The 551,873-nt window shown below is 42.6% G+C and overlaps 1 protein-coding gene and 1 pseudogene across 4 annotated transcripts; both read left to right on the top strand.

Annotated features, from left to right (window-relative positions):
* The first annotated feature begins 66,701 nt into the window (after positions 1-66,701).
* On the top strand, positions 66,702-508,946 carry ZNF385D (zinc finger protein 385D). Of its 4 annotated transcripts, XM_063922204.1 has the most exons (9): positions 66,702-67,039; positions 173,949-174,091; positions 279,792-279,902; positions 347,504-347,572; positions 355,895-356,057; positions 463,923-464,156; positions 476,168-476,346; positions 500,095-500,196; positions 505,489-508,946. In XM_063922204.1, exons 1-9 carry the CDS (start codon positions 67,018-67,020, stop codon positions 505,717-505,719), a joined length of 1,254 nt encoding a protein of 417 aa, XP_063778274.1. In that variant the 5' UTR covers positions 66,702-67,017; the 3' UTR covers positions 505,720-508,946. The 4 variants fall into 4 exon arrangements, with proteins under 4 accessions (XP_063778274.1, XP_063778275.1, XP_063778276.1 ...); XM_063922205.1 differs by lacking the exon at positions 347,504-347,572 and having other exon boundaries at positions 66,703-67,039; XM_063922206.1 differs by lacking the exon at positions 279,792-279,902 and having other exon boundaries at positions 66,705-67,039.
* LOC134929912 (5S ribosomal RNA) lies at positions 82,129-82,247 on the top strand (annotated as a pseudogene).
* Positions 508,947-551,873: the final 42,927 nt, after the last annotated feature.

The following is a 551,873-nucleotide window of genomic DNA, read 5'->3' as shown; positions in this document are numbered from 1 at the left end:
TAAAATTATCCATTATGTTTGACCTGTATTTAGAGTAAATTATTTAAGAATCATTTTTTTCTTTTTCCTAAATTCCTTTTGCTATAGAAAAATAAACTTATTTAAATAATGAAATAGGAAAAGCAAAGAAACTTCACCAGTAAAAAAAAATATGCAGCGTTTGTATGTGGATAGAGATCATACTTTATTTCATATCATAAATTATACCCTATATTACCACATGTCCACATTCCACATTCTCACGGTCCATCTTTGCAGATGCTGTGTGCAACATTTTACACATTTTTGGAATGAGACTAAAATCTCTGTCTACAAACATAAAACATGATCTCAAAATGCACCTAACATTACATTTGCACTTAACCTTTTAAAGTTTTATTGTTATTTAGTCATATTCATTTTATAGTGCCAGGTTATTATTTTACATTGTATGATTTGAACTTTTACCTTTTTTTTGTCCAAAAATACTTCTTTTTTAATATTTATGTATTCACAATAGTAATACTAGAACTCTTTTTGCTTCAACTTAGTGCCATAACTTTAAATTTTTACATTGAAAATGTGTGTTCCCTATAAACTTTTCATGTATTGAGAAAAACAGTGTTCCATTGACTGATGGCGCTATTACCAGACCTCTAAGTTGCTGCACACATCTTGGCATTTTGCTTGATTTAGTAAGTTATGTAAACGTATGCTATAGAGTATTATACAGTACAGCATCCAAACATGCATAGTACTGTATATATTCCAGCAAAAGAAAAACAAACTACAACAGTTTTTGAATTTAAACACATTACAATAAATATTCTTCATTGCGCTTCAAATTCATTCATTTGTCCACAATAAGGATCAAAAATATATGTGGATTAATTCACTTTTCTGTCATTACCGAATCACTACTGCACAGCTCGGAGGATCCTAAGTGGCAGTACAGCCTGTAGGGTGTGCAGCTGGAATGTCCAAAGTATACACTGAATGGCACCCTGGTAGACAACTGCAGGGTTAGTGAGGGTGTTATACCTGTGTGACGGCAGCAGCCGCACCATAGTCCTTACAGCCCTGTAAATTCTTAAAGTGAAAATACACTCACTGGTCAAAACTATGGGGGTCATTCTGACCCATTTGCACGCTGTTTTTTTCTGCAGCCGTGCAAATGGGTCCGAACTGTGCATTCGCACGGGCGCCAATGCGACGAGATCAACGAGGAAAGCATTCGCAGCGGTGAACGCAAGAAGACTGATATCAGGAAGGCGTTCCTAGGTGGCAACTAACCGTTTTCTAGGAGTGATGAGGAAAATGCAGGCATGTCCAGGCGTTTGCAGGGCAGGTGTCTGACATCAATTCCGAGACCTGACAGGCTGAAGTGATTGCAGTGGCTGAGTAAGTACAGAGCTACTCAGAAACTACACAAAACTTTTTTGCCCAGCTCCCCTGCACATACCTTGGCACACTTGCTAAGCTAAAATACACTCCCCCATAGGCGGCGACTATCTGATCGCACGGGCTGCAAAAAGTTGCAGTGTGCGATCAACTTGGAATGACCCCCAATAAATCAAAGACTCACCCATGCAGACACTCTTTCACCGTCAGGGCAGGAGTAAGGGGGGGGTGGTCAACAGGGGTGGTTGCCCCAGGATCGCCACAGGGGGCCGCGCACACAGGGTCACTCTGATCCTGTGATTTCCAAGAACAGGCATGCCCGAATGTGGGCTGCCACATTTCTACACTCTACATGCACTGTGCAGGCAAACAGCACAGAGCGGCTCGCTAGTAACCTCTTTAGTGTCCATGATGCTGATGAGGGAGTTGCTTTGCACTGCATGCAGAAGAACACAGGACCGGGAGACTGCCATGGGCGGTGAGTACTTGGGGGGCCGCACACGGGGAGTAGGCTGCACTGTGTATCATACAGTGCTCCCACTGTGACCATATTGGGGAGGTGTTGCCAGGGCCGAAACTAGGATTTTCGGCACCCGGGGCAAGGTGGTAATGTAGCGCCCCCCTCAAAAAAATAAATAAATATATATAAATATATATATATATACATAATTATAATAAAGAAATAAAAAAATTAAATTAAAAAAATTAAAATAAAATTGAAATAAATATATATAAAAAATTATTATGTATAGATATATACACACGTTGTGGAAGGATCGGCACTCCTCCTATATCAGTCAGCAATGCTCAGGTGCCATCTGGAAAATGTAGTTATAAACAAAAGTCCTCCAACAAGCAGCGGCACTCTGAGACGTGATTTGTCAATGAATCACAATAAAGTGCATTTAATAAATCATCCTGTGAGCCAACGTTTCGGGGCCAATAACGCCCCTTTGTCAAGGTGACGACACCTTGACAAAGGGACATTATTGGCCCCGAAACGTTGGCTCACAGGATGATTTATTAAATGCACTTTATTGTGATTCATAGTATGACAAATCAAGTCTCAAAGTGCTGCTGCTTGTTGGAGGACGTTTTATATATATATATATATATATATATATATATATATATATATATATACGCACACATACACACATATACACATATACTATACATACATATATTGTAAAGCCTACTGCCCATCCTGCCCACCCCCCCTCACAATGCCCACTTACCTCAGCACAAAGTGGGGGAAGCGATTCACTTGTTCCTGGCTCTTTCCTCTCCAGCTTCCCTCTGGAGGAGTCAGGCAGCCGGGCAGGAGAGTGTGCGGAGGTGCTGACGAGCGGGAGGGCAGAGGGAGGCTCCGGAGTCCGGCGGCGAACAGAGGGAGATAGAGCAGCGGTGGCAGAGGGAGATAGAGCAGCAGCGGCGCCGGCGGGAACGGTATCATACCCGGCTGCCGCTACAGGAGGTGATCGCGGCGCGGAGGTGGGGAGGAGCAACTGGGTGAGAGAGCTGAAGAGCTCTGCGCGCCCTTCAAGTAAAGCAATCGCAGGGGGTGGGAGTGAAGGAGCAGCGATCGTAGGAGCCAGGCAGCATTTGCCGCGCCCCCTGAACTCCTGCGCCCGGGGCACGTGACCCCTTAGCCCCCCCCCCCTAGTTACGGCCGTGGTGTTGCAATGTGTATCATAATGTGGGGGCTCTGTGACCATATTGGGGAAGGGCTGCACTGTGTATCATAATGTGGGGGCACTGTGACCATATTGGGGGGGTAGATAAGAGGCTATCTTATTGGAGGGGGACACTAAGTACCAATCAATCAACTCCTAAATTACAGTAAGAGCTGATTGGATAGTACATAGGGTGGGATGTACTATGGAAAATGTGACCAAAAATCCAAAAACTTTTTTTTTTTAATTTAGCCACATTTCCCATATGTACCAAACTCAAGAATGAAAAGCATTCTGGAGCTTAAACCCAGTTAGTAATCCCATCTTTGGGTGGCATTACCCAATAGAAGCTTGTGGGTTTGTCTTTGCATCAGATCTCTCACAGCTTCCCCGGCAGCCGCCGTGTCACTCTGTGCATGCGCAGAAGGGCTTCCGGGTTTGAAAACTAGTAGTCCTTATAGCGCAAAGAACAGCTGTTATCCAGAGAGCTGACCTTTGCAGTTTTCTTGGTACATACCATTGTTAATTCCACCAGTATGTACCTAAGTGGTGGGATGGACCACATCACAGATGTGATTAGTACATCCCGCCCTTTATCTATCTCCAAGGTTTAATACATTTGCCCATATGTTTATAAAATAGCACTTCCATTACTTTTTACTTCATAGCCTTCCAAGAATATACAGTATTGTTTGACCACCTGCCAAAATAATTCAGCCCATTGAAATAGGTCAAGAGTGGATAAATGAAAAAAGAAAATAAAGTGTCTTCAAAGTACTGTACAAGGAAGGCCATAAAACATAGTATTCCGTGCTCAGCGGCCATACACCAATAAAATGTGTCTCAGAATAGCAATGCTTGCTGTACATATACTGTACGATGTGCTTTCTTCTGCAATCACTTTAGGATTATGAGGAGGACTACTAAACAATTTATTTAGGAGGGGAATCCTCCACTGTGGGAAATTACTGAAGTAATACATATAAGTATTTTAGCATATTTTAGGCATGGTGACCAGTATTCCAATACCCTTTTCTCAAACAATCCAGATAACAAGGCCTATACCTAAAAATAATATATCCCATATACAGTCACACTGTTTATAGATAGATAGATAGATAGATAGATAGATAGATAGATAGATAGATAGATACTAGATGATTCATCGCAACCTACGGGTGCTCTTCACACCATCGTAAGGGGCTACGCCCCCTTAAACCCTGCACACCCGTGTGGCATGCAATATTTCTATTATATGGAGTATTACCTCCAATCATAATTGTGTGAGGGGTTAAATATTGCACGGACAAAGAGTGTGCGATGGTTAAGGGGTCGAAGCCCAAGTTGATCGCACACGACGTGAAGAGTGCACGCAGGGCCTGATAAATCATCTAGTAGGCGCTGTGGTTGGCGAAGTGGCGGGTCTCGGGGAGACACGGATGGGGTCCGGGGTGCCGCAGGTAGGGGTGGGGTGGTTGTGGTGGTGCTGTGGGTGGGGCTGGTGTGGAGGTACCGCGAGGGGGGGAGGGTGTGTGGGTGCCGTGGGTGGGGTTCTGGAGCCACCGCGGGTGGGTGAGGAGCGGTTGTAGGGGTGCCATGGGTGGGGAGGGGCGGGTGCTTGGTACGGCGGGTGGGGGAGGGGCAGGTGCAGAGGTGCTGTGGGTGGGGGTCCGGAGCCACTGCGGGTGCCAGAGGGGTTGCCGCAGATGGGGCCCGGAGGTACTGCGAGTGGGGGAGGGGTGTGTAATGCTTCTCCTGATTCTCCTCCTGGAAGCAGCTATGCTGCTGTCCTCCCTTTGGCAGTGGTTCTCCTGGAGACTCGCACAGCAGCCAAGCCGCCAGTCACTATTGTTAGCGCTGGTGTCCCAACGCGCTGCATTACAGGGAAGATGCACTCAATAAACTACAGCTCCCAGCAGCCCTTAGCGCTGGAATGCTTTGGTGCTAAGGCCTGCTGGGAGCTGTAGTTTATTTATTAAGTCTACTTCCCTGTAATGCGGTGCTTGGGACACCGGCGCTAACAATAGTGACTGGCTTGCAGAACTGACTGACTCGCTGAATCAATGTAAAAGGTGAGAATGCTGTTTGGTGTCTGGGACACTGCACATCCACTGTACTGCACAGCACTGTCACCTTTTACATTGATTCTGCGTTCAGATATTACCCTCCGTGATATCACCCACTCTATCCGTTACATTAGCCATCTCGGGGCTTCCAGTCCGGCAGCCCAGATGCTGTGTTGTGGAGTCTGGACCTCTTGGGATCTGGGTGCAGCGACTGTGGCGGGGAGGCACTTCAGTGACATCACGCGCAGGGGGATCAGAGAGTATAGGGGTACGGATTAGGCCTGGGGTGGTGTATTGTTAGGCACTAGGGGTGGTTAAGGTAAGGCACGGGTTGGTTAGCCCTAGCCACACACACGCCCCCCTTCCTGAGGGTTAGCCGCAGCCAACAGCCCCAGAGGTTAGCCCTAGCCATTCCCCCTCCCCCTGAGGGTTTGTGTTAGGTTAGGGGATGGGGTTAGAAATACCCCCTCCGATGGCGGGTTCTTCAAAGTCAGGATTCCGTGGTTGTCATGTGACCACCGGCATCCCAGCTGCCAGGATATAGTATGTATTCCTTATAGACCACCTCAATGAAACTCATACATACTCTTTTAACTACTCTCCAGGAGCAGCCCGAAGAGGAGTTGAGGCTGGCCACTTAGGGAACAGGCACTTTGTGTCATAATCCAGAAAATCACGAATCTAAGAAGAGGAGGTGGGGCCTAGTTCCCTCACTACAGGTACGCAATTCCCGAAAATATTCTCCCCATCCTACCAACTTCACTAAGAAAAGTTGTTAGTCTCCCTAACATTACAAGTGAGTAGGTAAGTATAATGAGAGTAGCTATAAGAGTAAGGATAGAGTTGCCTTGAGGAAATGTTGTCCAAGAATTAGACCAAGGGGCCATGGATGTTGTTGGACTGTCTATACACAACTGGTGTCTTAATATAAATAAACACCAGTTTCATCGGGGGTGGTTTATGATCACTGTTAGCTCCATACTGATCAAGCCACACCCACAGTTTTTTTTTCCTGACTGACTTATATGTTGCACCGCCACCCAATAAAGAATCTGGTATGTTACTGAATTTATTAGGAGCTGCAAAGCAGCAGCCATATGTTCTACATATTCTATATGAATCCAGTGCAGAAATACCCTCTTCCCAGAGGCAGAACTCCCAGAGGCAATGGAGATGCCTGCCTCCGGGCTCCAAGCCCTAAACTGGCACCTGCATGTACAGCAGCACCTGAGTGGTTCACAGCAGTATCCAAGTGTGACCTCTGCTCTTCCAATGGAGCTCTGTCTGCTCTACTCTGAGTTAATCTGCTCTGTCCCAGGAGCCCTGCTAACACCTGTATTAGTGAACAGGTCAGCTCCCACATGGTACCGCTCAGCCTATGTTGCAGCAAGTGAAGGGGCACCTGTTGCTGCTGGTGGACTGTGAGATGGAACGCACCAGTGAATGCTGATTCTGCATGCTTCAGATGGCTAAATCTCATGAATTTGACCCTGACTCACCAGCTGTTGTCACATAGTGTAGCTAGAGCCCTGCCAATTCACTGCGGGCTCCGGTCTCTCTAGACCAACTGAGAGCGCTATAATTATGTAAGTCGTGTGTGTTTATACATACACTAACAAACATACACATACCATATTTATTTCCCTTTTTTGTTTTTTAAAGGGAGGGGTCACCAAATTCCAACTTGACTCCGGGTGACTGTGATGGACTTGCGCTCCTACAGTACCTCTTTCTATAATCAGTCTGTCTGTTTGTGTTTTGTGTATGCCGAAACTAGCCACAGTGCCATTTAATTATTTCTGAGATGAGGTAGTATACTTTTGTCTTTTCAATCCATAGTACATTTTTTGCACATCAGCTTGAAGTAGTTGTGCTGAGGGCATTCCCTGCACAGTAAGAAATAGCTGCATTGAAGTGCCTACTTTCATGATGCAGTGCAAAACAATATAATTCAGCAGAATGTTAAAGAACATAAAGTGATGTAGAGGGCACTTTTTAGGAATGTTCTTACACAAGTCTCGTCCTTTACTTTTAATAGGCATTTTTTTTCATCTTTTCCAGTTGCATTACAGCAGGGAAACATTTCAAAGTGAATTGTTTTCAACTTACAAGATATTATCAAAAGTATTGTAACAAAAAACAGTTGCAATGTCCCTTTAGTCTCATGATTCATTTAAATAAGGATAAAATGAACAGTACTAGCGTTTTTGCACAGCGGGTGATCAGGTTCAAACTGCGTAAGCACCGCAATGTGCAGGCGCATCACACAGGTACAAAGCAGAACGCCGCTCAGCAATGGTTTTATGCGACGGATCCATTCGCACAGGCGATCGCAAGGAGATTGACAGGAAGAGGGCGTTTGTGGGTGTCAACTGGCCATTTTCAGGGAGTGTCTGGAAAAAACACAGGCATGTCCATACGTTTGCTGGGATTTTTGCTGACGTCAATTCCAGTCCCGGACAGGCTGATGTGATCGCAGCGGCTGAGTGTAAGTCCTGTGCTGAACAGAGACTGCACAAAATCAGTTTGTACAGCTCTGCTACACATGCGCAACTACAATAGCCTCCCCCTGCAGGCGCCGACTATCTGATCGCAGCAGTGCAAAAATCGCTTGCTAGCGATCAGGTCTGAATTAGGCCCTTAGGGTAGAACTAGGAGATCTATAGAACTGTTTCATTCAATAAAAAGAGTGGTTCTAATTGGTTAACCTTTAATCTGAGATGTACACATTTACACAGTGAGCCTTTCAGATATTTCTCTGATCTTCTTGTTTGCAGATGATCCACCCATGAGTGGAGAAAAGGTATGCATCTCAATATGTGCTTGACCATGTAGGAGCATTTCTGCAAAGCCGGTGAACTTTGCCTTGTGTAGCCAGTGCTCACTGTAAATGTGGTGTAAGTATGTGCCAATAATACAATTCATGCTACAGTGTACTATGTAATATATCTTTAATAGCCATCTTTTTGATACCTTAATTTGCATTTTCATGCCTACATCCCTGACATTTGCTATATAACAACATAAACAATGAGTTATACTCTGTATATACAAGCATTGCAGTGTGTGTCATCGGTAAGCTCTGGAGAATTCTCACTACACTAGAACCCTTTCTCTCAGATGGTTCTGGCAGGTTATCAAACACTATCATTTTGCTAGTACCAATTGTCTGGATTATCTGATAAACATTAAAATTCACACCCTGAAATGTTGATCGCTCACACTAAAACAATATTTGTTATTATACAGCCCTACCTGTTATTTGGGTACAAAATATATCCTAGCTGTATGGGAACCAATATAGTCTGAAACCATGAAATGAACTTTTAAGCAAAGAATAAATAGTAACTCACAAACGTTAAACATAACTCCCTTTATTCTTGGAGTTGTTCCCACATATTTCCCTTCACTGTTGTAATCTAGAAAACATTAAAATAACTTCCACAGGGAGTATGAGCACCGAGTTGGAGCTTGGACAGGGAGATACAATTTTCTATTAAGGCATTTTGGTTTTAGGTTCAAGAGTTCATTGACCTTTTGTTGTTATTTAGGAGAAATATTTTCTATTTGTTTTATCCCCAGGCTGAGTTTATTAGTGCTTATTTATGCCAAACATCCTGTTATCAAGCAGGAAAACATTGCAAAATGAAAAGATGGTAATATTTTATTAACTAAAATCAACTTTATTTCAGGAACAGAAGATCCAATACATGTAGAAGTACACTGAATTATAAGCACTTTTTTTGACAATTGTTTTTAAGCAGGCGGAGAGCTGAATAGGCTTGAAGCCACATAAGCACCCTGAATTTTTGGGACTATTTGGTTGAGGATAGGCAGGGCTAGCCTTAGTGATGGACAGGTTGGGGTCAGGTGACTCAGTGTGCCTATCAGGCATTGGCTAGGAGGAGTTCATATAGGGGTATATATTTACAGGATTGGCAGCCATCTTCTTCTTGACTTTTTTGGATGCAGTGAGTAGCAGTGATCAGATCTTACACTTATTTTCATTGCTGTTTTATATTTCTTTTTTTTTTCTTTTTTATTTGCTGTATTTGGGCCTCCCCTTACCATTACCTGGTGCTATTGTCCCGGCCTGCTGCATATTTGTGCATCTGTCCCCTGTCCAGCAATGTGTAGTTGTGTCCTCCTCCCTTCCCCCCCTCTCCCCTCTAGCCTTCCACCTGTTGCGTGCGGTGCCTTCTAGTGTCCCAGCACCGAGGCTGCCCCATCCGCGGCGGTCCGCCCCTCCTCCCCGCTGCCTAGCTGAGGCCGCGCGCCCGCTAAGGGCGGCCAGTTACCGCCGGCCTCCCATGCGGGTGGTCTTCTTCCCTTATGCGTCGCCCGCCGGAGAGCAGTGAGTGCTCTCCGCGGGCGGCAGGGCCTTCTCAGCAGCAGCGTCTGGCGGTCGGCGCGGCGTTAGAGCCGCACACGCCGGGGCAGGGCCCCGTCTTCCGGAGCTCCCTCCAATGCTGGCCATGTGTTGTACGAGACTCAGGCAGCGGGTCCCGCGGCAGCACATTAGGCAGCTTTGGGACGGGTATGTCACCGGCCAGCTCCCCTGCAGGTCTATGTGGTCCATAGTGCCTATGGCTCCCAGGTTCATCCCTCACGCACCGTTCTCAGGGTCTTACCCGCCGGGTCTGGGCCCCGCTGCGCCCCCACAGAATTACTATTGGTTTCCACCTTCTGCGTTGCATCAGGGTTCCGTTGCCCAGCCACACTGGCCTCCTGCTTCCGGGACGGTCGATGGTGACACGGGCGGAGCGCCTTTGCCCACGCCAGCTCCCCTTTCCCATCTTCCCTTCCCACAATCCTCCCCCCCGCCCCCTTTTTCTCTCTCCCCATCAGGTATCTGTGTTACTGAGCGGGTCTCCTTAGCCGGAGGTCGTCCTCAATCCCTGTGGATGCATGTTCCGGTGCCGTGCGGAGTCAGGCATCAGCGCAAGTGGCCAGGCCTTTGGAAGCGTGCGAAGCTGGGGATCCAGGGTCCCTGAAGAGATGTTGTTCGGTCCCGCCGCTGTGGCCGAAGAGACAGGAGGTCCCTCTGGAACAGGTGAGCTGGTTACTTCTTCTTTCAACAGTTCTTCTTGCAGTCTTCTTCACATACTACGTCTTACGTGTCCCCTAGGCGCCCGCGTAAATTGGCCAGGCTTATTGCGCATCGCATACATAAGAAGTATAGGAAAGCCAAGGGTTCGGGTGTCCCCGTTGCGTCGGAGCATCCCCTCTTTACAGCGATGGTCCACTGCACTAGCATGGCAGTCACTAGGCACCGCCCCCCCCCCCCACCGAAACGGATGAGGGGGATGTTCGGGAAGGGTAAATATGTCCACATGTTCACCCTTACGGATGTTGCAAAATGTACTTAACCTCCAATGGTACGCGGGGCGGGATTCTGTCGAAAGTTCCGTCGTAACAAGGACGGCAACCCTACCTTACCTTTGGGGTTTAAGGATATTGAGGTGTGGCTGGAGGTCACTCAACACGGTAGGCCCCTTGATGATTCCCAAGTCAGCAAACCAGTCTCGGACGTGCGTCCGAGTCCGACCTCTGGAAAGACAAGAAAGTGCCTTCATCGCCGGCAAGTGTCCCCGGGGGTCGAGTTGCAGTTTTCGCCACTCCTGCAAAGTGTGCGGCTGGGGTCACACGGCCAAAGATCGTACATCCGCTCCCGGGTCCCGGCCCGCTGATGCTGCCGAGGTATCCGGAGGTGGAAAATAAGGCAATTTCAGTCCACCCCGGGATTTTCCAGTGGTCTCCCGTAAGGTGCAGGCTGAAATCGGCTTGGGTCCCCGGTTATGCATCCCCCCCCCCATTGCCCCGGTTATGCATTTCTCCCTAAGCATGGTTCCCAAGAAGGCCCCGGGTCAATTCCGCCTCATTCAGCGTTTGTCTCACCCTCGAGGCGGTTCAGTCAGCAACACCATTCCGGCGGAGCCCTGTGGGGTGCGGTATCAATCCTTGACAAGGCTGATCGGGGGGTTAAGTCGGCGGGCTCCAGCGCCCTCATGGCCAAGTTGGATATTGAGTCCGCATTCCGCATGCTTCCTATCCACCAAGTTTCCCTGCGTTTTCTCAGTTTCCGATTGGGGGGGTAGTTCCTACATCGACAGGTGCTTGCCGATGGGCTGTTCTACAGCCACTTTGAGAAATCCAGCTCTTTTTTACCTTGGTGTATAGTGTCGGCTTCCGGTCGCGCGGGGTTTGCCCACTATTTAGTTGATTTTCTCTTCATGGATCCGAGGGGTAGTTTGGCTTGCAGGTATGTCCTGGGGTTTGCACAGCATTTGTTCGGTCTTCTTGGGGTGCCGGCGGCCCCTGATAAGACCAAGGACCCCACGGATTGCCTCAGTTATTTGGGCATTGCAATCGATTCGGGGGCCGGTTGTTGTCGGCTGCCCGCTGATAAGGTGCACAAATTGCTGGGTCTTATAGAGCAATGCCTCCTCAGTGGTAGGGTTTGAATACAACGGGTGCTATCATCGCTTGGATCTTTTAGTTTTGCATGCAGGATCATGCCCATGGGGCGTTTTTTCTGCCATAGATTTGAGAGGTCCGTGGCGGGTGTTCGCAAATTCGGGAGTTTTAACAAGTCTGGTCCACTTTTTTTTGCTTCATTCAGCCGGGAGGTGTTATGGCCAGCCGAGCATTGTTCCAACCCTGCATTGCAGCTTTTAAGGATGCTGCCGGCGGTTTGGGCTTTGGGGCGTTTTTTCAGGACGGAGTGGTGTGCTGCGCTTTGGCCTCTTTCATGGGTTACACACGGTTTCACGAAGAACTTGCTTCTTTTGGAACTGTTCCTGTTTATTGTGGCCGTGGAATGGTGGTCGCCCAGCTTGTCGGATCGGAGTATTGTGTTCCGCTGCAGCGATCTGGGTGTGATACATTCTGTTAATAACAACGCACGTCCTCTCCGCAGGTTTGTGCTTGTTGCGTTATTTAGTGCTTAGATGCCTTAGGCATAATATTCATTTCGCGGCTGCGCATGTCCCGGGTGTAGACAAGAGAATCGCTGATGCACTGTCTCGTTTTGAGTTCGCAAAGTTCCGGGAGCTCGTGCCTGATGCGGCCTTGTATGGTTTGCCGGTTCCACCCTTCCTGGGGAAGCTCATTGACTAGGTCTGGGACCCAGAGATACTTTATGGCTGGTTGCCTCTGTTCGCTGAAGGACAGCATGGCTGGCGGGTGTCAGTAGTGCGCCCTACTATGGTGAGTGGTCCTGCCCATGCGGGGAGGACTCCTGCTTGGGTCGCGGAAGCCCAGCTTCAGTTGGCTGGTCTTGCGACCTGGCGGCTGGGGTTCAATATGTTGTTCAGTTTTCATTTGTTGCGCCTGTTGCGCGAACCAAAAAACGTGTTTTACCCGTAAGTTCTTGAATGGCTAGCGTTCAGGAATGGAGGGTGTGAAGTGAATTTTTACATTTTCCTCCGAAGGGGCCGAATTACAATTGGCATCATTCACGGTTCACAGGAGGTTTTTTGAGTTTTCTCCTTCACTTGGGTACTTCTTTGTGCATGTTTTTCTTTATGTCAATGTGTTTTGAATAGTTGCTGATGTTAGGAATTTTCTTTGCAGCTGCATTGGATGTCTCGGAACAGATTTGGCTCATTGGCCACTCTTACATCTTTTGGGCGGAGAGGCATCCTATTGCAAGGCGAACATGTGATTTCTTTGGGTACAGAGTAGTCAGATGGTTGGGGGTTAGGGGCTTGCATTGGGTTGGCTTGCTTTGGCTGCTGTTTCGCCATGAACGAAGGTGGGGTCGGCCTTGCTGGATCATCATTCCCCTTGTGGGAAATGACATGGGTCGAGTGAGGTTTATGTTTTAGGAGGCGGTTGTGAGTCCCCTCCTAGTTTTATTGGTTTATTATAGTTGACTAGTGCTGGTGAGTTGGTAGCGCCTTTTCTTGCCATCCTCCAATATTTAGTTTAAAATCTAGGTCATCAAACAATAAATACCAGTTTTGACCTTTGAAATCTAGCTGTTGGTGTCCATGTGGTTATTTCATAGTGCTAAGCTAGCTAAGTTATAAATGTAAGTGTGTCACAATAAAGTCACGGGTGACTTATGCTTTATGTTCTTAACCTTATAGAGATAAGTCTGGAAACTGAATAGTTTTGTGTTACAACTTCAACTAAATTGGTATATAAACAGTACCTGTAATTTTATATAGGTTTCTTTTGTTTATGGAATGGGTCTATCATATAAATTATTCCACTTATAAATAAAAGATGCACAATATGAGGAAATTTTCTTCTTTTAACAGTTTTAATTGAACTTTTAATGAAGATTACCATGTAAAAATTGTAAAGTTTTGGATTTGTTTTTATCTAAAGCAAAAATATGTATGTAATAAGAGTCCCTTTAGAAACCCATGCTGTGTTATTTACAAGTACAAAAAATCTGACATGTCTACAGCATCTCTGGTGATGTAAGCATGCACTGCAGGCCCAATACTTAAGGGCCATAGACATTTCCCCTAAAGGCCACAAATCCAGTATGCTTTTTTATGTAGGAACCCTGAAGGTAATACACATATTCAGTGTAATTCACTAAACATAGCAGTTCTGTTAGGTGTCTGTTTATGTAAAAGTATTACAGCATGTGAGATAAAACAGTAAAGCTTTCAGTAACTCCTTCCTACCATTCCACCTGCTATAGGGTACCATGGAGAACACAATTATTTTTTTTTACTTATGTATAAACACTTCAGTTATTTCATATACTAGTAAATTGGACCCAGCAAATGCAACATCACCTCAGTCTACCTCTGTCCTGGCCGCCTGAAGAGTTCTCCTCTGCTACTCTGCCCCCTTTCTGTCACAGCAGTGAGAGCTGTTGGTGGGGAGATGGTGACTCACGACCTGTGTTTAAAATGGCATGCCAATCTCAAGATTATTATACAGACTAGCACCTCAGTCCTCCCGCTTTTGGCCCCGCCCCTGTGATGACCAGCCCCACTACCTCTTCACTGATCCACGCCCTCCATCCTCACCACAACCACCCTGCTTTATCCTGCCTCCCCCCAGCTCCCATACTGACCACTGGCAGCTCATGCGTCTCTTAGAAGTCTGTCTCATCTCCCTCGCAGTGGGATCCATGGAGGTACATGCCAGACTTACACTGTGCATGCATTAAGGAGATGGGACCAGTGTCAGACTGGGGCATGAAGGGCCCACTGAGGGAATTAAGTGGTAGTGGCCCATGTTTAGGGGTGTGGCCAGTCTCCAGAGGGGATGTGGCCAGCTGCCACAGTGGCTTGGCTAACCATTAGAGAGTGCACGGGCTGGGCCTTTCGATATATATATATATATATATATATGCAGCAACGGATTGGCACTTACCCTTCACGATAAACGCGGCCCCGGTGCCCTCAGGAATCTGTAGTACATACAGTGACTCCTAGCATGCAGCGGCACTCAGGGAAAAAAACTCATGGGTATTCCAAACAAGTGGTATTTATTCCATGGTGATAGAAAACAGATCCAACGTTTCGGGGTGCTAACACCCCTTTGTCAAGGTGAACAAAACAAAACTTCTGTTTTGTTCACCTTAACAAAGGGGTGTTAGCACCCCAAAACGTTGGATCTGTTTTCTATCACCATGGAATAAATACCACTTGTTTGGAATACCCATGAGTTTTTTTCCCTGAGTGCCGCTGCATGCTAGGAGTCGCTGTATATATATATATATATATATATATATATATATACATATATATATATATATATATATATATATAGTATTACCAGATGGTCGGTACTCCCTTCAAATAGCAGCTTGCCAAGGTGCCGGTCAGAAAAGGTTTAAATAGTAGACAGAGGGAGGCACTCAGTGGTCTCGAAGAAGATAATAAATAAATCAACAATTAATTCTCTCAACGTTTCGGGTTTATTTCAACCCTATCTTGAGGATACAGCGCTATAAGAGATTGTTACAACTTGAAAGTAAATGGATTTTCTATCTTGATACTGTGAATTCTAGAGGACTTAATGATCATCATTCCTTTAACGTTCATATATGATCTCAGTGAATGGGGGTAATTCAGAGTTGATTGCAAAAGAAAATTTGTTAGCAGTTGAGCAAAACTATGTGCACTGCAGAACTGCATGGGGGGCAGATATAACATTTGCAGAGAGAGTTAGATTTGGGTGTGGTGTGTTCAAACTGAAATCTAAATTGCAGTCTAAAAATAAAGGGTATCCGTTTGATAGATAGACAGTGTCTAGTTAGACAGTCAATAGATAGACACCATATGTTAGACAGACATTAGGTCGACAGGGTCAAAAGGTCGACAGGGTCAAAATGTAACATGTTTTTGGACTATTTCATACTTTCTCTATCCATGTCGGCATAGAGTTTGTTATAAACCTTGTGGCGAGCGCAGCGAGCCACCGTGCCTGAAGCGTGGCGAGCGAAGCGTTGCGAGCAAAGCGAGCCCCGCGAGGGTTTGCCTTTCTACAATTGGGGGTCCCAGATGACAAAACTATCCACACAAACCACAAAAATGCAAAAAAACATGGTGTCTACCTTTTTCAAGTCGACCATTTTCATGTCGACCTTTTGACCCTGTCGGCATTTTGACCTGTCGACCTTTTTCATGTCGACATTTTGACCATGTCAACCTTTTGTCCCTAATGCTTCTTATTCCTGATGGTGCTTGTTTTCCACAGGCTTCCGTCACTCACATATGAGTATCATAGAAATATAAATATAAAATGCATATAGTGAAATATCATTTTAATAGCAGACATATATGACGTTACGCTGCGTAGCGCCGGAGCCCGAACTGGAGAGACAAGCAAACGGGTCTCTATGACAACGAGCCCGCCCACTAGAAGATTTTTAGATTAGGATTGGAGTCTCCATGACGATAGGGACGCCTACAGCAGAGGACCATGGGACTGGTAGTTCTTGTTGTGTATAGGGTACAGCTGTGCGATTAGGATTCCTATTGGTGCTGTGTATATTTAAATAGCAGTCTGAATGGGGAGGTCAGCATTCAGACTTTTGAACCTTGACAAAGACCCCAGCCCGGGGTGGAAACGCGTAGGTTACCTCCTGACAAGCCTAAGGACGGACTTAAGGACCAGTATCCAGTAAGACCTAACGTGTGTGCGGTGGGACTATCCGGAAATCCCCATACCATCTTCCATGCGGTTTTAGAACTGTTTAACCACAGTTCTGAGTGATCTGGTAATTAGCCTGTCTTTCTTTTGCTGCTTGAAGGGATTTGTGCAATATCTGACCTTTTTGTATTTTAAAGATGTGTGTCATATATGTATGCTATTAAAATGGTATTTCACTATATGCACTTTATATTTATATTTCTATGATACTCATATGTGAGTGATGGAAGCCTGTGGAAAACAAGCACCATCAGGAATAAGAAGCGCTAGTTAAGTCTCAGTCTCCATATTCTTTCTGTTGTGCACTGTGTTGGTGAGGGGTGAAGGAAACTTCTAGGAGGCTTTGCGACATTACCAGCTGCTAAAGTCATTGCGCACGAATTATTCCTAATTTTCTCAGTAAGACCTTTTGTCCCTGTCGACCTAATGTCTGTCTAACATATGGTGTCTATCTATTGACTGTCTAACTAGACACTATCTATCTTTCATACCGGAACCAAAATAAAGCAGCCAGTATTTACCCTGTACAGAAACAAAATAACCCACCCTAATGTAACTCTCTTTGCAAATATTATATCTGCCACACCTGCAGTGCACATAGTTTTGCCCAACTGCTAACAAATTTGCTGCTGCGATCAACTCTGAATTACCCCCAATGTTCTTTTTACATACAATGTATATCCACTTGCAGTATACATATTTAACATTGCCTGTATAATTAGAGATCAGGATTATCTAGCATGGCAGCTGTGTTGCTATAACAGCAGGTGACGCTTGGCTTGCTATTATGTATCATTAATGGTAACTTTATTATTCTTAATTTTCAACTTAAGGTTGTTATTGTATACTTTATAGCTCACACAGTAACCATTGCTGCTATTTATATTGTATAAGAACTCATGTCTGTCTATGTCCGGTGTTTTTCAGTGTTTTTGTTGTCACACCGGGTTGCCGTGGCGATGAAGGTGGCTCCCAGCATGCACTGCACCGGAAGTTACCGGAAGTGGGGCTGGCGGTACTGGCTAGAGCTGCGGGGACCAAGGGATTGGTTTATAAGGTATATAAGGTATGTAAAATGTTTCGTGGTTATTGCTGTATCCTGAAGATGGGTTGAAATAAACCGAAACATTGACAGAACGGATTGTTGATTTATTTATTATCTTCTTCAAGTCCACTGAGTGCCGCCCTCTGTCTACTAGATAGATAGATAGATAGATAGATAGATAGATAGATAGATAGATAAAATAAATACTGCTAGTGTATGTATGGTAATGTCCAGATTAATAACAGAAGTGCACTGCAGGGAATACACGATAGTCCTGTGCATACCTTATAATTCATGTGCACAGTCTGGAACCTGATCACTAGAGGAGGAGGTGGGGCTCCCCAGTAAGTGGGGCCCACTGGCGTTTTCCACTGTCCCCTGTGTGCCAGTTCATCCCTGGATGGGACAGACAATTATTACATAAATATTGTTATACAATTCCCTTTTTCCTATAAAAAAATTATACCGGTGCTCTGCAGTACTGTACGTCTATTCACTTAAATTCACCTGCATCTAGCTGCAACTAAATGCCTCCATGGTGGCAGTTGTTAAGCATAGCTACAGAACCACCCAGCAGCATTGTAGGCGACTCATCATAGACATCATGATACTGTTACTGTCAGCTCAGGCTCCACTCTCTGGCACAGAAGCTAAAGCCTCCTGGGAGACAGCAATTAGGCAAGTACTGTAGCCCCAACTTCTCCTGCACCTTCTGCATGCAAATTGTCACATGCACCCCCCTTCCTCCGCTGGTGCTACATGAAAAAAGCATCAGCTGCTCTGATGCAGGGGCAGGCAGCCTGTTGTACTGCCCTAGCAGGTGGCACCCCTAGGCATGTGACTGACTTACTAAAAATGCAAATTGATTAGCGTCTTCATCTGGAGAAGGAAGCATCCACGTTTCTGCCATATTGTTTTGTATTGATGAAAGCATCATGATGAACTGCAGTATCAAATTGTTAGTAGTACTATCATGCAATACATCTTACTAGGGTTATGGAATGGTCCAGGCCCAACAATACTAAGCAATGGGTAGAGATAGAGGGGACCCTTTTTTCTTCCTCCATAGCAGCTCTATCCTGGCTTCTAGATATGTCCAGAATTTCTCACCTAACTGTGAGCATCACCTTGGCCAGGAAAGACTTAGGCAACTGACAGCTGTATCCACACTACCAACTCCACTTATGTCACTAAAATGTAACACTAACTTTCCATCGGGCCTATATCCCTTTTCTTAAACCCCTTGCACAACTCCTCCTAAGGAGTAAATTTACTTAAGCTTCTAAAACAGAGAATTGGTGATGTTGCCCATAGCAACCAATCAGATGCTGTCTATGTCTTCTCTATTGCCCTTTAGAAAATGAGAAACAGCATCTGATTGGTTGCTATGGGCAACATCACCAATTCTCTATTTTAGAAGCTTTAGTAAATTTAGCCCTAAGAGTCTGTCATCTGGTTAGTTGTGATGGCATCCCCTCCTTTCCTTCCCATCTGGATATCTTTGCCTTACCAGAAACTTAATTTCTGACATATTTACGGCTTTGTCATTACATGCAAAACCTTAATACAGACAAGTTATTGGAACTGGAGCTAACTGCATTAGAAAAGCTTTGTATTACTGCCTCACACCAAGAGATACAATCTCATTTATCTCTAAAATTCGAATAGAGTGTAAATTATGCGCCTTACCGGGATTTACTAAGACATGGATGAGAGATTTGCAGACAGATGTTGATGAGGCAGGGTGGAAAATAATTTTTGACTTGGCACATGCTTGTTCACACAATCTCTGTGTGGCTGAGACCCAATGTAAACTGGTGATAAGTGGAAGATTGTATACTGTATGTGCCCTAGTGTCTTGAGCAAACTGTTTAAAACCAAAACTCATATAAGCAAGGCACTCCAGACTGTTTTTCTAGTCTGTATACACCTGCTTTATGGATGTCCTGTTTTCTTTACTGTCTGGCACTCCGAGTACCGTGGCGCCTTACAAATCAATGTTAATAATGTAAAATACTATATAAAAGACAATCTACAACAGATAAGTATATTTGTTTCTCATTGTAAGTTTGTTATTGCCACCTATTTAGATAATTTAGGATTGGAGCTCTATATATTTACTAAACGAAAATATTCTCAAAGTCTTTCTGTTATACAATCTTTTTTTCACACATCTGTCTATTCATCTATCTATCTATCTATCTATCTATCTATCTATCTATCTATCTATCTATCTATCCATCTATCCGGTGTTAGAAAATATTTCATGCTGCGCTGTCAAGCTTGTGGCTTAAGAAATGTTTTTCAGTCACGCAACAGTACAGTTACAATTGTTGTTTTCATGGATTGCTGGTTGCCGGGATCCCAGCGGTCAACATACCAACACCGGGATCCAGGCAGCGAGAATGCCAGCGCGGTGGGGGGCGTGCAACAAAGCAGCTTGCTAGGCTCATCACAGGTTCTATTCACACTCTATGGGTGTCCGGGACACCCGCGAGTGGGAATAGAGCCTGTGGGTCGGCATTCCAAGTGTCAGTGTTTTTAGCATTGGGGATTCTGACGTTGGCTTGCTGACTGCCGGGATCCCGAGCACTGGCACATGAACTACATCCCGTTTTTATGATATTTTTATTAAATGTAATAACTTTGTTGCATTTGTAGCAGTCTCTTGATTGCAGGAACCTTATGATCTTAATTATAGATTGATGCAGTTTGTTGACTTGATATGTCTTTTTAGATGTAGTACCAGTAATACATTTGAAATAATCTGTGATTGTGATCTTAATTACAAATAGAGTAAAGTGCTAAAAAGAAACAATAAAAATATTTGGGTTATTATTTTACAAAATGAATAATGCAATGCCAATGACTTGAAAGAAGGTAAGGTGTTCAGTAAATAATACTAATACTACAATAATAATAATAATAATAATAATAATAATAATAATAATTATAATACTTAACTCCTCCCTGGTTAGGTTATTAAACACATAAACTGTTTGACTTATTTCTTAGAGATCTGATCTCCTGCCTACTGTATGTTTAGTCACAGAAACTAGTTTCATCAAATTTAACCTACACCAATCTGTTCTAATTCTGTAGGTACCAATGTGCAGTCTCTCTGATAGGACTTCTAATGTGTTCAGTGTACAGTATATTATAGTAGTACTTTCATCAGTTTACTGGGAGAATGATTGTATTTAAAAAAAAAAATAAGTGAATGATAACTCTGTAGTGGTGTTTGCCATTCTTTTAACTTTGTTTTAAGGGGAGACATACAATTCCCTAAGTGTCATTGCAGTGTTAGGATGCACAATCATGCACTCATCACAGCAGAATACAGTACTTGAACATTTACAATTTTCCTGCACCCCTCTATGTCGGCAGTTACATCACAGCCAGCACTCTTGGATCTGCCCTATGTTTTGGATGCCGCACTTTGGGCCTGAGTCAGGTCCCTACATAGTTGAGGCTCATGTTGCAAAGTACCGATGCTCAGTACTTTTCCGCTTGTGTTGGACGCAGATAATCAGCATACTGTCAGTGATTGACAGTCTGCTGCCGTTTGGGGGTGGGGAGGGGGCGGCAACAGCCTCTGTTTCCCAAATGGAGGCATGTCGCTGCTTTTATGGGAGATTGACGAGTCCAGGATCTCCGTTGCAAGATGGAGATTTTCTAGACTCCTTGTTGGATCTAAGTCAACAGTTTGCATTACCCATGGGTCATGAAACCGCAGCCGGTGGTGTTGCAGGTGATCTGATACTGTGTCCTAGGATGCAGCACAGATCACTAATGCTAGTAGGTGTGACACATCCTGTTGGGTGCCAATTACTTACAGCCATGCAAAAATTTATTTAGTCTACCACTAAGTCTGTGCTTGTAAGTCAGAAACATGCATACTCACTCCATTTACAGTATATGCAAACATCAACTTTTATCCTCAAATCAAAAGTAATCAGATTTAGGGAATAAGATACATTCATTTGTTTCACATGTCTTGCCTCGATCAAGCCAGAGAGCGCTGGTGAGGACGGAGAGCGCTGGTAATGTGCTGGAGATGAATACAGGAAGTAGAAGTGATGCGCACAAAGGTGCGCAAGGGTGCACGTGGGAGCGCACTGAGTGCCAGAGCAAGCCAGGCACCGGTGCAAGCCCGGTGAAGGGATAGTGAGTGAGCCAAAAAAAGGGGAGCCTACAGCGGGGGAGATGGGTGCAAAGCGGCGGGGAGCTGCGGGAGCAAAGTGGACAGTGTGAAGCAGCAGGGTGTGACTGAGGAGCTAAAATATAAAAAAAGAAAAACAAACCGCAAAGGAGATCAATACAAACCCCAAAAAGTTATTTAAGTATATAAACGGTAAAAGGTTATAAACTGAGAATATTGGACCACTAAAAGGCGAGTTGGATGTCTTGATTAATGATGATAGGGAAAAAGCAGATTTATTGATTAAACTATTTTCATCAGTATTCACAAGAGAGGACCGGTTGACGGAAGTAGTGCTCAACATAAGCTATAATAACGACCCGTTGCTAAGTACTTGGTTAAATGAGGAAGTAGCCCGGGAGACACTAAGTATAATTAAGATAAATAAATCCCCTTGGCCAGATAGACTTCACCCCAGGGTTCTTATGGAACTTAACTCAGAGCTATCGAGGCCCCTATATTTGATTTTCAGTGAGTCAATTACATACAATTAAATAAATACATAATTAAATAAATGATACCGAAGGACTGGTGTATAGAAGAGGTAGTCCCAATATTTAAAAAGGGAATTAAAACTCATCCCGGTAACTAAAGCCCGGTAAGTTTGACATCTATACTGGGAGAAATACTGGAAGGTATAATAAGGGATAGCAAACTAGAGTACTTGGATACCTCCAAGGTTATTAATAGGAATCAACATGGTTTTGTGAAAGACAGGTCATGTCAAACTAACTTAATAACCTTCTAAGAGAAAGTGAGCAATAATATTGATCAGGGTAAAGCAGTGGATGTGGTCTTTTTGGACATTGCTAAGGCCTTTGACAAAGTCCCACATAAGAGACTAATTTTCAAATTAAGAGAGCTTGAGGTAGGAAACATTATTTGTACTTGGGTGAGTAATTGGCTGTACAACAGGAAACAGTGAGTGGTGATTAATGGGATGTTCTCTGAATTGGCCTCCGTGCTTAGTGGAATACCACAGGGTCAGTACTCAGGCCATTGCTGTTTAACATATTCATTAATGACCTAGGAGTGGGCCTAGAAAGCACAGTGTCAATTTTCGCAGACAATACTAAACTGTGTAGAGTAATTAATTCAGACAAGGATGTTGAGTCCCTATGGAATGATTTACCCAGACTGAAGGTCTGGCAAGACAAATGGAGAATGAGGTTCAATATAGAAAAATGCAAAGTTATGCACTTTGCGGCTAAGAACAATCGGGCAGTCTATAAATTAGATGGGGAAAATGTAGGGATAATGGTAGTTGAAAAGGATTTGGGTGTGCTCATCAGCAATGTCAAAATGCAGCAACAAAAGAGAATAAGGTGCTAGCGTGCATAAAATGGGGAATGGAGACAAGGGATAAGAGTGTAATCCTGCCACTGTATAAATCATTGGTACGGCTGTACCTGGAATACTCTGTACAGTTCTGGGCACCACACTATAAAAAAGATATCTTGGAACTTTAAAGAGTTCAGAGGCGAGCCACTAAACTGGTTAAGGGGTTAGAGGCACTGAATTATGAGGAAAGACTTACAAAGTTAGATATGTTCACACTGGAAAAGAGGTGACTGAGAGGGGACATTATTAATATTTATAAATACATAAAGGGACAATACAAGAATTTATCAGATGATCTGTTTATAAAAGAAAAACGCTACACAGTACACAACGACACCCCCTGAGGTTAGAAGAAGAAAAAAATCATACACAACGGAGGAAAGGGTTCTTAACAGAAAGAGCAGTAAGGATTTTGAATTCTCTACCAGAGGAGGTAGTAATGGTGGACTCAGTAAATAAGTTTAAAAATGGATTACATAAATTCCTAACTGAAAGAAATATCCAAGGTTACAGGATTTAAATGATAAGAAATTTTATAATACAGGTTGAACTCGATGGACATTTTGTCTTTTTTCAACCTCATCAACTATATAACTATGTGGATAATCAAATATGAAGGTGCATACGCACAGTGAGATTTTGGCTATCTTCAATTTTGACTATGTGATACGGACTATATTGTCTATGTGTGCTTGCGATATTGGCTATGTTCGATTTTGACTAAGTGCCAATTTTGACTATACTTTGCACTATATAGTCAAAATTGACTTGCCTACACAGTCTATCTAGCCTTGCGATACTGACCCTGCGGGAGAGCGCATCGGGATCGCAAGGTGGCTAACACCTTGCGATTTACACTAACTTTCCCTGAGATTTTTACTATACAGTCAAAATCGAAAGGCAATATCGCACTGTGTGTACACACCTTTAAAACAATACTAAAATAATCGTGATCATGTGATCATGTCTACCAGTACCACTATTTATATTAAAAAAACATACATTACATTTTTGAATACAATTGATCAAAGCACTGTTGTAATAACACTATAAATAAAACACATCACAAGTAGAACACCGTGGTACTTACAGTACTTAATTAAAGTATATTGGTGTGGTTTAAAATGCATGGAGTATCCCTATTGATTCAGATAAGCAGAAGAACAGATCTTACTGTAGTTCATACAAGTTACATGTTTTCCAACCTAACCAGGGAAGAATTTCAAGTATTACTTACTGCAACCTTCTCCTTCATGTGAGTGTTTTGAATTTAATTTATTTGGTAAAATACTAATCAAGACGTTTTGGAGATTTTTTTAAGCATGGTACACAAACAACTGATTGTTCTAAATGCAATACAAGTACTACTGTACATTTAAAAAGACATAATGGGGGAGAGTCAAATGTTTGAAAAGTCAGTTGGGAGTCCTGTTTTTTCCTATTTAATAGACAGGAAAAAACAGACACCAACCGACTTTTCAAACATTTGAATTCCACCCAATAAGTCAACAAACTGCAACCATTTCTAATTAAGATTGTACAATTATTACCATCAGGAAAGTCAAAAGTTATTACATTTAGTAAAGATATAACAAATTAACTGCTGGAACAGTGCAGTCTGACCCAAACAGATGCTTAAATGAAAAAAGGATATAGCTAATCATAGTGTACCATATATTAAAACGACTTTATTATGCCAACACTTAATACATGTAAGCCTAGAGATAAAAAATATACTGGCGCCGGCTGTAACTCCTGAGGAAGCTGGCAGTCACTAAGACCAGCGAAATGCATTGAGCTTTACACTATTGACCACTAGCACTATATCTACTCGTGACCTTTCTGGTAAAAATTGGACTCTTTGCCTCCATTGGACCTTTAAAAGCCTTACACCATTGGGACCCGGAATATTCCTCTGCTGCTATTTGGATCTCCACTTGTAATTGAGATTATCTGGGGACTGTATCTACAAAGACCAGGTAATATCAACACCTATAAAGGAACTAATGGCTACACTGAGGAATGAGCCCTAACCAGATATTGTGCACAGTATACCCTACAAGTTAGATTTAAGTGGTCATCAGCATTATTTTATACTGTCACTATTCCAGTTTAAAGAGAGAATTGTGACAACTTTTTATTCATCTTTTAATGTATATATAATAAATAGTAGTTATTTTTATTCTAATTGTTTTATTGTCCCTTATTGGAGTAACAGCCGGTGCCAGTATATTCTTTATCTCTAAGCTCACTTATTACAGGGGTTGACCCCCCCTATACAGGCTGCCGTTGATAGTGCACTCACAATTCTTTTTCTTGTGCTAGTATTTTATGTACACTAACTGTAGATATTCTTTTCTGAGATGAGTTACATATGGAGACTTGATTCATCATAATTTGCTCTTGGAAATTAATAACAACTGGAAGATGTTCCAAGATTGATTCTGGAAAGCACGTTTTAATGGATCTAAATAGAGCATATGTGGATTTTTTTTTAGGTATATTGGTGTATACAGTTAAACATTGCACTAGGAAGTAACTTTTAGTTTTATTTTAGAAGTTCACCTTGATACAGCATATATACTGTATATTGTGACAAGATCATTGGAATAATAATGGCAGGCTGGCAGAGCCAGATTAACAGCAGGGCAGAAGGGGCAGTCGTCCCAGGGCCCCCACACACTGTCCTTACAACTGCAAAAAAAAAATCAGAGTAGGAGTACAGCATTTATCTGTCTCCTCTCCGTCCTCCTCGGCATCTGAGACGTTACATTACAGCTGCGGCCGCCGAAGTGCTTCACTCACTGCAAGATTTGACATCTCGCAAGACTTCACACTGCTGTGAGTGAAGCTCCTCGGTGGCCGCAGCAGTAAAGGAACAGCTCAGCTGCCGAGGGGGATGGAGAGGAGACAGGTAAATGTTGTACTCCTACTCTGATGTTTTTTTTGCAGTTGTGATGACAGTGTGTGGGGGCCCCACAAATTTGTTGCCCTGGGGCCCCCGCAGACCTTAATCCAGCCCTGCAGGCCAGTATAGATATTGCCATGCTCATTGTGGCTACATCTATGCTGAATAAGCACTCTTGGAGTGGCTAGGCATGCCCACGGCTAGACGTGCTGAGCTGCAGCATTTGCCACTCCAATTCATGCGAATGGAGTCCCAGGTGTGTAAGCAATCGCGCCTAACAAGGCGCAATCACGGCAGTATGTAGCCATGATGAGCTTGGTTACATCTCTATATTTGCCCCAGGTTTTTTATCTATGTGTTTTAAAACCCTAGGAATTGTATTGGCTCTGCTGAGAGCTTCTGGCTCTTGGTAAGAGCCAGATAAGGGTCCTGGGTTTGGATCCGAGAAGATAGGGCAGGTTCTCCATCCATTTAGGCCAAGTTCGGGTCTTTGGCCTTTGAGTGGGGAAATGTATTAAGCAGTGAAAGGAGTGAAGTGAGCCAGTAGAGAAGTTGCCCATGGCAACCAATCAGTATTGAAATAACATTTACAATTTGCATGTTATAAAATTATACTGAGCAGCTGATTGGTTGCCATGCGAGAACCACTGCCATGGGCAACTTCTTGACTGGCTCACTTTTCTACTCTTTTCAATGCTTAGTACATTCCTTCCACCCCGCCCCCCAATTAGCCTCACAGAAGATAATTAAGTCTTTCAGCTGTATGGGTGTGTAAAAAGGCTGTCAGCATGATCATTGGTCTCTCACACTACATGGGGAATGAGGAGAGACGATGGAGTCTCTGTGAGAGACAAACCTACTGTGAAAGCCAGAGAGCTGTGTCTAGTAAACTTCTCCTTGTATATGTTTTTAGTTAGTTTGGATTATCCTGTGCAAGGTATTTTATTTTGATGTTTATTTCTGTTTTGCTGCACAATAAAACTGGTTGAGGCCAGTTGCACCAAACCAACAAACTTGTGTGATATATCAGCTGCACTGCTCACTGTCTTCTAGCCCAGGAAATGGTCCCTTTTTTCCTTGACACTGCTACTATATTATATATACATACAAAGTTGCTGTGAGCTTTAGACCAGGTAGCATACCTACAATTTAACACTAATGTGACAGCTACTGTATGTTTATGAAAATTATGTTGAGCAATAGAGTAGGACCTGCAGTATAGTGTGGTCCCTTGCTGGGGGCTGCAGGCATAAATGCTTTGATCAATACATTAACTAAAACTCCACTGTTTATTATTGTTAGCTAATATAGTGAGTGCAGAGCCCCTATGATTTCTATTTAAATAATGTGGTCACATACCGTGTTGCACCCCAAATCTAGGAATAGATGAGTGCCGCGGAATAGTGCTTTTTGTTTATTAGATAATTTTCTTTAACTTTTTGTAATCACATTTTCTCATGGATCCTATTTTAACTTAATTATAGCTTGTGTCAGCTGTTTTGCTAGGTGCTTTACAACAGATGTGTTGGTAACTGCCTCACCTATATATGCCAAGCTGCTGTGAGCTTTAGACCAGATAGCATACCGAAAGTTTAATACTAATGTGATAGCTACAGATGGAGCCGAGCTCATCTACAGTGGCTCCATCGCAAACCTGCACTTCCGGCGTGGCTAGGCAATCCGACGCCTAGCCGCGCTACGGGAGTGGACTGAGATGATCCCATTAAAGCAAATGGGACACGTGCGCATCACAGACGCGTGCATGGCCCAGACACTGCGATAGGCATGCCTAGGCAGGCATGCCCTGGCACAGACGGACCCATGATTAGCGTTGCTCCATCTGTATTTTTATGATAATTATTTTGAGCAATAGAGTAGGACCTGCAGTATAAATCTAGGAACAGGTGAGTGTCGTGGAATAGTGCTTTTTCATCTATCTATCTATCTATCTATCTATCTATCTATCTATCTATCTATCTATCTATCTATCTACAGTATCTATCTATCTATAGAGTACTGTGCAAAAGGCAGGTGTGGAAAAAATGCTGCAAAGCAAAAATTCTTTCAAAAATACTGGATGCAGTTAATTTTCTGGTGGTCGGGATCCCAGCGGTCAGGATACTGATGCTGGAATCCCAACTGCTGACAATACCGACAGCTACAATCACAGGGGCTATACTCATTTGTAGGTGTCCACGACACCCATAGAGTGGGAATAGAACCTGTGGCAAGATCAGCGAGCCACCAAGCACACAAGGGGACTCTTTGCATTCAGCCCGCTGCTGGCATACTCACTTCCAGGATGCCGTTGTTGATATACTGACAGCCAGCATCACGATCATCGGTGAATCATACTTAACCCAAAAATAGAAGTGTTAATAGTTTATTTTGATCAATGAACAAAAAGCTAATTGAATTAACAGAAGAGAAATCTAAATCAAATCAATATATGGTGTGACCACCCTTTGCCTACAAAACAGTATAACAGTATAAATTCTTCTAGGTACTCTTGCGCACAGTTTTTGAAGGAACTCGGCAGTAAGGTTGTTCCAAACATCTTGGATATCTAAATACAGATATTCTGTGATGTAGACTTGTTCACATCCTTCTGTCTCTTCATGTAATCCCAGACAGAATTGATGACGTCGAAATCAGGGCTCTGTGGGGGCCACATCATTACTTCCAGGACTCTCTGTTCTTCATTACACTTAAGATAGTTCTTAATTACATTGTCTATGTGTTTGTGGTACTTGTTCTGCTGCAGAATACATTTTGAGCCAATTCCCTGATGGTATTGCATGATGGATATGTACTTGCCTGTATTTCTCACTATTGAGGACACCATTAATCCTGACAAAATCCCCAACTCTATTTGCTTGCAAGCAACTTTCACCATGCTTCACTGTTGCCTGCAGACACTCATTATTGTACTGCTCTCCAGCCATTCAGCCAAAAAATTGCCTTCTTTTACAGCCAAATACCAGATGGGTCCACGGTTATCTTGGCTAGTTTGCTGCGACTAGGCACAACATGGTTTATTAACATAAACCCTTCATCTATTGTTCTCAGCTGCAATAAAATACAGAGAACAATACAGCAGGGGATTAAGTCATTACAGCAGGGGATTAAGTCCAATTGCCCAGTCTCAGTTAATCCTATTAAAGGTCAAGATAAACATGGACCCATCTGTATTTCACATTTTGACTCATTAGTTCAGAGCACCTGCTGCCATTCTTCTGCACCCCAGTTCCTATGTTGTCGTGCATACAGTAGTTGAGTTGCTTGGCCTTGTTGGTGAAGATAAGCCCTTTGGTGTGCCAACACTTACAAGAAGTGCAAAGTTGAAAGAAGAAAAGTTATGATACTACTGCATTAACCTGGTCCTTTAGTTCTGGGATGATGTCTTGGTTCTAGTGCCACCCAATAGAGTAAGTTTTTTGCTCATTAACATAGACCATATGAGGTGGTAGAGGTGGTTGACCATGTAAACTATAAGGTCTGGCCAGCCAGGAGGCAGAAGGAGGAGCATATTTATCATGTAAATTAATTGATACTATGGCCTGATGAGGATTCAGTGTCAGGGTTGTTAAGTACTGTAGTAGAAAGTCCTTGATTACCATAAAACCTACCTTGTCCACAGAGCAAAAGTAGCAGGTGGAGATGTTACAATGGAACAAGGATGTGCTCTCTTCCCTACCAGGGCACATGGCTTTGATTGAACATGATATTGTCACACCTCCCAGGGTAGTAGTGAATCAAAAGCCCTACTGGATCCATGAGGATAGGTGAAGTGTGGTTAGACAGGAGGTGGACAACATGGTCTACAGTGCATCCGAAAAGTCTTCACAGCACTTCACTTTTTCCACATTTTGTGATGTTACAGCCTTATTCCAAACTGGAATAAATTATTTTTTTTCCCTCATAATTTTAAACACAATACCTCATAATGATGACTTGAAAAAATTTTTTTTTTAGATTTTTGCAAATTTATTAAAAATAAAAACCTAAGAAACCACATGTACATAAGTATTCACAGCCTTTGCCATGAAGCTCAAAATTGAGCTCAGTTGCATCCTATTTCCACTGATCATCCTTGAGATGTTCCTATAGCTTAATTGGAGTATACCTGTGGTAAATTCAGTTGACTGGACATGATATGGAAAGGCACACACCTGTCTATATAAGGCTCCACACTTGACAGTGCATTTCTGAGCACAAATCAAGCATTAGATCAAAGGAATTGTCTATAGACCTCCGAGACAGGATTGTCTCGAGGCACAAATCTGGGAAAGGGTACAGAAAAATATCTTCTGCTTTGAAGATCCCAATGAGCACAGTGGCCTCTATCTTCCATCAATGGAAGAAGTTTGGAACCACCAGGACTTTTCCTAGAGCTGGCCGGCCATCTAAACTAAGTGATCAGGGGAGAAGGGCCCTAATCAGGGAGGTGGCCAAAAACCTGATGGTCAGTCAGTCTGAGCTACAGCATTCTTCTGTGGAGAGAAGAGAACATTCCAGAAGGACAACTATCTCTGCAGAAATCCACCAATAAGACCTGTATGGTAGAGTGGGCAGACATGGCAGCCCGCTTGGAGTTTTGCCAATATGCACCTGAAGGACTCTCAGACCATGAGAAACAAAATTCTCTGGTCTGATGAGACAAAGATTGAACTCTTTGGTGTGAATGTCAGATGTCATGTTTGGAGTAAACCAGGCACAGCTCATCACCAGGCCATTACCATCCCTACAGTGAAGCATGGTGGAGGCAGCATCATACTGTGGGAATGTTTTTCAGTGGCAGGAACTGGGAGACTATTCAGGATAGAGGGAAAGATGAATGCAGCAATGTACAGAGTCATCCTGGATGAAATCCTGCTCCAGAGCGCTCTCGACCTCAGACTGGGGCAATGGTTCATCTTTCAGCAGGACAATGAGCCTAATCACACAGCCAAGATATCAAAGGAGTGGCTTCAGGACAACTTTGTGAATGTCCTTAAGTGGCCCAGCCAGAGCCCAGACTTAAAGCTGATTGAACATCTCTAAAAAGATCTGAAAATGGCTGTGCACCAATGCTTCCCATCCAACCTGATGGAGCTTGAGAGGTGCTGCAAAGAGGAATGGACAAAACTGCCCAAAGATAGGTGTGCCAAGCTTCTGCCATCCTATTCAAAAAGACTTGAGGCAGTAATTGCTGCAAAAGGTGCATCATCAAAGTACTGAGCAAAGGCTGTGAATACTTATGTACATGTGATTTCTTAGTGTTTTATTTTAAATAAATTTGCAAAAATCTCATAAAAACTTTTTTCTCGTTGTCATTATAGGTTATTGTGTGCAGAATTTTAAGGAAAAAATTAATTTATTCCATTTTGGAATAAGGCTGTAACATAACAAAATGTGGAAAAAGTGAAGTGCTGTGAATACTTTCTGGGTGCAATGTATCTGGGAGTAATTGAGGAGTCTACTGGTGAATGGCGTAGCCCAATTGTGGCAGTTACAAAACCCAATGGTGACTTTCAATTCTGCAATGACTTTAGAAAGTTAAGCAGTGTGTAACAGTTCGATGATTGTCCGATGCTGTGGGTGGATGAGCTTGTGGAAAGTTTGGCATGCAGAAAAAATGTTACCACATTTGACCTCACAAAGAGCTACTGGCAGGTTCCTCTTACACCCACAGCCAACGAATAGACAACTTTTTCTTCCCCTGAAGGCCTTTTCCAGTACAAGGTCCTATCTTTTCATTTGCATGGAACGCAATCCACTTTGCAACGGGTGATGAACAAGGTACTGAAACCCCATACTGTCTATGCAGCTGCCTATCTAGCTTACATAGTTATACACTCACAAGACTGGGCATCGCATCTTCCTAGGGTTGAGGCAGTACTGGCCTTATTGGGATCCACAGGTTTCACCGCTAACCCTGACAGATGTGCAGTAGCCCTAAGTATTTGTGTTATGTAGTTGTACAGGTTCAGGTGAACTCAGATAGGAAAGGATAAAGCAGTAAAAAACTGGTCGAAGTCCAGTTGCAGTTGAAATAGGTTACAATTACTATAGGTGGTTTAACAGTCACTTTGCAACTAGATTTGCTCCATTAACAGATTTGCTAACAAAAAAACTGCTGTCCCCCTGTGGTCGACTGGAGTGGAGTAGACCAGTGCTGAAACACCATGGGCATATCTCCATCTGGCTCTTTGTACCTCTCAGGTACTATAGGTACCTGATTTTGGGCACACTTTCTTCCTCCAGACAGGCACCTATGATGTTGGCTTAGGTGCAGTCTACCCCAAGCGATGGGGTAGAATGCCCCATATTATTTTTTTAGTACCAGTAATTTATATAGCGCACACATATTTTGCAGGGCTTTACAGAGAATATTTGACCATTCACTTCAGCCCCTGCCACAGTGGAGATTATAATATGTATTCCCTATCACAAGTACACGCAGACGCATTCATGCTAGGGTTAATTTTGTTGGGAGCTAATTAACCTACAAATATATTTTTGGATTGTGGGAGGAAACCCACGCAAGTACGGGGAGAATATACAAACTCTCCACTCTCCATGGTGGGAATTGAACCCATGATCTCAGTGCTGTAAAGCAGTAATGCTAACCATTACACCATCCGTACCACCCATATTGTACTTGAGCAGGAAGTTGTTGCTAACGGAACCAAAATACACTATGGTATGGTAGAAAAGCAGTGTCTGGCCATAAAGTTAGTATCGAGGAACTCCGGTACTATTTGCTGAGAAGAGAATTCTCCTTAATCATACTCCATTACAATGGATGCAGAGAAACTAAAAGTTGAATGCCAAGGTTACCAGATGTTTCCTGGCACTACAATCATTTCAGTTTACAAAGGAGCATAATAAGTACCCACACCAGTTATTTTCACCGCACATGTGAAAACATCCCACATTACACCGGATGGCTGATAATAAGTTATATGGTACACTTATACCGCTCCCAACAGATTAAGGAGTGGAATCACCATTCTGTGCCCAAAATATATTACCTGGAGTTAATTGTTTGAACAATATATGAGCTGGGATATCGTAAGAGGTGCTTTATGTGGAGAGCGACTTTTCCTCAATTACATATAATTATCTAACTTGCTGGTTGTGACTTTATATTCATTCTCTGTTAGGGTCTCCTGCCCTGTGCTGCCACGTCGTCATGGCAACCGGGAGACAAGTGCTAGCGGAGTAACCTGAGAGCAGCTGATACTCCGGTTCGGGTCTTTTGCTGTGCAGTGGTTACAGGCTCTGTGCACGGCAGGGGATCCGGTGCTGGTTTTTGTGCTCACAGTCTGTGAGGTCTGAGTGGGGCGTGGACAGCACCTGCTATATAAGGCCTCTTCTCAGGTTAAGCAGATGCTGCTGAATCTTTGTTGGTTAGTTAGTTCCTGAAAGTTAGCCAGTACTGTGTAGCTTTGTATTTGTTGTTGCTTACTGCATATAGGCCTTGGGATTTGGTACTACACTCTGCCAATCCAGACCTAGCAGTAAGACTGGAGTCAGTCGTTTAACTTGCTGGGGTTCTTTTGCTACTCTGTGAACTTAGCAAGTTTGCGGCTGTATTCTCAGACTTGCCTGCCTAAATCCTGTCTCACTGTGCAAGGTGTTCAGGTGTCAGTTTAGTGGCAGTAAGCTGAACCTGTGCACTGCAAGTGAGGATTAGGATTGTGGAGACTCTCCTTGTGTCTATCATTCCATCTCTGACCAAGGAGTTTACTGCCACACTCGTTGGTAACCCTTTAGGGTTTTGCTGTTGCCCTTAGCAACAGCATTTCGGGTTCTCTACGTATTAAAACACAACATCTTGCTTTTTCCATCTGAGCATTCTTAATACGAGGGAGACACCCAGTTTCTTAGCCTCTGGGCTTCTCTGTTCACTTTGTGTTTATTTTGTTACCCTATCACCTTCTGTGTACGTAATGTCATATTCCCCAGTCTGTGTGTGAGTTCATTTGTTTTGCATCCCTATCTGTTCAGACACCAGTACATTCCTGCAGGCACTGGTGTGCATAACAGTTCAGACACCAGTACATTCCTGCAGGCACTGGTGTGCATAACAGTTCAGACACCAGTACATTCCTGCAGGCACTGGTGTGCATAACATATCGCCCTGGGTCAAAAAACATCAAGGCTGATGCGCTCTCGCAGAGTTTTGCTCCAATCCAGGAGACCACCGAGGAGCCGTTGCCCATTGTGTCCCCATCATGTATTAAAGTGGGCATTACCCAGGACCTCTTATCATTAGTCCTTAGAGCACAGGAGCAGGCTCCTCCAGACCTTCCGGTAGGTCTTTTGTTTGTGCCTCCTAGGTTAAGACAGCGAGTGTTCCTGGAATTCCATGCCAAGAAGTCGGCAGGTCACCCGGGTATTGCCAGAACTCGGGAGTTGCTATCTAGGGCGGTGTGGTGGCCCTCGGTGGCTAAGGATGTGGATCAGTGGGTTCGGGCATGTGACATCTGTGCCTGAAATAAGACTCCTAGAGGGGTTCCTGTTGGCCCATTACATCCACTCTCTATCCCATCTAAGCCACGGACCCACATTTCAATGGATTTTGTGGTGGACTTGCCCAAATCCTCGGGGATGACAGCCATCTGGGTTGTCGTTGACAGGTTTTCGAAGATGGCGCACTTCGTTCCACTGGTTGGGCTGCCATCGGCCAGACGCCTGTCTGAATTATTTATGCTGCATGTTGTGCGTCTCCACGGGTTGCCACTTGATGTGGTCTCTGACCGCGGATCCCAGTTTGTGGCCAAATTCTGGAGGGCATTTTGTTCCGATCTCCAGATTTCTGTCAGCTTGTCGTCAGGCTACCATCCGCAGTCTAATGGGCAGACTGAAAGTGTGAACCAGTCCTTGGAGCAGTTCCTCAGGTGTTATGTCTCCAAGTGTCAGACTGACTGGGTTGCTCATCTGTCCATGGCGGAGTTTGCCTATAACAACGCGGCTCACTCTGCTACAGGGATCTCTCCCTTCCTTTGTGTGTATGGGCATCATCCTAAGGCCAATTCTTTTGACCCCCTGGACTCCACGCCTGGTGGTTCCTCTGTGGTTTCGGTCCTTAGAGGTATTTGGAGGAAAGTGAAGAAAGCCCTTGTGTCTGTGTCATTAGTGACCAAAAGAGTTTTTGATAAGCGGAAAAGACCCTGCAGCTTCAAATTAGGAGACTTTGTCTGGTTGTCTACCAAGAATTTGAAGTTGAGACAGCCATCTCATAAGTTAGGCCCCCGGTTCATCGGCCCTTATAAGATCACCAGGGTTATCAATCCGGTGGCATTTCAGTTAGATCTGCCCCGTTCTTTGGGTATCAATAAAACATTTCATTGTTCCCTTTTAAAACGGGCGATTAGTAATCCTTCTTCCAGTGGAAGACCTTCCCCTCTTCTGATACGTGGCCAGAGGGAGTTTGTTGTTGAAAGGATTCTTGACTCCAAGATGGTTCGGGGTCGGCTGTCATTTTTGGTGCACTGGAAGGGGTATGGCCCGGAGGAGCGGTCGTGGGTGCGCAGTTGTGATCTTCATGCCCCCAGACTGATACGCTCTTTCTTCTCGCAGTTCCCCGATAAACCCGGTGGTAGGGGTTCTTTGACCCCTCGTCAGAGGGGGGGTACTGTTAGGGTCTCCTGCCCTGTGCTGCCACGTCGTCATGGCAACCGGGAGACAAGTGCTAGCGGAGTAACCTGAGAGCAGCTGATACTCCGGTTCGGGTCTTTTGCTGTGCAGTGGTTACAGGCTCTGTGCACGGCAGGGGATCCGGTGCTGGTTTTTGTGCTCACAGTCTGTGAGGTCTGAGTGGGGCGTGGACAGCACCTGCTATATAAGGCCTCTTCTCAGGTTAAGCAGATGCTGCTGAATCTTTGTTGGTTAGTTAGTTCCTGAAAGTTAGCCAGTACTGTGTAGCTTTGTATTTGTTGTTGCTTACTGCATATAGGCCTTGGGATTTGGTACTACACTCTGCCAATCCAGACCTAGCAGTAAGACTGGAGTCAGTCGTTTAACTTGCTGGGGTTCTTTTGCTACTCTGTGAACTTAGCAAGTTTGCGGCTGTATTCTCAGACTTGCCTGCCTAAATCCTGTCTCACTGTGCAAGGTGTTCAGGTGTCAGTTTAGTGGCAGTAAGCTGAACCTGTGCACTGCAAGTGAGGATTAGGATTGTGGAGACTCTCCTTGTGTCTATCATTCCATCTCTGACCAAGGAGTTTACTGCCACACTCGTTGGTAACCCTTTAGGGTTTTGCTGTTGCCCTTAGCAACAGCATTTCGGGTTCTCTACGTATTAAAACACAACATCTTGCTTTTTCCATCTGAGCATTCTTAATACGAGGGAGACACCCAGTTTCTTAGCCTCTGGGCTTCTCTGTTCACTTTGTGTTTATTTTGTTACCCTATCACCTTCTGTGTACGTAATGTCATATTCCCCAGTCTGTGTGTGAGTTCATTTGTTTTGCATCCCTATCTGTTCAGACACCAGTACATTCCTGCAGGCACTGGTGTGCATAACAGTTCAGACACCAGTACATTCCTGCAGGCACTGGTATGCATAACATTCTCAAGAGACTTCTAAACTGTTACTAATTTTAACAACTGTTTCAAATGCTTACTTTGTATCAAGGATTGTTTCCTGAAAAAGAAACAATATTGATGCTCTTGGAATCCAACAGTAACCAGTTAAGAGGAATTAGTTCTGTTAAAGTTGTGGCTATATCAAACTTACTGTGGATTAATTTGCAGGTGTCATCATTATATGTCTATGTTTTAATGCATGTATGAAATGTCTGTTTTTATATTTTGTGTATTAAACTTTTTTTAAATTAACTCATCATTGCGGACAGCGCTCTTTCTGTCTGTTTTCAATTATAATATTTTTTGAGGTACAGCTCCTCAAAATTAAGTAGCTGCAGCCTGCAATGGTATTTCTGTCATTCACTTACCCGTCCAATACTATTCAACCAGCACACTAGCGCCCACACCCAACCCTTTTTGAACCTATATCAAATGTTTGGGTTGGTTGAGCTTAATACATAGACCCCTAAGGGGGATATTTACTAAGCAGTGATAAGAGCGGAAAAGTGAGCCTGTGGAGAAGTTGTCCATGGCAACCAGTCAGCACTGAAGTAACATCTATAATTTGCATACTATAAAATTATACAGAGCTGCTGATTGGTTGATGAGGCAATTTCTCCACTGGCTCACTTCTCCGCTCTTATCACTGCTTAGTAAATGTCCCCATTTGTCTTTTAACCACACCAGGTTCAATTAAGCTAGTCAACATTCCACCCATCAACATTGCGAGGAACTATGAAGTGTTGCTCTTTCCTTGTCTCTCCTTCAGCCTTTTGCGGTTGAGGTAGCTTCTTCAGCAAATTACTTTGGGGGAGATTTATCAATACTTGGAAAGAGATCAAATGGAGTTAGATAAAGTACTAACCAATCAGCTTCCAACTGTCATTTTACAGTCTGTGTCTAAAATGGCAGTTAGGAGCTGATTCATTTGTACTTTATCTCCATGCTGTTGCTCTCCATGCTTTGATAAATCTCCTCCTTTTTGGGAAAAATACCACATCATTTTCCTTAAATGCAAAAATGGGTTTCTCTTTGCCAGAGTTCCTCAGATTCTTCTGAAAAATCTTGTACTCAGTTCATTACCCTCAATTTTTAAACAGGCTCAACTTACCCACAGCCACCATTTTGAGGGAAAAAAACTTTCTACCTTAGTAATTCAGGCTAATCTTTCGCTAAATGATTCACATAGTTTTATACATTGACAAATCACCAGCATGTACAGTATGATATTTATTTTTAGACCTGGATACATTTGCTATGACATAATAGTCATTATGGCTTACACGTAAAAAATTTACTTTCTCTGGCAGGGTCCACAGGTTATCCACAGGATAACAATGGGATATGATGATGCTACAGCGAATTTGCACCAATCAGTCAAAGCTGTCTGGCCTCCCAGAATGCAACATATATATACTAGCAGGTCCAGCAGATGTTACCAGGCTGTGGCCGGAGCATGGGGAGAAGGTAAGGCATCGGTTCCGCTTAGAAGCGGAATACGGACACAGCTGCACTGTTTTGGGAGGAGACTAAGAAACAGTCGCTGATGCGGCTGCCACCTCGGGTGCACCAGCGCTAGGCCTTAGGGATCATAGGCTCCAGGAATAGTATGAGGCCGCGATCCCTAGGGTTGTCAGCAGTGGGGAGTCAGACGCTCTCCTGTTCGCCCCTCCCCTCGGATCATGACCAGTTTCCTCCGAGTCTCCCGCCATGAACTATTTTCCTGCTTCCGTCTCAGATGCTGTACACGAGAGGACCCAGTCGCAGCATAGGTGGCAGTGTGACTGGAGTGTCTGTGTTTACTGAACGTCTGTGTTCACTGTAGGTTCATGAAGCAACAGTGTACACTAGTAGCGTCTGGATCCACTCAGTGTTCGCTAACGCATTGATCGGTCCTGGAAGCGAGGTGAGTCTCCCTGTATCCCACTCTACTGAGTACAGGTAATACAGCACTAAGTCTCTATCTACCTTTTGAGTATGAATAGTTAGATAAGTGCCTATTGCATCTGAGTATGCATACATATACGGTTGTTTCTTTCGCAATACGTCTGAATACGGTAGATCTGTTTAAACATGATTCAGTAATATGTTCTCCTACATACTTGAAATGTAGTTGTAGTTGATGATGTGCTCATATTGCTTATTATACTAATGTCTAACATGTGACTGACTTCTAGTGTGATTGCTGACTTTACTATATTTTGTCAGTTTTGTTTTATTCTGACCCTCAATGCTGGTGCATGGGTAGGGTGGATTGTTTGTCACTTTAAAAAACTTAAAGTGATTACAGTCACCAACTGTGTAGTACACTGTGGAAGTGTTGATTATTTATCATGTCTCAGAGCAGCAAAGGTGAAGAAGATACACTCATAGCAACACCAACTCTCATATCATGTTTGTCTTGCAAAGCTGTGTTATCCTCTCAGGATCTGGTTCAGGATGGTTTGTGTGCAAATTGTTTCAGCTTTCACCAGGGGTTCTTGAAAATTCACCTTGGGATATGTTTGCACAGACTTTATCCAGTATAGCTGAACGGATAATTCCTCAAACTCCTGTACCAGGGATAGGTTACACGATTAACCCTAACATGCAGCTTCCCACTTGTGATGTATCACTTCCAGCAGCAGCCTCTCAGAAGAAACAGGATGATAAGCCAGTGGTAAGTAAATCTTCATCCTTACAGGCTACACATGGTTCAAATGAGGATTCATCGGAGGATGAAAGCTCAATTAATTCTACTTCGGCATACGAAGAGGAGGAAGGTCTCCGCTTAGTGGATATAGCTGAGTTAATTAAAGCAATGAAAGCCATTCTATCCTTAGAGGATTCAGCAGAGCCTGTGTTAAAAACCGAGGCACCTGTGTTTAAACATCCCAAAACAGTTAAGACTGAGTTTCCAGGGTCAGATCAGCTGATGGAAATCATGAAAGAGGCTTGGGCTATGGCTCATAAGAAGTTTAGAATTCATAAGAAATGGAATTCCAATTATCCTCTTCCAGCTGGGGATTGTTTAAAAAGGGAGATGGCTCCTAAAGTAGATACCCATGTGATTCGATTAGTGCGAAAATCTACATTACCTTTGCCTTCAACATCATTAAATGATGTCACGGATAGGAGAGTGGATGGTTTTCTAAAAACCATATTTTCCCTGTCTGGGGCAGTCATAAGGCCAGCCATGGCTTCAGCTTGTATGGCAAAAGCAGTGGCTGCCTGGGCTGATGCATTGGAGGGAGATTTTTCAATAGAATCCAGAGAGCAAAAATCCCAGATAGCACATATAAAACAGGCTGCAATGTTCTTGGAAGAAGCAGAATTGGATATGGGTACTATTGCCTCCAGGGCATCAGCTTCAACAATAGCTGCTCACAGAGCAGTTTGGCTATGTACGTGGAAAGCTGATTCAGAATTTAAGAAAGTTTGGGAATCTTTGCCCTTTTCTGGAGATATTCTTTTTGGCAGATATTTTGGAGTCAGAAGCAGACTCCAAGAAGGTCAAGTTTCCTTCCACATACAATTTCAAACATAAAGCAATTACTGTGCCCTCCCGCATAGGGTGTCACTGGAATCTGTGACGCCCCCGATTGAGCATTCACTAATTTCCATTGGACATATAAAGAATTATCATCCAAAGACCTTTCAGACCAAAGTGAACAAGGGCAAACCTATCTCCTTGACAGTTTACCAGTAACCATCAATTTGGGACCCAGTTCCCTAAAGTTGGAATGCTGCAGGAACTACAGTACTTTAACCCAGTGGCTCTATGGTATATATTGAACTTTATCATATTGCAAGTGAAGCTTGTCTCCTATTCACTAATCCATATTTATTAATCATCCAAACATAGTAGAGACAGGGGCCTAACTCTGGGAGGCAACGGAGTCAGCTGCCGCCGGGCTCCTCCTCTGTAGGGGGGCACCTCTCCTCCAGTTCCATGTTCAGCAACACCATTCAATTAAATAATTGACAGCCGCTGCTATCTCTTCCATGGTCAACTCCCCTCCCTCACTAGTCCCTGCACCTTACAAGTCACACCCTCTGTATTATAGATTCACATTATAAAAGTGTCATAGCCAGGATTAGAACCCACAACCTATTACACAAGAAGCAGCACCTTACTGATAGAGCTACCATATTTGCTCCTGTATAAGAAGCATGAGAATTCTAACTATATGAAGTTACTTCTCTGACAAACCAATTACATATATTTATATGGGGGGGGGGGGCACCAATATTTATCTTGCCTCCGGGCAACTGGGACGAACTTATGCCACTGAGTAAAGACTTTAATTAATGGTCAATGGATTGAACCAGCAGCAATCAAAGGTAATATACCTGTATTTACATCCTCTTGAGATGCGTTATTTATACACTACTCTATCAGAGTGTGGACTCTGGACTTTCAATTTGAGAGAATGGGCCTAATTCAGACCAGCAAAATTGTTCTCTGATGGGTAAAACAATGGCCCTCGTTCCGAGTTGATCGCTAGCTGCCGTTGCTGCGTTGCGTCACTGAAAAAAATGGCAAATCTGCGCATGTGTATGACCGAAATGCGCACGCTCGGTGTACGGGTACGAAGAGCATTGTGGTTTTTCACAGGTTCTAGCAACGCTTTCAGTCGCACTGGCGGACGCAAGGAGATTGACAAGAAGTGGGAGTTTCTGGGTGTCAACTGACCATTTTCTGAGAGTGTTTGGAAAAACGCAGGCATGGACGGGTGTTTGCTGGGCGGGTAGCTGATGTCATTACCGTGTCATTCATCGCAGCAATCATCGCACAGAATAAGTAACTACAGGGTTGGTCTTGTTTTGCACAAAATGTGTTTGCAGCCGCTCTGTTGCACAGGTGTTCGCACTCCTGCAAAGGGAAAATACACTCCCCCGTGGGCGGCGACTATGCGTTTGCATGGCTGCTAAAAGTAGCTAGTGAGCAATCAACTCGGAATGGGGGCCCATGTGCACTGCAGGGGGGGGGCAGATAAAACAAGTACAGAGAGAGTTAGATTTGGGTGGGTTATATTGTTTCTGTGCAGAGTAAATACCAGCTGCTTTATTTTTACACTGCAATTTAGATTTCAGTTTTAACACACCCCACCCAAATCTAACTCTCTCTGCACATGTTATAATTGCCCCACCTGCAGTGCACATGATTTTCCCATTAGAGAACAATTTAGCTGCTGCGATCAGGTCTGAATTAGGCCCAATATACATTATTTACAAATATGTTGTGCAGGACTGCCATCATAAATTGTGGGGCCCAGGACTGACAAAGTAGGCATCCCCCTTACCCCCCCAAAAAAAATCTTTAAAATATATATATAAAAAAAGAACATATATTTTAAAAAATAAATTAAATTCCTATGCACATACTGTACAAACAACACTCCTTGCACCATATTAAGCCCCCATAATAATGCCCCTGACACCATGTTATGCCCCCACAGTTATGCCCCATCACCATATTATGCCCCACACAGTAATGCCTCTGATACCATATTATGCACTCACACTAATGCCCTTTTACTATATTATGCCACACACAGTAATTATAACAGTACCTGCTCATTGTCAGGGGCTCGCACCTGCCTGTCTGCTTTAAATTAAAACTATTGAAAATGTTCATCCCAAAATGGCCACTGCCTCAGAGGAGACAGTTAACTGCCAGTATTACTATGCACATAAACAATATAACCCACCCAAATCTAACTCTCTATGCACAAATAACATCTGCCCCACCTGCAGTGCAACATGGTTTTGACCATTAGTGTGCATTTTTGGTTTGATAACAAACATAAGAAGAAAAGATTTACTCTGCGCCAAAAAACACTTTGTGATACCAGTGTGCAGTCTGTCATGTATAATGATTGACTCAGTACGACTTCAATTATAAATAACCACTTTTATATTTGGTCTGTTAAGATTAGCAACATAAAACACATACATACATAAACTTTGTAGCAATAAATTGCTCTCTAGATGGACAATATAAACAATATACTATATATTCTAAAAATATCTTATTGGCTCTGTTTGGTAAGAATTGAATTATTCAGCACTGGCGTTTGTTGATAACAAACATGAATAACCCTCTCAGTGCACTTTTTCAAAATTTAAATGTATTAATGTACATGTCAAATGTATGCTCCTCTATACACACAGCAATGCCCCCTTTTCACCGCGAGTGTGCCTCCGGCACGTGGGTAGATCTAAGGTAATAAAAAATAATGTATAAGTAGTAAACGATAAAAGCAAACCAACTAAAATCTACCCATATTTGACCAAGAACATGATACTTAAAAACATTGGAGGAGAAATATTATATCGGCATGGACCATTCCGCTATAGCACTTCCTGCTTTGCCTTAATACCAAGACGAAGCAGGAAGGAACATTGACAATATGTATTAACATCTTGCCTGCCGAAGCTGGGGAGTCAAAACTCCTCCCTCCGGCAATCCCCGAAGAGCACACAGCGCATCAGCTTAGTGTTGATGCTCTGTGTCTCCCTGCCTGGCCGGCTCCAGTGCACATGTGTGAGATCTCGCTACTATTGCAAGATCTCACACACAGCCCAGAGCTGACAGCCAACTCCGCCAAGGAAAGCACAGTCCCTGGCTGTGGTGTATGGGCAATGACACCTGCACCCATCTAAATCAATAGCTGCAAGTGTCAGAATGGTAAGTGCTACTTACTGTTCTTACATTCTTACATTGCCCTGCATATTGGCGTGCACCGATAAGATAGCAGCACCGATAATGACATGGGCCACCTTGCACACACAGCCACTGTTATGCATGAGGGGGGGCAGTATCAGCACACATAAAGTGTGCTACTATTATGTGCTACAGACTCTGCTGATTAAAATGATATGTGGCATATATTCAGTTGGAGACTTCGGATATATCTGCATAGGAAATGCTACATAACAGTGTTTTCCTGGAAATTACTGTAACGTAGCATTTTGTATGCAGATATAGCCGCATTCGCACGCAGAATATAGGCATGCCACATATCATTTTGGTATCCACACTATAGATCTACACTAAAAAGGTCTACAGTCAATAGGTCTACCACTAATGGTAGACATGCATTAGGTCAACAGGGTCAAAAGGTCAACATGTAAAAGGTAGACAGTTCCACAGGTCAACAGGGCCAAAAGGTCGACAGGGACAAAAGGTCGACATGACCATGGTCGACACACATATGGCAGGCACAAGTTTTTGTACTTTTTCATTTTTTTCAACTTTTTCATACTTTACCATCCACGTGGACTACGATTGGGAATATTAACCAGCCCAAAGCTAATGGGGCTTGTTTGTGCAGAAAAGTGACAGAGCAACCCCCCCCCCCCCCCAAAAAAAAAAAGATAAAAAATGTATGTCTACCTTTTTTTGTGTCGACCATTTCCATGTCGACTTTTTTACCCTGTCGACCTTTTGATCCTGTCGACCTTTCCTACTGTCTACCTATCCTATGTCAACCTTTTGACCCTGTTGACCTAATGCATGTCTACCATTACTGGTAGACCTATTCACTGTAGACTTTCTTAGTGCAGATCTAATAATCCACACACTATCATTTTAATCAACAGGAGCTGGTTGTGTGCGTCGAAGACGCACAATCAGTTCAGTGCAAGCAGATCTTTCTTTGTGTTGTCATTCTTGGTTACAGTGTGTTCTCACTTTATACAGCAATCCTGGGACCCAGCATTCATTTATAAGGCATTTTAGCATTGTGTGAGCACACTGCAGAAATTGATTGGTGTTTGCTGAACAATGTGTACTGCACAAGTTGCAGAGTTTAATAAAATGAGACTTGCAATATATAAAATACAATATATCTAGCATACAATTGATAACAGAAAAGTTTTCTAAATTGTTTTTCAAATCATCTTGTCCTTTGCGGGAATCAAACCCTAGCTCACTGGCATGGTAACCATCGGTGATACCACCAAGCCAAGACAGCCACGGAGACAGGTGACTGTCAACTGCAGTTACATACTGTAGTGATGTCACCTATTGTAATTTTTTTATAGTCCTGTGTGTCCAACTCTATTGCTGATTGTAAGAGCTGTGTAGAACTCTGAACTATGCTTTTCTTTATGTGAGTCAGAGACACCAAGCAAATCTTTTTCTGTGTTCACATTTCTACTTACTGTAGAGATCATTTTTTGTGGGGAACCAGGGGAGTGTTCAATTGTAAGGCATATTGTCACTGGGTGCCTGCTGTTCTGATGATTTCATACTCCACCCTGAAGTATTACTGTATTAAAAAAAGAACTACTGTATTTACTGTGCAGTGGCCCACTTGTCAGGGCTTTCTTCGTGCTACAGTATTCGGTGGTTTCATATCCATTTGCTGCTATTCTGCTCTGTACTGTAGTTTTTATTAGTGGAGCAAATGCCACCCAGTGGTGAAGTTGTGTATTGCATGCTGTGGATCTTCAAGCACCTTATCACGCCTTACTTCGCCAACCTGCGCTGTTTGTATGGCGCGACTAGGAGGCCTCTGTGGCACAACAGCAGCAATTATGAGCATGGCTACATCTGTGAGACAAAATTCACAAATGTATTCCTATAAAGATACATGTTTTATCTTGCCTATTGAGTCCATAATTTTCATTTTTAAATTATGCTGCCCCCTCTTCTGGAGATGTCAAAGGTTGGCTTCCTTTTGCTTAAGTCAGTGTTTCCCAAACTTTTTTCAATCATGGCATCCCAGAGTATTAGCATTTTTTTATGACACCAACCACTTCTTGAAGTAATCATAAAAAATTATGAAAATAAGTACATTGTTCTTACCCATGTTCAATTATGTGGTTGTAGACTTACAGTATGTTTGTTCACATTTTATGATTAGTACTCACCAGCACTGGTATTGCCTACCACATTGACCAGAAATATGTTAATTTGGTCCTAGGCCACCAACCCATGGCACCCCTGCAAGTGCCACATAGCACCCTAGGGTGCCACGCCAGCCAGTTTGGGAACCACTGGCCTAAATGCTGGAAGCTGTACCCTCTCATGTGCTTTCTTCGGTATGTATCATTACTCTTCTGGGCTAGGGCCCCACAACCTGGTACCCTTATTCCCTCTCATATCTATGAATGCTGTATAGTATGGGCCTTACCAGCATCAGATTTGACTACTAAGATTATAACATACGTTATGCATCAAGAAACGTGCACAGTCTATATATACTAATAAATATTTTGCATTTCTTTTATCTTTAATGACTCAGCTTGCAAATATTTGATCATACTGTGCTATTTGCAATTAATTAAAGAAAGTGTACCTGCAGTACTTTCCCATTTTAAAATGGGTGTCACTATAGGCATGATTTTATATATACTGGAAAACCAAAGAATAGCATTGATTGCCCATCCAGCAGTTACAGTATAGCCATAATCCTGTAGCCCATTTCATTACTTAAGAGAAGAAGACTGTTTTACACTTTTGACTTCTGCTCTGTTAACAATTACCATTTTTTCATTGACTTAATTGTATAATTATTGCGTTCTTGTTTGATTTTCCATTAAATGTGAGCAAATTTCTCCTAATTTGCAGAGATCACTTCCAACTTTCTCCATGTGCTGTGCATCTGTATGAAAGGCAGTTAGGCACCTTTATACAAACACATTATACTTATATCCACTTTGAAACAAAGGCTCTTTCAATTATGTGTTTCTACCTATTACTGCAGGTAAAATCCTAGATACAGACTTCAGAAACACTGCATTCACATTGAAATGACTCCCTGCTTCTTAAATGACTCTTTTGTTAAAGTAAAAAAAAAAGAGATGTAATATGAAATGTTTTAAAGAGACCAGAATGTATAGTCTTATTCTTCTTACATTGTAAGAGTGCATTATTCAAAATGTACATTACCTAAGCAAAAACAATACCGGGTGAAGACTGCACAGTTTCATAACAATATTGCCAGAAAGGATAATGCTTAAAACATGTTTATGTTTTCACATATTTTCGGTTGGATTTTCAATACAAATTTCACACAATAAGAATGACATAATGTGACATTACTGAATGTTAGAACAAGAGCATTGTATGTTTTGCACTTAGGATAAAATTATTCTAAAAGAAAAGGCTATGATTTATTAAAGACGTTTTGACTCTATAATCAGACTCTGGTGGTGATTTACTGGAGCATTTTCTCTTTAAAGGGATATTACACATTAGATATTACAGTGACATACGTAAATGTGTCATTTTTTCCCCATAAATTAAACCAAAATATTTGACACAATAATTAGAAGAGTTGCATGTAACTGAAAGAGAGCATATGTTGTTGTGATTACCTATTTTAAGTTCAGTGGGAAGACATTACCAAAGTCCAGTTTTGGAAAAATCACAGTTTATTCTGGAAATTATTTGATGGTTTTAAAACTGGTCAAATGTACTGAAGGCAAAACCACTGAAGAACTACTGTTTTTGAAATTGGGACATTAGACATCTCAATTATTTTACATGGCAAGAATACATATTGTACAATGTATCATATTATAATTTTCCAAAATGCCAAAAAGAAAACCCACAAGAAATTCTACCAGATTAAAAAGGTGGTTCTAATAGACAAGAACTACATACTATTTGAGTGGGGTTGGGTATGGGTTCCTGGTGCTTAGAATGCTGGCGGTCAGAAGAAACGTTTAGGGTACGAATTCTAACCTTTCCCCTTCCTCCCACTAACCCTCCCTTCCCACAGCCTGTGACCCTACCCCCCTACCTCAGCCTAACCTTAACCCTCCCTATCTGCAGCCTAACCCTAATCTCCCCCTCCCACGACCTAACACTTACCTTACCCATCCCCCCGCAGCCTAACCCTAACATCCCTGTGATACTTACATTTGGGATGTCGACTATCGGTAATCCTGCATCGGCATTCTGGCAGCTGTCTGGATTCCGGCACCAGTCTTCTGCCAACTACATCCCATTTCAGCTTCCTGGCCTTCAAAACCTAAGAAGCAGCCCAATACATTTTGAAGCAGGCCAATACAATACATTCATTATGAGATCCATTGTTGTTTGTTAAGGAGGCAAAAAAGAACTTAGAATTGTCTTATGGTGACACAATTATTTTATTAACAAATTAGGAAGGCAAAATTAATGTAATGGCTTGAAAATGTTTTCACCTTCCTTGGGCTTTTTCACAGTCTGCTGTGTTAAAACAAGGAACTATGGGCGGGATGTAATGAAGTCCGAGTTCTGCGGCCGTGCGGTATGTCGGACGAACTCAGACATTTTTTAAAGGGGCAATCATAAACAGGGCATAGATCAGCCTTGTACATGTTTACCCCTATAAAAAAAAATAATCCGAGTTCAGCCGGCATCCCGCATGGCCCCTGAACTTGGACTTCATAACATTCCAGCCCATAATGGATTTAATTAAATTGAAATCAACACGAAGTACTTGATAAAAGAAATTCCACTTGTAAAAATTAACATGTAGCATGGCTGAGAAAAGATGTTAAAAAGCGTTTGCAGGTGAGAGTGGATTCTCCCAGACTACAGTAACACGTAGCCATCTGATGGTCGTGTCATGGTGATACTGTGGATTTAACTAAAATTCCAGGAAACCTACATCTGTACAGGTACAATTTAAGGACCCCATACATCAGCAACCACAATTTATTTATATACAGTGATTTTTTTCCCAGATATATTGTTTCCCCAATCCTTCTGACTTATCCATCCTTTACATATTTGTTTCCGTGATTGGCAGATATTTGCCTGCCAAAGTCTGGACCTGCACATCTTGAAAGTGCTACTACAGCATCTCAGTTGATTGTCTTTTTAACTGTCACTTGTGGAAAATATTAATAAATCTTATTAATCTTGCAGCATGGTGATGCCCACACTACTTTATTACTTAATATCACACACAGGCTGCGGCGGTGTGTGTCTTATTACCATGGGTATTCACAATATGTTTTATGTGTTTTAATGTACTGGTTTTTATGATATTAGTTGGTACATACACTGTGGTTGAATATTCAACACAGTGAGTTTAGAGGTTGTTGTTAATTGATGATGCGTACCTTGTTCCCATGATAACGCTTTCAACCCCTGTGTTTACATCTGCAGCGGCTGTGATGCCCGTTCGCGGGATAACGTTTGTCCCTATCCGGTGGTACCCATCTTTTATGCTATCCCTTAGATCCACAAAGATGCCCAGAGACCCCTGGCCGGCCCATCATCTCAGCCAGGGGATCTCTGCGTGAATCTCTATATATCTTGATTTTTTTCCTTCAACCCTGTATTCAGGCCACATTCACCCTTCTAAAAGATTCCAGTACACTGTTAAGAAAACTTGTGAATATTGGGCCCATACAGACGGGCACGGTCCTAACAACGCTTGATGTAGCAAGTTGTAAACATGCATACCGCATCAAGCGGGGTTAGCGGTGGTAAAGCGGTTAATCACACACAATCCACTGTATGAGGGTCATGATGTACATCTATTCATCAGGTTACTGGAGTTCACACTAACCCACAATTATTTTCTTTTTAAGGCAGGTTTTATAAGCAAAACACTGGCTGTGCGATGGGGTCGGCTGTGGCCCCCTCGCTGGCTAATGCCTACATGTGGGAAGTAGAACGTCAGGTGTTTTTCGAATATACGGTGGTAGCAGGGAACATCTCATTATACTTTCAATATATAGACGACCTATTGCTGTTCTGGATAGGCGAGATGGGATCCTTGACTGGCTTGGTGGAGGCACATAATAGATCCTCTAGCCCAGTTAAATTCACAATGTCCATGCATACGACGGAGATCTGTTTTCTGGACATTAAAATCATGATATGAGATGGAGTAACTGCACCACGGTGTACTCGAAACCCACTGACCACAATACGTTGCTACGATTTGATAGCTTCCATCTGCCAGCTTTGGTGCAAGGTCTCTCATATTCCCAGTTCCTCAGAGTATGCAGAATTACCAGCGTTCCAGAGGAGCTGGAAATTCAACTTGACGTGATGACCAACAAGTTCTTGCAAAAGGAATGTCCCCCCAGTTTGCTCAAACAGGCACAATTGAAAGCCATGTCCAGGAACAGACAGGAGCTGCTAAAAGAGAGAGACACAGCAACACCCATGGCAAAGGTGACGTGGGTGAATGAATTCAACACGGCCGGGAAAAGGACATGCAAAAGGGTTAAACAGATGTGGCCTATGATCACCACAGACCCTAATTTGCAAGCCGTAAAAAATAGTAAAATCATGCCTTGTTATACCCGAAGTGCCAACATCAAAGACCTAGTTGTTAAAAATGACGTGACAGGGTTCAAAACGACTCAGCCAGTGCCACATTTTTAACACGCAAAGCTGGTTGCCACAAGTGTCTAGGCTGTACTACAGATGGGTCCACCGTTATCTTGGCTAGTTTTCTGCGCCTAGGCACAACATGGTTTATTAACATAAACACTTCATCTATTGTTCTCAGCTGCAATACAATACAGGGAACAATACAGCAGGGGATTAAGTCATTACAGCAAGGGATTAAGTCCGACTGCCCAGTCTCAGTTAATCCTATTAAAGGTCAAGATAAAGAAGGACCCATCTGTATATGCAGTTATATGCTGACGGGAGGTTCCATTTCCCACCCCCACGCAGGCAAAAAGGTGGCCATTAGATGGCCACAGACATGCAGCTCATCCTTCGTAATATATATACTAATATACCCTTGTAGCCTATATTACGTCGGTAACACACAATGTTTATTCAAAGAAAGGATGGCCCAGCATAGGTCTGCCATAAGGGCTGCACTGTCATCTGGCAGCAGCGAGCAACCAGTGGCTCGTCACTTTGCCCAATTGCGCCATAGTTTAACATCTCTACGGAATAAAATTGTGGACCACATACCGGTCACATTACCTGAAGGCAATAGGCCGAAAAAACTTTTGCAGATGGAGGCACGGTGGATTCATAAATTAGCCACCATCCACCCTCGAGGTTTAAATGAAAATCTAAGCGTAAGCTGCTTTTTATGAGTATGCCAATTTATGCTTGATCTTAGCTGCACAACCTGGGTAGAAAGCCGCTGTGCATAGCAGATACAATGCTGCCCTTTGAGCAATATGTGCCCGGGGGTGAGCACTCAACAGATGTTAATGCACTATAGGTTATTCTTTAGTCATATTTGTAGACATACATGCACTGTAGTATATGAGGACATTTGTTTGCATTTCTTATTAAAATTGCAGCACGGTGATGCCCACACTACTTTAGCACTTTACATCACACACAGGCTGCGGCGATGTGTGTCTTATTACCATGGGTATTCACAATATGTTTTATGTGTTTTAATGTACTGGTTTTTATGATATTAGTTGGTACATACACTGTGGTTGAATATTCAACACAGTGAGTTTAGAGATTGTTGTTAATTGATGATGCGTACCTTGTTCTCATGATAACGCTTTCAACCCCTGTGTTTACATCTGCAGCGGCTGTGATGCCCGTTTGCGGGATAACGTTTGTCCCTATCTGGTGGTACCCATCTTTTATGCTATCCCTTAGATCCACAAAGATGCCCAGAGACCCCCTGGCCGGCCCATCATCTCAGCCAGGGGATCTCTGCGTGAATCTCTATATATCTTGATTTTTTTCCTTCAACCCTGTATTCAGGCCACATTCACCCTTCTAAAAGATTCCAGTACACTGTTAAGAAAACTTGTGAATATTGGGCCCATACAGACGGGCACGGTCCTAACAACGCTTGATGTAGCAAGTTGTAAACATGCATACCGCATCAAGCGGGGTTAGCGGTGGTAAAGCGGTTAATCACACACAATCCACTGTATGAGGGTCATGATGTAAATCTATTCATCAGGTTACTGGAGTTCACACTAACCCACAATTATTTTCTTTTTAAGGCAGGTTTTATAAACAAAACACTGGCTGTGCGATGGGGTCGGCTGTGGCCCCCTCGCTGGCTAATGCCTACATGTGGGAAGTAGAACGTCAGGTGTTTTTCGAATATACGGTGGTAGCAGGGAACATCTCATTATACTTTCAATATATAGACGACCTATTGCTGTTCTGGATAGGCGAGATGGGAGCCTTGACTGGCTTGGTGGAGGCACATAATAGATCCTCTAGCCCAGTTAAATTCACAATGTCCATGCATACGACGGAGATCTGTTTTCTGGACATTAAAATCATGATATGAGATGGAGTAACTGCACCACGGTGTACTCGAAACCCACTGACCACAATACGTTGCTACGATTTGATAGCTTCCATCTGCCAGCTTTGGTGCAAGGTCTCTCATATTCCCAGTTCCTCAGAGTATGCAGAATTACCAGCGTTCCAGAGGAGCTGGAAATTCAACTTGACGTGATGACCAACAAGTTCTTGCAAAAGGAATGTCCCCCCAGTTTGCTCAAACAGGCACAATTGAAAGCCATGTCCAGGAACAGACAGGAGCTGCTAAAAGAGAGAGACACAGCAACACCCATGGCAAAGGTGACGTGGGTGAATGAATTCAACACGGCCGGGAAAAGGACATGCAAAAGGGTTAAACAGATGTGGCCTATGATCACCACAGACCCTAATTTGCAAGCCGTAAAAAATAGTAAAATCATGCCTTGTTATACCCGAAGTGCCAACATCAAAGACCTAGTTGTTAAAAATGACGTGACAGGGTTCAAAACGACTCAGCCAGTGCCACATTTTTAACACGCAAAGCTGGTTGCCACAAGTGTCTAGGCTGTACTACAGATGGGTCCACCGTTATCTTGGCTAGTTTTCTGCGCCTAGGCACAACATGGTTTATTAACATAAACACTTCATCTATTGTTCTCAGCTGCAATACAATACAGGGAACAATACAGCAGGGGATTAAGTCATTACAGCAAGGGATTAAGTCCGACTGCCCAGTCTCAGTTAATCCTATTAAAGGTCAAGATAAAGAAGGACCCATCTGTATATGCAGTTATATGCTGACGGGAGGTTCCATTTCCCACCCCCACGCAGGCAAAAAGGTGGCCATTAGATGGCCACAGACATGCAGCTCATCCTTCGTAATATATATACTAATATACCCTTGTAGCCTATATTACGTCGGTAACACACAATGTTTATTCAAAGAAAGGATGGCCCAGCATAGGTCTGCCATAAGGGCTGCACTGTCATCTGGCAGCAGCGAGCAACCAGTGGCTCGTCACTTTGCCCAATTGCGCCATAGTTTAACATCTCTACGGAATAAAATTGTGGACCACATACCGGTCACATTACCTGAAGGCAATAGGCCGAAAAAACTTTTGCAGATGGAGGCACGGTGGATTCATAAATTAGCCACCATCCACCCTCGAGGTTTAAATGAAAATCTAAGCGTAAGCTGCTTTTTATGAGTATGCCAATTTATGCTTGATCTTAGCTGCACAACCTGGGTAGAAAGCCGCTGTGCATAGCAGATACAATGCTGCCCTTTGAGCAATATGTGCCCGGGGGTGAGCACTCAACAGATGTTAATGCACTATAGGTTATTCTTTAGTCATATTTGTAGACATACATGCACTGTAGTATATGAGGACATTTGTTTGCATTTCTTATTAAAATTGCAGCACGGTGATGCCCACACTACTTTAGCACTTTACATCACACACAGGCTGCGGCGATGTGTGTCTTATTACCATGGGTATTCACAATATGTTTTATGTGTTTTAATGTACTGGTTTTTATGATATTAGTTGGTACATACACTGTGGTTGAATATTCAACACAGTGAGTTTAGAGATTGTTGTTAATTGATGATGCGTACCTTGTTCTCATGATAACGCTTTCAACCCCTGTGTTTACATCTGCAGCGGCTGTGATGCCCGTTTGCGGGATAACGTTTGTCCCTATCTGGTGGTACCCATCTTTTATGCTATCCCTTAGATCCACAAAGATGCCCAGAGACCCCCTGGCCGGCCCATCATCTCAGCCAGGGGATCTCTGCGTGAATCTCTATATATCTTGATTTTTTTCCTTCAACCCTGTATTCAGGCCACATTCACCCTTCTAAAAGATTCCAGTACACTGTTAAGAAAACTTGTGAATATTGGGCCCATACAGACGGGCACGGTCCTAACAACGCTTGATGTAGCAAGTTGTAAACATGCATACCGCATCAAGCGGGGTTAGCGGTGGTAAAGCGGTTAATCACACACAATCCACTGTATGAGGGTCATGATGTAAATCTATTCATCAGGTTACTGGAGTTCACACTAACCCACAATTATTTTCTTTTTAAGGCAGGTTTTATAAACAAAACACTGGCTGTGCGATGGGGTCGGCTGTGGCCCCCTCGCTGGCTAATGCCTACATGTGGGAAGTAGAACGTCAGGTGTTTTTCGAATATACGGTGGTAGCAGGGAACATCTCATTATACTTTCAATATATAGACGACCTATTGCTGTTCTGGATAGGCGAGATGGGAGCCTTGACTGGCTTGGTGGAGGCACATAATAGATCCTCTAGCCCAGTTAAATTCACAATGTCCATGCATACGACGGAGATCTGTTTTCTGGACATTAAAATCATGATATGAGATGGAGTAACTGCACCACGGTGTACTCGAAACCCACTGACCACAATACGTTGCTACGATTTGATAGCTTCCATCTGCCAGCTTTGGTGCAAGGTCTCCAATATTCCCAGTTCCTCAGAGTATGCAGAATTACCAGCGTTCCAGAGGAGCTGGAAATTCAACTTGACGTGATGACCAACAAGTTCTTGCAAAAGGAATATCCCCCCAGTGTGCTCAAACAGGCACAATTGAAAGCCATGTCCAGGAACAGACAGGAGCTGCTAAAAGAGAGAGACACAGCAACACCCATGGCAAAGGTGACGTGGGTGAATGAATTCAACACGGCCGGGAAAAGGACATGCAAAAGGGTTAAACAGATGTGGCCTATGATCACCACAGACCCTAATTTGCAAGCCGTAAAAAATAGTAAAATCATGCCTTGTTATACCCGAAGTGCCAACATCAAAGACCTAGTTGTTAAAAATGACATGACAGGGTTCAAAACGACTCAGCCAGTGCCACATTTTTAACACGCAAAGCTGGTTGCCACAAGTGTCTAGGCTGTACTACAGATGGGTCCACTGTTATCTTGGCTAGTTTTCTGCGCCTAGGCACAACATGGTTTATTAACATAAACACTTCATCTATTGTTCTCAGCTGCAATACAATACAGAGAACAATACAGCAGGGGATTAAGTCATTACAGCAGGGGATTAAGTCCGACTGCCCAGTCTCAGTTAATCCTATTAAAGGTCAAGATAAAGAAGGACCCATCTGTATATGCAGTTATATGCTGACGGGAGATTCCATCTCCCACCCCCACGCAGGCAAAAAGGTTGCCATTAGATGGCCACTGACGTGCAGCTCGTCCTTCGTAATATATATACTAATATACCCTTGTAGCCTATATTACGTCGGTAACACACAATATTTATTCAAAGAAAGGATGGCCCAGCATAGGTCTGCCATAAGGGCTGCACTGTCATCTGGCAGCAGCGAGCAACCAGTGGCTCGTCACTTTGCCCAATTGCGCCATAGTTTAACATCTCTACGGAATAAAATTGTGGACCACATACCGGTCACATTACCTGAAGGCAATAGGCCGAAAAAACGTTTGCAGATGGAGGCACGGTGGATTCATAAATTAGCCACCATCCACCCTCGAGGTTTAAATGAAAATCTAAGTTTAAGCTGCTTTTTATAAGTATGCCAATTTATGCTTGATCTTAGCTGCACAACCTGGGTAGAAAGCCGCTGTGCATAGCAGATACAATGCTGCCCTTTGAGCAATATGTGCCCGGGGGTGAGCACTCAACAGATGTTAATGCACTATAGGTTATTCTTTAGTCACATTTGTAGACATACATGCACTGTAGTATATGAGGACATTTGTTTGCATTTCTTATTAAAATTGCAGCACGGTGATGCCCACACTACTTTAACACTTTACATCACACACAGGCTGCGGCGATGTGTGTCTTATTACCATGGGTATTCACAATATGTTTTATGTGTTTTAATGTACTGGTTTTTATGATATTAGTTTGTACATACACTGTGGTTGAATATTCAACACAGTGAGTTTAGAGGTTGTTGTTAATTGATGATGCGTACCTTGTTCCCATGGTAACGCTTTCAACCCCTGTGTTTACTTCCGCAGCGGCTGTGATGCCTGTTCACGGGATGACGTCACTTCCGAGAGGCGGGGGTAGCCGTGACCGTAAGTGCGGGTTATGTGGAGCGGGACGCCAATGGCAGCAGCGGGGGTTGGAGGGTCCAAGGGAGTTAAGTTATTTAAATGTACTTGTTCGCTGTGCACGCTTGTTTGCTGTGTCCTGAATAAGGGAGTTCGGCTCCCGAAACGTTGACTCACATTAAACACGTTCTTGACATTTTGTAACAGAGTTGTGAAAGTCTCTGAGTGCCGCATTCCATTTAGTTTATAGTTGAAGCTGCATTCTCCTAAGGAGGGCACTGGAGCTGATACCCAGAGAGGAGTAGGAGTGCCGGCCTATTCGCTGTAGTATATATATATATATATATATATATATGCAAATTCCAATATCAAGCAAGTGTGTCCTCCAAGTACAGTTCAATATCCAATACAATAGCAATCAGGATCTTGGTTCTGGTCACAACTAGATTTAGCCACATTATTTGGGAGGCAGAGAGATATGCAATATTGCTATATAGGAGCACAGACAGGGCAAGCGCAGCCATTAGGCAGCTGCCTAAGGGTGCCAACCACTAGGGGTCACTGCTGAGAATGCCTACCACAAGAATGAAGGGAGACATACTTCATCTACAACTACATGATGCTGGTGGTGAATGTGGGACTTATCATCTGCAGCCCCCACTCTCTAGTGTCATCACTACACAGGCAGTACTGACATGTCATGTGCTGTCACTTTGCAGCCCACCAGCCTAGCTCCCATGCACTGATGCCTCCTCCCCTTCCCTACCTTTCATCCAGGCACAGAGGAGCTCAACTTCCCTGATAACGAGGAGCTATTCTGTGCGGGCACTAGAGGCTGCAAGATGAGAGGATCTTTATCTGGGTGTATTCAGGGGGTCAACAGCAGCCATGGCTCAGATTTGGGGCTGCACCTAACAAAGATCTAGTGCACTTTCTGGTGTGAGCAGCTCCTCCCATGCACCTACTCCTGATCTGACCTATGTAGCTGCAGTGTTGCTCCTGTAGCCAGGCTCAACAATAGGGGTGCACAAAGGGTACACCCATCCTGGGCCCCGAGGCTCAGAGAGGCCCCAGGGTTCAGAGGGGCACAAAACAGGTCAAAATTGCCTCATTTGATCTAGATGCTGGCTGCATTAGCCATAGGTCCGGCACCACACAACTAGCCCACAAAAAATGAACAATAAAGCCTCTCCCACACCCCGGTGACCCCGCTTTCTTGGTTACTCCTCCTACTCCAGCTCCATCACCTGGTGCATGTTGTCATAGTAATGAATGATGCCACAATGGCGACATCATTACGTGAAATGCTGTGCCTGTGTCGGCTCTTATGTACTGTAGTCCTCCCTGCTGCCACGGCCACCTATTAGCTGAAGAAGGAAAGCTTGCAGCGGAAGCTTGATGAAAGCCGAAGCAACATGCTGCAGCAGCAGACCAGCAGGACCACTGCCTGCCCGCTCCACTAACTGCACAAACCCCTGAAGCAGCCGCAGCAGCAGTTCAAACAGAACTCCATGAGAGTGTGGTAAGTGTTTATTTATTGCACTTCCATTCTAATGAAATCCCTATAAATGTGTGTGTATACAGTATATATATATATATATATATATATATATATATATATACAGTAGAGATGAGCGGGTTCAGTTCTCAGAGAACCGAACCCTACCGGAATTTGCCTTCCGAGTTCGGTTCTGAGCCAGGCTCAGGTTTTCCTGCCTGACTCGGAAACCGAACGCGGTAAAACATCATCATCCCGCTGTTGGATACTCGGGGGATTTGGATTCCATATAAGAAGCCGCGCGACGCGGCCATTTTCACTCCATTCTCAGAGAGTGTATTGAGAGGACGTGTCCTCAGTGTTCAGTGTCTGTGTGGGGGCGGGAAAGTGGGGTGGTGAATCTTGTGCTGTGTTGTGCTGCTCAGTCCAGTCCAGTGTAGTCAGTGTATTGTGCTGCATCAGTCCAGCCAGTCACAGTGTTGGTGTCCTCTGCTGCCATATATCCAGTGTAGCTTTATAAACTGGTGCTGTGTTGTGGTGTCCAGTACAGTGTAGTCAGTGTATTGTGCTGCATCAGTCCAGCCAGTCAGAGTGTTGGTGTCCTCTGCTGCCATATTTCCAGTGTAGCTGTATAAAGTGGTGCTGTGTTGTGCTGTCCAGTCCAGTGTAGTCAGTGTATTGTGCTGCATCAGTCCAGCCAGTCACAGTGTTGGTGTCCTCTGTTGCAATATATACAGTGCAGCTGTATAAAGTGGTGTTGTGTTGTGCTGCATCAGACTGGTACGCTGCTGCCATATGTCCACTGCTGCCGTATAATAATTATAACAACAACCACAAGTCCCTTACAGTGTTGTTGTGTTGTGCTGCATCAGACCAGTGGAAGTGTCCTGTCCATCAGTCATTCCAGTGATGATATACGCTGCTGCTATATGTCCCTTGCTACAGTATTATAATAATAACAACCACAAGTCCCTTACAGTAATGTTGTGTTGGGCTGTATCAGACAAGTGGTAGTGTCCTGTCCATCAGTCATTCCAGTGACGATATACGCTGCTGCTACATGTCCACTGCTGCCGTATAATAATTATAACAACAACCACAAGTCCCTTACAGTGTTGTTGTGTTGTGCTGCATCAGACCAGTGGTAATGTCCTGTCCATCAGTCATTCCAGTGACGAGGCAGTCACAGTGGTATACGCTGCTGCTATATGTACACTGCTGCCCGTATAATAATAATAACAACAACAACAAGTCCCTTACAGTGTTGCTGTGTTGTGCTGCATCAGACCAGTGGTAGTGTCCTGTCCATCAGTCATTCCAGTCATTCCTGTGCCGCATATTGTCTTATATAACTCCCAAAAAATAATGGAGAACAAAAATGTGGTGGATAAAATAGGTAAAGATCAAGAAGAACCACTTCCTCCTAGTGCTGAAGCTGCTGCCACTAGCCATGACATAGACGATAAAATGCCATCAACGTCGTCTGCCAAGGCCGATGCCCAACGTGATAGTAGAGGGCATGTAAAATCCAAAAAGCCAAAGTTCAGTAAAAAGAACCAAAAAAATAAATTTAAATCGTCTGAGAAGAAATGTAAACTTGCCAATATGCCATTTACAACACGGAGTGGCAAGGAACGGCTGAGGCCCTGGCCTGCGTTCATGGCTAGTGGTTCAGCTTCACATGACGATGGAAGACCTCATCCTCCCACTAGAAAAAATAAAAGAGTTAAGCTGTAAAGAGCACAGGAAAGAACTGTGCATTCTGAGATGATATCACAAATCCCCAAGGAGAATCCAAGTGTGTCGGCGGTTGTGATGCCTGACCTTCCCAACATTGGACAGGAAGAGGAGGCTCCTTCCACCATTTGCAAGCTCCCTGTAAGTGCTGGAAGGAACACCCACAGTACAGTTCCTGATACTGAAATTGAAGATATCACTGTTGAAGTACACCAGGATGAGGATATAGGTGTTGCTGGCGCTGAGGAGGAAGTTGACGATGAGGATTCTGATGGTGATGTGGTTTGTTTAAGTCAGGCACCGGGGGAGACACCTGTTGTCCTTGGGACGAAGAAGCCCATTGTGATGCCTGGGCAAACTACCAAAAAAGCCACCTCTTTGTGTGGAATTATTTCTCCAAAAATCCGGACAACAGGTGTCAAGACATCCGTTGCCTCTGTCAATCTGTAATAAGTAGGGGTAAGGATGTTAACCACCTAGGAACATCCTAACTTATACGTCACCTGCAGCGCTTTCATCAGAAGTCAGTGTCAAGTTGTGAAACTTTGGGTAAGAGCGTACGCAGTCCACTGACACCTAAATCCCTTCTTCCTCCTGTACCCAAGCTCCTGCAAGCCACACCACCAACTCCCTCAACGTCAACTTCCTCATCAGTCAGGAACGTCAGTAGTCCTGCAGGCCATGTCACTATCAAGACTGAGGAGTCCTCTCCTAACCGGGATTCCTCCGTAGGATCCTTGAGGGGTACGCCTGCTGTTGCTGCCATTGCTGCTGGGAGTCGATCGTCATCCCAGAGGGTAAGTCGGAAGACCACTTGTACTATTTTCAGTAAGCAATTGACTGTCCAACAGTCCTTTGTGAGGAAGATGAAATATGACAGCGGTCATCCTTTTGCAAAGCGGATAACTGAGGCCTTGACAGCTATGTTGGTGTTAGACGTGCGTCTGGTATTCGCCATTGGTTCAGTGGGACTTAGAGATTTGTTTGAGGTACTGTGTCCCCGATATCAAATCCCCTCTAGGTTCCACTTCTCTAGGCAGGCAATCCCGAGAATGTACACAGACGTCAGAAAAAGAGGCACCAGTGTTCTACAAATTGCGGTTGTATCCAGTGTCAACATAACCACGGACATGTGGACAAGTGGAACAGGGCAGACTAAGGACTATATGACTGTAACAGCCCACTGGGTAGATGTATGGCCTCCCGCAGCAATAAAAGCAGCGGCACCAGTAGAAGCATCTCGCAAATGCCAACTCATTCCTAGGCAGGCTACGCTATGTATCACCGCTTTCCGTATGAGACACACAACTGACAACCTCTAATGGAAACTGAGGAACATCTTTGCAGAATGGCTACCCCAAATGGACTCTCCAGGGGATTTGTGATATCGGACAACGCCACCAATATTGTGCATGCATTACATCTGGGCAAATTCCAGCACGTCCCATGTTTTACACATACAATTAATTTGGTGGTGCAGAATTTTTTTTAAAATGACAGCGGTGTGCAGGAGATGCTGTCAGTGGCCCAAAAAATTACGGGCCACTTTCAGCATTCAGCCACCGCGTGCCGAAAACTGGAGCACCAGCAAATACTCCTGAACCTGCCCTGCCATCAACTGAAGCAAGAGGTGGTATCGAAGTGGAATTCAACACTCTATATGCTTCAGAGGATGGAGGAGCAGCAAAAGGCCATTAAAGCCTATACATCCACCTACGATATAGGCAAAGGAGGGGGAGAGCACCTGACTCAAGCGCAGTGGAGAATGATTTCCGTCTTGTGCAAGGTTCTCCAACCCTTCGAACTTGCCACACGTGAAGTCAGTTTAGACACTGCCAGCTTGAGTCAGGTCATTCCCCTCATCAGGCTTTTGCAGAAGCAGCTGGAGAAATTGAAGGAGGAGCTAAGACGGAGCGATTCCGTAAAGTATGTGGGACTTGTGGATGGAGCCCTTCATTCGCTTTACCAGGATTCAAGGGTGGTCAATCTGTTGAAATCAGAGCACTACATTTTGGCCACCGTGCTCGATCCTAGGTTTAAAGCCTATGTTGTATCTCTCTTTCCGGCAGACACAAGTCTGCAGAGGTGCAAATACCTGCTGGTGAGTAAATTGTCAACTCAAGCGGAACGTGACCTGTCAACAGCTCGTCCTTCAATTTCTCCCGCCACTGGGGCTGCAAGGAAAAGGATAAGATTTCCTAGCCCACCCGCTGGTGGTGATGCAGGGCAGTCAGGAGCGAAAGCTGACATCTGGTCCGGACTGAAGGACCTGCCAATGATTGCTGACATGTCTACTGTCACTGCATATGATTCTGTCACCATTGAAAGAATGGTGGAGGATTATATGAGTGACAGCATCCAAGTAGGCACGTCAGACAGTCCGTATGTATACTGGCAGGAAAAAGAGGCAATTTGGAGGCCCTTGCACAAACTGGCTTTATTTTACCTAAGTTGCTCCCCCTCCAGTGTGTACTCCGAAAGAGTGTTTAGTGCAGCCGGTAACCTTGTCAGCGATCGGCATAGGAGGTTACTTCCACTAAATGTGGAGAAGATGATGTTCATCAAAATTCATTATAAATTCCTCTGGGAAGACCTTTACCAGCAATTGCCTCCAGAAAGTACACAGGAACCTATGATGGTGGATTCCAGTGGGGACGAATTAATACTCTGTGAGGAGGATGTACACAGTGAAAGGGGTGAGGAATCAGAGGATGAGGATGAGGTGGACATCTTGCCTCTGTAGAGCCAGTTTGTGCAAGGAGAGATTGATTGCTTCTTTTTTGGTGGGGGCCCAAACAAACTAGTCATTTCAGCCACAGTCGTGTGGCAGACCCTGTCGCTGAAATGATTGGTTTGTTAAAGTGTGCATGTCCTGTTTATACAACATAAGGTTGGGTGGGAGGGCCCAAGGACAATTCCATCTTGCACTTTTTTTTCTTCTTTGCATCATGTGCTGTTTGGGGACTAGTTTTTTTTTGTGCCATCCTGTCTGTTACTGCAGTGCCACTCCTAGATGGGCCAGGTGTTTGTGCCGCACACTTGTGTCGCTTAGCTTGTCCATCCAGCTACCTCATTGCACCTCTTTTTCTTCTTTGCATCATGTGCTTTTTGGGGCCTATTTTTTAAATCTGCCATCCTGTGTGCCACTGCAGTGCCACTCCTAGATGGGCCCGGTGTTTGTGCCGCACACTTGTGTTGTTTTAGCTTGGCCATCCAGCTACCTAATTGCACCTCTTTTTCTTCTTTGCATCATGTGCTGTTTGGGGACTAGTTTTTGAATAGTGCCATCTTGTCTGCAACTGCATTGCCACTCCTAGATGGGCCAGGTGTTTGTGCCGTACACTTGTGTCGCTTATCTTAGTCATACAGCCACCTTGGTGCAACTTTTAGGCCTAAAAACAATATTGTGAGGTGTGAGGTGTTCAGAATAGACTGAAAATGAGTGGAAATGAATGTTATTGAGGTTAATAATACCGTAGGAGCAAAATTACCCCCAAATTCTGTGATTTTGGCTGTTTTTATGGGGGGGGGTTTAAAAAATCATCCAGATCCAAAACCGAAACACGAAAGGGTGGTTTTGGCAAAACCAAGCCAAAACCAAAACACAAAAGTGGAATTAGAACCAAAACCAAAACACAAAACACGAAAAGTGCCCGCCGCACATCTCTAATATACAGTATATATATATTGTGACATCTTTCTTGGGTTCAAGTTCAGAACATCGGGCCCCAAGAGACGTCAGTGTATAGGGTCCCAAGATTTCTTTTGCTGGCCCTGCCTGTTGCTGGAGATCACCATGCAGAGGTGAGCAATCTACATATCTGGAGAATATTCCTGCATCTGTTCAACAGTAGTTGAATGCCCCTGCATTTCTTATCAGCTGGATGTGCTGGTACTTAGAAGCTCCACCAACTGGGCATGTAGCTGGAACACTGGGTCCTTAAGGAGTAAAGCACCGGCTGTCTGCACCAGTGTGTGCTGAGCTGTTACATTAATTGGAATGATGGATCCTCTGTTGGTGCAGTGCCAATGACTCTTATCTGTCAGTGCTGAGCTAGTGATGAGCACAGCAGATCATGAGCAGGTACAGTAGTTGGAACAACAGGTCCTTTAATGGTGTGGTGCCGGCAACCTTTGTTTGTAAGTATGGAACTGATGACTAGCACAACAGATCCCAGAAAAGTGTAGTACCTGCAGGCTCCGCAATATCAGCATAACAAGGCAGAGAGGTGTATCTCTATACATAGCTTTCCCCAGCTTTGGCAGCTGTCCTGAAAATGACTTAGTGTTTGGGATACTGTAATTCCCAGTTCTTATCAAGATTACCAGCAGCGTATTTCATCCTTACCCAAGGACTTTATCAAGATCTACACAGTAGTAGTGGCCCTTACACATTATGCCCACAGTAGTAGTGTTCCTTACACAATATGCCCACACAATAGTACTGTCCCTTACATATGACCACACAATAGTAGTGCACATTGCACATTATGCCCACAGCAGTAGTGCCCCTTATACAATATGCCTACACAGTAGTAGTGTCCCTTACTCATTATGCCCACAGTAGTAGTGCCCCTTACACATTATGCCCACACAGTAGTAGTGTCCCTTACTCATTATGCCCACAGTAGTAGTGCCCCTTACACATTATGCCCACACAGTAGTAGTGTCCCTTACTCATTATGCCCACAGTAGTAGTGCCCCTTACATGTTATGCCCAAACAGTAGTGGCCCTTACACATTATTTGGAAAATAGAGCCCCTTATACATTCTGCCCAAAGTAGTAGTGCCCCTTACACATTATGCCCACAGTAGTAGTGCCACTTGTGCATTATCCCCACACAGTAGTAGCATCCCTTACACAATATACCCATAAAGTAGTAGTACCCCTTACAAATTATGCCACACAGTAGTAGTGCCCCTTACACATTATGCCCACACAGAAGTAGTATCTGTCTGACCAACTAAATGGATCCTCAGCAGGAATATGGACTCTGGATAGATTTCATGGTGTCATGACGTCTCTCCCTGCAGACACTACGGGAGCTGGGGGTGCAGAGTACAGGGCAGTTACTGCCTGCTGTAATGAAAAGTAGTAGCAATGCATTGGCATAGAAAAAGCAGGGCATACCATTACTAATATGTATGCCGCAGGCACTAGTTATGGCTCTGGACAGAACTACTATGCGATTCTACCCCCTAGCTGTGTGTCGCACCGCTAGGCATTTCCCCAGAGGGAGTGCAATTCTAGCCAAGGGGAATATCATTAACTAATTAATACACCACATGTGTAACACTATATCTGCTGGAGGGTGCCAGAATCCCTTTTCACAATTGGTGGGGGCAAAACCAGTATCCAGGATTTTTTATGAATAGAATAATTATCTTACACCAGCTCTAAAAACACATACCCTCCCTTCCTGGAGCACTTTCAGGTAGTCCCACGATGTGTATATAAGGAAGAAGATATTGCATATCTTGTAACATAAAAAGAGGGGTTCTTGAATATACTGTAGGAGGGGTTTTCCCATTTTTTTCTATCTTCCTCAGGGAAGGGGGAAGCAACCAGAATCCTTTTAGGAATCTGGATTTTTTTCTCTGGGTTTTCCAAGGATTTTTCAAATAAAGCGTTTAATTCTTTAGACGCAGGGAAGGTTAGCGAGGCTTTTTTATTATCTGTGAAGTAAGCCTCCTCAACCTGCTCAGGTGTTGTGCCAGCAATACTTAACACATCTCTAATGGCCTCAATCATGAGCTGCACCCCCTTTGCAAGGGATGCTGCCCCCCTCAGCACATCCCCATCACCGTGTGCTGTGTCAGAGTCGGTATCCGTGTCATCTTGCATAATCTGGGCAAGTGCATGTTTCTGTGGGTATATGCTAGGTGATTTTGAAGGAATAGGAACAGAACTTGACCAAACTGCCATAGACTTCTTTAAAACCTGAGTTTCAGTCTCAGTATGAGCTACCCTAGTAGAGATCTGAGAGATCATTCCCTTAATAGAGGTTAACCACTCAGGCTCAGCAATAGGGATCTGAGACAATGCATTACATGCCTGTGTACATGGAATGGATTCCTCCTGAGAAGAAATGTCCTCTGCAGCATAAGACACAGAGTCCCTAGACATGGCTATGTGAGAAACAAACACCCACACATGCACAGGAAAATGTCAGACACAGTTTCCCCCCAAGTATGCCACAGAGAAACAGAGATTGGAGCCAACCCACACACAGCGCTTCCCAAGGTAGCTATAATACAAATACCTGGCGCTTACTGTGTACCTTAATAGACTACACAGTGTTTACACAGCCTTCTACAACCCCCTGGTACCGCACATTATAGCTGGAGTTGCTTGCTGTCAGTGTCAGGAAAATGGTGGTTGCCTGAGGCGGCTAACGATCATCACCCTCAGGAGCTCAGTGTCCTGTCAGCGGAGATAGTGGCTCAGACCCCGCAGGGTGGACACTACTCCCCCCCCCCCTAAGTACACTACTCCCCCCCTAAGTCCCACGAAGCAGGGAGGCTGTTGCCAGCAGCCTCCCTATGCCTATACTACTCTTAGAAAAAAGTAAAACTAAAGAAGCTCTAGGTGCTCCCCTAGCTGTGACCGGCTCCTCCGGGCACATTTTCTAAACTGAGTCTGGTAGGAAGGGAATAGAGGGAGGAGCCAGCCCACACTCTCAAACTCTTAAAGTGACAATGGCTCCTAGTGGATCCGTCTATACCCCATGGTACTAATGTGGACCCCAGCATCCTCTAGGACGTAAGAGAAATGGATCTAAAAAAGCAGCTAGTACTGTATGTTAGCAACTATTTAATCCAGTTTAAATAAAACAAATTAGTGATGACAATATGGATGTCTCCTTCACGTCTATAGGATTTCTCTTACTTAAAAAAATAAATTAACAGAAATAATTAAAATATTAAAACTACTGTATGAAAAAATAGTCACATTGTTATTCATTTTGAATCCGATAAACAATGGCCACCTCTTGCATTTAAGGCAATTGGTGGATTTTACACCTTGTATAAAGTGCACATATTTATTAACTAAAACTAATGGCTATGATCACTGCAATAATAGATAATACTGAGAGTTCAAAGTTGCACCCTAGGCTTTAGCTGTCTTCTCAACTATTATCTAAAAGCTCCACTATAACTATTCACTGTTCCTTGCTAGCATTTGAGGATCACCATGAAAACCAGTGAAAATTTACATTTAGGATTAAACAGATTTGAACATGGCCAACCCAATTTAAGAATGTTCAAATCTCTTTGATTTTTTTTTTTTTTTACATTATTTTAGTTGATCACTTATGTGAGAAATTCTGGTGAATTATTAAACTGATTCATGGAACTGTTTAAACTCTGATACCCAACCTGGTTCAAGCATCTCTACTTGGGACAGACACCTGCAGTGATAATTTGAATTAACAGTATATTTGGAGCAATCCACAAAAAAATTATGCTGGTAAACCTTACTACTACTACCCAGTGATTCATTTTACTTTCACTTGCAGAGGGATTATCACCACTACAATCAGTGTTGTTCACAATACAGGACATTTCCTACATAACTTGTAAATAGCAAATAAAAAAAAGAGCAAAAATAATTCTGATAATATAACCAATAAAAAAAACAAGAACAGTGACCTATGCATGTAGTTTTACAAACTGTACATTATCTGTTATCTCATTGTTTTGATTGTAAGTGGTGCTATCTACTAATTGCATTATTTATCTTATCAACTTTCCCCTTGCATGCATTTCCCATTTGAGCCTCAGCAATTACAATAACACTAACCTTTTGTTTGGAGTAGGAAAAGATTAATAATGATGGCACATGACAAACAGGTTGATAAGATACTGCTCCTGAAGACATACCTCTATCTAGCCAGGATATTACCACACCTCTAAGGAAGGAGCATGTGAAGCAAAGTGAGGAAAATCCCTCTGTAGTAGTCTTAGAACTGATGTCACATGCGAGGCAAGGACATGACAAGGAGGAGTCAGATCCCAGTAAGAATGGGCAGTGCAGCGTGCAGGCAGCAGCATAAGTGCTAGATCAGACAGGGGATTGGAACAGGGATAAGACGGTGCTGCACAGAACCACTGATCACTGTTACAAGGCTGGCTGTGTTTCCACCTACTGAAGAATGAGATATCCCTGCTTCACATGACAGGCTGGTGCTGGAGTTAATGCAGAATAGACATCAGCGATCTTGTGATTGGAATGAGAAACATAATGTATTTTGGTAAGTGTTGCGTTATGTTTCATTATGTTTCAACTTGTCCATTGAAAAGTAGCTGTTTTCACGTCTGCATAGTCATTCTATGCATTTAGCTGCTGGACTACTTTGCGGTTTATATATTGTCTCTGTGTCGTTTGCATGCATGCACCGATCTGCAATGGCTAAATGTAGCTATTTTCTCTGAGTAGGGTGCTAGGCAGTCCCGGTGCCTGTTTCAATGAAGTTATGATACATTACGTTTTGTTTTCTTCTAAAACTTTGAGTAAAAAATAAAAAAAAAAGTTGATGTTATAGTGAACAAGCTTTTTCTCCATGGCATGTAAATAAGCAATTGCTGCTTAATTCCACTGTCCCTCCCCCTAGTTTGTAATGCTGTGTTGGAAAGGAATTCAGAGCATTGAATATTATTTATTGCTCTGGATACAAGTACAGTCATAATAATACAATTATTTGTTATATTAAGAGCTCTGCCTTCTAAATAGTGTACTGTGGAGGAATGTGGTTTCATTCTAGTTTGAAAAACGACTCAAATACATAAAGCACATTTCTTGCTTGGACACAAATGCTGTAGTTTTCTGTTACCAGTTACTATAAGCTGCATTCTAGCACTGTAAGGCTGTAGCTGTAAGATGTTTTACAGCAATACAAGCACTTACACTTATAGTATAGTAAACCATTACTCAAACACTGTTATGCTACCAGTACTGTATGTTTAATTGTCACATAACCCTTTATTGGCTACTTAGAGTAATTAACACTATTCTCTGTTAGCAAGCCTGCACGATGCATGTTTGCTAAAAAAATATGTTTTCTAAAACAAAACTTAATTACATGAATAATGCTAATGTTTTCACTCAAATAGCAACCTATAGTTTTCCTGGGAAATAAGCACACGAACCAAAACAAAAGAATACAGAAATCCCTGTACTACAGTAGTTGGTGATGTATTATATTTGAAGTATGAGTACCATAAATAAAGTAAGGCTTATACTTGTACATTAGGAGACTAACCTTACACCATCTATTATAGAGTCCTAGCGCAATGTGTGGTATTTCAAAGAGCTTATTTTCATTGCAAGAAACAAAGTGAGTTCATAGAGTACTGTATTCATTTAAGACTTATATGAGTTAAAGACAATCTATAATTCCAAGTGCATAAGAGAATTAGGCATAGCTATTTGTCAGTGATGAGCAATTAAGGTGAGAAAATTCACCTGTGAGAAGCTCACCTGCTATAAGTCAATTATATAATGCAGTACTATATGTTTATTTAGAATACTGTTGTATATAATGCATTTCACATTTATAAATCCTGATTCAACAGCTGTAGCAATAGGCAAACACAACACTGACACATGCATTACTGTTAGTAAGGGCGTAACTACAGTATAACAAGAAAATTGTATGTTTTCTAGGAAAACTTAATGTTCAGAGAATTGCTTTGTACAGTATCTGCAAAAATACAATGTTTGCTAATTGAGTGTAAACTAATAATAACTAATTTCTAATAGTAACTTTACTCAATCTGGGATCATTCTTTGCTAAAGTAGTGTAAAACAATAGGAGGGAAGGAGAGAGGTTGAGCAAGCAGCATTTCCTGTTGAAAAATGATAGCAAGAAAAAATAATATAAAATACTGGAAACTATTTGTGATGGAATTGTACTAATAGCACTGTAGATTCTGAGTCACTGAAGGGCAAATGAAGGATGGCTTGAAACATTGAGATCTTGCATTTTGAGTCCATTGCACTGAAATCCATCATAAACTATATATACATTCTTATAATTGTCAGATTTCACACTCTTCACTATCATCCATGAGCAATTATTTTTGAATGCTGTCAAGGATTATTGTACACGTTCTATAAAACATGTTTAGGGCAGAATGAATGGTACATTTCATAATTAACTTATGGCGTAGGAGTCTAGCCAAAGTAATATACAAAAATTGCTGAATCGCAGATCATGAATCAAGTCTTAATATTACATATATTCAGGCTGTACATTGGACAAGTTACCTGTGATTTCTAGTACATTCTACTCTTTCCATCATATTTGCTGTTCAATGTTTTTACATGCAGCTGCTTTGAAGTTGCAAGCAATATTTTAATATAATTATATGGTATTTCTTAGCCAGTGAAGACAGAGGTCAGTGACTTAATCCTTAGAGTGCTGGAGTTGTTCCCAATGCATTTGGAAACCAAGAGGTGCTGAATCCTGCTACCTAGTGTAAATATAAGGGAACTGAAATGATATATCACATCATATATTTATACATGAAATGTACCAATGATAACTTTGTTATATAGTACATTGAATATGCTGTTGTAACAGTTCACATAAAAGAGAAAACAGTTATTGTAAACATTTTAATGGAACAGTGAAATCAGCATATGTTTTGATGTCACGAGTGTAAAAGCAAACATAACGAGTAATACTACTTTATTGTGAATTATACTGTACTCCTCAATGTGGTGATGTGCCAAATGTGACCATTGGGAAAATCCACATATTGTAATCACATGCTTTAGGGTTGAAGGGTTAACTCTGATTCAAACATTTATGATTTCACACTGAACTGGTATATGACATATATGTGTCAAAGCTTGAAAAGGTTGAGTTATAATGAAAATATTATTAGATGTGGTTGTGACAAGGGACTCACAATACAAAATGTGTAACTTAATATGTGTTTTGTCACTGTGCAAGTATGTCATTTTCATGGTTTGTTTTTAAGTGAGAGCGTTCTCCCTTTACCAGAGGTGTGGTATTCTGTAAAATAATATTACTCTTCTTTTTGGAATATATCATTCTTTTTCAATTCTAATACTTTCTGGTCACAGGATGACAGTTTTTACTTTTTAAGTTTGCAGTACTTTTTTTTTTAAAGAAGGTTTACACTGAAAAAAGTATTGAAGTTGTTATTTTTAAAATGTAATTGTAGGGTCTCAGATTATAATATTTTTGACAGCCCAGCATCACTCAAACTAGCCAAACTAAGTTTCCGTGCTGTAATGTACATCACAACCAATTTCCTGCCAAACAAGAACAGCAGTCACTGTCAAATTGATGATTTGTCAACACTTTGCTTTTTATCACACTCCTGAAACAAAGCTACAAATCAAAAGGCAACAAGATAAAACATAGAAACTCTGTATAGAGGCACATTTGACACCGCAATCTTCATGTCGTAGTCTGACAGAACATGATTATTTTGTCCTGTTGTGGAACTCCGTTTCTTTCACTATGTACTGTAAGAGGGGAATTTAGTTAGCCCTGTTAATTTACATGGGGTGAAAAGGATAGTAGACTCAGGCTTTGAAGCCCAGGGCTATTCAATTAGAGCCCCTTCTGCTCGCCCAGAAACTTAACTGTTAAAGGGCATTACCCATAGAATCCGAGATAAGTTCCCGGACCTATATGTTAACAACACAGCCAATACATCTGAAAACAAACCATTTATCAGGGATTCCTTTTCAAGCTTGCTCAGGCTCGAAAAAAAAATCCCAGTTAACTGCAGCCTTGTGGGCTGACTTCAGGGCTAATTGAATAGCCCCGGGTATTCAAATAGTCTGTGGTAAATTACAGCGGCTAATTGAGTTCTCTCTAAATCTCAGTGTATAGCTTCCGTCTTGCCTCTATTCCTCTCCTTGCATTATGAGATTGTGCCACTTCTGCCGTCACTTAATCACCAAAGCGGACAATTCAAAACTTCATTCAAAATCATCACTCTCTTATTCTGAACTACTCTGTGCTGCTGTGAACTTTGTTATAGTATTATTGGCTATACAGTAAGTTATTTTAGTAACAGTGCACTTAGCTATTGATCTGTCCTTTGACAAACTATCCATGAAATAGGCATTTCTGGGCGGTGACTGCATAGCAACCAATCGAAAACACGGCTCTGATTCGGAGTGTCACTTAAGTGTCATGGGCATGGAGGCTGACTTTCATGCTTTATAGTAGCATACAAATGGAGGTGGGATGCTTGTATCTTACTGACCCTTTGTCCAGACACTAAAGACGATGGCTGCAGTGTGGATGTAAAAATAGTGGGCAGGAGAGACTTCCACATGCAGTCACACAGAATTACTGCATTCACAAGCAGATTCTCGCATCAGCCTAAGCTAGTGATCAGGCTGCTGTGGCTGTCCATACAAACGGTTGCAGGTGTATTCAAACTGGAATCAGCCCCAGAATGTACACAGTGAGGCTGGTAAATGACCGAACATACATCAGTTTGCAGAGTGTAAACTTGCATGACTTTAAACTGCTCACACTCAGAGAATGGGTGCACACACACGTACAGATGATAGAAAGTCATAGGCTTTACCATCACATACTGTATACTTGACTGAAAGGTGTAACTGGGTTGAAATGCAAATGAGGATATGCAGTGTTGGATGTAAGCATGACTGGCTTTACCACTACGCAGTTTAGGCAGCTGCCTAGGATGCTGAGACCTGGGGGACACCCCGAGACAACATATAACAAAATTAATTATGTCTCTGATAGAGGCATCCTCTGAGAGAGGCATCCTTGTTGAACTTAATACAGGTGGCAGCTGTGACACGTCTAAGATGCCAGCTCCACACTTTCTACTAAGGGGTTGCGAAGTGGGTATTGGGGCTAAATGTAATAGCCTGCGAGAAGCAGGAAGTGCGGGATTTTGTAAAGTGTCAATCATTCACACAGTAAAACCAACCTGGTTATGTTGTGTTAATGATTGCCGCTTTAAAAATCCATCCAGACTCGCACAAAATTCAGCACTTCTGGTTCTCGCAGGCTATTACATTTAGCCCTTGGTGTATGGGGTGTTGGATAGGGTAGGAGGGCAGCAGGCTGAAGTTTTGCCTACGGTGCCAAGAAACTTTGCATCAGCCCTGCATGTAAGCAGAAACGCACCTCTGAGGAAATGTATCTATTGCACGTACTGTAGACGACAGAACTCTGGGAGGCAACGGAGGCAGCTGCCGCCGGGCTCCTGCTTTGAAGGGGCACCTTTCCTCCTGTTCTGTGTGTTCAGCAACATTAATCAATTAAATTAATTGACAACAGCCGTTAACTCTTCTGTAGCCGACTTCCCCACTAGCCACTACACCTTACAAATCACACCCTTTTTATTATGGATATACTGGAAGCAGACACCTTAATGATGAAGCTATTTGCTCCTATAAAGGAAGCATGAGAATTCTAACTATATGAAGTTATTTCTCTGACAATTACAAGTAACTTCATATAGTTAGAATTCTCATACTTCCTATGCAACAGCAGATATCTCCATCAGTAAGGTGCATACTTCAGTGTAATAGGTTGCGGGTTCTAATCATGGATATGACACTTGCAAATTAATTGTCAGATAAATAATCAGCATTGTGAGTGACTGAGCAGATCTATGTAGTGTGTGGCTGGACCCCTACATAGATCTGCCTAGTTGCAATGGTTTTGTAGTAGCTTCATATAGTTAGAATCTGCAGGCTTACTATGCAGGAGCAAATTATATACATGGGGGGGGGGGGGGGGGGGGAAAGCACCAATATTTTTCTTGCCTCCGGGCGACTAGGACAAACTTATGCCACTGACTGTAGAATAGGGTAGCTGTAAATGCACGCTGATGATTAGGTCTGCAGACACACAACTGAAATTGCATACAACACTGCATATGGTTGACTGGATTTTTTCAGTGACTGTAGTATATGTCCAAATTACTTCCACCTCTGCATCAGCCCCAATATGTGCTGAATGAACACAATATTAATTCTATAGCATCATGTTTTACAAATGTGATATGTCCTCTTTAAACCAAGCTCTCACAGCAACCAATGGGATATTATTATTATTATTATTATTATTAATATTATTATTATCCTTTATTTATATGGTGCCACAGGGAGTCCGCAGCGCCCAATTACAGAGTACATAAACAAGTAAGCAAAACTAGAAACAGTGACTTACAATTCAAGACAATATTGGACAAGTGCAAGGCATATAAACATAGCTGAAGAAGCAAACAACACTGAAATAAATGTCAGGGTGGCAGAAAATTAGGGATTTGGTACCATAGAAGGTAGTATGGAGTAGAAAATACTTCAAATAAGAGAAGGAAAAGCACTTGATGGAAAAGGGTCCTGCTCGTAAGAGTTTACATTCTAAAGGGGAGGGGCAGACAGGCAGGGGTGACACAGATGGGGTAGACAATGAGCGTGGTACAGAGGGTTTAGGATGAGAGATTGGTGATACACTATGTCATGTGAACAGTTCCCACTCATTTAACAGGTATGGTCTATGTTAGTAAAGTGAGTTTTGTGGCTCTGCACCAATGCAAAAGATTGTTTTATTGCAAGATAATAGCAAATGCATTTTAAAAGAAAGTTTTTTTTCCTGCTTTGTCTCTGGCCAAATTGAAATGGCTCTTCACTGCTTAGAAAACTTGGCAAGCACAAACGGATTGCAGCAGCTGTAATGAAGTTAAAGTATTTGGAATTTTTATTTTATCTTTTTACAAGCTTATCGTGGTCTTACGTGCAGACTTTGTAGCATAAACAAAATGTAGAAGTAAAAAAGTGAACATTTCTCTATTAATGTTTCAAAAAGATCAGAAGAACGGGAACAATATGCAAGTCTCCAAATTATAAAATAGTGGCCCTCATTCTGAGTTGATTGCTCGCTAGCTACTTTTTGCAGCCGTGCAAACGCATTGTCGCCATCCACGGGGGAGTGTATCTTCGCTTTGCAAGTGTGCAATTGCATGTGCAGCCAAGCGGAACAAAAACATTTTGTGCAAAAGAAGACCAGCCCTGAAGTTACTTATCCTGTGCGATGATCCTAGCGACGGAGGTCCCGTAATTGACGTCAGATACCCGCCCTGCAAATGCCTGGTCACGCCTGCGTTTTGCCAACCACTCCCAGAAAACGGTCAGTTGACACCCATAAACGCCCTCTTCCTGTCACTCTCCTTGCGATCGGCTGTGTGAATGGATTAGTCGCTAGAAGTATTGCACAGCAACGATGCTGTTTGTACCCGTACGATGCACGTGCGCATTGCTATGCATACGCTTGTGCAGTTTTGCCGTTTTTTTACCTGATCACCGCGCTGCGAAAATCGGCAGCGAGTGATCAACTCGGAAAGACCCCCATTATTGGGCATGTCAGTGAAATCAAGCAAAAGTGCTACTAAGCCTCCTCATGAGAAAATATCTCTCACAAGGCATTTCATCGTACATGTGTAAGGATATATAGATTCTTTATATGTTTATAAATCTTTGATTTCAACTTTTAATGTTTGGGTTCTGCCATTTTGCTATTTTGATTGCTCTCTTAGGGGCCAATTCAATAATGTTAAAGTACCACCAAGCATCACGTAATGTTCAACGGCAGGCATACTGTAATTGTCCTTTTCTGTAAACTTGGCAACTTTACTATTCCTATGAGTTGCAAGGATACAGTATAGGCTGTGATATCTCGTTTCAGAATCGCAAGCACAACTATCATTTTTAATTGAATCGCCCCTTAAAGTGTGAGTTACTGATGTAGTCACGCCTAGGCGCGCCTTCGTACATGGCCCATGTATTCCTATAGGTGCTCATACTTAATCGTGTACATGTCCTAGTCGCGGGCACACTTGTCGCGTCTGGCTTGCCCTGAATACGGCAATCTGCATCTGTGTTGTGATGTGTATCTTGAGAGACAGGGAAAAGGATATTTGAATATTTATTATAAAAAGTATGATATAAATGTGATTAACCTTGATAGAAATATGATTGTGTGTACTAGCCAACTTCTTTCTTTTTAACCAGCGATACTTATTCAAAGAAATGCAATATACAGTATACATTTTTTCTTTATTAAAATGTTTTATTAAGCTCTTTATATTCAACTTCTGTGTTCTCTGTTCAATTGTAACACTAACAGTAAAGTAATATAATTGCAGGCAGCCAAAGCTTTTACATAAGGCTGGCATTTGCTTCAGAAGTGATGTGGCATGTCATGGGGGCATTTTATATATGCATGTATTCAGCATGCGCACTTTGTCCAGAATTACCCTAGCCAAAATGCTGGGAGGTATGATATCATGACACAACCCGTCACACAGGGTTGAGAGGGAAATAGAAGAGAGGAACAGCAATAAAAATAACCCTTTGTTTTTCCTTCGGATAATTCAGATGTATTCTAAGTATTCTATTATACACTAACAAATCCTACACTTGCCCCAGAGACAAGCTAGCAAACTTTCCTGGAAATGTCCAGTAGACTCACAAATTTTTGTGTAGTGCCACTGACTTCTGGAAGAGTTGGGCACTTCTATTGAAATGTACCGGATGGGGAGGTGAGATGACGCTATTCCTGGCAGATGATGTAATTGTAGCCACGCTCCCTTGTAAAGTGATGACATGATTGGCATGGTCTTGCAGAGGTTGTAGCCAATTCATGGGATTTGCTGGCCCCACCACATATATTCTTCTTTGGGAAAGTGTGCTAAATTAAGTTTTAACATGTTGGCAAGTACAATATGCCCTCAGGGAGGTGTCATGTCCTACTATCAGGGGCATAGCCACAACTTTGTGGACCCCACAGCAACATTTTGAAGGGGCCCCTGTCCCCTAGCTTATTTTATAAACCACAGTAGTGCCCTAGTTCACATTACGTTACATTGTTACATTGTAAGGCTGTGAGTACACATTATGCAACAGGGTTGGCATCGCGTGATCCTACTGGTCACCATTCCAACCACAGGATTCCAGCAATCAGATGCCGGCATGGGGGGAGGGGCAAGTGCAGCAAAGCCCCTTGAGGGGTATAGGTATGGTGGGAACCCACCAGTCCCTGGTAGTCGGCATGGTGATCACCCCATGCAACATAGTACTCCCAGTTCATATTATGATATAACTGAGGTGTTTCAATTGTTTTTGCGCGCCTGATCTCCTGTCTGAAGTGACGGGAGATCATGAGTCGCAATTCAAATGTTTTTTTTTTATTGTGCTGGCAAAATCTAAAAGCCGGGATCCCGCCATCGGTATGGTGGTTGGGAAACCGCCGGTTACATGATCCCAACCTGTTATAATATACTATACATTTTATTTAAGCACTAGCTGTTCTACCCATTCTTCGCAGGGAGTTTCTATTTTTCACGGTTGTAAATATAAATGAGTATTAAAAATTTGGTAACTCTTTAGAGATGTAAATTTGAGACATCTTAATGTAAGTAAATATTTATCCATGGTTCTTGGCGTTACCAAGAGGAGCACCAGTAGCAGATACGGTAAAAAGTGACTGGACCATTTTTGTAGTTTATTAAATTCTACACACTGGAGGTTCAATCCAATGCGTGGCTTGCGTTGAATGAATGATAATGCCCTAATGGACAATCAGATCAAACTGTCAACCCCCTGTTCATCCCCTTAGCAGAGGTTTATTAGAATTCTAATTACATAGTTTTCCTATTTCTCACCTGAAGAATACCTGTTAAATTTCAGCTTCCTAACATATCGGGATGTAAGAGAATTAGTGATGAGTCAGTCAATCAGTGAGTGAGGGCTTTCGCATATGTATACATATATATAGTTTTTACTGCTTAACTTTGTTTTTTATTTTGTTCAGCAATATTTATTATCAGTTATTTATATAGCACACACATATTCCACAGTGCTTACAGAGAATATCTGGCCATTCACATCAGTCCCTGCCCCAGTGGAGCTTACAATCTATATTTTCTACCGCATGAATACACACACACATTCATGCAAGGGTTAATTTTGTTAGGATCCAATTAACCTACCTGTATATTTTTGGATTGTGGGAGGAAACCAGAGTACCTGGAGGAAACCCACGCAAGCACGGGGAGAATATACAAACTCCACACAGTTAGGGCCATGGTGGGAATCGAACCCATGACCTCAGTGCTGTGAGGCAGTAATGCTAACCATTACACCATCCATACTGGTGTATATATAACAGATTTTCAAAAAAGGATTTGTTGTCTGGAAAAACTAACACATACTGTATAATAGAGTGTGTTTTACTTTAAACATTTACTCTCCAGTGTTTGTGAAATGCTATGGCAGAGATTTTTCTTAATAGCCATTTCCAATAGAGGAGAGTCCAATAGATTAGATAACAGAATAACTAATGAAAAGAATCATGGAGAGAGGGTAAAAAGTGACAGGACCATTCTTATAGTTAATGAAATTCTACAAACTGGAGGTGCAACCCAAATTTTGATCAGGTTGTCCATTTGGCATCTATTCATTGGTGCTCTGCTAAGCAGGGCAGCAAGTGATAGGGGCCTCCCAACTGAACCCAACCCCCCCCCCCCCCCCGCACACACACACAAACACACACACACCGTGCAACACTGCAACCCACGGGTGGGACTGCGGGATGGTCCCCAAATAAACTGGACTGTCCCGTGAAAATTGGGACAGTTGGGAAGTATGTTTATGTGCTGAGAAACGACATGCTTAATGGTTTTATTTTCTTAACTGAACTTAGACTGACTCTTTAAGGCTTTATACTCCCTGATTCTTACTAGAGTTTTTAATGTTATTATAACAAAATATAAATAGATCTGGCAATGGAACCTATTTTTTCCATGTCTACATACATAGGCTTGCCATACTATCCCTTTATTTATTATCAGTTATTTATATAGCGCACGCATATTCCACAGCGCTTTACAGAGAATATTTGGCCATTCACATCAGTCCCTGCCCCAGTGGAGCTTACAATCTATATTTCCTACCACATGTACACACACACACATTCACGCTATGGTTAATTTTGTAGGGAGCCAATTAACCTACCAGTATATTTTTGGATTGTGGGAGGAAACCCATGCAAGTACAGGGAGAATATACAAACTCCACACAATTAGAGCCATGGTGGGAATCAAACCCATGACCTCAGTGCTGTGAGGCAGTAATGCTAACCATTACACCATCCGTACTGCCTTTAAACCAGGGACACTCATTAATTACACAGGTTCTGTGGCTGGCTGACTTCAAGCCTGCATTGTATCTGGTTTTAATCAGCCACAGAACCTGTGTAATTCATCAATGTCCTGGTTTAAAGAGGTAGTATGGTAAGCCTATAAATACAGTACCCGCTTGTGTTATTACTTTAATTTCAGTGTATTGGGGCATTCCTTGCATTTACTGCCAGTTAGACACATCAGAGATACATGCAAGTCAGCCACAATTCCATACCTCCCAATTGTTGTGGGACAGTCCCGTTTTTTGGGGACTGTCCCACCCACGGGCCGTGTGTCCCACGATGGGGGGGGGGGGGGGCAGTTGGGAGGCTCCTGTCACTCACTGCTCTGCTTAGTAGAGCAGCGGTGAAAAGATAGGAGATAGAGGAAGAGAGGGCATGCCAGCAGCTCACAGTGATGAAACGGGGGGTGTAGCTTGCATTCGTGGCACTGCTGTGAAACCACACCCACTTTCACACAGGCCATGCCCCTTTTCTGGCACAGTTGTCCTGCTCCCGAATTCTGAAATGTTGAGAGGTTTGCATGGGACTGAATGCAGATATTTGACAGTATGCTGAGTACAGTTGTGCAAACTCAGTTATGCCCATTCAGCCACAAACAGAGATGCAGCTAAGATGCACGGAATTCTGAATCAGCACACAGAGGCCAAGGGAATGACCTCCTATGACCACGCCCGGCAACAGGGGTTTTAAAGGGGATACCTGTACCAGGCATGGAGAGTCAGAGGGGCCCCGAGAGCCAGGAGCACAAAAAAAGTGGTTGCATGGGCTATTAATTATTTTTATACCATTCGCTCCGCCCGCCGGGTTGGAGCAGACAATCAACATGTCCCAATCAACAAGTTACCTACCGCTTGGTCTGGTACCGGTGGACGTTCTGATTTAATAACACATGATGCTGCACTGTGCTGGCCCTTCCCTGTCTCTTTTTGCCCCTACCGAGGAGCTCCAAGCAGCCCATAGCCCAGTAGGAAGCAGGAAAAACAGCATCCCATCAGGCACATCACTTTGACAGAAAGAAAGCAGCAGGTGCCTGTAGCCCCACCACTGTCCTTACAGACAAAGTCACCCTGGGTCCTGGCACCTTCACCACACCTATCTATCTATCTATCTATCTATCTATCTATCTATCTATCTATCTATCTATCTACACACACACACACACACACACACACACACACACACGTTTGTGTGTGCATTTGGTGATGCATGTATTGGCACAGAGAAGAGGGAGGGATGTCTGGAGGTGGGGTCAACTAGGGTATTTGGGGAGGGCAGATATCTGTGTACTGGGCCCCAAGACTTATGTTGCCGACCCTGCCTATGACCTCACATATGCAAATAAAAATATTGTAGAGCAACCACATGTCAAACACATTTGTATCTTGGCATGCATTCTCATATGCAACTGAAACGTCAGTGTGCATAAGACTTTAATGTTGATTATAAAAATATAATAAGACAAATGAGTTCCCCTGAGGTAATCTGCCAAAAACAAGTATAAAGTGTCAAGCAGGGAGAGCCTAGTTACTGAATGTATGTGGACAGGTAAACAGTACAGAGAAGGAAATTTTGGCTTTCTGTCAAAACACAGCAAAACATTTTTCTTTATAGCTGACTACAATTTAAGTATAATATTTTGATTTATATGAAGAAAATCTGGAATATGTTTATTCTACGCACTGTTTCATCCAGTATGATGCAAGTTTCTACTTAAGAAATTCATTTGATGAACCTGGAGGCTATAAATAAGTTTCACAATACACAAATATAATGTATATTCATTTATACTTTTTCAACCATTCTTTAATTATAATTGCTGCTGAGGCACTCTAATCTTAATGAAAGCACTATAAATTATATATAATTGATTTATTTAATAACTACATAAAATAATATATAGGAGCCCTCCTTTATTTTTAGCTATACAGATACACGTCTAATATGTTTTCTAATGGTGATTGATTATGGTACAATCGCATACCACATGAGCATAATATCTCCAGCTGTAATCTAAATATTAAACATCAAACTATTGATTGAGTTTTATTTGCAATGGCTTGGCCAACTGTATTGTTTGCTGTTGAATAACTACTTATATGAGCAGTGAGAATTTATTCACAATTCTTCAGAACTTTGGGTCTATACAATGTCCCTGAAATAGTAGCGTTCAAAAGAGGGCATGGTCAAGACACATTCACGCTACTTAAAGAAGATGAAGTCCAGGCTGCATTAACAACCACTTCTTTTACATCAGCACCTCAAGTCTTCACCTATTTCTTTCTCTGATATTTATAATAGCAGCATTCACATATACACACTGGTATATCATTTATATAAGTTTATAGCATCCCTCTTATCATTATTCTCATAACCTCCCCCTCCCTCCCCTCCCCCCCCCCCTCTTATTATACACAAATTATTTTATTCCTACTCTTTACAATTACGCACAGCCAAACCCACCAATTAATCACTTACACTCCATTTCTAATTCACATTACTATCTAATTAATTTTATCAACCCTCACGCACCATGAATAATTAAACTCAGTTTTATAATTATAATTACATTTATATTCACATTTTTTTCTATATTTTATATTTTTTATTATTATCATTATTTTTATTTTCTTTTTTTCATTACCAACATTCATGCACTACTACTATATACTATCAGGATTCAACAATTAAACCCCCTCGCTATCCTAATTCACCAATATCTTGCAGGACACTGAAGTTACCCATTCTATTCATTTAATTAAATTGAAGCTCGCACAAACCATGTCAGCATTAACATAATTATACAGGTATAATCCTGATTGGCTAATCACATAGATTTAAGCCTGATTCTGACACCACATGTTCACACTACCCGTGAACAAGCTAATTCTGTGAAACGTACGTTGGGAGGTGAACAGCAGGATCATGATGAGTACGCTCACATGACCAGAGACCACAAGGAGAGGAGATTAGAGAGGCAGCACGGACGCTGGAGCCCGGCGGTCAGCGGCGCGGCACGAGCAGACGGACACTTAAGTATTCTTTCTGTCCCCATATGCTTATCGCTCTCTCAGTAGCAGGAGATGTTATTTTTCAGACTTCACTGACGCCGGAGCTCAGCAGACAACGGCGCACTAAGAGCGGGCAAACTTAATTAATGCATTGTCCCATCTGCTACTTTTTCTCACGTCAAACTTACTTTGCAACTGCACATACACAATTAAGAAACAGTGTGCATTGGTCTCTCTGGCAAATGTTATGCCAGTAATCATTAGACAGTGCATCAGTACCTATTCATATGCAAGTTCTTTGTTTGGAATATAAAAACTATTGTGCATATCATAGCAAAATGTATTGAAAAAATCACCTAGCATATGATCTGTTTCGGGGGATTATTGTATATGTCCCCTTTCTGGGTTCATTCTGGCAAGTTCTGTCCGTCCATTACATGTTAGACGGACACCTTATAGATACACCGTGGATACATGCTTCATAAGTTATTGTGACAAAATCTTCCTATTTTCAAAGATAACACCTATACTCTGTTATGCACTATGGCATCAATCAGCTCTTAATTGGATAATTGAGACTGCTATACAACTTGTCTGTTCTTCAAGTTTGTTTCTCTTCCTCCTAACAATTTTTATATCATTCTTGGTCCTGCATATATTTTTTGATCATGATATAATAGGAGGTTTATATATAATCTTTGAATTTATAATTTCACAATAACCTTTGTTTTTCCTTTAATAGGGTGATCCAATTAACCAATAGAGACGATTTCTCTTTGGATCATATACTAATACCGTGGCATGTTATCAGTAAAACAGTGATCTATATCTGCCTTATTCGCAGTGCAAACCCAACTTTCATAGGTGCTGCACAGCACATAATGAAACATACAGGCATCTCTTGCGGGCAGAGAAACCATTAACCACATGATTTAAACCCACGTATACCTACAGATTTGGGTTACAATTTGGTGCAATGATGGTTAAACATATATTTTCTCCCTAGAGGTTACTCGGTCAATTTGGTAACAAGGTACTTACCAATAACCTTCTGCCATCTATATATTAGTGGTAGAAACTGCCAGATCAATGTTGATCTACTACCATACCACACCGCGTATGCCCAATCTCGTCTGATCTTGGAAGCAATACGGTGTTGGGCCTGGTCAGTACTTAGGTGGTGGACCACTAAGGAATACCAGGTGTTGTAGGTTTTTTTGACGGCACCATTTTGGTTATAGTACCAATTCCATATATCCAAGTACTCTGTGCCTGTCGATTAATGCTTTGTATTTTTCATCGATATCTTCACAATTTAGCCTTACCAGGTGGCTTACATTGATTAGCCCCTAATATAGTGAAACAATATAACTGGTGTACCAATATTTTAGTATAATAAAATTAAAGGTTACATTTTAATTACTTCATTTTTCATACTATTATTCATTATCCATAATACTATTTGTTTCCAAGTGGGAGTGCTCCCAACAAAGGTCATTTTTTTTTTCCTTCTCTTTCCCCTTTACTATATATGCATTAACAACCACCACTGAAGGCCCTTTATTTCCATTTGGACTACAGTGGGTCAAGCAGATAGAATCAAATATTTTATCTTATATCTAGCTTCTGCAGCTGATAACTGTGATTTAACACGCTTTCAGTTACATATGCCAAACCCAGTTATGGAAAATATATTTATGGATTCACAATCCAATTGTTTGCTAGACATTTGTATAATTGTGTGCCAAGATTCATTTGTACTTTAAATAGACTATAAGCTAATATCGCAGTGTACTGTAAATGGACTGTTCTATTGCACTGTAAGTTGTCTGCAGGCCAAATTTCTATTGTACCATAATAAATATACCGCTGAGCTATAAATGGGCAGAGAGTCAATACTATAAATGGGAGGAGAGCTGTGAACCACTGTAGTATAAATGGGCAGATATCCATGAAACACTGTACTATAAATGGACTGTGAACCTAGATATCATTGAACTATTAATGAACTATGAGTCAAGATATTTATACCCCCTGTGCCCTACCCTAACACTAACCCTCGGGGGATGGAGACTAGGGCTAACCCTTGGGGTGGCAGATAGGGCTAAACCCCCAAGTGCCTTACCTCAATCCCCCTAGTGCCTAACCCTAACCCCCCTCTGGGCCCTTTCCTAACCCCCACCCTGATACTCACCTTCAGGATGTCGGCTGTTGGTGATCCGGCGCCGGTCTCCTGAGTGGTGTCGGGATTCCGGCGTCAGTTACATGACCACCGGCATCCCAACAGGCAGGATACTAAATGCATCCCCAAGATACCACTATACTAACAATGGACTGAGAGCCAAGATACCACTGTACTTAATATTAGAGGACTGTGAGCCAAGAAATCACTTTATTCACAATGGACTGAGAGCCAAGATACCACTGTATCATAAATGAACTTAAAGTCAAGATACAAATATACAGTAAATGGGCTGTGAACAAAGATACCACTGTAATAGAAAAGTGCCCTAAACCAAAATACTATTGCACTATAAATGTGCTGTGAGCCAGAATACCACTGCACTATAAATGGACAGAGAGTCACGCTATCACTGTACTAACAATTGACTGGGAGGCAAAAGACTACTGTACTATAAATGGGCTGTGAGCCAAAATACCACTGTACTATAAAGAATGGGCTGTGAGCCAAAATACCACTGTACTATTAATGGGCTCTGAGACAAGATTCCATTGCATAATAAATGGGCTGTGAGCCAAGATTCCATTGCATTATAAATGGGCTTTGAGCCAAGATTCCATTGCATTATAAATGGAATGTGAGCCAAGATTCTATAGCATTATATTTCATGGCCTGTGAGTCAAGATACCTCTGTATTATAAATATAACACAGTATGAGTCGAGATTCCACTCCATTGTAAATGGTGTGTGCCAAGATTGTGTTGTACTATAATAGATAGGCTGTGAGCCAAGAACCCATTGTTCTAAAAATGGGCTACAAGCTGTCACTGACCTAGGTTGGGGGTGTTGTGAACTCAGGGGTTCTTCCGATGGTAGGGAGGAGGAACCACAGTTGGGTCGGTACAGGGATGGCCTGATATAGGTCTTCCTCATACAGGACTCTGACAGTAAGGCTTGGTGAAAATATTGAAGAACTTTATTGCAGGATGGGAGCAACACAATGTCACAAAGCAGAGAGGGAACTTATGGGGGAATGTCCAGGCCTATAGAAGAACTTGTAAGCAATGTTAAAGATGTTAATAAATGAAGTACTTGTGAGTGATGGTGAAAGACACTGTGAACGATGTTTTAAGGATGCTGATGATTGAAGAGCTTGTGAGCGGTGTTAAAAGATACTGGTGACTGAAGAACTTGTGAGCGATGTTTTTAAAGACACTGATGATTTGAAGAACTTGTGAACGGTTTTTAAAGACACTGATGATTTGTAGAATTTAAGAGTGGTGTTTAAAGACACTGATTACTTGTAGAACTTGAGAGCGGTGTTTGAAGACTCTGATGATTTGTAGAACTTGAGAGCGGTGTTTTAAAGACACTGATGATTTGTAGAACTTGAGAGTGGTGGTTAAAGACACTGATGATTTGTAGAACTTGAGAGCGGTGGTTAAAGACACTGATGATTTATAGAACTTGAGAGCGGTGGTTAAAGACACTGATGATTTATGCAACTTGAGAGTGGTGTTTAAAGACACTGATGACTTGTAGAACTTGAGAGCGGCGTTTAGCCCGCAGCCCACGCTGACTCCAAGAAGCACTGGTGACTGGACCGCAGAGGAACACACCAGCCGCTATAAACTGTGCAGCAACTGGCACCTGGAATTGCCGGAGACACTGGAGTACAACTGCAGAGAGACTCGCTGGGAACAAGAGCACTGGCATCCACTTCAGGGGAAAATACGATACTCAGGCGCCGAGGCTCTGCCCGGCGTCTGACTTTGAATCTCCCGCCACTGCTGGATTGGCGGAACAGTCTGATGACGTCACCTGCTCCCCGCCCACGTGATGCCGGGTGTCATGGCAGCGCCCCTGCCCCGGGGAACCGCCGGGAGCCGCGCCAGCCAGACGTCGGAGCCCGCGGACCACCGAAGACGGAGGCCGCAACACAGACCAGCAGGCACGCAGGGGTAAGCGCGGCGAATGCCGCCTCTGGCGTGTAACAGTACCCCCTCCTCCAGGAGTGGCCCCGGACACTTTCCAGGTTTTGGTTGGATGTCTGGGATGGAAGATCCGCACAAGTCGGGGAGCCACGACTTCAGTAGCCTTGACCCAGCTCCTCTCCTCGGGGCCAAAACCTTTCCACTCCACCAAATACTGTAGATTCTTGTGAAGATAATGAGAGTCAAGAATAGCTTTGATTTCAAAGTCCGTTCCAGCTTCAGTCTCTGCAGAGGTTGGCCTCGGGGACTTTGAATGGAACCGGTTTAAAATAAGGGGGCGAAGGAGAGAGACATGGAAGGAATTTGGTATCCGGAGGTGGGAAGGCAATCCCAATTTGCAGACAACCGGGTTCAGGACTTGTAACACGGGGTAAGGACCAATAAACCTCGGAGCGAACTTCATAGTGGGCACCCTTAACCGAAGATTGCGGGTAGAGAGCCATACCCTGTCACCAACCTTGTATTGGGGAGCTGCTCGTCGCTTCCTATACGCAAAGAACTTATAGCGTCCGGAGACTCTCTTGAGGTTAGCATGAACTCGACTCCAAATTTGACTGAAGTGCCGGAGAGTAGAGGCTGCAGCAGGAACATCCTTCTGAGACAAATGGGTAATTCTGGAACTTGAGGATGGAATCCATAATTAATGAAAAATGGGGACTCACCAGTCGAAGAGTGTTACAGATGATTATGGGCAAACTCGGTCCATGGCAACAGTTCCACCCAATCATCTTGCGAGGGAGAGAGATAAACACGGAGAAAAGTCTCTAAATCTTGATTGACGCGTTCAGTTTGCCCATTGGTTTGTGGATGGTAAGCGGATGAAAACTTGAGTTTTATTTGTAAGGCCGTACAGAGAGCTCTCCAGAATCTTGCAGTGAATTGTACCCCCCGATCAGAGACGATTTCCTGAGGTAACCCGTGCAGGCGGAAATGTTCCCGGATAAATAACAAAGCCAACTTGGGAGCTGATGGTAACCCGGTCAAAGGTACAAAATGTACCATCGAGGAGGAACGGTCAATAATTACCCAGACGGTATTGTGACCCTTGGAGAGGGGCAATTCGGTGACAAAGTCCATAGAGATATGGGTCCAAGGCCTCTTAGGAATGGACAGTGGATGCAACAACCCCGCAGGAGGCAGATGAAGAATTTTGTGCTGAGCACACTGAGGACATGAGTTGACATAACCTTGAATATCCTTCTTCATAGTGTCCCACCAGTAAGATCTTCGTAGAAACTCCAACATCTTTTGAACTCCATGATGACTGGAAAACTTGGAAATATGAGCCCACTGCAACAACCTTGGTCGGAATTTAGCTGGCACAGACATTCTCCCAGGAGGAGGACCCAGAGCGGTGGGAGCCGCTGACATAGAAACTGGACTGAGAATCAAAGCCTTCTCAACAGAATTCTCCTCATCCGAAGCCGTTAAGGAACGGGATAAAGCATCAGCCTTGGTGTTAAAAGTCCCAGCCCGGTACTTAATAACAAATGAGAATCGAGTAAAGAAGAGCGCCCATCTAGCTTGATGGGGATTCAAGCATTGGGCCGTCTTGAGGTACAGCAAATTCTTGTGATCAGTGAAAATTGTAATTAGGTGTTTAGCACCTTCCAAAAGATATCTTTATTCCTCCAAGGCAGATTTTATTGCCAAAAGCTCTTTGTCTCCAATGGTGTAATTCCGTTCAGCAGGAGAGAACTTGCGAGAATGAAACCACATGGATGTAACTTCCCGTCTGGAGCGTACTGCGAAAGCACGGCACCTATGCCTACCGTGGAAGCATCAACCTCCAAAAAGAATGGTTTTGAAAAATTTGGTTGTTGAAGTACCGAAGCGGACATAAAGGCTGCCTTCAACTAAGCGAACGCTGCTACAGCTTCAGAGGACCAATGACTTTGGTCAGAACCCTTCTTGGTTAGGGCAGTGATAGGTGCCACAATGGTAGAGAATCCCTTTATGAATTTCCGGTAGTAATTTGCAAAACCCAGAAATCGTTGTACCGCTTTCAAGGAAAGAGGCTGAGTCCAGTCCGGAATGGCAGGGAGTTTCTCTGGATCCATACGAAGCTCCGTGCCCGAAATTATGTAACCAAGAAATGGAATAGAAGGGACCTCAAAGGTACATTTGGAAATCTTGCCATAAAGATGATTCTCTCGCAATCGAAGAAGTACCTCTTTGACCTGTATTCTGTGAGATTCTTAGAAAATATCAGAATGTCATCCAAATATACCACTACACTTAGGTATAGCATATCCCGAAAGACTTCATTAATGAATCCCTGGAAGACGGCAGGGGCGTTGCTGAGGCCGAACGGCATTACCAGATACTCGTAATGCCCGTCCCTGGTATTGAAGGCTGTCTTCCATTCGTCCCCCTGTCGGATACGTATCAAATTATAAGCTCCCCTTAAATCGAGCTTGGTGAAGACTCGGGCTCCGCGAACTCTATCAAAAAATTCATGATGAGCGGCAAAGGATTCTTATTCTTAATAGTGACATCATTTAGACCACAATAGTCAATACATGGTCTCAGCCCTCCGTCCTTCTTCTTCACAAAAAATGAAACCCGCCCCCGCCGGGGAGGTAGAGGGGCGGATGAATCCTTTCTGCAGATTAGACTTGATATAGTACGACATAGCTTGGGTCTCGGGTAATGATAAGGGATAAGTGCGACCCCGAGGTGGCATTTTCCCCAGAATGAGCTCAATGGGGCAGTCCCAGGGTCTATGCGGTGGTAACTGATCGGCCGCCTGTTCCGAGAACACGTCTGAAAACTCCCGATAGGCCTCCGGAATGAGCCCTTCATCTGACTTGGAAGATACACAGAGCGGGTAGACAGGAGTGAGACAATTTGAATGACAAAATGGTCTCCAAGATATTATTTGTGTCGAACTCCAGTCGACGTGAGGGTTGTGAAGTTTAAGCCAAGGAAGGCCAAGAACCAGATCGTGGGGCATCTCCCAAATCACTAGGAACTCCAGGTGTTCTTGATGCAGAGCTCCCACTTGCAGCTTGATTGGCACTGTACAACTTGAAATCAGACCGTTAGAAATTTGGGTACCATTGATAGCAGTCAACGTAATAGGTCGTTCGACCGACCGTAACTGAAAACCCAGATTCTGGGCACAGGAAAGGAAAATAAAATTCCCTGCAGCCCCTGAGTCCAGCAGAGCCTTAACGGGTTTGGCTATTGACTCAGAAAACAGAGACACGGAGAGTAAAAAGTCCACTGTCTGAGAAGGTTTAGAAGAAACCCCTAGCTCAACTCCTCCGGAACAAGCTAGGACTGCCCGTTTCCCGGGCGAGACTTGCAAAACTTGAGAAAATGATCCGCGGCTCCACAGTAGAGGCAGAGTCTACCCTCACGACGACGCTGACGTTCTTCTGGGCACAGCCAAGATCGATTAATCTGCATGGGTTCGTCAGGACTCGGAATAACCGTTTGCTTAGACGGAAGAGATAGGACCCTTGATCGATCTGACCGACTATGCTCGCCACCTCGTTCCTGCATGCGAAGATCCACCTTTACACAGAGCGAGATCAACTGTTCTAAGGAATCTGGCAAATCTCTAGTGATCAACTCGTCCTTTAGACGATCGGAGAGCCCGTTCCAAAAGGCAGTCCGGAAGGCATCATTATTCCAGCACAGTTCTGAGGCTATGGTCTGAAAATGAATCACATACTGTCCCACTGAACGAGAGCCTTGTCGGACACGGAGCAAATCTGCAGAGGCAGCGGTCGTCCTGCCGGGCTCATCAAAGATCCTCCGGAATGATGTAATGAAATTGGTGTAACTAGAAACCAACGGATCAGATCGCTCCCATAACGGAGACACCCAATCCAATGCTGAACCCTCAAGCAAAGAAATAATGTATGCCACCTTGGACCGATCAGTAGGGAAGTTATGTGAAAGGAGTTCAAAATGTACCTCGCACTGATTGAGAAAACCACGGCAATTCTTTGGATTCCCATTATAGCGAGAAGGAGTAGGGAGCTGAAGGCGTGACCTGGTTCCAGACAAGGATGGGACATTACTAGAGACAACCACTGGAGCGGGTACTGGAACTGGGGCCGGAACTACTGAAGCCAGAGAAGCCTGAATTTGATCCAGCCGGCCAGATAATTCCTGGAGATAATGCATCACCTGGCTCTGTGCTGCTTCCTGACTTTGAACTCGGGAAACCAGGTCCTGGATGGTACTTGCCTCTGGGTTCCGATCCCCCGGGTCCATGAGGCCTGAGTATACTGTCACTGACCTAGGTTGGTTGTGTTGTGAACTCGGGGGTTCTTCCGATGGTAGGGAGGAGGAACCACAGTTGGGTTCGGAACAGGGATGGCCTGATATAGGTCTTCCTCATATAGGACTCTGACAGTAAGGCTTGGTGAAAATATTGAAGAACTTTATTGCAGGAAGGGAGCAACACAATGTCACAAAGCAGCGAGGGAACTTATGGGGGAATGTCCAGGCCTATCGAAGAACTTGTAAGCAATGTTAAAGATGCTAATAAATGAAGTACTTGTGAGTGATGGTGAAAGACACTGTGAACAATGCTTTAAAGATGCTGATGATTGAAGAGCTTGTGATCGGTGTTAAAAGATACTGCTGACCGAAGAACTTGTGAGCAATGTTTTTAAAGACACTGATAATTTGAAGAACTTGTGAACGGTGTTTAAAGACATTGATGATTTGTAGAACTTGAGAGCGGTGTTTAAAGACACTGATGACTTGTAGAACTTGAGAGCGGTGTTTGAAGACTCTGATGATTTGTAGAACTTGAGAGCAGTGTTTTAAAGACACTGATGATTTGTAGAACTTGAGAGCGGTGGTTAAAGACACTGATGATTTGTAGAACTTGAGAGCGGTGGTTAAAACACTGATGATTTATAGAACTTGAGAGCGGTGGTTAAAGACACTGATGATTTATGGAACTTGAGAGCGGTGTTTAAAGACACTGATGACTTGTAGAACTTGAGAGCGGCGTTTAGCCCGCAGCCCACGCTGACTCCAAGAAGCACTGGTGACTGGACCGCAGAGGAACACACCAGCCGCTGGGAACGCTGGAAACTGTGCAGCAACTGGCACCTGGAAATGCCGGAGACACTGGAGTACAACTGCAGAGAGACTCGCCGGGAACAAGAGCACTGGCATCCACTTCAGGGGAAAAGACGATACTTAGGCGCCGAGGCTCTGCCCGGCGTCTGACTTTGAATCTCCCGCCTCCGCTGGATTGGCGGAACAGTCTGATGACGTCACCTGCTCCCCGCCCACGTGATGCCGGGTGTCATGGCGGCGCCCCTGCCCCGGGGAACCGCCGGGAGCCGCGCCAGCCAGACGCCGGAGCCCGTGGACCACCGAAGGCGGAGGCCGCAACACAGACCAGCAGGCACGCAGGGGTAAGCGCGGCAAACGCCGCCTCTGGCGTGTGACACAAGCCAAGATTCTATTGTGATTTAGATAGGCTGTGACCAAAAAATTCATTGTACTGTAAATGGACAGCAGGCCAAGATTTTATTGTACTGTAAAAAGCTTGAGGGCATATACTCAATTATACTATAAAGGACAAGGCAACAGGCCAAGATTGTAATGTACTGTAAATGGGTTGGGACCAAGATTGTATTGGCACTTAAATGTGCTATGGGACAAGAATGTATTGTACTGTAAATGTGCTGTGGGCCCAGATTTCAATGTACTATAAATAAACCGTGGGCCAAGATTCTATTATGCTGTAAACAGCTGTGATCCAAAATTCCATTACTATGTAAATGTGCTGAAGGCCTTGATTCTATTGTAATGGAAGTGCTTTGTATTACAGAACTTAATTTTACAATGAACCTACAGTACAACAAAAATACAGCTGCCTGTTATGCAGACAGCAGAACAGACACCATTAAAATGAATATGTCCCATTTCATATTATTAAACTCTGGTGCAAACTGTGCTAAAAATAGCCCTTCAAATATGATGGGTTACTATGGAACACTTTTATTGCATACCTTAATGGTACTGATTGAATGAGCAAACAGGATTACCCTAGAATTGTCTATTGTATAAATGGATAACAGTTGTAGTTTTAAACCGGGTGGCCTACTCATGCAGTAAATGAAAGACTAAATGAAAAAAAAAAGATTGTTTATACAGTATGAGGCACTGAGGTCCACCCACATTAAGATTAATATTTAATACATGTATTACAATTTACATTTTAATGAGATGACTTAAAATCCCAGATTTAAATTAGGACTTTGAAGCTTCAAAATATATAAAAGTAGTGGTGGAAATAGGTCAAAATTATTTAAATCTGGTATCAAACCTGAGACATGGATACATTTTTCTTATTTCTTTATAATGTCTCCCACATAATAATTTACAGAGGAGGTGTACTTATTTTATGATTAGAATGGAGGGAATATTTGTTAAAAAAAATGTCTCCTCTATTTCTTGCAGTTTTTTGGTTTGCTGCATGTATTACTTCAACATTTGTTACAAAGTAATGTTTCTTAAATATTGTGTTGCACCTCACTTTGTAATGTAACTTGAATGGGGTAATACCCACCAGTGCACTTAAGCAATGTCATAGTATTTATTGCATTTGATATATTAAAAACTGACTTTCACTTGTTTCATGTACATCCGTTTTCATACATTTTTCTCTGTGTGCAGTCTCAGGAATATTCATGTTGTCCACAAAATAACTGTTACCACTGTGCAGACGACATATTTCCAAACATACTGTACACTGATTCATATGTATTAATGCACACCTTCCATAGTGACTGGCTGAATGTTATGCAAGTAATTCTGTTTTCCATGTAGATGTAGGAGTTATGTTGGATCACTGCTTTTAAATAGCTGTCATGACAGTGTGGTAGGATAACCAATCGGAAGCCACAAACCTCATGGTCATGAGGTTACAGATTTAACTGGTCAAATACGCCTCTGTAGCATCACATGACCTTGAATTTCAGCTGGTGGTCTTTAGAAGACTCATGGATCCATAAGAAAATCAGCAACAAATATGCAGCGGGATGTAGTTATGTGACCGGTGGTCAGGAGACCACAGTCACAATACCGGCACCTACATCCCGGACCCCCACTATCCTGATTGTCGGCATGCTGACCAACACATACCCAACCTGTAGCAGCACCTCAGGCTCTCTAGTGACATTTCTTACAAACCTGGCATTGTGGCTTTAAGTGATGTTTGCAACATAACAGGAAAACTGCATTTTTAATTACAGTATATAAAATTGTGGGTTATTTTTGCTATGGAAGTAGAATTTTCGTTATATATTTTTGTATATCTGTCCATAATTTGTGCCTTGTTGCTTCGACTGTATATTGCATGAAAAAACATTAGGAATAAATAATTTACATAACTGCCAAATCTGTAAGTGGTCTCTGGGTTATTTGAAGCCTCATTTTATTTCAAATATGCTAATTATCTGTCTTTTTAATGTCTTCTACATGTATTTTTGTAAAAAAAAAAAAATGCTGACAAAAATAATAATACAATATCCCAGTAGGATGTTGCATTTGTTAAAAGTTCTGATTTTGCTGTGTCTTTGTAACATCAAATATATTTATTCATGAGCATGCTTTACTATTTCTTTCCTTAAAAAAAAAAATAGATAAAGTTTATTTTGATTTTGATGTCCTCTGAATACATTTCGACTGCCTTAACCTAATTAGAGTAAACTGAATACCAACCAATAGCATTGCACCATGGGCAGTTGTGAAAGTCTATATCCATATAAGGAGAGCTACATGAGAGAAGTTTATGAAAAAATAGGTCTGGTCCATTGAGCAATTGGTTATTTTGCTAGCTGGAAGGATTTGATAAAGAAGAAGATCTTCGGAGCTGGTTTGAAGGTGGAGAACCTAATAGGGAGGTGGCGAGAGTTCCAGTGGTAGGGAGTAGCATGGGCAAGAACTTGGAAGTGATAGGATATAATCAGTTGGGAGTAGAGGCAGCGTTCATGGTGTGAAAAGGGTGGATGGGACTGTGAAGGGAGACAAGGTCAAAACTGTAAATTGGAGAGGATTGGGTGAGGAATTAGGTTCTGAATGGGAAGAAAGCCAGTGTATGGCTGTAGATGAGGGTAGGCAGATGTAGTATGTTTGGAGAGGAAGATGAGCTAAGCAGCAGCATTGAGGGCAGGTTGGGTTGGAGGTCAGAGTCAGGGAGGCCTGATAAAAGGAGGTTAAAGTAGTCCAATGTAGAGATAACTATTGAGTGGATGAGGGTCTTAGTTGCCTCCAGGGTGAGAAAGAATCTGATCCTGTGGGTATTTTTTAAGATTGAAATGGCAGGACTGTGAAAGGTATAGGATGTGTGGTTTATAGGAGAAGGTGGAGTCAAGAAAAACTCCAAAACAGTGCACTGCGGGCTAGCAGCGATGGTGGTGAAAGAGAAATTGTGGGAGGTAAGGTTATTCGGGAGGAAGGGGAGATTATCAGATCAGTCTTAAACATGTTAAGTTTAAGAAAGCACTGGGACATCTAGGAAAAAATAGCAGAGAGACAGCTGGAGATAGGAGTGAGGAGAGGGGGAATGGTCATGGGAGGAGATATAGATCTCAGCATATAGACAGTATACAGTAACTGAGGTTATATCAACATTGACTGTATCCAGTGTGAACTATGAAGATGGATTGTACAACTCTAGATTTTATGTGCAAAGCATTCAATCAAATTTACAGAATTGTATGAGATTAAGGAAGTTATCAATATTAAAAAAAATAATTTACAGTACTTGTAACCCACTCTTACATACAACAAAATAAATGCATGGCCTACTGATATGCAGTAGCTATACAAGTCTTATTAAAATCCTCGGGGCTTCACCCAAGCTAATTGTTTAGGCATCACCTAGGGTTAGCAATTTAAAATGAAAAAGTAATTTTAATTGCACAAATTTATGTGATGCTGTTAAAGAAGAAAGGAGAGACGCTTCTGACTAGATTGCTTAGAATTTAAGCATTATCGCTCTGTGTGTAGCCCCTATAGCGGTAGCGATGCGCAGCCCCACGCATCGCTATCGCTGCTGCTAGACTGGCCTGCACGCTGGCCAATCTAGCGGGTCGCTCACTTCACCCGCTGGGTAAAATGAGCGCCCCCCCATCTGCCCCTGCACGCTCAGCACAGATCGCGCTGTGCTGAGCGGCAGGAGAGATGTGTGCTGAGCGGTTTGCTCAGCACACATCTCTCCCACATCGGCCCGTCTATATGGGCCTTAAGGCACCAAGACAACCAGCCAGCGAATCTCACGTATAGGGTTCACCAGCCTACAGCTTTTCGGACAAGGGGCCTAATTCAGACCTGATCGCTCTCTAGGGGTTTTTTGCGCTGCTGCGAACAGATAGTCGCTGCCCATAGGGGAGTGTATTTTCACTTTGCGAACGCATGTTTAACAGAGATGTACAAACAGATCTTGTGCAGTCTCTGAGTAGCCCAAGACTTACTCAGCCGATGCGAACACTTCAGCTTGTCTGGGACCAGAAATTTACGTCAGACACCCTCCCTGCAAACACATGGACACGCCAGCGTTTTTCCAACCACTCCCTGAAAATGGTCAGTTACCACCCACAAACGCCTTCTTCCTGTCAATCTCCTTATGATCTTCCATGCGCACAAACCCATTGCTGAGCGGCGATCTGCTTTGTACCTGTGCGACGTGCCTGCGCATTGCGGTGCATACGCATGCGCAGTTCTGACCTGATCGCAGTGCTGCAAAAAACACTAGCGAGCGATCAGGTCTGAATTACCCCCAAAGTCCTTTATCTGAGAGAGTATGGTGCTTTGAGTTGCTTTTGATAGCTGAAGATTGATGCTTTATACTCCAGAAATCCTTGTATTGCAAAGGAATGCTTGTACCGGGAGAGCTGTGCTTTACAATTTTCTAGGTACTGTACATACCGACTTTAATAACGCCAGTAGGTACCCAATGGTGGTGGGATGTATCGCATTCATGATGAGATGCCTAGTACATCACGCCCTTGGTCTGTAAAATATGAACTGTTGGGGTCCATAAAGACTGAGTTTGATAACTATTGCTGTAGGCAAACATTTTTGTTACATTAGGTAAGTCTTTTAAAGTAAGATTATAATATTTGGAGCCAGGTAAAGAAATAAATGTATATTTGTTTTATTGGCCGTTTAAATTTTGGGAGTGAGTGTGTATAGCTTGATAGCTTGAATCACTAAAAGGTGAATTTTGACAATCCTCTGATCTATACAAAGTATGAAACAGAAGAGCACTGAGACTAAAGGGCCATACACATTGACCGATTGTTGGCCGAGGTGCCCGATGTCCGATACGGATGACAAACGACCGGGCGTCGGGAGGGGGTGGGGTGACGGGGGGAGTGAAGTTTTGTCATTGCCCCCCTAACCCAGCCCCATAGCCCTGCATGCTAATATGGACAAATATTGTCCATGTTGGCTTGCAGGTATAAACGAGCTGGCACCAATGATGAACGAGCGCGGGGCCACACATCGTTCATCATTGGTGCATACACATTGAAAGATATGAACGAGCTCTCGTTCATTAGTGAACAAGATCATTCATATCTTTTAGTATAATCGGCCAGTGTGTAGGTCCCATAAGGGGCGGATGTACTAAGTCTTGGTGAGTGATAAAGTGGAGACAGATAAAGTACCAGCCAACCAGCTCCTAACTGCCATGTTTCAGGCTGTTTTTGAAAAATTACAGCTAGGAACTGGTTAGTTGGTACTGTATCTCTCTCCACTTTATATCTCTCCAAGACTTAGTAAATAGACCCAACCACCAAATTCCCAACCAGCAAATTGACAAATGAAGAAAAGGTTGTATCATAAAATACAGACGGCATTTGCAGTTTGCTTGGACTATGGGCCTAATTCAGACCTGATCGTAGCAGCAAATTTGTTAGCAGATGGGCAAAACCATGTGCACTGCAGGGGGGGGGGGGCAGATATAACATGTGCAGAGAAAGTTAGAATTGGGTTGGGTGTGTTCAAATAAATCTAAATTGCAGTATAAAAATAAAGCAGCCAGTATTTCCCCCACACAGAAACAATATAACCCATCAAAATCGAAAGGACCGTACACATTAGACGATGTTGCTAATGTTTCCCCTCCCAGGCCGGCCGGTCGGCGACCGACTGTACACACTAAGCGATATGACCACTCATATCGCTCAGTGACGTCACGCCTCCGCCAGTCGTGCATGCAGGTTGTGGACGACAGTCCAGATCCTGCATGCATCCACTGGCGACAGCGACGATCGTTGCCGACCCACGGTGCCGCGCATCGGTCATCGCTGGCGGCATACACACTTGCCGATAAAATGAGCAACGTCGCTCAGGGAGGGGGAAAACGAGCGATGTCGCTCATTTTACCGGCAAGTGTGTATGGGCCTTAACTCTCTAAATTAGTCCCATGTTGGAAATTCAATATAGAATTTAAATAGCGTAATCCACTTCAACAAGTGATGTTTAGAAATGATTATTATTTCCACCATTGTGAAACCCTTTCATATTTGGCTAGGTAAATCATTGATTGTCTTTTTAGACTGCTTTTTTATGTTCAAAATATGCATATTTTATGAAAAACTAAATAGTACGCCTGTTTTCAGACAAAGTGAGTAAACTGCAGAACACAAGGAGAAATATATTGTATCTGTGATTTATTTGGCATTTGGCGCATCTTTCTTGCTTTTATATTTGTGCATATATTATTTGATTACAAAACACTCATGACAGAAGCATTTGAGATAGAATTGTCTGGGCAAGTTCTTTCATTCCAGGTTAATCTGTGATAGATAACCGTAACCCTAAGCAGGGCCGGTGCTAGGTTTCTAGACACCCTAGGCAAAGCTACAAAATACCGCCCCTGCTCCCCCAAATATCCCCCCCCGCCCAGTAACTCACATACATAATTGACTACTTTAAATACTTTAAATATTATTATATTCATTTTTAGATTTATGAACAATATAAATATATGCCCGACCACCATGTACTGTAAGCTAAGAGCATTTTAGTGACCACCAGACAACACAAAGAGCATACAAGTTAATGCCAGACAATAAGGTGTCAATTTAAGTGAACACGAGACATTACGGAGAGCATTACTTTGACCACCAGAGTACACTGACTGCCTTTTAGTGACTGCCCCACAATACTTTTTTGTGACCACTACACAATAAGGAGATAACTTTTGGGACCACCAGGCAATATGAAGAGAATTTCAGTGACCATCAGATAATAAGACTATTACTTTGACATCCATACAATATTAACAGCATTTAAGTGTCTGTACCACAATACTAAGAGCGTTATTTTGACCACAAGGCAATACGGAGAGCATTTTTATGACCGCCAGACAGTGCGGAGAGCATTTTTATGACCGCCAGACAGTACGGAGCAGTGGCAAACGCAGGATTTTGAAAGGGGGATTTCCAAATACTTATACCCCTTTTACACCACCAGCTAGTAACACGGGTTATTGCACATGAGCGCGCATAACCCGTGTTGCTGGCTGGTGTAAAAGGGTTGAGTTGGAATAGTCCGGGTCGAGTGACCCGGACATAACGTGCGCTAATACCACTACCTCCGCCATATCGTAGTTTCATACATTTACCCCATATTGTGGTAAATAAAAGATATCCGTGTTCCCCTTTCTCAGTGGAACATGTCATAAAAAAACAAACACACACACACCCAGTGGAACATGACACAAACACACACCACCCCACCCCCAAAGTAAGTGAAACATGAAGCAGACTCCCAGTGAAACATAGACACACCCTCCCCCCCCGTGAACCATGACAGACGCACCCCCCCCACAGTGAAACGATACACGCAGATTGCCAGTGAAACATGACACACTCTTCCCCCACCCAGTAAAACATGACAAACACAGACCCCCATGTGAAACATGACACCCCACTCCCCGCCAGTGAGACATGACACAGACCCCAGTGAAACATACACCCACCCTCTACCAATGAAACATGACAGACCCTCAGTAAACCCCCCCCCCCGTGAAACACACACACACACCCTTCCCACCAGTGAAACATGACAGACCCCCTCCCCACGATTGAAGCACACACACACTCCCCACTTGTGAAACATGACAGACCCCGAGTAAAACACACACACACACACACACACCCTCCACCCCCAGTGAAACATGACAGACAACTAGTGAAACCCCCCCACCAGTGAAACATGACAGACCCCCTCCCCACCAGTGAAACACACACATACACTCACACCCTCCCCACCAGTGAAACCTGACAGACCCCCTCCCCACGAGTGAAACACACACACTCCCTCCCCACTTGTGAAACAAGACAGACCCCCAGTAAAACACACACACTCCTTTTACCCAGTGAAACTGTTAGGGTCTCCTGCCCTGTGCTGCCACGTCGTCATGGCAACCGGGAGACAAGTGCTAGTGGAGTAACCTGAGCGCAGCTGATACTCCGGTTCGGGTCTTTTGCTGTGCAGTGGTTATAGGCTCTGTGCACGGCAGGGGATCCGGTGCTGGTTTTTGTGCTCAGAGTCTGTGAGGTCTGAGTGGGGCGTGGACAGCACCTGCTTTATAAGGCCTCTTTTCAGGGTAAGCAGATGCTGCTGAATCTTTGTTGGTTAGTCAGTTCATGAAAGTTAGCCAGTACTGTGTAGCTTTGTATTTGTTTGTTGCTTACTGCAAATAGGCCTGGGAATTTGGTATTACACTCTGCCAATCCAGACCTAGCAGTAAGACTGGAGTCAGTTGTTTAGCTTGCTGGGGTTCTGTTACTACTCTGTGAACTTAGCAAGTTTGCGGCTGTATTCTAAGACTTGCCTGTCTAATCCTGTCTCACTGTGCTAGGTGTCAGGGGTCAGTTTAGTGGCAGTAAGCTAAAACCTGTGCACTGCAAGTGAGAATTAGGATTGTGGAGATTCTCCTTGTGTCTATCATTCCATCTCTGACCAAGGAGTTTACTGCCACACCCGTTGGTAACCCTTTAGGGTTTTGCTGTTGCCCTTAGCAACAGCATTTCGGGTTCTCTACGTATTAAAACACAACATCTTGCTTTTTCCATCTTAGCAGTTCTAATACAAGGGAGATACCCAGTTCCTTAGCCTCTGGGCTTCTCTGTTCACTTTGTGTGTATTTTGTTACCCTATCACCTTCTGTGTACGTTATGTCATATCCCCCAGTTTGTCTGTGAGTCCATCTGTTTTGCATAACAGTTCAAACACCAGTACATTCCTGCAGACACTGGAGTGCATAACAGTTCTGACACCAGTACTTTCCTGCTGGCACTGGTGTGCATAACATATTCAGCAGCCTAATACTCCTGTTGAAATTTTGTGGGAATATGGAGCATACCCCTCAAAATACGTTGCAACAGGTGGTCGATCAGGTGCAGGTCCTGACTCGACAATTTAATGATTTGTCCATTAAAATGCACACCTCCCAGGCTGCTGGCGGAGCTCCCACAGCAGCAGCACCTGCAGGGGTTAAGGAGCCGAAAGTTAATCTCCCGGATCGTTTTTCTGGAGATCGCTCGCAGTTCTTTTGTTTCAAGGAGAGCTGCAAGCTATACTTCCGGCTTAGGCCTCAGTCTTCTGGGTCGGAGATTCAGCGGGTGGGCATAGTGATTTCCTTGCTACATGGAGACCCACAGGTCTGGGCATATGGGTTGCAGCCTGACTGTCCGTCGCTTAAAAGTGTTGATGCTTTTTTTTACGGCACTGGGCATGTTGTATGATGACCCTGACAAGACGGCCTCAGCCGAGGCTCAGATTTCGATCCTTAAGCAAGGGCGAAGGCCAGTTGAGGTTTACTGTACGGAGTTTCGGAGGTTGGCCCATGATACCCAGTGGAATGACCCAGCCCTGAGACACCAGTACCGAAGAGGTCTTTCTAACCAGATAAAGGACCAACTGGTACAATATCCCTTGCCTGATAGCTTGGATCAGCTCATGCAGTTATCCATCCGGGTGGATAGACGGCTGAGAGAGCGTAGGCTTGAAAGGGAGACTGAGATTTCCTTCCTTCCCAAGGGAACCTCAGACTCTGAGGAATTTTCTGAGGAGCCTATGCAGATTGGGGCTACCCGCCTCTCCTCGCGTGAGAAAACGCGGAGGAGACAGCAGGGGTTGTGTTTGTACTGTGGGAATAAAGGTCATGTGGTAGTATCATGCCCAGAAAAGCCGGAAAACTTCAGGGCCTGAGGGTGATGGGAAATATCCTGTCAGGCCAGAAGTCAGAATTTCCCTAGAAGACTTTTATCATTCCGGTGACCTTGAAGATCCTCGGTCAAACTGTCAAGACTGAGGCCTTTGTGGACAGTGGGGCCGACGGGGTTTTTATGGACCGCCAATTCGCCCTGAAACACTCTGTTCCCTTAGTACCCTTGGCATCGGAAATTGAGATTTGTGGGTTAAACGGGGAACCATTATCCCAAGGTAAAATTACCTCTTGCACTAGCCAGATTTCTTTGTTTATTGGAGCCACACACTCTGAAAATTGTCCTTTTATGTGACTGTCTGTACTTTTGCCCCATTGGTGTTGGGGTTACCCTGGTTAAGGGCCCACAATCCTCAATTTGACTGGGTCTCTGGGGAGATTCTTAGTTGGGGTACTGATTGTTTCAGGAGTTGCTTGAGCCTTCCAGTCAGGCTCTCGCAGCTAAGTTTGCCAGGATTGCCAGGGTGTTATGCAGATTTTGCGGACGTGTTCTCCAAAAAAGTTGCAGAGGTACTACCTCCCCATCGCCCCTATGACTGTGCCATTGATTTGTTGCCAAATGCTAAGCTTCCCAAGAGCAGGTTGTACTCCCTGTCACGTCCTGAGACTCAGGCTATGGCAGAGTACATTCAGGAGAACTTGGCTAAGGGATTTATCAGACCTTCACAGTCTCCAGTTGGGTCGGGGTTCTTCTTCGTGGGTAAAAAGGACGGTTCGTTGCGACCCTGCATCGACTTCAGGGAATTGAACCGTATCACGATTAAAAACTCATACCCACTGCCTCTCATTTCGGTCTTGTTTGACCAGCTTCGTACTGCCACCATTTTTTCTAAGATTGACCTACGCGGTGCGTACAATCTAATCCGAATAAGAGAGGGGGATGAATGGAAGACTGCCTTTAATACCCACTCAGGGCATTATGAATATTTGGTGATGCCTTTTGGGCTCTGTAATGCCCCGGCAGTCTTCCAGGATTTCATGAATGATGTGCTCAGGGAATATTTGGATAGATTCTTAGTTGTATACTTAGATGACATCCTAATCTTCTCCTATTCCCTGGAGGAACATCGGAAGCATGTACGCTTAGTCCTCCAGAAACTCAGAGACCACCGGCTTGGGGCGAAGCTGGAGAAGTGCGAATTTGAAGTTCAGCAAATCGCATTTCTAGGATATATTATCTCCCCAGAAGGTTTCCAAATGGAGGGTTCCAAGGTACAGGCAGTCCTGGATTGGGTGCAGCCCACTAGTTTGAAGGCGCTTCAGCGTTTCCTGGGCTTTGCAAATTTTTATAGACGATTTATCGCTGGATTTTCGTCTATAGTGGCGCCCTTGGTGGCACTCACTAAGAAAGGGGCGGATGTTGCTCACTGGTCTTGTGAGGCTAAAGCGGCTTTTGTCCGTCTCAAAAGGGCATTTGTTTCGGCCAAGGTGCTGCGACACCCAGATCCAGAGCGTCCTTTTGTGGTGGAGGTGGATGCCTCTGAGATGGGTATTGGGGCAGTGCTTTCTCAGATGGGAGTGTCTGATAATCGCCTTCATCCCTGTGCTTACTTTTCCCGTAAATTTTCGCCTGCCGAGATGAATTATGACGTGGGTAACCGGGAATTGTTGGCTATTAAGGATGCACTCGAGGAGTGGAGACACTGGCTTGAGGGGGCTAAGTTTGTGGTCTCAATTCTCACTGACCATAAGAATCTGGCATATTTAGAGTCAGCGAAGCGTCTCAATGCCAGGCAGGCACGATGGGCTTTGTTTTTTGCTCGCTTTAATTTTTTGATAACATATCGCCCTAGGTCAAAAAACATCAAGGCTGATGCGCTCTCGCTGAGTTTTGCTCCAATCCAGGAGACCACCGAGGAGCCGTTGCCCATTGTTTCCCCATCATGTATTAAAGTGGGCATTACCCAGGACCTCTTATCATTAGTCCTTAGAGCACAGGAGCAGGCTCCTCCAGACCTTCCGGTAGGTCTTTTGTTTGTGCCTCCTAGGTTAAGACAGCGAGTGTTCCTGGAATTCCATGCCAAGAAGTCGGCAGGTCACCCGGGTATTGCCAGAACTCGGGAGTTGCTATCTAGGGCGGTGTGGTGGCCCTCGGTGGCTAAGGATGTGGATCAGTGGGTTCGGGCATGTGACATCTGTGCCCGAAATAAGACTCCTAGAGGGGTTCCTGTTGGCCCATTACATCCACTCTCTATCCCATCTAAGCCATGGACCCACATTTCAATGGATTTTGTGGTGGACTTGCCCAAATCCTCGGGGATGACAGCCATCTGGGTTGTCGTTGACAGGTTTTCGAAGATGGCGCACTTCGTTCCACTGGTTGGGCTGCCATCAGCCAGACGCCTGTCTGAATTATTTATGCTGCATGTTGTGCGTCTCCACGGGTTGCCACTTGATGTGGTCTCTGACCGCGGATCCCAGTTTGTGGCCAAATTCTGGAGGGCATTTTGTTCCGATCTCCAGATTTCTGTCAGCTTGTCGTCAGGCTACCATCCGCAGTCTAATGGGCAGACTGAAAGGGTGAACCAGTCCTTGGAGCAGTTCCTCAGGTGTTATGTCTCCAAGTGTCAGACTGACTGGGTTGCTCATCTGTCCATGGCGGAGTTTGCCTATAACAACGCGGCTCACTCTGCTACAGGGATCTCTCCCTTCCTTTGTGTGTATGGGCATCATCCTAAGGCCAATTCTTTTGACCCCCTGGACTCCACGCCTGGTGGTTCCTCTGTGGTTTTGGTCCTTAGAGGTATTTGGCGGAAAGTGAAGAAAGCCCTTGTGTCTGTGTCATTAGTGACCAAAAGGGTTTTTGATAAGCGGAAAAGACCCTGCAGCTTCAAATTAGGAGACTTCGTCTGGTTGTCTACCAAGAATTTGAAGTTGAGACAGCCATCTCATAAGTTAGGGCCCCGGTTCATCGGCCCTTATAAGATCACCAGGGTTATCAATCCGGTGGCATTTCAGTTAGATCTGCCCCGTTCTTTGGGTATCAATAAAACATTTCATTGTTCCCTTTTAAAACGGGCGATTAGTAATCCTTCTTCCAGTGGAAGACCTTCCCCTCTTCTGATACGTGGCCAGAGGGAGTTTGTTGTTGAAAGGATTCTTGACTCCAAGGTGGTTCGGGGTTGGCTGTCATTTTTGGTGCACTGGAAGGGGTATGGCCCGGAGGAGCGGTCGTGGGTGCGCAGTTGTGATCTTCATGCCCCCAGACTGATACGCTCTTTCTTCTCGCAGTTCCCCGATAAACCCGGTGGTAGGGGTTCTTTGACCCCTCGTCAGAGGGGGGGTACTGTTAGGGTCTCCTGCCCTGTGCTGCCACGTCGTCATGGCAACCGGGAGACAAGTGCTAGTGGAGTAACCTGAGCGCAGCTGATACTCCGGTTCGGGTCTTTTGCTGTGCAGTGGTTATAGGCTCTGTGCACGGCAGGGGATCCGGTGCTGGTTTTTGTGCTCAGAGTCTGTGAGGTCTGAGTGGGGCGTGGACAGCACCTGCTTTATAAGGCCTCTTTTCAGGGTAAGCAGATGCTGCTGAATCTTTGTTGGTTAGTCAGTTCATGAAAGTTAGCCAGTACTGTGTAGCTTTGTATTTGTTTGTTGCTTACTGCAAATAGGCCTGGGAATTTGGTATTACACTCTGCCAATCCAGACCTAGCAGTAAGACTGGAGTCAGTTGTTTAGCTTGCTGGGGTTCTGTTACTACTCTGTGAACTTAGCAAGTTTGCGGCTGTATTCTAAGACTTGCCTGTCTAATCCTGTCTCACTGTGCTAGGTGTCAGGGGTCAGTTTAGTGGCAGTAAGCTAAAACCTGTGCACTGCAAGTGAGAATTAGGATTGTGGAGATTCTCCTTGTGTCTATCATTCCATCTCTGACCAAGGAGTTTACTGCCACACCCGTTGGTAACCCTTTAGGGTTTTGCTGTTGCCCTTAGCAACAGCATTTCGGGTTCTCTACGTATTAAAACACAACATCTTGCTTTTTCCATCTTAGCAGTTCTAATACAAGGGAGATACCCAGTTCCTTAGCCTCTGGGCTTCTCTGTTCACTTTGTGTGTATTTTGTTACCCTATCACCTTCTGTGTACGTTATGTCATATCCCCCAGTTTGTCTGTGAGTCCATCTGTTTTGCATAACAGTTCAAACACCAGTACATTCCTGCAGACACTGGAGTGCATAACAGTTCTGACACCAGTACTTTCCTGCTGGCACTGGTGTGCATAACAGAAACATGACACAGATGACCCCCAGTGAAACACAAACACACACCATCCTCCCCTGCGTTAGACATTTCCCACACACACACCACACACATCTCTCCCCACCACCAGTTAAACAAACAGCATTAGCACAGAGCCTCACCTGGCCAGCAGGAAAAGAAAGCCACCCGCACCTGACACACACCACGGACATTAGTTCACCGGCACATGGTCCGGCCAGCTCTCTTGCAAAGCACCACTGGGAGATCTGCCTGGGAGGAGCTGCATGCTGCTTCTGCAGCTAGCTCCCCCTACTGTACGTTCAGCCAGCCTCTCTGCAATAGGAGGCACTGCTGCTGGATGCTGCCAGCAGCCTCAGAGGCTTCGTGAAAACATTAAAAAAAAAAATCGGTGCGCTGCACCGATGGATCGGCGGCCAGGGGGGGTTTCTAGGTACTCGGAAGAGAGCATTTTTTTTATGACAGCCAGACAATACCGAGAGCATTTTTATGACAGCCAGACAGTGCGGAGAGCATTTTTATGACCGCCAGACAGTGCCTAGAGCATTTTTATGACTGCCAGACAGTACGGAGAGCATTTTTATGACAGCCAGATAATACGGAGAGCATATTTATGACCGCCAGACAGTGCAGAGAGCATTTTTATGACCACCAGACAGTGCAGTGAGCATTTTTATGACCGCCAGGCAGTGCATAGAGCATTTTTATGACCGCCAGACAGTATGGAGAACATTTTTATGACAGCCAGACAATACGGAGAGCATTTTTATGACCGCCAGACAGTGCGGCGAGCATTTTTATGACCACCAAACAGTGCAGAGAGCATTTTTATGACCGCCAGTAAGTGCATAGAGCATTTTTATGACTGCCAGACAGTACGGAGAGCATTTTTATGACAGCCCGACAATACGGAGAGCATTTTTATGACCGCCAGACAGTGCGGGGAGCATTTTTATGACAGCCAGACAGTAAGGAGAGCATTTTTATGACAGCCAGACAATACAGAGAGCATTTTTATGACCGCCAGACAGTGCGGCGAGCATTTTTATGACCGCCAGACAGTACGGAGAGCATTTGTATGACAGCCAGACAATACAGAGAGCATTTTTATGACAGCCAGACAATACGGAGAGCATTTTTATGACCGCCAGACAATACAGAGAACATTTTTGTGATCCTCGAACATCTTATCTCATCATTATATAACCTTCCAAAAAATGAATTCACTTCTTCAGCAACAACCTCATTCAACATAATTAGCCAATAATAATTAACTCCCTCATACCCACCATATCCCTACATTATTAATTACATTTATATTCCATAATATGCTCAATCTGCTCTATGTAATCTAAAGTACCAATTGCTAACCTTAATAAAAATATTAAGCTAACCATACAGGATTAACCCATTACACTATAATAAAACCCACATAGCTTACCCCTTATGCGTATTAATAGCCATATCATCTCTCCCCTGCGTCTCTCTACCACGTCATCTCCCCACTGCGTCTCTCTACCACGTCATCTCCCCACTGCGTCTCTCTACCACGTCATCTCTCTACCACATCATCTCCTCACTGCGTCTCTCAGCCACACCATCTGCCCGTGTCTCTCAGCCATACCATCATCTCATCTCCCCCAATGCATCTCTTAGCATCCCCATCTGCCCGTGTCTCTCAGCTACACCATCTCCCCCCTGTGTCTCTCAGCCACACCATCCCCCCACATCTCTATGCCACACCATCATCTCCCCCCTGCATTGTCAGCTAAACCCCCTCCCCCCTGCATCTCTCAGCCTACCGCAACTTGTGTCTCTCAGTATGCATGCTTGTAAGCCAAGAGACACAGTAACATAGTTCCCAAACAGAACATACATAGAACACACCAGCTGCACACATAGAACATGCATGTAACCAAGAGCAAACAGTTACATGGGTCCCACATAGACCATACATAGCATTCACCTGCTGCACACTGAGAAAACACATGTGCTATATTAACCCAACCACCCCCCCCCCACACACACACATACACACACATACAGAACATGTGTTACATTGTACATGGAATATACATGCATTGTTAAACAAACAAAATATGTATGGAAGCTGCATGTCCGGGGCTCACATCTAAAGGTAACCATGGCAACAAAACAGCTCCCCAGTCTGCCCGCTGAGCCTTTTACCATCAGATCTGCTGAGCTCTCCCCCTCCGCGTCCCAGACATCATGTGGTCCGGGGGTAGCAGAGTACAGGCGGCACTGCAGTCCTGGATCCTCTTGCGCAGGACAGGAAGCGTGACTTCACGACATCAGCGTCACGCTCCCAGCCGCCCTCCCTTGCTACTAGGAAGAGCTGTAATGCCGCCGAGCAAATCCCACAGTGCAGTTAAGTTTGTACTTACAAACTTCTACTTGCACTGCTGTTGTGTTAGGAGGACCCGGTGCATAAAGCTGCAATCGCGGGGTGGCTGAATAACATGCAGGAGCCCAATCGGGGGGGGGGGGGGGGGGAGTGGGTGACAAGATGTGAGAGGAGGGGGGGAGCAGGTAACATTCTGGAGTCGGGGGGAGCGGCTAACATGACGCGGGGGGGGCGGCTAACATGACGCGGGGGGGCGGCTAACATGATGCGGGGGGAGCGGGTAACATTCCATTTTGCTGTCATAGTGTGGGGCGGGTATATCTTTGCTGGGTGCTGTCACGGAGGCTGCAGGATTGTAGAGACAGAGGCAGGATGCATTCTCTCGCTCTCATTCAGTGTGCGGTGCCGCCCTACAGTGGTCGCCGCCCATAGGCGGCTTCCTAAAGCTGCCTAGTGGTGGCGCCGGCCCTGACCCTAAGTGTTCTGGTTTTGAATAGTTGATCTCTTGAACTTAAATAATTCTCCTGTTGGTCATTCAATATAAATGTTTCTGTTTTTACCTGAATGAATGACCTCCTCAGTTGGCTTTGGTAGGCTCATTTATTTTATAATGACTCCACTTTATTTAAGTAATGCTAGTTTTATTTCTTTACAGTGCCTGTAGCTGTTTGTAGTTAACTTTTTTATGGTAATTTGTATCTAAACCACAGAACCATAAATAATGTACAATAAGGCTTACCTTACTTGCTTACTTCAATCAATCAATCAATCAAAAATATATGAGGCTGATTTTCTATTGCAACAAAAATAATTTAGCTGTGCAGTTTGTTAATAAAATATCACCAAGAAAATTTAGCGATAGTCTACTGTCTCTTCGACAGGACTGCCATGACAAATTGTGGGGCCTGGGACTAATAAAATAGGCACCCTGAGGAGTCAGAGCCATTGTTACTGCATACAGTATTGCAGTCATAAGCTGTGACATGCCCCTAAAATGGTCATGACATGCCAGACACAGGCGTGCCCGGGGGCTACAATACATTCTCCCTCCCCCCTTCCCCCCTTTACACACAGGGGTGACTTATCTCCACATGGCAGGAGATACAGTCATGTCATCTATTCTCAATGCCAGCACCATAGGAGATGAACTTGACTAGGGGAGGCAGACAAAGTGACCCATCCGCCCACCGCATCTATTGATATGGACAACGCTTAGCGCGGCAGCCAGCCTCCTTCGTAATCAGGCAGCCGTAGCACTTACTGCCTGTACTGAGATGCCTCCGAGTGCTGTGGATGAGACAGGTGGGCCGTAGTGTCCTGCTATGGAAAGCCATTCACCCCCACTGACATCACTGGGCAGGGGGGAAGAGCGCTCAGTATGTATGCACTGAGAGATTTTCAGCCCAGCGATGTCAGCGATCAATCGCTGTGCTTACACGCTGGGCAAAAACGCCCAGTGTGTATGCACCTTTAGTGTATATTAATTACTTTTTGTTACATTAAAAAAAAGTCAGCAGAGGACTGAGTGTAGAATGCCATCTGTTTTCAATTAGTATATTATTTACATGTAGCAGTTCAGAGAATAAAGCATGTTCCTGTGATTTTCTACTGTTATCATCACCCTGCATTTACAATGATAGAGATTGTGTAGAATAGCAGATCAGGCAAGATAGAGGCTTTTTGATGATATATATAGTGGTATATGACGGCATATTGGCATTAGATTTGTTGCATACAGAATGAACATTTTCCACTATATTCTATATACTAGTTGTTCATCCTGTTCCTCCCACAGGAGTTTACGATTTTCACGGTTAAAAATATAAATGAGTGTTAAAAATTTGGTAAATCTATAGAGATGTAAATTTGAGACATCTTAATGTAAGTAAATATTAATCCATGGTTCTTGGCGTTAACCGAGGAGCACTTGTAGCAGAAACGGTGAAAAGTGACAGGACTATTTTTGTAGTTTATTAAATTCTACATATTGGAGGTGCAATCCAAATTTTGATCCGATTGTTCGTTTGGGTGTTATCGTTCACTCAACACAAGCCACACATCGGTAATGACATCATTATGGCAACCCCCTTTTCATCCCCTTATGGGAGGTTTATTAAAATTCTAATAATGTAGTTTTCCCACCTGAAGAATACCGATGTTAAATTTCAGCTTCCTAACATATCGGGAAGAGAATTAGTGATGAGTGAATGAGTCAGTGAGCGAATAAATGAGGGCTTTCACAGTTATATATGTAGATTAGAGATGAGCAGTTTGGATTTGAAAATGAGGCAAAAGGGACATCTTTTCCATGATATTGTGTGATATGCTGTGGACCATGATTAAATATATGTTGAATGATGTTTTTACAATAGGAATTACTTACAGTAGCCTTCTACAGGGGCTTCACAAGCTGGGTGCGGAGGGTGCGGCCCGCAGCCAGGTGTCGCCATCCAAAGGGGTGCCATCAAAGTGCCAGCTCTCCTGCAGTGACAGGAGCCGGGTGCTGCAGAGTGAGATTCTTCTGCAGCACTCGGCTCCTGTCACAGATGAAGAGCTGGCACACACACTGCCCAGTCTCCGGGGACAGCCGGCATTTCCAGGGATGCTACACATGCCCCTGGAGTGACGATCCCAGCGAGGCCATGCCCCTTTTCATTAGGCCAAATATACCAAGTTTAAGCAATAGCTATAGCCTGCTATCACTGAAAATAAGATAGCTTGGCATGCTAACAAGGATTGTGGTGGTGCTAATACTGCCTCATCTCAGGATGGCGATAACAAAAGAAAATATTTTGATTCAAGCATTATTTCAATGAAAAAATATATAATTAACTAGTTAAATTAACAGAGCAATTAATAATTAAAGTCATGATATGGGAGAAATCACTCTCAAATAAAAATAATGCAAAAATGTAGCCTATAGAAAACAATTTCTAATGCCATTAACTAACAGAACCAATCTAAGAAGATCTAAGCATTTTTTGAGAATGGGAAATTGCTTCAGACCACAGTCTCCTTTGCAAATAATGGCCAGTGGCACACACACGGAGGGGGGTTCTGAATACCTACAAATGCCCCACCCCCCTGCCCAATGGGACAACAATTTTTAACGAAATGTAGACAGCTATGTCCCGGCACAAACCACAACCATAGCTCTCTGTGTACATAATGTACTCAAAGAGTTGCAGCACCTCCCTCCATCCTCCCACACAGTGGCCTTCAGTCTCCTCTTAGCCAGGTTATGTGTGTGTATACTGTATGTGTGTTTGTGTGTGCGTGTGTGTGTGATATATATATATATATATATAACAAGCAAAATGTTCCTATTAGAGGTGGTGAAATATCAGTCCAATCCCCCAATCATAAGAACAGGCGGCACTCCTGGGTCTTGGTGAAAATAAATTCAAGTGTATTGACAAAATCAATAAGAAAGATGGCACATTACGCCAACGTTTCAGCGCCGCGCAGGGCGCTTTTTTCAAGGCTGTGTGCTGTGGCTGCAAACCACAGCACACAGCCTTGAAAAAAGCGCCCTGCGCGGCGCTGAAACGTTGGCGTAATGTGCCATCTTTCTTATTGATTTTGTCAATACACTTGAATTTATTTTCACCAAGACCCAGGAGTGCCGCCTGTTCTTATGATTGGGGGATTGGACTGATATTTCACCACCTCTAATAGGAACATTTTGCTTGTTATTCATCACCTCTGTGGAAGGCACCCGGGCAGATGTGGATTTAACAGAGTGCCTACCAAACCAAGTTCATATATATATATATATATATACATACATACATACACAGTTCGGCCTCACAATGTTCTTGTAGTAACTGGGGCTCTGGTGCCCTCCTGACATGTTATACAAAATGTAAAATAGATTTGGCAGGACCCTGAGGATGAATAAGTATATTATAATATATAGCCATAACTCACCAATGTTTCAGGACTAATGCACCTTACTATAAATACTGGCTGCAATCAGAGGATATCTACCAGTATTCCCCCAAATAACTACAAGAAAAAAGTACATTGCACCTGTAGTTATAGTAATTGCCACTAGAGGTAACTTTTAATTGAATGAATTTAAAAAATTGTTCTGCCAGCTCACCTTATAGAACTCAAATATGCCAGGTTGGGATACGATCATTAGGTCGACCACACTTAGGTCGATAGTCATTAGGTTGACCACTATTGGTCGACATGCATTAGGTCGACTTTTATTTATTTATTGCCAGTTATTTATATAGCGCACACATATTCCGCAGCGCTTTACAGAGACTATTTGCATATTAACATCAGCTTACAATATATATTCCCTACCACATGTACACGCACACACACATTAACACTTGGGTTAAATTTTGTTGGAAGCCAATTAACCTACCAGTATATTTTTGGATTGTGGGAATAAACTGGAGTACCCGGAGGAAACCCTAGCAAGTACGGGGAGAATATACAAACTCCACACAGTTAGAGTCATGGTGGGAATTGAACCTATGACCTCAGTGCTGTGAGTCAGTAATGCTAACCATTACACCATCCGTGCTGCCCATCTACTAGGTCGACATGGAAAAAGGTCGACATGAGGTTTTTTTTTTTTAAATATACATTTTCTGAACTTTTTCATACTTTACGATCCACCTGGACAACGATTGGGAATAGTACCCTGTGCCGAAATCAGAGGAAATAGAGAGAGGTACCTTGTCTGAAGCTCACGAGCCATGCGAGGAGACACGGTGCACTAATTGGGGTTCCCTGTCACTTTACGATGAAATCGACACAAAAAAAGTAAAGAAACTCATGTTGACCTTTTTCTATGTCGACCTTGTTCATGTCGACCTAATGACTGTGTCGACCTATTTCAGGTGTTGACCTAGTAACTGTCGACCAATAGTGGTCAACCTGACTGTCGACATAATGCATGTCTAACCTATGACCCATATCCACCAGGTTTGATTGTGCATAGTACATATTACATATGAAACATAAGGATGAACCTTCACATGCCATTATCACACACCATTATCTCAGGGCCTGATTCATTATGGATCGCTATTGAGGCTGAGATAGTGATTTTCACAATCTGCCATTGCTAAAATTCGTATGTGAAGAGCCGCCCAGAAAGGATAAAAGATGCCCACCGATACATTCGCAAATCTGCATAGGCATTAGCAGATTCACACTGCATATGCAAAAAAAGGACACCATCACCCTTTGGGGCTGACCCCAGCAGAGCCGGCCTTAGGCATAGGCAAACTAAGCAAATGCCTAGGGCATTTGGTATGCTTAGGGGCACCAGCAGCTTCTGATGATTAAAATGATATGCGGCATGCCTATATTCTGTGTGTGACTGCGGCTGTATCTGCATACGAAATGCTACGTTGCATTGTATTCCTGGAATACAGCAGCTGCTTGTGCATCCTAGCCACATAGTAATGCAAATAAGATGCATTTTCATAAACAAAAGGCGCCCGACGTTAGCAGAGCTGCCAGCTAACTCATGCCAGGCATCTCCTGCAGAACTAGCGGCGATGCTAGGGTGCACCAGCCAAAATCTTGCCTAGGGCATCATATTGGTTAGGGCCGGCTCTGGACCCTAGCATACTCAATCAATAAGAATGCAGTCAAACTGAATGCCATGTTTTTGAATGCAGCGTTTCCAGATGATGTCAGATACACACCCTGAAAGCGACCATGACACGCCTGTGTTTTCCCAACCACTCCTCACAAAACGCCATGTTACCACCCACAAACGGTCACTTCCTGTCAGTAAAAATGCGTTCACTTTACAATTAGGCTGCATACAGTACGTATGGCAATCACATTTTGCCCTTCGCACATGCACAATGCGTTTGTAGTGCATTCGCAGTTTGCCGATATTCACTCACTGCGTGCAATCTCACATTTGCAATTAATAATAAATCAGGCCCGAAGTACAATTTATAGAATTGGGTACTTTGTATGCTCTCTTTCCTTCCTCAAAAATAATATAGAAATTACAGCGCTAATACAACTGATGCCAATAATGTATGAATTTATTCACTAAAACAAACTGATTTGTCAAATATATATAAAATTCATGATAAAATATAAAAATGCTCATAGACCAATTCGTGGACAGATAATAAGCTCCTCAGAAATAACCTTATTAAGGCAAGGGTCCATATGTTAATATTCGGACAAAAAGTCTAATTTTAACCAAGACCAGTGTGGTTTATTACCCATCAAGTGTTCCAATGCACGGATCCGGATCCAGGTCTTTACTTGTGGAATGGATTCTGGTTCACAGTCTGTTAAGATGACACCTTAATGTCCTGCACACTGTGTTCCATTTTAGATGAATCCTGGAAAATTCATTCCTTGTTGGACCAAGCTGGAATCGGGATCCTGGTTCACATATAGCAGAAAGATGGGTCGTCCTGGATTTGGAGCCAAATGAATCTGTCTTAGATAACGTCCAATGGTCTGGAGCAGAGTTTCCTTACGCGTTTCGCCGCTCCAGGCAGCTTTGTCAAAGGGTAATGTGATATTCAGATTTTACCCCTTTTTATAGGGGAAATTATGTCATCAGTTAATTAACATAAGCAATCAATTAAGATCAGGCATCAAAATTTCAAATTATAAATTATGCAGAAACAGCAGAGACTAATAAATAAAAACACTCATAGACTAGTATTTATAAAACTAATCATAGATCCCTTAAAGAAACCTTTTGTTTATATTCCAATAGTCAGTCATGTGATCGTCTTACCGATCACATGACGCTACTCACAGCGACTTCCTATAAGGCTGTCCGTTCATAGGGACAGCCGTCCGTCACTCCACATGTCCCACCCCACTTACAAATCACGTGGGTCTACAGTACGGGAAGTGTACCACTCCCATGACTACGGAGCCGTCACTTCCTGAAAAACCTGTTATTCTTGTTGCTAAGCAACCCAGAGCTAACAGAAACGTCGGGGAAGACTCTTCGGCGACACGCACGTTTACCGGAAGTGACCTATTCCATAGGGAATTTTTGTTGGATTCTATCTCATTCATTCTTCAGCACAATTTTTTCCTTTTTTCGGACACATTTTATCTACAAGTCATGGGTACGGCCATGGGGACAAGGTTCGCACCGAGTTACGCTAACCTCTACATGGGCATGGTCGAAGACCAGCTCGTGTGGGGGGGGTGAGTTCTCGGGGAACTTTGTCCTCTATGGCCGTTACATTGACGATCTGTTTTTCATTTGGGATGGGGACTTCAACACAGCTCAGAGTTTTGTTTCTTATCTCAACACGAACACGTTTAATTTGCAGTTCACACATACTTATCATTTATCTGAAATCACCTTTCTGGATGTGACTCTCAAAGTGAATGGAGAATGCATTCAAACCTCCAATTATATCAAGGAGGTAGGAAGTGGGACCTATTTGCATTTTAATAGTTCCCACTATATGCCTTGGAAACTGAACATCCCGAAAGGACAGTTTATGCATATTAGACGTAACTGTTCGTCGGTCAGTTTATTTGAGTCACAAGCAAAGGTCATGTGGGAAACCTTCAGGGCTCGAGGTTATCCTGAATCATTACTAAAGAAATCATTTGACGAAGTTTTGTTAATGGATCGATGTGAGTTGTTGGGCCCAAAATCAAAACAAGAATCTAAAAACAATGAGAGGGACTTATTGTTTATTTCCACTTTTAATAATCAATCGGGGGAGATTAAACGTATAATAAAGAGAAATTATAAAGTTTTGAGATATGATACGGTTCTAAAAGATTGTATTCCCATTGATCCGAAATTTACGTTTAAGAAAAACAAATCTCTTAAAACCTTACTTGCCCCCAGCTATATGAAACCTATAAGAAAACAAGAGGTGGAAAATGGATGCCAACTATGGTTGCCAACTAAACAGAAAGGATTCTTTAAGTACTTGGAAAAGATTTACAGCGCTATACACTGGATAAAGACAATATAACTTCTTTATTTTACAAAATAAGATATTTGGTTGCAACCATAAATATAATTAGAAATTTAAATATATATATATATATATATATATATATAAAACAGGGCAAACACAGCACAGCACTTCATTCGGTATATTACCACTTGTAGAGGCCACACACAGTCTCCTGTATAGAATCCTTTGGAAAATATTGCCACAGCCCAAGGGGTGTAGATATCACTTGTGGAGATGTAAAGTCCATACGGAGTGGATGGAGAGCCTTTGAAGCTTGATTATGGACAGTTATAGTCCTATTGAAAGCATGGTCTCAAACTCCTCTTGCGGACACCAACAAGTTCCCCGTTTCAGGCGTGCAGGACTTCTAGGCGTATTCCAGGATAGGATGTTTTTAGTTGTAGTGGAGGATTCTTTAAGTGTGGCAAAACGAGATGTACCACATGTCAACATACAATAAATAAAACACTAATTTTGCCCCGAGAATGGGTACAAAAAGATTATACCATCACAAGTTTAATCAATTGTGACTCTAGTTGGGTCATCTATTTATTGATATGTGGCTGCAATTTGAAATATGTGGGGAGGACCACTCGGCCATTAAAAGTAAGGTTTATGGAGCATAGGAGGAATGTAATCAATAAAATTACCAACCACAGTGTACCTAGGCATTTCAATAAACATCATGAGGGTAATCCAGCATCCCTAAAAATTATTGGATTGGAATTTCAATAACTAAAAGAGGAGGGGACAGATTTGCTAGGCTCTGTAAGCAAGAGATTTATTGGACTTTCCAATTAAATACACTACATCCGCAAGGTCTGAACGAGGCTTTAGAACTAAACACAATACTTGATTGAGTTTATCAGTTTTTGATTCTGTTAATACATCTCTTATGATAACTGATGAAATTGATATCCATTAACAGTACGGTCTACCCACTTCCAATTCAGTGTTCTTCTAATTCTATATTTCAATATTTAGGAATAGACTTATGTATTTTGTATGCAGCAATCTCTACATATTTTGAATATAGTTTTGAATTAATATTTAATGATCTACATTTGAGTAATTCTAGATATGCTTCCCCCTTTTATTTCCACAATGGTTACTAACAACAATGTACACCGGGATGTGATGGCTGTGTTGCTATAGAAACCGGCCACTTCCGGTGATTATACGTATAACTGAAAAGTATCCCCTCACTTCTAGTCAGTTTTTTCAGTGCCCCGTGATATGGTGTGAAAGCCAGTAATAACTTAGATCACGAAGTGACGACTCCGTTGTTATAGAAACGGGTCACTTCCGACATCACAGATAAGTTGCTAACAACAATGCGCATTAGGACGTTCCGGGCCTGTTGCTATAGGAATAGGTCACTTCCGGTAAACGTGCGTGTCGCCGAAGAGTCTTCCCCGACGTTTCTGTTAGCTCTGGGTTGCTTAGCAACAAGAATAACAGGTTTTTCAGGAAGTGACGGCTCCGTAGTCATGGGAGCGGTACACTTCCCGTACTGTAGACCCACGTGATTTGTAAGTGGGGTGGGACATGTGGAGTGATGGACGGCTGTCCCTATGAACGTACAGCCTTATAGGAAGTCGCTGTGAGTAGCGTCATGTGATCGGTAAGACGATCACATGACTGACTATTGGAATATAAACAAAAGGTTTCTTTAAGGGATCTATGATTAGTTTTATAAATACTAGTCTATGAGTGTTTTTATTTATTAGTCTCTGCTGTTTCTGCATAATTTATAATTTGAAATTTTGATGCCTGATCTTAATTGATTGCTTATGTTAATTAACTGATGACATCATTTCCCCTATAAAAAGGGGTAAAATCTGAATATCACATTACCCTTTGACAAAGCTGCCTGGAGCGGCGAAACGCGTAAGGAAACTCTGCTCCAGACCATTGGACGTTATCTAAGACAGATTAATTTGGCTCCAAATCCAGGACGACCCATCTTTCTGCTATATGTGAACCAGGATCCCGATTCCAGCTTGGTCCAACAAGGAATTAATTTTCCAGGATTCATCTAAAATGGAACACAGTGTGCAGGACATTAAGGTGTCATCTTAACAGACTGTGAACCAGAATCCATTCCACAAGTAAAGACCTGGATCCGGATCCGTGCATTGGAACACTTGATGGGTAATAAACCACACTGGTCTTGGTTAAAATTAGACTTTTTGTCCGAATATTAACATATGGACCCTTGCCTTAATAAGGTTATTTCTGAGGAGCTTATTATCTGTCCACGAATTGGTCTATGAGCATTTTTATATTTTATCATGAATTTTATATATATTTGACAAATCAGTTTGTTTTAGTGAATAAATTCATACATTATTAGCATCAGTTGTATTAGTGCTGTAATTTCTATATTCTTTTTGTGTTCTTTGTTCAGGAGATTGACTTTCTCCATTTTACAGCAGCTAGGAAGAACCACTCATTTCAGTGCCTGTCTATTATATACTTGATATATAATTTTTTGCATCTCTTTCCTTCCTCACCCTTGATCTTTTTTAGGTTTATTGTGTAGTAAAACATTTAATGAGAAAAGTAAACTTTTACTAACAAGCAGAAAGCATTATGTGTACAGCACTGTCCTGTGAACTGAAAGTCTTTATTTATATTAGTAATTAAAGCAACTGTTTTAAGAGACCCCAAACCCACAGTTTAAAGGACATGCACAGAACCATATGAATGGGAGATTATAATGTCTGCATTATAAGTGAGTGGAAGCATTTGATGACTACTCTGATGCTTTCTACTTGGGCTCTTTTAGCTGTCATGTCTTACATGTTCTATACCTCATTATTTGTTTCACATACTGTATCACCACAGAATGTTCTTGTAGGCCTTGCCATTACAGTATATTAACATGATGATTGCTACGTTAATTTCAATTTGAAGATGTAAGGTTCAGGATGTTCTTTCTCTACTTTCTCATATTATTTCAATATCCATGTACTGTAGAGTATACTGTGTGCTTTCTATCAGTAGTTTCTTTTTATCGTTCTTAAATGTTCAGTAAAACATTTATCTATATATAAGTTTGTGCAGAGAACCATATTTTTCTCCTTGTGGGGCTTATTCACATGGATATTTCCTTTTTGTATTTGATTTGCCTCAAGTACTTATTACAGTGCCAGGAATGATAAGAGGGACACTACTATGCACATTAGTGCCCCTTATACACAAAATCCACAGTAGTAGCACCCCAAATACACATAATTCCCACAACAGTAGTGCCCCTTACACAATGCCCCCAGTAGTAGTGCCCCTTATGTTCCCAGGAGTGATGTCCCTTATAAAATGCTCCCTATGCAATGCCCTCATTCATGGTGCCCCCAGTAGTAATGCCCCCAGTGGTAATGCCCTGTGTAGTGTTGCCCCCAGTAGTAATGCCCCCATAGTTACGCCCCCAGTCAGTAGCTATGCCCCCCAGTAGTTATGACCCCAGTCAGTAGATATGGCCCTAGTAGTTATGCCCCCTGTTGTCATGCTCCCAGTAGATATGCCCCCAGTAGATATGCCCCCAGTCAGACATTATGCCCCCTGTAGTTGTGCCCTAGTAGTTGTGCCCCCAGTAGACGACCCAGTAGACATGCCCCCAGTAGATGTGCCCCCAGCAGTTGTGCCCCCAGTAGATGTGCCCCCAGTAGTTATGCCCCCAGTCAGAAGATATGCTCCCAGTAGGTGTGCCCCCAGTAGATGTGCCCCCCAGCAGTTGTGCCCCTGGTAGATGTGTCCCCAGTAGTTGTGCCCCCAGTCAGAATTTATGTCCCCAATAGTTGCACCCCCAGTAGATGTGCCAGCAACAGATGTGCCCCCAGTAGATGTGACACCAGTAGTTGTTCCCCCAGCAATTGTGCACCAGCAGATGTGCCCTCAGCAATTGTGCCCCCAGTAGATGTGCCCCCGAGAAGCGCCGCTTACACACATACACAAAAAGAAAAAAACAGAATACTCACCAGCCCCGCTACTGCTTCTGGACCACTCCTGCACTCCGCCTGGCCGCCCGCTCTCGGATCTATGGGAGAGACGTCATGACGTCTCTCCCATAGCGCTGCATGCACGCACTGCCTGAGCCAGAAGCTGTAGCTCACATTATATAACATAACACTACATAGTAGAGTCCCTTATTCTTGTTATGACACACATTAGTGCCCCTTATACACAAAGCCCACAGTAGTAGCACCCCAAATACACATAATTCCCACAACAGTAGTGCCCCTTACACAATGCCCCCAGTAGTAGTGCCCCTTATGTTCCCAGGAGTGATGTCCCTTATAAAATGCCCCCTATGCAATGCCCTCATTCATGGTGCCCCCAGTAGTATTGCCCCCAGTGGTAATGCCCTGTGTAGTGTTGCCCCCAGTAGTAATGCCCCCATAGTTACGCCCCCAGTCAGTAGCTATGCCCCCCAGTAGTTATGTCCCCAGTCAGTAGTTATGCCCCCTGTTGTTATGCTCCCAGTAGATATGCCCCCAGTAGATATGCGCCCAGTCAGACATTATGCCCCCTGTAGTTGTGCCCCAGTAGTTGTGCCCCCAGTAGACATGACCCAGTAGACGTGACCCAGTAGATGTGCCCCCAGCAGTTGTGCCCCCAGTAGATGTGCCCCCAGCAGTTATGCCCCCAGTCAGAAGTTATGCCCCCAATAGGTGTTCCCCCAGTAGATGTGCCTCCCAGCAGTTGTGCCCCTGGTAGATGTGTCCCCAGTAGTTGTGCCCCCAGTCAGAAGTTATGCCCCCAATAGTTACACCCCCAGTAGATGTGCCAGCAACAGATGTGCCCCCAGTAGATGTGACATCAGTAGTTGTTCCCCCAGCAATTGTGCACCAGCAGATGTGCCCTCAGCAATTGTGCCCCCAGCCATTGTGCCCCCAGTAGATGTGCCCCCGAAAAGCGCCGCTTACACAAAAAGAAAAAACACAATACTCACCAGCCCCGCTACTGCTTCCGGACCACTCCTGCACTCCACCTGGCCGCCTGCTCTCGGATCTATGGGAGAGACGTCATGCCGTCTCTCCCATAGCGCTGCACGCACACACTGCCTGAGCCAGAAGCCGTAGCTCACATCCAGCAGCCCCTGAGAGGAAGAAGGTGGTAACAAAATCCCACCGGGCGCCCGACTTCTCCCTGGGTTAGGTGAGCCGGAGGAGATGGAAGCAGTTCCGCCCCGTTCCGGCTCACTTTAACCTCTGGGTTTGGAGTAAAATGGGCCATCCTGCTCCATGGGAGTTTTCTGTTCCCTTATCTTGCCTTAAGACACCAGCTTCTGATATGAGAAACAGATAGGACTAATACATTTATTGCTTAATTTGATTTTCTGTTGTGGAAAGAGATATTTAAACAACATACAAGTGGTGGCAACTGCATGTTTGGAGGTTTGTTCAATGAATTAATTTTTACATGTCTTAAGAGATTATGCTATTTTCTGTATGATATGTTACACATATTTACCAATTTGAAAATCATCGTTGTTGCCTTTCTGTAATCAACTGAATACAATGTGCAGTAATGCATTTGTTCAGTAGCAAAATGTATAAAGCAGTGGTTCCAAGACTTTTTTTTAATCACAGCTCCCTAACGTATCAGAATTTTTTTAACGGCACCCCTAGGACAAAAGTTTTTTTATTGAGAAAATTAGAAAGAAATATTAAATTAAGTACTTGTCATCCTTAGGTTCAATTATGTGGTGAGGGACAAGATTTGCTACTGTTTGTCCACATACTCTATGGCTGGCAGCCACCAGCAGTGGTTGTGCCTATTACATTGAACATAAATAATTTTATTTGGTCCTGGACCATCAATCCAAGGCAACCCTGCAAGTGTCCTGAGGCACCCCAGGTTGCCACGGCACACAGTTTGAGAACCACTGGTCTATAGTAATTGAAGGCAAGTGACAACATGTATAGTATGTACATACTATGACACTAGTATTCATTATTACCACCAGATGGCAACATCTAAAGTAAATTACCAACTTGCAGCAAGACTTTTTTAAATAGATTTTTAAATGTTAGTAAATGTGTATGTTAGCCCCTGAAACACTACATTGATGTAGATTGTAAACGTTTTGAATGGAGAGTTGCAATTAATAATTTCATTGCTTATTGGAGTAGCCAGAGATTTATGATGTTTTAGGATTTTAACTAATTCACCATTCAGCAGTGTTTGAATGAGGTATGGGTAAGGGTTAGTAGGAATATCAGAAGGAATAAGGGCCTCCCAGCTATGCTATGGTGTGATCAACAATTTTCTTTTCCTTCTCAAGTCAAGTGCCTCCAGAAAGTCACTGCTGGCTGGTAGATTGCAGGTTATTTCTAACCTTGGGGTGCAAATGATTACTTATGGTTGGAGTTGGAGGCTTTTGTGTGGCTATGAGAGTTCTGGGACATGGTACTTAAGCTGGAACCCACTCTGAAGGTATTTCTTGTGTGATGGGAGTATGTTGATAACTATCAAGAATGAAGCTGAGTGGTAGGTAATGAGTAGGTGAGTACTTTTAGGCTGACCGGCCACGAGGGTGAGATATATAAGCCTATCTAATTGATGTGTACTCCATCTCCTCTTGACTTCGGTGTTGCACTCAATAGGAAACCAACAATGCCATGACCTTTACATCTACATGTGGATTGCCATAAATATTGTCATATTTTGGATAGTGCTGATATAAGATATGTCTACCATAAACAGCTGCAATTTTCCATTTTCCTAACAAACTAAAGTCCTGTAATGACACATTTATTGTTTTGCAGCAATACTAGATGAGAACAAAAAATCTGAAGATACAAATGTATCTTTTGTTTGGTGGTCATAAGAGGGTCAGTGTTATTTTTAAGTGTAGCAGGTGTGAAGCTTTTTATATTTAAATTGCTAATGCTTGCAAAATACCCATTGCTATGTGTTTGTTCAGATGTTGTACTCTCTGTTATTCTAAATGAATAATGTTATTGTGTTGTATTTTAGAGAAATTTACCAGTTTATGGCAATTCTTAAATAATTGTTTATTTAAAATTAGAATAACCTGTGCCCCATTTAGCAGAATAGGAATGTGTGCCTGCTGTAGCTTTTAAATATGTGTGCCAATTGATGGCACCTTTGATGGCACCTCCTACTCTCCAGTGCATCACAGTCTCTGGCTCTGTAGTGGCTGTGGCTGCTATTCTGCTGCACCGCATGTGCTATGCGGGCATCAGCATTTGATGTCATACATCACATGGAGAGGGTGGACCTAAGAGCACACTGAAATGTACAGACACAGAACTCTGGATTGTGGATGATGAGTGGTTAATTGGAAAAAATATTAGATAATCACAGGAAGAATAGGGCATAAAAAGTTGATAAAGAGATGACAGTTGACTACAGTTCACATCACATTGGATAATTATGGAAAAGACAATCAAATCACGGATAATTGCGTATTACAATCACAAACTATAATGTAGTGATGTGAAGAGTAATGAGAAACACAATTTCACAATAACAGTTGCTAAATTCCTAGCTTTCCCTAACCAAGTTGTTATAATCTTCACAGGCAAATAACGTTGGAGCTCTCTACAAATCCTGTAGTGCTACAGTTTTGCAATGGGGAAATGGCACGTGTGAAAAAAAGTAATCCTGAGTAGTAGGAATGCCACTGTAACTCAGTCTTATTCAAAAAGGAAGTAGTTAGCAAAGGTATTGTAGTGTATTTTGACAAATACAGCTTTCTTAGTAGTAAGGGTTCCGTGGGCAAATAAACTCAGTCTTTTCCAGATAAAGTAACTCACTTTCACTTGCATAAATTACTCAGTGTATTTCTTTTCTATGATCATTAATATATCTCCCAACAATACTTAAGCATGGAGTGTTTCTCTTAGCTATACTCAAGCAGGGGCTGATTGGTAAGATGTTGCTCTGTAAGGCTGTATTACACTGCTTGCTCCCTTTACACTGTGCAGTGTGGGACAGATTGGATACTTGGGCTTGGTACTTGGATTGCCTTGTTTGCCTGGTTCATGACAATAATAGTCTCAGGGCCTAATTCAGACCTGATGGCAGCAGCAAATTTGTTCTCTAATGGTCAAAGGGGATAATTCAGGTGGGATTGCAGTGTGCGATCCAACCAGAATTTTTGCTGAAAAGATGTGGGCACATGCACAGCGCCCGTCTTGCGCATGCATCTTGCATATGTGCTCCTCCTGCGCATGTGCCCATCCTGTGCATGCGCCCATCCTGCACATGTGCCCAGATTTTCTGTGGGGGGTCAGCAGAAAATGCGATCACCTCTGCCTGTAATTCTGGCAGAGGCGGTCACGTGGCGGGGGGGGGGGGGTTGGGGGGGGCGGGTAATGCTCCATTTCCAGGAAGGAGAAGGAGCATTGTGGCGGCAGGGCTACCCGAATGGTAAGCGGTGCAGCGTGTGTGTGGGCGTATTGGGGGAGTGGTCGCGGTGGCTGTGTGACATCACATGTAGCCACCGCAACAGGTAAAATAGCCCTGGGACTCCTGCGGCCGCAGCTAAGCTGCGCCGGCAGGAGTCATCTTTAGTTTCTGCTGACAAGCGATCGCAATATCTGCTTGTTGAAGGGGGGGGGAGGTGCCGGTCAGTATGCTGGGTGGCCATGCCAGCGGTGGGCAACCCTTAGCATGCAAGCAAAAGGATAGAAAATTCTGCTGATTAGCAGAATTTGCTACCCTTACTGAATTGGACCCAAAACCATGTGCACTGCTGCAGGGTCAGATATAACATGTGCATAGAGAGTTAGATTTGGGTTGAGTGTGTTCAAACTGAAATCTAAATTGCAGTGTAAAAATAAAGCAGTCAGTATTTACTCTGCACAGAAACAATATAACTCACCCCAATCTAACTCTCTCTGCACATGTTATATCGACCCCCTCCAGCAGTGCATATGGTTTTGCCCTTTACAGAACAAATTTGCTGCTGTGATCAGGTCTGAATTAAGCCCTCTGTGTACTCACTCAGAACTTTGTAGTGGAGATGTTCACTAGCTTGACATGTTTCAGCAGTTCCTCACTCACTCACCTGGCTCTCTGCTTCCTAGTAGAATCCCGCTGCTTCTGTTCTGCAGCGCTGCTCTCACAACCCAGCATGACCATGAGGTTTGCATTCATTACTCAGCTCCCGCTCCTCACTCAGCATGTCCAGCACATCTAAACACTACACTCCTCTGCTACCAGACTATCTTGTCCAATCCTCAATCAGTATCTGGACTAGGGTCTGTCCTTAACCCCTGCTGTACCAGCACTTCACCTTCACTGCTGCAGACACTGTAATACCCTTTTATACAGCCTGAGCGGGAGCCTAATACAGGTGCTTTCCGGCTGCGACCCACCTCAGGCACCGCGCCGCTGCTGTTTCCAACCCAGCATATTGCCGGGTTGGTGACATCAATGGTGAAACATGATCTCCAAGTGTTGCCCATTCACATAGAGCGAATGGGAAATGGGTAGCATCGACCCAGCTTCCCGTTGACACAGCACAGCAAGCCGGGTTAAACACGTGTTCAACCCTGCTTGCTACCCGATTTGGAATATCAGGTTGAGTGACCTGGATTATTCAAACTGGGCCCTTTTACACCGCACAGCCACACGGGTTATGCGCGCTCATGTGCAGTAACCCGTGTTCAAAGCTGGTGGTGTAAAAGGGGTATTAGTAAGCTTTTAAAGGGGCACACAAAGCAATTTCCAGGGTGCCAGACCCTTACCTATTAGGATCGCCTTCAATTCCAAATCCTCCCCACAACTTGTACAAATTGTTGCTTCTCCGAAAATGATGCATGGGGGGTCAAAAGTTGCTTTTCATGCTGCAGAATATATGATTTGTGCTATGTTAATAATCTCCTAGGATGCTGAGGTTAGAATATAATTTGTTGTTGAATCAAGCTTAATCCCCAAAAGGCATGGCCATTTCTGTATTATAATGTGTGCAGGGTGTGCAGTGCACATGGGTCCCCAGGTATGCCCTGCACTGATTTATGAATCTTTCCTCTCTGTCCGTGCCACAGAAATCACTGGGGAAATGAAGTGGATGCCATGTTTCTGGCTTTCTGGGTTTGTGCAATAGGCTCTGCTAGAATGTCAGGGGGAAAATTATAATGGTCGATTTTGTGTGATTAGCATCTTTTTTGTGAATAAGCTGCAATGTTACTTATCGCTAATTTGCTATGGATTAATTTTACAACAAAATTGTATGTCAAATGCGTCTTCCATTGCAAATTTGCGACAATGCACCATCAATAGAAATAGAATTATCAGTGGAAAGTGCCAATTTACTAAGAATGGATTTGCACAAATCACTCCACTTCATGGTAAAATTGTGACAAAGTCATACCTCAATGCACTAAATCAGTGCACTGGGGTGGTCATTCCGAGTTGTTCGCTCGCTGCCAATTTTCGCAAGTGAAAAAACGGCAAAAATGCGCATGCGCATGGTACGCAGCGCGCATGCGCTAAGTACTTTCACACAAAACTTTGTAAATTTACACAAGCTCGAGCAACGTTTTTTCTTCGCTCGAGTGATCGTAGTGTGATTGACAGGAAGTGGGTGTTTCTGGGCGGAAAGTGGCCGTTTTCAGGGAGTGTGCTAAAAAACGCAGGCGTGCCAGGTAAAAACGCAGGAGTGGCTGGAGAAACAGGGGAGTGGCTGGCCGAACACAGGGCGTGTTTGTGACGTCAAACCAGGAACTAAACGGACTGAGGTGATCGCAGTCTAGGAGTAGGTCAGGAGCTACTCAGAAACTGCAGCAAATTATTTAGTAGCAATTCTGCTAATCTTTCGTTCGCTATTCTGCTAACCTAAGATACACTCCCAGAGGGCGGTGGCCTAGCATTTGCAATGCTGCTAAAAGCAGCTAGCGAGCGAACAACTCGGAATGAGGGCCTGGGTTTTTCCCAGCGTGTTCACATAGAACAAGCATTTTTTGCTCAAGTCCCATCAAAAGTGCCACCAAAGTCGCAGAAAAATCATGAAAAAAATGCATATCAAAGCTCCAATGCCAAAAATAGAAATGTTGGGCCAAATGCAATAGAGTGAGAGTTTCAGAAAGTGAGAGATTTGGTAAGTTTTTTCAGTTTTTTTTAAAGTGGCAATCATATACACTGCAAAACCAGGCTGATCTTGCTGTGTAAATGATTGTCACTTTAAAAAAAACTGCAAAACCTTATCAAATCTCTCACTTTTTGAAACTCTCACTCTATTACATTTGGCCCGTGATATCCAATGTAAATAACACTAAACCAATCAGTATGCTAATAAAAGCCCACCAGCTCACCTGCTGAACTCTCTTTCTGCTACCAGCCATAGCACATGCAAGTTAAAGAGTAGCCTGGATGCAGGCAGTGGCTTCATGTGGCCTGCACCAGCTGACTGAAGGAGCCCAAGAACAAGAAACAGAAACAGAGGATCCAACAGGTAGAGGTGCCACAGAGCCTATGTAGGCCTAGGTACTTCCATGATAAAACAGTTTACCATGTGCGTTTTCTGACCAATCGGAATGAGCAGTGGAAATTAGTCGCATTTCAGCTAATTCAGGTGCGACTTGTGTATGGACTTTCAGCTTCAACTAAAGGTGCACATTGCGTCGAACACACGTGTGTTGGCGTGCGACTAGTGACGCATTCTGCAACAAATTTGCCAGCGACTTCACATACAAAATGAGGTAACTAGCCAATGCCTGGTCATCAACAGAAGCCTGACTGCTGATTTCTTAGCAGCCTGTCTCTTCTGATAAGTACAGTACAGTATATGTTTACACTTAACTATAAATTATACAGATTTTTAGGTTAATGTCCATTTGAATAAAGAAACGTACTGGCTGAGTGTAAAATATATTGGACCAGTAAGCGGTTAACATACCGCCCGTCGGGATCCCAGCTGTTGCAATACTGGCACCGGGATCCCAACTGGGGTACTATACCACCACCAGAATAACGGCGAGGTAGGTGATTCCCCATCTATGGATGTCCACGACACCCATAGAGGGAGAATAGAACCTGCCACCGAGCCCGCAAGGGGCTGCGCTGCACTCGCCCCCCTGCCAGCATACTGGCACACGGGATGGCGATATCGGTATCCTGACATTCGGCATCCCATGTGGTGGTATCACATACCAATCCCATCGAGTCCTATTTTGAATTAGCTCTTGTGATTTTCTGAAGACAGCATTTGTCAAAAACAGCAAAACAGTCTACTGATGCATTTTTAGAAACTATCCGCAGGGGCGAAGAGTTCTGTCATACCATAAGCCTTCTGGGAAATGTGCATTTCTGGGCTGCTAATGTGGGTACACATGGAACAGATGCCTTAGGTTTGTGGCCCAAAGCCTGTGCTTGTTTCTGGCATACAGACCCAGATGGGATTCCTGTGTCACAAGAATCTTTTGCACCCAGCGTAGGTGTCTGGGTGTATATGGTAATACTAAGGATGATGGCTGCGGCCTGGAAAATAACCGTCGGAGCAATGTACAGTATATGCATGAAGCCACAGATACAGGTATTGGCATGAGGTAGTAACGCTGGCTGCCATGGACTTCTGTCCTTGCACCAGCTTTGCATTCAACTCAAAACCAGTTCGTCTAGTAGCAACTCATCGAAATTTTGGCCTATCCCAGAATATAGGGACAACTATGACCAACTATTGAAAGTCAAACACCATCTAAAAACTGCTTACTCTTTCATTAATAAAACAACTAACATCCATTCAATAAATAAATATATATAACCAAATTGGGAAGCGAGTAAAATACAGCTAGTCGGGATCCTGGCAGCCACAATGCTGACGCCAGTATCCCGACTAGTAATGAAATATTACTGCCGGAATACCGGCACCGCAGGCTATTCTCCCTCTGTGGGTGTCCACGACACCCACATATAACCTGTGGCAAGCGCAGCAAGCCACCGTGCCCACAACGTGGCGAGCTCAGCGAGCTTGCAAGGGGCTTTCTAGCACTCGCACTGCTGCCAGCATACTGGTGGCCGGGATGCTGCTGTCGGTATACTGACGGCCGGCATCCCAGCCGCTGGTAATTCATACTGAACCCACCAAATGAACACAATGTATTTTACTCTATTTGTAAAGCAAGCGCTTGCATTTATCACTGCTTAGTTACAACTGACATCACCACAATGACCTTTTTCTTGTAAATGTCTCTGTACTAAATTGTTCTATGCTCATTATACTTTAGATGATGGAAGCAAATTTGCATGTACTGTTCTTTGATGTGCATTTAGTAAACGAGCATTGTTCTTAGGAACCACTAGTTATTTGTCAGAAAATGGACAAATTTGTTTCTGTCTGTTAATTTGCCACAGTTGTTACTATTCTGCAGAGAACACAACACAGTACATCTGTGTTTTCCCTTTATTACAGTTAAGTGGTTCTGCTGCATACAGCAAGTTCTCCAACAGTTGGGGATAAAAGACATAGCTTTCAAGAGCAGTACATGAAAAGAAAGTACAGTATTCTTGGCTCTGTATTTGTGTCTTTGTTCTAATACTTGACATATACTATTAAAACAGTGTGTTTATTTATTTATTTATTTATTTATTATTGCAGTTGAACACAAGCAGCAGACGTAAAGAATATATATGTGTGACTGTCTTATGTGTCTGACTTGTCAATGCTGAAACTCTTTGTATTCAAATATACATGTTTACCCAACTTTTTACAGATTATTTCCTCTCCAATTGAGCTTACTATCTAATGGTCTAGTTATTAAAATGAGATTTTATTGCAACAATAAAAATCACCTATCACTGCAATCTGTCATTAAAATCCCACTGACACAGTTGAGAACTATGCGGTAACCTCTGCAGTAAGGACTTGAGCCAATCGATGTGTGCATGTGAACCATATGCAAAATTATAATTGTAAAATATGGATAGATAGATAGATAGATAGATAACTTTAGATTTAAAAGAAAACATTTTTTTCACCATATCAGGATGACCTTAGAATTCTTATACCCAGATTTATGAAGCATTGTAGAGGGCTAAATTGCACTGTGATAAAGTACCAGCCAATCAGCTCCTAACTGCCATGTTACAGGCTGTGTTTAAAAAAATGAGTTAGGAGTAGAGATGAGCGCCTGAAATTTTTCGGGTTTTGTGTTTTGGTTTTGGGTTCGGTTCCGCGGCCGTGTTTTGGGTTCGAACGCGTTTTGGCAAAACCTCACCGAATTATTTTTGTCGGATTCGGGTGTGTTTTGGATTCGGGTGTTTTTTTCCAAAAACACTAAAAAACAGCTTAAATCATAGAATTTGGGGGTCATTTTGATCCCAAAGTATTATTAACCTCAAAAACCATAATTTACACTCATTTTCAGTCTATTCTGAATACCTCACACCTCACAATATTATTTTTAGTCCTAAAATTTGCACCGAGGTCGCTGTGTGAGTAAGATAAGCGACCCTAGTGGCCGACACAAACACCGGGCCCATCTAGGAGTGGCACTGCAGTGTCACGCAGGATGTCCCTTCCAAAAAACCCTCCCCAAACAGCACATGACGCAAAGAAAAAAAAGAGGCGCAATGAGGTAGCTGTGTGAGTAAGATTAGCGACCCTAGTGGCCGACACAAACACCGGGCCCATCTAGGTGTGGCACTGCAGTGTCACGCAGGATGGCCCTTCCAAAAAACCCTCCCCAAACAGCACATGATGCAAAGAAAAAAAGAGGCGCAATGAGGTAGCTGACTGTGTGAGTAAGATTAGCGACCCTAGTGGCCGACACAAACACCGGGCCCATCTAGGAGTGGCACTGCAGTGTCACGCAGGATGGCCCTTCCAAAAAACCCTCCCCAAACAGCACATGACGCAAAGAAAAAAAGAGGCGCAATGAGGTAGCTGACTGTGTGAGTAAGATTAGCGACCCTAGGGGCCGACACAAACACCGGGCCCATCTAGGAGTGGCACTGCAGTGTCACGCAGGATGTCCCTTCCAAAAAACCCTCCCCAAACAGCACATGACGCAAAGAAAAAAAGAGGCGCAATGAGGTAGCTGTGTGAGTAAGATTAGCGACCCTAGTGGCCGACACAAACACCGGGCCCATCTAGGAGTGGCACTGCAGTGTCACGCAGGATGTCCCTTCCAAAAAACCCTCCCCAAACAGCACATGACGCAAAGAAAAAAAGAGGCGCAATGAGGTAGCTGTGTGAGTAAGATTAGCGACCCTAGTGGCCGACACAAACACCGGGCCCATCTAGGAGTGGCACTGCAGTGTCACGCAGGATGTCCCTTCCAAAAAACCCTCCCCAAACAGCACATGACGCAAAGAAAAAAAGAGGCGCAATGAGGTAGCTGACTGTGTGAGTAAGATTAGCGACCCTAGTGGCCGACACAAACACCGGGCCCATTTAGGAGTGGCACTGCAGTGTCACGCAGGATGTCCCTTCCAAAAAAACCTCCCCAATCAGCACATGATGCAAAGAAAAAGAAAAGAAAAAAGAGGTGCAAGATGGAATTATCCTTGGGCCCTCCCACCCACCCTTATGTTGTATAAACAAAACAGGACATGCACACTTTAACCAACCCATCATTTCAGTGACAGGGTCTGCCACACGACTGTGACTGATATGACGGGTTGGTTTGGACCCCCCCCAAAAAAGAAGCAATTAATCTCTCCTTGCACAAACTGGCTCTACAGAGGCAAGATGTCCACCTCATCTTCACCCTCCGATATATCACCGTGTACATCCCCCTCCTCACAGATTATCAATTCGTCCCCACTGGAATCCACCATCTCAGCTCCCTGTGTACTTTGTGGAGGCAATTGCTGCTGGTCAATGTCTCCGCGGAGGAATTGATTATAATTCATTTTAATGAACATCATCTTCTCCACATTTTCTGGATGTAACCTCGTACGCCGATTGCTGACAAGGTGAGCGGCGGCACTAAACACTCTTTCGGAGTACACACTTGTGGGAGGGCAACTTAGGTAGAATAAAGCCAGTTTGTGCAAGGGCCTCCAAATTGCCTCTTTTTCCTGCCAGTATAAGTACGGACTGTGTGACGTGCCTACTTGGATGCGGTCACTCATATAATCCTCCACCATTCTATCAATGTTGAGAGAATCATATGCAGTGACAGTAGACGACATGTCCGTAATCGTTGTCAGGTCCTTCAGTCCGGACCAGATGTCAGCATCAGCAGTCGCTCCAGACTGCCCTGCATCACCGCCAGCGGGTGGGCTCGGAATTCTGAGCCTTTTCCTCGCACCCCCAGTTGCGGGAGAATGTGAAGGAGGAGATGTTGACAGGTCGCGTTCCGCTTGACTTGACAATTTTGTCACCAGCAGGTCTTTCAACCCCAGCAGACCTGTGTCTGCCGGAAAGAGAGATCCAAGGTAGGCTTTAAATCTAGGATCGAGCACGGTGGCCAAAATGTAGTGCTCTGATTTCAACAGATTGACCACCCGTGAATCCTTGTTAAGCGAATTAAGGGCTGCATCCACAAGTCCCACATGCCTAGCGGAATCGCTCCCTTTTAGCTCCTTCTTCAATGCCTCCAGCTTCTTCTGCAAAAGCCTGATGAGGGGAATGACCTGACTCAGCCTGGCAGTGTCTGAACTGACTTCACGTGTGGCAAGTTCAAAGGGCATCAGAACCTTGCACAACGTTGAAATCATTCTCCACTGCACTTGAGACAGGTGCATTCCATCTCCTATATCGTGCTCAATTGTATAGGCTTGAATGGCCTTTTGCTGCTCCTCCAACCTCTGAAGCATATAGAGGGTTGAATTCCACCTCGTTACCACTTCTTGCTTCAGATGATGGCAGGGCAGGTTCAGTAGTTTTTGGTGGTGCTCCAGTCTTCTGTACGTGGTGCCTGTACGCCGAAAGTGTCCCGCAATTTTTCTGGCCACCGACAGCATCTCTTGCACGCCCCTGTCGTTTTAAAAAAAATTCTGCACCACCAAATTCAAGGTATGTGCAAAACATGGGACGTGCTGGAATTTGCCCATATTTAATGCACACACAATATTGCTGGCGTTGTCCGATGCCACAAATCCACAGGAGAGTCCAATTGGGGTAAGCCATTCCGCGATGATCTTCCTCAGTTGCCGTAAGAGGTTTTCAGCTGTGTGCGTATTCTGGAAAGCGGTGATACAAAGCGTAGCCTGCCTAGGAAAGAGTTGGCGTTTGCGAGATGCTGCTACTGGTGCCGCCGCTGCTGTTCTTGCGGCGGGAGTCCATACATCTACCCAGTGGGCTGTCACAGTCATATAGTCCTGACCCTGCCCTGCTCCACTTGTCCACATGTCCGTGGTTAAGTGGACATTGGGTACAACTGCATTTTTTAGGAGACTGGTGAGTCTTTTTCTGACGTCCGTGTACATTCTCGGTATCGCCTGCCTAGAGAAGTGGAACCTAGATGGTATTTGGTAACGGGGGCACACTGCCTCAATAAATTGTCTAGTTCCCTGTGAACTAACGGCGGATACCGGACGCACGTCTAACACCAACATAGTTGTCAAGGACTCAGTTATCCGCTTTGCAGTAGGATGACTGCTGTGATATTTCATCTTCCTCGCAAAGGACTGTTGAACAGTCAATTGCTTACTGGAAGTAGTACAAGTGGGCTTACGACTTCCCCTCTGGGATGACCATCGACTCCCAGCGGCAACAACAGCAGCGCCAGCAGCAGTAGGCGTTACACGCAAGGATGCATCGGAGGAATCCCAGGCAGGAGAGGACTCGACAGACTTGCCAGTGACATGGCCTGCAGGACTATTGGCATTCCTGGGGAAGGAGGAAATTGACACTGAGGGAGTTGGTGGGGTGGTTTGCGTGAGCTTGGTTACAAGAGGAAGGGATTTACTGGTCAGTGGACTGCTTCCGCTGTCACCCAAAGTTTTTGAACTTGTCACTGACTTATTATGAATGCGCTGCAGGTGACGTATAAGGGAGGATGTTCCGAGGTGGTTAACGTCCTTACCCCTACTTATTACAGCTTGACAAAGGGAACACACGGCTTGACACCTGTTGTCCGCATTTCTGGTGAAATACCTCCACACCGAAGAGCTGATTTTTTTGGTATTTTCACCTGGCATGTCAACGGCCATATTCCTCCCACGGACAACAGGTGTCTCCCCGGGTGCCTGACTTAAACAAACCACCTCACCATCAGAATCCTCCTGGTCAATTTCCTCCCCAGCGCCAGCAACACCCATATCCTCCTCATCCTGGTGTACTTCAACACTGACATCTTCAATCTGACTATCAGGAACTGGACTGCGGGTGCTCCTTCCAGCACTTGCAGGGGGCGTGCAAATGGTGGAAGGCGCATGCTCTTCACGTCCAGTGTTGGGAAGGTCAGGCATCGCAACCGACACAATTGGACTCTCCTTGTGGATTTGGGATTTCAAAGAACGCACAGTTCTTTGCGGTGCTTTTGCCAGCTTGAGTCTTTTCAGTTTTCTAGCGAGAGGCTGAGTGCTTCCATCCTCATGTGAAGCTGAACCACTAGCCATGAACATAGGCCAGGGCCTCAGCCGTTCCTTGCCACTCCGTGTGGTAAATGGCATATTGGCAAGTTTACGCTTCTCCTCCGACAATTTTATTTTAGGTTTTGGAGTCCTTTTTTTACTGATATTTGGTGTTTTGGTTTTGACATGCTCTGTACTATGCCATTGGGCATCGGCCTTGGCAGACGACGTTGCTGGCATTTCATCGTCTCGGCCATGACTAGTGGCAGCAGCTTCAGCACGAGGTGGAAGTGGATCTTGATCTTTCCCTAATTTTGGAACCTCAACATTTTTGTTCTCCATATTTTAATAGGCACAACTAAAAGGCACCTCAGGTAAACAATGCAGATGGATGGATTGGATACTAGTATACAATTATGGACGGGCTGCCGAGTGCCGACACAGAGGTAGCCACAGCCGTGAACTACCGCACTGTACTGTGTCTGCTGCTAATATATAGACTGGTTGATAAAGAGATAGTATACTCGTAACTAGTATGTATGTATAAAGAAAGAAAAAAAAACCACGGTTAGGTCACTGGTATATACAATTATGGACGGGCTGCCGAGTGCCGACACAGAGGTAGCCACAGCCGTGAACTACCGCACTGTACTGTGTCTGCTGCTAATATATAGACTGGTTGATAAAGAGATAGTATACTCGTAACTAGTATGTATGTATAAAGAAAGAAAAAAAAACCACGGTTAGGTGGTATATACAATTATGGACGGGCTGCCGAGTGCCGACACAGAGGTAGCCACAGCCGTGAACTACCGCACTGTACTGTGTCTGCTGCTAATATATAGACTGGTTGATAAAGAGATAGTATACTCGTAACTAGTATGTATGTATAAAGAAAGAAAAAAAAACCACGGTTAGGTCACTGGTATATACAATTATGGACGGGCTGCCGAGTGCCGACACAGAGGTAGCCACAGCCGTGAACTACCGCACTGTACTGTGTCTGCTGCTAATATATAGACTGGTTGATAAAGAGATAGTATACTCGTAACTAGTATGTATGTATAAAGAAAGAAATAAAAACCACGGTTAGGTCACTGGTATATACAATTATGGACGGGCTGCCGAGTGCCGACACAGAGGTAGCCACAGCCGTGAACTACCGCACTGTACTGTGTCTGCTGCTAATATATAGACTGGTTGATAAAGAGATAGTATACTCGTAACTAGTATGTATGTATAAAGAAAGAAAAAAAAACCACGGTTAGGTCACTGGTATATACAATTATGGACGGGCTGCGGAGTGCCGACACAGAGGTAGCCACAGCCGTGAACTACCGCACTGTACTGTGTCTGCTGCTAATATATAGACTGGTTGATAAAGAGATAGTATACTCGTAACTAGTATGTATGTATAAAGAAAGAAAAAAAAACCACGGTTAGGTGGTATATACAATTATGGACGGGCTGCCGAGTGCCGACACAGAGGTAGCCACAGCCGTGAACTACCGCACTGTACTGTGTCTGCTGCTAATATATAGACTGGTTGATAAAGAGATAGTATACTCGTAACTAGTATGTATGTATAAAGAAAGAAAAAAAAACCACGGTTAGGTCACTGGTATATACAATTATGGACGGGCTGCCGAGTGCCGACACAGAGGTAGCCACAGCCGTGAACTACCGCACTGTACACTGGTTGATAAAGAGATAGTAGTATACTCGTAACAACTAGTGTGACGACGGTATAAAGAATGAAAAAAAAACCACGGTTAGGTGGTATATAATACAATTATGGTTGGACGGACTGCCTGCCGAGTGCCGACACAGAGGTAGCCACAGCCGTGAACTACCGCACTGTACACTGGTTGATAAAGAGATAGTAGTATACTCGTAACAACTAGTATGACGACGGTATAAAGAATGAAAAAAAAAACCACGGTTAGGTGGTATATAATACAATTATGGTTGGACGGACTGCCTGCCGAGTGCCGACACAGAGGTAGCCACAGCCATGAACTACCGCACTGTACACTGGTTGATAAAGAGATAGTAGTATACTCGTAACAACTAGTATGACGACGGTATAAAGAACGAAAAAAAAACCACGGTTAGGTGGTATATATTATAATACAATTATGGATGGACGGACTGCCTGCCGAGTTCCGACACAGAGGTAGCCACAGCCGTGAACTACCGCACTGTACACTGGTTGATAAAGAGATAGTAGTATACTCGTAACAACTAGTATGACGACGGTATAAAGAACGAAAAAAAAACCACGGTTAGGTGGTATATATTATAATACAATTATGGATGGACGGACTGCCTGCCGAGTGCCGACACAGAGGTAGCCACAGCCGTGAACTACCGCACTGTACTGTGTCTGCTGCTAATATAGACTGGTTGATAAAGAGATAGTATACAATACTACTAATATACTGGTGGTCAGGCACTGGTCACCACTAGTCACACTGGCAGTGGCACTCCTGCAGCAAAAGTGTGCACTGTTTAATTTTAATATAATATTATTTATCATGTACTCCTGGCTCCTGCTATAACAACCTGCAGTGCTCCCCAGTCTCCCCCACAATTATAAGCTTTATATACAATACATTGATGTGCAGCACACTGGGCTGAGCAGTGCACACAGACTGAGTCACTGTGTGACTGTGTATCGTTTTTTTCAGGCAGAGAACGGATATATTAAATAAAACAAACAACTGCACTGTCTCTGGTGGTCACTGGTCACTGTGGTCGTCAGTCACTAAACTCTGTCTGCACTCTGCACTCTCTTCTAATCTACAGTATCACAGCAATCTCTCTCTCTCTCTCTCTTCTAAATCTAATCTAAATGGAGAGGACGCCAGCCACGTCCTCTCCCTATCAATCTCAATGCACGTGTGAAAATGGCGGCGACGCGCGGCTCCTTATATAGAATCCGAGTCTCGCGATAGAATCCGAGTCTCGCGAGAATCCGACAGCGTCATGATGACGTTCGGGCGCGCTCGGGTTAACCGAGCAAGGCGGGAAGATCCGAGTCGCTCGGACCCGTGAAAAAAAAAGTGAAGTTCGTGCGGGTTCGGATTCAAAGAAACCGAACCCGCTCATCTCTAGTTAGGAGCTGAATGGTTGGTACTTTATCCTTGTGCAATTTATTACACTCCAAGGCTTGATCAATCTGGGTCTTGTGATAGGGCCCCCTTGAAGCTCGGGGCCCGTGATGTCCCCTTTGACCCCCCCTGTCGCCAGGCCTGCTTATTTTGCATGTTAGCACAAGTGTAGGCACAAAGATCTGCCTAGATGTACTTAGGGCCTAATTCAGCATGGAATGATGCTGCAGCAGTGTTCGCATGCTGATGCCCTGTGCAGTGTGCACACGCTCAGAAGCTGCACTGCACGTGCACACACAGTGAGATGCTATGGCATCTCACATGTGTGAATGCCTCTGCCCGATTGACTGGGTGGGAGGGGGCGTCACAGTGGCCTTTTAGGAGCATCGCAGCAGCGTTGGGGAGGGCACTGTCCAGACAACGCAGGTATGACCGGACTGCTTGCGGGGTGGGCTGCAGCTGTGTGACGCTGCGACCCAAAATATGGCGGGTTGCCGTCTGCCTTAGCAGCTAAGCTTTGTAGACAGAGTGCAACCCTATACAGGTGAGAGCATCAACGTTGTGTGATGCGCTCACATGTTTGCGGGCAGGCCAGGAACCGGTATGCAAGGCGTACATGCCCTATGTTGGGCATCACCCCGCATGTCAGTGTAATGGGTCGTAGCTGTGTGATTTTTCCCAAATCTACGATCCATGCTGAATTAGGACCTTAGAAAGGAATGATCTGCCAAACGCCTCAGCTGTAACACCCCTACAGAAACCACTGTTGTGCATCACATATCAATGCCCTTGCCTTACTTGCACTTACAGATGCATTTCAGATGAAGTAGGTGCTTTTACCATGCCCAGTTGCCCTTTAAAAAAAAAACTCTGAAAATGCAATAAGTTCTGTTAGCTGTCGCATGCTGTGCTATTATCAGGTCTTTGGGCCCAATTCAGACCTGATCATAGCAGCAAATTTGTTAGCAGATGGGCAAAACCATGTGCACTGCAGGGGAGGGCTGAGGCTCTAACATATGCATAGAGAGTTAGATTTGGATGGGTTATTTTGTTTCTGTGGAGGGTAAATACTGGCTGCTTTATTTTTACACTGCAATTTAGATTTCAGTTTTAACACACCCCACCAAAATCTAACTCTCTCTGCACATGTTATATCTCCCCCCCTGCACTACAAATGGTTGTGCCCATCTGCCAACAAATTTGCTTCTAAAATCAGGTCTGAATTAGGCCCTCTGTTTCTTTGACCCTCCAACCCCCCACCTCCAGCCTCTAATGCACACTTAATTTGAGGAGTTCACACAGTCCGGAAGACACCTGTTTGTGTAGTAATTTTACCAATGTCATCATCGTATAGCATAGGTTTAACCAGATAATACAAAGAAAACAGAAGCATCAGAAGTTTTGGTGCTGGGCAAAATGTGAACTTAAATAATCAAATAATTTATATTATTAAACTGTATTTGCAAATCGGGTACCATTTGTATCAATGTAGATTGGATGCCTTAATGAATACTACTGCCCCCGAGCTTTTTCCTTCTAATCCTCCGATTTGTGGTTAATCTCCAGTCACTTCCCCACCATTATCTTCAGCGGTATCCGCATAGTAGGTCGACAGTCAATAGGTCGACCACGGTTGGTCGACATGGACAAGGTCAACATGGAAAGAAATGTTGACACAATAAAAAATGGTCGACAAATGACAGGTTTTCACATGAAAAGTTTGGCATGGTTTTTTTTAGAATTATTTTTAATCTTTGACTTTTTCATACTTTACCATCCATGTGGACTAAGATTGGGAATGGAAACTTTGCCTGAAGCAAGGGTATGCGGTGCATTAATTGGGGTTCCTGGTCATGTTGGGGCTCATTCCGACCCGATCGCTCGCTGTAGTTTATCGCAGCGCAGCGATCGGGTCGTAACTGCGCATGCGCTGGCGCCGCAGTGCGCCTGCGCATGCCAGCTGTCGTTGCCTAGCGATTGCCTCTGAGGCAGAGGCAGTCACTGGGCGGGAGGGGGCTGGTCCGGCCAACGCAGGGAGGGGCTGGTCCGGCCAACCGTTGGGGGTACGGGCCGCGGCAGCTGCGTGACGTCATACGCAGCCGCTGCGACCCGGGCAGCGAGGAGGTTTTCCCAGCAAGCGGCAGTAGCTGCGCTGGCCGGGAGTTACTCCTGAAATGCAAAATCATCACCGCTGTGCGATGCTTTTGCATTTCTGCGGGGGGTGGTGGTGGTGGGGCAGCACTGACATGCGGGGCGGACTGGCCTTTTGCTGGGCATCCCCCCGCATGTCTGAGTGCCTGATTGTAGCTGTGCTAAATTTAACACAGCTACGATCAACTCGGAATGACCCCTGTTATGCAAAAAACAACACAAAAAACAGTCAAAAATGTCATGTGAACCTTTTTTATGTGTCCACATATCCTGTGTCAACCATTTCATTGTATTGACCTTTTTCCCATGTTGACCAGTAGTGGTCAACCTATTGACTGACAACCTTAACTAGGTCAACCGTTTGAATAATACCTCTCTTCAGTCTCATCCTCCTTGTGTTTTTTCAACATACATGTCTCCTGTGGCTCTGCATCTCTAGTCCTCCAGTGTCTCTGCAGCTCCAGTCCCCCAGTGTCTCTGCAGCTCCAGACCCTCAGTGTCTATCCAGCTCCATCCCCATACTGTCTCTTCAGCGACCCCAGTGTCTCTCCAGTCCAAGCCCCATTCTGTCTTTCAAGCTTCAGTCCCATGCTGTCTCTCCAGACCCTTAGTGTCTCTCCAGTACCCTAATGTCTCTCAGACCATCGGTGTCTCTACAGCTCTAGCCCCCAGTGTGTCTCCAGTTCCATCCAGCCAGCGTCTCATGACCTCCATCCAGCCAGCGTCTCATGACCTCCAGCCAGCCAGTGTCTCTGCAGCTCCAGCCCCCTTGTGTCTTTCCATACCCCAATTGTCTCTCCAGCTCCATATCCATTCTGTCTATTTAGCCACCCAGTGTCTCTCCAATCAGAGCCCCATTCTGTCTCTCTAGTTCCAGATCCATTCTGTCTCTCCAGACCCTCAGTGTCTCTCTAGTCCTCTAGTGTCTCTCCAGCTCCCATATGTCTCTCCAACTCCCTTCTGTCTTTCCATGCACTGAAACCCTCTGGATCCAGCTCCAGTCACTTACCATCTGCTGTGGCATCCAAATGTTCCTGTCTGTGTCATGGCTCCTCTTCCTTTCAGCAGTGCAGTGTGGATGTATGGGCTCCCTGGACCCCATACATGTCTGTGCCCTGATGATCACTGCAGTGGTACAGGCAGCATTTAAAATGGATTTGTCTGTGGATTTATCTGTGGGACCCTTCCCATGCCACTTGAAAATCTGGTACAGTGTTGCCCCTTGTACCTCCCTGTTGCTGAGCCTGCACACATTATATCTTCTAAGCTTGGACCCAGTACAGCTGTACACTCTTGATGGCGGACCTATGTGTATTACGGGTTTGTGTTTTATCAATTTCCTCACCAATTTTTAGTGATAAACCACAGATTTTAATGGTTATTTTCAGAACAATGGGGGTCATTCCGAGTTGTTCGCTCTGTATTTTTTTATCGCAATGGAGCGATTAGTCGCTAATGCGCATGCGCAATGTCCGCAGTGCGACTGCGCCAAGTAAATTTGCTATGCAGTTATGTATTTTACTCACGGCATTACGAGATTTTTTCTTCGTTCTGGTGATCGTAATGTGATTGACAGGAAGTGGGTGTTTCTGGGCGGAAACTGGCCGTTTTATGAGTGTGTGAAAAAATGCTACCGTTTCTGGGAAAAACGCGGGAGTGTCTGGGCGAACGCTGGGTGTGTTTGTGACGTCAAACCAGGAACGACAAACACTGAACTGATCGCAGATGCCGAGTAAGTGTGGAGCTACTCAGAAACTGCTAAGAAGTGTCTATTCACTATTTTGCGAATCTTTCGTTCGCAATTTTGATAAGCTAAGATTCACTCCCAGTAGGCGGCGGCTTAGCGTGTGCAAAGCTGCTAAAAGCAGCTTGCGAGCGAACAACTCGGAATGACCCCCATTGTACATTTTGGCAAAATTGCCTAGGGTATAATGTACAACGCCTACAATATTTCATTAAAGTAAGATTGCGGAATCGTAGCTTAAGTCACATAACTGCAAATACAAAGAAATTTAACCCATTACTCAAAGACCACACCTGAGAACAATATTATTTTTTGTTCCACAACCATAAAACAAGTGACACAGTGACTGTGTTGTTTTCAATGCGGTGAAATGTTCCTAGAATGTGTTACGCTTTCTTTTTTCTGTAAATCGTCTGCACATTCTGTGAGCAAGGTGTCCTGGCAGATAGTATGTGTCAATAAAAAAGATATACAATTATGAAAGCTGCAATAATAACTGTTATGTGTCTCCAAGGACTGCTATATTCAATCCCTATGCACTGTTTACCAGATGGTTAGGCAGCTTTTCAAAGCTCTTTAATGATTTGTGTGGGTTAGTTTTGTTAGTTGAAACGTTTTGCTTTCCATTAAGATATCACAATTGTTGTCTTTAATCAAGAAAATATTATTCTCCAGTAATATACTAATTCAACATTTAATCACTAATGATAGGATAATAGAGTCTTGGAATATTAATTGATTAACTTAATTTACTGAGGTGAAGATTGTTTTTTAACGTTTATTTTAGAAGCGTTTTAAGTAATATCAGTCTAATATAACAAATGTAAGAGTTCATTTAGAGTATATAACTTAATAAATACAAGTAGATAAATTCACTGATGGTATTACTAATTGCATACTCCCAACCAGGGCCATAACTAAAGGTGTATACCTCCCAACTGTCCTGATTCCAGCAGGACAGTCCAGCTATTCAGACACTGTCTGTCCCACCCGCAGTCAAAGCTGCTCTACTCTGCAAAGCAGTGAGTGATCCCCGAATTGATCAAATCCATGCATGCGGCATCTAAACAGTGCAGGGAGGTGAGCCAGGGGGCTGCCCAGCGGCTAGGGGAGCACTAAACTCTGCAAAGCAGTGAGTGATCCCTGAATTGATCAAATCCATGCATTCAGCGTCTAAACAGTGCAGGGAGGTGAGCCAGGGGACTGCCCAGCAGCTCAGGGCGCACTAAACATGCCCCCAGAATGGCAAAAAATGGGGGTTTGGGTTGCAAGGCCACACCCTCCAAGCTGAGGACACACCCTCCCACTTGATGTCATGCCCCCATTCAACAAGGCCATGCTCCTTTTTTTGGCTGCTCGCAACCTCCGGCGTGTGAAGGTACCCTTCACATCACTTCAATTGTTGGGAGGTATGGGGGTGAGCAAGCAGTGCTATTGCACAGGGTGCAGGGACCTGGGGGTGGCAGAATCATTGTCCCACGGCACCTGTATGCGGTTTGTGGGATACATGGAATAGCAGAGCACTACTGCACTGCTCTACATCCCAAAGCCAGCGCTCTCGTCCCTAGGCGTAAAGGTGTGATGTCATGGGTTAAGGGGGCGAGGCTGGCACAGGATGCACTACCATCTTGTTATAGTGCTGCTTCAAACTATAATTTATATGGATGTTTCTTAAACATTGTAACATTGTGTGGTTTGTGATCCCTATGTGATCACTGAATTCCATTATGGATTACCAAAATATCTATTTAAGCAGAGATTACATTTTCCTGTACATCTGGTTCTAGCTACAGTACTGTACATTGTAAGTATAACTAACCACAATCATAGCCCAGAATCATAAATTATACCACTCATAATTTAATCTCTTCCGGGTCATTAGTCCATGCAGTAAAATCCATGGTCATAAAAAAATCTGGCTTAACCCCAAGATTTTAAAATGCAATCATTACCTCACACATCACAGTTTTTGTGCAACTAATTGCTCAGATGTGTGGACTGAAGAAGAGGTGGGGATAACAATGTCATGTTAGACATGAAATAATAAGTCATACCTAAGAAGATGCATGTTGCTAATTGCCATTATACCATTATAAATTCAAATTATTGGGGTCACATGATCACAAATATGTTTAGCATACATTTTTTAAGTAGAATTTATTAAATTTACATTGTTGTATGGTTTATAAAGATGAACAAGAAGAGGAAAGGGGTGCCAGTCACAATAAAGATGACCAGCATTTCATATGCCACAACATTAATTACACCTAAATGGTACTGCTTTTGTATTTTAAGGCTATATGTATATATATATATATATATATATATACTTGTGCATTAACCCCGGCACTCACTGAATCCACAGCGGGATATAACTTGCTCCTGTGCCTTCCCCATCCGGGGGTCTCCCTCCGGTATATGCAATCAGAGAAACAAAGAGGCGGCACTCGGAGACTTGAAAATTCAAAGTGTATTCACAACAAGTGACATCACTTGATGTCACTTGTTGTGAATACACTTTGAATTTTCAAGTCTCCGAGTGCCGCCTCTTTGTTTCTCTGATTATATATATATATATATATATATACTAGGTGATTCATCGCGCCCTATGGGCGCTCTTCACACCGTCGTAAGGGGCTATGCCCCGTTAACCCTTGCATACCCTTGTGGTGTGCAATATTTGTATTATATGGAGTATTACGTCCAATCATAATTGTGTGAGTGGTTATGCGATGGTTATGCGATGGCTAAGGGGTTGTAGCGGCGTGAACAGCGCACACAGGGCCTGATGAAGCACCTAGTAGGCGCTGTGGTTGGGGGAGTGATGGGTGCCGGGGAGACGCGGATGGGGAGGGGTTCGGGGGTGCTGCAGGTGGCAGATGGGTGGTTGCCGGGGTGGCACAGGTGGGGTAGGGGCTGGTGTAGTGGTGGGGGAGGGGCGGGTGCCGCTGGTGGGTGTCCAGAGCCACCGCGGGCGGTGGAGAGGCAGGTGTGGGAGAGCGTGGGTGGGGGAGGGGTGGGTGCAGGGTTCTGAGGGTGGGGGAGGGGTCCGGAGCCACCATGGGTGGTGGAGGGGGGGCTTGCGGGGGACACAGATGGGGCCCGGAGGTACTGCGAGTGGGGGAGGGGCGATATTGCTTCTCCTGCTTCGGCAGCTAGGCTGCTGTCCTCCCTTTGGCAGTGGCTCTCCTGGAGACTCGCACAGCAGCCAATCACTATTGTTAGCGCCGGTCTCCCAAACCCAACCCAAAGAAGATGCACTCAATAAACGACAGCTCCCAGCAGGCCTTAGCGCCGGAATGCTTCAGTGCTAAGGGCAGCTGAGAGCTGTCGTTTATTTAGTGCGTCTACTTCCCTGTAATGCGGCGCGTTGGGTCACCGGCGCTAACAATAGTGACTGGCTGGCAGGACTGACTGAATCGCTGAATTAATGTAAAAGGTGTGAAACTGCACACCCACAGCACTGCGCTGCACTGTCACCTTTTACATTGATTTAGCGTCCAGACATTACCCTCCGCGATATGACCCACTCTGTTACATTACCCATCTTGGGGCTTCCAGGCCAGCAACCCAAGTGCTGTGTTGTGGATTTAGGGCGTACGGGGATCTGTGCGTGGCAGTGGTGGGGAGGAACTTCTTTGACATCACACGCAGAGGAGGCTCCGGGGCTCAGAGAGTATGCGGTGCAGGGAGGGTTATGAAAGCCTTCCGCTGCGCCGATTTCATACACATCTATGCCGGTGGCCGCAGCAGCTTTTGTTACACCTGCGCCGCGGCTAGGGAGTGGGGTTGGTTGATGCCGGAGGTGGCAGGCGGACTGGCAGCAGGACATAGAGGGTCATTCTGACCTGATCGTAGCTGTGTTAAATTTAGCACAGCTACGATCCCTTACACTGATATGTTGGGGGGCGCCCAACACAGGGCTAGTCCGCCCCGCATGTCAGGCCGCCCCCCCTGCACAAGTACAAAAGCATCGCACAGCAGCGATGCTTTTGTGCTTGAAGAGTAACTCTCAGCCAGCGCAGCTCCTGCGGCTGGCCGGGAGTCACTCGTCGCTGCCCTGGTCGCAGCTGCTGCATGTGAAGTCACGCAGCCGCTGCAGGCCGCCCCCTCACGGTCCAGCCACACCTGCATTGGCAGGACCGTGCCCACAAAACAGCGGCCAAATGCAGCCGTGCCACCCCCCCCTTGGCAGTGGTCGCCCACACATCAGTGGTCAGTAGACCACACATGATCAGTAGTGCACAACGTCCCAAAGAAGAAGGGTAGTGATAGTACTAGTGATCATTTCACTTCTAACGCATTCAGGGATGGGCTCCATCTGGAGCTCCACTTCCTGCATGTGTTTTTTTTATACATCTGGGTAATTCTTAATTTCCTATTGCTGAAATGTATGTACTAGAGCAATGGTAGGAAAAAATAAAAATCCCACGGTGCCTTTTTTATAAAAGTGTGTTGTAAATTTCATGAGAACCTGGATTTTTTCCCCCTTTAAATGCAAAATTGAAATCACCAATAACAGCTTGTCAGTAAGATCACTTTACTGCTACCTAAGAACACCTAGCTACTACTGCACATTCAATCTATCTAGCTGTAAATGTGCAATATGGCAAAAACTGCAATAGGCTTCAGGATCTCCATTTTTAAAATATTTCCTTTACAGTGGGGTCACAGGTGCCAGTGGGCCCTTACTGTCCGGGCATATTACAAGATGGCAGGGGTATACCCCATAATGTGTGTCTCTCTGCTATGGCAATGCTGCTTCCTGGGAAAACAGGGAGATCCCACACTAGTTACCCCCCAATTTTTCATTACCAGACCGAGTTCAGAGGTCATGGGCTGATTATGCTTTTTTGGGGGGTATGGGACCCCCACACCATTTTTTTTAAAAATGTAAAAGTATCATTGACTATTTACCATAAGTAGTGATCTGTGTAGTGCTTTAGCCAAACTCAACTACCAACAGTACGTGTATTGTTTGGGCTGGTTGTCCTTCAATTTTGAGGTCAGTGTTTGGTTGATTAAAAAAACAATCTTTAGTAAATCTGGGGATTCTATTGCTGTCTGTGTAAAAATATGTATTTTTTTCTTCCTGATGTTTGATTTTGTCTGGAAATTGTAGTTTTAGTTGATTTTTTAATTTTGCCTTTACTAAATCTTTGATTTAAAAATCGCCCAAAGACAAAAAAATTAACAAAATCAATCATCTCAGTGTGAATTATTTGTTTAGAAATACAATAGCTATTCTATATACAGTATGTATTCACACTCTGTCTCTATAAATGTAATTTTTAAATTTGTTTTTACATCTTGATTCTTCCAGGGTGTTTAAGTGACAGAGTAAACTTAAACAGTATTAAAACTTAATTCTCCTTTTAGAAGTTGTGAGCCGAGTTTGGAAATTATTGAGGGTGTTAAATTACAGTAAACATGCTGTCTAGTGTACAGTTCTAAGGGTTTGTAGCCGGCGTCTTAAATGGAGAAATGTAATCAGTGTCCTTCCTGGAGGAATTTCTTGAACTCTTGGTAAGGATTTATAATTAATTTTCAATTTGGGAAAAATAAATAAATTTGATTTTCCAACTATAGTGACTAGTGTAATGATTTCATGATTATTCCAGTTATTAAACATGACTTGCCAAGACTGCAAGTGGGCCTTGTTGGACTTTGGCACTAGATGGGGTAAAGCTACGTCACTTATGTACATAACATTGGCGTGTACCAGCGGGCATGATTACATCTCCCCCTGCACTCCTGAGGCATTTAGTGAGTTTGTAATCATTATGGGATTATTTTTGTTTATTTGATTAGTTGATCTAGTTTTAGTCTTGACCAAAACAGTCTTTAAATTACATTATTATTCTTGTTTGTTTTATATTGACCCAAAATATTTGTGAGCGCATAGATTACAAACTTTTTCCTTGACCTAAGAGGCATGCCAGCTGCTAATTTTTAATTAGGAACTGCTAAGGCTGCTTCAGTTTTGGGGAGAAACATTTGCTCTCTTCCTTGTCTTGATTTTTTATTGTCTAAATAAAAGCTAAACTAAATGTATAAGATGAGTTAATATATTTAGTAGGGCATACTGTAGGTAGGGAATGATTTGAAATACATATAGAACTTTAATTAAATAACATATTTTTATTGCTCTTATACGACCTTAGAAACTTTATGATTAACCCAATCTTCAATCTTTAGTAAGCTCTGTCAGTTTAATTAATATAGAGCTTATTGCTATTAATAGTATCTTCTGTGTTTGCTGGAATATGAATTAAGTAATAAAAGGATTTTATTTTCTAACTATATTTAAATTTATCTTTTATTTTTTTTTAATACTGCAGAGGATATATTGATACGTAGAACTATTATTTTAGTAGTGTTTTGTTTAGAAATGGAAACTGCAACAAAACCCTGCAATGTAGCGTGGAGGGCTGGTAATGAGGTCTCAAGGGCAGAATGTTGTCAAAAAACAGGCAAAGTTTTTGAAATGTGTCTCTAATTTGGGTACTTTTAATGTGTTTCTCATTTCTAATTTTATAAACAAGAGGTTCTATGGCTAAAACAGATATTAGAGGAGAATAGAGACATCCTTTATTTGAGCCATTCTTTATCTTTTATGTGGATGACAAAAAGCGATTGCTTAAAATGTTTCCCATGAATAATGTTAATATTGACTTTAAAAATCAGCCTGAGAGACATGCAGGGATTTAGGTTTCCTCTTTGATATATTTGTGATATTTTTAACTAATTGATGTAAGATATTTTGATGACTTGGGGATTTCACTGACTGGCTTTCCTTTGCTTCTCCCTCACATTTTTATTATACTCTTTGCTTTGGATGCACATGAAAGAGTTGACAATCTAGACCTATACAGTTGGACCTCATGCCACCTTTTTCACAGGTTGCCCAGGAGAGGCATTGTTAAAGAAAGATATAGACAGGATATTTAGTTATATTTTTCTGTATCAATCCAGTAATTGGTATCCAAGTAAAAAATTAGTCTTAGGTGGTTACTTATAAATCAAAATGCCCTGCACCAGTGACACCAAAATAGCAGAGCTGCTCTGCTATTTTGGTGTCAGCCCCTGGGATGGTGTCACTGAGCAGCAGTGATGAATTATGGATGCATGAGCATGTCATCCACATTGTGGTGGGTGATGTGGATAGCATGCAACTAACAGAGCACTGGGCAAGCCCCTAGCCTGACAAAAATGTTGGCATGACACTTGGTCATGCCCTCAAAATGTCAGTACATCCTGTATCTTTGATTCAGCCATCAAAAGATGGATAGACAACATCACAGAAATTACATCAATTATAGCCTGTTTCACTGATAAGTGCATATGTTAGATTATTTGCTACAAATGTAATTTATAGACTGTATAAAGTTATCACAACTCTTGTCCATCCAGAACAAGTGGGATTCAGTGGTAAGTAGGTCAGAAACAAATATAAGCTTTCATTCCTTTTGGTGGCTCAGGATGCAGAATAAACATTTCACAGGTATGGATGGTCCTAAATACGACTAACACTCTTGCTCTACTGCACATGCGCGGGTCTACAGGAACAGGCACCTGCTTATAATGTATCTTTTATCTCCATTTCTAAATAATCTATGTTAAGTGATACATTTGTTTTAGTGTCCACTTGAGTTAGCTTTAGTCCTTCCAGTACGGACTTAACAGCTAAAGTTTTATACCTGACAAATTATATGACCATTACTGCCAAGGTAGTTAACTAAGGTTAATGAAAGTAGTTTGCAAAGACAACATTTTCAGACTCAAATGGAGTATGGAGACCAATTAAGTATGGAGACCTGCTGTTGTGTAACATTTTTATCAAAAGAGAAAGAAAGAGGACTCTTTTGTGGGGCCCTGTTATATTATACACTGTTAATAAAGGTAAAATATAAAATCACTTTTAACTTCATTAAAAATAAATAAGAGAATAAGAAGAATTATATTGGCTGTGTAAGGGAAAAGAATATATGTACAATTTATTAAAAGGCACTCACAAGTCTGAGTATTCAATTGTATCTAACTCACCATTTTCCAAATTTCCATTTATAAATAGCTGTACTACATAGGTCCCAAGAAAATGAAAAACAGACAAAATATTTTTTCTCAATACAATATTATTCTTGATATATTTATATCATCTATATTGTGTCAGTACTGAGATTTATTGTGGTCACATGAGTGGAGAAGAGGTACAGTATACATACATATATTTATTTATTTATTAACAGTTACTTATATAGCGCAGCAAATTCCCTTGCTCTTTACAACTGGACAGAATGATAAGACAAAACTGGGTAATAACAAAAAGTCATAGATGTAGGAAGGCCCTGCTTGCAAGCTTTCAATCTATGGGGAAATAAGCATTGATACACAAGGATAGGTGCTATCTATTGCATAGGTGTCCACCAGAGTGCAAAGGGTCTTGGTGGGCTGCATGATATCACATCACACAAACAAAGAACAAGGGTCAGGAGGAAGGGAGAGGGAAGAAAGAAAATATGTGGCGGATATGTATGGACTGTACTGTGGGGATATAATAGGATAGGAAAGTTTATGAAGGTAATGTGAGCGGTTCTGGAATTTGATAATACCCCATGTTGCAAATAACAGGGTTCAAAAACATGATACTGTCTCTCTGAATCACCTGGCTCCCAGTCACTGAGGAGGAGCCAGCATTTTCATGTTACCTCCTCAGGGGGTTACACTTAGTAGTGATGCCTCTGCATAGGTTTTCTAAATAAGATGAGCAGTCAAACTAGAGTTAATAATCCATATAAAGGTAATTAGCCAATTCCATGTTGGTTTACAAATGTCACGTATAAAAAAGCAGATTTGTATTGAAGTTTTACTCAAACTCACATAAATGCAGCTGTGTCTGTCAGTTACACAGGTGCACCTTTTAGTAGACACAGAAAGATTGTTCAATAATTTTATATACATACATATGAAACAGTGTATGTAAATTGCGGGAGAGAAATAAACGGAAGCCAGACTTTTAGATTCCCCAGGTTCTACTTTCTTTCCACATGTCCTAACATTTTATGGCAGATTAGAGCACTATGGCTAGGTACTGGACAGAAAATAGGCAAGGGGCTGCACTTTCACTGTCAGCGTATAATTAGAGCTGAAGTCCTGATATCAAGGGACATTGCAGGAAGTCCTGTCTCATGTGTGCTGTTGAGAGGGCACCCAGAAAGAGATATCAGATACCTGTGGAGCAGTGTCTATACACGGTACTCCTTTGCCTGTATCAGGACTCCGTCAGTGCTGGCAGTTCCCATATAATGGCGCACATTTTCAGCTGAAAATGTGATCAAGCCCCCAAAGGGAACACATATCATTACACTGTAAATGATACATGCACAAGTGATTCCAAAGACTCTTAGTAGCACCACCAACATATATAATTCTTCTTTATTCATTAAATAAATTGGCTCTTTTTTATTTTGCCTGTACTGGAGCAATCCCTTGATCATGTACTAAATTCCCTGACTTTATAACACTTACATGACTATAGGGCTTTATTCAGATGTGATTGGAGTTGCTATATTTTCTGCTTCTTTGGAAGCAGCAATGATAGCGCTGTAGAGTGATGCTGGAGGCGTCTGTTGCTGCAGTAGTGATCTGACCTGTGTCCTAGGACACTGCATCGAATTAGTCACTCACCATACGGCGACTTGGGGCACCCATGGTAATGCATAAGCCACATGTCGCAGAGGCCAGGAAATCTCTGTCCAACCACGGAGATCCCTGACCTTTTTCCTCCCACTAAACGGCGGTGACACCCCACCGTTTGGAGAAACCAAGGCCTTTGCTACCCCCTTTCTGCCTCCAAACACTATCAGACTGTCAATCACTGACAGTCTGATGCTGGACTTGTTCGCACATTCGCAGAACGGTTAATGCGCATGTGCCAAATACTGATGATCAGTACTTACCCATATTGTAGCAAATGCTTTGGAATCTGAATAACCTCCGTTGGGCCTGATTCACATGTGGCTGTTCTTACATAATAGCATACATAGTAACATACATAGTAACATACAGGTGGAGCTTTGCTAGAGAAAGGAGAGTCTCCTCTTTCAAATGATCAAGAGACCTACAATATGAAAGTTATTCTCTGGTGGCCATGTGCATTCTCAAGAGAACATCTCACTGCAGCAAGCATTATGAAGTCCAAGAATGGCGGAATAAATACCTATCTTTACCTTGTGAGGAGAAATAAGCATACTAATACTATTATCAGTAAATTCAAAGTCTTTTAAAATGTGTATATACAGCTGAAACTCAGAAAATTAGAATATTGTGTAAAAGTTCATTTATTTCAGTAATTCAACTTAAAACGTGAAACTAATATATAGACTCATTACATGCAAAGTGAGATATTTCAAGCCTTTATTTGTTATAATTTTGATGATTGTGGTTTACAGCTTAAGAAAACCCCAAATCCAAAAACTCAGAGAATTAGAATATTACATAAAATCAATAAAAAAAGGATTTTAAATACAGAAATGTCTGCCCTCTGAAAAGTATAACTATGCATATGTACGCAGTACTTGGTTTGGGCCCCTTTTGCATGAATTACTGCCTCAATCAATGCAGAGTGGCATGGATTCTCAGCAGTGCCTGTGGCACTGCTGAGATGTTATGGAAGACCAGGATGCTTCAATAGCGGCCTTCAGTTCTTCTGCATTGTTCGGTCTCATGTCTCTCGTCTTTCTCTTTGCAATTCCCCTTAGATTCTCCATGGGGTTCAGGTCAGGCGAGTTTTACTGGCCAATCCAGCACAGTAATCCCACGGTCATTGAACCAGGTTTTGGTACTTTTGGCAGTGTGGGCAGGTGCTAAGTCCTGCTGGAAAAGGAAGTCAGCATCTCCATAAAGCCTGTATGCTGAAGAAAGCACAAAGTGCTCTAAATTGTCCTGGTAGATGGCTGCGCTGACTCTGGACTTAATAAAACAGTGTACCAACACCAGCAGATGACATGGCTCCCCAAATCAACACAGACTGTGGAAACTTCCCACTGGACTACAAGCATCTTGAATTGTGTGCCTCTCCATTCTTCCTCCATACTCTGTGACCTTGGTTTCCAAATGAGATGCAAAATTTGCTCTCATCAGAAAAGAAGACTTTGGACCACTGAGCAACAGACCAGTCGTTTTTTTCTTTAGCCCAGGTAAGACGCTTCTGACGTTGTTTGATGTTCAGGAACGGCTTGACAAGAGGAATTTGAAGCCCATGTCCAGGATCCGTCTGTGTGGTGGCTCTTGATGCACTAACTCCAGTCTTAGTCCACTCCTTGTGAAGTTACTCCACACTTTTGAATGTCCTTTTCCTGACAATCCTCTCCAGGCTGCGGTCATACCTGCTGCTTGTGCACCTTTTTCTTCCACACTTTTCCCTTCCACTTAATTTTCTATTAATGTGCTTTGATACAGCACTTTGAGAACATCCAACTTCCTTTGCAATTTCTTTTGGAGGCTTTCCCTCCTTGTGGAGGGTGTCAATGATGGTTTTCTGCACAACTGTCAGGTCAGCAGTCTTCCCCATGATTGTGAATTGTACTGAACCAGACTGAGAGACCATTAAAAGGCTCAGGAACTCTTTGCAGGTGGTTTGGATTAATTAGCTGATTAGGGTGTGACACTTTGAGCCTAAAGTTTTGAACCTTTTCACAATATTCTAATTTTCTGAGTTTTTGGATTTTGGGTTTTCTTAAGCTGTAAGCCACAATCATCAAAATTATAGCAAATAAAGGCTTGAAATATCTCACTGTGCATGTAATGAGTCTATATAATATATTAGGTTCACATTTTAAGTAGAATTACTAAAATAAATGAACTTTTGCATGATATTCTAATTTTCTGAGTTACACCTATATATATATATATATATATATATATATATATATATATATATAAAATTTGTATATGTACCTCATAATTACTGCTATTAATGTTGAAATGGGACATAAAATGTCAGCCCCAAAGGAATTAATAATGGAGCTGTCCTACACTTTCTTTGATTCTGTTTTATATTATTTCTTTAGCTTATTCAGATGATAGAATTTTTTTTTTTTTGCATGTATCCATAGACCAGGTGGGTGTTTAGTTGTTAAAAGATTCCATGTGCAATGTAATGGAGCATATCTGGAAGTTGTTAATTTCTGTATGTGGTTTTATTAGATGATGAAAAGCTATCCATTTTGGGTGGAATATTAAACCCTTCATTAATATAGTTGACCCTTTACGTATTTTAAGAAGTTCAATACAGAACTTCTGTAGAAACTTGTATTCAGTCCATTCGCTGAATGTAATAGCCTCCGAGTTCCGGAGGGGCGGGACATTTCTGTGTGTATTCCCGTTTTAAAGCAGCAATCATTTACTAGGCAAAACCAAACTGGATTTGCCTTGTAAAAGATTTCTGCTTTAAATAAAAAATGGGTATAATTGCACAAAGATCCTGCACATCCGGAATCAGAGGATATTACATTTAGGTGCATATATTAAAATTATGGTGATTTTCTAGCTCCCTTATTAAATCATTCACACTTATCCGTTATCTGTTGATGTACTGTGACTAAATATTTTGTATCTATTAATATAGCCAAACCAATATATTTAAAAGTATTGCCGGTTGAAAAACACTGATTACATTTAGGATTTGTGACTTGTGAAGGTAAAAGGGAAAATAATGGGCATTTTGCACTGTTAAAATGTAAGCCCTATGATGTCAAAAGGTTTTAATAGCATGTCATTTATTTGTGGAAATTATTAATAGACAAAAAATACCATTATCTTCTTGAAAATGATGTAGATTGACATGGGATGTAGTCAGGATCTTGTCAATCGGGATTCTAACCATCAGAATCCCAAAACCAGAATCCTGATGCACACAATGCCGACGGATGCTCAAGCTGTGTATTAGAGTTCGGGTTAGTTTTAGGGTTAGGTTAGGGTTAGGATGTGGGAGGGGACAGATAGGGCTAAGCTGTGGGAGGTGTGGGTTAGGGTAAGGGTTGGGTCTAAAGTTAAAATACCACGATCCGTTGGCATTCTGAGCATTGGGATTCTGCCAGTATTTCGATACCAACCTATTCAAATTGTTACATGTTAAGCTAATTAATGATTATTGTACCAATATTAGTAAAAATACCCAATAAAATTATGTCTGTTTATTATTGTGAATAGCTGAAATTGTTGTCATGTGAGAAGTGATGTTTCTGTCACAGAGTAGTTTGCAGTTTTATCGCTTATAGGGGTTTACACTGCATCACGTATTAGTATAATAATATTTCTGGATAAATAGAAACATTCCTACATGTAAAAATATAAAAACATCTAGAGATTTCAAAATGTAAAAGTACAAAGATAACTTTAACATGCAGTATTTATCAACATAACATTTGGGCCCGTAACCTTTTGGAACATAACAAAGTGTAAATCAATTTGTAAGCTAACTTTCAAAGTGGATTACTCGCAGTTCGGTGAGCTCTAATTAGCAAATTGTAGTATCAGTCAGGTTATTCAAAAACAGAGATAAAACATTAGCGTTCATAGTACATTCTTTACAGAAGTCAGTTTCATCATGTTTTACATTCTATGGAACATTTCTCTTTGTTTTCAGTTAGAGTTGTACTTACTTCTCACTTTTTAAGTCATCAGCCTTTCTCCAGATATGACGTTGTGAACATGATGAGCCGGTGCACGTTGGCCAGAGATCGGGAGATTCTGGCCGAACTCTTACTTTTTTTTTTTTTTTAAAGCGGCAATCATTTCCAAGGCAAAACAAACCTGTTTTTGCTGGGTAAATGATTACCACTTTAAAAAAAAAAAACATACCAGTTTGATCGGAATCTTGGAGCTCCCGCTGTCTCTCACTGCATTACATCTGGCCCGATGTTATAGTTTCACAGGGAAAATCCATCTCTATCGGATATATGCTTCTCTCAAAGCTAAGTTATAGGCTGTAACATTCTTCCTTTAGATAGTATGATATGTCAGGGTATAATTGGAGATCTCTTAGTGCCTCAGCAGAAGAGGGTGAAGGTTTAGCTACTTTGATGACCCTTTATTTTATATGGAAAAATGATATTCTTAATACAGTATACTGTATCTGGGGGCTCCTTCCAGGACTTGCCTGGAGTTTGGCAGGTCTGTGAATATGAGCAATCTGTAGATCTTGTTCTGATGCTAAAGGAAATCATGCATTGAATACTACAGCAAGATGGCATAATTATTTAATTTGGAGTTGATGTATCCAAAATTCCACAGATTTTAATAAAATTCCTCATTAACTTTCTGTGACACAGCTAATGTCTAGATCTCATTATCCATATGATCAGAACAAGTCTTACATATCAATGTTCATCTATTTATGGGATGATGAAAAAAAAAAGTTTAACTGAGTTTTTTTTTCTAGTTTTCAACAGAGGAAGTAAGGGGAACCGGAAAAACTTGTGAGCTTTGAATGTATATCTCTGAGGATATAACTGTTTATGTATATTTTGGTAGTAGGACTGTTATTGATACGTCACACAGTAGATTGTTGGTGCTGAGTATCAGCAAGCTGTTCATGATTCATTTAAACATTTAAGACATTTTCTCTTGGTTTCCTTATCTTTGTGGTATGATTATCCAGAGACAACCTGGTCATTCATGCCAAGTTTTTGAATTAATTTGTGCTACTCTTAGCACATGATTACTGTACCAGGATTGCACTGATTTGATTGGGTGCTTTATTCAGCTCTCAGATCTTAAAGCAGATTCTGGTGATAGCGTTCTGGTGATCGCGCTTGCTGTGTATTCATATAAGTTTGCACCTGTGCTGTTCATGCATATATCTGAATTTACATTGGCTTTTTCTCACCATTCTTGGACAGATAATATATATTAGCTTTGATCCCAGCTGCCTATCGTCACGATTAGATAATAATTTTGGCTTTGACACGGCTTTCTCTCGCCATGTTTGGACTGATACACTGATAAAGACCCGCCTTGTTCATCTTTATGAACTCAGTGGTCAAAGTGCATAGGTATGCAGCGGTATGACATACAGGCACGTAGAATGCACTGACCCGGAAATTCCCTGTCCAGCAAGTGACTGTACAGCAGTGGAGTGTCCTGCATGCTACTGCTGCTGTTGGGTGACTGAGTGTGAGCATGCCGGTGATGCCTGGTGATGTGTGCTCCCTCCTCATGCGGCTCACTGCCAGTGGAGTGCGCCGGCACCAGCCAATCAGTCGTCTTTTACATAGGACTTTTCATAGCAATATAGATCATGCCACCCACACAAACAAAAAGATGCAGAACTATACAGCGTTGCCCCATTTCTGTCTGGTGACTGTGGCGGGTGCACCATGTGCTGGTCTCTGTGTCTGCACTCTGTGCTGATGAGGTTAGAGGCGAGCGTTAGCTCTGGATTTGCAGAACATCAATGCGGTAGCATGTAACACACTACCCCATGTGTGCAGGCAGGGCCGCAGAAGCTGGTGAGTTGCCGTACAGTATGTGCTCTCAGTGCTGTGTGAGATGCGCTGCTGTCTGTCCTGTGTAGAAAGACACTAGGCTGTGACCAGTATTTTACCTGCTCATGCTTCTCTTCATGATTGTGCAGCCAGGGTGGATGAGCAGCTTCGTGTATCTCCTGCCATCTGCACATCAAACTTACTACAGTCTACTGATGACTCTTGTTCTTCCTTTACGTGATCTGCACAGTAGACTGCTGTACAGGTGGTTGTATAAGGGGTTTAGTATATCAGTGTGTACATCAGTGTATATCAGTACATCAGTGTATATCACACCACCCCTGTGTACCTCCCCTTCACTCTGTGCCCCACCACCCCTGCATGCCTCTGCCTTAAGGACATGCCCAATTTGGAGTTGCCATGCCCTCTTTTCCGGCACATGCGTGCGCAATAATAAACCCTGGAGGCAGCACTAGATCTCTTTAAATTTTCCTTACCACTACTTCAAAATTCCCAATTCGACAACTGGTTATACTCTATGGATCAAGTTCCGGACTGTGCAATTAAGTTATACATTATACATATGCTACATTATACTGCACAGGCCTGTGCTTTGCTGTTATTTATCTGGTACATTATCCTGCATGCACTAGCAGTATTTATTACATCTATTTGTCAAGGGACCCAGACCATGCACTCTTTCATGGTTTGCCAAGCTTCTCTGGGGACTGACCACACCCCCTCTGGAGGCTGGCCACACTCCTAGGCATGGGCCCTTACTGCTGCATTCCCTGATTGGGCCTTTCATGTCCCAGTCTGACACTATCCATGTTTGTAGTTTTAACAATTTAACTGGCATGGTCAGATTACATGAAAAAATGCCACCCCACTGTCCACCCCAGTTTTTGACGACTAGATTTGTTTTGCAGATGTGCATAATATAATATTTAAATATTTTAAAAAATATTTTTTAAACTATATTAAATGAAAATATAAAAAAAAAACTATTTATGAATGGTTTTGAAGGGAAAAATTGTCAGTTAATTGGTTAATACATCCAACCCTAATAGAAGTATTGTGGATAAGGTACTTCTCTCTCCAGGGGTTATTTTTGTGGATAAGGTCCTTCTCTTTCCAGGGGCTGCCTAAGTTTTAAGTGGGGAAGATAGAAATGCTTTGTTCTCTATTTAGTTGATACATTTTAAGACAATGGGCCTGATACAGTGTTGTCAATTTCTGAATGTATTAGAGTCATAGAAACATAGAATTAGAAACACAGATTTAGACAGCAGAATTACTTAATCCATCTTGTCTGCCCATACACATACTGTACACATACTTACACACGTTAGGGTTCATTGATACTGGGTGCTAATTAACCTACCAAAATATTTTTGAAGTGTGGGAGGAACCAGAGTACCCAGAGGAAAGCCATGCAAGCACTGGGAGAATATGCAAACTCCACATGGCTTGGACTATGGCGGGATACTAACCCATGGCCTCAGTGCTGTGAGGCAGTAATCCCAACCATTACACCATATATACTTCCCAAAGTCGGCAGCAACCTATACACCCATTCATTCACTGATGAAAGCAGTCATCATTATCATCTGAATCAGCATGCAATACTTAATCAAGAAAGACTTCATGAAAGCTGCTCATTACCTATTGAATACACTGCTATGTCCAATCAGACACTCCACCACCCTCCAATGTTATAAATGTTCCTAAGAAACCCACCTGTTCATCAAAGTCTACCAGTCATTCAGCTGACTCCACCATGGTGGGCCCAGTACTCCCTATGTGACTATTTTAATTGTCTCACCCCATACACCTTGTCTTTCCTTTTTAGATTGTAAGCTGCCATGAGCAGTGTCTTCTGTCTTCTTTATGCCTCTTTCTTAGTCTACCCATGCATCCTTCTGTTTTGTCTCTCTTCCATGATCTTTATGGCACATGACATGTTATATAGACTTTTACAGCTTCTGTGCCATTTTTACTTATTCAGTGTCCAATACTTACAGTAGCTGTTGTTCTACTGTGTCTTAGTAATATGCTCTCCCTCTTCACTGCACAATGCTGCAATTGTTTTGTGGTTCCTTATAAGTAAACAACAATAATAATAATAATAATAATAATAATAATAATAATTTGTCATAATTTGAGAATAGTGTATGTAATAGGTTTCCAGTTTACCTACGTAGTAGTAGTAAGCCAGAATGTTCTCATACTGCTAGAGATCCAGACATTTACTTTCTCTTATAACTGAGCTCTACTGTATGTCATACAGACCATCATTCTTTAAAAATAGAACAATTCCTTGGAGTGATATTTAAGCTATAAATTAAGTGTGCTTTCTCCTTATCATTGTTATTCCAACAAATCTTGGATGTTGCAGAGTTTGAATTGTGCAGTGCTAAGACATGGCTATTGAGGGAAACCAATAGAGGCTGATGCACTGATCACAAGAGAATGTATTGAACTTCAGAATATAGTTTGTTGACACTACAACATACCTCCCGAGTTCCAAAAAACAACAACCCTATTTTGCCTTGAAAGTCTCAATTTCAGGCATTTGTCCTGCTATCACGATTAGGACGGCATTGTCACTACCTGCCCAACAAGTATGGAATATGTCCCATTCACTGATGTACATCATAGCACAGTAGTGATAAATGGTTGTGCCACACACACCAGTGGAAGCCAATGAAAATGTGATATCAGAGAACATGAAGGGCATATAGTAAGAGGAGACTAGTGTTTTTCCCCACTAAGCATGCATCCTTTGTGATGTGGACAGGGCTACACAATGTTTGGAGACATTCTACAGTAGTTATGCTGATTGGCAAATATTTATATAGTGAATTTAATTAAGTTTAAATTATTGTTTTGAAATATGATAAAGATAGAAGGAGACAATCAGAGGATGATAATTCATTGTGTTGTTGGGATATGTCTAGATACTGCTTCATCTATGCTTTGCCAAAATTGAACCTACTGTACGATTGTAACTTTATTTTCAATGATCTTTGCACACCTTGCATCATAATGTCATTTGTCCAATTGCAAATTTTCACCTCTTAGCTCCTAACTAAGGGGTTAATTCAGACCTGATCGCTGGGCAGCGATTTTTGCAGCCCTGCTATTTGATAGTAGCTGCCAACAGGGGGAGTGTATTTTAGCTGTGCAAGTGTGCGATCGTATGTGTAGCAGAGCTGCACAAAATGATTTTGTGTAGTCTCTGCGCAGCCCAGGACTTACTCAGCTGCTGCGATCACTTCAGCCTGTCCGGGACCAGATTTGACGTCAGTCACCCTCCCTTCCAACGCTTGGACACGCCTGCATTTACCCAGATACTCCTTGAAAATGGTAAGTTGCCACCCACAAACGGCCTCTTCCTGTCAATCTCCTTGCAATTGCCGCTGCTTTCGGAATTTTCGCACCAACCAGTCGCTGACCAACGGACCCCGTTGCTGCGGTCCGTCGCGGCTGCGCATTGCTGTGCATACGCTTGCGCAGTTCAGATCTGATCGTCTGAATTGGCCCCTAAATGAGGGCCATTTTCTGTCATAGTTTTTCTGTAGAATGGATAGAATAGGGACAGCGGCAGATTTTTGAAACACTCTTTTGAATATAAAAACAGCAGGGCCAACACTTAGCTACCACTTTCCAAGGGAAGAATATAAAGCTAATCTTTCTCTAACTCACACTAGTCCTCTTATCGAAATTAGACCAGTTCTGTCATATATAATGTAACTTCATCTTCTAGATTTTGGATTACAACACTGAGCTGTGTTGCTGTATGCCAGTGACGTAGATGCAAGTGGAGGTTTTGATTGCATCTACATTATTGATGTCAACTACAGTAGCTGACTGAGGACCTTATTCAGCTTCAGTTGCAGTTTTGCTAAAATAGCAAAACTGCAACTGTTTATGATCGCATGCTGAGGGCTGCCCATCATCCTAATTGCTGCCCAGAGATGCGATCATAATTTAATTACCATCACATCACAGCCCCCACAAATAGAGGAAGCCCCTGCACCGCCACAATGTTTTCCTTCACAGTGGCCGTGTGTGACGTCACGCGGCTGCCCAAAAAACAGTCCAGGCACATCTGCATTGTCCAAACCACTCCCCTTTAATGCCACGTCCCCTCCACCACGATGCCCACCGCTGTCACTCAGAATGTAATCACATCCTTCCGGGATGCCATTGCACTAAAAAAAGTCAGCACACGCATGCGATCCAAGCTGAATTAGGTTTGCAGTCTTTTGCAAATTACTGAACTAAATTGGTGATGTACTTAAGTAATACATACTCCTATTAAAGTGTTAATATATCTACTCTATAGCAAAGGATATTTGGTTATTGAAAATGTTCATGCTTCCAAAGAATCCACAATAGGGTTGTGTACAAAGGGTATCTGGTCATGTGATTGGCTCTGGGGATCACAGCAGTCACCATGCCGACACCGGGATCCCGCCCGCTTACCAGCCCAAGAGTTGACATGCCACGACACCCAGAGAGTGGGAATAGAACCTGTGGTGAGCATAGCGAGCAACCGAGCCCGCAAGGGGCTTTGTTGCACTCACCCACTACACCAGCATTCTGCTGCCGGGATCCCGGGGTCGATATGTTGACTGCCGGGATTCCTAGCGCCGGTCTCCCAGCCCCAACCCCACACAGCCATCAGCTTGTTTTGATGTTGTGGATTTTAGTTGAATATAAAAATGTCACAATTATTTGTAGCCAATGTGAATTCTGATCTTTAGCACTAAAGGAACAGCTTGGGTCATTTTATATTGCATCTTTAAAAAGAAATCTTGATTACATTTTGATTAGTTGCTACCTGCAGTATGATCAAATCACCGTCTGCACATTTCCTACAAAACGGACTCTGAATTGCACCATTCTGTTATCTGGCAACATGTGAATGTGCCTCTGGAGTACTCTATAATTAAATCATGTGATAAAATATTAAGGTTAAAATTGTCAACACGTAGCATTTGTCGTCTCAGTCTAATAGCTGAGCTGTTAATTTCATTTTAAATCCCTAGCAAAATGGAAAATGTTATCAATGAAAAAAGGTCTCTGTGTAATAAATCTGATGTATTCATGCAGGCTATGCTTTTTTATCAGTGATGAAGAAGAAACTCATAATATTTCAGGCCAGACCTTTTAATTAACATGTGGAGACTTACAATAAAGATGAAACAAGAACTATTTTAATTATAAAGGGTAATCAGGCTTTTTGCACATACATACACAGACACAGACACACACACAGACACACACACACACACACACACACACACACACACACACACACACATCTGTATATATAGTAAAGCGCAACGGTATATGCTGACGCTATATAAGTAACTGTAAATAAATAATATATAGCCTGGGATGGTTTAAGAGAGGGGGTCCTGTGTACAGACGCCAAGTGGGTCCCTTCCTCTCTGCAGTACAGTAGAATCTAGCATTGTGTCAGAGTCTACTGCGCATATGCAGATCTCTGGGAACATGGGCCCTCATTCCGAGTTGTTCGCACACTAGCTGCTTTTAGCAGCCGTGCAAACGCTAAACCGCCACCCTCTGGGAGTGTATCTTAGCTTAGCAGAAGTGTGAACGAAAGGATCGCAGCGCTGCTACAAAAAAAATTGAGCAGTTTCTGAGCAGCTCGAGACCTACTCCTAGCTTGCGATCACTTCAGACTGTTTAGTTCCTGTTTTGATGTCACGAACATGCCCTGCATTCAGCCAGCCACGCCTGCGTTTTTCCTGGCACGCCTGCGTTTGTTTGTGACACGCCTGCGTCTTTACACACACTCCCCAAAAATGGTTAGTTACCTCCCAGAAACACCCACTTTCTGTCAATCACTCTGTGGCCAGCAGTGCGATTGAAAAGCGTCGCTAGACCTTGTGTGAAACTGCAACGGCTATTGTGAAAGTACATAGCGCGTGCGCATTGTGCTGCATAGGCCTGCACAGAATTGCAGATTTTTTGCCTGATCGCTGCACAGTGACCGAAAACATCTAGCGAACAACTCGGAATGACCACCATGGTGCCCACCCTATTTTTCCAGAGACCTTGCTTCTGCACATGCACAAATCTCCAGGAAAATGTCAGCTTTTACATTTTCCTGGTGAATTGTGCTGCTGCTGCAGTGCCAGTGCAGGACTTTGGAGAGGAAAATATTTAAACCCAGGTTTCATTATAGATACGTCAATGTATATATATATATATATATATATATAAAACTGTACCTTTTTAGCAGGTACAGTACCTTTTTTATGGTCTGTACCGATTTTTGGCTCTCCAAACTTCCATTGAAAGTATAGGAAAAGGGGTGTGGCCACGCTCCCTTTACCCGTGGCCATGCCCCCTTCTCTAATTTGTACCGAGAAAGAGAGAGACAGACAGAGAGTGTGTCAGGGAGGGAGAGTAAGTGGGAGAAAGAGACAGAGAGGCAGGGGGTGTCAGAGAACGAGAGCGATAGACAGGAGGAGAGAGGGGAGCAAGATAGACAGTGTGTCAGAGAAAGAGAGAGGGGAGAGAGAGATAGGGAGGGGAAAGGGCAAGAGATAGAAATAGAGGGTGTCAAGGAGAGACAGAGAGCATGTCAGGGAGAGAAAGAGAGACAAAGGGAAATAGACATAGAGAGGAGGTAGAGAGAGGGGTGTCAGGGAGAGGTCAGGGCAGTGAGAGAGAGGGGTTATCAGGGAGTGAGAGAGATACAGAGAGTGAGAGAGGGGAACAAGGGAGAGAGTATAAGGGAGAGAGACAGAGCAAGAGGGGGGAACAAGAGAGAGAGGGAGGGAGAAGGAGGGTGTCAGGGAGAGAGAGATATGGAGAGAAGGGAAGCAAGCGATAGAGGGAGAGAGTTAGGAAGAGAGCGAGAGGGAGGGGGAGCAAGTGGGAGAGAGAGTGTCAGGGATGGAGAGAGATAGAGAAGGGAGCAAGAGAGAGAGTGTCAGGGAGAGAACTGAGGGAGAGACAAAGAGAGAGAGATATGGAGAGAGAGGAGAAAGAGAGATAGGAAGAGAAAGAGGGTGTCAGGGAGGGAGAGGAAGAGACAGAGTGAGAGGGGAAATAACAGATAGAGGAAGATAGAAAGAGTGTCAAGAAGGGAGAGAGGCAGAGAGAGAGAGAGAGAGAGAGAGAGAGAGAGAGAGAGAGAGGTGGGGGGGGAAGAGCTCTGCCCTTTTCACACTGTTGTGGCAGGAATAAGAACATTATAATATTAATAATAATAGTAACAATAATAATAGTAACAATAATAAAACATTTGTGTGCACTGAATTTATTAAATGCCATGCTTGAAATTACAAATATAAAGAGCTGGAATAATTTAAATCTCCAGGTTTTGAGCATTTATCTTTGTGTGTTTTGAAGTCCTACAGTAGCAGCTCTTATTTTTTATATACAGATGGAGCCACGCTCATCTTGGCTTCTCTGCTGCGCCTTGGCACACCATGGTTTATTAGCATAAGCCCTTCATCTATTGTTCTCAGCTGCAATTCAATACAGAGAGATACATCAGGGGATCAAGTCATTACAGCTGGGGATTAAGTCTGACTGCCCTGGCTCAGTTAATCCTATTAAAGGCCAAGATAAAGATGGCCCCATCTGTATGGTCAATTACACATTGCTTCCTTTATTTGATTTACGTGTACTTTTTGGCATTTGATTGCATATTGTACGGTACTGTATGTTACTATTAGAGTAGTTATCTGTACAGTGTATTACCTCCATATCATACAGCACACTATAGAGCTCATGTACCCATCCACATTAGTCCCTGCAGCAGAGGATCTTACAACCACATGGATGGAAGAACATAGGTTGAACTCTGCACTAGATCCTTCTCCCAGAAGATTGAGAGGTAAATAGGAATAATTTTATAGATGTGTATTATAAACCAACTATCTAAAATGTAAGAGCCACTATTTGAAAACAATTTCTGATTTGGTGTTCCTTCCTGGACTCAGATATGAACTGTCTCAGGTATGAAAAAAAAGAGGACTCTTGGGGGGTAATTCAAAGTTGATCACAGCAGCAAATTTGTTAGCAGTTGGCCAAAACCATGGGGGTCATTCCGACCCGTTCGCATGCTGCTTTGTCGCAGCGGTGCGAATGGGTTGGTTCTGCGCCTGTGCGTTGGGCAACGACCAGAAGAGAGAAGAAAGCGATTGCTGGCGTGATTGCAAGAAGATTGACACCAGGAAGTCGTTCCGGGGCAGCAACTCACCGTTTTCTGGGAGTGGTGAGTCCATCGCAGGTGTGTACAGGCGTTTGGAGGGCGGATGTCTGACATCAATTCTGGGACCTGCATTGCTGGACCGATCGCACAGGGTAAGTAACTCACACCCTGGTCTAGTTCCACACAAAACATTTTTTGCATAGCAGGGCTGCACAAGCGTTCGCAGCCTTGCTATGCAAAAAAGACCTCCCCCATAGGCGGCGTCAAGTTGATCGCATGGGCAGCAAAAAGTTGCTACGTGCGATCAACTCGGAATGACCCCCCCATGTGCACTGCAGGGGGGTGCAGATATAACATGTGCAGAAAGAGTTAGATTTGGGTTGGGTGTGTTCAAACTGAATTCTAAATTGCAGTGTAAAAATAAAGCAGCCAGTATTTACCCTGCACAGAAACAATATAACCAACCCAAATCTAACTCCCTCTGCAAATGTTATATCAGTCACACCTGCAGTGCACATGGTTTTGCCCAACTGCTAACAAATTTGCTGCTGCGATCAACTCTGAATTACCCCCTTGGTTATCAGTATGTAAGAGTGCACCTAACCAATAGTCTTCTTTTCTTCATACCTGAGAAGCCACATGGAGAGACAGGGATGAAAACACACATACATACACGACTGTAACCAATGGCCGGGCCCCTAAGCTTTTGCTTTCAGGTGTCTCAGGCCCCCCTCCGGAAATTCAATATTTCACGCCTCTACAGCTGACGTTTGGGAAGCAGAGCTTATGCCATCATTTACATTTGCAGTATTCACACTGATGCCAATACCCAGTTGAAATGTGTGGGGATCACTAGATTTACAAGCAAAAGATCTACAGCCGATAGGGTCTTTAGGTCAAAATGAGGAAGGTAGATAGCAGAAAAGGTCGACGGGGTCAAAAGATTGACACATCAATATGTCGACATGGCAAAAGGTTTACTCAAAACAGGTAGAGACTGTATTTTAACTTTTTTTGTGTCGTTTTTGCCATCACAGCACATGGAACCCCAGTTACTGTACTTAGTGCTCACTTCGCTAACCATGCTGCACCCAAGGTGCCTCGCTCCACTACCAATGCGCTTGGCACAGGTTACTATTCCCAATTATAGTGCACTTGGATGGTAAAGTTTGAAAAGTTGAATAAAATGCTAAAAACTCCAAAAAAGCTGTGTTGGCCATATGTGTATCGATCGACAATATGTGTGTCGACCAGTTGAACCAGTCGGACTTTTGTACCTATCGACCATAAGCACTGTTGACCTTTTACAACAATGGCCATGTCGACCATTAGTAATCCACCTAATGACTGTTGACCATTTCATGGTCGACCTATAGTCTGGATACCATTTAAATGGTCTTCAGACCACTTTTCTCACAACACAATCATTCTTCCTTCTCTCTTTTGAGAGTGTGCTAGTGCGCTATTGGTCTGTTTCCTCTCTCCTCCCACCACTGTCTCAAAGCAAGCATCAGCTGACTAAGAGTTTGCCTTGCTACAGCACAGAGTGCAAAGCACACTTTACCAGATTTTAAAAATGCATGTTCATGGTGTGGTACTCATGGTCACTGGTGTATCTATAATGGGTACAAGGTATGTGGTGCAAACAGGCCCCTGGGTTCAGGGGGACCCACACACCGTACACCCTGCACCCATTTAATTATACTTACCACCAGGGCCGGACAGCCCATCTGGCACTCCTGGCATATCTCAGAAGGGCCAATGAGCTGTCCAGTCCCACAGAGAGCCGGGAAGGCTGCACGCAGCACAGTCTTCAGCTCTCTGCTTTAGCTGCCCCCACCAGTCTCCATGGAAATGTAGGCGTTCCGCGAGTCCACGCTTCCCGGACTCGTGGTGCGCCTCCACCCCCAGCAAGCGTCTACATGGAAATGGGGGCGTGCAATGAGTCCACGCCCCCTGACTTGCGACACACCCCATACATCATGTCAGCTCACCCTCCATGACATGCATATGTTCACAATTGCCCAGGCCAAAACGGAGCCCAAGCCCGTCCCTGCTTACCACTCTGTCGGCCTGGCACTGGCTGCAGAGCTGCAAATATCACTTGGAAAATGGCCATTCTCCAGTGATACATGCTTGCGCAATAGTGATGTCCCCTGGATCGTGGTGTGGGCACTATGTTTGTTTCCAGAGACCTGCGTATGCTCAGTACACTCTGGCACAATGAGGGGAGGAGGGGGCCTGATCGAATCCTGCAGACTGGCCCCTTGCTCTCCTTAAGTGCCTTTGCTCATGGCCATATGCACAAGCTATAAGATGGGTATTTTACTTGTAGCCACAGTACAGGTGAGCAACTGCCAGGGAATGACACAAAGGCCTTTGCCAGGAGAGAACATGGAGGCAGAGAAACAATGAAGGAGCATGAGTCTAGTCAATTGGAACTGTAAGTGAAAAAAACAATAAGAAAAAAATGAAAAAAGTAGAGAAAGATAAAACACCAACCAATCATCTCCTGTCATTTTTCAAACACAGCCTGTAATATGGCAATTTAGAGCTGCTTGGCTGATATTTTATCTCTTCCACTTTATCACTCTCCAAGGCTTAGTACATCTCCTCTCCTCATTGTGTTTGTAAAAGGGTATAGAGAAGCTTTAGGAGTTGAATAGCAGAGTTGCTGTTCACATAGTGAAGTGAAGAAGCAGAATAAAGTGTCAGCACTACTAAACAACTTGCCGTTTTGGATGATAGTGATGTGGAAAGTGACAATAGTCAATTTAATCAAAAAGTGGAATGAGTTATTGCTACTATAAGAGAACATAATTACAAGCTTGAGTCATGTACTAAGGGCGTGTGTGCTCACATGATTTTTCGGACCATAAGACGCGCCTGACCATAAGACGCACCTAGTTTTTAGAGTAGGAAAAATGGGAAAAAAATATTCTGACCTCTAAGAAATATTTCTGTGATTTCTCAGACTCAAGAATACAGTGCAGCCTTCTGTCAGAGCCAGCATACACAGACACACACACACATCAGAGCCAGCATACACACACACACACACACACACACACACACACACACACACACACACACACACCAGAGCCAGCATACACACACACACACACACACACACACACTCACACACACACACACACACACACTGACAGTACCAGTGGTTCCCTGCGTCTCCTGAGGAGGGAGGAGGTGGGGGGGAGCGGGGGAGTCACATGACACCTGCTCTGCTGCTGAGATGTGGCCGCTCTGCGCTCTGCTGATGACGGCGCAGCAGCAGCAGCATCCAGGACCCGCCGCTACCCGCCGGCCGCCGCTACCCGACAGTACAAGTGGTTCCCAGCATCTCCTGAGGAGGTGGGGGGGAGCGGGGGAGTTTACATGATGCCGGCTCTGCTGCTGAGATGTGGCCGCAGCAGCATCCAGGACCCGCCGCTACCCGCCGGCCGCCGCTACCCGCAAACGTCTTATTCGCTCCATAAGACGCACATACTTTTCCCCCCACATTTTTGGGGAGAAAAAGTGCGTCTTATGGTCCGAAAAATACGGTAACTGCGTGTAAAAGTAATTCCAATGTAGGTAAAATCGCAGCCTAGCATCTTTAGTACACCTTGGGTGGTATTCAAATAATATATCACGCCCAATCTCTTTTATAAAGTGATCCCCGTTATCGCGCATATTGCGCCCATAGTAATCAGAGCTGCGTAAAGGGTTGGGCGCCCTCACAACCCCAGGGGTAGTGAGCTGAAATTATTATACCACTCCCGACAGCAGAAACAGAACCGGTGTGGAAGGGGGTGAAAAGAATTGAATACCGCCCCTTGAGTGGTGTTTTGCTGCACCTGCAAATAAGAAAGAAAAAGACTGTATGCTACACCTGTCGGAGTGGCTCAGTTGTGCCAGGGGTCTTGCATACCTCTCAATACTCACAATGATCAGAATGGGACTCCTTTGCGCGATGAAACCATAAAGGGACGGGGCTTTGTGAAAAGAGGGCATGACTTTGTGAATGACACATTTGAAAGCCACCCCCCCCATTTTCATCACTGTGGTAGCATACCCAGTGCTCTGTGAGCTGCTGGCATGCCCCCTGTCCCTCCTATGCGCATGCGCACAGCATCTATTCATTCACAGCAGAGCAGTGAGTGACAGGGTCCTCCCATCTGCCCCTGGAAAACGGGAGTGTCCCGCGAAAACCAGGACAGTTGGGAGGTATGATCTTGTGCTGTACTGAGGCTATGTGAAGGAGCACACATCTGTATTCTCAGACTCATTTTCAGTGTCGAAAGATTTACGCATAGGTATATGTGAACTGAAGTATACCTATGAATAGGTATTCAGATGTTTGAACTTGATCAATCATGAGCTCATGTGATAAGTGTTCATTTAATAATTAAATTTTTAATGACTACATTTTATACAATTGCTCATTTGTTCATTTACAGTATATCTCTGTATCCCAGGCCTATGACTACTGAGGTGTTTGTCAGTAGTCTTATTTGGGTTATAAAATTAAAATTAAAGGAGTCATAGGGGCACATTTACTAAATTGCAGGTTTATAGATGTTGCCCATAGCAACCAGTCAGATTCAAGCTGTCATCTTCTAGAAGGCGCTAGATACTGTAAATGATAAGTAGAATCTGAATCCCTATTAACCCGCACTTTAGTAAATAAACCTCTAAGTCTGTGCAAAAATGAAGATGCGCTAACAATGGCAACTGAACCTGACGATTTTTTATAATGTATTACATATTAATTTAATATGCGGAATAGCATACTGTAAAATTGGGTGTAATGATTGCAAATGGCTATTTAAGTGAATGCTCTCTAAAAAGACTTATTTTTACAGAATAACCAGTTTTGGAAATGCTGTAGCATGAATTATTTTCATCTTCCTCAAGATGTTCATTTTGATGAATTAATATATTACAGGCCAACATATTGTGTTATGGGACTATCAACAAACTTGTTGCCAATATGAGCAGACACTTGAGAAGATTGTTTTCCCTGCAATGAAAACGTGGTTGTTAGCAGACAAGTGCTTCTTAAAAACCCACTGTGCAATGTTCTCTTCAGCTATTGACTGGAACGTTCTGTGTTGTAAAGTGTATTTACTTCAATGTGCAGCGAATGTTTGCTGTTCATAGCCACTTATTGCCGGCAATTTCCAATAACTCCTGTTCAAGTTTAACGTATCCTGTGCACAAAAGGTTAAATAAACAAGAAGAAACTAAGGCATTTGATTACATATTCTAAACATATATATTGTGTTGTATTGACTTAATTATGGTTTTCTATAAATGCAAGTATATGGCCTGATTTACAGTTGTGTGCAAGTCCGCTCGGCAGATTTATCTTGCAAATTTCCACAACAGCGCATGCATTAGTGCCGACATCTGCAACGATGAACAACTTAGTACACACCCTTGTCTGCCGCATCTCCACTTGTGGCTTAGTGAATCTAACTTTGGGGGTAATTCCAAGTTGATCGCAGCAGGATTTTTTTCAGCAATTGGGCAAAACCATGTGCACTGCAGGGGAGGCAGATATAACATGTGCAGAGAGAGATAGATTTGGGTGTGGTGAGTTCAATCTGCAATCTAAATTGCAGTGTAAAAATAAAGCAGCCAGTATTTACCCTGCACAGAAACAAAATAACCCACCCAAATCTAACTCTCTCTGCAAATGTTATATATGCCCCCCCTGCAGTGCACATGGTTTTGCCCAACTGCTAAAAAATATCCTGCTGCGATCAACTTGGAATTACCCCCTTTGTGTGTGTTTGTAGGAAAAGTGTGCTGTGAGCTAGTAGTGAGCCTCTAGCAGATTTGCAGTCTATTCAATGTTGTGCATATGCAGAGATCCCACTGAGTTCTGACAGAACTCTTGAACTATGGATAGGGCTGGTGCACATCCAAATTGATAGTGATCACTGCTACTTTCACAAGTGGTTGGCTGAGGGCCGTGCGGTTGCATAGATGTGACCAAATCGTGTGTAGCTCTGAATCAGGCTCTGCATAACTAACTTCACTTACTAAAAGTCTGCTTTTGTAAACAAATTTCAATTCAAGTTCAGTACCCATAGTTTTACCCAAAGATGACTACTGTATGTAATTCAAAGATCACAGGTGTTTCAGGTCACCTAGCAGGTGCAGAGGTGTATTCATTACTCACTGATACATTTAAAGATTCACAAGTGGAGCATATTTTTTCACCTGTGATTCTGTGAGGAGACCCAGAAAACAAGACCTGTTTTGGGTTGTGAGGACCAAGTTGAGAACCTGTGATCTAATGTAAAGGTTAACCTATTATTTAATTAAATTATTGTCTACAATGACTGTTTGTGTAAGCATTTTTTTCACATAGTATTGCCCATTCACACTATGATGACCTAATTAGGTAGTAATTGTCCAACTTTTCCAACAACATTCATAAGGTACTGGGAAAACCCCAAAAATAAACTATAAACAGGTGGTAACCTTCAACTGCTGTAAACAGAAAAGCTGCCTTTTACTGTATTACACTTTAAAAATGTATATTATTGTACTAAAGAGATGCCAAATTAACATTGTAGCACAAATCCCAACAGATACCTCTCATATATTCTCAGATTGATTAGATATGAAAACCAGCCCTACTACACCACCTTCTTTATAAAATAAGAGCAAGAGGTGCTTGCCACAGTGGAATAAATAGCAATTATTTTGTATATCTCTTAAAAGAAAAAGGAGCACCTAAAATGTTCCAAAACTATGCTCATATTGCTATTTTATTGTTTTATGATGAGATTAGTACGAATTATTATTCAATATTATCATTATTGTTACACTAAATTTTGTAACGCAGGGGGAGATGTATCAAGCAGTGTAAAGAGTGAAGTGGGTCAGTGGAGAAGTTGACCATAGCAACCAATCAGCACCTACCTATCATTTTATAGAATGTACCTGATGAATGCTACCTCAAAGCAGATTGGCTGCTATGAGCAACTTCGGCAGTGGCCAACTTGTCCACTCTTTTTACTGCTTGTTATGTCTCCCCCACTGTCTTTTTGTGCACCTTTACCCATCCTTCACCTGTTTCTTTATTTACAGAACTTTTTTTTTATATTCTGTATGCACATTTCCTTAATAGATACAGTTTATTGTTTTCTTGAAGATCCATTAACTGTTGAAATGAGTAAAAGAAAGACTGACCATGTCACATGTTCAGCTTATCAAGTTATCAATATCAAGTAATACATACTGTATACTGTATTAGCACATTTTTGTTACTTATGATTCGATCTACAAAAGTAATATTAACTGATATGTAACTTCATTTTATTCTCTTTCTCTCTATCTTTTCTCTCTCACTATCTCTCTCTCTAACTCTCTGTTTAGGGGGTACACACATAGCGACGTGTGCTTAAATTCTAAGTAGTCTCTCTAGATTGCTTAGAAAAAAGCACATGTCGCTTTGTGTGTATGCCCCATCGCGATACCAATGCGCAGGACCGCACGTTGGTATCGCTGACTCTAGAGTTGCCTGCATGCAGGCAGTGCTGTAACTAGACATTTTAGCACTGTGTGCAAAGAACAGCATTGGCGCCCCCCCCCCCACAAAAAAAATATAACAGGGCCAATGCACGCGCCAAAAATATAGGGGTGTGGCTTCATGGGGAAGGGGCATGGCCACATAGCTCCCTTTTACACAGTACAGCAGGCAGAGTTCCCTTTTACACAGTACGGCACGTAGAGTCCCCCTTTTACACAGTACGGCAGGTATAGTCCCATTTTACACATTATGGCAGGTAGAGCCCCATTTTAGACATTATGGCAGGCAGAGTCCCCCTTTTGCATAGTACGACAGGTAGAGCCCCCTTTTACACATTAGGCAGAGTCCCCGTTATACACATTATCTATCTATCTATCTATCTATCTATCTATCTATCTATATATATAGAGAGAGAGAGAGAGTGTGTGTGTATTACAGCAACAGAGCTCTACACATTAGGGAGGGAGAGTGAGAGAAAGAGAGAGAGAGAGAGTATTACAGCAACAGAGCTCTACACATTAAGCAGGGAGTGTGAGAGAGTGTGTGTGTTTTTTTTTTTTACAGTCACCTCTGTGGCCGATCCGGCATCCAGGCCGGCCAGGTGCAGTCACTCTTGTACAGGCACTCCCAGTCCCTCTCCATTGCCGGCAGTGGCTCTCACAGGCGGAGCAGCGGCAGCTCAGTTAACGGAGCTGCCACCTGCAGTAGCGCTCCCACTCACTCTTCAATGCCGGCGGCAGATCTCACAGGCGGAGCAGCGGCATCTCATTTAACGGAGCTGCCACTTGCAGTAGTGCTTCCACTCCCTCCTCTTTGCCGGCGGCGAGTCTCACAGGCAGAGCGACGGCAGCTCATTTAACGGAGCTGCCGCCTGCAGTAGCACTTCCACTCCCTCCCTATTGCCGGCGGCAAGTCTTGGCTGTGTAACAACAAATGGTGCCTTCAGTAGCGCTCCCCCTCCCTTACAGAGTTGGCGGTGGGGGGAGACAGGCGCCGACACCCAGCGGAGTTTACACCTCACTTACACCTAACTAAAACGGTCTTACATGGGGGTGTGCTGCCAGAGGATGCGCCTTCAGTGCAGTTGCACTGTGGGCAAGGCACCATCAGCACACACATAATTATGGCTCTGCATGCAGATGCAATCTAGTCAGATCACTCACGTCACTGCTGGGTGAAGTGAGCGTCCCCACCACGTCCCCTCTCCTCCGCTCAGCACACATGTGTGCTGAGCGGGGGGTGGGGGGAGATGTGTGCTGTGTGTTCTGTGATAGATCGCTCAGCACACATCTCCCCGTGTGTACCCCCCTTTTCTCTATCTCTCTTTCTCTCTCTCTCTCTTTCTCTCTATCTCTTCCATTTTTCAAAGTCTTTTAAACTTTAGACAGATTTTCAGCACATAGCAATAACTCATTTTTTCATGGCACATAATGATCTTAAAGAATTACTAATTCCCAGCAATGCTGTGAATTCGAAATTGCAGACTTTATTAATAGTACTTTAGCCAAAAGTCTAATCAATATATTTTCATGTTTTAGAAATTACTGTATGTTAGATAAATGAAACTATCTTTCACCATATAACAAAGTCCTAAGAGCTACAAAAATTAAAGTGTTGGCTGCCGATCAATAGAGCTCATAAAGTGAGCGAATAATACGAAAAGTGAGCAAAACTTGAAATTTCTTATAAACTTGCTTTTATGACTCTTTTAAATGACTAACATTGTAATATAAACTCCAGGTATAAAAGTTGTTTTCTGCAGAACTAAATATAATTTATTTATTCTATTCAAAGCTTCTTGCCAGACTCTGAATGATACATTTCATTTTCTAAAAAATGTGATATTCAGAAATGTTCACCTGGCTAACTGATAATGAGAAGCACAGTGGCATTAATCTTGTCTAACGAATCTGATTTTCTATGCGGACAACCCTAACCCTCCTTTCCCCACAGCCTAATCTTAATCCCCCCCCTTCCCCATCCTAAACCTAACCTTCCCTTTCTCGCAGCTTATTTGCCTGGCGTCCCAGTCCAAGCTCGTTCGGGATCCCGGCTATCGGTATCCCGGCTGTTGGTATCCCGGCGATCGTGTTTCCGGCGCCAATATTGTGATCCTTGTCGGAATTTGGCACCAGCATTTCAATAATTGTAAAATTTTGTATTTTCATTTCTGAATATAGTCCATGAATAATCATTCATAATTTCTAAGACGTTATCAAACAAACAGATATTTATAATTTTATCTTGTGTTTAGAATTGACATCTTACAGTACCTGTTTTCTGTCATTTCTAGGTGGTACATGCCAGAGCCCCGCGCTTTCTGCGCTGGTCCGTCCCCCATTCCCAACCTTGCAGCTACCACTGGATATAAAACAATTACTTCCATTTTCTTTGGACAGTGCAGCAGCAATTAATCTGTTCCCAAACCTTACTGCGGTAAGTATATCCCAATTGTGGATTTTCTAGCTTTCTTCTGGAAAAGTGTTTCAGCACTTGCTCATTCTTAGCTGGTATTGTGTATTATGCTGAATTATGTATTGTGTATTATGCTGAAATCCTGTGGTGCTACTGTATGCAGAAGCCTTTGAAATGTAATTGTAATGAAAGAGTAAGCAGCCATTGTAAAAAAAAAATAGAATAGAATTTAGGATTTTATATACTGTATAGTATGAGGCAAGCAGCACACATTGCAAGGCTCGTAAATGTTCAATATAGACAAAAATAGCCAGCAACATCTAATTCAATGAAAAAAAATCACATAATATTTATTATGGCATATTGTAATGAAAAAGTGCAGTGCATATCAAAAAAAGTGCATCAAAGAGTAGGAGACTGGGTTTCACATATCACAATCAAAAACATCATAAACGGAGTACATATCCAAAAGATGTCAGGGGGGTAAAGCAGTGCCAGTCATCCTAGTAGGTTTATAGCTCGACAGCTGTTTCGGTGCTTCAGCAGCACCTTAGTCATGAGCATACCAAACCATTGTACAGACATCTCCTATATACACAGAACATAATCTAATTAACAAACTCACCTGTGAACAACACATTACACCTGTATCCCCGCATCCACGAGACCGGAAGTGTGTCAAATGACAGTGGAACAGCAAGAAATGTCAGACTTTATTTGTAAACTCAATGCACTTGGCACTTTACCGGAATACTGCTTAATGGTAACCCTCGAAATTAGCAGCTTGTACACTAACATTAAGCATAGTGATGGTTTGTGTTAAGCATAGTGATGGTTTGGACTGTGTTCGGGCGTTCGTCCCCGCGTTCGTCTATGTTCACACTATAAAGGCCTGAATATTAATTTTTTTGCTGTTCTTATTAGAAGTGGTTTTGCAAAAGAAGATTTTCTTTTTGAAAACTCATATTACTTGCAGCTGAGGGGGATGGTGATGGGGTCCAATGTGGCCCCATTGTACGCCAACCTCTTCATGCACTTATACAAGAAGCAGCACATTATATCACATCTTTTTTTATCCACAATTTATATATTTTTATGTAAAATATATAGATTATTTTTTATGATGTGCACTGGTGGAGTTGACCACCTAACCGAGTTAATTGATGTCCTCAATTCACTTGATACCACCATCAGGTTCACAGTTTCCTTTAGTGAAACTGTGCTTAATTATGTAGATGTATGTGTCTTTTTGAGAGAAGGTGTCCTCTCTATCAAAATCTTTAGGAAAGAAATTGATAAAAACACATTACTTGTGGTGGACAGCTTTCACTCTGAACCCCTGAAACGTGGATTACCACTATCACAACTACTTAGGGTGGTGCGAATTACCTCATATGCTAATGAGCTTACACAAGCCCTGAAAGAAATTGGTGAAAGGTTCTTAGAGAGAGGATATGCTGGGCAAGAAATCCAAAATGCCATTTCCCACTGTATGAATTTATCACGTAATCCAACCTTGGAGTGTTGCAAATGTGACAATGATACAGATAGATTGGTGTTTTCAACCACATGTTCCATTTCCTCTAAGCACATTCATGAGAATATTCTGAAACACTGGCATATAGCCCAGTCGGATGATACCATTGACTTAAACTTTTTGTGACTCCACGTGGCGCTACTTAACACCTTCAGAGACAAAACAATGCTTACACAATAGGAATACTGAAGAATTCACATCCAACAAATGGTTTGGATTGTATGAATGGGTCACCACTTGTACTGTACTTGTAAGATAGAATAATATCAGCAGTTTTTAAAAGCTTTAAATAGCTCCTTGGAATTTTCAATGCAATGTCTGTCCAGAATGATTGCAGTCATATGCAGGAACATCAAGGTTAATTATACTGCAGAACTTGACAGGTGTAAGGTATGGTTAATGCATGGAGAGTGATGGTCATTTAGGTCCCTTGATTTTGACGCATGTGTACATATCTCTTCCACTCCTTAACTACTGTTCTATATGCCAGAAGAATGGAAGGTGCCAATGATCTTAGAGCTAAGCCCTCCAATCCGGCTGTATAACCACCACACCTTCTGCCATCATCCAGAGCAGACTCGACCACATCCACCTACTCTCCTGAATCCTCCTGTAGATTGGGCCTGTAGATCGGGAATGATCACAAACTCTGATTCATCAGCATGCCCATAGGTCAACCTATTATCATATTCTCAACTACACCTGTCCCTTTCATTCTTCGGGCTGCTACCAGTATTCAAGCGCACCAGGGGTCTCTTTCTTTCTGGATGATACCATTGGACCTTTTTGCCAAAATAATCCCCTTTTGTGCTATAAAAGGAGTCAGAACATCAAGGACACTGTGACCAAATCAGACATTGGGCCTAATAAAACTACCACTTGGTTGCAACCCAAGAATGGAGTATATTGATGTCATGGGTGTGTAAATTGTCATTTTTTTGTGCTTGGGGAATAAGTTTATGGATCCCGTTAAAGGAACTGTATATGATATAATACACCATTTGGACTGGGACAGTCGTTTTGTAATATACGTGATCATATGTCCCTGTAATAAAGTTTATTTGGGGAAAACAATTTGCTCACTTAAAGAACGGATTTCCATACATCGGTCATCCATCAAAAAGGCTATGTTGAAATTGGACTCCAACACTCCTCCAGTGGCGAGACATTTCCAGCTATATAAACATACACTCAGGGAATTCCTCTGTTTGCCAATCGACCAAATTCCACCTCTCAGAAGAGTAGGGGATCGAAATAAACTCCTTCTTCAGAAGGAATGTATGTGGATTTATTGCCTTAATGCTGTTAGTCCTAATGGTCTCAGTGAGGCACAGACCCTTAACTGTTTTTTATAGGAACTATTTTGTGGACCTGATGGTGGTATATACACATGTATTTGCTTACTATAATGCTGCTCTCTTTTTTTCCATATGTTGATGTCCTCTATTTGTATGTATTTATTTATGTTTGTATGTGTTTGTTATGTTTGTTACTTTGTATGACCATCTACGAATATGCACAGGACTATATCAAGTTTTAAAATATAGCTTATACTTGAACATGCTGCCTTTAAACCAGCTTAGCCGAGTGAAAGTTGCCTGTATTTCACATTAGCCCATTGGGTCACCATGGTAACCGCTCTTAACTGAGATATATTGGTATGGTTACCTTGGTAAAGCAGCCGTAACTTCCACGTCATTTCTGGTTGCACAGGACCCATAATATTGTGCTTATAGTTGCCCTGACAATGTGTGACAACTTCCTGTTTTGCTCCCCTGTTGCTTGGTGATGCGGCCACTACTTCTTGTTCAGCCGCGTCACTTCCGGTTGTGCAGGACCCACATTGTTGTGTTGTATTGTTGTCATGACAGTGTGGGATGGTTTCCTGTTGTTCCACTGTCATTTGACGCACTTCTAGTCTCATGGATGCAGGGATACAGGTGTAATGTGTTGTTCACAGTTGAGTTTGTTAATTAGATTATGTTCTGTGTATATAGGAGATGGCTGTACAATGGTTTGGTATGCTCATAATTAAGGTGCTGATGAAGTACCAAAACAGCTGTCGAGCTATAAACCTACTAGGATGACTGGCACTGCTTTACCCCCCTGACATCTTTTGGATAAGTACTCCATTTATAATGTTCTTGATTGTGACATGTGAAACCCAGTCTCCTACTCTTTGATGCACTTTTTTTGATATGCACTGCACTTTTTTATTGCAATATGCAGTAATAAATATTATGTGATTTTTTTTTCATTGAATTAGATGTTGGCTATTTTTGTCTATATATATATATATATATATGTATATATATACATACACATACATATATTTCTAATTATTAACACATATTGGTATATTGGTCAGTTTTGTTTTGACATGCAGGAGAAAGAAATTGCAGGTGCACACTTTAAGCGCTAATAATGCTGATAGTCAAAAGAATTAAGATAAACTCTGAGTTTAATATGTAATATAAATGAGGTTCTTAGCACGTTTGCACAAAAATGCAGGATCATCTACCACTCCAAGGTGAACCCCATCAGATGGGTCCATAACATCACTAATACTAACACATTATATCAGTTTATGTAGAAATAACATAATAATGTGCATTCTAATATCTACACAGCAATGTAAGGACCTGTGTTAATTAAAATTACCTACAGTAAGGGCAGATGGGTGGGATAGTACCAAACAGAACTAGTCTAAACCTTCAAGTAGGGGGCTGGACTGCACATGCTAAATTCAAACATAATAAGAGGCACTACTATGCAGAGACTTGTATTGCCATGTAGGAAAAGGAAAATGTAGGTGCACACTCTAAGCACTAAGATTACCAGTAGTTAAAACAAGTATATTTCCACTGTACTGTACCATATGCCATTTTGAATGGAAGGACATGCACATACGGGTTCTGTATGATATCCCAGTGCACAGGATCCCAGCGGGCATAATACTGATGCTGGAATTCTGACAACAGCAATCCCAACAGGGGTGAGTTAAGGGTGTTCTTCCCTATCACCTAACCCTAACCCTCCCTTCCCACAGCCTAACCCTAACTTCCCCTCTTAGTGCCTAACCCTAATTTCCCTGTGTTGGTGCCTAAACCTAAGTCCCCCTTTCCTGCTGCCTAAACCTAATCCACCCTTCCCCGCAGCCTAACCCTAACCGTCCATGGGGGTGCCTAACACCCTTCCCTACCCACAGCCTAATTCTAACCTAACCCCCCCCTCCCCCAACCTTAACACTTCCTGGTGGCTAGTAAACCTAACCCCCCCCCCCCCACCCCTACATCCCCTGGGCTTTAAACCTAACTATGTGGTATACTTACTATAGAAGATTTCAGGCTTCTTCTATAGCCAGATGAATAAATAAAGCATGTCTTCATATTTCCTGTTATTACTGCACGTGGCAGTAATAATTAGTCAGTCCAGCAAGCCATGCTACAGAATATGGAAGCCCAGGTAATAGAAGGGGGTGGGGGTGTATGCATCTCTCACTGTACTGTTATCAAGCACTCTCATATTTATTTGCAGCTGTTATACCTTGCAGTGCTCCCCAAATTAATATGCAGATGTTTCCAGATACACCCAGCCTCAGTACTCCATGCGCTGTGAGTGAGCTGCATCTTAAGGTGGGTACACACTGATAGCTATCTCTGCCGATCAATTGATTGGCAGATATATCTATGGATGGATCGGGCAGTGTGCTGTGCATACACACTGCCCGATCCGTCGGGGACTGACGTCATTAACTGGACAGGCGTGTACACACGCCCGCCCAGTTCAGCTGTCAATCACCGCCGGCCACCGCAGCATGTGTACGGGTGGCCGGCTGGTCGTCTGTACACACACAGCGATGTGCCAATATATCGGTAGATATATTGGCTGTCAGCTGTGCTGCGGGGCCGACGCGATATGTCTGTGAACAACGGAGTTTACAGACATATCGCCCATATACACTGACCGACGGACCCGCGATGTATCGCCCGTTCAATAGAATGGCCGATATATCGGCCAGTGTGTACCCACCTTTAGTCTTCTTCACAAGACTGCACTGATTAATTTGATATTTGACACTTGTATATCTGTGTACAACTAAGTCGGAATCTGTATATGAAGCACAACGGAAATTTGGCGTGAACATTTTTTTTGCAGACAGTGCATAGAAGCAGTTTGTATACAGATTCAGACTTAGTCATTCACAGATATACAAGTGTTCCATATCAATTTAATCAGCACAGCCTTGTGAAGCAGTAAAAATATTGTGACAAAAACACACATGGAGCAAGGGATGTTTGGCACGGCTGCAGCAATAGTGTATGAGGACACATATGTAATGGAAAAATAAACTGGAGTTTACTACCAATAGATACTGGTACTCAGTGTCAACCAGGCGTCTTAAAGGGGATCCGGTCTCTAGGTCGACAGTAACTGGGTCGACACTATTTAGGTCGACTGTTATTGATCGACAGTAACTAGGTTGACAGGGTTTCTAGGTCGACAGGGTCTCTAGGTCGACATGTTCTAGGTCGACTGGTCAAAAGGTCAACATGAGTTTTTCACAATTTTTTCTTTTTTTGAATCTTTTCATACTTAACGATCCACGTGGACTACGATTGGGAATGGTAACCTGTGCCGAGCGCAGCGGCATCAGAGCGAGGCACCTTGCCCGAAGCATGGTGAGCGAAGCGAGCCATGCGAGTGGACACGGTGCTCTAATTGGGGTTCCCGGTCACTCTACGAAGAAAATTACACAAAACCCCCCATAAAAAACGCATGTCGACCTTTTGACCTGTCGACCTAAAGACCCTTTCAACCTAGAGACCCTGTCGACCTGGTTACTGTCGACCAATAGTGGTCGACCTAAACACTGTCGACCTAGTTACTATCTACCTTCCATCCCACACCCGTCTTAAAGAAAGAGGTGTTTTTTTTTTTATATAACAAGCACTATAACCTCTATACTGATTCTAACTGCTGGTTAGATATACAATACTATCCAGCCCAGTGTATCTAGATAAAAGCAGATTATTGATCTGTAGTGTGTGAGTGTATGCAGTGCTCTGTATAAACATAAATCCTACTGCCAGGTCATATAAGCAAGATGATTGGGTTTAAATGTAATATTGTGAATAGCTTTCCCACTACTCTGACATTAGATGTGTTACAGAGCGCTGATAATGGCTGTACATGGAGGATTGCCTCCTTCAGTTAAATAACCTACAGTAAAGGGTATTGTTCAGATAAACTACTAGGGACTATAATTAAAAAATAATCAGTTTTAAGATATTGTTTACTAAATGAACTATTAACTCAAAGTAGTCCACATCTTTTAAAGGCCATCTAATCTCAAAAATGAAAATCCCTTATTTAATGTACAATTCAGAAGGGTCAGCAGATATTTTTTTATTTACTTTTTTCTAGAGATGAGCGGATTCGGTTTTACTCGGTTTTACTCGGTTCTCAAAACCGAATCTTATTGGCTATCCAAAACACGTGACATCCGTGAGCCAATAAGATTCGGTTTTGAGAACCGAGTAAAACCGAGTAAAACCGAATCCGCTCATCTCTACTTTTTTCGACTTCTCATTGTCTTTGAAGAGGGTAGTCAGATAATGACAATTGTCACTGCATCATTGTACATATATTGGTGGCGGCATTGACTTGTCAACTTGTGAAAATGTTTTATGATGGGATGCATGTGATATGGACAGTGTTGCGATGTGAGGAGCTGAAGGGTGTGGTCTGACAATTCAAAGAAAGAGCAGAGCCCCCCAACAGAGTTGATGACTTGCTGTTTTCTTAGTATTACCAAAGAAATGAATTGCAGAAAGAACCCCTTCCAGTGTCAGATTGGAGCAGAAAGGGCCCACTGGGGGAATGAAATAGTAGTTGTGTGACCAGCTACCAGAGGGTATGTGGCCAGTTTGCCTATGTGGCTAACTATTAGGATTATATATAATATAATACTGCTAGTGCATGCATGATCATGTACCAGATTAATTGCAATGTACTGCAGAAAATACACCATAGTCCTGGGCAGTATAATGTAATATTTGTATAATGTGTATTTCAAGTACTGTGTCTGGAACCTGCTGCCTAGAGGAACAGGTGGGCCATCAGGCAGTAGGGCACATCAGGGGTTTCCCATGTACCTTTGAAACTCTCTTGTGGACAGTCTCTCACTCATGCTCCACTAAAGATATGAGTTAGGGTAGACTGTCATGCTCCTGCACTCTCAACTCACTTACAGGTCAAGCAGATAGCACCTGGCTTGGGTCTGTCTCTTATCTCACACCGCTCTTCACAGGAGTTTGTCATTCTCTGCCACTTGTCCTGGAGTGTCTATGCATGTAGCAGAACTTATGGTGACTCATGGCTGTCACTGTGCACCTGTCTCTATCTCTAGCCCTGGTATCTGTTGGCTGATCAGTATTAATACAGACCAAACAGAGTTAGGTAGAGGCAGAAACACTTCACTTTAAAGTTGATTGCAAGTAAAAATAGAAGTTGGAGGCTTTATCTGACAATTCTGCAGTAATGTAGGGGATATTTAAATGCTTTGGCCCTACAAGTACACAATAGCTCACCCCAAAGATGCTACCACAATATCATTTGAGTTTTCACAGACATACTATGAAATAGATGTTATACCATATGTTATATGTATTTCCTATGCCCCTGTTTTTTTAAAAATTATTATTCCATATCTAAACTTCCTCTCCAAAATATATATATTTTTTTTAAGCGAAATACTTATATGTTTGACAACCCTGGAAAGTTCATTTTAAAATCTGTTCAGCAAGCCTTAAAAATCATCATTATAATAGTTACAATTTGTGTTATGTTCTGCTATACCGTGGCTTGGCGCTAAATATTATTATTATTAATATAGTGCCTTCTTATTGCAAACCATGTTCAAGAGATACACATTGAGATTGGATATGTAAGAGGATAATGTAGGGGAGTAAATTGAATTTCATTTCTATAAAAGTCTTGGCAGCCAGTAAGGGAAATAGGTAACTAAATTGCTGCTTGGATTTACCAGAATATCAGTAATATGGAGACACATACAGTAACTGCAGCATTATCTTACCTAGAAGTGACTAATTATTATATATATAGTACTGTGTGTCACAGGCATATCCGCCAAGGTTCAAGGCGAAGCAAGTGCAAGTTTTATTTTACCATACTCATTTCCTCTCTTTTCTGCTTCTAGAATCTTACAGTGTTTTCATTATTACAGTAGTTCAATCAATACTATTAATTGACAAGTGTTAGCATTCTAGTCACAAACTGTTTTCTAGAAGCAATAACTGTGAGCCAAATGTACAACCAAAAATGATTAATGTTCTTTTACAGCTGAAATGTTGCTGTAATAAATTATAGATTTTTTACTTTCTATCTAATATCATGTGTCTGAGGATGGCATCTCAGATCTGATCTGTTCATGGCTTAAAAGTGACTTGGTTTAGATGTAAGAACTGTGATTAACTGTTTATATTATGTGTATTAAATGGGATATTGAGCATATGAATAGAGTTCTATGTTTGGCTGGTGTGAAAATACAACCGAGTCGCTCTGAACAGTCGACTCTTAATTTCATCATTAATTATAGATTTCAGATTCCTTAGTTTAGACAGAACATTGGTAGCGTTGTGGGCACTTTCTAAAACATTCAATGAATTACATATCTTTAAAAAATATATTATAATATAAATCATCATTATTAATAGATTTAATTTTTTTTTAAAAAGCTTGGACTTTTACAATAACATGACATAGGTCAATTGCTTAATAAGTCAGTCTACAATTGTTTATGGGTACTAGATTAACAAACACCTAAAAAAACCTTAAGTTTCAGTATAGGATCTGTTGCACATGATCAGCAAGAAACTATTTTAAGACTTGGTAAAAATATGACCCATTAAACTTCTCCAGTACAATGGGCAGTACGAATGGTGTAATGGTTAGCATTACTGCCTCACAGCACTGAGGTCATGTGTTCAATTCCCATCATGGCCCTAACGGCGCAGAAGGTGTATATGCTCCCTGTACTTGTATAAGTTTCCTGTGGTTACTCTGGTTTCCTCCCACAATCCAAAAATATTCTGGTAGGTTAATTGGCTCCCAACAACTTGATGGGCCAAATGGTTCTTATCTACCATAAAATTCAATGTTTCTGTGTAATGAAGAAAAGGCATGTGGAATATAAATGTCCAAAATTAATTTTTAGAAATATTTTCTATGGTTTGCACAAAAAACTACTCTAATGTCTAGCCACTAACCTTATTCCATTGTTATTTTTCCTTGTTGGTAGGGTTTTCTTTCAGTTTGATACTACGTAATGCAATATACTTTTATTAAATGATACTTTGCTAATAAATGTTAAAACTGGTTAAAACATATTTCTTAGGACTTACAGTATGAAATAATGGCACAGATGGGTTCGTGCTTCTTGGTCCAAGAAAAAGGATTGCCCTCTAATTCGGTCACATGAGCTGGCCCTATTGGACAAAATCTGTCTGCTTGGTACTTGGTATGTGACTAGAGCTGTAAATATAGGAAGAGGATAAACTTGGGTCAATAGCAACCATTTTCCAGTTACATCTGCCTACATACCCTATTAATAGCTCATCTATTTCATCTTAATTCTCATCTGGCCCATTTCGGTGCAATAGATGCAGCAAAGTGTGTGTTCAGTGTGAATAACTCCAATGATAACTCTACCCAAAACTTTAACGTTTTTTTAGGGTTAACTAAGTTAAGTTAAAGTATAATATTATTATTCATGTCTTCTAGAACTTTCCTATATTGCCCATACACATGTCAAAGCCAGTCCTCCATGAATTACTCATTCATGATTGTGATCAGTGATAAAATATGGCCTGCTTTGAATAAAGGATTGACTCATCAGGAGCAAGGATAGCATTGCTGGACTATTGCAGACTTTGAGGAACCCAGAAGGACAAACAGACCCCTAGTCATTCTCAGTATTAATGAAGTTATTGAGCTCAGTCTTGGCCAGAGTTATCCTTGATCACAGTATTATTTAGCACCAGGATGCAGCACTTAGTAACTAAATATGGAAAAGTTCAAAAACTGACTCATGTCGACCTATTCCTGTTTCAACCTTTGTCATGCAGACATTTTGTCAATGTCAACTTTGTCAATGTCAGCCTTGGAACCATGTTGACCAAATGCATGTCAAACAATAGTGATCGACTATTGGCTGTCAGCCTAAGTGTGGTAGACCTAACAACTGCATAACATTATTAACACAATTGCTGTATGTACTGCATGTACTGTACATGATGGACTGATATGAATCCTTTATTCAAACCTGTAAAATTAGAGAGGGAAGTGACATACAGTATACTGTAAATGACATATACAATTAGTTAGCATCAAAAATATATATTTGTAAATGACCATAAAAAAGGTATACTATGCCGCCTGAGCCCAGCAATAAAGTGATACTCTTAGATCACATTACTTTTTATCTTGTCCACTGTCCCAAAATTTGCTAAACAGCCCATAAAAATTATTTCTTATCATCGCATCATGATAAATAGGCCATTCAGTGTGTAGTTCAGCTATTTAATATGAAGACCTCTGATTACTCTGATTGATGACTGGCCAGTGGCATTCACGAATCAGTGAGCTAATGGATATGACACTGCCAGGTTCTCAGCCATCAGACACAACTGTGAAATGTACTGACGTAGGCAGCCAGTCTTCCCAAATAAATATAAAAATCAAGCAGCCCTTCCTTGGGGGCAGATACTACCCTGCTCCCCACTTAAGTCTGTTTCTCCTCATCCCCATCTGGATTCATACCTGTGTTTGACAGTAAGGAGGTTAAAGAGCTGTCAATCATGGTACAGTAGGCTGATATTAGCTATGCAAGCAGTGAGTATATGGTGTGTACAGTGCAAATGGGACACAATTGAATTGGACACAGCATGCTAAAGGAAATGTAACCTTATTCACTCAAGAACATTTATCTTACTGCTATTAACATGAACAGACAAATTGCTTATTATGTTTAATTTTAGAGGTCCAATGGTAGACCCCAAATGAAGGATAAACATAATTGAATGTAGGTGGGGGGGGGGGGTGTTAAAAATGGACAATACACCTACATTTAAAAATAAGTACACAGTAGAAAAATGATCATTAATGATATTAACAAGTTACAAGGAATCAATGATGTGATGGTGATTTTTATTATGACTTTGATACAATAATCTAATCCATACAGATGTAGCCATATTCATCCCACCATTGGCATGGCAGCACGGGCACACTTGGCATGCTGTGCTGTGGGTGAGACTTACTACACCGGGCTGTGACTAGCCACACGCCCAATGTATTTCCTATGGCAGCATGTGCATGCGCACATCATAGTACATGGGCATACTAGCAGTGCCAGCTTTGCCGCGACTGGGACCCTTGGTGGCAAAGCTGAGTGCGGCTACATCTGTATGTGTCAATGAGTCAGTTACAAAATTCCAAAATATTAAATATCCATATTATAAAAGTAACTTATGTACTGTATATGCCTTGTTTTCAGTTTACAATTACTTTTGACAATGCCCATTTTCGAACATTTTTGTAGAGTATTATAAATAATTGCTTAATTCCATTGAATCAAGTATATTAGTTACTAATGGAATGGCTTAGTATAAAAGAACCACCTCAAGTGAAGCTATTTTTATAGCTCTCTGTGGCTAAATCCAAATTCAATACATTCCTAAATAGTTATGCAATTAAGATAATTCTATCACAGTGACAAAGTTTTAAATAAATTAATTAAAAATAATCTTAAGAAATGAGCAATATTGTATTTAAAAGATCTAGATCAAGACATCCATAGTATTTTACTGAACACTTACTGTAGATCAAGCAGCTTTTTTAAATAGCACTTGTTTTTATTTTCATATACAAATGGGTTCTCTTACATCTTTGCTCCGTGCGCTACAAGCCGCATTACACATAACGCGTGAGTGCCATGTGACTCAATAACGAAAAGCGTCTTTTTTGCATTATTGTTCACCATGCGATGCTTTTGCACCTGTGTGTTAGGGCCTGACATGCTGGGCGGGCTAGCCCTGTGGTGGGCGTCCCCCCGCATGTCAGAGAATCTGATCGTAGATGTGCTAATTTTACGATCAGCTCTGAATTAGTCCATTAATTTGGTATGATAATCACATGATAAATGTCATCCAACTGCAAGAATCAGAACACATGTCCGAGAGAAGACTCACATTTTCTCTTAACGTAAGAAAAAAATTGAAATTCCCTGGTAAAATAAAAAATACTTATTTGGAGCCCCTATAACTATACCTCCACTAGGGTAAACTACACAAATTAGGCATTATTTTTCTTATACATATATATAAATGCAATTCAGGAACACATCTTGGGACATTTTTACAGTGATTGCCAGGAGATAATCAACTAGAATCATTAAAAAGCACCGAGCAAAAATCAGTAAAAAAAAATAAATCAATATAATATTCACATGGATACCCTCACAAGAAAAATAAATTATGATTTAACAAACTGATAGTACAAATACTAAAACGTTTCTGCTCACGAAAGTACAGTACAGTAGTTTCAGTCATTAAGGGATTACAGTAATTAGGCCACACTGTAGATTGAGAGTTGGGATGTAAATGGCTATCCAGCTAAGACCTAGTTACAATTTCAAGTATCAGTGTTCACCTTGGGACGTACTATAGTACATAATGAATGCTGAATTAAGACACTGTGTTGTCTTAGGTATGTAATACTTTTAAAACATGATAGACTCCACCAGGGTTGGACTGGCCCGCAGGGGCACAGGGGAAACCCCAAGTGGGCCCTACAGCCTGGGGGCCCACCCCCTCCTCTAGGGATCAGGTTCCAGACTGTGCTGTTATTAATCTAGTACATTATCATGCATGCACTACATTATTTACTGTATATATTTATTATGGGGCCCAACCCATGCAAAATGGTTAGGCAAACCAATGTGGCTATCCACACCCCTAAACGTGGGCCCCTACCACTGCATTCCCCCGGTGGGCCCTACATGTCCCAGTCCTATACTGGACTCCACCCAAAAAGGCACATTAAATAGTACCATATGTACTGACTGCAAGCTGCTCTCTGGATGTCTCAATGGAACATTTTTGATTGAACTGGCTGTTTGTATCACTGGTCACCCCATGCACATGTGCAAGCAAAATGATGTTCTCCCGCAACAGACATATGTTCGTGAAGGTGAAAACTGGTAGATGATTAGATGATTTGCTAAACAAATAGCTTGCTGGAAGAAGCTGAGTTTGAAATCAGATCATCATAGGCTGCGTGATGACATATTTCCAGGGTAATGCTGGACTGGTATATAGAAATTTTTGTAACCCAGATGGAGTCACCAGTTCAGAGTCCAAATCTTAACCCCACTGAGTACCTCTGGGAATTGAAGTGACAGGTGCATTCTAGACCAACTAGACCTTCTTCAGTGTTGCAATTAGTCACTGTACTTAGGTGGAATGGCAAAACATACAGCCTGCTGTTGTCCAGTAACATGTGAACAGTTTGCCAATAAGGGTGTCTGCAGTAATTACTGCATGTGGTAGACCGTCAACAAAAATCTCATGGATCTATTTGCTGTAAGTGTCCAATCACTTTTGTTTAGATAGTGTATTTGTACTGTAGATCTCACAGTCATGAGTATGCACTTCTGACTCCTATGCCTTTTGCTGCCAATGTTTTCTATTAAAGATCCATTCTAATATAACCTGTGACGCCTTTGCATATACAACATTACCAAGTTTATCTGACTTGGTCACTAAAGATCCTGCTACAGTACATGCACCTCAACAATTACCGCTCTTTCAGAGACACTGAGGTCATCTCTAGCAATCATGCTTATCATACATACATGACCCTGATACATGACCCTAATATTTCTAGATTAGTATTTGCTTAATTCACATGAGCCAATCATGATGCTTATTTACCTGTAAATTCATGGTGAACAATGTATCTAAGTCTAAAGTCTTGACTACTTTTGCATATGGTACATATACAGTATGTGCTTTCCCTTTACATGGAGATCTAGCTGTTTATAAATTGGGGTACTAGTAGTGCATAATTCCCAAAAGAAGCTTTGGGAAGAATTGTGGAAAACTGTGTGTTACCTTATTTATTTTTTTGTCCATTTTGTTTTATGAAAAGATCAAACAAATATATTTGTTACACTGTGCAATTAAATATAAAAAATATACTCCCCAAAAATATAAAATGTGTTGAAATGACTAAAAAAGTAGAAACATATAAATCAATGTACCTGGATTAACAGGGTTATTTCAATATGTAAACATGACAAGTTTACAGTATCCATAATATACTAAAATGTATAAAAAGCTGTATTGTTCTAAATATACCAAGGGAGAACAAGGGGTTAATTAAAAAATTCAGGCTCGGTTAATCCTCCTGTCTATCCTGGTTATAGGCTGTTTAGAATGCCTTGAGAACCTGTGACAATCATTTCTGATATGTTTTTACCGTATTAACTTCCACTTTATTCATGGATGAGATTTCAATGCATCCATTATTCCTGATGTGAGAAAATAATTCCACTCATTACATTTCTATTGTGCCTGTTGCCCTCCGTTTTTGTGAATTGAACTGAAAATTATGTATCATCTTTATTTTTTCTGGCATTGACTTGAATATTCCAACTGCTTGTCAGTCATTTGTAACGCTCATCCCTGGACTGGTGCCTTCTTTCCATTTCATATCTTCAGTGAGTCAAGCATCTTATTTTAGTGTGTGTTATCTAAAAAACACACAGGAATAGGGGAATAATTGGAAAAGTTTTAATTTTAGCTTTAATATCAGGGAAGTATTGTTTAGTTTTTTTGTTATTTTCTAAACATGAACAGGGAATACATTTTGCTTTGCATTGCATTAGGGAGACCGGCGCTGGAACACCAACTGCCGACATCCCGAAGCTAAGTATTGGGGTAACTGTTAGGGTTAGGGCACGAGGGGGTTAGAGTTAGGCACTAGGGAGGGTTAAGGTTAGGCACGAGGGGGTGGGGGTTTAGCCCTTGCAACCACTCCCCAAAGAATAGCCCTAGACACCACCCCTGGAGGGTTAGGATAGGAAAGGGGGGGATAAAAATACTTACCCCCTCCAACGTCAGGATGTTCATTGTTGGAATGCCAGTGTCAGTGTGACTGCTGGCACCCCCATGAGTGGTATTTCATACCGAACCCTTGCATTAAGCTATGATTTTTCTTACATTTTTCGTTATGGGACCTACTTTAGTAACTGTTCATTTGAATGACTTATACCCCCGTTATTGACTCAGTATATTGCCGGGTTGCCGCAGGTTGCTGTGCTGTGTGGTCACTGCCGAATTCCCGTGTTGCCTGACCCGGTAATTCAACCTGGGAATAAAGAAGGGTTATTCCTGGGTTATACTGGGTCAGGTGCAGTGTGTACAGGTTGCCGGGTCGATGAGACCCATGAACCGTTCAAAGTATAGGCAGAGGCGGCATGGAGATGATCTCATCTCCCAGCACCACCTCTGCGCCTTCCCCCCGGTACCACTCCACAATGGCAACCAAGCCAGTGTGCAAGGGTCCAATGCCGGATCGCACTAGGGAAAGACCCGTTGCCAATTCCCGGGTGCGACACAGCATTGCGTTGTGAAAGCGGCATTATACTCTACCTGGCTCAAAGAATTAAAATGTTTGACCTACTAATATATTGTAAATCAGCCATAAGAGTTCTTGTGATTTAAATAAATGGTGGTAGGTACAGTAGTTACTTACCTAATAATCTGTTTCATGCAACTACTTGATAACAGCTCATGAGTAAAGGCTATTTCCACTTTTATGGACATTTTTATATTTGAAGAAAAATATACATAATAGGACTCATTTTTGCCCTTACACCGTCTTACACTTAGAGGGCAGAATGGAGGCCATAGGGATGTGCAAATGTTGGCAAAGTACAGTATACTGGTACAGTGAGAACATGTTTATACAACTACTTTCCACACAGATCTTAAAACAATAGCATTTGTAACAGCCAAGAGGTGGATTGCTTGCAGGTCCTCTGCCCCCAGTGCACAATAAAAACTAGTAAGTGTGTCTTGATCCCTCCTACTGATAATATTACCACTATTATAAGTGTCAGAGGTGGAACTACCGGCAGGGCAAGCAGTGCGTTGCACTGGGGCCCGCCTCTGTCCAGGGGCCCAAGCATGTAATGAGTCAAACTGACTCATGAGTACATGAGCCCGCAGCGCACAGCCGCCCACAGAGGAGAAGAGCAGCGGCACGGACGGGGGAAGGAGGAGGACGGAGGTGAAGGAGGGAGCCGCAGCAGCGCTTTGTTACTGGTGGAGGCGCTGCTGCTGCTGCCCTTCTGCTTCACTATAGGCTGTCTTCCGAGAACAGCCTATAGTGAAGCAGGGGGGCAGCAGCAGCAGCGCCTCCACCAATAACACAGCGCTGCTGCGGCTCCCTCCTCCACCTCGTCTACTGCCCGGGAATCGTCAAGCTGCACGAGGAGCCTGAGCCAGCGGAGAGGATAAGTATGATTCTACTTTCTTTCTTTCTCTTTCTTTCTTTCTTTCTTTCTTTCTTTCTTTCTTTCTTTCTTTCTTTCTTTCTTTCTCTTTCTTTCTTTATTTATTTCTGTCTCTTTCTTTCTTTATTTGTTGGGACTGCCTGCCGCTATGTGTAAAAATAGGGGACTTTCTACGCAATGTGTAAAAAGGGTGGACTGCCTGCCGCTATGTGTAAAAATGGGGGACTGCCTGCCGCAATGTGTAAAAATGGGGAATCTGCCTGCCGCAATGTGTAAACATGGGGAATCTGCCTGCCGCTATGTGTAAAAAGGGAAAATCTGCCTGCCGTAATGTGTAAAAATGGGGAATCTGCCTGCCGCAATGTGTAAAAACGGGGGACTGCCTGCCGCAACGTGTAAAAAGGGGGAATCTGCCTGCCGTAATGTGTAACAAGGGCACGCTGTCTGCCGTAATGTGTAACAAGGGCACGCTGTCTGCCGCTATGTGTAAAAAGTGTACGTTGTCTGCCGTTATGTGTAAAAAGTGTACGCTGTCTGCCGTAATGTGTAAAAAGGGGACGCTGTCTGCCGTAATGTGTAAAAAGGGGGACGCTGTCTGCCGTTATGTGTAAAAAGTGTACGCTGTCTGCCGCTATGTTTAACAAGGGCACGCTGTCTGCCGTTATGTGTAAAAAGTGTACGCTGTCTGCCGTAATGTGTAAAAAGTGCACGCTGTCTGCCGCTATGTGTAACAAGGGCACGCTGTCTGCCGTTATGTGTAAAAAGGGGACGCTGTCTGCCGTAATGTATAAAAAGGGGGACGCTGTCTGCCGTAATGTGTAAAAAGGGGACGCTGTCTGCCGTAATGTGTAAAAAGAGGAATCTGTTCGCTGTAAGGTGTAAAAGGGTCTCTACCTGGTGTAGTGGTGCTACTGTGCGGCATAATTTGAAGAATGGAGACTACTGTGCACCGTTTTAGGAATTGGTATTATTTTGTGGCCACACCCCTTCCCCGCGAAGCCACGCCACTATGTATTTTTGCGCGCGCCTACGGCGCGCACTGCCCCTGTTTTGCATGCAGGGGTGGGGCTCCGATGCCGTTTCTTGCACACAGTGCTAAAATGTCTAGTTACGGCACTGTTGCTAGGTATCCATTTCTATGGCCCTGAGCAGGTCCCCCTCACCAGATCCTCTCAAGTGGTGAGGGGGTGGACTTGGATGGGATGGAGGGGGGGGGGGGGGCCCAAAGCATTTTGTCGCACCTGGGCCCACCGCTTGCTAGTTCCGCCACTGATAAGTGTGACTTCTATAGTGTATTGTAAAAACTTAACCAATCAGATCTTGTACTTATCTTTTTCTGCTAGTGTGATTATGTTAGTGAGAGAAGCGGTTTGTGTGCATATAAATAAAAAGTTATTATTTTTCTGAAATGAATACCAAGAGCACCATGATTTAGTTATTTTACAGCAATTTTATCATTAAGCTTTGTGGCCTAATTCAGTTAATTTGTAGCTTCAGGTTACAGTTCATAGATGAAAATAAGTGCATGGAATGTTTATTATGTTCACCTGCCTTGACCACTACTCCTTTGCTCTTAAGAAAATGCACTTGTATTTTTTGGCATTAACAGAATGTACTAATATATTTATACCAATTTTTTTGGTTCAATGTAGTACAAACTTGTATTAAGTAAAGTTACAATGATTTAAAGAAGTTAAGCAAGTTTTGTGCTGAAATATACATTTTAGAAATCTTTGACTGATTTTTATGTTTTACATTATACTCTATTGTACGTTATAAATATACCTTTTATTTATGTAGCATAGGGCCTCTAGGTCGACATGTTCTAGGTCGACAGGTCAAAAGGTCGACATGAGTTTTTCACAATTTTTTTCCTTTTTTGAACCTTTTTATACTTAAAGATCCACGTGGACTATGATTGGAATGGTAATCTGTGCTGAGCAAAGTGGTAACGGAGCGAGGCACCTTTCCCGAAGCATGGCAAGTGAAATGAGCCATACGAGGGGACACGGTGCACTAATTGGGGTTCTTGGTCACTCTACGAAGAAAACAAAAAAAAAACCATAAAAAACTCATGTTGACCTTTTGACCTGTCGACCTAAAGACCATGTCGACCTAAAGACCCTTCAACCTAGAGACCCCATCGACCTAGTTACTGTTGACCAATAGTGGTCAACCTAGACACTGCTGACCTAGTTACTATCTACCTTCCATACCACACTCCAGTGATATTTCTACATAAATCTGTTTCATCTGAGCCTGTTCCTCAATATACTTTTGTGTACACACACACACACACACACACACACACACACACACACACACACACACACACACACACAGACATACAGTAGATAGATAGATATAGATAGATAGATAGATAGATAGATAGATAGATAGAGAGAAACAATAAATGCCAAGAGGGCACTATCAGTTTATTTAAATTTACTCTCACTTATTTGATCTATTAACCACATATAGTCGGAATAAATACTGGCAGACGGGATGCCGGCTGTCACTATACCAACAGCGTCATTCCATCTGCCGGAATCCTGGCCACAGGTTCTATTCCCACTCGGTTAGTGATATAGACCCACCAACCGGGTGGGAATACTGAGCGTTTGTCGGGATTCTGGGTGCAGTGTGAGACTGGGTCATGAAGGGCCCACTGGGGGAATTCAGTTGTAGGGCCCATGCTTAAGGGTGTGGCCATTCTCATGAGGGGGCATGGCCAGTCAGCACAGAGGTTTGGCTAACCATTACATGTTCTGTCTCCCTTGGTAAATATATAATAAACCATATTCTTGTGAAGTATAATGTAACATATGTATAATACATAATTCAAGTGTACTAGGATAGAGTCTGGAACCTGATCCCTAGAGGAGGAGAGCCCACAGGCAGTGGGGCCCTCCAGGGGATTTCCCCGGTGTGCCTGTCCGACTCAGTCTGGACATCGGTATTTCACCAGCTGTCGGGATTCCGGCTGTTTCTCCCAATAACACATAGGTTTCACTGTGTGTTTTAAGAAGAAGAGTATTTTTTGTGGCAGCCAAATTGGATTGCCCCACCAAAATACAGTACAAACATCACAAAAATAGTCTGTCTTTTGCTCCCGATGTTTCCTCTGCTTTAATTGAATTTCCCCCTAAAAGTGCATTTGTTACACATAAAATAAATAGTTTATAGCATACAGTCAAGTGTATGGGGTCAATTCAAATAACTGCGAGTTCACTTGCGGCACAAGTAATTGTGGTTTTATGGCACAGAAATGGTACCACAAGACTCATGGATTTTTGTTTGCAGTTCCATAGGGCTGCTTACAAAAATCTAGGAATCCAGGGTGACATTAGGCAGTGAGAGGGGTGATTTGTGGAATGTTGCTAGCATTACTACGCCATTGCAAAGGCATCTCACCCCCTTCACAGTTAATTGGATTGACCCCTATGTGTTGTGTGTCTGGCATAAACTAGACACTTCTTCTATGGACACTCACCACATTCAGGGGCTGGTTGGCAACTTTTAGTCTGGGGGGCAAGTCCAGAGCACTGGCCCATAAGTAATGGCCCCATCTTAAATGGAGTTTTTTTTTGTTTAAAAAATATTTATTAATTAAAAAAAAATTAGACTTGGTGTAAATTATCCCAAAGATACTTTATTATAAGTTTGTCAGTGCTGCTGCAGCTTCAGCAGAGCTGTGTAGGGCAGGGGTGGCCAACCAGTCAGTGGCAAAGAGCCAGAAAAGATCTGTAGTCAAGGGTAAGAGCCATATCATGCACACACCAAAGGCGTGCAAGCAAAAATGGGGGTGTGGCTTAGTTGTCACAAAGCCACACCCCATTTTTATGTGCACACCTTTCAGTTTGACGTTTGTAGGAGTATAACCTTGTGTCATAACCCCATTTTTAGTCATGTTGTACAGTGCCACATACAAATAAAGCCCCTGTACAGTGCCACATACATATAAAAACACCAAAAAATGTGTGCCTTCACAGTGCCAAATACATATATGCCCCCACAGTGCCAGATACATATATGTCATCACAGTGCCAGATACATATATGTCCCCACAGTGCCAGATACATATATTCCTCCACAGGGCCAGATACATATATTCATCCACAGTACCAGATACATATTTTCCCCCACAGTGCCAGATACATATATGTCCCCATAGTGCCAGATATGCCCCCACTGCCAGATACACATCTCCCCAGTGCCAGATATGCCCCCACTGCCATATACACATCTCCCAGTGCCAGATATGCCCTCAGTGTATGATACACATGTCCCCCTCAGTGCCAGATATGCCCCCAGTGCCAGATATGCCCACAGTGCCAGACATATGTCCCCCGTGCCAGATATGCCCACAGTGCCAGATATGCCCACAGTTCCAGATACACATGCCCCCCAGTGCCAGATATGCCCCCAGTGCCAAATATGCCCCCAGTGCCAGATATGCCCACAGTGCCAGACATATGTCCCCCGTGCCAGATATGCCCACAGTGCCAGATATGCCCACAGTGCCAGATACGCATGCCCCCCAGTGCCAGATATGCCCCCAGTGCCAAATATGTCCCCAGTGCCAGATACACGTCCCCCCAGTGCCAGATACACATGTCCCCCCAGTGCCAGATATGCCCCCAGTGCCAGATACACATCTCCCCAGTGCCAGATATGCTCCCAGTGCCAGAAACACATGTCCCCCAGTGCCAGATATGCCCCCAGTGCCAGATACATGTCCCCTCAGTGCCAGATATGCCCCCAGTGTAAGATACACATGTCCCCACACTGCGCCCCCCCAAGTGCTGCTCACTGCCGCGCTGCTGCTCTGCTCAGTCTGCTGCTTGTGAGGGGAGGCACATAGAAAGCCGCATGCGGTTCGAGAGCCACGGGTTGGCTACCGCTGGTGTAGTGGAAAGTGGCGGCCGGCCCGTGACCCTTGGCAGTAGCGTGGCCCTGGGGGCACATGGCACCCTGCCCCCCGGGTAAGCCCGCCTCTGACCACATTGCATCTCAAGCTGTACACATGAGTGAAAATATACACAGTGTAACAATATACATTAGAATTCATAGAGCATAGAAAAAGAAAGAAAGAGAGGAAAACAATACTATTTAGCATTAAAATAAAGTCATTTAATAAGGTTAGAACTCCTGAAATCTTTCCTCAGAGGCCACTTCCAACCTCACAATTTAACAATCCACTTACAAACACTGAGGCAAATTATGTATGAATGGAATATGATTTATTAGCACAAAAGCTAGGTCTGGCATGAGGCCCTAAGGACATTTATTAGAACTGTAGAAAACCAGATTAAATTATAGATCGTGAGGCTTTAAACACCTGACCTGTCTTTTTTAAGTTAGCCAAGTCAGCAATTTTAGATCCAATTAAATTGCAAAAAATGAACTAAGTATATTTTATGATATATATTAATGAAATGAGCAATACTACAAATATAATTAATCAACAGCTTCCAGATACATATATCAGGGTACTTAATTATGTTCTCAGTAAGTAAGCAACTTTTGAGTTTATAGGAGATATTAAAAGTCTTAGCCTAGACATTTTAAAAAACATAAATCACATTCTTATTAACACATAAACATAACAAATTAAATGTTATATTATTATTATTATTATTATTATTATTATTATCATCATCATAGTAACATACATAGTAACATAGTAATTGAGGTTGAAAAGAGGCAAAATGCCCATCGTGTTCAACCTGTATTCTGTATTAAGTTGAGTTTATTTTACTGTACCTGCTGAAGAATGTTTTTATGACTAGTTAACAACTATAAGTCATGTTACACCTGGATTAACAATGTCAATATTTTAAATGTTTTAACCTTGGATATCCTTTTCAATCAGAAATTCATCCAATCCTTTTTTAAATGCATTTACAGAGTCCACCATTACCACTTTCTCTGGCAAGGAATTCCAAATCCTGATTGCCCTAACAGTAAAGAACCCTTTCCTCCGTTGTGTACGGATTTTTTTTTTCCTCCAGCCTCAACCAGTGCCCACGTGTCCTAAACAGAGTTATTTTAATAAATAATTCCTCTGATAACTCTTTGTAGTGTCTCTTTGCATATTTGAAGACATTAATAATGTCTCCTCTTAGGCGCCTCTTTTCCAGTGTGTACATATTCACCCTAGTAAGCCTTTACTCGTAATCCAGTCCCTCTAGCCCTTTAATCAATTTAGTAGCTCGCCTTTGAACCCTTTCGAGTTCCCCGATATCTTTTTTATACAGTGGTGCCCAAAACTGAACACAATATTCCAGGTGTGGACGTACCAATGATTTGTACAATGGCAGAATTACATAGTAACATAGTAACATAGTATCTAAGGTTGAAAAAAGACAATTGCCCATCGAGTTCAACCTATTTGTGGTCTCCTATGTCCCTTGTCTCAATTCTCTGTTTTATGCACGCTAGCACCTTACTTGCCTACTTTACTGCATTTTCACATTGTGTACAGTTATTAAGCCTGTAATCAATGAGTACCCCCAAATCTTTTTCCAAAACTGTTACCACTAGACTTTCCCCATTTAATATGTAGGATGCAAGTTTGTTTTTAGTCCCGAAATGCATAACCTTGCATTTTTCTATATTGAACCTCATTCCCCATTTAAACGCCCAGATTTCAAGTTTACATAAGTCATTCTGCAGAGACTCCACAACTATTTATGAATCCTACACAGTTTAGTATCATCTGCAAAGATTGATACTGTGCTTTCCAGGCCTATTTCTAGGTCATTGATAAATATGTTGAACAGTAGTGGCCCGAGTATGGACCCCTGTGGTATTCCACTGACTACCGGTGTCCAGCTTGAAGACTTTCCGTTGACCACTACTCGCTGTACCCTGTTGTCCAGCCAGTTACTTATCCATGTACAAACAGTTTTTCCTAATCATCATCATTATTCATTAAGTATTCCTGTTTAAAAAGCCAATATACTGTATTATGTCATGCCGTATGATAGGCAGAGACAAATCAGACATACAGATGTGTCCTTCTTCAGGTTGCAGGTTTTTGCTTGCCACATGCGTACAAATGCAGAGCCTGCAGCGACTAATAGTGGCATGTGTATGCATCATACATTCCTATGTAAGCGGGCACATATGAGTCACATTTGTCATGAATAGGATTATAGATGAGTGTGGACACATCTGATAGTTATAACAATACAGAAAAACATGCAATAAATCTAAACTTGAGAGGGACAGTATCCAACATTGGATTCCTACCAAGCAAGAACTACCTACAGGGAAGAATTAGAAGTCAAACCCCATAGGTTTTATAGTCCTGTAAAGGATAAGCGTTTCACAATTGTTAGCTCATTCTCTAAAAGAATGGCAATGATCTCAGAGTGATTTGGACATGGGTGCACTACAGAAAGCTGGGCTAAATAATCTATTAGAAATAGAATAGGGGTTGGAGCCACACTTATGCAATTCACTGAGAATCGTGTAACCACTTCCAACATCCCACCCATTTCTCGAGTAAGGTAGTGATGCGGAGGTGATCTGCAGTCAAGGGAGTCCAGGAGACTTCCAGGAGTTCAGTAGTCTCCAGTCATTCCTGTAGAGTATAATAGATTAGATGATCTCTATGTTCAGGAACTCAACTCAGGTGGGGGTGCTGGTGGTGCGTGCATCTAAGACTAAAGGTGTTCAGCCTCAAGGCAATAATATTTTAAGGTAATATTACCAGTGTTAATATAGCTTTTAAATTCTATTTATCTGTTTCCGTGAATGTGCAGGTTCTTGTGTGTGTGTGTGTGTGTGTGTGTATGTGTGTGTGTGTGTGTGTGTGTGTGTGTGTGTGTGTGTGATGTGGTGTTGGAAGGATAATACTAGGAAATGTTTCATATCTAAAAATGGCAAAGTTGTTTTATCAGTCAAAAGTAGTAAGTCAGTAATGGTTGCTAGCAATAGCTAACACAGATCATAATTGTCTGTGATAAAGATTAAATGGATCTTGCATGTACACCGATTGTAGTATTGGTGATTCTGCTTTATCTATCCATTATTGTAGGTAAGTAACTCACTGTGCAGAGTTCTGCAGTTAGTGATAGCCCATGCCGGTAGGCAGACTGAGAACACACTCCTTCACTTACGGTAGGGGTTATATCTCCTATTTTGTGTCATTGAGAGTAAATTGTTCCTCCATATCAGGGGAGTGATATATAGGGAGTTGTATACAGTTGTTGGATTCTGAGGAGGCAGGATATGGTTGCTTATATGGGTTGGATGTGATGTTCTGACTTGTGGTACAAAGATGGTCTGTGCACAGAGTCTTGATATAATTCTGGCTGGTTTAGAAGCGTGAGTAAAATGCGCCTTTTTATATATTCACATATTCACAGTTATCTCCTGCATTACATAAGTATTGGTAGAACACCTCTGTACCCATGAGTTCTGTTGGAACAGTGCTGTTATGAAGTTTATCACGTTCCTAGGGTGTGGAGTGAGGGTGCGGCCATGCCATCTTGGGACTACTAGTGATGTACATGACTGGATACTTAGTAACCACTCCACTTTACTCTCTGCACACCTGGACAGGAGAACTGAAACTCCACAAGATTACTTTCACTATACTGGTCATCTATACATAACCTTATGCTTTTCTTATTAACTGGATTATGCATCCTAATTACAGTCATATTTCTGCCCATACAGTACTTCCTTCAACATGTATTCCATGTTGTGTGTGTAATTGACTCAAATGTTGTGTATTGAATCTAATAATTCAGACCATTAACCTCCAATATACATAACTGATGACCCCTGCAGCTACAGCAGATTCTGAATGACCCCATCATTTGCTTTGTTAGTTGACAAAAATGTAATTGACAGTGTCAGTTTTAGATCAATAGATCATTCCTAAAGTGGTTAATACTTGTTGTCCTTGATGTTTTAGAAAGTAACACTAATGAATAAGTTGCAAAATGATGCCACGACAAATGACTGATTGTATATGTGTCTGTAATAGCTATTTTCTCCCATTTTAGGCAAATATATTAATTGCTGCCAAAAAGTATTTGGGAGAGATGAGAAACATTTGTCCTTAAATGTGCCCAGACCTCTTCTGACCACTCCATACAGCAGTATGAATTTACCATTCTCAATTAAGACTATACTTGGACAAGACAAAAAGCATACATATACAATGACTAGTCATTTTCAGGATTCCAAAACAAAATGGAAACTTTGCACATCTGCAAAATGGCTTGTCAATCTTTTATGCTCATTTGTAAAATGTTTCCATGGTTTGGGAGCAAACTGAATTTTATTCACAAAGTGTATACAGTCCTCAAATTCAGGTTTAATTGATCACTTTCACAGACTTGGAGAGTAGAAAGCTCTTAAATCATTAGGTTGCTTAATGGATAATTAGAACTAAGGGGCTACTTCAGACCTGATCGAAGATGTGCAAAATTTAGCACATCTACGATCAGTTTCACAGACATGCGCGGGGATGAACAGCACAGGGCTAGTGCACCCCACATGTCAGTCCCTGCCGCATCGCACAAGTACAAAAGTATCACATGGCGGTGATGCTTTTGTACTTGAGGAGTAGCTCTCTGCCAGCGCAGCTCCTCCACGCTGGCAGGGAGCTACTCATCGCTGCCCAGGGCGCAGCGGCTGTGTGTGATGTCACGCAGCTGCCGTGGCCCGCCCCCCCCCAACGGTCCGGGTACACTTGCATTGCCCGGACCGCGCTCCCCTAAATGGTGGCCAAATGCCGCCCGCCCACCCCCTCCTGCCCAGCGACTACCTCTGCCTGTCAATCAGGCAGAGGCGATCGCAGGGCTACGTCAGCTGTTGGCTGTCTGACATGCGCCAGCGCACTGCGGCACTGGCGCATGCACACTTCTGGCCTGATTGCTGCTTTTTGCACAGCACCGATCAGATCTGAATTAGCCCCTAAATACTCTAGTTTGTGATATATTTAAACTCATTTGATCATGATCAGTATTTTGTTTTCTGTTTGTTTCATTATAAGTTTGTTAAAATATTGAATAGAATATATTCCTTTATCATGAATAAACTAGAATATTGATTAGAAATGTATAAATATGAAGCAGTTAGATTTTTGTCATTAATTATTGTTATTATTTATTTAAAGGCCGCCACAAATCTCTACAATTCCGTACAAAGCATTGATACAAATATTGTAAACAGAGTAATAAAAGTACATGGTGATCAGTATACATATACATACTTACATGTGTAAGCATAGTTACAGTACAGAAAATTATTATAATGTGCATTTGCAAACACTACACTTTTGGAAACCAGCCCTTCACATTCCCATACCTCTTATACCCTGATATAAGAACTATGTCCTCTTGTAATTAGACATGTATAAGAACAGTGTATCCACAGTCAGGGCCAGTTCCATTTCCAACAAAACTTAACATCTCAGTATTAGCATAATCATATACTGTATGTGTCACCCCAGCTCCCCCCTGTGCAGTGGCGGAACAAGCAAGCGGTGGGCCCAGGTGCAACAAAATGCTTTGGGCCCCCCCCCATCCCATCCAAGTCCACCCCATGGGCAGTGCGCGCCGTAGGCGCGCGCAAAAATACATAGTGGCGTGGCTTTGTGGGGAAGGGGTGTGTCCACAAAATAATACCAATTCATAAAACGGTGCACAGTAGTCTCCATTCTTCAAATTACGCCGCACAGTAGCACCACTACACCAGGTAGAGACCCTTTTACTCCTTACAGCGAACAGATTCCCCTTTTTACACATAACGGCAGACAGTGTGCACTTTTTACACATAACGGCAGACAGCGTGCCCTCGTTACACATAGCGGCAGACAGCATACACTTTTTACACAATGGCAGACAGCGTGCCCTCGTTACACATAGCGGCAGACAGCGTGCCCTCGTTACACATAGCGGCAGACAGCGTGCACTTTTTACACATTACGGCAGACAGCGTCCCCATTTTACACATTACGGCAGACAGCGTCCCCATTTTACACATTACGGCAGACACCATACACTTTTACACATAACGGCAGATAGCGTGCCCTTTTTACACATTACGGCAGGCAGATTCTACCTTTTTACACATAGCGGCAGGCAGATTCCCCATTTTTATACATAGCGGCAGGCAGATTCCCCATTTTTATACATAGCGGCAGGCAGATTCCCCATTTTTACACATTGCGGCAGGCAGATTCCCCATTTTTACATTGCGGCAGGCAGATTCCCCATTTTTACACATTGCGGCAGGCAGATTCCCCATTTTTACATTGCGGCAGGCAGATTCCCCATTTTTATACATAGCGGCAGGCAGTCCCCCCTTTTTACACATTGCGGCAGGCAGTCCCAACAAATAAAAAAAGAAAGAGAAAGAAAAAAAGAAAGAAAGAAAGAAAGAAAGAAAGAAAGAAAGAAAGAAGAATTATACTTACCCTCTCTGTTGGCTCAGGCTCCTCGGTGCAGCTTCCCGGGCAGTAGAGAAGAAGGAGGAGGGAGGTGAAGGAGGGAGCCGCAGCAGCGCTGTGTTACTGGTGGAGGCGCTGCTGCTGCTGCCCCTCTGCTTCCCTATAGGCTGTTCTCAGAGACAGCCTATAGTGAAGCAGAGGAGCAGCAGCAGCAGCGCCTCCATCAGTAACAAAGCGCTGCTGCGGCTTTCTCCTTCACTGAGAGACTGTGACCTGTTTGTATATGAGGGGAGGGAGGGACGGACCCTCCTCCCTCCTTCGTGTGCGGGTGGCCAGAATCGTTCCTTATGACGGGCGGGTCACGGGAGCGCTGGTGTGCGGCTGCGGCATGACATACAATGAGTCATTGTGACTCATTCATGTAATGCCGGCCGGCGGCTGTGGGCCCTTGAGTGTGGCGGGGCCCCAGTGCAATGCACTGCCTGCCCCGCCAGTAGTTCCGCCCCTGCCCCTGTGTTATTCCAGCTCTCCTCTGTGTTATTCCAGCCTTCCATTTGCCACTCCAGATATCCCTTGTGTTACTCCAGCCTCCCATGTATCGCTCCAGCATCCCCTTGTGTCACCCCAGCTCCCCCTGTGTTATTCCAGCTCTCCTCTGGGTTATTCCAGCCTTCCATTTGCCACTCCAGATATCCCTTGTGTTACTCCAGCCTCCCATGTATCGCTCCAGCATCCCCTTGTGTCACCCCAGCTCCCCCTGTGTTATTCCAGCTCTCCTCTGGGTTATTCCAGCCTTCCATTTGCCACTCCAGATATCCCTTGTGTTACTCCAGCCTCCCATGTATCGCTCCAGCATCCCCTTGTGTCACCCCAGCTCCCCCTGTGTTATTCCAGCTCTCCTCTGGGTTATTCCAGCCTTCCATTTGCCACTCCAGATATCCCTTGTGTTACTCCAGCCTCCCATGTATCGCTCCAGCATCCCCTTGTGTCACTCCAGCTTTCCCCTGTGTCACTCCGACTCTCCCCTGTGTCACTCCAGCTCTCTCTTGAGCTCTCCCTTGTGTTACCCCAGCTCCCTTTTGTGTCACTCCAGCTCTTCCATTCTGTCACTCCAGTTACCTCCTTGTATCACTCCAGTACCTGTCACTCCAACCTCCCCTCCTTTTTCACTCCAACTCCACCTTGTGTCACTCCAGCTTTCCCCTGTATCACGCCAGCTCTCCCTTGAGCTCTCCCTTGCAGGGACGTGCGGTGAGCTAAATGGCTCAAGAGGCACTGGCTAGCACCAGAGGCATATTTACACACAATATATTAGCCAAAAGGTACATCTGGGCATTATACACAGGTACAGCCGTATAAACTCTGAAATTTGGTGAGTTTTGATCAGAGATGTGCGGAAAAAATACTTTTTACTCCAGAGTTTTGACTATAAAAATGATTAGAATAATACAAAGAAGATATTTCTAACATATTCTTTGTATGTTTTTTATATACTTTATACAGTCAAAACTGTCGCAAACATTAGTATAACAGAAAAGGCTCTGCCTCACCTGCCTCCTCTCACCGCACGTCACTGTCCATTGTGTTACCCCATCTCCCTTTTGTGTCACTCCAGCTCTTCCATTCTGTCACTCCAGTTACCTCCTTGTATCACTCCAGTACCTGTCACTCCAACCTCCCCTCCTTTGTCACTCCAACTCCACCTTGTGTCACTCCAGCTCTTCCCTTGTGTCTCAACAGCTCCCCACTTCTGTCACTTCAGTCCCCCTGAGTGTCACTTCAACCCCAGTCCAAATTTACATTCTCGGGCTTCTGCCTGAAACACTGCTCCTCTTCTATTTGTAGCTCATCTGCTTCCCTCCAGCGTCTTGACATCATATACGCTATGCTGATTAGGGGGTGAAGAAAAATGTTATTATGCCGCCAACAGGTGTTGACAGTAAGGCTCCTTCTTTGCTTCCTGAATGCTTCCCGCTGATTTCTACAGTGGTATAGGCATTGGATGACTCTTTATGCTGGGTCTGATAATCAGAATGATGTGGACACTAAGGGGCTGGGCTGACTGCAACTGCTCCCTTCTAATAATGACAATAATAATACAATTTCTTGTTATCACCAAAAACACAAAGAATTTGACAATGAAATGTCTTAGTACAAGGCACACTAGTACAGTAATCAGAGTGGTACAAAGCATATATTTTTTTAAATCATCATTTAAAAACACAAACTAAGTTAGTACATTCTCACCATTTAGTGCACGCACAGCAGATGAAAATAATCCATCATACAATTGGCCGATATGTGACGTCATTGCCCTAAACCACCTTTGTGATGATAATTTATTAAAAAACCTTTGCAAATGATGACTCGAGTTGGATAAAATGTTCCTCATTCTTATTAAAACTCTTATTTCATAGAGCTCATGAATGGTTGGCAGCTGCACACCAATGATACTACTGGCAGTCCGGACCATGGGGGACATTCTGAGTTGATCGCTCGCTAGCTACTTTTTGCAGCCATGCAAACGCATAGTCACCGCCCACTGGGGAGTGTATTTTAGCTTTGCAAGTGTGCGAATGCCTGTGCAGCCGAGCACTTCAAAAATAGTTTGTGCAGTTTCTGAGTAGGTCTGAACTTAACTTCAGCCTGTCCGGTCCCGGCCGGCATTGACGTCAGACACCCGCCCTGCAAATGGTTAGACACGCCTGCGTTTTTCCAACCACTCCCTAAAAACGGTCAGTTGACACCCATAAATGCCTTCTTCCTGTCAATCTTCTTGCGATCGGCTGTGCGAATGGATTCTTTATTAAATCCATCACCCAGCAACGATTCTCTTTGTACCCGTACGATTCACCTGCGCATTGCGATGCATACGCATGCGCAGTAGTGACCTGATCGCTGTGCTGCAAAAAACGGTAGCGTGCGATCAAGTCGGAATGACCCCCCGGGTGCTCTAACACACCCCTCTCACTAGAAGTGCAGTTTCCATACCAGACAATAATGCCATAGGATAAAACACTCTCGAATGCAGCAAAAAACTTTTTTGGTTATTGCAATCTCAACATCAAGGCCATTTATAGGCACTGATAGTTTTGGTCACTTACATCCCCTTCTAAAATCAACCACCAGTTCTTTAGCTTTTCCTACATTCAGTAATAAGTGATTTGCTTCATTCCAAGCCATCAATTTCAGTTCTGACTCCAGTGCTCCAGGAGATAGCCCTATCAACTCACCTCTTGAGCTGACTCTGGACCTAATTCAGACCTGATCACTCCTCTTCAAATTTGAAGAGGTCTGCAATCAGAAAGTCGTCACCAATAGAGAGTAAAAATTACTAAAAACCCGCCACATGGGGGGCGTGGCTTGGTGCTTAACCCAGGCAGATGTGTGCCATCAGAGCTCCTGCCTGAAATACCCATTTAATCCTGCTAAGAGGAGAGCCCGAGGTCCCTTTTCTCTCTTTTTATACCCCCTGCCCCTCTTTTCCCCCGGGCACAGTGGTCTGCAGAGCCGGCGGGTGCCTCCTGAACCCATGCAGGTTGCGGCCTACTTGCCCACCCAAAGCCGGGCCCTCAATTTTCTGCCAGCCCGGACCGGAAGTGACCTGCTGGCGCCTCGCCGGAGTGAAACGGCGGTTCCCCCATCCCTGCCTCACCTCTGCGGCACTCCCCCTGCCTGACGAACCCGGCTGGAGAGCTCCTGCTCCGCTGTGCGGCCCGGAACGAAGACCTGGTGACCGGCGCCAGGTGACGGCGGTACGCCGGAGCTGGTGCGACCGCGTGTGGAGGTGCGCCGGACCCCGCCGCCCGCTCGGCCTCCGGACCACCTTACTGGCTGGAAGATATTCCTACACTGCCACCAATGCTACGGGCCGCTCCAGGGACACAGTAGATAACTCGATCCCGGAGGCCCTGTATGTGAAGCCGGCGCCACCATATTGGTTGTGGGCTGCATGCCCACTCAGCTCCCTATACGTACTGGGCGCCTCTGGACCATCCTGCTACACACCATTAAATTAAAATAGACTGGAGATTAGTTATATGTGGTGCATCTGCTGTCCCCAATCTCCTGGCCCCCGTGTATCTGCATACTGACATTGCCCAGCACTCTTACTTACTGAGAGACACGCAGCCAGTTTCACCTCTCCATACTATTGCTGGGACTGGATCTCCCTCTTGTGGCGAACCCCTGAATTGCACCCCTTTCCTCAGATTTTCTTATACTGCATTGCACTTCTGGAAGGGAGGTTAGGAGCGCACCAGGATGGATGAACGGTACGCCGACACTCTCCAACTACGATACTCAACCCTTCACACTATGGTACCTGGGCTTTAAACTACAATGACCTGATCAAGCCACGCTGGGGGGAACACGTGATATTACACCCATACCTATACGTGGATACCCAGTTCGACGATAACCCCCTCCGATCACGCCTAGCATTGTGCCTCATGCCAGGCAGACGGTCAACCAAGAAAGGGTCATCTGCCTCAGCCAACTCATCCCGAACCAAGGCATTTCAGACGCTATTCCGACTGCCGATAACTGTTCCAACCTCAACCACCCCTTCTTCGTCCTCCTTGCCATCCAGAGTCATGGCGGACAGGACGGTTGGGGAGCAACCTGCTCTCCCTCCGCCATCTTCTCCTGTGGTGGAATCCTCGGACTTATCTACCATTCTCTCCACATTGCGATCCCTGCCTACCCGTCAGGACCTGCAGCAAGACCTTCAATCCATGGAACAACGAATACAGGATTCTATCCAGACCCGTCTCTCTTCCTTGCAGTCGGACATCACGCAAGTTGCAGATAGAATAGTAACACTAGAAGATTGTTCTGAGAAGACGGATACAAAAATGTCTGATCTCCATGATCTCATCTCTCGGCAGTCGTGTTCTCTGGTAGCCATGGGTCGACAACGTGGACAACAGAGGTCGCCGGAATAACCTACGAATACGAGGTTTATCTGAAGACGTCGCGCCCCAAAATCTTGAATCCGCCCTAACCAAAATATTTAATGAACTTTTGGAGATGGACTCTGAATACCAGATGGTGTTTGACAGAGCACATCGGGCTTTACGCTCTAGAGGAGCGCCGACGGAACGACCCCGAGACGTTATCTGCAGATTCCACTACTTTCAAGAGAAGGAGGAGATTCTCAGAGCAGCCAGACGGGCACCGGACATTACTTTTGAGGGCCAGAGGATACAAATCTTCCCGGACATTTCGTGGTCTACCTTACAACAGAGGCGTATACTCCGCCCCATCACAGATGAACTCAAAAGCCGTTGAGTTTTCCAATATCTATCCAAGTGACCTATAAAGGATCCCTTTATGTTCTGCAGGAATATGATGGCGTCAAGGACTTCTGCTTAGCTCTGGATATCCCGGCCCCGAGCCTCCCTAACTGGCTGGACCCGATTGAACTTTCACTGGCTCCACCACCCCAAAGGGAACGGTGGCAAAGAGTCCGTAATCCTCGGAGGCGGCGGCGGAATGATACGTCCGGAGAACCCTCATCTGTGCCTGATGTTGCGGGTACCACGGATGGCACGGGATGACGGGGACGGACAGGAATTCCGGCTACGATTCACAAAGACACGTGACTATTGGATATGTTTATTGAGTAACGATATGTTGTTTTCTCTTTTACGATGTTCTTTCAATGCAGGTTGAATAGTCTACTCCGGTGACTACTTCAGTACTCGATTGCCACTCATAGATGCCTACGTACTGATACCCCCTGCCACATTATATACTTTGGTTTCTGTGTTTGTTTCCTGGTTTCTAGGTTGTCACTCTTATACTGGAATAACAATCCCTGTTACGTTGTTTTGCCTCCATGTACCTACTGCCCTACTGGGTTTTTGCAGTTTACTGATTTAGTTTCTCCCTTACTAGAACTGTTATATCCACTGAATAACTTTGAACAGTATTGTTTATACCTCAATGCTACCTGTGGTGATGTATCCCGGTTCCCCCCAGACCCCCCCTTGCTCTGCTATACATTTGTAGATCATGGGCCGTTTCTGGTCTCCCATGACTAACGATGCAGAGTATTGCTGTTGCATTGACAGCTGTTTTCTTTATCTCTTTTTGTCTCTGTCACTTCCCTCCCTCCCTCCCTCTTGTGTTTTCCTACCCCTCTCCCCTTACTCAGACAAGATGTTCTGGGCGGCTGCTCTTTTAGTAAGGCTGTATGGGTGCCACAGCGAATTAGCAATGCTGGTATTCACGACTATTAGATCACTATGGCTACTTTAAAGTTAATATCGTTTAACGTAAAAGGCCTCAACATCCCCGAGAAGAGGTCCCGGCTCCTACACTCTTTACACACCGACAAAGCAGACGTGGTGTTCCTTCAGGAGACGCACTTTAAAAAGCGTGCCTCCCCGAAGCTGCACTCCCGTCATTTCCCGCAGGGGTATTATAATGATTTCTCTGGGGCTAAGGCTAAGGGAGTTGCAATCCTGTTTGCCAAACATATTAGACTACATGACGTATTAGAAATCCCTATTGGAGATGGGAGGGGCCTGATGGTGAAGGCTACCATTGCTGACAAAATTTTTACATTTGTTAACCTTTATCTTCCTAATCAGGGTCAGATCCGCTTTATGAGGGAGGCTTTAGAGTTGATAGAACAATCTCTAGCAGGGGTATTAGTGATAGGAGGCGACCTTAATTGGGCATTGGAGCCTCTTCTAGATACTTCAACTGGAGTGCCTAGATCCTCTATGAATGATGTTAGACGCTTTAAGTCAATCTTACATGATTTTCAGTTAATAGACACCTGGCGCCTGCTCCATCCCAAAGATAGGGACTACACGTTTTATTCCCACCCACACAATTCTTACACCCGTATTGACTATCTCTTTGTAGACCATAACTCCCTCGATTTTCTAGTAGATGCCACAATAGGTCAAATAGTCGGATCTGACCATGCCCCAACTACTGTTACCCTGTCCTTGCGCTGCCCCCCCCCCCCCCCCCGCGTCAGTGGCGTTGGTGCTTTAACGAGCATTTCCTCAGAGACCCAGACTGCCGGGCCCAACTGGACAGTGCTATTGAGGACTATATAGCTCTTAACATGACTAATGAAGTCTCCCCAGTGACAGTGTGGGAAGCCCATAAATGTGTGATTTGGGGCAAATGCATCCAACTGGGCTCCCTCCTTAAAAAACAAAAAAATGAATGTCGGGAAGCTCTACTTGCTAAAATTAAACGGCTGGAACTCATTCATAAATCCACACTAACTTCAGACGTGTTAGCAGAACTGCAAGACGCTCGATCTTCTCTTAATGGCTTGCTGGATGAAGGCACTCGTAGGGCACTCCGCTGCTGTCGACACAAGTTCCATAGATGGGGTAATAAACCCGGGAAACTTCTTGCCCGCGCCCTTCGAGCCCAAAGTTCCCAGAGTTATATTAGAGAGATTAAGGACTCCTCTGGTGTCCCCCATGCTTCTGACGGTAAAATGGCTGAGATCTTTCATACGTATTATACGAAACTCTATAATCTGACGTCTCAGCGCTCCCATTGTGAGCAGTCATTACATGGGAAGGCAGTAGAGGATTATCTAGAAGAGATTAAATTCCCGTCCCTCTCCCCTGCTATAATTGAGGCCCTTGACGTCCCTTTTACAACCGACGAATTGCTGTCCGCTCTGAAGTCCTCCCCGTCTGGAAAAAGCCCGGGCCCCGACGGCTTTCCCATATCCTATTACAAAACATTTCAGGATAACCTTCTCCCCCTCCTGCTCCGTGCATGCAACACTGTCTCTCCACAGGCCCCCTTCTCAAACCAGTCCCTGGAGGCCCATGTCACAGTCATCCCTAAAGACGGAAAAGACCCTTCATTGCCATCTAGTTACAGGCCAATCTCCCTCCTTAACATTGACCTTAAATTATATGCTAAACTCTTGGCGAACCGCCTGTGTCAGTTGCTTCCAACAGTAATACACCCAGATCAGGTTGGTTTTGTATGTAGCAGAGAAGCGAGAGACAACACCATACGAGTGATTGACTTGATTGCCCATGCGAACACCGCTAAGGTCCCCATGATGCTTCTCTCCATAGATGCTGAGAAAGCCTTTGACCGGATCGACTGGGTCTTTATGGAGGTTGCGCTGCGTCGGCTGGGCTTGGGAGAGGGGTTCCTGCAAAAAATCTTGGCACTATATCGAGCACCCTCAGCACAAGTGCGGGTAAACGGAATACTATCTGACCCGATAGCCATCTCTAATGGGACTAGACAGGGATGCCCGCTGTCGCCATTGATATATGTTATCTGCATGGAAGCTCTGGCTAGAGCCATTAGGCAGAACCCGGCTGTCACTGGCCTGAGGGTGGGCGGAAAGGAACATAAACTTGCATTATTCGCGGACGACCTTTTGGCGGTCGTTACAAATCCTGCTGTTTCCCTGTCTGGGCTTATGAAAGAATTTGCACGCTTTGGAGCATTATCCAATTTCAAGATTAACTATGCTAAATCAACGGCCCTTAGTATCTCTCTCACCACGGACTTAGTTTCATCCCTAAAGACTGCATTCCCATTTGCCTGGCACCCCTCACATATTAAATACTTAGGCATTCTGATCCCCTCCTCCCTCTCGACCACTGTCACTCTGAACCACATTCCTTTATTGCGAAAACTGCGTAAGGAAATGTCGCAGTGGCTCCAACAGAAGTTCTCCTGGCTAGGCCGTATGAACATTGTAAAAATGAATATCCTGCCACGGCTGCTTTACCTTTTCCAAACCATCCCCTTAAAGCTCCCCCATCAGTTTTTGGCAAATGCGCACAAAGCGATCAGCCACTTTGTTTGGAGCGGCAGAAAACCCAGGTTTAAACACTGCTACCTATTCTTAAGGAAAGCTCAGGGGGGCCAACAACTGCCCATGGTTTCGGCATACTATCAGGCTACAATTTTGAATAGGGTCCTGGATTGGTCACGATCTGACGCCAGCTCTAAACAGTGGGTTGACTTGGAGAAACGATCTTCGGGTCTACATTTACAGGCAGTACCCTAGCTTGGAACCATTGGCCGCTCCTCACATCTGACGGTTGGGCCCACCTTGGCTCTATGGAGAACACTGAGATTTAAAATGGGTCTTTCCTCATCAACTTCCCTGCTTCTCCCGCTCCTTGACAACCCACTGTTTGGACCAGGTATGGGTGGTGGTGTGGCCGCTAGGTGGAGCAGGGCAGGCTTGACTAGAATAACACATTTGCTCTCTGGAGGGAAGATCAAAGCTTTCAATGACCTTAGGAAGGGAACTGATATTCCTGCGACTGACTTCTGGTTCTATCTCCAAACTCGCCATTTTATTTTATCTCACAGGACAGCTGCTGCATTGACTGGTAGTCCTACCCCTTTTGAAACAATGTGCTCCCAAACCTCTGAACCCTCACATGTTGTATCAGGTATCTATAAGATATTGCTACATGGTCGTTACCCTGGTGACCCCGCTTTCTGCGCGAAATGGGACGCAGATCTCATACCTAGAGGGATACACATCAACTGGCAGAAACACTGAAGTTATGTCCCGTTGCTCTACAAGCTTAGAAGTTATTGAAACATAGTATAAACTGCTTACTAGATGGTATCGCTGTCCCACCCTTCTACATAAGTTTTATCCCTCAGTATCCCCCTTGTGTTGGAGATGTGGAAAAGAATGTGGCACCCTTCCTCATATATGGTGGGACTGTCCCCTGATCACTACCTTTTGGAACCAAATAATTCAAATATCCTCCAAGATCCTGGGGTTTCAGGCGCCTACTGGAATTGACTTCTGGTTGCTCTCCCACACTACACTTCCACTGGCAAAGTATAAACACTCCCTTCTCAAACACCTCAATAACGCATCGAGAGCTGTAGTACCAGTCCATTGGAAGTCCCGGGCCCCCCCTCAAATATGGGAATGGTTTCAGCAGATAGAATTTTATAGATCAATGGAGGATATTTTTCATTCGGTCCTTGACTCACGTGCCGATTATGTCGCCACGTGGTTCTCTTGGATAGAGTTTAAATCTACCTCTACCTACAAAGACCAGATCCCACTAGACTCAACATGATGCCGCTTATCTGTGTAACACGCTTCGCTGTATGGAACCCAAATATCTAATTAAGATTGATTAGCTCGCTCATTCCCCTCCCCTGATTCTATTCCCACTTCCCCCCTCTAACCTCTGTCTTGTTTTTTGTGTAGATTTTGTATGTTTTATATGTTACAAGTATCTTAACCCATGTATTTCTACACTATACGACTTGTTGTACTCGTGATAACGTCCTTACTTTTTCTGTAAAACCAAAATAAAGAATATATAAAAAAAAAACGCCACATGCCAGTGTCGAATGATTTTTCTAGTTTGTGCGTAGCCCAGGACTTACTCCTACAGTGAGATACAAACAGACTGATCAGGGCCGGTGCTGACGTCACACACCCTCCCTGAAAACACTTGGGAATGCCTGCGTTTCTCCTGACACTCCCAGAAAACGGCCAGTTATCGCCCCCAAGAGTCTGCTTCCTGGTGGTCATTCCGAGTTGTTCGCTAGCTGCTCTCGGTCGCTGTGCAGCGATTAGGCAAAAAAATGTCAATTCTGCGCATGCGTATGCGGCGCAATGTGCACGCGCGACGTACTTTCACATCGGTCATTGCAGTTTCACACAAGGTCTAGCGACACTTTTCAATCGCACTGCTGGCCGCAGAGTGATTGACAGGAAGTGGGTGTTTCTGGGAGGTAACTAGCCGTTTTCGGGGAGTGTGTGTAAAAACGAAGGCGTGTCACATACAAACGCAGGCGTGCCTGGGAAAACGCAGGAGTGGCTGGCCGAACACAGGGCGTGTTCGTGACGTCAAAACAGGAACTAAATAGTCTGCAGTGATCACAAGCTAGGAGTAGGTCTGGAGCTACTCTGAAGCTGCAAAAATTATTTTGTAGCTGCTGTGCGATCCTTTCATTCGCACTTCTGCTAAGCTAAGATACACTCCCAGAGGGCGGCGGCATAGCGTTTGTACGGCTGCTTAAAGTAGCTAGCGAGCAAACAACTCAGAATGAGGGCCCCTGTCAATCAACTTGCGTATGCCTAGCAATCTAAATTTCCGCCCCATTCTGTTGCTGTTTGGGCTTGCACCTGTGCATTGCAGTGCATATGCATGCGCAGTCATTCGAAAATAAGCCGCTGTGCGATTTCAGACAACAGAGATCAGGTCTGAATTAGGACCTCTGCCCACAGTAAATCCTGTGTATAAAACAAAAGCGGAAAAAATCTTTGACGTAAATGTCATGCCTTACCAGTGTATTACTGTATGTGTGGACTGTGGACCACAGATGGAGTGCAAAATGTGCAATTTCAAACACATTTATTTTCCACATGAACAACTTATAATGTATGACATGCAACAACAAAGAATATTTAATACAAAATCAGAAAAGGACATAGTGATTCAAAAGTCCTAATAGATAGCTGAAATAATTAACCTCAAAGTTATGTTAAGTGTATGTACAAATATTTTACTACTGTTTAAATAATAAATCACATATTATACAGTAGTAGGATTTTTAATCAAAAAGAACAAAATATGTCTCCAATCAATAATAATGTCTACAGAGGACCATTCAATGTGGCTATTCTCAAAAGTTCACTTGTTAGGTTTGCAGACATCAAATACAGTAACTTGTATTTTAATGTTATTTTTATCCATTTAGCTAAGAGAGGGCATTGTAAGAATGTCTTACATCAAGTATAGTCAAATGCAATTTCTGACTTGCTTACTGCCTTATTATTACTGAAAAGACCATAGCACAGCTTACATAATGCATACAGCTTACATAATGCATACCTGATACAAGAATGTACAATCATTTGTCAGCCAATACACATACATACAAGATTGTTCACTTGGTGCTCTAACATTCTCAGAAAAATGGAGATTACGTATTCTCATTCAAATTGTAGCCATTGTATTGATTATCCAACAGAAACGCGGAAGACCATGTGCTTAAGCCTTCATTCCAAATATAAATGCTATGCGTGAATAGTTCTATTCCGTTTTTCAGACTTTTTTTTTCTATGTGGCTTCCAGTGCTTTATTATTCTAGTTCTGCTTTTAAAAGTTTAAAGTAACAGTGTTAGGAATGAGGAATACTTTGACTTTATACTTGGACTAAGTAAAGGAAACAAATAAAACCTTAATAAAATACTAGTAAAGATAATAAAATAAATGAATATATATCTATGTATATCTATATCTATCTATCTATCTATCTATCTATCTATCTATCTATCTATCTATCTATCTATATATATATATATATATATATATATATATAGTCAGAAGATGGGTGTACAGGTGCGCTGGTATACCACTTGATTTCCTCTGTGATAGTTGGAAAACTCCCAGTCCACAAATAGTAATTCTGGGCTACAGCACAGGTATTCTTTTTTACCGCAGCACCTCTCCAGGCAATAGCTCCGGACTTCTGGAGCAAGTTAGATTCTGAATACTAGGATAAAAGAGAGGGCGCTCATAGTGCAGATTATTTTAATAAAATTTTAAATCAATGTCTCAATACAAGTAACACATGTTGGAGAGACTTGTACCAAATAACAAACAGTGTGGGCTGATTACCACATGACATGTTACAATTCCACTCGCACAAACTGCATACCGCTGACCACTGCCCAGGACCACACACCACGCCGCTGGCTTTTAGGCTGAAGCCGTGACTTGTCGGGACACCGCGCCAGGGGAACCAGCTGGAACAGAAACTTGGGGGAGATGCAAAGCGTCTGGCAGGCCACGCTCCTATGCGTTTCGTATCACACTTCGTCAGGAGTGGAGTGATGGAATAAACACATTTTTTGCACTTTATTCACTTACCGGCTGACATCAGTTTCTGAGTGCCGCCGCTTGCTGGGTATTACATTTGTATGGAACTTACCGGAGGGCACTGGAGCAGTTTATATTTCATGAAGTGAGTGCCAATTCACCTGCTATATATATATATATATATATATATATATATATATATATATCTCCAGCAGAATTCCGGCACTCACCCTGCATGTATTACAAGTGCAATAAACTCCGGTGCCTTCAGTATCACACTGCTGTAGAAGCAGTGTTACCAACACAAACTCACACTGCTGCGGCACTCAGAAGTAAAAAAGACAATAGGCAGGTCTCCTGGTCTTGACCAGGAGCTCTGCCTATTGTCTATTTTACTTCTGAGTGCCGCAGCTGTGTGACTTTTTATATACAGTGTATGTATATATATATATATATATATCTCACAGATGCTTTGCACTAACCATATATATTACAGATACTCCAAACTGCATTCTCTATACCTTATAACATTATTATAAAATTATTGCTATCACATTAGTGGTTTGTGCCATCTGTTGATCACTATTCTGTGGCCCATGTGCAGTGCCCACCTTCAGGTGAATTACAGTTGATGTAAAACTGCTTGTATGTGCCCTCCACTCTATGCCATGCTGTGATGACAATGTTTTAAAAATGCTGTGTTGCATATGAAAAAAGTTGCATACTGTATATGAATGTCATTTCATATACAGTTGCATTTGATAAGAATGCTTATCATGGGTCATTTTGACTTCAGCCTTGTAATTAGATTGGGACTAATTGTGAGTTCTGGTGAGTTCCTGCCTAGGGTGGAAAGTGAGCTTGAAGTGCTATTACGACCACCAATGTGCAAAAATATAATATTGAATAATTTATTTCCTAAGTAATATGTTCAGCTTAATACAATGCTTTAAAAAAAAGCTTAAACATTTCAGTCATGCGTTGTATGAAGTAAAAGACTTGAAGAGGAAAGTGGAGCAACTTCTGATTTGGAGGGCATCTTGTTTCTTATGATTTAATGAAAATCTTCCAAAAATAACAATTCTAGCAGAACAACATAAGGAGTACTTAACAACACATAATGTATAAATATTGATTTCTGTGTGGTCCCCACAGTAGTACAATAAACATGCACCAGATGTACTGAGTATCAATCCTTGGATTTAATATCACTTTGTGATTCATATCATTCATATAATTTTATCACCTGTGTTCATTTTTGAAGACAAAGTATACACTTGTGAGCTGAATGGTACTTTGAAGTGTTGCTTTGGAGACTTACCAACTTGAATTCATTATTTTTTTATGCTTCACTTTTTCCCTAGATGTTTGCAGCTTTTAGATCTGTAGTTTAACTCTAAAACACTTGATACAGTGGTTAACAGTGAATGATTCAGGGTTATTTAAATTGCCATATTTGTAAACATTGTTTCTTGAGCTAGTACCTGTACTGTTTTATCAGGAGTGGACCCAAGAGAATTTTCAACCAAAGAGGGAAATATTTTATCTATAGAAAAATCAAAACACATAATACCATAGTGTACTGCTTGCAACTGCATATATGTGCAATTTGTTTACACTGCATTATATTCTATACTAGCAATTCTACCCATTCTGGTACGGAAGCTTCTGATTTTCAAGGTTATAAATATAAATGAGTGTTAAAAATTTGGTAAATCTGTAGAGCTGTAAATTTGAGACATCTTAATTTAAGTAAATATTAATTCACGGTTCTTGACGTTACCCGAGGAGCACCCATAGCAGATACGGTGAAAAGTGACAGGACCATTTTTGTCGTTTATTATACTCTACCCACTGGAGGTGCAATCCAAATTCTGATCCGATTGTCCATTTGAGCGCTATCGTTCATGCAACGCAAGCCACATATTGGTTATGACGTCATTATATCATAACTTTTTAAAGGGTTGGGTTTGGGTTACCGGCATTTGGGAAATCGCCATACCATACCGGCGCTGGGATCCCGGGTTTTACTTGGCCGGCAGGAGGGGGCAAGCGCAACAAAGCCCCTTACAGGCTTGCTGTGCTCACCACGCAGTGGGCTCGGTGGCTCGATGAGCTCGCCACACATAGGCAAACGCAGGGGAGTTTCCGGATGCCCGGAAACCCCCCTTCTCTTGGCAAGTGCCTCAGAGCAATGGTATATAATATGTTTACAAGAGCTGCAGCCACATTTTGCAGTTTAAGGGACAGAGCGGAGCTGCTGCACTTGATAGCAGCTTTTTCTACCAAGTTTTCTGTGTCTGTGGATCTGAGTCCTCAATCAGTGCACTGGACCAGAGAGCAGCTACTAGGAAGAAGAGACAGGAGCCTTACCATGAGGCAGAAGAATGTGTGCTTAGAAAGTGCAGTACTGGTTCTATTATGTTTATATTCATTTACTATGGTATATTTAACCTTTTCCTGACCACTTATTTATATTATTTAAATGTTTGATACAGCCTATACTAGAGACCATCTATAGTGTAAAATATTAATACTGTATTCCATACAGTATCCAGTGTATAAAAAGAGCAATGTGTACATTAATGTCCAAGGTCGTTACTAGGTTATTCTACCGCTCCCCCAGCCTCCTGCACTGGCTCCAATGTTCCACAGAGCGGGAGATTGTAGACTTCATTTGGAAGCCCCCCTCTAGAAATCCTGCTTTTGCCACTGCCACAGGTTCTCTTCCCACTATATGCTGACCGACGGGCTACTCAGCTTTTTGGATCCCGGCATCGGTAACGTGACTGCCGCATCCCCTTTTTAAAGACAGCATTGGTTTAGTGTTGCATTTCTTTTTTTTGTAACTGGATGCTGTGGCACTATTTAACAGAAACACCTACAGTGTATTATAAGAGTTTCATTTAAATGGCTGCAAAAATAATAAATATTTTGACATTGCATTTTCCATTTGGCCAATATACAATACAGTTCATGCATGACCGATACACAGTTATGCAACCATGCAAAGAAGTATGTTGGTGACTAATATAAAATGCAGACCTCATTTTCTAGTGGCGAGTACCCAATTGATAGACCATTTCTGTTAGGCACAACATAAAGGTGACTATAATCTGGAACACAGTACTTACTTCTTTTGCTGCTGCTACAATCTCTGCTACTTCAGTTCTTTGTTCTCTTGATTGGACACAGGAACTGTTGCAGCCTGCATGTGTTATTAGTGATACTGCATTTATTTGCTCCTGATTGGCATCTGCAGATTATTATTCAGAGCCGGCCCTAGGCATAGGCAAACTAGGAAATTGCCTAGGGCATCTGGTATGCCTAGGAGCACAAGCAGCTTATGCTGATTAAAATTATATGCGGCATGCCTATATTCTGTGTAGCATTTTGTATGCAGATACAGCCACAGTCGCACACAGTATATAGGCATGCCACATATCATTTTAATAAGCAGAAGCTGCTTGTGCATCCTAGCCACCTGGCAATGCAAATAAGATGCATTTTCATATAAAGTAGGCACCCGACGTTAGCAGAGCTGCCAGTTGACTCACGCCAGGAACTATATGTGTCATTATTTGTATAAGGGCATTAATAATGTGTTACATATGTGTAAGGGGCACTATGTGTGTCATTATGTGTATAAGGGCACTAATAATGTGCGGCATATGTGTAAGGGACATTATGTGTGTCATTATGTGTATAAGGGCATTAACAATGTGTGGCATATGTGTAAGGGACATTATGTGTATAAAGGCATTAATAAGGGTCGGCATATTGTGTAAGGCGCATTATGTTTATAAGGACATTAATAATGTGTGTCATATGTGTAAGGGGCATTACTGTGTGGTATTATGTGTATAAATGCATTACCAATGTGTGGCATTATGTGTATAAAGTGCACTACTGTGTGGTGTAACGTATAGAAAGGGCACTACTGTGTGGTCTAATGTGAATAAAGAGCAATATTATGTGGTGTAATGTGAATAAGGATCAATTCAGTGTGATGTAATGTGAAAAAGGGGCACTACTGTGAGGAGTAACGTATATTAGGTAAAGTTGTACTACTGTGTGATGTAATGTGAATAAGGGACACTATCGCATTATAAATTGTGAATAAAGTTGCACTACTGTGAGGCATAAGTTGAATTGGGGGTACTATTGTGTGGCCATGCCCCTTGCCAGCAAAAACACACACCTTTTTGGGCTGTGCGCCGAATGTGCACACTGTTCTTATTTAAATTACAGGGGGTAGGGAAAAAAAGGACTGCTATGGGTGGGGGGTGATGGTGCTGGGAAAGGAGTGCAGGGTCAGAGGCGAAACCAGCGGTGGTGCTAGGGGGCACCAGCCAAAATCTTGCCTAGGGCATCATATTGGTTAGGCTGGCTCTGTTATTATTGTACATGTAACAAACAATTGCTACTACCAATTACACTACAAGTTGTTGCTGTAACCACCAGCTACCTCTGCCCTACAGCAGCAACATGTAGTTCTGCAGTGTTTGCTTTCTCATTTCCTGCCAAACTTAAAGCCATTCCCAGAGGACACAGTGAACATTCCAGGAGTAGTGGCATGCCTGAGATTATACAATTAATATGAAAAAACACAGCATCAATGTTTCCTTATTTGACACATGAATTGCTTAATATAGAGATGAATAATCTGTATTTAAGAGAAAAGGGGAAATAGATAAACACACATATAGGCAATGTGTGCTAAAATTGCTGCATCTTAAAAAAATGTTCACGGCATCCAAATCTATTCTTGATCCATAAATGATCCCGCCTGAGCAATACACACTATAAAAATATCAATGGCTTTCCATCGAAGGGGATTGTTGAAAACAGAGTGAGGCTGTAATTTATTGTGTCATTTTCCATAAAAAAATGCATAGGTAATTGATTAATATTATGCAAATGTCAATAAACCATGTTATCATGAGAGATTAAATATGGATTGTAAAATCTTCCTAAGCATAATTGTCATACCCAGTGTCATTATAACTTTTTAGGCATGTCATTGCGCTATCATAAATCTCTTCTAAATTAAGTAAATTCAATATATGAATACATTAACATAAGCCAGGGTGAGGCTACTGTACATCTAGAGTAAATAGGAAGCTAAACTGTCAAAGACGTTGGACTTAGATTAAAACTCATAGACCATATGGTGTCCTGAAAATTTGGTTAACAATATAATTTAATATGATATGAAAAACATAGAAAAGTTACATGTTATTATAGCTTGTTAACATTTGCCATATATATTGGAACTTTCTTCTGTACCTACGCTTGCACCTTGTGTTAATTATGACTTAAGGGCAAAAATTAGATTTTAAACTATTTGAACTGTACTGTACTCAGCAAAAGTGTAACTAAAATAGTAATTATAGCCACACAGTCAGTATATTTATAAATAAAAGCAAAATGAAACGATAAAAGTAATCCAGAGATGTCAAATGATAATAAACCGACAATTTGTGTAAGCCTCCATATTTTTTTAAATAGAATATGAAGTTTATTCAGATGTAAAATGAATTTCATACATTCTTTGAGGACCTAAGTAAGGAAAAATATTTATATTATTAACTTTAATTTTTACAGCGCCAATCATTTTATGCATTCTTGTCCAGAGAATATGTAGTTATTTTATTCACATAACTCAAAATCCTTACAACAGGTTATGGATCAATGGGTCGACATTGATTAGATCGACAGTCAATAAATCAACCACTATTGGTCGACATTAACATGATCGACACATGACAGTTCAACACATGAAAAGGTCGACATGGCATTTTTAAACTTTTGGGGTGTCTTTTTTTGCATAACATGACCAGAAAACCCCAATTAGTTGCACTGCGTTCCTTTGCATGGCTCACCTCGCTCACCATGCTACGGGCAAGGTGCCTTGCTCTGCTACCGCTGCACTCGGCACAGGTTACCATTCCCAATTGTAGTCCACATTGATGGTATGGTATGAAAAAAAATATATATATTTTTTTTTAAAGTCATATCAATCTTGTGTTGACCTGTCCCTTGTCGAGCATTTTAATATGTTGACCTTTTTCCTGTGTTGACCAATATGAGTTTACCTATTGACTGTCAACTTAATCCATGTCGTCCTACCATCTGGATACCATTGCAACATTGGCGCACACAGTCTTAATTTCCTACATAAGTAGCTATCAATTTGATAAATAATGATTTGGGCACATGTGCATCAATGTGATGTGTGTTAATTAGAAATATAGCACACCCTCATATGTTTGTTTTGGTTTTCCCAAAATCATCCTCAATTAAAAAAAAATTTGGTTTAAAAAAACTGCCTTCAAGTGTGTTGGTTTGGATTTAGCTTTGGATTTCTTGAAAATTTTAAAAATTGTTAAAATTATGTACAGTAGTTTTGATCTATTTTTGTTCCTACAGTGTTATTAACATGAACAACATTCATTTCCAGGAATTTCCAGTGTAAAATGGCACCTTAAAGCATGAGGGATGGACTTACATGCCATCAAAAATATGCAAGATTTGTTTTTTAGATTTGGGATGACTTAAGCTAGGACTTAGTTAAACTCCCAAAAGTAATATGAGCTGGAACTTGGTTTGACACGGATCCCCTAACTTGTGGTTTATTCAGTTTTTAGAAATATTGAACTGCTCATCTCTAGTGTTAATGCAGTAGACAAAGTAAATTTGTAAATTTATAAACAGAATATATTTGTTTATAGAACAAATGGGTAAAATCTCCAAAAGGCTAATGTTTATAGCTCATATGTGAGAGCTGTGTGGGTAGGAAACAGCATGATAATTTTTTCAAAAACTGGGATATTGTGGAACAGTCCGGGGCTTTTTGGTTCCTTTGTCTTATCATAACATGTCTCTAGATGTGCTCCTCTGGAATAATTTGGTCAGTGGATGTTGTTTCATCAGCAGTGTTCTCACGGTGTGTTCTAAGATGTATCTGGAAGTGCCAGTAAAATCAGAAGTAAGCTAGGAGATCTTGTCTGAATACTGGTACAGCTTCCAATGCATTTCATGTACAATGCACTTTGTCAAGGATGCTGTGAGGTGTGCTTGAGGGCTTTTTCTACCCCTAAATATTCAAATGTTATTATTGCTTAAACCTGGATGTGATGAGTCTGGAAATGAAAAAATCTAAACAATTTGAAAAAAAAAAAAAATATATGGAATGTAAGTGTGATAAGTCAATTACAATAGATATATAGTGGGGTTTAGAAAAAACAGATATAGAAACACTAAGCAGAAAGCTTACATATTTCCCTTTTGAGTTGACTATCCATGTGATATAGCTGGCTATATATGTTATTGATGCAGAGTTTATTGTCTGTGGCATACATTTTGTTAATCTCTTTTCTCTATATACTGTAGGAACTACGAATGAATGATTCCTACATCTTTTATCTCCTCTTTACTCAGATGTAGGCCCAGATGTAATTAACTTCTGAGTTGCATCTAGGGCCGACAACAGAAATCTTGGGACCCAATACAATCATGTTTTTGGGGCCCCCATCCCTCCTTGGTAGGTACAGGACTGTCGGCTATTGGTTCATCCCCCATCTCTCTACAGCCTCACTCCTAAGCTGTATTTTTCCAGCCTCATCCTCGCCTGTGTCTCTCCAGCATCATCTCCAGTAATCCACTCATGTTACCTGTGTCTCCCAACCTAACCATCCCCCTGTGTCTATTAGCTCTCTATCTCTCCCTCCCCATTTCTCTCATCTTCCACCTGTGTCTCTCAGCCTCCTCACACCCTGTGTCTCTCATTCTCCTCTCCATTTCTCTCAACCTCCCTCTCAGTCTTGCTTTATGTCTCTCAGCCTCTCACTGCCCATCATCTTCTGTTTCTCCAACACATCCTCCTTGTGTTTCCCCATGCCACTTCATCTCCAGCCTTCCAAGCCACCACCAGACCCGTGTAACTCTAGGCCACACTTGCCACCTGCTGCATGCTTGCAGATTCTGCTGCTCCGTCTTCAGTTCACAGGTGGTGACTCGGTTACTCTGCTGTCCAGTGGCGCAACATCATGATCTCATGCGCGCACAAAACAAACTTTATTGTGTTACTGCTACTATCCGGGCTTTGTTGTCCCTTGTAAATACAACATGGCAGTGGCACAGGCAAGGGAGACTCAGGAACTGGTCTCTCAAGATTCTTGAGGGTCCAGGGCACCTTTTTATCCTAGGGCCTAGTACAAGTGTCCCCTTTATCTCTATCTGTCTCCAAACCTGGTTACAGGTATCAAAGAGATTTTAGCTATTTCCCAATAGATTTAAAGCAGCAATACTTTAAAAGACAAATCTGGTTTTGGCTTTTAAATTATTGCTGCTCTAAATTTACAGGATACAGTGACAAAATCACATAAGTTCTGCAACTTGCAAGCTATTGTGTTTGGGCCCTAGTGTCAGTTACATGGTAGATAACTTTATGCTCCAGTTTCATGTATGTCCTTTTCTTCCCAACTGTCCAACACTGCAGAGCACCATGCCGCATTACAAATCTTGGATAATGATACATTCATAATATTATTACTCATCAAACAGATAAATATATATAAATATTATAGCTGTTTCAGAGGTGTGGCAAACATAGTATTCAAACAAATACAAACAAAAGCCAATGTTTGCTGCAGCCTACATGGTATCTCGAACAATTGTGTCTTTTTTGGGTTAATTTTATTTGTTTTAGAAGAATTATCTCAGACTAATGGGACTCCTATGCCCAATTAAGCATAAAAAGAATACACCAGCATTACTTGTGTGAGTTCTAAATCATCACTCCAATTTAGGCATTAGTAAGCACCCTCTACTTACTTATTGATTATTCAGAGACATTAGCACTGCTTTGCTGCTTTCTGTCTGATAAATATAAAGGCTTGTAGACTGTTGAGCTTTCCATGTTCTGCTTTTATATTATAATAGCAGCTGCCATTATAGAGGTCTTTTTATTTATAATTTATTGGTATGTAATCACATAAAATGACCTCCACCCAATTAATTTTCACAGATCAATTTGGAAAACACATTACAAATACCTTACTCATTAACAATTCAAAGTTGTAAATGCCATCATGTCTGAGTGTAGGCAAAGTATTGCCACATATATGCAATGTCTTCTTTACACTGTTATAAGAACACCTCCTCATGACATAACAATGCCGACAGTGAGTGAGCATGCCTCTCTCTGTATATCATAGACTGGAATATTAGGTGAAATAGTTAACATGTGCAAGTCATGACCAGTTGAACAGAGAAACTACTGACTGGTGGCAATTTACTTGTTTCCCCCAGCAACTGACACTAGTGGGCGCCTGATGGAGTAATTCGATTGTTGCACCATTTGGGCCCTCATATGTTGTTTGAGTGCCCTAGCCAGGAGTTTAGGCTGGTTTACTGCTATATACAAGTCAGATAATTAATGGGTGCCCAAAACAATTGAACTGCTCCATCGAACACCTATTAATTATCTTGACTGTTAAAACATTTGAATCACCCCCACTGATTCTTACTGAAGTGAAATAAAACTGATTACAGTACATATGATTCACCACATATTACAACAATTTGTTATAAAAAGCCCACTGTTTTAAAAATATTAATTTAAAAGAAATGTATTTTCATTAATTGGACTTCTAGCTCTAACCCCTCTCTAGAGGAGCTGAAACATAAATTGCTTCAGATAATCTATTTTGATAGATCTACTCTCTCTGACATTAACAAAGGTGTTGAAAAATTTTATATAAAATGGGCATTGTATTTAGACACCCTAGATGACTAACATTTTTAAATTGTTTGAATCCATTGACTGTTTTTTATATAGGCAAATACTATGAGAATCTTCTTCCTAAGATTTAAGCCTTATGGTATATCAGTTACTGATCGTCACTTCAGGTAACTGATCGTCATTTCAGGTAAAGTATAGACATTTGGAATGATTCACAGCCCTTGATACCTTTGCCATTTCCCCATCCCTCTCGCTCTTCTTTATGTTAAACCTTTTGTCGTACCCCTCATCTTTCTTTAGAGCATTTTATTTTTTACTATCACACAGATTCAGGGGCAAACGCAGAATCTAGTCAGCGGGGTTTCCATGTGTACTGTATATGTGTACATGTGTGAGTATATATATATATATATATATATATATATAATACATATACACACACATATATACTGTGTGTATATACAGTATATATCTATATATATATATTACATATATATATCACACACCTTTACTCATGCAGACACACATACATACACACACACACACACACACACACAAACATACATACACAAGCACACACACACACACACACACACACACACACACAAACACACATATACATACATACACACACACAAACTGTATAAGCATAGTACTGTCCATTAGGGACTGTGAGGTGGGAGCAGACAGGCGGCACTGTGTGGATGGAAGGAGCTTCTATGGCTGAGCATGCACAGGCAGCTGCTTTCCCGGCATATTCTCCATGCAGAGAGCTACATAACGGTCACAGTCGCGTACCCAATCGTGGATTTTACTGAGATGGAGACACTGTTGTCTCCATCTCAAATATAAAAATGTAGGCTCTTCAGGGGGTGTTTCCAGGTACTCAGAACCCCCCACCCAGCGTGCACCACAGAAATTGAAATATTTTGTTTTTGCTTCATGTTTAGATGACTGAACACCTCTCTGTATCGGTACTTACACTTTTAACCGAGCTTACCATATTTGTTTATATGTATGATATATGACTTTCTTTATACTTTTACTTTTCCTGGTCTGACCTTTTGGTTCATGCTGACTGTAGGCATATTCATACTATTGTTTTTTCCTTATTGTAAGTCTAAAATTCCATTGATTATATTGTTTTTTACTCTGTGTTTACTATATTGTTGTTGTACTATACCACTTGCTTTTGCTTGATATTTAAAATCAAAATATATATATTTAAAATATTTAAAAGCACTGTATAGATATTAAATAATTTTATTTTTGGGCTTATGTTTCTTTTTAAAAGTTTTTATAGCCAAATAATTTGTGGTTCCTGGTTGCTGTTTTTTAATATGATACTGTGTAGCCAATCAACTACTCCTTACATAGTAATGACTGTTACAACTAGAAAGACATTTGCAATAAATGTATGTACAGTATCATTGTAGCAAGCAGTGTCATTTAAAACACTCAGACCCATCGTGCATAACATACAGTTATATCAGCACAGTTTTATGGCTTGTTCTTCCCAACTCAACATTTCAGTTAAAGTGGGTATTTAATTTAAATGGCATGCTTGTTACTATTAATTTGCTGCAGCGTGAAACAAATGGCTTGACATTAAAGGTTTTAGTGATTATAGAATAAGAGAGTTCACTGGTTGTAGTGCCAGCTGCCAGTTGCCTATTTACGGTTGTAATGACCCCAATGCAGAGACTCCTGCCTGCATGACTTGCCTGTAATGACAATATCTTTTGCAAGTCTTGGAACTTTAATTTGATTGCCTTTTATTCTACCTGACTCTTCTATAAAGAAATATGTTAATTAGTAACCAATATATATAAAGATTGCCAGAGACGGTCCATTAATCCATTTACCATTAAAGTGGCAAACTGAGTTTCCAACACAAATACATCCAGGATAGATTATAAATGTCATTTTTTTCCCATTTGTTAATTTACCTGATTAATCTGAGACAGAAAAATCCAAATTAGGTAAATTTGTGATTGGTCATTTCCAAAAGCTTTTTTATTATTACGCAGTACTATCATTTATTATACTATAGTGCAGCAGCTGTGTTGGTAAGAAAATAAATATGTTTATTTCCTTGTTTTTCTGAACAGTGTGATATTTGTCATATTATATATTTTCGTAAAAATATGAGCTAAGCCCTGCATCCTTCCTTTTTATGTACTTTATGCTTTGATTTTGATTAGTGCAATTATAGAGTATTTGCATAGTAATTGGGCGTCATTAGCGCTGTTCTCATGCAGCTTATGGTGCATTAAAGTAAGTACTTTGTGTGATTTTGCCCTTCATCGAGCAGCATGCTTTTAAAGACTTGGCTCTTTTTGCCAGGCTGTGTAATTTGGATTTTAGAAATCCTGGTTAAATGGGTTGCTGTATTCAGTGTGTATCAGGAAAAGACAGTTTCTAGAACATGTTAGAAAATTGCTTTTTTTTTAATACAGCAATTATTTCTTAAAACCAAAGTTAATTTATCTCTAAATAATCATAAATGCATTTAGCTGTTTGCTTCTTTACTAGCCAAAGTAAATATATTATTTGGATTTTCAACTTTATACACATAACATTACATTTTGTGTTTTGAAAACTAACTCAGCTATAATTCAAAGATAAAATAAATAGCTACCAAAAGCAATAAAGTAAACAATATTAGTTTGTAAAAGTAATCCTACCAGTAAAAATGTTATACCATGGGGTATATTTAAAATGGCGACCATGAGGTATATTTACAGAGCCACTCCTTCCTGACTATTTAAATCACAAAATTTAAAGTGTCACTAATATTGAATCTGGAGCCCATCATGTGCACTAAATATTAGCTCTGACTTAAATTTTGAGGTCAAACTAGCAAAAGTCACCACTTCCTAAATGTACATCATGTACATGCTGTAGATTATAAAGAAACTAAATGTCACTAAGGAAATCTTCAAATGTTTATTTAAATATATAGAACTTGACTTAGGGTGTGTACACACGGTGAGATCCTTGCTATGCCCGATTTTCACTTGCGATTTCCCTTGAACTCCCCGGAGCCCAGATAGCACAGATTTTGACTAACTTTTCTTGAGATATGGACTATGTGTGCTTACGATTTTGGCTTATGTGAGATTTTGGCTTATGTGAGATGTCATTGACATGTGAGATGAACTAGATAGTACACCGATCTAGCAAGGATTGACTTGCCTGCACAGTCTATCTTTTCTTGCAATGCCGACCTGGCGGGACCGCGCATCCGGATCGAATCGGGATCGCAAGGTGACTTTCACCTTGCGATCTGCACTAACTTTTCTTGCGATTTTTACTATATAGTCAAAATCAAAAGAAAATATCTCACCGTGTGTACACACTCTTATTGTGTTCCTATACAGTATTTTTAACTATTCAATTTGCTTTTTACCTTACTGTACTGAAATCGCACGTTTAAATAGAAAGTTTCTATATAAGATATACCTAATAAATTAAAGGAAGTTAATTAGGAAGAATAAGGAAAGTGTGTGGAGATTTTAGTTAATGTAGAATATAGTTTTAGCTATATTAACAAAGATATACCTTAATCTGTTTTTATATCTTCCTACAACTGTTATTTAAAAACGTAGTGCACTATGGGAAGACTATGGCATTAAGGGCTATTTGGTGTTTGTAAAATATTCTGTTTACACAAATTGGGCATACTTGCCCATTCTACTGCAAGTTTCAGGCGACACCATATTTTTTGGGTAGTCCCCCACACCCATGGAAGAATGTCTAGATCTCCCACATCTCACCTGCCTTATATTGAAATGGGCAGGATGAGGAGATAATACCAAGGATTTACAGCTCCATAAGGAGGGGGCAGGGCTAAGTGACATGAAAATGCATCATTTAGCCCCTACCCACTGACTCACAAATCGCATCATGTAACCTTATTGGGGCCAAGGCCTAGTAATGTGACAGTCTAGCCCTGCCCCTCAAAGTAGCAAGCAGATTCTCCTGTCAGGGCTGCTCCCAGAGAGGTGGCCTTAAGAGTTGGTTAGTAGGATATTGGGATTTATTCTGAACTTGGAAGTTGGACAGATCTTTCCATGCAGTGTGTGTTTATGGGGGGTGACAATGCAATCACATGGAAGGGGGGGGGGGGCATGGGAGTGTTAGAAGCATGTAGCTTGAGTTCCTTCCAATTATGAATCACAAAAATGGAGAATAAAAGTTTCATTCTGAGGGATCTCTTGTGCCTAGCATGGGGCTGCTGCAAGTGCTGCTACTAATAATGATGGTTGAAACATTTGGTGTAAAATCAGTGGGCAGCCCTGATTCCTGCTTGTAGATGAATGGATTTTCTCATTAGCTGTGAGGAAACTCGCATTAGTTTAAGGAGTTAATCAGGCTTCTGTGACTACCCGCAAATACGCCATTTTGTGCCTGACTCAGAATCCACCCCATTCTTAGTATTTGTCTGCTTCTAGATATTTTATCATATACGGTGGCAGAGTTCAGTGCAGTAATTCAGATTAAATTGTTTACGCTATATGCCGAAATAGTACTTACAGAATGGAAGTTAAACTGTCTATTTGACCACTGTGCCTTGTATATTTAATCTTTAGCAATTTAGGGTGCACAGAGTGTACTTTTCTCTCCACAAACTAGTTTATATAGAACACATGTGCATGTTATTAAATAGAAACACTACAAATAAATCAATGATAATACATTGCAAAAGAAACAAGATGTGGAAATTAGTTCCATCAAAAACTAAAGGTGCAACCTACTGTATAGCATTCAAAATATTGTTATATAAGTGATTCTATAGTTTTGCAGTCTCTATCAGTGGTGACAAAAGTATAAGATGTATAAAATATAGGAATTAATAAACATGATGAGGATGATGATGATGATGATTATTATTTATTTGTGGTGCCACCAGAAAAGACAATGCGATTAATGGCTGTAAGCTGTGCTATTACTGTTGTTTAGTAAGAGGGACAGTAGGTTCCTCCACTCAGAGCTGGACGGGCTAAATTTTTATTTTATGTTTTTTTTTATCTTCTGCAAATAAAACTAGCTGTGGCTACTTGTAGCAAGATCCTGGACTGGTTTGCTACTAATTGACTGCTGTGTGAAAGTGCACCCATCCACCCAAGAAAATTGCATACTTAACCAGATCTTGCCACACTATATTTTGGTATAATATTATTCAATCTTTGTATTTCAAGCTAAGTGCTAAAAATAAGGTCATCCCATTGTCAGGTTAAGGCAGTTGGTATGAACTTTGCTCCACCTGCCAGCATCAATGATGTTACTTCCAGAGAGTTCTGGCATACTATACACCTACAGTTTCCAAACTCTTCTGTCATTTCCCATACTTACTCTTCACATACTACCTCATGATGATAACTATGACATGCCACAACCAAAAATGTATAACAGTATAGAAGAAAAATCCCAAAAAGTATAACAGTGAAGATGAAAATATAAAAAGCAAACACTATGGATAATCTCTATAAATAAAAAAAAAATCAAGCAGATGACTGAAATATATTATGAAGAATGGAGAGATGTAGTAAGAGAAGGAGAAAGAGAAGGCATAAAAGAGTTTGGTGGACCACTGAGGAGAGAGAGGAGGAAAGAGAGAATAGGACATTTATGAAACCTTTAAAAGAGACGTTACCCATAGCAACCAATCAATGTTAAGACCTAAACAGTAGAGATGAGCGCCGGAAATTTTTCGGGTTTTGTGTTTTGGTTTTGGGTTCGGTTCCGCGGCCGTGTTTTGGGTTCGACCGCGTTTTGGCAAAACCTCACCGAATTTTTTTTGTCGGATTCGGGTGTGTTTTGGATTCGGGTGTTTTTTTCAAAAAACACTAAAAAACAGCTTAAATCATAGAATTTGGGGGTCATTTTGATCCCAAAGTATTATTAACCTCAAAAACCATAATTTACACTCATTTTCAGTCTATTCTGAATACCTCACACCTCACAATATTATTTTTAGTCCTAAAATTTGCACCTAGGTCGCTGGATGACTAAGCTAAGCGACCCTAGTGGCCGACACAAACACCGGGCCCATCTAGGAGTGTCACTGCAGTGTCACGCAGGATGTCCCTTCCAAAAAACCCTCCCCAAACAGCACATGACGCAAAGAAAAAAAGAGGCGCAATGAGGTAGCTGTGTGAGTAAGATAAGCGACCCTAGTGGCCGACACAAACACCGGGCCCATCTAGGAGTGTCACTGCAGTGTCACGCAGGATGTCCCTTCCAAAAAACCCTCCCCAAACAGCACATGACGCAAAGAAAAAAAGAGGCGCAATGAGGTAGCTGTGTGAGTAAGATAAGCGACCCTAGTGGCCGACACAAACACCGGGCCCATCTAGGAGTGTCACTGCAGTGTCACGCAGGATGTCCCTTCCAAAAAACCCTCCCCAAACAGCACATGACGCAAAGAAAAAAAGAGGCGCAATGAGGTAGCTGTGTGAGTAAGATAAGCGACCCTAGTGGCCGACACAAACACCGGGCCCATCTAGGAGTGGCACTGCAGTGTCACGCAGGATGTCCCTTCCAAAAAACCCTCCCCAAACAGCACATGACGCAAAGAAAAAAAGAGGCGCAATGAGGTAGCTGTGTGAGTAAGATAAGCGACCCTAGTGGCCGACACAAACACCGGGCCCATCTAGGAGTGTCACTGCAGTGTCACGCAGGATGTCCCTTCCAAAAAACCCTCCCCAAACAGCACATGACGCAAAGAAAAAAAGAGGCGCAATGAGGTAGCTGTGTGAGTAAGATAAGCGACCCTAGTGGCCGACACAAACACCGGGCCCATCTAGGAGTGTCACTGCAGTGTCACGCAGGATGTCCCTTCCAAAAAACCCTCCCCAAACAGCACATGACGCAAAGAAAAAAAGAGGCGCAATGAGGTAGCTGTGTGAGTAAGATAAGCGACCCTAGTGGCCGACACAAACACCGGGCCCATCTAGGAGTGGCACTGCAGTGTCACGCAGGATGTCCCTTCCAAAAAACCCTCCCCAAACAGCACATGACGCAAAGAAAAAAAGAGGCGCAATGAGGTAGCTGTGTGAGTAAGATAAGCGACCCTAGTGGCCGACACAAACACCGGGCTAATCTAGGAGTGTCACTGCAGTGTCACGCAGGATGTCCCTTCCAAAAAACCCTCCCCAAACAGCACATGACGCAAAGAAAAAAAGAGGCGCAATGAGGTAGCTGTGTGAGTAAGATAAGCGACCCTAGTGGCCGACACAAACACCGGGCCCATCTAGGAGTGTCACTGCAGTGTCACGCAGGATGTCCCTTCCAAAAAACCCTCCCCAAACAGCACATGACGCAAAGAAAAAAAGAGGCGCAATGAGGTAGCTGTGTGAGTAAGATAAGCGACCCTAGTGGCCGACACAAACACCGGGCCCATCTAGGAGTGGCACTGCAGTGTCACGCAGGATGTCCCTTCCAAAAAACCCTCCCCAAACAGCACATGACGCAAAGAAAAAAAGAGGCGCAATGAGGTAGCTGTGTGAGTAAGATAAGCGACCCTAGTGGCCGACACAAACACCGGGCCCATCTAGGAGTGTCACTGCAGTGTCACGCAGGATGTCCCTTCCAAAAAACCCTCCCCAAACAGCACATGACGCAAAGAAAAATTAAAGAAAAAAGAGGTGCAAGATGGAATTGTCCTTGGGCCCTCCCCCCCACCCTTATGTTGTATAAACAGGACATGCACACTTTAACCAACCCATCATTTCAGTGACAGGGTCTGCCACACGACTGTGACTGAAATGACGGGTTGGTTTGGACCCCCACCAAAAAAGAAGCAATTAATCTCTCCTTGCACAAACTGGCTCTACAGAGGCAAGATGTCCACCTCATCATCATCCTCCGATATATCACCGTGTACATCCCCCTCCTCACAGATTATCAATTCGTCCCCACTGGAATCCACCATCTCAGCTCCCTGTGTACTTTGTGGAGGCAATTGCTGCTGGTCAATGTCTCCACGGAGGAATTGATTATAATTTATTTTAATGAACATCATCTTCTCCACATTTTCTGGATGTAACCTCGTACGCCGATTGCTGACAAGGTGAGCGGCGGCACTAAACACTCTTTCGGAGTACACACTTGTGGGAGGGCAACTTAGGTAGAATAAAGCCAGTTTGTGCAAGGGCCTCCAAATTGCCTCTTTTTCCTGCCAGTATAAGTACGGACTGTGTGACGTGCCTACTTGGATGCGGTCACTCATATAATCCTCCACCATTCTTTCAATGGTGAGAGAATCATATGCAGTGACAGTAGACGACATGTCCGTAATCGTTGTCAGGTCCTTCAGTCCGGACCAGATGTCAGCATCAGCAGTCGCTCCAGACTGCCCTGCATCACCGCCAGCGGGTGGGCTCGGAATTCTGAGCCTTTTCCTCGCACCCCCAGTTGCGGGAGAATGTGAAGGAGGAGATGTTGACAGGTCGCGTTCCGCTTGACTTGACAATTTTCTCACCAGCAGGTCTTTCAACCCCAGCAGACCTGTGTCTGCCGGAAAGAGAGATCCAAGGTAGGCTTTAAATCTAGGATCGAGCACGGTGGCCAAAATGTAGTGCTCTGATTTCAACAGATTGACCACCCGTGAATCCTTGTTAAGCGAATTAAGGGCTCCATCCACAAGTCCCACATGCCTAGCGGAATCGCTCCGTGTTAGCTCCTCCTTCAATGTCTCCAGCTTCTTCTGCAAAAGCCTGATATGGGGAATGACCTGACTCAGGCTGGCAGTGTCTGAACTGACTTCACGTGTGGCAAGTTCAAAGGGCATCAGAACCTTGCACAATGTTGAAATCATTCTCCACTGCGCTTGAGACAGGTGCATTCCACCTCCTATATCGTGCTCAATTGTATAGGCTTGAATGGCCTTTTGCTGCTCCTCCAACCTCTGAAGCATATAGAGGGTTGAATTCCACCTCGTTACCACTTCTTGCTTCAGATGATGGCAGGGCAGGTTCAGTAGTTTTTGGTGGTGCTCCAGTCTTCTGTACGTGGTGCCTGTACGCCGAAAGTGTCCCGCAATTCTTCTGGCCACCGACAGCATCTCTTGCACGCCCCTGTCGTTTTTTAAAAAATTCTGCACCACCAAATTCAAGGTATGTGCAAAACATGGGACGTGCTGGAATTTGCCCATATTTAATGCACACACAATATTGCTGGCGTTGTCCGATGCCACAAATCCACAGGAGAGTCCAATTGGGGTAAGCCATTCCGCGATGATCTTCCTCAGTTGCCGTAAGAGGTTTTCAGCTGTGTGCGTATTCTGGAAAGCGGTGATACAAAGCGTAGCCTGCCTAGGAAAGAGTTGGCGTTTGCGAGATGCTGCTACTGGTGCCGCCGCTGCTGTTCTTGCGGCGGGAGTCCATACATCTACCCAGTGGGCTGTCACAGTCATATAGTCCTGACCCTGCCCTGCTCCACTTGTCCACATGTCCGTGGTTAAGTGGACATTGGGTACAGCTGCATTTTTTAGGACACTGGTGAGTCTTTTTCTGAGGTCTGTGTACATTTTCGGTATCGCCTGCCTAGAGAAGTGGAACCTAGATGGTATTTGGTAACGGGGGCACACTACCTCAAGAAATTGTGTAGTTCCCTGTGAACTAACGGCGGATACCGGACGCACGTCTAACACCAACATAGTTGTCAAGGCCTCAGTTATCCACTTTGCAGCAGGATGACTGCTGTGATATTTCATCTTCCTCGCAAAGGACTGTTGGACAGTCAATTGCTTACTGGAAGTAGTACAAGTGGTCTTCCGACTTCCCCTCTGGGATGACCATCGACTCCCAGCAGCAACAACAGCAGCGCCAGCAGCAGTAGGCGTTACACGCAAGGATGCATCGGAGGAATCCCAGGCAGGAGAGGAATCATCAGAATTGCCAGTGACATGGCCTGCAGGACTATTGGCATTCCTGGGGAAGGAGGAAATTGACACTGAGGGAGTTGGTGGGGTGGTTTGCGTGAGCTTGGTTACAAGAGGAAGGGATTTACTGGTCAGTGGACTGCTTCCGCTGTCACCCAAAGTTTTTGAACTTGTCACTGACTTATTATGAATGCGCTGCAGGTGACGTATAAGGGAGGATGTTCCGAGGTGGTTAACGTCCTTACCCCTACTTATTACAGCTTGACAAAGGCAACACACGGCTTGACACCTGTTGTCCGCTTTTCTGTTGAAATACCTCCACACTGAAGAGCTGATTTTTTTGGTATTTTCACCAGGCATGTCAACGGCCATATTCCTCCCACGGACAACAGGTGTCTCCCCGGGTGCCTGACTTAAACAAACCACCTCACCATCAGAATCCTCCTGGTCAATTTCCTCCCCAGCGCCAACAACACCGATATCCTCCTCATCCTGGTGTACTTCAACACTGACATCTTCAATCTGACTATCAGGAACTGGACTGCGGGTGCTCCTTCCAGCACTTGCAGGGGGCGTGCAAATGGTGGAAGGCGCATGCTCTTCACGTCCAGTGTTGGGAAGGTCAGGCATCGCAACCGACACAATTGGACTCTCCTTGTGGATTTGGGATTTCGAAGAACGCACAGTTCTTTGCGGTGCTTTTGCCAGCTTAAGTCTTTTCAGTTTTCTAGCGAGAGGCTGAGTGCTTCCATCCTCATGTGAAGCTGAACCACTAGCCATGAACATAGGCCAGGGCCTCAGCCGTTCCTTGCCACTCCGTGTGGTAAATGGCATATTGGCAAGTTTACGCTTCTCCTCCGACAATTTTATTTTAGGTTTTGGAGTCCTTTTTTTACTGATATTTGGTGTTTTGGATTTGACATGCTCTGTACTATGACATTGGGCATCGGCCTTGGCAGACGACGTTGCTGGCATTTCATCGTCTCGGCCATGACTAGTGGCAGCAGCTTCAGCACGAGGTGGAAGTGGATCTTGATCTTTCCCTAATTTTGGAACCTCAACATTTTTGTTCTCCATATTTTAATAGGCACAACTAAAAGGCACCTCAGGTAAACAATGGAGATGGATGGATACTAGTATACTTATGGATGGACTGCCGAGTGCCGACACAGAGGTATCTACAGCCGTGGACTACCGTACTGTGTCTGCTGCTAATATAGACTGGATGATAATGAGATGAAATCAATATATATATATGTATGTATATATAATATCACTAGTACTGCAGCCGGACAGGTAGATAATATATTTATTAGGTAATGATGACTGATGACGGACCTGCTGGACACTGTCAGCTCAGCAGCACCGCAGACTGCTACAGTAAGCTACTATACTATAGTAGTATGTACAAAGAAGAAAGAAAAGAAAAAACCACGGGTAGGTGGTATACAATTATGGATGGACTGCCGAGTGCCGACACAGAGGTAGCTACAGCCGTGGACTAACGTACTGTGTCTGCTGCTAATATAGACTGGATGATTGATAATGAGATGAAATCAATATATATATATGTATGTATATATAATATCACTAGTACTGCAGCCGGACAGGTAGATAATATATTTATTAGGTAATGATGACTGATGACGGACCTGCTGGACACTGTCAGCTCAGCAGCACCGCAGACTGCTACAGTAAGCTACTATACTCTATAGTAGTATGTACAAAGAAGAAAGAAAAAAAAAAACCACGGGTAGGTGGTATACAATTATGGATGGACTGCCGAGTGCCGACACAGAGGTAGCTACAGCCGTGGACTAACGTACTGTGTCTGCTGCTAATATAGACTGGATGATTGATAATGAGATGAAATCAATATATATATGTATGTATATATAATATCACTAGTACTGCAGCCAGACAGGTAGATAATATATTTATTAGGTAATGATGACTGATGACGGACCTGCTGGACACTGTCAGCTCAGCAGCACCGCAGACTGCTACAGTAAGCTACTATACTCTATAGTAGTATGTACAAAGAAGAAAGAAAAAAAAAAAACACTGGTAGGTGGTATACAATTATGGATGGACTGCCGAGTGCCGACACAGAGGTAGCTACAGCCGTGGACTAACGTACTGTGTCTGCTGCTAATATAGACTGGATGATTGATAATGAGATGAAATCAATATATATATGTATGTATATATAATATCACTAGTACTGCAGCCGGACAGGTAGATAATATATTTATTAGGTAATGATGACTGATGACGGACCTGCTGGACACTGTCAGCTCAGCAGCACCGCAGACTGCTACAGTAAGCTACTATACTCTATAGTAGTATGTACAAAGAAGAAAGAAAAAAAAACACGGGTAGGTGGTATACAATTATGGATGGACTGCCGAGTGCCGACACAGAGGTAGCTACAGCCGTGGACTAACGTACTGTGTCTGCTGCTAATATAGACTGGATGATTGATAATGAGATGAAATCAATATATATATGTATGTATATATAATATCACTAGTACTGCAGCCGTACTGTGTCTGCTGCTAATATAGAGTCTAGACTGGATGATAAATTATTGATAATGAGATGAAATCAATATAATATCACGAGTACTGCAGCCGGACAGGTACTATATATATTTATTATGTAATGACTGATGACGGACCTGCTGGACACTGTCAGGTCAGCACAGCACCGCAGACTGCTACAGTAAGCTACTATAGTAGTATGTATAAAGAAGAATGAAAAAAAAAAAACCACGGGTAGGTGGTATACAATATTATATATATATATATATATTATATACAATTATATATATATATATATATATGTATATGGGGTGAACTGACAGCGCCAAAAAAGTAGTAGAAAAAGTTTTTTCACAGTATGTCTATTAAATTCCCCTGTGAAATATTTGATCTCTACGATACCACTCCCCTTTCTTTATGGGGCGTCTGCTCAATCTTAAGTAAAACCTACACTTGTACGTGTGTAGGATAAAAGGAATTTAGAAAAAGCAGATAAGATCAGAGCGACCACCGGTGGTAAAAGCAATATAAAACTAGAGATAAAAATTTGAAAGCAAAAACGGGATTTATTTAAAACGAACGTAATCAGTTAAAAAATATATATACACTTTTAGACACACATGGCAACATATATAAAAAAATGCGTATTTTTCTAAAAAAGAATTTTTTCGTTTAAAAATAAACCATAAAAATACTCAGAAAAATGACACATAAAAGAACACAAATGTGTACTAAAAACAGGTCCTCATAGTCATAGTATGTGCACCATGCGAGGCATTAATGTATCTAGAATTAGTTAAAAAAGAGAGGTGGTGAATAGAGTAAACAGCTTATCTTGAGGGTTTTCAGTAATGGCAGGAATCACCCAACGCGTTTCGTCTGGTTTGACTTCATCAAGACCCCTTGATGAAGTCAAACCAGACGAAACGGTGGTGATTGATTATTGAACTGGTGGTCACTTCAGGTCACGTTGCAACTTGCAACTAGTACTCCGAGGCCTAAGCAGACAATCACAAAATATATTATTATACTGGTGGTCAGTGTGGTCACAACAATGGCAGTGTGGCACTGACTCTGGCAGCAAAAGTGTGCACTGTACGTTATATGTACTCCTGAGTCCTGCTCTCAGACTCTAACTGCTCCCCACTGTCAGTGTCTCCCCCACAAGTCAGATAATACACTTACAGTCACACTATCTAATCTATAAATATCACTTCAGCAAGTAGTATACAGTATAGTAGTACTCCTCCTAATAATGCTCCCCAAAATACTGTGTCTCTCTCTTCTCTAAACGGAGAGGATGCCAGCCACGTCCTCTCCCTATGACTCTCAATGCACGTGTGAAAATGGCGGCGACGCGCGGCTCCTTATATAGAATCCGAGTCTCGCGATAGAATCCGAGCCTCGCGAGAATCCGACAGCGTGATGATGACGTTCGGGCGCGCTCAGGTTAGCCGAGCAAGGCGGGAAGATCCGAGCCTGCTCGGACCCGTGTAAAAAACCTGAAGTTCGGGCGGGTTCGGATTCAGAGGAACCGAACCCGCTCATCTCTACTAAACAGTACTGTAGATATTAAATATTACTGAACTGATATGAGGTACTGTACTAGTGACATATGGGTTGGTGTATCAAACAGTGAAAAGAGTGAAGAAGTTGTCCATAGCAATCAATCAGCTTTGAGGTAGCAATTATCAAGTATTTTCAATAAAATGATAGATAGAAGGTGATTGTTTGCTAAGGGGAACATTTCCACTGTTTCACAACTCCACTCTTTTCATTGCTTAAAACATCAACACTTAAGATAATCAGTTGTAATTAGCAAACTCACAAATACAACCACAAGAAGCACTAGTATATTATTAGGAATAAAATACCCCCAATGATATATTATAGGAAATATCCAGTCACCTGATTACTGAATCAATAATATGTGACCACATTATTAAATAACTATTGCATGACTACTAATATTATTTTATTTTTTATTTTCTATCAATCATTTTTATTGACGCATCACATCACAACAAGAACAATTAGCATCAAATGAGGTCACATGTACAGAGATACAAACATTTACAATTATAAGTGGTAATAGTATACCCAAATATTTGGTTCCATAGGAGAGTACAGATAAACATTCCATAACAGGCCCAGGTCCAGTCCACAATAGATTCACTATAAAAGTATGGCGGAATCACTACTCTATTTTGCCCATGGTCAAGAATATCTCCAACTATCCAGTAGTTGGGGGGTCCCCCAATAAAAGTCGTGTTTCGTACCATTCCGTGTTTTGAACAGATTGTCTAATCCATTCCTGGAAATCGGTTGGTAAGGTAGTTATGTAGCTTTCCCAAGATTAAAAACATTTGGAATTTTATTTATCTTTTTCTAAGGTCTTTTCCAGCCAATCCACTTGGAAAATGTGATCTAGTTTTTCTTTAAACAGGGTCATAGGAGGTGGGGAGGGATGGATCCACGTTTGGAGAATTTATTTGTGCGCTGCTGCACTAACCGCTAGTAGCAATTTTTTACACCCCCTAGAGACCCTCTGGTTATCAGCTACATTACCAAAGATTGCCCATTCCACTGTAAATGGTAAGAAGTTAACAAGGTGATACTTTAAGTATTTCCTGACTCTCAACCAAAAGTATCTTACCACGGAACATCACCAAAAATTACACTACAGCATTGATGGCACTCATGGGAGTCAGACATGCCTGCAAGATACTGCCTATGAGGGGAATAGTATGCTCTGTTAAATATATTAAAAAATAATTCTTGATACTTCGCGGATGGAAGTAAATGGCATGAGGTTATCAAGTTTTTAAGCAATACCTGGCAATTTAGATTTGGGAATTCATTTGTCTATTGTCTTACCTCTGACTGAGTGGTAGAGTGATCCATGGATGTTCTCAATAGGAGATAGTGTGTGGATATTGCCTTCTTGGTAGCAGGCAAGGACCCCAACATAGCGTTTAGAGGATTAGTCCAGTCCTCCTCAGAAAAGTGAGAAATTACTGAGTGACTGCAGTGCTGCATTTCTAAGTATGCCAATGGATACCTTTGAAGCAATGGGCAGAGATGGACAGCCTGAGCGAACGTCCAGAGTTTTTTAGTTGAGGTATACACCATATACCTCCAATACATACACACATATTTCTCTAATGTTTTAATCCACTTCTGCCATATCGCTGTAAATGGAAAGGCAGTCTTCCCATGCTGGAATGCCTCATTTCTCAGAAATATCAAGAATGATGTATGATGTGCATTCAAATTAGCAGTGTTCCGTAACCTATGCCAAAGTTTATAAACCAACCAGAGCAATGGGTTATCCTTTAGCACCTGATCTATTTCTGCTTCAAATTTTTGGAGAAAAGTGACCAAGTTACCTTCCAGAAAGAAATTGTTGCTCAAGTAATGTGTTAGGGTATACTTCGCTAGAAGAAATCCAATCCCTAAGATACCTCAGTAAAGCCGCATAGTTATAGAATTTAATTTGTGGGAAATGTATACCTCCATGTCTTTTAGATTGCTGTAGCTTCAGCAATGCTATTTGAGGTATTTACCATTCCAAATAAACTGCCGAAATATGGCATTACATTTGATCACATCAGATTACCTAATTAGTAAAGGTAAGGATTGTGAGATATAGGAGACGAGGGAAAGTTGAAATTTTAATTAAACTTTCTCTACCGAGATAGGATAATAATAATAAATGGTTCCAACCTTCCAGTTCAGCTGAGATGACTGAAATAGCCTCCCCAATATTAATTTAGTATTATTTAAAGGGACATTTTGGGAGTTTAATACCAAGGTAAGTGATATATGATTTTAATAGCAATAATCAGGCGCAAGATATAACGGATTGACAATGCATAATATAATAATCACAATTGCTGGATACTATATCATAACATCAGCAGCACCCATATGATGATCTGGACTATCACCTTAAGCTAAAAGAATGTTTAAAAAAATAATTTTATATAGAGAGCGCGGATGCAAGATAAATTAAAAATTTTAATCAACACAATAAAAATTTAACAATAAGAACATTATGGACAATATATAAACACCTCCCGTGGAAAAATAGGACACAATTACTGGTAGTTGAAAGTCCAAATAAGGCTAATTTAGCCAGGTGACAATGAACCGGTTAGTATTCCTATTTAAATGTCAATTGCACCAGCAGGTATCTTGAGCTGTTAAAATTGATACAATGCAGCAGCACGATAATAGCCACCTTTCAAACAATGCTCACCGCTGTTTGGAGGCATTTTAAAACCTCCATCAGTTGCTGTTCAGTGGTGTTTCCGTCTCCCTCACAGGCTTACTTAGGCACTGGTAAGCTGTAGCCACACAGCCGGACGTCTCCTGGGGCGATACGATACCTGATGTGCAGATGGGGGGAAGGAAGAATGCAGGCTGCTCAGAGCGGGATGGTGAGCGGACATCTCCGGCGGCAATACGGTACCTGATGTGCAAACAGTGTAAGAGTAGAATGGAGGCTTCTCGGAGCGGGTTGCTGAATGGAATCCGGTTAAAAGTAAATTCCACAGAAGGTTGGCACTTCCTTTACGCATTTTTCTGCTATGCTCTCAAAGCGGTTTCATCAGAGGGATACAGAGGTGTCAATCACACCTGGTATTTAAGGCGGGTCTGGGACTCCAGGTAGACAACAAAAAGGTTGACACACCGTAGGTTGAAAACAATTGGTCAACACACCTTTGGTCGACATGGACAAAAGGTCGACATGGAAAAAGGTCGACCTGAGTTTTTTATGTTTTTTGTGTCATTTTCTTCGTAGAGTGATCGGGAACCCCAATTAGTGCACCGTGTCCCCTCACATGGCTTGCTTCACTCGCCATGCTTCGGGCAAGGATCCTCGCTCCGCTACCACTTTGCTCGGCACAGATTACCGTTCCAATCGTAGTCCACGTGGATTGTTAAGTATGAAAAGGTTCCAAAAACGGAAAAAAATTGTGAAAAACTCATGTCGACCTTTCCATGTCAACCTTTTGTCCATATCGACATTTTGTCCATGTTGACCTAAGGTGTGTCGACCAATTGACGGTGACCTAAGGTGTGTCGACCTTTTGTTGTCGACCTGGAGTCCGGATACCATTTAAGGCTCAGGTAGCCAATCCATTGGGTCCAATAATTATTGAATCCAGGTGTGTAATTAGTGAAAAAGCAAACAAAGTGTTCAGCAGACTTAGAATAAAATCATGGGAGTACTGTATCGTCCTCAAGTAATTATGTACCATTTAAAAACACACATACAATAAAAAAATTTACTTTATATAAACAAACAAAAATATATATAAAAATATATGTATCAAAAATGGCATCACTGCAGCATAGATATGAAGGGGGAGATTCAAATGTTTGAAAAGTCGGTTGGGTGTCTGTTTTTTCCTGTCTATTAGATAGGAAGAAACAGACTCCCAACTGACTTTTCAAACATTTGAATCACCCCTAAAACTTGTTTGTTTACCAATGAAATATTATCTAAACAGATTCTTATAATAGAAAAGCACACATTACTAAGTGCAGAAGCTATGGCTCAGTGGGCTAATATGAAAGTCCACTAAGCATACCAAGCACAAGGTTCTAGGTTCAAGTCCAATACTGGACCGGAGATAGATAGATATATATATATATATATATATTTATTTTTATTTTCACTTTACTAGTCCTTTTAATTCATTATTTCACCATTTGTGATCTACTGTAGATTTTGGAACATGAACATCTACTATAATGTAATCAACCGAGTACACACATTTCATTCATTAGCAGCTCATAAGAGATATAGCAGAAATATAGATACTATTTAATATTTAGTTTCCAATTTCCTTAACTTGTGGCCTCTCATTTCGACCAAAGGGAATCCATAAAATTATCATAAAGTTACCGAATATAGAAATAGTACTAAACTATATGGAGGCAGTATTGGAACGTATATGCATATCGTTTTCATAATTTTACACTCCTAAAAGACATATACAGTGGTGTGTACAATAAAAAAATGTGTTTTATATTCATTAGACATATGTATGTACGTATGAATACACATACACCTATATATATATATATATATATATATGATCATACATACATACATACATACACATACAGATGCACATCCCACTAATTAAGTGGAATGCTACTATACCTTTTGGATCTCTTTTACAGCAACATAAGGCACTCCAAGGAAGAGAAACACATCCTACAGTATATAAAGTCAATAGGGTACAGTCCAATAAATAAAGATGTAGAACTATATAGTTATATAGTCAGGGTCAACCACATCTTAAGCATAATTTAATTCATGTTCTAAGTATAGGAATACTGGCAGAGGTCTAGCAAATGACAGATATCTGCAAAGATAACAAAAAAAACGTTTCACTAACTGGTTCATTGTCACCTGGCTAAATTAGTCTTGTTTGGACTTTCAACTACCAGTAATTGTGTCCTATTTTTCCACGGGAGATATATGATTTTGCCCATGACAAGGGAAATTGCCTGCTACATGTCGGCTTTATTATCACTTGCACTAAATACATGCCTATTAATTTATCTAAGTTTTCCTCAAACCCTGACAGTGCCCCAAATAATTCTAAAATTCTAAAAAGAGAATATTGAGGGTTGGTGATGTACTATAAGACATCATCTGCAACTGCTAATAATCTAATCTCTCTGTCGCCAATAGGTATGACTTCAAATAGGGAGGAATTTAGAAAATCTCTAAATGGGGTCTACTGTATGTACAAATTAAAAAGTAATGGGGAAAGCGGACAGCCTTGCCTTGTTCCACGATGCATTATTGCGGGGTCCCCTCTCATCTAATTAACTAGGAGAGAAGTAGTCGGTTTGTGCAAAAGTACCGTATTAGATTGATGAAGTGTTTGTCAAATTCTCTATTATCTTGTACTTTAAATAAATGTGGCCAAGCCACCGTGTCGAAGGCCCGTGAGTATCAAGGCTAAGGAGAATCCGTTTCAGTTTATTCTGATTAAACAACACTATTGTTGCGACAATTGCAGTACTGATAGCTTGAACTGAGTGACGTCCATGTACAAAGCCTAATTGATGAGACGTCAATAACTCCGGAAGATTTTTTTGTAACCTATTGGCAGAAATTTTAGATAACATTTTAAAAGCTACATTTAGTAGGGTGATTGGCCTGTACAAATCGACCAACATAGGGTCCTTGCTCAGTTTTAGTATGAGATATAAAGGAGTAAGTAAAAGAAGGGTAATGAGGAGTAGATCTGTAAATCGTGTTAAAGAGTTCCAAGAGGGTTTGTACTAGTTCATGTTTAAGCATTTTATAATAGATTCCTGTGAATCTGCCCGGGGCTTTATGCGGTAGTAAATCAGCCACCATGGTACATATTTCCTCTTCAGTGATCTCTCCCTCTAGAACATTTCGATGTTCCTAATTTAATTTAGGTAACGCATGCCGTTTTCCGATAACAAGTGAGCATGTACTGTATCCTGGGATGGAATAGATGTATAAAGATCAGAGTAGAATCTATCAAAGTAATCAAAATGTCCTTTGTTCTGCCTACAGAAGGGTCTTTCAAGGCAGTTAATGCCCGAATGTTTCCTCCATGGTTTCGACATTGCTGCAAGGAGCTTACCCGTTTTATTGCCCCATCTGTAAAATGCCTGTTTAGTATAATCTAGGCATTGTTGCACCTGAGCTACAAGAAAGGAGTCGAGTATAGTGTCTAAAACTATTAGATACAGCTTCCTTAAGAGACTTATATTTTAGTGTGTTGTTCTGACTTAGCTTTGAAATATAACTGATAATGCTGCCCCACATGACTGCTTTTGATGCCTCCCAGAACAGTACTGGACTGTCCCAATGGTCTATATTTTCATCCACATAACAAGACCATGCATGAAAATGCATTAAAAATCTTCTGATTTAGAGTGAGAGTCTGGGAAGCTATCCGGTTTGCCTGTGGCCTCACAGAATTATTCCAGTGTAACCAGTGCATGTTCCGAGATAATAATGTCCTCCAGGCCTACAGTCTTCAATTGTGTTTGTAAAGAGTTGGATAATAATAAATATTCTATTCTAAACATGGAACCGTGTGCTCTAAAAAAAATGGATGTAAGAGCGATAAGTTTGATTTAGAAGACGCCATGGATCACTTAATTGTAGGATGTCCTCAAATTCCTGTATGACCTTCCAGCACAGGGAGGAGACCCTGGAGGCAGGTGGTGATTTGTCAAGGAGTGGGTCAACCACTGTGTTGAAGTCCCCGCCCACCACCAATGAAAGCAGGGATTCTGCTTGACAGCAGTTATATCATGGATCACAAGAAGTCACCTGTAGCTACATTAGAGGCCCATAGATTCACTAAGATGTATTTGGTACCTTCAATATCATCAGCTACTATACTGTAATGTGTCTACCTTCCAGGTCAAGTATGGAATCTATAATGTTATACCTTAGGTTTCTATAGAATTGCAACCCCTCTAGACTTAGATGTACAGTATATGAATCTGACATTCTATCCAAGGAGCATGTAAAGTGGCCTCATCCTAAGATCTCCAGTGAGTTTCTTGTAGAAACGTGATTGCAGGATGTTTTCTATGAATATATGTTACTACGTTTTTCTTTTAATTGGAGAATTTAGTCCCACAACTATATTTATTAATTAATATTATTTTACTATATAGTATGGGACACAGTGTCCCGTATTTTCTAGAAACAAATTCTAAATAGTTAAAATATTTAATAGAGTGTAGAGTAGGGAAACTTTAACACAGGTTACAATAAAGTTAATACAGAAAGATTACTAAAGCCTCATGTTTTTAAAAATTGAATGCAAATCATATTCATATCAGCTGGAGTACATGCTGTTTTTAATCCTCCTCCTTTTCCTTACACTAACAGGCTTAATTTTAATTGCTCCTTTTGCATTTAATTTACATGTTATTATTTTAGGAATTTAGACAACTAATAATAATAATAATCATCATCATTAATAGTAATAGAAATATGATGATGATTATTATTAATAATAATAATTATTATTATTGTTATTAGCAGTAGTAGTAGTATTACTATTATTATTATCATAATAGCAATACAAATATTATTTTATTATTGATAATAATAATAATAATATAATTAATTATTTATTATTATTATTATTATTATTATTATTATTATTATAGTAATAATAATAATAAGAAGAAGAAACATCATCATCATCATAATAATTAATAATAATACAAATATTATGTTGTTAATATTATTGATAAGAATAATAATATTAATAAGAATAATAAGAATAATAATAAGAATAATAATACAATTAATTATTATTAATAATAATAATAATAAGAATAATAATAAGAATTATAATAATAAAAATATACAGGAAAAGTGTTGCATAAACATGCTTATGCATGTTGGTAAAAGTCTTTGCATTACTATGCCTGGTTGCGCAAGGCGTAAGCCAACCTTCTGCTTTCCGCAGTTGTCACCGCCACCTAGAAGTATGTCAGTATGTGTATATTGGACAAATCCTTCCCACTTCTCAACTTCCTCCCACTTTAGTATCTTTCTTTTTCATAATGTAATCTTACCTATAGTTTACCTAAATATTGCTTGCTTTAGCCTCTTTGATGGCTTATATTAATTATGATAGTTAATTGGTTGTTTTTAGTACATATGGCAATTGTGCATTTGTGCAATATTTTACAATACAGAGGGGCAAATTCATTAGCATTAAAATGTAGGATGGGAAGTAAAGAGTGCAAGCTCTGAGTAAATGGAAACACATTTGAATAAAAGAAATGTCTTTTTTCTTCGCACTGAAAGTGAAAACACTAAGAATGTACAAACACTAAGAATGTGCCCTCTAGACCCTTTTACCTCTTGTTCTACAAAATTTGGCCTTGTTTCTATGCCTTAGTGAGCCTACTTTGCAATTCAGTAAGAACTCCTTCTGTTACCCAACTTCTCCCTTCTGCTCCTCCATAAAATGCAACAGCCTTAATCGATAAAAGTATCCATTTAAGTGAAAATATAGATGTACATTAATATACATGCACAGTTCGCAGCTGCTCTTGCACTGTGGAAAAGAAGTTTTGCTCTTTGTTATGTGACACAGAAGAAGCTTTTTATAGAGAGTACTATATGTGCATATACTGTAGCATAATCTGCTCTCTCTCCCAGGTAGAGGAAACATAAATGGAACTTAATTTTTTTTCAAGATATACATAGTGAAGAAATTATTATGCAAAACATACTCGGGACTGTTGGGACAGTCGCTGGAATCTGAACAGTCTCATCTATTTAGTACTTGGACATACATGACAATCTTTAATATACAAATTAGAAATGTGATTTTTGGATCTTCATACTGTTCAGAATTTGGATTTCAAATCTAAATTGGATTGCTAAAATTACATGAGTTTAGCAGTTTTTATCAATGATTATCATTTTTTTTATTGATTTTTTTTTTAACCAAAGCAAAAACCAAATCTAAACCAAAACACTTGAGGGTGGTATTGCCAAAACAAATATTCAATGATGAGCTACAGTAGAACCAAAACTAAAACACGGGGTCCACACACATCTCTAATACAAAGTGCTATTAAACAAAGTTAACTGTAGATAAAATCCGCAATCCACTACACTAACTAATGTACTGGGAGGATTATACTCTAAAATAAGGACCCAAAACAATGGCAGAGTTTATCCATAGAAATCTACAGTATATATTATATCCAAATGAGGTACAGTATGATTTGGAATGACCCGTGATTTGGATCCAGTAAAGTTCCTACAAATTAGAGAGAAAAAAATATTTTTCTCATATGTCTACGATTAATTGTTTTTGTTTTTAAATCTTACCCAGTACAACTGTGATATAAGTGTGTTAAAACTTCCAATTTGACTCTATTCACTTAGTAGATATACAGATTTTCTATTTGAACATCCACTGGAAGCAATTACTTAAATGGGGTGAAATGTGTACATAGAACTGTCTATAGTATTTCTGTAGAATGTGCAAATTGCACTTGAAAGAACTACTTATGCTTTCACGTAATATAGATTTAACCGTACTGCATTCAATTTAACTGTACTGAATTCAATACAAATTTGATTACTTAGCTCACAGTACATTATTGTGGTGAGGCTTGTGAGTTTCATTCTTTATTGGAAGAAGATAAATAATCTAATGAAATGATACTTCTTCACAGATGGGTATTTAATGTAATAGAAGAAGACCCTTGGCTTTAATAGCAAAGAATCACAAAGCCAGTGTCATTTTAATGAAATAAAATTGATTACCTACTAAAGATAGCTAAACTACCTTTAATGATAGTGAAGAGAAAAATAAGTCATTTGATAACACTTACATTTTATATGATATATGAGATGTGGAAAGAAAGTATAATATAATTACACTATGCAATTTACAGATTTTTAAAAATATTAGTAGTATTATTTTTTAGAGAAGGTAGCTGTTTGCAATTTTAGTTTCACAGTTATGTCACCATGAAGAGGGGGCTTGGAGCAGGAAGCTGAGTGTACAAGGAAAGGGTGGGCGGCTCTTGGATGACCTACTAGGATAAGGGCACTCTACAAGCCAAATACATATGCCACTGGGGCAGCAAACAGGGATTTAGCTAGGGGTGTCAAGCTGTGCCATTGGACAGAGTCCAGGGCTCTGTGGGCAGCAGTGTGGCTGCCCTAAGGTCCCTGATTCTGGCTAGCATGGTGCCTGGAACTGCACCATGTAGCCAGTATTGCTGCTGCAGACCTGACTGGCAGTGATGTGCAATCAGGTGAGGTAAAGCTTTTCCTGTCATACTCCAGTATACTTCAGAGTTTTGACTATAAAAAGGTTATGAAAAATACAAAGAAGATATTATACATTTATTCTTTGTATTATTATAATAATCTTTATAGTTAAACCTATGGAGTATAGTGGACTATGGGGGTAATTCAGAGTTGATCGCAGCTGCAAATTTTTTAGCAGTTGGGCAAAACCATGTGCACTGCAGGGGGGGCAGATATAACATGTGCAGAGAGGGTTAGATTGTATATCAATATTCTAAACGCAAAAAGTTTGTAAGAGTATTTCATATTTATTCACACAAAATATCCACCCTTCGGTGGAGTATGAATTCTAAGATGACTTGAATAATCCAAGGTGAGAATATTTAAAAGTAGCCCTTCGAGTGGGTCCAGACTGTGCACCACCCAGTACCCTTTTCAGATGGCTCTTTCACCTATTGGGGGGCTTGTTCACTGTGAACTCACTCTAAGGGTATACTGGTATAATATGCACACATTTGTGTTTTCTTTATGTTATTGCTGTATAATCTGTACCATTTGTTCTATATATGGTTTATGTGTTCTTTACACTAAAATTGGTCATAACATTAATTGTCACTGATCAGAATTTTGATAACCCCTGCACCACACAGTGCTTCTGAGAAGGTGGGATACACTATATGAAACTAGTACACATATCACATGGCTGTTAAAAGTGTTTACCTTATGTGACAGACCTAAGCAAATGTTGCAATCACCTCTTTGTACACAGATCTCTCATTTTTAGTTGGAGTCCCCACACTAAATGTTTTCTCATCAATTATCCTCTATCTTTCATATGATATTGTGAAAGCAGAAGTAACAGTGCGGATCTCCAATTCTTTTTCTCTCCCTGCTGACCTACTTATGTGTGCTCTCTCAACTTAAATGTTCCGGTTTAAAATACCTGCAATGCTTAAGTAACATGGAGATGTGAGCAAACCAATTTTTGGACAGCAGAAGTACACTCTTTCTATGATAGTGGAACGTATATTCTCTCATTCAGCAGATTACGGCCATACTCCACTGGATATGCCCAGTGGAAGCTAATCAGTAGTAAACCTGGTCAGTATCTGGATGGGAGACCTCCTGGAAATACCAGGTGCAGTAACCCCTACAGTATGTGGTGGAAAGCAGAAGTAAAAGTTCCACACCTACTATGAGAGACTTCTTACTTTTTGTTTGCCTATTTTTACATAAGTATACAATCCATTTCTTAATTTAGTAAACTTTTCTAGTGACATGCTATAGAAACATCTGAGAAAGACAATCCACTGTTTATCAATATTATTTTTTATATTTTGCCTAGGGTCTTTGATACCACTACATTGTGGTTAAATATGGACTGAAAAATCACATTTAAGGATCTTTGATGCCATAACAATCTATGTAGGTTGGTTTTTCTTCTGACACTAACCTCCATTTATTTGTTCTGTTTTGAAATTCTGTCAAGCCCTTGATCTTGCTACACTGCTGGTGCTGTTGTGACTTTGCTGTCAATCGTGGGATACCCACCTGTGTGATATCTACCTGTGTACATGGTCTTAAAGCTTTCAAAGAATAACAAATTGTTTTGGACATCCATTTGTGTGACCTTGCTGCCGTCTATATGATACCTATCTGTGTGAAATGTATTTGTATATATGGTTTGAAATCAGCACAGAATAGCGAGTCGCTTATGCTTGAACCCTTATTGTGATAGAATGTCAAACTAGGATATGTTTCCTTTTTTGTTTATTTTCTTCTTAATTTGAACACAGGGAGACAAATAAATTTTAAAGTGAAAAAGTATTAGACTCATATATTAGAGACATGATTATTGCCTGGGGGCTTTATTTTTTATATACTGACTGCCGGTATTATGGAGGTAATACTCACCTATAGAGTCTATCGAGAACCATTACACTTTTTCCTTTATATGGTACAGTACACCGATCACATACCATTACCAGCACCCCAGTGATAACAAACAGTCTGACTATCATGGATTAATGAGATATTACAGTAAGACTGATTATACTGTACACTTCATGTTAATTTTTAAATTTACTCACCTTGGCTTATTCAAGTCATCTTAGAATTCATACTCCAACGAAGGGTGGATATTTTGTGTGAATAAAATATTAAATACTCTTACAAACTTTTTGTGTTTAAATATTGATATACAATTTTAATAATTAAAATTAAAAGTTATGTTTTAGTTACACCACAAGAGTGTCCCAACAAAGAGTCTTTATTTTTTCTTCTGTATATAGTATACTGGACTGTGACAGGTGAAACACTGCCTTATCTGCCTACCTTGTCTGCACATCTCTGATCAAAACTCACCAAATTTCCAGCAGTATATACTGCTGCACCTTTGTTAAATACCCACATGAACCCTTGGGTACATATATGCAGAGGCATCACCGGGTCTGGTGTCACCCGGTGAGCACTCAGTACCGTGGCCGAAAAGGGGGGATGGCCTAAATTGGAGTGGGTGTAGATTTGTGGAAATTCCGATTAGTTCACTCTGGGGGCAGCCCAGCTTCCCCCGAGATGATGGGCCGCCCCCCGGAGACTGCGCTTCATGCAGTGTTGGCTCCTCTTCAATGACAGGAGTGAGTGCGGCAGGAGAATGTCACACTGCTGTACCTGCTCCTGTCCCTGCAATGGAGATGTAATTTTGGTGTCACCCCATCTGAAGGTGGCACCCGGGTGCAGGAAGAACCTCCTGCACCACCCTCCTGACACGACTGCATATATGTGTGTGTAAATCTGGCTCTGATACTAGCCAGTGGGGTCAACACAGGGTGCAGTGTCTCCCTGTTATCACTGATCCACACTGCCATTTTTTAGGGTATTGGTAGTGGAGGGTTTCAAGAGCATTAACTCTGGTGCATGCCTCAGATAGGGGGAGATTGCTAAAACACTGCCACCAAGATTGTGCAAAGCCAATCATCTTTTGGACACTCCAGACATGCACACTGCAGCCTATAGAGACTCCTGGAGCGTCCTGAGAACTATTTGGGCAAGAGCTGCACTTTCCTGCACTGGCAGCTCAGCCTCCTTGGCATTACTTCAGCACGTCTTTTGGTCAGGGGGTGTGATCAGTACAGGGAGCAGTACCTCCCTGTTATGGCTCTGACCAATACTGCCATTTTTTACTAGGGTATTGACAGTGGAGAGTTTACAGACCATTGGCTCTGGTGCATGCACCTGAAGATCCGCATCTGACTCGCACCCGAAGATCCACATCTGACTCGGAAAGGGTGAGGTTGCTAAGACATTGCCCACTGAGATTGTGCCAAGCCAGTTGCCCTTTGTTTGCTGAAGATGTGTACATTGCAGTCTGTACAGTTGGATGGTCCAGGCAGTGCTGTACTTCCTTGACATTATAATGTAACGATAACGTAATAAAAACCACAACTCGATTAGTATACTTAAAATTCATCTACTTCATTCATCTGCTTATGCTTTAGAATTTCTCATTTTAAATTGGCACAGTTTTACAGTCCCATAGAGGGCTTCTGCATTTGACTGCGCTCTTCTTCTTTAATCTCTACTAAGCAATTGTCTAAAAAACAGTGATCTAGATCTCCTTTCTGAAACAGGCTACAATTGTTTCATAAAAGAAACCACAACATATATAACAAACACAATGGGAACCATGGCATTATATTGTAATCTCAACTCCTTGATGAGCTGAACAGTCAGTAGCAGCACAGTGTAGCAGTATAGTATATATGAGGGCAATATATAATACAATTTATTACATAGACAGTATTTTTTGATCATGTCTAGTTTTATATTTATTTAGCTTCTCTTCACTTCCTTCTTACAATTTATGTAATCAATTTTAAAAACATTTTATAGTATCATAATAGGAAGGTCTCGTAAGATTAAGATATTTACAGGGCATTTCAGTTCCTTATTAATAAATCTTTGGTAACCTTGAGATAGGCAATCAGCAGCTATGCTATTCAGCATCAGTTGGGAAATACATGCCTAGTAGTCAGGTTGTAGCTGAAAACCAGGTTCTATTATCTAATATTTACAATGTGCTATAGTCCTACTTAAAATTTGACATTATTTGTCATGGACTGTAACAGTTTTCTGTAATCTGACCTAAAGACAATATCAATGTATCCCGCAAGTACTGCCAGGTTTTATCTGGCCCAACACCTTCCACCACTCCATGTTCTAAGACTGGGGCCAGCCACACTGTTATACTGCACGCTGGCAGCGTGTTCCGTTGTACACTCGTGGATGGTTGGACCAGTCCTGTAATGTGGGTACATCATGTCACCTCCTCTGCTGCACAACACATGAGTGAGGTCACATATCATTATTACACTCAGTCAGTGTCCATGGCAGCATGCTGGAATCCAGTGACAGTAACTCTGTGTATAGGCTCTAGCCATAGGTAATGGGGGTGGGGTGGAAACATCTAAGCAGCACATGAAAGGTTTTCATGGAATTTAAAGGGCATATGGTGGGATCTGACAATATTTAAGGGGTATAATGTGGAGGTGTCTGGTGGCATGTAATGGGAATGTGGAGGGGGTCTTTGAACTGTTCTCTCAAGGGTTCAGCCTGCTGCTCTTTAATCCTATAAAGGTGTTTGTGCCTGCATCCTCAGGTGTTTATTTTTTTTGCCTTGTTTGTTTGCTATTTGTTGGGTGTTTCTCTGTTCAACCCCATATGACCTTATGCAGTTTCCCTTTGATTTACAAAATACATCTTTATTTTTTGTGTGTTTTACCATACCTCTTTCCTTAGGCGGTATGTACTAACTATTTGCGGTACATCCCGCCACACAAAACATTGATACTAATCGCATATGTACTAACTAACCTATGGGATTAGTATTGCAAAGGACAGCTCTCGTGGTAAGAACAGTCCTTTGTGATGAGCCGCCATGTCCATGTAAGCAGGAAGTGGACATGTTTGTGTAGCTGCACAACTAGGAGGAGCCAGAGATTCACCAGCACCACTGTCATCTGTCTGAGCTGCAGCTTCTGCAGGAGGAAGGAGGCAGCTCAGACATTTCTTATGTGCCCCGGGGGCAGAAAGGAAAGGGCTGCCTGCTAGACATGATCATGCGGTACCGGCACTGAGGCGGGATGTATCCAAGGAATCCAGACATCTTGCTGCACCCCAGCTGCCTTAACCAGGACTCATTCAGTTTAGCCTGGGGGCTTGGAGCAGAGGGACGAGCCTGTGTGTGTCTGTCTGGCGGTCTATGGGGAGGAAGTTACTGGAACCTGTTACGCTGCTGCATAGCCCGGCGCTGTGGTGGGAGTGAGGGTGCAGTGATTTTCACATCACAGGGAAGGATCCCCGCAGCGGACCACACAGCCAGATCCCTGCACTGAGCTACATAGGAGGGCACCCCAATTGGATCCCTTCAAGCACCCCCCATGTCCCTCTGCAGGGGCACCCTCCTCCATAGCTCAGGGATCACTGCCCGGGATGTGGGGCTTAGCAAATATGAAGGGTTTTACTGCATGTTTCCTTTAGTGCATCTCGCCCCTAGTGTGAATTATACCTGGTTAACTCCCTCTCTTGCTATGCAAATATATTGATAGGTATTGTAAATACAAATATAGTGTGTGCGGCAATCAGCAGTTTGCTAAAACTCATTAAGCAGCCTCCCACCTGAAATTACTGCCCACCCATGGTCTAGTGCATGCCATGTATCTCACTCATATAGCCTGTGATAACTTTGCTACCTCATTGCTAACCTTGTTGAGGTTTGTTGTTAGTGAGTTTACTGTTTTGCAACACTGTGGAAATACAATAAATACCTGATTACAAATGTATGTTATGCTCTTAAAATAACTACATTATCTTTCATATCCTGTAATAACTGGAGATAATGCCATAACAAATCTCTAATAAATCTAATTAAACGTGTTATAATTTAAAAAACAAAACAAACTACATACAGTCCTGCCATTATGTTCATTTTTTTAATAAAAGATATTCTTTTACAGAGTCTGAGGCAACATCATATGTATTCAGTTATAAACATTACTGTACATCTGCAGGGATGCTTTTGGCATCCAGATGGTCGGGATGCAGGTGGTCATGTGACTGACACTGGAATCCCAACACCCCTCAGAAGACCAGCGCTGGGACACCGACAGTCTACATCCTGAAGGTGAGTATCGGAGTGTGGGTTAGGCACTGAAGGGTGGGGTTTAAGCACTAGGGGGGTTAGCCATAGCCAACACCCCAGAGGGTTAGCCCTAGCCGACACCCCAGGAGGATTAGCCCTAGCCAACACCCCCCCTCTCCCCAGGAGGGTTAAGGGAGGGGAGGGAAGATGGGTAAAATACTTTCCCAATCTGTTGTCGGGATTCTCATTGTCAGGATGACGAAGTCGGTTATGTGACAACCAGGTATCCCGACAGCTGGCATTTCATACCCAACCCCATCTGCAATGTGTTCAAAAACAGCTTCCAATAGCAAGGAACATACAGTAACTCATTTACATTAGTGCATTTGTCCTGGTAGAGCACTATGTAGTATGTACCAATGGTGAATTATGTTATTAGTGGAAAAGAAAACATTAATTCCTAAAATAATTTCATAATTTCTTAGAACAATCTTTTTTTTCATGTAACAGTAATACACTTAACCAGAATTTTCTGCTATGTTCTTAGAAACCTTTTTTTATTTTAGTATCCTCTGATGTTCATGGTACATATTTCACTTTAGTCTTTGCTTCTCTTTTCATCTTTTTGTCATATTATTTCTTAATCTTGAGTACTGAAGAAAAAACTATTCATGCTGAGCCGAGATGTGTGGAAGCAATTAGTAGGTATAAATATGTGGTTTTCAAGCGTGGCCAACATTTTGGAGTTCATTTATGACCAAGTGTTCCTGCTTTACATATGTGATTTTATTCATATTTAACTTTTTGGTGTGTGCTTGTGAATTTCCACTATCAGCACTTTTCTTCTGCATATTGGGGGTCATTCCGAGTTGATCGCTCGCTGGCTAGTTTTAGCAGCCATGCAAACGCTATGCCGCCACCAACTGGGGAGTGTATTTTAGCTTAGCAGAAGTGCGAATGCATGTGCAGCCGAGCTGTGCAGTTTCTGAGTAGCTCTGAACCTACTCAGCGCTTGCGATCACTTCAGCCTATTCGTGTCCGTATTTGACGTCATACACCCACCCAGCGAACGCCCAGCCATGCCTGCGTTTTTTCAGACACGCCTGCGTTTTTGCAAACCCTCCCTGAAAACGGTCAGTTGACACCCAGAAATGCCCCCTTCCTGTCAATCTTCTTGCGGCCATCAGTGCGACTGAAAACTTTGCTAGAACCTGTGCACAACCACAACGTGCTTTGTACCCATACGTCACGCGTGTGCATTGCGGGACATACGCATGTGCAGAAATGCTGTTTTTTAGCCTGATCGCTGCGCTGCGAACAATGGCAACTAGTGATCAACTCGGAATGACCCCCATTGTTCATGTTCAGTCCAATCATTGCTTTTCATTGTCAGCTCTCCTTCTCAGACTCATAGCTGTTCAATATGATAGGGGACTTTAAAAGTGTATACTGTATGAATTGGTTTGTTTCTGGGATGACTAGCTTTACTGTCTGTTCTTTCATACAGTATGCGTAATCTGAACTACTAACTTTGTCCATTACATTGTTGTAAAATAAAGCTACAGTATTGGATGTTAAATTGTAAAGACATTAGTCAGTAGATATTTTTAGTAGATTTTATGTTTTCATGTAAACAATGTAAATTAAACTAAACCTATAACTATATATTACACTATATTCAGGTATAAACAGTTTACTGGCCAGCAAAGAATAGATTGCACCTGGTGCTAATTGGTAGCTAATTAACTGCAGCTTTCAATGGGGCTTACCAAACCCTGAATATATAAACAAGAACAGTTATGAGAGAAGAAAAAGAAACCACTGGTATTTAGCATTTCTTCATATTAAAAGGTTAGCTTCTTTAAAATGAACATATATACATATATATATATATATATATATATATATCATAGGATGTTTTTTTACATATGTTCACGGGGGCATGCATAAAAGATAACTCCTTGGACCGATGCACTGCAGGCCATGTAAACAGCATATCTGCCGGGCAATAAACTTTCCAGTGTGGCTTAGCAATGCACAATGATGCGTTTTCCCGCCTCTTTCTCGTATCAGTGGCTTCATCAGATTGGGCGGCTTCAGCTGGTGTAATCACAGGGCTCACTGAAGATCCTGTACTTTTGCACAGCTTTCTCTGCCCTATGCAGATTATACTCACCTGCCCAGGGACTTGTGATCGGTGCTCCCTATGACCTCCATGGCAGTAAATTGATGCTGCATAACAGCAGCTCACTTTACAGCACCGCAGCTCATGGCACCAGGGAACCCCCAATGACTGTCAGCCCTCCAGGAGCTTCGATCACCGATCCCCGCCTGCTGTAAGTATGATCTGCGGTAGAGGGGGCACGACACAGGAGAGGAGTCCTTGCTACGGGGAGGGGCTATCAGTGGTGATGGTAGTGGTGGCCATGTTGGCGGCATATGCACAGGACATACTTGTGGTATTTTTCACAAAAAATACCCCAATATGTCTGTGAGTGGTATCGCAGGGACAGAGCTTTCTTGCAATTATTGATATATTCATGTGATGTAATCAATAATTGCATTGCGGATTTGGTCAATTTGATCACCTTGCAGCTGCATCCTCAGTGATAAATCATCCTCTTAAAGTTTTACTGTGAAACCAGAACCATAACTAGGAGGCCTGGTTCAGATGCGGTCACAATGCTGATGCAGCAGCAGGTTTTTGTGCTTATGAAACTAAGAGGCATTGCAAGTGTAGCTGCTGCCCACAAGTGAACAGAGATGCCCACCAAAGCCATTGCCACATGCTCAGCAACTGCAGACTCCATTGCAACCAGATCGACTCCCTGATGCTTAACTTGCATTGCCTTGCAGTTCCATTGCTTAAAAAGATTGCTGCTGTGTCAGCATTGTGACCACATCTGAATCAGGCCCAGTGGCTGTGGAAGCTGAGATGCTAGCGCCATGCTTTGTGCATACAAGATCGCAGTTGCACACCAAGACACTCCCTGAAAAGGGTCATGAAATGCCTGCATTTTTACAAGTACTCACCGATACCTCACCAAATGGCCTCTTCCTGTCAATCATTCTGCGACTAATTCCTTACTGGGTGCAGCATTGCAAAGGTATGTAGGTGCTTGTACTGTGGCCACATTGCATGTCCAGTCTTCCGATAAGCACTCATTTGTGACACCATTGAAGTTACAACTGCATCTGAATCAGGTTCAGGGTACAAGGCCCTGGAGGTGGAAACACCACAGCATCAAGGCCCCTGTATATGGCTTGCAGGGTGCTTGCAGCCAGTAGCGCTACTGCAGAGTCTTGAATGCTCTGAGTAAGCACTCTGCAGCCCGTGGTGCAGCCTGGACATACCTTTAGACACTCCAGCAGAGATCTACTTCCCAGAGCCAGTGGGACCCCCTACCCCCTAGTCATGATGTCATAGGTTTAGTGGACTGGGCTGGCACAGGGTACACTTCTGCACTGTTACGGCGCTGTATAAAACCTCCAATGAATCCTAAAGTTTTGTAATGTCAGTACAAATTTTCTATCTTCCAGGTTCCTGCTTTATAAGGAAAAATAATACATACATACTGTTCTTAACTTGACAAACTTTCTGCATTAAGTAAACAAATAGCGGATAGTATATATCTGGCAAAATAAAAATGACAGATGATTGCCAAAATTGCAACTATAGCCATAGCAGAATAGGGATCCTAGGGATATGTTTGTTTTCATCAATTCACGATGAGGCTGACACTGACCATACAATCTAATTTCAAAACCACAATCACAAACAACACATACTGTTATGCACACCAGTGCCTGCAGGAATGTACTGGTGTTTGAACTGTTATACACACCAGTGCCTGCAGGAATGTACTGGTGTCTGAACAGAGAGGGATGCAAAACAAATTAACTCACAGACAGACTGGGAAATATGACATAACGTACACAGAAGGTGATAGGGTAACAAAACCAACACAGAGTGAACAGAGAAGCCCAGAGGCTAAGAAACTGGGTGTCTCCCTAGTATTAGAAATGCTCAGATGGAAAAAGCAAGATGTTGTGTTTTAATACGTAGAGAACCCGAAATGCTGTTGCTAAGGGCAACAGCAAAACCCTAAAGGGTTACCAACGGGTGTGGCAGTAAACTCCTTGGTCAGAGATGGAATAATAGACACAAGGAGAGTCTCCACAATCCTAATTCTCACTTGCAGGGCCCAGGTTCAGCTTACTGCCACTAAACTGACACATGGACGCCCTGCACAGTGAGAGAGGATTATGCAGGCAGGTCTGAAAGTACAGCCACAAACCTGCTGGGTTCACAGAATAGCAAAAGAACCTCAGCAGGCTAAACGACTGACTCCAGTCTTACTGCTAGGTCTGGATTGGCAGAGTGTAGTACCAAATGCCCAGGCCTATTTGCAGTAAGCAACAACAAAATACAAAGCTACACAGTACTGGCTAACTTTCAGGAACTGACTAACCAACAAAGATTCAGCAGCATCTGCTTAACCTGAGAAGAGGCCTTATAAAGCAGGTGCTGTCCACGCCCCCCTCAGACCTCACAGACTGTGAGCACAAAAACCAGCACCGGATCCCATGCCTGTAACCACTGCACAGCAAAAGACCCGAACCGGAGTATCAGCTGCGCTCAGGTTACTCCGCTAGCACTTGTCTCCCGGTTGCCATGACGACGTGGCAGCACAGGGCAGGAGACCCTAACAGTACCCCCCCTCTGACGAGGGGTCAAAGAACCCCTACCACCGGGTTTATTGGGGAACTGCGAGAAGAAAGAGCGTATCAGTCTGGGGGCATGAAGATCACAACTGCGCACCCACGACCGCTCCTCCGGGCCATACCCCTTCCAGTGCACCAAAAATGACAGCCGACCCCGAACCATCTTGGAGTCAAGAATCCTTTCAACAACAAACTCCCTCTGGCCACGTATCAGAAGAGGGGAAGGTCTTCCTCTGGAAGAAGGATTACTAATTGCCCGTTTTAAAAGGGAACAATGAAATGTTTTATTGATACCCAAAGAACGGGGCAGATCTAACTGAAATGCCACCGGATTGATAACCCTGGTGATCTTATAAGGGCCGATGAACCGGGGGCCTAACTTATGAGATGGCTGTTTCAACTTCAAATTCTTGGTAGACAACCAGACGAAGTCTCCTAATTTGAAGCTGCAGGGTCTTTTCCGCTTATCAAAAACCCTTTTGGTCACTAATGACACAGACACAAGGGCTTTCTTCACTTTCCTCCAAATACCTCTAAGGACCGAAACGACAGAGGAACCACCAGGCGTGGAGTCCAGGGGGTCAAAAGAATTGGCCTTAGGATGATGCCCATACACACAAAGGAAGGGAGAGATCCCTGTAGCAGAGTGAGCCGCGTTGTTATAGGCAAACTCCGCCATTGACAGATGAGCAACCCAGTCAGTCTGACACTTGGAGACATAACACCTGAGGAACTGCTCCAAGGTCTGGTTCACCCTTTCAGTCTGCCCATTAGACTGCGGATGGTAGCCTGACGACAAGCTGACAGAAATCTGGAGATCGGAACAAAATGCCCTCCAGAATTTGGCCACAAACTGGGATCCGCGGTCAGAGACCACATCAAGTGGCAACCTGTGGAGGCGCACAATATGCAGCATAAATAATTCAGACAGGCGTCTGGCCGATGGCAGCCCAACCAGTGGAACGAAGTGCGCCATCTTCGAAAACCTGTCAACGACAACCCAGATGGCTGTCATCCCAGAGGGTTTGGGCAAGTCCACAACAAAATCCATTGAAATGTGGGTCCATGGCTTAGATGGAATAGAGAGTGGATGTAATGGGCCAACAGGAACCCCTCTAGGAGTCTTATTTCGGGCACAGATGTCACATGCCCGAACCCACTGATCCACATCCTTAGCCACCGAGGGCCACCACACCGCCCTAGATAGCAACTCCCGAGTTCTGGCAATACCCGGGTGACCTGCCGACTTCTTGGCATGGAATTCCAGGAACACTCGCTGTCTTAACCTAGGAGGCACAAACAAAAGACCTACCGGAAGGTCTGGAGGAGCCTGCTCCTGTGCTCTAAGGACTAATGACAAGAGGTCCTGGGTAATGCCCACTTTAATACATGATGGGGACACAATGGGCAACGGCTCCTCGGTGGTCTCCTGGATTGGAGCAAAACTCAGCGAGAGCGCATCAGCCTTGATGTTTTTTGACCCAGGGCGATATGTTATCAAAAAATTAAAGCGAGCAAAAAAACAAAGCCCATCGTGCCTGCCTGGCATTGAGACGCTTCGCTGACTCTAAATATGCCAAATTCTTATAGTCGGTGAGAATTGAGACCACAAACTTAGCCCCCTCAAGCCAGTGTATCCACTCCTCGAGTGCATCCTTAATAGCCAACAATTCCCGGTTACCCACGTCATAATTCATCTCGGCAGGCGAAAATTTACGGGAAAAGTAAGCACAGGGATGAAGGCGATTATCAGACACTCCCATCTGAGAGAGCACTGCCCCAATACCCATCTCAGAGGCATCCACCTCCACCACAAAAGGACGCTCTGGATCTGGGTGTCGCAGCACCTTGGCCGAGACAAATGCCCTTTTGAGACGGGAAAAAGCCGCTTTGGCCTCACGAGACCAGTGAGCAACATCCGCCCCTTTCTTAGTGAGTGCCACCAAGGGCGCCACTATAGACGAAAATCCAGCGATAAATCGTCTATAAAAATTTGCAAAGCCCAGGAAACGCTGAAGCGCCTTCAAACTAGTGGGCTGCACCCAATCCAGGACTGCCTGTACCTTGGAACCCTCCATTTGGAAACCTTCTGGGGAGATAATATATCCTAGAAATGCGATTTGCTGAACTTCAAATTCGCACTTCTCAAGCTTCGCCCCAAGCCGGTGGTCTCTGAGTTTCTGGAGGACTAAGCGTACATGCTTCCGATGTTCCTCCAGGGAATGGGAGAAGATTAGGATGTCATCTAAGTATACAACTAAGAATCTATCCAAATATTCCCTGAGCACATCGTTCATGAAATCCTGGAAGACTGCCGGGGCATTACAGAGCCCAAAAGGCATCACCAAATATTCATAATGCCCTGAGTGGGTATTAAAGGCAGTCTTCCATTCATCCCCTTCTCTTATTCGGATTAGATTGTACGCACCGCGTAGGTCAATCTTAGAAAAAATGGTGGCAGTACGAAGCTGGTCAAACAAGACCGAAATGAGAGGCAGTGGGTATGAGTTTTTAATCGTGATACGGTTCAATTCCCTGAAGTCGATGCAGGGTCGCAATGAACCGTCCTTTTTACCCACGAAGAAGAACCCCGACCCAACTGGAGACTGTGAAGGTCTGATAAATCCTTTAGCCAAGTTCTCCTGAATGTACTCTGCCATAGCCTGAGTCTCAGGACATGACAGGGAGTACAACCTGCTCTTGGGAAGCTTAGCATTCGGCAACAAATCAATGGCACAGTCATAGGGGCGATGGGGAGGTAGTACCTCTGCAACTTTTTTGGAGAACACGTCCGCAAAATCTGCATAACACCCTGGCAATCCTGGCAAACTTAGCTGCGAGAGCCTGACTGGAAGGCTCAAGCAACTCCTGAAACAATCAGTACCCCAACTAAGAATCTCCCCAGAGACCCAGTCAAATTGAGGATTGTGGGCCCTTAACCAGGGTAACCCCAACACCAATGGGGCAAAAGTACAGACAGTCACATAAAAGGACAATTTTTCAGAGTGTGTGGCTCCAATAAACAAAGAAATCTGGCTAGTGCAAGAGGTAATTTTACCCTGGGATAATGGTTCCCCGTTTAACCCACAAATCTCAATTTCCGACGCCAAGGGTACTAAGGAAACAGAGTGTTTCAGGGCGAATTGGCGGTCCATAAAAACCCCGTCGGCCCCACTGTCCACAAAGGCCTCAGTCTTGACAGTTTGACCGAGGATCTTCAAGGTCACCGGAATGATAAAAGTCTTCTTGGGAAATTCTGACTTCTGGCCTGACAGGATATTTCCCATCACCCTCAGGCCCTGAAGTTTTCCGGCTTTTCTGGGCATGATACTACCACATGACCCTTATTCCCACAGTACAAACACAACCCCTGCTGTCTCCTCCGCGTCTTCTCACGCGAGGAGAGGCGGGTAGCCCCAATCTGCATAGGCTCCTCGGAAAATTCCTCAGAGTCTGAGGTTCCCTTGGGAAAGAAGGAAACCTCGGTCTCCCTTTCAAGCCTACGCTCTCTCAGCCGTCTATACACCCGGATGGATAACTGCATGAGCTGATCCAAGCTATCAGGCAAGGGATATTGTACCAGTTGGTCTTTTATATGGTTAGAAAGACCTCTTCGGTACTGGTGTCTCAGGGCTGGGTCATTCCACTGGGTATCATGGGCCAACCTCCGAAACTCCGTACAGTAAACCTCAACTGGCCTTCGCCCTTGCTTAAGGATCGAAATCTGAGCCTCGGCTGAGGCCGTCTTGTCAGGGTCATCATACAACATGCCCAGTTCCGTAAAAAAAGCATCAACACTTTTATGCGACGGACAGTCAGGCTGCAACCCATATGCCCAGACCTGTGGGTCTCCTTGTAGCAAGGAAATCACTATGCCCACCCGCTGAATCTCTGACCCAGAAGACTGAGGCCTAAGCTGGAAATATAACTTGCAGCTCTCCTTGAAACAAAAGAACTGCGAGCGCTCTCCAGAAAAACGATCCGGAAGATTTACTTTCGGCTCCTTAACCCCTGAAGGTGCTGCTGCTGCGGGAGCTCCGCCAGCGGCCTGGGAGGTGTGCATTTTAATGGACAAATCATTAAATTGACGAGTCAGGACCTGCACCTGATCGACCACCTGTTGCAACGTATTTTGAGGGGTATGCTCCATATTCCCACAAAATTTCAACAGGAGTATTGGGCTGCTGAATATGTTATGCACACCAGTGCCTGCAGGAATGTACTGGTGTTTGAACTGTTATACACACCAGTGCCTGCAGGAATGTACTGGTGTCTGAACAGAGAGGGATGCAAAACAAATTAACTCACAGACAGACTGGGAAATATGACATAACGTACACAGAAGGTGATAGGGTAACAAAACCAACACAGAGTGAACAGAGAAGCCCAGAGGCTAAGAAACTGGGTGTCTCCCTAGTATTAGAAATGCTCAGATGGAAAAAGCAAGATGTTGTGTTTTAATACGTAGAGAACCCGAAATGCTGTTGCTAAGGGCAACAGCAAAACCCTAAAGGGTTACCAACGGGTGTGGCAGTAAACTCCTTGGTCAGAGATGGAATAATAGACACAAGGAGAGTCTCCACAATCCTAATTCTCACTTGCAGGGCCCAGGTTCAGCTTACTGCCACTAAACTGACACATGGACGCCCTGCACAGTGAGAGAGGATTATGCAGGCAGGTCTGAAAGTACAGCCACAAACCTGCTGGGTTCACAGAATAGCAAAAGAACCTCAGCAGGCTAAACGACTGACTCCAGTCTTACTGCTAGGTCTGGATTGGCAGAGTGTAGTACCAAATGCCCAGGCCTATTTGCAGTAAGCAACAACAAAATACAAAGCTACACAGTACTGGCTAACTTTCAGGAACTGACTAACCAACAAAGATTCAGCAGCATCTGCTTAACCTGAGAAGAGGCCTTATAAAGCAGGTGCTGTCCACGCCCCCCTCAGACCTCACAGACTGTGAGCACAAAAACCAGCACCGGATCCCATGCCTGTAACCACTGCACAGCAAAAGACCCGAACCGGAGTATCAGCTGCGCTCAGGTTACTCCGCTAGCACTTGTCTCCCGGTTGCCATGACGACGTGGCAGCACAGGGCAGGAGACCCTAACACATACACACAGAACCTGCACACACAATGTACACACCTGCACCCAATGTTAACAACCAGGGCAGTAGAGAGCCTGGCGGGGCCCAGTTACTTTTCAGGTGGCGTAGAATAGTCACAGGAGGCGTGGCCATGTACCCTTATAGAAAAAGTGTGCGCAAAGCTGAGGAGAAAAACTACAGCTACTGCTGCCAGGTAAGGAAGTGGGGACCTGGGCCCCCATTGGGCACCTCCATCAGACCTGGGCCTGCGTAATTAGTCCCCCCTTCTCAGCACCCCTGTGCACAACACACAATGCACATACACACAATGCAAATGGAGCACAATATGTTCTAGGTATACCCCAGGTACTTACAACCATCTATTAATAACATTTTCTTGTTTTTATGCCTTGACTGGGAGCCAGTTACAATTCAGAATTTGGGTCTTTAGGTTCTTTATAGATTTTTCCTTGAGGAATGAGAGACACTAGATTTAATGTGTTAAAGTGGCCCATTGGTCAGACTGTTTAGGGTGTAAATTGAGCTTGGATATCACATGGTGAGAAACCAAAACAGGTGACATGGACCAACCCCTACCCATAAAATGTTGTATGATTAATGGCATGCTGATTTACAGTGCCAACTTTAAAATTAGTAGGAGTACATACTGTAGACTTGGTTTGTTTATAGATTTCTAGGTTGCAACAGAGCATATTTCATTAGCAATATGGTGAAACAAATGTAAATGCTTACCCAGCCAGGTAGACCCTTAGTACAGCCTTAACATTTACAGTACAATAGGGATGACATTCCTGTTAATACTAAAATTATAATATACTGTATATTATGGAATTGTGCCTCTTCGGTTTTGTTATTTTATAAATTCATAGAGAAAAGGATTTGCATTAACAAATTTCCATGAAAAAAAGGAGCTTTAAAGTCAATTTATACAGGTTTCTAAACAAATGTCCAAAGGATATATTTAGAACCAGATGGTCAGCTGAAATACAAAGTATTTGCATCAGTAATTCTGGATAAACTGCTTACTGATAAACAATTTATCTCTATTTTCTCCAGCAATGTACCTAGGCGGGATGCGCAGTAATGTTTTTCTGCTAATCTCCTTTTTATCTTTTTGTGCAGCAGAGCAATGAAGATTGTGTTTCTGACACGATTATCTACTTAGAGTATACTTGGCAAAAATAAAGATAACATTAATCACAGTAGAAGCAGTACTTAGTTTAGTTTTTAGTAGTTTACTATTCTATTTGCAATGTGATGCATTGTTAGCCAATTAGTATATTCAACAATGATATATTGGATTAATATTTTTCTGCTTTGATAATAATTATTTTATTTTGAAGTGTATAGTTTATTTAGATGTCTAGCAAATATTTAGTTAATTTTTGGGGGGATTATACCATTAACCCATAATATCCGACAGACAATCAGTTGTAAATCACTACACTGTTAAGATGGCCAGACATAAAAGTGGGCAGACGAGAAACGGTATTGGCTTGTGTGTGTGGTCATCTTTGTGTGTGTGGCCATAAAAGATGAATGCACACACAGAAGTGGTTATGTCATGAACAACAGGATCTTATCGAGTTTGGTCACATACATGTGTTAAGAATGGCCAGTGTGTGACCAGCTTAATTGTTAGTTATGTATTAGAGCAATATGGGACAGATTTATCAAAACTTGGAGAAGAATAAGGTATCAACCAATCACCTCCTAATAGTCGTTTTACAGGCTGTGTTTGAAAAATGACAGGAGCTCATTGGTTGGCAGTGCATCTCTCCAAACTTTGATAAATCTGCCTCTATATTCAAAATCTTTGGAAACATCTATTAATGGACTGAGTTATAAAAACAGGAAACTTCTTTGAAGAATGAAAGAGGAATAGGTAGGACTAAATGGATTGACAGTGAGTCGCATTTGTCATAGAAGTTTTCAAGTATTACAACTTTAAATCTATAACTGAGTATAATATATTGTATAGTTAAATCATATAGTTAATAATGTTAGAATTCAACATATGATTGTTTGGGATGCAGTCAATATACCTGCTGTCGGTATCCTGGCATTCAGAAGACCGATGCCGGAATCCCGACATCCTGTAAAATGCCAACACCCAGAATCCTGTCCACCGCCATACCATGAAACGAGTGGGAATAGAACCTGTGGCAAGTGAAGAGAGTCACGGGGCCAATGCGTCGCAAGTGCTGCGAGCCTGCGAGGGGACTCGCTGCCTCACCACAGGGATTCTGGCAGACAGGATGCTGCTGTTGGTATAATGACAGCTGACGTCCCATCTGCTGGGATATCATATGTATCCTGATTGAATGATACTTAAAAAATTATCAGATTTGTTTACTAGAAAAATAGGTAATAAAAAATTGTGAGTATGATGCTATATAGAAATAGCAGACAAACAGCTAATCCAGGATGGCTGATAACCACAAGAATGCCTATGCAGCGCAAAAGCTAAATCCTTCTCCAGAACAGGTACTGTAGGAGCTTAAGTTAATGTAACTCATGAAGAACAGTCATGGTTGCCAACATCTAACTGCCTGAGATTTCTAAAATGATTATGTAACAGCTGCTCACCTTTATGTGGCATTGGCACTCCTTGCTCTTCTTTATAAGTCTCTATCCAAGTGTCTCTTTTCTTACTGATAAAGGGGAGACTACCAGGGTTGGCTCAGTAAACCCCTATGACTTATGGTAGTGTGTATAGGTGTGATGAATAATATTAACTTTGTTTCCAATAGGCCAATTTAGACCATTAAAGAAAGAACCAAGTAAAAGGAAAATGTAGGAAAAAATGTTTAAATTTATCATCACAAATAAACTCATTCATAAATGATATTATTATGAAACAAAACAAAATGTAGTGTACTTAAAAGTATTTGCAATATATTTTCCTTTTACATGAACACTATGTTTCTACTGATCTTTTTTTAAACAGTAGCTCAATTTAAATGTTAACACTACCTGTCAAAAGTGAATAAACAAATGATTGCATTTCCTAGTTTCTTTCTTACATGTATAGGTTGCAATTAATGCTGTGTAGGAATTATATATATATATATATATATATATATATATATTAATTCCACCTCATGACCTTCTCTTCCTTAATTCACAAAAAACTCTAACCCTCCCTTCTCAATGCCAGTCACACCTAAAATGTACTATATAATTATATCAATTAAAGTTGTTGGTGCACTTGTAGAGTTGAGAGTTAAAAAACATATTGAATCTGGGTCACTCAGAAGTGTAATGACAATCTGAAGAAAATCAGTCTGAAGGATGAGAAATGATCTTCACTTACTTTTTGTTTCCTTGAGTGATGAATTCGGAGTATTATTTCGTGAGGACAGTGATAGGAACTTGTGTCCCTTCTCCCTTTCCTCAATAAGTAAAGTTATGTGGTTACACGAGGTTATCTTTGAGGCATTTCAAGACTTTTTCCTTTACTCTCTCTTCCTCCCTTTTTCCTTGTTAATCAGCATGCAGGCTGAAATATCTCAATAGATAGTGTAAATTTCTATTTTCTTTTTTGTACTGGTATACCACAAGCTGGCTTGATACGCTGCAGTTTCAGCTCCAGCTTTCTTTCTCCCCTAACACACTCATGCATACGGATGTGTCCTCTTACATCCTTGCTGCAGTCATGCATAACAGCCGTGAAGTTACGCCATGCTGTGGCGGGACTTGGTAGCGGTATCCTGGATGCAAAGTAATGTAATAAGATGGACAAGCAGCTTCTGCTGATTAAAAAATGCCACATTACAGTATTTTCCATGAAATCACTGTAGCATAGCATTTTGTATGCAAATACAGTCACAGTCACACACAGAATATAGGCATGCTGCATATCATGTTATTACTTTGCGTCTACAATGTATTTTTTCAGAAAAAAGATGCTTGGTGCTACATAGTCACACGGCACTCATGCGTTATGTGTAAAGTGACTTGTAGTGTGTGGAGCAAAGATGTAAGAGGACACATCTGTATCTACAGATTATGGCACTGCCTTTCTTAATTTCTCTCAAAGCCCTTTTTCATCATTCATCTTTTTCCTTTAGTCTTTTCTCCTTCATGCATGACAGAGATCCTTTGCCATGTAACGTACCTCAGAACCTTCTCTTCTCTGAATGCAGCCTACTCCTTTCCGAGTCAGATGCCGTTCTTTGGCTGAATATAGTTACTGATGCCAGTGCTCTTTAAAACCTCTACTACCATAACTCCAGTAATAAAAATTTCAATATCTTATGATTAGTATAGTTTTCATGTCTACACCTTCCACTGTCTCACCTCATTTCAAGCATACCACACTGTCTGTAGCTACACTACAATGCCATTCGCCAGTGCAGCCCTAATATTGGTGGCTAACAATGATTCTGCTTTACAGTCTCCTAACCAACATCTCATACCTACTGTACTTGTCACTTGTTCTCACCTCTTAGATTGTATGATCATTTGGGCAAGGTCATGTTTACCTTCTGTTTCATGTTATTCTGTGCCTAAACTTTTCTGTAACGTTTTGAAGATCACTGGATATTTCATTACACATAAAAATAAAAAAAAACATTTCCAATTGCAACGTTCTGCCATCTCATCTCATAATGTAAACCAATCTAAATTGGCTGGTGCTGCTTTGGGAGTCATGTGATGCATTTGGTTCAAAGGTTACAGAAATGTAATCAACAGCTGACCGAATCTGATTTTAAAGTTGTTGACAGAAAATAATTATACTCTTTTTTCATAACCCGAAATGTCATGTGTGATGTGGATCTTTGCAACATAAAATTAAATGCTTTCAAGTACTGTGGAAATACTTCTACAGCCTTTACACAATAATGCTGAAGCAGCCAGTTTACTTGGTGGCTTCCCTATTGCATTACTATGCAGTAAAGTTAGTCTTCACACTAAATGTAATTTTAGTACCTTCTGGATATGATGCTTCAAAATGCAACAAACATAAATTAGCAAAACATGCATGCTGAATTGCTGATGGACCACATCAGTTATTTTTACATTTTGTAAACAGTTATTGAGTTTGACTCTCAATTTTCATTTGACACTTTGCTTGATAATGACTTTTGGGCCTAATTCAGTCGCAGATCGCTGTGGCAAAATCTTCCTCTAATGAACAAAACCATGTGCAGTGCCGGTGGGGCAGAGACAGTTATATTTGGGTAGATTATTTTGTTTCTGTGCAGAGTAAATAGTGGCTGCTTTATTTTTACACTGTAAATTATATTTCAGTTTGAACACTCCCCACCCAAATCTCTCTGCACATGTTATATCTGCCCCCCCTGCAGTGCAAATGGTTTTGCCCATTTGAGAAAACTGTTGCTGCTGTGATTAGGTCTGTATTAGGCCCTTTATGCAACAAGAATTATATCATGATTAAATTCACTATGAAACATTACCCATCCACATGGCAATATTATTATTAGTCTTTATTAATATGGCGTCACAAGGGGTCCACAGTGCCTTGAAAAGTATGTAAACAGAAACAGTATAACCAATAAAAGAAAAAAAACTCACAGTACAGAGCATTGCAGAATATGGACAAGGTTTACAAGCATTGCTGCATCAGCAGTCATAATGCAATAAGCAGCAGGGTGGCAGAACCCAATGGCTAGGAGCCATTGCAGGCAGTGGGGAGGAGATGATAGTATAAGTGAGTGAGAAAACGCACATGAGGAAAGAGAGCCCTGCTTATGACAGCTTACAGTTTAAAGATATTTGGTGTGGGATCTGGCAATGCAGTACATCCTCCTACAGCCTTCCCCTCTCTTCTGCTTTAGCTCCACTGCACTTGCGCAGTTATAATAGTAGGGGCAGGCAGTGAATTATCTCCATATCTCTGAGTTTGGCAGCTATGAAATCTCATTCCTGGACATATAATAGATGCTGCATCCTTGTAATGGCCATAGTTCCTTATCTGACTCCAATTTACAGTTATGTGGAACTGAGCAATAAGACTGCTAAATTGTTGGCCCTATTCTGTTATAAACACACAATTTAGAGGCTGTTGGAATTACTGAACCCTTCTCCTTGTCAATACATTTTACAATATAGGGCTATCATATTCAAAATCATATGTATTAATTCAACCAATGCATAAGGTATAGGGTTGATAGATAAACTATGTTTATACCAATTTAGAGGGTAAAACTTACTGGCTCTTCGGCAGGGGCAGATGGTCAAGATTTACCTCTTTCTTTTTGAACTTTCCAAAAATATATTCTTTTTTGTCATGTCATGCATACAACTATTTTCTTTTTTTCAGTACATAGAGGATCATACCATGGGATAGAATTACTTGAATGTGGACTTCCACTTTATATACAGTACATGAGGATAAATCAAACAGAACTGGTCAATAGGGCTAAACTGAAACAGCTACTGTAGCGCCAACATTGCAGATGTAACTTACAAGATGTCACACCATGTATGTAGTCACTTCATTATGAGTAAGTTTTGTGGTTGCCATTTTAAGATATGTCCAAATATAAATGATATGAAATTTTTACTAGTCATGTACAACCAATATTGTGTTGTGTTTCTTATGATTATACACAGAGCCAGCCCTAACCAATATGATGCCCTAGGCAAGATTTTGGCTGGTGCCCCCTTTCACCACCGTTGGTTCCGCCTCTGACCTTGCACCTCTTTCCCAGCACCATCACCCCTCATCCATAGCAGTCCTTATTTTGGTGTTTGTACACCCTATATTTGAAATAGGAACAGATCGCACATTTGGCACACAGCGCAAAAATGGGGGGTGTTTTTGCTGGCAAGGGGCATGGCTACACAATTGTAACCCCAATTCCAATTACGCCACACAGCAATGCAACTTTATTCACATTTGATCATGAGATAGTATCCATAATTCATAGTACATCCCACGGTAGTATCACTTTACCTTATAAACATTACTCATCACAGTAGAGCCCCTTATTCACATTACATCACACTGAATTGCTCCTTATTCACATTACACCACACCCTATTGCTCTTTATTCATATTAGACGACACAGTAGTGCCCTTTCTATAAGCAATGACATAGTAGAGTACCTTATACACATAATGCCACACATTAGTAATGCATTTATACACTTAATTCCACACAATGATGCCCCTTACACAGTATTAATGTCCTTATAAACATAATGCGCCTTACACATTATGACAACCTTTATTAATGCCCTTTTACACATAATGTCCCTTACATATATGCCGCACATTATTAATGCCCTTATACACATAATGACACACATAGTGCCCCCTACACATTTGCTGCACATTATTAATGCATTTTTACATGACACACATAATGCTACTTACACATATTCCAAACAATACTGCACAACCAACCCACTCACATGCACACAGCACTCACACTGCCACTAACACTGTGACCTCTGCCTCTGCTTGTATACAGATGTGTCCTCATACATCTTGCCTCATTGCTAACGTCGGGCACCTTTTTTATGTAAATGCATATTATTTGCATTGCTATGTGGCTAGGATGCACAAGCAGATTCTGCTGATTAAAATGATATGCAGCATGCCTATATATTGTGTGAGACTGTGGCTGTATCTGCATAAGAAATGCTACAAACAGAATATAGGCATGCCGCATATCATTTTAATCAGCAGAAGCTGCTGATGCCCCTAGGCATATCAAATGCCCTAGGCAATTGCCTAGTTTGCCTATGCCTATGGCCGGCTCTGATTATACACCAGGCAATTATTTGGTTGCTTTTTATAGAGCTACTGTACTGTATGTGCAGTGTTTTAAAGTATATGACTTTTGAAAAATAGAAATAATAACCAATACAGTTGATATCACTTGGTCCCTCCCTGACTTTGTTATGGGGTTTTGCCGTTATGATCTGTTCTGGACTGGATCCTCATAGTGATTTTATTCATGATCTATTCCCTGATTAGTGATTCTGCTAAATTGAAATCTTATAATTATTAAACTCAAATTTAGAACAAAGTGAAATATCTTCTGATAATAAGGAAATACTGGTCAGTAAATTAATCTTGGGTTGCAGGCTAATGTCAAATGCCCAGTATAACATGAAATGCCTATTTGCCGCACCTAAAGGTATCCTTAGAAGTTAATTAGTAACATTTACAATTTGAATATAATAGTCATTACAAATACAAAACATTAATTTCATTGTAAACTTCCAGCTACTGAAACATTAATTATCATCCTTGAACTTTATATCACTTCTTATTTTTTTTACTTATAAAATATACCTATAATTAAAACTACATTACAGTGATAAATAATTAGTGAAAACACAAGAAAGAACATACTGTAGTAACTATTACCCTTCAAGACCTTGGGAAGCATGCAAGTACAATTAACAAGGGCATAATTGTTACACATATTGGTTGCTAAAATTATGAAGGTATCACAGAATGAACGGCGATCATATTTTAACAAGCTAATGTTAGATTTTATTAATGTTAAAGATAAATGATAGACATAGTCTGTAAATCCTACTTTGCATTCTATTAATATTTATCAGGAATGAAGAAATTAAGAAGAGTCATAGATTTTAATGAGTTTCACTGTGTTTGCTTCATTCTCAGTTGTCAGAATCTCTTGGGTAATATTCTAATGAAGTAATTAACCTCAATTTTAAAAATAGCCTACTTTTCTCTCTCTCAGATACTGTACGTCTTTCATGCCCAGTTACTTATTGTCCTTTTGTCCCACCACAAAAAAGGAATTGTAATTAATTTTCCTTTTGCAAGCCTGGAGAGTATTCTTATACAGTTTGTCATTAGGCTTTTTTAGTAGTTGAAAAGAGATTAAGTATTAAGAAGACCCAAAATATTCAGATTTTCTAACTCCATCATATCATTTAATGTTTTGTAATGCCAATTGTGTTTGTGACATGGTGAACATCTAATATTAAACTTTTTGTAGTAAGGTGATAATTATATCCTTGGTGAGATTGGAGAAAGTCACATTTCCATCAAGTTAAACTTTTCTAAAATCAAATTGATCTAAAATAATTCTAAGAATTTACTGTAACCTTTTTTTGATTTTACTTTAAAGAGATTAAGGTTGTTTATCAATTTTTTTAATCCGTAGTATTTTTCTATATCTAATGCAGGAAGCATAGATTAAAAGAGGTGCTAGGAAGGATTCATATACCTGCTGAGTTTTGATGATAACTTGGCTGTAACAATGTTTCCATTTTTACTTGTTGAATGACAATCTGAAAATCTATACTTTTATTTTGCTTCGATTAACTAGTAAAAGATAACTACTAAAAAGTAAGTATTCAGAATTGAGTATAGTTCCATAAATGAAACATAAACCCTGTTTACTACTTACCAAGGGTCTGGCATCCACCTGATCTGGCAGAATAACCTACTGTATGTATGTCCCATTTTGGCTTGTTATTCCTGACAACATATTGTAGATCAATTATTCCCAAAGTGGGATGTTGCATTTCCTGAGAGGCAATGGGCAGCTGTGGGTGCTAGAGGGCTAAGCATACTGAGATATTCCCATCCTCCCTGCAGGCAACTGATCTATTGCTGAAACATAAACCTGGAACACACTAGCCCGATTATCCAATCTGTGTGTACATTCTTCAATGGATCAGAAGTTCGGGCATCTTAATTTTAAGATGCTCATAAGATGCGACCTCCTGATCTGACTGTTTGCAGGAGCATTTAAAGCTGTTTATCATCTAATACTCCTGCATGCACTATCAGGCAAATCAGCAAATATCAAGTGATCAGCATGATAATTGTATACTGTAGGTGTTTACTTAGCTTAATATACAGCCCTTGTACTGGTATCATTGCCAGCTAGGATGGAGGTGAGCTACAGCTACTGCAGTATACATGAATTCTAAAGAGTAGTGAGTTTGATAAGAGATCTGTGACACTGAGAACAGCAGACAGAGCTGGATTAAGGGGGGTGCCCAGGGGGTCAGTACCCTGGGCCCCCTGTCTTAAGGGGCCTCCTGGCCAGAGCTCTGCGCCACTCTTCAGGTTGCTGGCACAGGAGGGATCCACGCTGCCGGGGAAGGAGTGTGGCTGTGCATGCAGCTTCCTCTCCCCTCCTCTCGGGCAGCATGGTCAGGGACTGAGTCAAGCAATATTCAGCCTTCGCTGCTTCCAGTAGAGATGCTACTGGCAGCGGAGGCTGGAGATTGCTTGACTTAGTCCCTGACCATGCTACCCAAGAGGAGGGGGGAGGAATCTGCATGTACAGCCGCACTCCTCCCCAGGCAGCAAGGATCCATCCTGCCCTGGCAGCCTGATGTCTTCTCGTCTCCCCCTGCTGCAGTGCGGCTCCCATTGCCTGTGACTGAGGGAGGTGAGCATCATGTGCAGCTGGGGGAAGGGTGATGGTGGTCGGCAGGGGGGCCATCCTGCCTTCGGTGCCCTGGGCCCCCGAGGGCTTAATCCGGCCCTGACAGCAGATGAGTGCTATTGCTATAGAGTAAGACAAATGAATGTCAAGTAAGTACACTCTACTTACGCTGAATATGGAAAGGCTTTTAAATTGCCAGCAGTGTTGCAAATATGTGTGAATAATACCATAAATATGACAATTTAATTGATAGGTATGGTAAATACAAAATGTACAGTAAATGCAAAACACTTTGTGTGCAGTTCTCTACAGTTTAATGAAACCTAGTTTAATAAGTTTCCCTTTAATCAAAATGTTAAGTACAGATAGAAACATAGAAACATAAAACATAAAATTTGATGGCAGATAAGAACCACTTGGCCCATCTAGTCTGTCCCTTTTTTTTTTTTTACATTATTTTTATCTCTAATCTTGTTTGATCCTTATTTCTTTGTAAGGATATCCTTATGTCTATCCCATGCATGTTTAAAAAGCTATACTGTCTTAGCCTCTACCACCTCTGATGGGAGGCTATTCCACTTGTCCACTACCCTTTCTGTGAAGTAATTTTTCCTCAAATTTCCCCTAACCCCCCCCCCCCCCTCCCTCCAGTCTCATTGCATGTCCTCGTGTCCTCGTGTCCTATTGCTTCTCTTCATTTGGAGAATGTTTCCCTCCTGGACTTTGTTAAATCGCTTGATATATTTGAAAGTTTCTATCATGTCCCCTCTTTCCCTTCTCTGCTCCAAACTATACATATTGAGATTTCTTAGTCTTTCTGGGTTTGTTTTGTGATGTAGGCCATGCACCATTTTAGTTGCCCTTCTTTGTACAGTTTCTAATGTATTAATATCCTTTTGAAGATATAGCCTCCAGAATTGAACACAGTATTCTAGATGAGGCCGTACCAATGACCTATACAGATGTGTCCACATACATCTTTGCTATATCCCGCCATGTATGGCACAGTTTTGCATGCCATAGACTCAGAGATTTAGACATGCCTTATAATTTTTCTTAATTTGATTCTTTAATATGTAACTTTATACATATTCTATTATGGCAAACAAAAATTTTAAATTACATCCACTTGCTACTTGTGAAAAACAGCTTAGCCGTGTTTTGCATGTTGTGCCAAATAATGCAAAAAGCAAAGATGTAAGTGGACACATCTGGTAATTGGCTTTGAGTAATGCCCAGAATGGGTGGGGGTTGCTGGAATAATATTGAATGGAATTGAATTAAATGGAGTGGTTACCTGAAAAAGTTTGGAAATCACTGGTACAGATCAACAACATAATTATTGTTTATTTGTAAGGTGCCACAAATCTCTGCAGTGCAGGGTAGAGCATGAAAAATCCTGATTTTTTGAAGGGTGGTTTGGGGTGGTGGAAAAATTAGGGTTACAGCACTAAAGTGTGAAGAAAAATCTGCAAAGTTGGTAGTTGTGAGGTGCTGTCAAAATGGTTGCACAAAATTTAATTGACCCCTGTTATCTTTGTTTTAAGATCAGGGTGTAGATTTTATAAAGCTTCTAAACAGACAAGTCAAACATTCATTCAGAATCAAATTTCTACAGTATCATTTTCCAGAATGCACCATCAAATTTAAAGATAGAATCTGGTTGTTTGCTATGGGCAATACCTCCACTTTTCATTAATAGAAACTTTAGTAAATCAAATTTATGACCATAGCTAATAAAATGGAATCTAGATAAATAATGTTTTACTCAGTACTGTAAACTAGTTTATATTGCTACCTATGATTACATTATAAACTAGTGTATTGTGCAGATGCCCTTAAACCAACTGTATGATTAATGCCACATAGAGAAAGCACAAATAATATGTTCTCATTGATCTTAGCATCAGTAAAACTTTAAGCTTGTAGTGCCATTGCTGATGGGAGGTTTTGACTGGGAGACTACAAATCCACATCACTTTTCCAGTTTGGTTGCTCATTCTGTGCTAACGCTATTATGGTTTGTTAGTCATGCCCTGTGCTATTCACTTATAAATAAATAACTAGAGTTCAAGAGTCTTGTGAAGTCAAAGTGATGGCTAGAATGTGAAATGGTTTTCTATTAAATATTAAACAGATTGGGTATATTGTATAATAAACTGTATATTTATTTTCCTATGTTGCAAGACTTAATCAGTCTAAAGCATTGAAAGAACACAAGAACATAGTTATATTATAACACCATGTATCCTTAATTAAATACCATTGTGAAGTGCTTGGTGCCTCTCATACATTGCTATAGCCAATACCTGGCCAAATAGTATACCTACTATAATAATTGCAGCATTGCATATTAAAAACCACAATACATCTTCTACCTATAAGATAGGATTGCAGCAGTATATACAGTATACAGTACTGCCACACAGCTCTTGTTGATATTGCTGTGTCAGAGTGGCCAGAGTAGTGATAATGAGCAGAAAAATGGTTTGTTTATTTATTTTAAAAATAATTACAGCCAGTCAACACATGGCAATAGGCTGACATGCAGAGAGTAAGTTCAGCCTTATTGCTGCCAGTCGGTATTGCTGGGGATCTGTCTATTACTCAGCTTCCTTAGTGAACCCTTCATAGTAAATTGCATCAATAACATATTTCAATTTCTTCTTTAAGCAGCAAGGAGAACATCATAGTTACTGCCACTTATTACTAAATAGTCTTGTTATTGAAGCAAATGAATTGCTGTCAGTCAGTGACCGTGGGAGAAGCAATGACCCATTTAAGTAAAATACTGCTGTGCAGTACTAGAATAGACAGGAGAAAATTGTGTCATATTAAAGTGATATGATAAAATTATAACATTAATGTAATACAATAGAACTAATCCAGAAAACAACAACACCAAGGGGAAGATAATCAAACATGTGAATAACAGATGCTCTCTTTTCTTCCCATAGTCTAGAGAAACATTGGCAGGTTAATTGGATTATGACTAAATTGGCTTTGGTGTGTACCCACGGTGGGAAACTATATTGTTGCTCCATTGGAAAGGGCACTATGGGTGGTATTCAAATAATATATCATGCCCAATCTCCTTTCTAAAGTGATCCCCGTTATCACGTATATTTCACCCATAGTAATCAGGTTTAGCGGCATAAAGAGTTAGGGCACCTGGCTACCCCAGGGGTAGCAACCTGAAATGATGACACTGTGCCCGTCAATGGCCTTGTGCATGCAAATTGTGCTGGGGGAGAAGATAGGCTATATCTGTCAGGCAGCCAGTGAGAGCTGTGAGGGGGCAGGGTCATACTCTAGCTATTACTCTGCAGTTGCTAGACTGATACCGTAGCTGGTTATATAATATAAAAGAAAATATTTCTGTAAGCAAATTATTATTTAATGACTTTAAAGGAAACTGAGGTTAGTACAATTTGCCCTTATCTGCTGTTTAACTTTTATTTTGTGTTCAGTTTCACTTTAATAACATAAAGTTATTTCATGATAGACTGAACAATACCTAGTGAGAATCCATCCACCGCATGGTCCCTGAAACTTGCAGAATCATATCTTATATTATATAATCTATTAAGTTATAACATAATAAAAGATTTGATTTGCATATGCAAGTTAATTATAAACCAAAGATCTAATAAGAATTTTTACAATTAGAATTCAATTAGTGTTCCCTGCTTTCTATTTTATACAGAGAATAGTACTATGGAGTAGAAGATGTACAGTATCTAGAGATTACCCCTGATGAAAGCATACTGTTTTTTTTTTAGAGTTAAGCATCCAATGTGCAACTAACTCTAAAACTAACAAAATTACATATAATAAAAATCTCAGAAATGTATTTTTTTATTGTTCACAAAGGCATGCATTCACATTGCCTGCTAAACATGCATTCAAATATAAGGCTCACCACTGCTATCATCTTCATCATATGAAGATAAATCTGGGTTAAACAAGACTTATTTTTGTCTTTCTGTTGCAGATGGACCCAGTTCAAAAAGCAGTTATAAATCACACATTTGGGGTTCCCTTACCACAGAGAAGGAAGCAAATCGCCTCCTGCAATTTTTGTCAGCTGAAATTTAATTCTGAAGTAAGTTTTATTTTCCAATCCTGTTAGTCAATACAATGGCACAAATAATAACTTACAGAGTTCAGAGTCATTGTTTTCAGAATAGATTGTTTTTCCGTTATCACTTTTCTACAAAATAATAGTGGATTTTTCTGCTTTCACAGACAAATGTCAAACATACAAAGAAACTTTTTTTTACAATTATATAATGGTATTTTTTAATCAAGCAGCACAAATGAAAGCCAGTTATAATGATCTTAGTCATGGTCTTGGCATTTTCTAATTAATGGAAACCATTACCAACCCATTTTAGTAATAAAAAGCCAGATATATTTTAATAATTTACTATTTTTTGTGCAGAAGTAGGTAAGGAAAAAATCATCTTGTTTCAGAAACATATGTTTTACACTAATATTTTGTTTGCCTTATGATGATGATCCAAATTAATATTGAAATATGCTCACAAATAAGGCAGATCCAACTGACTGGGCTAAGTGTTATCAGGATTGATTGTAACAGTTCTCCTGGAGAGAGATGTATCAAAGTTTTGAGAGAGATGAAGTTAGCACATAATATTCCTTGCAGACATAAGTCAAAACCCCATTTTTTTTGCTGGGAATGGGCATCAACCTGAGTCAGGCTTATATCTGAGAGGGTCTGCCTGAGTTGACAGTATTGCATCCTGTGCCACTTCAATTGACCAGGGCTTTTCCCAGGACTAGCAACCCAGGCCAGTGCCCGGCTCCTGTCTGAAAGGTATGATCTGGGTCTGGGAGCAGCAGCTTAAGGGAGCTTCTCTTCCTGCAGCTGCATAGTGAGCTTTCTGTGGTTGCATCTGAAGTGACCATGCCAGGCAAATGGTTAAGCGATTGGAATAAGTTAGGTGCAACATGCTTAAAGGCAAATACATATTGCACAGACAAAAGCATGCAACATTCTAAAAGAAAATACAAGTGAAAGTTACTTTGCATTTTTTAGAGTATCGGTAATCATAAATATCAATAGAATAATGAAATTACTGGCTGTAACACTATGACATGTATAGTGCACGAAATTGATGATCTAAGATCAGAAATATACTCAAGGTCATGTGTGGAGTTCATGGAAATTTCTGTAATCATGATCATTTCTAGCTTCATTCATAGCTATTCAGTTTTATGAACAATGGTTTCCAGAGGCATCCATAGTCTTAATTTTATGCATGATGATCTTGAGGTTTCTAGATGGTATTAATCTGTTTTTTGAATGATGATCTCCAAGTGCATCCATATTCTTAGTATTATCTATATGATCACCAGATGCATGCATAGTCTTAAGGTGCACATACAACCGTAAGCTCTACATGCACAACACTGTAACAACTAAGTCTGCACTCAGGTAGGTTACGGGTATCAAGAACTATGGGTAAGTATATTGTTCGTGTTAGTATGAATTAGACCTGAGTTATTCTTATTCTTACTGTACAGATTCCTCTATCTTCAGTCTTCACTGAGAGGTGAGAGTGACGGCTCCCATACACACTTAAACCAAGCTATCACAATAGAACTCAACAAATTGACATTGTAACCCAAATAAAAGATTTATTGTACTGGAACGACTTCATCTGCGTTTTCTTACCAGCATTTAATAAAGAAACCTAAACAAGGAAGGTTAATTTGATAACACTTGACAACAGTTGAACATGCAACAATATTATTAAAAGGCGTTCACTAGATTCCTACCTGTACTGCTGAAAAAGAAGCTTTCCCTACAGTAGCCACATTACAGTCTGAGTACTCTTACGATCTTGTTGGTGCGCATAGAAGAAAGACACTGTTGTACCAATAAAGCGGAAGTAAATCCCAACTATGGAGTTGTTGTATTCTCAGATAGGAGTATGAAACAGTAACACTAGGATATAATCCCAAATCCCTGTCTCTCTGCAGTAATTCTGGAATATTAACAGTATCCTGCGATGGAAACAAAGCAGAGGTGTAACTAGGGTTTTTGGAGCCCAGGGCAAGATCAATAATGGCGACCCCCCCAAAAAAAAAAAAAAACTACAAAAGGAAAGTATGTGCACAAGCCACCAGTGTCACTGTATATAAAGATGTCAGGGTGTGTATGTATAGATGAAGGTGCAGTGGTCAAAATGGGATTTTTGAAGGGGGAATAAAAAAGTGTAGATAGCAATTATGTGCACGCCAAAGGCGCGCGCGCTCTGGAAAAGGGGGCGTGGTCACTCAAAAGGGTCGTGCCCTTCAGTGTAGTAGGACCCCTTATACTATCTAGTACTGGTGCCCCTTTCACATTATAGCACACGGTATGAGCCGAAATTCACATTATAGCACACGGTATGTGCCGAAATTCACATTACCCCACATGATATGAGCCGAAATTCACATTATAGCACACGGTATGAGTCGAAATTCACATTACCCCGCATGGTATGAGCCGAAATTCACATTATAGCACACGGTATGAGCCGAAATTCACATTACCCCACATGGTATGAGCCGAAATTCACATTATAGCACACGGTATGAGCCGAAATTCACATTATAGCACACGGTATGTGCCAAAATTCACATTTTAGCACACAGTATGAGCCAAAATTCACATTATAGCACACAGTATGAGCCGAAATTCACATTATAGCACATGGTATGAGCCGAAATTCATGTTATAGCACATGGTATGAGCCAAAATTCACATTATAGAGTGAGGGGATCCTACCCCCTTAATTAGAAAAGCCTGTGGGGCATTGTGGTGAGGGGAGCCTACCCCCTTAATTAACTAATCCTGCGGGGCACTGTGGTGAGGGGGGCGTACCCCCGTAATTGACTAATTGCAGAGTTTAGCAGGGGAAGGGGAAGGGTTGCAGCATTTTCTCACCCCAAGCTGCAGCGCTTCTGCCACCTCCGACACTCCATGTCTTCGGCGCCACCCGGGATGCAGAGCACCGCACCGGGGATGCACCCTTTTCAGTGTGGTCTGCTGCGCTCCGAAGGGGTATCTTCTCTCCTGCTGCAGGATCCCGATGTGCGCCGTTCTCCTCACTGTTACTGCCATGGTAAGTATTAGCAAAGTTTACAGCAGAGGCCATTTACTGAGGCATATGTATTAAACCTCGGGAACTGAGATGCTCTTCTCACCGTACAGCTGTGTGGCCAAGCCGGGCAGGGGGACAGCCAACAGCAGCATGCCAGATATCAGCAGCCGAGGTTGCGGGCTGTACATACTTGAGGCAGCTGGATATTCAACAGTGCTGAGAGCCTCCAGAGCCCGCACCCCCCAGAGCTGCAGTACACCGGCAGAGGACACCCATCCCCCAAACCCTGCGTAGCCCAAAGCCGGAGATTGGCAGCATGTTGAACACAGAAGCAGAAGCCGCTTGTTGCCGGTCAACATGCTGCCGATCTCCGGCTTTGGGCTCCGCACCGCTCCGCACGTGCATTACAGCCTGCACCCTCAGCTGCTATCTGGCATGCTGCCCCTGCTGCTGGCTTTCCACCCACCTGGCTCGGCCACCCAGCTGGATGGTGAGTGAGAAGGGCATCTCAGTGCTCATGGTTTAATGCATATCCCTCTTCGGTAAATGGCCTCTGTGGTAAATGGTACTAATGCTTTCCGTGGCGGTAAGCATTAATACATCCTGCCCTATAGGTGTAAAGCCAATATCAAACACACACTCAGACTGCCCCACCCCCTTACACACACACACACACACACACACACACACACACACGCACAGTCAGACTGTAGATTACACACAGACTGGCCACCCCCAAACCCCACACACACCCACTAAGACTACACACACATTCTAATACTTTCCCCTCCCCCACACACACTGGACTGCAAAAATGTACACACTCACACTGTCCTCCCCACACACATACACACACACACTCACACACTGGACTGCAAAAATTAACACACACGTACTCACTGTCCCGCACCCCCTCCTCTCTCGATAGTAATATGAGCTGCGGCCTGCTCACCTGCACCTCCGAGGCTGCGCACGCGCGTATGCGATACAGACACTGCAGGGGGAGTAGGGGGAGGCTTCTAGCTGCCGCTGCCTGTACAGTGTGACAGGCACAGTAGCAGGGGGAGACAGGGCAAGCGGGCCGTGCAGGTGCCGGTGCAGGTGCCTATGCTGGGGCTGCCATGGTGCTGCTCGCCCCGTGCTAGTTATGCCTCTGCAACAAAGTAACCAATTTGTAATCCTGCTCTATTTCTATTGGCCTTCCGATAGAGCAAAAGGGGGAACATGCAATTAGTAACTTCCTAGCTGGCAGCGATGCAGTTAGTAGGGTCCTACCCGACAGTGGTGCAATTAGTAGAGTTTTAGCTGACAGTGAGAGCGGTGTGGATAGTTACTCCCCATGGAGATACATAAAGTGTATAGCAACATTAACTGAGGCTGGAATGCTGTGGGTTTTCCTGGTAGTAGTCCTGTCTACGGCTAGATATAATTAACTATGTAGGCACTGGGTTGCATAAGTTCAATAGTTACTATAGTACTCCTTTGCACCTTAACTGTCTCGCACGCAGACTAATCAGGTTGGAAGAATGTGGTTCTCTAGTAAGACAGGAGTTCACAGCTAGGGGCATATAAAGTCACTCAGCTGCAGCCAGCAATGTCAGTAATGAGTCTACAGTAATCTTGTAGTACTAGCACTAGTGATGTTAGGATATAGGGAAATTAAGTCACTTTCTCTTTCTTCATTAGACTGTCACAGTGGGTTCATGTGAAATATCATACACGGGGCTCCGGTCCTGCCTCCTGTTACTAATATAGGCCGGTGACACCTCCTCTAGGCTAGCTTAGCTGAGTAAGAGCCGCCCCCTAGTAGTAAGGAGGAAGCCAGCTAGCCCGCCTCCCGCTGTTACTCACTGCTCCGGGCCACCTCCCACTGTCACTCACCACTCCAGGCCGGGCCGTCCTCACCGGAGGTGTCAGAGGTGTCTTGCGAGGTAGCACCGCCTCCGATCCGCCCAGTGAGGGATGATGCTGCTGAGGCCTCGCTGGTATCGCCGCCCACAGCTGCGCTGAACACCACCCAGAGCCTCCTTTTCTACTCCGCCCAGTGGGAGTCCCTGATGCCGAAACCTTCTGCCACTCACCTCTGCTGTCCTTTCTCAAGCCTCACTTCATGAGGTCACCGGGGCACTCCACCAGTCTCTCTCCATGGGGCAGACTTCAACAGGATCAGGTGTGTGATACCTTTTAGCAGGGTTAGAGATGCACAGTTCCTTTCTTCTCCTTGCAGCCTCTGGCAACCAACTTAACGGTCTTTTCAATCCCCAATTTATACAACCCTTCAGGGTGCCCGGATCAGTCCCGCCAGACGCATTTTGCACTAGCTGGCCTACACCACCATAATGTCATGCCATCACCCCTTTTATTGAGAGGCAGTGTAGCAGTCCTTTAAACTAGCATACAGGTGGACAGTTCCAACTCCCCTCTGTGAGGGAGATATTGCTTACCAAAACTTCTCTCAATGATAGCTACAAAACTATTCCACTATTCCTCTGTGAGGACATTTGTTTTCATATACAGTATATACTCGAGTATAAGTCGACCCGAATATAAGCCGAGGCACCTAATTTTACCACAAAAACCTGGGAAAACTTATTGACTCGAGTATAAGCCTAGGGTGGGAAATGCAGCTCTAGCCGTACACAGCCCTCAGTGCCAGATATGCCCTCATACTGCCAGATCTGCCCCCACAGTGCCAGATATGTCCTCATACTGCCAGATATGCCCCCACAGTGCCAGATATGCCCTCATACTGCCAGATATGCCCCCACAGTGCCAGATATGCCCTCATACTGCCAGATATGCCCCCACAGTGCCAGATATGCCCCCACAGTGCCAGATATGCCCCCACAGTGCCTGATGTGCCAGATATGCCCTCATGCTGCCAAATATGCCCCACAATGCCAGATGTGCAAGATATGTCCTCATGCTGCCAGATATACCCTCATGCTGCTGCCAGATGTGCCCCTCATGCTGCTGCCAGATATGCCCCTCATGCTGCTGCCATATGTGCCCCTCATGCTGCTGCCAGATATGCCCTCATGCTGCTGCCAGATGTGCCCCTCATGCTGCTGCCAGATGTGCCCCTCATGCTGCTGCCAGATATGCCCCTCATGCTGCTGCCATATGTGCCCCTCATGCTGCTGCCAGATATGCCCTCATGCTGCTGCCAGATGTGCCCCTCATGCTGCTGCCATATGTGCCCCTCATGCTGCTGCCAGATGTGCCCCTCATGCTGCTGCCATATGTGCCCCTCATGCTGCTGCAAGATATGTCCTCATGCTGCCAGATATACCCTCATGCTGCTGCCAGATGTGCCCCTCATGCTGCTGCCAGATATGCCCCTCATGCTGCTGCCATATGTGCCCCTCATGCTGCTGCCAGATATGCCCTCATGCTGCTGCCAGATGTGCCCCTCATGCTGCTGCCATATGTGCCCCTCATGCTGCTGCCAGATATGCCCCTCATGCTGCTGCCAGATATGCCCCTCATGCTGCTGACTGATATGCCCCCTCCCAAAGTGCCAAATATGCTCCCTCAGTGCTGTTACTTATCCCTCCGTCGATCCCGCGCTGTCTTCTGAAGCAGGGACACGGAGCGCACAGCGCGCGGCTCTCTTGCGTCCCTCCTGCATCTCCGGCGGCCACGGCGGGTCTATTAAAGTAAATGCCGGTTCGTGATCAGAGGTCACGAACGGGTACTTCCTTTAATAGACCCGCCGCTGCTGCCGGAGATGCAGGAGGGACACAGGAGAGCCGCGCACTGTGCGCTCCGTGTCCCTCCTTCACACTGCACTCCCTGTCACTATGCACTGACTTGAGTATAAGCCGAGGTGGCTTTTTCAGCACAAAAAAAAAGTGCTGAAAAAGTCGGCTTATACTCGAGTATATACGGTATATGAAATTTATGAATATATATGAATTTTAACTTTTCCTATTCGTACCTACATACCACTTATTCAATAATGCCATAACTATGCCTTATACAGGGTATTACAACACTAATACTATGGCTGTACCAGCTGATAAAAATGCATAAGAATTAAGGTGCCAATACACCTAAAGATTTATCTTCCAATCTGGCCAGATATCCATATTGCCTTCTGTGATCCAATTTCTATGTCTAGTATTCTGTATACCTTGCAGATAAACACCTGACTCTTGCAAAGTACTGTGGGCAACTAACTATCATGCAACATCCCCAAATCACAGTACAGAATAATAGTACAAAATCAAGGTCAAGCCATGCATATAACAATAGAGAGTAGAAGTCAGACAGGGTTTATACACCAGAAGAAACATAAATAATATATAGAACCTCACATAGACACTGCACAGCAGGGGCTCTGCATTAAACTAGGTGTATAATGCCTACTTATTACCCATGACCACTCCTACATGTACAGCAGGACTTGCAGCCATGAGTGTGCTTTATGATCATTCACTCTCATCCATGTAGGATTACTATCTGAACAGTCCAAAACCTATAGTGTGATCGTGCCTGCAGTGGCATGGACTGACACATAATCAAGTCAGTCGTATGAATGATGATCTACTGATACATCCACAGTCTTAGTTGTTCACATACATCCCTAGTGTTAGTCATTCTTAGCCATCTAAACTCATATGCATTGGTTACTGTTCCATATTCAGGTCTCCATGACAACCAGCCTGCGGCGTGAGTGACATTTGAGAACTTTGCTTAAAGGGAGAATCAACTACATACACACATTACTTATGCTTCATAGTTTGTATGTTCTTTTATTTAAGCCTTAATATTAGGTGAAACTAGAAAAATGTGTTTGAAATTTCAAATTCCAGTATACATGATATAAAAATGTAAATTACCATATCTCTTCTTTGTAGCTACTGATTGCCCTTTGAGAACCATTCTTCTCTTCTTTTATAAAGGAGTAGGATGGGTGGAGAATATAGGGAACAATAAGTTGCTATTATATATATATATATATATATATATATATATATATATACTGTGTATATACACATTTTTTTAAATTCCTTGTATAGTAAAAAAAAAAAAAGGACAGGATACAACATAATTCATGTGCTGTCTGATACACTAGCTTCAAATTTTCGCACATTTCACATATTTGGATATTTGAATCATCAATGAACAATCCAACAAAAATGAATGCTATGATGTGTCAGTGCACTAACAGCATAGATGAGCAAAAATAATAAGCAGAAATGTTCATAACCTGGAAAGTCTTAATTATTTTAAATGTCATGAAACAATATTTCAGGAATATTTCATATTTCATTCATGTTTGGCAGCCAGTCTATTGTAGCCAGTTAAACTGCTGGTGGAAAGGATGCAAAAAGAAATAAAAGGCAAGACCCCAACTAGGGGCGGGATGTAATGACGCCCGAGATCGCTGGAGGTGCGAGATGCCAGCCAATCTCGGGCATTTTTTTAAAAAGGGGAATCACTTTCAAGTAGTGATGAGCGGGTTCGGTTCCTCGGAAACCGAACCCCCCCGAACTTCACCCATTTTACACGGGTCCGAGGCATACTCAGATTCTCCTGTATGGCTCGGTTAACCCGAGCGCGCCCGAACATCATCATCCCGCTGTCGGATTCTCGCGAGATTCGGATTCTATATAAGCAGCCGCGCGTCGCTGCCATTTTCACTCGTGCATTGGAAATGTTAGGGAGAGGACGTGGCTGGCGTCCTCTCCGTTTTTATTCATTGTTGATGCAAATATTTGTGCTTGCTTTGTATTATTAATATAGGAGGAGTACAGTGCAGAGTTTTGCTGATCAGTGACCACCAGTTTTATCCGTTCTCTGCCTGAAAAAAACGCTACTTATCCGTTATCTGTGCTCAGTGTGCTGCATATATCTGTGCTCACACTGCTTAATTGTGGGGACTGGGGAGCAGCAGTATTATATAGGAGGAGTACAGTGCAGAGTTTTGCTGACAGTGACCACCAGTATACGTTGTCTGCCTGAAAAACACTCCATATCTGTGCTCAGTGTGCTGCATATATCTGTGCTCACACTGCTTAATTGTGGGTATTGGGGAGCAGCAGTATTATATAGACGGAGTACAGTGCAGAGTTTTGCTGACAGTGACCACCAGTATACGTTGTCTGCCTGAAAAACACTCCATATCTGTGCTGCATTGTAGTATATAGTAGGAGTACAGTGCATAATTTTGCTGACCACCAGTATATAATATATAGGAGTACGGTACAGAAGGCCACTGCTGCACCTACCTCTGTGTCGTCAAGTATACTATCCATCCGTACCTGTGGTGCATTTCAGTTTTGCACAGTTTGCTGACCACTAGTATATAATATATAGCATTATGGTACAGTAGGCCACTGCTGTACCTACCTCTGTGTCGTCAAGTATACTATCCATCCATACCTGTGGTGCATTTCAGTTGTGCGCAGTATATATAGTAGTAGGCCATTGCTATTGATACTGGCATATAATTCCACACATTAAAAAATGGAGAACAAGAATGTGGAGGTTAAAATAGGGAAAGATCAAGATCCACTTCCACCTCGTGCTGAAGCTGCTGCCACTAGTCATGGCCGAGACGATGAAATGCCATCAACGTCGTCTGCCAAGGCCGATGCCCAATGTCATAGTAGAGAGCATGTAAAATCCAAAAAACAAAAGCTCAGTAGAATGACCCAAAAATCTAGATTGAAAGCGTCTGAGGAGAAGCGTAAACTTGCCAATATGCCATTTACGACACGGAGTGGCAAGGAACGGCTGAGGCCCTGGCCTATGTTCATGGCTAGTGGTTCAGCTTCAAATGAGGATGGAAGCACTCATCCTCTCGCTAGAAAAATGAAAAGACTTAAGCTGGCAAAAGCACAGCAAAGAACTGTGATTTCTTCTAAATCACAAATCCCCAAGGAGAGTCCAATTGTGTCAGTTGCGATGCCTGACCTTCCCAACACTGGACGGGAAGAGCTTGCGCCTTCCACCATTTGCACCCCCCTGCAAGTGCTGGAAGGAGCACCCGCAGTCCAGTTCCTGATAGTCAAATTGAAGATGTCACTGTTGAAGTACACCAGGATGATGAGGATATGGGTGTTTCTGGTGCTGGGGAGGAAATTGACAAGGAGGATTCTGATGGTGAGGTGGTTTGTTTAAGTCAGGCACCCGGCGAGACACCTGTTGTCCGTGGGATGAATATGGCCATTGACATGCCTGGTCAAAATACAAAAAAAATCAGCTCTTCGGTGTGGAATTATTTCAACACAAATGCGGACAACAGGTGTCAAGCCGTGTGTTGCCTTTGTCAAGCTGTAATAAGTAGGGGTAAGGACGTTAACCACCTAGGAACATCCTCCCTTATACGTCACCTGGACCGCATTCATCAGAAGTCAGTGACAAGTTCAAAAACTTTGGGTGACAGCGGAAGCAGTCCACTGACAACTAAATCCCTTCCTCTTGTAACCAAGCTCCTGCAAACCACACCACCAACTCCCTCAGTGTCTATTTCCTCCTTACACAGGAAAGCCAAAAGTCCTGCAGGCCATGTCACTGGCAAGTATGACGAGTCCTCTCCTGCCTGGGATTCCTCCGATGCATCCTTGAGTGTAACGCCTGCTGCTGCTGGCGCTGCTGTTGTTGCTGCTGGGAGTCGATCGTCATCCCAGAGGGGAAGTCGGAAGACCACTTGTACTACTTCCAGTAAGCAATTGACTGTCCAACAGTCCTTTGCGAGGAAGATGAAATATCACAGCAGTCATCCTGCTGCAAAGCGGATAACTGAGGCCTTGGCAGCCTGGGCGGTGAGAAACGTGGTTCCGGTATCCACCGTTAATTCAGAGGCAACTAGAGACTTGATTGAGGTACTGTGTCCCCGGTACCAAATACCATCTAGGTTCCATTTCTCTAGGCAGGCGACACCGAAAATGTACACAGACCTCAGAAAAAGAGTCACCAGTGTCCTAAAAAATGCAGCTGTACCCAATGTCCACTTAACCACAGACATGTGGACAAGTGGAGCAGGGCAGACTCTGGACTATATGACTGTGACAGCCCACTGGGTAGATGTATTGCCTCCCGCAGCAAGAACAGCAGCGGCGGCACCAGTAGCAGCATCTCGCAAACGCCAACTCGTTCCTAGGCAGGCTATGCTTTGTATCACCGCTTTCCAGAAGAGGCACACAGCTGACAACCTCTTACGGAAACTGAGGAACATCATCGCAGAATGGCTTACCCCAATTGGACTCTCCTGGGGATTTGTGACATCGGACAACGCCAGCAATATTGTGCGTGCATTACATGTTGGCAAATTCCAGCACGTCCCATGTTTTGCACATACATTGAATTTGGTGGTGCAGAATTATTTAAAAAACAACAGGGGCGTGCAAGAGATGCTGTCGGTGGCCCGAAGAATTGCGGGCCACTTTTGGCATTCAGCCACCGCGTGCCGAAGACTGGAGCACCACCAAACATTCCTGAACCTGCCCTGCCATCATCTGAAGCAAGAGGTGGTAACGAGGGGGAATTCAACCCTCTATATGCTTCAGAGGATGGAAGAGCAGCAAAAGGCCATTCAAGCCTATACATCTGCCCACGATATAGGCAAAGGAGGGGGAATGCACCTGAATCAAGCGCAGTGGAGAATGATTTCAACGTTGTGCAAGGTTCTGCAACCTTTTGAACTTGCCACACGTGAAGTCAGTTCAGACACTGCCAGCCTGAGTAAGGTCATTCCCCTCATCAGGCTTTTGCAGAAGAAGCTGGAGACATTGAAGGAGGAGCTAAAAAAAGAGCGATTCCGCTAGGCATGTGGGACTTGTGGATGGAGCCCTTAATTCGCTTAACCAGGATTCACGGGTGGTCAATCTGTTGAAATCAGAGCACTATATTTTGGCCACCGTGCTCGATCCTAGATTTAAAACCTACGTTGTATCTCTCTTTCTGGCAGACACAAGTCTGCAGAGGTTCAAAGACCTGCTGGTGAGAAAATTGTCAAGTCAAGCGGAACGTGACCCGTCAACATCTCCTCCTTCACATTATCCCGCAACTGGGGGTGCGAGGAAAAGGCTAAGAATTCCGAGCCCACCCGCTGGCGGTGATGCTGGGCAGTCTGGAGCGAGTGCTGACATCTGGTCTGGACTGAAGGACCTGCCAACGATTACTGACATGTCGTCTACTGTCACTGCATATGATTCTCTCACCATTGAAAGAATGGTGGAGGATTATATGAGTGACCGCATCCAAGTAGGCACGTCAGACAGTCCGTACGTATACTGGCAGGAAAAAAAGGCAATTTGGAGGCCCTTGCACAAACTGGCTTTATTCTACCTAAGTTGCCCTCCCTCCATTGTGTACTCCGAAAGAGTGTTTAGTGCAGCCGCTCACCTTGTCAGCAATCGGCGTACGAGGTTACTTCCAGAAAATGTGGAGAAGATGATGTTCATCAAAATGAATTATAATCAATTCCTCCGTGGAGACATTCACCAGCAGCAATTGCCTCCAGAAAGTACACAGGGACCTGAGATGGTGGATTCCAGTGGGGACGAATTAATAATCTGTGAGGAGGGGGATGTACACAGTGAAAGGGGTGAGGAATCGGAGGATGATGATGAGGTGGACATCTTGCCTCTGTAGAGCCAGTTTGTGCAAGGAGAGATTGATTGCTTCTTTTTTTGGTGGGGGCCCAAACCAACCAGTCATTTCAGTCACAGTCGTGTGGCAGACCCTGTCGCTGAAATGATGGGTTCGTTAAAGTGTGCATGTCCTGTTTATACAACATAAGGGTGGGTGGGAGGGCCCAAGGACAATTCCATCTTGCACTTCTTTTTTCTTTCATTTTTCTTTGAATCATGTGCTGTTTGGGGACAATTTTTTTGAAGTGCCATCCTGCCTGACACTGCAGTGCCACTCCTAGATGGGCCAGGTGTTTGTGTCGGCCACTTGTGTCGCATAGCTTAGTCATACAGCGACCTTGGTGCGCCTCTTTTTTTCTTTGCATCATGTGCTGTTTGGGGACAATTTTTTTGAAGTGCCATCCTGCCTGACACTGCAGTGCCACTCCTAGATGGGCCAGGTGTTTGTGTCGGCCACTTGGGTCTCTTATCTTAGCCATCCAGCGACCTCGGTGCAAATTTTAAGACTAAAAATAATATTGTGAGGTGTGAGGTATTCAGAATAGACTGAAAATGAGTGTAAATTATGGTTATTGAGGTTAATAATACTATGGGATCAAAATGACCCCTAAATTCTATGATTTAAGCTGTTTTTGAGGGTTTTTTGTAAAAAAACACCCGAATCCAAAACACACCCGAATCCGACAAAAAATTTTCAGGGAGGTTTTGCCAAAACGCGTCCGAATCCAAAACACGGCCGCGGAACCGAATCCAAAACCAAAACACAAAACCCGAAAAATGTCCGGTGCACAGCACTACTTTCAAGGCACTCTAGAAATCCTGCATTTGCCCCTGCACCTACTGTATATTGGGAGGAGACACAACCAACATGTGGGGAAAAACAGAAAGTTCACAATAACACACAGCTGAATGGACTTGATTTGTCATTACAGGGAGTGTGGCAGCTAACCTTAATACTTTCAGAGTTATTTTCGGCAACAGTAGGGTTCTAGGTCACAAATTATTTTAGTAAGAAGATTGTGGTTACTTGCCACATTCAGATATGTCCACATGGGTTTAGTATGAAATACCTACAATCAAAATCCCGATGGTCAAAATCTCGACATCAATTGACCAACGGTCAAAATACCGACAAGGTCAAAATACCAACATTTAAAATGTCGACAGGTCAAACAGTCAACATGAGTTTTTCATATATATATTTTTTGGGGGGTGTATGGCGGCATATATCGTCATGGACATTGTATAAGTGTGCAGCGGCCCCTCTCATGACTCGCTGCACTCGCCATGCTTTGGGCACGGTGCCTCGCTGCACTCGGCACACTTTTATGTTCCCCGGCCAGGTCCACTGGTATGGTAAAGTATGAACAAATCAGTTTCAATGAAAAAATCATGAAAAACTTATGTCGACTGTTTGCCCTGTCAACATTTTAAATGTCAGTATTTTGACCTTGTCGGTATTTTAAGTGTTGGTATTTTGACCATGTTGGGATTTTGACCTTGCTGGGATTTTGACCATCGGTCAATGGTTGTCGGGATTTTGATCGTCTGGATTTTGATTGTAGTGAAATTGACGGCATCCTGTTCACATTGCTTCTGATCAGCAGCTTGCATAACTTCAATTACTTAAAAGAGGAGAAGGACGATAAGTGTTGTAGCTGTGAGAGGTGGCAGCAGGGGGTGGTGGGAGTAGGAACTTGACAAGAGGGAAAATGGGTTGTGAGGGGCACAGGGAAAGTGTGTAGTGGAGGCTAATGGTAGAAGTAGGTGAGAGAACGATATGATAATAGGAGTACATGCTAACAAATAGACAAAAAAAGAAGGAGGGAGAAAGGACATTTACAAATAAAGTAGAGACGATATTATACACAATGTAGTTTGCTGGATACATACACCCTGGGCGAGGGAAGATGCAGACTACTACGATAGAGGTAAGAATGGGAAAGAGCAGGGGTCAGGGAGCAGCAAGAGGAGATAATGCAAAAGCCAGGGAAGGGGGCACAGCACATTTATAGGAAGAGTAGCATTTCTAACAATGGGGCCTATTTATCAATATTACTGTAACTAATTATTGGGGGGTACCTACAAATATTAGGTATTCAAATTTGTATACATGGGATTACAGTAGATATTATAGACATCTGCTGTGATACCCCATTTTTTGCTTGTAAAAGGAGCTCTTATGGGGGGTAATTCCAAGTTGATTGCAGCAGGAATTTTGTTAGCAGTTGGGCAAAACCATGTGCACTGCAGGGGAGGCAGATTTAACATGTGCAGAAAGAGTTAGATTTGGGTGTGGTGTGTTCAATCTGCAATCTAATTTGCAGTGTAAAAATAAAGCAGCCAGTATTTACCCTGCACAGAAATAAAATAACCCACCCAAATCTAACTCTTTCTGCACATGTTATATCTGCCTCCCCTGCAGTGCACATGGTTTTGCCCAACTGCTAACAAAATTCCTGCTGCGATCAACTTGGAATTAGCCCCATAGTTTTCTATGCCATACAATACATAGAACATCGTAGTGAGAAATATGTAATACAGAGAGCTTCATAATGACTGCCACACAATAAAAATAATTTACTAATTACCACCATACAAGACACAGAGCATCCTAAAGATTACCAAATACTACAGAGACCCTTAGTTTTTATTAGCCCCATTAAAAGCTCTATCACTATCACCAGCATAATAAAACCAAATATTCTTAACTAAATCCCTTATTTTTTACATTACATTGGACTGTGGCATAGTCTGCTTTATTCCTGTCCTCTCTTCCTCCCATTTCTTTGTTTTTCCATTATTTCCAGTAATATCACTAAGGTCAATGCAAAACTGCCATTATCTCTCCAGTTACCATTCATAGCCTCACTTAAATTTTATTCTTGGCTAATTGGGAAAATAGATTTGTTACCTGGCATGTATTACATTGTAAACTCTTTAGGGATTTTTTAATTGAAGACTTTAGTCTGATAACCACAGTATTATAATTTCCTTAATGTGTCCGAATAACTCACATTAGTTTTCCTACTCAAGTAAATTTTTGTTTTTGTTGATACTGCTTAAGCTGTTTTTTTCTGGAATTTGATAAGCTTACCTGAAGATGTGAATTTGGAGAACTACAAAGTTTGGAGGCTAGAGTAAAGTCTTGTTGTGCAAGGAAGTGCGATCTACAAAGTGGGTGTAGCCTAGCAAAAATTCTGTAGCCGGTAATGGGAACAGGTAATAAGTGTGGATGAGATATGCAGATCTTGTGCAGGGTGGAGGAGAGCAAGTTGGGGGATATGTTCATACAAAAGATATATATTGGTGTAGTTTTAAAATGGCATTATATGTAAGTAGAAGTATTTGATACTGGATTTGGTAAGATACATGTAACCAATATAAGATCTGAAACAGTGGAGGAGCAGTAGAATGTTTTGCAAAGAAAATCAGTCTAACTTCTGCATCAAAAATAAACTGTAGGTTTGAATTGATGTTTAGGGGAAGACCAGTCAGAAGGCTCTGGCAGAGGCCCTGATCTAATCAGTGCAGAGTAAGCCTCCAGGAATACTGACCAATGAGAGTGCCATATGTTTTCTGGGCACTCTTATTGGTCAGTATTCCTGTAGGCTGACCCTGCGCTGATTCCATCACTGTCTCTGACAGAGAAGAAATCCAACTGCAGATGCTCAGTTTACTTTATTAACTTGCCAGGTACACCTCTTAGACACGCTCACTCTGATATTCACTGCGTTCCCATAACATAGCAAAGCAGAAGCTGCCTCCTAGGTTACAATCAGGGCTGTTTCTAGACAATTTGGCTCCCAGTGTGAGCATTAAAAAATATGCCCTTCCCCCCAGACATTCAAAATTACACTCCCCCCATAGACATAAAAAACTTTTTTTGCGTGGCCTCACTAAAATGGGCGTGGCCTCACATGAAAAGACAACCTTAAACCCAAGTTTTTGATCCTGCAACTACAGACCTCGGCCACCACTGGAAAAAATAAACATTCCACCATATTAAGCCTTACACAGTAATGCCCCTTGCACCATATTATGCTATAAGCCGCAATGCCCGTTATACATTAGGTCCTACAGTAAAGCTTCTAATTACTTTTAAATTACTTGCTTGTTGCTAGGGGTTTCATGCACTGGGTGTCATGCTCGTTACCAGGGGTTTCATGTGCTGGGTTTCATGCTCGTTTCAAGTGGTTTCATACTCTGGCACCCATGCTCATTGCCAAGGGGGTGTAAGTATTTTGGCTGGCGGGCCAGAGATTTCCTGCTCCCCCTCCTCCCTAATACTACACCGCTTGGGGGGGGGGGGTGTATTGCAGTGTCATTCCACAAAACTCCACCCCCAATAGAGTACTATGCTGGAGGGAGAAGGGGGAGCAGAAGGATCCACAAAGCGCCGTGGTAGGTGCCCCGTGCGATTGCACGGCTCGCCCGCTGCAAGTAATGGCACTGGTTATAATACTGAAGAGTCTTGTCTATCATACTTTCTCTACAGTTTTATATCCTTCTCAGAAGTACCTGTGTTAGATTTAATGGAAACTTATTATCTTTTACATACTGTACTGTATGAATATTTCAGAGATCTATCATACCTGTAAATTATAAGATTACATTGGAATTTTTTTGATGTTATAGTACAATATTTGGTGTACATCAAAACTACTGTTCAGAATTCATTGGATGTACTATAATGAGAAGTTTTTTTCTTTGTATGTTTGTGGTGTGATGTTTTGCCTTTTTCACCATTCATAATCTTTGGAAATTCACCTGCATTATGCCATTCAGAGATTAACCATATAGATTTCCTTTACAAAGTTAATTGAATGATCTCATTTAGTAATAGAAAGAGGTTTAACATAGTTCCTGATGGACAAATATTGAATGCTTATGAATGCACACCTCTTTACGTTTGCTAGTAGCATGTAAAGTTACTAGCTGTTCATAAGGTTTATCCTCCATTCCTTATTATATGAATCCACAGGCATGCTTCTTGAAATCAACTAACATTGCAAATTATTTACATGGTTGACAATTATATGCAATAGTTTGTAATCCTCATAATTTACTGTTCACTATCTCTTACAATTTCACTCTTCCTCCCCCCATTAGTCCTTTTTTCTTTGAGATTTTTATTATTTATTGGCTATACTTAATCTGAAAATAATACAAGTAAAATGTTAATGTACACAGGCTGGGTGCCCCTAATAGGAAAGTTCTGTTCTTTTTTTCTACCTTCATTGCGGGTTCAGTTTGTAAGGTAAAATGATGAAATAAGTGTAGAGGTTTCGTACTTTGTTAACAATGAGAATAAACTAGACAGTGGAGTATAAGGTGGGTGAGATGTACTGTATGCTTCATGAGGAAATATCTTATCAAATGATGTCTGTAAAGTAGGTAGAATTCATGGGTTATAGGGGAGGATAGTTGTGCAAATAGGCAGAGAAGTAAGTTGAAGGTGGCAAAGAGGTATCAAGGATTATAAGACTAGGTGGGTATTTTAGAAATATGTTTGCTTTGCAAACTAAATGATGGTTTTGTAAGGTGAAATTATGAATTTATTGAGGAGGAAGGTGGCTTAAAGAAAGATTCCCTCCAGTAATTCTAGGCAGATAGGGATTATTTTTCATGTTGCGAGTCTGATTGTTTTGCAATGGTTGAGGTTTGGATCATCAAGGACTGTAGTGGCTGCAGTTGCATTGCATAGAGCTGAAATGTATGTGTTGTTGTAGAAAGATGGCAGCCAGATCAGGGCAGGGCAGGCTACATATAGAAAATAATAAAAATTAAAATAACATCTGGCAATGCTAATGTACTCTTACTGCCATCCGTGTAATTGGTTAACCTATACACTTAAACCCATTGTCTCTACTAAAATTACATTTAAATTTAAAGCTGCTAATAGCCACACCCACATTTGGCATATATATTTTACATTCATGTCAATGGTCCATTTACTTTAATAACCTTTTCATTTCAATATATTCATTAACTACTTCTAAAAACGTGAAATAAATAGTCTATTGAAATGTCTGGCGTTAATGGGTCAGTGTCCATTTGCACGAATGGAGCTCTACAGCATTGTTATTGTGTTTCCCCACATCACTAGAGCTTCAACTAATCTCTAATGATGGTTGATCAAAGCAGGGAGTCCCCAAGACTTCTCTTACTAGAAGCCAATCACATTCAGCTACTTTGAGAAACTATGCATTTTGTCCCCACCTAGAAGCTGTGATGACCAGACTGACTGTAGCTCTCACTATAATAGAGGACCCCACTGAGTAGGTTTTCTTGTTTCTAGTATGTGGCTGTTAGAGTGTACTGTAAGCACTCTAACAGGGATCCCATTCTTTATGTTATTGTATTCTCTTTTAATGTGTGGAGTTTCTCCAATTATTTTAATTGACGTGTCTACATATAATAAACCAATTAGAAACCATGTTGAAGTAAATGGGCTATTGAAATGGAATGTATTTGGCATCCCGATGGTGACTATGCCAACGGTCATAATCCAGGCATTGGAATAGTGACAGCACTGACAATACTGCCTGTGGAATTTAGATGGTCACAATCCCAAAAGTAAGTATTAGGATGACGGTTAGGGGTTAGCATTGGGATTAGGAGCTTTGGGGAGGGTTAGGCTGCGAGAAGGGAGTATTAGAGTTAGGCTGTATGAGCAGTGGGTGAAGGTTATGGGGATGGTAAGGGTTAGAGTACTTACCAAAATGTGCCGGGATTTTTATCGTAGGGATGCCGCTGACAGTATTCTGAGCAGTGGCATCCTTACTTTTAAGATCCCATACCCAACCCATTGAAATTAATGGGAATAGCTCCAGTTATGTTTTATATGCAGAAGCAAAGGCTTTTGAATGGGTCCAGTGAATATAAACTGCATTTTTGCATAATGCATGCACTGTAAACTTCATAACAAATGCATGTTCAAACCAATTACATATAAATGCATTTTTACATGAGTTGTGCATTTGGCTTTAGTTAGATATGACAGTAGCCAAGTGACTAAAAAAAATAGTGATACTCTTGTGATTGTGGGATAAATTTACGAAGATGGAAGTTCTATTTAAGATGGGCTGTTGTCCATAGCAACCAATCAGATTCCAGGCATTATCTTTTAGAAGGTGCTAGATAAATGAGAAGTAGAATCTGATTGGTTGCTATGGCCAATATCCCATCTTAAATAGAACTCCCATCTTAGTAAATTTATCCCGTGTCTTTAATACTTTTTAATACCGCTTATTGCTTAATTTTATTTTAGTTAGACCATGAATTATTGTCTTAGTGACAATTTTGAATTAATGTAGCAATCATTTTCCAGTATGCACTTATACTCAAAGTTGAATACATAAAAGACTGCAGCTAAGAATTTCTTCTGTAAGAAGCCATGTGACATACAGTATAACTATTTAACAAGGAAACATAGAAACATAGAATTTGACAGCAGATAAGAGCCACTTGGCCCATCTAGTCTGCCGCTTTATTTTACCATATTTTTACCTCAAACTTATATGATCTTTATTTCTTTGTAAGGATAGCCTTATCTCTATCCCATGCATATTTAAATTGCTCTACTGTCTTAGCCTCTACCACCTCTGATGGGAGGCTTTTCCACTTGTCCACTACCCTTTCTGTGAAGTAAATTTTCCTCAAATTTCCCCTGAACCTAACACCTTCCAGTCTCAGTGCATGTCCTCGTGTCCTTTTACTTTTCTTCATTTGAAGAATGTTTCCCTCCTGGACTTTGTTAAAACCCTTGATATATTTGAAAGTTTCTGTCATGTTCCCACTTTCCCTTCTATGCTCCAAACTATACATATTGAGATTTTTCAATCTATCTGGGTACGTTTTGTGATGTAGGCCATGCACCATTTAAGTTGCCTTTCTTTGTACAGTCTCTAATGTATTAATATCCTTTCAGAATTGAAGACAATACTCTAGATGAGGCCCTACCAATGACCTATACAGTGGCATTATTACTTCTTTCTTTCTGCTGCTGACACCTCTCCCAATGCAACTAAGGATCTGACTAGCTTTCCTCATTGCTTTGTTACATTGCTTACTTGCCTTTAAGTCACCTGAAATAGTGACTGCTAGATCCCTTTCCTACTCAGTAGTTTCCAGTATAGTGACATTAATACTATATTAAGCCTTTGGATTTTTGAGACCCAAGTGCATGATTTTGCATTTTTTGGCATTAAACTGTAATTGCCACACTCTTGACCATTCGTATAGTCTATCTAGATGCTCAATCATTTCTTTTACCCCTCTTGGTGTGTCTACCCTGTTGCATACCTTTGTGTCATCTACAAAAAGGCATACTTTCCCTTTAATGCCATTTGCAGTGTCACCAATAAAGATATTAAAAAGCACTGGTCCAAGCACAGATCCCTGGGATACTCCACTGGTAACATTTCCCTCCTGTAAATGCACTCAATTTACTACAACTCTGTGTTTTCTATCCTACAACCAAGATCTTATCCATTCAGCCATCTTAGTTTCCAATCGCAAGCTTTTGAGTTTATTTAGCAGTCTGCGATGTGGGACAATGTCAAAAGCCTTACTAAAGTCTAGATAAGCTATATCTAGGGCTCCACTTTTATCCATCACTTTAGTCACACAGTCAAAAAAGTCAACAAGGTTTGTTTGACATGATATGCCCCCAGTGAATCCATGCTGTTTGGGATCCTGTAATTGCTGGATTTGAGATAATTTACATATCTTTCTTTAAAGAGTGTTTCCATCAATTTCCTTACTACTGGTCTGTAGTTGCTTGCCTCTTCCTTACTTCCACTTTTGTGCAGTGGGACTATGTTTGTTCTTTTCCAGTCCTCTGGAAATACTCCTGTAGCTAATGACTGGTTGAATAATTCTGTCTTTAAGCTCTTTTAGTATCCTTGGATGTATCCCATTCGGCCCCATTGATTTATCCACTTTTAGCTTTGAGAGTTCTGTTAGGACCTTCTCCTCTGTAAATGTACTTGTTTCATTTTCCTGAATATCCATGCAACATAACTGTGGCCCCTTCACCTCTCTTTCAGTAGGGAATACTGAGCAAAAATAATTATTAAGATGATCTGCTATTACATTGTCTCCCTCAACAAGACTGACAGTCTCTGTCTTTTAAAAATGTGCCTGCTTTTCTCACTGACTGGGCCATTTTCTCCTCAAATTGTGCCTTTGCACATCTGATTACCTTCTTAGTCTCCTTCTGTCTGACATGATATATCTCTTTGTCTTCAATATTTTGTGTCTGCTTTAATTTCCTAAAAGCCATCTTTTTTGCTTTTACAATACTTGCTACTACTCCTTATGTTTTTTCCTAACACTCTTGGTACAAAGGTCTGTTGCCTTTAATATTGCATTTTTTAATGTTTCCCACCTATCCTGCACTGCTTCCAAGTTCCTCCACTCTCCTAAATAATCGCTTACACATTTACCCATCCCTACAAAATCAGCATTCCTAAAATTGAATACTTTTGTTTTTGTATGAGTCAGTCTCTGATGAGTCAGTCTCTGTCTTTATGCTGAACCATACTGCTTGATGATCACTGTATCCCAGGTTTTTACCCACTTTTACATTACATATTCTGTCTTCATTTGTAAGTATTAAGTCTAATACTGTATTGCGTCTTTCTGAGTGGGCTCCCTCACCAATTGGGATGCTCTAGGCTGGAAATTTATAATGTCCCTACTTCTAGTGGAACTAGCAACAGATACCTCCCAGTATACTTCAGGAATATTAAGGTCTCCCATGATTATTGCCTCTCGTTTTAATGACATTTTAGTGATGTCCTGCAATAGGTTATTGTCCAGCTCCTCTTGCTGACCTGGTGGCCTGTATTTAACCCCAATACGAATAATCAACTTCTCCCCTGTTTCTATCATCACTCATGTAGTATTATAAAAAGATGGCTGTATTTTTGTGGCTAATGTGTAATTTGTATTATCTAGACTTTTTCTGAAACTTGTATGGAGTTCCAAGGTCAGTCTTTGCTCATTATTGTCTATTTATTATTTAGGTCTGTTACTGGTTCTGTCAGCATACAGTTTAGGCAATGAATAAAGCAAAAAGTCCTTTTTACTTTGCCGTTTTAATGGAACAGTAAAGATTACTTGCAGAAAGCTATGATTACTTTCCACTTTGGCAATGTAAATAACAAATTTCAATATTAAACAAGTTACAGACATAGATTTAGTTCTGACATACATAAAAAACATTGTATACATTCTCTTAACTGAATGGAAAATGTATCTGCACAATAAAAGTTTCTTTCCTTATATGATATGATTTACGTACAGTGTGTTGTGACAAACATCAGACAGCTATGGAGCTATCATGACCAAATTTTGGATTTGTTGCTTCCCTAGGTTGCTCTTGGTGTGTTGCTATTCTTCATGTAATCACCACAAACCTTCAAGTTATTATGCTGCTAGTATTTTACATAATTGTCACTTGATAATACTCTAAGGTACACAAGATGAAAACAAAATCTAGTAAAGTGATGAAACAAAGGCCACATAGCTTCTTGGTGGAGAAATTATTCCCTTTAGACCCTATTACTAGAAATATCTACGTCAAAGCACTAGACAACCAAATAACCAGCATGACCAGTAAGAGGTGTAAGGGTAATTGACAAGCCCCCCTTTACATGCTGACAAGCCCCCTTACGTGCACCGTTGGTGAGCGCAGCAGAAAAGTGGGCATGGCAGTGTGGGCAAAGGGCATGACCTGGCCCCATTTTCATCACTCGGGGAGTGGGGTGGGAGTGTCCTTCTGGGAATTTGGATGCACTGCTGGATCCTACACTGTGACAGAAGCCAAGTGCTGCAAATATTGTCACAGCGCAGCACCCAGCTTTTACCGAAGAGAAGTCAGAATTTTGGTTTCACTCCTCAGAGGGTGTAATATCAATTAGATTTGCTGTGTAAATGCTTGTTACATATTAGGAGGAATAAGAGGATATTATTGCTGGAAAAATTGTATGTCAATGTCATAGTGCACAAAGTTGGATCACAGTGGCTAGAAATAGTTGTGAATAGACCAAATTGTGTCCACAATATGCATCAAAAATCTACTTAATTGAATTATCTGCAGAGATGACTGAATTGACTCATTACAATCAAGAGTTCTTGGAGGCTCTGCAAATTCAGTAAAATAAAATTCATTATCCAATGATTGCTGCTAATTCTACTTTATATTAGTTAAATTAAGTAATAATTGAATCTATTCATTTTTGTAAGAGAAGTCCTGGCTCTTTTTATTACATGTAGACATACAGATTATGAATGCTGATGTCTGCTTTGACAGTTATCATTTAGAGAACTTTGAAAAGTTGCAGCATAGAGTAATTTGCTGCAAAGTCCAAAACATATTCACATGCATCTAGTGTATAATCCCCCAGTCAGACCACACCTGCCTATTGCTGTCAAAAGCACTGAGCAGCATTCAAAAGGGAGAGACTTTATTACAATAATTTACAGAATTTACAGATTTCTGCCTTCCTTTCATAATATTTTCTTTTTATTGATACATGTTCTTTCATTTTTTTTTTTTTGCCCTTTTTACAACTGTGTTTCTTGGTAGGAAGCAGCTAATTTAATCTAAGCCCCAATTTAATTTCATCATTTCCTACTGCACTCACCACATGTCAGTTAAAGACCCATTTGTCATGTTGTAAATGGTGTGCATGTAATGCATTTGGTCTCAGTACTTTCTCTTTTGTCTGTTTGCTTTATTCCGCTGACTTGCCAAACACACTTACATGTAATCATGTTGTCTGTGTCTCCCTTGATGCTCATTGATGCAGGGATGGCTGTCTCCTGCTGTTTGAATATATATGATAGCTTTTATGTGTGTTATGGTACATTTCTGCATTAGCAATATTTGCTTTTGATATGGTAAATTATGACTTTAATCAAATTGCCTCTATATATCTCTATTTTCTGTTAACTTTGACAAAAATAACACTGTATGTTTCAGTATCAGCAGAACAAGTGTTTACATAAATATTGAGAATTGATTTAAACCACGTGTGAGCCTCAGATGCTTCATAGACGCGAATACCCTCTAAGAATTTCTTAACTTACTAAGCTTACTCAGTAGTATCTGATAAGAGCATCCAAAAATCAATATATGGTTACACAGGTTGAATATTATGTGGTACGTTCCTATCCTAAGTTGTATAATATGTCTTTTCTATTTCATTATTTGTAAAGAAGAATATATTTTCTGTGGACCTTTCCAGTATGAGTTACTGTCGGCACTCCATCCCAATAAATAATACAATGTTTTGCCTTAGCCATAAATCATTCTACAGTGACTGTTTTACCTGCATACTAGTAAAATTACCACCATATGGGAAGATTTCAGTACATACAGCTGATTGGCTTTTCATTATATTTTGTTTAATGTATCCTTAATCCTGAAGTTGTCATCTTTTTAAAGCTGTTCTGTGCTGCATTTATTTTCTTAACACACACTCACAAACTTACTCTACATAGACCAGTTGAAGAAGCAAAATATGAAACTTAATAGCCAAGATATGGGGGTTTGGGGCTTCTAGGCTCAGCTGACTCAGCTAAAAAAGGCTGTTAATGTAACCTTGGGGCAACAGGGATTATTATTATTATTATTATTATTATTATTACAAATAATAATAATATTAATATGGGTTTTAATGGGAGCCAATGTTTTTACCATGACACTGTCATGGCGCGTGAATGGGTGTGGTATTGAAGGTGGACCACACTTAGGTTGACAGTGTCTAGGTTGACCACTATTTGTCGACAGTAACTAGGTCAACAGGGATTCTAGGTTGACAGGGTCTCTAGGTCGACATGGTCTAGGTCGACAGGTCAAAAGGTCGACATGTGTTTTTAAATCTTTTTCTGTGTTTTCACAGTACAGTGCACTGCATTTGCTTGCCATGCTTCAGGCAAGGTTACCATTCCCAATCGTAGTCCACGTGGATCGTAAAGTATGAAAAAGTTAAAAAAAAAAAAACAATGTGAAAAACGCATGTTGACCTTTTGACCTGTTGACCTAGAACATGTCAACCTAGAGACCCTGTCGACCTATAAACTCTGTTGACCTAGTTACTGTCAACCAATAGTGGTCAACCTAGACACTGTCAACCTAAGTCTTGTCGACCTAGAGACCGGATACCGCGTGAATACCTCTGAAAAATGCATAATGTAACAGTGAGGGACTGGGGAGGGCCAGGTGCTTAAATATACACACATCCCTTCCATATCCAGTTATACCTGTTGATTTTCTCTTTGTGTACTTTGTAATCTTCTCTTTCACTGTAGCGAGTCCATGATGATGCTTATCATGAGAGCCGTAACTAGACTTTTTGGTGCCCTGTGCCAGAAATAGAATTGGTGCCCCACTTCCCCATTTTTATAATAGGGACATAAGGCGCATGCCTCGTGGGCACTGGCATATCTATAATGGGTGCAGTGTATGCGGTACACACGGGCCCCTAAATCCAGGAGGGGCCCACATCACACACACTGCACCCATTTTTTTAATACTCACCCCTCCAGAGTCCCTCACCAACAATACCAGCGCTGTTAAAACTCGGTGAAAATGGCACAGCAGCCATTTTCATGGAGTTCTGCACTTGTGCAGTATAGAATCACTGGGAAAATGGCCACCATGCCATTTTCCCAGAGATTTGTTCATGCACAGTAGAGTCTGAGCCCTTTAGTACTCAGACTCTACAGCGCTCCCGGCAGAGAGGAGGGGCCCCAAATGGAGGATGTAGCACACAAGCCTCCTCCTCTCTTAAAGCGCCCCTGCTCATAGGGAAGAGGTATGACAAAATTGATCCCAGAGAAAGCCTATGCTATGATGACCCTTCCCACATTTTATTATATATATTATTATTATTATTATTATTATTATTATTATTATCTTTTATTTATATGGTACCACAAGGGATCTGCAGCACCCAATTACACAGTACATAAACAAAATAATCAAAACAGGAAAATAGTGACTTACAGTTGAAGAGAATATAGGACAAGTACAGGGTAAATAAACATAGCTACATCAGCAGATGACACTGACATAAGTATCAGGGTGGCAGAAAAGTGAAGCTGCAAGTGAAACTAATTAAAACAGATAACTGCCAACAGCGCCCCTACCCTGCAGCGCTATGTGTGGTGCCCCTAGTTAAGAATGTTAAGAATAATGAAGCTATCTATAAAAACATAATATTAGTCTACTATTATAGACAGTTACTGCATTTCCCAAAGATTGTTTGCTCTAACGTGGCATAGCATAGACTGAATATAAGGCATATTTACTATGCACAGTACTGACATGGTTTTAATCATGATAAGCCACATCATATGGTAAGCAACAAAGCCTCAGGGCCATTGGTGAATAGTAGTAAAGTCATTTATCATTTTCTATTAGCAAGAAATTAGTAAGTAAGGTAACTGAGACCATTTCGACATTTGACCCCCATACAGAAAACCTATCATTCATTTCTGGAAATGATTGCTGAATCGTATGTAGGAAATTAATGGTAAGCAAGCTGTTTGTTTTAAAGCATGCCCTATGGGCCTCAGTCTACTTAGAGTGATTTTACACTTCATTTAGAATAGGCAATCTATAATAAATAGAAAAAAAAGGAACTCTTCCAAGATACAGTATTATGCACCTTTCTTCTATGGTATTAAGATTTACTGAGGTGTAGAAGTTACTCTCCTTGAGCCGTCAGCTATTGACCGGTCCAGTGAACTGCAAATGATTCCATGTTTTCATCTGTTATCAGCTATTTAATGTTATGATATCTGAATTAAGTTTAATTTCATAAAATGTCATGGATTGCCATCTGTACTAAACAAGCTAGATATGCAGTACACTCGTGCCCTCATTTATCATAACACACAGTAGACCCATGCTGGATTTAGCACTAGTGATGTTAGACCGGTGCATAGATGTGGCTTACATTGAAAGGAAGCTTTTATTTTGCACCAAGCTTTTTTATTTATTTATTTAACTGATAGTGTGTGTGTGTGTGTGTGTGTGTGGGGGGGGGGGGGGTATACCTGAGAACAGGGTCAGACTGGCCAACAGGGGTAGATGGGAAACCCCTGGTGGGACCCACTGCCGGGCACCCCACCTCCTTAAGAGATCAGTTTCCAGACTGGGCACTTGAATTATGCAATATAGATATGTTACCATATACAGCACAGGACTATATTGTATTTTCTACAGTGCATTGCTGTTATTAATCTGGTATATTATCATGCATGTTCTAGAAGTGTTTACTCTCTAATGGTTAGTCAAATCTCTGCATTGATAGGCCACACTCCTAAACATGGGCCCTTGCAACTGCATTCTCCCAGTGGGCCCTTCATGTCCCAGTCAGATACTGCCTGAGAAATACAACTTAGGTAATGTATAGGTAAATTGTGCAGGGCATCATCAGTGTATACTGCACTGTAACACAAAAGATCAGTGATTATATGTGGCATTGGTGGATGGAATGGGGTTTGGAGCGTGAATGTGTAACCGCAGTTTCCAGTAATATAAATCTGGTGCTGAGGCCAGACCTACATAAAGTACATCTGAGGCTTTCAGGTTTGTCTTCCCACTCATCATGCTATACAACAAACAAATGAAGTGTTTCCTCTTTATCACACAGTCTAATGCTGCTGTTAGTAATGTTTGAAATGTTTATGCTAATTAGATGTTTTGTTGATGTCAATCCCACTAATGTGTTTTTTTGTTTTTTTTTGGGTGGGGGTTACTTTTTAGGTTTTAAGAATTTTGTTTTATATATTTTATTTGTGTATTCTAAAGTGCGTTTTAGCTGTACAACTATATAGTAATACTGTAAAACATAAAGGAACTTTGATACCATACAGCATACTTCAGTTTGCCAGTGGGTAAGAAACGTTGCAGTAATGGAGGCTGCATCTGTAAACTTGCATATTCAACCTTCCATACAATTTCTTCATAAGCCATATACAGTACTGTACTGAAGCAATTCTTGTTCTTGAAGTTTTGTGGACCAGCTGTTTTCAATAAGCTGGAACCAGCAGAGATTAAGTATGCTCTATTCACATTACATTGTAAAATCTGTTCTTAATTAAATATCTGCTAAAACAAATGCAGTAGAATGTCCCAATGGTGAATACAAATAGACATTCTTTTTTTTTTTTTTAGAAGAAACATTTCCTATACAGCAATGTCGGACAGTACATAATGCAGGCTACTCTAATTGTTAGTTTTTGTAAGACTAGGGTAATAACATGTCACAATTTGTTGCTCACATCAACTGCAAACGTATTTTTATGTTGCTATTTTAGTAATCTTTAAAATTCCAAGTAATAGTTCTGTTACATTTTGGACTCATGTCATATTTTTATGTTACAATGATAACAAATAGAGCCTATAATGCTTTCATAAAAGCAGATTCTGTTATCAGCTGTCACCTGAAATGTTACAGCATTATGTTTTCTGGTCTTATCTTAATAGCATGCTGCTGTTTCAATATGAATTTTGGGGAAAAGGGGAACTTAAATAATTTAACGAAAAGATTTAAAAAATGTGAATATTATCTTCCCATAGATTGGCACATATTATTGTATTATTGTGCAGTGTTCTTATTTTCTAGAGATGAGCGGGTTCGGGTTTTACTCGGTTTTACTCGGATTTACTCGGTTCTCAAAACGGCATCTTATTGGCTAATCAAAACAAGAGACATTCATAAGCCAATAAGATGCCGTTTTGAGAACCGAGTAAATCCGAGTAAAACCGAGTAAAACCGAACCCACTCATCTCTATTATTTTCACAACATTTATTAGTAAAGAAAATGGACCCGACACATGCTTTGTCACCTCAGCCACTCTGCTACTATCCCTGTCCCCTCCCTTCCCGTTATACTTCATCCCCTACATTTCCAGTCGTCTTCTAATATGCACATCACGAATAGAACGAGTGCAGAATGGGTAACTCAGCCTACCGTCGCAGATGAACATCAAGAACGATGGTCATGGTGTTTGTTCATCTAGAATTGCGATCGCATTGCACAGCTCACAAATTTAGAAAGGAGGTGCTATACACCTCCTCCTGCATTTGCATTGCTGAGGAATGCATTTGCAAAGCTGCTGCAAACATCTTTGCAAATGCAATCCTTACTGAATTAGGCCCATAATGAGAGCTGGAGTGCACAACATGCACATTATGTGTGACGTGTTTGTCTAACAGCAGCAAGTAGGTCATCATGCAAATTAGTGTGATGACCTAATCAATATCAGGATCCAATTTTATAATAGTATGCTGCAGGGCCGTAACTAGGTGTGTGCAGAAGGGGCACTGCACATAGCGCTACAGGGTAGGGGCGCTGTGTGAGGCACTTGTCAATTATCTGTTTTAATTACTTTCACTTGCAGCTTCCGCCCTTTTTGAAGACCAGCATCTCCTGCCTGCCGCTGTCTCCTACCCTGACCCCTTCTGTTGCTAATACCTATACAACATTCATGAACTCAACTTGAGATTTCTTTGTTATTCAGTCACACTGTCCTTTATTACATTTAAAGATGATGACATACCAGGGATTCAACCCCATTGTCTGTGGCATTGCAGTCAGACAATCAATTCATTGAGCTTGAAAATTCTAGCTATTTGAAGCTTACCTTATACTTTGTAAAAAAAATGATCAGCATTGCGGCTGAGCAAATCTATGTAGTGGCTGCAAGGGATTGCATGTGTGCCTGCACACTACATTGATCTACTCAATTGCAATGCTGATTATTTTATTTTTTACAAATTACAAGTAGCTTCATATAGTTCTCATAGTTCGTTTGCAGGATCAAATAGCTCAATGAGTAGGGAGTTTGATTAGAATTCAACAGGTTATAGGTTTTTGTGTGTCTTTTCTTCAGTATGCCCAACACTTAAATTTGTCTACCGCTAAATGAGCCCCAGTGAGAATGGAGCCTTGGATTCATTTTATGATCTCTCATTACATTTCCAATATTTTAACATGGATACAGATAATTAAGGTGAATGTGAATATATATAGTTACATGCATTAATTCACAAAAAGATGTTCAGATTTAAATAATTATTAATATTCCCACCTACAAAAAGTGTAAACCTCTAAACTACCAAAACATACAATGTCGTTGTTATTATACTGAATTTGAAAGACTTGTTTGTGAAGTCAGCCATGGAGTTATCTACACAGATGGGTACTTTGGAACTGAAATAGGGGCTACATCTGTGTAGTTAAGTAGAAGTATTATTTTTAAGGAATAAACAACAGTTGTCTTTTTTTTTTACTATAGTACTGTATGTACATTTCACATTATGTAACATTGTAGTATCCTTTAATGAAGATCATTATGGCTTAATGGGTTACATGTGAACCCAAGGGATTCATTCTACCTGAGCACCATCTGTTCTTATATGGTAATCATTTAAAAGTAGCAAAACATTCCAACAAGAATCAGAAATATTTAGTGAAAGAAACTACATTTCTCTCTACAAGCATAACTCTCTTCCTGTTCTTAAGGGCCCTACACACTGGCAGATCTCACTGCACGATATGAACGTTCTCTTCATAAATGAACGAGAACTTGTTCATATCATGCAGTGTGTAGGCACCAATGATTAACGATGCGCAGCCCCGCGCTCGTTAATCATTGGTGCCCTGTCGCTTATGCATGCAGGCCGATATGAACAATCTCGTCCATATTAGCATGCGCTGCTATGGGGCTGGGTGATGGGGGGAGTGAAGAAACTTCACTCCCCCACGCCGCCGGGTCGCCCATCACCCATATCCGTCGTCGGGCAGCTCTTCGGCAGATCACCGAATGTGTAGGGCCCTTAAATGTTACTAGTACAATGTATAATGCTTAGTTGTGGGTTATATTTATTTGGTGATAAGCAATTGTCCTAACAATCAAGACAATAAAATACTCATATAATAATGAAAATCTGATATATATCTATTGTGTATATGAAATATATTATTTATCTAATATCTATTTTATATTTGTCTATCTACTTATTTAGCTGCCTATCTCTTATCCACCTAATATCCAGTAGACACAGAGATATGGTACTCAAAGATGCCAATGAGCTGTCAGTACCACACTCCTTGCAATGGCAGTAGTTCCACCACTGCCTGCACCCACTATCCCACCAGTCTAAACAAGGCTTTAAGGAGCAACTGCAGGCTCCTCATTCAGAAGGACAGACTGATGTAGTATTACGACTCTGCTAGTATCTATCTATGTATATGCAAGTCATAAATATAGTTGTTGCACAGGATGCAACAGTAAATAGGCCTGGCGATGAAAGGGTATCAAGTGGTGAGAAGCCCCTATTTCCAGCAGATGGTGTCATATACACTAATTGCACTTTCTTTGTATAATAGGCTTTGCACTGGATTTCCTTTGGTGAAGACAATGATTTATCCTCTACTCAATTGGGTGCTCTCATTAATAGTGCTCTGCCATGCAATGAAGTCTATCATTTATTCAAAATACATATTGGCAATCCGTTTTGTGTTGGATTTCTCCTCCTTATGTGATTCTAGCTAAGTCATAGCATCACCCTTTCTTCAACAAAAGGCATGCTGTTGTTTTTTGTAATTGTGTTCTTGGGTCGGAAGGCAATCAATTTACAGCTCGACCGCCGGGATCTCATACTGATCCCCATGGGTCTAGGATTCAGTGTCTTTGGAACTCTCACTGTATCCAGCAAAACCTCTCCCAATGCTCAGTGTTCTAGCAAATGTTCTTATTTAGGCATTTACATCCAAAATCACACTGTTATTCAAGTAAACATCTGTCATTGCTGCTTCACTCCAGGATTTTTCAAGTGCTCTGGAGTTTTTCTTCATGCAACTGATCATTTCAGTCAGCTTTCTATTCTTACTATTAGCTGCTCCATTTTGCAGTGCTGTAAATGGAACTCATTTGGTGTTCTATCTGTGTTGTCTTATGATCTGTATTTCATATCCTTTAAATACACCTCCGTTGTTACTTCAAAATATGGGTGAATTCGTCTGAATCTTGTTACTTGCCATTGTTACATAGTCCTGAAATGTGTCCAATGCTTCACATTCTTCAAAAATAGATACAGTAGATTTTTGCATATCTGAATAAGCATCTGTATCTAATTATATATAGATTGCCTTCTGGTGTAGGTAATTTCATAGTAACATACCTCCCAACTTCTGTGTGCTGTAAGGAGGGACATCTGCATGCATGAAGCGCTCACCCACCCGAAAATGAGGCGTGACCTATGGAAAAGGGGAGTGGCTTTGTGGGAGGGCCCACAATTGCGAGCCACGCCCCATTTTAGACACTGAGGGGGCATGCCCAGTGCTCTGTGAGCTGCTGGCATTCCCCATCTCCTCCTGTCTCCACTGGAAAGACGCTGCACACAGCATCTATTCAATGCTGCTCTGCTAAGCAGGAGCCTCCAAACTACACCCCCCCCTCCACCGCGGGACTATCCCTCAAAAATCGGGACAGTTGGGAGGTATGTAGTAACAATACATGCCACTCTGTATGGGATCGAGTCGTTTTGAGGATCTACTCTTATTTTAGGAATTGCTGCTATTGTAGCTTTTCCCTTTATGCAAAAATTGTATGCAATACTTGTACAAGCTGACAAAATGATCTTCCTTGTCAGCTCTTGTTTTAAGTTCCTATATCATACCTCCCAACTTTTGTAGAGTCAACCATGTGACCAATGCAAAAGTAGGGTGTGTGGCTTAGCAGTAAGAGCCATGACCTTCTCCCATGTTTTTGTGATGCTGGAGGCTTGCCCAGTGCTCTGCGAGCTGCTGGACAGCCCCCAACTTCTTCCAGAGTTGGCACAGTGTGTGTGGATGATGGGCACATGCACCCATCATCCATTCTCCACTACTCTGCAATGGTGTCACCCCCAACCTCCCCCCAGCCCGTGCGACACTGGGCCTATGGGTGGGACAGTGGGACAGTCCCAGAAAAATTAAATTGGAAAATTTGGGAGGTATGCTATATTATTATTATTATTATTATTACATTTTATTTATAAGGCGCCACAAGTGTTTTGCAGCACTGTACAAAGGACAGTACAGGGAGACAAAACTTAGACTTACAGTAAATAAATAACAAAAATAGAGTACAGGAAACAAAGAGCACCACAATTCTCATAACTTAATACAGCTTAGATGTAAGTAGCAAAGGAGTAATCACTGTACTACTTGGGGCTGGCAGCCATAGATAGAGATGAGCCTTTACCAGCAGGAGAAAAAGCGGGTAAAGATGGTCGCTGAGTAGGAAAGAGCTGTGAGTGAATTGTGTTGAGAAGAGGGCTTTGACAATAAGAGGAAAGAGGGCCCTGCTCTGAAGAGCTAATAATCTAGTGGGAAGGGGCGGCAGACAGATGACATGAGGTGCAAGCAAGTGTGAGGTAGCCTGATGGCAGATATGTTCAAGGCATGAGGAAGGGGGATGAAGGAGCAACCTCAGGACTAGGTTATACATCAGAAGGGTATGCTTTGATGAATAGGTGGGTTTTCAGTGCCCGTTTGAAGCTTTGCAAGGTCGGGGAGAGTCTAATGGAGTGGGGGAGCGCGTTCCACTAAAGGGGTGCAATACGGGCAACATTTTGATCTCGAGCATGGGACACAGGACCAGGGTAGAGGAGAGGTGATGGTCATTGGCCGACCGTAGGGGACGGGAGGGAGTATGAAGGGAGAGGAGGTTGGAGATTTAGGAAGCAATTGAATTAGAGATGGCCTTGTATGTGAGGGTGAGGATTTTGAAGAGGATTCTGTAGGGGATTGGGTGCCGGTGCAGATTTTGTCGAAGGGGAGTGGCAGATGTGGAGCGGCAGGAGAGTAAGATAAGCCTAGCTGAGGAGTTGAGGACAGATTGGAGGGAAGCAAGATGGGAGCAAGATGGGAGCAAGTGAGGCCAGTGAGGAGAACATTGCAGTAGTCGAGACGTGACATGACCAGTGAGTGGATGATAAGTTTAGTTGCACTCTGGGAGAGAAGTGGCCTGATGCAAGCAATGTTGCATAGCTGGAACCGACAGGATTGCATTAGAGCTTGGATGTGGGGTGCAAAGGAGAGTGAGGAGTCAAGAGTGATGCCCAACAAGCGGAGTTGGGGAATGGGAATGATGATGGTGTTGTCAACAGTGATAGAGATATTGGTAGGGGGTGTTACTCAGGCTGGGGGAAAGATAATGAGTTCAGTTTTGTCCATGTTGAGCTTCAGAGAGTGCTCAGACATCCAGGAGGAGATGGCAGAGAGGCAGCTGGAAACCTGAGAGGACAGAGAGGGACAGATCAGGAGAGGTAGCGTTGTGTGTCATCAGCATAGAGGAGGTATTGACGGCCAAAGTAGTTTTAATGAGCACAGCCATGGAAGAGGTGTACATGGAGAACAGAAGAGGGCCAAGCACAGAACCCTGAGGGACACTAATAGAAAGGATGGAAAGGTGTGAGGTGGTGTCGGAGGCAGACACAGAGAAGGAGCGGTTAGTGAGGTAAGAGATCAAACAGTCAAGAAAAGTACTAGAGAGGCCAATGTTTTGGAGTGTGCGGAGGAGGAGAGGATGATCCATGATGTCAAAGGCAGCAGAGAGGTCCAGAAGGATAAGCAGAGAGAAGTGGCCCCTGGATTTGGCTGAAAGCAGGTCATTGGTGACTTTCACCAGGGCAGTCTCAGTGGAGTGGAGTGGGTGAAAGCCAGATTATAGTGGATCAAGCATGGAGTTGTCATAAAGGTAGCTTGTGAGAAGGCTGTAGACCAGTCATTCAAGTAGTTTGAAGGTGAATGGGAGAAAAGAGATGGGGCAGTAGTTAGTAGGTGATTAAGGGTTGAGGTTGGTTCTTTTTTAGAATAGGTGAGACCAGAGCATGTTTGAATGGTGAGAGCGATGGGTTAAAGAGGTGAGCAATGTGGGAGCAGGCAGTGGGGGTGAGGGAGCGGAGAAGAGTGGAGGAGGTCCAGGGGGCAGGTTGAGTGGGGGAGGATAAGATTAGGGAGTGGACTTTCTTGTCTGTAGTGGGAAGGAAGGAGGACAGGGTGGGATAGATGGAGGGGAAGAATGATGGGGGCAGGGGGCAGCAGAGGGGTGACGGGAGGAGATATCGTGTCGGATTTACTAAATTTTTGAAATGAAGTAGGAGGCAAAGTCAGTGGCAGTGAGGGAGGATGGTAGGGGAGGAGGAGGGGGGCGAAGGAGAGTGTTGAAACTTTCAAAGAGATGGCGTGGACAGGAGGATTGAGAGGAAATGAGTACTTGGAAAAATGATTGCTTGGAGAGGGAAAGAGTAGAGCTGTAGGAGGAGAGAATAAACTTGAAATGGAGGAAGTCCGCCAGAGAGTCAGATTTCCTCCAGGAGCGTTTAGCAGAGCGTGAAATTTTTTATAAGAATCGTGTTAGTTTGTTGTGCCAGGGTTGGGGTTTAGAGTGGCGGAGGTGGACAGAGTAAAGGGGGCTACAGAATCGAGAGCATCAGTTAGGGAAGAGGTATAGAAGGAGGCTGCGTGTTTAGGACAGGTCATAATGGAAAGAGAAGAGAGGAAAATCTCGAGGGAGGACAGGATAGCGGGGTCGAGAGACCTGAGATTGCTTCTGGTGATGGCCATATATATTGCATATGTATAATTATTGTGTCTGGGTGTGCTTAGTCTTACCTGTTCCTTTGTAGGGTTGTGGTATATTTTATTACAAACATCATGTTGACATTCTTAATGTTGGCATGATTGTAATGTTGACGTGAAGCATGGCAATGTTAGCCATGTCAAAATTTATCATATAAACACTTATGAAATGTTGGCATGATTAGAATGTTGAAAAAAGGTCTCTGATGGTCTAGTGGTGTCTTACCTCTTACGGTGGGTCCAGTGGCTTCTTCTGTGTCTGGCGGTGTTGTCATGATGACTTGGTACGAATCCTTTTGTGCTTTTGGTGGTGAGTATAACTATTCCTAACCCTCCCCATAGTGTTTTTCCCTAACCTCCCCTCCTGAAGCTTAAACCTAACCATTCCCCTGGTGCTTAACCTTAATCATTAGCCTATGGTCTGTTCAGAATGCAGACATCTCAAACGGTGACATTCAGCACATGCTGACTTGTTAAATGATGACATTATAACAATGTTGACATCATAAACTGTCAACATTGTGATGTCAACATTATGACTACATCCACTTTGTAGAATTAAGACATACAGGTGTTCATCCACTTTGACTCTATCACCTCACTTCTACAGATATGTCCTCATACATCATTGCTACAGTCTCGCCAAACAACCTCTCTTGGTACACCAGGTCCTGTGAGACCCTGCTAGCATTGGGCGTCTTTTTTGCATCCTTTTTCTCAAAATGCATCTTAGTCGCAATGCACCAGGAGACTGTGCTGATTCATTTGAAATGCGACACTTGTACATCTGTGTGCAACTGAGTCTCTGAAGCTATGTCTCTGAATCTGTATATGACATGCTACAATGTAGCAGCAGTAGCTTGTTTCCAGTACAAGTTGTATTGTGCTCCATATACAGGCTCAGTCACAAACAGATATACTGTACAAGTGTCACATAAATAAAAATATCAACATAGTCTCCTGGTGTGTCCTACTCACACCGCTTTGTAACTTAGATGCATTTGCGGCATAAAAAGACACCCGGTGCTAGCACTTCTGCATTGGACCTCGCAGCTCACTCAGACCTGGCATTTCACGCTGCATGGCATATTGAGGCTAGATGTATGTGGACACATCTGTATACAATATAACACACAATGGTGATGCTATGCACTTTAGAGACAAGAGTACACCTTTCAAACTAGGAACATAGAAGTACAGTACAGCCTTTAGATTGTTTCTGTTTGCAGCAGAGCACATGTGAATACATTACACAATGCCCAATTGTTTCAGCGATGAGTCTACTTTCATCTACAATATAGAATATATATTTTTAATGTAGGTAAAGTTCATTGTAACTCCTTAATCTATGCACCAACTATGGGACAGGCGAACTTCTGTTACTTAAAAAGTTCCACTCTGCTGATTTGTGCTTACATCAGCAAATGTACTCATAATTGTTTTGATTTTTTTTCTGTTGCTCTGTTTTCCACATTTTGCAATCTTTCTTCAGGTATGTCAGTTTCTTTAATCTAGACCAGTGATGTGGAACCTTTGGCACTCCAGCTGTTGTTGGACTACACATCCCAGCATGCCCTGCTACAGTTTTACCATGGCCAAATAGCAAAACTGTAACAGGGCATGCTGGGTTGTGTAGTTCAACAACAGCTGGAGTGCCAAAAGTTCCCCATCACTGATCTAGACCATGTTGGGGATCATTTGCAGAGTAAGTCTTTAAGTTATTTATAAAGCTAAGCTTCAGGCCTTAATCAGTGCACTGAATGCACATTACCCAGTCTACTGCACAGACCTAGGGGTGCCATGTGGTAATACTTTATTCCTAACCTATTGGTCAAAGTTGTGCTACTGTCTCTAGCATTGTAGTATATTTGCACATGTAGTCCTTTGTTGCACTGCCAGATTAACAGTGGGCAGATGGTGCTCCAGCTCCAGCCCTCCACATAAAAACAGGCTAATCATCATGACCGTATGATAAGGATCAGCAAGCCACACAGTCCACATTAAGTCATAAGTATTAAAATAGTTTTTCTAGTTTTCTAACAAAATTATGCAATTCTTCTATTTTTATGTAAGTAAGGAGACATTGGCCCTCATTCCGAGTTGATCGCTCGCTAGCTGCTTTTAGCAGCAGTGCAAACGCTAAGCCGCAACCCTCTGGGAGTGTATCTTAGCTTAGCAGAAGTGCGAGCGAAAGGTTAGCAGAATAGTTTTGAAATTTTTTCAAGCAGTTTCAGAGTAGCTGCAGACCTACTCCTTCCTTGCGATCACTTCAGTCTATTTAGTTCCTGTTTTGACGTCACAAACACGCCCTGCGTTCGGCCAGCCACTCCCCCATTTTCCCAGGCGCGCCTGCGTTTTTACCTGACACTCCTGCGGTTTTTAGCACACTCCCGGAAAACGGTCAGTTACCTCCCAGAAACGCCTCATTCCTGTCAATCACTCACCGATCAGCAGTGCAACAGAAAAGCGTCGCTCGGCCTTGTGTGAAACTGCATAGTTTTGTGTGAAAGTACGTCGCGTGCGTGCACTGCGGCCCATAAGCATGCGCAGAAATGCAGATTTTTTTGCCTGATCGCTGTGCTGCGAACAACGGCAGCTAGCGATCATCTCGGAATGACCCCCATTGTTGCTGGTAGTAATATAGGGGGTGTACACACCCACACAGCACTGGTCACACCCAAAGCACTAGCTAAACCAATGTGGTACTGACCACACCCACATAGAACTGGTATCACCCACACAGCACTTGCCAAACCAATGTGGCACTGGCCACACCCAAACAGCACCGGTCACAGCTCCTCCCCTTCTCACAATAGGCCCTTGAACATTTTCAGGCCCATGTCACCCTTAATCTGGCCTTGCTTTACTGTGCCAGATCTCATTTGCAATGTCATCTTCAACTAATAAAGTTACTGTTGCTTTTACAGTACCTGTCTATTTTTCTTATCACTTTCTGGTTATTAACCTATTTTCTGTCTGCAGTTATATCCTCCCACCAGCAGCATTTCAACCTATCTGATTTATTGACCAGGTTATTTTCTTTTAACTTATCACTTCTTTATCGCTTCTCCAGGCTTAAGACATCTGCCGTAATGTGAGGACTTATGAAAAAGCATCATCTACTTTACATACCGAAACAAAAACACCTGTTTGGTGTGACTAGGGACACATTGCATGAGGACACATCTGTACTGTCCCTTTAGAGAAATCCCCAGGCAATTCTCAGGATGTACTGTAACTGTTGTTGTACCCTAACACTATCAATGGTAATGATAAGAACTTGATACATACTACAGTTAGCAAAGAGTGGTGGTGTTGTTGGGCTCGGTACTCTCCCGTATCAAATACACCTATTCAATACATACAGAACATGTGCTAAGAATTGTGTTATCACTTTATACCCATGTCATATAGTACATTTTCATTAATCATTACTTTGAAAACAGTTACTTGATTCATACTGTATCTAAATATTGAAGAATAAAATGGTGTTCAGTTGATATTAGGAATATATTTTTATGATGATTTTTATTTATTCACTATTATAAATGCTACGAAGAGTAAACAGGATCAAATACATGTGAGCCGTGTTTCACGTAGAATTAATACAATAGTATTTCTTGGAGATAAGAAATGATACATAACTAGGAGGAAACAGGATCGCAGTAAGAGGAAAAATATCATAATGAGCTCTAGTAGGAGGGCCAAAAAATGATTTACAGTAAAAGAGGTGCCATGTGGAACAGAAGAGGAAAGACAAGGAAAGAAAGGGGAGCAATAGGCGAGAATGGCCTGACGAAAGACAGTAAATAGAGAAAAAGAAAAAAAGTGACGCAAACCAACACATCGCATATGGGTCAAATAGAGATGCCTGATGTAAGCAGTAAAGGTGAGGGGGTGCCCTCATGAGAGAGCCAAGGGGCCCACACCTGTGCAGACATGTTGCCTTGGTCATGGAGGTAGTAGGTAATGTTTTCCATCGTCGCTATGTGCCAGATTTGTGATTTTAGGCCTTAAAGGGACAGAGCAAAAGGGTTCTTCGAGTTAAGAGCTATGAGGCTTTTAGCAGAGACTAGAATTTGGGACACCACTTGGACAGATGATTTGCAATAATCGGGTGGGGGATAACCTATGAGAAAGAGCCACAGATCATTTGGTAGTGGAGATTCAAGTCAGGAGTGTGTGTCTGAAAGGGTTCAAGAACAGGACAAGTCCATCAGACATGGGCTAGGATACCCCAGAGGCCACATTTTTTCAGACAGCGGATAACATTTGGAAGTGCCGCGCTGGTTTATAGTCCCAGCGGTAATATAATTTATATGATGTTTCTTTAATTGATTACATTTTTTTGATATTAAGAATATTCAAAATATATTCTTCTTTCAAATATTAACTATTTAACAAAATAAAATAAATGTTTATTAAGCTGCTTTCAAAATATATTTATGGATTATTAAAGTGTAACAACATAGTAAATATACATTGTTGTCAAATGAGATTTGTAACTTTAAGTTATTAGTCAGTAATCAGTAAAATTCAATAAAGGACAGCTATTTTTAAAATATGTCAATTATCTAAATAAGAATAGGTTATTGAGCAAGCAGACAGAAATTGGCACATAGTATCTTTATGGGTATTTAGTTTAGGCATGGCTCAGTGCAGATGCAGTTTGTGTAATTATAAATTATTTTAAGATTACATATTTCCCAAGTGATACATAATGTAGTCAGAGTTTCACAAAGAAATAGAGCATTTCTACCAGCCCACTACATGCCCTACATACTGTTAGGACTAAACTTGTGCACTTCATCTTTTCTAATACCGCAAGAGAATCCACACTACAGTACAAATTAAAATACTACTATGTGATACAACTTAAAACTGTTATTGTTTATTTGTAGTCAAAATAAATATGATTTTTGAAGGCACCAATAAGCTGGAAGGTCAGAGACTGGGGAATGGTGAAAAGTTTCTTACTGAAACACTGGGTTATGGTCGTTAGGTCGACACAACTTAAGTCGACACTCATTAGGTCGACCACTGAAGGTCGACAATGTCATTAAGTCGACATGGTCATTAGGTCGACATGTACTAGGTCGACAGCTCAAAAGGTCGACATGAGTTTTTCACTTTTTTTTCTTAATTTTTTGGATTTACTAAACCAGGACCAGGAGTACCACAGATACAACACTGTAGGTGTAAATTTGGGAGTTCTATTTAAGATGGGATGTTGCCCATAGTAACCAATCAGCTTCTACTTCTTATTTATCTAGCACCTACTAGAGGATAATCCCTGGAATCTGATTGGTTTCTATGATCAACATCCCATCTTAAACAGAACTCCCATTTTAGTAAATTAACCCCTGTGTGTCTTCCAGTGGTGCAAGTATAATTTTTTTTCTTAGTGGTACTAAAAATGGGCGTGGCCATGTGTCATGCGGGGCATGGTCACACAAAACTAGGGGAGTAGCTACATGACAATAGGGGCATTGCCACATTATGCCACACACTGTAATGCCCCTTACACATTATGCCAAATGCTGTAATGCTCATTACACATTATGCCACACACCGTAATGCTTATTACACATTATGCCACACACCGTAATGCTTATTACATATTATGCCACACATCCTAATGCCCATTACACATTATGTCATACGCTGTAATGCCTTACATATTATACCACACATCATAATGCCTATTACATATTATTCCACACACAGTTATGCCACTGACACCATTTTATGTCCCATATACAAAAATGTCCCTTATAAATGATGCCCCAATGGTGGGCTGGTGGTACGGAGTACCACCACCATATTTCTTAATGGTACTCCATACCAACTCGTACCACCCTACTTTCAGCACTGGTGTCTTCAAATTGCATACTAGTCTGTTGTTTACTAGGTTTCTGCATACTCCACAGTATACAACAGTTTTGAGAAACCTATTGCAAGCTTTATATAGTCAAAATATGATTAGGACCAGAATCATGTTAGCTGATGACCCAACTGACAAAGAATGATAGGTTTACACATGCAAACTACTCATTATTGATCAAGGACCACCCAAACATATAAACATAGAATTTGACAGCAGATAAGAATCAAATGCCCCAACCATTGCCCTTCAGGGTTAGAATAATAGGGATAGGGTATTAGGGTCGGTTTAGTGGTTTGTTAGAGTTAGTTAAGGGGTTGGGGTTAGGGTATTAGGGATAGAGTATTAGGATTGGTTTAAGGTTTAGGGTATTAGCGTTAGTTAGGGGGTTTGGGTTAAATGGTAGGCATATGATATTACAATTGGTTTAGCATTTTGGGTTAAGATATTAGGGTTAGGTACTATAGATAGGGAGAGGTTTGGTGTTATGGCTGGGTTAGGGTTCTTAGGGTATTAGGGCCAGGGATAAAGTATTAGAGTTTATGTTTAGTGTGAGGGTTAGGTTAGGGTACTAAGGTGAGGGATAGGGTAGAGATGCTATACGTCTGGATTTGTGGAGTTGTACTGGATTTGGTCTATGTGCCCTAGCTCCCAGGAATAGTGGTGCAAAGAGCGTTTAGTCATCCAGTGGTCAGCAGGTGCAGGTAACAGATCCCCGGCCTACAGCAGCATCAGGAAGATTGTGAGGCAAAAACTCACGGCCAGGTTGCCAAGGTCGCGCTGGGAAGAGTGTCCAGGATGAAGAACAGGAACTGTAAGGCAAAGACTAAAAACATCAGAAAAATCAGAAGTTTATGAAGCAAGTGTAATATCCTTACAATGTCTAAGCAGGAACCCAGGAAGTAGTGTCCAAGTGTTTGAATTGGAGGGAGGCCAAAAAGCTTTTTCCTCAAAGTAGTTTTACAGAATTTTAGTAAACTGTTATCCTACTGTTTCCTCCTGTTTAACTCCTGTATAACTCTTAATAATATTTAAATGTAATAATACTTTGAAAATAAAAAAAAACACTTTGAATAAGAAAAAACACATAATACCCATTATTGCACCCTTCAAACAGTGCCTTTAGCGTAACTCCGTTATGCAAGGTCTGACAATTGGTTCACTGTGTTTAGCACTGCACAGAAACCTCAGTATGGTTTGAAGAAGTTGGTATATCAGTGTTTCACAGCTTTGTTGATCTATGGCAGTCTCTTCCTGAGTGGCATCTATTATTGTCTGTTTGTGTTTTGGTGTGCCGTCCTCCCACAATTTTAGGACAGGGTCTTACTGAGATACAATATAGGTCAACAAATCTGAAACTGTGTAGTTGTGACAACTCATTTTGTGATTCAAACCCAAGTATAGCCATCAGTCACCTGCCACCATCTATCTAATTGCAGCATCTCCCTCTTAAAACTTTGTGAGTCATGACATTATGAATTGCAGACACTTAGTAGTACGGCATATGCAGTAGCATACTGTATCTTACATGAAATCGCTCTGCTCATGCCCAGAAAAGTTGCCTCACTCATATGCACACATACAAAATTGCACGTGTCTGTGAAATTGCAAATAAATGAAGACAATGACAATGACATGTATGCACCTGAAAATGTCATATTATTTGTGTGTGGTCAGGTGCAGATGCAAATAGTGAATGATGGTGATGATGGCACCAGCACTAGCAAACCGCTTGTGATTGGCTGTTTAGAAATGTCTATCTAATCCTCATTGGGGATTTTATTTGTCACTTGAGCATATATTTTGTGGTTATATTTAAACAAGACTTTTTTCACTCATGGGATTGTTTCTGCAAGAGGCATGGGCTTGTTTTTGTAAGAGGCATGGAATTGTTTCTGCTATATTACAGATGTTTTAGCAGTATTATTGATACCTAATGTTGAATACATTTGTTAAAAAAAATGGTTAAAAACATGGATGAAAGTGTGACATCAGTGAATGTAACATTTTCCTGGCATGAAATAAGCACATACAGCATGCTACCATTGCCGATAGCTGCACATTATAAGATTGTTGCCACTTTGCATATGGTCACAATTGCTGTTTGTTTTTTAATAAGAAGCACATAAAGCACTGGCCTTTTATGGGGAAATTGTGGTCAACTGTATATCAGGTCTTTGTTATGTTATGAATTCTGTTATATAATAGAAATATGTAGATTTATCAGGTATTTACCTTAAAACTTTCACGCTAAATAAACTGTAGCCGCATTGTAATCCAAATGTCCATTTCTTTCTTACATAACATATCAAGTATTTTGGTGAACTATAAAACAAATTTGCTCAGAAATTATTTTCATGACTTCATCTTTTGACATCATTGGATATTTAAATATCAGTTTAGAATTAAGAAACTTGTTTTTATTCACAGATTTAAAATGATCAGATAGCAGTAATACTGTGTAGCTGATGTGACAAGCTGTATGGATTGGGTACCGTGATGTACAACCAGGCTGTTTACAAAATGTTTCAACTAGATTACCAATAAATCAAAAGATAAATTTAATTTACTGCTATTATTTCTGTGTACTGTTTTGCTAAAACAGCAGGACACTCTTTGATAATATTAAATTACTTGTTACAAAGACATACTTGATGTCTTCAAACAGTGTTCAAAGAGTATTCAGACCACTAAAGCACAGACTGAAATTACCAATGACAAAGATATGAGCTATTATGAGGGACATTGATGAAGACAGTTGGACAGGGAACTTTGCAGAACACATGGTGCCATCCATATCAACAAATCTGATTCACACTGTCACTTTCTAGTCCAGTTTTCCAAATAAAAGATCTGAATGAGTGATTGAAGTTACAGCACCTTATAGTCACAGGTACTTGTCAGACAGCTTTTAGTTGCAGTACTATATATACATCAGAAAACCCAATATACAGTAATTATTTTATCAGCTACTGTATTCTGGAAGCCAGTGGTCAAAAAACTACTGTATAAATTATAATTATAAAAAACACTTAATGACTAGGACTACGAAAAAATGCTGAAAACTAAATAAAAAGATGACCACTGTTATAGAATATTATATCAATATATAGTCTACATAAAACAATAGAAACTTCAGAATATGCTGCCGCAAATTAAATAAAGGTTATTAATCCAAATAAAATAATGATACTACTGCTTTATAATTTGGCAGCTTGTAGTTGAGAAATTGAGAAACTGGACTGCTTCTGTGGAAAATAATGGTGAAGGTGGGCATATACTATACAATTATCTGGCTGATCGGCCCAATATTGGCAGATTGCCCAGATTATTGTACAGTCGGGTGAATATAAAGTATCCTCAACAGTGTCGGACTGGGGCATGAAGGGACCACTGGGGGAATGCAGTCTTAGGGACCCAAGGTGGTCATTCTGAGTTGATAGCTCGCTAGCAGTTTTTTCCAGTCGTGCAAACGCTATGCCGCTGCCCACTGGGAGTGTATTTTAGCTTAGCAGAAGTGCGAACGAAAGGATCGCAGAGCGGCTACAATTTTTTTTGTGCAGTTTCAGAGTAGCTCAAAACCTACTCAGCGCTTGCGATCATTTCAGACTGTTCAGTTCCTGTTTTAACGTCACAAACCCACCTTGCGTTCGCCCAGCCACGCCTGCATTTTTTCTGGCACACCTGTGTTTTTTCGAACACTCCCTGAAAACGGTCAGTTGACACCCAGAAACGCCCACTTCATGTCAATCACTCTGCGGCCACCAGTACGATTGAAAAGCTTCGCTAGACCCTGTGTGAAACTACATAGTTCGTTGTAATAATACGTTGCGCGTGAGCATTGCGCCGCATACGCATGCGCAGAAGTGCCATTTTTTTGCCTCATTGCTGCACAGCAAACGAATGCAGCTAGTGATCAACTCGGAATGACCCCCCATGTGTAGGGGTGTGGCCAGTCACCACAGTTTGCCTAATCATTAGAGAGTGTATGGTCTGGGCCACATGATAAATATATTTAGTAAATATTGTTAGTGCATGCATGATAATGTACTAGAATAACAGGAATGCCCTGCAGAAAAAAACACTACAACCTCGCGCAGTATGACATAACATATGTACAATGTATAATTCAAATGCAATCTGGCACCTGATGTCTAGAGTAGGGGGTGGGCCCTCAGGTAGTGGGCCCTACTGGAGATTTCCCCTGTACCCCTCTGGGCCAGTCCAATCCTGTCCTGCAGTGTAATCCACTGTATGTCATTGGGGATAGCTGTGTTCAATGCTTCTTGGCAACTGTTGCCTCAAAACACCTTACTTTTGTCAATTGTCAATAATAACAATTAATAGCAACATTTAATCATTGCAATTAAAACATTGTAATATTCAGAATACAGATTATCAATCTGTTTAGTGTTGGGATATACCTGCTGGCATGTGATTCATTTATTCGTGATAAAATATTGTTAAAATGTCTTTCAAATATTTAATACATATGAGTATGTGTGAAACCAAATAGAATCTCAGTTTATCTGTTTTGTGTACAATTAATAGTTCACATCTACTTCCTGTTTTATGTACAAGTATTTCAATTTATTTAACAATTTGTATAATCTTTACCCAGAAATTCTCTTGACAGCAGGCTGAGTGTTGTGACTTTATTGCAGTCATATCCAATAAATCAGTTAAATGTTTTATGCCATCTGGAAACAGAATGCCTACTTCAGTAAATTATTTCCCCTTTGCGGCATCCCGTTCCATGATTTATTCCACCGTTCCATGATATTCATACCATTACCTAATTGACGATAGTAGCATTGAAGGATCCAAGATGTCATAAGAATCTGACTTGACAGGACATATTCTAGGTAATGGAGTGGATGGCTAAGGCCACATATCTAGTCAGGTACCACACTCACTCCATTATTCCTGTCCTAAAATATATGAATCCAACCCCTACCTTCTCTTTCAAGGCTGACAGCTCTCTGCTCATCATAGAGAAGAACAAATGCACTAAAGGGTCTATTCATGAAGCAGTGAAAAGTGTGGAGAAGTGAGCCAGTGGAGAAGTTGCCCATGACAACCAATCAGCATTGAAGTATCATTTATAAATTGCATACTATACAATTGTACGAAGCAACTGATTGGTTGCCATGGGCAACTTCTCCACAGGCTCACTTCTCCACTCTTTTCACTGCTTGATGAATAGACCCCTAAGTATTTATAACAAATAGATATGGGGTCTCCTCTCAAGAGACTATAGGGGAAAGGTATCTGGTCACATGGCAGACAGTTACTATAGCAACATTCATAATGTCAACACAACAATGTTGACACTAAAAGGTCAACATGTTCATAATGTTAACAATGGACATATCACCATGTGAAATGTTAACTTTCTCAGACTGCTTACAAGTTTAGACTGTGGTGGGAGAAGATGGTTAGTCTGTGAAGTTGTGGTTTGTGGTTAGGCACTAGTGGGGTGGATAGGGTTAGTGGTTGGTATTAGGTTTAGGGATAGTGGAACAATGCTTACTGTGGTTGATATGTGTTATGGGCATCTTCTCCACTCATTAGAAGGCTTGATACATATAGTAACATAGTAACATAGTTTCTGAGGTTGAAAAAAGACAATTTGACCATCGAGTTCAACCTGTTTGTGATCTCCTAAACTGTAATATTTATTGGACTAATTTTAATCATGGTAAATGTTTAACTGTTATGTCTATTACAAGGGTTCCTCCCGGTGGACCCCACTGACAGGGTGGTGTGGGGGTGGGGTGTGTGTGTGTGTGGGGGGGGGGTTTGGGTGCCCACCTCCTCCTCCTCTATGGATCAGGTTTCAGACTGTGCACTTGAATTACACATTACACATGGGGTCTAATTTAGACCTGATCATAGATGTGCTAAATTTAGTACAACTACGATCAGCTTCCCTGACATGCAGGGGAACTCCCAGCACAGGGCCAGTCTACCCCGCATGTCAGGCCCTACCCCGTCGCATAAGTACAAAAGCATCACATGGCGGCGATGCTTTTGTACTTGAAGAGTAGCTCCCTACCAGTGCAGCTCGCTGTCCGGGTCGCAGCGCCAGCACGTGGCGTCTCTCAGCCGCCCCCCCCTGCATGGTCCGTGCATGCCTGCATTGCCTGGACCGCACCCCCAAAACAGCGGCCAAACGCCGCCGAACCGCCCCCTCCCACCTAACGACCACCTCTGCCTGTCAATCAGGCAGAGGTAATCGCAGGGCTGAAACGGCCGTCGGCTGTCTGGCATGCACCGGTGCACTGCAGCGCCAGCGCATGGGCAGATCAGACCTGATCGGCTGCTATGCAAAAATGCACAGCAGCGATCAGGTCTGAATTAGGCCCATGGTACCTTACACTGCACAAGACTATGGGGTATTTTCTACAGTACATTGCTTTTCTTAATCTGGTCTTTATCATGCATAGACTATTTACTGTATATATTTATCAAGGGGCCTAGCCCATATACTCTCTCATGGTTAGGCAAACCAATGTGGTGGCTGGCCCCACCCCTTCTGGAGACTGGCCACACCACTAAACATGGTTCCCTAGCACTGCATTCCCCTGTTGGGCCCTTAATGCCCCAGTCCGACACTTGTTGGATTCATCCCCAGGGAACAATATATTCTCTATCTATTGTATCTAGCATCTATCTGTCTGTGTACACACAATAGATATATTATGAAAATATGTATGGGGGCTCCGGAGGAGTTGTATCGAGCAGTGAAAATAGTGATGTGAGCCAGTGGAGAAGTTGCTCATAGCAGCCAAATGGCATGTAGAAGCTGGTAAGCAGCTTTAACAACCGCAAGGTTAAAATGCTCAAAGTAACATTACATTGCACCAACTCTGGGGGTCATTCAGTGTTGATCGCACGTAGCAACTTTTTGCTGCCCGTGCGTTCAACTAGACGCCACCTATGGGGGAGTGTATATCTGCATAGCAGGGCTGCGAACGCTTGTGCAGCACTGCTATGCAAAAAAAGATTCCTGTAAAAGTGGACCAGGGTAAGAGTTACTTACCCTGTGCAATCATTCCAGTGATGCAGGTCCCGGAATTGACGTCAGACATCCGCCCTCCAAATGCCTGGACACGCCTGTGTTGGACTCACCACTCCCCGAAAATGGTGAGTTGCCGCCCGGATCCACCTTCCTCCTGTCAATCTTCTTGCGGTTGCCGCTGTGACTGTGCAACGACGCGCCTGCGCAATGCGGCTGCCACACATGCACAGTTCCAACCCGATCGAATGGCTGCGAGGAAGTGCAGCGTGCGATCTGGTTGGAATGACCTCCATTGTCAGATTGACATGTTTATTGTGTAAAAGTGAGTGTTGATCTCCTGGCAGCATCCCATTTTTTTGGGCTAGATATCTTGTTTACTGCACAAGCAGACATGGACAGATTGGCCATAGGGCTCACAGGGAAGATCGCCGATGTTCATGTTGGGCCTGTTTTGTTTGTTGACATGTGAGGGATGGTTGCTGCCGTCATAGATACAAGCTATCAAGGGAGCCATCAGGGGGGGCTGTGGGGACTGGTGCAGTGTCGGACTGGGGCATTAGGGGCCCACCAGGGAAATGTAACTCCAGGGGCCCACTGAAGGGGTGTGGTCAACCACTAGTAGGTGTGGTCATCAATGGAGGGGTGTGACCATCCCCACAAACGACACATATTATGCATTCTCCAATTTTCCCAGAAACAGGACTGTGTCCAATTTAATGTACCGTCTTTGGCACTCAGTCACTGACACATACTCTGTGTCTCTCACACACACTGCGGGCGGGATGTACCAAGGGATTGCGGTACATCCCGCCACTTACCGCATTGATACTAATTGCATATGACCTGGGAATACATCTGTGCATGCGCAGAACAGCGGCCTCCGCCGGGGAAACTGGGAGTGTTCTGTGACAGAACCCGCTCCACATCGCATTGCGGATGAAGCCCCATAGGTTTCTACAGGGTAACACCAAAAGTTGGCATTACCCTGCGTGCGTAGACCTGGCAGATGGAGGTAAGTACATATGAAAATGCACACACACACACACACACACACACACACACACACACACACACACACACACACACACAGTGCTACTCTCTCTCACACACACATACATACATGCACTTATTACATCATACCCTTACACCCAGCAACTAGTTTTACACATTTGTACTTATTGCCACACTGATCCTTTCCTCTGTGTTATATGTGTGCCCTCTGTGTTATATGTGTGCCCCTTCACCTTGGCAGTCTCGAATGGTACTGCATGAGATGTTGAGCTGCCACCACTTCTTGGTTCCCTCCTATGGGGCCGGACTGCGAATGTAGGTGACAGGAGGAGGAGGGATGGATCAGGCCTGGGCTGGCCCATGTGGCCATTGTGATAGGGAGGTTGGTTCCTGGGGTAGACAGGTAGATTAACGTGACACTGGCAGGCAATCGGGCAGGTGGATGTGATGCAGTCAGGAAGACAGGTGGGTGGATTTGATGCAGTCTGGCAGACAAGTAGATGGATGAAACGCAGGCAGACAGGTAGGTGGATGCAACGCAGACAAACTGGTAGTAGGTGGATGTGACGCAGTCAGGCAGACAGGTAGGTGGATGTGACACAGACAGGTGGTAACTGGTTGTGACGCAGACAGACAGGCAGTAGGTGGATGTGACATAGTCAGGCAGACAGGTGGATGTGACCCAGTCAGGCAGGCAGGTAGGTGGTTGTGATGCAGAGAGACAGGCAGTAGGTGGATATGATGCAGGCAGACAGGTAGGTGGATGTGACGCAGACACACAGGAAGTAGGTGGATGTGACGCTGCCAGACAGGCAGATAGGTGGTTGTGATGCAGAGAGACACGCAGTAGGTGGATATGATGCAGGCAGACAGGTAGGTGGATGTGACGCAGACAGACAGGCAGTAGGTTGTTATGACGCAGACAGACAGCAAGTAGGTGGATGTGACGCAGTCGGGCAGACAGGTAGGTGGTTGTGATGCAGACAGGCAGTAGGTGTATGTGACACAGTTGGACAGACAGGTAGGTAGATGTGATGCAGACAGATAGGTATAGGGATGCAGACAGAAAGACAAGTAGATGGATGTAATGCAATAAACAGACAGGTAGGTGGATGTGACACAGGTAGGTGGATGTGACACAGAAAGACAGGCAATAGGTGGATGTGACGCAGTCAGGCAGACAGGTAGGTGGACGTGACTCAGACAAACAGGCAGTAGGTGGATGTGATGCAGACAGACAGACAGTAGGTGGATGTGACGCAGTCGGGCAGACAGGTAGGTGGTTGTGACGCAAACAGGCAGTAGGTGGATGTGACACAGTTGGGCAGACAGGTAGGTGGATGTGATGCAGACAGATAGGTATAGGGACGCAGGCAGAAAAACAGGTAGATGGATGTAATGCAATAAGAAGACTGGTAGGTGGATGTGACACAGGCAACTATTTAACATACTTACTCTGTACTTACTCACACACATGCTTTTCACATGTTACATGTATGTCCCTTCATTGCTCAGTGTGGCTGAAGCTCCCTGGTTCCATCTTCTTATTTTCTTACATTTCTGGCTCTTCTGTGCATGGAGCACATGCAGATTTGCTCCTCCCCGCTGATTCTTGCTGAAGCTGCACCACGACGGACACTGCTGCCTGGCTTCTCTGTGCACCTCACTGGACAGCACTTCTCCCCATGCTGCTGCCGCTGCTGCTGCACTGAATCCAGGAAGTGTAATCAGTGCTGGTGCACCATGGTGGAAGCCACTGCATCTGTGCAGGGACAGGGAGCGGCTGCAGATGGAATCCTCCCCGACCCTTGCTGACGTAATCGCACTGATTCCAGCAGTAGTGGAATCAGTGCTAATGCTGCTACTACAGGGCTCACTGATAGAGCCTGCAGCTGGATCAAACAATGCAGCCTTGCTCCAGTTATAGTAAACGGCGCTGGCGCCGTATGTTCTACCCTCTTGCAAAAGAGGTTGTGTCTAATAATTAGTAGGGCCTACCGGTGGTTTCACCGGCTCCCCGGTTGCCCAGTCCGAGCCTGGACTGGTGTCCCGGACCCTTACAGAGAGGGAGGCCCACCCCTGGCTCTTACCACCAATACCTGGAGAGCTGCACCAGGCTGTAAAACAACAGTGGGCTAATGCACAGGGATGACTTCTTGAAACAAACCTTCCCTGTACATCAGCTCCACTTACATGTAACAGCACAATGTATGACATTACATAGGAGTGGAGCAGTTTAGCAAAATCTTTTTTTTTCGGTGGGTGGGGCCCTGTCTATACCCTGCAAGGTATGCTGGCCGTGGAAGGCCGCTTCTACAAATTTTTCCAGGGCCACTTTCAGTTACCAGTCCACCCCTGCAAGCAGATTAAGGACTATCTATTTACTAAGAAGTGAATAGACATAAAGTGGACGGAGATAAAGTACCAGACAGTCAGCTGCTAACTTTCATTTTTTAAACACAGCCTGTATGTAACATGACAGTTAGGAGCTAATTGGCTGATACTTTATCTCCGTCCACTTTCTCCTCATCCAAGGTTTAGTAAATAGACACCAATGTCTTCATACTGTCTACACTTATATCCAATATAAAACTATGTATGTCAGTGCATAGGTACTGTAGTTACATTTCTATAATCCATTCCTGTAAACTCTATCCACTAGTCTCTGCTAACCTTAAACAAAAAATGTTAAATTGTCATGATAGTGACTCATTTTCCTTATGAATTGGAACTGTAAAGTTTAATTGCATCTTTTCTGCATTTAGTAAATATGGAAATGCCAGTATCTCAGTGAGGCCTATTTAACTTAATGCCATTTACCTATAATATTCTCTTTGTCGTACTATTTGTTTTGTACTATACTTCATTAGGTGAGACATACAATCCAATGTATTTAGTAAATGCTAATCATAATGTAAATTATGTATGATACCAATGTGGTTAGCTCTGTTACACTACTTTCTTATATTTTGATTATGTAATATAATAATTGCTAATATAACACACTAATCTAATATCTTGGACATTGTTGATTATATTTAGAGCAGGGGCCGAACTGACAGGGAGGTTTCCCCAGAGATGTGTGCTGAGCGGTCAAGCACAGACCGCTCAGCGCACATCTCTCCCCCCGCTCAGCACAGCGCGATGTGCTGAGAGAGGGGGGACGGACACTGGGGGCCGCTCATTTCACCCAGTGGTGAAATGAGCGACCTGCTAGATTGTGCCTGCATGCAGGCCAGTCTAGCACCTGCGATAGCGATGCACGGGACCGCACATCGCTGTCGCCGGCACCCCTACACACGGAGCGATGTTCAGCTAATTTCTAAGCAATCTAGTCAGATTGCCTAGAAATTAGCTGACCCTCGCTCCGTGTGTACCCCCCTTTAGAGCTGTCTACCTTTCTATGAACGTACATTGAGGGCAGTTCTACCCAACCAGTGGCCCTCAGGATGTGACATCTAGATACTTTATGTGTATAATGCACCCTTCCATTGCAGTGACAGCATTACGGATTTCCTAGGACTTCATGTTGGAATAATGTGTTATATATTAATTGATCTAAGCTCATAGGAAACAAATGTATAAATTTGCCTTTAAGCAGTATTACAAAATACATTATTCACTGTTTTTTGGTTATACAGCAGTGAGAGATACATCTTGGACTGTGTCAATAGATGATGAAAATAAGAGTAGTAGTGTATTTCTCTTATCCTACTGTAGGTTCCATCACATCATGCAACATCTTTATGAGAGCCATCACTATTTAGAGTGAGGTACGATTATAGGGTGTGAATTAGGAGGTGACAGCAGGTGATGTGCATGCTGGATTTGACAAGTCATTCAAATTTTTTTGAGGGAAAAATTAGATGAAAGACAAGTTAGTAATTAGAATAAGTGCCAGATCAAAGAGGTTTGTTTGGTGAGGGAGAAATCATTGGCTGTTTCAGAGAGAATGATAATGTGCCAGTTGTTTGACAGAGGTTAAGCAGGTGCAGGTTATATACAGAGAAGTGAAGAGGAATCTGTGCAATTCAACAAGCAAGGAAATTGAAAATTGTAGAACTGTCTATCTATCTATCTATCTATCTATCTATCTATCTATCTATCTATCTATCTATCTTCTAGTCTGTCTGTCTGTCTGTCTATCTGCCTGTAATCGATCGAAACAGTTTTATGTAGTTTTATGTATGTAGGTAAGGCCACTTGTATGGTAACATTGTTAGGGGGAATTCAGATGTTTGAAAAGTCGGTTGGGTGTCTGTTTTTTCCTGGCTATTAGATAGCTGACTTTTCAAACAATTGAATATCCCCCTTAATGTCTATGTGCCATGTAGAGTTGAGCTACTATTAGCAACTAAGACAAGTTTACAATCTGACAAAATAACAATAAAAAAATAATAGAAGTCCTCTAGACCTATTTAATGCCTGTTGTCTGAATGCCGCTGGTTTCCCTTGCTAGGACCATTTTGGTAACCTTTATTGATGTCTGCCTCCGTTCCCCTCTTTTTTCTACATACTAACATTGTTGGGTACACTACTCCCTCTCTCCTTTCCTTCCTTTCTCTCCAATGCCCTCCCTTTTGTGTATTGTCTTTATAGGGGCATTTCAACAGAGGAAGGGGCCCATGTGCACATCTGGGTGGGCCCCCTCCTCTGCACGGTGCAGTAGTCTCCAGCATTTGCTGGAGTCTACTTCTCATGTGCTGTTCACCAGAAAAATGACGTCCGCCATGTTCCGGAGACCAATTTAACTACGGCACATGCGCAGTGGCCATTTTGGCTGCGATTTTCTCCGTGATTGCAGCGCCCACATCTGGACTCCGGAAAGGTAAGTATTCAAATATGGGTGCAGTGTGTGCGCTGCGTATGCCCCCCTGGACCCTGGGGCTGGTGTGCATTAGAAACGCCAATGTGTCTTTATCATAGTTTATTGGTTTTCAATTGTTTCTAATATTGGGTTAGTCTTATATTAGATATTTCCAGTCTTTTGTTGTTTTGTCTAACAAATATTGTACCGACTAGCCTGTGTTATCTGTTGCCTTTATTTTATGTTTTAATTGACTAGTTTGTATTTGTTTTTGTAGAAAATAATCAATAAACATATATTGCAAAAAAAGAAAATAATAGCATCCAATTATTTTATTTATTTATACTTATACTTATTATTATTATTATAATTATTATTAATTTTATTACTGTTGTTATTGTAATGATTTGTTATATTAGTGGTAGTAGTAACACCTGCTATAAAGTAAAACAATATTCAGTGTGGCAGGGTAATCACCTAACAGTAAAGTCACCCCTGATCTCTCAAGTAACCTATATAATCTCACTTTTAGTAAACTATAATTATTATACCTACTAGATGTAATGAATGTGGCACTTAAATATGCAACCATTGCAAAAATGGCTTGTTTGTGTACTGTAAAATCATTGACATAATAGACTAAATACCCCAGTTACTGACAGTACTTTATTCTTGTAATTTTACAGAATGGCAATGAGATCCTAACATTTTATAGCATGTTTAATAATGTTAGCTGATTAACACATTTTAATACAAACAAAAGCTGTATTGAGTGGGTGAGTATTGGATACATATGTCAGAGGCACAGCCAAGGAGTACATTATGTAATGCTTATTTGTGCATTTGACTTCCACAGTAAATGGTTTGCATTCTGGCTTGCGCAATTGTATAATATATCTTAAAAAACTATATATATATATATATATATATACATGTCTACATTACTGTGCAAAAGAAGTGTTAAGCAGGTGTAAGAATGCTTTCAAAAGTAGAAGTGTTAATAGTTTACTTGCACACAGGTATACTTTCACACAGTTTTTGAAGCAACTTGACAGGGAGGTTGTTTCAAACATCTTGGAGAACTAACCACAGATAATCTGTGTATGTAGGATTGCTAAAATCCTTCTATCTCTTCTTGTAATCCTAGACAGATTTAATGATGTTGAGATCAGGGCTCTGTGGAGCCATATTATCACTTTCAGGACTCCTTGTTCTTCTTTACGTTGAAGATAGTTCTTAAATGACGTTGCCTGTATGATTGGGGTCATTGTCATGCTGCTGAATAAATTTTGAGACAATCAGATAACTCCCTGATGGTATTGCATGATGGATAAGTACCTGTCTGTATTTCTCAGCATTGAAATGCAAAGATATGAGCAACATTGAGGACTGTAGATTCAGTGGTTGCTCATTAAACTAGTGCATCAGATGAAAGACACATCATGCTTACTTACCTTAAAAATTGGAAGTTGTCATCAGCTCAGGACTGGCAGGAACCAGCGGGACACAGGTACACCCATCTAATGTTTGGAGAAGTCTGGCCAGAAGTTGTCTTCATGTAAGAATTGCGGCCAAAAAGCCATACCTTCCACGTGGAAATATGGCCAAGCGACTAAACTATGCATGAAAACATAGGAACTTTGGTACAGAAACATGGCAGCAGGTGCTCTGGACTGATGGGTAAAATTTGAAATATTTTACTGTAACAGAAAGCAATTTGTTCACCGAAGGACTGGAGAGCGGTACAATAATGAGTGTCTGCAGGCAACAGTGAAGCATGGTGGAGATTCTTTGCAAGTTTGGGGCTGCATTTCAGCAAATGGAGTTGGGGGATTGGTCAGAATTAATGGTGTCCTCAATGCTGAAAAATACAGGCAGGTACATATCCATCATGCAATACCATCAAGGAGGCATCTTATTGGCTCCAATTTTATTCTGCAGCAGGACAATTACCCCAAACATACAGCCAATGTCAATAAGAACTTATCTTATGTGTAAAGAAGAACAAAGTGTCCTGGAAGTGATTACAGTGTATATGGCCCCCACAGAGCCCTGATCTCAACATTATCAAGTCTGTCTAGGATTACATGAAGAGACAGAAGGATTTGAGCAAGCCTACATCCGCAGAAGGTCTGTGGTTAGTATCCAAGATGTTTGGAACACCCTCTCTGCCGATTTCCTTCAAAAACTGTGTGTAAGTGTACCTAGAGGAATGGATGCTATTTTGAAGGCAAAGGTTTGTCACACCAAATACTGATTTGATATAGATTTCTCTTCTGTTCATTTACTTTGCATTTTGTTACTTGATAAAAATAAAGTATTAATATTTCTATTTTTGAAAGCATTCTTACTTTACAGCATTTTTTCTACACCTGCCTAAAACTTTTGTACAGTACTGTATGTGAAGACACTGCTGTGTAAGAAATGTATTTATTAGCCTTGAAGTGCTGACGAATTTGGCTTTTGCTGTACCTGACTATTGGAAGTGGTCAAGAACGGGCGCCGGACCAGTGGAGTGCTGGCCAAGACGCATTGTGTGTCTGTGTGTGTGTGTGTGTGTGTGTGTGTGTGTGTGTGTGTGTATATATATATATATATATATATATATGCCATGTAGCCAAATGGAGATGATACTTTGTAGACTGTTAGGAAATAACATAAATTGAGAGATTGTTCCTTAGATATTATTTTTCATTTCTGGTGAATTGTAAGTTATGTAGGACTAAACGCAACAATTATTGAATTTATTGGAATGTATTTGATTTGCTATGTTATTGTGATATTCCAAAAACTGGTGTTATTCTCCTAATATAAGACCATATTGGAAGAGCATGTAGAGGACAGCACCATTTTAAATAGAATTTGTGTATACTGCTGGAGTGGCTCAGTTGCACCAGGTGTCTAGTGTTGTGTATAGACGCTAGGTGTATAAGGACACGTCTGTAGCTACCAACATTGTGAGATTGCGTAATTGTTTGTGGGATGTGCCCATGGCAATCTAGAGTGTGTTCCTACGTCCATGAGTGTGACTACACCACCAGCAGGATTTATTTTTCCCACAACTATGCCAGTTTTTAAGCAGCATACTGTTGGGGCATCTGCCTCTATGGTGTGAGGCAGTGGCATTCCTCAAGTCCCAATGGAAGGACAGACCAATGAAATCAGATGGTTGGATGCTTGATAACAGCATACATTTTTAGAAGAGTTACAAGTTATAAGAGGCTGCATATAAAGGCTCTGTGGTCTAAATATGGCCCTAGAGCCAGGTGTTGCCCATGACTGATTTAAAGTTTTGAGTAAATCCAAGTAAAGGGTGCAAATGTTGAGTTTTTGTTAACGTGCAGAGATAATGCTGCATACATTTGTATGTACTGTACAAATACTCAAAAGCTTTGTTTTAATGTTGCGGCTTACAGATGAGCTACAGTATGGCATGCCCCCTTCCAATTTTAGTAGGGTGATTATGAGTTGGATGTATGTGCGATCGGTTTTCATTGTTCCCTTGGCATTCTACTTACTTCAAATGTACTTTCATACACTAATGTGAGAATCCGCTAAAGTGAGCAGAAAATCTGTGTAAATAATAGGGGAAGTCTATCCTGCCCACTGGGTATCGATCTGCATATGCAACCGTCAACTATAAAAGTGCCCCTAAACAAGGCCCATTATCCCTTTTCTTGTAAGGATCACTTTATAATTAGATGCAACTAATGGTACAATGAATTATAAACACTGACAGGGTCTGACTGGCCCACAGGGGTATAGGGAAACCCTCGATGGACCTCCTATTCTAAGGATCAGGTTAAAGACTGCACTTGAATTATACATTATACATACGTTACATCATACTGCACAGGATATGTGTATTTTCTACAGTACATTGCAGTTATTAATCTGGTACATTACCATGCGTGGACTTGCAGTATTTACAATATATATTTATCAAGGGGCCCAGACCATACACTTGCTAATGTTTAGCCAAGCCTCTAAGCATGAGCCCTTACCACTACATTTCCCCTGGTGGGCCCTTCATATCCCAGTCCGACACTGAACACTGATATTATAGTTGTGAATTGTAAGTGTCTTAGGACCTGATTTAGCAGTGGACACAATGTCGGTGTTGGCAGATATTTGACCCATGGATAATTTTTAGTGTACGACACATGTGTCAGAATTGCAGTGCACATGTACAGCGAATGATTTGCTACAGCAAATGCAGTGAAGATTTATTTGCACAGTGAGAGGTAGTCATCTTTTGTGGGAGGTAACAGGGGTTGGCTAGTTAAATGTGGTTGTGTCTCAAACATTTTGGGGTCATGTCCCATCCATGCAGTTGTAATATCTCTAGGACAGTGGTATCCAACCCTGGTCCTCGAGAGCTACCAACAGTTCATGTTTTCCATCTCACCTAGCAGGTGCACAGGTGCAGTCATTACTGACTGACACATTTTAAAAAATCCACAGTTGGAGCTATTTACTTCACTTGTGATTCTGTGAGGAGACCTGGAAAACGTGAACTGTTGGTAGCTCTCGAGGACCACGGTTGGCTACCCCTGCTCTAGGAGCTTACTTTCAGTGGACATTCTGTACAATCTTAGGGATGATCGATGGTGCAACTGACGTGCGACCAATGGTTCATCTTCGTATGCAAGTGGCAGATCAAAGATGCCATCTGTGGGTGTCTATGTTCAAATCTCCACAGCAGCACTGGCATATTTTTGCAGATCCATTGTGTACGAATACATGGTCATGGCAGGATATGGGTCCAAATCTGAATCAGGCCCTTAGTGTAGAAGGACCAAAAACTGCAAACAGCAACAAGCTAAATAATGGAGTAACCAATTGATAAAAGTAGAAGAGCGCTATTCTTTGAAGGTGGGTTCCACAGTGTACCCTGGAACCTGGATGGATAGATAACATTTTCACGAATGTGTTAGTGTCAGAGAAGTGGTGCTGTAGAGTGACTGACATTTTCACTTTATCCTTAATCTTATGATGGCTTTTTCCACTCAGTTGATTAACATGTGCAACATACTGAAATAAATAGAGACGTGACTAACTCCGTCCATGCTGTTAGATAGGAGAAAGTTGACAGTAAGAAAGTCAAAAAGTACTACATCATTTACTTTAGCAGGAGGCCGAGACACCAGTCATTCCTTTTAACAAAATGCTATCAATTGTAGTGATATGACATTGTGACAGTATACAGAATTCCAAGGGCATGCACATCATTATCAGGAGGGTTAGCAATTCCACCTTGACTATTTGTAAAACAAATGCTGTCTACTTAGTTCTCAAGGTGTATAGCTAGAGGTCAGCAAAAGCAGCCTAGGTAACGCTAAAGATAGAATAGCTTCAAAAACAGTAGCAATGCTGCATTTTTAATGATGTCTGGAAATGAACTGCCATGATTTTTTTGTTCAATCTGATAATATGATATTTCACAATTGTTCATAATCTAACAATTGAATACAGGGAACAAATTCTCATCTCTACTAAAAAAATGTTTTAATAAACCCAACAAAATTAAACATATAATGTAAAATTGAATCTGTCTGTATAATAAACTACAAGTAATAGGGGGTCCACTTCCAGGCCAATGGGTGTAGTTATGAAAACTATTTCTGGGTCACAGACTACCTCCTCCCGCCTTTGCTCTGGGACATAGACTGCTCACCTAGGCCACCCATGTAAGCAATCTATGTCCTGAAGGGATGGGAGGGTGAGTAGTCCATTCTGCATCAGAAGGGGGAAATCCCATAGTGGCACCTCCGTGCCTCATGGGATTACCAGTTCATGGGTGCAGGTTTAGTATTATTGTGGTCTGTCAGGTAGACATAGCTGATCACTAGCGGCATCTCTGAGTTCAGCCTACTCTGCAATCTGTGCAGGAGTAGAAGAACAAGAGAGAAGTCCAATTAAAGCTATCTGAAGATAGCGTTATTATCACAGGGCTCTCTCCAGTATTGTTTTATAATTTAAAACAATGCTGGTAACAATTTTAGTAAATATTTGGCAGATCATATTTCCCATTACAGGTATGGTAAATGTGATTGATTGCTAAAAAAAAAAAAAAAGCAAATCTAAGGGGTTGGAGGAGAATTTTGAGAATTCTCCTTCAATTGCCAATTAGTACATTCAGATGATACAAAAATAATTTTGATAAATATGCCTGATGAGTTTCAGAAAATAGTGCTGGTTTGTTTATTCCTACTGACAAACCAAGCAAAATCTACATAAAATTGGCAAATGAAAGTGATTTTGAAATAAGAAGTGAACTAAAAATAAATGTGTACGGTATATAGTTTGTTTCTACATGAAGAAATACTTTGTAGTTCTTGCTTGTGGGGGATATATGATTTTGTACCTCTCCCACCGCACCTACACACACACACACACACACACACACACACACACACACACACATGTACCCCAGTGGTGCAAGTAGAAAAAGTGTCTTACAGGTACTGTGTGTGTGCGCTGAAGGTGTGCGCCAAAAAAATGGGCGTGGCCACTTGGGGCATGGCCAAAGAAAATGGGGATATGGCAGATATACAATGCCCCCTGTGCCAGATATACATTGCCCCCACAGTGCCAGATATACAATGCTCCCTGTGCCAGATATATATTGCCCCCACAGTGCCAGATATACAATGCCCCCCTGTGCCAGATATACATTGCCCCCACATTGCCAGACATACATTGCCCCCCTGTGCCAGATATACAATGCCGCTCTGTGCCAGAAATACATTGCCCCCACAGTGCCAGATATACATTGCCCCCCTGTGCCAGATATACAATGCCCCCCTGTGCCAGATATACATTGCCCCCACAGTATTAGATATACAATGCCTCCCTGTGCCAGATATACATTGCCCCCCTGTGCCAGATATACAATGCCCCCCTGTGCCAGATATACATTGCCCCCACAGTGCCAGATATACAAATTTGATGGGCTCCCGTCCGAGGCCGCCGTCCAGGGGAACGGTCACTAAGTGAGCGTCCCCTGCACACGGAACCCGGGAAGGAGCTAGTCGTGATCTGGGGAGAGACAGTAGCAGGGTTGGGCTTGTTCAGCCTTTCTCTGCAGTATCTCTCCACTACGGAGACTTACCAATGGCGTCTCACCAGGGATGTCCGTCCTTTTCTCAGCCAGCACTGCAGCTTGGTTGTTCTTAGTCAGTCCGTGCACGGATCTTCCTTGTTTGCTGCTGTAGTGAGTGAGCGACAGCCAGGCGGAGTGGGTACGGCGTACCCGCGGCTAAATTCTTAAGGGTACGCCGTACCCGCCCACTTGCAGCACTGATATACACACACACACTGCCACCACCACTCTTTGTTCCCTGTAATGGTGAGAGTAAGTGGGACAGTACATCTTGTGGACTTCATATGTTATGAGGGTTAAGGTCAAATTCTGCTAAAAAAAATAATGTACAGTATAGTACTGTATGTGTGACACTCTGCAGACAAATGCAGAAAGAGGAAAAGCTTCTATAGTATTAGTGCAGCACTGAAAATCTTTCTAATCTGTACTAACAGTAAAAAAAAACACAAATCTTGATGCTTGAATGCAATATTGGTGTTATAGTACATTTTGTCCAAAGGGGATTATACAGATGTTTCACCCCTATCACCTACATCTGGCCTTTGAAATGTACAAATACTGTCAGAAAGTAAGAAACACCACTTCAAGTACTGGAAAGGATAGTTTGCTTCCTGAAAAGATAAATAAAATGTGGATTTTCTTACAACCTTGCTCTATTTATGCCGGGTTAGTAAAAATTATTATGAATGTAACTTTGAAAGCTCAGTGCTTTGCCATAACGCTACAAAAATGAGTTTTCACCAGAGATATTAACTGACCACAGGAAGCAAATTCTTGGCCCAGAACCAAAGTGACAGTAATCCCATATTAATATTTTCCTAGCTTCCAACACTTCTCATTTTCCTTATACATGAATTTGGTGAACCAGAAAAGCCTGTGTTACGTGTGCTTCTCAGATCTGTAATAGACAGATTTACTGTCTGTGCATTTCTCTTTGTGCTTTTTCTATGTTTAGTTCTGCAGCAAGTATGAATCAAACTGCTTGCCTGGCTTATTAAATCTGCCCACATATAACTAATCTGACAGTTAGTTCTAATTATTACAAGCAAGCAAACATGCAGGATTCCACTTCAAAGGGATTGTTAGTAATGGAAGATATTTCCTTTTATAGCTATCACATATGTTTTGATGAGGGCATAAGTTAAAAAATATTTAAACTAATAATATTTTGTTTTTATATAGCGCTGTTTTAAATCAAATCACTCACTTTTCGAAGCCTGTGGTAAATAGAATGTTAAGGCTAACATTCTGCCTACTTTCCCAGAATATCCCACATGTTTCTCCTGAGAGAGTAGATGAGTCTGCCTGATCCCCAAGCTTTCCCAGAAAGTGGGTGGTCTGGAAGCTCAATGGCAAGATTCATGGGGAATCGCAACTTCGTGGCCCTGTCATTTGCCATATATTGCAGGATTACACAGAGGAGGATGAGATGCTTTGATGCAAATCAAACTACCCCCAAATACATGTTTTGAGGATAGTATGCACGCTTACACACAATATCAGCTTTGAGGTAAGTACACACATTTAGCCACAACAGCAGCTTTGAGGTCCGTACACATGCTTAGTCACAATAGCAGCTTTGAGGTCAGTACACATGCTTAGTCACAATAGCAGCTTTGAGGTCAGTACACATGCTTAGTCACAATAGCAGCTTTGAGGTCAGTACACATGCTTAGTCACAATAGCAGCTTTGAGGTCAGTACACATGCTTAGTCACAATAGCAGTTTTGAGGTCAGTACAAATGCTTAGTCACAATAGCAGCTTTGAGGTCAGTACACATGCTTAGTCACAATAGCAGCTTTGAGGTCAGTACACATGCTTAGTCACAATAGCAGCTTTGAGGTCAGTACACATGCTTAGTCACAATAGCAGCTTTGAGGTCAGTACACATGCTTAGTCACAATAGCAGCTTTGAGGTCAGTACACATGCTTAGTCACAATAGCAGCTTTGAGGTCAGTACACATTCTTAGTCACAATAGCAGATTTGAGGTCAGTACACATGCTTAGTCACAATAGCAGCTCTAAGGTCAGTACACATGCTTAGTCACAATAGCAGCTTTGAGGTCAGTACACATGCTTAGTCACAATAGCAGCTTTGAGGTCAGTACACATGCTTAGTCACAATAGCAGCTTTGAGGTCAGTACACATGCTTAGTCACAATAGCAGCTTTGAGGTCAGTACACATGCTTAGTCACAATAGCAGCTTTGAGGTCAGTACACATGCTTAGTCACAATAGCAGCTTTGAGGTCAGTACACATGCTTAGTCACAATAGCAGTTTTGAGGTCAGTACAAATGCTTAGTCACAATAGCAGCTTTGAGGTCAGTACACATGCTTAGTCACAATAGCAGCTTTGAGGTCAGTACACATGCTTAGTCACAATAGCAGCTTTGAGGTCAGTACACATGCTTAGTCACAATAGCAGCTTTGAGGTCAGTACACATGCTTAGTCACAATAGCAGCTTTGAGGTCAGTACACATGCTTAGTCACAATAGCAGCTTTGAGGTCAGTACACATTCTTAGTCACAATAGCAGATTTGAGGTCAGTACACATGCTTAGTCACAATAGCAGGTTTGAGGTCAGTACACATGCTTAGTCACAATAGCAGCTTTGAGGTCAGTACACATGCTCAGTCACAATAGCAGCCTTGAGGTCAGTACAAATGCTTAGTCACAATATCAGCTTTGAGGTCAGTATGCTTGACTTTAGTATGAGCACTTAGCCATAATAACAGAATCGAGTATAGCATGCATGTTTAGCCACAATAGCAGTTTTGAGGTTAGTACACACACTTAGCCACAGTAAAAGTTTTGAGGTTATTGTGTACACTTAGCCACAATAGCAGCTTTGAGGTTAGTATTCACGATTAGGTAGAAAACAAAAATGCCATGTCGACAGTACAAGAACACAATTTGTTTAATGTTCTAAACTTATATCAAATTGATATGTTTTGGCTTTATTAGTGCAGTCAGTAAACCAATTAACTTAACATATATGACTTAGGGGTCTATTTAGTAAGCCTTGGAGAGAGATAAAGTACCAACCAATCAGCTCCTAACTGCCATGTTACAGGCTGTGTTTAAAAAAATAACAATTATGAGCTGGTTGGTTAGTACTTTATCTCTCTCCACTTTATCTCTATTAGATTCCTTAGGGGTTTATGTACTAAGGTCAGTGGTGGCATTTCCACTTCTCTTGAAGTCAATGTAATTAGCAGGAAGTGGCTACTGCAGGACTGCAGGTTTTACTAAGAAAGGTCCCACCAAGTAGGGTGAACAAAAGTCCTCCCACCACCCCCACCACCCGTGCAGGCGGTGCCAGTGCAGACACTGCCATTGTGTAGTGTTTGGGCTCTCACTTCTGATGTCCGACTGCATTTTATTTTGTAACAGCTTTATTCTGAAGTGGCCAAACTAATAAGACCTCTCTCCCTGCTTCTCCAGTGTGGAGAGGCAGATACCATCACCAGTGATGAAGCAACTGCTGAAGATGAAAGTTGATGGTAAGTGACCTCTACTCTTAGTAACACCTGGCTCACTTAGTTCTGCAGCGCTAAGTGACCGAGGTGCAGCATAATATTTTAGCCTGCACTTAACGCTAGAAGGCTAAGTGAAAACCCTTTAGTACATATCAAGAAGAGATATTTACAGGGATTTTCTGTGCCTTTTTTTGTTTAGTCCCCTTATATCCACTTAGTACACGGACTCCTTAACATGTAGTACTGTACATGCCCCCCTATACCCCTGCAAGCTACAACAAATTGTTTGAACCTCACTCGTGTTACTTGTCCTGACAAGTCTGTGATTATAGTTTTCTTTATCCTATGTACTTATCAGGGGAGTTTTAAGAGAGGAGAGGGCAAAAATGGAAAGATTTTTAATTAAAAAAAAAAGTAAGGATTTTATGTGCTGCAGCGTCCCACGTCCTGGATTTGAACCTTTAGAATGTTAGGGACCTACCTGATGATGAGGTTACTTGGATGCAGTGGGCAGGCCCATACTTTTGGCCAAAATTATGCGAAGAACCTCACTTTTTCTTGATGTTAAATTGCAAAATGTATTAGTGTTTGGAGAGTGCACATGCATTCTTTTTTTCTGTGTGCCTCACTACAAGTCTTAGCATGGTAACACCTCTCATTATGTTTAGTTAGGGTGTGCAGTTCAGCCCCTCTACCCATATAAACACTATAAGGATATTTAATAAAAATGCCATTTTAAGGCTTTTATGTGCTGCAGATCCCTTTGAGTGGGAGGGATCCGACATTGCCAAACCTCCTCCTCTCCGGGTCCCACAGTGTCTGCATTTCTGGTTCCAGTAGCAGTTTGCCACTTGATCCTGGTAAAAATAGTAATCCATATGCTTAAATGAGCATTCATATGCTTAAATATAATCATCTGATTTCTCACAGGGCTGTAGTGCAGCTTTAAACTACTGTATTAAAACCCATAGGGGTTTATTCATGAAGCAGTGAAAACAATGGAGAAACAGACCAGTGGAGGATTTGCCTATGGGAACCAATCAGCATCTCCCTTACATTTTATAGAATGTACTTGATAAAGTCTTCCTTCAAAGCTGATTGGTTGCCGTGGACAACTTTTCTACTGGTTCTTTTCATCACTCTTTTCAATGCTTCATAAATTGACCCCATAATATGAACATTTCTATTTTCAAAATACTTATTGATAAACCTACTCAGGTTTATTTATTGATTGTCCTATGTATAGGACATTGCGTCTATATATATACAAATATATGTGAGTAGTATTTTGTTGTTCACAAATGTATGTCATATTATTACAATATTGGGTCTTAATAGGTTAAAGTCAACAAATCACTGCATCATACTTCTAAAATAGTGAGTTTGTTTATTCTTTATGTTCATTTAAAGATGTAATACATTATAATACATATTGTAACATATACTGTTTTTACTGTATATATTCTTAATAGGGGTTTCACTTAATGGTGGTGAATGTGTTCAAAATTAGGCAACATTCATTTATCTTTGTAGATTATTAATTATTATCTAACTAACTAACTTCCAGTTGGATTGGCTCAAGTCTAAGAGGCATGAGTTAGTGGGAATCACTAGGATTTTTTCACGTCACAGGCAAACTAATACTTTGCAAGATTAGGCATAAAACATCCCGTTAAAAAAACATTTCTAAAGTTAAATGTTAGATTGAAACTGTAAATCAACTTTCTGGCTGATTGCATAATTCATTTATTTTTGTTGCTATGACAACTGTTACTAAAATAGATTCTTACAATAATTACCATTTCCTTCCTCACATTGCATTTTCATTCCTTAAGAATGCAAAAAGTTTTTAAGTAGAAGGTATTTTTGCATGCAGTAGGTCTAAAAAACAACCAAAGACTTTGACAAAATTACAAAAGCATGCAATGTTTCCATAGCTGTTTTGCCTATATATTTTTCTTCTTGCAAATGTTTTATTTTGATTTTTAAGTCTTTTAATCTTGTCAAACAGATTCATCCAATTGGACAGGTGTCCTTTCCTGGAATACATGGCATCAAATTGCATTACCCATCCAAGCAGGTATATCCATCCATCAAGAGAGGTTACAATAAAATTGAATTCTCTATGCAGTGTACCTTACTTGTCAGGGATTAGGGAGAATACTTTATAGTTGGATCCATCAGAAGACTACTACATCCCTAAACACTTGACATAATCTAGTCTTGTGAAATATAGTGTACAACCTGACTCTAACCCAACATATGGGTCCGATATGTAATGCCGGCAGTCGGGATCCCAGCAGTCAGGAGGCCGACTCGGTGAGCACAGCAAGTTCCCTTGCGGGGTCGCTGCGCTCACCACGCTTCGGGCCCAGTGGCGAGATTGCTGGCCACACTATTATATTCCTCCTCGGGTGGTGGCATGGACCACTACCCAAGTGGGAACTCGGGGCTTTGGTCAGGATTCTGACCGACAGCATTTTGTCAGCTGTTGGGATTCCAGCATCAATATTCTACTGCCTGGATGCCAACAGCCGGTAAATTAACTGCATCCCCAACATATAAATAGATGCCAGTTCAAAGGTCTATAGTAACCCAACTAAGGTTTAAGCAATTGTGTAGAATATTAAAGAAGACTTCACATGGTGTACACTGTAGATTATTGCTTTTATAGAAGAAATGCTAAGAACTATAGATGTATGTTAAAGTGCATTTTTACTGTATTTTCTTTTTAGTGTAAGAAATGAGAACAACTTACTGTACAGTATGTCAGTGTTGCATGTAGGGCAACTTAAGTGCATACACTGCAAAATAAAAATGGTTACATATCACGTGAAGTCCAGTTGTGTTGTATAGATAAGACAATAAAGACATTTAGCTAAACAATATATTATGTAAAAAAGCAACAGTTACGCTCTGTAACTGTTGCTTTTATTCAGGTTTGTAAGTAAACCAAAAAGTAAGCATTTGGTCCAAACCATGCGGCACTGCAGGTGGGGCAGATATAACATGTGCAGAGAGATTGGGGTGGGGTGTGTTCAAACTGAAAATCTAACTTGCAGTGTAGAAATAAAGCAGCCAGTATTTACCCTGCACAGAAACAATATTACCCACCCAAATCTAACTCTCTCTGCACATGTTACATTTGTCCCACCTGCAGTGCAACATGGTTTTACCTAATTGCTTACTTTTTTGGTTTGCTGACAAACCACAATAACCCCCTAAATACTGTAATAATACAATATCTAAAAGATAACTGCTACAGTCAACTCTTAGTCGATACAATAGTAACATTTCTGTGCTGCTGGCAGCTAGCCTTCTTTATGGCAATGATTTATCCATATATGCTTGCTCCTCCGAACCTATGATTGATGCATTTTGAAGAAAACATTTTGGAGATTTATAGGGCTCCTAACATTTTTATGTATTGAACAATGTGTGAAATGAATATGATATGGAATCCTTATAGCACTAGTGATTTTTGTATTGCTTGTCCATATCTTTTTATAGTGGCTAAGCATTCCAAGTTAAATACATAATGATCCTAGTCCATGTTAAAGCACCCAGTTTTGATTGTTGCCAACCCCTATATGAATTTATAATCATATAATTTTAAATGTATTGTCTGACAATTTTCACTGGCAACATATTAGTAGCCCATGACACAATATGCAAACTAAAGATTATATTGGTTAAGATAAAGACATGAATGGTTTCTTCACCCTGAACAGGAATTAAAGCTGGATTATTATTATTATTATTATTATTATTATTACTATTATTATTATCATTATTATTATTATTATTATTATTATCTTTTATTTATAAGGTATCACAAAAATGTATGCACTGTGTTATAGGGTAGACATAGAAAACATTTCAGAGTAAGAAGGTATTGGAACATACTCAGACTCATTTTAAGTCTCATTATGTGCTCAGATATACTGTAAGGGGTCAAAAGCCTGAGATATGGTAAAATCTAATTACAGATGATTTTTGGTGCTCATGCATAGTACGGAAATGTCCATATTTACACCCCCTAAATGGACTTAGGGAAGTATGATTGGTGCAATGGTTAGCATTACTGCCTCACAGCACTGAGGTCAGGGAGTCAATTCCCACCATGGTCCTAACTGTGTGGAGTTTTTATATTCTCCGTGTGCTTACCTGGGGTTTCCTCCGAATATTCTGTTTTCTGCCCATAATCCAAAAATATTTTGTTACAGTGGGTTAATTGGCTCCTGACAAAAATTAACACTAGTGCATGCATGTACAGGTGTTTAGGGCAGACTAGATGTTCTTATCTGCCTAGCGGTTCTTATCTGCCGTCAATTCTATATTTCAATTACTTACTCTATCATTACTTGTTCTTACTGGTGGACACAAAATTTTCTGATGGCTGTGGAATTACAAGTCCCACCATGCCTGGTGGCTAGTAGAGCATGCTGGGATTCATAATACCACAACATCAGGACAGCGTTCACCATTTTCCTTCCTCTGATCTAGACCATTCTTCGTATAGCAATGACAAATAATAGTACAGACATTACTCTCTTTCTGTCAATGTTAACATATTATGATAGAGACTAAAAGTAGGCAGTCATGGACTTTTTGCCTCAAAATAATGTGTTTGCTCCTGTGGTTGGAATATTCCCCCCCCCTCCCCCCCCAAAAAAAAAATTAAATAGAATCAAACAACGATAATAATGAATAAACAAAAAATGCACAGCTGCTAAACAACTGAACCAACAGACAGTCATAAACGGACTGAAATCAGCTGCCAGAATGGTGAACGTGTGTCATTGTACAGCCCCTTTCAAAGCTTATCCTTTACAAATGATGCGTAACTATCATGATGCTGATGTCATATGGCCCAAGAAAATGTTTACTAAGAGTGAGTTTCAGAGTAAAAAGAAATCACACAACAGGCAGAATAGTATATTTGTCGGATCCTGGAAATGTTTTTGTGTACAATAAAACCTAAATATATATATTGTAGCTAAGCGTTTAACAGAATCGTTCATGTTATAAAACTTCCACACAAAATTATATCAATGCTTCCAAGTTTAAAGGCTTTTGACAAACGCATATGATTAAATGAAAGCCTAGCTCTGTTTCTAGGAAGTATTGAATGATAATTCCTTAACTAAACAGTAACTTAAAAATGTATTGCAGAGTACATAAAAAAAGGAATGTTATCCTAATATATACTTTCTGTAGTCTTCTTCATTTTTTTATACTAGAATAACAAAAAACAATCCAGAGAAAACTTTTTGTTTGCTCATCTTCTATCTTCTATTTTAGAATGCTATGGATTTCTATGCAAATTGCATTTGAATAAGTGATGAATTATTAGTGAGCATAAATGTCACTTAATTCACCAATCACTTAGACAATAGGACATAGCATAATATAACTATCACTTTGCATCACAGCCGAAAAGGGTAATCAACTTGCTGCTGATGCTTGCTTAAAACAATTTACATTAATTTGTGCAAACGACTGATAGATTACATTTTGATTACAGTTTGGAAATAATGAATACAGATTCACTCAGTGTAAGGTTTATGTAGGACATGATTAATGATGAGCTTGCTTACTATGCAAGTGCATTCCTGTTTTGCTCTAATTCGCTAGCTGTCATTTACATCTCCTAAAAATGGGGACCATAAACATATTTTGAAGCAGACAGCAAAGGAGAAATAACAATTTTTTAAATTTATAATAGAATTCTTACATAAGGTTTGCAAAAAACACTATGTGCAGAAATCTGTATGTAAATTTTAAAATGAATAAATATAAAATAGTAATAAATAGAAACCTGTATCCTGTTGTCACTTTTTGGCACTCGCCATGACTGTATACTCTGGCAATTAGGACGATCATACCATATATATAAAAATGCAGTACAGATATCTGTCTATTTCTACCTATGCTACCCTTAACATTGGTAACGGTGATAATAATGACTTGCCATTTCTTCCTATATATTGAACGCAAGCCTGGATAAGATAAGGGCAGTCTCTTTTTATTTGCGGTAACATTGCTGATACAGGCAGAAGCTCCTAGGAGGATTTTGTTAGAAACATATTAGTACTGTATGTTTATTCTGACTTATGCTAAATTAGAGTTTTATAGATCCTTTTACATTTACATTATCTGTCTAACTTTACCTACTTTGTTTGTTGGTATGTGTTTCTGTTAATGTTTATCAAATATGCATGAATGCTATTTATGTTAACTATTTTTAATTAAACATCCAGTGTTCTTTCAATATGGGTACCTGAAATGCAATTATTTAATGCTTACAGAACATTAGATTTTTTATTATTTCAACTTGCTATTAATATGAGCTTATAGTATGTATAACAAATTAAAATAAGAATATATAATTGAAAAATGTAACAATATTATTATGCTGAGCAATACCAATGATATTTTCAGGACTGTTGACCGCATTATTTCTGCAAGACACATTAGATGACATTGCATTAATTATATATATATATATATATATATATAATATGTGCCACACAGAAAAAATGCAGGTGCACACTCTAAGCACTAAGAACACTGGTAATCAAAACAATTAGAATAAACTCTACAATGTTATATGTCGTAAAACTGAGGATCCCTAATACTGACATATTATATAAATGTATCTAGGTGTTTCTTATCATAGTGCCCGTTCTAATAATAAGCTAATGCAAGGACCCATACTAATTAAAAAAACACCTAAGGGCAGGTGGGTGGTGTGCTAGTCCAGGTAGAAGGGTCTCCTCTTTTAAGTGTACATACATACACAATTACAGTACAAAGTAAAGGGAGTTGGAGCTGGACTGCCCACCCTACTTTTAAGCATAAGAGGTGCTACCTTGAAACTTATAGTGCCACAAAGAAAAAAAGGAAAATGCAGGTGCATACTCTAAGCCACAGAGAGAAGCGCTGTCACTAAAGTATTAATATATTTTATTAAAAATGACCTTATTCATATATAAAAATTATGAGAAAACCTAAACATCCTGTGACTTTAAAAAATCTTTTAGCAGCAACACATCAAAACATGTAACAATTTGTATTCCTCACTAAGGTCTCCTTTGGAACAATGTATCAATCTACCCTTTATATAATGTATGGTAACTCTTGTGATTAACAGGAATTCCTTAGAGTAAGCTCCACGCGTGGGCTGATTGAAACACTTGAAACCATATATTGGTAGAGGGTTTAAAAGTTCATCCGTGATGTATATAGGGATTATTCACATTGATGTCATCCGCTCCATTATTTGTGAAATCCCTATTTAGCTCTTATTTCTCAATAATGCCGTCCAGAATTGATCAGCTTTTCTTATGAAGCTTATAATTGCACAATAACAGATTAAGCATGTGACGCTATTTTGGAGTCTGTTATTATACTTAACTCAACTTATGCAATGGGCAACAATTGTGTTATGTCCGTAGGGCGTCGGCTGCCCGCTCTGGGACACTGCAATAGAATGTGCAGGGCTTGTGAGAAATAATAGATAAAACGCTCACAGTCTTATTCAGATCGGCATAAAAATTCAAAGACTATAATGCTCTCTCACCACTTTCCATCAAGCTTCACCTGGAGCATACTGCTAGCTGTCATAAGCTGAATCTCCGTTTGGTGCGGTGAGCCAAATGCCGAACAGATGCTGGGTGAGGCGCTGAGCGGCGGATGCTGTCGGGGACGTGCTGCAGAAATCAGTCTCTGTTCGTGATGGTTAGCTGGATGCCAAGCAGAATGTCGGGCAATGTAATCAGACGGATTGCTTGACGCGTTTCTCAGCCTCAATCCTGGGGCTGTTTCTGAGGAAACAGCCCCAGGATTGAGGCTGAGAAACGCGTCAAGCAATCCGTCTGATTACATTGCCCAACATTCTGCTTGGCATCCAGCTAACCATCATGAACAGAGACTGATTTCTGCAGCACGTCCCCGACAGCATCCGCCGCTCAGCGCCTCACCCAGCATCTGTTCGGCATTTGGCTCACCGCACCAAACGGAGATTCAGCTTATGACAGCTAGCAGTATGCTCCAGGTGAAGCTTGATGGAAAGTGGTGAGAGAGCATTATAGTCTTTGAATTTTTATGCCGATCTGAATAAGACTGTGAGCGTTTTATCTATTATTTCTCACAAGCCCTGCACATTCTATTGCAGTGTCCCAGAGCGGGCAGCCGGCGCCCTACGGACATAACACAATTGTTGCCCATTGCATAAGTTGAGTTAAGTATAATAACAGACTCCAAAATAGCGTCACATGCTTAATCTGTTATTGTGCAATTATAAGCTTCATAAGAAAAGCTGATTAATTCTGGACGGCATTATTGAGAAATAAGAGCTAAATAGGGATTTCACAAATAATGGAGCGGATGACATCAATGTGAATAATCCCTATATACATCACGGATGAACTTTTAAACCCTCTACCAATATATGGTTTCAAGTGTTTCAATCAGCCCACGCGTGGAGCTTACTCTAAGGAATTCCTGTTAATCACAAGAGTTACCATACATTATATAAAGGGTAGATTGATACATTGTTCCAAAGGAGACCTTAGTGAGGAATACAAATTGTTACATGTTTTGATGTGTTGCTGCTAAAAGATTTTTTAAAGTCACAGGATGTTTAGGTTTTCTCATAATTTTTATATATGAATAAGGTCATTTTTAATAAAATATATTAATACTTTAGTGACAGCGCTTCTCTCTGTGGTTTTTATTAATTTTTGTTTTTTGAGGCTCAGCACCTCAAATAAGTGAAGCTGCAGTCAGTATTAATATCATCAGTGTCTCCTAGCCAGTACACCAGCGCCTACTTATATTTCTTTGTAGATTTTTTGCATACTCTAAGCACTGAGAACACTGGTAATCAAAACAATTATAACAAACCTGCAATTTAACATGGAATAAAATAGATTTTTTTTCTATGTGGCACTACAAGTCTCAGCAAGGTAGCATCTCATGTTTAAAATTAGGGTGTGCAGTCTAGCCCCCCTCCTTGCCTAATATAATATGTACAATTTGTATACGCACATAGAAGGAAAACGAATGGGACACACTAATACACAGTACAATGCCTCACTGCCTAGTCACCCACACTTCATACTTTAGTCCAGAAGAAGAGAAGGCACTACAGGTCTTTTAGAATAACAAAAGTTGCTGTATTGTGCAAATAATTAGTTTGACATTGTTTTGTACACAAAGTGAACATTACTATGTAAAACTAACATTTTCATCAAGGTGTATAAAGAAGTAACTGTTGCAAAGACAATACTTTACAATTTGGAAAGTCACAATGCAAAGACCTAGTTAATAATAATAATAATAATAATAATTACTACTACTACTACTGCTAATACTACTGCTGCTGCTACTACTACTACTACTACTACTACTACTACTACTACTAGTACTACTACTACTATTACTACTACCACCCAGGGGGGCAGATTTATTAAGCTCGGTGAAGTGATAAATTGGAAGGTGATAAAGTACCAGCCAGTCAGCTCCTAACTGTCATTTTTCAAACCCAGCCTGTGACATGATAGCTAGTATCTGATTGGCTGGTCCTTTATCACCTTCCACTTTATCACTTCACTGAGCTTAATAAATCTGCCCCAGGGTACTTTATTACTTCTTTCATGCCTTGTTAGAAAATATTGAACATGGAACTGTGGGGCAGATTTATTAAACCTGGTGAAGTGATAAAGTGGAAGCTGATAAAGTACCAGCAAATCAGCTCCTAACTGCCGTGTCACAAGCTGGGTTTGAAAAACGACAACTGGGAGCTGACTGGCTGGTGCTTTATCACCCTCCACTTTATCACTTCATCAGGCCCCTGTGTGCCTATACAATCTATCGGTATTAGTGCTTCAAAATTATTAGCATTCAATGGTTGCAAGTTTTGTTTTAATGGCAGCTGAAAAACCACTGATTACCTAGCCCCTGACTCATCTTGGCTTGAAGTATAGAAGTTATTTTTAATTAAACCCCCCATTCCCCCAGAGATAACCTATTTAGCAACTATATGATTACCATATTTACACCACAACATTAGGAATCCTACTCATCATCAGTCTAGGCTCACTAAAACACACATATACAAGCACACATACCACACAATCCATTTGTTTATTATACTGAAACATTTCCAAGAAATAATTACATCAGTCAACAGTCTGTAAATAATCATAGTAGATTATATGACTCAGTAAATAATTGGGTTGAATCAAAGTCTAAGCAGTGTATGTTTTTTACAAAAAAAAAATAAAGATCCTGTATGGTACCCGTTATTGAAAGTTTGTCTGTATTTGTATTAATACAGAAAATGCAAGTTTAGAAATGAGCCTGATTGCATGGTTCATTTTGTTCTCCTTTGTAGAGCCAGGCTGCGGCCCACTACAAAGGCACTAAACATGCCAAGAAGCTCAAAGCACTGGAAGCCATGAAAATTAAGCAGAAATCTTTTGCTACCAAGGACAACGCAAAGACTATCTTCACTTCCATCCCTACTAATACCATCAATGGAAGCTCTGAGAAAACAGGTTAAGCGATGATCTTTCTTGTTTGTTTGTTTTCTTTCTTGTTTAACTATCTGTGTGGTTATGTGCCTGTCACATTGATTCACTCTAGATTCATCATTCTTACTGTATTGATTTTCTTTTTTTTCTACTTTATTTTCAATATACTTTTGAGACAAAGAAAATTTGCTGTCAAGGGACAATTTTCTATAGCTCACAAAGGAGTGCAGAAAATACAATACAGTTATGCATGAAATCTCTCTCACTTTATACATAAATGTTGCATTTTCAAGTATTCATTTCCACATGTTCTGTTTAGTGTTATGGTTTCAAATATGCAATCAGATAATTGTTTTGTGTGTCTTTATGGAACTATAAAAAGGAAAGACACAAGTGTTCTAAATAACTACAAAGAGGCTGATGCAGAGTTAAACTTAACTCAGTTTGACTAGAATACAATGGAGAAATGTTTCCTGCCCACAAGCAGGATACACTCAAATGCAAATATGCAGATTTGTACATATATGTCACTTGCATACTCTAATGACTGTAGCAGGGAAGGTGTGTTTTAATGTAGACCAAGTATGACAAGGGTATGTTTGTGTAATTTTGAGCAGATGTGACAGTGTTCCTCCAATCCTCACAAGCACACATGCAACGTGCCAGTGTGGTGGCATGCAACGCATGTGCCACAACCAGTGTCTGGTTACTGTGCAATAACCAGATAAAGACAGTCCCATGGAAGAGGAGGTAATGTAAGAGATTCAGGAGGGGTGGGGGGGATGAGGAGAAGAGCAAGAAAAAGAGGAGCAGGAGAGAAACAGAGATGCAGACACAGATGTGCACAAGAGGGTGAAAAAAGAAAGACAGATAGAGAGAGAGAAAGAAAGAGAGAGAGAGAGAGGAGGCAAGAGACAGAGTGAGTATCGGGCAAGAAAAGAAGAGGGGAATAGAAGTTTTATATGATATCTAATCTGTGTGTAACAAAAACCTGGCACATATGGTTCTTGTGCAGACCTGAGATGCATACATGTCAGTTTTTTGGCATAAATATGCAATTTTTACATGCATAAAATTTTTTACGTCATACAATATGCATCCAATCCGGCATCATGCCTAAAGTGTTTTTTTTTAAACTATTCTACAATATTTTATTTGTAAAAATGTTAATTCGTTTTTTATGAGTTCTACCATCTAGCAACATGTCCTGAGCCAAGAATTCTGGATAAGTGTTTAAAATGTACAAATCCTGTTTGTCATTTGTCTGCCTCATTCATTTCTGTCCACTTATCTGTATGGGGCCTTCTTTACCTCCCGTGATCATTTACAGGGGGTTGGTGGGTGTTGAACTTCTACATTCCAGTGTGCCACAGCTCATGACTCATTACTCTGCTAAGACCTCTGGTATAGGGAGGTATGCCTTATGCCTAGATGGGGTTGCTATCAACAGGGCCGGTTCTAGCCCTTGTGGCGCCCCGGGCGGAGAATAGGGGCGTGGCTTCATACAGGGGCATGGTCAGTTACGCCCCCTGTAGAGTTGTGCCCCCATTTGTGCCCCCAGTAGCGCCATTTGTGCCCCCAGTAGCGCCATTTGTGTCCCCAGTAGCGCCGCTTAAAAAAAAAAAAGGATACTTACAATCCCTGCTTCCGAGTCCTGGCCGTTGCAGACCTCCTCCGCTGCAGCCGCCGCTCCTCTCGTCGGATCTATGGGAGAGACGTCATGACATCTCTCCCATAGCACAGCATAGACACTAGAGGTCAATCATGACCCCTAGCGTCTGTAACAGTCCCACAATGCTGTGCGGTGCGCGATGACGTCATCGCGCACCGCACAGCAAAGGTCCTCTGCACGAAGGGAAACTAGACGGATAGCGTCTAGTTCCCTTCACTGCGGGGGGACGCAGCGGGGGGCACAGTGGCGGATCTTGCCATGGTGCGGCGCCCTCCGGATGGCGCCGGCGCCCTTCGGAAGGCGGCGCCCCGGGCAAAAGTCCTGCTTGCGCGTGGCAAGATCCGCTACTGGCTATCAAAGCTCTGCATATTTATGTGCCACTAGTAAAACTTTAGCAAAGTCAATCAGATACCGATGGGTCCTTTTTCATATTACCCGATGCAGTGAATATTTGTGACACATTGGCAGCGATTAGTGTGCCCAATGCACGGGGGTGCACTGCATACGCACCATGATCCATAGGCTCCAGCGAATGCGCCACATGCAGGTGTAATAGGACTGGCTGTTTGCAAGCGGGTGCATAGTTAAATAGGGACACATCTGTACCCAGTAGGCTACATTGCTTTTAACAAAAGGCATCTTTTGCTACAAATCAATAAGGTCACATTGAATGCAAGTCTGTTTATGGTGCATATTGTATGTCTTTTGCATTGCTCATCTTCCTGAACCTAGAATAAGTAACTATGGGTGATGCAACGACAGATGCAAATAATAATAATAATAATAATAATTTTATTTATATAGCGCTCTTTCTCCAATAGGACTCAAGGCGCTTAACAGATACACAGCATAATATAGTACAGAAAAATAATGAAGTACATTTTTCATAAAATACAGAAACATGAAGATACTAAAAGAGATACTATGGAAATGCTTGAGTAAACAGGAAAGTCTTGAGTCTACTTTTGAAGGATTCTATAGTTGGGGCCTCTCGCACTGTGCTGGGAAGTGAGTTCCATAGAGTCGGAGCCGCATGACTAAAAGCTCGACCCCCAGATGAATTACGGTAGATTCTAGGTACTGCTAAAAGTCCTTCATCTACAGATCGCAGTAATCGAGTGGGGCAGTAATGAAACACATTTCCACTTGCAAGTGAAGTGGCGTAACTGGGCTGTAATGGGATGTATGATAATTTTGCCTGCTTTCAGATGCACCAGGGATTTGGCAGGTTCAAGTGCAACTGGTAATGATGATGACTCATAAATCAGCATACAGATTACAGATAGGGGCAGTCTGGCACAGAGATTGCTATGACTCTGCATATGAATAAATATTATGCTACTAAGTCATGTAGGCAATGTGGGAGCAATTACAGGCAGCTTGTACTCACCTCAGCCCCTATATTTTACTTTTCTCTTACATTGGACATTTAAGACAAGAGCAGATTCCTATCAGCAGTTCTCACTGTGCTCGGCAGATACAGTGTATGAAAGCGTAACTTAGATCTACAGCTCAGTTCAGCTCTTTGTATAGAGAATACAATGCTGCATGTTCAGTTAATCTTATTTACTCCATATCTTATATAAAGCTCCAGTTTTTTGGATAAGGGATACTCAACCTGTACTGTACTGCATGTCTGACTTTAGCAGAGGTCTCGATGACAGGTATCAGTAAGCAAATGCTGATATTAAATAATGGAAACAACAGGCTACATATTAACTCTTACAAATGTTCTGCATCTTGGTAATTTTTTTTATTTAGATATTGTATATATTGGTTAATTACAGTTGAAATACATGTTAGTAATTATCTTTGATGTTTGTAGTGTCACCTGTACTGTATAACTTTACAGTCAATAATAGACCGGATGTGGTGCTTACAGTTTTATTTAGCATTAATATAGCAGTCTTGATTACATTGCTCCTCTCATTCACATATAAATTGTGGTCAGACCATAGTACACAGCCATGACCTAATCATTATTCTCGGGGGCAGTTTTGGCAGCAAAGCACAGACCCAACAATTAAAGTGACTGATTATAAAGGTTTAAAAAAAATTGTTTTAAATCCATCTTATTCTGACCAAATCGTTGTTTTTGCCTTGTTTGATTAATGTAACTAATGCAAGAAGATTGTGGTTCTAAAAGTATCTCTGATGAAAATAGCATTAACATCCAAGTTGTTTAAACATTTATAGATGTAAGGAACTGTTTGGCAAAGACTGATGGGTACAAAAGCCTATTGTAGAGAACAAAGTTGGGAATCCCCAGCATTCCAAAGTACAAGTTACATTCTTATGTGTTCTGTGTATATGCTCTATGAAACCTCTTTTCCATTCATGCTCCATATGCGCTCTCATTAAAATGCTAAAAACAAACCCTCCTCACATGATGTGTGTACTCTCTAAAGGGCACAAAGCAATTGGGGCAAACTGTGCTATATACCATACTGACTAACCAAGATCTTAATACATAGTTGTAATATTTTTAGTATTTTATCTGATTTTTACTGTTTTTTTCATAAAATATGTTAATGATACTAGAGATGTGCACCGGAAATTTTTCAGGTATTGTGTTTTGGTTTTGGATTCAGTTCCGTGTCCATATTTTGGATTTGGACGCGTTTTGGCAAAACCTCCCTGAAAATTTTTTGTCAGATTCGGGTGATTTAAAAAAAAAAACCCTCAAAAACAGCTTAAATCATAGAATTTGGGGGTAATTTTGATCCCATAGTATTATTAACCTCAATAACTATAATTTCCACTCATTTCCAGTCTATTCTGAACACCTCACAATATTATTTATAGTCCTAAAATTTGCACCGAGGTCGCTGGATGACTAAGCTAAGCGACCCCAGTGGGCGGCACAAACACCTGGCCCATCTAGGAGTGGCACTGCAGTGTCAGACAGGATGGCACTTAAAAAAATTAGCCCCATACATCACATGATGCAGAGAAAAAAAAAAGAGGTGCAAGATGGAATTGTCCTTGGGCCCTATCACTCACCCTTATGTTGTATAAACAGGACATGCACACTTTAATAAACCCATCATTTCAGCGACAGGGTCTGCCGCATGACTGTGGCTGAAATGACTGGTTGGTTTGGGCCCCCACCAAAAAAGAAGCAATCAATCTCTCCTTGCACAAACTGGCTCTACAGAGGCAAGATGTCCACCTCCTCCTCATCGTCTGATTCATCACCCCTTTCACTGTGTACATCCCCCTCCTCACAGATTATTAATTCGTCCCCACTGGAATCCACCATGTCAGGTCCCTGTGTACTTTCTGGAGGCAATTGCTGGTGAATGTCTCCATGGAGGAATTGATTATAATTCATTTTGATGAACATCATCTTCTACACATTTTGTGGAAGTAACCTCGTACGCCGATCGCTGACAAGGTGACCGGCTGCACTAAACACTCTTTCGGAGTACACAATGGAGGGGGGGCAACTTAGGTAAAATAAAGCCAGTTTGTGCAAGGGCCTCCAAATTGCCTCTTTTTCCTGCCAGTATACGTACGGACTGTCTGACATGCCTACTTGGATGCTGTCACTCATATAATCCTCCACCATTCTTTCAATGGTGACAGAATCATATGCAGTGACAGTAGACGACATGTCAGTAATCGAATGCAGGTCCTTCAGTCCGGACCAGATGCCAGCACTCGCTCCAGACTGCCCTGCATCACCGCCAGCGGATGGGCTCGGAATTCTTAGCCTTTTCCTTGCAGCCCCAGTTGCGGGAGAATGTGAAGGAGGAGCTGTTGACGGGTCATGTTCCGCTTGACTTGACAAGTGTCTCACCAGCAGGTTTTTGAACCTCTGCAGACTTGTGTCTGCCAGAAAGAGAGATACAACGTAGGCTTTAAACCTAGAATTGAGCATGGTGGCCAAAATATACTGCTCTGATTTCAACAGATTGACCACCCGTGAATCCGGGTTAAGCGAATTAAGGGCTCCATCCACAAGTCCCACATGCCTAGCGGAATTGTTCCGTTTTAGCTCCTCCTTCAATCCCTCCAGCTTTTTCTGCAAAAGCCTGATGAGGGGAATGACCTGACTCAGGCTGGCAGTATCTGAACTGACTTCACGTGTGGCAAGTTCAAAGGGTTGCAGAACCTTGCACAATGTTGAAATCATTCTCCACTGCGCTTGAGTCAGGTGCATTCCCCCTCCTTTGCCTAGATCGTAGGTAGCTGAATAGGCTTGAATGGCCTTTTGCTGCTCCTCCATCCTCTGAAGCATATAGAGGGTTGAATTCCACCTCATTACCACCTCTTGCTTCAGATGATGGCGGGGCAGGTTCAGGAGTGTTTGCTGGTGCTCCAGTCTTCGGCACGCGGTGGCTGCATGCCGAAAGTAGCCCACAATTCTTCGGGCCACCGACAGCATCTCTTGCACGCCCCTGTCATTTTTGAAATAATTCTGCACCACCAAATTCAATGTATGTGCAAACATGAGACGTGCTGGAATTTGCCCACATGTAATGCACGCACAATATTGGTGGCGTTGTCCGATGTTACAAATCCCCAGGAGAGTCCAATTGGGGTAAGCCATTCTGCGATGATGTTCCTCAGTTTCCGTAAGAGGTTGTCAGCTGTGTGCCTCTTCTGAAAAGCGGTGATACAAAGCGTAGCCTGCCTAGGAACGAGTTGGCATTTGCAAGATGCTGCTACTGGTGCTGCCGCTGCTGTTCTTGCTGCAGGAGGCAATACATCTACCCAGTGGGCTGTCACGGTCATATAGTCCTGAGTCTGCCCTGGTCCACTTGTCCACATGTCCGTGGTTAAGTGGACATTGGGTACAACTGCATTTTTTAGGACACTGGTGAGTCTTTTTCTGACGTCTGTGTACATTCTCGGTATCGCCTGCCTAGAGAAGTGGAACCTAGATGGTATTTGGTACCGGGGACACAGTACCTCAAGCAATACTCTAGTTCCCTGTGAATTAATGGTAGATACCAGAAACATGTTTAACACCGCCCAGGCTGCCAAGGCCTGAGTTATCCGCTTTGCAGCAGGATGACTGCTATGATATTTCATCTTCCTCGCAAAGGGCTGTTGGACAGTCAATTGCTTACTGGAAGTAGTACAAGTGGTCTTCTGACTTCCCCTCTGGGATGATGATCGACTCCCAGCTGTAACAACAGCAGCGCCAGCAGCAGTAGGCGTTACACTCAAGGATACATCGGAGGAATCCCAGGCAGGAGAGGACTCGTCAGACTCGACAGTGACATGGCCTGCAGGACTATTGGCGTTCCTGTCTAAGTAGGAAATTGACACTGAGGGAGTTGGTGGTGTGGTTTGCAGGAGCTAGGTTACAAGAGGAAGGGATTTAGTTGTCAGTGGACTGCTTCCGCTGTCACCCAAAGTTTTTGAACTTGTCAATGACTTCTTATGAATGCACTCCAGGTGACGTATAAGGGAGGATGTTCCTAGGTGGTTAACGTCCTTACCCCTACTTATTACAGCTTGACAAAGGCAACACATGGTTTGACAAATGTTGTCCGCATTTCTGTTAAAATAATTCCACACCGACGAGGTGATTTTTTTTTTGTAATTTGACCAGGCATGTCAATGGCCATATTCGTCCCACGTGCAACAGGTGTTTCCCCGGGTGCCTGACTTAAACAAACCACCTCACCATCAGAATCCTCCTTGTCAATTTCCTCCTCAGCGCTAGCAACACCCATATCCTCATCCTGGTGTACTTCAACAGTGACATCTTCAATTTGACTATCAGGAACTGGACTGCGGGTGCTCCTTCCAGCACTTGCAGGGGGCGTGCAAATGGTGGAAGGCGCCACCTCTTCCCGTCCAGTGTTAGGATGGTCAGGCATCGCAACCTACACAATTGGATTCTCCTTGGGGATTTGTGATTTAGAAGAATGCACAGTTCTTTGCTGTGCTTTTGCCAGCTTAAGTCTTTTCATTTTTCTAGTGGGAGGATGAGTGCTTCCATCCTCATGTGAAGCTGTCCCACTAGTCATGATGAATATAGGAGAGGGCCTCAGCCGTTCCTTGCCACTCCGTGTGTAAATGGCATATTGGCAAGTTTACGCTTCTCCTCAGATGCTTTTAATTTAGATATTTGGGTCATTTTACTGAACTTTTGTTTTTTTGATTTGGCAGACGACGTTGATGGCATTTCATCGTCTCAGCCATGACTACTGGCAGCTGCTTCAGCACGAGGTGGAAGTGGATCTTGATCTTTCCCTATTTTACCCTCCACATTTATGTTCTCCATTTTTTAATGTGTGGAATTATATGCCAGTAATATATCAATAGCAATGGCCTACTGTACCGTACTGCTATATATTATATACTGGTGGTCAGCAAAATTATGCACTGTCCTCCTACTATATATACTGCACACAACAACTAAAATGCACCACAGGTATGGATGGATAGTATTCTTGACGACACAGAGGTAGGTAGAGCAGTGGCCTACTGTATCGTACTGCTATATATTATATACTGGTGGTCAGCAAAATTATGCACTGTCCTCCTACTATATATACTGCGCACAACAACTAAAATGCACCACAGGTATGGATGGATAGTATACTTGACGACACAGAGGTAGGTAGAGCAGTGGCCTACTGTACCGTACTGCTATATATTATATACTGGTGGTCAGCAAAATTATGCACTGTCCTCCTACTATATATACTGCGCACAACAACTAAAATGCAATACAGGTATGGATGGAAAGTATACTTGACGACACAGAGGTAGGTAGAGCAGTGGCCTACTGTACCGTACTGCTATATATTATATACTGGTAGTCAGCAAAATGATGCACTGTCCTCCTATTATATACAGTATACTGCGCGCAACAACTAAAATGCACCACAGGTATGGATGGATAGTATACTTGATGACACAGAGGTAGGTAGAGCAGTGGCCTACTGTACCGTACTGCTATATTTTTTATACTGGTGGTCAGCAAAATTATGCACTGTCCTCCTACTATATATACTGCGCACAACAACTAAAATGCACCACAGGTATGGATGGAAAGTATACTTGACAACACAGAGGTAGGCAGAACAGTGGACTGCTGTACCGTACTGATATAATACTGGTGGTCACTGGTCAGCAACTCCTGCTATATACTACAATGCAGCACAGATATGGAGCGTTTTTCAGGTAGAGAACGTATAATACTGGTGGTCACTGGTCAGCAAAACCCTGCACTGTCCTCCTACTATATAATACTGGTGGTCCCTAGTCCCCACAATAAAGCACACTGAGCACAGATATTTGCAGCACACTGAGCACAGATATGGAGCATTTTTCAGGCAGAGAACGTAGATATTTTCAGCACACTGAGCACAGATATTTGCAGCACACTGAACACAGATATTTGCAGCACACTGAACACAACTGAGAGAACGCTGCACACGTCCTCTCCCTATCATCTCCAATGCACGAGTGAAAATGGCTCCTTATATAGTATACGAATCTCGCGAGAATACGACAGCGGGATGATGACATTCAGGCGCGCTCGGGTTAACCGAGCAAGGCGGGAGGATCCGAGTCTGCCTCGGAACCGTGTAAAATGGGTGTAGTTCGGGGGGGTTTGGATCCCGAGGAACCGAACCCGCTCATCTCTACTTACTATATACTGCTCACAAAAACAATGCAGCACAGATATGGATAGTATACTTGACACAGAGCTGCAAGATACAGCAATGGACTACTGTACTGTAAAACTATATACTGTTGGTCACCAAAATGCTGCACTGTCCTACTATGTACTGCTCACAACAATGCAGCACAGAAATGGATAGTATACTTGACACAGAGCTGCAAGATACAGCAATGGCCTACTGTACTGTACTATATGTATACTGCTGGTCACCAAAATTCTGCACTGTCCTATATACTGCTCACAGTAATGCATCACAGATATGGATAGTATACTTGACACAGAGCTGCACAAAACAGCAATGGCCTACTGTACTGTACTATATGTATACTGCTGGTCACCAAAATGCTGCACTGTCCTACTATATACTGCTCACAATAATTAAGCACAGATATGGATAGTATACTTGACACAGAGCTGCAAGATACAGCAATGGCCTACTGTACTGTACTATATGTATACTGCTGGTCACCAAAATGCTGCACTGTCCTACTATATACTGATCACAATAATGCAGCACAGATATGGATAGTATACTTGACACAGAGCTGCAAGATACAGCAATGGCCTACTGTACTGTACTATATGTATACTGTGGTTCACCAAAATGCTGCACTGTCCTACTATATACTGCTCACAATAATGCAGCACAGATATGGATAGCATACTTGACACAGAGCTGCAAGATAAAGCAATGGCCTACTGTACTGTACTATATGTATACAGCTGGTCACCAAAATGCTGCACTGTCCTACTATATACTGCTCACAATAATGCAGCACAGAGATAGTATACTTGACACAGAGCAGCAAGATACAGCAATGGCCTACTGTACTGTACTATATATGTATACTGCTGGTCACCAAAATGCTGCACTGTCCTACTATATACTGCTCACAATAATGCAGCACAGATATGGATAGTATACTTGACACAGAGCTGCAAGATACAGCAATGGCCTACTGTACTGTACTGTATGTATACTGCTGGTCACCAAAATGCTGCACTGTCCTACTATATACTGCTCACAATAATGCAGCACAGATATGGATAGTATACTTAACACAGACTGCAAGATACAGCAATGGCCTACTGTACTGTACTATATGTGTACTGCTGGTCACCAAAATGCTGCACTGTCCTACTATATACTGCTCACAATAATGCAGCACAGATATGGATAGTATACTTGACACAGAGCTGCAAGATACAGCAATGGCCTACTGTACTGTATTATATGTATACTGCTGGTCACCAAAATGCTGCACTGTCCTACTGTATACTGCTCACAATAATGCAGCACAGATATGGATAGTATACTTGACACAGCTGCAAGATACAGCAATGGCCTACTGTACTGTACTATATGTATACTGCTGGTCACCAAAATGCTGCACTGTCCTACTATAAATTGCTCACAATAATGCAGCACAGATATGGATAGTATACTTGACACAGAGCTGCAAGATACAGCAATGGCCTACTGTACTATATGTATACTGCTGGTCACCAAAATGCTGCACTGTCCTACTATATACTGCTCACAATAATGCAGCACAGATATGGATAGTATACTTGACACAGAGCTGCAAGATACAGCAATGGCCTACTGTACTGTACTACTATAATTATATACTGGTGGTCTCCACAATGCAGCACACTGAGCACAGATTTTTGCAGCACACTGAGCACAGATATGGAGTGTTTTCAGGCACAAACGTAGATATTTTCAGCACACTGAGCATGAGCACAGATATTTGCAGTACACTGAGCACAGATATTTGCAGCACACTGAGCACAGATACGGAGCTTTTCAGGGAGAGAATGCAGCCACGTCCTCTCCGTTCAATCTCCAATGCATGAATGAAAATGGCGGCGACGCGCGGCTCTTTATATAAAATACGAATCTCGCGAGAATCCGACAGAGGGATGATGACGTTCGGGCGCGTTCAGGTTAACCGAGCAAGGCGGGAAGATCCGAGGCTGCCTCGGACCCTTGTAAAATAGGTGAAGTTCGGAGGGGTTCGGATTTCAACGAACTGAACCCGCTCATCTCTAATTCATACACACCGGTGTACTAAGAATGAATATTCATTATAGTAGGGGTTCTTAGGTCCCTAACCTACCCTGCAGTAACATCAGGATGTGCTAGATTGTTTAATGCCAAATTAGATGAAATATTTATGATTAGAGTTTGGATTTCAGCACTGGTACGTATGAACAATCGTCTGTTCTAGTTTAAACTATCCAATTGAGTTAGTGTTTTTTCACCCAAGAAGGTCAAGTGTTTTGTGTTTATTTACCTTAAGGCTTGCTACAGGCATGGTTTAAAGTAGAACTGTGGTTTGAGTATAGGGCAGAATTCTAACATTAATGGGTGTGTCGTGTCCACATTCACAGATCCCTCGCATTAGGAGGTGACATCTCTTGGTTACATTCAAGTTAGGGAACCTTCCACTGGACTATTTTTATTTTATACTCACAGAAAATGGTTTCGGTAGGCAAGACTAAAGCACAGGAGGCAACAAGGAGACAAATGATTATACAGGCTAAGGCAGTGCATCTCATTGCTGTGCACCTATGGCCAAAGACCTGCCTGTCTGCCTTGACCTACTGTTATTACAAGCCAGTGGGTAAGGAGGGGGGGGGGGATGTTTTTGTGCTGCCTGAGGAAGCATACAGAATGTTCAGCCTGGAATCAGCCCCAAAGTGGCGCTTTCATCTCTTTCATGTACTAATTGTTAATAATCCATAAATTTACATTTGCAGCAAGAAAATATGTATTTAGAAGCTAGCTTCCTTAATTTTGCTGCTGTTAAAATGCTGCCATTATGCCATTAGAGGCAGTGGCGTCACAACGTGGGTGCGGGGGGTGACACCAAAATGCCGGCTACTGCTCAGTGACAGGATCCGGGTGCTGCACCGTAACAATACGTGCAGCACCTGGCTACTGTCCCTGTGTAGGAGCCGGCATTGCATTCCGCATGTGCGCGAGAGACTTGCCCCGCCCCCGTTTCGCGACGTCCCACACCGGGTGTCACCAGGGGCAGTGACGCCCCTGATTAGAGGCCTCTGCTTACCTAATGTTGGGCAGACCCCTAAGTAGACCTGCTATTGAGATGCATCTACTTCTGTAGCCTTCTCCCTCATCTAGCTTTAAGCAATAAAAAATATATAAACATTTCTACTACTATCCTAACTATGGCCCTCATTCCGAGTTGTTCGCTCGCTAGCTGCTTTTAGCAGCATTGCACACGCTAAGCCGCCGCCCTCTGGGAGTGTATCTTAGCACAGCAGAATAGCGAACGAAAGATTAGCAGAATTGTGAATAGAAAATTCTTAGCAGTTTCTGAGTAGCTCGAGACTTACTCCTACATTGCGACCAGTTCAGTCAGTTTCGTTACTGGTTTGACGTCACAAACACACCCAGCGTTCGGCCAGACACTCCCCCGTTTCTCCAGCCACTCCCGCGTTTTTCCCTGAAACACTTGCGTTTTTCCGCACACTCCCAGAAAACGGTCAGCTTCCGCCCAGAAACAACCACTTCCTGTCAATCACTCACCGATCAGCAGAACGATGAAAAAACTTTGTTACGCCGTGAGTAAAATACCTAACTTTTGTGTAAAATAACTAAGCGCATGCGCTCTGCGAACCTTGCGCATGCGCAGTAAGCGACTAATCACAGTATAGCGAAAATCGGCAACGAGCGAACAACTCGGAATGACCCCCAATGGGTGTGTTAGTATTGCTACTACTGTAATAAGGCTCAGCTGGTTCACAAGAATATGCTCTTTTTGCCCAGCCTTTTCCTGGAACAGCAGAAATGTATTTAACGCAATCTGAATACATCACAACCCAATCATTTAATAATTAATATGACATTATTTTCTACAGTTCAATACAAGTGAGCGTCATCATCCTCCAGTTGCTTGACTGTGTTTTCCACTGCTTACACATACGTGCATTTGTCCCAGAATGAGCACACTGCTTCAGTAATGTTGTATTTTAATAGACCAATTTATCAGTCTTGCAAGGTATTTTGGTGACATCCAATGCGCTGCCTGATGAAGAGACCTCTAGAGTCTTGAAAGTTTATGTACAAGAATACCTCATAAAACTGATACACTGAAATGATTTGTATCTGAGTTAAAAGCATCTTTGTCTGTCTACACTTACATTACTTTCATGTCACCCAAGATTGTAGATAGTACTGTAAAGCTTTTATTCGGAGTGGTATCATTACATTTTTTATTTACTGAACAATACTTACTACTTATAGAATTAAGATTTCTATGATGTTTATGGACATGTCATGCTTTTAGATGTAGTAGTGTACATTGTAAGTATAGTGTACATTCTTCTTCATTTCTTAGATAGGAATTTTACGTTTTATGCATTGGTTATAATCTATATAATTACATATTTAATTCTGAAATAGAAAATAAAAATATATGCAGATTATAGCCAACACATATAAAATATAGTATTTTAATTATACGTGACTAAATATGTTTATAGTCCATTAAAAACAAGGTTAATGTGCGGATGTGTTTCTTCATTTTCTTTTGCAACCTTTTGCAAGAAATAGAAAGTTATTCACTGAGTACTGTGATATATAGTGCCTTGTGATTTTTAAATATAGATGTTGAGGATACAGTCCTGCTAAGTAACAAAAAAGGATCGTTATTAGATTGTAATACATCAATAAATAGATAGCATCAAGCAGGTACGTTTCAAAAGAGGAGGGGACCCACGTGCAGCCTCCGTCGCGGGCGCTCTCATCTCCGGTAGCTAGTAGACTGCTCCTCTCCGGCAGCTAGTAGACTCTGTCTTAAAGCCAGAGCCTACAGCGCATCAGAGACGTGTGGTGAGCTAAATGGCTCAGGAGGCACTGGCTAGCATCAGAGTCAGATTTACACACAATATTTGAGCCAAAGGGTACATCTGGGCATTATACACAGGTGCAGCAGTATAAACTCCTGGAAATCTGGTGAGTTTTGATCAGAGATGGGCAGAAAAGATAGGAATAGGAGGCACTGCCTCACCTGCCATAGGCTTTTTACTCCAGAGTTTTGGCTATAAAAATTCTTAGAATAGTGCAAAGAAGATATTTCAAACAAATTATTTCTAGTTTTCATATACTTTATACACTAAAAACTCTGGCACAAACGTTAATATGACAGGAAAGGCTCTGCCTCAACTGCCTCACCCCACCGCATGTCACTGCTGCGCATGCACAGGTCACCGGGAACATGGCATCCACACCTTGTTCCCGAAGACCCCTCCAGTGGGCATGCGCAAATCACTCGGAAATGGCTGCGGTGGACACTTCCCAAGTGATTTGTGCCCGCACTACAAAGCCGTATACTTTATGGGTGCAGTGTGTGTGGTGTGGGCCACCCGGACCTAGTGGCCCGTGTGCTCTGCACTCACTGCACCGATTATAGAAATGCTTATGGTATCAAGTCTGGCAAACATTTTATTAGCTGTACAGCATGTGAACAGTGCAATGGAGCTATCTAAGTGCTGAACTTCTTTCACTTCCAGTTCCATGCCATTTTATACCACATGCCCTTAGCACTAAGCACTTTGCAATAAACAGAGGGGTCTATTTACTAAGTCTTGGAGAGAGATAAAGTGGATGGAGATAAAGTACCAGTCACTTGACTCCTAACTGCCATGTTACAGGCTAGGTTTGAAAAATGACAGGAGCAGATTGGCTAGTACTTTATCTCTCTCCACTTAATCTCTCTTTAATGCTTAGTAAATAGACCCCCATAGTCACTCCTAAATGCATCCTAGCTGACAACAGGAAAGAAGTATATGCACCTATTTGGAGGCAGATCACTTATGGGTACTCAACCCGTTGTTCAAAATGTGAAATGATGATGATGATGATGATGATGATGATTGATGGCCACTTATGATTGGCTAAATGTGTCTGAATTGTTCCCACTTATGCTAATACTATAGTAATTTAGCTCCTGAGATCTATTTACATCATTACAATGATAGTAGTAATGGGTTTGCAGCAGTAAATTATATTCCCATTTGATCTTTTAAGCAGAAGACAACAGATATGTGTATTGACAAACTTAATTATTTACCTTTGCTTTACAATTGGGAACAAAATATTAATAAGACAAGACTGGGTTTCAACAGGCATACAGTACATAACGGGTTCCCAACCATTGCCTCAGGGCATATGAACAAGCAAGGTTTTAATGATAGCTGTACTTGAGCACAGGTGCCTTAATTAGTATCTCAGTTATTTGGATTTAAACATCTGTGCTAAAGCATGGATAATAAATCTGGACTGTTAGTGTGCATTGAGCACTGAGGTTGGGAAGCACTGCAGTACAGGGAGGTAAAAGGAACTTACTCTTAAACTTAACATCTATATTGAAATAGTAATTTGATACATGAGGTAAAAGCTTAATATTGCAAACCAACCAACCAACCAACCAACCAACCAACCAACCAACCAACCAACCAACCAGATTCTTGGTGGGCTAAATGATCCAGTAACACAGCAATTTTGTTCTGGGATCAGGGGTGTATTTATGCATTGGCCAGGATGGTAATAGCCAGGGGTGCTGGACATAGGGGGTGACGCATAGCAGTGCCATGGTTACCAAGAGGTGAAAGATCAGAGCCAGTAATTATCCCCAGCAGCAACATACTTGCCTACCTGACCCTCTCCATGAAGGAGAAAATGCTCTGTTTCTGGACTTTCCTGGTAATATATGATTGCCATCACCTGTGGTGAAACACCTTTCTTATCAATTAACTAGCTCACCACAGGTGATGGCAATCATACATTACTAGGAAAGTCCAGGAACAGAGCATTTTCTCCCTCATGGAGAGGGTCAGGTAGGCAAGTATGAGCAGCAGTGATGTGTGTGAGTTCCCATGGAGTAGCAGATACATCCTCTACTGATGGCATGTCTCTTAGTGCTGCACCCATCCTTCTCCAGTAACAGTCTCTGGCAGACTATCGTGGTTTGGAGTTAGAGGGAGAGAGGGACCACACAGACAGCAGGACTGGCCTCATCCCCTGCTGCCGCTACAGTCACTTTAACTAAGTTACCCAGCTGCCAGTTACCCAGTTGCTCACAGTTTGTAGTGATTGAGACCATGGGTGGTCTTCCTCTTGCCTTCCCCTATTTTCCTCCCCTTCCTCTACAATCCACAAGGCAACTCCACTGCACATGGGTCTTTTGCTGCTGAGGCTGTTTTCCCCATTAAACAGGATCATGAAGGAAGCACACAGAGGAGTCTGGCACACACATACAGCAATTGCAGTGCATGACAACGGGTGAGTGTGGTGACTCATTATTTATTCATTTAATGTAGGATGAGAGTATTGGGTATTTATGTAATGCATTGTTGACTGTATGTGTAATTTTGGTATTAATACAGTATGTGAATTGGGATTTAGTGTATTGTAGTGGGAGGCCTTGTGGGAACTTCTAATAACATGTTAATGGTAATTATATAATGCAATAGCTGGTGGGGGCTATTTGTGTAATATGGCTCATTTTACATGAGGATTGTTACCTTCCAGTACTAGAGGGGGCTATTAAATGTATATGGTACTCTTTTAAAAAGATGTGAGGGCTAATAATTTAGTGTGGGATTGATGGTTGCTATTAATATATTGTAGTTGTAATGATGCAATGCACCTGAAGGATCTTTGTATTAAATATGTATGCTAATGAGTTAGTGATGGGACTAGTTGTGGGGAAGGAGGTTTATTTTTTAAATGTGTTCATTGTCACATATAACAAATCTACTGTGGGCATTATGTGGAAGGGGCACTACTACTGTGGGCATTATGTATTTAAGCAGTATTACTACTGTGGGCATTATGTATATAAAAGGCACCAGTGTAGGCATTGTATATAAGGGACACTACTGTGGGCATTATGTTTATAAGAGGCACTACCACTGTGGGTATTATGTGTATAGGGGGCACTAATGTGGGCATTGGTGTGTTGGGCACTACTGTGGCCACCATCATGTGTATAATTGGCACTGCTATGAGCATTGTGTATAAGGGTTACTACTGTGTATCGTAATATGACTAAGGGGCATTACTGTGTGATGAAATGTAAATAAGGGTCACTACTGTGTGTCTTAACATAAATAAGGGACACTACTATGTGGTGTAATGTGAATCAGGGGCAATACATGCGGTGTAATATGATTAAGATTGTGCTACTGTGTGGCACAATTTTTATTTTTATGACCCTTTATGTGGTATGGGGGGAGGGTGCAAATGTATAGTTTGCACCCTAACACTGGTCCTGGGTGAAGCACCCCCCCCCCCATCCCCCACCAAAGTCATGTCGCAGCGAGTGGGAGCGAGAAATAGGTGTGGATGAGTGAGGCAGATTTTGCACAGAATGGAGAAGTCTAATTGGAAGATATTTTAATATAGGGACAAGAAGTATGTTGTTGTAGTTTTGGTGAAAGTCTTTAAAAATATAAAAAAAATTGTAATTCATGAGCTTTAATTATACAAATAAGTAAATATTGCTTGTTCCTTATGTAATACACTGAGCAGCCAATTTATTATGATCACTGTGTATTTTGTTGGGCCACCTTTTGCACTTCAGAAATATTAGAACAAACACAATGAACTGTAGCTTCCAGTTCGTAAAGGCAGTGGCAAACGCAGGATTTGCATGGGGGGGTTTCCAGAACTGGGCGGAGCCAATCACGGGGGTGGGGACTGAGGTGACCCAGTATATGCTGGGTCCGTAAAACTAGTGTGTCTGTATATATATATATACATATATCTACACACATATATATATATATATATATACACACACACACATACATATACACATATACATAGCATATTAAACATGCATACATATATATATATATATATATATATATGTACACACACATACAGTACACACATATATATATACACATGTATATATATATCATATGTGTGTGTGTGTGTGTGTGTGTATATGTATGTATATACATGTGTATATATGTATGCACATGGATATATATGTACTATAATTAAAATAAAGTAAACTTTTATTGCACTTACAAGTGCCACCAGGAAGACAGCAGGCTGCAGAGAACTCTAGACAGCCATTAATAATACTTATGCAGCTAAAAAAAAAAAAAATTTTTTTTTTTTAGTGGAGGGTTTTTTTTGGGTACTTGGAAACCCCCCCTGGGTGCGTCACTGAAAGGTATGATGGTGGTGGATCCAGAAGGATCCATGTTTTCATGCTATTGTCTCCATATTCTCACTCTGACATGGTATAATTGAAAATGTGATTTTTCCGACCACATGATGAGTTTCTCTTCTTTTACATTTACATATACTGTCCAATTTCTGTTTCACCCTGTCTGCAGCAGATAGCTATGGTGCACAGACAGGCCTTCTGCTTCTGTAGCTCCTACAATGTAATGTGTGGCATGATGCTGATTGAGAGGCCATCTGAATTGGTCCCTGATTCAGTTTATCTGTAATTTGATACACTGTTACCCTTCAGTGGTACTGAACAAGACTACCCATTCTCCATTCCACTTCAGCATCCATTAACCATTTACAACCACAGGCCTTGTGCATAAAATTGCCTGGTGGTCATAATAATTTGGCCACTCAGTGTACAAATAAATATAGAATGCTCCGATATGATAGAAATATTGCTTAACCCTGATATTATATAACTAATTATTGATTACTGACAGTATTATTGAAATAAATATTTATTGCCCCTTTGATTGTTATTGAAATATTGATTGTCTCATGATTAAAATATATTGATATAGAGGTTAATTGGATCCTGACAAAAATTGACCCTAGGATGTATGTCTGTATACATGTGAAGGGGAATATAAACTGTAAGCTCCACAGGTGCAGGGACTGTTAGGAATAATCAAATATTATCTGTAAGGTGCTGTTGTATATGCACTATTTAAATAATAAGTGTTGGATTGGGATATGTAGGGCCCACCAGGGGAATGCAGTGTTAGGGGCCCTACAAAAAACTGCTATTCCCCCACAGAACACATTTTATCGTTCCCACGAAGGCACCGCTAAGTACCAGCTGCATGCGCCAGGCACTTGGGGAATGTCATTAGTACAAACATGGTATGGAACACAGACATGACAGAGAGACACATAGGATATGGAACACAGTCAGGACAGGCAGACATAGGATATGGAACACAGACATGACAGGCAAACACAGTATGGAACACAGACAGGACAGGCAAACACAGAGTATGGAACACAGACAGGACAGGCATAAATAAGATAGGGAACACAGACAGTACAAGCAGACACAGGATGTAGGATATGGAACACAGGCAGGATAGACAGACAGAGTATGGAACACAGACAGGACAGGCAAACACAGAGTATGGAACACAGACAGGACAGGCATAAATAGGATAGGGAACACAGACAGTACAGGCAGACATAGGATATGGAACACAGACATGACAGGCAAACACAGTATGGAACACAGACAGGACAGGCAAACACAGAGTATGGAACACAGACAGGACAGGCATAAATAAGATAGGGAACACAGACAGTACAAGCAGACACAGGATGTAGGATATGGAACACAGTCAGGACAGGCAGACATAGGATATGGAACACAGACATGACAGGCAAACACAGTATGGAACACAGACAGGACAGGCAAACACAGAGTATGGAACACAGACAGGACAGGCATAAATAAGATAGGGAACACAGACAGTACAAGCAGACACAGGATGTAGGATATGGAACACAGACATGACAGGCAAACACAGTATGGAACACAGACAGGACAGGCAAACACAGTATGGAACACAGACAGGACAGGCAAACACAGAGTATGGAACACAGACAGGACAGGCATAAATAGGATAGGGAACACAGATAGTACAGGCAGACACAGGATGTGGAACACACATACTGTAGGATATGGAACACAGGCAGGATAGACAGACAGAGTATGGAACACAGACAGGACAGGCAAACACAGAGTATGGAACACAGACAGGACAGGCATAAATAGGATAGGGAACACAGATAGTACAGGCAGACACAGGATGTGGAACACACATACTGTAGGATATGGAACACAGGCAGGATAGACAGACAGAGTATGGAACACAGACAGGACAGACATACATATGATAGGAAACACAGACAGGACAGACATACATATGATAGGAAACACACAGTGGCGTGCGGTGAGGTCACTGGCTGGGGAGGCACTGAGAATATATATATATATATATATATATATATTTATAGTGGTCGAAGTGGAAATTTTGAAGTGGGTGTATGGAAAAGACAAGGATGCAATTATGCACGCCGAAGGCACGCACGTGCTCCAGAAAAGGGGACGTGGTCACCCAAAAGGGGGCGTGTCCCTTTCACCTTATAGCACACGGTACGAGCTGAAATTCACATTATAGCACACTGAATGAGCCGAAACTCACATTGTAGCACACTGAATGAGCCGAAACTCACATTCTAGCACACTGAATGAGCCAAAATTCACATTGTAGCACACTGAACGAGCCGAAATTCACATTGTAGCACACTATATGACCCGAAATTCACATTACAGCACACTGAATGAGCCGAAACTCACATTGTAGCACACTGAATGAGCCAAAATTCACATTACAGCACACTGAATGAGCCGAAATTCACCTTGTAGCACACTGAATGAGCCCAAATTCACATTGTAGCACACTGAATGAGCCGAAATTCACATTGTAGCACAAAGAATGAGCTGAAATTCACATTATAGCACACTGAATGAGCCGAAATTCACATTGTAGCACACTGAATGAGCCGAAATTAACATTGTAGCACACTGAATGAGCCAAAATTCACATTGTAGCACAAAGAATGATCTGAAATTCACATTATAGCACACTGAATGAGCCGAAATTCACATTGTAGCACACTGAATGAGCCGAAATTCACATTGTAGCACACTGAATGAGCCTAAATTAACATTGTAGCACACTGAATGAGCCTAAATTCACATTGTAGCACACTGAATGATCCGAAATTCACATTGTAGCACACGTTATGAGCCAAAATTCACATTGTAGCACACTGAATGAGCTGAAATTCACCAGCCAGAGTGACAGCAGGGACAGGGAGAGAGAGTGACCACAGGGAGAGAGAGAGTGAGTGACGACAGTGACAGCAGGGAGAGAGAGAGTGACGAGCGTAACAGCAGGGAGAGAGAGAGAGAGAGTGACGACAGTGACAGCAGGGAGAGAGAGAGTGACGACAGTGACAGCAAGGAGAGTGAGAGTGACGAGAGTGACGACAGTGACAGCAGGGAGAGAGAAAGTGACGACAGTGACAGCAGGGAGAGAGTGACAGTAGGGACAGGGACAGTAACGACAGGGAGAGAGGGTGACAGCAGGGGAACATTACCTGACTGTGGTCGGCGGAGGCACCCATGGGCAGCGGCGGTGAGGTCCCTCTGACTGCCATTTGTTGCGGGTGGCGATGGGTGGCGGTGAGCGGTGGGCGGCGGTGAGCGGCGGGCGGTACCTGCTCCAGTAGTGCAGCAGCGGGCAGTCATGGCCCCTCCAGGGTCCCCTTTTGCACATTGACACCGTGGGCTGGGGCTGGATTTCATGCACTGGTGGCACCGCGGGACCCTTCCCAGACGACAGTGGGGAGAGCAATCCACCACTGCCTCCACCAGTTCCCTGTCATCGCGGGAGGGCTGGGAGCAGGAGGTCACACCGCTGAAGGCACATTTCCCAGATGACAGGAGGGGGGGGGGGGGGAGCGGCAATCCGCCACTGTCTCCCCCAGTTCCCTGTCATCGCGGGAGGGCTGGGAGCGGGAGGTCACGCCGCTGAAGGCACATTTCCGACAGGAGGGGGGGGGAGCGGCAATCCGCCACTGTCTTCCCCAGTTCCCTAGCATCGCGGGAGGGCTGGGAGCAGGAGGACACCCGTCACCCAGCGGCATCCAGACACAACGGGCGGCTGCGGTGATGTAGGTCCACAGCAGCGCCCTCCTCGGTCTGTGCGGCCGGCCCTGGCTTCAACTCCGGGTCCCACTGCCTCTTCACCTCGCTACTGTAACTGAGCTGGGTGCCGGGTCCTGCTGCCTCTTCGGGTGATTGGACGAGCGGATCCAGCACTGGATCCGCTGTCCAATCACATCTGCCTCGCTGACAGGGACGGGTTTCCCCTGTCAACGAGGCACTTGGATAAGTGCCGCTTTCTGCTCCTGTTTTCAATGGGCTTTGACAGCCCAGTACTTGGCCCCGCCCCTCCAGCTTGAACCAGTTCCTACAGTTAACGGGAGGCACTGTTATCAGTGCCTCCCAAACTACTTTATAGGCTTAAAATGATTAGGATAAGATAAAGAAATTACTTATGACACAGAATATGTGTCATAAGTATCTTCTTTATATTATTTTAATCATTAATGACAGGGGAGGCACTGCCTCCCCTGCCTCCCCTGACTGCACGTCCCTGGAAACACAGATAGGACAGACACCGCCGATCACATAACCGCATCCCGTTGAAGCAATATTCTTACATTTCTAACTAGGGCAGCACTTGTAGTGCACTCTGCATGGTTGCATTGGTGATCATGTGCATGCTGACACTTGTAGTTCAGCCGCTTCCAGTGCATGTAAAATAACTTGGGACGAAGTGTCAGGGAGAAAGTAAAATAATATTTCTTTGCAGATATTAGGTCTGTAGCTACTTGTTAGACTCCCAGTGTTGGCTTTTCTGTAATTAGAAATATCTACCTTATACACAAATTCAAGTTTCTTAAATGACACAAACAGTAATTATTTTCTTTTATTTTCTTACAATTATTTCTTTTTCATAACCTTCCAGAACACACAAATGCTTACAAACAGGGATTTCTGCTGCTGCTTGTGTTTGCGGTCTCATTAATATATTCCTTTTCCAAACCGATCCATTTCATAAGACTATGCAAATAAAGTTACACATTAAGCAAATACTATATATTTAAAATTATTTGCAGATGTTTCTCTTGGTTTGTCTGAGAACGGCAAATGCTGTCATTTTAATTCCAGCATACATGGTCTTCCTTTATCTGCTCGCTGAAGAACACTTTTTAAAATGTGTGATTCTTCTAAATGCAGAACAGATAATTCTATTCCTATGCCAGGGCAGTGATTAAAGTAATATATATGGAATAATGGAATGTTCTGAACAATTTACAGTAGCATAAACCTTTCTGAATCTACTGCTTGCACAGTAATTTACTGTTGCCATGGTAACACTGCCATTTAGAAACAATTCCTTTTTCCCTACTTACCACTCAAAATGTAAATGTTGCAACCTAAAAATTACCTAGAGTACAGTTCACTAATCCAATACTGACAGCATATATTTATTCTGTTCTGATCTTTTTTTCAGCCCATTGTTCAGTCCATGTGCACTTACTCTCCTAAGCATATGGCTTTACATTTCCATTCAATGACCTGACCTCAGCTGTGTCATACAATGGCAGTACTCATATCTGATTGCTAGTTCACTGTTTTAAGGAAGAATACTGGATACCTACATTTGTATGGACTGTTGGGTTGAGAATTTAAAATAGCACTGAAAATATTCTGAAAGTGGCCTCATGTGATAGGTATGGCCAAATTGTAAGAAGACAGAATCAAGTCAACCAGAAGTGGGACAGCTCTTGTGGTATAATCAACACATAAGTGGTGTAGGCATCACCTTGACAGTGTTAGGAATCATCAAACCACTTCTCCTTCAAAAAGGAAACACTGCACATGTCACTGTTACAGTAAGTGGCTCCTACTCCTGGCAGAGCAGCATGACATACGACATGACTCTCTCCATTTGGGATATGGTCCTGAATAACAGTCACATCACAAATCAATTCAGTTGCTGGACAGTCTCTGTCCTATTATTATAATTTTTTGGTGGTGTTATGAACTTAGTTGTTGCTTACATCCTAGGATGTTGTGGTCCTGTTTGGAAAAGGACATTCCATTAACACTCTTCTTATACTAATTCCCCATATACACTACACAAGGGTTGGCCAAACAGGTCCTCGAGCTCCACTAACAGTTCACATTTTCCAGACCACCAAACTGGTGCACAGGTGTAGTCATTACTAAGGGGCTAATTCAGACTGGATCGCTGCAGCGGCATCGATCGCAGTCTGAATTTTTTTGTGGAGTGCGCAAGCGAAGCGGCCACAATGCGCGCGTGCACCCAGGGACCCAGTGAGATGCTATAAGCATCTTTGGGTTTTGATCAGCTCAGCCTGATTGACAGACTGAGGCGGTTGCGAGGCGGGAGGGGGCATGCCAATGGCGCTAGAATGCCGTTGGTTGGGCGCGGTCTGGACAATGGAGGCATGTCCGGATCATTAGGGGGGGTGGGCCGCGGTGGCTGCATGACGTCACATGCAGCTGCTGCGACCCGGAATGCGACCAGTAACTCCCTGCCAGTGCACAGGAGCTGTGTTGACAGGGGGCTACTTATCAGGTACAAAAGCATCGCCGCCGAGCGTTGCGTTTGTACCTGTCCGAGGGTGGGGGGCAGGCGTCCCCCTGCATGTCAGAGTAACTGTTCGTAGATGTGCTAAATTTAGCACATCTACAATCAACTCTGAATTACCCCCTAAGTGTCACATTTTCAAACATGTGGTGCATTTATTCCTAACCAACACATTCTACCGATCCACAGGTGGTCTGGAAAACATGAACTGTTGATCGATCTTGAGGACCGGTTTGGCCACCCCTGCATTACACCAATCAGCATTACCTACCACATTACAGATAAATAACCAAATCACTGCAATAGCCCCTTCCATATTATAGCAAACAGCTTATCTCACATTATTCACCCATAATGCAGATATTTGTTTTTTGGGACAATTTGGAAAGAAGAGATGCATGGTATGGACTTTATAAAGAAGGAAAGTAAGGGATGATTTGTAAGTAGCAGCTAGGGGGCCAGTGGGGAAGCCTGTTCTAGCACCTTGTTGATCACAGAGTGTTCGGTGGGGGTTAGACCCAATATGAAAGAGCTGAAGTTTCAGCAAAGGCAAGAAATCTGAGGTTATAACAGAGAAATATGTTTGGGGGATGCGGTTAAGGTGCTGTCTGTCGGGATCCTGGCAGTCGAATATGCCGACACCGGAATCCTGACAGCTGTCAGAATGCTGACGCCAGAATCTTGATAGGATCAGGATACCAACACTGGAATCCCAACTGTAAGTATAGTGGGCAGGTTAGGGTTAGGGCCAGAGTTGATTAGGTATAGGCACCACCCAGGGGGGTTAGGGTTATGCTGCGGGGAGGGGGGATGTTAATGTTATGGTTAGGGAGTAGGGCAGAGGGGGGAACAGTCTTACCTCCTTCTGGCTGGGGTTTACACTATTGGGATTCCGGCATTGATACTCTGACCACCGGCATCCCGTCCCGTCAGCTGTGATATCATACTGTATCCAGGTTGGGGATGAAATGTGAGCTTGTTGCGGTCACATCTAGCATTCCAGAGTGTTCAGTAAAAGGAGTGGAGAGGGAAATTGAGGGATGAAAGTGAATTGATAGTAGATAGTAGGTAATTGATAAAGGGGATAAGGGGGAAGACCAGGGTGATATGAGGTGTGAGAGTAGTTCCAATTTGTGTATACTGCTGTAAACTATATCTCATTAGTATACATGCAGACATCATATTATTTACCTATTTATATAAACAATCTTAAGATTTAATTATTTATCATCACTTCTTCCTATTACAGGATTGTGATCTAGTATTTTGTAGTGAAGGTATGCTAGACATTATGGTGCCTCAGCAAAATGCCTTGCAACCTGTCACTTTTGCCCTTCTCAATGACATGTCTTATGACTAATCTATGGAGTACAATCTGTTCCTCGAATTACCTTTCTGTCTTTCCCTTATAGCAAATTCCATAGGGGCGGGTTATAAAATAGATTATAATTCTGCTTAACATGGGAAATATGATGAGAGAGAAAGGTTTTACACACACATGCTATATGTGGAAAAACAAGTAATAAGATGCTATTTTATGTTAGAATGGGATAAGTATGGATAATAGGCAAAATGTCAACAAAGCACAAGCAGAGCTGCCAAGATAAGGGAATGGATATTAATTACACAGACATGTCGGAGGGACTCGGATCCAACTTCGCTCCCCCTACCCTCTCCTACCTGCCAGCAGCAGCCTCTTTCCCCATCCCAGCAGTAGGGACAGGGAGACTGTTGCCGCTGAGCAGCAACAGCAGAAGTCTCTGCCAGTGAGGGGGGAGAGTAATCACATTGATTGCCTCCCCCTCTCCTAATTTGTCTCTGGCTGTAGGGTTCACAGACACACTCATCCCCACCCACCTCCATTCAGCATATCACCTTTCTCTAAGGGGAAATGGGTATGCCTCTCATAATTAGGCCACACCCCCAAAAAGTACCCAGGCCCGACAGAGCTCTCTAATGCCCTGAGCACAAGAGGATTAACGATATGCCCAGTACAATTTTCTGGAAAAATAGGTTCAGGAACTACGGGTCTGGGGGTTGAGCTATTGAAAAAAGTTAGATAAATAGACGATATAGAGACAGATAGATCGATAAATAGATATGTTTTACAGAAGAAAGCACTCAAAATGGACTTTAAAATAAAACTTATCTTATGGAAAATACATTTTGGCCCAGGACAGGTTCAGGAACTCAGTTCCAGATTATGTAATATTTAATGAGAGGTTCAGGAACTAAGTTCCTACTGGTTCCTGCTGAAAAATAGCACTGGGCATGCCGAACACAACATGCCAACATGCTATTACTGTGATATAAAGCATGGTGCCCATCTCTGCTTTAGAGCTTTAATCACAGTACTAACATGTTGGTATGTTGGGTTAGAAATACCACTTTCCACTTTGTGCTTGTTGACATTCTAAAAGGTGGCCATCCACTAGTACGAGGTATCGCATGTGATCCTCGCATGCGATAGCCCGCCAACTCACCCGGCAGCTCCCAGGCAGCTGGACTGCATACGATGCATTGTATGCGGTTCTTTTGGATATGATGTATCGTATGCGATCCCAGTCATGACTGCTGGATCTGAGAAATCCTTGTGTCAGCCATGGCGATCTGCGATTCTGATCCGAGGAGCACAGGAATGAGTCTCGGATCAGAGTTGCAGGAAAATGACATGCAATGACACTTTTCATCCGACCCATCAATCCAAAAGCTCGGAATTGGATGAAAAGTGGCCATATTACTCTAGTGGATGGGGGCCTTAACTGTCACTAATACCCCTTTTCCACTAGCTTTAAAAACACAGGTAAATGCGCGGGGGCGCGCATTTACCCTTGTTTTTTCCATAGTGGAAACAGCCCCCCCTGCAAATTCCCGGCTCAAGTGATCCGGGATCCTACCCGGGTATCTTGCTGGGTTGAACACTTGTTCAACCCGGTAAGCTGTGTAGTGTGAACGGAAGCCATGTCGATGCGACACAGCTCCCGTTCACAGTGAATGGAATGGCGGTGCTGGGAGATCATGTGATCTCCCAGCGCTGCCCCTGCCGCATCACTAGCAGCGTCACCAACCCGGCAATGTACCAGGTTGGTGAGTGCTGTGGGAAAGGGGGCTGTAGCACGGGTCGCAGCCGTGTCAGGCTCCGGGCTGCGACCCGTGCTACAGGTGGAAAAGGGGTATTAGCTACAGTAACTACATCCTGTTAGAACAGCCACAATGTAAACCCAGGTAATAAATAACTATCAAGACCAGCACACTTGTTTAAATGAAAAAAATATTCTATAATCATCAAAATTCCAGCACATAGAATTTCCATCAGATACAATGGAGAAACGTAAGAGCTTGTAAGATGTACGCATTGTCAAGATCCTGCCAAATCTGCTCATTTTTAAAAAAGTAATAATTTATAAGGCAGAACTATGTAGGTGTTGCATTTTAAACTATTGGGCAGACTCGCTGGGATCTCAATGATTATCCAACTGGTACAGGTAGGCAGCTAGCTTCTCCATTGCAGTAGGAAAAGAAGTGCACTGTAGTAAGAAAACTAGTGATCAGTATCTAATCTTGCAGCTCTTGCAGCTGTAGTAAAAAAACAAACAAAAAAACAAAACAAAACTAGTGATTAGTATCTAATCTTGCAGCTCTTGCAGATGCAAGTTTCCCTCAGTACAACAAAAGGTTGGCCTGCCTGAACATCACTTTCCAGGTTAAATTATGGTTCAGTAAAAATAACCTACTGTATAACCTCTTTTTATAGGCTATTACTGAACCATAATTTAACCTGGAAATTGATGTGCAGCCTTTTGCTTACAGAAGTGGAAATGGGGAGGAAAGCCACATACATAGCCCAGATACATTAAGGTTAGTACAGGTTGAGTCTCCCTTATCCAAAATGCTTGGGACCAGAAGTATTTTGGATATGGGATTTTTCCGTATTTTGGAATAATTGCATATCATAATGAGATATCATGGCCATGGGGCCTAAGTCTAAGCACAGAATGCATTTATGTTACATATACACCTTATACACACAGCCTGAAGGTAATTTTAGCCAATATTTTTTATAACTTTGTGCATTAAACAAAGTGTGTGTACATTCACACAATTCATTTATGTTTCATATACACCTTATACACACAGCCTGAAGGTCATTTAATACAATATTTTTAATAACTTTGTGTATTAAACAAAGTTTGTGTACATTGAGCCATCAAAAAACAAAGGTTTCACTATCTCACTCAAAAAAGTCTGTATTTCGGAATATTCCGTATTTCGGAATATTTGGATATGGGATACTCAACCTGTAATGTAATTGTGTAACACTCAGTGGGTACACCTCGTTCAAGATGCAAAAAAGTCATATAATTATACATCCCATGTAATGGCAGTCTACCACACTTCTACCTCCTTGTTGCAACGATGGACTGAGGTGTATGCAGCCCACCAGAAAATCCAGTTGAATTTTTTTTTAATATACTTTATCTACTTAGAATAAGTGCACAATAATATTTCAAGCAAAGTAATTTTCTTTATTTATTTGTTCATTTATTTATTTATTTAATATTCTTTCATTGTCAGTGGGTTATAAAGTCACTTTGCCCATGTTTTTATTGTATTGATCATCATTTAGGTACTCACTTATTTTTAGGATCAGTGCTGTGCCAAGATGTGTAGGAGGGCCTGGGAGCAATGAAAAAGTGATTGTGATTCCAATTGGGGGCGTTGAACCAAGTTCCTGGGGTGTGTTCAGTGCTTCTGAAGGTCTGATCCATGTTTGATACTATTTCCTCTTCCTTAAATACAGTCCTACATTTCCACTCACATCAGTGTCAGGTGTTCGCAACACCCACATGCACCAGCAATAACAGTTTGCCATCCTAGGCATTGTGTAATCCAATAAAGGCAGAGATATTTCAGGTGTAAGTGTATATCCATACATAAGTAATCTGAACAAAAATATAAGTTAATATATTAGGCTCAATTTAAAATTAATAACCTTACACCCAAATACTGTTCTGTGAACCTAAGATTTGCTACTTTCTAACAATATTTCTACTCTACTGTACCTTTTATTTGTGTGCTAGCTGTTCTACTCGTTCTTCTCACAGGAATTTCTGATTTTCACGGTTGTAAATATAAATGAGTGTTACAAATTTGGTAAATTTATAGAGATGTAAATTTGAGATGTCTAAATGTAAGTAAATATTAATCCATGGTTCTTGGCGTTACCCGAGGAGCAACCGTAGCAAATACGGTAAAAAGTGACTGGACCATTTTTGTCGTTTACTAAATTCTACACACTGATCCGATTGAACATTTGTGTGTTAACATTCACACAATGCAAGCCACGCATCAGTAATGATGTCATTATGTCAACCCCCTTTTCATCCCCTTAGGGGAGGTTTATTAAAGTTATAATTACATAGTTTTCCTATTTCCTACGTGCAGAATACTTATGTTACATTTCATCTTCCTAACATATCGGAAAGTAAGAGAATTAGGGGGTAATTCCAAGTTGATCGCAGCAGGATTTTTGATAGCAATTGGGCAAAACCATGTGCACTGCAGGGGAGGCAGATATTACATGTGCAGAAAGAGTTAGATTTGGGTGGGTTATTTTACTTCTGTGGAGGGTAAATACTGGCTGCTTTATTTTTACACTGCAAATTAGATTGCAGACTGAACACACCACACCCAAATATAACTCTCTCTGCACATGTTATATCTGCCTCCCCTGCAGTGCACATGGTTTTGCCCAATTGCTAACAAAAATCCTGCTGCAATCAACTTGGAATTACCCCCTTAGTGTTGAGTCAGTAAGTGAGTGAGTGAGTGAGTGAGTGAGTGAGGGCTTTCGTATTTTTGTAGTGTATTAAATTCTACCCACTGCAGGTGTAATCCAAATTTTGATCCGATTGTCTGTTTGGGCGTTAACATTCACGCAACGCAAGCCACATATTGGTAATGACATCATTATGTCAACCCCCTTTTTATCTCCTATGTAGTTTTCCTATTTCCCACATGCAGAATACTTTTGTTAAATTTCATCTTCCTAACATATCGGAAAGTAAGAGGATTAGTGATGAGCCAGTCAGTCAATGAGTGAGTGACTAAAGGGCAGCACATACGGGAGAGATGTGCGCTGAGCGATCTGTCACAGACCGCTCAGCACACATCTCTCCCCCAGCTCAGCACAGTGCGATGTGTGCTGAGTGAGGTGAGGGACGGGAGGGGGGGGGGGGGGGGCGCAGGCCAATCTAGCACTGGCGATAGCGTCGCGCGGGGCCGCGCATCACTATAGCTGTGGGGCATACACACGAGAGGTCCGTGTTTAAAATCTAAGTAATCTAGTCAGATTGCTTAGATTTTAAGAACGGATCTCTCCATGTGTACCCCCCTTAAGGTGTTTTTCGCATTTACAGATATAGAAAAATGACAAGATAAATACAAGATATAAAAATAAATCTGTAACATATGCAATTAGCTTGGCTTCATCAGTCTATTATCTATTAGTGAGCCCCTGTGGTTATGTTTTCTGTGGATAACACATTACAGATAGACTTTCTCGAGTGGGCATAATATAGATTTCTGTCCCTATAAATAGAGAGCTTATGAACTTGCAATTATTGAATGATGCGCAATGTTCTTAGAATTTTCCTTTTTGCTGGCTGTGCTGATAACTTGGAAATTATTAATCTCCATGCCTTTCTGGAGATCTGAAGAACATTTACCACTAATCCCTGAGAGATACATACTTACAGTAATATATGATGCACAGACTCTCCCAGGTAATTCACACACAATCATCAAACGGATACTGTTGTACAAATTGCATTTTAAACTGACGGAATACGGCCCACTGTTAACCGTGTAGCTAGTATTCACTTGGCTTTTTAAACAGACAACATGTCCATATTTATGCACTCCATCTAAAACTGATGGAAGCAGGTTTTTAAGTGGCTGATTTGAACATTCACCTGTTTACAGAGCCTATGATACAAACTTTCACATTGTTCATGATAGGGAACTGGGCACAAACAATTATGGGAAATGCAATTATTTAATTTGCGTCTAAATTTATGATTGAGATGATCACCTCACTGGTAGTAACAGGGCATTCTCACTTATGGCAGGATGTATTAAGCATTGCATGATGGATGCAGTACATACAATCACTTATCGCATGCATAAAGGCTTTAATATTGCCAGTATACAGGTACATATGCGATAAAAATTGGAAAGGATAGCTCTTCTTCTCTGTTGAAGGTTTATGACACAGGAGTCCTTCTGCACATCCTCTGGCTGAAACCCGAGCCACGGAGTACACTCATAGGGATCCTACTGGATCGCTCTCAGCGAAAAACATGAAAGGAAGCCTATAGCCTTTTATATAGCCTTTTATATTTGATTATTTGTTTATGTACTCTGTAATTGGGCGCTGCGGAACCCTTGTGGCGCCATATAAATAAAGGATAATAATAATAATAATATGGCAACACCATCTAGATGGTGTTGCCTATAGGGTACAAACTCCGGAAAGTTCTCTTTTCTGGAGTTTGTACATATGGGGGATGCATTTTAAACCTCCGAAAACAACAGTTTCACTTTAATACATCCCGTGCAGAGTTAGATGAAAGCATAAAAAGTCCTGTTTACAGACTGGGGAAGATTTATTAAGCATACTAAAAAGGTAAAGTGGAGCAGGCGACCAATGAGCTTCTACCTATTATTTATAGAATGTACTTGATAAATGACAGATTGAAGCTGACTGGGCAACTTCTTCACTTGTCCATTTCTGAAGGTGTCATACATCTCCCCCACAATCTTTTGCACCTAACATGGGCTGCTGCAAATGTGTACTGTTGATGAGGAAACCAAATGTACAGAAGGAGGGCGGGCGCACCGCAATATGCGTACAGCTCTGCATATGGGAGAATATACTGTATGTATTTTGTTCCAATGAAAGTAGCCTAATATTACATATATTACATATTAAAGTCCTTGCTTCATGTGGAAATATGCCCAAACACACATTGTAGACTACAAATGACAGGTAAGTATATGGTCATATAATATATTTTCGTTGGGAAATGAAAGCAATCTATTTCTAGAATACAAAACTCCTGAAGCTTCAATGATTCAGGATGATGAGCAGGACGCAGACATTTTCAAGCTGCTTAGAAGGATTTTGGGAACATATTGGATAAAGCCATGGCGAAGCCAGCAAAGTACACAGAAGGACTGCTTGGTTCTAGGCTCCCCTTGTGCAGTGGTGCAAGTATGCGGGTACGCTTGGGTACGGAGTACCCTTAAGAATATGGCAGCGGGTACTCAGTACCACCTGCCACACACTTTGAACCCATGACCGCCATTACCACAATTATAATGCGCCACAAAGTAACAAGACCATGGTGCTTGGCAGCATGATAGCGCCTCCCAGTTTGTCAGGGTTAACGGGAGCGCAACGGTGATGTCATGATGCCACATCACACTTCCTCCTCTGGTGGCTGCGGCTGGTGTATATAGAGGAGCCTGATTGCACTTTCCTGCAGCATCTCTTGCTGGGAGCATTCATTTCTAATATAATGTGGACACTACTATATATGTCTATTATACCAGGGACACTACTAAATTATATATTCCTGTTATAATGGAGGTATTATTATATATTGTTATTACATTGGGGGCATTACTATATATTTCTATTATACTGGAGGTAGTACTATATATTTCTAGCCTTGCCTCCAGAGTGCAAAGAAAAGGGGCTTGTAGTGTCGCCACGCCACTAGTGTCATGTAGCCACTCCCACTTGTGGCATGTGGCCACGCCCCACAACAACACATGACCATGCCTATTTTTCAGCACTCAGTACCACTAAGAAAATATTTCTACTTGCACCACTGCCCTTGTGTCTACAGATCACAGTGGTTTAATGATATACAATAGCTCCTCCTTTGCTTCCAACATCACTATTACTGGTTTAAGAACTCTCCTAGCAATTGCTTACACTTATTCACATTCCACATTGTAATCTTTAAACATTAAATACATTAGATTTTTTTGCTTCCATCCTATTAACTTACATGACAGTTAAATGATTATGATATAGACGAACCTTTGGTATTTGCACATCATGGCTTGTTACTTCTATCCATACTAGCCATTCAGCATCATGTGTGGTAATTATACCATGGATCATCTGCTTGCCTTCACACCATTGTTAGTTTTCCTGCTGCTGGCTATTGGGTCTACTAATCTAAGGGAAAAAATCCTTATATCCTTATAAAACAAGTGCAACGTGCTGCATGATACAGATGGAGCCACGCTCATCTAGCCTTCTCTGCTGCGCCTAGGTGCACCATGGTTTATTAGCATAAACCTTTCATCTATTGTTCTCAGCTGCAATACAATACAGAGAGAACAATACATCAGGGGATTAAGTCATTACAGCAGGGGATTAAGTGCGACTGCCCTGGCTCAGTTAATCCTATTAAAGGCCAAGATGAGGAAGGCTCCATCTGTAAATTCGGCATGACCACCTACCATGGCGTAAGTTGTCATGTATCGTGGGACAGTGACCAGCATTTCCAACATGCTGAACCTGTCCCTACACAGAGCAGCACTGGATGGAATACACCTCCCAAAACTCCAGGACATAGGTGTATTGATTGGGAAGGAGGGATGTACAGTAACCCCCCAATCAGGTCTGCCCCACCTATAGCAAGACAATTGGTAGGCAAGCTATAGTACAGCCGCAGACCAAATCCTCATACAGTATACACCCCATATACACAGTACAAAGTACAGTAAGAGCAATAATGCTTCTGAAGTGCTGTTTAAGGTATTAAATATATGCAGTTTATTGTACGCTGGCAATTATTTAGCATGGAAGACTGACTTATCTAGGATACAGGAAGAGCAGAATGATCCTTTTCTTACACATTATATTGAATGAACAGTATGACAACAGCTTAGAGAACAAAACTGAATTTTGAATGTGTAAAATGCAGAATAAAATTGAATAGGGACAGTATTGACTATTAGAACAGAAATGTGTTCCTTCTACAATTAATCTCCAGGTGGCACTTGGGCACAGTGGTTAGCATTGCTGAATCATACCACTGAAGCTATGTTTTCGTTTCCAACCAGGGCCTTATCTGTGTGGAATTCATGTGTTTGCATGGGTTTCCTCAGGGGGCTTTGCTTTCTTCCCACACATTTCAAAGAAATACTGCTGGGTTAATTAACTTCTTATAAAATGAACCTTATCAAATTAACCCATGTGTGTCCTTATGGTAGTGATTATAAATTCTAAGCTCACTGGGGCTATGTGAATGTGAAACATTTTCTGTAAAGTTCTGCATAATATCTATGTGCTATCTAAAATAAACAGTTAATACAGTTATAGACATATTTGCAGATTTTTCTTTATTGAGGAATAAAAATGTGAATTGACATCTTAATGGGAAACATAATAAAGTGCATAACAAGCAAGATTTACTAATCATGTTTGAGACAATCTGTATGGGAAAAAGCATAGGGATGTGAGAGAGGAGGTGGGGGACAGAAAAGTGACAAAAGTCTCAGGGGCAGATGTATTAAACCTGGAGAAGTGATAAAGTGATAAGTGGAAGGTGATGATGTACCAGCCAGTCAGCTCCTAACTGTTATTTTTCAAACCCAGGCTGTAACTTGACAGTTAGGAGCTGATTTGCTGGTGCATTATCACCTTCAATTTATCACTTCTTTATCACTTCTCCAGGCTTAATACATCTGCCCCTGATTTTGGACAACCTACTGTGCTAGTAAAATTAAAACTTATACAGTGTGATGCAATAAACTGTCAATAAGTGCCCAGTGATAGTGCAAATTAAGGTCCGCAAATGCTGATTATACCAAAATGAGGCAATATATGTTAATTTGATTTTAGTGAGACACAGTATATATTCAGATGCTCCTGTGAGTATTATCCAATATTCAATCGAAAGTCTGTATTAATGTCAATATCTCAGTCCCCAATGGCAAAATTAGTGACTCGCTAAAGGTTAGCCCTGACTAAAGGGGTGATGATCTCCATTTAGTATTCAACAAGCAGTAAACTAGGATTACAGCTGTTTGTCACTTTGAGGTCTATTTACTAAGCATTGGAGAGAGTTAAAGTGGACAGAGATAAGCTATCAGCCAATCAGCTCGTATCTGCCATGTCACAGGCTCGGTTTGAAAAATGACAGGAGCTAATTAGATGGTACTTTATCTCCGTCCGCTACGGGGTATATTAAATTAGAGTCGGAAACTGCCATCTTGTCGGAAAAACGGCAGTTTCCAACTGGAATAGGTCGGAAGGGGTTCCGGCCTATTTAATCCGGGCTCAGTTTTTCCAACAAGTCAGGAAAACTTGTCAGAATGCTGTCGGAATACACGCGGATCGGCGTATGTATTGTCGGAAGCGCGGCCAAACCCGACAGGTTTTAGCCCAGTTTCCGACAATGTCAATCCGAACTGGCGAACGGGAACTGGCTAAAGCTGTTGGATTTGGCCCGGTATTGAATAGACAGCTGTCAGGTCCTTTCCATCGGAAAGGACCCGACAGCAATTGAATATATACCCCTTTATCTCCATCCAAGTCTTAGTAAAATAGACCCCTGTATCGCTTATGCCATGGTGAGAGTGAGAGTGACATGGTCCTCATTGCCGCAGTAAAGCTTTCCAGGTATTGCTCAGTCCCACCTGGGTGGAAGAGTCATGCACATGCATAGAATGGACATCACACATGTGCATGACACAGCAGCCCGTTGCTGGCAGCAGTAGGCAGCCAGCTTGAGAGCGGAAAACAACTCTGAAGAGGGGGCCTGCTGGACCTTGCAAGTGAGGTCAGTAATGCTGAATTCCAATGGCATATTCATTAGTATCATTGCAATACTAAACAAAATATGTTGCTGGTAATAAGATCCGTTGGTAAATTGGGTCCTTGGGCCCTCATTCCGAGTTGTTCGCTCGCTAGCCGCTTTTCGCAGCAGTGCACACGCTAAGCCGCCGCCCTCTGGGAGTGAATCTTAGCTTAGCAGAATTGCGAACGAAAGATTCGCAAAATTGCGAATAGAAATTTCTTAGCAGTTTCTGAGTAGCTCGAGACTTACTCTGCCACTGCGATCAGTTCAATCAGTTTCGTTCCTGGTTTGACGTCACAAACACACCCAGCGTTCGCCCAGGCACTCCCCCGTTTCTCCAGCCACTCCCGTGTTTTTCCCAGAAACGGCAGCGTTTTTTCACACACCCATAAAACGGCCAGTTTCCGCCCAGAAACACCCACTTCCTGTCAATCACACTCCGATCACCAGAACGAAGAAAAATCCTCGTAATGCCGTGAGTAAAATACCAAACTTCTTAGCAAATTTACTTGACGCAGCCGCAGTGTGAACATTGCGCATGCGCAGTTAGCGGAAAATCGCACCGATGCGAAGGAAAATAACGAGCGAACAACTCGGAATGAGGGCCTTAGTACGTTATGTTGGGTGACTTTTTATATTTACTTTTTTTTCTAGGATTGTATAATTTGTGGACAACTCCACAAGAGTAATAATGATCTTTAGCATATATAGGTAACTGTAAGGTTGAAAGAGTGTTTTGTACCATCTGGTAATTAGTTTGTATTAGTGTACCTGAAGAATGAATGACTTAATATGTAAAACATTTCTGTGTTATTAAAGTTAACATTTTGTTTTTTCCTCAGGGTGAAATATGGTTATTAGAAATTCTGCATTAATTTCTGTGTACTGTATGTTAAAAATTAAATTTTGTATTAATTTAATAGAATCAAGTACAGTATGTTTTTAGTCTTATGAGAAGTCCGTTAATGTGGTCAGTGAAAATATTATATGGGTTAGTCAGTGAACAACACAGGGAATTCATTTTTCTGTTTTTAAACGGGTCTCATTATATGGGATTCTTCCTCCATAGAGCAAATTGGTCATATAAGACTTAGGGGGAGATGTACTAAGCAGTGGTAAAAGTGGAGAAGTGGGCCAGTAGAGATGTTGCCCATGGCAACCAATCAGCACTGACGTAACATTTATACTTTGCAAACAATGAAAGTGTACAGAGCAGCTAATTGGTTGCCATGGGTAACTTCTCCATTGGCTCACTTCTCCACTTTTATCACTGCTTAGTACTGGATAAAAAACACAATTCATTATGATTCCTATTGGTTAAGAGCTGCGGTGTTCAAGATACTGTGGGCCTGATTCATATTTGTAAGTAAAGAAAAAAGCAAGCAACTGGGCAAAACCATGTTGCACTGCAGGTGGGCAGATGTAACATGTGCAGAGAGATTCAGATTTTGGTGAGGTACTGTATAATTTTTCTGTGCAAGGTAAATAGTGGCTGCTTTTGCATGTACCTGTAGCCCTCAAATACTGGACAGCGTTATTTTTATACTGCAATTTAGATTTCAGTTTGAACAAACCCCACTAAAATCTAATTCTCTCTGCACATATTACATCTGCACCACCTGCAGTGCAGTATGGTTTTGCCCAGTTGCTTGCTTCTTTGTTTTACTTACAATCGTGAATCACTTCCAGTATTCATAATTCTAAAATTTAAATAAGATGAAAATCCAGTTTGTTCTATTTTGGAGAAATATGTTACAACTGTGGAGCTACATGAATGTTAAAAGGCTAATTCATATAACTGTTACTAAATTATTATCCATAACTTAACTGAAAATGATTTTAATGGACCCCAGTGCTAATATCAACTGGCAGTATGAATTCCCTGGACATCTGTAACAAGCAGCAAGAAGCTTTATGATCACTTAGAGTTAGACTGTTACAGGTGCTCATTAGAACCTGTAACACAAAATTAAGGAGATTGGTTTGGATTGTGGTCTGTTAAAAGTATTGTTAATACAATAGGAAAATAAAAGTGAAGTTTAACTAAAACTTAAACCTGCACTAAAATGTATTCTGAGAAGCAAATGTATGCATGTTTTTGTGGAAATAGGTAAAGCACCCAGGTAATACCATGTATACTGTATTTTCACAGTATGGTTGCCAGAGAACCTACAGTACTTCAAAATATGCCACTGAGGGTATTTATCAATGTTTATTGAAAACAGTTAAGTTTTAAAGTGTCGGTGGTTTCTATGGCCATTTTCAGAAGTGTTCAGTTGCTGATGAAGTTCGTGAATGGCCATCTGCGAGGTTGGATTGATGGAACTACAAGTCCACTAACATTGCAAATTTTTTTTCGCACCCCATAAAGATGCACAAAGTTCTAAAGACTGAAGGAGACTAAAGTTGCATCAAGATGTACTTTGAAGTGAAATTTTCACTGTTTCCACCACATGGAACTGTGGTCAGAACAGCAGTTCCACTTAAGGAGAAGCAGGTTGATTTCCTGTAGTAACGCCATACAAAGTGCATACAAAAGTACATTACACACATAAGAGGACATAAAGGGTGTGATTATGACCATGCTTTATATACACTTTATACAGATCCTGTGTTTTATAGCAAACCGCACATGGGTCAGGGACTTCATATGCAACTGAGGGTGATTCAGAGTTGTACAGATCTCAGTCAGGGTCGCCTAGCATACACTCCTAGATTACTAAAATGTCTATTTAAGGACTGCCCATTTTACAAACACTGTGGGCATACACACATTCTTTACTAAGGCAAATATACAGTAAGAGATAGTTATCTCAAATAAAAGGGACCTATTATACAAAGCCTAACAAAAGCTTTTATTTATTTATTAACAGTTTCTTATATAGCGCAGCATATTCCGTTGCAATTTACAATTAGAACAACAGTAATAGAACAAACTGAGCAAAAACAGACAGATATAGAGGTAGGAAGGCCCTGCTCACTGGCTTACATTCGATAGGGAAATAGACATTGATACACAAGGATAGGTTCGAACCTTCCCGCCTTGCTCGGCTAACCCGAGCGCGCCCAAACGTCATCATCCCGCTGTCGGATTCTCGCGAGATTCGGATTCTATATAAGCAGCCGCGCGTCGCCGCCATTTTCACTCGTGCATTGGAGATGATAGGGAGAGGACGTGGCTGGCGTCCTCTCCATTTATTGTTGAACTTGATTGCTTTATTGATTAATTGTGGGGAGGACTGGGGAGCAGCTGTATAATATAGGAGGAGTACAGTGCAGAGTTTTGCTGATCAGTGACCACCAGTTTTATCCGTTCTCTGCCTGAAAAAAACGCTCCATATCTGTGCTCAGTGTGCTGCATAATATATCTGTGCTCACACTGCTTAATTGTGGTGACTGGGGAGCAGCTATATTATATAGCAGGAGTACAGTGCAGAGTTTTGCTGACAGTGACCACCAGTATACGTTGTCTGCCTGAAAAACACTCCATATCTGTGCTCAGTGTGCTGCTTTATTGTGGGGACTGGGGACCACCAGTATAATTAATATTATATAGGAGGAGTACAGTGGAGAGTTTTGCTGACCAGTGACCACCAGTATACTATATATAGCAGTACGATACGGAAGGCCACTGCTGTGCCTACCTCTGTGTCGTCATTAAGTATACTATCCATCTACATTCTATACCTGTGGTGCATTTTAGTTTTGCAGTTTGCTGACACAGTGACCACCAGTATACTATATATAGCAGTACGATACGGAAGGCCACTGCTGTGCCTACCTCTGTGTCGTCATTAAGTATACTATCCATCTACATTCTATACCTGTGGTGCATTTTAGTTTTGCAGTTTGCTGACACAGTGACCACCAGTATACTATATATAGCAGTACGATACGGAAGGCCACTGCTGTGCCTACCTCTGTGTCGTCATTAAGTTTGCCTCTCATGAAGGACCAAGGTCCGAAAAGCTTCAGGCGTGGTGACTGACAGAACTTAGGACGATCTTTGGCCGATGCAACTTCCTGTTACTGCGGTTCAGCGTGTCCGGAGCTCTGACCTGCTTCCCCCATCTAGATCTGGGAGGGTTTCCATTCACCGTGGTTGTGAGAAAATACGCTGGAAACACAAGCATAATATCAACTGGTGGCTTGGCACCCGAACTATTCCCGTGACTAAATTGGAACAGATGAACTCCGTCTAATATATATTTTTTCTTTGATGTAAGGAATTTATTTTTTATGTGAACATTTTATAATTAGCGCCATTTGGTGTACCTCATTGTTTTCTATTTGACTATTCTTGTGACGTGTGAGGAGTCACCTATAGGTTCACTAAGGCTGCAATTTACTATTGGCGCTGTGCACAGATTACCTCTTTTTGTATAGTCATTAAGTATACTATCCATCTACATTCTATACCTGTGGTGCATTTTAGTTTTGCAGTTTGCTGACACAGTGACCACCAGTATACTATATATAGCAGTACGATACGGAAGGCCACTGCTGTGCCTACCTCTGTGTTGTCATTAAGTATACTATCCATCTACATTCTATACCTGTGGTGCGCCTCTTTTTTTCTTTGCATCATGTGCTGTTTGGGGACAATTTTTTTGAAGTGCCATCCTGTCTTGACACTGCAGTGCCACTCCTAGATGGGCCAGGTGTTTGTGTCGGCCACTTGTGTCGCTTAGCTTAGTCACACAGCGACCTTGGTGCGCCTCTTTTTTTCTTTGCATCATGTGCTGTTTGGGGACAATTTTTTTGAAGTGCCATCCTGCCTGACACTGCAGTGCCACTCCTAGATGGGCCAGGTGTTTGTGTCGGCCACTTGTGTCGCTTAGCTTAGCCATCCAGCGACCTCGGTGCAAATTGTAGGACTAAAAATAATATTGTGAGGTGTGAGGTGTTCAGAATAGACTGGAAATGAGTGGAAATTATGGTAATTTAGGTTAATAATACTATGGGATCAAAATGACCCCCAAATTCTATGATTTAAGCTGTTTTTTAGGGTTTTTTGAAAAAAACACCCGAATCCAAAACACACCCGAATCCGACAAAAAATTTTCGGTGAGGTTTTGCCAAAACGCGTCCGAATCCAAAACACGGCCGCGGAACCGAATCCAAAACCAAAACACAAAACCCGAAAAATGTCCGGTGCACATCACTAGTTCTTAATGGATTGTATGATATGATCACACAGCAATGTTGGCCAAGGGTCAGGAGGGTGTGAGAGCATAGAAAGACAAAATATGTGTGGTTACGTGTTTTGTACTGAGAGAATGAAATTAGATAGGGTAGCATTCTCTTATGTTTATAAGTACTCACAATATTACAATATATACATTTTTCATTGTTAAAGAATATTATTAAATGCAGTGTTCTATTAATTTAAATCAGTAATGTTGGATATCATCTGTATGATTTAGCCTATCCATAACACTTTAAATAGAAGTATACATTTTGTATCATATCCATTTTTCTTTTCATGTAATATTCATTGAGGAAGGAAACTCTAGTATTGGGTCTCTGATATCCCTTTCACACCAAAGTCCTGAGTCTGACCAGTGATTTGTAACACGGTTCCAAACTAGGTCAAACCCAAGACAGACCCCTTTTACTCCGTGGCTCCGCCCCGGTGGTGTGAAAGGGGTATTAGTCAGCAATAACCGTTTGCACAGGTAGCTAATCTTTCATTCTTTGAAAACCAGTCTGTGCCTGTTTATAAAGAATTGGAAATTGTAATACTGTATGATGTAATTTCAATGTTATATAATGTCATGATTGTTAATGTTCTATGATAGCATAATGAGGCTGTTTTACATGGTGAATGATACTGTATGGGGATGGACACATTTTATATAAAGAAGCACTCAGCAAATTAGAAGTGACTGCCAATAGTAATCATCCACAGTGTGTATTTTGCACCAGGGGTTTAGAACATGCAAGATACACACATCCTTATGGGTGCATATGCATCAGTGTCCTGGTCTGGCTAATACCACTTTCACACAGAAAATTAGCAAAATCATGGATTTTACCCAGCATTTGAGTTCCGTATTTTTCTGCCAGCCCCAGTATGACCCTCCTTTCACTAAGAAATGCAAATTATCATTTTCGACCTTGGTTGACCCTTTCACATAGAAAAAGGAACCTGGTTGAGCGGAAAATTACCGGATCTAAATATAAATTTCTGGTTGAAAGCGGTTTAAGCAACCTTTAGACGAACACACATTTACTGTGCTCTGTCTACACTTGCCCAAACCTTCCCTTCCCCATTCTTCTTGTCTAAGCGTTAGAAGTTGTACAGTAAATGCTAGCTGCTACCAAACCTGCATATGGATAGAATCACCAGACTGCGCAGTATGAAAATGCATATTTTCCATAAAAAGAATACACATATGGTCAGTCCTATATCAGGCCCATGTTGAGCAATGTTCCCTCTACAACAAGCCTAGCCAACCTGAAGCTCTCTAGCTGTTGTAAAGCTGTAAATACCAGCATATCCTGCCACAGTTGTGCTATAAGAGAATGCTAAGACTGTGACAGGGTATGCTGGGATAAGTAGTTTCACAACAGCTGGAGAGCCACAGGTTGGCCAGGCTTGCTCTACAATGTACATTCTGGTAAGGAAATGGTTAAGAAGTTGATCTACTGAAGAGTCCAATCTGTTCGGTTTCTAACACTATCATTTCCACACTGCTCATCTTGAAGGGAACAGTGATGTTGAGGATTATATACTGTAAGAACATTATAATGTTTATATCTGGTTGCATACGTTTCCTATACAGCTAGAAATTAATACATTGTAAAAATGTTTGCAAACTACCGTATTTGTCACATTCTACATTTGACAATTCTAAACATCCTGTAAGTTTCGAAAGTTTTATTCAGCCTTTATTATTTTCCATTAGACTAGGACCACAACACAGCAAAATTAACGGACTGTTCATCTAATCATTGACTAAATAATTTTGTGTCAAGCAAATGTATAAATAATAATGACCTTTTTTTGGTGTCCTGCTGTACACAGGATGCAAAGAAACATTATTTCCACACCAGCTTACATTACTATATAAGAATACTAATTTAACCCTTAATATTTATTTTTTTATTAACAGTTTCTTATATAGCGCAGCAAATTCTGTTGTGCTTTATAATTGGAAATAACAATGATATAACAAAACTGGGTAATAACAAACAGTCATAGAGGTAGGAAGGCCATGCTCACAAACTTACAATCTTTAGGGAAATAGGCATGGATACACAAGGATAGGTGTTGTCCACCAAGGTTCTTGGTGGGCTGTATGATATGGTCATACAGCAATGATGAACCGGGGTTGAGAGGAAGAATGAGAAGACATATGAGTATATGTGTGGACTGTGCAGAGTGGATGCAATTTGATAGGAAGGTTTCTGAAAGTTACGTGGGCATTTATGGAATTTGATACGCTTGCCTGAAGAGGTGAGTTTTCAGGGAAAGCTTGAAGGTTTGGAGACTAGAGGAGAGTCTTATTGTGTGTGGTATGGCATTCCACAGAGTGGGTGCAGCACGATGAAAGTCCTGCAATCATGAGTGGGAGTGAGTACTGAGTGTGAATGAGAGACGCAGATCTTGTGAAGAGCGAAGAGGTCGGGTTGGGAGATATTTTGAGATAAGCGAAGTGATGTACGTTGGTGTAGTTTGGTTAATGGCCTTGTGTGTGAGTAAAAGTATTTTATATTGAATACGGAAGAATACAGGTAACCAATGGAGGGACTGACAGAGTGAATCTGGAGACGATGAACGTCTAGTGAGGAAGATTAGCCTCGTAGCTGCATTCAAAATGGATTGTAGTGGTGATAGTCTCGTTTTGCGAAGACCAGTTAGGAGACTATTGCAATAACAATGCGGGAGATAATGAGAGCAAGCATGGATTGGAGTTTTAGCAGTGTTTTCTGTAAGGTATGGTCATATTTTGGATATGTTTTTTAGATGCATGTAACATGATTTTGAGACAGATTGAATGTGGGGAACAAAGTACAGATCAGAGTCAAGGATGACACCTAGGCAGCGAGCTTGTTAGGTAGGGTAGATTGTCGAGTTTTCAACAGTGATAAAGATATCAGGTTGGTACCTACTATTGGCCGGTGGACATATAATTAACTCTGTTTTTGAAATATGAAGTTTGAGGTGGCGAGATGTCATCCAAGATGAAATGGCAGAAATGCATTCAGTGACATGGCCCAGTACAGATAGGGACACATCAAGGGTGGATAGGAAGATTTGATAACCAAATAACCATTGTCCATATTGAACTACTGTGTCATGTCCAGGGGCAGATTGGGATGGAAGACCAGCCCGGGAAATTTATGGAAAAAGTACTGATGGGGGTACAGTCTGATGAGGGCATGGGGACTGTTGAGGGGGCGAGATCCCTCCTCATAGTGCCTAATTGTACGCAATTGCGGCCTTCCCTGCATCTTTTGCTGCAGCTGTGTCTGAGACCAGGGGTGGATTGAGAACTAAAAGTAGCCCTGTAAAATTTTGTAGAAGTGGCCCGACATGGGCAGCACAGGGGGTATATCATACCATGTAGCCATGGCAGCATCACTGGATGGCAGAATTGCTGTACTGCAGAGATGGAATAACAGAATGAATGGGGACAATGCAGTGTAATGAGTGTGGTGGGCTGCCTGTTATGTGAGGGGCTGGTGGCCGCATGACAACACACAAAAGAGCCCTCACAGGCACGTCGGCCTACTAGGAATCTTCCTGGTGAGTCCTACGGCCAATCCGCCCCTGAACAGGTCTTATACACTGTAAAAAGTAAAGATCCTTTAAAAAATGTTCTTTCAGTTGCATTATTATAGTAGTTTTAATATACTGATAAAGAATAAAGTTTAATAAAAAAATGTCTGACTGAAATCTGACCTACAGTACATGTATATATCTCTTTAGTAGTCTGATAACTATTATATGACATCACACTTCATATACATTAGATGCAGGACATGACATAATGTGACTGAGGTTAAGTAAATCTTATCTTACAGAAAAATTGCTGTAATGAGATGGAAAAAAACAAGTGAGGTTAAGTTCAAAATCAATGAAAATTTTTTTGACATGTTAAAGCCACTGATTAAATAATCATTCATAACATACAAGTGGGAATTACAAAAGATTTTTCTTAATAGGAAACAAGTTTGGTTCTTGTCTTGCTGTGTCTAACCTCCCAACGTTCACCAGTTCAGGAAATGTTTTACCTTTGATTCTTTCTAGTTGCATATGTAATATGTTTACATTAGTTTAGACAACTGATATAGAGTGTGGGTTAATTAATCTTATAGTTGTCAAAGCTGTTAGGAATATTTCAGATCTTCAACATTATGATGTTATGCAGCTCTTGCCTGCTTGTATTACATTTAATCATACATGCATAGTACAGCATTATTTGTTAGAGGTTTATAGAGAATTATACTAGATGGAGTAGCAAAGAACCAGATATCTGATAATGAATTCTGGTGTTGCCCCATGCCAAAGATTTGTCCATCAGGTCTAGAAATCACTCTGCAGTCATACTTCCAGGGCAGTTGACACATCAGCAGGTACTAAGGAGGCGTGGCCAAATGCTGGAGGCATGGTCATGCCCCTTTGGGGAAAAAAATCAACATGAAATACTATGCGCTACTTAATATTTTTCCCCCACAGCGTCTTGCCCGGATGCCCTGTGGGCTCCTCCAGCAGGACAGGGCCCAGGTAATTAGTACCGTCCCAGTCCCTTTTCAGTGCCACTGCATAATCCTTTCATAGTAATAATTTATGACATGATCTAGTACAGTGTGTATTGAAAGTATGTCAGCTCCCATTCATATACCGTACTGTAAATTAATGAATATCTGCCTAGAAATTAGGTTATTTGGCTTAATTAGTATAAAGATGTGATACATGTTAATTGCATTTCTTTTTAGAGTGCTTCACTAAATAATAAAATACGTGTAAAAAGTTATGTCCCTTTAACATATACTTTATTTAATTATTATAACTATAGTGAATTATATAGGGTATTGACACATTTTCAGGCTGCTTTTCAGATATTTGTGATGAAGAGCCAAGCCTCTCTGACACCTGGACAGATGAATATTTATGTAGTGTCTAGGGTGGATATCTTGGTTTGGTTAAAGTTATTTGTTTTTATGAAGTTTTCATTACTAATTGCTTGGAGGCAACGGAGCTAGATATGTTACACATGGCACTGGACACAAGACATTTCTCATCCAGGGTGCATGGCACTTTGAAATGAATGTCGTTTTCTGCTTCACTGAGAAAGTGGAGACATTTGTAACAAATAGCCACACTAACAGGTCCACCCATGCAGCCAGTCTCATGTCCTTAAAGGCCACAAAATTAATATTTTGTTTCAATTCTTCCTATAAATGCAGTAGCAATCCATTTTTTTCTACATTTTATACTATTTCATTTATTTGTGTTTCTGCTTATTGGGCGGTATAGCATACAAATATAGATTATATCTTCTCATTACATTTGCATATCTACAAATGGATGGAAGTTGCTTGTGTTGCCTGTATAAGTAAAACTGACATGGGCCATGGCAGTACTACTAACACCCTCAAGGAGATACATAACCATGTCTAAATACATTATTTTAGGCAGATAGATAGATAGATAGATAGATGATTGTGTTGTTACACAAGCGCAAACGCATCCCACTGGGAGAATGATCGGGATTCCGGCTGTTGGTATTTTGACGCTGGGATCCGACCTCCGTCGGGCTTTAGGCACCAGGCTTCTGGCATCCCTTGGGATTTTGGTGTCGGTATATCGACTGTCGGGATCCCGTCTTTGTGGATATTCACACACGCGCATAATGCCTCTTTTAGCTGTCCAATGTAGTAAAAAATAAAATAATTTTATGTAAAAATAAAATGTAAAAAAATCTAATTGTTAGTGGCTTTTTTAAATTATTCTATTAAATTGGCTATCATCAAATGAGTGCTTATAAACAATCAATAAAAATTATAAAATTTGGCGCGGTTGGGGTGGCCGTTACTGTTGTGTCAAGGGGCACACTCACACATAAATCTGCCCCTCGTGGTCAGACAAATTATTGTTCACAAACATTTCCTTCATAGTTCATCTATTATTTTAAAAAGGTGCAGCAATGGCAGCTGGGTTGTGCAATGTTTAGCCATGTAACAACCTCAAAACACTGGGGTCATGGCTCCAATTCCAACCAGCGCCATATCTGTGTGAAATGTATGCAGTATGTTCTCCCTATGTTTGCATTTGGTTTTGTATGAAATGCTGGCAATCAGGATCCCAGTGGTCAGAATCCTGACAGCAGAATCCCGATGGTCACAATCAGGGGTGCCAACAGTTCTGGCGGACCCTGGTACAATGAGAGGATTTGGCCAAATGAAGGGGGCATGGCCAGACCCCCTCCATTAAAAAAATCATTAAATGCTTCATGCGGCCATGAAGGGGGCTCCTGTGTCCAGAGATGGAGGGCAAGTGTCCATTGTGGCAGGGTGCGGGTTGCGATCGCTTGCTCCCCTCCCACGTAGGGAGAGAGTGGACAGGCTGCCTCTCTCCCCAGTTCAGCACACAGCACTGAGCAGTGTGTGCTGGGCCAGAGAGAGCCGTTGCTGCAGAAGCAGTCAGTTCTCTCTCTCCTCTCTCTCCTGTCTAGCTTTCTGTGATGGGAAAGGGGGAGGAGGGACAGTGGGCACTCGAGGCCCAGGTAGATAATACCTGCCATCTCCCCCCTCTCGGTGCCACTGGTCACATTGCCGGTGGATCCCAGTGAATATTCTAAACCTAACGCTAACTGACCCCTCACACAGCCTAACCATAACCATCCCCTCCCACAGCTCAAGCCTAACTATTCTTTTGGCATCCTAACCCTAACTTCCCTCCAGCAGGCTAGCCCTAACCCTCCTCTTAGTCCCTTACCCTAAAACTAACCCTAACCTTAATACTCACCATTGGTGTCAATTGGTGTTGTGACTGTTGGGATCCTCACTGTCGCCATCCTGACTACTATACATCCCGTAGTGTTTCCAGCAGACACCATAACTTCATCCCACAATCTGAAAACATACTGGAAAGTTAATTGGCTTCTGACAAATACCATAATGTGTAATTGTGTAGAGCATTTGTTGTAGGGAATATGGCTTGTAATCTCTAATGGTCAGGGGCATATGTATAGTAAATGACTAAATATTCTCTGCAAAGCATTGTGTAATATGAAAGTACTGTATGTACTGTGAATATTGAAAAAAAAATAGTCTAATGGATTGTGGAATATTTGCCATAGTATTCACTACAAAAAATTATGAAATAGTGTTAGAAATGAATCACTCAATTCAAAGAACATAACAAAGAAATGAAAAAAAAAATCATAAGAAATGAGCCAGACAATGGCAGGCATTCAACTAGTTATATTCAACTAGTTGAATATAATATTATACATCAGATGTGTTATAATAAGTTCTTAAGATTTACAGAAAAGAGAGGAATGGATTAAAGTGTGAAATGTTGAATATAATACATCACAATGTAAATGTAAACAAATGAATGTGGGACAAAACAAAAATCAGAACACCGGAAACAATGAATAGTGATGTCATTTGACAATCAGTGGGGAAAGGGGACCTTGATTTACTGTATAGTTTCAGAGGATATAAAAGTAAGAAAGCAGTGCAGTCAAGCGGCGATAAAAGCCTATTGAATACTTGGTTCTATAAAAATAGGTATATATAGCAGGAAGGTTATATAGCTACTGTATATGTCACTGATAATCCGGGCCGCCAAGAGGGGGCCAGGTGGCAACAGCACTGATCGGGACTACTGGCGGACAACTATGGATGGAGAGAGAGAGAGGTTGAGCCAGTCCGCAAGCTCCGTTTGGCTAGCAGCTGGCACTGAATTCAAAATACCGCCACCACCATCCTCTGTCTCTCCATCCATATTTGTCTGCCGGTGGTCCCAATCATTGCTGCTGCCACCCGGGCCCAGAATAGTAATCTGTGAGGGTTGAAGCTGTGAGGGGGTGGTGAAGGGTGTGTGTTTGTCTATGGGGCAATGTGTGTGTGTGTGTGTGTGTGTGTGTGTGTGTGTGTGTGTGTGTGTGTGTGTGTGTGGGGGGGGCTATGGGGCAGCATGTTTGTGTGTGGCTATGCAGCAACATGTGTTTGTGTCCATGAGGCAGTGTGTGGGTGGTGGTCGGGAGACCTGCCTAATTTGTCAGTCCTGGGCCCCACAATTTGTGGTGGCAGCCCTGCTGGTAATATCTTACCTGAAATACTTTGTATAGGGCCTGCATCAAAGATGTAAGGTTACTGGTACCATAGGTGCAAGGAGTGCAGCTGCTATGGGGCCCACCTTCCCTGTCACAGCGACATGTGTTATATATATATTTTTTTTAAGCATTTTGCTGTACATAGGGGCCCTTACAAACTTTTGCCTTGGTGCCTACAGTATGTCTAATTACTCCTTTGGTCTGCTTATTGTAATGTGGTATAAAATGAACTGGAGGGCATTAAACTGTTACATAATATGAACTGTGGGACAACGTGAAGAGGAGGCATAATGCATGCGTTACACACAGGGCCGGATTAACAATGGGGTGGATGGAGCTGCAGCTCCAGGCCCCCCATTGAAATAGACCCACCGCCCGCCACAGTGAAGAGGCCCATAACTGCCAGCATTACAATTAGAGATGTGCACCGGAAATTTTTCGGGTTTTGTGTTTTGGTTTTGGGTTCGGTTCCGTGGCCGTGTTTTGGGTTCGAACGCGTTTTGGCAAAACCTCACCGAATTTTTTTTGTCGGATTCGGGTGTGTTTTGGATTCGGGTGTTTTTTTCAAAAAACCCTAAAAAACAGCTTAAATCATAGAATTTGGGGGTCATTTTGATCCCAAAGTATTATTAACCTCAATAACCATAATTTCCACTCATTTTCAGTCTATTTTGAACACCTCACACCTCACAATATTATTTTTAGTCCTAAAATTTGCACCGAGGTCGCTGGATGACTAAGCTCAGCGACCCAAGTGGCCGACACAAACACCTGGCCCATCTAGGAGTGGCACTGCAGTGTCACGCAGGATGGCCCTTCCAAAAAACACTCCCCAAACAGCACATGACGCAAAGAAAAAAAGAGGCGCAATGAGGTAGCTGTGTGACTAGGCTCAGCGACCCAAGTGGCCGACACAAACACCTGGCCCATCTAGGAGTGGCACTGCAGTGTCACGCAGGATGGCCCTTCCAAAAAACACTCCCCAAACAGCACATGACGCAAAAAAAAAGAGGCGCAATGAGGTAGCTGTGTGAGTAAGCTAAGCGACCCTAGTGGCCGACACAAACACCTGGCCCATCTAGGAGTGGCACTGCAGTGTCAGGCCGGATGGCCCTTCCAAAAAATACTCCCCAAACAGCACATGACGCAAAGAAGAAAAAAAAGAGGCGCAATGAGGTAGCTGTGTGACTAAGATAAGTGACCCTAGTGGCCGACACAAACACCTGGCCCATCTAGGAGTGGCACTGCAGTGTCACGCAGGATGGCCCTTCCAAAAAATACTCCCCAAACAGCACATGACGCAAAGAAGAAAAAAAAGAGGCGCAATGAGGTAGCTGTGTGACTAAGATAAGCGACCCTAGTGGCCGACACAAACACCTGGCCCATCTAGGAGTGGCACTGCAGTGTCACGCAGGATGGCCCTTCCAAAAAACACTCCCCAAACAGCACATGACGCAAAGAAAAATGAAAGAAAAAAGAGGTGCAAGATGGAATTGTCCTTGGGCCCTCCCACCCACCCTTATGTTGTATAAACAGGACATGCACACTTTAACCAACCCATCATTTCAGTGACAGGGTCTGCCACATGACTGTGACTGAAATGACGGGTTGGTTTGGACCCCCACCAAAAAAGAAGCAATTAATCTCTCCTTGCACAAACTGGCTCTACAGAGGCAAGATGTCCACCTCATCATCATCCTCCGATTCATCACCGTGTACATCCCCCTCTTCACAGATTATCAATTCGTCCCCACTGGAATCCACCATCACAGCTCCCTGTGTACTTTGTGGAGGCAATTGCTGCTGGTGAATGTCTCCATGGAGGAATTGATTATAATTCATTTTAATGAACATCATCTTCTCCACATTTTCTGGAAGTAACCTCGTACGCCGATTGCTGACAAGGTGAGCGGCGGCACTAAACACTCTTTCGGAGTACACACTTGTGGGAGGGCAACTTAGGTAGAATAAAGCCAGTTTGTGCAAGGGCCTTCAAATTGCCTCTTTTTCCTGCCAGTATACGTACGGACTGTCTGACGTGCCTACTTGGATGCGTTCACTCATATAATCCTCCACCATTCTTTCAATGGTGAGAGAATCATATGCAGTGACAGTAGACGACATGTCCGTAATCGTTGCAAGGTCCTTCAGTCCGGACCAGATGTCAGCATCAGCAGTTGCTCCAGACTGCCCTGCATCACCGCCAGCGGGTGGGCTCGGAATTCTGAGCCTTTTCCTCGCACCCCCAGTTGCGGGAGAATGTGAAGGAGGAGATGTTGACAGGTCGCGTTCCGCTTGACTTGACAATTTTCTCACCAGCAGTTCTTTGAACCCCTGCAAACTTGTGTCTGCCGGAAAGAGAGATACAATGTAGGTTTTAAATCTAGGATCGAGCACGGTGGCAAAAATGTAGTGCTCTGATTTCAACAGATTGACCACCCGTGAATCCTTGTTAAGCGAATTAAGGGCTCCATCCACAAGTCCCACATGCCTAGCGGAATCGCTCAGTGTTAGCTCCTCCTTCAATGTCTCCAGCTTCTTCTGCAAAAGCCTGATGAGGGGAATGACCTGACTCAGGCTGGCAGTGTCTGAACTGACTTCACGTGTGGCAAGTTCAAAAGGTTGCAGAACCTTGCACAACGTTGAAATCATTCTCCACTGCGCTTGAGACAGGTGCATTCCACCTCCTATATCGTGGTCAGTTGTATAGGCTTGAATGGCCTTTTGCTGCTCCTCCAACCTCTGAAGCATATAGAGGGTTGAATTCCACCTCGTTACCACTTCTTGCTTCAGATGATGGTAGGGCAGGTTCAGGCGTTTTTGGTGTTGCTCCAGTCTTCTGTACGTGGTGCCTGTATGCCGAAAGTGTCCCGCAATTCTTCTGGCCACCGACAGCATCTCTTGCACGCCCCTGTCGTTTTTTAAATAATTCTGCACCACCAAATTCAAGGTATGTGCAAAACATGGGACGTGCTGGAATTTGCCCATATTTAATGCACACACAATATTGCTGGCGTTGTCCGATGCCACAAATCCACAGGAGAGTCCAATTGGGGTAAGCCATTCTGCGATGATCTTCCTCAGTTGCCGTAAGAGGTTTTTAGCTGTGTGCGTATTCTGGAAAGCGGTGATACAAAGCGTAGCCTGCCTAGGAAAGAGTTGGCGTTTGCGAGATGCTGCTACTGGTGCCGCCGCTGCTGTTCTTGCGGCGAGAGTCAATACATCTACCCAGTGGGCTGTCACAGTCATATAGTCCTGAGTCTGCCCGGCTCCACTTGTCCACATGTCCGTGGTTAAGTGGACATTGGGTACAACTGCATTTTTTAGGACACTGGTGAGTCTTTTTCTGAGGTCTGTGTACATTTTCGGTATCGCCTGCCTAGAGAAATGGAACCTAGATGGTATTTGGTACCGGGGACACAGTACCTCAAACAAGTCTATAGTTGGCTCTGCAGTAATGATGGATACCGGAACCACGTTTCTCACCGCCCAGGATGCCAAGGCCTCAGTTATCCGCTTTGCAGCAGGATGACTGCTGTGATATTTCATCTTCCTCGCAAAGGACTGTTGGACAGTCAATTGCTTGGTGGAAGTAGTAAAAGTGGTCTTACGACTTCCCCTCTGGGATGACCATCGACTCCCAGCAGCAACAACAGCAGCGCCAGCAGCAGTAGGCGTTACACTCAAGGATGCATCGGAGGAATCCCAGGCAGGAGAGGACTCGTCAGAATTGCCAGTGACATGGCCTGCAGGACTATTGGCATTCCTGGGGAAGGAGGAAATTGACACTGAGGGAGTTGGTGGGGTGGTTTGCGTGAGCTTGGTTACAAGAGGAAGGGATTTACTGGTCAGTGGACTGCTTCCGCTGTCGCCCAAAGTTTTTCAACTTGTCACTGACTTATGATGAATGCGCTGCAGGTGACGTATAAGGGAGGATGTTCAGAGGTGGTTAACGTCCTTACCCCTACTTATTACAGCTTGACAAAGGCAACACACGGCTTGACACCTGTTGTCCGCATTTCTGTTGAAATACTTCCACACCAAAGAGCTGATTTTTTTGGTATTTTCACCAGGCATGTCAATGGCCATATTCCTCCCACGGACAACAGGTGTCTCCCCGGGTGCCTGACTTAAACAAACCCCCTCACCATCAGAATCCTCCTTGTCAATTTCCTCCCCAGCGCCAGCAACACCCATATCCTCCTCATCCTGGTGTACTTCAACACTGACATCTTCAATCTGACTATCAGGAACTGGACTGCGGGTGCTCCTTCCAGCACTTCCAGGGGGCGTGCAAATGGTGGAAGGCGCATGCTCTTCACGTCCAGTGTTGGGAAGGTCAGGCATCGCAACCGACACAATTGGACTCTCCTTGTGGATTTGTGATTTTGAAGAACGCACAGTTCTTTGCTGTGCTTTTGCCAGCTTAAGTCTTTTCATTTTTCTAGCGAGAGGCTGAGTGCTTCCATCCTCATGTGAAGCTGAACCACTAGCCATGAACATAGGCCAGGGCCTCAGCCGTTCCTTGCCACTCCGTGTGGTAAATGGCATATTGGCAAGTTTACGCTTCTCCTCCGACGATTTTATTTTAGATTTTTGAGTCCTTTTTTTACTGATATTTTGTGTTTTGGATTTTACATGCTCTGTACTATGACATTGCGCATCGGCCTTGGCAGACGACGTTGATGGATTTTCATCGTCTCGGCCATGACTAGTGGCAGCAGCTTCAGCACGAGGTGGAAGTGGATCTTGATCTTTCCCTATTTTTGGAACCTCAACATTTTTGTTCTCCATATTTTAATAGGCACAACTAAAAGGCACCTCAGGTAAACAATGGAGATGGATGGATACTAGTATACTTATGGATGACGAGTGACTGACGACACAGAGGTAGCTACAGCCGTGGACTACCGTACTGCGTCTGCTAGTATAGAGATGATAATGATATAAAAAATATATATATATATCACTACTGCAGGTATATATAATATAATGACGGACCTGCTGGACACTGTCAGCAGACTCCTAAACTACTAGTATGAAGAAGATAGAAAAAAAAACCCCACCACAGGTAGGTATACAATTATGGACGAGCACTGACGACACAGAGGTAGCTACAGCCGTGGACTACCGTACTGCATCTGCTAGTATAGAGATGATAATGATATAAAAAATATATATATATCACTACTGCAGGTATATATAATATAATGACGAACCTGCTGGACACTGTCAGCAGACTCCTAAACTACTAGTATGAAGAAGATAGAAAAAAAAACCCCACCACAGGTAGGTATACAATTATGGACGAGCACTGACGACACAGAGGTAGCTACAGCCGTGGACTACCGTACTGCGTCTGCTAGTATAGAGATGATAATGATATAAAAAATATATATATATCACTACTGCAGGTATATATAATATAATGACGGACCTGCTGGACACTGTCAGCAGACTCCTAAACTACTAGTATGAAGAAGATAGAAAAAAAAACCCCACCACAGGTAGGTATACAATTATGGACGAGCACTGACGACACAGAGGTAGCTACAGCCGTGGACTACCGTACTGCGTCTGCTAGTATAGAGATGATAATGATATAAAAAATATATATATATCACTACTGCAGGTATATATAATATAATGACGGACCTGCTGGACACTGTCAGCAGACTCCTAAACTACTAGTATGAAAAAGATAGAAAAAAAAAACCCACCACAGGTAGGTATACAATTATGGACGAGCACTGACGACACAGAGGTAGCTACAGCCGTGGACTACCGTACTGCGTCTGCTAGTATAGAGATGGTAATGATATAAAAAATATATATATATCACTACTGCAGGTATATATAATATAATGACGGACCTGCTGGACACTGTCAGCAGACTCCTAAACTACTAGTATGAAGAAGATAGAAAAAAAAACCCCACCACAGGTAGGTATACAATTATGGACGAGCACTGACGACACAGAGGTAGCTACAGCCGTGGACTACCGTACTGCGTCTGCTAGTATAGAGATGATAATGATATAAAAAATATATATATATCACTACTGCAGGTATATATAATATAATGACGGACCTGCTGGACACTGTCAGCAGACTCCTAAACTACTAGTATGAAGAAGATAGAAAAAAAAACCCCACCACAGGTAGGTATACAATTATGGACGAGCACTGACGACACAGAGGTAGCTACAGCCGTGGACTACCGTACTGCGTCTGCTAGTATAGAGATGATAATGATATAAAAAATATATATATATCACTACTGCAGGTATATATAATATAATGACGGACCTGCTGGACACTGTCAGCAGACTCCTAAACTACTAGTATGAAGAAGATAGAAAAAAAAACCCACCACAGGTAGGTATACAATTATGGACGAGCACTGACGACACAGAGGTAGCTACAGCCGTGGACTACCGTACTGCGTCTGCTAGTATAGAGATGATAATGATATAAAAAATATATATATATCACTACTGCAGGTATATATAATATAATGACGGACTTGCTGGACACTGTCAGCAGACTCCTAAACTACTAGTATGAAGAAGATAGAAAAAAAAAACCCACCACAGGTAGGTATACAATTATGGACGAGCACTGACGACACAGAGGTAGCTACAGCCGTGGACTACCGTACTGCGTCTGCTAGTATAGAGATGATAATGATATAAAAAATATATATATATCACTACTGCAGGTATATATAATATAATGACGGACCTGCTGGATACTGTCAGCAGACTCCTAAACTACTAGTATGAAGAAGATAGAAAAAAAAACCCCACCACAGGTAGGTATACAATTATGGACGAGCACTGACGACACAGAGGTAGCTACAGCCGTGGACTACCGTACTGCGTCTGCTAGTATAGAGATGATAATGATATAAAATATATATATATATCACTACTGCAGGTATATATAATATAATGACGGACCTGCTGGACACTGTCAGCAGACTCCTAAACTACTAGTATGAAGAAGATAGAAAAAAAAACCCCACCACAGGTAGGTATACAATTATGGACGAGCACTGACGACACAGAGGTAGCCACAGCCGTGGACTACCGTACTGTGTCTGCTAATATAGAGATGATAAAGATAATAGAGATGAACAAAAAAAATATAACACTACTGCAGGTAAATATTTATATAATATAATGAATGACGGACCTGCTGGACACTGTCAGCAGAATGCGTTTATAGAATAAAAAAAAAAACACCACAGGAGTGTTTAACTTTTTCAGGCAGACAATATACTGGTGGTCCCTGGTCAGTCACACTGGTAGCAAAAGTGTGCACTGTACTCCTGCTATAACTGCACCCCAGTCTCCCCCACAATTCAGCTGTGTGAGCAGTGAGCATTTAGCACAGTCAGATATACATAGATGATATTATCATGCAGCACACTGAGGCTGAGCACAGATATGGTATGTGACTGTGTATCGTTTTTTTTCAGGCAGAGAAGGGATTATATTAAATAATAAATAAAACTGGTGGTGGTCACTAGTAACTATCAGCAAAACTCTGCACTCTGAGTACTCCTAATGCTCCCCAAAATTACTAAGTTAGTAGTAAATCAACTCAAGTGTCTCTATCTATTCTAACGGAGAGGACGCCAGCCACGTCCTCTCCCTATCAATCTCAATGCACGTGTGAAAATGGCGGCGACGCGTGGCTCCCTATATAGAATCCGAGTCTCGTGATAGAATACGAGCCTCGCGAGAATCCGACAGCGGGATGATGACGTTCGGGCGCGCTCGGGTTAACCGAGCAAGGCGGGAAGATCCGAGTCTGCCTCGGACCCGTGCAAAAAGGCTGAAGTTCGGGGGGGTTCGGATTCCGAGGAACCGAACCCGCTCATCTCTAATTACAATGAGTCACAGTGACTCATTGTATGCCACCGACAGAGACGTGCAGCTCTCGAGCGCCTCCTCCCCACAGATTATGCAACACGAACTGCAAGGCCGGGGTGGAGGAGAAGCCGCTCTTCCCTCTACTCTCAGCTCCTCCTCCAAGACTTTAGTGCTGCTGATGAGGAGGACAGCCAGGCCGGAGGAGGGGCACCGCAATGTAATGGCCGCACCATCTCTGCATCCACGCCTCACATACGCGCTGACCGCCTCCTGCACCACACTCCGCGCTTGCAGCCTCTCCCACCACACATCACGCTGGCCACCTCCTGCACTGCACACTGCGCTGGCCAGCACCCCCCAGTCTCTGCCCACAGCCTGCTCCCCACACCATGCTGCCCCCCCCCCCATCCCAGCCATCTCCCACACCCCCGCCGCTGCTCACTTCTGCCCTTTACACTGGGCAGAAGTAAAGTCAGTCAAAGAGCACATGGAGCCAGGGGGAGAAACTGGAGCCGGTGCTGATGGTGGTAAGTGACGAGCACACACTCTCTCTCCCTCTCGATTTCTCTCCCTCTCTCGATCTCTCTCCCTGTCTCGATCTCTCTCTGTCTCCCTCTCTCTCCCTCTCTCTCTTACAATGTATAAAAGGGGATACTTGATTCAGTTTATATAAGGGGCTACCTGGATCAGTGTATATAAGGGGCTACCTGGTTCAATGTAAAAATGGGGTTACCCGGTTCAGTGTATATAAGGGGCTACCTGGTTCAGTGTATATAAGGGGCTACCTGGTGCAATGTATACAAGGGTTATGTTACCTGGCTCAATGTATCTAAGGGGCTATCTAGCTCAATGTGTATAAGGGGCTACCTGTCACAATTTATATATGGGGCTACCGGTCGCAATGTGTTTTAGGGGCTACCTGTTGCAATATGTATAAGGGGCTACCTGTCAAAATATGTATAAGGGGCTCTGCCTGGTGCAACGTGTATAAAAGCGACTCTGCCTGGCACAATGTGTATAAGGGGCACTGCCTGGCACAATGTGTATAAGGGGCTCTGCCTGGTGCAATGTGTATAAAAGGTGCTCTGTCTGGTGCAATGTGTATAAAACTGGCTCTGCTTGGCACAATGTGTATAAGGGGCTTTACCTGGTGCAGTATGTATAAGGGGTTCTTCCTGGCATGTATAAGGTGTACTACTGTGTGGTGTAATGTGACTGACAGACACTAATGTGCGGTGTAATGTGATTTGGTACAATTATGTGGCCACGCCTCTTCTCGTTAAAGCCATGCCCCTATATTTTTGACACACACCTTTGGCGCGCACTATCCTTGTTTTTAATGGGGAGAGGGAGTTGCCAAACGAAACGTTCGCCCTGCGCGCCACAAGGTATAGACCAGCCCTGACTACAGCATAAACAGACTATGAGGGGAGGGGAGAACACTGATGCATATACAGTCTAGGAAGGAGGCACAGTGATGCATATACAAATTAGGAGGGGGGCACATTTATTGGTAGCGCCTAGATCCCTTTTGCTGAAAGGACCTTTCCCATAATACACTACGTCAATGTAACCATCTATTGGTATAGTAACCTGTGCTGAGCGAAGTGAGACTCCGGGCCCAAAGTGTGGCAAGTGAAGCGAGCCCGCGAGAGTACAATGGAGAAAAAAAAACCCTCCAGAAAACAGGATTTTAATACCTACCGGTAAATCATTTTCTCCTAGTCCGTAGAGGATGCTGAGGTCCACTTCAATACCATGGGGTATAGACGGTGTGTGAACTGGCTCCTCCCTCTATGCCCCACTTCCAGACCTCAGTATAGTAACTGTGCCCAGGGACACGGACATTTCGAGAAAAGGATTTACTTTTAAGTTAATGGCAAGATTCATACCAGCTGACACCTCAACCATGCCACACAATAAAACACATGCCAATGGGCATGAACATTACAGCAACCGTGCCAAAAACATTTTGAACAAATTAACAACTGCAGGTAAAGGACACACTGGGCTGGGTGCCCAGCATCTACTACGGACTAGGAGAAAAGGATTTACCGGTAGGCATTATAATCCTGTTTTCTCATACGTCCTAGAGGATGCTGGGGTCCACTTCAGTACCATGGGGTTATACTAAAGCTCCAGTACGGGCGGGAGAGTGCGGATGACCCTGCAGCACTGATTGACCAAACTGTAGGTCCTCATCGGCCAAGGTGTCAAACTTGTAAAACTAAGCAAACGTGTTTGCTCCTGACCAAGTAGCTGCTCGGCAAAGCTGTAATGCTGAGACCCCCCGGGCAGCCGCCCAGGATGAGCCCACCTTCCTAGTAGAATGAACAGTCACCGAATTCGGTATCGGCAATCCTGCCGTAGAATGAGCATGCTGAATCGTACCTCTGATCCAGCACGCAATAGTCTGCTTAGAAGCAGGACACCCAATCTTGTTGGGAGCATACAGGACAAACAGAGCCTCTGTTTTCCATATCCGAGCTGTTCTTGTGACATAGATCCTCAAAGCTCTGACCACACCCAGAGACTTTGAAGCAGCGAATGTGTCAGTAGCCACTGGCACCACAATAGGTTGGTTTAAATGGAAAGAAGAAACCACCTTCGGAAGAAATTGCTGACGAGTTCTTAACTCAGCCCTATCTTCATGGAAAACCAAGTAAGGGCTCTTGTGAGACAAGGCCCCTAACTCAGACACTCTTTTTGCGGATGCCAAGGCCAACAGCATAACCACTTTCCAAGTAAGAAACTTAAACTCTATCTCCTGTAGAGGTTCAAACCAATCCGATTGCAGGAACTGCAATACCATGTTAAGATCCCATGGTGCCACAGGAGGCACAAACGGAGGTTGGATGTGCAGAACCCCTTTCACGAATGTCTGAACTTCTGGAAGGTAGGCCAATTGTTTCTGAAAGAAAACGGACAAGGCCGAAATCTTGACCTTGATTGAACCCAATCGTAGGCCCACATCAACACCCGCCTGGAGAAAATGGAGAAAACATCCTAACTGAAACTCTTCCGTTAGAGCCTTCTTGGTTTCACACCAAGACACATATTTTCTCCTAACAGAGCCAGAAGACAGAAGACTGGTGAGTGTATTACCGGAGGTCTGCAGAGAGGGATCTCCGGTCATTGTGATGGCTTAAGGTGCCGCGCAGCGAGCGGGAATGCTGCGTGAACAAGCTGTCCATAACACAGTGCACAGCAGGGTGCAGGGCGCGGGGGGGGGGGGGGCTGTCAAAAGTTGGCATATGATGCTGTGGCACAGTCCTACACCCCCGCCAGTATAAATATCTAGTTCAATAGCTGAGGAAAAACGTGCCATTGCAGGGGGCAGGGCTTCTTCCTCAGGCAGCCAGCACACTGCTCGGCGCCATTTTCTTCCAGCACACAACAGGGGAAGAAACGCTGATCCTCCTCTCCACTTCTGAATCAAGTATCAGGGTGCTAAAAGGGGGGATGGAGTGTATATTGGGGTTCTATAACCTATTGTTGACAATATATATAGTGTGGAAAATCTCTATGTAAAAGAACAGGGATTTTTTTGTTTAGGCGCTGAGTTGTGGACTGGCAATTCCTTTCTGTGTCCCTCAGATTTTACTGTGGCTCTGTCCCCTATAAGCCCCGGAGTGCCTGTGGGAAACCAAGTAAGGGCTCTTGTGAGACAAGGCCCCTAACTCAGACACCCTTCTTGCGGATGCCAATGCCAACAGCATAACCACTTTACAAGTGAGAAACTTAAACTCTATCTCCTGTAGAGGTTCAAACCAATCCGATTGCAGGAACTGCAATACCATGTTACGATCCCATGGTGCCACAGGAGGCACAAACGGAGGTTGGATGTGCAGAACCCTTTTCACGAATGTCTAAACTTCTGGAAGGTAGGCCAATTGTTTCTGAAAGAAAACGGACAAGGCCGAAATCTGGACCTTGATTGAACCCAATCGTAGGCCCGCATCAACACCCGCCTGGAGAAAATGGAGAAAACATCCTAACTGAAACTCTTCCGTTAGAGCCTTCTTGGTTTCACACCAAGACACATATTTTCTCCAAATATGGTGGTAATGTTTAGATGTTACTCCTTTCCTGGCCTGAATAAGAATGGGAATGACTACTTTGGGAATACCCTTTCAGGCTAGGATCCGGCGCTCAACAGCCATGCCGTCAAACGTAGCCACGGTAAGTCTTGATACACGAACGGCCCCTGCTGTAGTAGGTACTTGCAAAGAGGAAGAGGCCGAGGATCTTCTACGAGAAACTCCTGAAGATCTGGATACCAAGCCCTCCTTGCCAGTCTGGGACAATGAGGATCGCTCGAACTGCTGTTCTTCTTATGATTATGAGAACTTTTGGTATCAGTGGAAGTGGAGGGAATACATACACCGACCGAAACACCCACTGGGTAACTAGTGCATCCACTGCTATTGCTTGTGGGTTCTCAACATGGAACAATATCTCTGAAGCTTCTTGTTGAGACGAGATGCCATCATGTCTACTTGAGGAACTCCCCAAAGACCTGTCACCTCTGCGAAGACTTCTTGGTGGAGGCCCCATTCTCCTGGATGGAGATCGTGTCTGCTGAGGAAGTCTGCTTCCCAGTTGTCCACTCCCGGAATGAAAATTGCCGACAGAGCTCTTGCATGTCTTTCTGCCCAGAGGAGGATCTTTGACACCTCTGCCATTGCCGCTCTGCTTTTCGTTCTGCCATGACGGTTTATGTACGCGACTGCTGTTACATTGTCCGACTGGATCTGTACGGGTAGATCTTGAAGAAGATGCACCGCTTGTAGAAGGCCATTGTAAATGGCTCTCAACTCCAGAACGTTTATGCGAAGACAAGTTTCTAGACTTGACCATCTTCCTTGGAAGCTCTCCCCCTGTGTGACTGCTCCCCAGCCTCGGAGACTTGCATCCGTGGTCACCAGGATCCAGTCTTGAATCCCGAACCTGCGTCCCTCTAGGAGGTGAGAACTGTGTAGCCACCACAGGAGCGAAATTATGGCTTTGGATGACATGATTATGCTTTGATGCATTTGTAGATGGGATCAGGACAACTTGTCCAATAGGTCCCACTGGAATACTATGGCATGGAATCGGACAAATTGTTTGGCCTCATAGGCCGCTACCATCTTCCCCAACAACCGAATGCATTGATGAATCGACAATCTTGTTGGTTTCAGAATTTGTTTGACCATTCTCTGGATTTACAGAGTCTTTTCTACTGGAAGAAATACCCTCTGTACTTCTGTGTCCAGTATCATCCCCAGAAAGGACAATCTTGTCGTCGGTTTCAATTGTGACTTTGGAAAATTTATGATCCAACCGTGATGTTGAAGTACTGTCAGGGAGAGTGCAATGTGCTGCACCAACTTTTCCCTGGACCTCGCTTTTATCAGGAGATCGTCCAGGTAAGGAATTATATTGACTCCTTGTTGTCAAAGGAGGACCATCATCTCCGCCATCACCTTGGTGAACACCCTTGACGCCGTTTAGAGTCCGAACGGCAATGTCTGAAATTGGTAATGACAATCCTGCACTGCGAATCTCAGATAAGCTTGATGCGGAGGATAAATGGGAACATGTAAGAAGGCATCTTTTATGACCACTGACACCATGAATTCCCCCGGCTCCAGACTGGAAATCACTTCCCTCAGAGATTCCATCTTGAACTTGAACCTTTTCAGGTAGAGATTCAGATTTTTCAGGTTTAGAATCGGTCTGACCGAGCCGTCCGGCTTTGGAACTACAAATAGGCTTGAATAAAACCCTTCTCCTTGTTGTAACAAGGGTACCAGGACAATGACTTGTTCCTGACACAATTTTTGTATTGCTGCTGCTACCACTTCCCTGTCCGGGACAGAAGCTGGTAAGGTCGATTTAAAAAATCGGCATGGGGGAATGTCTTGAAAATCCAGTTTGTACCCTTAAAACACTATTGGTACGACCCACGGGTCCAGGCCAGATTGAACCCAGAAGTGACTGAAGAGTTTCAGACATGCCCCCACCTGATCGGACTTCCGCAAGGGAGCCCCAGCGTCATGCTGAAGATTTGGCAGAAGCAGAGGTTGATCTCTGCTCCTGTGATCCCGGAGACACTGTGGGCTTTTTTCCTTTTCCCTTTCCTCTACCCGCAAAGAAAGGGGAACCTTTACCCTTTTTGTATTTATTGGGCCAAAAGGACTGCATCTGAGAGTGATGTGTCTTTTTTGCCGGTGCAGGAGCATAAGGCAAGAATGTTTGGAATCTGCGTCAGCATTCCATTGGCGAATCCACAACGCCCTCTGTGCTGAGATTGCCATGGTAGCAGCTCTTGATCCCAAGAGACCAATATCTTTCATGGCTTCTAGCAGATACGCAGCAGCGTCTTTGATATGACCTAACTTTAGGAGCATCTCTTCTGTATCTATTGTGTTAATGTCTAATGACAAGTTTTCTGACCACTTTTCAATAGCATTACTCACCCACGCACAGGCAATGGTAGGCCTGAGTAATGTCCCATTGGCCACATAAATAGATTTCAATGTAGTCTCCAACTTACGGTCTGCCGGCTCCTTAAGTGAAGCCGTCCCAGGCGCAGGGAGAATCACCTCTTTTGTTGACCTCAACAGGGCACTTTCTAAAACAGGGGGTGACTCCCAATTCTTCCTATCCTCTGCAGGAAAGGGATAAGCTGCCTGAATTCTTTTGGGAATCTGGAATTTCTTATCAGGATTTGACCAAACTCCCTCAAAGAGACTGTTCAGCTCATAAGCCTTCTCCTTTGGTAAAGGAGGGGCCTCCGTAACTTATAACACCTCCTTTATAGCAACAATCATGTATTGAATGTTTTTTGCTAACTTCGAATCTATTCCCCTGGAATCACTAGTGTCGACACAGGAATCAGAGTCCGTGTCTGTATCAGTTTGTACTACTTGTGCAAATTACCTTTATGTGTACCAGAGGGATCCCCTGTGGATGAAAATGCAGAACTATTAAAAATCACATATTCGACAGATTTTCTCCAGTTTTCTGCATGAGACTCAGACTTATCCAATCTCTTACTGATATGATGCACACTATCACGTAATTCTTTCACCCATTCAGGCTCTTGGTGTGCTGGCAGCGCCACCACATTACAACTCTGTGTCCCTAAAATGGCTCCCTCAGGGGAAGAACTCCCTGCCTCAGACATATCACACACGTGTACAATCAAACCACAGGCACTCCGGGGCTTATAGGGGACAGAGCCACAGTAAAATCTGTGGGACACAGAAAGGAATTGCCAGTCCACAACTCAGCGCCTAAACAAAAAAAATCCCTGTTCTTTTAGATAGAGATTTTCCTCGCTATATATATTGTCAACAATAGGTTATAGAACACCAATATACACTCCCTCCCCCCTTTTAGCACCCTGATACTTGATTCAGAAGTGGAGAGGAGGATCAGCGTTTCTTCCCCTGTTGTGTGCTGGAAGAAAATGGCGCCGAGCAGTGTGCTGGCTGCCTGAGGAAGAAGCCCTGCCCCCTGCAATGGCATGTTTTTCCTCAGCTATTGAACTAGATATTTATACTGGCGGGGCTGTAGGACTGTGCCACAGCATCATATGCCAACTTTTGACAGTGAGAGTAGGTTTCATGCTGCCCAGGGCGCCCCCCCCCCCCCCCCCACTGTTATGGATAGCTTGTTCACGCAGCATTCCCGCTCGCTGCGCGGCACCTTAAGCCATCACAATGACCGGAGATCCCTCTCTGCAGACCTCCGGTAATACACTCACCAGTCTTCTGACTTCTGGCTCTGTTAGGAGAAAATATGTGTCTTGGTGTGAAACCAAGAAGGCTCTAACGGAAGAGTTTCAGTTAGGATGTTTTCTCCATTTTCTCCAGGCGGGTGTTGATGTGGGCCTACGATTGGGTTCAATCAAGGTCAGGATTTCGGCCTTGTCCGTTTTCTTTCAGAAACAATTGGCCTACCTTCCAGAAGTTCAGGCATTCGTGAAAGGGGTTCTGCACATCCAACCTCCGTTTGTTCCTCCTGTGGCACCATGGGATCTTAACATGGTATTGCAGTTCCTGCAATCGGATTGGTTTGAACCTCTACAGGAGATAGAGTTTAAGTTTCTCACTTGGAAAGTGGTTATGCTGTTGGCCTTGGCATCCGCAAGAAGGGTGTCTGAGTTAGGGGCCTTGTCTCACAAGAGCCCTTACTTGGTTTTCCATGAAGATAGGGCTGAGTTAAGAACTCGTCAGCAATTTCTTTTGAAGGTGGTTTCTTCTTTCCATTTAAACCAACCTATTGTGGTGCCAGTGGCTACTGACACCTTCACTGCTTCAAAGTCTCTGGGTGTGGTCAGAGCTTTGAGGATCTATGTCACAAGAACAGCTCGGATATGGAAAACAGAGGCTCTGTTTGTCCTGTATGCTCCCAACAAGATTGGGTGTCCTGCTTCTAAGCAGACTATTGCGTGCTGGATCAGAGGTACGATTCAGCATGCTCATTCTACGGCAGGATTGCCGATACCGAATTCGGTGACTGTTCATTCTACTAGGAAGGTGGGCTCATCCTGGGCGGCTGCCTGGGGGGTCTCAGCATTACAGCTTTGCCGAGCAGCTACTTGGTCAGGAGCAAACACGTTTGCTAAGTTTTACAAGTTTGACACCTTGGCCGATGAGGACCTACAGTTTGGTCAATCAGTGCTGCAGGGTCATCCGCACTCTCCCCCCGTACTGGAGCTTTAGTATAACCCCATGATACTGAAGTGGACCTCAGCATCCTCTAGGACGTATGAGAAAACAGGATTTTAATGCCTACCGGTAAATCCTTTTCTCCTAGTCCGTAGTAGATGCTGGGCACGCAGCCCAGTGTGTCCTTTACCTGCAGTTGTTAATTTGTTCAAAATGTTTTTGGCACGGTTGCTGTAATGTTCATGCCCATTGGCATGTGTTTTATTGTGTGGCATGGTTGAGGTGTGAGCTGGTATGAATCTCACCATTAACTTAAAAGTAAATCCTTTTCTCGAAATGTCCGTGTCCCTGGGCACAGTTCCTATACTGAGGTCTGGAAGTGGGGCATAGAGGGAGGAGCCAGTTCACACACCGTCTATACCCCATGGTATTGAAGTGGACCTCAGCATCCTCTACGGACTAGGAGAAAATGATTTACCGGTAGGTATTAAAATCCTGTTTTCTGGAGGGTTTTTTTTTCTCCATTGTACTCTCGCGGGCTCGCTTCACTTGCCACACTTTGGGCCCGGAGTCTCACTTCGCTCAGCACAGGTTACTATACCAATAGATGGTTACATTGACGCAGTGTATTATGGGAAAGGTCCTTTCAGCAAAGGGGATCTAGGCGCTACCAATAAATGTGCCCCCCTCCCCTCCTAATTTGTATATGCATCACTGTGCCTCCTTCCTAGACTGTATATGCATCAGTGTTCTCCCCTCCCCTCCCAGCCTGTATATGCGTCAGTGTGCCCCCTTCCTAGTCTGTATATGCGTTAGTGTGCCCCCCTCCCCTCCTAGTCTGTATATGCGTTAGTGTGCCCCCCTCCTCTCCTAGTCTGTATATGCATCAGTGTGCCCCCCTCCCCTCATAGTCTGTATATGCTGTAGTCAGGGCTGGTTCTAGACCTTGTGGCGTGCAGGGCGAACGTTTCCTTTGGCAACCCCCTCTCCCCATTAAAAACAAGGATAGTGTGCGCCAAAAGTGTGTGTCAAAAATATAGGGGCATGGCTTTAACGAGAAGAGGCGTGGCCACATAATTGTACCAAATCACATTACACCGCACATTAGTGTCTGTCAGTCACATTACACCACACAGTAGTACACCTTATACATGCCAGGAAGAACCCCTTATACATACTGCACCAGGTACAGCCCCTTATACACATTGTGCCAAGCAGAGCCAGTTTTATACACATTGCACCAGACAGAGCACCTTTTATACACATTGCGCCAGGCAGAGCCCCTTATACACATTGTGCCAGGCAGTGCCCCTTATACACATTGTGCCAGGCAGAGTCGCTTTTATACACGTTGCACCAGGCAGAGCCCCTTATACATATTTTGACAGGTAGCCCCTTATACATATTGCAACAGGTAGCCCCTAAAACACATTGCGACCGGTAGCCCCTTATATAAATTGTGACAGGTAGCCCCTAAAACACATTGAGCCAGATAGCCCCTTAGATACATTGAGCCAGGTAACGTAACCCTTGTATACATTGCACCAGGTAGCCCCTTATACACATTGCCCCAGGTAGCCCCTTATATACACTGAACCAGGTAGCCCCTTATATACACTGAACCGGGTAACCCCATTTTTACATTGAACCAGGTAGCCCCTTATATACACTGATCCAGGTAGCCCCTTATATACACTGAATCAAGTATCGCCTTTTATACATTGTAAGAGAGAGAGGGAGAGAGAGGGAGAAAGAGAGATCGAGACAGGGAGAGAGATCGAGAGAGGGAGAGAAATCGAGAGGGAGAGAGAGTGTGTGCTCGTCACTTACCACCATCAGCACCGGCTCCAGTTTCTCCCCCTGGCTCCATGTGCTCTTTGACTGACTTTACTTCTGCCTAGTGTAAAGCAGGGCAGAAGTGAGCAGCGGCAGGGGTGCGGGAGATGGCTGGGATGGGGGGGCAGCATGGTGTGGGGAGCAGGCTGTGGGCAGAGACTGGGGGGTGCTGGCCAGCGCAGTGTGCAGTGCAGGAGGTGGCCAGCGTGATGTGTGGTGGGAGAGGCTGCAAGCGCGGAGTGTGGTGCAGGAGGCGGCCATCGCGTATGTGAGGCGTGGATGAAGAGGTGGTGCGGCCATTACATTGCGGTGCCCCTCCTCCGGCCTGGCTGTCCTCGTCATCAGCAGCACTAAAGTCTGGGAGGAGGAGCTGAGAGTAGAGGGAATAGCAGCTTCTCCTCCACCCCGGCCTTGAAGTTCGTGTTGCATAATCTGTGGGGAGGAGGCGCTCGAGAGCTGCACGTCTGTCGGTGGCATACAATGAGTCACTGTGACTCATTGTAATGCTGGCAGTTATGGGCCTCTTCACTGTGGCGGGCGGTGGGTCTATTTCAATGGGGGGCCTGGAGCTGCAGCTCCATCCACCCCATTGTTAATCCGGCCCTGTGTGTAATGCATGCATTATGCCTCCTCTTCACGTTGTCCCACAGTTCATATTATGTAACAGTTTAATGCCCTCCAGTTCATTTTATACCACATTACAATGAGCAGACCAAAGGAGTAATTAGACATACTGTAGGCACCAAGGCAAAAGTTTGTAAGGGCCCCTATGTACAGCAAAATGCTTAAAAATATATATATATAACACATGTCGCTGTGACAGGGAAGGTGGGCCCCATAGCAGCTGCACTCCTTGCACCTATGGTACCAGTAACCTTACATCTTTGATGCAGGCCCTATACACAGTATTTCAGGTAAGATATTACCAGCAGGGCTGCCACCACAAATTGTGGGGCCCAGGACTGACAAATTAGGCAGGTCTCCCGACCACCACCCACACACTGCCTCATAGACACAAACACATGTTGCTGCATAGCCACCCACAAACATGCTGCCCCATAGCCCCCCCCACACACACACACACACACAGACATTGCCCCATAGACAAACACACACACTTCACCACCCCCTCACAGCTTCAGCCCTCACAGATTACTATTCTGGGCCCGGGTGGCAGCAGCAATGATTGGGACCACCGGCAGACAAATATGGATGGAGAGACAGAGGATGGTGGTGGCGGTATTTTGAATTCAGTGTCAGCTGCTAGCCAAACGGAGCTTGCGGACTGGCTCAACCTCTCTCTATCCATCCATAGTTGTCCGCCAGTGGTCCCACAGGCACTCCGGGGCTTATAGGGGACAGAGCCACAGTAAAATCTGAGGGACACAGAAAGGAATTGCCAGTCCACAACTCAGCGCCTAAACAAAAAAAATCCCTGTTCTTTTACATAGAGATTTTCCACGCTATATATATTGTCAACAATAGGTTATAGAACCCCAATATACACTCCCTCCCCCCTTTTAGCACCCTGATACTTGATTCAGAAGTGGAGAGGAGGATCAGCGTTTCTTCCCCTGTTGTGTGCTGGTAGAAAATGGCGCCGAGCAGTGTGCTGGCTGCCTGAGGAAGAAGCCCTGCCCCCTGCAATGGCACATTTTTCCTCAGCTATTGAACTAGATATTTATACTGGCGGGGGTGTAGGACTGTGCCACAGCATCATATGCCAACTTTTGATAGCCCCCCCCCCGCGCCGTGCACCCTGCTGTGCACTGTGTTATGGATAGCTTGTTCACGCAGCATTCCTGCTCGCTGCGCGGCACCTTAAGCCATCACAATGACCGGAGATCCCTCTCTGCAGACCTCCGGTAATACACTCACCAGTCTTCTGACTTCTGGATTTGTTAGGAGAAAATATGTGTCTTGGTGTGAAACCAAGAAGGCTCTAACGGAAGAGTTTCAGTTAGGATGTTTTCTCCATTTTCTCCAGGCGGGTGTTGATGTGGGCCTACGATTGGGTTCAATTAAGGTCAAGATTTCGGCCTTGTCCATTTTCTTTCAGAAACAATTGGCCTACCTTCCAGAAGTTCAGACATTCGTGAAAGGGGTTCTGCACATCCAACCTCCGTTTGTGCCTCCTGTGGCACCATGGGATCTTAACATGGTATTGCAGTTCCTGCAATCGGATTGGTTTGAACCTCTACAGGAGATAGAGTTTAAGTTTCTCACTTGGAAAGTGGTTATGCTGTTGGCCTTGGCATCCGCAAGAAGGGTGTCTGAGTTAGGGGCCTTGTCTCACAAGAGCCCTTACTTGGTTTTCCATGAAGATAGGGCTGAGTTAAGAACTCGTCAGCAATTTCTTCCGAAGGTGGTTTCTTCTTTCCATTTAAACCAACCTATTGTGGTGCCAGTGGCTACTGACACCTTCGCTGCTTCAAAGTCTCTGGGTGTGGTCAGAGCTTTGAGGATCTATGTCACAAGAACAGCTCGGATATGGAAAACAGAGGCTCTGTTTGTCCTGTATGCTCCCAACAAGATTGGGTGTCCTGCTTCTAAGCAGACTATTGCGTGCTGGATCAGAGGTACGATTCAGCATGCTCATTCTACGGCAGGATTGCCGATACCGAATTCGGTGACTGTTCATTCTACTAGGAAGGTGGGCTCATCCTGGGCGGCTGCCCGGGGGGTCTCAGCATTACAGCTTGGCCGAGCAGCTACTTGGTCAGGAGCAAACACGTTTGCTAAGTTTTACAAGTTTGTCACCTTGGCCGATGAGGACCTACAGTTTGGTCAATCAGTGCTGCAGGGTCATCCGCACTCTCCCGCCCGTACTGGAGCTTTAGTATAACCCCATGGTACTGAAGTGGACCCCAGCATCCTCTAGGACGTATGATAAAATAACTTACAACAAACCTAGATTGGAGAAAAAAAATCAAATGCTGTAATGGCATAAGACATCTTCCGACCTCAGCTGATGTCACATCTGGGTCCTTAAGGCGATGGGAATATAGGGGCTCATTCCGAGTTGTTCGCTCGCTAGCAGATTTTAGCAGTATTGCACACGCTAGGCCACCGCCCTCTGGGAGTGTATCTTAGCTTAGCAGAATAGCGAACGAAAGATTCGCAGAATTGCGAATAGAAAATTCTTAGCAGTTTCTGAGTAGCTCCAGACCTACTCACAGATTGCGATCAGCTCAGGCCGTTTCGTTCCTGGTTAGACATCACAAACACGCCCTGCGTGCGGCCAGCCACTCCCCCGTTTCTCCAGACACTCCCGCGTTTTATCCTGGCACGCCTGCGTTTTTTCGCATACTCCCAGAAAACGGTCAGTTTCCGCCCAGAAACACCTACTTCCTGTCAATCACACTCCGATCACTTCAACGATGAAAATTCTTCGGTCGGACGTGAGTAAATCTACTAAGTTTTGTGCCAAAATACTAACCACATGCGCACTGCGTATCATGCGCATGCGCATTTTTGCCTTAATCGCTCTGTTGCGAAAATCGGCAATGTCGCTCCGTTGCGAAAATCGGCAATGAGCGAACAAATCGGAATGACCCCCATAGATTGTACCAACACTAGTGCATATACAGACTAGGAGGGGAGGGGGCACACTAATGCATATACTTTTAAGAACACACTTCTTTTCAGTAGCCATGTTCCCGTTCTAGGTACACGCAACAGTAATCCCGTTTCATTTCCCATACCTCCACTTCAAAATTCCCACTTTGACGACCACTGCATGTATGGGTCTGTTGTTCTGCTCTTCTGTTAAATGGTTGAAGACAGTCACTAGCTATGACCTCCATGGAGATAGCCACACCCATGGCACAAACCACACCCCCTATTTAGACCGCCCCCACCACAGCGCTTGTCACACTTCCTGCCAAGGCACACAATAGTCCCTTCATACATTTCAGCTCCAGGTCCATGTGGACCTTAATCTGGCACTGGTTATTCCCACTCATGGGGACTATTAGCACTCGCCCCAGCATCCCATCCACCGGTAAAACATATGTAATCCCTATGTATATACACACCGTTATGTTATATTACTTACAACACAGTCATGTTGTATATACTGTATATGAAGTAATTAGCCAATATTAATTCAAATAAAGCATTTATTTGTCTGGTGGCATATATACACATGACTTTTTAAAGAGTTTAGCTCGGCAATAGCCAGAGTTTTACTTTCAATCTTTGTAACAGCATACTCTAATTTAGGAGAAAGTTGTACAGTGTATATAATAATAGTTACAGCACAGAACATTACATTTGCAAAGACACATAAGCAGCTGTTGCATACATTACAACATTTTGCTCATGGGAATGTCATTTAGAGTTTGCCCTCTATGGCATTTGAAATGTGTTCAATCAGAAGAAAAAAATGCATAGATTCCAATTTGCATTTGTATAAGGATATTTAAGATTTTAAACTGTGCTGATGTGCCAGATGCACTGAAAGTTTTCAAAATAGATCAACACAAAGCAACCTAAGGGGGTGATTCAGAGCTGATCGTAGATGTGTGAAAAAACGCACATCTACAATCAAAAACTCTGATATGCCGGGAGACCCAGCATAGGGCTAGTCCGCCCCGCATGCCATGCCCTACCCCCCATACCCAGGCGACTACCAGCCATGTTTTGGGTGGCAGCGGCTGCGTGTGACATCACACAGCTGCAACGGCCCTCCCCAGCAACGGCCTGGACACACCTGCATTGCCCGGACAGTACTCCCTCAGTGGCGTACAAACGCTGCTGGCACACCCCCTCCCGCCCCGTAACCGCCTCTGCCTGTCACGTTCCGCTTGACTTGACAAGTGTCTCACCAGCAGGTCTTTGAACATGTGCAGACTTGAATCTGCCAGAAAGAGAGATACAGCGTAGGCTTTAAACCTAGGATCGAGCACGGTGGACAAAATGTAGTGCTCTGATTTCAACAGATTGACCACCCGTGAATCCTGGTTAAGCGAATTAAGGGCTCCATCCACAAGTCCCACATGCCTAGCGGAATCGCTCAGTTTTAGCTCCTCCTTCAATCTCTCCAGCTGCTTCTGCAAAAGCCTGATGAGGGGAATGACCTGACTCAAGCTGGCTGTGTCTGAACTGACTTCACGTGTGGCAAGTTCAAAGGGTTGCAGAACCTTGCACAACGTTAAAATCATTCTCCACTGCGCTTGAGTCAGGTGCATTCCCCCTCCTTTGCCTATATCGTAGGCAGATGTATAGGCTTTAATGGCCTTTTGCTGCTCCTCCATCCTCTGAAGCATATAGAGGGTTGAATTCCACCTCGTTACCACCTCTTGCTTCAGATGATGGCGGGGCAGGTTCAGGAGTGTTTGCTGGTGCTCCAGTCTTTTGCACGCGGTGGCTGAATGTCGAAAGTTCCCCGCAATTCTTCAGGCCACCGACAGCATCTCTTGCACGCCCCTGTCGTTTTTTAAATAATTCTGCTCCACCAAATTCAATGTATGTGCAAAACATGGGACGTGCTGGAATTTGCCCAGATGTAATGCACGCACAATATTGTCCGATGTCACAAATCCCCAGGAGAGTCCAATTGGGGTAAGCCATTCTGCGATGATGTTCCTCAGTTTCCGTAAGAGGTTGTCAGCTGTGTGCCTCTTCTGAAAAGCGGTGATACAAAGCGTAGCCTGCCTAGGAACGAATTGGCATTTGCGAACGGCTGCTACTGGTGCCGCTGCTGCTGTTCTTGCTGCGGGAGGCAATACATCTACCCAGTGGGCTGTCACAGTCATATAGTACTGAGTCTGCCCTGCTCCACTTGTCCACATGTCCATGGTTAAGTGGACATTGGGTACAACTGCATTTTTTAGGACACTGGTGACTCTTTTTCTGACTTCTGTGTACATTCTCGGTATCGCCTGCCTAGAGAAGTGGAACCTAGATGGTATTTGGTACCAGGGACACACTACCTCAAGCAAATCTCTAATTCCCTGTGAATTAACGGTGGATACCGGACACACCTTTAACACCAACACAGCTGCCAAGACCTGAGTTATCCGCTTTGCAGCAGGATGACAGCTGTGATATTTCATCTTCCTCGCAAAGGACTGTTGGACAGTCAATTGTTTACTGGAAGTAGTACAAGTGGTCTTCCGACTTCCCCTCTGGGATGACAATCGACTCCCATCAGCAACAAAAGCAGCGCCAGCAGCAGTAGGCGTTACACTCAAGGATCCATTGGAGGAATCCCAGTTAGGAGAGGACTCGTCAGACTTGCCAGGGACATGGCCTGCATGACTATTGACATTCCTGTCTAAGGAGGAAATTGACACTGAGGGAGTTGGTGGTGTGGTTTGCAGGAGCTTGGGTACAAGAGGAAGGGATTTAGTTGTCAGTGGACTGCTTCCGCTGTCACCCAAACTTTTTGAACTTGTCAATGACTACTGATTAATGCGATCCAGGTGACGTATAAGGGAGGATGTTCCTAGGTGGTTAACGTCCTTACCCCTACTTATTACAGCTTGACAAAGGCAACACACGGCTTGACACCTGTTGTCCGCATTTCTGTTAAAATAGTTCCACACCGAAGAGTTTTTTTTTCGTAATTTGACCAGGCATGTCAATGTCCATATTCATCCCACGGACAACAGGTGTCTCCCCGGGTGCCTGACTTAAACAAACCACCTCACCATCAGAATCCTCCTTGTCAATTTCCTCCTCAGTGCCAGCAACACCCATATCCTCATCCTGGTGTACTTCAACAGTGACATCTTCAATTTGACTATCAGGAACTGGACTGTGGGTGCTCCTTCCAGCACTTGAAGGGGGCGTGCAAATGGTGGAAGGTGCCACCTCTTCCCGTCCAGTGTTGTGAAGGTCAGGCATCGCAACCAACACAATTGGACTCTCCTTGTAGATTTGTGAGTTAGAAGAACGCACAGTTCTTTGCTCTGCTTTTGCCATCTTAATTCTTTTCAGTTTTCTAGCGGGAGGATGAGTGCTTCCATCCTCATGTGAAGCTGAACCACTAGCCATGAACATAGGCCAGGGCTTCAGCCATTCCTTGCCACTCCGTGTCGTAAATGGCACATTGGCAAGCTTACGCTTCTCAGACGCTTTTAATTTAGATTTTTGGGTCATTTTACTGAATGTTAGTTTTTTGGATTTTACATGCTCTCTACTATGACATTGGACATCGGCCTTGGCAGACGACGTTGATGGCATTTCATTGTCTCGGCCATGACTAGTGGCAGCAGGTTCAGCACGAGGTGGAAGTGGATCTTGATCTTTCCCTATTTTACTCTCCACATTTTTGTTCTCCATTTTTTAATGTGTGGAATTATATGCCAGTAATATATCAATAGCAATGGCCTACTGTACTGTACTATATATGTATACTGCTGGTCTCCAAAATGCTACACTGTCCTACTATATACTGCTCACAATAATGCAGCACAGAGATAGTATACTTGACACAGAGCTGCAAGATACAGCAATGGCCTACTGTACTGTACTATATATGTATACTGCTGGTCACCAAAATGCTGCACTGTCCTACTATATACTGCTCACAATAATGCAGCACAGAGATAGTATACTTGACACAGAGCTGCAAGATACAGCAATGGCCTACTGTACTGTACTATATGTATACTGCTGGTCACCAAAATGCTGCACTGTCCTACTATATACTGCTCACAATAATGCAGCACAGAGATAGTATACTTGACACAGAGCTGCAAGATACAGCAATGGCCTACTGTACTGTACTATATATGTATACTGCTGGTCACCAAAATGCTGCACTGTCCTACTATATACTGCTCAGAATAATGCAGCACAGAGATAGTATACTTGACACAGAGCTGCAAGATACAGCAATGGCCTACTGTATTGTACTACTATAATTATATACTGGTGGTCCCTACAATGCAGCACACTGAGCACAGATATTTGCAGCACACTAAGCACAGATATGGAGCATTTTCAGGCAGAGAACGTAGATATTTTCAGCACACTGAGCACAGATATTTGCAGCACACTGAGCACAGATATTTGCAGCACACTGAGCACAGATACAGAGCTTTTCAGGGAGAGAACGCAGCCACGTCCTCTCCGCTCAATCTCCAAAGCACGAGTGAAAATGGCGGCGACGCGCGGCTCTTTATATAGAATACGAATCTCGTGAGAATCCGACAGTGGGATGATGACGTTCGGGCACGTACGGGTTAACCGAGCAAGGTGGGAAGATCCGAGGCTGCCTCGGAACCGTGTAAAATGGATGAAGTTCGGGGGGTTCGGATCTCGACGAACCGAACCCGCTCATCTCTAGTGTATTCATTTATTTTTTGGTTCACATGCGCAGTATAGAAATGCGTATTGTATAGAAAGGAAACAGACATACTGTACAATACAAAATAAAAGCTATATACTACATGAGCTCAGTGTGGTATAGCAATCTACATGCATCTTATTCCTAAATTGTGCTATATAAGGATTATAAAGGAATTCAACCTTAACATGACTTCAGTTTATTGCAGATAGGAGCCAGGAAGTTAAAGTAAAGAACATACTAAAAGTTGCAGTAGTAGGGCATGCACAAACCAGTAAACGAAAACCCCTTTTAAGTGACTCACTGACAGACATCTGGGAATGCTGGTAAACAGTGGACTTGGCAGCAACTTGTGATTCACTTATAAACTGTTATAGCTTTGTCATAAAGATCTTACCCGGCACTTAAAGGCTTTAAGTGCTAAAAAGTCACCGACTTGCCTAATCTTACAATTTTGGTCTCTAATACATAAAGAGGACATGCTGCAATTGGTTGTGACCAGTGATTTTTAGAGAACACAGAATTACTAATGTGATCACAAGTTTAAATATGGCACCTATTTTAGATTTTAACCAAATTTTTTAAGTTCAATAACTTGTGTATATTGGCCCTCATTCCGAGTTGTTCGCTCGCTAGCTGCTTTTAGCAGCATTGCACACGCTAGGCCGCCGCCCTCTGGGAGTGTATCTTAGCTTAGCAGAATAGCGAATGAAAGATTAGAAGAACTGCTACTAAATAATTTGCTGCAGTTTGAGTAGCTCCAGACCTACTCCTAGACTGCGGTCACCTCAGTCCGTTTAATTCCTGGTTTAACGTTACAAACACGCCCTGCGTTCGGCCAGCCACTCCCCCGTTTCTCCAGCCACTCCTGCGTTTTTACCTGGCATGCCTGCGTTTTTTAGCACACTCCCTGAAAACGGCCAGTTTCCGCCCAGAAACATCCACTTCCTGTCAATCACACTATGCTCACTCGAGCGATGAAAACACGTCGCTCGAGCTTGTGTAAATCTACAAAGTTTTGTGTGAAAGTACTTAGCGCATGCGCACTGCGTACCATGCGCATGCACATTTTTGCTATTTTTTCACTTAATCGCTGCACTGCGAAAATCAGCAGCGAGCGAACAACTCGGAATGACCACCATTGTTACAAACCGTCCATCTCTTAATTAATTAACAAATTTTATTATTTAACAATATATCATTCAGCCAGCACAAGTATATATTTTTTTGCAATTGGTTAGCGTCTAGAAGCAGGTGATTCAGTTAAAGAACAAATACAGACACAAATTGTTGTAAATATTTATCAGAGAGGACACTACATTACAATAAAAAGCCGGAGTGTTTATATTTTACAAGGATTGTCCACATAAATATATTTTTAAAATGTAAGTACTAGTGATGAGCGGGTTCGGTTTCTCGGAAGCCCAACCCCCCCGAACTTCACCCTTTTTGCACGGGTCCGAGCCATACTCGGATTCTCCTGTATTGCACGGTTAACCCGAGCGCGCCCGAACGTCATCATCCCGCTGTCGGATTCTCGCGAGATTCGGATTCTATATAAGCAGCCGCGTGTTGCCGCCATTTTCACTCGTGCATTGGAAATGTTAGGGAGAGGACGTGGCTGGCGTCCTCTCCGTTTATTCATTGTTGAGTTGATGCAAATATTTGTGCTTGCTTATATCATTGTGGGGACTGGGGAGCAGCTTTATATTAATATAGGAGGAGTACAGTGCAGAGTTTTGCTGATCAGTGACCACCAGTTTTATCCGTTTTCTGCCTGAAAAAAAAACTCCATATCTGTGCTCAGTGTGCTGCATATATCTGTGCTCACACTGCTTAATTGTGGGGACTGGGGAGCAGCTGTATTATATAGCAGGAGTACAGTGCAGAGTTTTGCTGACAGTGACCACCAGTATACGTTGTCTGCCTGAAAAACACTCCATATCTGTGCTCAGTGTGCTGCTTTATTGTGGGGACTGGGGAGTCGGGACCACCAGTATAATATTATAAAGGAGGAGTACAGTGCAGAGTTTTGCTGACACAGTGACCACCAGTATATATAGCAGTACGGTACGGAAGGCCACTGCTGTACCTACCTCTGTGTCGTCATTAAGTATGCTATCCATCTGCATTCTATACCTGTGGTGCATTTTAGTTTTGCAGTTTGCTGACACAGTGACCACCAGTATATATAGCAGTACGGTACGGAAGGCCACTGCTGTACCTACCTCTGTGTCGTCATTAAGTATACTATCCATCTACATTCTATACCTGTGGTGCATTTTAGTTTTGCAGTTTGCTGACACAGTGACCACCAGTATATATAGCAGTACGGTACGGAAGGCCACTGCTGTACCTACCTCTGTGTCGTCATTAAGTATACTATCCATCTACATTCTATGCCTGTGGTGCATTTTAGTTTTGCAGTTTGCTGACACAGTGACCACCAGTATATATAGCAGTACGGTACGGAAGGCCACTGCTGTACCTACCTCTGTGTCGTCATTAAGTATACTATCCTTCTACATTCTATACCTGTGGTGCATTTTAGTTTTGCAGTTTGCTGACACAGTGACCACCAGTGTATATAGCAGTATGGTACGGAAGGCCACTGCTGTACCTACCTCTGTGTCGTCATTAAGTATACTATCCATCTACATTCTATACCTGTGGTGCATTTTAGTTGTGCGCAGTATATATAGTAGTAGGCCATTGCTATTGATACTGGCATATCATTCCACACATTAAAAAATGGAGAACAAAAATGTGGAGGTTAAAATAGGGAAAGATCAAGATCCACTTCCACCTCGTGCTGAAGCTGCTGCCACTAGTCATGGCCGAAACGATGAAATGCCATCAACGTTGTCTGCCAAGGCCGATGCCCAATGTCATAGTAGAGAGCATGTAAAATCCAAAAAACAAAAGTTCAGTAAAATGACCCAAAAATCAAAATTGAAAGCGTCTGATGAGAAGCGTAAACTTGCCAATATGCCATTTACGACACGGAGTGGCAAGGAACGGCTGAGGCCCCGGCCTATGTTCATGGCTAGTGGTTCAGATTCACATGAGGATGGAAGCACTCATCCTCTCGCTAGAAAAATGAAAAGACTTAAGCTGGCAAAAGCACAGCAAAGAACTGTGCGTTCTTCTAAATCACAAATCCCCAAGGAGAGTTCAATTGTGTCGGTTGCGATGCCTGACCTTCACAACACTGGACGGGAAGAGGTGGCGCCTTCCACCATTTGCATGCCCCCTGCAAGTGCTGGAAGGAGCACCCGCAGTCCAGTTCCTGATAGTCAAATTGAAGATGTCACTGTTGAAGTACACCAGGATGAGGATATGGGTGTTACTGGCGCTGGGGAGGAAATTGACAAGGAGGATTCTGATGGTGAGGTGGTTTGTTTAAGTCAGGCACCCGGGGAGACACCTGTTGTCCGTGGGACGAATATGGCCGTTGACATGCCTGGTCAAAATACAAAAAAAATCAGCTCTTCGGTGTGGAATTATTTCAACACAAATGCAGACAACAGGTGTCAAGCCGTGTGTTGCCTTTGTCAAGCTGTAATAAGTAGGGGTAAGGACGTTAACCACCTCGGAACATCCTCCCCTTATACGTCACCTGCAGCGCATTCATCATAAGTCAGTGACAAGTTCAAAAACTTTGGATGACGCGGAAGCAGTCCACTGACCACTAAATCCCTTCCTCTTGTAACCAAGCTCCTGCAAACCACACCACCAACTCCCTCAGTGTCAATTTCCTCCTTCCCCAGGAAAGCCAATAGTCCTGCAGGCGATGTCACTGGCAAGTCTGACGAGTCCTCTCCTGCCTGGGATTCCTCCGATGCATCCTTGAGTGTAACGCCTACTGCTGCTGGCGCTGCTGTTGTAGCTGCTGGGAGTCGATCGTCATCCCAGAGGGGAAGTTGGAAGACCACTTGTACTACTTCCAGTAAGCAATTGACTGTCCAACAGTCCTTTGCGAGGAAGATGAAATATCACAGCAGTCATCCTGCTGCAAAGCAGATAACTCAGGCCTTAGCAGCCTGGGCGGTGAGAAACGTGGTTCCGGTATCCACCGTTAATTCAGAGGCAACTAGAGACTTGATTGAGGTACTGTGTCCCCGGTACCAAATACCATCTAGGTTCCATTTCTCTAGGCAGGCGATACCGAAAATGTACACAGACGTCAGAAAAAGAGTCACCAGTGTCCTAAAAAATGCAGTTGTAGCCAATGTCCACTTAACCACGGACATGTGGACAAGTGGAGCAGGGCAGACTCAGGACTATATGACTGTGACAGCCCACTGGGTAGATGTATTGCCTCCCGCAGCAAGAACAGCAGCAGCGGCACCAGTAGCAGCATCTCGCAAACGCCAACTCGTTCCTAGGCAGGCTACGCTTTGTATCACCGCTTTTCAGAAGAGGCACACAGCTGACAACCTCTTACGGAAACTGAGGAAGATCATCGCAGAATGGCTTACCCAAATTGGACTATCCTGGGGATTTGTGACATCGGACAACGCCAGCAATATTGTGCGTGCATTACATCTGGGCAAATTCCAGCACGTCCCATGTTTTGCACATACATTGAATTTGGTGGTGCAGAATTATTTAAAAAACGACAGGGGCGTGCAAGAGATGCTGTCGGTGGCCCGATGAATTGCGGGCCTCTTTCGGCATTCAGCCACCGCGTACAGAAGACTGGAGCACCACCAAACAATCCTGAACCTGCCCTGCCATCATCTGAAGCAAGAGGTAGTAACGAGGTGGAATTCAAACCTCTATATGCTTCAGAGGATGGAGGAGCAGCAAAAGGCCATTCAAGCCTATACATCGGCCCACGATATAGGCAAAGGAGGGGGGATGCACCTGACTCAAGCGTAGTGGAGAATGATTTCAATGTTGTGCAAGGTTCTGCAACCCTTTGAACTTGCCACACGTGAAGTCAGTTCAGACACTTCCAACCTACGTTGTATCTCTCTTTCCAGCAGTCACAAGTCTGCAGAGGTTCAAAGACCTGCTGGTGAGAAAATTGTCAAGTCAAGCGGAACGTGACCCGTCAACATCTCCTCCTTCACATTCTCCCGCAACTGGGGGTGCGAGGAAAAGGCTAAGAATTCCGAGCCCACCCGCTGGCGGTGATGCAGGGCAGTCTGGAGCGAGTGCTGACATCTGGTCCGGACTGAAGGACCTGCCAACGATTACTGACATGTCGTCTACTGTCACTGCATATGATTCTCTCACCATTGAAAGAATGGTGGAGGATTATATGAGTGACCGCATCCAAGTAGGCACGTCAGACAGTCCGTACGTATACTGGCAGGAAAAAGAGGCAATTTGGAGGTCCTTGCACAAACTGGCTTTATTCTACCTAAGTTGCCCTCCCTCCAGTGTGTACTCCGAAAGAGTGTTTAGTGCAGCCGCTCACCTTGGCAGCAATCGGCGTACGAGGTTACTTCCAGAAAATGTGGAGAAGATGATGTTCATCAAAATTAATTATAATCAATTCCTCCGTGGAGACATTCAACAGCAATTGCCTCCAGAAAGTACACAGGGATCTGAGATGGTGGATTCCAGTGAGGACGAATTAATAATCTGTGAGGAGGGGGATGTACACAGCGAAAGGGGTGAGGAATCGGAGGATGATGATGAGGTGGACATCTTGCCTCTATAGAGCCAGTTTGTGCTAGGAGAGATTGATTGCTTCTTTTTTGGTGGGGGCCCAAACCAACCAGTCATTTCAGTCACAGTCGTGTGGCAGACCCTGTCGCTGAAATGATGGGTTCGTTAAAGTGTGCATGTCCAGTTTATACAACATAAGGGTGGGTGGGAGGGCCCAAGGACAATTCCATCTGGCACCTCTTTTTTCTTTCATTTTTCTTTGCATCATGTGCTATTTGGGGACAATTTTTTTGAAGTGCCATCCTGTATGACACTGCAGTGCCACTCCTAGATGGGCCAGGTGTTTGTGTTGGCCACTTGTGTCGCTTAGCTTAGTCACACAGCGACCTTGGTGCGCCTCTTTTTTTCTTTGCATCATGTGCTGTTTGGGGACTATTTTTTTTAAGTGCCATCCTGTCTGACACTGCAGTGCAACTCCTAGATGGGCCAGGTGTTTGTGTCGGCCACTTGTGTCGCTTAGCTTAGTCACACAGCGACCTTGGTGCACCTCTATTTTTCTTTGCATCATGTGCTGTTTGGGGACAATTTTTTGAAGTGCCATCCTGTCTGACACTGCAGTGCCACTCCTAGATGGGCCAGGTGTTTGTGTCGGCCACTTGTGTTGCTTAGCTTAGTCACACAGCGACCTTGGTGCACCTCTTTTTTTCTTTGCATCATGTGCTGTTTGGGGACAATTTTTTTGAAGTGCCATCCTGTCTGACACTGCAGTGCCACTCCTAGATGGGCCAGGTGTTTGTGTCGGCCACTTGTGTCGCTTAGCTTAGTCACACAGCGACCTTGGTGCGCCTCTTTTTTCTTTGCATCATGTGCTGTTTGGGGACAATTTTTTTGAAGTGCCATCCTGTCTGACACTGCAGTGCCACTCCTAGATGGGCCAGGTGTTTGTGTCGGCCACTTGTGTCGCTTAGCTTAGTCACACAGCGACCTTGGTGCGCCTCTTTTTTTCTTTGCATCATGTGCTGTTTGGGGACATTTTTTTTGAAGTGCCATCCTGTCTGACACTGCAGTGCCACTCCTAGATGGGCCAGGTGTTTGTGTCAGCCACTTGTGTCGCTTAGCTTAGTCACACAGCGACCTTGGTGTGCCTCTTTTTTTCTTTGCATCATGTGCTGTTTGGGGACTATTTTTTTGAAGTGCCATCCTGTCTGACACTGCAGTGCCACTACTAGATGGGTCAGGTGTTTGTGTCAGCCACTTGTGTCGCTTATCTTAGTCACACAGCGACCTTGGTGCGCCTCTTTTTTTTCTTTGCATCATGTGCTGTTTGGGGACTATTTTTTTGAAGTGCCATCCTGCCTGACACAGCAGTGCCACTCCTAGATGGGCCAAGTGTTTGTGTCGGCCACTTGTGTCGCTTAGCTTAGCCATCCAGCGACCTCGGTGCAAATTTTAGGACTAAAAATAATATTGTGAGGTGTTCAGAATAGACTGGAAATGAGTGGAAATTATGGTTATTGAGGTTAATAATACTATGGGATCAAAATGACCCCCAAATTCTATGATTTAAGCTGTTTTTTAGGGTTTTTTGAAAAAAACACCCGAATCCAAAACACACCCGAATCCGACAAAAAAATTTCGGTGAGGTTTTGCCAAAACGCGTCCGAATCCAAAACACGGCCGCGGAACCGAATCCAAAACCAAAACACAAAACCCGAAAAATGTCCGGTGCACATCACTAGTAAGTACTGCATGTGGCTTTAAAAAAGTTTTGCTTATGTTCCACAGTGGTCCTCTTCTCTAGCTGCCTTCTAGAACGGTCCTTGCCATTAGGAATTAAGGTGTTATAGGGTGCACTGTACTCTGTGCTTGGACAACCCTTTGGGGGTAATGCAGACCTGATCGCATGCTAGCTTTTTTCGCTGCATTCGAGTCAGAACTGCGCATGCGTATGCACCGCAATGCGCAGGCACGTCACTCGGGTACAAAGCGGATCGTTGCTGTGCGATGGGTTTTACGAAGAATCCATTTGCACAGCCGATCGCAAGGAGATTGACAGAAAGAAGGCGTTTGTGGTTGGCAATTGACCATTTTTTGGGAGTGGTTGGAAAAACGCAGGTGTGTCCAGGCATTTGCAGGGCAGGTGTGTGACGTCAATTCCGGTCCTGGACAGGCTGAAGTGATCGCAGAGGCTGAGTAAGTCCTGGTCTACTCAGAAACTGCAAAATATCTTTTTGTACTGCTTGGCTGCACATGCGTTTGCACACTTGCACAGCTAAAATACACTCCCCTGTAGGCGGCGACTATCTGATCGCAGCGCTACAAAAAACTGCTAGCAATCAGGTCTGAATTAGGCCCTTTGTCCATTGCTTTGGTGTCGTCGAATTCCTAATAAATGCCTAATGCTTGGTAAAGAAGACCTCTGTATGCGTTCGGTATCCCAGCAGTCATGTGACCAACGCCGGAATCCCAACACCATATCCAACCCCTGTAGAATGTATGATAAACTTTTTAAAATTCCCGTTCACCCACACATTGAGGTCAATTACTTTGCATGTGATTCCGGTGATACCTGGGATCTAGTGCTTGTCTGAGATTGCATATTTTAATACACATGCTACAGTATATGAGACAGCAAACGAAAATGTGTTATTTTGTTGCAAAATCTGGGCAACTTATTGTGCAATTGTTGGCATCCCAACACTGCTGCAATAGGACTTTGTAGGCATTGCCAGCATTTCACCCACAATTGAATTGACCCAATTTTTTTTAAAAATGGCAAAGAGTGATAAGATAGTATGTGAATTTACTACACTTTCTGATCACCTGTATCATTTCCCATTAGACTGCAATCCTAAAGATGTTAGAAGAACATTAGCTGTCTGTAATGAAATGGGAAGGTTAAACTGTTTAAACAGAGCTTCAGGGGAATGTCAAGTTAACACTGCACAATGTATCTTACCTTCATGGTTTATATGTGAAAATTTCAATTTCAAGGTTTAGCAGACCTTTATTAGAAGTGATTGAAGACATTGGTTTTGAGGATATGATGTCAAGGTTGGTTTTCTTAATACTGGAGAATAAATAGTTAAGCAGAGAGATCCATTCAAATTAGATTAAAAGTAATTAAATCTTCAGTTAAAGATTTTTTTTTGTTTAATACAAATAACACAAAGTCAGGAATTCATATACCTTGGAATGACATTGTGGTTAGTAATATTTAGAACTTTAAAAAGGTTGAATGACAAAAACAAAATATACACAACAAAATAAGAAACATAGGGGGTCATTCTGAGTTGATCGTAGCTGTGCTAAATTTAGCACAGCTACGATCATGTTCCCTGACATGCGGGGGGACGCCCAGCACAGGGCTAGTCCACCCCGCATGTCTGTCCGCCCCCCCCCCCACACACAAGTATAAAAGCATCGCACAGCGGCGATGCTTTTGTACTTGCTGAGTAACTCCCGGCCAGCGCAGCTCCTGCGGCTGGCCGGGAGTTGCTCGTCGCTGCCCCTGGTCGCAGCGGCTGCGTGTGATGTCACGCAGTTGCTGCGGCCCGCCCCCCGCATGGTCCGGCCACGCCTGCATTGGCCAGACCACGCCTCTATAACAGCGGCCAAACGCAAAGGGACAACGGCCTTTGGCCATCCAGCATGTGCTGGCACGCATGCGCAGATCTGACCCGATCTCTGCGCTGCAATAAACTGCAGCGAGCGATCAGGTCGGAATGACCCCCATAGTGTAGGCTGTCTTGCCAAGTGTGAGGCAATTATTTTATACAAAGGATCCTGGCGGAGTCACAGAGGGAATCATACACATACAGTATACGCACTCAGAAAGATACTTTAAGTAGTCACTAAATTTGGTAAATAAATTGAAAAATAAAATAACAATGCAGCTACAGTAGCTTGATAATGGACAAGAGTGTAGTATTGGCTTTTAATACTTAAAAGCATCTATAGTCCATTACTTGGCTCCCAAGGACATATATGAACACAGTCACTTCAGGGTGAGGTTCAATTGTGGGCTTCCCTGTGTGTATTTACCTACTTACATTATTTGTGGATCATTACCAATTATATCTAATCGCAGTTTAAATTCAGGTGATCAATCATAGGCGTGTGTCGCACATTTTATGAGGATGCGCACCTTCGGAAGGGCGTGTCTAGCACTATCTTATGTGAAAGAGAGTAAGAATGTGAAAAAGAGGTGGTAGTGCTGAATAGGATTGGTACATGGGATCAGCTCTGACTGTGTCAATTCCAGAATGAAGGTGCTGGCATGAAACAAGATTAACAACATGTTGCTTAGAGCATGTCAACTAGATTGGTATTCTAACTTTAAACACACTGGTTAGGCAGCACCCCTGACAGCTCCCCTCTCAGTACATCACCCCTCACAGCACAGCACCCCTCTCCCCTCACAGGTCCAGACATCACAGAAGCCTTCACAGCCCCTCACATCACCCCTCTCAGTACAGCACCCATCACCTCTATTAGTACAGCACCCATCACACTAAACACTGCTCACATCACAGTACCCCTCACAGCCTCCCTCTCCCTTCACGTCACAGTACCTGCCCAGGTAAACAGGGGCAAGTGACTCACTCTAATAACAGCTCTATTGGTGGCAGGTAGGTGGGCAGTGGCAGATCAGGAATCACTCAGCACAGCAACTGCAGGCGGTATCATGGTGGGAACTGAGCCGAGACAGCACCCTCACAGCGTGTCTGCATATTACTAGAGATGAGCGCCGGAAATTTTTCGGGTTTTGTGTTTTGGTTTTGGGTTCGGTTCCGCGGCCGTGTTTTGGGTTCGACCGCGTTTTGGCAAAACCTCACCGAATTTTTTTTGTCGGATTCGGGTGTGTTTTGGATTCGGGTGTTTTTTTCAAAAAACCCTAAAAAACAGCTTAAATCATAGAATTTGGGGGTAATTTTGATCCCAAAGTATTATTAACCTCAAAAAACATAATTTACACTCATTTTCAGCCTATTCTGAACACATCACACCTCACAATATTATTTTTAGTCCTAAAATTTGCACCGAGGTCGCTGTGTGAGTAAGATAAGCGACCCTAGTGGCCGACACAAACACCGGGCCCATCTAGGAGTGGCACTGCAGTGTCACGCAGGATGTCCCTTCCAAAAAACCCTCCCCAAACAGCACATGACGCAAAGAAAAAAAGAGGCGCAATGAGGTAGCTGTGTGAGTAAGATTAGCGACCCTAGTGGCCGACACAAACACCGGGCCCATCTAGGAGTGGCACTGCAGTGTCACGCAGGATGTCCCTTCCAAAAAACCCTCCCCAAACAGCACATGACGCAAAGAAAAAAAGAGGCGCAATGAGGTAGCTGACTGTGTGAGAAAGATAAGCGACCCTAGTGGCCGACACAAACACCGGGCCCATCTAGGAGTGGCACTGCAGTGTCACGCAGGATGTCCCTTCCAAAAAACCCTCCCCAAACAGCACATGACGCAAAGAAAAAAAGAGGCGCAATGAGGTAGCTGACTGTGTGAGAAAGATAAGCGACCCTAGTGGCCGACACAAACACCGGGCCCATCTAGGAGTGGCACTGCAGTGTCACGCAGGATGTCCCTTCCAAAAAACCCTCCCCAAACAGCACATGACGCAAAGAAAAAAAGAGGCGCAATGAGGTAGCTGACTGTGTGAGAAAGATAAGCGACCCTAGTGGCCGACACAAACACCGGGCCCATCTAGGAGTGGCACTGCAGTGTCACGCAGGATGTCCCTTCCAAAAAACCCTCCCCAAACAGCACATGACGCAAAGAAAAAAAGAGGCGCAATGAGGTAGCTGACTGTGTGAGAAAGATAAGCGACCCTAGTGGCCGACACAAACACCGGGCCCATCTAGGAGTGGCACTGCAGTGTCACGCAGGATGTCCCTTCCAAAAAACCCTCCCCAAACAGCACATGACGCAAAGAAAAAAAGAGGCGCAATGAGGTAGCTGTGTGAGTAAGATTAGCGACCCTAGTGGCCGACACAAACACCGGGCCCATCTAGGAGTGGCACTGCAGTGTCACGCAGGATGGCCCTTCCAAAAAACCCTCCCCAAACAGCACATGACGCAAAGAAAAAAAGAGGCGCAATGAGGTAGCTGACTGTGTGAGTAAGATTAGCGACCCTAGTGGCCGACACAAACACCGGGCACATCTAGGAGTGGCACTGCAGTGTCACGCAGGATGTCCCTTCCAAAAAAACCTCCCCAAACAGCACATGACGCAAAGAAAAAAAGAGGCGCAATGAGGTAGCTGTGTGAGTAAGATTAGCGACCCTAGTGGCCGACACAAACACCGGGCCCATCTAGGAGTGGCACTGCAGTGTCACGCAGGATGTCCCTTCCAAAAAACCCTCCCCAATCAGCACATGATGCAAAGAAAAAGAAAAGAAAAAAGAGGTGCAAGATGGAATTATCCTTGGGCCCTCCCACCCACCCTTATGTTGTATAAACAAAACAGGACATGCAAACTTTAACCAACCCATCATTTCAGTGACAGGGTCTGCCACACGACTGTGACTGATATGACGGGTTGGTTTGGACCCCCCCCAAAAAAGAAGCAATTAATCTCTCCTTGCACAAACTGGCTCTACAGAGGCAAGATGTCCACCTCATCTTCACCCTCCGATATATCACCGTGTACATCCCCCTCCTCACAGATTATCAATTCGTCCCCACTGGAATCCACCATCTCAGCTCCCTGTGTACTTTGTGGAGGCAATTGCTGCTGGTCAATGTCTCCGCGGAGGAATTGATTATAATTCATTTTAATGAACATCATCTTCTCCACATTTTCTGGATGTAACCTCGTACGCCGATTGCTGACAAGGTGAGCGGCGGCACTAAACACTCTTTCGGAGTACACACTTGTGGGAGGGCAACTTAGGTAGAATAAAGCCAGTTTGTGCAAGGGCCTCCAAATTGCCTCTTTTTCCTGCCAGTATAAGTACGGACTGTGTGACGTGCCTACTTGGATGCGGTCACTCATATAATCCTCCACCATTCTATCAATGTTGAGAGAATCATATGCAGTGACAGTAGACGACATGTCCGTAATCGTTGTCAGGTCCTTCAGTCCGGACCAGATGTCAGCATCAGCAGTCGCTCCAGACTGCCCTGCATCACCGCCAGCGGGTGGGCTCGGAATTCTGAGCCTTTTCCTCGCACCCCCAGTTGCGGGAGAATGTGAAGGAGGAGATGTTGACAGGTCGCGTTCCGCTTGACTTGACAATTTTGTCACCAGCAGGTCTTTCAACCCCAGCAGACCTGTGTCTGCCGGAAAGAGAGATCCAAGGTAGGCTTTAAATCTAGGATCGAGCACGGTGGCCAAAATGTAGTGCTCTGATTTCAACAGATTGACCACCCGTGAATCCTTGTTAAGCGAATTAAGGGCTGCATCCACAAGTCCCACATGCCTAGCGGAATCGCTCCGTGTTAGCTCCTTCTTCAATGCCTCCAGCTTCTTCTGCAAAAGCCTGATGAGGGGAATGACCTGACTCAGGCTGGCAGTGTCTGAACTGACTTCACGTGTGGCAAGTTCAAAGGGCATCAGAACCTTGCACAACGTTGAAATCATTCTCCACTGCACTTGAGACAGGTGCATTCCATCTCCTATATCATGCTCAATTGTATAGGCTTGAATGGCCTTTTGCTGCTCCTCCAACCTCTGAAGCATATAGAGGGTTGAATTCCACCTCGTTACCACTTCTTGCTTCAGATGATGGCAGGGCAGGTTCAGTAGTTTTTGGTGGTGCTCCAGTCTTCTGTACGTGGTGCCTGTACGCCGAAAGTGTCCCGCAATTTTTCTGGCCACCGACAGCATCTCTTGCACGCCCCTGTCGTTTTTTAAAAAATTCTGCACCACCAAATTCAAGGTATGTGCAAAACATGGGACGTGCTGGAATTTGCCCATATTTAATGCACACACAATATTGCTGGCGTTGTCCGATGCCACAAATCCACAGGAGAGTCCAATTGGGGCAAGCCATTCCGCGATGATCTTCCTCAGTTGCCGTAAGAGGTTTTCAGCTGTGTGCGTATTCTGGAAAGCGGTGATACAAAGCGTAGCCTGCCTAGGAAAGAGTTGGCGTTTGCGAGATGCTGCTACTGGTGCCGCCGCTGCTGTTCTTGCGGCGGGAGTCCATACATCTACCCAGTGGGCTGTCACAGTCATATAGTCCTGACCCTGCCCTGCTCCACTTGTCCACATGTCCGTGGTTAAGTGGACATTGGGTACAACTGCATTTTTTAGGACACTGGTGAGTCTTTTTCTGACGTCCGTGTACATTCTCGGTATCGCCTGCCTAGAGAAGTGGAACCTAGATGGTATTTGGTAACGGGGGCACACTGCCTCAATAAATTGTCTAGTTCCCTGTGAACTAACGGCGGATACCGGACGCACGTCTAACACCAACATAGTTGTCAAGGACTCAGTTATCCGCTTTGCAGTAGGATGACTGCTGTGATATTTCATCTTCCTCGCAAAGGACTGTTGAACAGTCAATTGCTTACTGGAAGTAGTACAAGTGGGCTTACGACTTCCCCTCTGGGATGACCATCGACTCCCAGCGGCAACAACAGCAGCGCCAGCAGCAGTAGGCGTTACACGCAAGGATGCATCGGAGGAATCCCAGGCAGGAGAGGACTCGTCAGACTTGCCAGTGACATGGCCTGCAGGACTATTGGCATTCCTGGGGAAGGAGGAAATTGACACTGAGGGAGTTGGTGGGGTGGTTTGCGTGAGCTTGGTTACAAGAGGAAGGGATTTACTGGTCAGTGGACTGCTTCCGCTGTCACCCAAAGTTTTTGAACTTGTCACTGACTTATTATGAATGCGCTGCAGGTGACGTATAAGGGAGGATGTTCCGAGGTGGTTAACGTCCTTACCCCTACTTATTACAGCTTGACAAAGGGAACACACGGCTTGACACCTGTTGTCCGCATTTCTGGTGAAATACCTCCACACCGAAGAGCTGATTTTTTTGGTATTTTCACCTGGCATGTCAACGGCCATATTCCTCCCACGGACAACAGGTGTCTCCCCGGGTGCCTGACTTAAACAAACCACCTCACCATCAGAATCCTCCTGGTCAATTTCCTCCCCAGCGCCAGCAACACCCATATCCTCCTCATCCTGGTGTACTTCAACACTGACATCTTCAATCTGACTATCAGGAACTGGACTGCGGGTGCTCCTTCCAGCACTTGCAGGGGGCATGCAAATAGTGGAAGGCGCATGCTCTTCACGTCCAGTGTTGGGAAGGTCAGGCATCGCAAACGACACAATTGGACTCTCCTTGTGGATTTGGGATTTCAAAGAACGCACAGTTCTTTGCGGTGCTTTTGCCAGCTTGAGTCTTTTCAGTTTTCTAGCGAGAGGCTGAGTGCTTCCATCCTCATGTGAAGCTGAACCACTAGCCATGAACATAGGCCAGGGCCTCAGCCGTTCCTTGCCACTCCGTGTGGTAAATGGCATATTGGCAAGTTTACGCTTCTCCTCCGACAATTTTATTTTAGGTTTTGGAGTCCTTTTTTTTCTGATATTTGGTGTTTTGGATTTGACATGCTCTGTACTATGACATTGGGCATCGGCCTTGGCAGACGACGTTGCTGGCATTTCATCGTCTCGGCCATGACTAGTGGCAGCAGCTTCAGCACGAGGTGGAAGTGGATCTTGATCTTTCCCTAATTTTGGAACCTCAACTTTTTTGTTCTCCATATTTTATAGGCAGAACTAAAAGGCACCTCAGGTAAACAATGGAGATGGATGGATTGGATACTAGTATACAATTATGGACGGACTGCCACGGTTAGGTGGTATAAAAAAACCACGGTTAGGTGGTATATATTATAATAATAATACAATTATGGATGGACGGACTGCCTGCCGACTGCCGACACAGAGGTAGCCACAGCCGTGAACTACCGCACTGTACACTGGTTGATAAAGAGATAGTAGTATACTCGTAACAACTAGTATGACACTATGACGACGGTATAAAGAATGAAAAAAAAACCACGGTTAGGTGGTATATATTATAATAATAATACAATTATGGATGGACGGACTGCCTGCCGACTGCCGACACAGAGGTAGCCACAGCCGTGAACTACCGCACTGTACACTGGTTGATAAAGAGATAGTAGTATACTCGTAACAACTAGTATGACACTATGACGACGGTATAAAGAATGAAAAAAAAACCACGGTTAGGTGGTATATATTATAATAATAATACAATTATGGATGGACGGACTGCCTGCCGACTGCCGACACAGAGGTAGCCACAGCCGTGAACTACCGCACTGTACACTGGTTGATAAAGAGATAGTAGTATACTCGTAACAACTAGTATGACACTATGACGACGGTATAAAGAATGGAAAAAAAACCACGGTTAGGTGGTATATATTATAATAATAATACAATTATGGATGGACGGACTGCCTGCCGACTGCCGACACAGAGGTAGCCACAGCCGTGAACTACCGCACTGTACACTGGTTGATAAAGAGATAGTAGTATACTCGTAACAACTAGTATGACACTATGACGACGGTATAAAGAAAGAAAAAAAAATACCACAGTTAGGTGGTATATATTATAATAATAATACAATTATGGATGGACGGACTGCCTGCCGACTGCCGACACAGAGGTAGCCACAGCCGTGAACTACCGCACTGTACACTGGTTGATAAAGAGATAGTAGTATACTCGTAACAACTAGTATGACACTATGACGACGGTATAAAGAATGAAAAAAAAACCACGGTTAGGTGGTATATATTATAATAATAATACAATTATGGATGGACGGACTGCCTGCCGACTGCCGACACAGAGGTAGCCACAGCCGTGAACTACCGCACTGTACACTGGTTGATAAAGAGATAGTAGTATACTCGTAACAACTAGTATGACACTATGACGACGGTATAAAGAATGAAAAAAAAACCACGGTTAGGTGGTATATATTATAATAATAATACAATTATGGATGGACGGACTGCCTGCCGACTGCCGACACAGAGGTAGCCACAGCCGTGAACTACCGCACTGTACACTGGTTGATAAAGAGATAGTAGTATACTCGTAACAACTAGTATGACACTATGACGACGGTATAAAGAATGAAAAAAAAACCACGGTTAGGTGGTATATATTATAATAATAATACAATTATGGATGGACGGACTGCCTGCCGACTGCCGACACAGAGGTAGCCACAGCCGTGAACTACCGCACTGTACACTGGTTGATAAAGAGATAGTAGTATACTCGTAACAACTAGTATGACACTATGACGGTATAAAGAATGAAAAAAAAACCACGGTTAGGTGGTATATATTATAATAATAATACAATTATGGATGGACGGACTGCCTGCCGACTGCCGACACAGAGGTAGCCACAGCCGTGAACTACCGCACTGTACACTGGTTGATAAAGAGATAGTAGTATACTCGTAACAACTAGTATGACACTATGACGACGGTATAAAGAAAGAAAAAAAAATACCACGGTTAGGTGGTATATATTGTAATACAATTATGGATGGACGGACTGCCTGCCGAGTTCCGACTGCCGACACAGAGGTAGCCACAGCCGTGAACTACCGCACTGTACTGTGTCTGCTGCTAATATAGACTGGTTGATAAAGAGATAGTATACAATACATACAACAATATACTACTATACTGGTGGTCAGGCACTGGTCACCACTAGTCACACTGGCAGTGGCACTCCTGCAGCAAAAGTGTGCACTGTTTAATTTTAAATTAATATAATATTATGTACTCCTGGGGGCTCCTGCTATAACAACCTGCAGTGCTCCCCAGTCTCCCCCACAATTATTATAAGCTTTGCCTTTTATACATTGATGTGCAGCACACTGGGCTGAGCTGAGTGCACACAGACTGAGTCACACTGTGTGACTGGCTGCTGCTGTGTATCGTTTTTTTTCAGGCAGAGAACGGATATAGCAGAGAACGGATATATTATATTAAAATAAATAAAAGTTAACTAACAACAACTGCACTGGTCACTGTGGTAAACTCTGTCTGACTCTGCACAATCTCTCTCTCTCTTCTAATCTAATTTCTAATGGAGAGGACGCCAGCCACGTCCTCTCCCTATCAATCTCAATGCACGTGTGAAAATGGCGGCGACGCGCGGCTCCTTATATAGAATCCGAGTCTCGCGAGAATCCGACAGCGTCATGATGACGTTCGGGCGCGCTCGGGTTAACCGAGCAAGGCGGGAGGATCCGAGTCTGCTCGGACCCGTGAAAAAACATGAAGTTCGTGCGGGTTCGGTTTCAGAGAAACCGAACCCGCTCATCTCTACATATTACTGTATGTAACTGCCCTGGCCAGGGCTATGATTCAGCTCTGAACATAATTTGCATATACCTGTACTTGAGGACTGTGAAAATACATTATGATGATGATTACCAGCAAGAAGCAATTGCTTGTTATTGGCTGATGGTGAATCCATGGTTCATCAGTGCTTTCTTCATTTGCCTATGCATATATTATGTTTTTGTATTTATGTGTGTGCATTAGCAAGCTTTTCATACAGTAGAGTTCTGCCTGCTGTACTAAAGAGGTTTTTTTTTAACTTTTATTGGCGTATAATAGCCAATGCGTATTTTACAAGTAATACAAATGTTTTAAAGACATGGGTACAAGTGTACAGTATGTGATGTATGCATACAGTAAACCAGGCACATATGCTACTGCTGCATATCTGAATGCATCCCTCTTACGATAGATGAAAGCTTTGCTTATACCAGCAAAGTTAAGTACAGTATGTTTATTTAATGTACCAAAGAGTCACAGGTCTAAAGATGCAATAGGATAACAGGGTTCCAACCGATCAAATAAGAAAGTGTATCAAGGAACAGATGTTAAAGAATATAAGGTCTATTCATGAAGCAGGAAAAAGTGTGGAGAAGTGAGCCAGTGGAGAAGTTGCCCATGGCAACCAATCAGCATCGAAGTAACATATGGGCAACCTTCCATTAGTAAGAATGGGAAAGGTGGAGAGAGAGAGAGAGAAAGAAGGGTTGAAGGGCAGGGGATAGGGGGATCCATATGGAGAGCCGTTAGTAAGTAAGGGGTCCAGGGTTCATAAGGTGGAGTCAGCCAACAGAGACTGGAGAGTCTGTATATAGTTAAATATCCAGTAAGGGTTGGTTAGGCCGTGATAGAGAACACATTTTATTCCTGAGAATTGGAGTGCGATATCAGCCAACTTAGCATCAGCCGAAAACTAATTTGTGCATGGAATAAATTACTAGTCTAAGAACACTAGAGTATATTGTACTTCACTTAATATTGCTATTGTCAGAAGGGAATGTGGAACACAACTGGGTAGTAGAAAGTGTACAGCCAAACATGAATAATTAATGCTGTTCATACTAAGTAATAAGGTAAACAATGTATACTGTACACCAGTGACATGCGGTGAGGTGAGGCAGAGCCTTTCCTATCATACTAACCTTTGTGCCAGAGTTTTGACTCTATAAAGTAAATGAAAAATACAAATATTCTGTTTGAAATATCTTCTTTGCATTATACTAATAATTTTTATAGCCAAAACTCTGGAGTAAAAAGCCTATGGCAGGTGAGGCAGTGCCTCCTACTCCTATCTTTTCTGCACACCTCTGATCAAAACTCACCTAATTTCCAGGAGTTTATACTGCTGCACCTGTGTATAATGCCCAGATGTACCCTTTGGATCATATATTGCATGTAAATCTGGCTCTGGGGCTAGCCAGTGCTTCCTGAGCCATTTAGCTCACTGCACGTCCCTGTACACAGATATTTGACTGTATCACTGTAAAGTCTCCACTAAGTGTGTTAAAAGTAGTGACACTTTATAAATTGGCTTTTAAAGTACAATTATATTTAATGCAATTAATATGTGATTGCTGGACACTAATTAAAAAAGTCTATATATTACATAGCCAGCCAAATCAATTCTGCTTTTAATTAACAACTTGTGTTACTTTGTCTAAAACCATTACCCAAATATATTGTTTTTCTAATAACCATCCGCCAGTCCTGTAAAACAGATGGAGTTAAATATGTTTGGCATATAATGTGTATTATAGAAGGTAACCTTAAATTTAGTGGCATTGCTCAGGAATCACATTCTTATCACAGACAGTTTCATAACCAATGACACACATTAAATACTTGTGAATAAGTTTTTAATTGCTCTGATTGTTTAAGGCTCATTTATCAAAGCTGCTTGTTGCACTTCTCCAAACTTATTCTTCCTATAGATCCCTTATCTGTCAGTCAGTCAGTCAGTCAGTCAGTCAGTCAGTCAGTCAGTCAGTCACAGTGTAACTAATAACTAGGAGTAGTTTCATCTGTGGTACTTTAAGATAAGATAATTTTTTCGTGTTTGACAGTATCACTGCAAATATATTTTTACATTTTACTGATTACAGAAAAAGTATTAAATTGTAAGATATATGCAGTTACTACTAAATATGCAATTACCACTGATATTCCTGAATATTGTGGAAATAGATACAATAAGAAAACATTACATTGTTTCATAATTCTTCTTCCTCTATAATAACTTCAGACCATAAGAATGACAGTGGATAGGGTTGGCGCTAATGACCAAACAGGATGTCTGTTACAGTATGTACCATAAATTACCCAATAGTATGGAACAAAAGGAAAACGTGCACAAGATTTATTCAGTACATGTAAACAATTTAGATTTATATAACAGTGATAAAAGAAAAAAAAATGGGGTGATCAATAACAGCCTCTCACCATATGACAATGCTGCGGTCGGCTAGTGCTAAATAAGCCAAGGGTCCCCGGCCAAGGAACTCAGCACCTCTGCAGTGGCTCTTAAAGTCAAGAAAGGCTGTAATGGTGTGTACACACGGTCAGATAAATCTGTAATGGAGCCCACACACAGTGCAATTATCGCATGCTATTTGAACTTTTTAGTTCAAATAGCATTGCGACTAGTTCAAATCGCACTGTGTGTGGTGTCACTTGCGATGCGCACTCCCGTGACCTTATCGCAAGGCAAAAAAGTATGTGCACGCAGGTATTTTTGTACTAGATCGCATACATTACATTGTAGTGTAGTCAAAATTGGATGTAGTTCAAATTGCATGTAGTTGAAATAGCATACCCCACTTAGTCCAAATCGCATAGCACACATTGTATAGGCTCAAATCTCCCCTAGCACAAATAGCACCGTGTGTGGGCACCATAAGATTTGGACTATATATTCAAAATCTTAAGGAAAGTTATTGCATATCTCAAGGTGTTAGGCAGCTTGCGATACTGATTTCGATCCTGATGCATGCTCCCGTGGGGTCGGTATCATAAGGGTAGATAGACTGTGCAGGCAAGTCAATCTTGACTGTCTAGTGTACTATCTAGTACAAAGTTTAGCCAAAATTGGCACTTAGTCAAAATCATACATAGACAAAATCTCAAGTAAAGATAGTCAAAATCTGTGCTATCTGGGCTCTGGGGGAGTTCAAGGGAAATCGCATAGTCATCGGGCATAGCAGGGAGCTCAAACCCCCTGACATCAGTTGCATGAAGACAATTGAATGTGTTTTGGATCTGCGATCCTTCAAACAGGCACTGAATTAGCTAGTTCTCTTAACAATAAAAATACCAAATATTTTGCTCTATAAAAGGACTGGCACCTTTATAGGATGTGAGAACAAAGATATATTTACTGACAGCAAGGGTACACCAGAACTTGGGAATAAGACACATGTGCGAGGTCTGATGGTATTTGGCTGTATGATATTCATGAAACTTAAAATTAGTAGAGATGAGCGCCTGAAATTTTTCGGGTTTTGTGTTTTGGTTTTGGGTTCGGTTCCGCGGCCGTGTTTTGGGTTCGAACGCGTTTTGGCAAAACCTCACCGAATTTTTTTTGTCGGATTCGGGTGTGTTTTGGATTCGGATGTTTTTTTCAAAAAACACTAAAAAACAGCTTAAATCATAGAATTTGGGGGTCATTTTGATCCCAAAGTATTATTAACCTCAAAAACCATAATTTACACTCATTTTCAGTCTATTCTGAATACCTCACACCTCACAATATTATTTTTAGTCCTAAAATTTGCACCGAGGTCGCTGTGTGAGTAAGATAAGCGACCCTAGTGGCCGACACAAACACCGGGCCCATCTAGGAGTGGCACTGCAGTGTCACGCAGGATGTCCCTTCCAAAAAACCCTCCCCAAACAGCACATGACGCAAAGAAAAAAAGAGGCGCAATGAGGTAGCTGTGTGAGTAAGATTAGCGACCCTAGTGGCCGACACAAACACCGGGCCCATCTAGGAGTGGCACTGCAGTGTCACGCAGGATGTCCCTTCCAAAAAACCCTCCCCAAACAGCACATGACGCAAAGAAAAAAAGAGGCGCAATGAGGTAGCTGACTGTGTGAGTAAGATTAGCGACCCTAGTGGCCGACACAAACACCGGGCCCATCTAGGAGTGGCACTGCAGTGTCACGCAGGATGTCCCTTCCAAAAAACCCTCCCCAATCAGCACATGATGCAAAGAAAAAGAAAAGAAAAAAGAGGTGCAAGATGGAATTGTCCTTGGGCCCTCCCACCCACCCTTATGTTGTATAAACAAAACAGGACATGCACACTTTAACCAACCCATCATTTCAGTGACAGGGTCTGCCACACGACTGTGACTGATATGACGGGTTGGTTTGGACCCCCCCCAAAAAAGAAGCAATTAATCTCTCCTTGCACAAACTGGCTCTACAGAGGCAAGATGTCCACCTCATCTTCACCCTCCGATATATCACCGTGTACATCCCCCTCCTCACAGATTATCAATTCGTCCCCACTGGAATCCACCATCTCAGCTCCCTGTGTACTTTGTGGAGGCAATTGCTGCTGGTCAATGTCTCCGCGGAGGAATTGATTATAATTCATTTTAATGAACATCATCTTCTCCACATTTTCTGGATGTAACCTCGTACGCCGATTGCTGACAAGGTGAGCGGCGGCACTAAACACTCTTTCGGAGTACACACTTGTGGGAGGGCAACTTAGGTAGAATAAAGCCAGTTTGTGCAAGGGCCTCCAAATTGCCTCTTTTTCCTGCCAGTATAAGTACGGACTGTGTGACGTGCCTACTTGGATGCGGTCACTCATATAATCCTCCACCATTCTATCAATGTTGAGAGAATCATATGCAGTGACAGTAGACGACATGTCCGTAATCGTTGTCAGGTCCTTCAGTCCGGACCAGATGTCAGCATCAGCAGTCGCTCCAGACTGCCCTGCATCACCGCCAGCGGGTGGGCTCGGAATTCTGAGCCTTTTCCTCGCACCCCCAGTTGCGGGAGAATGTGAAGGAGGAGATGTTGACAGGTCGCGTTCCGCTTGACTTGACAATTTTGTCACCAGCAGGTCTTTCAACCCCAGCAGACCTGTGTCTGCCGGAAAGAGAGATCCAAGGTAGGCTTTAAATCTAGGATCGAGCACGGTGGCCAAAATGTAGTGCTCTGATTTCAACAGATTGACCACCCGTGAATCCTTGTTAAGCGAATTAAGGGCTGCATCCACAAGTCCCACATGCCTAGCGGAATCGCTCCCTTTTAGCTCCTTCTTCAATGCCTCCAGCTTCTTCTGCAAAAGCCTGATGAGGGGAATGACCTGACTCAGGCTGGCAGTGTCTGAACTGACTTCACGTGTGGCAAGTTCAAAGGGCATCAGAACCTTGCACAACGTTGAAATCATTCTCCACTGCACTTGAGACAGGTGCATTCCACCTACTATATCGTGCTCAATTGTATAGGCTTGAATGGCCTTTTGCTGCTCCTCCAACCTCTGAAGCATATAGAGGGTTGAATTCCACCTCGTTACCACTTCTTGCTTCAGATGATGGCAGGGCAGGTTCAGTAGTTTTTGGTGGTGCTCCAGTCTTCTGTACGTGGTGCCTGTACGCCGAAAGTGTCCCGCAATTTTTCTGGCCACCGACAGCATCTCTTGCACGCCCCTGTCGTTTTTAAAAAAATTCTGCACCACCAAATTCAAGGTATGTGCAAAACATGGGACGTGCTGGAATTTGCCCATATTTAATGCACACACAATATTGCTGGCGTTGTCCGATGCCACAAATCCACAGGAGAGTCCAATTGGGGTAAGCCATTCCGCGATGATCTTCCTCAGTTGCCGTAAGAGGTTTTCAGCTGTGTGCGTATTCTGGAAAGCGGTGATACAAAGCGTAGCCTGCCTAGGAAAGAGTTGGCGTTTGCGAGATGCTGCTACTGGTGCCGCCGCTGCTGTTCTTGCGGCGGGAGTCCATACATCTACCCAGTGGGCTGTCACAGTCATATAGTCCTGACCCTGCCCTGCTCCACTTGTCCACATGTCCGTGGTTAAGTGGACATTGGGTACAACTGCATTTTTTAGGACACTGGTGAGTCTTTTTCTGACGTCCGTGTACATTCTCGGTATCGCCTGCCTAGAGAAGTGGAACCTAGATGGTATTTGGTAACGGGGGCACACTGCCTCAATAAATTGTCTAGTTCCCTGTGAACTAACGGCGGATACCGGACGCACGTCTAACACCAACATAGTTGTCAAGGACTCAGTTATCCGCTTTGCAGTAGGATGACTGCTGTGATATTTCATCTTCCTCGCAAAGGACTGTTGAACAGTCAATTGCTTACTGGAAGTAGTACAAGTGGGCTTACGACTTCCCCTCTGGGATGACCATCGACTCCCAGCGGCAACAACAGCAGCGCCAGCAGCAGTAGGCGTTACATGCAAGGATGCATCGGAGGAATCCCAGGCAGGAGAGGACTCGTCAGAATTGCCAGTGACATAGCCTGCAGGACTATTGGCATTCCTGGGGAAGGAGGAAATTGACACTGAGGGAGTTGGTGGGGTGGTTTGCGTGAGCTTGGTTACAAGAGGAAGGGATTTACTGGTCAGTGGACTGCTTCCGCTGTCACCCAAAGTTTTTGAACTTGTCACTGACTTATTATGAATGCGCTGCAGGTGACGTATAAGGGAGGATGTTCCGAGGTGGTTAACGTCCTTACCCCTACTTATTACAGCTTGACAAAGGGAACACACGGCTTGACACCTGTTGTCCGCATTTCTGGTGAAATACCTCCACACCGAAGAGCTGATTTTTTTGGTATTTTCACCTGGCATGTCAACGGCCATATTCCTCCCACGGACAACAGGTGTCTCCCCGGGTGCCTGACTTAAACAAACCACCTCACCATCAGAATCCTCCTGGTCAATTTCCTCCCCAGCGCCAGCAACACCCATATCCTCCTCATCCTGGTGTACTTCAACACTGACATCTTCAATCTGACTATCAGGAACTGGACTGCGGGTGCTCCTTCCAGCACTTGCAGGGGGCGTGCAAATGGTGGAAGGCGCATGCTCTTCACGTCCAGTGTTGGGAAGGTCAGGCATCGCAACCGACACAATTGGACTCTCCTTGTGGATTTGGGATTTCGAAGAATGCACAGTTCTTTGCTGTGCTGCTTTTGCCAGCTTGAGTCTTTTCATTTTTCTAGCGAGAGGCTGAGTGCTTCCATCCTCATGTGAAGCTGAACCACTAGCCATGAACATAGGCCAGGGCCTCAGCCGTTCCTTGCCACTCCGTGTGGTAAATGGCATATTGGCAAGTTTACGCTTCTCCTCCGACAATTTTATTTTAGGTTTTGGAGTCCTTTTTTTACTGATATTTGGTGTTTTGGATTTGACATGCTCTGTACTATGACATTGGGCATCGGCCTTGGCAGACGACGTTGCTGGCATTTCATCGTCTCGGCCATGACTAGTGGCAGCAGCTTCAGCACGAGGTGGAAGTGGATCTTGATCTTTCCCTAATTTTGGAACCTCAACATTTTTGTTCTCCATATTTTAATAGGCACAACTAAAAGGCACCTCAGGTAAACAATGGAGATGGATGGATTGGATACTAGTATACAATTATGGACGGGCTGCCGAGTGCCGACACAGAGGTAGCCACAGCCGTGAACTACCGCACTGTACTGTGTCTGCTGCTAATATATAGACTGGTTGATAAAGAGATAGTATACTCGTAACTAGTATGTATGTATAAAGAAAGAAAAAAAAACCACGGTTAGGTGGTATATACAATTATGGACGGGCTGCCGAGTGCCGACACAGAGGTAGCCACAGCCGTGAACTACCGCACTGTACTGTGTCTGCTGCTAATATATAGACTGGTTGATAAAGAGATAGTATACTCGTAACTAGTATGTATGTATAAAGAAAGAAAAAAAAACCACGGTTAGGTGGTATATACAATTATGGACGGGCTGCCGAGTGCCGACACAGAGGTAGCCACAGCCGTGAACTACCGCACTGTACTGTGTCTGCTGCTAATATATAGACTGGTTGATAAAGAGATAGTATACTCGTAACTAGTATGTATGTATAAAGAAAGAAAAAAAAACCACGGTTAGGTGGTATATACAATTATGGACGGGCTGCCGAGTGCCGACACAGAGGTAGCCACAGCCGTGAACTACCGCACTGTACTGTGTCTGCTGCTAATATATAGACTGGTTGATAAAGAGATAGTATACTCGTAACTAGTATGTATGTATAAAGAAAGAAAAAAAAACCACGGTTAGGTGGTATATACAATTATGGACGGGCTGCCGAGTGCCGACACAGAGGTAGCCACAGCCGTGAACTACCGCACTGTACTGTGTCTGCTGCTAATATATAGACTGGTTGATAAAGAGATAGTATACTCGTAACTAGTATGTATGTATAAAGAAAGAAAAAAAAACCACGGTTAGGTGGTATATACAATTATGGACGGGCTGCCGAGTGCCGACACAGAGGTAGCCACAGCCGTGAACTACCGCACTGTACTGTGTCTGCTGCTAATATATAGACTGGTTGATAAAGAGATAGTATACTCGTAACTAGTATGTATGTATAAAGAAAGAAAAAAAAACCACGGTTAGGTGGTATATACAATTATGGACGGGCTGCCGAGTGCCGACACAGAGGTAGCCACAGCCGTGAACTACCGCACTGTACTGTGTCTGCTGCTAATATATAGACTGGTTGATAAAGAGATAGTATACTCGTAACTAGTATGTATGTATAAAGAAAGAAAAAAAAACCACGGTTAGGTGGTATATACAATTATGGACGGGCTGCCGAGTGCCGACACAGAGGTAGCCACAGCCGTGAACTACCGCACTGTACTGTGTCTGCTGCTAATATATAGACTGGTTGATAAAGAGATAGTATACTCGTAACTAGTATGTATGTATAAAGAAAGAAAAAAAAACCACGGTTAGGTGGTATATACAATTATGGACGGGCTGCCGAGTGCCGACACAGAGGTAGCCACAGCCGTGAACTACCGCACTGTACTGTGTCTGCTGCTAATATATAGACTGGTTGATAAAGAGATAGTATACTCGTAACTAGTATGTATGTATAAAGAAAGAAAAAAAAACCACGGTTAGGTGGTATATACAATTATGGACGGGCTGCCGAGTGCCGAAACAGAGGTAGCCACAGCCGTGAACTACCGCACTGTACTGTGTCTGCTGCTAATATATAGACTGGTTGATAAAGAGATAGTATACTCGTAACTAGTATGTATGTATAAAGAAAGAAAAAAAAACCACGGTTAGGTGGTATATACAATTATGGACGGGCTGCCGAGTGCCGACACAGAGGTAGCCACAGCCGTGAACTACCGCACTGTACTGTGTCTGCTGCTAATATATAGACTGGTTGATAAAGAGATAGTATACTCGTAACTAGTATGTATGTATAAAGAAAGAAAAAAAAACCACGGTTAGGTGGTATATACAATTATGGACGGGCTGCCGAGTGCCGACACAGAGGTAGCCACAGCCGTGAACTACCGCACTGTACTGTGTCTGCTGCTAATATATAGACTGGTTGATAAAGAGATAGTATACTCGTAACTAGTATGTATGTATAAAGAAAGAAAAAAAAACCACGGTTAGGTGGTATATACAATTATGGACGGGCTGCCGAGTGCCGACACAGAGGTAGCCACAGCCGTGAACTACCGCACTGTACTGTGTCTGCTGCTAATATATAGACTGGTTGATAAAGAGATAGTATACTCGTAACTAGTATGTATGTATAAAGAAAGAAAAAAAAAACACGGTTAGGTGGTATATACAATTATGGACGGGCTGCCGAGTGCCGACACAGAGGTAGCCACAGCCGTGAACTACCGCACTGTACTGTGTCTGCTGCTAATATATAGACTGGTTGATAAAGAGATAGTATACTCGTAACTAGTATGTATGTATAAAGAAAGAAAAAAAAACCACGGTTAGGTGGTATATACAATTATGGACAGGCTGCCGAGTGCCGACACAGAGGTAGCCACAGCCGTGAACTACCGCACTGTACTGTGTCTGCTGCTAATATATAGACTGGTTGATAAAGAGATAGTATACTCGTAACTAGTATGTATGTATAAAGAAAGAAAAAAAAACCACGGTTAGGTGGTATATACAATTATGGACGGGCTGCCGAGTGCCGACACAGAGGTAGCCACAGCCGTGAACTACCGCACTGTACTGTGTCTGCTGCTAATATATAGACTGGTTGATAAAGAGATAGTATACTCGTAACTAGTATGTATGTATAAAGAAAAGAAAAAAACCACGGTTAGGTGGTATATACAATTATGGACGGGCTGCCGAGTGCCGACACAGAGGTAGCCACAGCCGTGAACTACCGCACTGTACTGTGTCTGCTGCTAATATATAGACTGGTTGATAAAGAGATAGTATACTCGTAACTAGTATGTATGTATAAAGAAAGAAAAAAAAACCACGGTTAGGTGGTATATACAATTATGGACGGGCTGCCGAGTGCCGACACAGAGGTAGCCACAGCCGTGAACTACCGCACTGTACTGTGTCTGCTGCTAATATAGACTGGTTGATAAAGAGATAGTATACTACTAATATTATATATACTGGTGGTCAGGTCACTGGTCACTAGTCACACTGGCAGTGGCACTCCTGCAGCAAAAGTGTGCACTGTTTAATTTTAATATAATATTATGTACTCCTGGCTCCTTCTATAACCTATAACTGGCACTGCAGTAGTGCTCCCCAGTCTCCCCCACAATTATAAGCTGTGTGAGCTGAGCAGTCAGACAGATATATAATATATATAGATGATGCAGCACACTGGCCTGAGCCTGAGCAGTGCACACAGATATGGTATGTGACTGACTGAGTCACTGTGTGTATCGCTTTTTTCAGGCAGAGAACGGATATATTAAATAAACTGCACTGTGTGTCTGGTGGTCACTCACTATATAATATATTATGTACTCCTGGCTCCTGCTATAACCTATAACTGGCACTGCAGTAGTGCTCCCCAGTCTCCCCCACAATTATAAGCTGTGTGAGCTGAGCAGTCAGACAGATATATATAATATTATATATAGATAATAGATGATGCAGCACACTGGCCTGAGCCTGAGCAGTGCACACAGATATGGTATGTGACTGAGTCACTGTGTGCTGTGTATCGCTTTTTTCTGGCAGAGAACGGATTATAAATAAAACTGGTGTGGTCACTATCAGCAAAACTCTGCACTGTACTGAGTACTCCTAATGCTCCCCAAAATTAGTAAATCAAGTGTCTCTCTAATCTATTCTAAACGGAGAGGACGCCAGCCACGTCCTCTCCCTATCAATCTCAATGCACGTGTGAAAATGGCGGCGACGCGCGGCTCCTTATATAGAATCCGAGTCTCGCGATAGAATCCGAGCCTCGCGAGAATCCGACAGCGTCATGATGACGTTCGGGCGCGCTCGGGTTAACCGAGCAAGGCGGGAAGATCCGAGTCGCTCGGACCCGTGAAAAAAAACATGAAGTTCTGGCGGGTTCGGATTCAGAGAAACCGAACCCGCTCATCTCTAAAAATTAGTACATTACACCTTAACTATCCTCCACTCCCAGACACCTTAATGTACACTGTAGCTCAGAATTATGTGTTGACCCTGCATGGTAGGGAGAGGGTTAAGCTTAATCTTAGAACCAATACTTCCCTCTTGTCATTTCGCTGCTGTCCTCCTGTATTTTGCTCACCTATGTTACTGCACACATGACAGGCTGCCTGACTGCATTAAGAAATATCTCTGCATGAAAGCTATGTATTTTGCTCATGCACTGTAGTGCAAAATCAATGTAAGCTGAGTTAGAGATAAGATGATGGAAGAGTAGATGGAGGAAGGGTACCCCTTTGCTAAGGCTTACACATTCTCTCGTGTGAGGTTTAAACTGAAATTTTGGCTTAGGGGATCGACAGTGTTACATTACTGTTGCTATAGATTGGTAAACAGTTATGAGTTCTTTTATCCAGGAAATCATTATGCAGAAAGTCCTGAAATCCAGAAAAAGAAAAAGGCCAACCATTGCTGCTATTTGGTGATTTTGTCAGGGCTGTATTAACCCATGTCCAGGCCCCTAGGCTTTCAGGTATTTCGGGCCCTCTTTGGCACTTTAATCTTTCACCCCCATGCAGCTGACATTTGGGAAGCAGAGCTTATGCCATCATTCACACTCACATTATTCACACGGACACCGATACCCAGAGTCTGCTGACCTCTTTTCTTACAGCGCAATCATTCTTCTTTTTCTTTTCTCTTTTGAGATAGCGCTAGTGTGCTATTGGTTTGTTGTCACCCCCCCCCCACACACACACACACACACACACACACACACACACACACACACGCACACCCATTGTCTCAAAATAAACCTCATCTGACTAGGAGTGCCTTTAGCCATTGGAGCTTTAGGGCGCAGGTAACAGTGCCTCAGCAAAGAAAAAATTGACAGCCCCCAGTCCCTGCAGGGCCACTAGGCTTCAGCCTGGTCAGCCTTATGGATAATACAGCCCTGTTTGTCATACTCACAGAAATTCTCACCATACGTTTCTTCCTACTGTACACTGTTAAAAAATACTTTTAATTCAATCAGTAAGTAGATTAGAGTAAGTAAGCATCCAGTAACGCTCCCCGGACACATTTACTCCCGCTGGTGGCCTCATCAAACTTGTATCACTTGTTTGGGGGGCAGGGCCGGCACAGGGTGTCCTGCCCTCTGGTGCTAATACATCCAACTGTACAACAGTCCTTTAATAAGTATAAGGTTGTCAAGAGTATTATCGGCAAGACAGGGATCATTTTTATATATGTATTTCCTTAAGGCATTGCAAATTAGTGGAAAATAAACTACCTTAACCGAATAACCTGGATTAATCTTGTATTATTAGCCTAACAAACCCATTCATTCCTACCTGTATTTCCTAGATATTCAAGAAGAATATACAGTAAAAGCCATACTGTATTTACATTCTAAGCAATACTGTTATCACAGTCCTGTCAGATTGCCAATAGCATCTTCAGGCCAGTTTATGCTGTACACTCATACATATATTTCTGGCAATCATTCCGTTCTGTTTATTTTCAGAATTTGCCCCAGGAATTCCAGCAATATCAACCAGTACAACATTAGAAATACGGAAAATCAGTGTTTTGACAACAGAGACCACGTCAAAGGTTGACAAGAAAATCACTCTGCTAACTAGCAGCAGCATATGCCCTTCTGGGGAGTCTGAGGAGGAAAAAGCTAAAAGACTTCTTTACTGTTCACTATGCAAAGTCGCTGTCAACTCTGCCTCACAGCTGGAGGCTCACAACAGTGGTAAGATGCTGCAATTTCCTTACTGCTACTACAGTCATGCAATTACCATCTAATGCAGGCAGATGAAGTCAAAGATCAATAGAGTGGGAAAAAAACTTGCACTTTGCATAGAGTCCATTAGAGGACAATGAATGTGTAAGTGAAATCCTACAGCAGAGCATAAACATAACAAATATTAAAGCATTTATTAGCAGTACTATTTTAATAACCCGACTTAATCATTTAAACATTAAATGATTGTAAATTTAAAAACCGAAGAGGTACATTTACCTTAGCAAGCCTTATTTGTGAATTTGATGAAGGTTACTGTGCTATATGCGAACAAACATGGAGGTTATGTGATAGATTCTGATGTCACGGAACCAACTGGATTTGAGCGAGATTGCTGTTAAATTTCAAGTGGCAATCATTTATAAGGCTAGTTTAGCTTTTTAACTGATTGCTGCTTTAAATTTAACTGCAAACCCCCTTTTATATAAATGTGATTTTTATACATGCAGCACCTATAGCCAACTAGCATGAATTGATTTACAAACACATACTGTACAGACGTGTCCACATACAACTATCCTCAAATCGCGCCAAATAGCCCCATTTAGTGCACAACAGACCTTATGACTTAGCCGCGCCATGTGTCTCGCCTGATATATCTTCAAAAAATATCCATCTTATTCATGTTGCTAAGGCAACAAAAGTATCAGTACCATGAATACTGATGCAGGCATGCCATGTTGTTCTGTATGTCACTAAACTGGGTTGAATGACAAAAGACAGAGATAAACGGTTGTGTCATGTATTGCGCCACGCATCGTTATGCTTAGTTTGTAACTTTATATAAATTCCTTTGCAACAAAATACTAATCCTAAATTCCCAAGCTTTGATACATCTGCCACTATAAGTGAATTTGTATGTGGCCACAATGCAAACAAGGAATCACAGAAATCACTGTCCATGGCAGACATAATCGCTGCTGTGTGTTTTCGCACAGCGGGTGATGAGATCTGAACTGTGCATGCGCCGGCACCGCAGTGCACCAACGCATGCCAGAGAGGCGATCAGCATCTCTGCCCAGCGATCGTCTCTGCCTGATTGACAGGCAGAGGCAGTCGCTGGGCGGGAGTTGGCGGGCCGGTGGCATTTGGCAACCTTTTTGGGGGCACAGTACAGGCCATGCAGGCGTGCCTGGATTGTGTGGGTGGCGGGCTGTGGCAGCTGCGTGATGTCACACGCAGCCGCTGCGACCCAGTAAGCGACAAGTAGCTCCCTGCCAGTGCGCAGGAGCTCCATATGACACAAAAATACTAACTGTGGTCCTGATTCATTACTGTTTGAAAATGTGAGATTGCACGTAGTGAGCAATTATCGGCAGACTACGCATGTGCTGTGAACGCGTGCGCAGAATTGTAAGGGGAAGGCATTTTCATTGGGTGATAACATGGCGTTTGTGGGGAGTGGTTTGGAAAATGCAGGCGTGTCATGGCCGTGTTTGAGGCATGTATTCGAATCTGACATCATTTGCGAATGCTGCATTCAAAAACATGGCACCCAATGCGACATGAATTCTCATTGATTTGAGTATACGGAGGTCAGCCGCAAATGTCGGTGGTGCTCAGTTTTTGTGTATGCATTGTGCATCTGCTAATGCATATACAAATTTGCAAATGTATCAGTGAGCGTCTTTTAGCCTTTCTGGGTGGCTCTTCACATGCGATTTTTAGCAATTTTTAGGAATCTTGTGCTCCAGTTACTGTGTCCCCCTTCCTGTGCCGTGCTGTAGTTATTGACGTTGGTTGGTGCGTGTCCTGGCTGCCCGAGCACGCAGAGCACAGCCTGTTAGCTGCACTAGGGGGAGGGCTGTGTGCCTCGCATCAGTGCTCTGGTCCTTGGCAGCCCCATGGTGCTACAAATTGCCGGCATCACTATGGAGGCTAGAGGGGGGTGCCCTCGCTGCCCGGCGACGGGGACCGACTACGAGAACCTTTAATAAGCTTAAATGGGATGAAGAACTATCCCTTCTTATATGCAGATGACAGTATCCAGAGGTGAGCGGGCCAACCAATCATGGGATTGGCCCACATCCACCTTAGGCACTCACTTTGCTATTAAAAGAACAGAGTGGAGGTATATTCTGGGAGATGGTGTAGGGCGGGGTGACAGGATGCTTATTTCTGTAGTACATTACCCAGCCTGTACTTATGTTGGAGAATATAGGGCCCCAAATATATGAGTTTACCGGGCCCCAAGAGATTTCTGTTGCCAGCCCTGATGGAGGCTGCATGCAGGCCCACTGCTCTCTTAAAACACCCCTGCCTGTCGCCACTGGAGGAAGTGAGAGAGCAGTATTCCCCATACTCCAAACTCAGGAAGGGGACCCCACCAGGGAGACCTCCAACAGTAGTGCTCAGGTACTCTAGGGGGTTAGTGCAATGAGACAGAACTGATAACTGAATTATTCCTAATTAACTTAATTAAAATGATATGTCCCATCATGCTCTACCAGTCAGTCAATTGAGGCATCCTGGGACTTGCAGCAGCAGAGTTATTGGTTTTGTGCTTATACTGTATATTGCTGCACATAGCTTATGGGAGAACTACATCTCACAGAAGCCACATCCCCCCTCACAGCCTCCTTTCCTCCCAGCAGCCTCCTACCCTCCCAGCATCATCCCTTGCAGTGGAATGATGGAGGAGAGCTAACAGGGAGCCATGGAAACCATTGGCACTGACGGAAAATACATGTAAATACCCAGCCGTATTTTTTTTCTCACCCCATGGGATTTTAACCACAAAATTTCCTGCAACCATTTTTTTAATTGGATACTGTGGGTATTGGGATTGCGCATAGCCATGGAAATCCAAAATTGAAAAAGTCACAGGACGTGACAAAACGCATTTAGGACTCCGTGTTTTGAGACTGGAGAGGACAGGGCTTTCTGCTCTTGCACCGAGGAAACATCCAGCTGGCCCCGTATAAAGGATTGACTAGCCACGGCTAACAGTGAGTGTGGCTGCAGCCGTGAAATCTGAGGACGCTCTGGAAAAGGACTCACATATATCGATATTAAAAAGAAAGCCCACGCAGTTGAGTGAGAGACTACACGCACCGACCACAGCTTTAATATATATATACGGATACAGGTGCAACAGCATATCAGAACAGGTGCAGTGAGTATAAATAAGGAATGTTAATGGTGGATAAGGACTGAGTAATTTTTAGTAACATCGGATCCCAGTCATCAGGTTATTTCTTGGAACCACTATATGGATATATAGTCCATGGTCAACCAAGTGTCGGTCTGGGACATGAAGTGAATCCCATGTTTAGGGGTGTGGTCAGCCTCCATAGGGGGTGTGGGCAGCCAACACAGAGGCTTGGCTAACCATTACAGAGTGTATGGTCTGGGCCCCATTTGAAGTATATTCCATGCAAGATAATTTACCAGATTAAAGCACTGTAGAAAATACACCATAGTCCTGTGCAGTATTTTGTAACATACAGTATGTATAATGTATAATTCTAGTGCACAGTCTGGAACCTGATCCCTAGACGAGGAGAAGGGCCCTCAGGCACTGGGGCACACCAGGGGTTTCCTCTGTACCCCTGTGGGACAGTCCGATCCTGGGTCAACCAAATCTAAAAGGTTTCTTTTTTCCAGCCTGAATGTTGCAATTGCATGTGCAAAGATACAAGTAACCAACTTCTATTACCATTTGAAACTGTGACCACTGTGACTGAAGTAAATATCACTACCGAAAAGCACATTAACAGTGATGTCGTTACAATCAATACAATTCTTATAGGTCAAAATACGGACATTCATGATGCCGATATGTTCAAAATGCTGATAGTCACAGTATCGACATTTGAAATGCCGACATGTCAAAATACCAACATGAGTTTTTTCTGGGATTTTGTGTCAATGTTGACATAGGTCGACATGGACACTGTCTAAGTGTACTGCGTCTCCTAGCATGTCTCGCTGTGCTCACCATGCTTGGGCACGGTGCCTCGCTCTACTCGGCACACTATTATATTCCCCCTCCAGGTCCACTGGGATGGTAAAGTATGAACAAGTCTGTTTTGGGGCAAAAATTCCTTAAAAATGCATGTCAGCAATTCAAATGTCGGTATTCTGACTAAGTCGGCATTTTGAACATGCCAGCATAATGAATGTCAGTATTTTGACTGTCGGTATTTTGACTGTCAGTCAATGGGTGTCAGGATTATGACTGTCGGTATTGTGTCCATCGGTAAATCAACTGCTGCCCTTCTTACAGGTTGATTACGGTTTACATAATTTCCAGCCAATATACTAGCTGAACATATTGAGATTACTGTTTTTATATTTGTTTAATATGGTAAATTGTGTATGAAAAAAAGTATTTTTAATTTCAACAACTGGTATATTTATATTTAATCTACTGTTCATGCACGGCCTCCTCTGGTGTTAGTTTGGATTGTTGAATTGAAATCTGTACAGATAGGTTTCCGGAGACCGTTGCAGTGAAGCTGTTGTAAATATGGTAGCTCAACTAATTACTTATTTATTTAAAATTGTAATAAACTGTTTGCTAACGCCCATAGGGGAATATTTATTTTTAAATCCAAAATTGGGCCCACAGGACATTAAATATTTTGAAGGCAAAAACTTTCACCTTATTTTATATGCACCATGAATTTCACAATTAATCAGAGAGGTCCTTTTAGAAGAATACAATGTCATATGTAGTCATTTTATTCCTATTTATGTAAATAAAATATTCTGTTTTTAAATGAAGAAGTTGTCACAGTGCCGGTTGGGAGAACCATTTGGCTGGGGTTGCTGTCCGTGGCACACCATGTCTGGCTAAGCACTTAGTCCTGAGAGATTGAGTATGGAGGAAAAAAGCCAAACTCAGTGGGTTAGAGAATGTAGAATCATGATGGATGGTGATAAATGAATAAATGAACAGGCAAACAAATCTTTTTAAAGATCTAACAGAAAAACATAATTCCACTTGTTGCTGGTGCAAAGCTTTGTAGACACTATAGCTTTATAAGGGTTAGGTTCCGGATACTGGAGATTGAGATCCCAGCGGTCAGCATGCTGACACCAGGATCCCGGCCACCAGAATGCCAGCAGGGTTGCGCTTGCCACAGGTTCTATTCCCACTCTATGGGTGTCATGGACACCCATTAGTGGGAATAGCCCTCTGCCAACATTCTGGCGGCCGGGATCCCGGCATTGATATGCCGACCACCAGGATTGTGACTACATCCCCTTTATAAAGTAAGAATATACAGTAGGTGAGTAACAAAACTAATGAGAATTCTTCTGTGCACTCTAGGAGCTGCAGTCTGCGACTGTGTTAATGGTGTGTCACCACCCACACACTGATAGAGAACTCTGAATGCTATAATGTAAACACAACCACAAATAGCGCTCACTATAACCAAAATATGAAGTCACCATACATAATATGGACCAGTGTTCATGTGATGTTATATAGTCCTCGGGGTGTCGACCACTTTAATGATGAAGCAATAACGGACTCTTCATAAAAAATGTAAGTCTTGAAAATTGAAAATCTTTGTAAATCCTAAGTCTCTATTTCATCCTTTTCTCAATTTTATATATCCAGAATTGAAGTACTCTTTCTTTTTTTTTTTTAAAGAAAGAGTTGAAAGTAGAGACTTAGAATTTGCAAAGATTTTCAATTTAAGTAGCTATGTAGTGACTGAATTTGAAGAGAGTTTGCTAAAAAAGGGTTTGAAATTTGCACCAACCAATGGTCTCAGCAGGTTTGAAGCATACATTGACCTACTGAAGTTTATAAGAAAATTAACATTGAAGAAATTCTTTGATGAGAAAAATGTTGAAGATTTGAAGGTGGATGATGAACCATCAATGTTCAAACCCAAGTCTATCTTTTTTCCCACCTTCAAGAAGGGATGCTTTATCGAGACTTTTGAAAAATGAATAAAGGAAGATATAGAAAATAAACAATTCAAAAAGGTATGATGCCCCAATCTGAGTAAAAAAGAGAAGGAGGCACTTACTGCTTTAAAGGAAAATACAAACATCATAATAAAGCCAGCAGACAAAGGCGGCAGCACGGTGGTGCAGAATGTGGAAGATTACAAAACAGAAATATATAAACAACTTGTGGAAGTAACGACTTATAAGAAATTAAGAACTTATCCGACGGAAAGTGTACAACAGAAGATAGAAATATTCCACGATCGATATGAGAAAAAGAAAATGATTACTGAGAAGGAAAGAAAATACTTGTATACCGATGCTATTCACCCTTCCGAAAATCCACAAGAATAAGGAAGTACGTCCCAGAAGACCTATTGTGGGAGGAACGGAATCAGTTACATCAAATCTTTCCAAATATATTTTTATATATTACAGCCCATTATAAAGAAAACTCCTTCCTATACTAAGGACTCACTACATGTAATCAATCTCTTATCAGGCCTGACATGGGATTCAGAATGTTTTTTGGTAACAGTAGATGTAACCTCGCTGTATACCATTATAGAACATGAGAAGGGACTTGATGCAATGTCCCATTTTTTGGATTTAGAAGGGTTGAATTTTAGTCTAAAGGATTTCGTACTGGAGGGGATCAAGCTGATACTCACCATTAACTTTTTTTGGTTTATGGATTCATATATTTTGCAAATTAAAGGCACTGCAATGTGCACCAGGTTTGCCCCTAGCTATACTAGCCTTTTCATGTCCTACTGGGAAAAACTTTCAGTTTTTTAGGGGCCATGGCTTTGGGGCAAACCTGGTGCTCTGGAAGAGATACATTGACAACATTCTGTTTGTATGGAGGGGTACAAGAGGATCTCTGGATGATTTCTGTACTTACCTCAATTCTAATGCTATAAATATCCATCTTACATTTAACATAGTGACCATACGGTAATTTTTTGGGATCTCATCATCTTCTTTGATGTGTGTGATACACATCTATTTGCACACCGTATAGCTGCACATCAAGTTTTGTTGCGCATATTTACTAGAAACATCTGTGATCAAACTGTTAAGAAATAATGTACAAAGGGGCCGCTGTGGAATGCAGGACAATAGGAAGTATAGGTCTATGCCTTCCACTAAGTGGATGTTGTTCCTTCAAAAAGAAGCTGCAGCCCCACCACCGGGACTGGTCTCTTCCGTGTGAGAGACATGATGAGCCACTTCCGGCGGAAGTAAGCGTGCGTTCCGAAGAGTATACCGCTGTTTGTGTGAAGATTTTCGAAGAATTAAGCAACTTTGTTTATATAAGAATAATACTGGTAGTTTAAACTATATAATATTTTATTTTAAACTTGTGTGATGCTATTTTGACCCGACCCCTCCCCTTCCTGAGGAGGAACTTGGAAGGGTATAAATATGTACATCCGTAGCTCTCTCCTCACACCCTGAGGAAGACATAATTGTTGAAACGCATTGGTAGAGAGCGCTGTGGAGTCTTTGGGAAGTACTTGAACTCTGAATTTACACCAGTGATTACGGCCTTGAGGGGGACAATCCAGACAACAAACCCCTATAAGTTACGTATCCCTTGGTTTCTAACATCTATACTAAATTCATGAGTTAGGAGTACACACCGCTTTTAAATTGTTTATTGTTGTATTTTTTTATAAATATATTGGAGAAGCATATGGGTTACTCAAACGTCCCCTTTACTTCCCTTTCCTGAAATTAAAAAAATTTTTTTTTTGAGATTGAAATCGGAAATAAGAGAAGAAAAGAGGAGGAGTGACGGTGAAAAGATACCTTTATGAGAAAGACAACGTATTGATAACAGTAAGTTGGGTACGCCCGATATCAGTTGACTCTCTTATTACTGGTGTAAAGATACCTTTATGAGATTTATACAGCCCCGCTAGTAGTAAGTTGGTTACGCTCAATTATCATAACCCCTTATATACATCACTGAGGTGGCCCTGTAGGAGATATGAACCACGTGGGATCAGGAATTACATTTTTTACGAAGAGTCCATCATCGCCTCATCATTAAAGTGGTTGGCACCCCTAAGACTATATAACATCACGTGAACACTGGTCCATATTATGTATGGTGACTTTCTATTTTGGTTATAGTGAATGCTATTTGTGGTTGTGTTTACATTATTGCATACAGTAGGTGAGGTCTGATTGATGTGACACTGAGCAGAAGTGCTGCGATCAGATCTGAATTAGGCCCATAGTTGCTTCCTGCCTATTACATAAAAATGTAGAGAACTAAACGAGAGGGGTCCTGCTCGTGAGTTTACAGTATATTTTGTAGGGAGCAATATTCCTGTTTGTTACTCATGACTTTTAGGTTCCGGAAGAAATCTGTTTATTATTTTATTTTATCATTTTATGACCCTTTTGTTTTATGAGATCATTGCTTTGATAACTCCTTGCCTCTTTCCAACTTGTGCCTTACCCTTCATGTGTACCACTTTATTTATTACTACATTTCCTACAGGATCTTGAACAAACATATTTATTGTCCATATTGTTACTACTCTCGTGTATATTATAAAATAAATCTGGAAAAATCTGATTACACTGCTAAAACTAAAATATCTTTTCTTTCCTTTTTAAGTGTTGTGTATTATTTTCTATGCATTCCACCATTATAACTTGATTTAACAGAACTTTTATTGAGGTTAAAAGTTAAGTAAAATAAAAGCTGGTAGACAACACTACAAAAGTATTGTATCCATACTTCAGAATACGACAGTTGTGTGGGTGTATTTCTGTAATGGCAAATTTCCGCAGAGGAAGGGTCCTCATTTTCTGTTAGTTAGAGCAAGAGATTGTGTTATATCCTAATGTACAAAGTAAACTTTATCTTTAAATTATGTGTTGGTATTTGTTGGAAATACTGTATGTGTCATCTGAAAAGGAAGGAACATTGCTGCTATCAGCATCACAGAACACAAGGATTTGGATTCTGTTATAAAGCACATCATTAATAATTCTATATTCAGCTACAAAATTACATGTACTTCCTGCCAAATGCATTTCCCTCTCCATCGTGCCAACATTTCTGCCTAAGTGAGAAAATAACTGTAAAATGTTAATCTGATGTAATATATATTATCTATCTATCTATCTATCTATCTATCTATCTATCGATCTATAATTTAGCTTTTTTATTTTGTGATGTAAAAAAATTTTTCCAAGAATTTTGTAAGGGAACTATTTTGTATTTTGTATCTGGATGTAAGGTCGACAATACTAAGGTTTTGGTTGACAAGCTTTAGGCCAACATGGACAAAAGTTCAACATTGACACAAGAAAAGGTCGACATGAGTTTTTTACAACTTTTTAAATTTTCAACTTTTTCGCACTTTACTATCCAAATGGACTACGATTTGGAATAGTAAAGTTTTCTCGCCATGCAAAGTGATGCGGTGCACAAATTGGGATTCCAATTCATTTTAAGGAGAAAATGACATAAAATCCCCGTAAAAAAATAATGTCAACATTTTCCTATTTTTTTCTACTTTTGTCAATGTCAGCCTTTTTTCCTATGTCGAACTTGTGCCTGTCAACCTTTTGGGGATGACCTAGACACTGTTGACCTTTTTAAGGTCGACCCATTGATCCATAACATTTGTAATTTACCTCATGGAACTACTTTATGGGTACTTTTCACACATAGTCCAAATGACCCAAGCTGAAATTAAATTTACAATACAGATGTGATGAATATCTTACATACTGTAAACTGTTCTGAGTGATGGAATGCATTTCATATGCATGTACAGTAGGAAATTAAAGCCCAATACTGTGAGTGACCGCCCCTGGTCAGAAAAGGGTGACAACTTTGTGTGAGGTTGTTGGTAGGCGATGTTTGGAAAGGTCAGTCTATAGAGGTGGTTTAAGGGGAGTTTATCAGGGCCATTTTGTGATTAGGGGTGTATGTAGTGGCCATTTTGGTATCAGCTCTTCAGTTGTGCAGCTTCCCACCCTCCCTTTCTTTAGCTTTCATAGTTGGTTTTGGCGATATTTGTGGCAGAAAGAATGGTAGCAGTCGCTATCTGCCTTTAGATCTTGAGATGCCCAAATACCCTCAAATACCAGGGTTAGGCTGATTCTACTCTATTGGGGTCAGCTGCACCCCAGGTTCTGATGGGCCCTTTGCTCTGTCACCACACTCAAGGATACCTATCTAGTGGGATGTGGAATGTATGCAGATGGTGATGTTGCTTAGTGGGGCCATTCTTTCTTCACCACCATACTTTATCTGTCCTTTTTCCTCTTGCTCACTTATTTAGTAGTTTATCTAAATATTACATTAAAATAAAGCTAGCTTTCCTTTTCCCCTTATATATACCACCATGCCATTATGTTTATTACAGTAATGATTAAATGTGTAGAGGAGAAGTGGTACTGTGCTGGTTGTCAGGGTGGGCAGCAGGTAAAAGTAAGGGGTTGCTGCAGGGAAGGTGGAGACACTACAGATCCCTAATGAATATGATACTTGATAGAGCGTTTTCTCACACTAACCCAATACAATAAGGATATGGTAGAGACACGGTTGGTTTTCTTAGAAAAAACCCTTTATTAGGTTAATGGATACAGTGCCTTTAAAAGATATATAATATATATGCGCATGTGCACGTGAGTTATTAAAGCCCAATATATGGATGGTTTGAGTGATCTAAAGGGGGTGTGAGTTCTAATATCGGTATACCAAGGGTTACAGAGACGACAATAAAATTTACTGACACAAAACAAAAAAACAATAAGAAGAGTCCATATGCACTCTGTGCCTGATTCTTATATCTAGGGAATGCGCTCCTGCGACTTACTTCTCCTATAGTTGAACCAAAAATTCTTGGTGCAATTCAGTATATGGATATAGTTGAAAATTCCTGGGTAGAAGGTGCAACCTCCTTCCCTTTTTATTACACTGTGGAACGTGGGTTAACAGTATTCCCTTTTGGGGTGTCCATATAGTAGGTGGCGTCCAGATCCTATCTTAATACTTGATAAGGTGTCATCCTGGCCTGCAATCTCCAATGTGTGTCCGCACAGCTGATTGTGGTGTTGGTCACTGTGATCAGCGTTCAACACGTTTCATCAACCAGGATGGGAATTGAGTTAATGAGCATCCTGACGAAGACTGCCATAGATGAAATGCGTCAAATGCTGATCACCATTACAACATTTTTGGAGCCTGACTGCAAGAATATTCCCCATACTGAGATGGCGTTTGTTCCTGCACCCTATGGGAAAGAGTCCCACTTGCAAAGTCCCACCATTGCTCAGCTCCTTCCACCAGAAATTGCCCATGCACAGTACGTCTGCCTAGTCAGACTTGGCAGTGCTACGTTTCACCGCTACTACTAAAGGGTTACCACCAGAGTAATTGACATAATGAATAGGCCCCCAAGTCTTTCTGCACATTAACATTTATCCCCCTGTAGTGCTGCATGGTTTTGCCAAGTTGTGAAATTGCACCTTCTAGTTGGATATAAACCTAACTGTAAATGAGACCCTAAATAATTAGTTAAAGCGTAGAAATACATTTTACAACATATCCTCTACGGTGATTTTGGCTTGCATGTTATAATTTTTATAATAAAACTGACAAAACTAAATCAGAATGATTGTTAGATCTGATCAAAATTTGCATGGAATGTTTGTCAGTTTGGATAAACAACCTTGTTAGTAGGTGACCACATAAACCTGTGTTCATTCATCATTAGTTTGCAAATGTTGCATCCATTGTATTAAATCTGTAGTGCCCAACTACTAGGGAGAGCGGGCAAACATGTGTGGGCATGGTTACACTCAATTGCAAATACTGAGACCCTGTCCGCGGTGCAAAGTTGAAAGGGACTCGTCAGACCATCTTAGGGTCACGGCTACTGCTCCCTGGCAGGCCTGTGTTACTTATACCAGCCCCCCCTCCCCCCTCGCTCTCGACTCCCCTGTTCATGAAATAACCAGTTGTAATAATCAATGTAAAAGTCTGATTGTAATGGAACTTTCTATAACTTCAGGTACAAAGCACAAAACAATGGTGGAAGCCAGGAATGGAAGTGGAACTATTAAAGCATTTCCCCGAGCAGTTGTAAAAGGTAGAGGACCCATTAACAAGATAAATACTGGTCTGCAGAACAAAACATTTCACTGTGAAATCTGTGATGTTCACGTTAACTCTGAGACACAACTTAAACAGGTAACAGCAATTTTTAAACATAACAACTTAATAGAGTATGGCTATACCATAAGCATTAGAATTTTTAACGAGTGTACTGTAATCCTCTGTATGTAATTAGTACAACCCTTGTGAGATATACCTAATTGTAAGTATGTTTATTGACGAAATGCATAACTCCTGTACAGTAAAGTGGCCTGAGATGTGAAAAGCACCACTGCCTCACAATGCTTGGTCTTGAGTGTTCACATGTTATCTTTTTTATTTTCTCTTAAAAGATGGAAAACTTTTGCTATATTACATTTTTTACATTTTGTTTATACACTTGAATTGGTTGCAGCTTATAGTTTATAATTGTAACGTGTAAGGGAAAAACCCCTAAAAAGTTAATTGCAAAAACCCAGTTTGCAGAAAGAAATTGCAAAATGAATGCAAAAAGCTCTTGATTAATGTTGGCTTTTCAAGTTGCAGGAAATGCTCATGGATTATATAGTGTCTAAAGAATCAACTGAGAAAGGGGATTGCAGAGAGGAAGATTCCTAGCTATTGTCATTCCACGTACATTACAACTATGAATATTGTCATTTTATATCATGCAAATACAGCAGATAAAAAGACAAATAACCATATTCTGCCTCTAAGACAAATACATCTGCTAGACAGACAATTCATTTTTATGTCTTATAAACAGAATTATTATTTTGTATGCTACTGTTTAAAAGGGTATATTGTATATATTGTTGTTAAATGATTACATCCTATTTTTAGCTTGGAACTTTTCACATGTAAAGCACGCTTTTTAATTTTGACATTTGGATTACTAAACAAATTGATTGTATTGCTTAAAAAAAGCAATAAAAAGTAACAAAAAATTATTGGTCTTACACATCTGGAACATACTGTCACAATACTGAGTAGCATTGTATCTGTGGCCGGTGGTTACCAGGGAAACAGTCAAAATATACTGCACGCTTTTGATGCACTAAAAGTGCAAGTATATACTGTATGCAGCATTCACATGTGTAGCAATGTATATATGCACTTGTGGTGGCACAAGATCATGTGCCAAACTATACATACTGTACGTGTCCGTATTCAACTAGCATTTTTTGCGCTTTGTGGCAATAAAAGTATTGCGCTACACCATGAATTGTAGGTTTAGCTTTTAGCTTCTTTTCCACCCAACTTCATAGTCACATACAAACAGTATTGTAGTATATTGGTAGCTTAGAATTTATATTTGGCTATGTAAATTTGCACAATGTAGGGTAGTAGGAAGCACGGCACAGCTCAGCAATATCAGCCACGGTTCTTGCCTTATTATCTGAGATTAGTACAGTATACTTATGCTTTTATCATAAAATAATTCGAATAGGTTGCAAATCCAGTAAAAATACTATGCGCCAGGTGCATGAAACAGCTCAGTCACATTTATCATGGTGTGCCAAATGTCGCTATTTGGCGCCAATTTAAGGCAAGGTGAATAATGGCAAATGTGTATCACAGTTTATATCCTGTAATGGGAACTGGTTAAGTTACAGCTGGTCGGAATCCTGACAAGCGGTACAATGCTGACACCGGAATACCAGCAAGACAGCTATTTTCCCTCTGTGAGTGTCAACGACACCCATAGAGGGAGAATATACAGTAACCTGTGGCGAGCACAGCAAGCCACTGTGCCCGCAGCGTGGTGTGCGCAGCGAGCCCGTAAGGGGCTTTCGAGCACTCACCCCTTTGCCGGCATACTATTGGCCGGGATGCCGCTGTCGGTATTCTGACGGCCGGCATCCCAGTCAGCGGTAATTCATACTGAAACTGTAATATTTAAAATACGTATGTACTGATTTCCTCAGCTGTGATACTGAATTGTCACAAGTTAAATAATACAAAGCAGACAAGCTGTGTTGTACTATTTCCTCTTCCCTAGTTCTGTATGCACATTATATTATGCCCTTTTGTTCACTGAACCAGTTTTAAAACACAGGAGGTTCCCATGTAAGATTTCTTCACAGGGACAAGATACACCAAAGTGCTATAGTACAGTACTGTACTTCATGAATACTACTTGATTGGCAACTTTTCTCTGATAATAGTTGATATAGTACAAGGCCCTTAATTGTATTGTTACAAGCATTGCAGCTGTGACATTTGAAGTAACCTTTTGTGTTGGAAAATAGAAATGTTTTACATTTGTATTTATTGATTGTGTCACCTTCAACCAACTGTAATAGCAAATGTTTTCCTTATTAAATGAAGCATGTGTGGAATTATTTGGTTTTAGATCACAAATAATACTGTTGTATTATAACCTTCTGGGCTGTTGGCAGAAATAATGCACACTTGAGTGTTAACCCAGGATACAGATGTGTCCATACACACCTAGCCTCAAATCATGCTAAATAGCCCCATTTGGTGCGCCATGAAAAATATGTGGCAAGGACTTTGTGATTTATCTGTGCTAAAACACTAATACTAAGTAAGCAAAATAAGATGCAAAACTGAGGTAAAAGTAGCACAATGGAGGGAAAAGTAACAAAATTGAGTAAAAAGTACACAATCGCTATACTAAATTTGCAACTTTATACCAATTACCTTACTACAGACATACTAATCCTAAGGGGTATATTCAATTAGGGTCGGATCCATTCTGACATGCATTTGTCGGAATGTATCCGACAACCCCTATTAAAATCTCATCTCAATTCGACTTTTAAAAAGTCGAATTGAGATGAGGGACCCAGAGAAGGAGTGGGGGCGGGGAGCCGCTGGGAGACCAGCGGGGACAGCCGCGGGCAGACGGAGGAGAGCAGCGCTACAGTAGCGCTGCAGGAGGATGTCACACAGCCGCCCGACCTCACGGCAGTGTCCACCCAGATCCAGCAAGCGTGACCTCACTTGCTGGAGCCGGGTGGACGCTGCCGTGAGCGGCGCGGCTGTGAGACATCCTGCTGCAGCGCTGGGCTGTAGCGCTGCTCTCCCCTGTCTGCCTGCGGCTGTCCCCCATCTACCCGTGGCTCTCCCCCCTCTCCTCCTCTGGGTCCCACATCTCAGTCCGACATTTTTTTATGTTGGACTGAGAGGGTCGGAAACGGGGCCAAATCCTGTCGAATTTGGCCCAGTTTCACTCAAAAGTACGTGAATCGGCAGCTATACTGTCGATTCACGTACTATTCGACAAGTCGAATTCCACGACTTGTTGAATAGGACCGAATAGGCCGAATCACAATTCGACCTTAAAAAGTCGAAAACTGCCATCTTTTCGACAAACGGGGCAGTTTTCGAAACCAATTGAATATACCTCTAAGTAACTAAATACACTATAAACAAAGCAAAATGTAAAACCGAGGAAAAGTTATGCAGTTTGTGTAAAATCGTAAAATAGGTCAGATACAAGTGACCTGCGCCATGCATCGTTATTTTTTATCTGCAACTTTATACGAATTCAACCAAAAAACACTAATCCTAAGTAACTACCAAATGTGTACTAAGACAAAAAAAAAAATTATGGAAAAAGTAGCAAAATCGAGGAAAAGATGCACAGCACAGGAATAGCACCTGGCATCTCACTCCGTACAGCATAAAAGGGATAGGTATATGCAGTGCTGTTTCTAGCAGCAGGCAAGCTGTATGATCACACCGGGCACCTACCGCGGCACTTGAATGCTGCTATAATAGGCTCCCCCTCCTTCCAGCCATAGAATTCCACTCTCTGGGCGGAGTTTCGTGAAATGACTCTGTTGCATTGTGACATCATGAAGCAAATGCATAATTTTGAGAAACTCTGCCCACCGAGCAGGGTACTATGGCTTGGAGGAGGGGGAGCCAGTAACAGTAGGGAGCTGCTGTTGCTGGCCTTTGGTGCCAGTGAGCATCACCCCTGGCAACGAGCATTACACACCCTGGCAACGAGCATGACAGCCAGAGCAAGAAACCCCTGGCAATGAGCACTACACACCCCTGGCAATGAGCATGACAGTCAGGGCATGAAACCCCTGGCAATGAGCATTATACACCCCTGGCAATAAGTATTACACCCAGAGCACGAAACCCCTGGCATTGACCAAGGGACCCAGAACATGAAACCCCTGGCAACAAGCAGGTAATTCAAAAGTAATTAGGTGCCTTACTGCGGGGCATAATGAATCACAGGCATTGTTGTGTGTGAGACATAATATGGTGCCAGGAGCATTACTGTGTGGGAATTTAATATGGTGGAATTTTTTTTCATTCTTGTGATGGCCTAGGTTTGTTTGTGCAGGTCAAAAAATGTTTTTACTGCCGCACTGGGAGCCAAATTGTCTAGAAACAGCCCTGTGTATGTGAGACACATCTGTATCATCAATCTCTAAAGTATTCTCCATCTTTTTTGTCCTGTTTGATTAGGGTTTTACAATTCCATTAGTTTATCCAAGCAGTGTACACACATAAAGGGGTCAGGACTATAATAACTTAAATCCAATCCTAGAACAATTTATAGATACAATTATTTTAGAATACTGACAGAATCAGAGGAGAACCAGCTCCATTATGTTCTTGGTAATGCAGGTTTAAAATGGAAGACATTAGACCAACATGTAGCCAATCCAAACCAAGAGGAGACAGTATAGTATGCAATCTCCATACAATTATGGTGCTCACTGCAGAGTCACAGGGCACGTTTTGGAAATACTTTAGGTAAGGGAATATTATCCATTAGCTATTTTCATTTGTATGTAATTAGAAAGATTAGTGGCGGGGTGTAATGGAGTCCGAGATTGCCAGAGGTGGGGGATGCTGGCATATTTCAGATGTTTTTTACAAAGGGGCAATCACTTACAAGGCATGGTTTTGTTTTGTAAGTGTTTGTCCCTTTAAAAAAAATCCACAAGCGACCGGCACCCCACACCTGCTGCAATCCCAGACTCGATTACATCCCATTGTATAACTGCTTTATTACAGGGGTTGTTTCTATTTAAATCAAGTCAATTAGCCAATGTGCACTTCTTGTTATTGCAGTAATGGAGGCATCTGTGATGCCTCTGGCTCAGCACTGTAAACATGCTATTTAAAGAACAAATTAAAATGAGAGTTTATTTATCTGTCAACAAATTGCTTTTTACATTTCTAGGAGTCTGGGGAGTCTATTAATTAATTAATTTTAGATAAGCTCTTTCCCCTGAATTTTCACCAGAGAAAGGGCTTTTTCAACATTTCTCAATTTATCAGATGGAGAACTAATACAGCAAGATTTAGAATTTTCTGTGTTGCCAGTGTAATATGTCATGGAGGTGAGGATACAGATGGTGTGGAGAGGTGTAAACTGGATATACCTTTGTAGTGCATCATTCATCTCACTTTTTTCTTCAGTGGCAACTCGCAACTCAGTCCACACCCTACCAAAAAGGCAAGGGTTCCCCAATCAACCACATACAATGGGGTAAATTTACTAAGATCGAAGTTCTATTTAAGATGGGATGTTGACCTTAGCAACCAATCAGATTCTGCTTCTCATTTACCTAGCACCTTCTAGAATATAATACCTGGAATCTGATTGGTTGCAATGGGCAACATCCCATCTTAAATAGAACTCTTATCTTAGTAAATTTACCCCAATGAGAGACAAAATATATTCAAAAGTATTTTTAGATTTATTTGTAATTACCTTAAATATAGACTAAAATGGATTACTATTATTAAATGATTAATTACCATGACATTCACAAATAACAGACAGCAGATTGCAATAAAGCAATTTAACATTCTCATAAGTAATACTTTCTTCTAAATATTACACAACTATACTATATTGATTATACTACAATAGTGGATAAACTGGCTCTTTGCCAACCAGCCTAATTTCCAAATATTTCTACAAACCTACTTACCATTATGCAGTTGGACTTTCAATAATCAACTAATGATGGATAGCCTTATTACACTATATGATTAAGACAGGATGTAAAATGTCCAAGGCACTCTTCCAGAGTAGTAAATAATTTTAAGTGACTAATATGATGGCAAACCAAGTTACTTAAAGATCTTTGTGTGCACAGTTAGAACCCATAAAACGTGTTATGTGTAATATGTAATGTAGCAAAGTCTATTACAATAAAGCAGGTGCTGAGGTGTACACATAAAATGGTTTTCTCACCAAAGTCTGAGTAAGTGTCTCAGGCCATACCTGTCTTTCCAGAAGATCAGCGCAGCTTTGCACTGTAACATTTTAACTTTGTGGCACTACAAGACCCTTTAAGACTACTTATCAGAAGCTTATCTCTGTTGGCTGTAGCCAGTCTAAAGCAAATGGCTTTGCATTTTTCATCAGCTTCTATATGCAGCTTTCCTCTGCTTCTAAGGGCTGTGTACACCTAAAACCTTCTTCTGCACAGTTTCAATTGGTTCTCCTCAAGGTTCTTTCATTACCTCTCAGTAGCATCCTCTACACTCCCAGTCACTTCATTCTTGCATGCATCTCTTCTCCAACTGTCACTCTTGTCCACCTTCCAACAATCATTTACTTACCTATTTTTTTCTCTATGCTCCTGCAATGCATTCTGGGGCATATCGTTTCTGACAACTGCAATTGACTGCAGCCACAGCAGCCATTGCCACATTGGGAACCAGTGAAAGTGAGACCTCATAAAAAATGCGGGGTATCACTCTACACTGCTTCTTATTGGACAGAGACTTACTGCAATTTATCAAACAAAAAAAAAGCTTTGCTTTTCTATGCTGAGTGTCGCCACATTGAGATTCCGTTACCCTATATGGGGTCGGAAAGGCTTTGCAGGATCCCCTCCAGTCAAAGCTCAATGCGCATGCATGACCAGATTTTAATTTGTGCATCTTTTTAATAATTAGACTCCTGAGTCTCTGATTATACTGCAAGCTTCTTATAATGTAGATTAGCTAAAGCCATTTAATGTTGGTGCTTGTACTGTCTCTTGCACTGTATATTTTGCAAGTTTCACCCTTGGTCACTCATAGATACATATAGGATTCATCTTGCACTTGCCCAAAATGTTGCAGCTCAAATTGGTCGTTGTTTTTCAGTATGACTGGACAGTTCTTTGAGAATTGGGATTTATTTTCTCTAGTGGTTATCTTCCTGAGAGTCTCAAAATTACAAAATTTTCTCAATTGCAATTGCATTGAGTGAAAGAAAGTGCAGCTCAAAAATGCTGCTCTTCATAGTGACATTGTGAAGCTGCAATAAAATCTGTTTTTATCAAAGAGTTTTCAATTCACTGATGGATAGTAACTGCTATGCACAAACTGAATGTATCAATTGTATATATAGATATATAAAGACCCATTATTGCTATATTATGGCATACAGGATGAGACTGGGAAGTGGTGTGTATATATTTGTGAATGTGTCATATGTATAAGACTATGGGCATATAAAGTGACATTTGTCTGATGTACACAGTACATGCATCTTGAAGTGAAAACACTGTATTTTGCTGTACAGGGACACTTATATTTGTTTTACTATAGCGTGCATGCTAAGTACTTAATTTTATGCTGTAGTAAGTACATATTTAACTATGCCATATTTTAGGTGTATATATTTTTAGCACAGTGCACTAAATCTTGCATTTTGCTGTAATGGTGTGTTAGTTCTATAACATATTCAAAAAAAGTGATAATACAATGAGCCCCATTACTGATAAAGATGATTGGGACTCACCCTGCATAGAAGGTGCAAGTCTCACACATACTCATCAGTGCACAGGGTTCTTGGGGAAAGAAAATGCTTGTCTTTGATAAAGCACCAGATAATATTAGTTTTTTCTCTATATTCAGGTATACAGCTAGTGTGGGCATTGAGTTAAAAACTGCCAAAGATTGATATGGCAAATTGTGCAGAATCGCAATTACTCATCTCCAAGTCAGGGCCGGATTAAGTCTTGGGTGTGCACGGGGCAATTAAGACAAAGGGGCCCCGGTGGAAGAGGGGCTGTATATTAGATTGTGCATACCTCCCAACATGACCAATTCCAGAAGGGACAAAATGCTCTCTACCTGGATTTCCCTATTAATATAGGATTTGTGTCACCTGTCTTGAACTATTTAATTGATAACAAAGGTGTTTCAACACAGGTGATTGCAATCATAACTTAAGAAAGAAGTCCAGGTAGACAGCATTTAGTCCCTCCTGGAATGGGTCATGTTGGGATGTATTTAAACCAGAGGTTCTCAATCGTAGTCCTCAAGGCACCCCAATGGTCCAGGTTTTAGGTCTATCCATGGCTTAACACAAATGGTTAAATCAAACTGACTGAGGTGCTAATTAAGTCACCTGTGGCCAAGCATGGATGAACTTAAAACCTGCACCATTGGGATGACTTGAGAAACTCGTATTTAAACCAATGGTGTAGATTAGATTTAAACTAATAGTTTAATAATGCCTGGGTGGCACTGCTTATAGCTCCACCTACTCAAGAGACAACTATTTTAGTCAATTTTTATAAAAATGTACTTGTAGTGGAACAAAGATAATTTAAGCAACCTTAAACTGCAGATAGAAAAATAAAATCTATAATTTATCTTGCCACATGCAGGAATAGCAACAGCCTATGTACTACTTACACACTGGAGCAGGAATATGGAGGACTCTGTGTGTGTGTGTGTGTGTGTGTGTGTGTGTGTGTGTGTGTGTGTGTGTCTCTCTCTATCTCTAGACCAGGGATGGGGAACCTTCTTCCCTCTAGCTGTTGTTGAACTACACATCCCAGCATGCCCTGAAACAGCTTTACCATGGCCACATAGCAAAACTGTAGTAAGGCATGCTGGTATGTGTAGTTCAACAACAGCTGGAGGGCCAAAGGTTCCCGACCACTGCTCTAGACCCTCATTAGATAACAGGTTACACAGGACCCAGATACTTCAAGTGCACAGTGTGGAACTTGATCCCACTGGGGGTTTCCCCTCTACCCTTGTGGGCCAGTCTGACCCTCTAAGTAGGAATATATAGGAATGTGTGGCTGAAGCTAAAATGGATGTAAAGAGATAGGAATAATATAATATAACTGTAAATAGATAGGAATAATATACTGTAACTATGTTATGAGAAGATAAATTGAAAGAATGATATACTGTAACTATTTTATAAGAGAAATTGAAAGAGTAGAACCTACAATAGATTTGGTCCTTTATGTGCACTTGTCAAAAGCATTATAATGGGTACTGTGGGAAACTGATTTAGAGGAAGGCTGTGTGGTGGTTTGGAGTGTATGTGCTGGGACAGAAGTGAAAAAGAGGCAATGTATATTTGATACTGAACTTTGAATATAGGAATAGGTGTTGTAGCATTAGGATTTAAGTACTAGATTGATAGTGGAGTGGAGTGTGTAAAAGTGACAATGAAGCAAAAAAAAAGGTGAAGAACATATAGAACTAAAACCATAAAGATCAAGCTGCATGACTGTATAAAGACATTTTACCACCAATCCATTGCTTCCCTAGTGGGTTCAACTAAAATTCATGTAACATTTATTAATCTCTAAAATTTTAATTACAGTTACAGAACAGTACTTTTCAGCAACAACGTTGGAAAAAAAAATATAGTGGTGAATTATACGCAACTGCTTGGATACTTTTTAAAAGGTTAATTAGAATCAACATTGCAGTACAAAATTATCAGTAAATTCATATATTTTTTTTGTTAAAGGCAATGCTGTATGTACTGAATGGGATTTATAATATCAAACCTATGTCACAAAGAAAATTATAAAATGTAAAGAACAAAATAATAAAATATTTAATAGAAGTAATGAAAACTATTTAACCTTTAGCTAATTACCTTAGTAATTACAGGTCAGCACTGGTGTTGAATTTATTATACAGTATAGAACTTCAGAATATATTTTGAAGTAAATTAAAATATTCCAATCTATCCGCTGCTCAGTTTATTAGGTCACAAGAGTCTTCCTTAGTCATTGTGCACCATTTACTGCAACTAATTCTACTTTATGAAGCCTATTAAATAACTCTTTTTTTTTTTTTACAGAAGAGAAAAGGTTGTCAGGTGCAAAATGGAAAAGTTTTCTCTTTCTTCTTTTTCAGTTTATGATGACTTTATTAGTAGGAGAGGCTGCAGTACATGCCTCATCTCAAAGATGCAAGCACACTTGCCATGCAACCTACAGATGTGTCCTCATACACCTAGCCTCTATATACCATGTGGCACGAGACACCTAGTGCGAGTGAGCTACACCAAGTGGTGCAGCATAGCGTCTTTTGCTTTTAATTTGCATCTTATTTGCACCACAAATGCAGCAAATACCACTCAGCGTATAATGATAAAATTACATGAAATGGTAAACAGCAATAAAAACAAAGTACAAGGGTTAGTAATGGTCCAATGTAAGATATCCTGGGACTATTGCAGAGATTACTGCATCCTAAAAAAGATATACTAATATATAAGCTGCTTGTTCATGCAAATTAGCAGTGGTAAAAATAACAGATGATGGGTATAGAAGTATGGATCCACTGATGGTGTGAAGTAGAGTGTTTTTCAGAATAGCTCCCTGCTGAGCTCCAAGACTGGTAACAGGGAAGATGATTTGAAGTGCTGGTTAATAGAGTCACTGCATGCACCTTAATGGATGCAAACACGTTTTTGAATTTTGTTTTTTAAAGCGGCAATCATTTACACAGCAAAATCATGCCTTGTAAATGATTACCACTTTAAAAAAACATCAGAGATCGTCCAGAATCCTGCACCTCCAGCAAACTCGGACCCTATTACATATGTCCCATTGATTGAATTAGGAGACACATTGCACCCATAGGCATGCCCTAATTATTGTTTTATGCATGGGATTGAATAGGCAATGGGGTAAATACCATTGTGCAATATGTTACCATTCCCCATCTAACCAGGCAAATGTAACAAGTGAGAATCTGACAACATTTAATAATGAAGCATACTGCTGCAATTATATAGGAAAAGTCTACAACTTTATTGGAATTGTGGAGTTTTGTGATATAAAGTCTGAAATCAAGAATCGTACAGAACTTTTTCAAGTTTTAGGGGTCTGTTCATGAAGCTGTGTAAAGTGTGGAGAAGTGAGCCAGTGGAGAAGTTGCCCATGGCGACCAGTCATCTGCTATGTATAATTTATACAATGCACTTTACAAATGTCACCTCAACACATTTTGGTTGCCATAGGCAACTTCTCAACTGGCTCACTTCTCCACTCTTTTTCACTGCTTCGTGAACAGACCCCTTAGTCTGACCTTGAAACACAAAAAAAAAACACACAAAAAAAAATCACATCAAAAGCAAATATACATACAGTACCTACAGTAGCATGACGGTGTGTTAGGGTCTCCTGCCCTGTGCTGCCACGTCGTCATGGCAACCGGGAGACAAGTGCTAGTGGAGTAACCTGAGCGCAGCTGATACTCCGGTTCGGGTCTTTTGCTGTGCAGTGGTTATAGGCTCTGTGCACAGCAGGGGATTCGGTGCTGGTTTTTGTGCTCACAGTCTGTGAGGTCTGAGTGGGGCGTGGACAGCACCTGCTTTATAAGGCCTCTTTTCAGAGTAAGCAGATGCTGCTGAATCTTTGTTGGTTAGTCAGTTCATGAAAGTTAGCCAGTACTGTGTAGCTTTGTATTTGTTTGTTGCTTACTGCAAATAGGCCTGGGGATTTGGTATTACACTCTGCCAATCCAGACCTAGCAGTAAGACTGGAGTCAGTCGTTTAGCTTGCTGGGGTTCTGTTACTACTCTGTGAACTTAGCAAGTTTGCGGCTGTATTCTAAGACTTGCCTGCCTAAATCCTGTCTCACTGTGCTAGGTGTCAGGGGTCAGTTTAGTGGCAGTAAGCTAAAACCTGTGCACTGCAAGTGAGAATTAGGATTGTGGAGATTCTCCTTGTGTCTATCATTCCATCTCTGACCAAGGAGTTTACTGCCACACCCGTTGGTAACCCTTTAGGGTTTTGCTGTTGCCCTTAGCAACAGCATTTCGGGTTCTCTACGTATTAAAACACAACATCTTGCTTTTCCATCTGTGCAGTTCTAATACAAGGGAGATACCCAGTTCCTTAGCCTCTGGGCTTCTCTGTTCACTTTGTGTGTATTTTGTTACCCTATCACCTTCTGTGTACGTTATGTCATATTCCCCAGTTTGTCTGTGAGTCCATTTGTTTCGCATAACAGTTCAAACACCAGTACATTCCTGCAGACACTGGAGTGCATAACAGTTCTGACACCAGTACTTTCCTGCAGGCACTGGTGTGCATAACACGGTGGCAGCATAATCCTATTGGGCTGATGCTCTTCAGTTTGGGCAGGGGCTCAAGATAGAGGGTATAATGAATATGAATGTTAAAGAGTATCATGGTGTTACAGTTAAAAACCCACCGGCCTCTTGTCAGAAAGCTGATCATTAGGAGGAATTTCACTATCCAAGATGATATCCTCAGGTACACAGGTTGCTATGGGCCACATCTCCACTTTTAAAAACCTCACACCTTAGTTAATATACCCCAAAGACTAAATTTGGAAATGGATTGTTAAAGTCTTTTAATGGCTTAGTCAGTTGTCAGACTTCAATCACATAGAGATCTTTGCAATCCATTAACAATTTGAACTTCTTTGCAGGGAAGAGTAGGATAGAGTTGGTAGAAACTTTTTTCAAAAAGATACTTTGCTATGAAAAGCAAAAAGGTGCTTTCTCAAAGTGTCAGTTTAGTGGTGTACACAGTGATGCAACCAGGGTATTGTAGTTTTTTTTTTGTTATTACTTTTTCATAAAAGTTTTGTTTTCACTAGAATTTTGTTGGCATCAAGGTGACATAAAATGTGGGAAAACATCTGATTTATCTTTAAGTGGATTTCATTCTTTATAAAAAGCAAAACAAAACACTCCAATTTCAATTTGGTGAGACAGAAGGGGGCTGGCTGGTGAGACAGGAGAGGGCTGGCTGGAGAGGCAGGAGGGGCTGGCTGGAGAGACAGAAGCGGGGTGGCTAGAGAGACAGAAGGAGGCTGGCTGGACAGAAAGAAGGGGGCTGGCTAAAGAGACACTGGGGTTGGAGAGACAGAAGGAGAATGGCTGAAGAAACACTGTGAAGCTGTAGCTGCAGAGTCATGGGGGCATGAGACTGGAGAGAACTGGATAGGAAGTTTTCAGGATTGCTGGCACATCACTTCCTCCTTTGTACCTTCACCTGTGTTACTATGCCAATCGGGGGGGGGGGGGAGGGGGGGGATAGTGCCACCCTCAAATTTGCCTCTGGGTTCCTGATATCATTTTAGGGACTGCCAAGGACAATTCATGGGGCACACACTACTGTTTACTAACAGATTCATATACAAACCACATCACAGGTGCACCTTACTTGTCAGTCCAGCACATTTCAAGGTGCACCTCTACTTCTCAGTTTTGGAGGTACCCATGAAACATTCATTTGCTCTTAATTTTTGCTAAATTAATACAATGTGGAGTGAAACATCACATCAGTCCAACCAATTAATGCATTAAAAACATGGGGGAGATGTATCAAACATTCTAAAGAGTGTAGAAAAGGACAAGTTGCCAATAACAACCAATAAGCTGCTATCATTTTATAGAGTGCACTTGATAAATGTTAGCTATAAGTTTATTGATTGGTTGTTATGGCAGCCTCTCTGTCACACTCGCGGCACTGCGGCTGCCGCGCTTACCGCTCCGGGTGCGCTGGGTCTCCCGGCGGTCGCCGCCCCCGGTGGGCTCCGGGTCGTCGCGTCTTGCTGGCGCTGCCTCCGGCGGGTTCCCGGGGTGTGGGCGCCGCCATTGCGCCCGGCATCCACGAGAGCGTGGTGAGCGGGTGACGTCATCGGCTCCTTCTGCCAATCGGGAGAGGGCGGGAAGTTCAAAGGCAGACGCCGTACAGAGCCCCGGCGCCTGAGTATCATCTTTCCAATGATCACCAGTGCTAGCAGCGTTCAGCGTGTTCTCAAGCTGAACGTCTCCTGTGTTCCAGCATTACAGAGTATCTTTCAGTGGGACATTCCCTGTGCTACCAGCGTTACAGAGTATCTTTCAGTGGGACATTCCCTGTGCTACCAGCGTTACAGTGTATCACTCAGTGGAACCTTCCCTGTGCTACCAGCGTTACAGTGTATCGCTCAGTGGAACCTTTCCTGTGCTACCAGTGTTACAGTGTATCACTCAGTGGAACCTTTCCTGTGCTACCAGCGTTACAGTGTATCACTCAGTGGAACCTTCCCTGTGCTACCAGCGTTACAGTGTATCTTTCAGTGGGACATTCCGTGTGCTACCAGCGTTATAGTGTATCACTCAGTGGGACATTCTCTGCGTTACCAGCGTTACAGTGTATCTCTCAGAGGGACACCTCCTGTGCTTCCAGTATTACAGGGTATCCCTAAGTGGAACGCCTCCCAAACTTCCAGAGTTACACTGAATCTCAAATCCTCATTTATTTCTTCAGCATCACTCACAAGTTCTTCATTCTTCTGTGTGCTTCAACATCGTTCTCAAATCTTCATTCATCTCTTCAGCATCGCTCACAAGTTCTTCATTCTTCTGTGTGCTTCAACATCATTCTCAAATCTTTATTCATCTCTTCAGCATCGCTCACAAGTTCTTCATTCTTCTGTGTGCTTCAACATCATTCTCAAATCTTCATTAATTTCTTCAACATCGCTCACAAGTTCTTCATTCTTCTGTGTACTTCAGCATCGCCCCCAAGCCTTGGCCACAACTAATTCTTTAGCATTACACGTCGGTTACAACGGCTAAGTTCTGCATGAGGAAAACCTACATCCGGCCATCCCTGCTCCGGCCCAGCTGTGGTTCCTCTTTCCGATCATCGGAAGAACCCCCGAGTTCTCAACACTTCCATCCCAGGTCAGTGACAGTATACTCAGGCCACATGGACCCGGGGGATCGGAACCCAGAGTCAAGCGCCATCCAAAACTTGGCTTCCCGAGTTCAGAGTCAGGAGGCGGCACAGAGCCAGGTGATGCAGTATCTCCAGGAATTATCCGGCCGGCTGGATCAAATTCAGGCTTCCCTGGCTTCAGTAGTTCCGGCTCCTGCTCCTGTACCCGCTCCAGTAGTCATCTCCAGTAATGTTCAATCCTCGTCTGGAACCAGGTCTTGCCTTCAGCTTCCCACTTCCTCTCGTTATAATGGGAATCCAAAGAATTGCAGTGGTTTTCTCAACCAATGCAAGGTGCATTTTGAACTTCTCTCACACAATTTCCCCATGGATCGGTCCAAAGTGGCATACATTATTTCCTTGCTCGAAGGTTCAGCGTTGGATTGGGTGTCTCCGTTGTGGGAACGATCTGACCCATTGGTTTCCAGTTACACTAATTTCATCGCGTCATTCCGAAGGATTTTTGATGAGCCCGGCAGAACGACCGCTGCTTCCTCGGACCTGCTCCGAGTCCGTCAAGGTTCCCGTTCTGTGGGACAGTATGTGGTTCACTTCCAGACCATTGCCTCAGAACTACGCTGGAATAATGATGCTCTCAGGGCCGCTTTCTGGAACGGCCTCTCTGACCGTCTGAAGGACGAGCTGGTCACTAGGGATCTGCCGGATCCTTTAGAAGAGTTGATCTCACTCTGTGTCAAGGTGGATATTCGCATGCAGGAACGAGGTGGCGAACGTATTCGGTCGGATCGATCCAGATTCCGGCTTCTCCCGCCTAAGCAAACAGTTACCCCAAGTCCGGACGAACCCATGCAAATCAACCAATCCCGGCTGTCCCCGGAGGAACGACAGTGCCGTCGTGAGGGTAAACTCTGCCTCTACTGTGGAGCCGCGGATCACTTTATCAAGTTCTGCAAGTCCCGTCCGGGAAACGGGCAGGCCTAGCTTGTTCCGGAGGAGTCAAGTTAGGGGTTACATCTAAATCTTCTCCAACAGTGGATTGTTTACTCTCCGTGTCTCTGTTTTCTGAGTCTATAGCCAAACCGGTTAAGGCCCTGCTGGACTCTGGGGCTGCAGGGAATTTTGTTTCTCTTTCTTGTGTTCAGAGTCTGGGTTTACAGTTACAGTCTGTCAAACGACCTATTACGTTGACTGCCATCAATGGTACCAAAATATCTAATGGTCTTATTACAAGTCGCACAGAGCCAATCAAGCTGCAGGTTGGAGCTCTGCATCAAGAACATTTGGAGTTTCTAGTAATTCCGGAAATGCCTCACGATCTTGTTCTTGGTCTACCTTGGCTTAAAATTCACAACCCTCACGTCGACTGGAAGTCGTCACAAATATTGTCCTGGAGTTTGTTTTGTCACTCTAGTTGTCTCACTCCTGTTTACCCGCTCCGTGCATCTTCCAAGTCGGATGAGGAGCTCATTTCGGAGGCCTATCAGGAGTTCACAGATGTGTTCTTGGAACAGGCGGACGATCAGTTACCACCCCATAGACCCTGGGACTGTCATATTGAACTTATCCCAGGGAAAATGCCACCCCGGGGACGCACATATCCCTTGTCATTACCCGAGACCAAAGCTATGTCAGACTATATCAAATCTAATCTACTGAAAGGATTCATTCGCCCCTCTACCTCCCCGGCTGGAGCAGGTTTCTTTTTCGTGAAGAAGAAGGACGGGGGGGTTAAGAACATGTATTGATTATCGTGGCTTAAACGATATCACCGTTAAGAACAAATACCCTTTGCCGCTAATCACAGAGCTATTTGATAGGGTTCGTGGAGCCCACGTCTTCACTAAGCTCGACTTAAGAGGAGCCTATAATCTGATACGTATCCGAAAAGGGGGATGAATGGAAGACGGCCTTCAATACCAGGGACGGGCATTACGAATATCTGGTAATGCCGTTTGGCCTCAGCAATGCCCCTGCCATTTTTCAGGGATTTGTAAACGAAATCTTCCGAGATATGTTATACCAAATCGTAGTGGTGTACTTGGATGACATTCTGATATTTTCTAAGAATCTTGCAGAGCACAGAGTACAGGTCAAAGAAGTACTTCTTCGCTTACGAAGGAATCATCTCTATGGCAAGATTTCCAAATGTATCTTTGAGGTCCCTTCAATTCCGTTACTCGGTTATGTCATCTCGGGTACGGAGCTTCGCATGGATCCAGAAAAACTCACTGCCATTCGGGACTGGACTCAGCCTCTCTCCTTGAAAGCGGTACAAAGATTCCTGGGCTTTGCAAATTACTACCGGAAATTCATTAATGGATTTTCTACCATCGTTGCACCCATTACTGCCCTAACCAAAAAGGGGTCTGACCCAAGTCTCTGGACTTCCGAAGCTGTAGTAGCGTTTGCCCGGTTGAAATCAGCCTTTATGTCTGCTCCGGTACTCCAACAACCGAATTTCTCAAAACCATTCTTCTTGGAAGTCGATGCTTCCTCAGTAGGCATCGGTGCCGTCCTTTCACAGTACTCTTCTGATGGGAAGTTGCATCCATGTGGTTTCCATTCTCGTAAGTTCTCTCCTGCTGAACGAAACTACACCATTGGAGATCTGGAACTTTTAGCAATAAAATCTGCCCTAGAAGAATGGAGGTACTTATTGGAAGGTGCTAAGCACCTAATTACTATTTACATCGATCACAAGAACTTGTTGTATATCAAGACGGCCCAGTGCTTGAATCCCTGTCAAGCTAGATTGGTGCTCTTCTTCACTCGGTTCTCGTTCATTATTAAGTACCGGGCAGGGACTCTTAAAGCTAAGGCTGATGCTCTGTCTCGTTCTTTAATGGCCTCAGATGAGGAGAATTCCTTTGAAAAGAGTTTAATTCTCAGTCCAGTCTCTATTTCAGCAGCTCCCACCTCTCTGGGTCCTCCTCCTGGGAGAATGTTTTTACCAGTTGAATTTCGACCAAAGTTACTGCAGTGGGCTCATATATACAAGTTTTCCGGTCATCCTGGAGTTCAAAAAATGTTGGAATTTCTATGAAGGTCATATTGGTGGGACACCATGAAGAAGGATATACAAGATTATGTCAATTCATGTCCTCAATGTGCTCAGCACAAAACTCTTCGTCTGCCTCCTGCGGGGTTGCTTCGTCCACTGTCCATTCGTAAGAAACCCTGGACCCATATTTCTATGGACTTTATTAACGAATTACCCCTCTCCAAGGGTTACAATACCATCTGGGTGATTATTGACCGCTTTTCAAAAATGGCACATTTTATTCCGTTGACCGGTTTACCAACGGCTCCCAAGTTGGCTTTACTATTTATTCATGAACACTTCCGCCTGCACGGGTTACCTTGGGAGATAGTCTCTGATCGAGGGGTACAGTTCACTGCAAGATTTTGGAGGGCCCTCTGCTCAGCCTTACAAATAAAACTCAAGTTCTCATCTGCTTACCATCCACAAACCAATGGGCAAACTGAACGTGTCAATCAAGATTTAGAGACTTTTCTCCGCGTTTATCTCTCTCCTTCACAGGACGATTGGGTGGAACTGTTACCCTGGGCCGAGTTTGCACATAATCATCTGTACCACTCTTCCACTGGTGAGTCCCCATTCTTCATTAATTATGGATTCTATCCACGAGTCCCAGAATTACCAATTTTTCCTTCGGAGGATGTTCTCGTTGCAGCCTCCACTCTCCGGCACTTCAGTCAAATCTGGAGTAGGGTTCATGCTAATCTCAAGAAAATCTCTGGCCGCTACAAATTCTTTGTGGATAGAAAACAGCGAGCATCTCCTCAATACAAAGTTGGTGACAGGGTATGGCTCTCTACCCGCAATCTTCGTTTAAGAGTACCCGCTATGAAGTTTGCTCCGAGGTTCATCGGTCCTTACCCCATTTTGCAAGTCCTGAACCCTGTTGTCTGCAAATTGTGATTGCCTTCCCACTTTCGGGTACCAAATTCTTTCCATGTTTATCTCCTTCATCCCCTCATTTTAAATCGGTTTCATTCGGAGTCTCCTAGCCCAACCTCGGTAGAGACTGCAGCTGGAACAGAATTTTAAATCAAAACTATTATTGATAGAATTTACAGTATCCGGTAGAATGGAAAAGTTATGGTCCTGAGGAGAGGAGCTGGGTCAAAGCTTCTGAAGTCACTGCTCCCCGACTAGTCCGGAACTTTCATTCTAATCATCCAACGAAACCAGGAAAGTGTCCAGGGGCCACTCCTAGAGGAGGGGGTACTGTCACATTCGTGGAGCTGCTGCTGCCGCGCTTACCGCTCCGGGTGCGCTGGGTCTCCCGGCGGTCATCATCCCTGGTGGGCTCTGTGTTGTCGCATCTTGCTGGCGCTGCCTCCGGCGGGTTCCCTGGGTGTGGGCGCCGCCATTGTGCCCGGCATCCACGAGAGCGTGGTGAGCGGGTGACGTCATCGTCTCCTTCCGCCAATCGGGAGAGGGCGGGAAGTTCAAAGGCAGACGCCGTACAGAGCCCCGGCGCCTGAGTATCGTCTTTCCAATGATCACCAGTGCTAGCAGCGTTCAGCATGTTCTCAAGCTGAACGTCTCCTGTGTTCCAGCGTTACAGAGTATCTTTCAGTGGGACATTCCCTGTGCTACCAGCGTTACAGAGTATCTTTCAGTGGGACATTCCCTGTGCTACCAGCGTTACAGTGTATCACTCAGTGGAACCTTCCCTGTGCTACCAGCGTTACAGTGTATCACTCAGTGGAACCTTCCCTGTGCTACCAGCGTTACAGTGTATCACTCAGTGGAACTTTTCCTGTGCTACCAGCGTTACAGTGTATCACTCAGTGGAACCTTCCCTGTGCTACCAGCGTTACAGTGTATCTTTCAGTGGGACATTCCGTGTGCTATCAGCGTTATAGTGTATCACTCAGTGGGACATTTTCTGCGTTACCAGCGTTACCGTGTATCTCTCAGAGGGACACCTCCTGTGCTTCCAGTATTACAGGGTATCCCTAAGTGGAACGCCTCCCAAACTTCCAGAGTTACACTGAATCTCAAATCCTCATTTATTTCTTCAGCATCACTCACAAGTTCTTCATTCTTCTGTGTGCTTCAACATTGTTCTCAAATCTTCATTCATCTCTTCAGCATCGCTCACAAGTTTTTCATTCTTCTGTGTGCTTCAACATCATTCTCAAATCTTCATTCATCTCTTCAGCATCGCTCACAAGTTCTTCATTCTTCTGTGTGCTTCAACATCATTCTCAAATCTTCATTCATTTCTTCAACATCGCTCACAAGTTCTTCATTCTTCTGTGTACTTCAGCATCGCCCCCAAGCCTTGGCCACAACTAATTCTTTAGCATTACACGTCGGTTACAACGGCTAAGTTCTGCATGAGGAAAACCTACATCCGGCCATCCCTGCTCCGGCCCAGCTGTGGTTCCTCCTTCCGATCATCGGAAGAACCCCCAAGTTCTCAACACTTCCAACCCAGGTCAGTGACACTCTCCACCTGTCCACTTCTCCAGTAGGTTTGATACATTTCCCCCATTATGTTTTTTCATTTTGACTTTCAGACTTTCAAACTTTCTGCTTAGTGCTCATCAGCTATGGCATACATTAATTGTTAAATTTAGGGAACACCTGGGCTATATTTATTACATATGTCAATTGTGTGTGTTTGAGTCCTTTTATTATATTATATATATTAACTGAAGAACTTCTTAAAATTAAAACAATTCAACAGAAAAGACCAAAATGTGTCATCCTATGAAAGCATAGGATAAGACACAGAATCTGCTGCTTCTACTAAGCTGTGTCCAGTGTCAGACTGTGGTATGAATGGCCCACCGGGGAAATGCAGTGATAGGGGCCCATACTTAGGGGTGTGGACAGCCTACAAAGCGGGTGTGACCAGCCTCCACAAAGGCTTGAAATGCACAATAGTCTTGTGCAGTGTACTGCAACATATCTACCATGTATAATACAAGTGCACAGTCTGGAACCTGATCCCTAGAGGAAGGAGTGGGCCCTCAGGCAGTGGGGCCCACCAGTGGTTTCCCCTGTACCCCTGTGGGCCAGTCCGACCCTGGCTGTGTCCATCTGCAAAGCATGTAATGCTCAGATAAAGGAACACCCTCCACTATTTTATCTTCTAAATAATCTCATTCCACAGCCCTCAATCTCATTTTTGTGTGTTGGTTAAAAAATATATCCGCACTTGTGTCTAATGCGTACTCAGAAAGGAACACTCCTGATCTATCTAACTTCTCCCATTTACTCACATATATGTTACCATATTGGTCCATAAATCCATGTATTTCTTTATAATACTGGTGCAGTTGCACAAACCTGGGACATCAAAAAAGAACATTTGTGCTACTTTTTTACTGTTGTGATTTGTAATTGTCTTCATTTATTTTCTCCTATTGAACTGTCTTCATCCAAAGATAGAGCATAAAAGATCATTTTTCACTTTTGTGTTATTCATCTGGCAATGCTTCTTCAGAAGCAGAGGTTTAAATAAGAGACTGGTTGGCAGATCAGCAGCTGTGGAGAGTGTGGGGAGAAGCACAAGCATGCACCACAGGGATGCACACAGAAAATGCTCAATGACTCCCCCACACAATTGTTACGGATTATGCTTGCATAACTCACAGCTGTTCAAATTAAAGTAGGCCAAGTGTTGGGATGTCAGCCAAACATGGGAGTTGCTAGTTGGACTAGGATGAGGTTTTGGTGGATCAGGAGTTGGGCTTGTTTATATATGATTTTATGTGTCTAAATGCTGAGATGTATATACTCAGGAACTAATTATCACAATGGGCCTAATTCAGACCTGATCGCTAGGCTGCGATTTCGTACAGCGGGCGCGTTGCGTGGGACAAAGCAGATCGCGGATCGCCGCTCAGTGATGGGTTTGTGTGAAGAATCCATTCACACTGTCTTTTGCAAGGAGATTGACAGGAAGAAGGCGTTTGTGGCTTGCAACTGACCGTTTTCAGGGAGTGGTTGGAAAAACGCAGGCATGTCCAAGAGTTTGCAGGGAGCGTTCCTGGCGTCAATTCCGGCTCCGGACAGGCTGATGTGATTGCATCGGCTGAGTAAGTCCTGGGCTACTCAGAGACTTCTCAATATCTGTTCGTACAGCTCTGATACACATGCGATCGCACACTTGCAAAACTAAAACACACTCACCATGAAGGCGGCAACTATCTGATCACAGCAGTGTGGAAATTGCCTGCTAGCGATCAGGTCTTAATTAGGCCCAATGTTTCATGCTGGGAAAATAATCATTTTTCTCCAAATAAAATATTGTAACCAATATAATAGTAAATGATGCTAAAAGAAACTAACAAACATGGAGCCAAGGTCTCTGTTGTGATGGCAAAAAAAGGAAAGGACACAAAGGTTAACACTGCCACATTCCTCTAACTAGAGCAACAATGTTTAAATATCCAGTGACATCCATTGACTCTTTCTCCAAGGGCATTATAACCCTAGAACATATTTGGGTCTAACTTTATTTTCATTTCTCATGAAATTACTATATTTGATCACCAAAACTGATTCTGTGACCAATTTGAATAGTTCCTGTTGCTCAGGATGAGAGTAGTCAACCAGGTAATGAAAAACCAAAGCACTGCAGTTTGCTAGTGACCTCCATATTATTATTGATAGAATCTGGGAGAAAACACTGTTAGTGGCACAAGCTGGTCACTGTCAACCAAATTCTCTGTTTAAATCACCACGCAGTGGACCTGATTATGAGTCACATGTTTTTCTGAATTTTAAAATGCAGTGGCATCACTAGGGGGGTGCAGACTGTACCAGGGAACATCATATGAGGGGGTGACAGCAGGAGCAAGGAAAGTCTCTGGGGGCAGTTCAGTATTCCCAGGAGTGCTGTACAAGCCTGAATAATGCAAATGTGGGCATGCCACATGGTCACACCACTTTCCCCAGGAGGACAAACCCTTTTTGGGCACACACCTTTCTTGGGCACTGTGTTTTTGGACAAGGTGACACCAACCATAGTAATGCCACTGCAAATTGGAATACTAATGCAACTATATGCATGTCTTAATGCATATGCCTCACATAATCCTCTTTTTACATTTGCCAACACAGCTGTCATCACCAGTAACAGCATTTACTACCACTCCATGCTAGGTGCAACGGATACCACTGAAAAAGTTGTACCTTCAGCATATGCATGACTCAGAATATGGCATAACTCTGGCTTTATACCTGTGACTCTCACAACACTTCCACGAGACAGTTCTCTTCCCGGCTATGCTCAGCTGCCAACCAGAAATGGCAGTTTCACAGATGGACAGAAGTATCTAAGATCTGTCTGTCTCAGAATCACTGGGAGATGTGCAAAGATGCGTCTGTTTGCTACAGGGCATTCCTAGTTTGCTAAACCTCAACAGATGTAGCCACATTCGGACCTGTATTTGACTCAGAATCAGGCCCAGTATGAGTAGCTAATTTAGCCTACAGTGTGTTTAGTTAATGGATTATAGTCACTACCCAAAAAGATATTTGTATGGAAGGTATCAAATAAAAAGTGGACTTTTATTATTTTATTTATTTGACTATATTTCCCATTGTGCTGCTTGAGAAAGGTTTCGGGATATTATAAAATCAATTATACAAAATCAATATTGTGGAGGCTAAAAAGTTCATCAACATAATATAGCAATGACTAGATAATAGTAATTCTTCAATAGAATAATTTATATATGAATGTAGAAATATTTCTGCAGTTTAGAAATAATTTGTGACTATATGAGTCATTTGAATTATAAATGTACTGTGGATAGAGATATTTTTTCATTGATACATACTGATATTTTTGAGTCTTTTATTTTATTACAAAAATATTTAACTTCTTTTTATACCAGCTGTTTACATATCTTCTTTTGCTATTTGTTGCAGCACATAAGTAGTCGCAGGCACAAAGACAGAGCTGCTGGGAAGCCACCCAAACCAAAATATAGTCCTTACAATAAAGTCCAAAGGCCTACCACTCCTATTGGGGTAAGTAACAACTACTACTTATAGTGTATAAAAATAAAAATCATCTATTGAAAACCTATAGCAGATTATAGATCAGATTTCTCAGAGTTCTCAAACGTAGTCCTTAAGGCACCCCAATTGTCCAGGTTTTAAGTTTATCCATGCTTGGCCACAGGTGAATTAATTAGCACATCAGACAATTTGATTTAACAATCTGTGCTGAGCCATGGATATACCTAAAGCCTGGACTGTTGGGGTGCCTTGAGGACTGTGTTTGAGAACCTCTGTACTAGATAATATGTTGTAGTTTGAAAATGCTTGGGATTAGCAAACTGAAATAAACTATACCAATGTGAGAAACATTGTACGTCAATTATAGAAATATTCCACGTGTCAGAAAATATGCCATGTCTTTATTTTAAGTCTAATCATTTGTATTTCATCGTTTAATAATAACAAGCAGCTCACAGATATCGCACATTCCAACTAGCTATAGTAAGAGCGTTCCTAGAGAGGCATTTTGTTAGTCACAGAGAATTCTCTTGTAGTTACAGTATCTCTGAAACACAGCTTTCTCTGAGTCTGCTCATTGTCCAATTTCAGGCTAAGACTGGATATAAAAGTTATCACATGATTTACAGCACTGCACAAATAATGTAACTGACTCCTAAGGAGTGTGTATACATAATGTTTGCTATATACACTCAATAGTTACTTTTTAGGTACACGTGTACTTCTACTTAATAGTGCAAATATCATATCACCCAATCATGTAGCTGCAATTCAAAGCATACCATCATGCAAACAATTTTCATGAGGTCATGAGAGTGTTCATACCAAATACCAGAATGAGTAGGAAATGTGAGAGCTAAGTGACTTTAGAGCATACTCAATGTATCAGAGCTGTTTTTGTATAAAAAGGCCACCTAAGGCTTTTTCTTATTTTTAATACCTTTTTGTTTCGTCAGATGTATTACATATGTTATCATATTTTTATTGTAAAATTGTGTTGCTTCATTTTTCAGCATTTGTAATAATGCTGAAAACTGCAGGAACCATAGAAATGAATTGAAGTGTGATAATTTTCATATGTATCAAATTTTTACTTATTTTTTTCACACCATGCATTATATAATTATCATAAGGCATAATTTGCATCATACTGTAAGTGGGTTTTTTTGCAACCTTGTTCTGTATTGTTAATGTAATTATTATTTTGCAGTAATTACATTTGCATTTTATACTTTCACTGGTATTTTTAATTTTTTAATTTTACATCATTGGCAAGGATTTTATATATATATATATATATATATATATATATATATTAAATATACACCTTACGCTATCATACCATGCTGTCACATTTGCCTAAAGGCAACCAAAAAATAGGAAGAAAAACTTGCAAAAGCAATAGCAATAGGAGGAAACTCAATGCAAGCACGGGGAGAATATACAATCTCCACACAGTTAGGGACATGTAGGAATCAAACCCCTGACTTCAGTGCTGTGAGGCAGTAATGCTAACCATTGAACGATCTGTACTGCCGTAGTTCACAAATTAGTAGCAACTGTATGACAATATAATGGTAACATGGACCAGAATCTCTACAGAATGTTCCCAGCACTTTTTTGAATCCATGCCAATGAGAATTCAGGCTGTTCTGGGGATAATGGAGGAAATACCAAGTACTAGAAAGCATTGCCTTATAAAGCTGTCTCTGAGTGTATATTGTATAAAGTATTTGAGAGTATGTATGTCTATGTTCAGTCCTGTCAAAATCCTGTGCTTGTTCCTGTGATCCACTATTTCATGGCTAGTTTTAGACAAAATGTGGCCCTGAGTAATGGTCATGGAGAGGCTGCTACATGGTGAAGGATACAGCAGTGGTTCTATGAAATGATCTATGAACAATCATGTCTTCACTGTTCTCCAGCAACCAATCATAGTTCAGAGCTGGAGAAAAGTCCAAACATTTATCAGTGTGCACTAGATCTGTTGATATGGCTTTGTTATGTTAGAAAAATTAAAAAGAAAAAGAAAAGTTGGTTTCCATCTGTGCTTAATTTGTTCCCCTACCTTTGACCATGGAATATATTCCCCTACCTTTGTCTCTGGAATATATTATACTGTAGAAGACCACTACAGCATTTTTGCTACAAGGGATGCCACATTATAAATCATTGACATATCTGCATTATAAAATCAATGTACTATATATAATATATTTGCACCTCTCAAACGAGACCTTGGAGTTGGATTTAATGGTGATTTCTGCTCATCCCAGCCTGACCAGCTTCTATAAGCACAAGGCCAACACTACTGTATAGTAAACCATTCAAATAGGCACCTATCCAGGGCATTGTTTCTGTAGTGTAAAAAAGTGATATTCCTTTAGTAAAATATTTAAATATACTTTCCGTTAAAATACTGTACCACTGACGTTATGATTGGGTTCATAATTGAGCCAAATAATAAGTGTTTTAACAAGATTTGTCCACATGCTAATCCACAATAGAAAAACAATGGTGGTATCAAAATACCTAGATCCTTACCATTTGTTTACCACTTCTGGGAGGTAAAATTACATATGACATGTTGTAATTTTAATATACAATCAGAGTTCATATACTGCTTCCTTTTCATTAGAATCTTGTGTACAGCAAATATCTACAATATATTTTGCATCCTTATAATATACAGGTAAAAAACCATCATGACTAGAAACTCAACATTAAACATTTCTAATGTACATCACTGAGTAGCACCTTGGGGAAAACAATAACAGCAATACTACAACCTGGATTATTTTTTGAATGGTCAACGCACAACTTTTTTTTTTTGTCACAAATGAAATTCAGTCTTGTATAAGTACTTACCATTTAATCAGTTACATATATTTCCACCTAATTTCAATCAGAACCTTTGGTAAACCACACTTGAGTTTCTATAATTGTTTTAGACTTGTTTTTTTCTTCAAATTAGCAAATCCTACGATGGAAATAATTATCTTAAAAGAACATCTTTTCAATGTTCTCAATCATTCCATGAAAGTAACTACAGCTATTAAAACATGCTGCATATAAGAATGGATTTTTGTCCTCTAGGGTTTTCACTGTAAAATTGAGATAAGCTCTCAGTAAAAGCATTTTCTCTTATCTAAATATAGCATGTCTGGTAAAAAAAATAAAAAAATCGTTTTTTTAAATTTTTTATTATAACATAACATTTTATACTATGTTGTAATCTATTTCTTATAGTCAATCTAACAATCCCTACATATTTAACATTTTAAAATAGTTCTTAACGCACTTAGAGCTTTGTGTCCAGTGAATACCCCTTTCATTATTCTTTCTAATTCCACTTTTATACAACATATTGCTCACATTTTCAACTTATAAATTGTTCATTAATCTTGAAGACCAGATGAAAGTGATCAAACCTGGACTCTTCCTCTGTGCTATGAGTAAAGAGCTAGCTTTATCAATTAAACTGCAGTATCATTTTGCAGCATCTATGCAAGTGCTTACTTATAATAAACTGAAGTATAATTGGAGTACCATGTTAACATGTTTGACTACTTTACACCATTCATCAACATTTCTATTTAACTTACAGTTTTTAATTTACTGTGCCAAAGGATTGTACAGTATATCATCATTATTATTAAACTTTATATATAGGGCACCATAAGTGGTCTGCAGCATCGTAAAGATGACAAAACAATAAGAGAGTACAGGATAAAACAGTACAGTACAGAGAACAGTACAATACACTACTAGATGGGTAACAAATAGCACTACAACTCTTAACACAACATCCACTGATGCAAGAGTTGCAATGTAAATATTGTGATGTCATCAGAAGAAACAAAAACAACGAAGGAGTGGAGTCCATGGGCTGAGAGCCCAAGGAGGAGGTTAAGAGTGTAGCTGGTGTGAAAGAGAAGTCAAAAATGAGAACAGGAGGGAGGAGGGCCCTGCTCATGGAGCATTCAGACTAAATTAAACATAAGTACTACACTACTGATGTACAGATAAAATAAAACTAATATTTCAGGGCCAGATTAAGGGCCACATGGGCCTGTTACTGAAAATGTTCAAGTGCCTATACTGATAAAGGGAGGAGGTATGACCATTGCTGTATGGGTGTGGCCAAAGGCATGTGGGCATGTACACACCTTACACCATCAGCCCCACTGTCTCCCTAAATACATAAAAAAGAAAAATAGAATAACTATTTTAGTACACATGATTTATGGCCAACTGTGTGCCCAGATAGCCATCTGGTCATCATTATGCTGCCATTGTGAAAGGCCTATTTATATGTGTAGGCCTGGAGCTGTAGCTCCATCTGCCTCATTGTTAATCCAGTCCTGATTATTATCACTGTTAAAATGTATTATTGTCAACTAGCAGTATTATACCCCTTTCACATCACACAAATAACCCGACAATGGGTCAGTGTGCGGTGTGAAAGCACCATGTCGGAAATCCCGGGTCGCCTGACCCGGCAATTCAACCCAGGAATAAAGCAGTGTTATACCCGGGTTGAATACCAGGTCAATGGCAGCGTAAATGGTCTCCCGGGTTGATGCGACCCGGGACCCATTTACTACAACAGGGAGAGGCGGCGCGGAGATGATCTCATCTCCCAGCACCACCTCCGCCCCCGCTGCCGGCTCTGCCCCCCGCTGCTATGGCATATTGCCGGGTTGGGGAAGCCAGCAGCAGCGTCCAATGCCAGATCCCACCCGGGAAGGACCCGTTTCCAATTCCTGGGTGGGATCCGGCATTGGCGGTGTGAAAGGAGTATTAGACTCACCTTACAACTAGTCCTGGTTTGTCTCCACTCACATCCTGCTATACTTACCTTGTGGCAGCTTTTCCTCTCCTTGCCTGTCCTGTCTCTACAACAGGCAATAGGAGCTGTTGGGGTGTGGCAGAGTAAATACGACAGCCATCCTTGATTATTAAAAATATATTATTATTATTATTATTATTATTATTATTAAAAATATTTTGTTTTAGCCTATATTAATAAGAATCATTTTATTACAGTATGGCTATTATTATTCAGTTAGGATTACATTCAGTATACTAAAGAATTATGGAATATATAAAAATGAACATATATATTCAAAATGTACATGATTTTTCTTCCAAGATAAAATGTTTTTATTATTATTATTAATAATAATAATAATAATAATAATAATAATACTAATAATATTATTATTATCTTATTTTCTAGTATTTAGTAATGTTCATTATATGAAAACTGCTAAACTCATGTCCCTTTTGTTTTCACAGATACAAGTAGCCTTTTCCAAACAACGTCTAAAGCCATTATCTGCAAGGATATTACCAAACCCACTGGCAGCAGCTGCAGCTGCTGCCGCAGTTGCTGTCCACTCACCTTTCAATCTCCGAACGCCTGCAACGACACTATTTCGTACTTCAGCACTTCCTTCAGCACTTCTGCGTCCAGCTCCTGGGCCAATACGGACCATCCACACACCTGTTTTGTTCTCTCCTTATTGAACTTCAAGCAGGGATAATTGTACTGCAATAATTTTTTTTTTCCAAAATAAAATACAAAAAAACTATGCAGTGTTTATTTATAGTTTGAAATAAAAGTAAGCCACACATTTTTAATCGTTGAAAATGCTGGAGTTGAGCAAGAAAGGTTGTATTTTCTTAATGGAAGCATTCCTTAATGTAAAGTTCTGTTGTATAAGTTGTATAAATAATTGCTGTGACCTATAGACAACACTCGTCCTGATCCATGTCTTTCTTGTTTTATTAGACAACTCTAGGAATGAGATCCTTTCTCTGTATACTCATTACTGAGAATGTCCTGACAACTAGACAGAAAAAAGGGAAACACTTGCTGCTATATCATAATACAAACATGATCACCGAGCCGCGGCGGGGAGCACTGCTTAATAGTTTAGTAAAGAGGACACGGGCATTCACAATGCCAAGGGGGGTGTAGTACGGGTGACCGGCGGTCTCCAGTGTGGTGAAAGACAGGAGAAATATTTACATTTAATTAGAGTATTTTAAGCATTGGCCTACAAGTTTTGGGCAAAACCCAAGCATTCCATTTAACAGATCCTGTACCTATATCCAGTATGTAAAGGGCATTATAAAGTTCCAAAGTGCATAATGGAGCTCATTTAGAAGTGGATGGATTTGCTATGTTAACATAGACAGGAAAAGACATGCATAAGAAAATGGATATTTACATGCATAGGTTTAGTTGTACACACAGCACCGTAACAGGACAGCAGTGCACCCTCTGCCAGCCCTGCTCCCTAAACCTGTGACATCATGATATCACAACTAGGCTCCGGTAAAGCTGTGCCCAAAGCATCCTAAGGACGTTCGGAGCAGCTCCACAGGCTGCAGGGTGCCTGCCCACCGCATCCCTTGGATGCTCCAGGCAGCTGAGCACTAGCAATACTGGCTGCAGGGTGCAGTTCCAAGCACCCTGCAAGTAACATGCACCCACTGCACCACTCACACACATAGTGGTATTCAGATTATTATTATTAAATGAGAATGTCACACTTTCAATATTAAATGTAATTCAATACAAACACAAATTAAATACCAAACTTCTGTTGGTTCCTTCTTTAAAGACCAAAGGCCTAATTCAGATGTGGTTGTAGGACAGCACATGCTGCAAAGTGCTGATGTTTGGTAGTTTGCGTATGCGCCAGACCCGTACTGTGCATGTGCAGCAGAGGTCTGCAACATTGGATGCAGATCGGCAGCAGACTGTCAGTGATTGAGAGTCTGCTGCCATATGGGGGCAGCGAGAGGCACTGGCGGCCTTTGTTTTCAAAACAAAGGCATGTTGCCACCGCTGTGGGGGAGTGACTAGGCCAGGATTACCGATGGAAGATTTCCTGACTTCTTTGTTGGATCTGCAGAATGAGAATGGCTTGTGCCACCCCTGGGTCACACAGTTGGCTGATGATGTTGCAGATAATCCGATTCTGTGTCCTAGGATGCATCTCAGATCTCTAATGCAAGCAGGAGGCATGACACCACCTGCTGCATTACCATATTAGTGCTATCACTGTTGCTTCCATGTAAACAGCAGAGATAGCAGTTCCAATCACCTCAGATCCCAAATTTTAATCTGCTTTCCTATAGTGATACACATGAAAATATACATTAAGCAATGCAAATAGATGGCTGTGATTTGATATTATATACCAACGATGCTAAGCACTGTCAGCTAGTGGGGTCAATACGCAATCAGTGGCTAGATAGTTCTGCTGATCATCATCATTATATATCATTACACTAGCCCATTAGCACCCACAAGACAGACATTGCCTAATGCATCTTACCTGCAGATGCATTACACCGGGTCAAAGTAACATTTATACGGCTTCACTGTATTTGACCTATGCTGACCCATCCCTGTTCCGCCTCTCCAGGTCATCCCAACTATATGCAAATACAAAATCCTTATACACATTTTTGGGGTGCTTGCAAAATATCAAAATTTGTATCTCACACCAAAAGAGTACAGTATGTATTTCCACCTCTAAAAGAGCTCCACAATTATTCAGTCTGTAGTCTAATCCTATGGTTGCCATATATATATGACTAATTCTTAAGTTGGGAATTCTCTGTATAAGTAGAAACACTGTGAATCCTTACCAATCTTCATGCCAAGTGCACCGTCCTGGGCACCTGAACTCATTTGACACTGTGGATGTCTTGTAAAGCAGTAATGTTATGTTGCTGTCATATTCCATTTAGAAAAAGTTGCAGAAGCCAGAAGGAATATACAGCTTGCAATTACTAGCAGATCTCAGAATTAGATTTATATTAATGTGGAAATCATTGTGAGAAAAATAAAATGTTTTCTGTTGAATACATACATGAAAAAATAAAACTTTAAAAAGCAAAGAAATGATGTACATTCTCATCCAAAATATGTTTACTGCTGTATTATGGATTGTTTCTTTAATAGTGAATTTAATACAGTATGTAATGTATTATATGTGCCACGTATGTGTGGGCTACAGTCTTAAACCCCTTCTATGTATGTGATAATGCTTTCTGTATCAATGCACAGATTTACTCCTACTGCTCAGTTTTTCTTGGTAAAGGCTTCTAACGAGTATACTATGGGCTTTATAGCTAAAACGTTGTTACACTCTGAAATGAGAGCTAAACTGGACATTGGGCCTAATTCACAGCAGCATGCAAGTCACAAAGTCACTACATCTTTGTCTGAAGACACATCGGAGCAGCTATGTGAACATTGGTCATCTGGGAAACCCTCTGGATACACCGTAACTCAGGTGTCCTAAGGTGAGCTCAGGGAGGACAGAATCCTCTCGTGGAGCAGAAATGCCCGAAAATGGAGCCAACATCCAACCCCTCACCCCCCGTGTTTTCTGTAACACTTCCTGTCTCCGCCTCAAAATGTCTGAAGCCTGTCAATCAGGCTGCAGCGTCCTGGGCACTGCGAGCGATCTTGCAGAATGAGATCTGCACATCCATCAGAGATATACGTAAACCATCGGGTATGCGAATATCTCTGAATTAGGCCCATTGTCACAGTATGTTTAACAGGGAATTGATGCAATGCCATTGTCATTAATGTTATGTTTAAATGAAAATACATTCCATGTTTTAAAGATAAAATACTGATCTCAGAATATATATATATATATATATATATATATATATATACTTTTTTTTTTGCTTTTTTAAAATTTAAGTCCCTGGGTTTTCCAAAACTTATATAATAGTCTGAAAAGACAAACACATGATTTGTTTCATATGAAGAAATTACAGATGAAGAAATAATTTATTGTGTTAGAATAAGAAATATGCATACCATAAAGTGAAATAAATTATTAAATGTGTATTCACAAAGTAGACTCAAACTTAAATTGTGTTAGAAATGTTATTAACATAAATCCTTGCATAATACTTCCTCAAATTGCTAGCCCTGTCCTAGTGTATAGGAGCTGGTACTGGCTTGATGGTGACATTTTTTTTAATTTATAATATATAGAGTGAGAAAATTATTTGGGTAAATGTAATGATTCGAGCATAAATGAAAAATTGCTATAGCAACTTCAAGAATGATTACAGGAGCGTTTGTTAAAGAAACAATTCCCTAAGAGGTGTGTTACTTTAACATATAATCGCTGTGGTTCACAAAGAGTGATTGTTTTGTTTGCTCCCTTTGAGTTCTAATGTATTGCAAATTATTTAGCATTTGCACAGTGAGATGTGGATATCATGACAACTAGTCATATGATATGATGTAGTGAGCAGAAATGCATGGAATGCCCTACTCTCCAATAAATAGGCCCTCTCTCCTCCTGCCGTTGTCAGTATTTAACCACAGGACATCCTCATGACTGATTGGCTGCCACTCAGAGATTACGTTTCTTTCACCTGTTTTGAAGTATAAACCAGTGTCTGCATCTTTTAAACAGTTTTTCATAGTGGCAGATCGGTTCTGCAAGGGATACTGTACACTGAAATAAAGGAGAACCTCCAGAAAAATGGCAGCTGCAGCTTAATATTGAGGAGTTACAAAACTCCCTGTTTCAAAAAAATCAAAGCAAAAAATAAACATGCATCTAATTCATGGTAAGGATAACAAAATTACCAACTCCAAAGGCATACTTGTGCAATTGTCCTAGTTCCAGATAAAGATTTGTATTTGGTCTAGTATTTGCTGTAGAAACAAAACAGTTGCTTGAAAGAATTACATAGGACTTGTAAATTGCAGTTGCATTACTCTATATTTAGCCTAACAATCAAGGACAGGTCCAGCGTATAACGATGTACTGTAAGTATACAGAAACATTTTTTTAATTCAACAATTTTTACTCAGATTATCATATATTGAAATAGACAAATAAGAACAACTGACATCCACATATACAGTGGTAATGCAAACAGTTAAGCAGAGCAAAACAACAATGTCCAGTGACCAAGAGAAAAACATAAAGTACAATCTGCAGTAGGTGTAAAACAGGAGTGTAAATTATACAGTATATCAGGAATTATGTATCATAAAGTAAACATATCATAAATGTAGCAGATGGTTGATTAGCAGATGGTAGACAATCAGTTGGGTTTCCTGCTACCTCCCCTATAAAGAGGTAAGGTTCAACTATTCCAATGGTGCCATACTGTACCGTGTCATATTTAAGAGCACAGTTACATCTTGAACAGACAAACCTTTCATGTCCCATCAAAACCATTGACAATGATCTAAACTTTTGCCAACATAATCTAAGTAGAGTACAGAGATAGAGCAACATTGTAGAGAGCAACCACAGAGCGTGGTAAACCAAACAGACAGGCAAAAGGCATATCTGGAGGAACCAAGACACCAGTCCTAGCAATACATCCTCGCACTCTGTCCCAGAAAATTATAAATACAGGGCAATCCCATAGCAGATACCAAAAGGTACAACTGACATAGTTGTTCTGCATGGCATAGCTAGTAGAGACTTGCAATCTTCTTCAGAAAGAGCATGCAGATCCCTTTCCCACCAGAGCTGCAACCGCTGCAAGTCTTCCTCGCACAGGCTATCTAGAAGCCGAAAATAGCACAAGTAAATGAATCAGCATGAGCCCAGGTAGGTAAAGAGTATCCAATAGGGAACACCAGCAGTGTCAGAACTAATAGGACCACCTACAGTGTTGGAGCACCCAATGGAAACTAAGCATGTCTCATTTACAAATATCTATTAAACATAGTACAGGGAGTCTCCAAGCCCTCCTGCAATTGCTCAAATGATTGGAGAATGCCAGAATCGTAAAGCTGACTCAGTGAGACCAGCCACAACTCATGCCCACTGAAAGACATCAATTTTAGCAAACCAGAGTTACCCCACAGAAGTAACAATGGTCAAAGCCCCAGTTTCCAATGTAAGTAGGTAAAGGTTGGTCAGGGCCGAAACTAGGATTTTTGTCACCCGGGGCAAGGTAGTCATTTGACACCCCCCCCCCCCGCAAAAAAAATATATATATATTTCTTTTACAATAAATAAAAAAAAATAATAATAAAAAAAAAATAAATGAATAAAAATATTATATATATATATATATATATATATCTCTTTCAGAACTTTTTTACCTGAAAAATTGCCTTTTCTAACATAAATTTCATATCCAGGAAAAAGTGTCCCCATTTTACACAGTACGACAGGCAAGTGTCCCCATTCCCCATTTTACACATTGCGGCAGACAGGTGACCCCATTTTACACATTGCGGCAGACAGGTGTCCCCATTTTACACATTGCGGCAGGAAAAAGTGTCCCCATTTTACACATTGCGGCAGGCACGTGTCCCCATTTTACACAGTACGCTGGCAAGTGTCCCCATTTTACACATTGCGGCAGGAAAAAGTGTCCCCATTTTACACATTGCGGCAGGCACGTGTCCCCATTTTACACAGTACGCTGGCAAGTGTCCCCATTTTACACATTACGGCAGGAAAAAGTGTCCCCATTTTACACATTGCGGCAGGAAAAAGTGTCACCATTTTACACATTGCGGCAGGAAAAAGTGTCCTCATTTTACACATTGCGGCAGGCACAGGTCCCCATTTTACACAGTACGCTGGCAAGTGTCCCCATTTTACACATTGCGGCAGGCACAGGTCCCCATTTTACACAGTACGCTGGCAAGTGTCCCCATTTTACACATTGCGGCAGGCACAGGTCCCCATTTTACACAGTACGCTGGCAAGTGTCCCCATTTTACACATTGCGGCAGGCACAGGTCCCCATTTTACACAGTACGCTGGCAAGTGTCCCCATTTTACACATTGCGGCAGGCACAGGTCCCCATTTTACACAGTACGCTGGCAAGTGTCCCCATTTTACACATTGCGGCAGGAAAAAGTGTCCCCATTTTACACATTGCGGCAGGCACAGGTCCCCATTTTACACATTGCGGCAGGTGGTGGAGGGAGAGAGAGAGAGAGAGGGCGGGATGTACTAAGATGTTACCCTGCGCTAATAGCCCTCTTACCGCTTCGAAGCATGTTAAAATCATCCTCAGCCTCCCGACGCTGTCATTCTTTCTAAGCAGTTTCTGCATCATGTTTCGATAGTGCATACAGTGCCTGCGGAGGACCAGTACAGCCAATGGAGTCAGGAAACAATACGAAGGTATCACGTGATGCAGAAACTGCTTGGAAAGAATGACAGCGCCGGGAGGCTGAGGAGGATTTTAACATGCTTCAGAGCGGTAAGAGGGTTATTAGCGCAGCGTAACATCTTAGTACATCCCGCCCAGAGAGAGGAAGGGAGAGGGGCTGACTTACATTTGAAGCGGTTCTCGCCGCTCTTCAGCCGCCTCTCCCTCCTCGTCTGCGCGGCTCCCCCTTCTCCCTCCTCCGGCGGGGTTTCGTGGAATGACGCGTTTGCGCCGTGACGTCACGACGCAATCACGTCATTCCGCGAAACCCCGCCCCCCGAGCTGGGCACTTGGGAGAAGGGGGTTTCAAAGTCTAAAAGTGCCGCGGCGGGTGTTAGGGGGTCTCGGCGCCCCCTCCAATCCGGCGCCCAGGTCGCCTGCCCCCCTAGCCCCCCCCTAGTTTCGGCCCTGGGTTGGTGCCAAAGGCAGTAGCTCTAACAGAGAAAGAGCTAGCTTGATCTTGATTTTCAGTATGAATACAGACCTTGAAAGTGGGGCCTCACGATCCTTCTGATTTTTGGGTTTTAAGCAGGAGATGTCAGAAAAGTTCCCTATGCACTATACAATAAAATGGATATACTCTGTTTATTTATTGAAAGTCTGCTGCAGAAAATCACTGTCTTCTTAAATTGACATACAGTAATGCATAGAAAGGTAGATTCTTATTTTTATGATGTCTAACTTAACAAATACGAGAACTGGGGGAATAGCACAGATAGTGGTTGTAAATAACTGTATAGACCAAGCAAATTTAGGGCCTGTAACATAGGTTGACCAAAGTCGTGTCAGTGCTGTGCCTTCGGGTGTGGTATGGTTTGCCGGTGGTCGGGGTCCCGGCGACCAGCATACCGGCGCCGGAATCCCGACCGCTGGCATACAGGGAGAAAAGATGTTGGTATGCCGGCAGTCGGGATTCCAGCGCCGGTATGGACCACCCTCGCCTTGGGTTGCTGCAGATCTGAGAAGTAACAGTAATTCCCAGGTGATGATTTTAATTGCCAATATTTACCAGCTGTGCAAAGGTAGCCAATCATAAAAAGATCTAATGAATGTATTACACAGTGGTCAAATATGGTAAAAAATAAAAGACTGTGGTAATAAAAATATCACAATTTATTGCATATATCTTGCGTAGAAACAAATGTACAGTACAAACACTATGTAAACCATGTAAATATTATTTTAGCCTATACCCAACTTATAAAAACATTTCATATACAGTATATGTTGTTTTATAGATTAAAACAAATTATTAAGTGCCCACAATACAGTTAGGACATAGACAATATAGATTTCACAATTGCCAGTTCTCACCACTGTAAAATGCTACAACGTTCAAACTGTTCAGATTAATACAGTATATAGACAAACTTGAACTTAATGTACAATTAGACGAAGCTGGTGCTTTTTTAAGCTCAACTGTTATAGTTAAAAATGGACCCTGTGATGGTCTCCCACAGGATCTTCTTCATAAAATTCAGCAGCAGCTATATAAAGTGTTGGACTAGGGAGTGAAGGACGCACCAGTGAATGCAGTGGTAGGGGCCAAAGTGTAAGGGACAGCCACCAGATGGGGTATGGCCAGCCCCCACAGAGAGGCATGGCCAACCATTAGAGATTACATGCAAAGAATAGGGCCCCTTTATAAAGGAGGGACACAGGTATCAGGACCACCCACTTTGCTTGGCAGCAGGGCTAATCTTGGTATAGTTTCCATAACAAACCAAGCACCCAAGTTCATCTATGATCCTGTTCCACCAAGTTACTGACCCCTAGTTGAGGTGGTGGGCCCTCAGGCAGTGGGTGCCCAGCAGGAATTTCACCTGTACACCTGTGCCCAAGTTCAACCCTATATACAAAATATACCAGCCCGCATGTGCAGGTCCCATAACTGCTATAGAAACAAAAGTGGATGGTGAAGCTAATAAAAGTATCAGTTACTGTGAACGCTCCAATGTTCAGATTTGTACTGCTGCTATATAGGCATTCACCTTAGGCACCTGTTCACCTAGAATCACGCTCAGTCTATTTTCTAGTGATAAGCCAGAAGGGAGCCTCCTCCATGCAGCCAATGATTTCTAGCCATAAGTGGAACAGGAGGAGTTGGTCCATTAGCACTATAGGAGCAAGTGTCACTGACAGCCTGAGAAGATGGTGATTAGTGTGGAAATAATCAGATAAGTAGATCTGAGAAGGTATGTAAATGATGAACAAAAAAAGGAAATACTATGCTGCAATGGTGAGAAAGATACTATATATTAACTGATGACCAATTACAAACAGACTTCTTCTGACTATATATAAAAAAAAAATATTGTGGAAACACACACAATATAATATTACTGACGTCAATAATACATTTCCAGTAATGCTGCCAATAGTAATGGATATGTGGCTTATGCACTCACAATGAACACTGCTCACCAGAAGATAACCAGTCAGATCACCATAGATATTCACCACAGAGCAATGAGTATGCTGGATTGATGGTAATAAGAAGTCATTTGAGTTATATAAAGTCACAGCAATTTATCAAATGAGTTTGTATGATTCTCCACTAGAATGTTCCCCGGTATGCAGTCTTTAATGCCGGTCTATACGCAAAGTGAAGGTATAATATGGCTGCTCATATAACACTTGTTATCTTACAGCAGAAGTGGCGGATCAGCCGTTGGACAGCCGATAACAGCTAGTGTGAATGGTAAGCACATTTGTATGTCCTGTGTGGGCTGCTGGGCACACAGAAGATCAAGGCTGGTGAGCAGTGGGATGGAGGCACCAGTAGTGTACAGAAAGGCCCCAATCGACTAGTTTCACTTCTATTCAGGAGCTTTTTTAATAAAATGAGCAGGTGTTATCTTTTAAATACAGACGCCGATATATGTGCCTTCAAAGTTCCACTGGATGCGTTTGAAGATGCAGCATTGGATCATCATCACGATCATTGGTGTGGCCACTGGGCATCTGAGCTGCATGCTCAGATAGCCCTCCACAACTAGCTGACAAGAATATGCATCTGAAGACACAGTCACAGGCCTCAGAATGCCTCAAAAACAGGGCTGACACACCCCTGTTTTCTAAATTGGTCTCCTTCCCTGCCCACAAATGCCTGTAGACTGTCAATTAACTGATGTTTGTGGATACACTAAGGGACGGATTTAAATCCCGACAGATGTGCGGCCCATGCCACAAAGTACCAATGTTTAGTACTTTGCACATACGGTAGTTCCATACTGTGCTGACACAATACAGTTCTGCGACATAGTATGCAGTACAACATCAGACTGTCAGTGATTGAAACAGGTCCTGAAGCCCATAAGTACCAACATAGAGATAATATGCTAAATAAGAATACCTTTAAAAATAATAACTCATTGATGCTGTTTAAGAAACAAATTCTGTACTCTGAAAATCTTTATCATGAGACTTGCATTTTAACATACATAACTAGATTTAAATATGTATATAATTTTTATTAATGTATCCACTATGTAAATAAGCAAAAATTCAGGAGATTTCAGAAAGATGGGCAGATAACAATGCCACTTGGCTTTATTACCATTGTATGGTCCCTTCATGGATTATGCCACTCCAGGAAGTAGGACCGCTATTTGAGTGAAATCCAAGAGATGAAAGTGGTTTGAAATACAGTACATGATACTTGGCTGAGATTCAAGTGGCACTTGCCTGTCATACATACACGTAGAATACAGAGCTATAGTAAAGCTATTTTTACAAGGGCCATTGCAAGAAGTAAAACAGCATAAAAATAGATAAAGCATTTCTATTGAAAATATGTTTGTTGTTTTTCTTATTTTATTTATTTACTGTAATTTATTATAGTAATTTATAATTTATTTACTTAACATTCCATTGTGTGTGTTCTTCAAAAGAACATATAAAACTCTCCATGTCTAGCAAGCCGCTTTCATTAAAAGTATGAGTCCCATTATTTGTCAATATAATATAATACATATGAGTTTTATTTTAGACACAGTCTGTGTTGGACTGGGGAGTGAAGGGCCCAACAGGAGAATGCAGTTACAGGCCCACGGCTAAGGGTGCGGCCAGTTACCACAGGAGTTTGACCAGCCCCCAAAGAGAATTAGCCAGCCAGTGTCAGACTGGGGCATGAACGGCCCACTGGGGGAATGCAGTGGTAGGGGACTATGCTTATTGACTTGGCTAAATATATATATATATATATATATATATATATATATATAATTAATACTGCTAGTGCATGCATGATAAAGTAAAATATTAATAACAGCAATGCACTGTAGAATATACACCATAGTCCTCTGCATTATACTGTAACATATGCATAATGAACCTGATCCATAGAGGAAGTGGTACCCCCCCCTCCCCCAGAGAGTGAGGTCTACCAGGAGTTTCCCCTGTACCCCTGTGGGCCAGTCCATCCCTGGAGACTATATAACTGACCCTCTATTATTGTAACAATATATAATTTGAATGTGTGTGGTTCATTGGGTCTACCTGAAAAAGGTTTACAGTGTCTATGTTGACCCCAAAAGGTCATCGTGCACAAGGTCGACATGGGAAAATGGTCAACATGGTGACTAGGTCAACATGGCAAAGGTCATCACTGGAAAATGTTGACATGAGGTTTTTTTGGTGTCGTTTACTCTGTAAAATGACCGAGAACCCCAATTAGTGCACCACATCCTTTTGCATAGCTCGCTTCACTTGCCATGCTGTGGGCAAGGTGGCTCGCTCCACTGTCACTGCGCTTGGCACAGGTTACTATTCCCAATTGCAGTCCACATGGATGGTAAAGTATGATAAAGTTGAAAATGAAAAATAATTTTAAAAACTTATATCAACCATATGCTGTGTCAATTATTGCCATGTCAACCTTTTGACCATGTCGACCTTTTGACCTTGTTGACCTAAAGCATGTTGACCAATAGTGGTCATCTTATTGACTGTCTACCTATAATCCGGATACCAATTTAAATTCACATCTGGAACCTGACAATAGATAAAGGGTTGGGCCATAGACGTGCGCAGGAGCCAACACAGGGGTGCTACTCTGGGATTTCCTGACTACTCTTCCCACTCAGTCTATGTCTCAGAGCTAGGGGTGGATTAGGTAGTCCGTGATCCGGCAGCATAGTCAGATTAAGGAGGGGGGGATACTGTACCGTGGGCACCCCTTTATCAGGGGGCCACCCGGCCAGAGCACACTGACATAACTATCTCTCCCTCTTGTGTAGCATAATCAGCCAGAAAGAATGCAAGCAAGATAGTCTGCAGTGCAGGTAGAAATACAGGAGTGTCAGGTTACATGAGCTACTGACAGAGCTTCCCAACTAGAAGAAAGATAGGAGGGGGCAGAGAGGAGTAAATTACCCAGGGATACCAGTTTACCCTCCTCCTCACATGGGTGTCTGGGCCCTGTGTAACTGGTTATCTAATGAGAGCATTAAGGTCTAGAAGAAGACACACACACAGAGTTCTGCTGACTCCTGTCCCAGTGTGTAAGTAGTACAAAGGCTGCTCCTATTTTTACATGTCACAAGATAAATTATAGATTTTCATTTTCTATGTATATTTTAAGGTTGAGTTGTCTTTGTTCTACTTAACTTTATAAAATAGTTGTCTCTCACTTAGGTGAAGCTATAACAGTACCCAGGCATTATTAACCTATTAGTTTACATCTAATATACACCATTGGTTTACATTTAATATACACATCCATACATCCCAACATGACCCATTCCAGATAGTACAAAATTCTCTCTACCCAGACTTTTCTCTTAATTTATGATTGCAATCACCTGTGTTGAAATACCTCTTATCAATTAAATAGTTCAACACAGGTGACGCCAATTACATATTGAGGGAAGTCCAGGTTGCAAGCATTTTGTCCCTCCTGGAATGGGTCTAATATACACCCCCCTTTCCCCCCTGGCTCCCCTGTTGTATGTGCCTGGACTCCCCCCAAGGCTTAATCTGACCCTGCACAGCAGAGGTAGGAAGTTCCAGAGCGGCACACCCATGTCGGCTCCTGTGCATACCTAGGAGTGGGGCCCTCATGCACAGGGGCCCCAAGTGGCTCTCCCTGTGCTCCTATGGGCCAGTACGACTCTGAACACAACACTGCCTGGCACCATGTGGGGTAATACTGTTTAGTTCGATTTCTCTAGGTCAGGGTTGTATACCTGGCAGCCCATAGACCAGATGTGACTCTCAAAATAATTTTGTATCTTCCAAATTTTTTGACCCTCTTCATGGAGACACTGGTGTCGATCCAGAGTTAGACGCAAATCTGGCACATGTGCCTCCACATTGAGTGCATGGGATACAGATTAGTGCTACTGTTCTGTGAGCATTATAGAACATGATAATTCATTACCCAATGAACTCTGATGTCATTGTAATCTGAGTTTGCCAAATCAAGATTTAAGAAGACTCATAGTGCCAAAATAAGATATTTCTATGTTCCCAACTAAATAAATTCCTTGGGAAAATAGTTGTTTTTATTTCAACTACTGTATTATTTAAAGATTGCATAAAAGTGTTGTACTTTGGGCCTAATTGAGACCTGGTCGCTGCAGCGTACGCAGGTTGAAGCTCAATGAAGTGTGCACACGCGCAGCAGCTACACTGCACGTGCGCACATAGTGAAATGCGATGGCATCTCATGTGTCGCAGGGTGTGTCGTCGGCGTGTCCGCTGTATTTTGGGGTGTGGTCTGGACAATGCAGACCTGTCCAGACTGTTGCTGAGGTGGGTCTCGATGGCTGCATGACGTCACACGCAGCCGCTGCCACCAAAAATGTGGCTGGTAGCCATCTGCCTCCGCAGCTAGGGTGCGTAGGCAGAGCTACTTTGCAGTTGTGAAATGTCTGCGGGGGGGCAGGACCCGGCCTGCGGGGCAGACTTGCCCTCTGCTGGGCTTCCCCCCACATGTCAAAGATTTTGATCGTAGATGTGCTTTTTTTCGCACATTTACAATCAGTTCTGAATTTGGCCCATTGGCCCTCATTCCGAGTTGTTCGCTCGCTAGCTGCTTTTAGCAGCTTTGCACACGCTAAGCCGCCGCCTCCTGGGAGTGAATCTTAGCTTTGCAGAATTGCGAATAAAAGATTTGCATAATTGTGAATAGAAATTTCTTTGCAGTTTCTGAGTAGCTCGGGACTTACTCTGCCACTGCGATCAGTTCAGTCAGTTTCGTTCCTGGTTTGACGTCACAAACACACCCAGCGTTCACCCAGACACTCCCCCGTTTCTCCAGCCACTCCCGCGTTTTTCCACACACACCCATAAAACGGCCAGTTTCCGCCCAGAAACACCCACTTCCTGTCAATCACACTCCGATCACCAGAACGAAGAAATCTATTCGTTAAGCCGTGAGTAAAATACCTAACGTTTTGGCAAATTTACTTGGCGCAGACGCACTGCAAACATTGCGCATGCGCAGTTTGCGACAAATCGCTCCGTTGCGAAAACCACTAACGAGCGAACAACTTGGAATGAGGGCCCTTGTTTCTTACTATAAGATTGACAAACTACAGTAACTACTGTACTTCCAAGATTGTCTTCTCCGTCTGTTGGGGGAATGCAAATGCTGTACTGTGCATTTATTATGCCCCTGCTGCAGCATGCCCAATGTCATTGGCCTTAAATTGAGTAGCAAAATAAATAGAGTGGTTTTCAGTAAATGAGATCAATAATAAAACAAGATCATTTAAAATACATTTTAAAAAATCAATAGAATAATGTATTTGGATTGTATCTGGTGTTTCCATGAAAACTACCGATTCTATAATTGATGGTAGCAGAGTTCAGTACAATAATTCAGATTAAATTGTTTACGCCATATGCCAAAATAGTACTTACAGAACGGATGTTGAACTGTGTATGTGACCACTGTGCCTTGTATAATTTATCTTTAGCAATTTAGGGTAGACAGAGTGTACTTTACTCTCCACAAACTACATTATACAGAACACATGTGCATGTTATTAAATAGAAACATTAGAAATAAATGAAAATACATTGCAAATGAAAGAAGATGTGGAAAATAGGGCAATCAAAAATTAATGTGCAACCTACTGTATGTGCAGCGGGCACTTTCTGGGTTTTGTGTTTTGGTTTTGGATCTGGATCCCCGCTCGTGTTTTAGATCTGGATTGGTTTTGACAAAACCACCCTTCGGGTTTTGGCTTTGTTTTTGACCTGAATGATTTTTTGAAAAAAACATAAAAACGGCTAAAATCACAGAATTTGGGGGTAATTTTGATCATAGGGTACTATTAACCTCAATAACATTTATTTCCACTCATCTCCAGTCTATTCTGAACACCTCACACCTCCCACCTCACAATATTGTTTTTTGGCCAAAAGGTTGCACCGAGGTCGCTGAATGACTAAGCTAAGCGATACAAGTGAGCGGCACAATCACCTGGCCCATCTAGGAGTGGCACTGCAGTGTCAGACAGGATGGCACTTTTAAAAACTAAGCCCTAAAGAGCATATAATGCAAAGAAGAAAAAGAGGTGCAATGAGGTAGCTGGATGACTAAGCTATGTGACCTAAGTGGGTGGCACAAACACCTGACCCATCTAGGAGTGGCACTGCAGTGTCAGACAGGATGGCACTTTTAAAAACTAGGCCCCAAAGAGCACATAATGCAAAGAAGATAAAGAGGTGCAAAATGGAATTGTCCTTGGGCCCTACCACCCACCCTTATGTTGTAAATAGGACATGCACACTTTAACAAACCAATCATTTCAGCGACATGATTGTGGCTGAAATGATTCGTTTGTTTGGGCACCCACCATAAATGAAAGCAATTAATCTCTCCTTGCACAAACTGGCTCTACAGTGGCAAGATGTCGTCCTCATCCTCAGATCCCCCCCCCCCTTCAGTCTTTACATCCTCATCCTCACAGAGAAATAATATTCAAACAAATAAAACCACATAATTTGGGTGTCAGTGGACTGCTTATGCTATTACTCAAAGTTTCTGAACTTGACAATGACTTATGATGAATGTGCTGCAGGTGACGAATAAGTGGGATGTTCCAAGGTGGTTTAAGTCCTTACCTCTACTTATTATGGATTGACAAAGGCAACCAATGGCTTGACACCTCCACATTTGTGGAGAAACAATTCCACACCGAAGAGGTGGCTTTTTTGGTATTGTGCCCAGGCATGACAATGGGCTTATTCATCCCATGGACAACAACTGTCTCTCCCGGTGCCTGATTTAAACAAACCACATCACCATCAGAATCCTCCTCGTCAACTTCCTCCTCAGCGCCAGCAACACCCTTATCCTCATCCTGGTTTACTTTAACAGTGACGTCTTCAATTTGAATATCAGAAACTGGACTGTGAGTGCTCCTTTCAGCACTTGCAGAGGGCGTGCAAATGGTGGAAGTAGCCACCTCTTCCCGTCCAGTGTTGAGAAGGTCAGATATCGCAACCGTCGACACACTTGGACTCTCCTTGGGGATTTGTGATACCGCCTTAGAACGCACAGTTCTCTGCTGTGCTTTTGCCAGCTTAACTCTTTTATTTTTCTAGCGGGAAGATGAGGGCTTCCATCATCATGTGTAGCTGAACCACTAGTCATGAACATAGGCCAGGGCCTTAGCCGTTTCTTGACACTCCGTGCCATAAATGGAATATTGGCAAGTTTATGTTTCTCCTCAGATGATTTAAATTTATTTTTTGGGGTAATTTTACTGAACTTTGGCTTTTTGGATTTTACATGCCCTCTACTTTGACATTGGGCATCGGCCTTGGCAGACGAAGTTGATGGCATTTCATCATCTATGTCATGACTAGTGCAGCAGCTTCAGCACTAGGAGGAAGTGGTTCTTGATCTTTCCCTACTTTATCCTCCGAGTTTTTGTTCTCCATTATTTTTCTGGAGTTATATAACAGTATGCGGCACAGGAGAGCATACCCCTACACCACACAGGGCAAACCCTGTAAAAATTATTTGGATAACAACCCTTTTATTTGGAGTAAATAATATACAGCATCAATGGACTTATACGGCAGTACCACTGGACTTGTACGGCAGCACCACTGGTCTGGAGTTATACAGCAGTACTGCTGAACTTATACGGCAGTACCCCTGGACTTATTCGGCAGTACCCCTGGACTGGACTTATAGAGCAGCACCACTGGAGTTATAAGATAGTACTGCTGGACTATGGCAGTACTCCTTGAGTTATATGGAAGTACCACTGGACTTATATGGCAGCACCCCATGACTTATATGGCAGCACCACTGGACTGGACTTATACAGCAGTACCACTGGACTTATACAGCTATAATGCTGGACTGGAATTATACGGCAGCACCTCTGGACTTGAATTATACAGCAGCATCACTGGACTTATACAGCAGCATCACTGGACTTACACAGCAGCACCCCTGGACTTATACGGCAGCACCCCTGGACTGGACTTATATGACAGTACCCCTGGAGTTATATGGCAGTACAACTGGACTTATACAGCAGCACCCCATGACTTATATGGCAGCACCACTAGACTGGACTTATACGGCAGTAATGCTGGACTGGAATTATACGGCAGTAGTGCTGGACTGGAATTATATGGCAGCACCTCTGGACTGGAATTATATGGCAGCACCTCTGGACTGGACTTATAGGGCAGCACCTCTGGACTGGACTTATATGGCAGCACCACTGGACTTATACAGCAGCATCACTGGACTTATACAGCAGCCCCCCTGGACTTATACAGCAGCACCTGTGGACTGAACTTATATGGAAGTACCCCTGGAGTTATACATAAGTACCCCTGGAGTTATATGGCAGTACCCCTGGAGTTATACGGCAGCACCGCAGTACTGGATTTATACAGCAGCACCAAGGAACTGGAGTTATACGGCAGTACCCCTGGACTTATACAGTATTACCCCTGGACTTATATGACTTATACAGCACAGGACACCATCACAGGACTGATGCAACAATAGACAGCACCACTGGACTGGACTTATACAGCAGCACTGGACTTATGGCAGCACAGGACACCACCACTGTGACTGGACAGATGCAGCACAAGACACCACCACTGGACTGATGCAGCACAAGACAGCATCACTGGAATGATACAAAAGAGCAGGTCACCACCCCACATGCCACGCCATAATCCCACGCAGTCACTGAGGAGACATGTCCTCTCACTACACTCTCCAGGACTGGAGTGAAAATGGCAGTGACGCGTGGCTCCTTATATGGAATCCAAATCCCACGACAATCTGACAGTGGGATGATGACATTTTTCCTCATTCTGGTTTCTGAGTCTGGCGGGAAAACCCGAGCCGGACTCAGATCCTGACTCGGAATGTGAATGTTAGGTCTGTAACTGTGTCTGTTCCCAGAGGGGGCACTAGTAGGTCAGGGGGGTGCGGTGGAGGAAACGAGGAGGCTTTAGAAGATTCCTGTGCATGTGCGCAATGATATTTATTTAGCACACAGAGGTATGACAGTCACTGAAGCACAATAACAATACCGATGGTTTGAGCAAGGAAGCTGACAGAGCTATAACAATAGTCACAGGTGATAATCTGTAAACCAGTGAAATGAACAACAATGATGACCGGCTTGGAAACTGATGGCAAACATCGATGGCCGACTTGGAAGTCAATGGTAACAGGATCAAATATGCAGATGATGTAAATGTAACTGATGACAGTGCACACAGGCAATAGTAACTCCGGTAATTGGTCTGGAAACCAACAGTAGTAGATTTACACAGTCTGTATATACAGTGGGGATTGAAAGTTTGGGCACCCCAGGCAAAAATTCATTTTAATGTGCAAAAAAAAAGACAAGGAATGATGGAAAAATCTCCAAAAGGCATCAAATTACAGATTAGACTTTCTTATAACATGTCAAAAAAAGTTTGATTTTATTTCCATCATTTACACTTTCAAAAGAACAGAAAACAAAAAATGGCGTCTGCAAAAGTTTGTGCACCCTGCAGAGATAATACCTTGTACTGCCCCCTTTGCCAAGTATCACAGCTTGTAAACGCTTTTTGTAGCCAGCCAAGAGTCTTTCAATTCTTGTTTGAGGTATGTTCGCCCATTCTTTCTTACAAAAGTCTTCCAGTTCTTTGAGATTCCTGGGCTGTCTGTGACGCACTGCTCTTTTAAGGTCTATCCATAGATTTTCAATTATGTTGAGGTCAGGAGATTGTGAAGGCCATGGTAAAACCTTCAGTTTACGCCTCTTGATGTAATCCACCGTGGATTTTGAGGTGTGTTTAGGATCATTATCTATTTGTAGAAGCCAGCCTCTCTTTAACTTCAGCTTTTTCACAGATGGCATCAAGTTAGCGTCCAAAATTTGCTGGAATCTTATTGAATCCATTTTTCCTTCTACTCGTGAAATGTTCCCTGTGCCACTGGCTGCAATACAACCCCAAAGCATGATTGATCCACCCCCATGCTTAACAGTTGGACAGAGGTTCTTTTCATTAAATTATGTGCCCTTCCTTCTCCAAACGTACCTTTGCTCATTCCGGCCAAAAAGTTCTATTTTAACCTCATCGGTCCACAGAACTTTATTCCAAAATGCATCAGCCTTGTCTATATGTTCATTTGCAAACTTCAAATGCTGATTTTTGTGGTGAGGACGTAGAAGAGGTTTTCTTCTGATGACTCTTCCAATGAAGACCATATTTGTACAAGTATCTCTTTATAGTGGAATAGTGTACCACAACTCCAGTGTCTGCCAGATCTTCCTGGAGGGATCGTGCAGTCAAATGTGGATTTTGACTTGCTTTTCTCACAATCCTGCGAGCTGTTCTGTCTGATATTTTTCTTGGTCTACCAGATCTTGCTTTAACTTCCACTGTTCCTGATGACTGCCATTTCTTAATTACATTCCAAACAGAGGATATGGGCATCTGATAACGCTCTGATATCTTCTTATAGCCTTCTTCTGCATTGTGAGCGTCAACTATTCTCAGTTTCAGTGTTCTACACAACTACTTAGAGGAATCCATGGTGCTGATTGTTGAAGCAAGGTCAGATGAGTCTGGGCTTTTAAAACCTTTGAGATTGACATCACCTGGTCTTTCCAGACGATGATTGAGAACAATCCATGACACTGCCAGGTCTCAGCTGTCCAAAGGGGGCAGTACAACGTATTAACTCTGCAGGGTGCCCAAACTTTTGCAGATGCCATTTTTTGTTTTCTGTTCTTTTGATAGTGTAAATGATGGAAATAAAATTAAACTTTTTTTTGACATGTTATAAGAATGTCTAATCTGTAATTTGATGCCTTTTGGAGATTTTTCCATCTTTCCTTGGCTTTTTTTTTGCACATTAAAATGAATTTGTGCCTGGGGTGCCCAAACTTTCGATCCCCACTCTATGCACAAGTCCACAAAGCCAAGCAAGGCCAAAGCAGGAGACAGTTTGTAAATTGCAAGCTGGTTGTTTTAAGTGCCAGATGGAATAGTACTGTGCTGAATGCAGATAAACAACACACAGGTGAGAATGGTAAGTAGCACCTGGAGAGAATTTCTTACTGCATGCAGAGATGGAAGCTGACTGTGGAAGGAGTTGTAGCAGATCTGAATGGTTGGAGCCTGTAGTTCCATGGAGACACTGGAGCAAGGAAATCACTGGAGACAGAAGACTGGAGCAGGAGATGCTGTACACTGGATGTGACGCGTTGTTCAAGGTGATGAGACTGAGTCGATGCTCTGGATTTATGGGATCCGGTCTGAAGATCGACAGTGTCTAGGTCGACAATATTTAGGTCGACCACTATAGGTCGACAGTCACTAGGTCGACATGGATGGAAGGTCGACAGGGTTTCTAGGTCGACATGTGCTAGGTCGACAGGTCTAAAGGTCGACATGAGTTTTTCAAATTTTTAATTTTTTAATTTTTTCATACTTAACGATCCACGTGGACTACGATTGGAACGGTAAAGTGTGCCGAGCGAAGCGGTAGTGGAGCGAAGGCACCATGCCTGAAGCATGGCGAGCGAAGTGAGCCATGCGAGGTGACGCAGTGCACTAATTTGGGATCCCGGTCACTTTACGAAGAAAACGACACCAAAAAAAAAAATTCTCATGTCGACCTTTAGACCTGTTGACCTAGCACATGTCGACCTAGAAACCCTGTCGACCTTCCATCCATGTCGACCTAGTGACTGTCGACCTATAGTGGTCGACCTAAACATTGTCGACCTAGATACTGTCGATAAAACGAACCACACCCGGATTTATACCCCCTTGGTCAGCAGGCATTGGATGCTTGAATCATGTGTGCAGACACAGTGCAGGATTGGGTGTTTACAGGTCAGCTGACCGCAAGTGTCATGGCAGCGCCCATGCTGCACAGATGGTGGGTACACACTAGATGGACTTCAGGGGTACACGAAGACAATGGGCACTGAGCCCGCGGACAGAGAATTCATACAGCCGCAAACTGGAGCCGTGACCTCCGAAGGCCTGCACACCAGCGCGCTGGTAAGTGAGATGCCACTGAACACTGATTCCTTACAGTGAAGTTCGTGGGGGCAGGTTCTCAGGGAAACGAACCCGCTCATCTCTACTGTATAGAATTCAAAATATTGTTATATGAAAGAGACTGTACTGTTTTGCAGGCCCTATGGATGCTAAAAATAAAGTATAAAATGGATGAAAAATAGAAATTAAAAAATTTGTAAACATTGGATTATTATTATTGTTTATTTGTGTTTCCATTATATTAGACAGTGTTTTCCAGAGACATTACTTATAACAGACCCTACCACATAAACACAAATGCTCAAAGGGTCCATTTTTGGGAATGAAGCCAAATATCCTCCCAGTATGGAATGTGGGAATATACCGGAGGACTATGAGGAAATTCACATAAAAAGGGGAAGGACATATAAACTCAACACACACAATACTTTAGTAAAAATTGAACACGTGGTCCTGCACTGTGAAGCAGCAATACCTCTATGTCGTTGAACCAAAACAACAAAAGGTACTGTACAGAGGCAGTTTTTACCTATGGGCTGCAGCCCCCCAGGTAAAATCCACCACACAGCTCACTGTCTGTGAAGCCTCACTGTGACTGTTAGTGACTTTCTATTATAAGTCCTACCTGTCAGTCACAGACACTACAGGCAGTCTCATAGAGAGGTGTTTCCAATATCAGGTGCATTGTAATTAATTGCTCACACTCGCATACTCAACCTAGAGTTATGAGATATTCTGAGTTAGCTGCATATAGGTTGATTCTTACATGTAGAAGAAGCATCTTGTTGGTGTGTCGTGGATGTGCAGAGTTGCGGAATATTCAGAGGTGAGTGCAGCAGCGTAACTAGAACTTTGTGGGCCCCATAGCAAAATTTTTAAAAGGCCCCCCTACTCAGATTTCCACCAGAGTGAGTATGGCGCAGTGACGTGTGGTAAGGTAAATAACTGGGTAGGCACTGGTTAGTATCAGGGCCAGATTTACAAACACATACTGTATATGAACCCAAGGGTTTGTGTGGCCATTATACAAAGCACTGCCCCCTGACACTCATGAAGCCCCACCCTGGGCTCTGATTGGCCACTGCTAATTTAACACTAATGCAGGGGTGACCATTTGTGGATAAAACCATTGATGGTTACCTTATAGATAGTTTTAAACCATTGAGGTTATCCATCAATGGTACCCCCATCAATGGTACCACCAATGACCATCCCTATTCAGAGCTACCTCTGGACTCACTAGTCTCTCTACAAAAGGCAGCACACATTGAGGCTCTGCACAGTCCCACTGATACCCTCATTCCCCTTCCTACCAGGGGGTGCACTACAAATTAGTGATGAGCGGGTTCGGTTCCTCGGGATCCGAACCCCCCCTGAACTTCACCCATTTTACACAGTTCTGAGGCAGCCTCAGATCCTCCCGCTTTGCTCGGTTAACCCGAGCGCGCCCGAACGTCATCATCCCGCTGTCGGATTCTCGCAAGATTTGTATTCTATATAAGGAGCCGCGCATCGCCACCATTTTCACTCGTGCATTGGAGATGATAGCGAGAGGACATGCAGCGTTCTCTCAGTTTCTGTGTTCACTGTGCTGCAAAAATCTGCTCAGTGTGCTGCAAATATCTGTGCTCAGTGTGCTTGCAAATATCTGTACTCAGTGTGCTGAAAATATCTACGTTCTCTGCCTGAAAAATGCTCCATATCTGTGCTGCATTGTAGTATATAGTTGGAGGACAGTGCAGAATTTTGCTGACCACCAGTATTATATAGCAGTATGGTACAGTAGTCCACTGCTCTACCTACCTCTGTGTCGTCAAGTATATTATCCATCCATACCGTGCTGTATTTTAGTTGTGCGCAGTATATATAGTAGGAGGATAGTGCATAATTTTGCTGTGACCACCAGTATATATATAGCAGTACGGTACAATAGTCCACTGCTCTACCTACCTCTGTGTCTTCAAGTATACTATCTATCCATACCTGTGCTGCATTTTTAGTTGTGCGCAGAATATAGTAGGAGGACAGTGCAGAATTTTGCTGACCACCAGTATATATATATAGCAGTACGGTACAGTAGTCCACTGCTCTACCTACCTTGGTGTCGTCAAGTATACTATCCATCCATACCTGTGCTGCATTTTAGCTGTGCGCAGTATATATAGTGGGAGGACAGTGCAGAATTTTACTGACCACCAGTATATATATAGCAGTATGGTACAGTAGTCCACTGCTCTACCTACCTCTGTGTCGTCAAGTATACTATCCATCCATACCTGTGCTGCATTTTTAGTTGTGCGCAGTATATATAGTAGGAGGACAGTGCAGAATTTTGCTGTGACCACCAGTATATATATATATAGCAGTACGGTACAGTAGTCCACTGCTCTTCCTACCTCTGTCTCGTCAAGTATACTATCCATCCATACCTGTGCTGCATTTTTAGTTGTGCGCAGTATATATAGTAGGAGGACAGTGCAGAATTTTGCTGTGACCACCAGTATATATATAGTAGTACGGTACAGTAGTCCACTGCTCTACCTACCTCTGTGTTGTCAATTACACTATCCATCCATACCTGTGCTGCATTTTAGTTGTGCACAGTATATATAGTAGGAGGACAGTGCAGAATTTTACTGTGACCACCAGTATATATATAGTAGTACGGTACAGTAGTCCACTGCTCTACCTACCTCTGTGTCGTCAAGTATACTATCCATCCATACCTGTGCTGCATTTTAGTTGTGCGCAGTATATATAGTAGGAGGACAGTGCAGAATTTTGCTGTGACCACCAGTATATATATAGCAGTACGGTACAGTAGTACACTGCTCTACCTACCTCTGTGTCGTCAAGTATACTATCCATCCATACCTGTGCTGCATTTTAGTTGTGCGCAGTATATATAGTAGGAGGACAGTGCAGAATTTTGCTGACCACCAGTATATATATAGCAGTACGGTACAGTAGTCCACTGCTCTACCTACCTCTGTGTCGTCAAGTATACTATCCATCCATACCTGTGCTGAATTTTAGTTGGGCGCAGTACATATAGTAGGAGGACAGTGCAGAATTTTGCTGACCACCAGTATATATATAGCAGTACGGTACAGTAGGCCATTGCTATTAATATATTACTGGCATATAATTCCACACATAAAAAAATGGAGAACAAAAATGTGGAGGGTAAAATAGGGAAAGATCAAGATCCACTTCCACCTCGTGTTGAAGCTGCTGCCACTAGTCATGGCCGAGACGATGAAATGCCAGCAACGTTGTCTGCCAAGGCCGATGCCCAATGTCATAGTAGAGAGCATATAAAATCCTCCCCAGAAAAGTTCAGTAAAATGACCCAAAAATCAAAATTAAAAGCGTCTGATGAGAAGCGTAAACTTGCCAATATGCCATTTACGACACGGAGTGGCAAGTAATGGCTGAGGCCCTGGCCTATGTTCATGGCTAGTGGTTCAGATTCACATGAGGATGGAAGCACTCATCCTCTCGCTAGAAAAATGAAAAGACTTAAGCTGGCAAAAGCACAGCAAAGAACTGTGCGTTCTTCTAAATCACAAATCCCCAAGGAGAGTCCAATTGTGTCGGTTGCGATGCCTGACCTTCCCAACACTGGACGGGAAGAGGTGGCGCCTTCCACCATTTGCACACCCCCTGCAAGTGCTGGAAGGAGCACCCGCAGTCCAGTTCCTGATAGTCAAATTGAAGATGTCACTGTTGAAGTAAACCAGGATGAGGATATGGGTGTTGCTGGCGCTGAGGAGGGAATTGACAAGGAGGATTCTGATGGTGAGGTGGTTTGTTTAAGTCAGGCACCCGGGGAGACACCTGTTGTCCGTGGGACGAATATGGCCACTGACATGCCTGGTCAAATTACAAAAAAAATCACCTCGTCGGTGTGGAATTATTTTAACAGAAATGCGGACAACATTTGTCAAGCCGTGTGTTGCCTTTGTCAAGCTGTAATAAGTAGGGGTTAGGACGCTAACCACCTCGGAACATCCTCCCGTATACGTCACCTGGAGAGCATTCATCAGAAGTCATTGACAAGTTCAAAAACTTTGGGTGACAGTGGAAGCAGTCCACTGACAACTAAATCCCTTCCTCTTGTAACCAAGCTCCTGCAAAACACACCACCAACTCCCTCAGTGTCAATTTCCTCCTTAGACAGGAAAGCCAATAGTCCTGCAGGCCATGTCACTGTCAAGTCTGACGAGTACTCTCCTGCCTGGGATTCCTCCGATGCATCCTTGAGTGTAACGCCTACTGCTGCTGGCGCTGCTGTTGTTGCTGCTGGGAGTCGATCGTCATCCCAGAGGGGAAGTCGGAAGACCACTTGTACAACTTCAAGTAAGCAATTGACTGTCCAACAGTCCTTTGCGAGGAAGATGAAATATCACAGCAGTCATCCTGCTGCAATGCAGATAACTCAGGCCTTGGCAGCCTGGGTGGTGTTAACCGTGTGTCCGGTATCCACTGTTAATTCACAGGGAATTAGAGAATTTATTGAGTTAGTGTGTCCCCTGTACCAAATACCATCTAGGTTCCACTTCTCTAGGCAGGCGATACCGAGAATGTACACAGACCTCAGAAAAAGAGTCACCAGTGTCCTAAAAAATGCAGTTGTACCCAATGTCCACTTAACCACGGACATGTGGACAAGTGGAGCAGGGCAGACTCAGGACTATATGACTGTGACAGCCCACTGGGTAGATGTATTGCCTCCCACAGCAAGAACAGCAGCGGTGGCACCAGTAGCAGCATCTCGCAAATGCCAACTCGTTCCTAGGCAGGCTACGCTTTGTATCACCGCTTTCCATAAGAGGCACACAGCTGACAACCTTACGGAAACTGAGGAACATCATCGCAGAATGGCTTACTCCAATTGGACTCTCCTGGGGATTTGTGACATCGGACAACGCCAGCAATATTGTGCGTGCATTACATCTGGGCAAATTCCAGCACGTCCCATGTTTTGCACATAAATTGAATTTGGTGGTGCAGAATTATTTAAAAAATGACAGGGGCGTGCAAGAGATGCTGTCGGTGTCCCGAAGAATTGCGGGCCACTTTCGGCATTCAGCCACCGCGTGCCGAAGACTGGAGCACCAGCAAACACTCCTGAACCTGCCCCACCATCTTCTGAAGCAAGAGGTGGTAACGAGGTGGAATTCAACCCTCTATATACTTCAGAGGATGGAGGAGCAGCAAAAGGCCATTCCAGCCTATACAGCTACCTACGATATAGGCAAAGGAGGGGGAATGCACCTGACTCAAGCGCAGTGGAGAATGATTTCAACGTTGTGCAAGGTTCTGCAACCCTTTGAACTTGCCACACGTAAAGTCAGTTCAGACACTGCCAGCCTGAGTCAGGTCATTCCCCTCATCAGGCTTTTGCAGAAGAAGCTGGAGACATGTGGGACTTGTGGATGGAGCCCTTAATTCGCTTAACCAGGATTCACGGGTGGTCAATCTGTTGAAATCAGAGCACTACATTCTGGCCACCGTGCTCGATCCTAGATTTAAAACCTACGTTGTATCTCTCTTTCCGGCAGACACAAGTCTGCAGAGGTTCAAAGACCTGCTGGTGAGAAAATTGTCGAGTCAAGCGGAACGTGACCCGTCAACAGCTCCTCCTTCACATTCTCCCGCAACTGGGGCTGCGAGGAAAAGGCTAAGATTTCCGAGCCCACCCGCTGGCGGTGATGCAGGGCAGTCTGGAGCGAGTGCTGACATCTGGTCCGGACTGAAGGACCTGCCAACGATTACTGACATGTCGTCTACTGTCACTGCATAAGATTCTGTCACCATTGAAAGAATGGTGGAGGATTATATGAGTGACCGCATCCATGTAGGCACATCAGACAGTCCGTACGTATACTGGCAGGAAAAAGAGGCAATTTGGAGGCCCTTGCACAAACTGGCTTTATTTTACCTAAGTTGCCCGCCCCCTACAGTGTGTACTCCGAAAGAGTGTTTAGTGCAGCCGCTCACCTTGTCAGCAATCAGCGTACGAGGTTACTTCCAGAAAATGTGGAGAAGATGATGTTCATCAAAATGAATTATAATCAATTCCTCCGTGGAGACATTCACCAGCTATTGCCTCCAGAAAGTACACAGGGACCTGAGATGGTGGATTCCAGTGGGGATGAATTAATAATCTGTGAGGAGGGGGATGTACACAGTCAAAGGGGTGAGGAATCGGAGGATGAGGAGGAGGTGGACATCTTGCCTCTGTAGAGCCAGTTTGTGCAAGGAGAGATTGATTGCTTCTTTTTTGGTGGGGGCCCAAACCAACCAGTCATTTCAGCCACAGTCAAGTGGCAGACCCTGTGACTGAAATGATGGGTTTGTTAAAGTGTGCATGTCCTGTTTATACAACATAAGGGTGGGTGGGAGGGCCCAAGGACAATTCCATCTTGCACCTCTTTTTTCTTTCATTTTTCTTTGCATCATGTGCTGTTTGAGGACTATTTTTTGAAGTGCAATCCTGTCTGACACTGCAGTGCCACTCCTAGATGGGCCAGGTGTTTGCGTTGGCCACTTGAGTCGCTTAGCTTAGCCATCCAGTGACCTTGGTGCACCTCTTTTTTTCTTTGCATCATGTGCTGTTTGGGGACTATTTTTTAAATCTGCCATCCTGTCTGACACTGCAGTGCCACTGCTAGATGGGCCAGGTGTTTGTGTCGGCCACTTGGGTCGCTTAGCTTAGCCATCCAGCGACCTTGGTGCACCTCTTTTTTTCTTTGCATCATGTGCTGTTTGGGGACTATTTTTTAAATCTGCCATCCTGTCTGACACTGCAGTGCCACTCCTAGATGGGCCAGGTGTTTGTGTCAGCCACTTGGGTCACTTAGCTTAGTCATCCAGTAACCTCGGTGCAAATTTTAGTACTAAAAATAATATTGTGAGGTGTGAGGTGTTCAGAATAGACTGGAAATGAGTGGAAATTGTGGTTATTGAGGTTAATAATACTATGGGATCAAAATGACCCCCAAATTCCATGATTTAAGCTGTTTTTGAGGTTTTTTTTAAAAAAAAACACCCGAATCCAAAACACACCCGAATCCGACAAAAAAATTTCAGGGAGGTTTTGCCAAAACGCGTCCGAAACCAATACACAGCCGCGGAACCGAATCTAAAACCAAAACACGGTACACATCACTACTACAAATACAAAAAAATGTAAACAAAAAATAAAAAATGCATTTAGATTGCATTCTAGGCTGACAGGCCCCCCAATCAGCCGGCAACATAGCAGTTACACCCCCTGCACCCTCTATAGTCACACCACTGTGGAGTGCATACAGATATTTCTCAGATTTCAGTCACATTTCTTGCACCAAGAACGTGCAATGCAGATAATATTGATGATAGCTGCTCACACATGTGAAGGGCTGGGGGCAGTGCAGTCCCATACAAACATGTACAGGTGAAACTCAGAAAACTAGAATATTATGCAAAAGTTAATTTATTTCAGTAAATTCAACTTAAAAGGTGAAACTAATATATTATATAGACTCATTACATACAAAGTGAGATATTTCAAGCCTTTGTAATAATTTTGATGATTGTGACTTACAGTTTAAGATAACCCCAAATCCGAGGGGGCGTGGCTTGTGGCCTGACTGGTGAGAGGTGTCCCAAGGGAGCTCCTGCAGAATTGAGCCCTTTCACCTCCTTTTTCCCGACTTAACCCTGCTTATCCCTCCCCTGTGGCTCCCTAAAGTGGCCCTTGCTACTTTGTGTGCACTAGGGGTGAGCTGCAGAGCCGGAGCACAGGCTTGTCCTGTGCTTGCAGGTTGCGGCCTTCCCCTCGTGGTGGAGACGGGGCCTCAATTTGGTATCCCCCCACCCGGGATCGGACGAGTACTGGGTGCCGCGCGCCGCTATACGGCTTGCCCCACTGCCCATCTCCTACCTGGAAGACCCTGCCGAGCGGTGGAGACGGTGAGAGGAACCCCTGGAGCTCCGGGATCAGAGCTGAACCGAGCGGCGGTGATCCGATGGCGGCGGCCATCTTGGATGTGGCAGTAAGTGCAGTGCGGGCGCTGCGCTTCTACGAGCGCCCCGTTTGTCACACTCATTCACAGGGGGGGTCTCATAGAAGATTGTGGGGGTGGTGGCTGGCCCCTAACCCTGTGGTTAATTAACTGTGACTACCTTTGGAGGAACACATTAGAGCCTGCTGCCGGCGGCCATCTTGGAGGTGGCAGGACAGGTCTCCCTGTACTGTGCTATCCCTATTGTGCTAAAGTGGAAGCTGGCTCACTATTTCAGCAGGGAATCAGATAAATACTCCAGCTTTCCACAAATCACTGCCTGCAAGCAAGGAACTGTACACTCCCATTCCATTTTTCTCTTTTTTGTGTATACAGTGCACTTTGCTGGATCTGATTCTCAGAGCCCCTGCTGTTGTTTTTTTTACTACATTTCACATACTCTCGGAACGGTGTGTTGTGATCCAGGACGCTCTCCTGTCTTCCCCTCTCACTGTATTAACAGATTATTGGGACCTGAGCCCTTCGAAAGATGTGAACACACGACTGTCTGACTTCCCCCCCACCCGAATCAACAGATGAGCACGTAACATTCTGGTGGACCTTTTTTGTTATCACCCCCTAAATGGGCGCTTCTATTTCACCAGATACTATGAGCAGAGCGAACACCTGAGCAAAAAAAACGGGAGCTTCACAAGATATTGCACAACACTTTTCGCGCCGGGAAAAGCCAGCTGAAATTCCATCTCCGTCCTCTCGGCTGTCCACCCCTAACATGGATCCGACAGAATCACCCTCAACCAAAGCGGATATTCAATCCCTTCAGAATATGATATTGGACCTTAAGAGTTCTTTTACCACCGCTCTCCAGTCAGCGATTGGTGAACTGAAATCTGACTTGGCGGCTCTGGATTCCCGCACCAACTTGCTGGAATCACAGGTGGAAAAACAACAGGATTTCCACAAACAAGTGGGTGAGGACATGAGCTACCTATCCGGTGAATTGGAATTCCTTAAAGATAAAGTTGAGGATAGCGAAAATCGCGAGAGGCGGAATAATCTACGCATTCGCAATGTCCCTGAATCTATATCGACCTCCGAATTGGAACCATACCTCAAACGTCTGTTTATTTACTTGGTCCCGTCGCTCTCAGAATCTGCCATCTCGATAGAAAGAGCTCATCGCGCCCTGAGGCCTAAACCAAAGGACTCTGATCCGCCCCGCGATGTTATCCTTAGGTTTTTGTCTTTCAAGATTAAGAACAGTATCACATTGGCTTGCAGAAGCTCGACCTCAATTCTGTTCGAAGATTCTCGGATCCAGATCTACCAAGATTTGTCGCCAGTGACCATCGCTAAATGGCGTGACCTGCGCTCCGTTACCTCTACACTGCGCAACAACGGCTATAAATATCGCTGGGGTTTTCCTTTTCGCCTTATTGTGGAGATAGATGGCAAAATTCATATCATTCGCTCTCTTGAAGATGGGGACAAGCTGCTTCGAAAACTACAACTGTCCCCCGCTGCTACTTCTCAGATGTGAAACTCCCCACGTTTAAATTTTTTTACTTTTATTAACGTTTAGTTTAAATAATTTGGTTCTCACTCTCGCTCACTTGTTATGTTGCCTTCATTATAGACATGTTTCATATATGAAAGCCCATTTACCTCATCTTCGAACTGCTCTTTTTGACCAGACTTATGTACTCTTTGTGTTATGTTTTTTTTTCTTTTCTTCTCGCTGTCCGGACCGGTGGCCCGGAGGCACTGCCCTATGGATGGGTCATGGGAATAGATCTCTGCCCCGATGTCGTGGGGCCTGCCTCTGGCCGCCGATCCGCTCTGCGATTTTGCCATTTGATCTATTATTGTTACTTTTTTTTTTATCGATACTATCTGCTATCTGGTCATCTTTTATTTAGTATTCTGTATTTTGGACTGTCCTGCTTCAGCTATAGGTCTTTCTTTGATACATGACGGTCCATCCTCTTTATTTACAATTAGTTTTGGGTGGGGGGTGTCAGCGCCTTGGCTTGACACTTCCTCCCCCAGTCTCTAGGGATTAGAGATATAACCAAGAATACTGGGTTCGTACCCTCATTTATTTCACTGTATTTGTATCCCACCAACGAGCTCTTTTTTTTTTCCTCTTTAGAGCTCAATCTTAGCAGTCAAGTATCCTGCCTTTTGGATACTACATCTGCTTTTTTCATTTTGTTTTTTCTCACTCTCCTTCTCTTTCAGATTTTTGCTAGTTTGAGTGTAAGTTGTCATATCTGCATTCACAGTTAGATACTGTATATCCTTTTGTCTTGTATTGTTATTAGTATATTGAATTGTACATTTCTATTTTTCTCTTTTTTCTCTTTTATCTTCTTTTTCTCTCATTTACTTTAGCAGAGTCCGAAGCCCTATCGGTTTCCAGCGGCTTACTGCCTCGTCTTTCTTCAATCATGCCGCTCACGTGCCTGTCCATCAATGTTAAGGGGCTGAACACCCCCCAGAAACGCTCTCATCTCCACAGGTCTCTTAAAACTTTAAAAGGTGACGTGATTTTTTTTACAGGAGACACATTTAAAATCGGCCTCCCATCCCTCCCTGACATCTAAACGATTTCCCACGGCCTGGTACTCCAATAACACAGCAAAAAGAAATGGGGTAGCTATCTTAGTCAAAGGGTCAGTTCCTTTCCAGTTCCTAGACTGTAAATGTGACACTGAAGGTCGTTATATAATGGTGAGAGGAAAAATTGGACACGAGGAGGTTACGTTGGCTAATCTATATTCTCCAAACACAGCCCAATCTAAATTTTTCCGCAAGTTCTTCCACGATCTTTACTCATATAGACGGGGTAAGACACTTGTCGGTGGAGATTTCAATATGGCTCTCACATACATGGATAAATCTAGCCCCTTGAGTAAGGGTCGAACCCCAAACTCTGCTGTACTGCACAAGGGTATGGCACATGCCGTTCAGGTTCAACAATATCTAGATTCATGCGCTCTCCCTCGATTAGATGAAGCGACTAACTCTGCTCTCAGTGCAGATATTTCTGCTGAAGAAATCGAAGCGGCACTGAAAACCCAGAAGCCTTCTAAGGCTCCTGGCCCGGACGGCTACCCGATGGTGTACTACAAAACTTTCGCCCCTCAGCTCATTCCCCATATGGTCTTTTTGTTTAACAAAATAATGCAGGGCACCCCTTTTCACACTGATTCCACGACCTCTCGCATTATAGTTATCCCGAAACCCAAAAAGGACCCCTCATATTGCTCAAATTATAGACCCATCTCATTGATAAATACCGATCTCAAGCTTTTTGCCAAGGTACTGGCGTCTCGCCTGAATACTGTGTTGCCGTCATTAATAGACCCTGATCAAGTAGGATTTATTCCCGGCCGCCAGGCCTCGGACAACACCAGACGTATTGTTGACTTAATTCATCATATAAACTCAACGAAAACACCAGCGATTGCTTTGGCACTTGACACCGAAAAGGCGTTTGATCGTATTTCTGGCCTTTTTTGTTTTCTACATTATCCACGTTTGGCCTTCATGGTCATTTCATCACTGCAGTAGCGGCCCTATATTCTAACCCCTCGTCTATGGTCCTGACTAATGGATTAAGCTCACCTCGGTTTAGTTTAAAGAACGGCACTCAACAGGGTTGCCCTCTCTCACCCCTACTTTTCGCCTTATGTATTGAACCTCTTGCAGCACGTATCAGACTCAACACTGATATTGGGGGTATTACTGTGGGGCAGAGCTCGTATAAAATATCTCTGTTTGCGGATGACGTGCTCGTGACTCTTTCTAATCCTCTGATTTCTCTCCCTAACCTACAGAAGGAACTACTTTTGTACGGTTCCCTTTCTGGTTATAAAATAAATCATACCAAATCTGAGGCCCTTGCGTTTAACGTTTCATCCCATACTAATTTGGCTTTGACCTCCTCTTTCCCCTTTCTCTGGAGACCCTCGGCTATCAAGTACCTTGGCATATTTATCACTTAATCCTACACTAGCCTCTATCGGGCTAATTATGTTCCTATAATTAAAACGCTCACTCAAGACCTGGATAAATGGGATCGATTATATATCTCATGGATTGGACGGATTAACGCCCTAAAAATGAATTTCCTTCCCCGTATCCTCTACTTGTTCCAAACCGTTCCGACAATGGTGTCCCGAGTGACTTTGGCTTCCCTGCAAACACTGTGCAACAAATTTATTTGGGCTCATCGTAAATCTCGAATAAGACGAACCATATTGACCAAGAGCGCAACCTCAGGCGGTTTGGGATATCCTAATCTTCAGGCTTATTTTAACGCCTGTCAACTTAACCACGTAGTGTCCTGGCATTCCCCCCTAGGGATCAGAAAATGGGTCGATATTGAGAAGTCAATGTATCAGGGTATTCCCCTCGACTCATTTCTGTGGCTCCCAGGTCCTGCAGACCAGCCTCGGCCTATTCAGTCCCCACGATTAAATTCACCCTCGGACTATGGGACAAACTCTGTGCCACTTATAATCTTTCTTCATACCCCTCACCGCTGTCACCTATCTGGGGCCACCCCGCCTTCCCCCCGGGAAGCGAACGAAACGTGGCAGCCCCATGGCAAATTCAGGGTGTCACGAGATTTATCCATGTTAAAGGCCATTCTGCACCGACTTCTTTTGGAGATTTTCAAGAACGCTTCGGCATTCCATCCTCGTGTCACTACCATTATATTCAAATTCTTAGCTTTCTTAAATCACAACTTAAAACTACTCCTCTGAGACCACCCACCTCCTTCGAACATATGTGTTTACTTTCAATTGGCAAAAAGGGGAATATCTCAACAATTTATAACTCTATTTTGGCTCCAGATCCTCCTCCCCGTGAACCCCATGAACTAGCTTGGGAATCAGATCTCTCCCATCCATTGGAAGACGATCAATGGGAAGACATTAGATTGCGCATTGCTAAAGCCTCTATTAGTGTGGCACTTAAAGAGACATGTTACAAAGTTTATACCAGATGGTATCTAGTCCCCTCCAGACTTCATTCCATTTTCCCTATGACCTCGAATTAATGCTGGAGACTCTGTGGAGAGGAGGGCACCTTCTTCCACGTCTGGTGGACTTGCCCCTCTATTCGCCCCTTCTGGAACACAGTTGGAGCTCTCATCGCTCAAACCTGTGGACATAACATAGATCTCTCTCCTGAAATTGCTTTACTTCATGCCCCCATACCGTCACTACCCAAACTCCATTATAAGCTCGTTATGCACTTCTGCATGGCGGCTAAATCTCTGATTGCTAAAAGTTGGAAGGATCATAAACCACCCTCCAAGGCATTGCTGATGACTAAGATTAGCTATATAGCCAATATGGAATATATTACCAGCCTGAGGAATAACACTGTGGCCCAATTCCACAACATTTGGTCCCTCGTGATACCTCGCGCGCTCTTTATTAATACCCGGACTCTGCTAATACCTCTGCTAACCTCCTCTTCTATTGTCTCTGCTTGGAATGCTTGGAATTGCAAACAACTTCCCGTTTCCTTATCTATAACCTTCTCAACTTTCCCCTTCTATTCTTACACTCTTTCTTTCTCTTTCCTCTTTCCTCTTTTTGTTTTTACTTTTAACAAGTTTTCTCTCTGTTTTGGTATAGGTTCTAAACTATAAATATAAAATAAATCGAGACTGATCATGTACACCTTTGTATTTACACATGGTATATACTGCTATCACTTGATAGCCTATATTGTCATGGAACTGTATATTTCCTCCTAATATTATCTGGAAATTTTTATTTTTATTTTTTATTAATCTTTTTTGTGTTATAATTCTATGGCAATATGTGGACGAATCTTTTATCTGCATATTTAACATCTTGACCTGTACATGTATAACTTCGATATTGTTTCGGTTATTGATCACTCTCAATAAAAATCCTAACTTTAAAAAAAAAAAAAGATAACCCCAAATCCAGAATCTCAGAAAATTAGAATATTACATAAAATCAATTTAAAAAAGCATTTAAAATACAGAAATGTCGGCCCTCTGAAAAGTATAATCATGAAAATGTACTCAGTACTTGGTTTGGGCCCCTTTTGCATGAATTACTGCCTCAATGCGGCGTGGCATGGATTCTATCAGCTTGTGCCACTGCTGAGGTGTTATGGAAAACCATGATGCTTCAATAGTGGCCTTCAGCTCTTCTGCATTGTTCGGTCTCAAGTCTTTCATCTTTCTCTTGGCAATGCCCCATATATTATCTATGGGGTTCAGCTCAGGTGAGTTTCCTGGCCAATCCAGCACAGTAATCCCATGGTCATTGAACCAGGTTTTGGTACTATTGGCAGTGTGGGCAGGTGCCAAGCCCTGCTGGAAGATGAAGTCAGCATCTCCATAAAGCTTGTCTTCTGAAGGAAGCATGAAGTGCTCTAAAATGTTGTGGTAGACAGCTGCGTTGACTCTGGAGTTAATGAAGAACATTGGACCAAACACCAGCAGATGACATGGCTCCCCAAATCAATGCAGACTGTGGAAACTTCACAATGGACTTCAAGCATCTTGGATTGTGTGCCTCTCCATTCTTCCTCCATACTCTGGGACCTTGGTTTTCAAACGAGATGCAAAATTTGCTCTCATTAGAGAAGAGGACTTTGGACCACTGAGCAACAGACCAGTTCTTTTTTTCTTTAGCCCAGGTCCAGGATCCGTCTGTGTGTGGTGGCTCTTGATGCACTAACTCCAGCCTCAGTCCACTCCTTGTGAAGCTCCCCCACACTTTTGAATGGCCTTTTCCTGACAATCCTCTCCAGGCTGCAGTCATCCCTGCTGCTTGTGCTTCCACACTTTTCCCTTCCACTTAACTTTCTATTAATGTGCTTTGATACAGCACTTTGAGAACATACAACATCTTTTGCAATTTCCTTTTGAGGCTTTCCCTCCTTGTGGAGAGTGTCAATGATGGTTTTCTGCACAACTGTCAGCCCAGCAGTCTTCCCCATGATTGTGAATTGTACTGAACCAGACTGAGAGACAATTTAAAGGCTCAGGAACCCTTTGCAGGTGGTTTGGATTAAATATCTGATTAGGGTGTGACACGTTGAGCCTACAATATTTAACCTTTTCACAATATTCAAATTTTCTGAGATTTTGGATTTAGGGCTTTCTTTAGCTGTAAGTCACAATCATCAAAATTATAACAAATAAAGGCTTGAAATATCTCACTATGCATGTCATGAGTCTATATAATATATTAGTTTCACCTTTTAAGTTGAATTACCGAAATAAATGAACTTTTGCATGATACAGATGGGTCCACATTTATCTTGATCTTTAATAGGATTAACTGAGACTGGCCAGTCGGACTTTAATTCCCTGCTGTAATGACTATGGGGGTCATTCTGACCCATTTGCTCGCTGCGTCTTAATGCAGCAGAGCGAACGGGTCTCTACTGCGCATGCGCCGGTGCCGTAGTGTGCCGGCGCATGCCAGACGGCCGTAGCAGGGATACGATCGCCTCTGCCTGATTGACAGGTTTTTGGTCCGGGTTTGGTCTGGCCAATGCAGGCGTGGCCGGACCAAACAGGGGGCGTGCCGCAGTGGTTGCATGACATCACACGCAGCCGCTGCAGGCTGGGGAGCTATGAGTAGCTCCCGGCCAGCACGCTAAAGCTGCGCTGGCCGGGAGCTACTCTTGAAGTGCAAAGGCATCGCCGCTGTGCGATGCCTTTGCACTTCTGCAAGGGGGGGGCGGACTGATATGCTAGCCCTGTGCTGGGCATCCCCCCGCATGTCAGGGAAGAAGGTCGTCACTGTGCTAAATTTAGCACAGCCACGATCAACTCGGAATGACCCCCTTAATCCCCTGCTGTATTGTTCTCTGTATTGTATTGCAGCTGAGAACAATAGATGAAGGGTTTATGCTAAGAAGTCATGTTGTGCCTAGGCGCAGAAAACTAGTCAAGATAACCGTGGACCCATCTGTATTCCAATTTTCTGAGTTTCACACACAAATGTGTATATATATATATATATATATATATATACACACACACACACACACACACACACACACACACAGGAGAAACTTACTTCAGTCAGTGTCAGTGTTCGCTGGGTGGGAGGGGGTGGGCCGGCGGTGTTCGCCCGCCATTTTGGGGGTGCGGTCCGGACAACAGAGGTGTTTGGGGGGGGCGGTCTGCGGTGGCTGCGTGATGTCACATGCAGCCGCTGCGACCCAGATGCGATAAGCACCTCCCTGCCAGAGCACAGGATCTGCACAGGTAAGGAGCAACTTGTCAAGCACAAAAGCATTGCCGCTGTGCGATGCTTTTGTACGTGTGCGGGGTGGGGGGCAGGGCCTGCCATGCGGGGCGGACTAGCCCCGTGCTGTGTGTCCCCCTGCATGTCAGAGTAAATAATCGTAAATGTGCTAAATTTAGCACATCTATGATCAACTCTGAATTACCCCCATTGTCTCTGTCTTGAATGCAGCTCTCTGCAGCTAGGATTTGAAACTACTGTATTTGAAACTGTCTGCTTTCATATCTATCACCACTTGTGAAATCACAAACTCCGCTTCCCTGAGGCGGTAATGTCAGCAACCTCTAGTATTTGGCATAACCCAGGAAGCTGTGCAGCCTAAGGGACATTACATATTCACATACAATGATATTTTTTTATTTAATAACTTGTGAGTAATGGGCATCACTGTAAATCATATTTGTACATTTGCTTAGAATCTCTAAGGAACTGTTTATTTCTCATTAAGCAATTAGGATAGCACGGACAATAAATGACCCTTTATAAGCTTTAGGCAGATCATATGGGATGTGAACATTATGAACAAGACTTTCCAATATTGTACATAGCAGATGGCACATAGAACTGTGCTACAGTCACAGTGGTAGCATTTCCTTTTCATACTATAGATTTGTACACATCAGATGACAGAAAACACTTGTGTACAAGTAAATGGGATGAATACATGTATATAAACCTTAGTGAAACATATCCTTATCTTTAACACACTTTGTCATCACTAGTCTTCAAATAATAGCTTTCACCATAGTCGCCTGATCAGTACATGTCAGAGAGAGAAAGATAATTACATTTCACATAGATTCATACAATGGGGTAAATTTACTAAAGTGGGAGTTTTTTTTAGAACTTTATGTGACTTGTGCTTTTATATGGTCACAAAGTACGCTGGTGACAGTGACCATAATTCCATACACGCATAATTACATTCTTGCTAATTTGTTTGCTGACGATATTATTTGGAAATGTATCAACTTTGGAATTAGCTACATGCTGAATTTCTCTGCTTATTTGGACATACTGTAATGATATGTCAGTTTAAACACTTTTGTTTCTTTCTAGCTTCTGCTGCCTGTCACCCCCTTTGCATAGATCCAGGGGCCAATGAGTGAGGGTGGGAACTGATTACCTAGGCTCAGCAGTTTCTGAGGAGACCAGTAAGGGGCCTTGAAAGTTGAGAAGAGAGGCCCACGATTGCAGAGCACATGATGCGGAGGGAGTCACCGTGAGTCCTCCATGGGTCGCCGGGTCCTTCAGAAGCTTTTTTCTAGTATTTTTCATAGTTTATCTTCCTGAAGGGGCATAGCCATGCATCCAATATTGTACTCCTCCCTTCAGTTTGTCTCAGCATCCTTGCATAGCTAAGGTCCAGGGAGTAGGAGCAGATGGTTCAAGGCAGTGGAATGGGTGTCGAAGGAGGAGAAGGGAGGGACAGAAAAACCATTGTACGTACTAAGCTCACACAGCAAGGTGAATGATTGTTTGAGAGGGGCAAATCCAATCTAAGCTATAAATAGCACCGCATTACTAAATTTATATATATAATACAGATTATGTAAAAATAAACTGCTTCTACTTTTTCAACCTAAAACATCAGGGAACAGCAGTTGATCTAAACTCAAAAAGAAAAGAAAAATGAGTCTTAATGATGTAGTAAATCATAGCAGTTAAATGGTTAAGAACCTAGACGCAGTATAGGAAACAGACAGTTATAGTAAATGGACTGCATTCTATGGAGGGAAATATTACCAGTGGAGTACCCCAGGGATCGGTACTTGTACCAATGCTCTTTAATATCTTTGTTGGTGACATTGCAAATGGTAGTGAAGGGGAAAAAAGCGTTTTTTTCAGATGACACAAACATATGCAATAGGGTAGACATACCAGGAGGGGTAAAACAAATGATTGATGATTTTGATAGACTTGAGGAATGGTCATGAACATGACAGTTTAATGCCAAAAAAATGCAAAATAATGCATTAGGTCTGAAAACCCTAAAGGCTATATATAGTATGAAGGGTACTATAATGTAAACTACTGAGGAGGAAAGGGATTTAAGAGTCACTATTTCAAGTGACTTAACGGCAAGGAAGCAATGCAGCAAAGCAATGAGAAGTGCAAGTCAGATGCTTGATTGTATAAGGAGAGGAATCAGTAACAGGAAAAAAAGTAATAATGCCACTGTATAGGTCATTGGTACGGCCTCATCTGGAATATTGTATCCAGTACTGGAGACCATATCTCCAGAAGGTTATAAATATATTAGACAGCATATAAAGAAGGAGAACCAAAATGGTGCATGGCCTACAGCACAAAACTTACCCAGAAAGACTAAAAGAAGAGAAAGGGTATACATAGAAGAAACTTTCAAATACACTAAGGGTTTTAACAAGGTAAACATTCTTTAAAGGAAGAGAAGTATTAGAACTTGAGGACATATGGTAAAACAGGAGGTAGGTTCAAGGGAAATTTAAGGAAAAAGACTTCACAGAAAGGGTAGTTAATAAGTGGAATAGCCTCCCATCAGAGGTGGTAGAGGCTAAGACAGTAGAGCAATTTAAACATGCTTGGGATAGGCATATGAATATCCTTACAAATAACTAAGGATGAAAAAGGGTTGAGATTATCTAAAGTATAAAAAAGGGGCAGACTAGGTAGGCCAAGTAGTTCTATGTTTTTGTGTGATACAAATAACTTGACTCATAACTGCTTCTACGTTCACCAAGGATATCAATCATTAGAATGATGTCACCAAATGGTGTTGAAATTGTCTGAAGAAAAGGCAAAAACTAACTACAGTACATTGTAAAATCTCTTTATATAAGGCTTTTTGACAAAATACAGACAAACAAAAGAAATCAGCTCTTATCTGGAATATACCTAACAGCAACCACTTTCTTCAATGACTCATCCAATCAGCAAGTGAGTCATGGATAATGTACTACAGGAATCATTGCTCAATGGGAACTACTGCAACATTATATGAGGCCAAATTTGTGGTATTAGTTGAAAATTACAGTCCACAAGCAGCAACCAACCAACCTGAACAACCTGGAGCAAATCTTCAATAAACAAATATTATAATTCAAGAGCCTACTGGTTCGCAATAAAAATAATGTCTGGAATAAACTGTGTAAGTGTTATTTGTAATACAAGCAAAACTGTTGACTTTCTAGGGAATTACATATTTTTAAAGCATTCATATTGGATGAAAATACAGTATAAAGTGAAAACTGAAAGAAACAATTTTTTATGTTTTTATCTAAACTGTATAACGTCTCCAGAAATTGGTTCTACCTTCAGCGTTACCAGAGAATGTCCCAGGATTATTATTTATACATAACATGTTATTGTCTAAAATATTGAGATGCATTGTTAAATAAACTAGAAATATTAGTCAAGTTTGCATGCTAGCAGTCAAAATATGTTTAAATTGCCAACAAAAACATGCATAATTAGAGACTAACTGGAATCAAAATACAGAAACATAAAGTCATTTGTTAAACAATGATGATGATAATTATATATTGCTGGTTGCAGAAGTGTTTCTGCCATTTAATTAGATCAGCAAGAGCTCTGATCTTCAATGTGTGGCCTTCCAGCTGCTATGGAAAACAATTTGCACATTTTTCAGACAGCCTCCGGTAAGCCTGTGACTGCTGATAATTGTGGGAATAGTATTTCAACAACAGCTGAAGGGCAACTCAGTGAAGGCCAATAAGACACAACATATTGCACATCGGGGTCATTTCCCTTACTGCCAGCTCACAGATGTTGTTGATATACAGTACAATAACATAGTTTCTAACATTTAAATATACTATGTCTACGTCCAGATTGCTGCTTAGGAGGTACACTCCATGCTCAATTATACCCCTTTCAGATTGACAAATATTTCCCGGGTTATTGCACATGAACGTGCATCAACCCATGAATTTGCTCGGTGTGAAAGGGTACTGAAAGAATAGCCCAGGTAGAGCGTCCCGGCATTTCATCCCAGGTCTCAACCTTGGTTGAATCTGGGATCGTCCCGGGATGCAGTGTAGTGTGAATGGGCCCTACCCAGTATTCAGTAAATGGGACTGTTAAAAGGCCTCTCATTGGAGCTTTCTTGGGCTCAGAAAAGATGATGTCATCATCCAGAGCCCAGGGAAGCGCCCTGGAAGTGGAGGAGACAGGCAATATGGCTAGCTGGGCTGATCAGGAGATCAAAGAGCTGCTCAGCATAAGGGGGGAGGAGGAAATAAAGAGACAGATAACAGGCAGGATGCTATTATTTATAAAAACAGTGAAGGATGCTATTATTTATAAAAACATTGCAATGCTGCTTGAAGCCAGAGGAATTATCCGTACACAACAGCAAGTTGTTAATAAAATGAAGACTTTGAAAAAGCAGTTCTTGAAGGTGCATGACAACAACCGTAAAAAGAGTGGGGCTGGCCGGATTGAGTGGCAATACTATGATATCTGCACAAATGTCTTTGGACACACAGCTATCTGCAATCTGGTGAGTCTGTCTTCCAGTTCACAGTACACTGCTACAGAAGGCAGTCAAGATCCTGAAGATACACAGACAATCAATGAAGTCGGCCCGCCATCACTGCTGTTAATTGAGGACACACCTGAGAACAGCGAACATGAACATGACACATCCACCCACCTGTATACGCATACATCTAGCCATGATGACAGCATAACTGACACCATTGATGAGGTTGATGAGATTGTTGAAGCTCAGTCCAGTGACAGTGGGACTGTGCAAAGTGCCATCGCCGTCACCCCAACTTTGCAGAAAAACAGTAAGTATATTTTTTCAATTTTAAACACATAGCATAGGGTTAAATATGAGCCAGTGTTAAAGGTGGGTGGCCGTTTTCTCCATTGCTGCACTTCCCCAATTTTTTCACAATATGTGGTGACGGTGGTAGTATGAGTGGCTGGCATGCCGGCAACAGGGCGAGCGCAAATGAGCCCCTTGCGTGCTTGCTGCGCTTGCCATGCTGTGGGCGGTGGTGCGCCATGTGCACCACACTATTTATTCTCCCTCTAGGGGGGTCGTGGACCCCCAAGACGGGGAGAATAGTTGTCGGTATGCCAGGTGTCAGGACTCCGGCGCCGGTATACTGAGTGCTGGGATCCCAACAGGCAGCATACCGAATGCCACCCATGGTGACAATACTGGCAGTCAGGATCCTGAACATCTGAGTTGAGTATGCAGTCTGGGAAGGGGGGTTAGGGTAGAGATGGGGGAAGCTTAGGGTTAGGCTATGGGGTTATCCACCACCCAGGGGAACGTAGAGTTATGTACTTATGTATGTACTTGGTGACAGGGTAGGGGGGGTACCATAATGACCAATTATGTTCAGGATTGCCACGCTCAGAATACCTGCATTGAGAACCACGGGATATAGTTTTCACTGCTTTATGTATAGACCAATGTAACTTGTTGCAGAGTTAAGCTAGTATGTAGGTGGGTTAATGCCACAAACACATGTTTGCTAATGCTGCTATATGTATGTACGCTCATTTTTTAATCTTATCTTCACAGTTTTCAATGTTCCACCTAGAAGGTAGAAACTGAACTAAGCAGAGCAAGTAGCTACAGCCATGACAAATGTCCTTGTTGAACAACTCAGAGAGATGTACACTGCTATGTCCACACAGAAGGATGCAAGGCTCGACAGATTTATAGAGGCCGAGTGCCAAATGCAAGACTCTTTTATTACCCAAGTCATGACAATGCAGGAATGCATGAGTAGAGAGCAGCATGAGCGTAAAAGGGAATTGCAACAAATGAACATGGCGTTCGGTGATCAATACTTCGAAAGCACCAACACAACACTACAGTTCACAATACCCTGAGCAGGGTTTATCCACATTTAATCCTGGCCCATACTATGCCCCAAATATTGCAGCATCTAACGCACAAAGTTCAGAGTTCAGTGTATACCGCAATTTAACTGAAACTTATGGGCACATTTATCAACGAGTGATACATTTCACTGTGAGTGATAAATTGCACCATCCAAACAGCTCCCAGATGTTGTTTTTTTTTCTAACAGATGGCAGTTAGAAGTTGATTGGCTGGAGCAAATTATCACTCACAGTGAAATGTATCACTTGTTGATAAATAACCAGAGCCGGATTAAGGGGGGTGCTCCGGGTGCATGTACTCCGGGCCCCCCTGTCTGAAAGGGCCCCCTGCCAGTGCCACCCGCCACAGATCGGATCTGTATTACCGATCTGCGGCGCTCTGAGTCCCCACTGACAGCACATATACACAGCTGCTGGCGCTGCCTCCGCCTCCTCCTGTCTACTAACTAATCACGGAAAGCCGCCCGCACATGACGTGAAGATGTCACGCCGTGCGGTGCGTGTGCTGAGCCTTCTCTCCTCCCGTACCTGCATCCCTAGTTCATGAGGAGCATTAGGAAGCACAAACGCTTCTACCAGTCCAAAGTGTAAGCTAATTTGTAACTGTGATGCTACCGGGGGGGGGGGGGGGGTTGTTGTGGAATACTTCATTACAGAATTTTGATAATTTTATTTAAGACAGTTTGATTTTGAGCACAGTATTTATGTAACTTCTCATGTGTGTGTGTGTGTATATATATATATATGTTCTATACAGAGGCGGAACTACTGCCAGTGCAACCAGTGCGTTGCACTGAGGCCCGCCTCTGTCCAGGGGCCCAAAGCATGTAATGAGTCAAACTGACTCATTACATGCCGCTGTGCGCTGCGGGCCACCCAGAGAGAGGAGAGGAGGTGGAGGAGGGAGACGCAGCAGCGCTTTGTTACTGGTGGAGGTGCTGCTGCCCCTCTGCTTCACTATAGGCTGTCTTCCAAGAACAGCCTATAGTGAAGCAGAGGGACAGCAGCAGCAGTGCCTCCACCAATAACACAGCGCTGCTGCGGCTCCCTCCTCCACCTCCCTCCTCCTCCTTCTCTCCTGCCCGGGAATCGTCTGACGCTGCACCGAGGAGCCTGAGCCAGGGGAGAGGGTAAGTATAATTCTTCTTTCTTTCTTTCTTTCTTTCTTTCTTTCTTTCTTTCTTTCTTTCTTTCTTTCTTTCTTTCTTTCTTCAAAAAAGGGGGACTGTCTGCCACAATGTGTAAAAAGGGTGAATCTGCTTGCCGCAATGTGTAAAAAGGGGGAATCTGCCTGCCGCAATGTGTAAAAAGGGGGAATCTCCCTGCCGTAGTGTATAAATAGGGGGAATCTGCCTGCCGCAATGTGTAAAAACGGGGAATCTGCCTGCCACAATGTGTAAAAAGGGGGAATCTGCTTGCCGCAATGTGTAAAAAGGGGGAATCTGCTTGCCGCAATGTGTAAAAAGGGGGAATCTGCCTGCCGTAGTGTGTAAAAAGGGGGAATCTGCCTGCCGCAATGTGTAAAAACGGGGAATCTGCCTGCCGCAATGTGTAAAAACAGGGAATCTGACTGCCGCAATGTGTAAAAAGGGGGAATCTGCCTGCAGCAATGTGTAAAAAGGGGGAATCTGCCTGCCGTAATGTGTAAAAAGGGGGATGCTGTCTGCCGTACTGTGTAACAAGGGCACGCTGTCTGCCGTAATGTGTAACAAGGGCATGCTGTCTGCCGTAATGTGTAACAAGGGCACGCTGTCTGCCGTAATGTGTAACAAGGGCACGCTGTCTGCCGTAATGTGTAAAAAGGGGATGCTGTCTGCCATTATGTGTAACAAGGGCACGCTCTCTGCCGTAATGTGTAACAAGGGCACGCTGTCTGCCATAATGTGTAACAAGGGCGCGCTGTCTGCCGTAATGTGTAACAAGGGCACGCTGTCTGCCGTAATGTGTAACAAGGGCACGCTTTCTGCCGTAATGTGTAACAAGGGGACGCTGTCTGCCATTATGTGTAAAAAGGGCATGCTGTCTGCCGTTATGTGTAAAAAGTGTACGCTGTCTGCCGCTTTGTTTAACAAGGGCACGCTGTCTGCTGTTATGTGAAAAAAGTGTACGCTGTCTGCCGCTATGTGTAACAAGGGCACGCTGTCTGCCGTTATGTGTAAAAAGGGTACGCTGTCTGCCGCTATGTTTAACAAGGGCACGCTGTCTGCTGTTATTTGTAAAAAGTGTACGCTGTCTGCCGCTATGTCTAACAAGGGCACGCTGTCTGCCGTTATGTGTAAAAAGTGCACGCGCTCTGCCGTTATGTGTAAAAGGGCACGCTGTCTGCCGTTATGTGTAAAAAGTGTACGCTGTCTGCCGCTATGTTTAACAAGGGCACGCTCTCTGCCGTTATGTGAAAAAAGTGTACGCTGTCTGCCGCTATGTGTAACAAGGGCACGCTGTCTGCCGTTATGTGTAAAAAGGGTACGCTGTCTGCCGCTATGTTTAACAAGGGCATGCTGTCTGCCGTTATTTGTAAAAAGTGTACGCTGTCTGCCGCTATGTCTAACAAGGGCACGCTGTCTGCCGTTATGTGTAAAAAGTGCGCGCTGTCTGCCGTTATGTGTAAAAAGGGCACGTTGTCTGCTGCTATGTGTAAAAAGGGCACGCTGTCTGCCGTTATGTGTAAAAAAGGGGGACGCTGTCTGCCGTAATGTGTAAAAAGGGGACGCTGTCTGCTGTAATGTGTAAAAAGAGGAATCTGTCCGCCGTAAGGTGTAAAAGGGT

This window comes from Pseudophryne corroboree, chromosome 5 (assembly GCF_028390025.1).
Source record: "Pseudophryne corroboree isolate aPseCor3 chromosome 5, aPseCor3.hap2, whole genome shotgun sequence".
Classification (NCBI taxonomy): Eukaryota; Metazoa; Chordata; class Amphibia; order Anura; family Myobatrachidae; genus Pseudophryne; species Pseudophryne corroboree.
This window is presented reverse-complemented; position numbering and strand designations above follow the sequence as displayed.

What these genes read in the sequence shown, in the direction of transcription:
- ZNF385D (XM_063922204.1), top strand. Translation starts at nt 67,018, where the DNA reads ATGAGAAACATAATGTATTTTG. An exon ending in TGCATTACCCATCCAAGCAG is followed by an intron (nt 347,573 to 355,894) that starts GTATATCCATCC and finishes TCTCCTTTGTAG; the next exon opens with AGCCAGGCTGCGGCCCACTA. An exon ending in GCTGGAGGCTCACAACAGTG is followed by an intron (nt 464,157 to 476,167) that starts GTAAGATGCTGC and finishes CTATAACTTCAG; the next exon opens with GTACAAAGCACAAAACAATG.